The sequence below is a fragment of the Podarcis filfolensis genome (assembly GCF_964270895.1).
Source record: "Podarcis filfolensis genome assembly, chromosome: 14".
Lineage (NCBI taxonomy): Eukaryota > Metazoa > Chordata > Lepidosauria > Squamata > Lacertidae > Podarcis > Podarcis filfolensis.
Genome location: NC_139616.1, coordinates 18,947,199 through 19,514,058, shown reverse-complemented (window position 1 = coordinate 19,514,058; position 566,860 = coordinate 18,947,199). Strand labels below are relative to the sequence as shown.

The following is a 566,860-nucleotide window of genomic DNA, read 5'->3' as shown; positions in this document are numbered from 1 at the left end:
CCCCCAAAAATGAAGTTTTGGAGCTATTTTTAAAGAAAACCAGCAAAACCGACACTACCGACATGGGTTGCCATACGTCCGGATTTTCCTGGACGATTTCTGCCTGGACACTGCTTCCAACTGTGGTATTCCGGACATGTCCGGGAAATTCTGGATACAGTGGTACCTCCTGTTGCACAAGGGATCCGTTTCAGAGACAGGAAAATTGGCTTCCAGGTGGAGAGGTCAAAATTAGAAACAGAGCTATTGGAACCCAATACTAAGAATCTGTCAAGAATGTATAACTTGCTGTTGAAATGGAATACACAGGATGAGACGGTTAAATCAGCTATGATTAAATGGGCACAAGACATTGGGCATGACATTATGTTTGCTGACTGGGAACAGTTATGGACCACCGGTATAAAGTTTACGGCATGTAATGCCTTAAGAGAGAACATTATGAAGATGATATACAGGTGGTACATGACCCCAGTCAAGCTTGCAAAAATCTATCACACGCCCAATAATAAATGCTGGAAATGTAAGGAAACTGAAGGTACTTTCTACCACCTTTGGTGGACGTGCCCAAGGATCAAGGTCTTCTGGGAAATGATTTATAATGAAATGAAAAAGGTGCTTAAATGCACTTTCGTGAAGAAACCAGAAGCCTTCCTCCTGGGCATGGTAGGCCAATTGGTGTCAAGGAAAGATAGGACGTTTTTTATGTATGCTACAACAGCAGCAAGAGTACTCCTAGCAAAGTATTGGAAGACACAAGAGCTACCCACACTGGAAGAATGGCAGACCAAGGTGATAGACTACATGGGACTGGCGGAGATGACTGGCAGAATCCGTGACCAAGGGAAAGAGATGGTGGAAGAAGATTGGAAGAAATTTAAAGTTTATCTTAAGAACTATTGTAAAATTAATGAATGTTAAAATGTCTTGGGTAACGCAAAATAGAATTGCAGTGACAAACAATTGGATATGAGAAAAAAAGATTTAAAGAAAGTGCTATAAGAAATTGAAATTAGGGGTTGCTGGAATGATTTAAAACAGGGATGCAGAAAGGGGAGGTATGGGGAAGTCGCTGAAAGAAGGTCTAAGGAAAGAAAGGTTAAGAAATTATATGTGTTTATATGTTTGTTTGTTTATGTATTGTGTTGTATTGTCTTTTAATATGTGTTGAAAAACCAATAAAAAAATTATAAAAAAAAGGGGGATCCGTTTCAGAACTCCGGTCGGATCCCAAGGAATTTGTAACTGGAGGTGCCACTTGTGCACATGCGCGCGGCGCCTAAAGCACTTCTGCGCATGTGCGTGTGGCGAAACCTGGAAATATACTTTCGCGTTTGCCGTGTTTACATCCTGAATGATACGCAACCAGAGGTGTGCGTATCCAGAGGTACCATTGTATATGGTTCAATCCCTGGCATTTCCTGGTAAGACTGAAAGAGACTCCTGTCTGAAAGCCTGGATAGCTTCTGCCAGTCAGTGCAGACAATATGGTGCAAGATAGACCAATGGTTTGACATGCTATAAGGCATCTTCTTGTGTTCCTATGACACTGGTCTTCAGTTGGTGGATCAGAACCCACAGATGGTTGTCAGCTGATGTAAGGTGGGTTACATCAATAACACCACAACGTGTGACTTCCCCTCTCATCACAAGGGAGAAATAGAAAAGACAGAGAGAAGTAGAAAGGTGGGATGGATAAAAAGTTATATAGAACTAATATAGCTTTCAGCTGTCATTATTTCCTCCACCAATACAAGGACTGGTAGTCTGGTGTGGTTGCTGTGATATCTGGCTCCCAACTGCTGATTTAGGTTACACAAAGATGTTTGTGATGTAACAGGTTTTTTTAAACAGGGTTCTATACAGTCCCTGGCAAAGATCTAAGCACAGGCCTGCAACAGGGTTTATCTAGTTCAAAGGAAGACAGGGAAGGAGAACTGTAGCTTGGTATGGGTGCTGTGATGTCTGAATCTCTTTTTTAAAAAATAAAAATAAAATATTAACAGTTTAAAGGGTATAGAAGAGGAAAAATTTTTTTCCACAAAACAATACAATACAATACAAAAACAAAAACACTACATAACACTGACATTAAAAACATTAAATTAACAAAATACAACAAACACAATTTAAAACACATCCATCATTTCAGTATCTTATCTTTCATTCACTTATTTCCACGACTTCCTCACACCTCCCTTTTTGTATTCCACTTCAATTAACTGTTTCAGCAAATCCTTTCCATCTTCCTCAGTTTTCTGTCCTGTAATTTATCTTAACTTATTATAACCTTATTTTTTCCCCTTTAATACATTGAAAATCCATTTATACTTAATTCCTCAACTACTGATTCAGGTCACACATAGGTGTTTGTAATGTACAATAATTGTGTTTTTTGTGGTTTTTTAAAAAGGGGATTACATACAGTTTGTGGCAGTGCTCTAAGCACAGGCCTGCGACAGGATTTATCTAGTCTAAAGGTTTTATCTAGTCTAAAGGAACGGAGTGAGAAACTGGAGACTGGACTTTTTCTCAGGACAGCGTGGTGGGATCGTGCTCATTTAATTCACTGTGCCTGACTACAACACCTGCTAAAAAATCTCACTAGAGATCTCTATTTCCGCCCTGACCCCTGAGCTACAATCCCCAGGGTTCCCTAGGAAGAAGGCACAACTTTTCTAATTAGTTTTTTTCTTTTTCTTTTTTAAACTTTATTCCAAAACCGAAGAAGAATTACAAAAATCAAATTCAAAATCCATATTCGTTTTGTAACATAAGCCTATTACATAGCTGACTAGATTAAAATATACCTAATTGCTATAGACTTCCCTTTGCTATATATAAATGCAATGCAATTAGAAATATTATATTAGAAATTTTTATACCCCCCACTCCCCTTCACCCATGTGTGATCTCAATAAACTTCTTCCATCTTGTTGTGTTGTTGTAGTTTAATAATTATTCAATTGATTCTTTTATTATTTCCTTTATTATTCCCTGCACGTTTAACACATTATCTATTAATATTCCAGTTCCGGAATATTATTTTTTCATGTATTCCTTCGCTCCATCCCAACTTTTCTAATTTGTTTTGGAAAGTGCAAATATGGCAGGTTTTCCTTTAAATGCAAACTGAATAAAACTTCTCCCCTATATCTGGCCGCGAGGTCATGGAAAATTCAAAGACCACTAATTCAGGGCATTGCTATGCCCAGAACCAATTTTGCAGGCCACCCTATCATTCCCTCCCCTTGCTCAGCTTTAGCTATGCTCATGTTCAGAGGTCTTATATTGTTATGACAATGCGTCCCTTTCTTTCCCTCTCCCACATCTTTAATTGATCTCCTTGGTTTGCAGTTAATTACAAGGTGCTGGCTCTTCCACTCTGCTGACCATGGCGTGGGAGCCAGCAAGAGCAGGAGGGTAATGGGCCCGACTCCTCACGGTTTGCACATTGGCTGCTTTGTTAGCCTTCCCAGCCGCTGATTTCTTAAGGAATGGTTATTAAACACAAAAGGAACACATCCATTAACGGTGCTGCACTGGAGAGCAGGGAAGGGCCCTGAGAGGTATCAGAGGAGGGTATGGGCAATTGGGTGGGCAGTGAACAAGTTCTGCATGGATGGAAGCAGAGCCGTTGTTCATTCAGCACTTATTTATGGGACATCATCTCATCCGGATCTGTTCCACTTAAGTGCTGATCAAATTGAAAATCTAGTTTTTTTAGCATGCCTGCCATGACATCATATGTGCGGCAGTCCTTTAAAAAGAAGAAGAAGAAGAAGAAGAAGAAGAAGAAGAAGAAGAAGAAGAAGAAGAAGAAGAAGAATAGTAGTAGTAGTAGTAGTAGTAGTAGTAGTAGTAGTAGTTTGGATTTGATATCCCACTTTATCGCTACCCGAAGGAGTCTCAAAGCGGCTAACATTCTCCTTTCCCTTCCTCCCCCACAACAAACACTCTGTGAGGTGAGTGGGGCTGAGAGACTTCAGAGAAATGTGACTGGCCCAAGGTCACCCAGCAGCTGCATGTGGAGGAGCGGAGACGCGAACCCGGTTCCCCAGATTACGAATCTACCACTCTTAACCACTACACCACACAAGTTCTCTACTCCCTGTGGAACAGAACCTAGAGACAGGGAGCACAAGAAGCTGTCATATACTGAGTCAGACCATTGGTCCATCTAGCTCAGTGTTGTCTGCACTGACTGGCAGAAGCTCTCCGGGGTTTCAGACAGGAGTCCCTCCCAGCCCTACTTCTATGCTAAAAGAAGAGTTTGGACTTGATATCCCGCCTTTCACTCCTCTTAAGGAGTCTCAAAGCGGCTAACAATGTCCTTTCCCTTCCTCCCCCACAACAAACACTCTGTGAGGTGAGTGGGGCTGAGAGACTTCAGAGAAGTGTGACCAGCCCAAGGTCACCCAGCAGCTGCATGTGGAGGAGCGGGGAAGCAAACCCGGTTCACCAGATTACAAGACTACCGCTCTTAATCACTACACCACACTGGCTCTCAAGGTTTTACAAAAAGGTTTTACAAAATTTATTGCACCCATTTTAGAGATGAGAAGGGCACCATGAGCTATGAACCCACAAGCCATTGTGATACCTGTGAGTTCTTCCTGCCCCTGCCATGACTGTCAGCTCCAGCTTAGGTTGCATCAGGGCACCCTAGAGAATTAAGAGAGAGAGAGAGGGTAGAGGAGTGGGATTCAATTCTTTATGGGCCTGCATGAATATCTGGATGCTTTTTTGTCGATTTCTTGAAGGCCAAGTGTTTCAAAGACTGGACATTGTGACAGAAAAATATCTACGCTCTTACAGCCATAATCTGTTTGTTGTTGAGTTAAGTCAGGGCTCAGTTATGGAGCTGTGCTCTCTGGGCAATGGTGATGCCTCTTAAATTCTCCCAGTAGCACAATTCAGCTGCAACTAGGGATGGATAAATATGTCAAGATTTGTTTCTCTCAGGTTCTCATTTTCCCAAGCTTAAATTCAGATCTCCACATTTCCATATCAGTCAGCATTTTTTAAAAAATCATAATGAAAATTCATCAGGATTTTAGTGTGAATCTTTTGCAAAGCAATTTCCCCTAATATAATGCATCTGGTATGTTATCTTCACTAATATGTGCATTTCCAATGCATTCTTTAGCATGTGCACTTTCGTACAAATTACTTGGCTGGAGAACTGCATTGCAAAATTCAGGAAAGTGCAAGTTTAGAAGGATGGCTGTGTTCTGGTCCATGTAATGTTTCAGAAAGTATAAATTGGGTAAATTTGCCTTTAAACAGGAACTGACTCAAATTCCTTCTTCACCCTTAGGTGTCACACTGGACTACCCTGGGCAATACCATTGCATCTTTACTTCTTCCTTCGAGAGGATGGCAGCAGGGGTCAATGCTGCCTTGGAGCTCCTCACTCTGAAAAGCATAGAGTGAAGAAAACTCCAAACACGATGATCAATTTTTTCCAAGGCATCCTTCATCTCTTCTTGTGGCACTTCAGTGCACTGTGGCAAACAAGTCTGAGGTTTGCTTAGTTCAGGGTTTGTGTCACAGTGCTGTCTGGTCCCTATTGTTCAACCTATGACGATGGGGATGGGGAACCTGTGGCTCTCCAGATGTTGTTGAATCACAGCTGCCACCATCCCTGACCAACGGCCATGTTGGCTAGGGATGATGGGAGTTGAAGCCTGACTACATCCAGGGGGTCAGAAGTTTCCCCATTCCTTGTTTTTGTTTAGTCGTGTCCGACTCTTCGTGACCCCATGGACCAGAGCACACCAGGCACTCCTGTCTTCCACTGCCTCCCACAGTTTGGTCAAACTCATTCTGGTAGCTTCGAGAACACTGTCCAACCATCTTGTCCTCTGTCGTCCCCTTCTCCTTGTGCCCTCCATCTTTCCCAACATCAGGGTCTTTTCCAGGGAGTCTTCTCTTCTCATGAGGTGGCCAAAGCATTGGAGACTCAGCTTCAGGATCTGTCCTTCCATTGAGCACTCAGGGCTGATTTCCTTAAGAATGGATAGGTTTGATCTTCTTGCAGTCCATGGGACTCTCAAGAGTCTCATTCCTTATTATAGCATAATTGTCCATGTTGCATTGGTAATGAAAATCAAGCAGCAGACCCCTACACCGCAATATCCACAGGGTTGGATAGCCCATGGTCCTTGGACTAATTTCATGCAGGTGAGTGTGGAGAGAAGGAAGGTAGATGGAAGGAGGTGGGCCAGCTGTTCTCTCCATCCCACCTCAGCAGTCGGCAGAGCAGAGAATAAGAGAGCAAAAAGGGGTGGTCCTGCACCCTAAAAACAGATTCTGGCGCTAACCCCTGGTAAGCTCCGGCATACATACTATAGGGCAAGGGTGGGGACCTTTTTGAGCCTGAGGGCCACATTCCCTTCTGGGCAATCTTCTGAGGTCCACATGGGTGGGGCCAGAGGCAAAAATGGGGTGGAGCCATGGATGTTATTTTACCTTTGTGCAGTAAGCTAATTTCTACATGCGTCCATTTCTGTTTTCCATCCAGGCAAGCAAAAGGCAAGGCTGGAGGTCAAGGACACATTTCAGCCAGGCAAAAGCACTTCAGGAAGGTACTGGTGAGGGGCGTGGCTGAGGAGATGCAGCCTAGGGGCAGAGTCCACAGGGCCAGATAGAGAGGTCTGGGAGGCCACATTTGGGTTGGACGTTCTCCATCCCTCCTCGGGGGAATGCTAAGTTATCACATCTCCATGCAGGTCTTCAATTCTGCTTCCAAGTCATTTAGCCATGAAAAAAACAAAGCCCTGTGAAGCTTTTACTATATTGTGACTGATCTGTAGGTGTCGTTGTAGCTCTGTGCTTGTGGATGAGCAAGAATGCCCAGCCGTTCCTATGGCAACAAGTTTACTGATGGAAGGCTTCAGGGTGCTTTATTTTGGTTGAGGACCTCCACTTCCCTCCCTCCTTCCCCCCTCCATTCTCTTTTTTCATGAGTCAATTAGGGTGTCTGCTTCCTCGAATGGGAACTGTCGCTGATGTGCGACTGTCAGACAGGGAGAAAATGGGCCAGACACTGTCCCAAATGGGGTGCGTGTCAGGAGACTTCATAAGGTGAAAACTGTCTCTCCGAACACAGCAAGAGGGCAGCCTCTTTATGTGACAAATTGTCCCCCTCATGCTTCAGATTTGGTCAGGGCAAGGTAACAAGGGTGTCTGGATGAAGGGTTGTGAGACGTGGCACTTTGGTCTCTGAACTTGATAGCTGGGAATCTATGATGCTGCTGTTTCTCTCCCCCAAATCCCTCAGCGTCCAGCACACAGCCTGTCTTCCCTCAGGAGTGCAACTGGAAGGAGAGAATGCTCTCTAGGGCTAACAACCCAATTAAAGCAGTAAATCCACCATACGCATTTTAATGGATTAATTAAATGTGCATTTGACAACAAACAGTTCAAGGCGGATGAAACAGTGTGTGAACATCATGCGGCACCAGGGAGGCAGCTAATGCCATCTTGAGAGCGCCACTCACAAGAAGATTCGGACTATCATTAGGCCGAGTGAGGCAATTGCCTCAGCAGTGGTGGCTGGTTCCCACAAAGACTGGTAGGGTGGAAAGCAGGGAGCTGAACAGTAGGTGGCGCCAGAGCCAATGGCAGATGGAGCCAACTAATTCTGATTCTCTCCCCATCCTCCTCTCTGATAAGTTCTACAAGGCACAACACTGAGACCAAGGGGAAGGAAGCTGACACGCAATGCCATTTGTCCTAATGGACCAGACTCCACTGCGCTTTTGGTGGCAGATCTGAAAGGCAGAAATAGTTGTCCCCCCAGCTATTCCCCAGAGCGATGTATTTCCCAGGCCTGCTATCCAGCCTCTAAACTAGACTGCTGGCCTCAGGTATGCTGGAGAAGTAAGGTTCAACTGCCTCTCCAGGCAGCTTCTCCACATGGAATGTTGCCTCAGGCAGCAAAATGTCTTGGGCATGGCTTGTGTCAGAGCTACCCTAGGTCCCAGCTCACAAAGGACCAACGCTGCTTCGTTGTTAAGTATAAAAGTCTTTATTGAAGTTCAGTTTCACTTCCAGAACCGCAGCGCGCAGCCCCACGTCCAAAGTCTCAGACCACTGATGCTCCGTCTGAGTCTCCTCCCCCTTGACACCAATTTAAGAGTCTAGCCTTGCTCCACCTTCTCTGCTGCTCCTTCCTCCTCTGGGTCCGCCTGCCCGCCGGGGTTCCGCCCTTTCTAGCCTCTTCTCCCGCTGATTCCCCTGAGCCTTCTCCCTCCCTCCGGCGGGCTTTAGGAGCTGGTTCCCCATCCGGGTCTCCTGCTGTTCCGCGCGCCTGCACATTTGAACTTGGCGCGCGCGCCCAGCCAGCAGCTTTCCTCCTGACCGTTCCACTGCTGCTGTCACTGCTTCCCCCATCGGGGGGGCTAGCTGCAACTGACCTCCCCTCCGTTGGAGGCGTGGTCAGCCCTGACTCCCTCTCTGGAGGAGACACTGCTCCTGACACATGTGACTCCTCCCCCCCACTACGCTCTGGTGGGGAAACTGGTCCTGATCCTCCACTGCTGCTTTGGGGTTCCCCTCTGGCTCCTTGTTTCTGGTGCGTCCCCCCTGGGACCCCCCTTGCCCTGACCATCGGCGCCCCCTTCTGGGAATCTTCTGATTCGCTGGAGAAGCTCATGGAATCTCTCGGGCCACTGTCATACTCCCCTACGCTGCCCTCGGATTCTTCCCCTTCGCTCTCCCAATCCTCTCTCCCCAGTGCTCCTGCTCCTGATTCCCTGACAGCTTGCTTCTAAGATGGCACCATTTTGCTTCCTTGGGTAGGATAGTGATCTGTGTCCACCCCTTCTCCAAATTAAGCTGCATCTAAGGCTGGCCAAGTTACATTGCCACCTGAGGCAGAAAACCCCACCAGGGCTTCTCTGCCCGACAGGACAAATACAATACAATACTTATCAATGAAATCGCTAACAGTTTGCTGCCCTTTCATATCATTTAAAAGCAGCTGCCTGGTGGTCCTTTATATATCCTGAGATTGGCCTCAGAGGCTCTGTTGTATGGTTTGCCCACAGGTTACGGTTTGACAAAGGCAGGGCCTTTTCAGTGATAGCCCCTCATCTTTGCCCAAGAATTTTGTGTCTGTAGCTTTAGAGTTTTAATCAGTCTCTAAAGACCTTACTGATTTACCAAGTTTTGATTGAAGATGGATGTCTTGCTGGCTACATGATGCATGTATGCACACATGACAAATTGAGCACGTTGCTGGCGTTCGTATATAAGGATACACATAGGCACACATGTTTGATTCTCTCATTCGTGTAAGAAAACAACATGTTATGTGTTATCCTGATAGAATGATAATCTAAGCAGCTAGTTAGTTTTCAGTCTTCAAAGTGCTTCACGTCCATTCCCTTGTTTTTATAACTAATGACAACCTTGTAAGGTAAGTCCTTATTAATACCCCCATATTGCAGATGGGAAACTGAGGCAGAGAGAGAGAGCGTAGCTTGCTCTAAGGCCACCTAGCAAGTTCATGGCACAAGTGAGATTTCAAACTGGGTCCTGCCTGAGTCATAACTTTGCCTCTTAGCCATGGCTGCATTTTCAAAAATACAACTGGTTTCTTGCCGGGGCAATTAGAGTTAGATTGATGTCACACCTTGCCGCATGTAAAAATCACTTATCCAAAGAAGTGCCACACATACAATCACGAGAGCAGGCTGCCCTGACTCCAAGCTATTACTCAGTGATGACTGGTGCCGATAAGGACAGAAAATGGAGGGTGTTACTTGGCAAGGTTTTCCTTGAGTGTGTGTTTTGGAAGTGCTTTTCGCAAAATGCCATCCCAAAGTGTTTGCAAGCAGAGTGGTAACCGAATTTCTCAATTTCTATATCAGTTTCTCATTTTTCTAATGCTCCATTCAGTTCATTCACATTTTCATATCCATATGCATTTTTTAAAAAGTCCTCGTGAAAATGCATCAGCATTTTAATGCAAATTTCTCCTATTATGCATATCATTATTATTTTATTTATTTATTTTCTATACCACCCTGCACCCAAGGATCGCAGGGCAGTATGCAATATAAAAACACAAAAATGCATACCATGATAACAAACAAAAACAACATTGGACTCAGCTATACAGCTGCAAATGTACTGTTTTAAGTGAATTACGGTATACTAATGTGGCACTAGATGACGAAGGTGAGCTAATGGCAAATTCAATATATATTTTAAAACATTTTTTTAAAAAAGCATTTTCACAGCATTTTTTATATATGTGTAGATTCAGCCATTCTCTCCCCCCCCCCCCCAGTTTAAAAGGCCATAGATTGCTTACTTAGCCAAAGGCCTAGGAACTGTTTGAAGCTTTCTTGGTCCAAATCAATTCTTAGAATTGGGCCCAGAAACTGATCGACAACCAGTGCAGTTTTGGCCAGGATTGGTGTTATGTGCTCAAATAATCGTGAGTAAGCTGGTCGCTGAATTCTGCACCAGCTGAAGTTTCTAAACCATCTTCAGAGGCAATCCTACATATAATGCATTGCAGTAATCTAGCTTAGAGGTTACCAGAGCATAGATGACAGAAGTTAGGCTATCCCTGTCCAGATAGGGGCATAGCTGGGCCACCAGCCGAAGCTGATGGAAGGCACTCCATGCCATTGAGGCCAACCGAGCGTCAAGCGACAGCAAGGGATCTAGGAGCACTCCCAAGCTATGTACCCACGCATTCAGAGGGAGTGTACCCCCATCAAGAGTGCCCCAGTCTTATCTGGATTGAGCTTCAGTTTGTTGGCTCTCATCTAGTCCATTGCTGAAGCAAGACAATGGTCCAGCACTTCCACTGCCACACCTGCAGATGAAAAGGAGATTGAGAGCTGTGTGTCATCAGCATATTGCTGACAACATACTCCAAGACTCCGAATGACCCCACTCAGTGGTTTCATGTAGATGTCAAACAGCACAGGGGAGAAAATCGGACTCCAAGGAACCCCACAGTGCTCCATGGGGCCGAAGAGCACTCCCCAAGCATCACTCTCTGGAAATGACCATCCAAGTAGGAACAGAACCACCACAAAGCGGTGCCACTCACCCCAACTCGGATAACCACTACAGAAGGAAACCATGGTTGCTGAGAGGTCAAGGAGAATTCACAGGGACACGTTTCCTCTGTCTCTTTCCCGACAGAGGTAATCATACAGGACAGCAAAAGCGGTTTCTGTGGCAAAACCGAGCCTAAACCCTGATTGAAATGGATCTAGAAAATCAGTTTCCTCCAAGAGTGCCTGGATTTTTTATGTGTGATTCTCCTAATATACACATTTTTGCAAAGCAGTTTCTCCAAGTATGGTGCATTTTTGAATGTTATTTCCACTAATATATGTATTTTTATGGACACTTCCTCTTGTACACATTACTTGGCTGGAGAACAGCATTGCAAAGCTCTGAGAAGCGTGAGGTTTGCAGGATGGCTCTGTTTCAGTTTGTGTATTAGGCTGAGTAAAGATGAGGTGGTTCTGCTTCCTTATAGTTACCCTTCTGAGATGATTGGGCACAGAGTCTTCTCGGTGGTAGCACCCCCACTATGGAATTCCATCCTCAGAGTTATCTGTTTGGTGCCAACTCCTGCTAACTTTTATGTGCCGCATAGAGACATTTTTTTTAAAGTTCTTCACAGAGCTACAATTCCCAAAGTTCCATGAGAAGAGAAACTGACTGTTAAACATCTCTGAGAATTGTACATCCTTGCACAAATTAACTGAAACAAAGTCAGCATGTTCGAAGGTCACAGGGAGAGAAGCTCTATGATTGCCACATCGATCAGTCTGTCCAGTACCCACAAAAGAAGATGTTTTAGGGATACTTCAGTTATTATGGTGTCAGAAGCCTGCAGCCAATAGAAGGAATGATGCGCTTGCCACAATATATTGAGGTTCTACGAAAGAGAGTTATTCTAGAGCTGGAAAAGAGGTATCCTGATGGTACTGGGGTATTGCAGCAGGACCTAGCCCCCTGTCACACATCGAAAGTGGTGAAGAAATTCATGACAGAGCAGCAAATACAGGTACTTGATTGGCCAGGGAATTCCCCAGACTTAAATCCCATTGAGAATTTGTGGGCTATATGCAAAAGCTGCCTCCGTGCTGTAGACTATAGAGAAGCTCATTTAGGTGCTGATTCAAGTGTGGTACAGGGATCCGAAAACCAACAGTGACTGTTCGAAACTAGTAGACTCCATGCCAAACCGTGTTCAAATGCTGCTTAAAAATAGCAGAGGTCATACCCGTTACTAATGTACGTATATGTGAGTTTTGTACAATAAACTACTAAATTCATTGTTGGTTTCAATTAATTTGCACAAGGCTCTGTGAGGGGAATAAAGGTCTCCTAACAACTCCCAGACCTTAACAAGACTACAGAATCTCAGAATTCTTAGCCGGGGGAAGGCATGACTGTTTGAAGTAGTATCATAGTGCTTCAAATGTACCGTATTTTTCCATGTATAAGACGCCCATGTATAAGACGACCCCTATTTTTTTGAGCCCCAAACTAAGAAATAAATAATTGCAACATTTGGGGTATAAGTCGACCCCCAGTTTTAAACTTAAAAGTTTTTGGGGGAAATATAGCCTTATACATGGAAAAATACGGTATGTTGTGAATGTGGCCTGGGGAAACACCACAGAACAACAAATAAAATGGAGTTATGTGTGGACAGTCCTGTATAAATCCACCATGATGGCTGCATCGGTGACATGTTACAGAATACACCCGCAAGGAAAGATCAACCTGGAGGTGCCCAGAGTTTTCAGCGGCCCGGATAAATTAGCATGTGCAAATTTTATGCACACCTGGGTCCTCTCCTGACCTTATTTTTGACATTGCGTTTCCTCTCCTCTTTTGGTGACGCCGCCCCAGCTCTTGTTCTCTCATACTTTGAATGTCTGGCTGCTGAGACAGTCAACAGTTTGGGCTCCTTGGGTCTCTGTTTTGTTTTATTATCAGCGGTTGTGCTCCGTTGCTTAATTAAAAGCAGAGGCATCCGTTCCCCCCTTGATACTTCTGTTTAGTTCCCATGCTTCAGGCTCATCAGGCTCTGAAGGGAGCCCCTGATCCTGCCTGAATGCCGGCTTTTATTTTCTTGTTAATTGCCAGCAGGAAATTTTGCCTGCGCTGTGCTTGGGGTTAAATTAATTAGAAGCTGTTTTTGAAGGCAGCAGGCTTAGCTGGGAGGTGGCGGATCATGGGGCAGGCGAGAGTCTCGATTATCAGAACATGTTGCGCTCCTCAAAAGTGGTTTGGTGGGCCCATCCTTGCGATAAACAAAGGCATAATTACATTTCAGTTCATAAAACTAGGCTTTTATTCTAACAGCATCAGAAATGGGCTTGTGTGTTCTTTTTTACATATTCTTTTATGGGCCATGATATTCTCTTGGGCTGAATGACATGGTCACCTCCCTTTTTTTTCTAGCAAAACTATACAACCTTTGACCGGCCACAATAAGTACGGCCCATCATTTTTTAAAATATATATGTTTTATTAAGGTGATTTAATTTAAAAGTAGTAAAGTGATACAGAAAAAAGAAGGAAAAGTGAGGGAGAAAAATGACAACAAAGCTACATATAAAAGCGAAAATATGCAAAAAAACACACAACAATGTATGATATTTCCATACATTCTTGTATAAGTTGGCATAGTGTTATTGTACTAATGCTTATGTAAATGCTTATGTAAATGTTAATAGCCTATTGCATTTTGCATAAACTCATCCCAAATGTTATTGTATTTATCAATACAGCATCTGTGCCTGTAAGCTGTGTGTTCATAAATTGCCAGTGATATCACATTGTCATCATTGACTGAAGGGTATCATATCTTTATTTTTCCAATTCCTCAGTATCAATCTCTTGGCCACCATTAGGGCACAGAAAATCCATTTCCATTGTCCCGTTGATAATTTCCATACTGCAGGTGTATAGTTCAATAAAACATTCTCTGCTGAAAAATTTAACTTTTTCTGCACAGTTATAGTGATACCACATCTCCAACACTGAGCTATCTTAGCTAATCCTTTCTTATACAATCGTAAAGGAGTCCAATAAAAAGTACGTTTCCAAGCAGAAGTCAAAGTGTTGGTGCTGACCTTGAAAGCCCTAAACGGCCTCGGCCCAGTATACCTGAAGGAGTGTCTCCACCCCCATTGTTCAGCCTGGACACTGAGGTCCAGCTCCGAGGGCCATCTGGCGGTTCCCTCCCTGCGAGAAGTGAGGTTACAGGGAACCAGGCAGAGAGCCTTCTCAGTAGTGGTGCCCGCCCTGTGGAATGCCCTGCCACCAGATGCCAAGGAAATAGACAACTATCTGACTTTTAGAAGACATCTGAAGGCAGCCCTGTTTAGGGAAGTTTTCAGTGTTTGATGTTTTATCATGTTTTTAATATTCTGTTGGGAGCTGCCCAAAGGGCTGGGGAAACACAAGCAGAAGGGTGGAATATAACTAACTAACATTATTGTTGTTGTTGTTATTATTGTTATTTTCTGTTGTATTGGTCTTAATTTTAAATCTAATAACACCTTGGTATTAAAGCTAATACATTTTCCCTCTGTCTGGGGAATACTGAAAGTTCCAATTCTTTATTCCAATAATCTCTTACAGTCTGCATATTGAACTTGTGTATTGTTAATAGATAGTTTAGCAACCCCCACCCCAGTTTTTGCTCTTCCAAACAAGCAGGACCAAGGAGGGATGGGGTGTGCACTGAACTGAGATTGATGGGCCAGAAGTTGTGTGTAGACGTCTCTTTTTTATTAGTTTCAATTTTATACATTTCAATAATTTTATAATCATTTTACTATTTCAAAACTTGATTTCCTTCTCCCTCTTTCTGTGGTTTCTTAAATTTATTTTTAATATTTTCTGCATATCCAAATTAACTTAATTTGCTCATTTATTCACCTACTTTAAATATATACTCTTATAAAACTGCAGGTTATTACAATAATTTTGCCAATGTTCCTTATCTGTTTACAGTTTATTTGTAAACCATTCCCACTCTTTTATAAAAAGTTTGTTATCTTGATTTTTCCAGTAAGTTTCGCCATTTCTGCATATTGTTTTTGTATCCATTCTTCTTTCTCTGGGACTTCTTCCTCTTTCCATTTTTGGGCAAGTAACGTTCTTATCATTGGCCTGTTTCAACTTCAAAGGCTCCTAGAAGTTCCTTATCTCCCACTTGTCACTGGCAAGGTGATTGATTTACTTGCCAAGGCAAGTAAAAAAGGACAAGTCCCAACCATCCCATCCTCTGCTGCCACTAAGGTAAAGGTAAAGGGACCCCTGACCATTAGGTCCAGTCGTGGCCGACTCTGGGGTTGCGGCGCTCATCTCGCTTTATTGGCCGAGGGAGCCGGCGTACAGCTTCCGGGTCATGTGGCCAGCATGACTAAGCCGCTTCTGGCGAACCAGAGCAGCGCACGGAAACGCCGTTTACCTTTCCGCCGGAGCGGTACCTATTTATCTGCTTGCACTTTGACGTGCTTTCGAACTGCTAGGTTGGCAGGAGCAGGGACCGAGCAACAGGAGCTCACCCCGTTGGGGGATTCGAATTCTGCTCCCACTCCCACTACATGCAGCAAAATAGCAAAACAGAAAATGGAAGAGGCCAGGAAAGAGAGAAAGATGGCGCTGGAGAGTTTCATTGCCGACACCCTTAAGGAAATTGTGTCACAGACTAAATGCCTGAAACCAATGCGAGATAAATTAACACAGGTAGATGTCAAAGTTTCAGCCTTAGATCAAAACATTACTGATCTTAAGGAGGAGATATCCAGCCTGAAAGCCGAAATGGCTCAGATTCAATAAGATGTAACAGAAATAAACACGTGAGTGGAAAATTGTGAAAAAGTTTAGCTCTCCATGAAGCCTTGGCAGAAGCCAATTATAATGTTCTGGACAACAGAATAACAGTCCTGGAGAACCAAGCACATAGACGCAACCTTCACATAGTTGGTATTGGCGGGAGCAACATTGCTGTTTGCTAGAAGCAGCCTGAGACCCTGTGCCCGACCTAGCCTGGTTTCCTGCCTTCTGTCCTGCCTGGGTCCTGTCAGTCTGACTCCTCGTGGAATCCTTGGATTCGGGACCGGACCTGGACCAGGGTGCTTGGGTTAACTCCCGGGCCCAGCACACTCTGCCACCGGCCTCCACATCCCCAGCAAGCCACCACCTGAGGTAGCTGCCACACTCTGCCTAATGGTAGAGCTGGGTCTGGTAATTTGCTTCCTTAATGGTTTGTAATGGACTTTCAGACTAGTTTTTAAAATCAGTCAACAAATTAAGGAAGGAGTCCAGTTCACCTGCCCCCCCCAAAGGAATATTATTTTGGAAGTGGAGGGAGGGGAAAGAGACTGAGATAGTTCAATGCTTGATTTTGGGTTAGGATTTTTAAGGCTCAAATTTCCCTTTCAAAAGATAGAATGGGTGTGTAATGGATATTTTCAAACCAGAACGAGCTGGAGAGACTCTGCTTTCATGGCAGACATGTAAACGTGTTGGATACGCAGATTCCTAGGTACCTCCTTTCATCAATCTTTGCCTGTCTTCCTCTCTGAAAGAGCATGAACATCTATTTCCCTCCGAAGTCTCAAAAAACACATTCATCATCTCTCTTTTTTTGTGGGGGACAAATCTCTGGGGATTTCCGACTCGGTGTATCCAGACTGAGGAAGGAGAGAGTAGATTCTGTTTTTGATAAACACCGCCAGCCTTAATTGGCCAAGGCGATCCACTCTCTGTGTATTAAAAACTCCAGAGGATGCCCACTGATGCGATCATATCACATCCATCACCTTCATTAAGCTTCCTCCCATTGAAATGTTTTTGCCGTGACAAGCCTTGCACCGAGGCGAGAGCCTTGGTTGCCTCTCATTGACATTAATAAAATAAAAAAGCCTGTTGCGTTAATAGAGTAAACGGATAGGGGGGGTGGGGTGGGGGCTCATTCCCCAGTATTCATTCAACAATGCTGTAGGCATGAGTGGGTTATAAAATCGCTTTCTCGAGATTAAAGGCAACTGTACGCCAGAGACAGCTCAAACATCTTTATGACATCCTCAAATGTGAAAAGGGTTTTTTTTTTAATAAAAAAAGCCAGGTTGGGTGTCCCCCCCCCCTTTCTTCCATGAAAGGAACAATTGAGAAGCTTGTCATAAAAAGGGGACTGTGTCAGTTGTGAACTTTACTGAATCAAGCCTAATGCAAAATTCATGCTGAGGTGTCACAAATGAAAGGCAGTTAATTAATCCAAGTTATATGGGGCGTGTGGGCAGCAGTCGTCTGTCTCTCCGTTGGCACCCGCGTCCTCCTTCCAGGTGATAAGAGGGCTGGCGGTGCCCTCTGTGCCAACGCAACGTAGCTGCCTCCTCTCCCTCCCCCCTCCCCCTGCCTTACACAAAGCTTCACATTTGTTACGTGCAGAGTGTAGGGGGAGGCTAAGCGAAGCATGATGATGCCTCTCTCCAAGTGATCAGAGTGTGACACCGAGATAACTGCATGCCATCCGTTTATATTCCAGTCATGCAACAGAAGGCACCTCTCTGTTCCTTCGGCACAGCCTGCAGGCTTCCAGGCTAAATTTCCTGGCTGGGCAGGGAGGGATGGAAAGGGAAGACCAGACACAAAAGATTTGCAACATCCCCTGCCTGGCACTGACCTGTGGCTGGTGCAGGCAGCAGATTGTAAACACTTCTTACCAGTTGCTGGGAATCACTAGTGGGTTGTTGCATTTGGGTCTGGAGCATGGGTGCCAACTTGAATAAAATGGTTTTTTTTTTGGGGGGGGAGCCAGGTAAGCCCTGCCTTGCATAATTGATCACATGATGCAGTGCACACACACCATTTGAATAGCAATGCCCATCAACTTTGGGGAGGCCCGCCCTCTCAAATTATTTGGGGCCCCCAAAGGGACCTCGACCCCTTAGGAGTTCTATGGTCCTCAGGCAGGGGTTAGCAAACGTTTCCAGCAGGGGGCCGGTCCACTGTCCCTCAGCCCTTGTGGGGGGCCGGCTGCTTAAAATGGTGGCCGCTCAAGCGCTGCTGCTTCAGGCACCAACAAAGCCCAGCCCCCTTCCTCCTCTAGGCAGGGCAGGGAGAAGCCAGAAGGAGGGAGGGAGGAGGGACTGTCACCACCGTGTCAGGGAGAAGGAGGGAGAGGGAAAGAATGCGTGTGCTGGTGATCCACGCTGCGATTCCCGGACCGTCCGAGGGCCGGATCCAGAGGGCAATTGGGCCTGATTCGGCCTGCGGCCCTTAGTTTGCCTACCCATGTCCTCAGGCATCTGACTGGCCATTGACTGGAGAACAAGGTTTTGCATTTGCAGGCGAGAAGTGGCAGATGAGAGGGTCTGCTTAGCCCTTTCCCCACCCCACTGGTTTTCCTGTGCAAACCCTCCCCCGTCCTCCTCCTCCCACTTTGCAAATCCTCCCCCACTGATTTCCATTTCACCGGATACACTATCACAGCTCAGCGAGGTCAGAGATCCCCCAGCCAGTCATGTTTCAGGGTCCATGGGATGCTAGCTGTCAGACTGAGTGATTGGTGTGCTTGGAGGAAGGCAAGGGGTCATCTCAAAGGCAGACGACACAGGTAATGCAGGCAGGCAGATGGTTGGTCAGGTTACGCAAGGAAGTTGTACAGTGCTGAAGGAAACAGGGTCTGGCCTTGATTTCAATAACCTGTAGCTCACGATTTCTAGCTAGCAGAGGTATGTGACATCAGGATGTTGGGAGGAGCTATGGTAGAGCCAAACATGGCAGCCACACGGCTTCAATGGCCGGTGGCTCCTCCTCCTCCTCATCGCACTGCCACTGGCAGGAATCTGAATGAGGTCTATCAAGCCAGCAGGATGTCTTTTATCCCACCAAAGTCTCCTGATCGACTTGGGCTCACAAGCTGCAGCACCACAGTTTCTGGCCATTATCAGGGTGGCACTGCAGAGCAGCAATGGGCATTCCTGTGGCTTCCCCTGCCCCTGAACTGCCCTGGGATGAAGATAGCAAGGGCCTTGGGTACTGCTGCCAGATTTGCTGCAGAGCCTGCGACGCATGCAGCCTCGCATCTTTTACTGGCTGGCTTTACTTACCGATGCTTTAAGAGAGTTCGGCAGAGGAGGAATTCAGTTAATTGGAGGCTTCCCCTGAGGAAAAGAGGCTTCAGGGGCAAGATGCATATTGAGACCGATGGTTGAATGATGGGTATTTTATGTGAGGCGGCCATTTGCGCATGTTACTAAGAAGAGTGCTTTTTATGGGATGTACATTTGGCTCTGTACTGAAGAGTAATTGCAGCTAAACAACCCATAAAAGAGAGATGTGCAATTTCTGCAGAGAGCTACTTGGACTTGCTGCAACCTTTTCGCCTTTAAGTAGTAGTGCCTGAGAATAATGAGTGGCAGAATCCAGTCTGGTTCATTAATAAGAGCATGGGGCAGAGTTTCAACAAATTGTTATGGCAAGAGCCATAATTCTTGGGTACCATGGCTGCCCTTTCATTATTTTGGATCCATCTATCTATATCTATCATCTATCTACCTATCATCTATCTACCTATCATCTATCTATATCTATCTATCATCTATCTATCTATCTATCATCTATCTATCTATCTATCTATCTATCTATCTATCTATCTATCTATCATCTATCTATCTATCTATCATCTATCTATCTATCTATCTATCTATCTATCTATCTATCTATCATCATCATCTATCTATCTATCTATCTATCTATCATCTATCTATCTATCTATCTATCTATCATCTATCTATCTATATCATCTATCTATCTATCATCTATCTATCTGTCTATCTATCATCTATCATCTATCTATCATCTATCTATCTATCTATCATCTATCTATATCTATCTATCTATCTATCTATCTATCTATCTATCTATCTATCATCATCTATCATCTCCTTATGGCTGCATGACTAAATTAAGCAAAATAAGAGATATTATACAAATTTGCTCAATTCACACAATCTATGCAGGAAACAGAATTCAGATTCTTGTGGTATATAATTTAGATTGCTTTTGTTGTTTGGTTGCTGATTTCTCAGTTGTTGTTTTTTTTGCAATATACACAAAGATTTAAAAGCACACAACCACACAGAAACAATGGCTACAAACCAAGGACTAATTAGAGCACAAATACTTTTAAACCAAACCATGACCGGCCATGCTGGCTGATGGGAATCGTAGTCCAAAAGCCCTAGAGAGTGGCAAGTTTGGGAAGGCTGTCTTAGAGCATGAATTTGCCATGGGAAGAAGGAACGGCATCATTAACTCTATTTGAACATCTTATGCAATGCTTTTCAAGGTTCTGTCTTGTCCTGCCTTGTTACAGAGAATCTTCCCCCACATCATCTTATAAGAACAGGACCCCAGGTATGTCGCAGTGGAATCTGGGGAGCTTTGCAGAGGCCGCGTCCAGTCTATGAGAATGGGCTGCACGGTGGTTGCCTGGTGTTCTGAGTCTCAAACACACACAGAGGCAGGAGGTGGAGCCGGGGAGCTCAAGGGACAGTCAGGTTAGGAGGTGGATCCTGGTGGGATAGGAGCAGTCAGTATCACAAGATGCTGGAGAGCTCAGTTGTTTAGAGCGTGGTTGTGGTGTTTGCCTCCTAGGTGGGTCATAAGGAAAGGGTTAAAATGAGTGTGATGTGATTGGCCAGTGGAAACTGATAGGAGGAGTTAGAGTTAAAGGGGGTGTTGCTTGGAAGTCAATTGAGAGTTGGGAGTTGGAGAAGGAAGAGGGAGGATATCAGTTTGTGGGTTGGTCGAGTTGTGTGGTGAGAGAGTGAGAGGAACTGTTAGGTGGAGTCAGACAGATAGTTGGGATAATCAGTTTGAAGTTGTTAGGAACGAATAGGAAAGTTAAGGAACTAAGATTAAGAAACTGCCAAGAAAAATTAACTGAAACCATAAGCTTGTTCATACCTATAAAATAAACTTGATTATTTGTTAATGTTAACAACTGTCTGGACTCTGTGTGTACCTGTGAGAAACGGGTTGGTGGCAGCGAAGAAAGCAATTACAGTGGTGGCACAGGGTCAATAGACCGTCAAACGTCCGGGGGCCCTGTGTGATCGCCACAGTGGTGCTGGTAACGCCAAGGTTGAAGGTTTGATCCCCATAAGGGACAGCTGCATATGCCTGCTTTGCAGGGGGTTGGACTAGATGATCCTCAGGGTCCCTTCCAACTGTATGATTCTAAGACCTAATGTTGGGTTTTAAAAAAAGATAAATTAGCTGCAGTGGAAGCTGGTCCACTAGGGCAAATGGGCCATTGCCCTCATGCAACATGGCAATAGAAGACTTAAGTGTCTACACCAGGGCTGGGAACCCTTTTAACCCCAAGGGCCACTTTCCCTCGCAGGCAGCCTTCCAGGGGCCACATGCCTATGGTGGGCAGTGCCAGATGTAAAAGAAGGTGGAGCAATGGATGCGGCGCTTACCTTTTTGCAGCAGGCTGTGTTCCAGCCATGCAAAAGTAAGTGCACGCTCCATTGTCCACCCAGGAGAGCAACGAGCATTATCACAGACTCCATCCAAACTATACATTCCATGCAGTATCAAACCACTTTCACTAGTCATGTCTTCACCCAAAGAATCCTGGGAAATGTAGTTTGTTAATGCTGCTGAGAGTTTTTAGGAGACCCCTCTTCCCCTGCTTGAGTTGAATTCCATGGGAGTTCCATGGGAAGAGAAAATGATAGTTAAATGACTCCAGACCCTCCAAGTGTCTCTATTTTCCAGGGATGTCCCTGATTTACAGAAGGCGTCCCAGTTTCTGATTTGATTCCCGAATGTCCCGCTTTTCCTTAGGATGTATCCATTTTCCTCGGAGAAATGTTGAAGGTTATGCAGTTATCCGACCCGAGCCGTCTGAAGGCAATCCTGTATAGAGAAGTTTTTAAAAATGTTTTATGTTTTATTATGTTTTAATATATGCTGAAGGCTGCCAAAAGTGGCCGGGGCAACCCACTAAGATGTGTGGGGTATGAATAGTAAAATCATCATTATGGAATGGGATGTCCCTTTTTCATCGGAGAAATGTTGGAGGGCGTGCGACTCTGGGAATTGTAGTTCCGTTTGGGAAATCAGGGTCTCTGAGATTATCAGCACCCTTAACAAATGACACTTCCCAGAATTCCTTTTGGAAAGTCACGACTGGTTCAAGTGGTATGGTGCCAATTGAATTGTATAGTGCAGCATAGCTGTCAAGTGTCCCTTATTTGAAGGGACAGTCCCTTATTCCAGCGCCATGTCCCGCTGCTGTCCCTTATTGATGGATGGCCCTTAAATGTCCCTTAAATGATGTCCCTTAAATTTCAAAGGAAGCAGCTCCTCTCCCTCCCTCCCTGCTGGCCAGGGAGGAGGGAGGCTCCAACTGTGTTGCTTGGCTGTGTTGCTCACCCAATAAGAAGTCTAAGAACGACTGGGGGGTGGAGCTTGCATGCCTTGTGTGTGGCTAGTTAATGCAAGCTGAGGGGTTTTTTGAATGCTGGACGCCATTTTGTTGCACATGCTGCTGCAAACTTTGCAGTGCAAAGCCAGGCCGGGGAGCCATCTTAAGTTGAGGCTGCATAGGCCTTGTGGTGCATGTGATTCAGATTCTATTCAGTTGAACCTCTGGTTACAAAGTTGGTTGGACAGTGTTCTCGAAGCTACCAGCATGAGTTTGACCAGACTGCAGGAGGACAGGAAGACTGGAGTGCCTGGAACAGGTGAGGCTGCAGGTCCCTTATTTTGGCTGCTGGTCCCTTATTTTCAAGGCTGCTGGTCCCTTATTTTCAAATCTGTTAAGTTCACAGCTATGTAGTGCAGATGGGATCAGAATTCAAGCACACCTTCCAGCAAGACAAAAGCAATTAAGGAGTGCTCAGAAGAAGGCCAGAGGCAGGTTTGACATGGAGGAGGGTGTCTCAGTTGGAGAGGCCCTCAGGGCCTGACATTCCACACCCCTGATATATACCTGCCCCTTTTCTAGAGCAGTTGAACAACTTCCAGCTAGACGTTGTTTTAAATCAACCACAAGATGGCAGTAGCGATTAAAGCATTGGCCACACTGGGTTGTTTTGCTGATTGTGCCTGACACATTCAAACCTAGAATGTGGCACGTTTTGCAAGAAAAAAGCCAGAACGCTTCAAAGGTTGAGCTTCCTTGAGAATTCAGACCTTATGTCCAAGTAAGAGTCACATCCTCAAATATTTCCTTGACCAAAGAAACAAACTGGCTTAGGAGAGAAATGAAGACACTCGCAGAGCCTGACTCCATTTTCTACATCAGATATAAGTATCATTTCCTTGCTGAGCGCTAGTCTTGACTTTTAGCACAATTCTATCTATGTTTACTTAGATGTAAGTGCCAAACTGTTTAATGGATCTTGCTACCAGGCAAGTGTGCATAGGATTATAGCCTTAAAGTGATAAATGATGTGCATTAATCCATCCCCCCCCCCCAGAAGGCATAAGGCTGGTAAGGTTTTCTGTTCAGCAACGGAGGAGGAATGGCCTGAAACACATTTATATATGGATTTGAAGTATTAATACTTAATTGCAGGGGTTGGACTGGATTGCAAGGGGTTGGAGTGGATGAACCTTGGGGTCCCTTTGAACTCTTCAGTTCTATGACTATATTTTTATATGGTTATATGGACACGGGTGGCACTGTGGGTTAAACCACAGAGCCTAGGACTTGCCGATCAGAAGGTCGGCGGTTCGAATCCCTGCGACGGGGTGAGCTCCCGTTGCTCGGTCCCTGCTCCTGCCAACCTAGCAGTTCGAAAGCACATCAAAGTGCAAGTAGATAAATAGGTACCGCTCCGGCGGGAAGGTAAACGGCGTTTCCGTGTGCTGCTCTGGTTTGCCAGAAGCAGCTTAGTCATGCTGGCCACATGACCTGGAAGCTGTACGCTGGCTCCCTCGGCCAATAAAGCGAGATGAGCACTGCAACCCCAGAGCTGGTCACGACTGGACCTAATGGTCAGGTGTCCCTTTACCTTTTTATGCATTGTTACATGTACAGTTGTACTTTGGAAGCCGAACGGAATCTGTTCTGGAAGTCCGTTCGGCTTCCAAAAAATGTTTGCAAACTGGAACATTCACTTCTGGGTTTGCGGCGTTTGGGAGCCAAAACGTATGAATGCCAAGGCGTTCGGCTTCCAATGTACGGCTGTATATGTTTAGCTGTTAGTTCATTTAAGAAACCTGAAGTCATGTGTGTGTGTGAGGAAGTGCCATAGCTCAGCGGTAGAACATCTGCCTTGCAAGCAGAAGGTTCCAGATTCAATTCCTGGCACCTCCAGGTAGGACTGGAAGAGACTCCTGCCTGAGATCCTGGACAGCCACTGCCAGTCCGTGTTGTAAGCACTGAGCTAGATGGACCGATGGTTTGACTTGGTATAAGGCAGCTTCTGTCAAGGCTGAAGTCAGATGCAGGTCAGCACAAAAGATGTACCAATTACAGAAAGGTAGCCGTGTTGGTCTGCCATAGTCAAAACAAAAAAAAAAAATTTTTTTTCTTTCCAGTAGCACCTTAAAGACCAACTAAGTTAGTTCTTGGTATGAGCTTTCGTGTGCATGCACACTTCGTCAGATACACTGAAATGTGGGGAACTAAATTTCGTCAGATACATTGAAATGTGGGGAACTAAATTTAAGATGCCAGGGGGGCAGGGAGGGAATCAGAGAGAAGCAAAAATCAACAATTTGCCCATCCCTCTCCCCAGTCCACAGTTTGAGAAATGCTGCCTTGAGGAATTCCAGAATCACAAAAGGATACAGTGGTGTGTATCTTCCTCAGGCTGATTATGGGATGACCTGCTTTGTTCTGGAGCTTGCTTGTCAACCTAAACACTATCACCATCAGTTTAAAAACTACACGCCACCTTTTATACAATCTGCAGGAAACTCCCTATTAAATTTTCACTCCACCTCCTTCTGTGCCTCCCATTATTCGTCTCTGGCGAACAAAGTTAGTGCTGTAAAGGATCTTTTTCAAGAGAGTAGCAAAGTAAGAAAAGGGATTCTTTTGTCTTCAGGAATAAAAAAACCCACACCACCCTGTTGCTGCTTTTGAACAACTTCCTTCAACGCGGATAAGAAAGGTCTTTCATCTGCCTTTAAGTGGCTCCATTTTAAGCATGAGTCAGTCAGCTTTTCAAAGTTAATACAACTCGATCAAAAACTGACTTGGCTGCAGCAACTGCTCATCCAACTAGGATTTCATCTGAGATTGTGGGCGGCTGGGGGTAGGGCTGGGGTGGGAGGGGGGAAGATGAAGGAAGCACCCAAAGAAAACTTCATCAGCTGTCAAATGTTTTTCCAGCAAAGGGAGGATGTTTGGAAACTGTAATGGTTTTAGGGGTTGCTCGTGCGTAAGTTACCGCCACTCTGGGCTAGGTTGCCTGGTTAAACCTTTTCTGTCTGGACAGCCATTCACTTTGTGGCTGTTCAGTCGCTAGCAGAATCCGTCAGTGGGCGTTTCTTGAACTTCTTCCAGCAAAGAAGTTCTTTGACGCCAAGTCTACGCCTACTTTCCCTGCGCGGAAGTCTTCTGCGCAGGGTGGGTGTGGGTAGCGGAGGACCCGTGCTCTCCCCGCTGGTCTCCGGCGAGGAGTCCTGGAGCCCCCTCGCCGATTCCCCCATCTGCTCCCCTTTATCCCTGGTGTTACACTGATTTCCTTCCCCAGCTGATGAGCTGCCTCTCTCCCTGCTGGGCCCTTCTCCAGCATCGCTTGGGAGCCTTGCCTCCGCCTCTGGCTCCGATGTCAGTTCCCTGACAGAAACCATATTGAGATTTAATCTGTACAAGAAAGGCATGGAAGTTGCAGCTGCGCCTGAGTGGGCACATGAGAGTTAAATAACAGTAGGAAAGGGGAAAAGGCTAAATCATCCATTGTTAATGACGGGGCAGAAATTTGGTTCAGACCTAATTTGCACTTCCTGGACCAGTACACAAATTCAGCTATCTTTTGAAATTTGTGCTTCTCTGAATTTTGTGATGTGGTTCTCCAACTGGATATGTAGAAAAATGCTTATCTTAGGAGAAAGTGTGATAGCCTTAACCTCCATGAATTTGTCTAATCCTCTTTTAAAAACATCTAACTTGGTGGCCAGTAAGTGGTAGACCTTCATCTCTTCCCATCGCTTCGTTGCAGCAACACTCTCCTTATATCAAGTAGAGATTTTAGGACAGTCTCTTCCTTGCTCTGTCATTTATGAAATTACCAGAAACTGGTTGGAAGAAACCGACAGAGAATTCTTGTAGTATCATTATTCGTTAATCACCCAGACCAAAACAACTAACGTCTTGACACCAGTTCCAGAAACAGAAACCAAAAGACAGAGGAAGTTTAGCATTTTAATTAAAGGTATATGTTAGGACTGTGCTTTGTGGAGTGGAACTATTTTTCTTCGTCGACCCCTAATTCAATGAAACTGTTCAGTTTCTAAAACTGGGTTCATAGCCGTTGTTTTCACCCAATCCGCTTCTGCTTTTGTGCTATTTTGTTGCTGTTACAGCTGTGTTGGTTTCAGAGAGGGCAAGTGAAGGCTATGCAGAGTGAGGGCAATGCTTGCTGGACAGATTAGTTTAGAGCGAGGGCAATGCTTCCTAGACAGGTCAGATCAGTCATCTGTTAGCTGAAGCTGACTGTGAACCTTGGAAATCTATTGCCAAAGAAGGTCTGGCACTGGCACTGGCAGAGGAATGGGGGTGCAGAGGGAGTGGACCGCCCCCGGTACCACTATTCTGGTAGGGTGCCATTGCAGCAGCCCCCCGGACATGCGCCATGCACTCCCTGTGCGCCGGGCGTCACACCCCACAGACGGCGCATCATGCCCCCAGAACACGCGTCACACCCTCGCGGGCGGCGTACCATGCCCCCGGATGCGTGCCACACCCCTGGGATGCACGCCAAGCCCCCAGGATGTGCGCCACGCCCCAGGGCTGCCAGCCACGCCCCCGCCTGCTCTTCGCCCCCAGTAGCAGAGCATGCAGCTTTGCCACTGGTCACTGGCAGATGTCCCTGCCAGCACCTGAAGAATCGTTTTCTATGTTCAGTAATAGGGCTTAAGTACTGAGCGTTTACAAAGAACTGCTGGTAGCAGACCCATTTTGCAGTGCAGTTGACAAAAGAAAAGGTTGAGGAATTTGGAATTTATTCACGTCGCTTTCTACCCAGTATCTGATGGTGGTGGGTAGGATATGATGAATTTTGCCTGAGCAACAACACACGAAATCACACTGCAGCCAGTAACCGAAAATATGAACACGGGCTGGCTGGGTCACTGCATAACTGCCCCATATTTTTTAGTTTAAAGCAGAACTTTCTGTAATCGAACACCGCTCAGAGGAGAAAATTGAAAGAGCCAAAGGGCAGTTGTGGAACTGGGTGATTTTTAGAACCTAGTCTTACATGGTTTAAGAATGGGTTGGTAAAACAGCTATGTCTGTTCTGGGAGTGGGATGGATTGACCACAATTGCCCATGCATTGGTAACAGGGCCTTCCTGCCTATGAGGCAAGGAAAGGCGACTGCCTCAGGGAGTTGGATCCACTGGGGCAGCAGATCCTAATGTCCATCTCTCTTCCACCCCCCCATTCCAGATGTAGATCTTCTCACACTCCTGCTTCCCTGGAGGGGAGGGGGTGCCATTTGGGGTTCGCCTCAGGTGCCAAAATATATTGGTCCTGATTTGTAACCTTGTGGTTGGATTACTGCAATGCACTCTATGGGAGGTCACAGCTGGGGCAGAATGTAGTGGCTACGATGTTTTTTTGGAGGGCAAACTACTGCCAGCACTTATCACTCTGCTTGCAGTGGCTGCCAATGTGTTACAGGGTCATGTTCAAGGTGTCGGTACTAACAGCCAGTGTGGTGTAGTGGTTAAGAGCGGTGGACTCGTAATCTGGTGAACTGGGTTTGCTTCCCCGCTCCTCCACATGCAGCTGCTGGGTGACCTTGGGCTAGTCACACTTCTTTGAAGTCTCTCAGCCTCACTCACCTCACAGAGTGTTTGTTGTGGGAGAGGAAGGGAAAGGACATTGTTAGCCGCTTTGAGACTCCTTAAGAGGAGTGAAAGGCGGGATATCAAGTCCAAACTCTTCTTCTAGCATAGAAGTAGGGCTGGGAGGGACTCCTGTCTGAAACCCCGGAGAGCTTCTGCCAGTCAGTGCAGACAACACTGAGCTAGATGGACCAATGGTCTGACTCAGTATATGACAGCTTCTTGTGCTCCCTGTCTCTAGGTTCTGTTCCACAGGGAGTAGAGAACTTGTGTGGTGTAGTGGTTAAGAGCGATAGATTCGTAATCTGGGGAACTGGGTTCGCGTCTCCGCTCCTCCACATGCAGCTGCTGGGTGACCATGGGCCAGTCACATTTCTCTGAAGTCTCTCAGCCCCACTCACCTCACAGAGTGTTTGTTGTGGGGGAGGAAGGGAAAGGAGAATGTTAGCCGCTTTGAGACTCCTTCTGGTAGTGATAAAGCAGGATATCAAATCCAAACTCTTCTTCTTCTTTTTCTTCTTCAAGTGGGAAAAGATTTGGGAGCATTCAAATCTCATATTCTAACCACCACCCCGCACAGATTCTTAGTGGCCCAGATTTCAAACATCAGGTTGCCCATTTTGTTTCCGAAGAGGACTTCATCGCTCTACCAAAGAACCGTACAGAACACTGTTTTGACTTCGGTTCAGTCTGAACCACGAAAGAAGAAGCGCACACTTCCACAAGCGTGCGCACGCAATAGCAAGTGAGCATATTAAGCATGTTAATATCAATTATTAAAGCCGTCATCACAGCTAAACTGGCAGGAACATAACCTACATAATTGGAACCAGCGGGAAGTAGGTGTCAAGGAAAGAATGACTATGGCGGAGATGAGTGCCAGAGGAACTCCAGAGGGTTCCCTTGGCTTGTTTTTCTGATAACAAGCGCCCCCCCTTTTGCTTTCCCCAAAAATGTGAATTATTCCAGCGCAGAACTTAAAGAGACTTTGCAGACTATATGTTTAAACATTCACAGCCAGGGAGTTTTAAACTCTGGACTTAGTGAGTTATATGCAATATTAGGCCTACTCGGAAGTTAATGAAGATGATTAGCTTAAATCCATCAGTTTCATTGGGTCTATCATGAGTCTATAGCAGGTGAACATAGGAAGCTGCTCATACTGGATTAGACCACCGGTCTATCTAGCTCAGTTTTGTCTACACTAGCTGGTAGCAGCTTTCCAGGGTAGCAGACAGTCCCAACTGGAAATGTTGGGGATTGAACCTGAGACCATCTGCATGCAAACTAGAGGCTCAGTCAATGAGCTGTGGCCTTTTTCCTAGGAAGGGAGCCAGGACTGGAGCCAGCTAAATATTATTTACTCTTTAGATAGCAATATGTATTACATCTCCTGCCAACCTAGCAGTTCGAAAGCACGTGAAAATGAAAGTAGATAAATAGGTACCGCTCCGGCGGGAAGGTAAACAGCGTTTCCGTGCGCTGCTCTGGTTCGCCAGAAGCGGCTTAGTCATGCTGGCCACATGGCCCGGAAGCTGTACGCCAGCTCCCTCGGCCAATAAAGCGAGATGAGCACCGCAACCCCAGAGTTGGTCACAACTGGACCTAATGGTCAGGGGTCCCTTTACCTTTACCTTATGTATTACATCACTTCCAAAGCCAGTGTGGTGTAGAGGGTAGGTTGTTGGGAGTGTCAGACTAGAACCTTGTAGGCTTGGGTTCAAATTCCCATTGCATCATGGAAGCTCACTGAGTGAACCTTGCCTCCCTGTCTCCTAGCCGAACCTACCTCACAGGGTTGTTGTGAGGATAAGGTGGGGAGGAAGAGGAGCTCCTTAGATATGACATATACAGTGGTACCTTGGGTTAAGTACTTAATTCGTTCCGGAGGTCCATTCTTAACCTGAAACAGTTCTTAACCTGAAGCACCACTTTAGCTAATGGAGCCTCCAGCTGCCACCGCGCCGCCAGAGCACGATTTCTGTTCTCATCCTGAAACAAAGTTCTTAACCTGAGGTAATATTTTTGGGTTAGAGGAGTCTGTAACCTGAAGCGTATGTAACCTGAAGTGTATGTAACCCGAGGTACCACTGTAAATGTGATAGATCAATAAATATATGGTAAGAACATATGAAGGGCCAGTGGGATCAGGCCAGTGGTTTCCTATTGTTCTCATGGTAGATGCCCAGATGTCTTTGGGAAGCCTGCAGGCAGGACCCGGGTACAATAGCATTACATACCCTCCAACATTTCTCTGATGAAAATAGCAATGCCCTATTCCACAGTAATAGTAATAATAATAATAATAATAATAATAATAATAATTTTATTATTTATACCCCACCCATCTGAATGGGTAGCTCCAGCCACTCTGGGTGGCTTCCAACATACATCAAAAACATAATAAAACTATACAGGGTTGCCTTCAGATGTCTTCTAAAGGCTGTATAGTTAGTTGTCTCCTTGGCTTGGGGTGTTTGTGTGTGTCACATAACTCCATACCCTCCGATGAAAATAGGGATGTCCTACCATACCCTCCAACATTTCCCCAGTGAAAATAGGGACATCCTAAGGGAAAGTGGGATCAAATCAGAAACCGAGGCAGCTTCTGTAGGTAAATCCAGGACCATCCCTGGAAAATAGGGACACTTGGAGGGTCTGGCATTATCTCCTTCTGTGGTTTCCCATCAGCTGGTATTGAGAAACATTACTGCCTCCGATTGTGGAGGCAGAACATAGTAATCAAAGCTAGTAGTCGCGGTTAGCCTTCTTTTTCCATGGTTTTGTCCAGTCCTCTTTGAAAGCCATCCATATGGGTGGCTGCCATTGCCTCTTGTGGCAGTGAGTTCCGTAGTTTAACTCTGTGCTGCATGAAGAAGGGCTTTCTTTTATCTGTTCTGAATATTGCAGCATTCAGCTTCATTGAATGTCCCGAGTTCTGGTGTTATAAGAGGGGGAGAAAAGCTTCTCTCTATCCCCTTTCTCCATGCCCTGCATGATTCTATCCAATTCTATCATGGTAAGGAAGCCCAGCTGCCTTTTGGGTGCCCTCTGCTCCTTCTGCTGACCAAGGCCCTGAACTGCTAATACAAAGTCTTACCCTGCTATCACATTGGACACCTGCACATTATTGCTAGTGCTGCTTTTTCAGTTATCATTATTAACTACAGCTAACCTTGTTCCTCTGCCTTCAGTTGTTCTTAAAAATCATTTTTACCCTGTTCTTTGGCTGTAAGGTCCCCAGAGGGGCCTAGAATTGCAGAGTTGGAAGGGACCCATCTAGTCCAACCCCTTTGCGGTGCAGGAATCTCGACTAAATCATACATGGCCAGAATGCAATAATAGAAAGTGATTGACTAGTAAGACAATTCCTGCCCTCAGAGATAACAGTCTAAAGCAGGCATAGGCAAACGCCGGCCCTCCAGATATTTGGGACTACAATTCCCATCATCCCTAGCTAACAGGACCAGTGGTCAGGGATGATGGGAATTGTAGTCCCAAACATCTGGAGGGCCGGAGTTTGCCTATGCCTGGTGTTAAGGCACAGCACACAAGGAAAAAGAGATGGGGAGGGATGAGGGAGGGAAAGCTCAGGCACCTTTTAATTTTGCATTTGCAGTTCTTTGTTCTGTACACTTGGTTTGAAATTCTGTGTTTTTTAAAATCTGTGTTTTTTAAATAATATTGTGATGGATGCTTGCATTTTATCTGTGCTTTTCGATAACTGTTTTACACTTACACTTGCCTAAGGCCACCTAGTGAATTCATGATGGAGGCAGGATTTGAACCAAGGACTTCCCGAGTTTGTAACTGAGTCTTTAACTGTGCTACTTCAGCTGCCTAAAGGAGCCAGCAGTTGTTTTTTTTTTTTTAAAAACCCCAATAAAAAGCAGCAATCGAAAGTCATTGTCTTGACAGGTCAAAGGCCCGTTTAAATAAGATCTTCACATGCTTGCAAAAGGCCGACAGAGAGAGGGATAGAGAAAGATTTCCAAAGTTTAGGCACAACCACTTAAAAGCCTCTATCTTGAAAAAGGAAACTTTGGCAGATTTAAAAAGGCGCAGGAACCGAATCACAGAAAAAAAGGTGGCAACCATCCCATTTAGCTGCAGGCTGCAAATAAGCAGAATTTCCCCTGATATGACCTTGCTTTCCTTAATCCAAGAACAGCTTCTGCCATCGTGCTAGAATATATTTATTAAATTAAAACAACAGCAGCAACTCACAACCTTACGGGCACCAACGTGAGGTTGGAATAATGTGCTTAATAGCATCTTTCAAATCTTGTTAGCACAACTTGAGGAGTGGAGAGTGTCAGTAAGTGAGCCTGATAAGAATTTAGGTCCTGGTAGAGGGTGTAAAGGCGACATTAGGTGAATGTAGATGGAGGAGGAGGTCTCCAAGATGCATAGACTGCCTGGCTGAAATGGGCACTGGCTTAGTTACATGGGCTGAATCCTCAACTATCCCTTGGAGGGGGTCAGGAAAGAGAAAGCTAGGGAAAAGTGGTGCCTTGCATACAGCTGGATTCTGATGGCATCAGCTTTTTCAGCCTAAGCCCCAAAGGTCCAAATGGCAGAGCAGAATGGCAACCAGTCTATCTATCAATCTATGCAAATGAGACATGCAGCTAGGGGTGAATGAATCTGTCGATTTCATTTTCTCATTTTCCCAGTCTTAAGTTCAGTTTGCAATTTGCAATCACACACACACACACACACACACACACACACACACACCCTTTGCGAAAAACTGTCAGTGAAATTTTGAGTGAAGATTCCTCCCAATAAACACATTTTTGCATCCATCATGCAGTAACATAAACATTATTGCAACCCACTTCCCCCTCGTGTGTGTGTGTGTGTGTGTGTGTGTGTGTGTGTGTGTGTGTGTGTATATATATATATATATATATATATATATATATATATATGCATTTTTGTACACAATGCTTGGCTGGAAAACGGCATCACAAAAATTCAGAGCAGTGACAATTTCATGGGATGACTGTGTTTCAGTCTGCGTATTGTTTCAAGAAGTACGAATTAGTTAGGTTCTTATTAAAATGCAAACAAATCTAGATTTCTCCCCCACCCTCAGCTGGCAACCTGCATGTTTATGCATTCTCAACCAAATGGGAGGTTTATAGGGCATTTTACAGTGTGTTTTAACACTAACTACCCTTTTACTTTAACTAAATGCTTTTGTTGCATTGCATATATATTTTGGAGCCTAATGAACGAAGGAAGAGGAAAAGCCATAAACAGAGGAAGAAATATGCTTTAACAGGAAAAGTGGGGTGTTTCCCCCCCTGTTCTCATCTAATGTGTACAAAGAAGTAGGTTTTACCATCACCATCAAAATAAGTCAAAAGATTTGTTTTGTAGAAAAAAAGAAGCTCTTGGGATGTGGGTAGCCATGTACAGTCATGACTTCCCTCAAAGAATCATGGGAAGTGTAGCTTATTAAGGGTGCTGAGAGTTCCTAACCATCTCACAGAGGTTCAATTTTCAGAGTGATTTAAAAGTCAACCCCTCTTTCTTGGGAACTCTGGGAACTGGAGCTGTGTGAACAGGGTGTTCCAAACGAGTCTCACAACCCACAAGAAACTAGTCCCCAGGGTTCTTTGGGAGAACTTATGATGCTGTTTTCTTTTTCTTTTTTAAAATAACTTTTTATTCAAAATTAAAACAAAACATATGATCCAGAAACATATCATCCTTATTTCCCCCCATTTTTCCTCCCCCCCTCCTTCCCCCCACAGAACCCACCCCCCACTTCCCTCAGTTCCAGTCTTTGATTTCTCTAAAAATGCTGTTTTCTGCATGTTACACAGTTGTATAAATCCTCAAACTATTTAGCTGATTATTATCAATAAAAAGTTTGTGAATGTTTATTCAAAACCAGCCAAGGAGTCCAGTTCGCTTTGTTGCGTCTTCAGATACTTTGTAAAGGGTTCCCATTCATCCTTAAAGCCACAGTTATCCCTGTCCCGTAGCTTGTATGTCAGTTTTGCCAGTTCTGCATAGTCCATCCGTTTCTCTTGCCATGATTCTTTAGTTGGGGTTTCTTCAGTTTTCCATCCTTGTGCTACCAGAACTCTCGCGGCCGTTGTCGCATACATGAAGATGTTTTTCAGCTTTTTTGGCAGATCTTTCCCTACAATCCCTAATAAAAATGCTTCAGGTTTTTTTAACAAATGTTAAATGGAACATGCTGTTTTCTACTGAGTCAGACCACTGGCCCATCAGTCTTGCCTGGCAGCACCTGTCCAGGATGTCAGTCTGGGATCTCTCCCAGCCCTACCTCGAAATGCTGGGGATTGAACACGAGACCTTCTGGCACATGCCCTGCCTCTGGGCATGGCAATATATTCATATAATCCAAGGAATGCCTTCCTGGATGGTGTCAACAAGAGAAGAGGTATTCTCTGCAGAACAAGACGCTCCCAGCCCCCAAAGATAATGCTGTTCTGTCGGCTTTATCTGTGTTTTTCAGACGCTATGTCAGGACCTAACATCTCGAGTCCCCAAATCAACTTGAGTTTCTCTAGGAGGAGAAATATGGGTATTTCTTCTCAGTCTGGCTCCCCCTTGTTGTGGAGCAGCCTGATAAAGCTATTCAACGGCACCCGCTATAGCAAGCGCGCAAATAGTCTGGGTGGTTTGGATGCGGGTGGCATACCAGAGGGTTGATTAACCCGATCTGAGAAGACTGGTGCAAGCTGTTTGGTACCCAGCGATAAGTGCTGGATGAGTTTGATAATGTGCTCCAGAGCCATGAGGCTTCGGTACAAGCTAAGTGGGTAATTGCATCACCTGGGACTCGGAGCGCTTTGATATGTCCGCTACGGTAGGTCTGCCTGTCGAGCATCAAGCAGGTATTTTGTTGGCCAATGTGTATTAAAAGTCCAAGGCAAGGTTCGGTTTGAAATTCAGGGCTGTTTATCACACGAACTCAAGGAAGGAAAGCACACTTGGGCGTAATGCTTTGCAATAGCAGAGGATAGCTGTGACTGGATACCACGAGGGGTGCAGAAAACACATGAAGACATGAAGCAATCTTGCACAGGGAATGAGATGTTAGAAATGGGATGCATTGCACAAACTGTCGGCAACCTGCAGCCCCCAGGCTAATTTCAAAAACCTAGTTGGGGGTGGGGGAAAGTAGGAGAGAGATCGGACCGTCAAAGAGAGGAGGGTGGTCCCCGTAGGTGTGAGGGAGAAATGGTAGCAACATCGCTGCCAGGAAGGGAGGTCTATGGTGGCACTGCTCCCTGCTGGCTACTCCTGGCCACACCAGTTTTCTTTCCCTCAACCCATCTTAACTGCCACCCAGTGGCGGAGGAACCCTCTCTGGCACCTGGGGCGGGATGCCAAGGGGCAGGGCAAACTGCCCGGTGGCGCATGCGTAACGTCCGTATGGACTGCGCACGGTTGGCATCTCATATGGACAGCGCACTCTCGGCAGCGCGTACGGACGCTGCACGAGTGGCACCCATACTGACCGTGTGCGTGCCCTCGGCCGCTCTACAGCTGGGGGGAAGCAGCGGGCCATCTTGTCACCCCCCCCAAGTGGTACCCGGGGTGAACCGCCCCCTCCACCCCCCTTCATATGCCCCTGCTGCCCCCTCATGATTACAACATTCTGAAGGCTCACCAGTCCCTCTCAGACTGTTTTGTGGGGTTAAAAAAAAGTTCTTTTCCATTTAACTTTTAAAAATCCACAAACCACTTCACAGATGGCCTCAACAACAAAGCTGACTGTTGGAAGGTTCAGGCCAGATCAAAGAAAAATACTTCTTCGTGCAGCGTGGAGTTAAACTTTGGAACTGACTACCACAAGAGGGAGTGATGGCCACCAACTTGGATGGCTGTGAAAGAGGATTGGACAATTCATTGGGGAGAAGGCTATAAATGGACCCTAGCAATGATGAGTATGCTCTGCTTCCATGGCCGGAGGCAGCAAGACTTCTGAATACCAGTTGCTGGAAACCGCAGAAGGAGAGATTGTTCTTTTGCTCGGGTTCTTGTGAGGGTACCCCAAAGGCATCTGGGTGGCTACTGTGAGAACAGGGTGCTGGACTAGATGGGTCATTGAGCTGATCCATCTGGTTCTTCTTCTATTCTTATTTATTTTATTTGTTTTTATTTATTAAACTTACATACCACCCTTCATCCGAAGATCAGAGGGTGGTTTACAGTATAAAAACGCAGTATGAGAATACAAAATGCATAATGAAGAAACAAATAATAATAATATAATAATTTATTATTTATACCAGCCACTCTGGTGGTGGCTTCCAACAAAATATTAAAATACAGTAATGCATCAAACATTAAAAGCTTCCCTAAACAGGGCTGCCTTCAGATGTCTTCTAAAAGTCTGGTAGTTGTTGTTCTCTTTGACATCTGGTGGGAGGGCGTCCCACAGGGTGGGTGCCACTACCAAGAAGGCCCTCTGCCTGGTTCCCTGTAACTTGTTCCCTGTAACAAACCAATAACACCCCCTCCACAGACACATTTAAAAGACCATAATCAGCCAAAGGCTTGGTTATAGAGGAATGTCTTCACCTGGTGCCTAAAGATATGTAATGAAGGCAGCAGGCAAGCCTCTCTGGGGAAAGCGTTCCATCAATGTGGAGCCACCACAGAAAAAGCCTATTGTTGTGTTGCCAGCCTCTGGACCACAAAGAGGGGCCTCAGGTGATGACCTCAGGGTCTGGGTAGGTTCATATGGAGAGAGGTGGTACTTGAGGTATTGTGGTCCTGAGCCATTTAAGGTTTTACAGGTCAAAACCAGCACTTTGAATTGGGCCCGGAAACTAATTGGCAGCCAGTGCAGTTGGGTCAGGATTGTCTTGTCCCCATGAGAGACCTGGCCACCAGCTGAAGTTTCAAAACCGTATTCAGAGGGATCCCCATGTATAAGGTGTTGCAGAAATCTAACCTAGAGGTTACCAGAACATAGGCAACAAAAGTTAGGCTATCCATGCCGAGAAAGGGGCTCAGCTGGACCACCTTCTGAAGGTGATGGAGGGCACTCTGTGCCACTGAATAGTTAATACCTAGAGATTCCTCAAAGTATGGTCTAAACCACTACCTGATCTTCGCAACAGGGAATTTAAAGTTATATCTAGGTGACAACACTTTCCAATAACAAATAGATAAATGTATGTTTTAACCTTGAATGGTTCCACTTATGGTATGTGCCTTTTTTAAAAAAGCAAACAAAACTCTTCTCAGACTGCCCCGATGTGAAACAATTTTCTTTTCTCAAGCTTTGTTAAGCCTCTTGTTAAACGTCCCCAGGGGATCACCTCTTCACATTTCAAGTGTTTAAATAGTATAAAATGGAGAGATTTGCGAGTTGCAGTGTCACTCCAGGAGAGTGGAGGACACTAATCCCCAAGGATTATGAAAATTGGAGGAACCTGACCCAGGAAGAAACAGAATTTGAGGTTAAATTGTACTTGCAAGTCTATTTTTCTGTAGCTTGTCTGTCTTCTGACACTTGGTTGTAATGAGGAATGTCACAGAATTCTGCTGGCGGCAGAAGTAGAAATTGCTGCTGTTTGTGCTTTTACTTTTTTGTCTGGAGTGGAAATCAATTCATTGAATACAGTCAGTATCCACACACACACACACATTATTATTTTTTAAGTCTGCAAGCGATTTGCAATTAATGATATATTTTTTTAAAAATGTATTGACTTTTCCTTTACATTGAAATGGATGGTTTGGAAATATTTAAGTCATTATTTACATTAAATTCGTAACTTGCATAAGTAACTACGTAGGTTGCATTACGGCAGTGGAGTGGAAAGTGGATATTCATCAGCATTTTACTGTGAATTTCCCCCTATAAACACATTTTTATATGTCGTTTTGACTAATGTACACATTTTTGGAAGCAATTTACCCTAATATAATGCACGCTTCTACAAACATGCAAATTTGATGGATTTGGCTTTAAATGGGAACCGAATAGAATTCATCCTTATCCAGCCCTGTATTTTACATGTCTCATCCCCAAATCTCCCTTTCCCGTTTTTTCTTATTACAGCTAGTTAGAGAGGTTCCTTCAGACCACATAGGGATGAGTGACACACAAACTATCTGACAGTTGACAAGCATTATGGCATGCCCTCTAGAAATGAGCAAAGTTCACATTGGGAGCTATAAACAAGATGCATAAACCCCCGTGAGGATGGTGTATTGGAAAACATGGCATCCATGGAACGTTTGGTGCTCACTCAGAACGCCCCAAGTTTAGAATGAAATCTGTTTTGGAGATGCCATCTTGCTCCTAGTGCATGGATTCCATTCTGAGAAGGGAAAGAATCTCTGGAATGGAGAGGCGTTGAAAGTGCTTCCTTTGCTACATTTTGGGTCTGGGGCCAGGCCAGCTAGAGACCAGCCAGCTCAGCTCCTCCTCGGTCAAGAGTAGCAACTTGGAGGGCAAGATGAAATTATTTCACGAACATTTTTTGGCAGGAGCTAAAAACAACTCCTCTTTGGGACGATTCCCCACCCCCCACTGGGGGGACATGCTCCCCGATGCTGATTTTATGTTTGGTATATTTCACACGCCTGTCTGAGTGGAGCCTGAGAAAGGAAGACTGTCTTATCTCTCTTCCGGTATGTTTCTGTGAAACTGTACTTTCACACTGTTCTGTTTGTTCTTGGAGCTAGAGAGAAAAGATGCCATGATGCTGTTGTCTCTAAATATTCTGTAAATAAATAGTAGTTTAGAACTATGATGCCTCTTTCTTTTACAGTCATACCTCATGTTATATTTGCTTCAGGTTGAGCGGAACGGGTTACTTCCAGGTTTCATCGCTCGCGCATGCGCAGACACGTAAAATGACGTCACGCGCATGCGCAGAAGCGGCAAATCGTGACCCGCACACGTGCAGACACGGGTTGCATTCCTTTCAGATTGCGAACGGGCCTCTGAAGTGGATCCCGTTCGCAACCAGAGGTACCACTGTACTGTGTCAAGAGAGAAGGCTAGTGTGCATAAATCAAGTTGGTTTATGTCGCTGGAGCTGGAGTAACATCGTTACTTATGTTTCAGTCATTGGTGTAACTTTATTTTAACATTAAATTGTTGTAACCTTGGCATGGTGTAACCATGTTGTTGTTGTTTATAGGAATAAATCATCCAGAAATGACTAATTAAGCTGCAACAAGGACCGGGGTGGGTGGGTGGGGGAGAGATGCTGGATGAGCAACAACAGCACTGAACATGACTGAAAACAGTGAATATGTGCACCAAATATTTTCCAGGGGAAATGTCTTCCTCACCACTGAATTTGGCTTGAAAATCAAAACGGATGCCCATCTCATGCAGCTCTATAAATCAACAACTTCAACTCACTTGAGAATATGATGGGAACATAATGCACATCTCAGGGGACAAAAGAGTTCTTATTTTCCCTGTCCTCTCTCCATACACACTTAAATTACCCAGGCACTTCCTTTGTGCCTAACTTGCACTGACATCTCTGTCTTTCTCAACAATGCACTACGATGGAAACCATTATTTGACTGAATTCACTGCCAGGCCTTTGAGAGGCACCCAAGAAAGCTTAGCCGCATGTTGTATTCAGCTTCTTCTGCCTTCCCAAGCCCAGAGGTGGGCTGGTGGCAAGTGGAAAGGATCAGATGAGCGGATCCCTCAAATCAGTGGAGTACTTTTGAATCCTCCAGGATGAACAAGGGGATAAAAATGTAAGATGCTATCACCACCCCTCTTATCAATAGCATAACATTGGTCTCTCCTGATACAGTGGTACCTCAGGTTACATACGCTTCAGGTTACATATGCTTCAGGTTACAGACTCCGCTAAACCTGAAATAGTGCTGCGGGTTAAGAACTTTGCTTCAGGATGAGAACAGAAATCGTGCTGTGGCGGCTGAAGTGGTGCTTCAGGTCAAGAACAGTTTCAGGTTAAGTACGGACATCTGGAACGAATTAAGTACCGTATTTTTCGCTCTATAAGACGCACCAGACCACAAGACGCACCTAGTTTTTGGAGGAGGAAAACAAGAAACAAAATATTCTGAATCTCAGAAGCCAGAACAACAAGAGGGATCGCTGCACAGCGAAAGCAGCAATCCCTCTTACTGTTCTGGCTTCTGGGATAGCTGCGCAGCCTGCATTCGCTCCATAAGACGCACACACATTTCCCTTTACTTTTTAGGAGGGAAAAAGTGAGTCTTATAGAGCAAAAAATACGGTACTTAACCCGAGGTACCACTGTAGTTGCTTTGCTTTTCGGCTCTTCCTGCCTAGACAGCTTTTGAACCAAGTGGGGCAGAGACTTTGTCTTTTTAGGGGATTAAGATGCCTCTCAGAGAAAGAGAAGTAGCGGCGAATTCCAGAGTTAGCGAAGAAAACGGCTTTCACGAAGTCAAGTAAAAAGTTCACTCCATCAACCCTCTGCTGGAGTCTAAACAACTGTCAGCTGTCTTTTAAGGAAGAGACATCGGCTTCTTCTTCTTTATCTAATTGCAAATTAAAAAACATAAACCATCTCCAGCGCGGGGCTAATGCTGCATCAAATCAATACAGTAATTGTGCCGAGGCAATTGTCAGGGAGGTGGGTGGCGCTCAGCACCTGGCAGAGAAAAATAAGGCGGCCGCCGAAGCAATAGGCTCCGCGCATTGTGTGCGGGGGAACCGGGTTGAATGAGCACATTTTGTACTGTATGAGTGGCTGGCTTCCTCTATTACTCGTGATAAATGTAATAAAAAGAAAGGGAAGAAGAGGCAGAGATGGAAATATTGTTAATGGCTCTTTTTTGTGCCGGCGAGATTCTTCGTAAAAGGAAAGTTACTGGAATCAAAGTGAGAGGCGGGAGAGAGATTTTAATCTCATACACTGCCTCTCATATTATCTCCCGCTGCTCAGGCTGCAGCCATTAGAGGGGTGGGTTTTTTTGGGGGGGGGGGGCGGGAGGGCAGGGTTCAGCTTGTTTAAAAGTAATCTCATATGGCCACATTCGCACCATACATTTAAAGCACTATACCACTTCAAACAGCCAGAGTTCCCAAAGAATTATGGGAGCTACAGTCATACATTCCAAGTCTCCCAATTTTCCAGGGACGGTCCTGGAATTACAAAAGCCATCGCAGCTTCTGATTTAACTGGAATGTCCCTATTTCCTCTGCCAGGGCTGGCACCACGAAGCTCAGGGAGGAGGATGAGTTGGCGCTTGACTCAAGTGGTGGTAGCTGTAGCACCAGTGAAGGAGCACCCCATGGCTGCCACTGCCGGCTTCCTCCCTTTGGCAGCTTGTAGTGGCTGCTGGAAAAGGGGTGAGGAGGAGAGGCTGCCACTGCCAAGGCCCATTCTCACATGACGGGCCAGGCAGATGGCAGGGACTCCCTTGAAAGGCAATGGACTTTCCTTCACTGGAGGTTTTAAAGCAGAGATTGGATGGTGATTTTAGTTGAGATTTCAGCCTTGCCAGGGATGACACTTGGGATACCTTTCAACGCTACAATTCTATGATTCTAAGCAACCAGGTCCCCCACATGCCCCCAGAAACCTTAAAGGCATTTGGCGGCAAGCTCTGAAATCTCGCCATCAACCCTGGTCACTCTATATTCCGTCACCTTTTCTTTGCACTGTGCAATGATAAAAGCGCTTGAGCCATCTGACACCCGAGAGACCTTAAGACATTGACATCAATTAGCTCCTTCTCCTGTGGTTATGTAACAGGAAGCATACAGCTACACGAAACACTATTTGACTATAAATATACAGCAGGAGATCAGATGGTGAAACTGTCACCAGAGCTCTGGCAGATGACCACCTCAGACATCTGCGGCACAGTAAAGCCTTGTGAGATACAATGTCATCTGTCATTTATGTTCTTGGCAGTGGGTGGACAGAGAATGAGTATTGCTGAGATTTGCAGCTGGTGTCTTGTTTGGAAACAGAGAAAGCACTTAACTATTTTTTTTGCGGGGGGGGGGGTTGCTTGCATTTGGGGTGCTTATGTGAAGTGAGCGAACTGGTAATTCCTAGATCATAACCCTAGACTGACCACTCTTAATGGTGAACAGTCAGCTGAAGAAGGTGATGGAGGTGGATCTATAGATCCAAATCTCAGCCAGGTAGAGGAGATGTCCTCGAAGTTGTCAGCTTTTCCCTAAAAGGTAAAGGTAAAAGGGACCCCTGACCATTAGGTCCAGTGGTGACCGACTCTGGGGTTGCGGCACTCATCTCGCTTTATTGGCCGAGGGAGCCGGCGTACAGCTCCTCGGTCATGTGGCCAGCATGACTAAGCCGCTTCTGGCAAACCAGAGCAGCGCACGGAAACGCCGTTTACTTTCCCACCAGAGTGGTACCTATTTATCTACTTGCACTTTGACGTGCTTTTGAACTGCTAGGTTGGCAGGAGCAGGGACCAAGCAACAGGAGCACACCCCATCGCGGGGATTCGAACCGCCAACCTTCTGATGGGCAAGTCCTAGGCTCTGTGGTTTAACCCACAGCGCCACCCGTGTCCCTACTCTTTTCCCTACTCTTGCTCTAAAACCAACTTGATATTGGCTAGAAACCAGCAACTATGCATTGGGCTGGTTACTTTAAGTCAAATTCAGTCTCCTTGGCACCTACCTCCAACTTTTTCCCGCTTTTCTTGCTTTGTGTGCAAATGCAAAGCTTCCTGAACATGAAGAAACTGTGCTGTTTGCCAGTGTTCTGTTGCTGACACATTTACCCCCGAGGGAAAAATGTTGGCGAACATTCTGAGACTTCACAGCTGCTTATTCAATAATTGGGAAATGGAGGGCGTAAACAATCAACGCCCAGTTTTTAGCCTGTTTTAGATATAAGATCTCTAGTGAGTTCACAGGTTAGGCATGGCAAAGACTGAATCAAACTGATGAACTGACAAACATTCCTCCCCCCCACTTTCTTTTTGTGAGCTATGGGCTGATGGCAGATGCTTCACATTAGCATTATTTAGACATTAAGAGACCTATAATTGGAGACGTAACATGTGTCCTCATCATAGTTGACCTTATTTATGGAGGGATCTGACATCTGAATGTCAAATTTGCATGCATGACTTTTTCTCCCCCTAATAACCACTTGAATATGCAAATAAAGCAAAGGGTTGCGAAAGAATAAAGATAAATAAAATAGCTATTTTGATCATCTCTGGGAAGATTTGTGTTTGCGTGTTGGATGTGGGGACTAGAGCTGTGATTAGATCCTGTCACTTAATGAGCGGGAGATTGAAGAAGGAGGAGACATTTAGAGATATGAATCCTGAATTGTAAGCAGCCTGCCTGCTTTAAACCACAGCTTATGCAACCACAAAGAAAGGTGTGACATTAAAAGTGAAGACCAAATTCTCCTTTGTTTTGAGCAGGGACTGTGAACTTCTGTGGTGTTGCTGGGGAGGGGAAGACAATGACCAAACAAGTGGTCTGGGGATTGGAGGTGGTCGTTTCCCAATAAAGTTGGCACTTGCTGCACAAACAAGAGAAACATCTTTATCTTTATCAACGACTTGGATGATGGACTCAAGGGCATCCTGATCAAATTTGCAGATGACACCAAACTGGGAGGGGTGGCTAACACCCCAGAGGACAGGATCATACTTCAAAACGACCTTGACAGATTAGAGAACTGGGCCAAAACAAACAAGATGAATTTTAACAGGGAGAAATGTAAAGTATTGCACTTGGGCAAAAAAAATGAGAGGCACAAATACAAGATGGGTGACACCTGGCTTGAGAGCACTACATGTGAAAAGGATCTAGGAGTCTTGGTTGACCACAAACTTGACATGAGCCAACAGTGTGACGCGGCAGCTAAAAAAGCCAATGCAATTCTGGGCTGCATCAATAGGAGTATAGCATCTAGATCAAGGGAAGTAATAGTGCCACTGTATTCTGCTCTGGTCAGACCTCACCTGGAGTACTGTGTCCAGTTCTGGGCACCACAGTTCAAGAAGGACATTGACAAACTGGAACGTTTCCAGAGGAGGGCAACCAAAATGGTCAAAGGCCTGGAATGGGGCGGCCTGGAAACGATGCCTTATGAGGAACGGCTAAGGGAGCTGGGCATGTTTAGCCTGGAGAAGAGGAGATTAAGGGGTGATATGATAGCCATGTTCAAATATATAAAAGGATGTCACATAGAGGAGGGAGAAAGGTTGTTTTCTGCTGCTCCAGAGAAGCGGACACGGAGCAATGGATCCAAACTACAAGAAAGAAGATTCCACCTAAACATTAGGAAGAACTTCCTGACAGTAAGAGCTGTTCGACAGTGGAATTTGCTGCCAAGGAGTGTGGTGGAGTCTCCTTCTTTGGAGGTCTTTAAGCAGAGGCTTGACAACCATATGTCAGGAGTGCTCTGATGGTGTTTCCTGCTTGGCAGGGGGTTGGACTCGATGGCCCTTGTGGTCTCTTCCAACTCTATGATTCTATGATTCTATGATTCTAAGACATTATATTCTGCATACGGAGCACACTGAGATCTTCTTTTTTTCTACATAGTCTACACACCATCTGGATCTATTGTAGATTTTATGCCCCCTGAAAAGTGCTTTTTCACAAAGCGGTTTCATTCTGAAAAGAAAAGCTCAGTGCAGATGGATTCTGCATTTCCCTCACTTGTGTGTCCAGTTGATCCAGTTGGTCCAGATGTGTGTGTAGCCACTTATGTTTCATTTGTGTGCACCCACACCTGCCCAGTGATGTTGTGGGTGGGTATATACCAAGATCGAAAGCACCACTTCATTCACCTGGGGCAGAAAAAGATGAGACTCACCTAAGCAAGGGAAGGGCTTTCAAACACATATCATGTACCGTATTTTTCGCTCTATAGGACACACCAGATGATAGGACGACCTAGTTTGGGGGGGAAGAAACAAGAGGAAAAAAAATTCTGAATCCCAGAAGCCAGAACAACAAGAGGGATCTGGCTTCTGGGATAGCCTCTTGCTGTTCTGGCTTCTGGGATAGCCGCTGGGATAGCTGGTCTAGCTTTGCACGAAGCCTCCACAGGGCACAGGGAGCCTTCATCCCCGTGCCCTGCGGAGGCTTCATGGGGCTATCCAAAAGCCAGAATAGCTAGAGGGAGCTGCTCAGCCCTCCCTCTAGCTGTTCTAGCTTTGTGCGAAGCCTCCGCAGGGCACGGGGAGCCTTCATCCCCGTGCCCTGCAGAGGCTTCTGGGACAGCCCAAGAAGCCTCCGGAGGGCAGCGGGACCTCGCGCGGCGCTCCAAAGGCTTCGGGTTCCTTTCACTGAAGCCAGGAGAGTCTTGTGCACTGACCCCTCTCGCTCTCCAGGCTTCAGCGAAAGCAACGCGTAGCCTCCGGAACGTGGAGGGAGCACTCCCTCTGCGCTTTGGAGGCTTCGCATTGCTATCGCTGAAGCCAAGCAGCCTGCATTCGCTCCATAGGACGCACAAACATTTCCCCTTAATTTTTGGAGGGGAAAAAGTGAGTCCTGTGGAGCGAAAATTACGGTAACTGCACTCACCCTTGTGGATGGCAAGACTTAGATTCAATCTAGGCTGAAAACAGCATGCTGAAGAAACTGAATTTTGGTGAAGTGTGAATGGGAAAATAAAGCACCAAAGGAGACGTAATGAGAGTTTGACCTGTAATGGGAAAAGGAAACTTGGCAATACCTTGATGTCTGCAAAGACCTAATGCATTTGCTTCCCATAAACCAGGAGTAGGAAAAAATTACCACCCACTCCTGACAGGCTGTGCCACAGGACTTACACCCAGCAGCATGTGACAATTAGCTTTGGTCTATGTTTAGTGTGTGGGTCACAGTTGTTAGCTTTCATGTCCAAAATGTCAAGGGAAATGTGAGGTGTCTTAGATGGAACCGAAGGGTGCTAGAAAACTGAACCGGATGGATGTTTACACCTTATCCTTAGTGTACCAGACTACCCTTGTGCCCCTAGAGGACAGAAAATGAAAGCAAAATCTAATTTCTTATCCATTCTTACCTTGAGGGCTAGATTTGGTCCCTGGGCCTGAGGTTCTCCACCCTGGCTGCTGTGTAACAAAGAAACAGAAATTGCAATGGAGCTGTGCATATAGGAGCAGCCTTAAAAAAAATAAAAAAATTAAACGGCTGGGATTTCAGAGGAGGTGAGCAGGTTTAACTCTCCTCCCAAAGACAGAATAGTTACCACTTCCTGAAGTTGAAGATAATGCTGCAGCGAGGACAAATCCTGCTTATTAATTTTATTATTGGGGCCACCCCCCTTCTTGCATTGCTCACCAACCCTGCCTACCCCCTACCAACCTCAACCCCTTTATTTTTCAATGACTCCCCACCCCCACAGCTGCTTCAAGGCCCCCCAACATAGCCTCACAACTCCTCTGAGTTCCTGCTTCCCTGCTTTATTCAAATCTCTGCTGTTGTTTGAATCTGTGATTTTCAAAACCTGCTTGCTCTTTTGCTTCCATCCCTTGTCCTCCAATCCTCCAATGGGAGCTGTGTGATGCCAGCCTTACATTTCTATGCATATATGAAGATATACATGCCCCACCTTTCTTCCATGACAGAACCCAAGTTGACATATTTGTGGTTCCCTGGTGGGCACTGACCATATCTAGACCTGATCCGGACCTACTTAGTTTCAGCAAGGTGGTGGCCTCAGGTGCCTTCAGGCCAGTGTCTGTAACTTGTCACTACTCATGTTTGAAGAGTATGTGTGTGTGTGTGTGTGTGTGTGTGTGTGTGTGTGTGTGTTAGACCTCTGGGTGGCCCCCTGCTGGGTTGTGAGCCTTAGCAGATGTCTAATGATGCTGGTCCTGACATGGCCACATTCTCAGGCTTGACTCCTCTATTTTTAAATTTCTGATATGGGAGATGAAGGAGCAGACCTGGGGGCGGGGGAGACTACCCACTGCATCTTCAGCAAGCTTTAGTGAAACTGCCCCATGTGGATTTGACTTGGGTGTCAGGCTTCTCATTGTCACCTGGTGGACACATATTTTCCTGGAGGCTAGATCCTCATCCTTCAGCACAGACAACAAGAAGGCAGCAGAAGGCTTAGGCAGCCCTTCACATCTGCCCCAAAGCACTTAGGAGAGGACGAATATACCAGTGGGGAAAAAGGCTGTGGAAAATTGGGCCCCACCCATTAAGCCAGTGCATTTCAAACGTTCTGCAGCCAGAGGTGTTGACAGAGTCAAGCTTGCTTGATGCCTCCCCTGTTCCACCTTCCCTGACTGGAAGTGGAAATGGTGAGGAGGGTGTGTGTGGGGATGAGGGATGGGGTGCCTACTTTGTCATTCAAGGACTCTGGTACCAGGTCAGGGCCAGGCATGGTACTTACTGGGCTTCCTCTGCAGTGAGAATATTTCATCTCAGCTTATGCATGCCAACTGGAGGCCCCAAAGACCTGGGCAGCACATCACATGAAATGGGCCCTAAACATGTTCAAAATGGCCTATGGAGCATGTGGGTTTGTAGCAAACAAGTGTTAGTGGCTTAAGAGGAGGATCAAAGTCTTTATTCCCTGTCTCCATTGGGGTTCTCCTTGCTTCAAGGGAGTGATCTGGTGTGAGACATTCTGCCCCTGGGTCAGAGCTGTCGCCACTCACCTGTGCACCGTCATCTGGCACTAGTGGTCTGATTTTGGCCTGTGCTGACTTTGGCCTGACTTCGGTTGGGAAACTCAGACCAAGCTACAAATCCATCTGTTTGACTCACCTGTGGAACCAGCTGCTGTCTCCAGGATAGCTGCCCTGGCAGTGATGGGCAAACTGCCCTAAACAAATGGGAAGTTGCTGTAAACCAGATCAGACCAATCATATCAGGCACCCTGACTGGCTGTGTCTCTCTAGAACCTTAGGTAAAGGTAAAGGAACCCCTGACCATTAGGTCCAGTCGTGGCCAACTCTGGGGTTGCGGCACTCATCTCGCTTTATTGGCCGAGGGAGCCAGCGTACAGCTTCCGGGTCATGTGGCCAGCATGACGAAGCTGCTTCTGGTGAACCAGAGCAGCGCACGGAAACGCAGTTTATCTTCCCGCCGGAGCGGTACCTGTTTATCTACTTGCACTTTGACGTGCTTTTGAACTGCTAGGTTGGCAGGAGCTGGGACCGAACAATGGGAGCTCACCCCGTTGCGGGGATTTGAACTACCAGCCTTCTGATTGGCAAGTCCTAGGCTCTGTGGTTTAACCCACAGTGCCACCCGCGTGCCTTCCAGAACCTTAGGCAGATATCAACCTGTTACTGGAGACGCCAGGGATCGAACCTGAGACCTTTATCATGCAACACATGTGCTCTGCCACCGAGCTATGGGACCTTCAGGGACCATACATCCACTGCTTCTGATTATGGAATTCAAAGGAGTCTCAATATTTCCATGGGCGCAACTCAGCATAAGTGGATAGAGAAAAGATGTTCTCTTTCTCTCATAACACTAGAATTTTTGGGCATCCAATGAAGCTGAACATTGGAAGACAAAGGAAAGTACTTATCCAAGCTGTGCATAGTGGAACTATGGAACTCACTCCCACAAGAAGCAGTGGTGGCCACCAACTAGGATGGCTTTAAAAAAGGATTAGACAAATTCAGGGAGGAAAAGGCTAGCCATGGCTACCAGCCATGATGGCTGTGCTCTGCCTCTACAGTTGGATGCAGCCATGCTTCTGAATACCAGTTGCTGGAAACCATAAGAAGGCAGGGTGCTCTTGGTCTTGGGTCTTATTTTGTGTTTTCTCATAGGGATCTGGTTGGCCACTGGTTGGCTGGACTAGATGAGCCACTGGTCTGATCCAACAGGTGGTTCTTATGTTCTTATGAAAACTACTGCATTGCGTTAATGAGAATGTTTGTGCAAACACTAGGCTATTAATTGCATTTTAAAAAATTCTACAGTACGCATACAGTGATAAAGGAGTAAAGAAGGATGAGGCTATTTTGTGATCAGATTCATAAAAGTTATTTACTATTCTTGATGTTAATAGCTTAATCGTAATAAAGAAAACATACATAAAATATATATTGATTTGTCCTATGTTTTTTCCAATAGTTAATACAAAGTAATCAGTTTTCTACTGTTATGTGTGTATATTAGTTTTCTGTATTCCTTGCTTTAATCCTATATCTTGTATTAATTTAGACATAATTGCACAGGCAAATATTTTATTCTCCCATCCTTTTATTTTGGGGATGTGTTCCTGCCTTAGATTCTCTCCCCCCCCTGCTGTTGAATTGGGGGGCAAAGCAGAGTTTATCTGCCAAGTTTGGAAGGTATAAGTCAGTGAGTTGCTGGCTCTTGACTCCCCTTCCCCCACCAACCTTTTGCCATAAAAGTCTAGGAATTGAAAATATAATGGGCTATTCATCAAAAACGCTAAGAGCTGTTAAATCAGTGAACTGTGTGAATATACATTTGTTCCTATTAGGTGTTGAAAAGCGAGAGCCTTGCCTACAGTCACTGCACGGAACATAGCTCATTCAATACATAATGGCCCACAGGCTCTGCGACACACTTGCAGATCTCTATATTGGAATCTGTATCTGCTTATCTACATCTCTATCTGTACATACAGCTTTATCTTAATTTGCACTTGTATCTATCTGAAAACTCCCCTAGGCTATCTCAAAGGATGTGCGTTTAAAAAAAATATAATTGAAGTAGATGATTTGCTGAAAAGCAGGGAACTTGGGTTCTGAAAGTCTGGCCTTGATCTCTGTAGTTGAGGTTGCAGAGAATAAGCAGATTGTTCCATTATGCACTTTCCCATGTGACCGCCAATGCAGGGTTCAGTTTCTTTGTGAGGAGGGAATACAGATGACTTAGGCTGCAATTCTAACCCCATTTACTTGGGCGTGTGTGGAGGAGGTAAAGAGAAATTCGATTCAGTTTACATTTAAAGGCATATCTACCTAATTCACTTTTTGAAGCGATATGTGAACTGAAACACAGGTTTCCTCCACAATTTGCGTTTCTCTGAATTGTGCAAGTAAGGTATACAAAAATTCATATATTAGTGAAAATAACATATGAAAATCCATTACATCAGGGGAAATTGTTTTGCCAAAAAAGAGAGAGTATATTAGGTGAAAAATGTGTATGAAATAAGATTTTGTATCTGAAATATGTATATGAAAATTGCTGGCTCCCCTGGGCTGGCCTGGTTTCTGCTAATAAAGAGTTACTGTATTTTTCGCTGCATAAGACGCACCAGACCATAAGACGCACCTAGTTTTTGGAGGAGGAAAACAAGAAAAAAAATATTCTGAATCTCAGAAGCCAGAACAATAAGAGGGATCGCTGCACAGTGAAAACATCAATCCCTCTTGCTGTTCTGGCTTTTGGGATAGCTGCGCAGCCTGCATTCACTCCATAAGACACACACACACATTTCCCCTTACTTTTTAGGAGGGAAAAAGTGAGTCTTATAGAGCAAAAAAATTGGTAACTTCATGTACTCCATGTGATTTATTGCTGGCTGGCTCCCTGACATTGTGAATGAAAGGGAGGCTGCAGGAATGCTGGTGAATGTTGTCTCCCCAAAAAGAGTGTACCCAATCCCCCAAAGGCTACAGAGAATACTCCTGTATTACTAGGAACCCCAGCTCCCCAATGCAATCAAAAGTTCTGTTTGGTGAACTGTTGGCTCAGCACTAGATCTAAATGCGGAATGGCTATTCTAAGCTGTTACATTGCTCTGTGTCTCAAGTGTACAGACTGTAGGCTCAAATCACTTTATTTAAAAGTGGTGTGTGTGTGTGTGTGTGTGTGTGTGAGACAGAGAGAGAGAGAGAGAGAGAGAGAGAGAGAGAGATGGGGGGACACTTTTATGCAAGCTGGTACCACTGCTATAATGAGTTAGAATTATGCAACCACAAAAGCACTGTTAGAATGTGCTGTTGTGGGCATAATCCCCTCAATTTAGTCTTTCTCCAGAACTAGGCCTTTAAATCATGCAGAGATAGTCTCCCTCCCATTCTTGCAATAAGAAATGAGGTTGTGTTCCTAGACATCTATGTGAGCAGTCACCTGGGATTTCCTTAGCCCTCATAAGCATGCACTCGATTTGCTGCCTGGCAGTTGATGGACAACTTTTGGCTGACAGGTGATTAATTGAAAAGGTGCCCCAGTGAAGGACTAAATGCATTTGTCCTGGGAATCCTTTGGAGAGGAGAAATTACTTATGCAATGCAATATAATGAAGTTGTCGTATTCTCTTTTGACAGCTGGAACAGATACTTTTATGGCCGCTTAATTGCTTTGGACTTTTAAAAACAGGAGACTTCTGAACTGTTAACAACAGTTACGGCATGCCTTTGGCATATGCAGACCTTCAGAAAACACAAGAAAAAGCTAGGTCTCTGCCTAGAACAGCTTACAATCTAAATTTTGATAAGATCAAGAAAAGCAGAGGGAAAGGAGGGTAAGGCAATGGTAATTTGAGGAATAATGCACACAAATGCAGTTGTACATACTTAGATTCAACTTCTATCCAGCAGAGCTATGGAACCTTCTTTTTTTTTGGCAATTTAATCTTTATTGATTTTAAATATTGAATCCATTCACCACAAAATGAACAAAAGAAAAAAAAAGAAATCACATCAAATACAAATAAAATGTTACATATAAAATAAAGTTCTTCTGTACGTTGAGTCTTCCATCTTCCTCAGTATGGGTCCTTCGTTTCCTTGTTGACTGCATATTGTATGACTTTTAACTTATCATAAATTATCTATAATCTTTGAAGCATATGACACTGCAGAAGTTAATCAAAGCATGTCAAAGATTTCGTATGTGAACAATGTTCTTTTAAACATAATCTCTATATATATCCCATTCTTTGTTAAACTTTTGGTTTGTCTGGTTCCTAATTTTTCCTGTCATATTTGCCAATTCTGCATATTCAAATAATTTCATCTGCCACTCCATTTTAGTTGGTATTTTATCTCCCTTCCACCCTTTGGCTATCAGCAGTCTCACGGGAAGTGGTTGCATACACGAATACCTTCCTTAGTTCCTTTGGAATGTCTGCAGCCATGATACCTAAAAGGAAGGCTTCTGGTTTTTTGATGAAAGTTAATTTGAACATTTTCTTTAGCTCATTATAAATAATTTCCTCAAAGTTTTTTTTTTTTTTAAAAAATATTTTTACATTTCCAGCACGTGGTACATTGTTGAGCTATGGGACCTTTTTGGCCTGGTGGGACAGAGATCTCTGCGGACTAATTTTGATAGGTGGGTGGGACAACATACCTGTCAATCACATGACACCAGATGATTGACAGGCAGGTTATGGCAGCCATCTGCCAAAGTCCCCTGCACAGTGCTTCCGAAGTACCTGGCCTCCAGCTGGTTGTGGGGCGCTTGGGAACTATAGCACAAAGGGCTTTGCCAATCCTGTGGCTCAGCATAACATCCAGCATAGGCAGAGATCAGCTGCATGCTTGAGTTCCCTACAGGAAAACTCAGTTGCACAGCTGCTCCAGCTGCCATCTCCACCTAGCTCACATAAAATGGCAGGTGTAGGGCAGTCAGCCTTGGTCTGAAGGGAAACTGCAGGGCCTAATTTGGCCCAGGGGCCAGGAGTCCCTCATTCCTGCTCTGCAAGGTGGGATTAAGCCAAAGGATGAAGAGGAAGATTGGGGGGGGGGGAATTGAAGGTGTGTGTGGAAATAGAGAGAGGTGACGCTGCGGATGCTTCATGAGAGAGTTCCTGGCTGAAAGGGCAGAAGAACATCAGCAGAGCTCTGCTGGAATACACCAAAGCTTTTTTTCTGGCCCAACGTCCTGTTTCCACAGGGATCAGACTATGGGAAGTTCACAACCAACACATGAGGGCAGTAGCCCTTTCCCCACTGTGGTTCCCTAGTCACTGGTATCCTGAACATGGGCATTTATAGTGGTGAGTAAGTGGGGAATAGGTAAAGGTAAAGGGACCCCTGACCACTAGGTCCAGTTGCGGACGACTCTGGGGTTGCGGCGCTCATCTTGCTTTATTGGCCGAGGGAGCCGGCGTACAGCTTCCGGGTCATGTGGCCAGCATGACTAAGCCGCTTCTGGCGAACCAGAGCAGCACATGGAAACGCCGTTTACCTTCCCGCTGGAGCAGTACCTATTTATCTATTTGCACTGGTGTGCTTTCGAACTGCTAGGTTGGCAGGAGCAGGGACCGAGCAACGGGAGCTCACCCCGTCATGGGGATTCGAACCGCTGACCTTCTGATCGGCAAGTCCTAGGCTCAGTGGTTTAACCCACAGCACCACCTGCCGCATACCAAGTGGGGAATAGCCTCCACCAGATAAACCATAATCTCCAGCTTCCATTAAAAAAAGAGAGTTTCCACCATTTGTAGAACCTGAGTCATAAGACAAAAAGTATAGGCGTTGCTCATACGTTTTTGGTGAGTAATGAGCCTGCTCAATGTCTTACTTTGCCTCCCACCTAAGAAAAACTCCTGTGGATGCCCATGATCTAGTAGCCCTAGGTAGTCTTTTCCTCCATGAATTTCTCTTATCCCGTTTAAAAATAGTCTAAAGTTGGCGGTCATGTTGGAGTCAATTCCTTAGCCTGTTCATTTATTTCATTTATGAATCATGTACTATAAAACATCCCAAAGAGATTTAACAGGAGTTGAACTCTGCACTGTTTGTTGGCATACTTTCTTTTCCCTCTCCTGAATCTTCTACCATTCATCATCATTGGTTGACCCCAGGTTCTGACTTTATTAAAGCACCTCTGTCTTCTTTCTCCACACAATGCATACATTTATGAACCTCTGTTTTGTCTGCTTTCATGCCTAAACTAAATAGGCCCATATTAGCGGCGCATTCCTCTACCTTTTCTAGAATTGCAAATTCCTTTTGGTGATGTGGCATCAAGAACCGAAGCCTGGATTGCAAGTGTGGCACCATTCAATCTCCTTAAAGGTCCAGGCTTTTCTGACCAACATTCTTATGTTCTTAAAGGTTTAGGGTTTCCTGAGCAACAGATGCCACTTTTCTGACCAGATTCTTTGTTTCTTCGGGCATCACAGAGGTATTAATTGTTGTTTGTGCACTGTCTGTGTAAGTGTCTGTGGCATGGATGAGGGGCCCATGGTCTTCCAGATATTGCGGACTACAATTCCCATTAACCCTCAACATTGGTCATAGAGGTTGGGAGTGATGGGCGCTGAAACCCAACCATATAAGAAGAGCCTGCTGAATCAGGCCTGTGGCCCATGTAACCCACTATCCTGCTCTCACAGTAGTAAACCAGAGTCCTATGGGAAGCTCTTGGGCTTGCTAATCAGAAGGTCGGCAGTTTGAATCCACACGACGGACTGAGCTCCCATTGCTTTGTCTCAGCTTCTGCCAACCTAGCAGTTCGAAAGCATGCCAGTGCAAGTAAAGAAATAGGTACCGCTGCGGTGGGAAGGTAAACGGTGTTTCCGTGCGCTCTGGCTTCCGTCACAGTGTTTCGTTGCACCAGAAGCAGTTTAGAGATGCTGGCCACATGACCCGGAAAGCTGTCTGTGGACAAATGCTGGTTCCCTTGGCCTGAAAGCGAAATGAGTGCCGCAACGCCATAATCACCTTTGACTGGACTTAACCATCCAGGGGTCCTTTACCTTTACCTATGAGAAGCTCATAAATGGAACCACATAAGAATCATGAAAAGACTCTGCTGGATCAAGCTGGTGTTGGAAGATGCAGGACAAACAGAATGATGTACTTCTTTGCACAGGGCATACAGTAGTTATGCTATGGAATTTGCTTGCACAAAGGACAGTGATGGCCCCTAATTTAGATAGTGATAGCAGCAGCAGCAGCAGCAGCAACAACAACAACAACACCCCGCCCATCTGGCTGGGTTGCTCCAGCCACCCTGGGCAGCCTCCAACACATATAGAGAAACAATAAAACATCAAACCTTAAAAACTTCCCAAATCCTTCAGATGTCTTCTAAAAGTTGTGCAGTTCTTTATCGCCTTGACATCTGATGGGAGGGCGCTCTACAGGGTGGACCACTGGGGTCCCTTGTTGTTGTTGGGCTGGTTCTTTGTGTTCAGTCGTTTAGTCGTGTCTGACTCTTCATGACCCCATGGACCAGAGCATGCCATATACGGACCTTTGTTGGCAAGGTGATGTCTCTGCTTTTTAAGATGCTGTCTAGATTTGCCATCGCCTTTTTCCCAAGGAGCAGGCGTCTTTTAATTTCGTGACTGCTGTCACCATCTGCAGTGATCATGGAGCCCAAGAAAGTAAAATCTCTCACTGCCTCAATTTCTTCCCCTTCTATTTGCCAGGAGGTGATGGGCCCAGTGGCCATGATCTTCGTTTCTTTGATGTTGAGCTTCAGACCATATTTTGCGCTCTCCTAAAGGTTCTTTAATTCCTCTTCACTTTCTGCCATCAAGGTTGTATCATCTGCATATCTGAGGTTGTTGATATTTCTTCCGGCGATCTTAATTCTGGCTTGGGATTCATCCAGCCCAGCCTTTCGCATGATGAATTCTGCATATAAGTTAAATAAGCAGGGAGACAATATACAGCCTTGCCGTACTCCTTTCCCAATTTTGAACCAATCAGTTGTTCCATATCCAGTTCTAACTGTAGCTTCTTGTCCCACATAGAGATTTCTTAGGAGACAGATGAGGTGATCAGGCACTCCCATTTCTTTAAGAACTTGCCATAGTTTGCTGTGGTTGACACAGTCAAAGGCTTTTGCATAGTCAATGAAGCAGAAGTAGATGTCTTTCTGGAACTCTCTAGCTTTCTCCATAATCCAGCGCATGTTTGCAATTTGGTCTCTGGTTCCTCTGCCCCTTCGAAATCCAGCTTGCACTTCTGGGAGTTCTTGGTCCACATACTGCTTAAGCCTGCCTTGTAGAATTTTAAGCATAACCTTGCTAGCGTGTGAAATGAGTGCAATTGTGTGGTAGTTAGAGCATTCTTTGACACTGCCCTTCTTGGGGATTGGGATGTACAACTCAACATTTCTTTGATTCCAAAATACTTAGCCAATAATATATTAAGGACAAGCATTACTCACCCCATTAAAAGAGGAGCATCACTACATGGGGGATATCCAGGACAAAGGCAGCAATCCTATACCCATTTTCCTGGGAGTAAACACTATTGAACTCAAATGTACTTGCCTTTGAGTAGACATGTATAGAATTGCACTGTAAATGAATGTTTCAGCTCTCTCAAGAAACTGTGTACCTGGAAGTCATTGCAAATACCCAGGTGTGGCCTAATAAGTCAATTCTCTATTTTCTCTCCCTGGGATAGCTGCTATTTTTGAATTTTACCCCTTACAGAGTTTTTAAAAAAGTTTTTAATTGATAAAATGTCGCCTTGAAATTTAGATCTTTGCGCACATACCCTCCCATTCTATCCGGGAAGCAAATACGGCAGATTTATGTTCCACCGTAAAACCCCAGTCTTGTTTATAAATTGCTTGAGATTGATTAAGCAATAAAAATCCTTTTAAGACAGAGAGGTAAATCTGCCAGCTAATTGCTTAGTGCTTTACATTATAACCTTGTTACAGTGCTATTCTCATTGTGGGGCTGGACAACAGAGCTATCTGGACCTCATGAGAAAATCATGCTGTGCAGGGAGGAAAATAATCCTCAGTGATGTCACAGTTAAACTACACCAACAGATAATGAATGGGTCAATATAAACAGAGCTGGCGAGGCATTTAACACAGAGAAACAAATCTTTTTCTTTCATTTTACGTACCAAAGCAATTGAGTGAGAAAGTGTTTCATTTCCCTCAGTTGTATATATTACCTCTGTATTTGAAAAATGTCGTTGCCAGATGACTAGAGAGAAATGATACAGATTAAGAAATGGTGTTCTGAGTTGTAGCATTTCCATTTCATAAGAATGCATAAGACTCTGGTGGAATCTACACACATATAAAAACGCTGTGAAACTGATTTTTTAAAAAATCATTTTGAAAAATACATGGAATTTTGCATTGCTCACTTTTGCCATCTAGTGTCACATTTGTGTATTGCACTTTACAACACATTAAAAATGTTTTATTTGCAGCTGTGTAGATGAGTCCTCTCTTTTTTCTCCTTCTCTCTCTCACACACTCTGCATCTTTTGACTTTCTGCACTTGATTACGGGTAGCTGAGTGTGGCTGCATTCACACAGCTGCTTATTCTTTTCCCCCAATGTTTTCTTATTTATTTCCATATTATATTTGAGCTTTAATACAAATTAAAAGCCAGTTCCAGAAATACACCAAAATATAACACAAGGCTGCATCCACACAGCAGTTTATTCCATTTGCCCAATGTTTCCCCAACAGTTAATGTCTGCATTATATCTGAGCTTTCACACAACATAAAAGCCACTGCCAAAATTATTGTGGAATATAGCACAAGTTTAGCTCTAATTCCTGTTTTATTTGCAAAAAGATTTTTAGAAGCCTTTTTTTGGGGGGGGATAATTTTTTATATATACATTTTATTTTTCAATTTTTAAGATTTTTTTTTACATAAATACAATGCAATATTTTGCAACAAATATATGTATTTTTACTTCCCCTCATTCCCTTTGCGGTTTCTTATAATTTTTAATCTATAACACTGCATCTCCTTCATTACTCCAATTAACAATTCTTCCCTAGTTATCGTTTAACATTAACTGTTTGGTTTAAGTTAATCCTGTCTACAGTAACATTTAAAATAATCTGCAATTTCCCCCAGTCTTTTATAAAGTTGTTTTCCTCTTGGTTCCTATTAGAAGCCATTTTGGCATGTCAACAATATATAATCTAATAAATAACGCTGATAATAAATAATAATATATGGATATATTTCTTACATTATTTGGCAGTGACATGACACACGATCTGCATCTGAAGCCAAATCAGTGATAACTTGCTTGAGGTAGCAAGAAATGCTAAAAGCACTGGGTTGTTGGTTTTTTTTTTAAAGAAATAAGAAAAGCTGCTGTTAAACTTGCCTCAGGTGAAGAGGTTTTTTATTGCTTCTGATCTCAAGAGCTGTGTAACTTGAGAGATTGGCGTGTAATTCTAAAGATGTAGAACTCTGGTCAAAGGCCTGTAAAATATCCATTTCTTATTCTCCAGAGGTGGACCACTATGAGCTAAATGCGGTCTCTCAACAAATTGAAACCTCTTCTCAATCTATGCGAATTATATTGTTATGATTCCGGGCTTTGTAATTTGCACTCTTTATTTTGTTCCGTTCTTATGTATACTACCTTGGTAGTATGGCAGGAGGGTAGTATAGAAATTTCTCAAATAAATAAAGGTGCTGTTTCATAAAGGGAAAACCTAAGAAGCTGGAAGTTGCAGGTCCACTGTCCACATATCTGGATATTTGCCAGTGCCTCAGTGCACTACTCATGGCACCCACCTTGACACCCCCTTTTTTCAAAGCCCCAAAAGATTGCCAACCAGCAAGCATTTTCATCTCCAACACAAAAAGTAAGGCTTGTTTAAGGCTGCTTATTTGTTTACAGTACCACATGCAGCTCTAGATGTTTGGATAACTGAATCTATAGTGTGTATAGCGAGGTTTGTGTGCTCATTCCTTGTGTTTGGATAAATGAATTTTTCTATAATGAGTGTTTGGATAGCAGGACCTGCGTGTACATGTTTTTTTACTTTGCGGAAAGATGTTTTTAAAACAACAAGTGGGATTTTTTTAAAAAAATATGTTATTCCTCCTCCTCTCACCTGAAGTCTGAAATGGTACAGTCCATTCTACCACCTCAGGATTCTCTCCCCCCCCCCCCCACATTCCTGAGCAGGTCTTACTCAGGTACTGGAGCAATTGAAGTTTTGCTTCAGGCCTGCCAGTTTATAGCATAAAAGAGATGACAACACCAGAACAATAACCCCCCCCAATCAAAAGTGGCCTCTCCCAGGCATTTGATCAGAAAGGTGAGGCTGAGGGTGTTAAGCAGATGGTCTACAAAATGGCGCTCAGATGGCTAAAGCTTCTGCTAACAAATAGTTAGCCTTTAATACTCCCCCCTGTTACCCAGAGGTCCGTAATAGTTCATTATGAACTCGACTGAAATCCTGCCTCTGTTATGGAAAGGGTCAGGCTGACCTCAGGTGGATCATGTTGGAGGGCAGAGAGTGATGATGATAAAGGCTTCACCTTCTGGGTTTCTGCCTGTGAAGTACCTACTAAAAGCACAGACCACTTGCAAGTGCGGAAAAAAAGCTCAGGAATTTTGCAGCAGGGAAACTTTTCACTCAGCGAGCCACTCACAAAGCACAGGCCTGGTTTCTTTTTCTCTCTCCATCTCTGACTTGCCCATCTAATCTCGAGGAGTGCTGAAATTGGCTTTCCAGAAATAACTTCAAAATGGTGTGGAACATGGACACCAGTATATTTTCTTACCCGGCTCGTACGAGGGTCTCATGAATCTTCCCAAGACGACTCTGATGACAAGGAGCACCTGATTAACTTGTCTGAACAGAAAGCGGCTTAAGGTCTCTGTGGCTGGCTTCGGTGACAAATGGGAGACTCTTCACCTCAAGGAATCAGGAAGCAGGAGCAGCAGCGATTGCTGTAAACAAGTATGTAGATGAGCCTCACAGATATACTTCCATAATGTCAGTGACAATAGAACAGGCACCAGTTCTTCTCATTTCCAAACAAAGTTGCATTGAATATAGTACAGTGGTACCTCGGGTTACATACACTTCATGTTACATACGCTTCAGGTTACAGACTCTGCTAACCCAGAAATAGTGCTTCAGGTTAAGAACTTTGCTTCAGGATAAGAACAGAAATCGTGCCCCGGCGGCGCGGCGTCAGCAGGAGGCCCTATTAGCTAAAGTGGTGCTTCAGGTTAAGAACAGTTTCAGGTTAAGAACGGACCTCCAGAATGAATTAAGTACTTAACCTGAGGTACCACTGTATAACCAACTCTCCCAGGAAGAAAAATGCCTCCTCATGTGTTCTTGACAGTGGTTTGAACAGCAGAAATCAGCTGGAAGTGAAACAGTTTTGGAATCAATGTTTTTTTTTACCTCCTAATGTCTGTAGATCAAGCCATTCTAAAAAAGGACACAGTTAACAGTGGCAGACTGAAAAGTTAGCAATGATAGTTGCACTAGTTCTTCTGTAGGGGTGGGGGAGAAATTCAATTCAGTTCCCATTCAGAAGTGAGGGTACCCAATCTGCACATTCTGAAACGATAGGTGAACTGAAACACAGCTACCCTTTGAACTTTGCACTTTTCTGAATTTTGTAATGAAGTACTCTAGCAAAAGAATGTATGTAAAAATGCATACACTAGGGTAAAGAGTGCATAAACATGCATTATGGTATGGAAATATTAGGGGAAATATGCTTTGCTAAAATATTTACATTAGGCAAAGATGCATGCTAATTAAGTATATTGGGAGAAATTCACACTAAAATGCTAATAATTTTCACAAGGCTTTTTAAAATAAAATAAAATTGCAAAGTGATGAGGATACGTGGAGAACTAAAGAGTTGGGCAAGTCTGTCAATTTCTATTTCTCTCTCTTATCAGTTTTCGACAGACTTGCCATCTCTACTCATCAGTCAAAATAACAAAGAAGCATTGTTCCATGTAAAAAATTCTTTTAAAAGTCCAACTTTAAAAGTTTATCCCATGTTTTACTTCTGCTGAAAGTTAGACAGCAAGCAATTAGAGGTGATGAGGGAGTAGTAGTAGTAGTAATAATAATAATAATAATAATAATAATAATAATAATAATAATTTTTTACATAATTCTATGATGTTTACAAGTATAAAAGCCAACAGCATAAACATCAAAATTAAAATACCACCCATAAAAATATACAGTAAAACAATAGCATTAAAATCGTATGTTGAGTACCACTCCTGTGCCTTTGCAGCCCATCATGCTGACATTTAGCAGGGAAAACCTCCTCCTTGAATAGAGCTAAGTAGTAGGAGCTTCACCTCCTAAAATCCTGTGTGCCCACTTGGTGTTAGATAGGCCAGTGTAGAAGAGAGAATTGCAGCTGGGTACACTTGCCCCAGGTCTTGGAGGGCTAATCTGGTTAGAAGGCCCTGCCAGGGACAGACAGCTTTTTTGTTTGAGTTTATAACTTTATTCTAAAAAGACATCTACCCTGGGCCTCCAACAAGCTCTGCACGGTCCTGCTATTAGAAGCACAGGAGACTGGGCCAGTAAGAAACCGATGTGTCTGTATGCAGAATAAGTAAGAGATCGGATTCTTGTTACATTTGGAGTTTGCAACCGCTTCCTGCTAATAATGTGGCTCAAATGTGGAGAGCTGATTGTCCACTCTCAGGACCTGATTGCAAGAGCTAAATGGCGAGGCAGAAGCCCGAAGAGAAGAGCAGTGTGCCGTTTGTGGGGAATGCTTGCCAGTGATGGGATAAATGGGTCCCACTCAGAACACAATCACCTTGGCTAGCCAGACATTTAAGGGTCCTCTGGTGCTCTCAAAAGCAGGTTGGTTTCAGAGAAGAAGTAACTTCTGCGGGGAGCATTTAGGAATTAATGGATGATGCAAGTAGGTGGCTCACCCACCTGCCAGGCTTAATGTGGCTCATGCTGGTAAGCTTGCGCATTCTCTCTTAGTATAAAGTAGCTCTCATTTTCTACAGCTGTTGTGCCGCATGTATAGGTTATGGGGGGAATCGGACAACCATGCTAACCATGCAGAAGAATGTAAGAGTAAGAGTAGTCAACATGGTGCCCTCCAGATGTTTTTGACTAAAACCACCATCATCCCTTAGGATGCGGGTGGCACTAGGACCTGCCGATCAGAAGGTCAGCGGTTCGAATCCCCGCAACGGGGTGAGCTCCCATTGCTCGGTCCCTGCTCCTGCCAACCTAGCAGTTCAAAAGCACGTCAAAGTGCAAGTAGATAAATAGGTACTGCTCCGGCGGGAAGGTAAATGGCGTTTCCGTGCGCTGCTCTGGTTCACCAGAAGCGGCTTAGTCATGCTGGCCACATGACCCGGAAGCTGTACGCTAGCTCCCTCGGCCAATAAAGCGAGATGAGAGCCGCATCCCCAGTCGATCACAACTGGACCTAACGGTCAGGGGTCCCTTTACCTTTACCTTACCATCATCCCTGGCTTTTTGCCATGCTGGCTGGGACTGATGTTACACTCCTCAACATCTAAAGGGCACCACTTTGGCTACACCTGATATACACTTGTTATGATTTTTCATAGTAGAGGAAAGAAGGCTATCTTTAGAAAAAGAAGTTTTGTCAAAATAAGGGGAACAAAAGGATCACCAACTTGCACTTCTCCCCTTAAGATTCCCACTGGCCCTTGGAGGGCTTGGGAGTCCTGACAACACTTGAGCATCTGTACCAATGTCACCTTCCCATGACCTTGTCTGTTTTTCTGTCTGGTAAGGCCAGGGGAGTAGTCATAATGAACAGTGGGCTGCAAAGCGTTGGGGTGGCCTAGATGGTCCCATACTATGCTGCTCAGCACTTAAAGTGCAAAGTCAGTGTCTTATGAGCAGGGATGTAGCGTGGGCTGCCAGCAACCGGGGCCATATGGAAGGTGGGTGGTAGGGAGGGAAATAGACAGAGTATGCATGCACATTCAACTGCCTTACGGCATCTGCATCACCCAGGAGATTGCAGCTGCATAGATAAGAAAAGAAGAGATGTTCTGTTGTTTGGAGAAGTCACTTCCTGGTTTGCATGGAAAAGCCATTTTCAATGGATCCAAGTGATGGAAGCATGCAGCTGTATTGAGACAGAACTGTATCGAGACAGCAATTTTGTGCCCGGGCAACTGCCCCTGTGGTCTCCCCCATGCCACGCCACTGCTTAAAGTCATGTGGGGACCCAGGTGGCACTGTCTCTAAAGGATTTATGGCCTCATGTCTCCCACTCCTTACATCACTTGGCCTTTCTATAAAAAATGCTAACTCTAGCAAGTTGTGATTAACTCTTGCAGAGCTCTACTCTATTTTAACCACCAGGAAGTGCTATCTATGTCCAGGTCTGTGCCTGGGCACCTTTGAAGACATCCCAAGAGGAAATTTGCAGAGCATTACACCTAACTCTTCATAATACAATGGTATTCTGAATATGTCCCAATACAGGCCCTCAATTCCACTTTAGCTAGAATTCAGCAGTTATCCTTAATGGAACTGGGGGTTTTCAGTTTCAGCGGCTAAGAAGCCAGTAGTTCTGACCCTGTTCTTTGGTGTCTATGCTGCCAAGTGGTAAAGTTGACTAAAGCTGGAAAGATTCAGCTCCAGCTTCCACAAGCACTTCCAAATTAACTAGAATTCACAGCAAGAAGAGGGGGAGAAAGGAAACACAGTATTTTATTTAGCGCCCATAATAAAAGTGTCTATTTTAATAAAAATCAATGACGACTTAAAATACACAATAAATGTTGCAACATTAATAAAACATGCTACACATTAAATCAGTTTACTGTGCGACTCAGGCTTCTATTTACAGCCTGCATTTCAGGCTTGATCATGCTTCCAGCCGAGAGTGAAATGGTCTAAAACAGCTGTCAGAGGGGACTTCCGGGTTGGCGCCATCGCCGAATGGCGGACTCCCTCCGAGCTCCGGAGGGAGCCGGCTCGGCAGGGGCTGGGTTTTACCGCACCGGCGATGCGGAGACCCTTAGAAACCACGGCCACGGGGGCCGTGGACTTGGAGACTCGGCTAGCACCGCTAGCGCCCTCCCGACTCGTGAAGGAGCCTTTTTAAAGGCTACGGATCGGGTGCCGGGGAGAAGCGTGGTGCTTTGAGTCCTCTGCCATCCCTGCCGAGCGAAGCCGCATGCCATCCGGCGGAGAGCGCTGACTTCTTCCATTGAGAATTTGGACTTTTAACAACAACCCGTGAGTAAATTGGAAATCGGGTTTAAAAGAAGAAAAATTTTTTGGATTTGAGACGAGCGGGGGGGGATCTAAAAAGGAAGTCAGTCCCCCTCCCTATTGTAGACATTTTAAAACAAGGATTGGGAAGCCAAGGCCCAAAAAGAACGGTATCTTTGCTAAAATCAAGAATTCCATGATGGGGAAGTACAAGAATTGTGCTGGAGGAAGAATTGAAGGAGAAGGAAAATGCACCCCCCTCCCTGGGAACCGGGGCGATTGAGGAGTGAGCCTGGTGAAAAGAGCCGGTGATTTTGACAGCTGTCAAAGTAACTGTCAAAGTCGGAATTTTAAAGAGGATTTTATTACAAGGACCTTGCTGGTCAAATTTGTTACAACTTGATATAATTTGTTAAGACTTGAATACAAAATGGCGAAAATACGGAGAACAATCGGATTTTTGGAAACAAAGCTACAACAACCCCCCTAGAGGAGCTTCGGGACATTACAAAGATGGGCGTAAGCCGGGAAAAATACAACACTTCGGAATTTCACAGAACTGGTTATCTCCTGGGAAAGCTGCAAAACTGAAACTGAATCTCGTCTACAGGGTGTTTAGACTAAAAGGAGACAACAGAATACTTTACTGAAGAAGGAAGGGACTGAACGCAAGTTTTTGTTCCTGAATAACAACAACCCATGTAGAGTTACTAAACTTCTGAATAAGAAAGTTTTAGCAGCGGAACAAGAGGAAGCTGGACTATAACCTTGAAAGAACAATGGGGGGAATTTTATAATTTGACATTTTTAAAGATTTAGGAATTAATTTTTAAAAAGTAATCCTAAAAATGGGAAATAATTCTGCAAGGAGTTGGGGGAAAAATGGGATTGATGGACTTAAGACTTCCAGGCTGGAAACATAGATTGGAGGATAAGGGAAATTAAACCGGGGAAGGGGAGGGAGAATTAGAATCCAAAGGCTTGCAACTATATTCTGAATTGGTTTTCTTTTTTCTAATATATTTCTTATTTTTTTATACTTTTATTCTGTGTGCTTTTACTTTAATGGGAAAAAAGGGGGACATTGTGGAAAGAAAAGGGGGTGGGCTATGGGGAGAGATCTTTTGCTTTTTTTTATCAAGGGTGTTGCATAAGGTTTGTATAAATTTAAATTTGAACAATGGGGTATATAAATTGTGCTTTAAATCAGAAACAGAACTTGTGGAAACAACAATATGAAAGGGGAATACGGTAGGGGTGGGGGAAGGGGGGAGTCCCAGAAAGTGGATGTTTGAAAATAAGGTTCTGAATGTATCTTCATAATTTCTTTTCTTCTCTTTCTGTATTTTGGAAACTTCAATAAATATTATTTAAAAAAAAAAAAAATAAAACAGCTGTCAGAGGGAATAAAATTAATACAGTTGCAGTGCAAATAAAAGCCGATGAAATCCTGAAGGGAGGCCTCCTTCCAAGCTCAGAATCTGCTCCCAGACACAGTGAGCATGAAGGGATTGGCTGTGACTCGGTGGTTCTAATTAAAATTTCTATGGCAATTCTTGTAAGGCTGAAAGACGAAACAACTTACGTTGAGGTCAACCCCTACCCAGTCAGGGAAACTGCTTTCTTTTTCGGCTCCTGCCCCGGGGTAGCCACTTACACACTGTCTGAAAAGAAGAAATGCACCGCACCCTCCTTGATTTGCATAAAATGAGCATGTATAGAAGCAATTACTATAATTTAAATAGACATGCAATGCATTTCCACCTGAGTAGGGTGGAGTGTGACCTGGTAATCTGCGTGTCTGGTCAGTGGAAGGTTATTCCTGCTGTTTGGGTAAAGGCTGTAGCTCAGTGGCAGACCATCTTATTTACATGCAGAATCCCTGGCAACACACGTTTGGAGTGTCGTTTTTGGCAATTTTCCTTAAAAATAGCTCAAAAACTACTTAATTTTTCTTTTTTTGCAAATCTGCCAAAAAAGCTCAACAACTTTGCCATATCTCACCATTTGAAATATTGCAACCCTAGGACTGAGTGGTCTTCCAGGTGCTGCTAGACTACAACTCCCATAATCCTTGACCATTTGCAACAAACAGGCTCCCAGATGTAAAAAGAAGTGGTTCTGGTTTTGTCCAGAAGAGGGCAGTAGTAAATAACCCGGAACTTCATTCATGGTACATTGCTGTTTTTGGGCAAAAAAACAGAGAGGGTCTTTCTTTCAAACAAGCACATATACATGTTGCTAATTTTAATGACTGCAGCATTTTCCCCACTGCAAAGTGGCTGCATGGGACAAGTGTTTTTGTCTTTCTCTCCCTTGGCTTGGTCTATCTTGCGTCCCCTGTGCAGGAGCATGTTGTGGCTTGCAACACAGATTTGGCTGCACTGTGTCAAACACAATGTAAACACGATATAAACCCTCTGGCTAATAGATAAAGGCTGCAGATTCATGATAACAATCATCTACCTCAGCCATCCCTGAGCATGTTAACAAGGTCAGCTGAGCGACAATCTTTCTTTGGCGTGTTTTCCATCCTCTAAATCTTTGGTGGGGAGCCTTTTTTCAGCCTGAGGTCCAGTTTCCCTTCTGGGAAAACATCCAAGGGCCACATGCCAGGGGTGGGCAGGGACAGAGGCAAAAGTTGGCAGAACAGTGACCTTTGTACGGTCGGCTAGTTTCTGCACAGACACACTTCCTCCTCTCTATCCTCCATTTAGGCAAGCAAGAAGCATTGCCAGAGTTCAAGGACACAGCCCAGCCAGGCAAAATCACTCGAGGAATATTGAAAGTGACTTGGGGAGAGGGGGTGTGGTATGGGGAAAGTCCTGAGGACTAGATAGGGAGGCCTGTTGGAGATTATGTATAGTGACTGGGAAATGTGCACAATTCACTCTTCATGGGCAGATTATGTGCACATTCTCCACGAGTTTTGGTGAATATGCATAATGGCTGGTTGCTTTTCAGTTTAACCACTCAAGTTGCATTTTCCCACACCTGTTCATGTTGAAAGGAGCTTTAATCTAAGGGACATCAGAGAGAGTTACATCAGGAAAAAAGAGAAGGCAGAGGCAAGGTTATGTTCTACTGTTGTGGATTTTACTATTATCTATTTATGACAAATATTTGAAACCTGGCCTTCGTCTCTGCAGATACCAGGGTGGGGTAGAGAACATAAATTAGAACCAAACAACCAAACACATAAAATAAACAATGAGCACACCGTCTAATGTAAGTAAAAGTGACTACAGGCTAGAAACATTTGGTGAGTGCATTCATTTCAAGGCTTCCTAATTTATAGGACTAGTTTTGTTTTCTTTTTTGGGGTGGGGGGTGGGGGAAGCTTTGCACTTTGAGAGTTGAATTTCTCCCTGTTCCTGGCAGGATTCAAAGTACTGATTATAAACTACAAAGCCCTAGTTGGCTTCGGCCCAAGATACATTTGAGTCCAGTTCCTACCATTCCATTCTCTGCGTTCCACCAATGGAACTCTTTTAATGGAACCATCAGTGCATCAGATTTAGTCAACATAGTCTGCTGCTTGGTCATGGACACCGTTCTCGCTACAGACCCACCAAAGTCAGTGTCTGAAAATGGCAACTGAACAAAGGCAGCTGCTATCCTATACCAAGCCAGACCATTGGTCCATCTAGACCAGTATTGTCTGTATGTATTCTTATTCTTATTAAAAAAGTGTGCCTAGACATCTCATTCTTGCGCCCATAACCTAGGTTTAAGGTGCCATTTAGCTTCTGGCTTTCATATCTCAGTTTCTAACACTTCTCCTCAGCCTTTGATTCTACTTCCTTGCTCTCTCCCTGCCTTGCTCTAGGAGGGGAGAAGGTGGAGAGCCTTGCCCAGAGGCTGAAGGCAGCCAGATGTGAACCCACTGATTCCAGTTATCTAACTTTCTCAAATTTTTCAAATTCACTTCTGCCGCAATTTGTGATTTTTTTTTCAAAAATCCGCCCCCAAAATCGCCAGCATTTTAGTGCAAAATTCTCCCAATGAACACATTTTTGTATGCAGTTTTGACTAAGGGACACATTTTGGCAAGCCCTTTGCTGTGATATAATACATTTATCTATATTATTTTCATTAACATATGGGCTTTAGCCCCCCCCTAATATATGCATTTTGGCACATATTTTTTGATTGGAGAAGCACATCTCCAAACTCAGAGAAGTGCAAATTTTGAAAGATAGTTGTGTTCTGTTTATTGGTTCAGTAATTGCAAATTAGGCATTTTCTCGTTAAAATGTGAGCAAAATCAATTTTATCCTCCATCCCTATGAGGACGCCAGCCAGGCAGTGACTGCTGTTGCTGCCAGTACCAAGTGTGTCCCCCACCATGGTGCAGACCCCAGGTCTGTTGCTCCTATTCATCCCCACCAACCCTCTGTAGTCAAAGCTGGTGTTCTTCCATTGAGTTGTTCTCCTTCTCCAGAACAAGGAGTGAATTTCAGCAAATGCATCTAGGCTTCCTCAGCTCTGCATGCAGGAAGTGTGGGGAAGATATAATTCCTCCAGTCCCTCTTTCCTAGTTACTTATAGCTCCCTTAGCTCCCCTCATCCTAACTTTATGCTATCTGTCATTCCATCTTCATATGATGACTTAAAGCTTATAGATGCCCTAAGAAATAGACATGGCCAGGAATTAATTTCGACGTGCATAATTCCCACCTGCCTCCCCAAACCTGGTGAGATTTATGCTTCCCAATTCCCCGTGGTGAGAGGTGATCTGCCGAAGCCGTCTGTCTTTTCTTTATGATCCCTCTTAAACTTTTATGTTTTCAAATATGGTCTGGTTATGAGTTAACAATACTGGAAAGATCAATACCTGAATCCGTCTAGGAGAGCTCTGACACACACACACAAAAGGATGTTCATAAAAATGAATGTAGTCGTAAAATGATTATGAGCTCCATTCTCTCTTACCCCCCCCTTTATCTTTACTCCTTGATTTGCACAAGAGCTTATTGTGTATACCTGGAGAGCTCTTTAAAGTCTTTACACTTGTCCATATTGTTACGACTTTACTGTTCCATAGGGCATTCGTACATTTTCACCTGGATTTGGGCCAAGGAGCAATTTGTTTGCAAGAAACATTTAATAGGGCTGTAGATATTCAAAGTCAAAGCATCAGACTGGTACTAGTAGATAGGGTTTTTATTTTAAAGATAATCATAAAAATACTTTTCGTAGTTGATAGCCGGCCCAGAAACTGTTTGGTTCACCAAGTCAAATGCAGCACACCAGGCCATGTATTGTGGCCAGCCAATTGCTTAAACTCTGTCCCTGCTGCACCAATTTTGCAGCCCTAGGCACAAAGCCAGAATGGTTTCCAATCCCCCTTGCAGGCTACCATTCATGACTGTTGGGTCACAACTGTGCAGCCCATGAAGGTTATTCCACTTCTGCTAGTCACAGGATGGAGGAGTGAACATTTAGCAAGTGACAAGGTAAAGAAAAAAAGGAGAAAAACATTATGTGGAAATAAGTGTGAGAACTCTTAATTTGTGATTTGCAAGAAATGACAAGAAATTCCATATTCCCTTCTGTTCACCTTCAAGCTTTTAATCAGATCTACTTCATACCAAATCATTAGTATGCATTCTATTGGTAGCTGCTAAGGTAGCATGGGCCAGAAAATGGAAATGTCAATGAACTCTAAGAGAAAGAGAGTGGTTGATCTAATGCATGGGATTTGTGGAAACTGATAAATTAACCAAGCTGCTTCCAAAGGAAAAAAGGAAGGTTGTAGAACAGTTGATTCCCTCCCCCCCCCCGAAATATGGAATTGTTTTGTTGAGTAATGGAACACAAGATATGGAAATATGAGATTGGAAAGAAGTTTGTTTTTGGACACGACAGGGGTGCCCAATATCCCCATTACTCTTTATATCTGTCTTGGAGGTCTTATTAAACATGATCAGAGGGGACCAGCTGGTTAAAGGGATTCAGGTCGGAGCTAAACAATATAAACTGAGAGCGTTTGCAGATGATCTAGTACTAACTTTACAAGAGCCAGACACTAGTACGAGAAGAGTGTTAGAGCTAATACAAGTATTTGGTCAAGTAGCAGGATTTAAGTTGAACAAACAGAAAACGAAAGTATTGGTTAAAAATCTAACAGTGGTTGAAAGAGAGAGGTTTCAGAGTGAAACTGGTTTAATGGTAGCAAAGAAGGTGAAATACCTGGGGATTAATTTGACATCTAAGAATGTGAATTTATTCAAAGACAACTATGAGAAATGTTGGTTGGAAGTTAAGAAAGATTTAGAAGTATGGTCAAATTTGAGACTTTCCTTGTTAGGCCGAATCGCTGTTATTAAGATGAATGTCTTGCCGAGAATGTTGTTTTTGTTTCAAACATTGCAGATTTTGGATAAAATGGATTGTTTCAAGAGGTGGCAAAAAGATATATCTAAATTTGTCTGGCAGGGCAAAAAGCCCAGAATAAAATTTAAGATACTAACTGATGCAAAAGAAAGAGGGGGGTTTGCCCTGCCGGACTTAAAGTTGTATTATGAATCAGCGGCTTTCTGCTGGCTGAAAAGTTGGCTGCTTCTTGAAAACACAGACATTTTGGATTTGGAAGGGTTCAATAACAGATTTGGCTGGCATGCATATATATGGTATGACAAGGTTAAAATTCATCAAGGTTTCAAAAACCATATTGTTAGGAAAGCATTATATAATGTTTGGATTCGGTATAAAGATTTGTTGGAAAATAAAACCCCCAGGTGGTTGTCACCAATGGAAGCTAAGGAAGTGAAAAAACTTAATATGGAACCCAAATGGCCAAAATATTGGGAAATTATAGAACATGAGGAGGGAAAAGTGAAATTGCAGAGCTATGAGAAATTGAAGTCAAAAGTAAGAGATTGGCTTCATTACTATCAGATAAATGAAGTTTTCAAACTGGACAGGAAAATTGGCTTCCAGGTGGAGAGGTCAAAATTAGAAACAGAGCTATTGGAACCCAATACTAAGAATCTGTCAAGAATGTATAACTTGCTGTTGAAATGGAATACACAGGATGAGACGGTTAAATCAGCTATGATTAAATGGGCACAAGACATCGGTCATAACATTATGTTTGCTGACTGGGAACAGTTATGGACCACCGGTATAAAGTTCACGGCATGTAATGCCTTAAGAGAGAACATTATGAAAATGATATATAGGTGGTACATGACCCCAGTCAAGCTGGCAAAAATTTACCACACGCCCAATAACAAATGTTGGAAATGTAAGGAAACTGAAGGTACCTTTTACCACCTTTGGTGGACGGGCCCTAGGATTAAGGTCTTCTGGGAAATGATTTATAATGAAATGAAAAAGGTGCTTAAATGCACTTTCGTGAAGAAACCAGAAGCTTTCCTCCTGGGCATGGTGGGCCAATTGGTGTCAAGGAAAGATAGGATGTTTTTTATGTATGCTACAACAGCAGCAAGAGTACTTTTAGCAAAGTATTGGAAGACACAAGAACTACCCACACTGGAAGAATGGCAGACCAAGGTGATCGACTACATGGGACTGGCGGAGATGACTGGCAGAATCCGAGACCAAGGGAAAGAGACGGTGGAAGAAGACTGGAAGAAATTTAAAGTTTATCTTAAGAATTGCTGTAAAATTAATGAATGTTAAAATGTCTTGGGTAATGCAAAATAGAATTGCAGTGACAAACAATTGGATATGAAAAAAAAAACGAGTTAAAGAAAGTGCTATAAGAAATTGAAATTAGGGGTTGCTGGAATGATTTAAAACAGGGATGCAGAAAGGGGAGGTATGGGGAAGTCGCTGAAAGAAGGTTTTAGGAAAGAAAGGTCAAGAAATTATACATGTTTATATGTTTGTTTGTCTATGTATTGTGTTGTATTGTCTTTTAATATGTGTTGAAAAACCAATAAAAAATTTATAAAAAAAAGAAGTTTGTTTTTGTAAGACATTTTTGTTTTCTTAAGCAACAGCCTGGATAATATTTCTACTTCAGTAATGATACCATCGAGTAAAGGGGGCTTGATCTACACGAACAGGGAAAACGCTATTTAAAAAATCTGCTATAAAAAAGCTCTCAATGCAATTTACCATTGGCGACGGATCACTGCTCTACAGCATCCTCTGGTGTCACATTTTTATAACACGTTTTTAACACTATAATTGCCCAGTGTAACTGAGTCCATGGACTCCTCTGTTTAACTTAAGCTTCTTTGATCAGATCTGAGGCCTTGGTCATCATCATCATCATCATCAAGGATGAAACTTACCAAGAAGCTATCTTGTGTAGCCTTAGGAATGGGAGCCTAATTTCACTTAATCTTGCCTTTTCTCTGAGTAGCTTGCGACACTCAGTGGCGTAGCGTGGGGGGTGCAGGGGGTGCCGGCCGCACCGGGCGCAACATCTGGGGGTTAGGGTTAGGGGGCGCAAATCCACGGGTTAGGGGGCGCAAATCCACAGGTTAGGGGGCGCAAATTACTTGCCTTGCCCCGGGTGCTGACAACCCACGCTACGCCACTGGCGACACTGTACATGGGTTGGTATATTTTGCCCATATAACTACCCTGCGAAGTACGTTGAGAGATAGTGCACAAGGCTGTTGTATGAACCAAACGACCCTCCCCTCCTTCAAATAAATTGGCATTCATATCAATCAAATGTATATTAAAATGCTTTTTGTCTTTGGTTGGTGGGAGGCCTCTATTCCCTACATAGAGCTATGATAGGAGATTTTGCAAACAACAACAACTTTTATGTCTGGATTTTCACTTTTTGAAATATGGCAACCCTAAGCTGCTATAGTTCTCAGAATAAACAGCCCTCTTCCCAGGTAACTGAGAATTGTTGATGTGTGAAAATAGGGCCTCCTAGCAATTCTCAGCTCCCTTGACAAACTACAATCCCTAGGATCCTTTGTGGGAAGCCATGACTACCATACTGCTTTACGTATATAATGCGGATGGGGCCATAATGACAGACCCTCCTAGCTCTCTCCTGGGAGCTTTATGTATTTATGTATACACAGATGATATGGGACATGGGTGGTGCTGTGGGTTAAACCACTGAGCCTAGGACTTGCCGATCAGAAGGTCGGTGGTTCGAATGCCCACGACAGGGTGAGCTCTCGTTGCTTGGTCTCTGCTCCTGCCAACCTAGCAGTTCGAAAGCACGTCAAAGTGCAAGTAGATAAATAGGTACCACTCCGGTGGGAAGGTAAACGGCATTTCCGTGTGCTGCTCTGGTTCGCCAGAAGTGGCTTAGTCATGCTGGCCACATGACCTGGAAGCTGTACGCTGGCTCCTTCGGCCAATAAAGCGAGATGAGCACCACAACCCCAGAGTTGGCCACGACTGGACCTAATGGTCAGGGGTCCCTTTACCTTTATACACAAATAAATGCAGTATTTAAAGACTGGTGCTTACTCACAATGACTTTTTTTGGGATGCTGCATCAGCTGGAAAATGGTTCCATGCTAGAAAGAGATATTCAGAATTAGCCAGACCCATTATTCTGTTAAGCTGATGTGAGAACTCCTCTGTGATGAGAAGAACTCACACATTGTGCAGCTATTTCTTCTCTGGTGGAATTGCATATGGTTAGCACACCAGGGGCTTGTGTATGTGAAAAAAAGATGTGAAGTGTTCTGTCTCACAGCAAGTGCTCCCCAAACTATACAGCTGACAAATTAGGCATAGTTCATGGACTGGATCCTATCTGTAGGCACAGAGCCTATTCATTAGCATTGTAAGAATGTTCATTGGGTGCCAGAACACGGGGGTGATGGGGTTGGCAGGGACCAGCCAAGCAGTTAAATAAATAGAATTTACTTCCAAGATTTTGTGCCCATGACCCACACACCCCCTCCCCCCCAAAATAAGATTAGCTTATCATAAATAGGTCTTCTAACTGAAACTATTTCAGAAGTCATCTGACAATCAATCTGTCAGGGTTGAAGGAGAATAAATTGAACTTTGTTTAAAATGCTTATCTGAAACCATCAAACCCCTCTGGCCCAAGTTATTGTAGGGATTGAAGGTGAAAAGTATTTCATCTTTTCAGTGGGAGATCAAAGCTTCAGCAACAGCTGTCTATATATCTCTGGTTTATTTCTGAATTCCACTTCTAATGAGAAATCCAGACATTGCTGTCCAATGTAGGAATGATACTGAACAGAGAATCAACCTTTCATCCCTGTTGTTTTTCCTGGTTATTAACTGGAAGATAATTAAAGGACATTCTGGCTTGACATCACCTTACATGCAAATGCAGACACCAGTGCAAGAACTGAAAGTGCTGTTGGCCGCCCTTTAAAGCCCTAAATGGCTTAGGGCCAGGTTATCTGAAGGACCACTTATCACCATATGACCCCACCTGCATCAGCATCAGGTGTTCCTCTCTCTGGACTGCTGTTAGTTAAGTTCAGATTGGCAAGCACCAGTTGACAGGGTCTTTTCAGTGAGCACAATTTCATATATTCTGTTGCAAATCACTAAAAACCAGCTCATATGATACTTTCCCCTCTTGCTACCTCAAGTGGATGCTAGCATCCTGGCAGGCTGGTTGCTGTTGCTTACTGCAACGGAGAGGGTCGAGGCAGCAAGGAGGTCATTGCAGTGCAAATGCACTGGCAGAGGCACTGGATTGGTTCTGCTGGAGTGTTTGCACCATGCCAACCTCCCCATTGCCTCAGGTCTCTTACCTCTGGTAAGCAACAGCAGCCTACCTGTTGCTAGCCTGGCAGTCCTGCCCTACCTAGTGAGCTGCTTCTGTTTGCTCCCCTACCTGTAGTGGGAAATAAATGCATGGTTATCCTCCTTGCACTCCCTCTCATGCAATAACAATAACAATAACAATAACAATAATATATTATTATTATTTGTATCCCGCCCATCTGGCTGGGTTTCCCCAACCACTCTGGGTGGCTTCCAACAAAGATAAAAAATACATTAAAATGCCACACATTAAAAACTTCCCTAAACAGAGCTGCCTTCAGATGTCTTCTGAATGTCAGGTAGTTGTTTATCTCTTTGACATCTGATGGGCAGGTGCCACTACCTAGAAGGCCCTCTGCCTGGTTCCCTGTAGCTTTGCTTCTTGCAGTGAGGGAACCACCAGAAGGCCCTCAGCACTGGACCTCAGTGTCCGGGCAGAACAATTGGGGTGGTGATGCTCCTTCAGGTATACTGGGCTGAGGCTGTTTCGGGCTTTAAAGGTCAACACCAACACTTTGAATTGTGCTCAGAAACGTACTGGGAGCCAATGTAGGTCTTTCAGGACTGGTGTTATATGGTCTCGGCGGCCGCCCCCAGCCACAAGTATAGCTGCCACATGATGTCACCATATATCTGCACTGTTGATTTCTGTGCCTACATGCTTTGAATTCCTTCTGCATATTTCCTGTTAGAACATTATGTTCCTCATGAACACCTACTGACATTGGAGGTGGGGGAAGCATGTTGGGTTAATGGAGAGGGCACAGTGTGTTCTTACTCTTTCCGCAGATAGGGGAGCAAACAATATAAACTGATTCAGCCCTGATCATCCATCAACTGATAGACCACACTGCATATGTGAATTAGCCTTGATCTAGAACACTAGGCTTCAACCACTTCAGATCTGGGACCTGCATTTAGCCCCCAAATGCAATTGGGAGACACTTTATAATTTCTTTCCATATGTGGCAGTACTCCTGTTGCAACTTGCCTTGGGTTAGGCTGCAGCCCAGTAGGGGGCCAGGTCTCTCCAGTTGAGAATCAATGATCCAGGGAACCATTAAACTTTCAGGAAATGGAAGACTTATTGGGTATTTTTGGAGGTAGAATAGATTCCAATTCCAGTAGATTCAGACAGCTGGCATTCCCACAATGGAACTAGAATTAATGGCATAAGTAAATGCTATTACTTTGAGGCTGTCAGAAGAAAAGCCCATGATGTAGTTGAACTGGGTTATGGTCCTGCACCGCATGCCACTTTCCTTTAAAATATATATGTATATGTGCAAAAATATATAACACCGTGGAAATTGATAGTTTCACCCAGTTTTGCTGACAGGTGCAATTACCGCTAGCACCAGAGAGGGGTGCCAGCAAAACAGCTTCTTTAAGCTGCCTTTAATTAGCTGCAAAGTCATTTTTCGTCAATGGATTAATCACTGCAGCATGCTGAGTGCTAGCCGGGCTTATAAAATATGTTTTCAAAGGGCTTTTCCCCCTCTCCCTTCCTTTCCTTTCTTCCTCTGCTCATCTCGCAGCATTGTTCCTCTACACTTCTTCTCCCTTGGTTATTACATAAAATTCTTTTATTAGACATGCTGGGCCCTGCCAGGGTGAGACAAAGCCTCTGAGATTGACCCTGGAAGCACAGTTGACAGCTGTGTTAATTTCTCCAAGTCGAGATTCTTGCAGGATGCGCAGAGTGCAGTATTTTTAGGAGAACTTGTTTTTAATATGCTAGACAGATCAAAGCAACGGAAACAAGGGAGACACAGGAGGCAGATGAAGGGGCAGCCATCCTGTGAAAGGAAGACTTGGTCCACATTTTGGGGGGGGTGGCAGCAGATATTATGCTTTCCTTGTAATCCGACATTGCATGTTCAGCACATATCTGCAAAACTGGCTATCTGAATAGTATGCCCAGCAAGTAGTCCGACTAAGGTGCTCTGCTTCACCGTCTTTCTAAATATACACCTGGTCATGTGGAAGCTTTTTCATCCTGAGGGCCACATTCCATTGTAGGCAACAGTCTAGGGACCACATGCCATTAGTGGGTGGAGTCAAAGCTAAAAGTGGGTGCAATGAATGCAACTCCTGTCTTTGCACTGTTGGCAACGTAGCCATGCAAAAGTCAGAGATTTCTACACTTACACTCATCTCTCTCCATACATCTCTCTAATGTTCTTAACATCATTATCAAGGCATTTAGCTCATGCCATCAATGGGGCTTTACAGAATAATATGAAAAAATACATGTCCTTGTTCCCGAGAGCTTACAATCTCTCTCTCTCTCTCTCTCTCTCTCTCTCTCTCTCTCTCTCTCTCTCTCTCTCTCTCTCTGTGTGTGTGTGTATGTGTGTGTATCAGTACATTACTCCTGATTATGCATTTATCAAACGACAGCTGCTAATTTAATTTAATTTAAATTAAATATGTTTATATACCACCTTTCTCCCAAAAAGGGACTCAAGGAGGCTTGCAACATTTAAAACATCATCATAAAAAGCAAAGTAATAAAACCAAACTAATTAAAAAACAATAGTTTAAATACATCAAAAGACATTTCAAACCAGCAGTTAAAATACAGTTTGCCCCAATAGCATCCCAGTGATCAGCATCATCTGTACCTTAGTTTTGTAAAGTGTGTCTGAATAGGAAGGTCTTAGCCTGCTGGTGGAATGATAGCAAACAGGGAGCCAATCTAACCTCTCTTGGGAGGGAATTTTGCAAGATGGTAGCAGCCACAGAAAAAGCACTCTCTTGTGTCACCATTAATCATGTTTCTGTTGCTGAAGGGACTGAGGGTAGGTGCTCACCTGCGGATCTTACACAGGGAGATACGATCTTTCAGGTAGTCTGGGCCCAAGCCAGATCGTGCTTTATAGGTCATAACCAGCACTGTGAATTCTGCCTGCTAGATCTGGGAGCCACCTTGCTTTGTTAAGTTTCCCACTGAGTTCTGGGGGATCTGATGTCGTGTCACTTCTGGACACTGTGGGAATTCAAAATGGTGGGCATCTTTTGGGACTTAGCCACTGTTGCTAGGTAGGCCAGGTGGCTCAGTAACCTGGGCACTTGGAGGCACCTTGTAAGGGACCTTCTCAAACCTGGGGATTGCCCTCAGCCTTAGTTGTTATTTTTCTAACTGACTTGTAATCACTCAAAGCTTATTCATCAAGCATAATTGTCTAGAGGAAGGCTAAAAGAAAAAGGAAGAAAAAAAGCAAAAAAGCATTGATCAGGGTTCTTACATAGCCAGGCTTGGATGTAAGTCACTTGGGTGCTCTCAGAACAAAGGCTTCGAGAACAAAGCTGAGAACAAAGGTGGATGGAAATACTTCTCAGGATGTAAAGTCTGTTATCAATCGTGTTATGGGAGGATAGAAGTGGTGGGAAGTGATGAAGCGTCCGACGGTGGTTCATTAAGGAAATATCTTCTGATTGCCCTGTTTCTATATCTGACTATGCAAAAGTCTGAGTTTGAGCTGTGATTCTGCAGGAGTGCAGGGAAAGCACACAATGTGGAACAGGGCACAATGTCCAGCTTCCAAAAAAATCTCAGCTTTTAATGAAAGTGGAAGTGCTTGCTGGATCAGACCAGCACCCAGTTCTCATGGTGGCCAACCAGAGGCCTGAGCATGCTTCTTTTTACCTTTGCAATCCTGAGTATACTGACAGTTGGCATGGAGTTTTACATGACAGGGAGTGAGGACTTAAGTGTTGGAAAACACCCTGGGGTGCCCCCTGCAGCCCCTGAACTCCAAGCATCCTCCGATATGCTCACCTCTGGAAAAGGCATTTCCCTTCTTCTCCAGTGCGCTTCAGCGACATATACCAAATGATATATGCACACTAATCTTCTAGCATAACACAGCAAGAAGCAGATAGGTAGCCGTGTTGGTCTGCCATAGTCAAAACAAAAAAATTTTTTCCTTCCAGTAGCACCTTAAAGACCAACTAAGTTAGTTCTTGGTATGAGCTTTCGTGTGCATGCACACTTCTTCAGATACCTGAAGAAGTGTGCATGCACACGATATTCTTCAGGTATCTGAAGAAGTGTGCATGCACACGAAAGCTCATACCAAGAACTAACTTAGTTGGTCTTTAAGGTGCTACTGGAAGGAAAAAATTTTTTTGTTTTGACAGCAAGAAGCGTGAGACATTGTAGAGCTAATCTACATATTTATATGCACACTATGTACAGACAAAGGAATCATGATGTTTTCTCTCTCCAGCTCTGAGAGAGGAACAGGAAACAAGTAAAAGCAAAAGTACAGTACAATAGTACATACAGCGGAAGAAATAAGACTGTCTTCCGTTCCCACACTCTCCCAGACAGGCATGTGATTTACACCAATCTTATCTGCAGCACCGGAGGCGTGAAATACTAACATTAAGGTCCCTGCAGCTGCTCATTCTCTGGCCCAAGAGCAGCCCATATGATGATCTCCAGAGGTTTGTTGGACACACCTCTGTGTGTGTGTTGGTGTTTGGTCTTGGCTGTGGAGGGCAGAGGATCCACCCACCTGCTTCTGCATACCAGAGCAACGAGGGACGTAGGTGGCGCTGTGGTCTAAACTACTGAGCCTCTTGGGCTTGCCGATCGGAAGGTCAGCAGTTCGAATCTGCTCAATGGTTGTGAGCTCCCGTTGCTCTGTCCCAGCTTCTGCCAATCTAGCAGTTCGAAAGCACACCAGTGCAAGTAGATAAATAGGTACTGCAGCCACGGGAAGGTAAACGGCGTTTCCGTGCACTCTGGCTTCCATCATGGTGTTCTGTTGCAACAGGAGTGGTTTAGTTATACTGGCCACATGACCTGGAAAGTTGTAGGCGGAAAAATGCTGGCTCCCTCGGCCTAAAGTGAGATGAATGCTGCACCCCACAGTCGCCTTTGACTGGACTTAACCATCCAGAGTTCTTTTACATTTTACCTTACCAGAGCAACATAGGAGATCTTCTCCATCCAAGCACTGGCCATTGCCAGTCCTGCTTAGCTTCAGCATGGTTGCTGGATCACAGATTGTGCTGAAACCTTGGAAAACCAGAATTGTGGCTGTCTAAAGTGTTCCGTGGCTGGGGGATAGGACTTTGCCTGCTACATAGCCATTGTGTTCTGATCCTGTGAAGGCAGTAAGGTGGACAAGTTTTTGCAGCACCACGGAGAGCTCCTAGTGAGCAACTTGCTCTAAAACAGGCAGGCCCAACTCCCAAGAGACTGCGATCAACTCCCACTATAAAAAAAACTGGCAGTGATCTGTCCATTGGATTGACCAAAATTGTTAAGCTTTTTTTGGGGTGGGAGACCCAAACTTGTTGAGTTTTTTTTTTGGGGGGGGGGCAATCAATCAGGATCACGCCTTAGTTAATCCTTCCTCACCCAATTTTTATCCATTTCTCCTATAGGGGATTCCCACTGAGCCATCGCCAGTCAGTGTTGACAAAACTGAGTTAGATGGACCAGTGGAATAAGGCAGCTTCCTAAGTCAGACCATCTAACTCAGTCTTGCCAACACTGACTGACAGCAGCTCTCTGGTGGTTTCAGACTGGAGTCTTTTCCATCCTTACCTGGAGATCCTGGAGATTTTTGCATGCACAGGAAAGATTCATAATATAACAAAGTTCAAAGCTGTACTAAAATAGACCCACCATTTGGACCTGACAGCTCAGGTTTGAATGATTGCTGGGAGCCCCCCAAGCTCTCTCTTCTGAGCTGCTGACCAGCCTACTGACTTGCCTTGATTATTGATTAAAATCCCTCTACACACCTAGGCCAGTTCATGTACTGCATACAAGATAGGCTGCAGCTTACAAACAGCTTTTTTTTTAAACAAAGCATGTGAAGAGCTCTGGTTTACTAAGCCTGCAGGACTCCTCTGCTTGCCAATGTCTAGGGCCCTGTCAATCTCCATGTGTCTCCAATTTCACTAGGACAGAAGCAGTCGGAGCAGACTGGCCTCTGAGGGCTCTCTGGAACTGATCAGCAGGTCAGCTGAGAATGTCTGACAGGCAGGCAGCCTCGATCGCCCTCCCCTCCTTCTTCGCAGGCTTTGCCCAGAGGATCTGAGGTTCTCCTCTCTTTGCCTTTTCCTCCTGCTGCCATCACCACCCACCCTGCACGCCTCCGGCTGTGCACCCAACACCCGGACCTTTCGCAGAGCACTTTGCTTAATCCCTCAGATTCTTTATATAGGAATTAATCTCTCCGTCACAGTGGGAGACCACTACAGGGACAGGAGACCAGGGGGCGGGCTGTGTGTATGTGAAGGGAGAGTGTGAGTGCCTGTGTGTACATTTATCTCTTGCGTGGAGGTCTAGAGTTGCATTGCTCTGGTTTTTTACTTTCTCCTGCTCTGGAGTTTAGCTGCTCTCTCTGAATCAGGCCGAGGACTGTTAGCAAAGCAATTGTTGGAATTGCATGCACCACTAGTACTTAGAGAGTGAGCATAGAGCAGCATGGCTGAGCAAGAAGTTAGTGGCTTGCAAGTTCTTCTCTCTACGCTTCAGGTAAGAGGACTTCAAAGTAACTGGAATGGGGAGACCCCTGTTGGTTCTGTCTTACTCTCTCCCCTCCCTCCTGCCTGCCTCCCTCCTGTCTCAAGGTCAGCCATAAGAATTGAATGGATGTACCTGCTTTGATATTTAACACCTCCCCGCTGTCCAAAATCAGATTGGGCGCATGGAATGAGACTGTGAGCACTGAACCAGGAAGTCTCACCCATGCCACGAACTTATCAGGTGGCCAGCTTAGGCAAGCGTCTGTTTCTCAGCCCTCTGTCTGCAACACATGTCTGAAAGAATAATACAGTATTGACCAACTTTGCAATGTAGATAGAGTGCTTTTTGTACATTCAGATGCTGTGTAAATATTAGGCAATAGATTGTTTGCACTGAAATCTTTTCTTGCAGCAGTCCTAGCTGTTCTAAGTCTGCTGCAAGTTTGGGATTTGTTTTGGGTTTCAGAACAGAAAAACAAATGATTTTTACCCTCAGTTTATGTATTCAGGTCTAGCATTCCTTTTTTTGTTCTGTTTTGTATTAAAAAGCAAGTGCTAGAAATCAGGCTTGGGTTTGTAGCTGCATAGAATGGATGCTGTTGTTGTTATTTACTCCAGACACCTGAAGCCTAAGAATGATTTCTGTATATGTAAGAACCTTTCAACAGAATTTTCTTAAAAACAATCTCTCCTATGTTGGTGAAAGCCCAAAGAGAGGTTGAACCTTCCAACCTGCAAACAGAAAGTGGATTTTTGCAGTCTGGGAATTAAGGCTCATGCTGGTTATGCTAGCATCTTTGACATCTTGGATGTGACACCTTCCAGCAGCTGCTATGGAGGGAGAGGAGCATCCTAGTTTGCACTAATGGAGCTGTAGCATGTCTGTCATTAAGGCAGCAGCATGAAGGCAGTAGGGATGCGGGTGGCGCTGTGGGTTAAACCACAGAGCCTAGAATTTGCCGATCAGAAGGTCGGCGGTTCGAATCCCTGCGACGGGGTGAGCTCCCGTTGATTGGTCCCTGCTCCTGCCAACCTAGCAGTTTGAAAGCACGTCAAAGTGCAAGTAGATAAATAGGTACCGCTCCGGCGGGAAGGTAAACAGCGTTTCCATGCGCTGCTCTGGTTCGCCAGAAGTGGCTTAGTCATGCTGGCCACATGACCCGGAAGCTGTACGCCGGCTCCCTCGGCCAATAAAGTGAGATGAGCGCCGCAACCCCAGAGTCGGTGACGACTGGACCTAATGGTCAGGGGTCCCTTTACCCTTTACCTTTATGAAGGCAGTAAATAGAAAGGTGGTGGAAATTGCAGGGTCCCTAGTGGGTCTCGGTCTCTCTCTCTCTCTCTCTCTCTCTCTCTCTCTCCCTGTCTCTAAGGTTGGGAATCTCAGGTCCCAGGGGACAAAGGCACACCCCAGGAATTTCTACCAGGCCCTCTGGACCCTTCCCAGGCCACAGCTCATCTCTGGGGCCACCACGATCCCGCTCTGCACCTTTACGAGGTGCTTAGCTGGAATGTATCATTGGACTGGGATTATGCCTCTTGCTTGTCTGAATGTTTGTACAGAAGCCTCTGAGTTTGGGAGCTAGCCTTCTGTACAACTGGAGGAATCACATGAATTGCCCCACCAACTTTTGCTAGTGGCTCTACAAACCATTGGCATGTGGCCCCTAGAAGGCAGTCCATGAAGGAATGTGGGCATCAAGCTGAGAACAATGTTTCCCCGCTCTTGGTAGATAGCTGTATACACTCCTCTGTCCCTATTTAACAGGTCCCAAAATTTGCCTACTAAATCAAAGTTCTGATTTTGTCCGTTTTTTGTGGGTGGTTTTTTTGTGTGTGTGTGGAGGCAGGGAAGAGGTTATAAGGATGTTTTTAAAATGTGTTGTTAATATCAGCCCACCTTTTTCTCCACAACTTAATGTGGCATACAATGGTTCTCATCCATACAATGGTTCTCATCCTGCTTCATTTAATCCCCACAACAATCCTGTGAGGTAAATTAGGCAGAGGCAGTGACTGGCTCAAGGTCACCCAATGAGTGGGGATGGGGAAATGCAGCCATATGGGTAATAATAACATTATTATTATTATTATTATTATTATTATTATTATTATTATTATTATTATTTGTATTATTATTATTAGAGAAAAAACAAATGGAGGAGTGAAACTGCCCCTGACTCACTGTTGGTTGTTGTTGTTAATGGGTAGTTAATGAGCATTACTCCCTTAGGTTCATTAATTTCAGTGGGTCTTCTCTGGGTACAACTAACTAGTACAGTGGTACCTCGGGTTACATACGCTTCAGGTTACATACGCTTCAGGTTACAGACTCCGCTAACCCAGAAATAGTGCTTCAGGTTAAGAACTTTGCTTCAGGATGAGAACAGAAATCGTGCTCCGGCGGCGCAGCAGCAGCAGGAGCTAAAGTGGTGCTTCAGGTTAAGAACAGTTTCAGGTTAAGTACGGATCTCCGGAACGAATTAAGTACTTAACCCAAGGTACCACTGTAGTTAAGGGACGCGGATGGCACTGTGGGTTAAACCACAGAGCCTAGGACTTGCCAATCAGAAGGTCGGCGGTTCGAATCCCCGCGATGGGGTGAGCTCCCGTTGCTCAGTCCCTGCTCCTGCCCACCTAGCAGTTTGAAAGCACGCCAAAGTGCAAGTAGATAAATAGGTACTGCTCCGGCGGGAAAGTAAACGGTGTTTCCGTGTGTTGCTCTGGTTCTCCAGAAGCAGCTTAGTCATGCTGGCCACATGACCCGGAAGCTGTCTGTGGACAAACGCCGGCTCCCTTGGCCAATAAAGCGAGATGAGCGCTGCAACCCCAGAGTCGGTCATGACTGGGCCTAATGGTCAGGGGTCCCTTTACCTTTACCTTACCACTGTAGTTAGTTTTATACTAGGAGCAGGGAGGCCTTAGTTCAAATTCTCACTCAGCCTGTTGGATATTTGATAATTTTGTGCCAGTCATTCCTTTACAGGGATGTCCTATCTGACAGGGCTGTTTTGATAGTGGAACAGGAGTGGGCAAACCTTGACCACTGCCCTGAGCCAAACAGAAAAAGGTCAGAATGAAAATGTGATAAAGAAAATGAAAAACTACAATTGCTACTTCACTGGCTTTCCCCCATTAATTAAAACCCGCTACATAATTAGAAAGAAAATTGGAGTCGGGATGCAAAGCCATTTAATTTCTGGAACTTTTTCACGGAAAATTTCATTCCTTGGTGCAATTAAAAAAATGTCTCTATTCAAAGACAGGCAGAAGCAATTAAATGGTGGTGTGTTGTGCCATGTGTTGTGGAAGTGCATATGACAAGTAAAAAAAGACTTAGTGGCTTCAAAGTAGAACTACATAGACTACAGATGTCTTGGTGTGGCAGACGTTTGTCTTCAGATTGTTCCTTGTGTAAAATTCATGAGCTCCGTCGATTTGCAGAATTCGTTTCCCCCCTGCAAAATGCAGATCAAATTGAAGACTCACACCTTGTATTCATGTAAGAGTGTGCAAAAAGGATGATGATGATGATTATTATTATTATTTCTAAAAATCTGTTCATCCCATGTTTCCTTCACTGAAATTCCATTCTTTTTCATGCTTTCTGTCTTGGCTAATTTTTCATGTTGGTACTCACGATCACATTGCTATTTTTAAATAATCATTTTGGATGGCATTCTGTACCCCCTTTCCAATTGCCCCCCCAAACATCCCAATGCAGACCATTTGTGATGTTGGGTGGTGGCTAGGAGAAAAATATTCAATTCTCTCTCTCTCTCTCTCTCTCTCTCTCTCTCGGGGGGGGGGGCAGCTACAATTCCCCCACAAAATGTCCGAGAGTAAGTCTGCACTAGGATGTTCATGGAGCAAGGAAAATAAATGATGGTAATATCTTCTCGGCCACTACCTGAGATAGGTATGTGACCCCCACCATGGTCTGAATGGACACAGGAGGAGTCCCATTCATGCCCATTCTGTCCTCTCTGTGTTTATTCCAGATAAGTGCAAATTGAACTGAATGGGCCTCATTCAGTCTAGTTTTTCCATCTGTCCTGAAATGAGCCCTTACTTTCATGCATCCTCTGAAGTTCAGCATTCAGACCCACCACTCAGTTGATCGAATCAGCGAAATAAAGCAGTGCCACCTTAACCTAGAATATACTGCTTCTTGCTGTGTGGGCTTTTATTCATTGCATGCTTGAGTGTCCTTCATCCCCAATACTCCTTGCATGTGGAAAACAAACAGTTCTAGGGAAATAGTTCAACTTAGTTTTTTGGTTTTGGTTTTGTTTAAAAAAGTTTTGTTTCCCAGAGTTCAAAATCAGGGAGTATTCAAAAGCGTGTGACCCTAAACTAGTCATTTACACCCTTTTACTCAGAGGGGCCTTTCTGCTATGCTACACGAAAATGAATGCACCTGCTAGTGCAAGAGCCCCTGTGTTTGCGGACACAGAACTTTGAATTCAGCCCACTAAGTTTTAAATAAAATACAAGAAACATTGAGGCTAGATTTTTGGGTTTTTTGTTTTTTTTAAAAAAAATAACTTGTAATTCCACAGCATGTCAAAAGGGAAAAAATAAAACCCCAATGTGTTAAAACAGATATAACATCTGATGAGCCTCCAATATCTTTCCAAAGCCCAAGATGACAGGATGCCCTTGTTATTCATTGGCAGTGGATGCAGACACTATATGAGGCATCCTGGATTTAGTTCCAGCACTCAGAATGGCACACATGTTTGCTGAGGCCACAACCTCTGGGTTTTGGATTGTGCTCATTTAGAGCTGGCACTCTCTGGGACGGCTGGCAGGTACCTGCGTGACCTGCATCCCAGTGTCCTGGACAGCCAGCTTGACAGCAGGCTACAATTCAAAATGAAAGAGGTGAAAATCATGTGTTGATGGAGGATGTGTGGATTCCTCTCTGCACAAGACAGGAGCCTAGCAGGGAACAGACACAAGAGCCTCCCTTAGACATCATGAATTGCCCTCCTCCTCTTTCCCAGCACTTGCTTTGCAGATGACAGACTGAGATATTGCTTTATGCCGAGGTCAAGGGGGAAATCCTCTGACTTGATACCCTATGCAATGATGTTTGGTGTTGACTGAGGCTGCAGTCCTACACATACTTACCTGGGAGTAGGGATGGGCAAATGTCAATTCTGTCCCCCCTCCGTCTTTCCAATCTTAAATTCTGTTTGCTACATTTCTACAGCATTTTTGCAAAAAAAAAGTTTTAAAGGTCCTCATGAAAATTTGTGAGTATCCTAGTGTACGTTTGGCTCCCAGTACGTTTCCGAGCACAATTCAAAGTGTTGGTGCTGACCTTTAAAGCCCTAAACGGCCTCGGTCCAGTATACCTGAAGGAGCGTCTCCACCCCCATCATTCTGCCCGGACGCTGAGGTCCAGCGCCGAGGGCCTTCTGGCGGTTCCCTCATTGCGAGAAGCAAACCTACAGGGAACCAGGCAGAGGGCCTTCTCGGTAGTGGCGCCCGCCCTGTGGAACGCCCTTCCAGCAGATGTCAAAGCGATAAACAACTACGTGACATTCAGAAGACATCTTAAGGCAGCCCTGTTCAGGGAAGTTTTTAACGTGTGATATTTTATTGTATTTTTGGTTTTTATGGAAGCCGCCCAGAGTGGCTGGGGAGGCCCAGCCAGATGGGCGGGGTATAAATAATAAATTATTATTATTATTATTATTATTATTATTATTATTATTATTATTATTATTATTATTTGCCTAAAAGGCACATTTCTGAAAGCAGATATAATGTATTTTTGTTTTGTCATTTTCACAAATATATGCATCTTCACTCACTGACCCATATATACATTTTTATACACCCCCCCTGCAATCTGCATCAAATAATTTGGAGAAGTGTGAATCCTGAAGGATAGCTGTTTTTCCATTTCTTTATTGATATGGGAACTGCAGGTTAGGTAGGTTTGCATTGAGATGTGAACCACATTTCTACCCTGTCTCTACCTGGGCATAAGCCCCATTGAGCACAGTGAGACCTCTTTTTGAGAATGGCTATGAGTCATGATGGGAGGAACAGCAGCAGCAGCAGGCCTCTGAATGCCAGTCATTGGGGAGCAACAATGTGAGGGAATTTTTAACTTCACACCTTGTTTGCAGGTTTTCCAAAAGGAAAACAATTCTGGGAACTGAAGGGGAGTTTTCTGGTGCAGCATGGAGTTTAGTGTCCATTGGGCTGTTGCCTCGGGGAGCTTAATTTATTTTATTTTTACTGTTTTGTTTTTTAAATAACACATGTTTATATGGCCCCATCTGGTCTATACATCTAAAGCAGTACCATATCACTTTAGAGAGTCAGGGGTACCCAAAAGGAATACTTAAAACTGTAGTTAAGGATGCTGAGAATTGTTAGAATACTTTTATTATTCTCACAGAACTACAATTCGCGGAATTTCCTGGTGAGACTGTGCAGGGGTTGGACTGACAAGCCCTGCACCTTCTAGGTCCCTGGTGTCACCATTCAGAGTACAGACTCAAGGACTTGTTATGGAAATCGGGGGGGGGGCACTTATTGGAAATCAGTTTTGTCACCTCTTCCCCCCCAAACCCCGAGAAAATGAGCCCAGCCACCTTTTATTCACAGTCACATAATCACTACACTACAGCATGGCCATAAACTTGTACGTTCAACAGCTGAAATATACACCTAATATGTAGCAATGGAAATTTATGTTACTGCTTTATGAATGAACACTGTTTTATGAATGGACTCTGTATTTTGTGAATTACCTAAGAGCCACCAACAGGGAGCTCTAGAATCTGACAGCTAACCTATCGGGTACTATCAAACAGCGGTCCCTATTGCTAAAAGCAGGTAACCAGCAGGGAGCGCTTCAGCTCAGCCTTTGCACTGTTGACTGAACACCCCTTGCTGTGCAGATAATGGAGAAAGCTCATAAATGGTATCCCTTCTGGCATCCTGGCCAACTTTATTATGCTGGTGTAAACCCTGGTGCATCAGAAGCACAGAATAGCAACAAATAAAATCAGCAACTGATAAGACTTGTCAACCAGTTCTTCCAAAGTCTTCCTAAATTATAAAGCTCCAAAATACAGGCCAAAAGAGAGCAGGTCTGGGAAGAGCGAGGCATACAATGGGCACCACCAGTGAAAAGGCCCTGCTCCGTGTAGCTCCTGCCCTGTCATTTGATAGAGTGCCCACTTGCCCTCCTTCTTGACATGGAATGCTCTCTATTGGAGTCTCCAGGTCCCATACAGAGACCATGAGAAGGGAGAGTAGGGACCTTGAAATTCCCAACAGCTGTTAATCAAGCAAGCATGCACACAGGCCACCTTTGTCAAAATCAGGATGCCTATGTCCTGGCCAGGCCTGCACCCAATCTTGTTTTTGTACAATCTTGTTTGTCCTCAGTAACCAAAATTATATTATATTATATTATATTATATTATCAACATAAACAAGCAGAAAAGTTGTTTTCCTTCATTTGCAAGGAATCGTACAAAATAAAGTGGCGCTAATAAAGAAAAGTTCCAGGGTGGCAACAGAAAGCAAACTAAAAATGCTTTTGCAGTTCATCAAAACTACCAGCAATATCAAGTTATAGGAAAACTGGTGCTATTAACAGTAATTCTTCTAGTTAGTTACCGTATTTTTTGCACCATAACACTCACTTTTTTCCTCCTAAAAAGTAAGAGGAAATGTCTGTGCGTGTTATGGAGGGAATGCCTACGGGTGGCATGCCTACGGATTTTCCTCCTCTAAAAACTACGTGCGTGTTATGGTCGGGTGCGTGTTATAGAGCGAAAAATACGGTAATTGGTTTAGCAACTTCCATGCACATGACGTGTGATGCTAATTATTTCCCCCAAGAGTTAAATGATAACTAATCAGAGGCAGCTACAGGAGAGCTATGAGATTCAGGTGAGGGTCAGATGCCTTGTTAATCCCAGCAGGTATATAAGAGGCCTGCGGCCTGCCCAGCATTTTCCTAAAGAGGAGAAGCCTAGCATGGAAGACTTGTGTGTAGTACACAGATCTGAAAGGGCCACAAAGGGTAAACCACCCAAAAGGTATGCTGAAGAGTTTGCTAAAACAGTCATAGCAGATACAGCTGTTGTTAATAACTCAGAGAAGGTTTGGGAACCTTCAAGCTTCCAAGAGGTCCATAGTTTAACTTCAGAGGATGCTGAGCCATGGTTAAATGCCATGAAGGCTGAACTTGGTTCCTTAGAGAAGAACAAGACATGGGAACTAGTTCCAGGCCTGCCCAGGCCACAAAAGTTTTTCAGTGTTAATTTTATGCATTTTAAAATCACCATGGTATTTAACAATAATATCTTATGTCCTTTAGAGGAGAAATTGTGAATTGTAGAATTTTAAATACCCATCACCATCCTTGCGTTCACTCAATTTTGTTTATAACACTCCTCCATTTTCTTCTAGTTGTGAGCGTGGGGGATGGGGAGGGGCCTCACAAGTGGAGTAGCCTAGGGCCTCTCGTCATCTAAATATGGCCCTGCTGATACTGGTCACTGATAGCATTACCTGGCCAATGTGACCATTCTTTGTTGTTGTTGTTTAGTCGTTTAGTCGTGTCCGGCTCTTCGTGACCCTATGGACCAGAGCACGCCGGGTACTCTTGTCTTCCACTGCCTCTTGCAGTTTGGTCAAACTCATGCTGGTAGCTTCGAGAACGCTGTCCAACCATCTCGTCCTCTGTCATCCCCTTCTCCTTGTGCCCTCAATCTTTCCCAACTTCAGGGTCTTTTCCAGGGAGTCTTCTCTTCTCATGAGGTGGTCAAAGTATTGGAGGTTCAGCTTCAGGATCTGTCCTTCCAGTGAGCACTCAGGGCTGATTTCCTTCAGAATGGAGAAGTTTGATCTTCTTGGAGTCCATGGGACTCTCAAGAGTCTCCTCCAGCACCATAATTCAAAAGCATCAATTCTTTGGCGATCAGCCTTCTTTATGGTCCAGCAGCTCTCACTTCCATACATCACTACTGGGAAAACCATAGCTTTAACTATACGGACCATTCTTTAGAGATGGTAAAGATCTTTGTTCTTGAATCCAGGTTACAGACATACCCTATTCATATATTAAAATTTTGGAACGTGCGGAGAGGAGGTGTTTATACGTCAGTCAAACATGCAGTGTGGTGCTTCCTCCACCCTGATGGCCACTGGAAAATGATAGTCCTGGAAAAGCTTTACCACTTGATTCTGTTGTTCACCTGTGCTGCTTAAAGGAGCAGCAACATGAATCGGCTTCCCATGAATTCAGTGGGTGCCACTGCTAGAAAGCCAAATGACAATTCATCACTGCTTCGTCACAAGCTAAACACAGTGACTTTAATCTTCAAGCTTCTCGTGTGGAATTTGGCAACCCAGAAGACTTCAAAGGGCTCCACATCAAAGCAGGGATTCTGAAAGGAGTCAAAGAGGCCTGGGCTCCCAGCTCAGTCACAGCTGAACGAATTGGTCTAGAGAGGCAAGGGCTCTCTCAACCCAGTAGATAGCACAGAGTGCTTGGTGGCAGTGGAATATACTGCATTGGTCCAAATATAAACCACCCCTAAAGCAAGATATCTTTGAAAGGGGGGGAAATACTGTAAATCTCTGGCACCATCCAGTGTTTTTTACAGTCTAAAAAAATACATGATACCTCTTGCCTTGTCTCAGAGTGAACAATTCACTGGGCAACCAGCACCACCTGTCGAAGGGCGTAAAATATCCTTTTACAAAAACTACTGAAGTTTACTGAAGTTCTGTGGGGTTCCCAAGGTCTTAGCTTAAATTGCAGCTCTACCTATAGCAGCATGATGACAGGCCGCACTCAGGTTTTATACAAGCCAGATCTGGGAGGAAAGTGTGGCCCATATACAGACCAATAAGGTATTTATGTTCTCTGTAATAAAGAACAAAGCTCAACCCAATAAGCAGCCAGACAATTAAGGTGGCCACTTAGGCATCACCAAGAAAGGGGAGACAGAGTTGCATGCAAGTTGCATATTCTCTCAGGACTGCCTGGGGATTAAGCCTGAGACCTTCTGCATGCAAAGCCCATGAGTTATGGTCCTTCCCCACCATCTCCCCTCTCTCCCTGCACATACATTTTCTCCTACAGGATGAAGGGTGGGATAGAAACCAAATAAGTAGTTTCCCACTTGGGTGCAAGCAAACTAATTTGAGCTTGGCCTTGCTAAAAGCCGCGTCTGAGGGCCAGGGTGCTTGCCAGGTTCCACGCCCCCAGGCTGCATTCTCATCATGTTCAGCTAGGAGACAAAAGAATTCTCTGCTTCCCTCATCAGAAGAGCTTGCCTCATGGAGAGGCTATGTGCACCTGTCCACAGTGAGGCTTTCTGGTGGGCTGTGGAATGGGCTAATGGGACCAAAAGCACCATCCTGCATGCCAGAGAAGGGTGTATTTGCTAGAGAAGGGAATGGGGAGTCTGTGTGCTTCCAGGCATAGTTGGGTCACGCAGTTGCTCTTGGAAAATTATGCTCTGTGAATTTTGATGCCAAATATTTTATTTATCTCTTATAATTTTTAACCCCACCCCCTTTCCAGGGGACACGGACCTCACTACCTAAATACTTGCCAGTAGCTGATGCATGTATTAGACATCTCATGGTATTTGATTTCCAAATATTGTCTGTATTTGATAGCTGACATGCAGCAGTTTTTTAGCTTGGAAGTTGGCATGCAATGATACTTAGCAGGGCTGAAATAGATTCATAGGGTGGGTTTTCAAAAGACCTTTCTGACACTGTTGTAAAATAGCTCCCTTTCAGATACTTTTGGAACACACACGTTTGCTCATTTATTTTAACCTCCCTTGTGCTCCCCTTCTATTGAGTTTGCTCTAAGATGACATCACACAGCCCAATAGGATTGTGACATCATCCCACCTACTGTATGATCCCTGATTGAGTGGCAGTCCCCATGTGACTAATACAGGAAGCATGGCCTTTGCTCTCAGTTGCGGTGCTGGCCCAAGATCATTGTGTGACCTCAAGTGGAACACAAATGGTGCCTCCCACAAGAGCATAAGAACAGCTGCCTAAATCAGGACAATGGGCCCAGCTAGTCCTATCCAGCTAGCAGGATCTGAACACAAGTGCACTCCCCACTTCATGGTTTCCAGCAACTGGCATTTGGAAGCACTGTTGCCTTCAGCTGTGGACGCAGGGCATAGCTAATATTGCTAGTAGCCTTATAGGCCAACGACTCTTTCCTACTCTTTCAAAGCCATCTAAGTTGGTGGCCATCTCTGCCTCCCGTGGGACCGAATTGCATAGTTTAACTATTTCCATTTCCTGCCTTCATCTACCCCATTTCCCTACCTGAAGCACGTCACTTCGCTTTGATGAATGCCAAGACTTTCAACTCCTAGAGGTTTTTTCCCCCATCAGTAAGCATTGCCAGATCTGATTCACTATGTGGCACTGTTTCAAGATGCTGGGAGTGGGTGGGGGCCCCTTTCCAGACCCTCGCCCCCAGCCCATTGGTCTGCTGGGATGGGGGCGGGGTGAAGGCCACCCTGTAGCCAAGGTGGGTGGCACCCTGGTCCTGGGAAACCCCGTGCTGGGTCGCAAACCCTGCCCACCTCTCAGAAGGGGTGAGCGGTAATTGTTGAAAGGCCTTATGTGGTTAAATTGAAAAACAGCTTGCAGAGATCTGCTAGCTATATTGCTGCTGCACATGTTCAGTATCCTTCATTATCACAAAAATAGCCACTCCCTTATTGATAGTTTATTATCATTCATTATATCAGGCTGTCTTCCTTGTTTACCTTTGCATTGTTCATCATGGTTTGTACTAAATCAGTAATGTGTGTTATTTTATAAATATTTGTTATGCTTTAACATCAATATGTTTTTATTTTATCCTGATTGCTAATTTTACTAATTACAAATCTCAAACATCGAGTAGTAATTTTTATGTGTATTTATGCAAATTCTGTTTCCTGGTTTCCCTTTTATTATTTTGCTTTGTGCTGTTGTGGTCTAAGGACCTGTGCAATAAAAGTTATTCAATGTCCTTTACACATTGATTTGTAACTGTATGGAAGATATATTTTGCAGAAACCTCTGTAGGCCATTTTTTCAGTTTCACTTGGCCGAAACATGTTGGGCTGTTCTGAAAATAGCCCCCCCCCCCGATCTTGAGATGTTTTCTTTGTTTTTGGATGCTGTCAGGGTTTTCTTTTGTTTGTTTTGTGTCTGATGTTTCATTTTAGATGCTCTCTGGGGTTTTTGTTTTGCAATTCTATATAGCATTATGCAGTGTTCCCCCCCCCCAAAAAAATGTTTAGGTACTCTCATTTTCCTATTCATATTGAAATACTGCCCCTCAATGAGGCCAAACTTAGATTCACAAAATGTTTAGGGGTATGCTTCCCCCTGCGTCCCCCCAGAAAAAAACTCTGGCATTGTGACATCATTCCATCCATGACACAATTGCTGATTGGCTGGGATTATCCCTGTAACTATTTGCAGAGAAAGAAAAAGAAAAAGAAAAAATAGTGGCCCTGGAGTGAAAGGGCAGAGAAGCAGGAACATGCCAAACATGATTGGAAAAAAGTGCATATTTATATAATATAAGCGACTGTTTGGAAATACTTCAGCCCTGCTAAAATGAGTGAATTCAGAGTCAAAGCTGAAAAGAAGGAATATTTAATGCCACCTTAGACAGCCTTTGCAACTGGAAGCATCAGGTAGCCATGGCCTCTTGTGAAAGATGAAGTTGCAATTGTTCTGCTTTGCACTGATCTACCTGGAAGCATGAGTGGTGGCAGTTGGGAAATAGCGGGAAGAACAGATGCTTCCGCGTTGGCATCTGAGCTACCCACCTGTCTGCAGCACAGATGGACAGAAGGACACCAGCAGGGAAGGGAAGGTTGGTACAGTTGACCTTCTCCTGCGATTAAAATGCTGAATGGCTGAAGTCATTGGAAGCTGAGCTGCTTTTCTGTGTGCTTCATCCTTCCAGGAATAAATTGCTGTTCTGGAAACAAATGGGCCAATTATGTATATGTGTACATGAACATCAGGACCAGTTTATGCAATCAAAGGGATGATTCCAGTAGAAAAGATTTTCCTGGGCATTCCAGATTGCAGGTGGGGTGTATGCCGTATGTGTGACTGCTAGGGGTGTGGGGTGGGGTTTTAGATTAGATTCTGTTCACATTTAAAGGAGACCATATCCCATTCAAACTTTCCAAAACAATATGTGGGCCAAAACAGTGCTGTCTTTTGAAATTTCATTGGATTTTGCAATGCAGTTGTCCTTCCAAGTAATGTATACAGTGGTACCTTGGGTTACATACGCTTCAGGTTACATATGCTTCAGGTTACACATTCTGCTAACCCAGAAATAGTGCTTCAGGTTAAGAACTTAGCTTCAGGATGAGAACAGAAATCGTGCTCCGGCGGCGCAGCAGCAGCAGGAGGCCCCATTAGCTAAAGTGGTGCTTCAGGTTAAGAACAGTTTCAGGTTAAGAACGGACCTCCGGAACGAATTAAGTACTTAACCCGAGGTACCACTGTACAAGAATGCATATACCAGGGCCAATGGTCAGGATGAGCACGACGTTGGCAACCTCTGCTTTGAGATATAATACTACAGTGGTACCTCGGGCCCAGATGTGGATGGGAGGGAATGGGCTATAGCAACAGTTGCAAGGAAGAGGAAATGAGCCTATTAGAGACTTGCAGAGGGGGGGTTCCATTGTGGAAATTTGCCTCTCTCCAGAACACTCTGAATTGAGAGCATTAAAGCTTGAATCATCCCCTCTAGTGATATTTTTCTAGAAAAAGAGGTGCCGGAACTCACCATATATGCCTCCTTTTTTCTCCTTTTTTTTTCTTGGAATGGCAATGGCACCCACCTGAGAGGTGCAAGAGCTGAGTTATGTCGAGTTCTCCCTGAAAAAAAATCCCATCTCCCGTCTCCCCCAGACACCTGCATCCACACATGCGTGCACAAGCTTCAACAGCGACGTTAGTCTGGTGATGCTATAGACTGGCCCTACAGGAGACAGAGAAATAAATTAGATATTGTAGTTCACTCTGCATTCCACATGGGTAAGCAGCAGGAGAGTTAAGAGGGGAGAGGCAAAGTTCAAGTGAGTTAATAAGAGATGCATGCAGCCAGGCCCAATCTCGTACAGCACAAGCTCCGCTCGCCCTTCGCTCCTAATCTATTTCCTAAATGCGCTTCCACTTCACATCCGCCGCGGTGACTCTTTGCCTGGGTAAAAAAGAAAGAAAGAAGGATGTTTCAGAGGGGACGGCTGAAGTCAGATAGATCCCTCATCTTATCAGAATTTTGTCTGGAGCACCACTTTGCTGGGTAAGGCTCTCTAATTTTACGCATAAGCAGGAAAAGGAGCGTATTGAGAAAAAGAGAGAGGTATCTTAAATTGCAGTGCCCTCTCTCTTGTTACCCCAAAAGAAAAATCTATGGCCTCATCATAAAAGCTCTCATCATATTTTCAACCCCCCCCCCCAATTCCCTGTTGGTATTGAGATCTACAAAGGAGGCATTTCTGGTCCGTAGCACTTTAGAAAATGAGCAGAGAGGCAACAGCAGCATCATCTAATTTGGTACCTTCCAGAAGTTTTGGAATACAACTTCTTGTTGCTGAAGCAGTGGTGGGGAAGATCAGATGGGGGGGGGAGCAGCCCTCCTGGCCTCCCTATGTGGCCCTTGGTCATACCCCTCACAAGCCCTGCTCCATGTCGGAATCTGCATTCGACCAAGCTGATAAAGCTCATCATCCTCTGAAATTGCCCTCCGACGTGATTGACGACCTGAGCCACTGATAAGGCTCCAGGCACATCCCATTCAGCAGAGAATCAAAGCAACACACGGAAGTGATGAGATTTATGGCTACATGGCTATGCTTTATTACTAACTACGCAGACAGCAAAGAAAAATACATCCTCTCTCTGTGAAAGCAGAGAACAACTGGAAAACAAAGGAACAGGAAACCAGTAACATCACATCCGTCTCCTGTCTTCCGTGAGACTTCCAACAGCCTGGAATGTCTCTGGAATGTAAACAGAGTCCTGTGACTCCAAAAGCACTGCACAGTGGCAACACACAGAAACTAACACTCCATGTCCCACCCTCAAGTGCTAGACTGACTTTTGAAGTTCTGGCAGCAGTGATGTCAGTCTTCCAAGCAGAGGTGCCAGCTTGTGAGGGCGATGGGTGGGAGGGACGTTGTGTGCATGATGTCAGGACATTGGGAGGTGGGGGTTGGAACCAAATGTGGCAGCTGTGCAGCTTCAATGGCCGGCAGCTTCTCCTCCACCTCCTCCTGGAGCTGCCACTGTCAGGATGCGAGAGGATGCTTCCACCCTCTTTCACCTCTGCAGCAGCTGGAGGAGGGGAAGGCGCTGGCCACTGGAGCCATGCTCGGCTCTGCACTTGGCTCAGTGCTCAGCCTCCTCCAGCCCCTCAACATTGGGGGTGCCCAGCCCCCTCCCAAAAGATACTGAGGGGGCCCTAAACAATTTAGCTCCCAGGAGCTGGTGCTCCCGCTTCCAAGCCCACGGTCTAAAACTGAAATAACATTTGGTACTATCGCAACGTATGTGTAATTGACTTGTGCCACTTTGATGATATTGTTTATTTATTTAGAGCATTTGTACCCTGCTGTTCAGCCAGAAAAGGCTTCCAGAGCGGCTTACATTAAATCAAAACAAGACAAGACACCTGCAAGTACCTGCAGGCTTACATTCTTATCAAACAATCAGTAAATGGAACAACACACAAGGAAAAAGGGGGACAAGGAGGGAAGAGGAAAATAAAACTCAAAACTCACATCAGTTTCTAGATAGTTGTTCCTGTATAGACCAGCTGGCATAGTTCAGAGGAAGTGATGGAGCGAGGCATCCAGCAAAGCTGATACAATGAACACTCGGTTTCCAATCCCTGGTAAAATGGCTGCCTCCAGATGACAGCTGAGAGAAAAGAGGCCTGAAGGACCTGGTCTGTTGCAGCAGAGCTGATGCGGTTGAAGGCCACTGGCTGAAGTCCTGCAGGTTAAATGAAAGCAAGGCAGAGAACTTAAAAGCTCCTTTTGTGCAAGGAAAACCTTTAAGCTCTCTGCTTTGCTTGGAAAGCAAAGCCCTCTCTGCACGTCGGCTTCAGAATACCTGGGATGCCCCACAAGATCTTGCAGGAACTTGGACAGTTCCATGAGATCTCATGGGACCTGGTATACGACCTGGTATGCAAAGAGGGCATTGCTTCCCAAGCAAGACAGAGCACATAAGAGCTCAATGGGCACCAGCCACCATGATTTGGCATTCATTTTTTCAAAAACAGATGGTTTGTAATGGAAGTAAGGTGTGAGGGGCATCTTGTAGCCTTTTCGTAACCCCTTCTGAAATCTCCCAGTGCCCAGATTTCATCCCCCCATAAGACAAAAGAAACTAATCTAAATACAAACAAAAACAGAGGGGGAAAAGAGAAAAGATAACTCAGAGTCGTCTCTCAAAGGTAGCCCTTAACCCTTGTCTCACACAGAAAATGGTGGACTCTCACAGCTCCCACCTGGGAGCTTTCCTTTCTCCTTCGAAGTCAGCCCAGATTTGATTCTCAAGTGGAACACAGTTTAAATGATTTGCATGCAGGGTTTAAGGGAGTCATAGCTTTAAAATTCTTGGCTCAAAGCCACCCTAATAAAGATTTTGCTTCGGACTGACCTGCACATAGATTGTTGTCATTAAAAAGCCCTCCAAATCACATTTTAAACAACCTGGTTAACAGCATATGAAAGAGTTTCAGCTGGGAGAAAAACAGCAGCCCTCAACAAATGAGAGTTCATATAAAGACACAAAAATGCATTAACTAAAAAGAAACGAATGATGAGAACAAATGTTAAAGTGAAGTATATTATAAGCAAGCCTATTATGAAATAAAAGGTTACCCCCGAGAGAAAATTGGGTTTCTTGTTTTTGAAAGAACATGAGAAACATTAATGGGAGGGAAAAAAGTTGAAAACGCTGCTTGCAAAGTATCAGGTGTTTTGATTTTCTTTCAGATTTCTTTGATTCTCTCAATAGTCTAATTTGATGAGACACCTTTTAAGGTTAGACAATAGTGTGTTTTATGACAAGTACCGCATAATAAAATAATTGTGTGATTAAAAATGCATTAGTAACGGAAGGGAGGGAAACAGCATAAAGCAATTCAAGGGGTGTCTGGGGAGCTTGCATAGAGGCACTGTTTTGTTTTTAAAAAATCATCTTTTAAAAACCTTCACACTCCAGAGTGAGAACAAAGGAGAAAAGCAATTAAGTTTACAAAAAGGGACTCACCAAATTTGATGCTACCGAGTCTAGTTTTTGCAGTTATCCGTCATGGACCAAAGAGTGTTGCAGTGAGATTACTTTCAGTTGCAAGTTCCTTCCTAATTCCAGTCCTGAAGGGTGGAATTGCCCCATGTCTGGACACTAGGAATCTGCCTATGGCTCCCATCTGGCCCTCAGAAACTTCCAATCAGGCCCTTGGCTACCCCAGGATATTTTGAACTTCAAAATGCTTTTCAGTTTCTAAAGAGAGATTGGAGCAAAGAGTCATTTAATCCAACACTTCCCTATCTTTTATTAAATTGCTAGATCTAATGCCACATCAGCAAAAATTCAAATGAGGAGATGATATGAGATAGCTATGCACTGTATCAGTTATGGATTAGCAACCAAGGAGATGTAGCATATGATGTAGAAAATGCATAAATTATTTTTCACAAAATGCCACCAGGTGGCATGGCACTTTACTGAGTACAAGAGACCAGATCTCTGCCCTCGAGGTGGTTGCAATCTAAAAATTGACAGAGGTCCCTTCAAAGGAGTATCTTACCGCTTTAAATAGTCATGACCTTCCCCAAAGAACATAAGAACTGTCGTTTGTTAAGAGTGCTGGGAGTTATTAGGAGGAGACCTCTCTTCTGCTCACACAGCTACAATTCTCAGAGTACCCTGTTGTGGGGTAGGAGAGCTGAAAATAACGCCAATATATTTCACATCTGGCAACCAATGCTCTCCTTTGGTTTCAGAAAGTATATTGGTAGATGAGTCTAAAAAGCCTGGGACCCAAATTTTCACAGTCCTCTAGCGGCTCATTTACCAGAAGTAATGTATTTAGCATTAACTCTGGGAGCGTAGACTCGATTCTGACCAAACTAAGCCTTCTGGTGTATATTTTGCTCTAGGAGGCTTAGTTTGGTCAGAATCGAGTATACACTTCCAGAGAATACTGAATACATTACTTCTGTAAGTGAGCCACCATAGCTGCTAGAGGACCATTAAAATTTGTGTCCCGGGCTTTTAAGACTTGTCTACCCATGTGCTATCTGGAACCAAAGGGGCACATTGGTTGTCAGATGTGATTCCCCTCCCCCCAGTTCTCCCACCCCACTACTGGGAAGATGGATTGATTGTTAAACCACTCTGGAAACTGTAGGTTTGTGAAGCGAATAGGCGTCTCCCAGTTATTCTCAGTACCCTTAACAAACAAAGCCATGCCTGTTTAGAGCAGTATAATACTGCTTTAAATGTATAGTGCAGAAAAGGCCAGAGGAGAAAAACAACAGAGGAAGAGACCTGAAATCAGGAGTAAACAGCGAAAGACTCCTATGCAATAGTCTCAATAGCAGATGCTTTGGCTCAGTTTCAAGTTTATCTCCAGGGGGGGCATGGGGGCATTTTAAACATCACCAATGAAGCATGGGGCATGGCAACCAGCCACACATGTAATGTGGCAATCCCCTCTTCTTTTGTTGCACACTCCTGCAAACTTCTAATTTTGAGGAGCTGGAGGCATTTGTGATGGTTTGCGAAAGTTGTGCCCATGTTGGAAAAGAATGCAAAACCCACACCTTGGTCCTTATGTATGGAGGTCAGACACCTGTGTAAAAATTACAACACAAGGGTATGGTGTCTACTCAACCTTGTATACATGCTGTGCATCCCTTTATGTGCACGAGGAGATGCAAACAGGGACTCTGTCCTGCGTCAACATTTGGTAATGTGCGAAGCCACTTTTCGTATAGCAATTTTGAGGACCAGAGAATGAGAACTTGTCAACTGCATGTCCTGTTCTGGAAAAACCTCCATAGATGCACAATGTACAGTTTGAAGGATACACGATCCTCTTCAGCTGTGGGCACTTTTCTTGGAGGATTAAAGTTGTTACTTAATATGTCTGTATTGAGCCTCAAGAGCCCCCTTTCATCACCTTTAAATAGGCTCCATTGCATTTATTTGGCCTACTTTTGCTGAGGCCAAAATAGAAATGCTGGGTTGAGGGCCACTTTGGTTTGGCAAAAGGACAGAGGAGCCTACGCTATTCTCCATTTGCACATGCCAAGCCATTTAGAAGGTTCTGCCCGATCCATGCAGAAAAGCCCAGACAATTAATAATAATGATATTAATACAATTAATTTATTTAAAGGTAAAGGGACCCCTGAATGTTAGGTCCAGTTGCGGACAACAGCTTCGGGGTCATGTGGCCAGCATGACTAAGCCACTTCTGGCGAACCAGAGCAGTGCACGGAAATGCCATTTACCTTCCCGCCGGAGTGGTACCTATTTATCTACTTGCACTTTGAACTGCTAGGTTGGGAGGAGCAGGGACCAAGCAGCGGGAACTCACCCCATCGCGGGGATTCGAACTGCCGACCTTCTGATCGGCAAGCCCTGGGCTCTGTGGTTTAGACCACAGTGCCACCCGCATCCCTTAATTAATTTATTAATCACCTCCTAAAGCACTGTCTCAAGGCAATTTATACACAAGATGTTTAAAAACAGTTAAACACAGAAAACAACAACTACATTTAAAACAAGACTAAACCCCTAAGAAGTAGACACTCATGATAAAGAACCTCTCTCTTTCCCTGGGTCAAGCTTGACCTGGAAGTGGAGTTGTGGCTGGGTGTGAGAAAGCTGCCTTAGCGGGTGGCAGTGTTGCCGCCCACTCTCCTCTCTCTGCCCTCGGCTTAGGTTTGACCCATGGATGGAGCTGCAATTGGCAGTGTTGGGCCTTTGTGTGAGGAAGCTGTCTCTGTTTGCACCCCCTCAAGAAAAGCGCCATGGCCCCCCCCAGCCCACCCATGCTACGTCACTGATTCTGAACTAGCTGAAGTTTCTGAACCATCTTCATAGTAACAGGTCACATTAATCTGACCTAGAGGTTACCAGAGCACATAGATGGCAGAATTAAGCTGATGGAAGGCACTCTGCGCCACTAAGCTCCCTGAGCCTTAAGCAACAGGAATGGGTCCAGGAGTACCCCCAAGCAGCGTATCTGCTCCTTCAGAGGGACTGTAGCCCCTTCAAGGGCAGGCAGCCTCCCATCCATCCGGTCTAGGGAACAACCCACTAACAGTGCCTTACTCTTATCTGGATTGAGTTTCAGTTTATTGACTCTCATTCAGTCCATTACTGAGGCAAGACTATGGTCCAGCACTGACACACCTGCAGATGAAAAGGCGAAGTAGAGCTTTGTGTAGACAGATAACTCTGGGCCCATAGATGCATACTGTGCCATTGTTCCTCAGGCTGGACTCAAAGCTTTTGGCACCAAGGCTGTTGGAAATTGGAGTGGGGGCTTCTCTACCTCCTCCTCTTAGAGTTTCAGAGGTTCTTCACGGTATCAACCAAGAGAGCCCCAAGATCCTTAGCTTTGGATTCAAGGGGACCTGCCTGCTTCTCAAAGTGTTCAGTCAGTCTGGTTTGTCCTCTGAGAGGTTCATAGCTGGTGCCAGGTCAGGGCTCAGTGGGTCAGTTGAATAAATTGACATTCTTTGACTGGAAAGGTCTTAGTTTGCACTGATTCTGCAAATTCTAGGATGCAGTGGGACTTTGAATGAGATGTGTATTCACTCTGAATACGATAAAAACCCATGGCATTGCAAACATCAGGAAAAAACTACAGCCCTCAAAGACCTGGGAACTAGAATTGGAAGGGGTAGTTTAAAAAGCTGGAGAAAGACCCAGCTAAACTTTGTTTTGAACACTGGATGCTTTGAGAAATGCATTAGAGGTGGGTCCAGGAGAATTGATGCTGGTGGAGTTTCCACAGCCATTCCCAAGCATCATGTTCCGATGAACCAAATGTCGCATTAAAGCAGAGATGGATGGTGAGGAGGGGTGCAACTATGCACCTAGCCTCCTGGCAGTGGAGAGTTTCTCCCTCTGTGGGCACCTCAGTGGGAACACTAGATTGGAGCTTGCCCTGCATATGCCAAGGGCATGTTGCACAGTGCTTTTGTCCTTCTGGTGGAACTCCTTTCCACTGGGGGAAGACAACTTCCAACCTATCCTTTGGTGCTGGTTAGGATTGCTCTCTAATAGTGTTAGGGGAAAAAGAGGAGTTGATTTGTAGAACTATGGGAAAATATTTCTCACGTAACAAAGGACATTTCATGTTTGGCTAACATACAGCTATTTAATATGTGGCAAACCATTTTGTGGTGCTGATGTTAGCAATGATTTTGTTGCAATGTTAAAAAAATCAAAAGTCACTTGAGTGATTATAACCCATTATTAATATACAAAGAGAATACAAAAAACCCAGGGTTTTCTCCCACATACCGCCCAACTTCAGTCTTGGAAGAGCATTTTATTTTTTAATTGCTCGTTTGATATGACCCTGGGGAAGATAAAACGATTTTCTTCTCCTCCTTCACATCAAATAAAATATTTATTGTTAAATATCCCACTGAATAAAATAGGTGGATTTGGTTCTATTTTTCTTCTTGGTCTTCCTTTTCTTTAGATTCCCTTTACTCCAAGATGTGATCACACTTGGAAATATTTGGAATGAGTTTTGTGTGATTAATGCATTCTATTAAATTTAATGCCTTGGGACTGACACAAGAGTGTTTCCCAGATGTATACTGATGGGGAAGGAGGGTCAAGCCCATCATCCCCAACCTCAGCATTGACCTTCTCCCAGACATGCCTCTGACAATTGCTGCCTCTTCATTTGTCCTTCCATCCTGATGTGCTCTTCAGTCCTAACTTGTGACTTGCTTCTTGACCCTGCCCCATGATTTACTCAGTATTCTTTGGTTTCCATTTGGTTCTGACTACTGGATGATCCCACAGTTCCAAGCATTGGGCTCCTAGCTCAACTCCAGACTGCTACCAATAGCCCAGCCCCAACAATTACGATACCTTGTGTTAAAGATGGGTGAACTTTCAGTTTCTCCACATTTTTTTCATTTTCCACTCTTGAGTTCATTTCTGCATCAGCTTGCATCTTTTTCTTCTTGAAATGTTCTCCTGAAAATTCATCACCATTATAGTGGACATTTCTCCTAAAACACATGTTTTTGTACGCACTTTGTTTCAGTATAATGCCCTTCTGTACATTATTTTAACCATTATCTGTATTTTTATGCAGACCTCTAATCTGTATACTTTTTCTGTACACATTTTTTTTTTTGCTTGGAGGACTACATTGGAAAATTCAGGGAAGTGTGAATTTTGAAGGGTAGCTGTATCTTGGTTTGTGTATCATTTCCAGAACTGTGAATTAGGTAGGTTTGTATGGAAATGCAAATTGAACCACATTCCTACCACTGAGCCACAAATACCAACGTGTTGACTTCAACAAGGCACTAGTTTTTGAACTGTAGATTTCTCAGGGATAGCTGTACTTCAGTTTGTGTATTGTTTCAGGGTGTGTGAATTTAGGTAGGTTCACATTAAAGTGGGATCCAACCTGAATTTCTCCCCCATCCCTACTTTATTTAGTGGCAAGAGTTGGCTGTCCTTGGTGCTGAATACGCAGCCCTGCCTAAGATTTCCTTTTCTCTTCTGTGACTTTACATCAGGCACAAACAGAGCTGCCTTGACTTCTGCATGGCTTTGATCTGCTTCGTGTGTTTGAATTTAGCACAAACACTCAATGGAGCCAGCAGTGTCAGAACAGCAACTCCGGCAAAGGGAATTATGTAGAAAGAGGTGAAGGAAGGAGCAACTTCAAGTGCTGCCTGAAGCCTTGTAGCCATGTATTTTGGGATTTGCCAACCCCAGATATTCCACCCCTTGTCTGGAAGATGAAGTCATGCATTCCTTTCCTGAGCTAAATTTCTTATGTGTTTTGCTTCTTTCCTTCCCCATAAGTTGGGTTTGATCAGCAGCACACACTTTCTGGGTGTCTCATGGTGAGAGTACTCATGTTCTCAGAAACACTTTTGCAAAAATAACAGGGTATGGAAGAATGAGAGGTTCTTTAACCTGTCTCATACACAATCACTTACACACCTATTGGATTCCCCCTAGCCAGTCTCTACCGTCCCGCAAATTCCTTCCATTTAGGTTTACTTTCAGTGTCATAGCCAGGATGTGGTAAGGGTCTTTGTAAGGGAGAATCAGTACATCCCCTTCTGCTTAGTGATTCTCTCCTGGAAATGTCCCATTGCACTAATATTATGACATTCACACAGGGTTTCTGACCATATTACCTTGTAACATGTAGATCCACCCACAGAAATGCCATAAAACTAAGATACACACACACACACACACACACACACACACACAGAGAGAGAGAGAGAGAGAAGTTTTTATTTGTATCCCCTTATAGAAATATACTCCCTTGTATCAGGGACCAGGAGTCAGATTCCTTTTTACTAAGTAATGGAGGCAAGGACTTGTGGGGAAGGCTGAGCAAGGCCAGCCCCAGAAGCTCTGCTATCAGATGAACACCCCCAGCCTGATAATGTGGCACTGCCTTCTTCTGATTCAGAAGACTCTACTTTTGAAGATCCAGGAGATCCCGAAGCCCCCCTCCCCGAAATCCATCACAGTAGGAGATTACTGGAGAAGAGTGGGCCACTTTAAGTCAAGCAGCAACATGCACAGGTGGTGCTAACAATCAGGCTGCGTCTACTATATAAGGGCTCAGTTTCGGCTTGTTCCTTGCTAGTATGGTTCCAGAGCTTTGTCTATCCTAGAGCTTGCCTTGTCTTACACTTGGGTTGGGCTGTGTCTTATGTTGCTGAACAGCAGAGCAGGGCACCTAATAATATGTGTGGCTTGTGAGGAGCCTCAAGGGACAGTAGAGAGGTCTGCATTTGAGCCTTGGACCTATGGTGCTCATCCCTGATCAAGTTGACCAGTCACTTTGCAAACCTGAGGGGGCAGGTACTGTATCATTTCCTTCACCAGGTGGATGGATTTCATGGTTAGATTTCAGCAATAAAGACTGTGTTGATTTATGCTCCCATTGCACTGAGTTGTTTATTTTAGCTGATTGGATTGCCTGTTGCCTAAGCCATTAACACAAGCGGTGATGACATAAGGTGTTTTTTTTTTTTGGTGACTTGCTGAGCAGTTGATCTGAGATTCAAACATGTTACCCAGTGGAAACAAAAACAACACATTTTAAACTAGCCCCCTACAGGATCTGAAGGGGAAAAATGTGTCTGAGTGCTTCATCTAGCATTAAGCATCAACTATGGCAGTCAGCTTCATTTCAGAAGTCTTTGGGTGTTACGCAAAGCTGCAATTTCTGCTTGTTTATGAATGGACAAGTTGCCCACAATTACATGAAGAAGGTGCAGAACAGGCTAGCGAGAGGATGTAGCCTGGTAAGAATGCTACCGGCAAGACACAGAAGCCTAGATGACTGCATTTGGCCCTCAGGCTTGAGGTTCCTCATCCACTGCTGTGATTGGGGAAGGGACATTGCTCAGTGGTAGAACATCTGCTTTGCATGACCTCTCCAAGTCGGGCTGGGAAAGGCTTCTGGTCTGTAAACCTGGACTGCTGCTTCCAGTCAGCATAGACCAGGGTTTCCCAAACTTGAGTCTCCAACTGTTTTTGGACCACAGTTCCCAACAACCCTGACACTGGTCCTGCTAGCTAGGGATGATGGGAGTTGTAGTCCAAAAACAGCTGGAGACTCAAGTTTGGGAAATGCTGGCATAAACAATGCTGAGCCAGGTGGATCCCTTTACCTTTTTTTAAAAAAATCTTTAGGTGGATCAAATGATCTGAGCCAGTATAAAGCACTTTCCTGTGTTCCTGTGTTTATGAAGATATTTACTATGATAAACTTGTTTGGTTTACAGGTGCCAGAAGGCACTCGGCTGTTTTTGTACTCTTGATTTCTTTTTCCATCCCAGCAGCTCTTAAATGTGGATAGCAGCAAATGCCCCAAGACAGTGAAGAGTGATCACATGCTTTAATGATAGCAACCAGGCGGCATGCGGCTTATGACTCATAGAATTGTAGAGTTAGAAGGGACCTCGAGGGTCATCTAGTCCAACCCCTGCAATGCAGGAATCTCAACTAGATCATGCATGGCAAATGGCCATCCAACCCATGCTTAAAAGCCTCCAAGGAAGGAGAGTCAACCACCTCTCATGGGAGTCTGTCCCACTGTTGAAGACCCATCATCTGTCTCTTCTCTGTGGAACTTCTCTCCATATTCCATTTTACCCAAAGGGTTCATAAAGCGGGGGAGAGGGGGAGAGCGAGCGCTTTGTGTATTCCTTTTTGGCATGCACCATAGCATTTACAACAATGTGTTTACATATTGCAGAGTTCCTATGATAAGGATGTGATTCTGAATATCCTGGGTGTTCTCACATGCCTCCTTTCTGTTGGTAAGTGGAAAAGTGAACATTTCATGTAGTGCATTGCCAAAAATTCCTTCCCCATCAATTAATGAGAAAAGAAATATTGCATTTGAATATTAGGAAAAGGGAGGGAACTTTTTCAGTAAGGTCGGTTTTTTTGGTTTTTTTGTTTCACTTTATCCTTTTTTTCTGGGTGGCTGATGAGTTTTGTGAGTGCCCTTTCATCCATTCATTCTACAAATCATGACATTGTTTTCACTTTTGTGCAGTCTTTCAAGGTGCCCTCTGGTGAAGACTGGTCCATTAGAGTGAATGGGGGATTGAGGTCAGACAGACTCAAACTGAAAATCTATATTATTGTTATTATTATTAGTCCAGAAGGCTTTTAAACTGAATTCTGATATAATAATAATAATAATAATAATAATAATAATAATAATACCCCACCCATCTGGCTGGATTTCACAGCTTCCAGCAGAATACAAAAACATAATAAAATATAAAAACATAGGAAGTTTTAACTTTCAGCCCTATTGCATTGGGTCTCCTTTACACCGCTAAAAAGTGACACTGATTAAGTGGTATACAAATTGTTGAGATAAGTAAGTAAATAAAAAATAATATGAAAGCCACTCTGAGTTTTCAGGGTCCCTGTTGGACTTGAATATTTGCTTGTATGTTTATGTGTGGTGGGGAAAGGACTTCGCAACTATTCCATTTTCTTGCTTCCACTTAGGGACAAACAGGAGGCTTCACTATACAATTAGCAAAGGTGGCAGCGAAGCACTTCTGCAGGCTCTGGTGAACGCGACGCAAACTCCCACACCGGACTATGACATCCTCTTGCCCCTCTTTCGTCTGCTGGCCAAAGTTGGCCAAAAAGGTACAGTTGCTGAACCGTGGGTACATGTCCACCAGTATTGCGATGCTGTGTTGCTAGCTGTGTCATTGCGTCCCACATAGGGATGCGGGTGGCGGTGTGGTCTAAACCACCGAGCCTCTTGGGCTTGTCGATCAGAAGGTCAGCGGTTTGAATCCCTGCAGCGGGGTGAGCTCCTGTTGCTCTGTCCCAACGCCTGTCAACCTAGCAGTTCAAAAGCACACCAGTGCAAGTAGAGAAATAGGTACCAATGTGGCGGGAAGGTAAATGGTGTTTCCATGTGCTCTGGTTTCCGTCACAGTCCTCTGTGTGCCAGAAATGGTTTAGTCATGCTGGCCACATGACTGGGAAAGCCGTCTGTGGACAAACGCTGACTCCCTCGGCCTGAAAGTGAGATAAGCGCCACACCCCATAGTCACCATTGACTGCACTTAACTATCCAGAGGTCCTTTACCTTTTAGCTTTTACCTTGTACTCCACATCTCAAGTGAGATATTTCAGTCACCTCAAAAAAATGAGGTCCTAGTTGAGGCACTTTGGACTATCAAAGCCACAGAGGTAGTACTCAGTTGTGTTTCCCTCACTGAAGCTTAGACCGGGGTGTGGGGTTGGGGGACCTAGGAACCCAGGAAACTACCTTACTTTGAGTCAGAACTTTCTTTTTTAAGGCAAGTCTATCTGGACACGTGGATGTTGATGTGTTTTAATCTCTTTTCCTGTTAGTTTCAATTTTTAAAAAAAAAGTTTGAAAAATGTTTTTATTGATAATTTTAATATTTCTTGAAAATTGCTTGGAGGTTTTGCTACCGTCCTGTGGCATTCAATTTTTTGTTGTTAAAAAATAAATAATCAAAATCATTTCCTCCTCCTCCTCCTGCTGTCTCTCAGATAAGAAGTTTGGGCTGAAGGCCCAAAGATTGGAGGTGATTGATATGACACTCAGCTTGGCAAGGAAAAATCTAAATCACCACCAGAATCTCACCCACTGCCTTTGGGCACTGCATGTTTATGCCTCTAGTGGTGAGTATGCAATCACTTCCCCTTCTTCCTTGTGTGCGTTAACAGCCCTTTCCTCCCATAATTCCATGGAATGATGCTGATGCACAGTCCTACTCCTACTCCCCAAAAATCATTGGATAATTTCTCTTTTCTCCCTTTATCTGTCAAAGTGTCCCCTGGCCCAGTTTTACTGCAAATAGAGTGGAGAATTTTGGGAAACAACTTTCGTTCTCCTAATGGTTAGGGGGGGGGGGCGGGCTTCTTCTAGCAACTTCTGGGTCCCCACTGAAAATTTCTGTTCCATCTGGGATTATGGGAGTCACAATCCAGAACATCGTGACAATACAGTGGTACCTTGGTTCGCAAACTTAATCTCTTCCGGAAGTCTGTTCCAAAACCAAAGCATTCCAAAACCAAGGCGCGCTTTCCCTTAGAAAGTAATGCAAAACAGGTTAATCCGTTCCAGACTTTTAAAAACAACCCCTAAAACAGCATTTTAACATGAATTTTACTATCTAACGAGACGATTGATCCATAAAATGAAAGCAATAATCAATGTGCTGTACTATAAAATAAATAAAACAGCATTGTAGATGATAATTTTTTTTAAAAAAATGTTTTTCTTCCCTGCACTGATGATAGTCATTGTTTGGATGGGGGGCTTTTATCCATTTCCACAGTCACACAATCAATCAATCAATCAGTAGCTGAACTAGGATCCACACAGTCACAAAAACAAATTAACTGGAAAAGCCTCAAAACAAAAAATGCAAAATAAATAGCAAAAACAAAAGCACCAAATATAAGCTCCAAATATCACCTTAGAACACTGCAATCAGAAATGGAAGGCTTGAATTACAATGGGGGGGGGTGCAAATTAGCAGCGCAACAGGAAACACAGGGGGACTGAAAACGGAGCACGTTCAGTTTCTGAAGAAAAGTTCAGAAACCGGAACACCTACTTCCGGTTTTGCAGTGTTTGGGTTCCAAGTTGTTCGTGAACTAAGCTGTTCAAAAACCGAGGTACCACTGTACCAAGTTGGAGAAGCCTGTATTAAAAATTCAGAACCCAAACTTACTCAAACCTGCACTTCTCAGCTTCTGGCCGATCATAGGCAGGCAAATTAGTGGTGCCATTGTGATCACCTACAATTATGACCTGGGTTGGTAGAATGTGGCATCTTTTAAAAGAGGGATGGCTAAGCTGTGGTCCTCCAGATATTGGTGGACTACTGTTCCCATCACCCCTGGTTATCAACTATGCTGGCCGAGGCTGATGGGAGTTGGAGTCTAGCAACCTTAGTGGGTAATAGGTTAGCAAATCCTTCCACCCCCCAGGCTCTTCATCAGTGGGTTCTCAAAAGGACGTGTCAATGAATCATCCAGACAATGCCAGCCCAAGACCCAAAGGTCTTGCTGCATCTTCCTGCTGTTATCTATTTCACCTTCCCCTATGGACACCACTTGAAGGAGGTTATGAATGTAAGAACAAAAGAGGAACCAATGGCCTATCTAGTCCAGCATCCTGTTTTCACCAGATGCCTGTGGAACCCCCACAAGCAGGACCCAAGCTCAAGAGCCCTCTCCCTCCTGTAGTTTCCAGCAAGTGGTATTCAGAAGCATTTTTGCCTCCAATCATGTAGGCGGAAGTTTGGCCACCACGGCTAGTAGCCATTGATAACCTTCCCCTCCATTAATTTGCCCAATCCTTTTTCAAAGGCATCCAGGTTCGTGGCCATCCTTGCCACTTGTGGGACCAAGTCCCATAGTTTAACTATGCACTGCATGAAGAAGGACTTTCTTTTATATGCCCTGAATCTTCCAACATTCAGCTTTGCTGGGTGTCCACAAGATCTTACTGTTATGAAAGATGTCTGTGTGTGGGTGGTGATGGTGGTGGAAATTTCTCTAGCTGCTTTCTCCAAGGTTATTTCACCCTGCTTAATGGTAGGTCTGCACATGATTCTCTCCGGCGGAATTCTGTCCCAAATTTCCGATGTCATCAGTCTTTGCCAACTGCTCTTGCTGCTCCTTCTTGACCTCCTCTAACCTAGTGGTTGTTTCCCCTTTGGAGAATCCTAATTGGGCCCCCAGCCTTTGGCATGGCTCGACAAGCTTAGCATTTCAGATCTTCCCCCTGAAGATTTAATGCTACTGGCTGCTGGCCTCGTGGGTTTCCTATGTGTTTACAGGAGCCCCACTGGCTTCTCACTATGGACCTTCCTGGGAAGGTTGCCAAGCATGTTCTTCCAGCCCTTCTGAGATAAGCATTATTTGAAAGGTGAATGTAACAGAGACGGCACTTGAAATGCATCTGGATTTAGATTGCAGGGTGCTTTATCCACAGCCCCCCTCCAGTGTCAGGGGCCTTGCTCACACTTTGCCTGGTTGCCACATGCAGCAGAATGAGGAGCTGGAATGTTGAGGTGCAAGGCCAGATTTAGGAGCCAGCAGCCACTTGGGATGCCTAACTCGAAAGTGTGTGCCAAGCTCAGTTGTGGGTGCTGCTGCTGTCATGGCAGAAAAAATACGGTACAAGCACTTGAGAAGCTGGCAACACTGATCTCTCTGTGTGGCCGTTGTCATAACCTCCAGCATTTCTCCGATGAAAATAGGGACTTCCTATTCAACAACAACAACAGCATTTTTATTTATACCCCGCCCATAGAACTGGGTTGCCCCAGCCACTCTTGGTGGCTTCCAAAATATATAATAAAAATATATTAAAACATTAAACATTAAAGAAAATCCCTATACAGGGCTGCCTTCAGCTGTCTTCTAAGGTTGTATAGTTACTTAGCTCTTTGGCTCGGGGGCCGCATAACTTTATAGCCTCCAACTTTTCTCCAATGAAAATGGGGGCATTCTGGGATCAAATCAGAAACTGGGACAGCTTCTCTAGATCTGGGACTGTCTCTGGAAAATAGGGACACTTGTAGGGTTTGCAGTGTTGTGTTAATGGCTGCGGTGTTGTTCTGCAATCGTGGGAATATTTACGACATCAGGGCCCTTTCAACAAATGGTGTGAACGTGAAGTTTTGTGACTGGGTGCATGCCTGCAAATTTATCATCTTAGATGGCAAGGGAGAAATTATGAGGGCAAATGGTTTATCAAAGCTGAGAAATGGGCCACCTATGAGAGTAAATGTTGCAGAGGATTCTGGTGTATGTTCTACCAGGGCTTGTCAGTGTTGCCTTGGGTGCAAGTCTGCCTACCAGTACCTCATATTGTGCAGAAATCTCCACTCAAAAATCCACAATGGGTGGGAGACTGTTGTTAATCTGGTGGTCTAATCCATAATAGTGCATATTCCGTTTAGTTTGATTGCTTTGTCAATGCTACTTCATAGCTCATATGCAAATTATAGCCAATTGATTTAAGTCGCTCTAAATGTAATCCTATTTTATGTTGTTTTGTATTCCTATAAATTCAATTTTCTCTATAAGTTCTATAAGATTCATAATTTCATTTTCATTTCACTTAAGCTTTGTATATTAATAAACTGAGTGATTTGTTTCAGTTGGAGCCTGGTTCCTATGGGCAGGCTTTAGTCCCTATTCCACTGGGTTGCTACTGAGCAAAAACGAATCGTGATTAGAATCGATTGATAGTCCATTGCATAGTGTGCCCTGATGTTGATTGGATCACCAGATTAAAAAGTGTTTGTTCTTCCTGCTTGGTTCCTGTTTGTACTGGCTTGACCTCTCTTAAACACCTCCATAAGAGCTGTTTTGGGACTGGCTCACACAGCATTTCCTCAAAATTCCTAATGTGTCCAGCCCACTGGCTTCCAAAGGTTGGTATTCCTTTTTCTACACTGACTGAACACAGAGTTCACACAGAGTGCTGGCCACAAGTCTGCCATTTTGAGATATGACTAAACTCTAATACACCCAACTTTATCATGTTGCTGAGCATAGCAGGGAAATATCTTCCTGTAGTGGGCAAACTCTTTCAGGGAAGTTACAGAACACCTGACTGAGTAATTCCCCAGGTTTCACCAAAAGGGCTGATTCCAGATTTGAAGAAGCCTTGGGCAAAGTGTCCTCTAATGAAGACTGGGAGCCACCGCATTAGTGTCCTCCATTGCCCAGAGCAATGCATTGTGGGAAATAAAAATGGCCACAGCTTTCCAGGCCCAGTGCCTGGTGCTCATCAGTGCACAAGAAAAAGGATTATTATAATGGGGCCCCAAGGACAGGCATCAGTTCTAAGCTCTGCTAGGGCCCTAGCATCCACCTGAGAGTACCACCTGCTGACTCTGGGCCTGTTCCTGAACCCACAGTTTGAAAACTAGCAAGTCAAGGGGCAGGATAGTGGGGCCAGATGGATAAATGCTTCAACCCTTTAAGACTGCTCTCATTCCCTTACAGATTTCCTCGGTCTGAAAAGAGGTTTTTATTTTTGAAATATGTTTGGATGTTTTTATTTGTTTTAAACTGTTTACTGCTATGTAGTTTGCCGCCCTGGGCTCCCTTGAGAGGGAGGGCAGGATAGAAATTGGATAAACAAATAAAAAATAATAATAAGATTGCTGAGAGAGCCAGAAATTTGTTAACAACCCCAGAAGCCCACTTTCTTAGGCTATGATTCCAAAACCATGCTATTCCCCCCCCCTCCAGTTTTAGCCTGACTGCCTATTTCCTTCCTTTGCACAGTTACCGTGGGAACCATGTTGGGAGTGAATGGAGCCATGGAGCTGCTCTTCAAAGTCATTACACCTTACACCAAGAAGCACACCAGAACGACAAGGTAGTGGGGGGACTTTCTGGGATACCTTCTCTGGACGTGTATGTGTGTGTGTGTGGCAAAAGTATTAAGACCAAAGTGACAGGCTGGGGAGTGAACAGAGGTAAATGTTCCCCTTATGTTAAGGTGCCAGCCCAAATTAAGCCAAGGTGTTGATGTCCACATGCATAAAGGAAATCAGACTATTAGCTCACCAAGCTCAGATATGTCTCTACGTCAGGGGTAGATGCTCCAACTCCCATAAGCTGCAGCCAACATCAGAGGTAGAATCATAGAAGTGTAGAGTTGCAAGGCTAATCCAGTCCAACCCCCTGCAATGCAGGAATCTCAGCTAAAGCATCCATGACAGGTGGCCATCCAACCTCCGCTGATAAACTTCCAAGGAAGGGCAGTCCACAACCTCCTGAGGGAGACCGTTTAACAGATGAAAGGAGCTGTAGCCTACATCTGGAAAACATCATGTTGCCTATGCTTTGTCTACATAGACTGGCCATTGCTCTCTATGGCTCCGGACAGGAGCATTTCCCAGTCCTGTCTGGAGATACAGTGCATTGAAACTGGGAATTTTTGCATGCAAAGCCATGAACTCTACCGCTGCGTTGCAGCCCGTCCCCTAAATGTCATGGAAACAGGAGCAGGAATTGGATACTGAATGGATAACACAGTAAGCTGCCTTGCAGATGCATCTCCCACTAAAAACCTCAAGGGTCAGAGAGACCCTGTTATTTATTTATTTTTAGTGCCTTTTTCTCCCTTGCCAAGTCTGAAAGCTGCTGTGACTCTCCAGTGTGAAGTTAAAATTAGCCACACAGCTGTCTTGCTCTGGTCCTGTCCCCAGCCAGTTCCCAGAGCGAGATTTACAAGGCGTGCACGCCTTATAAAAGAGAAGGTGCACGTGACCCAGAGCTGCGCCTGCTTCTGCTTCTCTTGCTGCTTTGATGTGGCAGGAAGCAAGAGGAGAGGCGCGCCGAGAAATATCAAAGCTCAAGACATGGGCGACTGTGGAAAAGATGTGCTGAAGATGGACAGATGCAAGAAGAACATAGCGCCCCTGAAGAATAATAACAGTGCTGCTGAATCATCGCAACAATAATAACAGCAATAATAATAATAACACAAGAAGAACATTGCACTGCAAAATTACAATTGTGATAATGATGATGATGATAATAATATGTCAATAATAGAGATGCCCCTAAGATGGCTGGATGCAAGAAGAACATAGCATTGCTGTATAATGATGATGATAGTAATAGCTACAGCAATAATAATTTGTATAAAGGTAAAGGGACCCCTGACCATTAGGTCCAGTCGTGACCGACTCTGGGGATGCGGCGCTCATCTCGCTTTACTGGCCAAGGGAGCCGGCATACAGCTTCCGGGTCATGTGGCCAGCATGACTAAGTCGCTTCTGGTGAACCAGAGCAGCGCACGGAAACGCCGTTTACCTTCCTGCTGAAGCGGTACCTATTTATCTACTTGCATTTTGACGTGCTTTTGAACTGCTAGGTTGGCAGGAGCTGGGACCGAACAATGGGAGCTCACCCCGTCGTGGGGATTTGAACCACCAACCTTCTGATGGGCAAGTCCTAGGCTCTGTGGTTTAACCCACAGCACCACCCGCGTCCCTAATAATTTGTATAGCAATAATAAAAACAATACCGTAGTCATTGGTTCCAATAAAGGTGTTACTCTACCCGGTGCACTCCAGATGTTTTGGACTACAAGTCCCATCAGTATCATAGGGTTGTGCTGAAGTAGTCAAAACAGCCACACTGGCTGGGGTTGGTGGGAAAAAGTCTGGACAGTGCACATGTGCATTTTATGCAACGCTGTGTCCTATTTTTCTTTCACATAGTGCTGGAAAAGGCAATGCAGAATCGCCATGAAATGAATGTTTCACCTGCACCCAGCACACTCAGGCAGCTGTCAGGGCACCCTGCTGCCTTCTAGGTTTGCCATGTGGCCTAGTTTACAGAAGTCAGTCTCCAGTTTGAAGGAGCCCTCTCTTTGAAGGGGTCTCTGGCCCAAGCCCAGTTTAAAGATGAAGCATCGTAAGACAGGAGAGGAGGGACACCAACAGATAGCAGGACCTGGGCAGCAAACTGAGTGAACACCATGCATTTTCTTTTTCTCGACAATGCCTGTTCAGCCACATAGAAAAGAGATGGCTGTTCAGTGGAACCTTCATTTCATGGCGATTCTGCATTGCATTTTCCAGCACAAGGGCCACATTCCCTTCTGAACAACCTCCCAAGGGCCATGTGCCACTGGTGGACAGGATCAGAGGCAAATGTGGTTGGAGCATTATTTATTTTATATATATATATATACTGTTTGATTGTAAACAAACCTCAGAGTACTTTAGAAAAGAATAAAATAAAATTATGAACAAAAACAGTTTAAAACAGTCATATAAAACATTAAAAGAATAACTAGAAACCAATAATAAGCCAAAAAGAAAGAAAGAAACAGAGAGAGACAGAAAGAGAAAAAAGAAAGAAAGAGAGGAAGGAAGGAAGGAAACAAACCCAGGTTAAAATGCATGTCAACATTCTACACATCTGGGTAGACTTTCCTAAAGAAATATGTTTTTAGCCACTTCTGAAAAGAGTACAATGAAAACGCCTGCTTGGTGTCAGTGGAAGGTACCACAAGGATTATCTAATTCATCATCTTGCAATGCAAGAAAAAACTCTATAAATAAGTCAGAAATTAAATCGTTATAACATTTTTTTTTAAAAAACCCCTATGTAAAATTGTGTATAAAAATGTCCTGCTCTCTGGCACCATCTGGTGTTGCATGTTTATAGTGCATTCAAATCGTTGTTTCTTTACTAACTGAGTCCCAAGAGTCTCATGCTCTACCATCTGATAACACTCCTCTCTACTCTCCATCCAGGCAAGCAAGAGGCATGATCAGAGTTCAAGGACCCATTCCAGCCAGGCAAAAGCATTCAGGGTGTGACACAGGGCCACTGTAGGTGTGGTCTGGTGAGAGTTTAGAGGGCTTGATAGAGAGACTTGGAGTGCTGCATTTGAGCCCCAATTTGGGGTCTCCCACTACGGCTTTATTTAGTGGTTATCTTTGCTGATTTTGAGGTCTTTGTTGTGCTGCAGTTGTTATGTTCCTGTTGATTGCGTTCTACTTGTCTCTGTTGTTTCAAAGACATATTTTTAAGGTGGGGGAGGGATGGGCTATCAATGTTTTAACAAACAAATAATAAAAGTGACAAGACTGAGTTGCAATCCTCAGCAGCCGTATCATCAAAAGGAAACTTGCAATTCACTCAACAGCACAGCAAATACATATAACGAAACATCAAAGGAAGTTAACCTATCAAAGAACAGATTAAAGGGGGTGGAGGAGAGTAGAAAGAGCCCAAGAAGCACCTGGAGCCAAACATTCACATAAGATAGAGTTTGGTTCTTCACCTTTATTTTTCAAAGTTTCTTCCGCAAGACAGCATTTATCATAATGAAAGATTTTAATGCCACATATTAATGTCATCGTATCTGCTTTCAATTCATGTATTACCTTTGTAAGAATTCAAGATACTCCCATTACTTATCTCCGGTCGTAAGACCGTTCTTCACATTATAACTTGCATTAATGAGCACATCATTTCCACATCTATCTTCTCCTTTTCCTCATTGTTCCAGAAGTGTAGAGAAAGGCTGCCAGAGTTTTACAGAGTTGCCTTTTCCTCAGTATGATTTTCTCTCTGAATCATCATAATCCCCCTCCAACCCCACAAAACCCCACAAACACCCCTTAGGTCACTTTTCTTCCACTGAGCGCACATTTGGCACACAAGGTGTTCAGTATTTATTCTCATTGCATGTAGATCAATGTATCTTATCTGCAGATTCATGAGCTTAATGTGAAAAGATCAGATTCCTGTCAATTCTCTGTTTCCTTCAAATGTAGTGATTTGTTTCTCAAAACGTTTGGTCAAATTTTCTCCACCAAAGATTACTTCCATACACACCCCTCCAATGGTGTGTAACGCAAACCTCATTCATGTGGCTTTTGAATGTGTGCAGATTGCTGTAGCTGGGACCATCTACCATGCAGCTAAGCCTTGCATGCTCATCCTCAGGGAACATTACATTCCTACATACACATACGTGGTACCTCGGGTTACATACACTTCAGGTTATATACACTTCAAGTTACACACTCCGCTAACCCAGAAATAGTGCTTCAGGTTAAGAACTTTGCTTCAGGATGAGAACAGAAATTGTGCTCTGGCGACTAAAGTGGTGCTTCAGGTTAAGAACAGTTTCAGGTTAAGTATGGACCCCCGGAACGAATTAAGTACTTAACCCGAGGTACCACTGTACAGTCATACCTCATGTTACATTTGCTTCAGGTTGCATGTTTTCAGGTTGCATCCTGCAGCGACCTGGAAGTACCAGAAAGGGTTACCGTACTTCCGGGTTTCACCGCTCGCACATGCGCAGATGCACAAAATGATGTCACGTGCATGCACAGAAGCGGCAAATTGCGACCCGCGCATGCGCAAACGCGGGTTGCGTTCTGCTGATGTTGCGAATGGGCCTCCAGAACAGATCCCATTCACAACCAGAAGTACCACTGTACAGTGGTACCTCAGTTTACAAACTTAATCCGTTTTGGAAGTACGTTCTTAAACCAAAGCTGTTCTTAAACTGAGGTGTGCTTTCCCTAATGAGGCCTCCCATTGCCAGTGTCCTTCCACCGTTCGGCTTCCATTCATAGACCAAGGTAAAGTTCGCTAACCGGAACACTACTTCCAGTTTTGCGGAGTTTGTATGCCAAATATGTAATTCGTAAACAAGGCTATTCTTAAACTGAGGTACCACTGTATAGATCAGGGGTTGTCAACCTGGTCCCTACTGCCCACTAGTGGGCGTTTCAGAATTCTAGGTGGGCGGTAGGGGGTTCTATGGCACAAGCAGAATCCTCCTTCCATCCAGCACTGGTGGGCGGTAAGGAAATTTTACCATCAAGAAAGGTGCATTAGTGGGCGGTAGGTGTAAAGGTTGACTACCCCGGTATAGAGCGATATGGAGTGCTATATCCAATTAAGGCCACATTCATATGATACATTTAAAGCACTATGATGCCACTTTAAACATTTTAGAAGAATCTTGGGAAGTGTACTTTATTAAGGGCACTGAGAACTGTTAGGAGACCCCTATTTTCCCCCTCCCCCCGAGTTACAATTCCCAAAGTTGTTTAACAGTCAGTCCCTCTCCACAAGAAACTCTGGAAATTTTAGGTCTGTGATCAGAATAGAGGTCTCCTAACAACACTCAAGATCCTTAAAAAAAGTCAGCTTCAAGGATTCTTTGAGGTCAATTGACATGAAGGGACCCAATTTATTAATGTCCATTAATTTCAAGGGGTCAACTCTGAGCAGGACCAGCACAGAATACAACCCATTGCTTACTGAGCAGGAAATATGCCCAATTCCCTCTTTATGATATGAACTGATTAAATGCATGGTGAATGTGCACAATGACTAGTTGCTTTGCAAATTAGCTGCTCAACTCACATCACCTCTAACGTATCTATTCCTGCCAATTTAGGATTATGTTTCATGCACCTGATGGAGTGCACTCTGGTCTGTGAAAGCTTATCCCATAATAAATATGCTAGGGTGGGATTAAACCTAGCCAGCTCTGTCAGTGGAAGGAAAAGCACAAGGACTTTTCTGCTCGCGCATTTCGGCTTTCCCCCTCCCCCTCCCTGCCCCCAACCCCAAATTCGCTCTGGGGAGCGTCAGGAGAATCCCCCAAACAGTGCAGGGGATCGTTCTGTCTGGCAGACTGGAATGCATCTGCAGATGGAGCAATTGGAAGAGTGTGATGTTGAATTCCACCCTTAGTTGAATTCCACAAAACTCCTTCCTGGTTTTTGCCACAACACATGTAACACTGTCATCCTTCTGGTAACATTTTGCTCTCTCTAGTTGTTCCAAATCTATAAAGTTACAGTTTTGGGCCACAATCCACCCTGCTTTATTTGAGAGCTGAACAACCATCTGATCATACAACTTCCTTCCTTTTAAATATCTGGCCATGTATTTTTCAGCGAACAAGACTCGGGGATGTAGACATTTAGTATTCAAAGCTGAAGGCAACGAGCAGTTCAATGAATGATACCCACGTGTGTCCTAGACATTCAAAGCATCCTAAGGAAAATTCCTCTTTGATTTATGTGCTGTGCCTCTTAAGAGCTGGGGTCATGGCGTACGTGCATGTGCGTGCTTTTGCAAAGCAGTGGGCCTGGAAATTCATTGGCTCTTGAAGTGCATGGCCTCAGACAGTTGCAGCTACTGAAGACATGATTGATGGGTCCCTGCTACACTTAACTGAGTAAGCAAATCCTGTTTGCCCTCCCTCTGTCCTTCCTGCTGGATTGCTGCCTGTGATTAGAATAGCGTTTAGCCATAGAGGCACTTTATGGCTCCAGAGAAGCAGATATATAATGGGAATCTGACATGCACCAGTGTGGCTAGGAGATTACAGAGCATGGCTGGCTGGTTTGGGGCCTTCCAAACAGCAGGTTTGACGCTGCTGGAAAATTCATTCAATTGAGAGCTTCATTAATGCAAAAGTTTGCAGTCATTATCCTGGGAATAGTCAGAGCAATCTTTGCGTGATAACTTCACAGACAAGTACCTTAATCCCAAACCCACTTACTTGGAAGTAAATTCCATTAAAAATATTCAGTCAAATGTAGACACTGTGCAGTGCAAACCCTCTGCATGCTTACTCAGATCCAAGTCCCACTGTGTTCAATGAGGTTTACTTTCAAGTAAATGTGTTTAGGGTGCTTCGGATTGTGGCCGTAAAATTCCACATATTTCAATGGAAAAATCTAAGTGCTAATTTTAGTTTTCAGCTGAGTTTCTTGCTGAATATTCTTTTTCTGTATTTCTGACACTTTTAAAATAATTATACCTTTTTTACATGAAGGTCCCACTTAACAATTACGATGCTTTCCCTGGAAATCATTTGTTAGGTGAGCATTCGCATAACGAGTCCACAGTTTCATTATTTCCTATGCAAATGTTTCTAATGTGGAATTTGTCCAATCTCTTTCCTCCCTCTCTCCATGGTTTCCTCCTGAAATGGCTGCAGCCAATCAGAAAAAGAGAAACAAAAGGGGAAAAAACGGTTATCTGATCTCTCCTGTTCTCTGATTCATCTGATCACACTCTCCGTGGTTTTCGCCCCAAAATGGCTGCCACCAACCAGTAAACAAACAAAGAAATAAGGAAAGCAGCCAATTAGCTATCTGAATCTGTGGAATGTACAGTGAGGTTTGAGCATCGTCTTTTACATGCAGATAAGTGAATTTCCGGATAGTGAGCGTGAGGATAGTGGTGGCGGACTTGCTTTCCTTGGAGGTTTTAAAACAGGCTGGAGGGCTATATGTCAGGGTCTTCGGCTGTAATTCCTGCATTGCAGGGGGTTGGACTAGATGCTCCTTGTGGTCCCTTCCAGCTCTATGGTTCTATGGGACCTGCATGTACATGCCTAACTCACATCCCATATAATAGACCAAGCGACCTCTGGTGTATTTTTTCTTTGAAAAAAATCTTAAAACTCCTGACTAATGCTATTTACCAGCTCAGGATTATTAAGTGAAACTTTATTATTATTATTATTATTATTATTATTAGTAGTAGTAGTAGTAGTAGTAGTAGCAGTAGTATGTTTGGAGAAATTAGCTCTAAAACGCTGTTGAATTTTCACGAGGACTTTGTAGTTTAATTGCAAACTGATGTGGGTTGCTGAACTTTAAGAGAGGAAACATGAGAAACTGAAATTGACGTATTCACCCATCCCTAATCCTCATATGCCCATTTACTCCTAACTCCGGACAAATGCAGCCGCCCTTTAGTTCTTGCACTCACTCAGAAATCTCTCCTCTGGCTGGAAGGAAGGAGCAGACAGCTTTCCCTCAAAAAGGCATGTATGGTCCTTGCTATTTGGTTAGGTTCCAAGAATATGGAATGCACAGCTCACCCCTCCTGAGAGATGTCTATAGATCCCATCCCATGAAGGTGGCCAACCATCTCCCGGTTAAGCCAAGGTCACTTCGAGAGCCAGCCCTGTCAATCACCGAGACAAGAGCTATTTACTAAGCCTGCTAGCATGTAGTAACAAGATACATGGTGCTATTTATTTCACTGGCATCAGCCCCTGGGCTATTTAGATGGAGGTTCACCCATGCCCCAATTGACCTTTTTTGGGATGCATGCCAAATGGCTCATTATTCCCCATCAGAAATGTACTCCCCCGCCTTGGATCAGATAGGGGCGGATTTTTCAGCCATTTCTAACATTATGCGATTCATAGTCGTCAGTGAATAAACTTGCTGGTGGCAATCTTTCAAAGAAGTGTCAAATCTTGCTGGATGGCCTTCTAATATTGTGAGCAGCGAGGCACTGGTGGGCCTTCGGATGCAAGCAATACTTAGCGTTGGGGTTACAAGGTAATTTATGGCAGGAATAAGCGATCAGCACTCCTGCTTATCCTCAAACGCTGTTTATTGGTGCTTCAGCAGTTCCTGTTCCTCTGTGAAGCGAGACAACAGAGGCTGTCTTAGAAAAGACAGGCATAAGCTCAAAGTGCACTGCCCTCTCTTTACTGAAAGGTTGAGTGGATATTGCCCAGAGCCAAGGGGGCATCTTGATTAAGGGCAAGTTGTGACAGAGAGGAAAGTGAACTGAGGAGATGAAAATAACATTTGTAGGTACCTCGGGATCTGTCCTCTTGTACTTCGTAAAATGCTATGCGCATAGATAGCACTATACAACTCAATCTGTAAAGCGAACTTGGGATTTGCAGCTGTATTTTGTGGTTGTGGAGGGTGGGCAGAAGCAAAGTGACCAGAATGGTTATGCGATGATTTGCTATGACTGAAATTTTTCAACCATGGTGAAGAATGCACCACCACTGGATATCAGAAGTTGAGAATCTTTTCCAGACAGAGAACCACGTTCTCTTCTGGACAACCTTCCAGGCTGGACATGCCAGTGGTGGACAGGGACAGAGGCAAAGGTGAGGGGAGCTTTGAATGCAAATTTTACCTTGTGCAATGCACTAGTTCCTCTCACACTCAAGCATCCCTCTCTACCCTCCAATCAGGCGAGCAAGAAGCATTATCAGGGTTCAAGACATGTTCCAGGCAGGCCAAAACACTCAAAGCAGGGCTAGTGAATAGAGTCCCCAGTTCCAGACTTATTCAGTCTCTGAACTAGAGGTTCACCACCCTCTGTATATGGTGTTTTTCAAAGCCAATAGCCAATCCTTGCATCAAGGAGTTTTCCATCTAATTTTGACATGGGCGACGGGAACTTCTGATTGACTAAGGGTGGGAAAGGAAGGAGGGTAACTAGAAACGGACATGATCAGAGGCAGCTATATGAGCATTTAATGTGCATTTCACTTGGGAATAAAGATTAAGAGCTTAAGCCAAATGAAAATTCATGTTTTTGAGCCGAGGTCTAAAGGAACAGAACTAGGTGGCAGCACATATCATAGAAGATCACATAGATGTTCTGGGAAAGATTTTTGTCCTGAGAGGGAGCCAATTAGGAATGGATATAGCTCTATGATTCTTCCACATTTTAAACCCAGGATTCCATTCTGTTTCTACATTAATCTGCAATTTGAAAAAAGAATATTCCTCACAAAATAACGTTTAAGATCTATTTAACTGTATACTGTATTTCTCTCTCTCTCAACATGTGCTTTTAAATGCACATTTTCTCCAAATGTATGCATTTAAAAGGCATATTGGACATGTTTAAATTATTTTTTATTAGTCATCTTCCACACATATGTCTCAAGGCGATGCACACAATGTAATAAAAAGAGCTTAGGAAAACAGAAAAGCAGCTCAGAAAATAATAGCAAATGAACTGAAAAACACTGAAAGGAGATACCCGTGGCAGAGAAGCATAAAATCCAATGGATAGTTTAAGCTCTCGGGTACACATTAGACTGAGAGATGTGGATCTGCTAATTTTGTATATGAAGTCATGAAGATCAAATTCCTTAAGCATCCCCAGAGGCAAAATAGAAAGATTAGAGGCATTACAGAAGAGAGCAGGAGACCTTCACATAGCTGAAGCTGGGGGACCAAAGGTAACAGGCAAAGAAAAAAGGAGGCTGTGGTGGCCATAAACTTGGATGGCTTTAAAAGAGGGTTAGAAAGATGCATGGAGGAGAAGGCCAACCTTGACTATTAGCCACAACAGCCATGTTCCACCTCCACTGTCAGAGGCGGTATGCCACTGAACACCAATTGCTAGGCGGGCAAAGTGCTCTTGTGCTCAGGTCTTCCTTATCGGTTTCCAACAAGCATCTGGTCAGCCACTGTGAGAACAGGAAGCTGGACTAGAAGGGCCACTAGCCTGATCCAGCATGCTTCTCAAGTTCTCAAACAAGGCCAGAGAGGAGTAAACTAATGGCGGTTTTGAAGTCATCAGTAGTGGTCGGCGTGGCGGTGCTTACTTGACCACCCACCATTGGTGGCACCACAGCTTCCCAAAAGGGACAGGGTCAAGACTGTGATGGGGGCAGCGTGGGACAAACACACTGGTGGAGTCAACCCAACACATTTGCACCATGCCAGTGTTGTCCCTCCCGCCTCAGAAAGTGCAGAGGAGCTGGTGACAAGAGGTTTCGTTGACACCACCACCCTACTGGCTGCTTCCAGAAGACCACACTGTTTGCTCAAGCTGTGAAATTCTGCTATGGTTGAACTAGCCTCTGCCTCCCAATGTTTGAGCAGAAGTTGGAAACCCAAGAGTGCCCCTTCTTCCCTCGGTCTCTGCCAGCCAATATTTTGAGCATGAGAAATGAACTCGGTGCACTGACACACTGATTAGTTCCTTGGCAACGTACAAGTGTGGCTGCCAAGGATCGGTACATTTTGAGGAATAGTCTTCGGACAGCTTTATACATATGTTTATCTGGCAGCAGTTTTGGAGGTGAAGCGGGAAGCAAATCAGCCCTAATTCCCCTTGTTAGTTGCTGATTTCTCATTAATTGTGCTGAGCTGCTTGGGTGTTTACTTGGACAGGAACACACAATTCTATTGGAATGCAGTCAAGAACTCACTGTTAGTTAATGCCCACTTATTTGGAAGTTACTGTACAGTTCACTTGATCCCCTGTTGGAGTTCCCAGAGGAGAACTCCAAAAATACGTACTTTTGGCTAGGTCACAGGCAGATTTGTGAGTTTTCCTTTCAGATTGGCACATGGGATTTAGAATAGAACATCCTGCTAAGCAAAGAAAGAAAGAAAAAAAAGAGGAAAGGAAAAGGAAAGCACTTTCTTGAGAAGGATGGCGTGTGTACAAGGCAGAACCTCCCCACTAATTGGGGCACAACAGCTTGTAGTCGAATGCATGTCACAGTAGAATTGCATGTTGCTTTGTATACATGGAGGCAAGAGCGACACAGCAGCTTCCCATCTACTATGAATATAAGGAAAGGTTACAACCAGGGCTTTTTCCCCAGCCACAACTCAGTTCCAGCATCTCTTAGGTGGGCACCACTGCCATTATAAGACAACAAGGGAGGCATTCACAGTGAGTTCCAGCACCTCTTTTTCTAAAACATTTGCAGCTTTTAAGCTGTGAGAGAAAAGGGGAGCGAGGAGGGACATGAATGAAGGTGTACAAGTTTACGCCTGGTGTGGACAGAGAGAAGTTTTCCCTCCCTCTCTCTCTCATTAGTCTAAAACCCAGGTTCAACCAGTGAAGCTGAATGGCGGAAGATTCAGGACAGACAAAAGGAAGGACTTCTTAACTTTGCACATAATTGTTGTTGTTTAGTCGTTTAGTCGTGTCCCACTCTTCGTGACCCCATGGACCAGAGCACGCCAGGCACTCCTGTCTTCCACTGCCTCCCGCAGTTTGGTCAGATTCATGTTTGTAGCTTCAAGAACACTGTCCAACCATCTCGTCCTCTGTCGTCCCCTTCTCCTTGTGCCCTCCATCTTTCCCAACATCAGACTCCAGGGAGTCTTCTCTTCTCATGAGGTGGCCAAAGTATTGGAGCCTCAGCTACAGGATCTGTCCTTCCAGTGAGCACTCAGGGCTGATTTCCTTCAGAATGGATCGGTTTGATCTTCTTGCAGTCCATGGGACTCTCAAGAGTCTCCTCCAGCACCATAATTCAAAAGCATCAATTCTTCGGCGATCAGCCTTCTTTATGGTCCAGCTCTCACTTCCATACATCACTATGCACATAATTAAACTATGGAATTCACTGCCATAAGATGGAATTCACTGGCCACCAACCTGAATGGCTTCAATAGAGGGTTAGACAAACTCGTGCAGGACAGAGCTATCAGCAGTTATCACTTTCCCTCCATTGTCAGAGGCAGTGTGCCTCAGAAGAGCAGTTTTGGGAAATCACAAGTGGGGAGAGTTGCTGCTTGCACCCACATCCTGCTTGCCTGCTTCCCAACTGGTTTGCCACTGTGAGAACAGGATGCTGAATTAGGTGGGCCACTGGCCTGATGCAGCAGGGCTCCTTGTGCTCATATGCACTTAGATCTTTCCTAGCTGAATACATGGACCCATCTTTTAGACTTGTCGTTTAGTCATGTCTGACACTTTGTGACCCCATGGACCAGAGCATGCCAGGCACTCCTGTCTTCCACTGCCTCCCACAGTTTGGTCAAACTCATGCTGGTAGCTTCGAGAACACTGTCCAACCATCTCGTCCTCTGTCGTCCCCTTCTCCTTGTGCCTTCCATCTTTCCCAACATCAGGGTCTTTTCCAGGGAGTCTTCTCTTCTCATGAGTTGGCCGAAGTATTGGAGCTTCAGCTTCAGGATCTGTCCTTCCAGTGAGCACTCAGGGCTGATTTCCTTAAGAATGGATAGGTTTGATCTTCTTGCAGTCCATGGGACTCTCAAGAGTCTCCTCCAGCACCATAATTCAAAAGCATCAATTCTTTGGCGATCAGCCTTCTTTATGGTCCAGCTCTCACTTCCATGCATCACTACTGGGAAAACCATAGCTTTCACTATGACTAGGCAGGGGATTTTTTTTTTTTTTTTTGTTTCTGTGTTTTGCCCAGTACTTAGTGCACATGCTGGCATTGAAGATGGTAGTGCTGCTTCTATAGTGCTGTAGAAGAAGGGAACTTGTCCTCGCTGCTACACTAGGTAGTTATTAAGCTCACTTCATATTTCAGATTGCATGGCACAGAGGGAGGTGACATCAGTAGGATAAGTAAATAAAACACTGCATTTGAGTTCTATGCAATGGGCCATTTTAATAGAACAAATGAGCTCTGAAGTCAAGGCATCTTCATTTACACACTTCTCCCTGCATATCTGTTTTTACGGTCTATATCATTTCCTTCCCAGAACAACCTGCCTGAGCTGTAATAAGCAATAAAGTCTGATTTCATAGCAACGCTATGTCAGAAATGCTTCTCGGGGTAAATATAGTTACAGTGCCGAATTATATGTTATTGGCACTGGAAGAGCGAAACGGCAGAACCGGAGAGAGATTGGAAAATTAAAAGGCAAAGTCACGGGAGGGAAATAGATGCTTTCGGATGAGGTTTTGAAAATAGACGATGAGCCAGCGAGGTGGGGAGAGGCAGTTGCAAAAGGACTTTGCTCCAGATGGCAGGTGCCAAGGTGATGGTGTGACAACAACTCTGGCGCCATCTGAAGGAGGATGTTGGTATTTGGAAGCGAATGGTTTAACTACGTTAAACTCTGTGCTTTGTGAAGACATACGGTACTTCCTTTTGTCGATCCTGACTCTTTCCACTTCTTCCTCCAGTTCTATGAACTTTTCATGGGAGAAAACCACCTTCACCTCCCCCCTATGACCAATGGGGGCTGTGTGGAGGCAAGGTATCTAAGATTGGCTTTGTGTGCACCTCAAGGGTGCCTTTGCACCCATGGGTGCCGCACTGGCAACCCCTGGCCCAGGTCATAAAATGGATTTCGGTGCTGCTCAGACATTTTGATTGCACAGAGGGAATCTGTATGCAAGCTCTCTGGAATTACCATCATTGCAGAGACAACGGCAGCAGATGTTTCAGTTCACCCTCCTGCCTGGCTCTTTCCTCATGTGTCCCTGAGACAAAAAGGGAAAGAATCCCACGAGGGCTCTTGAACTGCATGATGATAAACAGTTCCTGAGAAGTGTCAGAAGAGGATGTTTTTCATTCAGCTGTTAGCAGCTCTGTGCACATTTGATTCCCCCTCTTCTGATTGTATTCACCATAGATTATACACACACACACACACACACACACACACACACACATTATAATTTTAATCACCTGGGGCTATTGTATATCGTGAAAGATTTTGCGTAGCTGCTGCCGTTGCAACTTCTGTCAGCTTCGGTGATGCATTGCCAAAAGCAGAGAAAACACCTTATCAGTAACAAGGAGGACACAGATTTGCAGGCGCTAATTCGTACCTACAGGACCGCCTCTCCTGATGTGTCCAACGGAGGACCTTATGGTCTTCAAATAAAAACATCTTGGAGATCCCGGGCCACAGGGAGGTTAGGCTGGCCTTGATCAGAGCCAGGGCTTTTTCGGCTGTGGCCCCGATCTGGTAGAATGCTCTGTCACAAGAGGCTAGGGCCCTGTGGGACTTGACATCTTTCCGCAGGGCCTGCAAGATGGAGCTGTTCCACCAGGCCTTTGGCCAAGGCACAGTCTGACCCCTTCTCTCCTTCTGTAATCCTCACAGAACTCTAGCCCAATGGTTGCCATTAATTTGATTTTGAATTGATTTTAGAATGTATTTTAATTAATTGACTGTGCGGTTTTATGTACACTGTGCTATTTTTACTTGTTGTTAGTCGCTCTGAGCCCGGCTTTGGCTGGGGAGGGCAGGATATAAATAACAAATTATTATTATTATTATAGGTGCCAGTTTAGAAATAATGTCTACATTTTAAATAGAAATACATCTCACCCTAATGGAGGAGACTGTGAACAGGTAACCCATCTGCCTGCTCAGTCTGCTACCCAGGAGCGTAGATAAACTCAGCAGATACTTCAGCAATGGCACTCACTCCCATAGGAGACAAGAATGGTCACCAATTTAGATGGCTTTAGATGGACTGGAAAAATTCATGGATAAGGCAACCAATGGCCGGTAACCATTATGGCTATGCTCTGCCTCCACAGTTGGAGGCAGGAATGCTTCTGAATACCAGTTGCTGGAAACCACAGGAGGGGAGTGGGCTCTTGTGATCAGGTCCTGCTAGCAGGCTCCCTATAGGTATGTGGGTGGCCACTGTGAGAACAGGATGCTGAAATAGGTGGACCAATAGCCTAATCCAGTTAGGGCTCTTATTATATTCTTACTGCAGGTGCCAACAATTGACAAGCCACTCTCCCGTTTTAGGATTAAACTGGACTTACACTGGGCAACCCTTCCCAAAAAGCCTTGCTTGAGCAGTATTGAGAGTCTGAAAATCCAGTAAAAAATATGTTAGGCATTTATCGTGACTTGCCAGATCCTTGCCTGGTTCTGCAGCCCAAAGGAAATGTCCTTCCTAAATTTACCCTAAATTTCCACGCAAGGCCAAGTATGATGAGTTTGGTACAGCATGGTGGACTGGTGATGGAGACAATATGCAGGCTCATGCCATGATAAACCTGTCAGTACTCTTCACCTCACTCATACCTCCCTGGCTGTTATCAACAGTGACAGCACCAAGACAGAAATCTATAAACAAAGCCTGGGGTTGAGTTGCCCCTGGACTTAATCCAAGGAGGAGCTGAAATCTTGCTTAGTGTTGTGCCAAAAATTTCTCCTGCCATTTCTCCTGACCATTCTTCATCACTTAGGAGAACAGAAAATGGCACTTCAAAAAGAAATCAAAGGGGAGAGAAAAATTGGGTGAAATTCTCATGGGTGGAGTACCGTACAGGGGCTTTGTCCTGCTTACCTTACTTTTCAAGCAGTGTCTGTTCTTTCATTCCATAGATCATCTCACCAGGGTTCTGCACTCTGCAGCCTTCCTGGGTGCCTTCCGTGATAGCCCAGGGGAAGATATCACGAGGCAGCTTCTTCCATGGGGCTTTTTCAGATCAGGAAGTGCAGGCAGCTAGGGAGGCTGCAGAGAGCTTGAGAAACATTCAGTGGAAAGAAACACACATGCATGCACACGCCACTCATCTATATTGTAATGATGAGCTGAACCCTGCACCCGCTGAAATTCTAAAGAAATTCTCAGGTGTCCCAAGATTGAGGTGGAAAAAAATGTAAGCCTTTTTCATAGGAGAAAAACAACTTTCAATAAATCAGCAGGTCAATTTCTGTGCAGCACTGAGGAAAAGTAGCACTTAAAGATGGTGCCTGGAATGGAAGCAACTGTAAGACTTTTTGGCACAGAATGTAAACCCCCACCCCCCAAAATGGGTGGAAGCATTTATTCATTTATAAAATTGTTAAGTGAGGGGTGGGTCCCTACAGCCCTGCAGATGTAGTTTTTTGGACCCCAGCTCCCATCAACTTGGCCCATGGATGATTGGAGTTGGAGTCCAGCCACATCTGGAGAGCCACAGGATTCCAATCCCTGTATTTGCCCCCCACTCAAATGACCCACCAAAATGGCATCCCCCCTGCCCACCAGGGAAGAAGGACATCAGGGAAAATCTACACCAGGAACAAGGGAAGGAAGGAAGAAAGGTTGACATCACGATCTGCTGCCCCTGGCGGACCTTGCCACCTGAGGCGGTTGCCTCACCTTGCCTCATGGGTGCGTTGGCCCGGTCCAATTGGCACCTGCTTGGTCACTGTGAAAATAGGATGCTTGAAAAGATGTACCTTTGGTCTGAACCAGTGGGCTAATTGTATGATATTATGTTTCCCATTGCTCCCTTCTAGCAGATCCTCTCCACTGACATGCATTTCATCCCCATGGCCAGGGTTGGGGTGAACACATCCTGCAATTTCCCCCTTATCTTGCTATAAGTTGGTCTTTACATTTTTCTAGTTTGTTCCACCCCAGCCCTCCCCAATCATTCGGCGTTTTCAAATTAGTTTTGCTGCATTTTATCTCCTTGCAGATAAGTCTAAAAATGAGCACTCTTCTTATCTCCCATACATCGTTACAGTCTGAGAACACTCTGTATTGGGTTCTCTTTTGATGGTAGCATCTTTTATCTCCAGAGTGCCTTATAACATGCAGCAGTTGGGAGAGGCAGAGGCTTGTAGGAGGGGAAGGGTTCAGTGACCTGCATATAGTAGGTTAGGGCGGGGAGTGGGGAGGGAGACATGAGGAGTTTGAATTTTGCAAATTCCAGTCTGGATTGACTCAATCTGCACCTCTAGGATGAACGTGCAGACCATAATGTGTAGCTATTCTTCTGCATTTGTAACAAATCATCTTATAGTGTGGCAGCTCCTAAACTCTGGAACTCCCTGCCCATTGTATTCTTTTCAGCACCTTCTAAAAACCTTCCTATTTAGATAAGCTTACCTTGAAGCGGGTGGCGCTGTGGGTTAAACCACTGAGCCTGGGACTTGCTGATCAGAAGGTCAGCGGTTCGAATCCCTGCAATGGGGTGAGCTTCCATTGCTCGGTCCCTGCTCCTGCCCACTTAGCAGTTCAAAAGCACGTCAAAGTGCAAGTAGATAAATAGGTACCGCTCTGGTGGGAAGGTAAACGGTGTTTCCGTGCGCTGCTCTGATTTGCCAGAAGCGGCTTAGTCATGCTGGCCACATGACCCGGAAGCTGTACGCCGGCTCCCTTGGCCAATAGAGCGAGATGAGCGTCACAACCCCAGGGTCGGCCAAGACTGGACCAATGGTCAGGAGTCCCTTTACCTTTACCTTGACATATAAAGCTGACATGTATTCTAATCTGCAATTTTATCTTATAGTGCAGGGCTGCCCAACTTTTTTTTTTTGGTGTGTGTGGGGGGGAGGATCCCACGATCGACTGGTAGATCGCGATCGATCTGTTGGACAGCCCTGTTATAGTGTATATTTTAAACTGTTGATTTTCTTGACTGCCCAATCAGGCTAGAGCAGTGTTTCCCAAATTTGGGCCTTCAGCTCTTTTTGGACTACAACTCCCATCACCCCTAGCGAGCAGGACCAGTGGTCAAGGAAGATGGGAACTGTAGTCCAAAAACAGCTGGAAACAATTCTTCCGTCATGGTGCTACGGCTCTTCTGCCTTCCACTGTTCACTCACACTAGTAGCTGCAGAGGCAGATTGCCTGGCTACTCTCAATCTGCCTCCCCAAGGTAAGTCACTTTCTTCCACTGCAAGCAAAAGGAGAATTAATTGCGGTGGGGAAAGCAATTTTTAGTTTTTGGACTATAACCCCCATTGGCCCCAGCCAGCTGGAGGGCCCCAGGGTGGTGGAGTCATAATCTCATCCTTTGTTCCTTTGTATTGTGATGCATCCCAAATCTAAGGGGCTGTTAGAAATATTGCAAAATTCCACATGGGACACAGTTTCATGCTGAACTCAGCATGAAAATCACGCGGTGTTTGTGTACACCTATGTTTTCCCTTGTAGCCTAGCTATGGCGAATCCTGCCTGCATGAAACCATCAATATGCGGCCTCATACCTGCTTAATTTCTACACAAAAGTGTGTTTCTGCAGAGGGATTTTGTGAAGTTTGATGGGCCCCTGGGTTTGGCCGTATCAAGATAAAAGATTGTTTTCCTTTATTACTGCATCTTTGTGCTTGTCCAGTCTTGTTAGATAATCTCATTTTCATTTGGCACAGAGAACAATGAAGAGCTTCCTCCTTGCTTATGTCCGTAGTTTGCACACATTGAATGTGCAAGAAGCATTTTTCAATCTGTTTGCTTGTTCCCTGTCCAACCTGCTGGTTTTGGAGGTGCTTCAGAGGCCTTTGTTGTTCGGAGCGCTTGGCTCGGCAGCCAGATCGCTATAGGTTTTGTCCCTTTCTCTAGCTCTAAGGCTTTTTGATTATAAAGCATCTCATATGATTATGCATTTTGAACAGCCCTGTCAAGCTGCTAAATAATTTGCAGCAGAGTAGTCATCTGGCTCCTAACCAAACAATTTGAAAAACAAATGCAACAAATAATTGGAAATACGAATGCAGCAAATACAAATTTCATTATACAGTCACAGACCTGGTTTTTTTTAAAAAAACTCACATCTGCATGGCACCCAAGGTATTGGGATGGTCCAGCCACAAGCCCATGAATGAGCTGGGTGTCTCTTTTCTCCCTCCTCCTCCACCCTTCCCCCTTTCCACATGCTTAGCTTTGGTCCTTCTGTCCTGCCTTATAAAACAACAGTTTATTATGACATCCAAATTGGGAAACTGTGGTTTAACGGCTACTTATAAATGAGGATTGAAAAGCGAAGAGAGACCATGTGGACACATGGGAGGAGCCATAGCTCAGTGGTAGAGCATCTCCTTTACATGCAGAAAGCCTCAGGTTCAATCTGCAGCATCTGCAGGTGGAGAAGGGAAAATTTTGCTGTAGAGCCACTGTCAATTATTATAACAGACAATACTGGATTAATGGTCTGACTTGGTATAATGCAGTTTCCCATATTCCCATGTAGGTTCCTTGGGTTTATTAGTCTGAACTTATTCATGCAGAATGAGTGGCAGAATTTTCTGAGCTGTGTAACTTCATGTTTCTGCTGCTGACGTGTGCATGCGTAACCTGGAGTGTGGGTTATATACAATACAGTTGTACCTTGGTTTTTGAACAGAATACGTTCTGGGAGTGCGTTCGACTCCTGAAACCATTCGAAAACCAAAGCATGGCTTCTGATTGGCCACAGGAGTGTCCTGCAGCCAATCAGAAGCCTTGGAAGCCACACTGGACTTTTGGATTCTGAAAAATGTTTGAAAACCAGAACACAAACTTCTGGGTTTCGATCGTTCGGGAGCCGATTTGTTCAGGAGCCAAGGCGTTCGGCTTCCAAGGTACCACTGTATAGGTTTCTATTTCCAGCATTTCCTGTGACATCACATGATCAGTTTCAATGATATGGCCTGATGACATGAACAAGGTGCTAGCAATGACATGCCCAACTAGGTGTTCCCTCGACCCTGAGTCCAGATAATTGGTCAATTGTGTGCTTTGGTCAGGGTTGTACTCCCACTGAGGGTGTAGGTCTGTAGTTGGGGAGGTGCTGCAACTACAGAAGATTATCTCATAGACCCAACCAATCACTTGAGTTCTACAGAATGGAGCCTTCTGCAGCTGCATACCATCTCATCTCATCAGAAGGCCCATTCCATACCATGTGACTTGGAACCTACCCTTTAAAATGTTCTCCCTTACATATCAGACTGACGCCACCTCTATTCTCTTTGCAATGTCTATTGAAACCCTCCCCTTCCCCACAAGCCTTTACAGTGGTGAATCTTATCTCAATCTATATCGGCACTGGATCTGAAATTGCCTTTAGTTCTCAATCGCTTTGGGATGTTTCAGGGGAAAGAATTCATAAGAGGAATGTGTCGGGGGGGGGGGGGAGAACCCACATTAAAATGTCATTTGTATATGGCGAAGTGGCGCATCCTGGTGAAAATTACTGCAAACTTTTCACTCAGATGTGCTGTTTAAGTACACACAGGAAGGCATTTAAGTGGAGAAGCTCTGAAAAATATGGTCCTTTGTGCCTGCAGTCTGAACTGCCTTCTGCCGCAGCCATCTAGGAGCCCATTCTCCATAATGTGCAAGTTAAATAGCAACTTATCTCATAAGAAATTGAAAAAGCTAACAGCGATGGTTAAGATTTCCTTTTGCATTCAGTATTATAGCAGCACACCAGAGAACTGGCAACTCCTCCCCCTAATAAACAAACGTGCCTTTGCTTTGCATCCCCATCAATAAAATGAATGCTCTCAGTGATTAAACCAGTTAAAGTTCTATCAGTTAAAGTTCTACTTGACTAATTTACCTCTTAGAAGCTCTGCAAGCCTCCTTTTTTTTTTTAAACACTGAAGTTCTAGAGATGGAGGAGAATTTTGTTTGGTCGGCATCTTTCGGTGAACTGACCAGATCTCCACCTCTTCGACTAATACTGTAAAAGGACCAGAGCATGAATTCTCCAGATTTTGCAGTCCTCAGCTCAAAAGCATACCAAGATATGGAAAATAAAGTGGCATATTTCAGAGTAAAATATACTTAGAAATATGCACATTATGCACATTGAGATAAGATATGCATTAAATGGAATTTTCTGATAAAATATGTATATAAGTATAAAACTTCATACATAGTTGTTTTTTTAAAAACAACAACAACCCACAGATTAATGCAGACACAGGATAGAAAGGATTTATGAATGGAATTATGGTCCAGAAATAGACTGATCCATCCTAACAACATTATTTTTACATAGTTTCCCCTGGAAGATGGTATCTATCATCTATCTATCTATCTATCTATCATCTATCTATCTATCATCATCTATCTATCTATCATCTATCATCTATCTATCTATATCTATCTATCTATCTATCTATCTATCATCTATCTATCTATCTATCTATCTATCTATCTATCTATCATCTATCTATCATCTATCTATCTATCTATCTATCTATCTATCTATCTATCATCTATCTATCTATCATCTATCATCTTGTCGGGAATTCAAGCCCATATCAGGAGAAACTGGCAACAATCCCATGCACCCGGCTTGATTCCCTGTTGACCTCCCTGGCTGCATTCCCAGCAAGCGCAGGCAAGGTCTCGATAGGCGATTCTCCTCAAACGTGAGAAGAACACCCCCCCCTTTCCTGCCCCCTGGCAGGGGAAAGAGATAGAAACGTATTTACATGCTTTTATTTCTGTCTTTGCAACATTACAAAAAACATGACTGCTCTCTTCAAACTCCAGCAGTGTAGTGACAAACACTTCCTGGACAGGAACAAACGGAAGAGCTCATATTACACTCTGAGCTAATTCCGGTGCTTTGCACTGTGAATTGACTGTCCCTCTGTTTCCCACGGGCAGTCCCAACATTCCCATTATGTTTACTTTTCAAGCTAGCACTTTGCAGCTGCATTGCTTCAATATCGTAACACATCTATCCATCCATCCATCCATCCATCCATCTAATCCAGGCTTCCTCAACCTCGGCCCTACAGATGTTTTTGGCCTACAACTCCCATGATCCCTAGCTAGCAGGACCAGTAGTCAGGGATGATGGGAATTGTAGTCTCAAAACATCTGGAGGGCTGAAGTTGAGGAAGCCTGTTCTAATCTATCATCTATCATCTATCTTCTTTCCCTCCATCCCTCTCTTTGAGGCAGATTTAAAAGAGTTTGGTGGAGTGAAACTTCGCTCTTTGTTACAGGGATTCATCAGAATCTCCTTGGCGAAGGTTTGGGTTTTTGGAAGGGAGCTTTGTCTGTGTATTTCCCATCTTTTCTTGAGACAATTATCAGGTTTTTCACTGGGCACAATGTCAAGAGTTCTGCTGCAGCATATGTTCACAGCTTTGGAGCCTTTTCACTTTCTCTGTAGTTCTCTCTCTCTCTCTCTCTCTCTCTCTCTCTCTCTCTCTCTCTCTCTCTCTCCCCCATGCAATTTTACTGTTGGTTATTGCCCCCCACCTCTATCCAGATCCTCGCTTCTCTCTCCTTCTTCATCTCATTATCTCCCTCTGATGCTGAAGGAAAGAACATTTGCTTTGCCTTATGATGATACCAGGTTACCATGTGCACAAAACTCACTCATCTCCTGCTCTCACTTTCTCAGTGTGTAGCAGTGAATTTGTCAACTTGCCATATCTATGACACAGTGTCCCCCTCTCGCTTTACTGCTCTACTGCATCACTCCTGTTGCACGGTCAGGAGCATCCCAGACCTCACATCACTTACTGGAAAGTAAGATAGAAAGCTTAGTTACAGAGGATGTTCTCAGGTCCAGCCGAAGTGAGGGGACCATTTCTTCTCATCTGATTCAGGAGCCTGGGCAGGGAACATTTAATCTACCCTACTTGCTTCTGGCCAGATAGGTTTAAATGTTCCCACTGGGCTATAGCTTGCAAGCTGCATGCTTAATAATTTTTAAAAATCATATCATCATCTCTCAACTGGAGATTCAAACCCACCACCTGCATCTGTAGGGAGGTAGGCAAACCTGGAGACTTCAGGTTAGCCATGGAAGTCTGGCAACCCAACAAACCTGTAACATACATGAAATGCAGGGGCTAAGTAAGGACTGGTCTTTCCCATGTTAGTGTTGTTAGAGGGTCAGATCCAGTGCCTGGAGACCAAGGATTGGAGCCTTGGAACCCAAGCAGGGGTGCAGAATTTTTTCGCTGCCAGTCACTGTAGACAAAACTGAGCTAGATGGACCATCCTGTGCTCACATGTTCCTGGGATGAACTCAGCCTCAACTCATTGATGAGATTTTTTTTTAATGGGCAGGATACACCTGCTCTTCTGAGACTGACCTTGCATCTCAGGCACTAGAGGTCCACAGCCCCTCTGCGGTCTCCATTCAGGTGGCAGAGAACATAAGAAGATCCTGGCTGTTGGATGAGGCCAATGGCCCATCAAACCCAGCACCCTGTTCCCACAGTGGCCAACCAGACTCACCTGTAAGTATGCTTGCATCTACCATCCCTTTGAGAATTTCACTGGCCATACCATGATTATCACAATCATAATCCTTCTGTGGGTGTGGTGGGGGAGAGAAGGGAGAATGGGAAGAGTCATCCCTCCTTACATCCTGGGAAGTGAGATAGCTCAGTGGCAGAGCATCTACTTTCCAAGCAGAAGATCCCAGGTTGCTCCAGCATCTCTCATCAGGGAGAAACCCTTGCCTGGAACCCTGGAGAGCCACCTCCAGTAAGTGTCATCAGCTACATGGACCAAGGGTCTGACTTTCTGGCAGCTTCTTAGCGTGAAGGGTTGAAGCTCTGTGGCAAAGCATCTGCTTTGCACGCAGAAGGTCCCAGGTGCCACCCTCGAGATGACTAAGGAGGGCTCAGAAGGACTCCTGTGAAACCCTGGAGGGCCACTGTCAGGCAGAGTAGACAGTACTGTTAGGTGGGCCACTGGCCAGAGGGTGAAAGGCAGCCTCCTAATATGAATTAGCCTTTCTGCAGGATGTATGGTTTTCACCAGAGGGAGACACTTCCAGTCTGTGTAGACAATGCCGAGCTAGATGGACCATGGGTCTGATTCGGCACAGGGCAGATGTTCCCCATCTTCCTTGTTAAAACCCCGTTGTCATTTATGCATCACTTCTGATTTGTGCACAGATATACAGGTACACACAGAAGGAGATGTAGCAAAGAAATACTGCCGTGTTCCTGGCACACTCTGCTCATTCCTATTCCATCAGGTGGCATTCTGATACACAAAACTGCCTGGTGTCTCACTGGCCACCACTCGGTAACCACCTGGCCATTATAATTTTTTCTCCTTCTTCTTCCTGTTCTGCGGCTCTGATCACTGCCCTAGTTTTCAATCAGTGCACTGAAGCATCAGCCCAGCTGGCTTTTACATGGTGATTTGTTGCTTGTTTGCAAAGCTTTTTCTGGACTCCAATTGATTCATTTTGCGGGGAGGGGGGTGGGATCGCATTGTAAACAAGGAAGAAGGCCAGCCTTGGAACAGCGGGTGCTAGTGGGCTTCTCTGCCCCACAATCTCGCCTTGGCTTGGCTGCCGAGCTGAATACGCGATAAATGGCAGCTGAATGGCAATAAAATATTTATTTCCAACTGCAGCTTGATAATTGGCTTGGTGAGAAAGCTAATGCGATTTATCGGAGGCTTTGTTTATATAGTGATTTCGGTGAAACAACGCAGCGGGCATGTGGGGCTTTGAAGATGCCAGTATGTGGCATGCTGTGGACACATAGAACTTCCTAGAAGCAGGGAAACAGAGCAGCAACATTATGCTCCAGAAACTTGTCTTTTCAGCTGCTCTGCTAGCTGCCCCAACAATGGCATTTCGGCACTTTTCCGCATAACGTCTGACCTGGAAGTACCAGTCCTCCATCTTTGAAATTAAATGGGGGAATAGATGTTATGTATACGGTGAAGCTGTGTGGTTAAATGGTTAGCATGCGAGGCTAGGAACTTGCTTACTGACTGACTGACTGACTGACTTACTAACAGGATGCAGATGGATTGTGGCTAATGCTGTATGAACCCAGCTTAAAAAGCACAGTGACAGGAGCGCACAGGAGCTGCCATAACTTGTAACTGTGTGAACACCCCCTCTGTGAGATGTGCTTTGCTGGGAAAAAGACAGGGGGAGTTTGGCTGCCTTGATCCTGATGGGCCACCCAGCAGCTTTCAGTACCATTAATGATATTTTACAATATTAATAATAGTTATTATGCTAATGTGTTTATTATATTTACATGAGACATTTTTATCCCAAAGATAACAGAAATAAAATAAAAAGAAACATTAAAACCCAAATATAAGAACAGTAATAGAACAAAAAGGTAAAAATCATGATGTACAAGATGCATATTGTCAAGTGGCAGAGGATCCAACCTCCTATGGTAGGTTGCCAGGAATGGATAAGGCAAGGAAAAGTCCTTACCAACTGCTGTTTATACAATATTCACAGAGAGAGGCTTGGAAATGCATCCTCTTGAAATAATGGCGTTGCCCCGAGTGAGTCTCCAACCACTCCCTCTCTCCCTTCATGCGTCATCACTATGGGTGCTGAGAAGTTCCCTCTGCCTCTGAGTTCTTTGCTCTCCTACTTTCAGTGCCTGGGAGAAGGGGATGCTTTCTAAAGACACTGTGTCCATCAGCTGTCGCCCTCTGGTGCTTATTCTTCCTCCTCTCCCATTATTTCCCAGCTCCCCCCCCCCATCTGCCTCTGAGCTGTTATCTTCCTCAAACCCCTGTTGTAATTCTGAACTGTCTCCTTCTTCTCTGGAAGGGTCAGGCTGGGGAGGTGGTCTCCACCACTCCTCCTCTGCCCAGTCCCTGACACATATATCTAGTTATATATTTATGTTTGTGGTGTAGATATGCAACTGGTTTAGAAAACCCGTGACAAGTTCCCGGCTAGAATCCCAGAATGTACTTCCTGGAAATAGTTTGTGGTCAGTCATGGCTTAGGCACTAGGAAGTTCACTGAAATCCAGAGCCAGTTTCTCCCAGCACTGAGAGATTGGGGGAAGGGGCATGGCTCAGGGGCAGAGCATCTGTTTTGCATGCAGAAGGTCTTAGGTTGAACCCCTGACATTTCGTTGTAGGGCTAGGCAGTGGCGTAGCGTGGGGGGTGCAGGGGGGGGGGGCGGCCGCACCGGGCGCAACATTTGGGGGTTAGGGTTAGGGGGCGCAAATCCACGGGTTAGGGGGCACAAATCCACGGGTTAGGGGTGCAAATTACTTGCCTTGCCCCGGGTTCTGACAACCCACGCTACGCCACTGGGGCTAGGAGAGATTTCTGTGCAGAATCCTGGAGAGCAACGGCTGGCCTATGTATCTGGCACTGAGCCAGATGGACCCAATGGTCTGACTTGGTCTCAGGGAGCTTCCTAGACAGCAAAAGAGAGCGAGATCTGGAGGAGTCGTGTCAAGAAAAGCATTCCGCCTAATTCCTCACGACGCACTGGGTAGCTGTTTGTACTGACTGGTCACTACAGATCAGTGTAACGCTAATGCAAGGCTAGAAGGCTAATTGTAGAACTGAGCCAAACACAAAGGATAAGGCCTTGCAAGCTGGTGCAAGATGATGGTTTTTCCACAGAGCTCTTCTGCTCAGTTTGCAGTAGCTGGGGGAACCGCAGGAGAGATTATGAAGCCAAAGGTTACAGAAATTATGGAAGAAAATGATATTTCCCTTCTTTTTCTTTTCTTTCCCCAGGGCAGCAGTTGAAGCTCTGGCAGCTTTGTTGAAATCAAGTAAGCTTTTCCACCTCCTCGCTGAATTCCACCCCACCCCTCCCCTTTCCTGCACTGTCTATGTAGGTAGAAATGTTCCTGTTTCCCCAAAGATATATCCTCTTTCCTCCTTCATCCTAATCAGTACTGCTTGTCTGAAACTGCAAACAGGGCACAGAGGACTAATACAGTGAAAAGAGAGGAGGCTGCATGTGATATTTAGGTCATGTCCTACCTTATTTACTGTGCCTCGAAATGCATAACTTACAAAAGCAGTAAGAGGGAAAAATGCCCCCCGGGGTGCCGTTTCTAAAATGGCAAGATTAATATCTTAACTGCTCTGATGTTTGTGAAGCTGCCTTCTCCTGAGACATGCCATTGTTATCCCAGCGATGTCTACTCTGACTGGCAGTGACCATAGGGGACGGCCCTTGGCTTGGGGTTAGGGTCTTGCATGCAGAGGGTCCCAGATTCCATTTCTGGCATCTCCAGGCAGGGCTGGGGAAGACCCTTGCCTGAGAGACCCCAGTGAGCTGCTATGTGGCAGAAGCCAGGGCAGGAGGAGGAGGAAGGGACAGAGCAGTCCAAGAGGGAGGGAGGGATGCTGGATGTAGCAGAGGAGGAAGAGTGTTCAGGGAAGGGATGGGCCAGTAGGCTGCCTGCCACCCCACCCCCTGTCTCCTGGAAGGGCATGAAGAGGGAAGTGCAGTGATTGCTTCCATGTAGGCAGAGCCTCAGGTTACATGTGTGTGCCCCCCGTCAGATGCACAAGCTGGATGTATGTTTGTGTGGTGCCCCTGTTTCTGCAACTGCTTTTCAGGGCAGGACAGCTGCCTAGAGTCTAGAAGTGTCTGTGTCTGTGTATCTTGGAGCACTGCGAGAGCTGCTGTGAGTGCTTCTTTGTCAATAAAGACTTAACTATCAGATGTGGGCTGGGTGGGGGGCAGCACCTTAAGAGAGTTCAAGGATGCATTGCAGCGGATAAGAGGAAGTTGGAGGGATTTAAGGACCTGGCACTGTCCATTAGGAGAAGCGTTGCACTGCCCAGCCAACCTCAGTCAGCCTCCCTGCCCGCCCCGCCCTGCTTTCTTGCTTACAGCTAGTCCACAGGATGTCTCTGGTTGCCAGCTTCCTCCAGCTTAGTCTGTGTGTTGCCTTTGTAGAACTCAGCAGGGAGGAGGCTGGGAACAAAACTAGAATTCATTGGCTCTAACTGCAATTGGATCTTGCTCCATCTACTACAGTGGTACCTCGGGTTAAGTACTTAATTCGTTCTGGAGGTCCATTCTTAACCTGAAACTGTTCTTAACCTGAAACATCACTTTAGCTAATAGGGCCTCCTGCTGCTGCTGCGCCGCCAGAGTACGATTTCTGTTCTTATCCTGAAGCAAAGTTCTTTACCCGAGGTACTATTTCTGGGTTAGCAGAGTCTGTAACCTGAAGCATATGTAACCTGAAGCGTATGTAACCCGAGGTACCACTGTACATGGATTCCTTGCCTTTTGTCCCACCAGTTCCAATGGGACTTGGGTGTGTTAATCTGGATCGGTGCATTTCCTGATTATATTTTTTTTGGGGGGGGGGATACTTCTGTTCATTTCTGATCCAATCTGAAATGGCCAAGGGGGTGCGAGGGGTAGGGGAACTTGAACATCATGACCGAACTGATATGCGACAGTTTGTATCTACCCTTTAGAGTATCTTTCAGATGGAAATGCCTTTTATATGAGCCCACGCACACTCAGGATGAATGTTCGTGAAGAGAATGCTATACCCTATTATGCCTCTTCCCCATCTAAAAACACTTAGCCTTTTATTACCAGAATTTAATAAAGCTTTGATTAAGAAAGAGTGCTCTACCATTGCAGACAATCTTCCTGACTATAAATCACAATGCAAGTATTGTCCTTTCTCTCTCTCTCACCCATGATCTCGTTCTCTTCCTCGTTGCCCCTGTCTCCTTCTCTCTCCCTCTCTCCTTGTTTTTTATGAGCATTAGGAATGAATGCATTGGTGAAAAATTGGATCCAGAGAAAGCTGTACTTAAATGAGGCAGTTCATGTTCTCCGTTTGCAAATAATACTCTAGCATTAACCTGGGCACTTAAAGGTCAAATTATTGCAACGAGGAAACACCTTCTGGCTCAGACATTAAATCTTAATAAGGGAGATGATCAGGGCGCTCCAGAGCGGAAACGAATGTAAGGGAAGAGTTTCCCTTTGCTATCCTTTTTTCCTGGGCATCTCCAGGACCTTCATATCACTGAAGCTTAGTTAGAGCTGAGACAACAGTACAAAGGTTTTTCCCCAATGGTGCCGCTGAGAATTATCACCTTTCCCCAGTCATATTTTTGTAACTTTTTTGGGGTGGGGAGTTCCCCTATTCTTTTACGTTGCCCTCCCCCTCAGTGTTATCAACATGAAGCCACACCACAGTGGCCCATCCAAGCAAGGGACCATTCATGGTGTGATCCCTGACTGTTTGGGATCACTTGTGTGGTTAATCTAGCAAGGATGAGGAAGCAGAAGGCAGGCATTGGTTAACTCCAGTTTATTCATGTAAGCAAGCCAACCCACCCTCTGCATGGGTTGGTTTGATGAGGGAGTCAGTTAGACTTAGATGTAGGTTCTCAATTTATCTTTCACTTTGGCCACTGTGGGTGCTATTCCACACCCTCCAGTATTTCAACGGTTAAAATGAAGATGTCCCTGTGCTTGTAGCCCTTTAGTCTCATGCACCAAGGGTCAGTATCTGAGCCATTCCCTATTTCCCACTGTTATACATTGTTGGAGGATTGTTTTTCTTCAATAAATCTGCTGTATAATGTTCTCATTTACTCTGCAGTGTATACTCTGCTTGTCTTATACTAATTTAAAAGCAGGAAGGGTGTTCTGGTTAAAGATGCACTTAAATTGTCCCCTAAAAGGGTTGTGAGATTCTCGCTATGGGCTCCCCTGAAAAGCAAAGCCTGAGCACAGTACACCAGTGTATGGTCAGTGTTTTGTAATTGCCAAAGATGGTGAAGGAATGGGTCTTGATGGGAGGACATTGTTAGAAGATGGTTTCTAGAGGACACTGGAGATTGGGGAAGGGAGCAATCCTGAAACCTGTTATCTGTTTATAGAGCATATGTGTGTATGTGTGTGTGTAAACAGATTTGAGTAGCAGTATTGGCTGCATTCAAACATCACACCTAGCCACTTCCTCCTCTCTCCTCCTTTAATGTGGCCACAAGGAAGAGATCAAAATCTTTTGCTTTCTTTTTTGATTATGCACAGTTTACCTTTATGTCCTAGTCCCAGACTTGCTTCCTCTGCCTATTGGTAGGGCTGGCCCTGAAACTCTGCTTTAGGTGGCTCACTCTCCTTAAATGGTAGGGCCTCCAAACATACAACTGAGGTCATCAGGAAGAATCAGCTATTCTATATATTTGGAGGGGCTTCCAGAAGACCTCCAAACATACAGAACAGCTGATTCTTCCTGATGACCTCAGCTGAGCCTGAAATCTCTGTGGTGTCCCTGCTGATATTGGCATGACTACACCTGGCACAGAGTGGAAGAAGTGGTATCTATTACGTCGGCATAGCACTGTGTGGTGTGTATTGTAGTAACACCAGCAGTAGAGATGCAGCATTAACAGAACAACACCTGGTCAGACATATGCTATAGGAGTCACTGTACGTGGGAGAAAATTCCACAAGTCAGGTTTTGTTCCCCCTCTGGTATTTGCGAGCGTGCGTGCGTTGCAGCTTGATTGTCAGTAGCAAGACCTGACATTACTGTTTTTGACCCAGAAGGCTAGTCAATATTAGTGTTTGAGTTTGGAGTCTTGGCAAAAAAAAATAAGGAAAGGGCAAAAGGAGGCAGAGAACAGATCACAAGGCTAGGAGGGTACCTTTGTTGAGCATAAATACCGAGGCAACAATGTGGAGTTGGTGCGGACCAGTGGCAGAGTGCATGCTTTGCAAGTAGAAGGTCCTAAGTTCAATTTCTGGCATTTCCAATTGAATTTCAGGTTCTCGGGTGGGATGCAGTTGTACAGTTAGGTCACCCTTTACTATTCTACCCCTGGACCTGGCCTAGAAATTCAGCTAGTGCAAAATGCTGTGGCTAGACTGTTGGGCGGGGGGGGGGGGGAGAGGACAGAGCACCACCAGAAGTGGCAGACACTCAAATTTCAGCAGTGTTCCATGTGATGCTAAAATTCAGTGCATCTTGCCTCTCTCGTTCTATTCCATGGCATTGCTGTGGTACCCCCGGTTGTGTGGTGCCCAGTGCGGCCGAGCCAGTTGTGGTACACTAAAACCGCCTCTGCCTCCAGCACATAACTCCTTAAAATCTTGTACTAGCTGCCCATATACTACTATTAATTTACAAGGCCTGTAACAACTTAGGTCCGGGATACCTAATGATTTCTTATATCCTTGCCTGATTTGCAGGACTCTCTGTTAGTGAGATGTAGATTCATAGGTTATATTCACCATGAGTTGTACATTCAGTAATGCTGGGCTCAGTTCTGTGGAACTGCCTCCCAGCTGAGATCAAATAGGCTCCACTCACTGTTTAATTTCAGGCAGTGCTGGCTGGGACTGATGGGAGTTGCAATCCAAAACATTTGGAGGGCACCAGGTTGGCAAAGGCGGAACTAGGTAAAGCATGGTCCCACTTCTGTCTTGAGATGGAAACTTACTTCAAAATTTGGCTAACCCGCCCCCATGCTTTGTTTGGATTTGCCCAAAAGTCCTTCCCTGAGAGCACCACTAATAGGAAGCCTGGGTAAAATCTCTGCTTGGAGAAGTCGTGTTCATCAGAGCAGATAGTAGCAGTTTAGATAGACTTCTGGTGTGACTTAATGAACAGCATCTTCCTAGGTTGTGTGGGTCCCAGCTCAGCAAAAGAGCAAACACATCAGCATGCAGAAAGCTCAATCTATAGCATCTTAAGGATCTTGGACAGCTGAGATGGGATACATCTGTCTGAGACCTTAGAGAGGTAGTCAGTCAGAGTAGATGATATCTGATCAGATATGATGCCCTCCAGATGTTGGAGTCAAGTTCCTATCAGCCCCAGCATTCATGGCCAATGGTCAGGGATGAGAGGGATGAGTTGTAGTCCACAACCTATACAGGGTACCATGTCAGCCCAAGGTATACAGTGCTAATACAGTTAGGAGTCACTGAAGTCACAAATCCTTGGTTTTGAAACAGAGCCCAGAGTGGTGCATGTGGGAATTTCTCATCTTTCTTCAGACACATTTGCCCGACAGAAGGGGCGAGGAACACTTTTCAGCTGGAGGGCCACCTTTCCTTCTGGGAAGACATGCTAGTGGTGTGCAAAGCTGGATGTGGATGAAGCAATGAATGTAAATTTCAAACCCACCCATCGCACCAACTCCCAATCATCCAACCTGGCAAGCAAAAGTCTGAAAATGACTCTAGGACATGTTTCAGCAAGGCAGGTCACATGGCATGCACCTCTCCAGCACCTCACTGCTGCTGCCCACCCCCTAGCTTCTTACACCTGAGGCAGCTGCCTCACTCTGCCTAATGACAGGAGTGACCCCGTGTGTTATGAAAACAACAGAGCAACCTAAGAACCCTCCAACACTTAACTGGGAGCTATTACTTCTGTTATAAAAGTTAGAGGTTTTGCACTGTGTGGGCAGTATAATCCAACCAAAGAGTCCCATCTGTGCATGGATTTAGGCTTGCACAATAGACCTCCCCTCTATCCTCCCTTTGTGCCCCATACCTTCTACAAATCTGCCTCTAGAACAGATTCAAGGGGCACATGGTGGGAGGAGAGGAGGGGAAGTTCTGCCGTGCAACCGTCAATCCTTGCACTGACAAGACGGATGCCTCCCTTTGTATACTGCAGTTTGCCTTGGGAGCTTTAACCCACTAGGGAAATAGGGAATGCATGAAATAAACAGGGCTGCAATCCTACGCACACTTGCTAGGGAGTAAGTGCCATTGAACTCAGTGGGCTAACTTCCAAGTTAATGTGCATAGGATCACGTGTGCACAGACACATACAGGCCAAATGTCACTCTAAAAATAAATAAACACAAACTCACACACACGCTCTGAACATTGCAATTTAAATAAGTGGTGCATTAATTCAAAGACTGTAGGATTCAATTTGAGCTGTCACTGCTTGCCTCCCCTCCCCCCTCTTTCCTTCCAAACGAGATTCTCCTGTCTCCACATGGTGGCACTCTTACCATAACTATGCTACCCTCCAAAGCCGTTAATCCAATATTTATTTTTAGTGAGTAATTTGTTTATCAGCCAGTTATTTTAATCTAATGTTGGTCATATTTGTCACTGCCGACTATCAGCATTCACCAGCATTAGAAACTTGTGCATCTTTTAGAGGAAATTAGCGAGCTGAAGCGGATCTTGGAGGCATTTGCTTGCTGGTTATGGGAAGCAAAAAAAGAGAAAAAAAAGGAGGGGCCCCCGGAAAGCGGATTGCTCTGCTTCTTTCTGAGAAAAAACAACAACAGCGACAATGAGCAATTTAAAGAGACCGGCAATTATAGTCTCAAAATGTTCCCCAAAGCAGAAAATGACTGTTCCTAAGGTGGCAGAAGAAAGATCTTAAAGAAAAGTCATCCACAAATCATCCAGTGTATTTTGAGTCAGATAACTCTTTATTTGCAAGAAAAACAAGTCAAAACATTGTGGAATTTATAGGAAAGTGAAATATACTCAGAGTCGCAAGGTGATTTCATGCTCTTTATTCAGCTCATAGTGGTGAGGAGGAATGAATGAAAGTCCCCTCAAGGTATCTGCTTTATATACATTATTTACACAATGGGCTGCACATGATTGGCTAATTCCGGAATTCTACTGTAAGCCAATCAGGTTGTGGATTCACTTCTATCTAGAGCATGATTGGGTGGTTCCTGCCAACCAATCATACTGCTGCATTGTTCTAGGACCAATCAGACTGCTGCATTCTGAATCCTATTGTTCTAGGACCAATCAGACTGCTGCCTTTTGGATCCTATTGTTCTAGGACCAATCAGACTGCTGCAGTTTGGATCCTATTCAACTGAGTACATAACACTCCTCCCCTCTAAGTTCCAGTCCTGCCCGGGAGGTCGCATTCATAGTCCTCAAGGTACGCCGGCGGCCTACGTGTGCGTTGCGGCCTGGGGTATTCCCTGGTCCGGGGTTCAGGTTCTGGCTCATGTTCCAAGGATGCTGGCTGTGATGGGGCTGTATGGTCTGGCGCAACCGGCTCGCTCAGTCGTGGTTCTGGTTCCAGTGTCCTTTCGGCCTCACGGGTCCTTTCTGTATTTACTGATTCTGCCTCTCCTGCTTGCCCCTGCTGCTCTATGGGCCTCACTGCCCCACTGTTCCCTTGCGACTCCTCTGACCTGTCCTCCTCCTCCTGGTTTTCTCCCGGGAATTGTCGCTGTATCTGGTCGCAGTGGCGGCGCCAGCATTGCCCCCCATCTGTTAGCACCTCGTACGACACAGGGCCAGTGACCCTGGTGACTGTGGCGGGTACCCATGCAGGGCCTGCCCCAAAATTCTTTGCATACACTGGGTCCTGGGCCTCGAAGGTCCGGGGGTTCCTGCCTTCCCCCACCACTACCTCATCCTGAGCTCTATCGGGGTGAAGGCGGTCCAATCTGATTGCAAGGCGCCGACCCATTAGTAGTTCAGCGGGGCTCCGCGTTGAGCTGGGGGTGCTGTGCTGTGCTAGAAGGAATGTGGCAAGGCGGTACTCCCAATCCCCTTGCATCATGCGGCGAAGGGTGTCCTTGGTGGTCCGCACCATGCGTTCTGCTTGGCCATTGGTGGCACGGTGGAATGGCGCCGAACGGATGTGGCGGATGGCGTTCTGCGCTGTGAAGGTTTGGAATTCTCCTGACGTAAATGCAGTCCCGTTGTCTGAGACGAGAGTGTCAGGGAGCCCGTGGGTTGCAAACAGCCTGCGTAGTACCCGGATGGCTGCGGACGTAGAAGTGGACGGTACCAGTGCGACTTCCAGCCATTTGGTGTAGGAGTCCACCACTATGAAGAATGTTTTCCCCTGAAAGGGGCCAGCGAAGTCCACATGCAGGCGTGACCATGGTGCTCGGGCGGACTCCCAGGACTGGACTGGGGCCCTTGGGGGATCTGGGCGGGATTCTTGGCAGGCCTGGCAGTGTTTGACCCAGGCCTCTATCTCTCCGTCGATCCCCGGCTACCACACATAACTCCTGGCAAGGGCCTTCATTCTTACTACCCCTGGGTGTGTCTCGTGTAGGGCTGTGAGGACCCTTTTGCGGAGGGGCTGGGGAACAACGACCCTGCTTCCCCATAACAGGCACCCCTTGTGGGCCGACAGTTCATGTTTGCGGGTTGTGTAGCCGGCGAATTCTGGCCTGGGGCTGCTGCTGGGCCATCCCCTCCACACCCAGTCCAGGACCCGGGAGATGACCCTATCTTTCTTGGAATGGTGTGCAACTTCTTGTGCCTGAATGGGGCGGTCGGGAAGCAGCTCCAGGCTCATAACCTCTTGTGCAGGTGCTGGGTCGGGGCCTGTTTCCGGTAGTGGTAGCCTGCTGAGGGCGTCCGCATGGCCCATCACCTTCCCAGGGCGGTGAATCAGTGCATACTGGTAGCTGGCAAGGAGAATTGACCACCTGAGGACGCGAGGAGACAGCACTTGGTGGGTCTGCTTTTCGGGGGCAAACAAGCCAAGCAACGGCTTGTGGTCAGTCACCACGGTGAAGGGCCGCCCGTATAAGAAATCATGGAATTTTTTTACTCCCTTCACGATTGCCAGACCCTCCTTGTCGATTTGCGAGTAGTTCCGCTTGGTTGCGTTGAGTGTCTGGGAAAAGTATGCCACCGGTACCTCTCTTCCATCCGGGAGTTGGTGTCCCAGGGCAGCGCCAATGCCATAGGGTGAGGCGTCGCATGCTAGCACCACCGGCAGCTTCTCGTCGAAGTGTGCCAAGACCGAGTTTGAGACAAGCAAGTCCTTGACTGCCTGGAATGCGGCCTCCTGGCGCTGGCCCCACACCCAAGGGGCCCACTTGTCCAGGAGTCTGTGTAGGGGCTCCGCTACCGCCGCCTTGTGGGGAAGGAAGGAATAGTAAAAGTTCAATAGTCCCAAGAAGGCCTGAAGTTCAGTCTTGTTCTTGGGCACTGGGGCATCACAAATGGCCCGTACCTTGTCCCCAGTCGGGCGGACCCCTTCTGCATCCACCATAAATCCCAGAAAGTCCACCTGAGGCACTTCTAGTAGACATTTTTCCCGCTTCACCTTGAGACCCGCCGTCTGGAAACGGTGCAGAACGGTGCGGAGGCGGTCCTCAAACTCCTCGGGTGTGGGCCCGGCAATCAACACATCATCGAAGAAGGGGGTGACACCAGGAATCCCTTTAAGGAGAGAGTCCATTAGATTCTGGAATATGCCTGGTGCCACGCTGACACCAAATTGCAGCCGCTTTACCCTGAACGCTCCTCTGTGCGTCACAATCGTCTGTGCCTTTGCTGTGGCCTCATCTACTGGCAGCTGTTGATATGCTTGGGCCAGGTCCAGCTTGCCAAAAATTTTCGACCCAGCCAGGGTAGCAAGGACATGGCTGACCACTGGCACTGGGTATGCATGGGCCGTGAGGGCCTTGTTTATGGTACATTTGTAGTCTGTGCAGATGCGGACCGAACCATTAGGCTTGACGGGTGTGACGATTGGGGTTTCCCAGGGGGCATTAGGCACCGGCTCCAGCACTCCTTGCTCCACGAGTCAGTCCAATTCCTCGTCTGTATTGGGTTTCAGGGCGAACGGGACCCGGCGGGCCTTGAGCCTGACCGGTCGTACTGCGGGGTCAAGCTGTAGAGCAATGGGTGGGGGCCCGTATACTGTCCCAATTTCCCATCGAAAACCCCTGGAAATTCCTTGCATATGGCATCCACGTCCACTTGTAAGGTAGTGTGGTTCACCCCGGTGACGGCTAGCCCCAGTGGTCCAAACCATGCCAATCCCAGTAAGCTAATGTAGGGGCCCTTAACCACAAGCAAGTCCAGTTGCCGCGTCCGCCCTCAGTACTGCATCCTGAAGGTCCCCACCCCCATTGTGGGGACCTTACGTTTCTGGAAGTCCCGGAGGGTGAATGGGGCCGGCCTGAGTTTGGACCCCCAGTAGGACACAGTTTCCTTAAGGTCCTTGCCGAGATTATGGATAGAGTTGAACCCGTGTCAAGCTCCATGCGGCATGGGGCCCCCTCTATCTGTACCTCTACATAAATTTTCTCTACGTTGGGGTGGGGCAACTGGTATACCTGGAAGTCCGTGAGCTCCGTCGAGTTGCCTTGGTGCGTTGGGCCCCTGGACCTGGGGCTCTTGGATTGGTCATCTGATGCCTGGCGTCGGGTGGGCCGAGCCTGACACACCCGGGCGATGTGTCCCGATTTTCTGCACTGCCTGCACTCTGCGTTGCGGAAACGGCAGGTCCTCCTCTCGTGACTTTCTTCACAGCTTGCGCAGTTCCCTCCTTCTCGTCGAGGCAGCTGTGGTATGTGGGCTGCTTGAGTGCGCTGCTGTACTCGGTGCACCTCCTCCCTGTTGGATCCTGAGTCGTCGGTGAGGTCTTCGTGGTGGACCCTCGGTTGGGACAGCTGGCTCGGAAACTCGGGCCCAGCAACTATGAGACTCAGGGCTAGCCAGTGGGGCCCAATTTGAAGCAGTGGGGCACAACTTGAATTCCCCCCCCCAGGGCCCCAGTTCACAGCCAAAGACTGCAAAATCTTATAAATATAAATAAAATCCATCTAGATTGCCCTAGTGCAGGGGCCCCCTTAGGAGTGGCATGCGGGGCCCAATTTCGCCCAATTGCTCCAATTACCTTAAGGTCAGCCCTGATGGAACTGTGCAGGGTTTGGACTGACAAGCCCTGCACCTAGTGTCCCTAGTGTCACTATTTAGAATACACTAATAAAGAAAAGTTCCAGGGTGGCAACAGAAAGCAAACTAAAAATGCTTTTGCAGTTCATCAAAACTATCCAGGAATATTAAGTTAGAGGAATACTGGTGCTATTAACAGTAATCCTTCTCGTTGGTTAATTGGTTTGGCAACTTCCATGCACATGAAGTGTGATGCTAATTATTTCCCCAAAGAGTTAAATGATAACTAATCAGAGGCAGATGCAGTTGCAAATGGCAACAAAATATCCATGAAAGGAAGAGGAGCAGGTTTGCTCAAGTGTGTTGCAGGTAGAAATACTTCTTTGTAATGAAGTGAGAGCAGTAGTTTACTTGCTCGAATTAACAAATAAGAAAGTTTTGAGAATTTAAATTCTAGATTAAAATTGATTACTTAATTGAGAAGGGGATTGTAACAAAAACACTGGGGCCTATTTTAAATAGTAGAGTGCCTGGTATCTGGTGGGCAATCTCTTCCTTTATTTCCACACTGTGGCTGCAGACCAAATCACCTGTCCGGACAGTTATGAGATTCAGGTGAGGGCCAGAGGCCTTGTCAATCCCAGCAGGTATATAAGAGGACAACCTGAGCAGGTATATAAGAGGCCTTCGCTGGTCTCTGCAACAACCTACTGAGAGAACCAGGTGGAAAAAAAGGAAGGTCTATGATCTCTTCTTTCAACAAAAGCAAGGAGGAACAATTTCTCATTCCACAGCTTTGGGGTGATGGTTGGAAAGGCTCTGCTTCTAGCACAGATATTCATGTCACACACGTTGATGGTTATCTCTGAAGCTGGGACTGGTCTGACAAATGGAGCTGGTGTTAACCTTGTCCCTTCACTTGTTTATGGCTTCATTGGTATCTGTGGGCCAATTTGATAATGTCACAAAGGATTGGTGCCTTAGTAGACTTGAAAACACTTAAGCCACAAACCAGACAGTCTGAATGATCGTAGCCCCTATGATTGTGATTCAAGAAGGTGTGCTCAATGATCTCTTTGATTACCATGCTTCTGACAGCTTTTGATGAGTCTGACCTTTTTTTTATTAAAAAAAAGACCCTTACAATGGGAGCACATATTCCCAGAGCCAGACACAATCTCATTGAATGATATGAGGCCACATGGGCTGTATGATATGCTGTCGGTTAGGGCTTTGCTTGAGATTTATGAAATGGATAATTTCATTGTGCAATTCCATTAGGGTGGGTTTAAGCAAAATCAGCCTTGCATCTGCCAGAACCACTGCTCTCTCACCCAGCAGTTATTGCCAAGCATTGCACAGTCTTGCAGCATAATAAGTTTAACTTTCATCTACTGTATCAGCAGTGATGAATGGTGCCTACTGGACCAGGAAATCATGGGGGTGTGAACAATAAGGCGACAAAGGTGTGGCCAGTTCTGCTTTGCTCCACATCCTCCTCCTTTGCAAAGATACAGTGGACATTTAAGCACTGGAGTTAAAAAATACATGGCACCTAACAAAATTTATGCATCTTTACAGCTACAAAATCTATGATGCATTTTCCCAAAGGGGAAAAAGACGAGTGCTTATAGTTATAGCTCAGCTTAGAGTGTACAACTACAAAGACAATGAGGGAGGGAAGTCATGGAACCAGACAGATTTTGATTTGGGTCATGCATTGTCAGTGGAAAATAGAAATCTCCTGGTAGAATCGCTTTTACACCTGCAAATATTAATAGCCCTGTGAAACAGCATGTCGGATGGAACAAAATGCAGGCATTTGTGTAAATGATAGCTGTGTCCTCATTTGCGCACTTTCCCAGCAGCTGCTAAGTCACCTGTTGTCCTCTGCTTTCAGAGTCGAATAGCCGGCGAGCCGTGAACAGAGGCTATATTCATAAACTGCTGCGGCTGTACCAGGACTGGCATCACCACGATACTTCCAACAGTTATGTCCACATCCGGAGGGGTCTTCTGCTTTGCCTCAAGCACATCACCAATGTTCGGTCCGGCAGAGAAGCCTTCCTCCTCGCACGTGGCATGGAGACTCTCTTTCAAACAACCCAGGTGATCAAAGATTCGTTGCAGAAGCCCTGGCACCCATTGGGGTTGCATTTGAAGGTTGATTTCCTCTTGAGATTAAGAAAGAAGATTATATAATGTTTCAATATGCAACTGTAGCTGCCAGGATTCTGTTAGCACAAAATTGGAAAACCCCAAATACCCCGACCGTTAAAGATTGGCAAATTAAATTATTTGAGTGTATGGCTCTGGCAAAAATGACGCAGAACATTAGACAGCAAAAAGGTACAAGTTTTTTAAATTCATAACATATATGGAAACAAATTCTAGAGATATAAAAATGACAGTAGGTTTAATATAACCCTTGCGATGTGTTTACGTTAAAAAATGAAAAACTGCAGAATGGATTTAATATTCACATAACCCAAAACCGAGATGGAGGGAAGTCAAATGTTATTTATTGTTAATTAATGTTTGTTTTTTGGTTGGTTTAGGTGTTTTGTTTTGGTTGATGTTTTCTTTTTTTTTTTTTGGTATGTGTTGACTATTTTTCTTTTTCTCTCTTTGCTGTTGTTTGGTTATAGAAAATGAATAAAAAGAAGTTAAAAAAAAATGAAGGTTGATTTCCTCTAAAGTGGGAGTGGGAGAACCTCAGGCCCCACGGGATGAAAGGAGGCTTTTTGAACTCTCCCCAGACCACACCTCTCACTTGCCCAGCATTGCCCCCCAAGTGCTTGTCCTTGAATTCTGTTGATGCCTCTTGCTTGCTTGGATGGAAGACGGAGAGGGGTGTGTGGGTGTGAATGTAGAAACTTGTCTATGGCAGAAAGGTAAAATTTACAGTTGCTCTGCCCACTTTTGATTCTGGATCCACCCAACACTAACATGTGGTCCTCAGGAGGTTGCCTTGAGAGAAATGTGGCCCACAGGCTAAAATACCACCCCCCAACCGCTGATGTTGTAGAACAGGCATGCCCAACAGGTCTATCGCAATCTACTGGTCAGTCGCGAGGTGTTTGTGGTTGATTCTGCTCAGTCTTTGGACCCTGAGCGATCTCTACCCTATACCAAAAGAGCGAGAGTTTTCGAATGTTTTGGCTTCCGAATGACGAAATCCTGGAAGTAAATGCTCTGGTTTTCAAACGTTTTTCGGAACCTGGACGTCCGACATGGCTTCTGCTTGAGTGCAGGAAGCTCTTGCAAACAATTGGAAGCTGCGCCTCGGTTGTTGAATGTTTCGAAAGTCGAACAGTCCTCCAGAACGGATTACATTCAACAACCGAAGTTTGACTGTATTGAGTCAAGCTTTGTGCTTAGTTTCTTCCCAAGACTGGCAGGCTGGAACAAAAGGAGTGAACTGGTCTTTGGGCACCAGAAACAGGTAGTTCGTTTAGGTTCTTTTTTGGGGGGGGTGTTATTGGGTTGTTGTTTTTATTTTGATTATGTGGTTTTAGATTTTGATTTTGTTCTGTGAACTGCCCTGAGACCTCCAGGTATAGGGCAGTATATTATTATTATTATTATTATTATTATTATTATTATTAATAATAATAAAAATAAAAAAACAACGGTCTCTATCCTAGGTGAGACCCTGACCTGGAAATGAAGCTTTGCCTTTATTTTTCCCACTGGCCCAGAATCTTCCCATCAATACTCCAAATATTATCCAAATTCTACCATTTTACTAATTTCTAACATTTGCTAACTCTAGATCTACAAGAATGGAAACATACATAATAATAGAAAGCTGCCTTACAGTGGATCAGACCAACGATCCATTTCACTTAGTATTGTCTGCACTGACTGGCAGTGACTTTCCAGGGTTTCAGATGGAGAGTCTTTCCCAGCCATTCTTTGAGATGCTGGGGGTTGAACCTGATACCTTTTTCTGTATGCGAAGCAGATGCTCTACCATTGAGCCACAGCCCTCCCTAAAGCTCCTAAGAACTGATAGTATCTTGGAGTATGGGGCAATTCCTGCTAGGATGGTGAGCACACACTGCAACATTTTGTTGCAGGCTGCGTGTCTTAATAAACACACGCGCCTATTCTGCACAGCAATACTGAACTTCGTGCTTTGCTTCTGTTATGGGGGAATTGGAAGGCTTTCCCTCAAATCATCAGGGATGAAAAACCAATCACATTCTTATGTAGATGGGCATCATGCAGCTTAACAGCAAAGATATATGATCGTGTTGCCATTCTGCTTCTCCCTCTCTGGAGGCGGGTTTTTCTTTTATCTTTTGGGTATGTGAGCTGTACCAGCAATGCCTCCAAGATTATGGAACACTACACATCTGAAATGGTTAAGAATTCTGCCCTTGCCACCAAGACAGCGGTCATTTAGCAGGCAGGGAAAGGTTGGTGGTTTTTTTTTTTTTTAAATTTGTAAGGAGAGAATTGCAGAGGCTTGTGCTTAGCTGACAACCAAAGCAGTAAGGATTCGTCCAAGGTTCTCTTCCTGTGAATTTCCTCCCAACCTTTTGCGGTTTCTGAATTAACTAGTCTTGTTCCCGAAATGAAGCCAACATGCTGGGGAATCTCCGTTGTTCTCTCAGTCCTTCTACTTCTGAGGTTCAAGCTAAGAGTCTCATTTTTTTATTATTTAATGTTGCCCAATAGGCACCTACCACACACACAAGAGAGAAGTGTTAGGGGGATTAGGGCAGCCCTCCTCCTCTAATAAACCATACACCTCCTTCAAAACAGCTGGATGAGGACTGAACGGCCTCAGTAGACATGGAATGCCAACAACCTGTTGCGGGCAAAATGGAAAATGTGGAGTAGGCAATGGAATGGAGTCGCTGAAATCCTGAACAGCACCATTCCATGCTGCAATAATTAGTTGCCAGTTCCACTGGATTTCTCCCCCTTTCAATTTCCGGATTTTGTTCAGAGCACTTTACAGGCAGCTTTTAGCTCTTTCACATCTCCCTTCGCTCTTTGTTACTCATGCATCAAACACTGCCAAAACACTGCCAAAACTAAAACCCAGGGTGCTTGGGTGTCTGGTTGCATCAAGATTCTTTTTGGTCCGTGATGCTTATATCAATGTGCATGAGCGGATGTGCACTTCAGCAAAACACTGAAGGGACACAGGAAGCTGCCTATGCAATGGCACAATTCAATAGCAATTGGATGGCCATAGGACATAGGACTCTGCCCTTATACTGAGTTCAGACCACTGGTCCATCTAACTCAGTACACTAACTTGCACCGGTCAGTCAGGGAGTCTCTTCCAGCCCTACCTGGAGGTACTGGGAATTGAACCTGGAGCCTCCTGCACGCAAAGCAGATACTCTACCATTGAGATGTGGTGCTTGAAAAACTTATTCAAGACAATTGTACATATATTGTGCATGTGTTTTGTCAATGGGCACAAGTGTATCTCTCACTCGCTGGATCATCACCTTGTGCTGAGTGGGCTTGCATGTTCCTATGACCCTTGTGAGAGAAGCTGTCGGGAGTCTCGTACTCCCAGCAGGGTCACCCAAGGTGGTAAAGTCAATGGGGAGGAGCTAGACAAAGCATGATACAAAAAGTCATCAACAGCAGAACAGGCGGAAGATAACAAGCAGTATGTTACAACGGCTGTGAAGGTGGATGAAGGCTGCAGCAGATAAGAATCTACCGGTCATCGTGATTACTCATGCCATCGGAATAGAGCCTTACTGCAAAGACTGTGTGTTGGTCAGTGTGACGAAAGGGAGAAATGCACTAAGAGGAAGACATGCTTGGCAAACCCTCACCATGATCAACTCCCACACTGAAACCTATGCTCCCATTGTGGAAGGACATGTGGATCCAGAATTGGCTTCTACAGTCACTTACGGACTCACTTTTAAAACCGTGTTTATGGAAGACAATCTTACTTGGCTACGAGTGATCGCCAAAGAAGAAGAAGACAAATGCATCTGTAATGTCTAGATGCAGACTGCCCGTGCTCCAGTTCCAGAATTAATTCTCAACATTCACCTAGCACTCAGGAATCATGGGGTGCAGGGCAAATCCAATAAGAGAATAATGGGGTGGAATCAGAGACATCCTTGCATCCTGACTGCGTTACCTGATGCTGAGGACTTGCTCTGCTTCCATCCCAGAGGGCAGAAGCAACTTGTGCTGACTCATTTGTGTAAGAGAATCTCTTCTCCAGCTGAGTTCAGAGAAAAACATCCACAGAAACAAATCTGGCAGTTTCTATGAAAAATAGTCTTAGGTAATGCATGAAAAGCCAGTTGCAGTTTGAATTCTTTTATAATAAATTAGCTGAATCATAGTTACTATGGACCAAATTTTCTCAATCCATTCAGATACAGTCAGAGATATGTTCCCCCACACAATTTTTTTAGATATTATAATATTAGCAGCAGTTTATAAGGTTTATGGAAAAATTGGTATTTTAGGCAGTGTTTTGGAACAAGTTCAATGATAATATGCAACCTTATGCTGCTTTAAACCTGCTGTAACAGTATTTGTTTATGCTCTTTACATTTACTTTATTTTTGTTTACTAATAACAAAATTTATTTTGAAAAGAAAAGCCAGATGCAGTTTCTAGGGATCAAAGCCAGCTAATGACCAATCTACTGGATTTGAACAGCTTTAGAAGTTAAAAGCGGTAATCACTGAATTTAGCAAGTTGACCAATCCAGTTGTTCAATAATAATGACAGCAATGCAGTTTCAACGACAACAGAGCCAGTTTTTACTAATGGAAAGGGGATAAAAATATCTATCTAACAATCAAAAAACCCTCTTGTAGACTTCAACCTTGTATCTGATGTTTATGGATGGTGGTATTTTGTCAGTAGGCGTGTTCACATGTTACATGCAACGAGTGTACAATCTGCATACTGAGTGTATATTCTGTGTACATGTCTATTCAATGGTGAAGCTGTACAAATCGACAAGTGTACACTCTTTCATGCAAACCCTTGCACATGTGCTGAGACAGCTTCCACCTGTGTTGAGTGTAATGACTTGATGCACATCCATAGTGTGAGCATATTTGGAACACATTGCACTGTTCTGGCTGCCACCTCCACCCCCTGCAAAAGGAAATTGTAGATCTGGGAAAAGTGCAGAAAAGGGCCACTATGAGAATTGGATGCTGGATTAAACCAGCCCTTGGCCTGATCCAGAAGGATGTTTCATAGGTTCATGGGAGCACCTGCTTCCCCACCAAATTTGGCAGCAGTACATGAATCAGTGTTCAGGTCAGGAATAAGAATGTAAAAAGGCCTTCTGTTTTGGCTTGTATTAGTTGCATGGAGCACTGTCTGCATGCTGCTGCAGTTTGTCTTCTGTCAAAAATTACGTTATTCATCTCGCTGTCCAATGTGGGGGAAATTACATAAATTGCATAATTAATTTTGTAAAGCACCTTGCTATTTTATGTTATTCCACTCTATTCATTCCAACACAAAGGAAACACAATGCAAATGGGGAAGAAACTTAATAAATTAAGTATTATTTCTGGACTGAGAGCAGCATCAACAAGAGCAAATACCAATTGTATTCGCTGGATTGATTTCTGTTCTGGGCACGCGATGAATTAGCTACAATCGGCAATTCCTGTTCCCATTTCCATTTCCATCATAATTCTTGAACAACCCTACACAGGAAGTCAGGGCTGCGCCTGCCACTCATATGTTTCCACAGAGAGCTGTCTTTGTCATTTCTTATCCTTTTGAATAAACATTGTTAGGATAGTGCAGCAAAATCTCCAGGAGTAGCTGAGATCCTTGTGGATAAAAATCTTGAGCAGGGAATGAGGAGTTCTTTTCAGCCTGAGGGCGGCACTTGCTCATCGGCATCCTTCCAGGGGTGGGGTTGCATGCTAGTGGTGGGAGGGGGCAGAAGCAGAAGTGGGCGGAGCAAAAAGTGTGACTCTTACCTCTACACGGCAAAAGTCTGAGCTTCCCACCCTCATTCCAGACCAGCAAGAGGCATAATCACAGTTGAAGGAAACATTCCAGTCAGGCAAAAGCACCAAAGGAGGACACAAAGCACGGCCATTGAGGGATGTTGCATGGGGATAAGGGGTGTAAACTAGAAAGGCGTGTAACCTCAGAGGAGTTCTGAAGCTCAGTTGTAAAGGTCTGAAGGTATTTGATTCATTGGCTTGAGAGCCCTCATCCCTGACTTGAGGAATAATTGCATCAGGGAAAGAACTGTCTAAGTTTCTTCATTGGTATCTAGGACTACTTGGGCAGCAAGAGTCTGGATCCAATAGTCAATACGGTGATTCAGATCCTGAGGAAAACCTACCCCAAGACGCCACTTCCTTCAGCTACTCTCAGCAGCTCCTATTCCTTTCCCATCCCTGGGGCAACTGGACCTTCACATCCAAAGTCTGAAGGTACTGTAAATTACTTCAATGTGTTAAGTGGGAAGGGGAAAGGAATGAATCAAGACTGAATGAATGGGGACTGCTCTACTAACCTCTGTTGGTTCCCAGTCAGTTCCTACTGGCCTGCCCTTTTAAAACTTACAACCAGCCCAGGGGGTGCCACTGCCTGTCAGTTTCCTCCCCAACAGTCTGAGTGTTGCCCTTGTAGAACGTAGCAGGAAGGAGGGTGGGGACAAAACTAGAATGGCTTGGTTCTGCATGTCATTGGCTCTGGCTCCACCTACTGCTGGGCTCCTTGCTCTCTGCTCCATCAGTCCCAAGGGGCCCCAGCTGCCACTGAACTGAAGTTATCATCATATGCGCTAGGGTTGAGTAACAGTGGAAAAGGAGGAGATGCTGGCAAGGGTAGGATGAAAAAGAGAGAAGGAGCGAGCTAAAGCAAAATCTGCCAGATATTCTGTTGTGCCAGCCTTACTAAAATGAGGAGGAGCTTCATTTTGGGGAATTGCTGTCATTTAGTGGTAGAGCATCTCCTTCACATGCAGAAGGTCCCAGGTTCAATCTCTGGCATCTCCAGGTAGGGTTGGGGAAAATTCCTTCCTAAAAGTCTTGGAAAGCTGCTGCCAATCAGTGTAGTCAGTACTGAGCTAGATGGACCAATGGTCCATATAAATAAGCTTCCTATGACCCCTGCAGCCCTCCAGATGTTGTTGGACTCCAGTTACAATCAGCCCCAGCCAGCAAGGCCAATGGCCAGAGGTGATAGGAGCTGAGGTCCAGGAACATGGCCAATGGACCATCTAGTCAAGCATCCTGTTCTCACAGTGGTTGGCCAGTTGTATCAGTGGGAAACCCTCCAGCAAGACTCAAGCACAGGAGCATTCTTCCTTCCTGTGGTTTCTAGCAACCAGTTTTCAGAAGCATTACTGCTTCCAACTACGGAGGCGGAACATAAACCACCATAGTTAGTCACCATTGATGGACACATCATCCATGAATTAGTCTAATTCTCTTTTAAAGCTAGCTATCTGGAGGGCTGCAGGTTCCCCTCTCCTGCTTAAAAGGGTCATTTAAAAAAAGACAACTCCTACATGTTAGGAAACAGCTGAGGCGTTGATGTGCTGTGAAATTCTTCCTGCTGTTTATCCTTGGATGTGAAAGAGCTCAACCTTTTGGGTAGTTTGGTCATCAGTAGGACTCTTAGTCTCGTCAATGACTCATACTCTCTTTTATCTTCTTGCAGATGATTGTGAATATGATGTTGAAGAAGAAATCGAGAAGGACATAGAGAATGAGGATGTGGAGAATAAGGAGGAAGTATGTATTCTTTTGGACACTGTTTAAGGCCAACCGTCCATGCGTCGAATAATAAACAACAAAAAAGGCCAGGACTCCTACATCTTTAATAGATGTGGGAAGAGGAAACTTTAACAGGCGCAGCCAGTGTTGTGGTTGGAATGCTCAACTAGGACATGGGAGACCAGAGTTCAAATTCCCACCCAGCCACAAATAAAGCTCACCAGATGACTTTGGGCCAGCTCCTATCCATCCCTGCTTAACCCATATACAAGGTTGTTGTGAAGGTGGAGAACACCAAGTACATTGCCTTGAAACCCATCTCCCTATTGACAAAAATGGAGAGGTTCATGTGTGTGTGTGAGAGAGAGAGAGAGAAAGAGAGAGAGAGAATTGTTTAGGGAGTCCAAGCAATCCTTCAACCAAGAATTAACCATTCCTGACATGAGGCACCACCACGGAGATGGGTGGAGTGGGAGGGAGGGAGGGAGAGAATGTCCTGGGATAATGGGAGCTAAAATCCAACATAATTTGGAGAGCCACAGGTTCCCTAACCCTGCTGCAAATAGATGGTGCCTTTTGCAATTACCTTTCTGGCTCTTATTCTGCAGGATGATGACTTAGAGACAGATGTTGAGAAGCTCATGTCAAAACCAGAGCTTGACCGGCCTGAATCAGAACTCAAACAATATGAGGCCATGTGTCCAGAACTTTGCTGCAACTTTCTGGTGAGATGATGGGTTTACAATCTTTGAATAAATCTGAGAGGCTGCTGTATGGTAGAGGCCATGTCAGTGCCTTTTATCTTTTTTTTTTTTTCATCTTGTAAAGGAGTTGGAATCAGAGTCTGAAGATGAGCTAAACTCTGAGGATGTTCCTGGGATCCTGACGGGCTCCTGCCTCCATGTCATTCCAAACGCTGCTCCCTCAAAGCACCAGCCCGAATGCAGAGAAAAGGACCAAATCACTGAAGATGGAAAACTGCCCCAAAGGGCTTCTGGAGTTCCAGTACAGAGCTGGGTGAAAAAAGAGAATCCGTCTCAAGAACCTGAGAAAGTGGCTTGTGATGAGTCAAAGCCTTTGGAGGGTTTCTTGAGAGATGGTGACATCCCAGACAAAGGCTGTGCAACCACTCTGCACACTCTTCCCAAGGACATATTGAGGAACAGAACAACTTCTCAGCCTCAGCATATGAACTCCTGCAGGCCCAGTTGCCAAAAGACAGTGGAGGCTTCTGAGGTTGTGAGAAAACTTTTGGAGAGACATCCGGGGAATATCCCTTTTCACAACCCCCGCTTCTACATGGCAAGGGCTGGCTCCACACAGTCCATTCCAGACTACAGAGTGTTGGCATTCCCAGATTTCTGGGGTCACCAACCATGTCCTTATAGCCAATCTGTTCAGCAGAGGAGATATGGCATCCAAAAGTAAGTCTCCCCCTTTCTGTTATAAAGATAGGGCAGTAAAAAGACATGCACACAGACAAGCACAGTGTCATGTGTGATAAGATGGAGCAATGTCAGGTATCACTCCCTCTAACAGCCAACTTGGGGAATGAGTGCCAACAGTTACATGGTCAAAATGTGACCATGGAGAAACAAGAGGCTCCTATCAGCGTGCCTTGGGGTACCTTAAGCATTGGTGGCTGGTGCCCATTGATGCTGATGGGGCAGAATGCAGGGAACTCAATCATTAGGTGGAGCCAGAGCCAATGCTTGGCTGAGCCAACTTCCTCTAGTTTTGCCGCCATCCTCTTTCCTGCTGAGTTCTTCAAGGGCAACGTTGAGATTAAGGAAAAGGAAGCTGCCCATCCCACTGGAGTGGCTGTAAGTAAGAAGGCAGGGAGGTGATGGCTGGCCAAGGGCAGGCTAAGGTTGGTGGGGCAGTGCCCTAATCGACCAGCCTCCACTGACCTCAATATTAGCTGAAGAGCAACAACAAAACCTGTTTAGAAAACCATACTATAAGGGGCCACCTGTCTCTCCAGTTACAACCGAGAATGCTCAGTAGCCCGATAATGCGGAGTGTCTGTTGAAGGGATGAGGAGGAATGGAAATCTGGGGTGGAGAAGAAATGTAATGGAGTTTCCTGGAAGAGGACATGGCTGGCTGGCTGGCTGGCTGGCTGAAGTCCTGAACTGGATCACTTACACGTTTTAGTGGAAGTTCTGCTTGTTTTAAAGAATTGAGGGTGGAAGCTGCAGCGAGACAATGACTTTTTAAAAAATGGGGAGAGATTTCCTTCTGTGTGCATTATTTCCTCAGTGGTTTAGGCCTTGTTCTTCTCATCACAGGGCCAAAATATTTGATGACATCCGTCGTGTCATCCAGCCAGCTGATATAATCAATCGAGTTGTCTTTGACTTGGATAGCTCCAGGTAAGTTTCTGTCTTCTAGTTCAGGGTGTTGTCATTGGGAATTAGAGCAAGGGCAAGCAACTAACTATTGCATTTATTTTAATTTCCAGACTCTTTTCTACTAATGCTTTTAGGCATAAGACACCCAATGTAGAATGAAATGTCTAATGGAAGTCAGATGGAATGTGAAAGGAGGTCAGGACTGACATACATTCCCCCACAAACTATGACCCCCACATGCTGAAAAAGCAGCCCAATGAAAAGAACCTGAGAAGTTAGCAGATACACAAATGTCTGTACTATAATCAGACTTGAGCTTTGGCATATCTCCATGGGAATGAACTTCACACTGATGTAGCTGCTCTCCGAAATGAAACTTCTGAAATGTATATCTTGCCTTTCAGTACTAATCAGTATTCCCGAAGCAGCTTGCAACAGCAAAATACAAATACAGCCCCTATGTAAAACAATAGATCACAGGGTAGAAAGGACTAACAGCCAGTACAAAAAGTTAAAGCCGCTTAAAAGGGATAAAAAGTATTTGTTTGCTATTGCAAAGTGGGCGCCAGGCAGGCTTCCCAGGGGAGCAGGATTCATCAGTAGGTAAAACCACTGGTTACAAGGGGAAGAGCCATAGCTCAGTGGTAGAACAATTTCCAGGCTTCCCTGTAAAGAGGAATTTACAGTTAATTCCCTGGGAACTGTATAGTTGAGAGAAGAATAGGGGTCTCCTGACAACTCTCAGCACCTTTAACAAACTACAGCTCCCATAATTCATTGGGGGAAAGCCATGACTATTTAAAGTGGCATCATTGTGTTTTAAATGTATGGTGTGCAGGTGGCCCAAAAGATGTGTAGGAGTGAAAACAGGCCATAACTTTATTGATTACAGCAGTGATGGCCAAACTTGGCCCTCCAGCTGTTTTTGGACTACAACTCCCATCACCCCTAGCTAACAGGACGAGTGGTCAGGGATGATGGGAATTGTAGTCCCAAAAACAGCTGGAGGGCCAAATTTGGCCATCACTGGATTACAGCAAGATAAGTGGGGTTCGCATGGCACTGTGGCACAGATTAGTTTTCCATTTCGAACTTCGATGTCCTGTTTGAAAAATACTTGCTGAGGTATGTCCATGAGAGTTGACCAATGAAGAGAGCCTAATGTGGTGCAGGCCATGTGACTGGGGCCCGCTGACAACCTGAGGTGAGTGATGTTAGGCACGACCTCACCCAAGCAATGGCTGGGAGCTCGTGTGCCACCTCAGGTTGTTTGCGTATCCTGCCAATACCATTTCCACCCAAGTTGTGACAGAGAAAAAGACCAGTGTCTGACAAAGTCATCTTATCACTGAAAGAGGGGTAAAATACAGCCAAGAGCCAAGTGTAAAATTTCTCTCCAGGGGGCAGCTGCCATTGATATGAATATGCCCTGTTTGAGACTGTGAAGATAGTTAAAGTAGTCAAATAGTCTTATTTGGTACAGGCCAGCTTCTTGTGAAGTTTGGAGAGTGATCAGTGCTGAAACTTCCCAGACAATCATGTACTTGCTTTACAGTGGTTTTGTGGAGCCTCTCCTCCTTCCATCAGTGTTGAAACAGAATCAAGAGGATGGAAAGCTAATCTACCTACAGGGGATCCAAACAATGATCAGCTAGCTGCATTTCTGTTGCTCCCAGCTGCCCTCCTTTAATTTCCCTAATAGGGAACTGGAGTAGCAGCTGCTGCTCCTCAGCCATCAAGCCTTTCCATAATCCTGTTGAAAATCTTGTTTCAGCTCCTTGAGCTCGGATGCTCCAGAATGCCTGAAGTTCTTCTCCAAATTTGAATCTGGAAACCTACGCAAGGCTATCCAAATACGAGAGTAAGTAGCTGAAATAACCCCACAAGCAAGAATGGGGATTGCAGTATGTGCTTGCAATGCTTCTGCATGGGGAAGGGCTGTAGCTCAATGGTATAGCATCTGCTTTGCATGCAGAAGGTCCCAGGTTCAATTCTCAGCATCTCCAGGTAGAGCTGGAAGGTAGGAGGTATGGTAGGAGGACCAAGCTTGCTGGCTGGTGCTACCACCACCATCTGAGGAAGGGCCATAGCTCAGTAGTAGAGCACCTGCATTACGAATGGAAGGTCCCAAATTCATCTCCAGGTAGGACTGGGAAAGTCCCTTGTTTGAAATCCAGGAGAGCCATTGCAAGTTACTATAGACAATGCTGAAGCTGCAACAGTTAAGTACAGTGCAGTGGTACCTTGGTTTAAGAACAGCTTAGTTTATGAACAACTTGGATTAAGAACGCTGCAAACCCGGAAGTAGGTGTTTTGGTTTATGAACTTTGCCTTGGAATAAGAACATGTTCCGCTTCCTGTTGAGTGTGTTCCATTTGTAAATTGAGTCCCCCGCTGCTATGGGAAGTTTAAGAATGCTTTGGTTTAAGAACGGACTTCTGGAACAGATTAAGTTCGCAAACCAAGGTACCACTGTACTATGAAACTGATAGGAGTTTGCCACATAGGTGCTACTATAACATAGGGATATGCAACACAGTATCTCCAGCAGCACAATCGGATGCCTTCACCTGCCTTAGCTGCAACAAAACATGTCTCCTCCGTATTGGTCTCTACAGCCACAGCAGGCACTGTAACTCTCTAATGGTTTGACTTTACCCCCAATGGTGCCGTTTTCCATTGTCTCCCGAGACAGATGGATGCCAGCAGCAGTAGCAGCAGCAGCAAAACAACAACAACAAGCCCTTTACATGTTGTTCAAATACTCACCAGCCCTGGCTAACTTGGACAATGGGAAGGGATGATATGAGTGGTAGTTTAGAAAAAACTGTCAGTCACCACATTGGCTACCTATGTCCCAATGAAAGTTGGTCCATTTGAGTGCATGGGGCACTGCCCCACCAATCTGAATCTGCCCTGAACCAGACTGTACTTGCCTGCCTTCTTACAACCAGCCCAGGAGGTCCTACTGGTTGCCAGCTTAAGAACGTAAGAAGAGGTTGCTGGGTCAGGTGCATCGATTCCAGCATCCCATTCCAGACACCTGTAGAAACCCCGAAGCAGCACCCAAGCACAAGAGCACTCTCCACTACTGTGGTTTCTAGCAAATGGTATTCGGAAGCCCACTGCCCCTGACTGTGGATGCAGAACATAGCCATCATGGCTGGTAGCCACCAATAGCCTTATCCTCCATTTGTGCAACTCTCTTTTTAAAGCCAGTCTTATCCTCCAGGATTCCCCCTTCTTATTCTCAGCGTTGCCCTTGTAGTGAGGAAGATGGGAGCAGAACTACAATTAGGACTCCTCCACATTTCCATTTGCTTTGTGACTTCTAGGCCCAGGTCAGGGAGGTTTTTTCTTTTGTCGCACCGCTTTTCCTGGGAAAATCTGCTGTATACTGCTGAATCAGAGCAAATGCCAACCGGGTTTTCTGTGAATTGACGTTCGTTCTGATTCAATGGTAAATAGCGGGTTTTCCCAGGGCAAGCTGTGGGACAAAACAAAACAATGTCTCAGACCTGTGCCTAGAAGTCATGGACCGAACGGAAGGAATTGCAGGACAACAGGAAATATATGTTGATGAGCCCTTACTTGGCGCCACCTAGTGTTGGCCTCCCTACCTTTGATTGCATCAATCCAAATTGGGACCATGCACTACTGCCCTGAGAAATGTGAAAGAAATATGGTATGAAGAATATCCATAATATAATTCTCTGTTTCACATGCAATAAGCAGACTGGCACCCACGCCTGTAGTTAAGGAGTTGGGGTAGGGGGAGGCCATGAGTTTTATTTTCACTTGTTGAAAATTAAGTTATTAGCTTGGGTGAACACTGATCACATAGCTCTACATTCCATGTGGCAAACTGACATTACAAATAAAGATTATTTTTTTAAAAAGTAAGTTGTGCTTAAAGGAAAACACATTACCAAAAAAAGAAAAGAGAGAGACATTACTCATGTATGCATGCATATTATTCATCTGTAAAATTAACTTTAAAGCATATGAAAGGAAATGAAGAAGACCTATTATGTTTACATCAATTAAGCCGCCATCAACAAACAATATTTTGAGAAGAAGGGAAAATGAAAACGTTTACCGGCTCACTGGCACACTGTTGCTGCTATGTGTGTTCACCAGAATTGACAGCACAGGAGAAAATATAGGAGCAGAAAAACAAAATATTCTTGCTGGCAGCCAAATCTCCAAATGATGAGAAAGATGCCTAAGCTTATCCAGCGTTTAGTTTCCTTGCAATGAAGATCAGTGAAGACTATGGTGTCTTCAGGACATAAGGTTTTATGTACAACCTGAGCATAGGACAGAAGTGCTGACAGCATTAGCACTTCACAGATCTTGCCTCCCCGTTAGGTTCCCAAAGAAATCCACAAGTCATAGCTTGGGGTCCAGCAAAGAGCAAGGCACTCAGAGTCCCACCCTCCCAAGCAAGGCGTGGAGCAGATCTTCCAGGATTCCAAGCCAAGGTGGTCCCCTCCTTCACTGCAGTCCTAGTTCAGTGGCTCACCTTGATACATTGCATACCTCAACTATTGACTTGGCTGGGTTTGCTTGTGAACACTTAATGCGTTTTGGTTCTTAGAGCCCCATAATGCTGAATGCATCACTTGGCTGTTTGGTTCTTAATGCTGCACTTTTGTGGCTCGTGATCCAGGTTTGAGTACGACTTGATCCTCAACCCTGATGTCAACAGCTGCCAGCACCACCAGTGGTTCTACTTTGAGGTCAGTGCCATGAAGTCAGCTACACCCTATCGCTTCAACATCATCAACTGTGAGAAGCCTAACAGCCAGTTTAATTTTGGTAAGAGTGCTTGTGACAATGGAGGGGAAGGTACATCCATGTACACCAGGGGTGGGGAAACTTACGCCCAGGGGCCAAATGTATTTGGCCCTCGGAACTCTCCCCAGGTCACCCTCTTTCTCCAGGTACAGTGACGCATGACTGAAGCTGAAACCCTAAACTGTGGTTAATCTTAACTACTGTCCATTGAAACAAGCCAACTTCACAACCCATGGTTTGAGTTTGGCTTGTTTCAAACAAGCCATAGTTAAGATTAATGTCAGAATCTATTCCAAGAGGAGCAGAGAGACCTGAAGCTTGTTCCTACCAAGGGTTTGATATGACTTAAATTTGCACTCATGGCTCCACCCACTCTTGTATCTGACCATGCGCACCACTGGCATGTGGTTCTTGGAGAGTTGTAAAGGAATGCAGCCTCCAGGCTGAAAAAGGTTCTCCAGTCCTGATGTACAAGGCCAACTCTTGATCTGAGAAAAGGCAGTGGGTTTCTCTCTCAAGTGCCCAAACTATGTAAACCTTGATGTCTTCAAAAGTGCTTGATTCTCTCTTCCTTACTTACCCTCTTGCATACCAAATTATTTTCACACCTCTCACCAGTTCCATACCAGTTTTTGCTCCATTTGACTTTCACTTCTTGGCCACATGATTTGTTTTTCAAATGAGCTGCCCAGCTCCTTTTTGGGTGACTGGCCATTGCCTTGAAATCAGCCAAGGTGGACAATGTCATAGCCTATCAGAAGAATGATCTCTCACTCTCTTCTCTCACCAGCAAAGCACTGGGGAAGAAAGTGAGAACATAAATCTGCTAATGTGGAGATTTGCAACTAAACAACTATTTGTAACTGAAGATGAAAGATGCAGGCAGATGAGTTATGGAGGATGTTATTTGACTAGCGTAGGGATAATTGGTTATTTATCATTTATGAATTGTCCTCTTTACGCTTGGTGCTTTGCAAAGAAACATCAGCAAAACAGATAAATCCCTGCCCAGAGGAGGCTACAATTGAGATATCAATAGTGCTGGGGAAGCATCAAAAGGAGGGCTGCATAACTTCTCGTTAGCTTCAACGTGGCCTAGAGCAGGCATAGGCCAATTCGGCCCTCCAGATGTTTTGGGACTGCAACTCCCACCATCCCTAGCTAACAGGACCAGTGGTCAGGGATGATGGGAGTTGTAGTCCCAAAACATCTGGAGGGCCGAGTTTGGGGATGCCTGAGCTAGAGTAAGAGGATGATGTGGCATGGTTTTGGATTATGGGTTTTGTAGTTCGTTTGAGGAATTGCCACCCTAGAATCCATCAATACCAGCATTTCTAATGCTGGGTAATGGTGGAGGAGAGGGAGAGATTGAGGCTTGGGGGGAACCCTTGCTTTTGTCTCTTATCACAGTTCCCACCACTCTTGCTTTTGAAAAGTAGATAACAAGGAAGGGAAAAGTGGGAGTGTATGTTGGCAGTAATGGGATGATTACTTAAGGTAAGGGGTATGGAACCCTCTTCAGCCTGAGGGTTGCATTATTTCATGGGGAACTTCTAGGGCCCAAAGTCAGCAGGTAAAAGAGACACATCCATTACTTCATATTCCCCCCCCCCCAAAAAAAGGATAACCAGAACTGTAGTTTCCCCCACATGGAGCCACAGTTCCCAGCCCCCTTAACAAACCAAACTTCCCATTAATATTGGGGGCAACCCATGCACTGTAAATGTGCTTTTAATGTACAATATGAATGTGACCTACAGCAATGTGTATGCCTCTTTCCTTTGTACAATAGGCTACATTCCACCCATGGGAACGGTCAGTTTCTAGCAGTGCTTTTTTCCAGGGGGTACTCAGGGGTGTGTAGTACCAGCACCTCTTTTTTGTTGTTAAAAAGTGTGACACTTACTGTAGCAACTTCATGGTGAGTACCGGCACCTACTTCTCTAGGAAAAAAGCATAGTTTCTACACATGCTCTTCTCCATGCCTCACGCTACACACCCAGTTGAACATGTAGATGGAGCAACTTAATGCACAACTGTGTAATCACAGCAGGGTCCAAACAAATGTTTGGGAATTGGGCTCCAGATCGATTGGACAGAGCCCTCCATGCTTGAACAGGATTCAAGCATTGATGTACATGTATAAAACAGCTAGGTAAAGGTAAAGGGACACCTAACCATTATGTCCGGTCGTGGCCGACTCTGGGGTTGCGGTGCTCATCTCGCTTTATTGGCCGAGGGAGCCGGTGTACAGCTTCCGGGTCATGTGGCCAGCATGACTAAGCCACTTCTAGCGAACCAGAGCAGCGCACGGAAACGCTGTTTACCTTCCCACCGGAGCAGTACCTATTTATCTACTTGCACTTTGGCATGCTTTCGAACTGCTAGGTTGGCAGGAGCAGGGACCGAGCAACGGGAGCTCACCCCATCGCTCCCATTAAACATTAAACATTGCTCCCATAAAACAGCTACCCCAGATCAAATGCCATGGACAGGTTGAATTTAGCACTAAACCATACTTTAGTGTGACACGAACAAGCCCTTAGGCTTGGGCACTCCTTTCTGCCCTTTCATCCTCCATCACAGCCACAAGGATATTGGGGGCATCCACCTTCATGTTCAGCCAACCAGGACTGGTTAAATGTGCTTTGTTTTCATTATGGCTTATCCTAACAGGCCAGGATAAAACCATGGTTTCTTATCCTAAATTGTTTGGATAAACCATGGTCAATGCTAACTGCATTTCCCACTTCAGGCAAAGCAACAAATGAAAGTGGATACTTCTGATCCCTTCCTTGTGCCTCTGCCAGAGGAGGAACAGGAAGCTAGATCTTCCTGGTTTAGTGTTCAATCTGCAAAGGGTTTTTTGATGGTAGGAGCTCATGGATGTGTAGCAGCAAGCCACAAAGCTTTAGTGATGCACTGAGATACAGTGGTACCTCGGGTTAAGTACTTAATTCATTCCGGAGGTCCGTTCTTAACCTGAAACTGTTCTTAACCTGAAGCACCACTTTAGCACCGCCCCGCCGCTGAAGCATGATTTCTGTTCTCATCCTGAAGCAAAGTTCTTAACCCAAGGTACTAATTCTGGGTTAGCAGAGTCTGTAACCTGAAGTGTATGTAACCTGAAACGTATGTAACACGAGGTACCACTGTATGTGTGTGTGTTTATGTGTGTGGGTCAGTCCTTTCAGTCAACAGCATCTGCTGCAATCAGCCTCTTAACGTCATCAGTGATATTTCTACGATGCCCACCACCAATCCTGCATCGAGCTAATTTGAGCTTCTCTTACAAAAAGAGAACTTGACACACCGAATCTGCCACATTTCTGCGTGTTTTGAAGGCTCTTTTTGAAAAATGTATTATTGTTACTTATTTATAAAATTATTTATATCTTGCCTTCTGGCCCTTAAAGGGGCCTCCTGCGGGCAGCGTGCCACACTCCTGGGACGAGTGCCAACCACACCCATGCCTGCTCCTCGCCCCCCAGTGCCGGAGCATGAAGCTCTGCTACTGCTTACAGTCTATGTTTTCAAAAAGGGTAGATGAGCGGAAGTTGGAGGCGACGGTGAAGGCAAAATACACAGTAAAGCTTAATGCTGAAAAGGTTATTCACTCCTAGTCCATCCTCCTGGGTCCAGAAGGACTGGGTCTGCAAGGAAATAAGAGTAGCTTTCATGTTTCTGGTGTACAGATCTGTATGCTTGACTGCTTCACCTCTCCCTTTTTTCTTAATCATCAAAAGAATTCTCACTTGTAATATTTTGTCAGTAGAGCTGGACTATACAGTATATCAGTTTGAAATTCCTTTAAAAAAATCTGCCTGAGATTTTTTTTTAAATGTTCTTGGAAACTTGCATTCTGGTATTGCAGTGCCTATTGTTTTATAGAGCTTATCTACATTATAGAACTATTTTGGTTTATTTTAAAATATATATGCATTTCTATTGAATTTTTTTGCAAGTGACAAAGTACAAGGACACAGTACTTGTAATAACAAAAGGTACAATGGGGAAATTATCGCAAAGTACACCTTGGTGTGGACCAAAGTTACATACCGATATCCTTAAGCTGTATCAGTCCTTTGAATACAACTCCACCACATTCATATCTGGCTTGATGGAGGTTGCATCAAGTGTCCATCTTTGTTGACATATCAGATAAAGGGCCTCTGTATTATGTCAAATTAATCTTTTTGGGCAATGCCAGTAACCACTCAATTGTGAAGACCAATAACACTATGCCCCATATTCTGTCTTGCATAGTGGACTCCAGTCATCTTCCAATGACATGATCTTTCCATTCTTGCTGCAGTAAACAGCAAGGCTACTAATTCTCAGTGAATTATTTGAAAGCCATCAGAAGTTTAGCTCATTAATAAATGATTCTTATGCTGGATCAGGAGGAAAGATATGTAATTGATTTTTTTCTGCAAAACATCACAAAATGACATTCCCGACAAAGATGGAAGAAATCTCCATTCCTCCTACAGCCTCACCAACAATCCTGTGAGATGCTTGGGTTGACTCTGTGAAGTTTTACAGGGATCCAGTGGACAACCTTAAATGGGGCCTGTATTTTAGCTGACATAGATTTGAATGGTGTTTTGCCCCTTATATCATTCTAAGCTTCATCTGTTAATTCTTTCCCTAGATTTGTTTCCCACACACTTTTAGGACTAAAAAAAGCTACCTGTCCATTCAGTAAAAAGAGCTTTGTAAATATAATATATCATACCTTTGGAACCTGGTCTACCCTGTAAAATTAAATTTTCAAGTCAAAGGACATCCGTCTTTTCTAATTCTTAGTTGGTGGCATGCAAATGATCTTACTTGCAATACTAGAAACCAGGCTGGGTGAATGTCATCTAATATTTGGAGCAGTTCTGTCTCTGAAAGGGGCTTACCATTCTTAAAAAGGTCACATACTCTATAAACTCCTTTGGATTCCCAGGATGCAATTGGCAATATTTATCCACACACCTAAAGTCTGCATGTTCCAAAATGAGCATTAAGGGGGAATTATATGGTGTTAAGTTTTTAGCCCAACACCTGCAAACCTGAATCGTAGCCTTAAAAATGGGTTAACAAGAGTCAAAACTCTTGAACGGGCATAGGCAAACTTGGCCCTCCAGATGTTTTGGGACTACAACTCCCATCATCCCTAGCTAACAGGACCAGTGGTCAGGGATGATGGAAGTTGTAGTCCCCAAACATCTGGAGGGCCAAGTTTGGCTATGCCTGCTCTTGAACTTCGAAATGCCATCAGCCAAGACGAATCCATAGACAGTTTAGTACCTTTCCAAGGGATTGAGAAATCCACACAGATTATGCATAAAAGTTGTCAGTGCTTTTCTTCTAGACAAAAGGGTGCTGGTACTCACCATGAAGTTGTTATAGTAAGTGCCACACTTTTAACCAGTACTCTTCTTCTAGAAAAAACAGTTCAGGTACTGCGTACCCTTGAATACCCCCAGAAAAAAGCACTAAGTTGTTTCAAATGACAAAAAATGAGGAAAACTCAGTTCTCTTCTCAGCTTATGCTGACTAATCACTTTATTGCTAATTCTGTACCAATTGCGTATACTACTAAAGAATTCCAAAAGCTCTTGCCACTTTTTAAATTGTTTCATTGATAGTCCTGTGAGAAGTCCTTGGAATAAGAATAGGAATTGTTGTTGTTGCTGCTGCTGTTATTATTACAGTATTATTATAATAATATATTTTTTCCTGTATTGTCCTTCATCCAAGGATCATAGGGTGGTTTACAATATAAAAACACAAAAATACATACCCTACATACCAGAAATTTCCTCATAGGAATAAATAGAAATTGTCAACTCATTATGTGAATGTTTTCCTAATAAACAATTTCCTGAGAACGCATTGTGTTTGGAGAGCGAGACCTGCATGTACAATCATCTGATTCTGGCTATGTTTTTGTTTCACTATTTTCCCTCCCTTGCAGGCCTTACTGTCATTAAGTGCCATGTTAAGATCACTGTCGGAATCTGACAGGGCTGATTCATTTGGCTGACTTTCAGACACGTCCTGCATTTCCGCCAATTTTGCTGCATTCCACAATGGTCTTGATGTTATACCCCTCAAATTTATAATATTATTTCTTCAAAAATGTTTTTCTATGCTGTTTGACTAGTTTTGATTCCAGGCAGGGATGCAGAGTTAGGCCTCCATGTTGCTCAATGACAATGCACGCCCCCCCCATTTAAAAAATGTTTAATTCCCATGGTCTCCTTCAAAGAATTCCAGGAATTGTAATGGTGAGAGCACTGAGAATTCTCTTCTAGAGATCTCAGCCTTGCCCACCCCCATCTCTCCCATTTACCAAAGAGTGACTGTTAAATGAGATTTGTGTCTGTAGTTTGGATACGTTCCATCTATTGCCCTGGAGAAATGTTTGCTATGTTCTCCAGATCTGTCACCTGATGATCTTGATTAAAAGGCATTCTCTTAAAAGCAAAGAAGTTAAGGACTTCTTGACATGTATTTGCCTTAATGAAAACTAAGCAGAGAATTGGCAGTGGCTAAACCACTGAGCCTTTGGGGCTTGCTGATCAGAAGGTTGGCAGTTCGAATCCCCGTGACGGGGTGAGCTCCCATTGCTCGGTCCCAGCTCCTGACAACCTTGCAGTTTGAAAGCACGCCCAAAAGTGCAAGTAGATAAATAGGTACCACTCTGGCAGGAAGGTAAATGGCGTTTCCGTGCGCTGCTCTGGTTTCAGTGTTCCATTGCACCAGAAGTGGCTTAGTCATGCTGGCCATATGACCCAGAAAAACTGTCTGCGGATTAATGCCGGCTCCCTTGGCCTGTAAAGCGAGATGAGCGCTGCAACCCCAGAGTCATCTGCGACTGGACTTAACCGTCAGGGGTCCTTTACCTTTACTTTTTTGTTGTGGGATGAGTGCGGGGTGGGGTGGGAAGTATGGTGAAGACAGACTAAATATATAATGGGAATTCACAACACATGCCCCTCATCCATGAGACAATTCCAACTTCCTCCTGCCTTCATGGTTAAAATGACAGTATCAGATCTTAGAATTGTAGAGCTGGAAGGGATCATAACGGTCATCTAGTCCACTGCTGCCATCCATTTTGCCCCTTGCTCAAAGTTTCAGTTGGAAAGTCTGCTTTAAAAGAGCCACATTTTTTTAAAACCCACTGCATGAACTTTTGCATATCCCCATTGATTTGTCACAAGCTGTCTTTAAACATTTTCAGGTGTTGGTGTGAAATAGCGCAACATGTTCATTTGTGCAAGTCAACTGTTTGGGCACAAAGCCTGTAGAGTCAAATGCAACATGGGGACACCCCTCTTATTAATGAAGAACAGGACAGGGATGTGCAAATCTGCACCATTGTTTTGGGTCAGGGAAAGTTTCTTGGTGACGTTATGCTGCGCACAGCAAGAAACTGATTACTGCCATGCACAGCTTGTTTCTGCCTCAAACTTGCAGAACCAATGAGTTCCCCTGCCCTTCAGTGCTCAATTCTGGAGAGAAAAGTATGTGCAGAACTGCTTTCAGAGCAACCTCACTGCACTGAAAATATTATGTCTGTCTTCACCTGAAAAGTGTCTGTCTCCACCTAAGAAATGTCCTGGGTAAAACAGCTGTTTTGCAGTTGCAGAGGACATCATATTGCTTTTTTAAAAACTGCCTTTGTTTTGTGTAGGCATGCAACCGGTCATGTACTCAGTGAAGGAAGCTCTCCAGGGCAGACCTCACTGGATTCGGGTGGGCTATGATATCTGTTATTACAAGTAAGTGTACTCCACCTCCTCTTCCAGAATGTTGCTTGGGCTTTCCTTCCTTTCCTGCTAGTCATTATTACTCCATTAACTTTGCACTACCAATTCTACTTCACCCTGTAAATGCAGATCATAGGGGCTACAAAATAATGGAGAACAAAAACATCATTGTTGTTTTTTCTAGGGCAGCGGTGGGGAGAACATTTTTCAGTCTGAAGGTTTCTTTCTCTTTGTGGGCAACCATTTGCAATGGATGCAACTACAGTCACCTACTAGCCACACAAGTTAGTGTTTTGTTTTTAAAAAATAGTTATCAGTTTTAAATACATGCATACAGATAGGAATGGGGGAGAAATTCAATTCAGTTCTCATTTAATGTTGAATGTATGTAATACATAATACTCGAACCCAAACCCAGCCATTATTTAAAATTCACACTTCTCCAAATTTTGCAGAGCAGTTCTCTTGCTGCGTGCAAGAATGCATATGCTGGGGTAAAGTGTGCAAGGGATAGGCGGGATGTATATATTAGTATAAATAGCATACAAAAATGCATTATATTAGGGGAAGTGCTTTGCAAAGATGTGTATGTTAGGCAAAATATTAGGAGAAATGTGCACTAAAATGCAGATTCATGAGGGCTTTGTCCATGTTTCCAATTTTAATTCCGTAAGCATGATGCAGGATGTGGGTGGCGCTGTGGGTTAAACCGCAGAGCCTAGGACTTGCCGATCAGAAGGTTGGCGGTTCGAATCCCCGCGACGGGGTGAGCTCCCGTTGCTTGGTCCCTGCTCCTGCCAACCTAGCAGTTCAAAAGTGCAAGTAGATAAATAGGTACTGCTCTGGCGGGGAAGGTAAACAGCGTTTCCGTGCGCTGCTCTGGTTCGCCAGAAGCGACTTAGTCATGCTGGCCACATGACCCGGAAGCTGTACACCGGCTCCCTCAGCCAATAAAGCGAGATGAGCGCCGCAACCCCAGAGTTGGTCACGACTGGACCTAATGGTCAGGGGTCCCTTTACCTTTACCTTTAAGCATGAATACTGAGTGACATTTTCTCCAATAGGAACATTTGACCTACATGTTGGGGTTGAGAACAGCCCTCCTCCTTCAAAACCCCTTGCAACTTTCAGTTGTGTGGGTGTGAAAATTCTATGTGTTTTTAGTATCAGGAGCAACTTCTCTCCCCGCACCTGATGCTTTTTGAAAGCTTGTTTTACTTCTCATATAATGTTGCCTTGGCAACAATGATGGGTGGGATAAACTTGTTTTTTTTCCCAAACAAAGGATTGAAAGTCGTAGATTTGCTATCAGTAGGATGGAACCCCAATGCATGCTGCCACTCCCTACACACACAAACACACACACACACACACACACACACACACGTGTGCCCCAGCATTGAGGGTTTGTCATGGTGTTGGAATAGGTGACCACTGGTAGTGACTCTACCGCTGTTGTTGATGGCAGGAGTAAACAAGGGTTTTAATCAAAACGAAAAAAAGGAGGGGAAAACCATTGTTCTTGTAATGCAAGTTTGGGGAGTCTTTTTCAGATCAAGGGCTGCATTCCTTTCTGTGCAACCTTTTTGGGTGGGTGGCACATGCCGTTGGTGGGCAGGGCCAAAGGCAAAAGTGGGCGGAACAACAAATGCGAATTTCCCCTTTGCACAGTAGGCTAGTTTCTACATACACTCACACACCCCTCTCAACCAGCCAGCGAATGGCGTTCAAGGACAAATTTCAGCCAGGTCGAGACTCCTAAGGAGTGTGTGAAGTAGGCCAATGAGGGGTGTGTTCTGAGGAGAGTTCTGAGGGCCACACAGATAGGGCTTGATGGTTGCCTTTAGCTGCTGGGGCCTGTTCTCTATCCCTGCTATAATGAAGAGCTCCCCACCCTGAAAATAATGTACTATTTTGCCTCTCTGAAAGAAATCCCCCCAAGGCCGCAGGTGCCCACATAAAATGGCTGCCATGAGCAGCAAAAAAGAGAGGTGGCAGTACTCCATAATGTAAGAAAAGAAAAGAAAAACCCTGATCCTATTAGCTGCCTTGGGAAACAATGTTCTCTTTTCCTTCTGCTGTTGATATTCTGAAGCAATTTCAATTAGTTGATTTTAGGTAGTGGGCACCCACTTCTTTACTCCTTATAATTTTTACAGCACCTCTTAGGCCCTTGTTGCAAGCTAACTTTTAACAGGAGATTCTCACTGCATGCACTCTGTTCCCTATTCTCCTCCCTTTCCATCCTGATCTAGCAACCTCGCTCCACTTTCCAGACAGATCAATGGCCCCCTTTCCCCTCCTTGCATGTCCTCCCTCCCTCCTGCTTTCTCCTGGCATGAACGACTTTCCCGAGTGCTGGCAGACTTGGGCACAAGCAGATGTAGGGGATGCAAGGCTTATAGGCTGATTACAGTCATAATGGGCCCTAATGTCATTAACAAGGCCGTTATTGTGCAGTGATTAAATAGCAGCTGACTGGTACGATTAAACTGTGAAAGTGCAATTAAGTTCTTAATCATAATCTGGAAAGGGATAGGCTACAGATGATGGGATAGGACTGGCTTGTTCTTTCTCTCTCTCCCCCCCCCCGCTTGTTCCCCCAGAATATGAAATGTGCTGAATTTTATGTTGATGTGCTCTGGAAAGGTTTCATTCTTCATCTCTGTCATCTGATTCCTATCCACCCATATATCTGTCTAGGATCACTGTTGCCCCCAACGTCTGCCTGGATTCCTCTAATCTAATCTGATTTCCCAGTTCACACATCATCAATTTTCTTTAGATAATTGGTAGGCTGAAATTTCTCTGAAATGACTTTTTTCTGATAAAATTCCTAAAGGTGTTCTGTTTTTCAAGCCTCACCAGTCCGACCTGAGAGAATACATAGTGGGATGGGCTCCCATTTTCCCGTCTGTGAAATTCAGGTGCAACTGTGGCACCAGTTTTGGTATTGTTTGATATAATTTTAATACTGATGAATAGCCCTTATGGGCAGCAATGAAAATAAAAATGAGCCTAGAGCTGCTCTTTCTGCTGGTTCGTCTCCACCATTTCTCTTTTCCCATCAATTCTGCTTTGAACTATGCATCATTCAGAACACCTTTCAGCATCATTCAGAAAGGAATTGTAGGACGAAAACCAACAATGGCAGCAGCTGCAAGGAACACACTGCAAAACAACTGGCAGTGAAGAAGGGCAGTTTGAGGCAGTGGATGGGTTCAAAGCTTCTGGCAGCTCCTGCACCAACCCTAGTCCCAAAATTGAGACTGAATGTTTAGCTCAGCTTTTGCAAATCAACTTCAGGCAATGCAGGAAAGGCCTGTGGCTCAATGGTATAGCATCTGCTTTGCATGCAGGAGCTCCCAGGTTCAACCCCTGCAGGGCTGTGAAAGACCCTTGCCTGAAACCCCAGAGAGCCTCCGCCTGTCAGTGTAGGCAATGCTGAGCAAGATGGAGCCAGTGGTTTGACTCAGTTGAAGGCAACTTCTTATGTTAGATGTGACCTGGGGAATCCCTCTGCCAGTGATGGCCTTGGGAGAATACCATCTACCAGCTTTTTCTCCCCCTCTACACAACTGTAATACTGACCTATTGATATGACAGGACTGTTCTGAAGATTACTGTTCTAATGAATGCAAAGCACTTCGAATACTCTAACACTCTATATACATGTTATTATTATTATTATGAACAGCTGAAGGACAAGAAACTACTTTGAAACTCATTCAGGAATGCAAACAGGCCTGGGGAATGTGGGTTTTTGCAATACAGAGAGTGCATTTAAAACAAGATTTGGCATAGTTCCTGAACCCCACTCCTTCTGCCCCGGCCCAACTCTCACATACAATCTGAGTGCAAATGTTAGGTACTGTCCAAGGTGGAAAACCTCCTTTGTTCATTATTGGATGCACTGGGCTGCATCCAAAGCTCTCTTGTGCTAGTGGACAGGTGTGTTTTAATGTCACGCAACAGAGGAAGCCCAATGCAATAGTTGTGCTGGCGGAACTCGTTGTGAAACAGGTTTGCACAATCCGTTGTGTAACAAAGTTGCCCACAACATGTTCCATGTTCTCTGGTGCAGGGAGAGAGATCAGGACCCTACTGTGCTTTAGAAATGCACTTCCAAACAGCAAATGAATAACTTTATGGAAGTAGAATGATAACAGTGCTTGCAAACATACAGACACACCCATAGACATACAAGTTAACTTTAGTAGCTACAGTAACTATGGATTTCTTACAGCATTCCCTGTCCACTCTTGTGCTAGTGGGTGTGAGAACGTTAACGTTGCACAACAGAGGAATCCTGTGCAATTGCTGCACTAGCAGAAACTCATTACACAACAGATTGCAAATCTCTTGTGTGACTATGTTACTAGCCACCTGCTTATGGATTCTCTTGTACAACATTTCACCAAAGGGGAAAAAATACCACTAAGTGACTTTAGCTTAGTGCTACATTGGATGCAAACCTGTCTATTCATCACACACCCAGCCATTATGCACAACACCTTATCAAATATAAGAAGACAGGTCTCAATCCTGAGGAGTTTACAATTTCAATTTGCAACATAGAGAGGTTACGGGAGAATTATATGTCTGAGTCCACTCAATGGTCCCCAGTGCTAGTCCTACTCAGAACAAACCTATGGACGTTAGTGGACGTGACCTGCTTCTTGGAATTCTTTTGACATGTGGCTCAAGAGATTCAAGACTGGGGAACCTGGAATCTCAGTACTGTGGTGTACAGTTGCCAAATGATTTCCATGCCTCTCTCCCTGAAACCCAACCACCATCACTGTGTGGACTGATTCCAGTTCACGTCAGTGCCTTTTCAAAACCAGCCAGCTTCATTAATGTCCAATTCAAATTGAAGTCATCCAAATGGGCCCTGGCAATATATATTTTTTCAGCCTTCAAAATGCTACAAGTTGTGCTGGTGTATAAAATATACATAAGAAGACTAAGGGAATATCAACGCCCACACACAGCAGAATGTGAATTTTAAACATTTGTTTTCTCTAACAATTACAATTTTTAAGCATAATGGCCCAAAGGGTCTAGATAGGAAGAGAGAGAGAGAATGAACTTGAAGATGAATTAGAAATTGTGCAAAGTTCTACTCCAAAATGAACTTTATTCATGTTTGCTTAACCTGGCAATTGTGGGAGCTTCTTCCAGGTGCAGTTCAGAGATTTTTGAACTAATTCAACTGACTCCATTAAATTGAACGTGTTCATTCCAAGCACTGCCGCAGTTGCAGAGTGTTTAATTAACATATGCCACAGCAGCATCACTCTTCCTGTTAACTAGTCACAGTTCAGGAATGACTGCTCTGAGCTGAAGGACAGAGGGAAGTGAGATGTACGAGTCTGCAGATCACACGCTGTCCGAACTCCACTCACATTTGTCTTCCTCTGGAGGTATGTGTGTGCGGTCGGGGAGCAGGGACAACTCACTCCCAAAGAAGACAAATGTGGCAGCCCACGTCTCTGCTCTGGCATCATTTCCCTTCCCCTTCCCATGAGAGAGAGTTAAAAAACCCCAAACCAAACACGTTATGGAGATTATTAGAAAACCTTCTGTCAAAAAGGGTTTTGCCAACGCCATTGCTCTGGTTTATTGCCTGCCCGCAAAGTGACAGTTATACACTAGTGCCTGTGTGGGAAAGCGGAGGGGGGGATGTTGCGGGAGCCCCTATAAAATGCTCTAATTCACTGTTTGCTGTCTTGGCAACTGTTTACAATTATTACACACAGAGCAATAATGTTCCTTTCCAGCTGATTATTTGAGGAGCATCAGCGGCAGCTCGTGAGGCTCCCAATGGCACATCTGGGCATTGCGTTCCACAGTTCATTTCCAGTTCATTGTCTAACCCCACCTGAGCTGTCGCAAAGCGGGATGGCTCAAGGGCTTGGTAATTGGATGCTGAACTTTTTATTTCTAGGTCAGTAGTTAAAATTCTGCCCAGATCAGTACAAATGTAGTTTCTTACTCCCCTCTCTCCACATACACTTCCTTTCCTTTCTTTTTTGCCTGCTGGCTGTTTGGTGTCCTTTGTGACATGGGAAAGTGAAAAATAGAAAGAGAAAAGCATTGATGTGTGTGTGCATGTGTGTGCATGTGTGTGGGTGCTGGTTCCTAATGCAGAAGGTCACGAGCAACCAGAACTTTATCTGATTTCCTCAGTTTCTCTGGAGACACGGAGGCCTAGCCCTAGTAGATAGCAGAGTTTAAAGGCTGCACAACAAATGATTCCAATGCAGCTGTTGCACTAGTGGAAACTTTTTGTGTGTGAAACAGCTAATTTTTGGTGTGCAACACCTGATACCATTGCACAGCACTCTTTGGTAATGTACCTATGTTCCCCCCTGCGCAACAGCTGATTCTTGTTGTGCAATCTGTTGTTAACACTCTTTGGTAATGCACTTGTGTTTTTCTTTGTGCAACAATATTCCACTTCAACTTGGTGCTACATTGCAGTGGGTTGTATCCAACTAATTTCTACCCACAGTAGATGCATTGAAATTATTGGACCCAAGGTAGTCCTGTCCATTGATTTCAATGGGTTTACTCTGATTATGCCTCTGTATACCAGTTGTTTGAAATCACAGGTGGGCAGCTTGTAGGCTTCCTACAGACACCTGGTCAGCCACTGTGAGAACAGAATGCTGGACAAGATGGTCCTGTGGCTTGAACTAACAGGTTTGTCTTGGGCTCTTAGATTCTCTTGATCTGGTCCTTCTAGATCAGAAGTGCACTACTGTAGACTGCTGCCTTCCACAAGTTGGAGGATGCCCAAAATTACAGCAGAGGAGTCAGGAGTTACTGTGCAAGTCCGCACTGTCCCCTTGCATCTTTCATTTAACCTGCAAAGAACACTCGTGTTTTCCTTGATGTGCAAACTGACCTTCTACAGTCCTTAGCTTCTCTACTTTGTTGACTTTGTAAACTAGGGCTGTATATGGGCCCCTCCATCCAATTCAAGGCCCAGTCTGGAGAACCAGTGTGGTGTAATGGTTAAGAGCGGTAGACTCGTAATCTGGTGAGCGGGGTTCGCGTCTCTGCTCCTCCACATGCAGCTGCTGGGTGACATTGGGCTAGTCACACTTCTTTGAAGTCTCTCAGCCCCACTCACCTCACAGAGTGTTTGTTGTGGGGGAGGAAGGGAAAGGAGAATGTTAGCCGCTTTGAGACTCCTTCGGGTAGTGATAAAGAGGGATATCAAATCCAAACTCTTCTTCTTCTTCTGCTGCTTTGGAGTGGCCCCAATCTGACCTGGGATGATCTACCCTGAACCAATTCAGTGACCTTGCACAGGCATGTGGTCAGAAGTGGGGCAGAGAAGAATATGTGCCTCTACTTCTCCCCTCCATCCTCCTTGAAGGTCAGTTAGCAAGGATGCCTGCTGAATCTTTAGAACACTCCACAGCATGGGACTGGTGACATTAAATACCTGACTTCCAGTTGATTATATATATCTAGGATGATGTAGAGTTGATCTAATGAGGGCTTCTGATGAAGAGAAGGGTCATTGCTCAGTAGTACACCACATGCTTTGCAGGGAAAAGGTTCCAGATTCAACCGCTGCCCTCTCCAGGTAGGGCTGGGAAAGGCTCCTGCTTCTGAAACCATGGAGAGCAGATGCCCTTCTTGAGCATGTGGGCTTCCCAGAGGCATCTGGTTGACCACTGTGGGAAATGGGATAGATGTTTGATCTGACCCAACAAGGATTTTTGGTGAACTCAGATGGACCATTTGTTGGACCCTGTTATAGGGTAATGTTCCTTTGGGGGGGGGGGGGACAAACGGCAGCTATGAGCTGATGGATGCTGGGGGAGGAATGCTGCTGGTGTAATGCCCTCAATTCCACCCATCCCTCTCCCCACAAAACGAAAAACAATTGACAGGGGTTTGAAGGACCCTTTCCATTGTTCCTTTCACAGGCCAAAATCCGAGTTGGAAGTTCACAGTTGAGAACTTCTGGTTCAGCACTAGCCACAGTGTGGCAGTTCTCACGTCACAAATAAGACTGAGCTTTTGTGATGTTGATCTCTGTCATCAAATACAAGCCAGGATATGTCTGTCTGTCTGTGTGTGTTTGTTTGTGTGTGTGTGTTTTGCATTTGTTGCCTTTCTTTCCATTCCCATGCTACAAAATCTGGATAATGATAGCAATAGTTTCTGCCTTCTGGTCTTGCTAATTTGGCTGAAGAAGGGAGATGTGGGGGATAATTCAATAACATTTGTAAAGCACTTTGAACATGAAAAACAATGTGCGCAGTAAGTGATGATGATAGCAACAATAATAATTATGATGATTATTAATTAACTGGTGGTGCCAGCTGTGCTGGAAACAGTGCAAAGTGTTTGAAGGAGAAATAGCTTGCTTTAGGGTTTGACTATTATAAAGTGACTCAAAAGCACAGCGAATTGAGTCTGCATGCTAATAGCATTGTGATTTGGATTAATATCCTCTTTCTTAATGTTGGTGCTCTTTTTTCTTTTTTTGGCTTTGTAAAGGCTGTTGAGTTTAGGGAACTTATTAGGGCTGGAAGTAAGTTCTGAAGAACTCAATAGGTCTTGCTTGCAATCACAAGCTCAGGCTGTGTCAGAGGCTAATTGCTTAAGAATGTGTGATCCAGTGTTATGGTTTGGGTGTCTGACTAGGACAGGGAGTCAGATTCTAGTTTGGGCATCAACTGCAGTGGGTGACTTTGGCAAAGTTGCTTGCTCTCAGACTTAATGTGGATCACACACAGTTAATGTGAGGAAGGGGAGAAAATGGTTCATTCCATCTGTGCTTTCCTATGCATATAACTGTAATCCAGGGGAGGCTTAAGCCTTTTTCCAAATGGCCTCCTCTGTGCATTAGCATAGGAGGGAGTAACATACCTCTGACTCCACCCTCAACATGGCATGCTTCACCCCGTCTCTTCAGCACAACATTTGCTGCGGGGGAAGATAATAATAATAATAATAATAATAATAATAATAATAATAATAAATTTTATTTATACCCCACCCTCCCTGGCCAGAGCCGGGCTCAGGGCGGCTAACACCAGTAAAATTACAGTAAAAATATATATGTGTGAACAGTTGCATGTAAGCAGCATCCCCAATCACACAAGGCTCTTGATCATATGGACCCTTGTAGGATCCACTTTGCAGTCATTGAACTGAGTGTGCAGAGGCAAAAGCGGGCAGAGCAATGAAGGCAAATGGTGCATTTGTACAGCAGGCTGGTTTTTACACACCCAAACACAACCCCCCCCATCCCACACACCTTCTGTCCTCTTCCAGGCAAGCAAGAAGCATGAACTTAAGGACACATTCCAGCCAGGCAAAATCACTCAAGGAGGATGTGAAGCAGGGCTTCTGGAGAAGTGTGGTCTGGTGAAAGTTCTGAGAGCCAGACAGAGAGGCATTGTCTCTATAGTCATAAGGTTCTCTACCTGTAATCTTTTCTGAGACTGGTAGTAGTCCTCCAGGGTGCCTGGTCTTTTGCATCCCTGGTCTTTTTCAATGGAGATTTTAGGGATCAAGAATGACACCTTCTGCATGCAGAACAGATGTTTTGTCATTGAACTACAGCCTCTGTATAAGTAATTGTTTTTCAGTAGGTTTAATGTAACATGTAATTTGGTTCTAAAGTGTTTCTTCCATTTCAATGGGACTAACAGCTCCATGCTATGCTATCTACACAGGCATAAATCATATTAAGTTCAAAGAGGCTTAATCCTAGGTGAGAGGATGCAGGTTTGCAGCCAAAAGACCCATTCAACTAACTCAGGCACAGGCAAACTCAGCCCTCCAGATGTTTTGGGACTACAACTCCCATCATCCCTGACCACTGGTCCTGTTAGCTAGGGATGATGGGAGTTGTAGTCCCAAAACATCTGGAGGGCTGAGTTTGCCTATGCCTGAACTAACCCAATGAGACTTACTTCAGAGTAAGTCTTTCATCTTGTTATTTATTATTACTTCAGAGTAGACATGCATAAAATCATACTGTAAGTCATCACTAACTTTAGCTAAATTGGAGTCAGTGTGAGAATGTATTTTTCTTCTTCTCTGACCTACCTCCTGAGATAGATGGCGGGGAATGCTTCTGTGCATGTGCAAAGTAATACTATGGTAGCAAAATCAGAACTCACATTTCTGGAAGCTGGAAGGCAGCTTCTGAGTTAAGAAATGCAATGTCTAGAACAGCTTTCCCCAATCTGGTGCCCTCCAGGTATTTTGGACTACAGCTCCCATCATCCCTGTCCATTGGCCACACTGATTGGGCCTGATGGGCATTGTAGTTCAAAACATCTGGCATGCAGCAGGTTGAGGAAGGCTGCTCTGAAAGGAATCATAGAATGAAAGAATTGTAGAGTTGGAAGGGACCCTGAGGATCATCTAGTCCAACCCGCTGCAATGCAGGGGTATGCAGCTGTCCCTTACGGGGATCGAACCTGCAACCTTGGCATTATCAGCTCTAACCAACTGCTCTGACCAACTGAACTATCAGCTTTATGTTGTTGTTGTTGCTACATTTCCACCCATTTCATTCTTGTAAGTCAACAAATTATTTTATGTCTCATACAAAAGAAGCTATGATTAGGCCATGGGATTTCAGGAGAATGATTATCTTGAGACTTTGCCCCACTGAATAAAAACAACACCAACACAAGGGAAATAAACAGTTTGTGTAAATTTCAGCAGCTGAAATTGCATCTTTTGGTCTCTTCCTTATATTTTGCATTTTAATACAATGCTGATAAGATATCTTTTTTAAAACAATAGGAGGGGGAGGGGTGTCACAGAGTCCTTCAGAATGGAAAGGTTTAGCAACAGCATAATTGGTGCTAGGCAGGGGAAATTATTGTCTGAGATGTACTTGCGGATGCAATTTGGTGCGATGCGGTTGCTCTGAAATGCGTGAATTGGCTCTTCATCTCAGCCAATGGAAACTCTTTCACCATCACCCTTGAAGCTGGCTCTTAAAAAAAATGATTCATTGCAAAAGACCAGGTGAGGACAGAGAAGGAACATCTGTTCTTAAGATTTGTATTTTCCTGGGGAGTGTGATGTGTGTGCGTGTGCGTGCATGTGTGTGCATATGTTTAATCAGAATCAAGGCAGGGCTAAAGTTGTTGCAGACAGAAAGTGGCTGAAGCGTAAGCACCCAGCCATGGTCAATCTGCAGGAACCACCCTTCCTTTGTTTAAACATTTGAAACATTTGCATTCCTGCTTTCTGCTTGGGTTGGCTCCAGGTTGGGGTGGGGTGCAGAAACGCGCAAGGTCATCAGTGCCTCCACCAGCTGCAAACTTACCTGATGGCAGCAGGCCTAAGAAGCCATCTGCTATGGTAAATTTCCTACAATGCTGCTTAAAAAGGTAAAGGGACCCCTGACCATTAGGTCCAGTCGTGGCCGACTCTGGGGTTGCGGTGCTCATCTCGCTTTATTGGCCGAGGGAGCCGGTGTACAGCTTCTGGGTCATGTGGCCAGCATGACTAAGCTGCTTCTGGCGAACCAGAGCAGTGCACGGAAAAGCCGTTTACCTTCCCACCAGAGCGGTACCTATTTATCTACTTGCACTTTGACGTGCTTTCAAACTGCTAGGTTGGCAGGAGCAGGGACCGAGCAACGAGAGCTCACCCCATTGTGGGAATTCGAACCGCCGACCTTCCGATCGGCAAGCCCTAGGCTCTGTGGTTTAGACCACAGCGCCACCCGCATCTTACTTTCAAAATTAGGGAAAGGGCTATAGTTCAGTGGTAGAGCATCAGGTTTGCATGCAGAAGGTCCCAGGTTCACTAGCATCTCCAAAGTAGGGCTAGGTATGACCCCTCTCTGAAATCCTGGAGAGTCACTGCCAGTCAGTGTAGGAAGCACTGAGCTAGATGGACCCATAGTCTGAACTCAGTATAAGGCAGCTAGCTTCCTATGATGCTAACAGGGAGGCAATCCGAGGAGATGTTGTTGTTACAGGTGAGTATTACTGCCAGAAACAGCTGCACCTTCAGTCATTACAAAGAGTCAAAACTAGGATCGGCAAAAGAAACCAGGACTCCTGTACCTTTGATTATTGTGTAGGAGAGGGGATTTTGATTAGGGCAGCTTGTCATGCAGTGGTGTGAGAAGCTGAACCTGCTGAAATCCCTTCTCCAAAGCTATTAAAAGTAATTCCATTGCCTTTCCATCTGGTCACCCTAATAGAAAAGTTAACAAGAACAAATGCTTTCCGCATACCCTGCTTCTCTCTCTCTCTCTCTCTCTCTCTCTCTCTCTCTCTCTCTCTCTCTCCCCCCCCCCCCCGCCCCTGGTTTCATTTTGAATATATGCAACAAGAGAATGCCTTTGAAGCTTGCTGCAAACTTTGCCTCTCCCATACACCAAACCTTTGGGAATGACGCTCCTGGTTTTTGTGTTCTCAGATCAGGAGTAGGAATGGAAGAGAAATCATTTGGCTCACAAGTAGGAATCACAAGTGGCTAGGGTGCTGTTGAGCTCAAGTCCTCCTTTTGACCCTCTCGTCGGCATCTGGTTGGCAATTGTTAGAACAGGGTGCTGGATTAGGTGTGACTTCCATCTGATTCGTAGGGACGCGGGTGGCGCTGTGGGTTAAACCACTGAGCCTCTTGGGCTTGCTCATCAGAAGGTCAGTGGTTCGAATCCCCGCAACGGGATGAGCTCCCATTGCTTGGTCCCTGCTCCTGCCAACCTAGCAGTTCGAAAGCACGTCAAAGTGCAAATAGATAAATAGGTACCGCTCTGGCGGGAAGGTAAACGGAGTTTCTGTGTGCTGCTCTGGTTTCGCCAGAAGCGGTTTAGTCATGCTGGCCACATGACCCAGAAGCTGTATGCCGGCTCCCTCGGCCAGTAAAGTGAGATGAGCACCGCAACCCCAGAGTCAGTCACGACTGGACCTAATGGTCAGAGGTCCCTTTACCTTTACCATCTGATTCAGTGGGGCTCTCCTTATATCCCTAAGGACTACCACAACACCATATGGGAAAGCCAGTTCAGGAAACTGCCTTATGCTAAGTCAGACTGTTGGCACATCTATCTTAGGATTGCCTCTGAATATTAGTTGCTGGGAGTCACAAATGAGGAAAGTTGTTGTTACACTCAGGTTCTGCTTGCAGGATACTCATAGGCATCTAGTTGACCAATAAGAAAACAGGATGGTGGACTAGATGGGCCACTGGCCTGATCCAACAGGTCTCTTCTTACATTCTTATGTTTAATATGAACTCACTAAATTGAATTCCCCAAACAAACACATGAACTGAAGCTAACTTTTGAATCTTGCACTTCTGTGTATCTTCCAGTGCAGTGCACCAACATAAGAGTACATATAAAAATTAATATATTAGTTAAAAAAACATACCAAGATTGCATTATATTGGGGAACTGCTTGCAGAAATTCATATATTAGGCAAAATTACATACAAAAATATGCATATTAGGCAAAATGTGTGAGAAAATGCATATTTTTTGTGCATTTTGAAAAAAATGTTTTTGTTTTAAATCACAAACTGGTGCAGAAATGGGGTAAATCTGACCTTACAACTGGAAAAACTGAGACTCTGAAATGTTAGTCACTAGTCAGGTTGCAGCCATCATAAGTCAGTTTCAAAAGCTCAGTGTTGCATTGAAATTCCTTGAATCTAAGAAATTAAGACAGCGGCAAAATGAGACATGCAACAAAATATTGCAGTATGGAGTGATCCCTCGTCAGAATTTCAGCCACTCCATTCTATGCTTTCTATCCTTGTGATCACCCTGAACCTCTGCACTGTCTAACAGATAGTCACTGTTCCACGCCCTTTGAGCATGCTAAATCATCATTGGGGTATTTCTGCCTCTGTCCTCCAGAGTCCTCTGGGCATGTGGATTCCTTCCGCTTATGTATGGCTGGTGCCATTTTTATTAGCTCAGGACTTGCACTTGGAGAATTGAAATTCCTATTAGTATACATGCAGGTCCTGCCATCAGAAAACTCATTATCTGAAATCCCTGTTATCCAAACATAAAGAATTATACCCAAACCTCGCCACATGAACAACTGATTCAGATATCCAAACAGTTGGCGTTCCCACACTTCCTTATTTGTTTGTGTTTGGCTGGTCGGCAGCTGTCATTTCAGGGAGAAAACATGGAGGGAAGGAGAGAGATCAGACAAATCAAGGAGCAGGAGAAATCAGACAAACCCATTTTTCTTTTGTCTGAGTTTTGCTGATTGGCCACACCAGTTTCAGGCAGAAAGTGTGGAGGGAGAGAAGAACAGACAAATCACAGCTTAGAAATGTTCCCATAGGAAATAATAGACATAATCAGCTCATTATGTGAATGCTTGCCTAATGAACAATTTCCTGGGAATGCATTGTTTGGGTAGCAGGACCTGTATGTATATGATTCTCCTCTGCTACCCTATTGAGTCAGGCATTCCCTGCTGAAATATGAGAGGCATCATCTGCAGTGGCATCCTGCCGGCCCTAGAATACTCACTTCTTTACACAGGCATTCCCTTGATCTCTTGACCAGAGTCTCCTGCTTTGATTGCTGTTTTACTTGCTGTGTTATGTTAATGGGATTGTTTTATTGCTCATTTCAGTCATGGCCCTTTATATTTTAATGGGATTTATTCCACTGCATATTTTAATTACAGTGTATTTTTAGTTACCCCGTATTGTAACAGTGTTGTGCAATTGTTTGTTTGTTTTCTATTTTGTAAAATGCTTAGAAGCCTTCTGGGCATTAAGTGGTATATAAACAACAGCAGCAATAATGAGAATAACAGGTTATTCTCTCTCTCTCTCCCCCTCTCTCCCTCCCTCCTTCCTTCCCTCCTTCTACCAGAAACCACTACCAAAATTGCACAGTGGCTACAGCTTCAGGAAAAACCCATGGGAAATCCTGTTACACACTTACTTTCAGCATTGTTTTCCCTCATAAGGAAGATGTCTGCTATCTGGCATACCATTATCCCTACACCTACTCTGCTATGATGGTAAAACTCTTTCCTCTGATGACTTTCCAGATTGGGGAATGGGGAAGAAATTTGTTTCAGTTTGCATTCTGGTATGTGGAAAGGCTCAGTGCTTCTCTACATTTGGCCATGAGCTTCGCTCAGGCTCAGAGGCAGAGTGGAGGTGTTGTTTGCAGAGCCACACTTCCCCTCACTCCTGGAGCATTCAGGACAGAGGACGTGGTTTTGCGTGGCTTGTATAGATCAGAGGACATGTCTCCATGCAACCCTCACTGCCTCTACTCTGTAGGAGCCAGAGATTATATAATAAAGTAGTTTAAAATCAATTTAATAACTTATATACTGTTTAGTATAACAAAGTCTCTAAGCTGTTCGTGGCAATTGCAAGCAAAATCACAAGCCAAAAGTCTGTACATAATATTAAAATTCTACAAAATGCAATTGTCCTTTAATGCACTGCAAAATGCAGGGGGCCTTAAAATGACTAGACAGCCCCTCAGAGGAGGTGGGCTGATTAGAGGTATTTTTCCAGCCTTCATAAAAGAAGGCTTCAGCTTGCTGTTGAGGCAATAGTTCCCTGATATAGTTCTAGGAAGTGCTACTGTAGCTATAGGGAGCTCTCCAGGGTCCTGACCAGCTGGTCCTTTGCCATAGGACCATATAGGGAAGAAAACAATGTCTATATGTACGGTTGCAAATTAGTTTTGGCTATGTAATGAATGAGGGGAACAAGTCAATTGTGAGTGAGGGCAGTTCTTCTTGGATTTGCCATTGGTCTGTGGAAATCATGTAGTGAATGAGATGATGTTGTTCATCTGACTCCTCAGTCAGATTTGGCTATATGATGGTATTTCTTGGGGGGAAATCACAATTTAATTGGGTCTTGGGAGAGAGAGAGACTGCAAATAAGAGAGTCTGAATGCAAATTAACATTTCTCCAAGTACTACCAAACAATAATAAAAAAGTAGGTTTTTTTTGACAATGCTACAAATGTCCATGAAATATGGGGAATAGTTTCAGCACTACATTTAAAATAAATTGAAGGTGTATCTCCTGTGTGTACTAAGGTATGGAGAAACACTCATTTCCTGATTCTGGCCAAATCATGATTGCTAGGGACATTCCCCCCACCTCCTGCCCAGTGATGGCTTTGACCAGGTCAGCTAAAATAACTCACAACTTTCTCCCGGAGCTTCTAACTTTTTGTCATGGGAAAACAATTCCATTTTTGCAGACTGGATGATGAACAAAAACCCATTTCATGAATGTGCATCATTAGGTTTTATTTTCCAGCATATGTCCATGCAAAGTGTGTGTGTGTGTGTGTGTGTGTGTGTGTGTGTGTGTCCCTTCAGATCAGTAATGAATTCATAGTGATTTAGCAACTCAGGGGCTCAATTACCTGCACAATGCAGATGAAAAGATGATAAAATCCCATATGGAAACAGTGACTTGGAAACACTGATCATAATATAATGTGCATTTAATAACTGAAAGCATATTTATAGCACACCTCTGCGTACTGTGCAAAGGGACAGTATTCAATGCCACTGTTACTCTGAGTAATGAATGAATGTATTTTACTCCAGGGTGATAGATGAAAATAGTTATTAATAGAGTCTTGCTGCACACAAGAACATAAAAGTGGAACCTAGAGGGCCAACTTTGATTTCAAAAGCAATGATAACCGGGCAGAAGCAGGACCAATAAGAAAATGTTTTGGTACCAGCAGGTACAGTGGAGACACCCTGTGCTTGTTTTAATGCAGGGTGAAGGAGGTGAAGTGAAGGGAATTGGGTGTGAAACCAATCTCCAGTGTTGTTGTCCTTTAGTTGATTTATGAATTGCTTCCTATGCAGCATCTCAAAGCATCTTGTAATAACACATTAAAAACATATATAAAAGAATTGCATACTTAAAACAGTTAAAACAACTGCAAACATATGCATGTCTGCATATGTACAGTTTAAAACTATATACATTAAAAATAGATACCGACTGGTATAAATATCTCCACTTAAAAGGCTTATTGAAGGTCTTCAACAGGTGCTGAAGAGGAAATGGAGATGGCGTCTGTCTGGTGTGCAATGAGAGGGCAGGTGTTGCCACACTAAAGGTCCAATTCTGACACCATGAGGAACAGACTTCCTGATAAGGTAGTATCTGCAGGAGGCTTTCTCTTGCGGAGCTCAGGTATGGGGTGAGTCTGTAAGGGACAAGACAATCTGTTAATGCCAGCTTGCTGCATTGCTCTGTTGCCACTTCTTTTAACCCCACCACCACTCAACCTTTGAAAAGCTGCAGTGAAGGGGATGCAAACACTGCAACCTTTCACTCAGCAGCACTTGAATTGGTAGGCTGTGTCCGGTTTGGCTCAGCTGCCTAATTCCTCGGTGCACAGAGACAGATTGCATTGTTGGGCAGGTAGATATTTGCATCTTTTATAGCATGTGTCACAATAGGCAGAGTGGACCCCCAGACCAGCTGTTTTGCACTGGCTGCAGCAGAAGGAACACAAGGTGTGAGACAGAGCTAAGATGCAAAAACAGGATTCAGGGTACAGTGGTACCTCGGGATACATACGCTTCAGGTTACATACGCTTCAGGTTACAGACTCTGCTAATCCAGAAATAGTACCTCGGGTTAAGAACTTTGCTTCAGGATGAGAACAGAAATCGTGCTCCAGCAGTGCGGCAGCAGCAGGAGGCCCCATTAGCTAAAGTGGTGCTTCAGGTTAAGATCAGTTTCAGGTTAAGAATGGACCTCCGGAACGAATTAAAGACTTAACCCAAGGTACCACTGTATTTACAAGGATGTGATGAAATGTAGACTGCCCAAAGATGAAGGTGATGAAGAGGAGGGCCAGGTCCCCAAAAAGAAGGTATTTTAATATATTCTGGGAAGTTTGAAAGTATGGAAATGAGACCCTTTATATAATTTGTGTCCATACCATCCTGCATATTTCCTATCATTTAAGTGCTTTAAAAACACATAAACACTGACATGTCTAGTCTTCCCCCACCCCAGCCCATTTTTCCAGCTGCACAGTTTTTCCCTAACTGCACATTTTGTGGTCCATTGCACATTAAAAGAACAACAACCCTGATTTGTGAGTGTCCAGGAGCATCTGACTGCTCATTTTTGCAAAGAGGGTGCTGGATGATAAGGATCCTTGATTTTATTTGGATGGACTTTTCACACGTCCTCCTGCTTTTGTCCCCCTCTCTCCAGTCTCACCTTGACATCTTGGAGCAAGCCAGGAATGCAAAGAAAGTCTTCTTCAGGAGGCAGACTCTGTGCCACACTCTGGGAGGAAACCCCTGTCCCCTGCTGACAATCACAGCCATGCCTGAGTCAGAAAGCAGCGATGATCTGGAGCAGTTCCGTAAGTCATGGATGCCTCTGAGTTAGTCCATTTCATTTGGTTTGTAGCCTTCCTCCATTTGGAAACTCAATGTGAGTGACAGTGTGCATTTAGCAGTCATATGCAATGAGTTAAAATGCAGCAGATGGAACCCTGGGCTGAAGTGAGATTATCTGCCCAATTTTCACTGCTGTCGAGAAACACTCCCAGATTGGGCTGTGTTTTCTAATGTTTGTTTTTGGAAGTGCTGCTTACAAGGACTGTGGTGAAAACCTGAATAGGGATATTGCTCTTTCTAAAGGGAAGAACGGGATGCGGGTGGCGCTGTGGGTTAAACCACAGAGCCTAGGACTTGCTGATCAGAAGGTCGGTGGTTCGAATCCCCACGATGGGGTGAGCTCCCGTTGCTCGGTCCCTGCTTCTGCCAACCTAGCAGTTCGAAAGCACGTCAAAGTGCAAGTAGATAAATAGGTACCGCTCTGGCAGGAAGGTAAACAGCATTTCGTGCACTGCTCTGGTTCGCCAGAAGCAGCTTAGTCATGCTGGCCACATGACCCGGAAGCTGTACGCCGGCTCCCTCGGCCAATAAAGCGAGATGATTGCCGCAACCCCAGAGTCGGCCACAACTGGACCTAATGTGGTCAGGGGTCCCCTTTACCCTTTACCTAAAGGGAAGAACTAGTTGAACTGGTTGTAACACCAAATAATGTCACTTGCTTCAGCAACTTGGCCAGAAATGGGCTGTGCACCCAGTTGCTTCAGGGACCAATGTATATTAAGTGTAGCCTGCTTGCTAGTTAAGGTGCCACTCAGACCTGGGGCATGCTCCAGGAATGATAACAACAGCGATGTTCTAAGTATGCAATCCACTTGATTTGCTGGATGAATTGTCAGGAAGAGACTGTACCATGTGGTGTGCTACAAGCTTGCCTCCGGGCAAGGCTGAATAATCATGTATTTACTTATTTCATCTGAGCAGCTTGGTTAATTATAGCTTTTGGGAGATACACCAAATTTCATTTCCCTGCCTCCTAGCTTTGATCAACCCCCACGCCTCACTCCCCTGGCTTTGCTTTGACAAGCCCTCTAATCTATGGGTCAGGGAGGAAGGGATAAGGGGGTCCATTGTTGCAATTTCATAAATGGCCAAGCTTTGGAAAAACACAGTAAATGTTTAAAAGCCTTTTTGTCACTGGTACAAATGGGAATTCCCTTCATCACTTGTGGATAAGCCACATGGATGGAAGATGTGGCTTTCAGCAAGGGTGTCATCTAGAACTTTGGAGACCCAGTCAGCAGAGGCAGTGGAGCAGAGCTGAAGACAGCTCTTCTTTCATTGCCCTCAGGTGGGCTTTTTGTTCTTTAGGTCCACAAGGAACTCTGCCACGTTCCCTTGCTGTTACTTCCTTTCAAAATCCATTGCAGTAAGGCAGGTGCCTTTGCAGTGTAATTTTCAGTTCCTGCTAAAACTTTTTTGTTTAGGAACGTGTACCTAGACACCACCACCACCATTAATAAATGTCTTTATTATCCACTCTTCACCAGCAAGTCCTGGGTCCCAATGTAATTTTTTCAATGCATATTTGCTTTTAAAATCACAAATTTTATTCATATTTTCGTGAATTTGAATCCCCCCCCAGTATTTTTTCTTATGAATATTTATACTGTTTTATGTAAACTACTTAGAGGTTTGTGTTGCTTAAATAGTATACAAATCTTCCATAATGGCAACATCTACAGTAATTTTGCTTTCCCAGAGAGCTGCCCCCTGCACCTCCCAAAGCCGACATATACAATGTGGTTTCTCAAGACTAAATTGACTTACTTTATTAATTTCAAACATTTTTATATGGGTTAATATTTCAAGAAAAGGTGGGTACTGGTTGTGAATCTGAGGCACCAGGTGTGAGCAATGAGAACATAAGAAAAGCTCTGATGGATCAGGCCAGAGGTCCATATAACCTGACATCCTGTTTAGGTTTGGGCAAATTGAGCAAGATGAGGTTATGTAGGGAAGGGCTGAGGCAAACTTAAGCACCCCGGACAGCTCCATCCCAGAGAGCCTCCATAAGCGCAAAACCCAAGTTTCAGCACCAGTCAACCTGAGACTGAGCTTTAAAAAGGAGCTGCAAGTCCGAGTAGTTAGCTGCACATTCAGTGAGTGGAACCTCCTCATTTAACAAACCTCAACATGCTTTAGCAGTTATCAGGTTTGATGCTGCAAGGGAGACTCTTTTTCCACTAGGGTGGGTGTGGAGCAAGGTAACTCCAGTGCCTTTGTCCAGAGTGGGATTGGCACAATGGGACCCTCTTGCACAAGTTCTTCCGTGTCAGTAGAAGCATCTGGCGCTGACCTTGAGGGCGATTCTCTTCCCCAGACCACATCCCTGACCTTATGCCCTGAAGATGGAGAGTACGGCCCCAGGGTCACATGAAAGGGAAAGTAGGCCAAGATAGGCAAGAGGTTGGGTTCCAAAGGAGGCCACAGGAAGATAACTCAGTGCAGAACTAGTTGTTGGGAATCACAAGTGGGGAGAGGTCTGTTGCATTCAGGTCCTGCTTGCGGGTTTCCTATAGCCATTTAGTTGGCCACTGGATGTTGGTCTCTCATGGATCTTTGGTCTGATCCAGCAGAGGTCAGGTTCTAAAAGGATAAATAAGCAGGAGCAGGTCTTAGGCTAGACCAAGCTAGGCTTCAGAAGACTTAGAGAACTACTCTGGCTGATGACTTCCTCAAGCCTGAGGCACCAGTTATGTAAGGCTATGTCAGAGTTGGGGAAGCTGTGGCCCTCCAGATGCTGCTGGATTGCAAGCTCCCAGAGGGATGATGGGAGTTGTAGACCAGCAACATCTAGAAGACCAAAAGCTCCCCAACCCAGACTTATAGATGTGATCAGGATGGTGCCATGGAGCAGCAAGAATTGGGCCATCACTTTCCTATGAGCTGCCCTGGTGTTACAGAGAGTGAGACAACTGTCTCCTTCTCCCATACTGAGCCAGCTGCAGCTTTCCAGACAATGATGGGGAAATTCAGACCTGGGGAGGGCAACCATGGCCCTCCAGACTCTCCCTTCCCTGGTCCTGCTCAAGTTCCCTTTCTGGCTGTAATGGAATAGATTTTTGCTGGCCTGGATAGAGAAAATGTGTGTCCACAGAAACCATTGACTTTTGCATGGCTGGTATGTAGCCTACTGTACAAGGGTAAGCGTTGCATTTGTTGCTCCTTTCATTTTGGTCTCTGGCCCCTCCCACCACTGCCATGTGGCCCCCAGAAGGTTGCTCACAAGGGATTGTGACCCTCAGGCTGCAAAAGGTTCCCCACCTCTGCTTTACAGGTGTCCCGTGATTTACAATTTCTGTCACAGGGCTGCTTGAGATTGCTGGCATTCCTTCTTGTCCCTTCCAGTAATTGCTTATTACTTATCAGTAATAGAACACGGGAAGGAGAGGCATAAGGAGCCACCCTAGTATTCATCTTCCATGCACAAATCTATTGAGACCTGCATGTTTTATACATTCCAGCACTCTCGTCCTTTTCTAATTCTAGAGATAACAGATCGGCTATTCAAGCTGCACGAACCTGCTTATTAAAATGTCGCTTCTCTTTGGAAGAGGGTTACAAGAAAGAGGGAGTCATCATAGAATTCACAGAGTCTCTCATTGCCTCTCAAATGCTCCTGTTCTAAATATGCAGAAGGCCCAAGGAAACTGATTTGTGGCTGATTTCATCCCACTTATCACCCTCCTCCCATGATACCCCAAACACTCGTATGTTCCCCGCCCCCCCGCCAACACTGCATATTCGTTTTGGAATATGTGGAAGCTAAGCGAGAGTCTGTGATTGGCTCTTGCATTGTCAGTGGAATTAAAGATTCTGCCCAGGACAAACTGTGCTATGACAAGTGTAAGGTTTTATTATGTATTATGTTCAGGCTGCATCATACAGCTTAGAAACTGCACCAAGGGGAGAAATTAAACTGTCACAGCATTGGGCACTTAACGCCCATGTTAAGTAAGGACATTGAAGTGCTCACTGTGGTAGCTGATGGGGTTTGGAACTAAAGCTGAACTGACTCACATTTCTTCTTTTTTGGGGGGAAGCATTTTTGGCAGTGCCAAATAGCCTCCTCCCTTTTGGTAACCTTTTAAAAGCACTTTGCAAAACCTCACATTCATTTACATTGCCTTTGCTTGCCCACACTTGCCATCACTTGCCTCATTGTCTTTCTACTCTTGCTGGCATTCCTCTGGGAGGTCGTTGGAGAAAGGGAAAGCAATGGCCATGGTGGGATCCCTCTGTGCAGAGAGTATCCTATGGTTTTATGTATGTGTTTGTGTGTATATACGTGCCTGTAGAATTCTTACCTGCCTACGTGTACACCAGAAAAGTTGTGTGTCAGGTGCTGTTGTGGTTGCTCGAGAGTAACCAGGCAGGACTCCGACCTGTCTTTTACAGGCTTTATTTTGGTGCAAACTATTTACAGTGAAGAGCGTCATAAGTTCACGTCTGGCTCAATCGCTAGCAGAATCCGGGAGTGGTCTGTTTTTGTACCTCCCCCAACATAAAAGTTTCATCACTCCCAGCCTTTTTCGCCCCTCCCTGGGCCTCAAACTACTGTGCATGATGGGCGATGGCAAGAGCGTGCTTCCCTCCTCTCTGGCTTGCTCAGGCGCGGTGTTAAGGCTCTTACTAGCATCCTCTGGTCCTTGCACCTCTTCTTCACTGGAGGTGGGGCTTTCCTCCTCACCGGAAGAGGAATTGCTTTGCAAGATTTTTGGAGGCTCCCTGTAACACAACTGCCCCCCTCTCTCTTGCCTCTGAGCCGATGGCAGTTCCCTGACATTGTGCATATCATATTACAGTGGTACCTCAGTCTGCGAACAGTCCAGTCAATGAACGCTTTGGGGAACGACCTCCGCAAAACTGGAAGTAGGCGTTCTGGCCAGCAAACTTCCCCCCAGAAAGCAAACAGAATCCAACCAGGGGAAGAGCGCCTGTGGTGAGAAGCCCCATTAGGGAAAGCACGCCTTGGCTTGAGAACAGTTTCAGCTAATGAATGGACCTCCAGAATGAAATAAGTTCGCAAACAGAGGTACCACTGTACTTGTATTACATTTAGATACAATTTAATGCTAAAATAGACTTCTAAGTGGTTTACTGTTTATGGGAGCCAGTTACACAAATGTTAACACGCCCAACTAAAATACACAACAAATCAATCCCAGGAAAACATCTATAGCTGGCATCCATCTGTCTCAGGAGGCAATGGAGGAGTGCGCCTTTGGGGGAGAGAGACAGAGTTACAACACCTGCTGTGGCTGTAGTAGAGACCAATGCAGGAGAGACATTGAAACAGGAGGCTCAGGTTGAGAGATCAAGGGAATGCCTGTGTGAACAGGTGCATCTGCCAAAGCCAGCAGAGTGCCGATAAAGATGAGGCCTCCCATATTTCAGAGCGGACTGCACTCTGCAACACGGGTGCTACCAGTGAAGAAGTCTGTGTCATGGCAATTTGATAATCACCAGGCAGCACCAAAATTAACTGGGTTCCATTGTTGATCATAATGTCCTTATTGAGCAATTTCGTGTGTGTGTGTGTGTGTGTGTGTGTGTGTCTATTTTACCTGCTGTAAAATTGGTAAACTTTTATATATCAGTATAATTCCATTATCAAGCGCCACAGGATATGACTTGGTCCCCAAGTTGTTAGCTTGGCTCACTTTTCTGTGTGTATTGTGAGTTCTCTGCCCTAGAGGTGCAGTCTGGGGAGAAGCCCTGTGTGTGTGTGTGTGTGTGTGTGTGTGTGTGTGTGTGTGTGTGCTTATTGGCTCCAACCGCCAGTAGCATGGAATCCCTAGAAGCTTACCCTAAAGGGAATGTAGCCTTAGAGCTGAAAAAAGGACTTCCACTTCTGTCTTACAGCATGCCACTGTGTAGTCAGATGGAGTGGCATGACATTGTTACTCAGGTGATTATAAACCTACCTCTCCACCTCCCTGAAGAAACTGGAGTCACCAGAGGCAGGTGGCTGATTTAACTTCCTGTCCCAGTGGGCTCCCCCTAAGCCCCTTTAGCGTCTCCCATAAAAGTAAATGACTGCCATTTATTCCATTAACTCACAGTGATGGGAAGAGCTTTGCCTGTTGATTATCAGCCCTATCAGGCAGCTGTTGAAGTCCCAAGAGCCCTGCCAGAAAGAAACGGATGGCAAACTTAAATCCAGGCTTTGTGTATTTGGAAGGGAGCCCTGTTGATTGCAACAAAGTCAATTTCAAAGGAATGGTGCTTAAGGTATACAGCCTCCATGTAAGCAAAATCATTGCCTTTTGTAATGTGTCATTGATGAGGCCATTGTTACCTTGCCTGGTTGACAGGGGAGTGTTGTGAAGCAGCACTAGAGCTGAGCGAAAATTTCTCAGATGACATTCCCTCCCCCTCGAGAACAATTTTTTCTTTTTCAGACCAACATCTTCCCCTCAAAAGAAGGCAATTTCACAGATCCTCCCTGTCTGAATATTCTCCACCACTTTTTGTCTGTGTGTGGCACCCACAATAACACTGGTTCTGGGGCATTGTGGAGTGTGCAAAATGATGGACAGACTGTGGTTGTAGCAGCAGCAAAAGCAAATAAAACCGCAGGGAAGGAAGGGAGTATCTGTACTTTCTGCTATGATGAGTTCCATCCCTGAGAAAGTTTTGGGGAACTTCTCCTCTCCTTGGATAAATTTGGTGAAATGGTCCACCCACTTCAATTTCTCTACCTATAAATAGTGTAGAGAGGCCCATCTGTGCATAGCTCTAGGCCAGGTAGAGGAGATCCTCAGGCCTTGGGGCTGAATGTGACTCTCACCAGGCCATGCATCTCCCCAGCTTCATGCTCTCTCTGAGCACTTTTGCCTGGTTTGAATGTATCCTTGAACTGTGGTCATGCCTCTTGCTGGCCTGGATGAAGGATGCAGAGCTGTGGGGTCTCTCTCTCTCTCTCTCTCTCTCTCTCTCTCTCTGTGTGTGTGTGTGTGTAGAAACCTCTGTCCTTTGGTGACTGGAATGTATGTACCCTGCTGTAGAAAGGTAAGAGTCACTTAAAACCATAGAATCGTAGAATTGTAGCGTTGGAAGGGACCAGTGTTAGAAACGGAGATATGAAAACTAGGAGCTAAATGGCACCTTAAACCTAGGTAATGGGTGCCGCAACAGAGTGTCTAGGCGTGCTTTTTATATCACAAGAATACAAAGCTGAAAATGAACCACAGCTAAAATCTTATGTTCATTTTTCACATGCTCTAGTCCTCATCTGAAGACCGCAAAAAACAAAGCCATACTTCTCCTGCTCGCCTCACCCTAATATTCTTATGAGGGTTCCTTCTCCAGTCATCAGAGAGTAGCTGGAAATGGGGAGGCAGAAAATGGAAGTGGGGAGGTCTTCCTTTCCTTCCAGCAGTGGCAGTTTTAATCTGAAATCTTAGGCGTGGTACTGCACCCAGAGCTCAGAAACTGCTCGCATTAATGAAATTCCCTGTTGCAAAACACGCCCAGAACAATGGGAGCTTTGAATGCTGGAAAGGACCCCGAGGGTCATCTAGTCCAAACCCTTCCAATACAGGAATCTCAACCAGATCTTACATAGCACAGACTTTTGCTTCAGGGTCTACCCATTTTTTTTGCCGCTGGCCCCACCCTCATTGATGGGTGGCCCCTGGAAGGTTTCCTATGAGGGGATGTGGCCCTTGGGCTGAGAAACATCCCTCACCCATGCTTTAAGCACTTATCTGGAAAGTTAGCCTCCTCCACCTGTCAGTTCCACTGTGTGGGATATGAGCTGTGAGGCCCTCACTGAAGGACGTCATGTCACATTGGTAAAGGCATAGGAGCTGCTAGCTCTGCAAAATCTGTTAGCTCTCCACTGACAGCCACATAATAAGCTGTTGGTTGATCTGTCATTATTTTTTTTTTTTAAAAAACAGGGGTCTATCCCCCCCACTTTAAAAAATGAAATACAATTTCCCTACGTCCCTCCTAATTAAGAACAGCAAGGAAGGGCTGAGATGGCCACTTTTTCAGGGTGTTGTGAACTGACGATTGTGTGTGGGGAAAATGTACACAGTTTAATTAAGCACATTGATTAAATCAATACGATTCAAACAGCTTAGCGCTCCAATCAGCTTAATCTCATTAAATGTAATTCGGGCCTCGATAATTGATTAATAATGCATTATGGTTTATGAATTATTGACTCCCGAGTTATTATAACTGTGCCTGCTCCCTGCATGACAGGCACGGCTGCATGTTAATTACAAAGAGCTCACGCTCTGTCCTCCCCCTCTCTTTTCAATAACTTTTTCGGAGGAAAGAGATGACGTATCTGATAGCAAAACAGGAACTTAATTAGATTACGGCCTTGTCGCAGTTGCGCTCCCCTGAAGGCACATGATCTTGTCAGTTTGGGCTCAGGAGCTGGGGAGCTATGAGGTTGTATCCAACTAAGTTTTACCCATAGGAGATGCTTTGAAATTAATGTCTATGTATTAATATCAATGGGACTCCTCTGAGTATGGCTAATGCTGGATACAACCCATAGGCCAGGAATGGGGCACTTGTGTTACAAGTCTTTAATGCTGCTCAAAAGCACAGTCCTAGCCATGTTTACTTTAAAGCAAGTCCCACTTGTTTCAATGGGGTTTGCTCCCAGGTTTGTGCATATAGGATTGCAGCCTTACTATACAACTTCCCCCCAAAATAGGAGTGGGTTAGCTGTGAACCGTTACAAAGCTAGACCAGCTCTTGAAATAAATATTTGGGATGCAGTGCAGTGATGCTGGTTGCTATTGTGCTAGGACTCACTTTCATGATTCTCCGAGTGGGTGGGAATCCATCTAATTTCCCAGCTGGAATGGCCTTCGAATACCCTCTGCATGCTGTGCTTCCAATCACCCATGTTTGTCTGGTAGAGCAATGAAATATGGTCCTCGGGAGGCAATGAACTCCTCCTTCTCCTCTTCTAAATGGTAAAAGAGAGCCTTGAGCTGTTACTGGGCCTCTGATATCCAGCTCAAACTGTGACATAGGGGGAGGGGGGGAGAGAGAGGGCATATTTCACTGAGTCCTGCATTTCCCCAGATTTGGTAGTAAATTCCAGTCACTCTCCCGCTGCTGGAGAGGCATGCTTGAAAAGGTCAAATGTTGTTGTAGTGTTTAAAAAGAGCCAGGCAGGCTTTTGAGCTACTCTAAACTGACTCTTCCTGTGCCAAGAGGCAGCTCTATTAAAGGAGGGCATCGTTTAAGGACGATCGCAGATGTGGGATGGCATCAGGAAGCCAAACGGAATACACATGCAATGGCAGGCACCTGGACCTGGAGCTCAGGGCTTGCCCAGTTTTGGACATTTTGATGACTTGCAAGCAAAATGCTCATCCAACGGCAGGATGTGGATGGAAACGAGACCCTAAAGTTGAGCTCTAGTTCAGCCGCTGGGTGCATATCAATGCATAGAACAGGTGTGAGGAAATTTTGGCCCTCCAGATGTGACTGAACCAGCCCCAGCAAGTATGGTCAATGACTAGGGATGATGGGAGTGGTAGTTCAGCAGCATCAGGAAAGTCAAAGGTCAAGTAGACTATGAGGTGCACTGATCAGTTAACTGCCTGATCAGAGACCTTGAGCCCAAGTGAAGGAACTGAAGACTCCCCTTGTAGCCTTCATCAAACTAGCTAAATCTATGTTACTCTTACCTTTCTACAGCTGCCTATGGGGTGTGTGTGTGTGTGTGGACACACACTCTGTCCAGGCAAGCAAGAGGCACCCATCACACTTCGAGCACAATTTCCTGCCTTGCAAAAGCGCTCAAGGAGGGAATGGTTCTTTCCCTTGCAGGTCCTTGATTTAATAAAGTTTTGTCCTTTAACCCCACATCATGTAGAGATGTGGGGAAAATTCTGTTCAGTTCACATTTAGAGGTGAACCTACCCAATTCACATTTTCCAAAACAATACGTGAACTTAAGCGCAGCCATCTTTCAAAATCCGCAGCCCTCTGAATTTTGCAACACAGTTCTCCAACCAAATAGTGTGTGGAAAGATGCATATGCAGGTGGTAATGTGTCCATAAAACGAGATGTGTTTCTGAGAATAGCATGCAAAAAACACAGTCACATTAGGGGAAATTTCTTTGGGGGGGGGGGAAGTGCATATTGGGCAAAATTTCATATCAAATTGGGTATATTAGGAGAAATTACAACTAAAATGCTGGTGACTCTTCCTGAATTCTGCAAACTGGTGTGGAAATGCAGAGGACTGAAGTTGAGATTGGAAGAAAAATGAGAAAGTGAGAAACCTGAAATTTCAGATTCACCCATCCCTAGTCTTGCATGCTCATTTGCCATGTGAGGATACAGGGGTTGTTATAAAGGTGGCCTCTTGCCTCTTGCCTTGGTCTGTTTTGCCCAAGAGGCACCCTCAGAATTCACTCTGAGTATCATTTTAGTCAAAATCCAGAGGCGAGAACTCTATAAAATAATGCTCTAAATGGGCACAGTTACTGCCAGCTTCTTTCTCTGGAGTTTCTCTTTCCCCTTGCAGCAATCTTCATGCTATGTATCCCAGGAGCAGCCTCAAAAGCCTCTACCCCAGAAGGAGTGCTTTATGTCTGTTTTCATTCTAGTCACAATACAGCACTTCTCACCTGGAAAAGAGCTCTGGATATTCATTATCTGCCACATCGCGATTATATTCCTATTGTTGTAGTCCTGGAACAGGCACACACACAGAGTGCTAAGACAGAGGTGGGGGGTGGAGAGGTATAATGGCTCAGCCATTGTTTTCTAATAACTGAACAAGAGCTTGCTTCTCTCCCCCACCTCCGTTCCTAATAGCTATTATAAGAGCATCCTTTTGTCCTCCCACCTAATCTTCCCTGAAACAAAATGTGCATGTGTCATGTGAATGTTAAAATGGCTATTGGTCGGGGGCGGGGGGAGGAACCTGGGCTCAGATCTTAGAGGAGCATAGATGCTAATGGTGTAAATTATCCCGGGCAAATGTACGAATCGGCCCAATATGTTTGGCATCCTGCCCCGCCATGTACAGAATGTGCTTGGGTTGACAATCAGCTCTTATTTCCAAATGGGCACCCCCCTCCATTGCACCTGAGAACAGCAGACTGGCTTAAAAGGTGCAGAGCAGGTGCCTTTAGCCTAATCCAACAGGGTTCTTATTCTTGTTCTTGTTAACCCTACAACACTGAGCTTCATAACTGAGTGGAAATTTGAACCTTGGCCTCTCAGATCCAAGGCTAACACTCTAACCACTGATAGCATCAAAGCCACCAATTTGGGGCACTGCAACAGAAAAGGAATTGCCCCAAATATCCTCTTTGGCATGAGTAAGGATGTCAGGGAATTCTAACAAAAATGGAAACGGGAGAGGAAATTGCTAATGTGTTGTTTTTTTAAAAAAAATAAATCATATGTCTGGAATGGAAATCAATCCATTGTATACGTTGTTGCTTTTGGTCCACTCAAGATATGCGATTGATTATGCCTCTGTCCATTTGCATTGCATTTCCTTCACATTGAAATGAATGGTGAGGAATATTATAGGACAATGTAATTAATTATGTAAGTTACGTAATTTCACTACAGCAGACAGTGAGACAAATAACATAGGGTTGGGTGTGTGTGGTTTTTTTTTTGCGGAAAACAAACTGCAGCAGATTTGAAATGGCTCCACATGCAATGACTGCAAGGCCTCTTTCGAAGATTCTTAATTTTGGGCGGGCTTGTGAATGCAGTTTTTCAGAGAACTTGGCCCCAAATCCAGCACAAACTAGAAGCCAGTGCAGTTAGCAGAGGACTGGGGTTAAATCATCCACAATGTGTATATCAGGCAATAGTCTAAGTTGCTCCATTTTGAGGCAGAATTTTACATAGAGACCTTTTTCTGGTGACATTGCTTGGGGCAGCAAAGATGGAGCATTGCCATGCTGGTCAGCCATGTCATGCTGGTCAGGATTTTAAGAACATCAGGATCGTGAAAGGCTCACCTAGCAAAGCATCCTCTTCTTACAGTGGCCAATCCAGTCAGATGCCCTTGGTATGGGAAGCCCACAAGCAGGACTTGAGTGCAACAGAACTCTCCCCATGTATGATTCGCAGAAACTGAGATTCACAGGCCTACTGCCTCTAACAGAACTTAGTAGTTGTTGAACTTCTCCATGGATCTGACTAATCCTCTTTTTGAGGTCAAAAGAGTTCTAGTTCCCCAAACAGAGTGTACTGAAATATATTCTTTGCTTTTCTTTTTGTTCCATTGTGTCCTTCCCTATCCTTACATTTATGTTAATGAACTCTACATAATTGGATCAGGTCTCAGAACCGACAAGGCTCGTTCTGGAACTTAACTCTTTTTTCCAGCAACAGCACTTTCTCAGTAACACTTTGCAAAATGATATATATCAAATCACCAGTGCATTTAGAATTTAATTTGCTCTATCAGTTGCAATTGTCATGCTACTTAGTTTTGGAGGGGAGGGAAATGTAATTTCCCTGATACTTCATAATTCTTTTACAAGCCTTTGTCCCCCCGCCCCCGGTTTTCTTCACTGAATCTGTTTAAGCAACTGTTGGAGAAAGGGAAGGAGAGCTGTAAGGGTCTTGATCTCCCCCTTTTGAAGCACACATACACATCTATTACCAACAACTGGTCACATTTTAGTGTGACCAAGAGCGAGACTTCAAAATAGGACTAGACTGATAGGAGCATGTCCAAATTCACAATTGCCAGAGTCAATAGGGTAGGGGACAGATTTAGCACTACTGTAATGGTGGCCTCAGGTGCACTTCCTTATTTTTGACTGTATAGATTTATTTCCATGGTGAAAATTATGTATGGCAACATTGCATTAAGGGCAAAATATACTCACAACCTGAGACTGGGTGGCATAACCTTCATCAATAGAGACCCTCATGGAGGGTACAAATGCCTCTTCTCTCTGTGGTATGAAGGCTGTGGAGGAAGAGAATAATATATTTCCAATGCTTCTGCTCTAAAAAGTAGAATGTGGCTTCAAGGGAAGAGAAGAAAGAATGGACTAACAGAAAGCACTGTTTGTTTCCCTACCAAAGCACAGCTGCTGATGTACATGCGCGCGCACGCACACACACACACCTGGTTGTCAGAGATGGGGAACCTCAGAGTCCCTCTATCAGGCCCTTGGAGTTTTTCTAGGAAATAGATGTCTTCTCGGCACTGACATTTGTCTTGATCTCCCATCTTGACCCTTGCCATGGTTCCTGGTTTCTGCCTGGCTCGACATCTTCCTACAGTTCAGTCTTGACTGGAGGACCGATTAATTCATATGACAAGACAGTATGTAACAGGCAAAATACAATAGGTTGATCAGGAACCAAAGAATCAGAGGCCCAGATCTCATGGAAATGGTAGTTGTGTTGGGACTGCACCACTTCTGACTGCAGGTGGGGAGTCATATAACTCAATATTCCTCCCACCAAAAAGAATAAATTCTTGCATCAGAAAATTGGTATATATAGGGGGAAAGTTTTAGCATAGCTTTCCCTATAACATGCTACTCTTCTATAGGATTTTTCTCTTGTGGGGGAGTGCTCAGTCACATAAACTGTCTACTCGAAGACCAAACGAATACAGCCTGCATGGCGGCTTACCATCTTCCACAAGAACAAGGCCACTGGGTCTGTCAGTGTCTTCAGGACCTGGGACAGCTCTGAAGGGGCAGACTTTGTTCTAACAACAGCAAAGCCTGACTTAGCCTCACCAAATGTCAAATATTTGATTAGCCTGCCAATAAGCAAGCACTGCTGTAAGGTCAAGCTGTATGGCTCAGGAATGTATTCCGAACCTGAGTTGTGAGAAGTACATTTTGTCAAACTGGAGCTGATGACTACTCTCTTAAATGCCTGTGTATAAATCCTGTTCTTTGGCAGCATGAGCTATTTAGCTGTGTTTCGCACATCAGGTCATGTCTTGCTTGCTAGGGCTCTTTGATGCCAGGGTCCTTTTTTTGTACACTGGTTTGTCAAACAAGAAAAGAGCAAAAAGCATCAACAATGACACCAACTCCTAGGGAGGCAGCAGCCCTTTCAACATGGTGTTAAAGCCTTCATTTTTCATTTGATGGACTACAAGCCAGGGTAGCTTAATGGAAGGGCCATACACAGAAGCAGTATACCCTTAAATAACAGACACTGGAGACAGATGGCAAGTGAATGGCTTTACTTGTGCCCTTCTGGCCACCGTTGGGACTGAATTATGGACTGCTAGATGTATGTTGTTCTGATATATCAATAAAATCTTATATCATTATGACTGATCTCATGTTGACCCATCATGGGTTCCTCTCTTTTGTGATGAATGAAAGATGTTATCCCTTAATAAATGTGGGACCATCTGTATCACAGAAAACTGTCTTAAATCAAATTAGACCAATTGTCTGTTCTAACTGTTAGCTAGGTCCATGCACCCAATTCAGCCAAAGACTTGAAGATCAAACCTAACTGGGCAGAACTGGGTTCCAGCAGAGTCTGTTGGAGAAAGCTCTGGATGGGTCCCGTTGGGCCTCCTGAAGCGAGCCCAGGACTGTTAAGGAGTGAGACATTGGGCAAGAAGGAGCTTTAGCTTGCATGTGCCTGTTCCCATCAGTGGAACACATATGTGGAGTCAAACTGATGTAGCTCAATCCTTTGCTCAGGGTGCAGTCTTGCCATGATGTAGCTGAATCCTTTGCTCAGGCTCACTGATGTAGCTCAATCCTTTGCTCAGGGTGCAGTCTTGCCAGTTGCAGGGAACATTGCTTTGCCATTGTGTACCCTGCAGGGAACATGCTTGTGAAACACCACTCGGCAGGATTGATTCTCCTGTTCTCTTTGGGGTGGGCGAGGAGAAACAGTATCACAGTTATTGCCTTTCTCCTAAAATGTCAACCAATTGCAAAGAGACCCTTTTACATATTGGATCTCAAAGAAGCCAAACTGATTGCTTCCAAGGAAAGAGTTCTTGATAGTGTGCTGTATTGTCCCCCACCCTATCTGCAATTTGATATATATATATTTACATTATTATAATTCCATATATAGTTAAATTGCTTTTTAATCATAACTATTTATATGCTTTATCCATGTGTGCTTTATTTGAATTTACTTTAATTTTTGTGAGCTACCTTGAGTCCCAGTTCTGGGGAAAAGGTGGGGTATGAATAAATAACAACGATGCCGTCAGTTTATGCTATCCCACTTATTTACTTTAGGATGTGATACATCACTGCCCCATGACATTTAGGCTTTATCCAAATTTTGTGCCAGGGAAAACTGAACTGTGCATCCGCTAAAATTATGCAAATGGAGAATATTTGCATGATTTCTTATTTTTGCTTCTTGCAGGAAAGGACAGAGATAATCAGAGTTTTGAAACCATGTCCCAGGTATCTTACTGAGGAACCTCATTGTCTTCTGAGACTTGAGCAGACATCCCTTGTACACATTTGAACGTATCTGCTCAGCCATAGGGACTAGTACCTTGGGGAAATGAAAACAGAGGTTCTAAGGAAGCTGAATTTTCAACCTAGTGTCACATTCTGAGGTTTTCCCACACTCCCATGGAAGTACCTTATTTATTTAGCCTATTTCTATACTGCTATACCATTTGGTATATAAAAATAGATCTCTTTGAGGGTTGTTGTTGTTGTTGATACAATCAAGCAGTATTTAAATTTTATGAAATAAAAATAAATAAGCTGTGTACAGAAAACGAAAGCACCAACAGACAGCTTAAACAACAAATGTTACAAAAAATATATATACACAGTTACTGTTTCAAATGTTGAATTTATTAGTAAGATATAGACCAACTCCTTCCAATTATCCACACTTACCCTTTGTTCTACTCTTTCCAGGCAGAGGTCCATGTCTGAATGTCCCCATGCCCCAATTTCCCCCATGAAAAACTGCTCTTTAAGCTGAATTGGAGTAAACATCAATTCTGGTTTTCCGTGGATTGACATTTGCTCCGATTGAGCTTTAAAGAGTGGGTTTTTGCGAGGGGACACTCTGGCCATTTGGACACAGAGTTTGGAATTGTGGTCTGTGCCTGGAAAAAGTGGAGGAAAGGTAAGTGTGGCTAAGCCTTCAGACTCCTGTCTATTTCTCAGGACTTTCCCCATCCACCTTGTCTCTCACCCAGGGCCTAAACAAACTCACAGCCCACCCACAAAATCTCACAAAGAAGAGAGTTCCTGGAACCTGTTGGAACCTGCCTAGACTCTCACTTGTTGCTCATGGACAGGCATCAAAGGCACTGGAGAGTCCTCAGGCTGTCCACAGCTTTGCTCCCTTTAGCAGTTAAGTGTACTCTCTGCACCCAGTTCCAGGTGTATCAGGCATGGCAAGTTTCCCTGGAGGTCCTAAGGATGACAAATAGGCCACTCTCTCCAGTCCCAATTCTTTCACTGGCATCTTCCCAACTTCTCCTCCTCCAGCTGCTCTGATCGCCACATCTCCATTCTACTCCCTTCCCTCTTTCATGCTTCTTATGTACCGCAGAATCAGTGCATCTGCCCCGATCTGCAAGAGTAGGCAGTTCAGATAAGCACAGCACAATAAAAACCGGGTTGGGTTTTATGATGGGTTTTAGACCTGGCAGTAACTTTTTCCTCTTCTATTTGTGTATCTCTCCCACTGCACACAAACGCGCACCCTTTTTAGGCAATTAAAGATCTGTGGTGGGATGCACGTCAGATACCTCTCGAGTAGAGTGCGGGCATAAAAAAAGCTTTCTGAAAGGCGAAAGGAGAAAAATAAATGAGCTCCACGGAGTATGCGAGCCATCCATTTTGTTATGACAATATGATTTACAAGGATACACTTTTATTTAAATAAGTGACGCTTCTTTTAAAAGCATTTTTGATTTTTCCTGACACAAATATGAAAAAAGAGATTACAGAAATAGCATGGCGTGGATACAAACTGCGTTCCAACCAGCAGGAGGTAGGATTTAGTGTTTGCCTGTTTCCTTATGCCGTGCCAAGCTGCCTAATCGAAGCAGATGCTTCAGCGCAATTTTTAGCAGAAAAATTCAGAGAGGCAGAATCTCTAGGCTGGGACCTAGGAGTGCTCTCCTTCCCCCTCATGAATAAAAAGAAAATAAAACAAGTGGCACAGGGCACCATAAAGACTGAAAACTTCATGCATCAGACTTTGTGGCCTAGAGCCATTTTATCACATGCTCAAAGTCTGTCTATCCTCAGTTGCATGTGAGGGAGAAATTCGATTCAGTTTGCAGTCAAAGACAAACTTATCTAATTCACATTTTCTGAAACAATGTGCAAACCAAAAGACAGCCATTCTTTGAAAATTCAAATTTCTCCAAATTTTGCATTGCAATTCTCCAGCCAAGTAAGGTGTGCACAAAATGCATGCACACGGATAATGTATACATAAAGCACACATGTTTGTGTAAATGCTGCATAAAATGCATTATATTGGGGGAAATTGCTTTGCAAAAATGTGTATATTAGGCAAATATGCATACAAAAGTGCATATATTAGGAGAAATTAGCACCAAAATGCTGACGAATTTTCGTGGCAACTTGTTTTTGTTTTTTTAATAAAAAATAATTTTAAAGAAAAACATAGAACATGAAAGTGAAACATTTCAATCAGTACAAAACGATTTACAAAGCATAAAGCAAGATCAAGGATTGTTACAAATAAATAAGCTACTATTATGTAAACAGTTGGAAGAATGGAGTGGAGAAATAAAACCTATCTTGCTGACAATTTCAAATTAATAAGCACCTTCCTTGCAGATTCCTGGAAATTGTCATTTCCAAACTGATGTGGAAATATGGAGAACTGAATTTAAGATTGCACAAATAAGAAACTGAAATATACCGAAATTGATTTTTCTACCCTCCTTTGAGGCAGAGTAAGGCAAGAGCTTCAGGTGGCAGATGCTGGGGCAGGGGCAGTAGTGATATGTCAGGAGTTCAGGTTCCCCGCTTGATAGAACAGTAAGCATAGGTAATTAAAAAGGAGGATTTACTGCAAAAACAAACAGATAGCTCCGGATGGCCCTAATAAAACCTTTGGCATCATTACTCAAGATGCCCCTTCTGAAGACTCCTTCCGACGTTGACGGAAGATATTGAACTTACGACCTTTACGTCTCTGGTTTTGCTTTCTATCTAGCAGCCCTCCCATTCGCCGACTTTTCAGACTGAGTGGATCAGCTCCAAACTCTTCCTTTTCTGATAGGGTGTCTCTGAGTTTGTCCGTGCCTATCTGTGCCTCCTGTGAGCTTTGACTGTGTTCTAGCCTGCTCTCAGCTACTGCCTTATCAGTCTGCCCGTCAAGGTCAGGAAGAGCTGAAGTCTGCAGCTGTCTGCTCTCCCCTGCCTGACTAACATCTAAGCCTCTCTGTTCCTGGCTGCTTTCTGCAGTTGGCTGCAAACCTTCACTTGGAGCTGGCTCATTCCTGACATGATATCACCTCACAATTTCTCCTGAGCCCCCTGGCTGTGGCCTTCTAGGGGACAGAGGTTTATGTGCTACACGGAATGTTCTGACTAACCTTCTGCCTTCACGTGTGGATGACACTATTCCATTGCCAGTATTGAAATAGGATTCAACAGCCAGTGTCTTTGGGGTGTTAGTGAATCTTTTCCATTTCTGGCAGCAAAATGCCTTCAGCCAACCCTGATCTATCACTCTTATCTATCCATAGGTATGAAGAGAGCAAAATCAGTAAGCAGTGTGGGGTCAAATGGTCATGAATTGTAAGCAATACGGTCTATGACATTCATGTACAAAACTCAAATGTGTTCCAGATATACTTAGTGGTAATTCAAAACATTGGCATTGGGGGTGGGGGGCAAGCTATCACAATTTTCCTGGCTTTCCTATGACATGATGGAGAGTGAGAAAGTAAACTTCAGAGTTCTAAGCTCATAGAATCAAACTCATTGAAAAATTCTAGACATTCTCAAAGAATTTCTCCATACCGGATGGGATTCCATCTGTGCCAACTTGTCTGCTGAGAGCCACTGTATGTCTGAAATGAAAGCAATGAGTTACACCAAACCAATAATCGGATGTGGACTTCAAATGGTGTGTGTGTTTGTTTGTGTGTTCGTGAGAGAGAGAGGGAGGGAGAGAGAGAGGGAGGGAGGGAGGGGGAGACAGACAGACAGAGAGGAGGAGGAGGGGCACAGCTCACATACTTTTCTATAATAGTGCCTCTGTTTGCTGAGGTTATTAATTTTATTACTTTGAATTACTGTCACTCTTGGTCCTTAGAGTGTTTAAGGCAAGTTCTAACTCCCCTACTCTCTTAAATATCAAAAGCATAGACATTAACACTGAAAAAAACACACATGTCATCCAAAACAACATGATTAATTCTCAAGAAGTAAATGCCAGCCCACCCAAAGGGATTTGGGGAACGCACCGGCTGTCCCGTTTTGCAGCAAGAAGTCTGGAATCCTGCACTTTTACCATTTTAAAATTAGATTGCTTTATGCTGATTAGACATATGTTTGCAAATTGAATATGACTGCATCTTCAATATTGGCTCGCTAGGTGGGGACAGAGGCCATTCACTCCATGTTTACTACAGATATCTTGCCACTCATTCTGCTACCATCTGTGCTAGGGATGCTGTAGAATTCCAAGTCTTTGGGATATTAGAGCTCCTGGGCATAGGAAAAATACTTTGGTGCTGTCTCCTAACACAGCATTTAGCACAAGACACAGGAGCAGTGTGGCTTCCATTGGTGGACTCCTCTGGTTAAGAAAATATCAGCATAGGACTGGGAATTCTAATCTGATGCAACCATGAAAAGAGGGTGGTCTTTATTCTGGATCAGTTAACCTAGAACAAGTTTGTCTCTGGTTCCATCCATCATTGGGTCTTCCCACTGCTACCACGCAGCTCTCAGAACACTACCGCTAAGGGGATGTGGTCCCTGAGAGCTGCCCACCTCTGCTTTATAAAGAGAAAATGTAACTGTTGTCAGCATGCAACAATCCTCATATAATTAGAATGCCTCTTAGGAATGAACCAAAAAGGAACCCAAGTAACTGTTGGGAGTCTGAAATTATTACAAAACAGCCCCCCTGTTAAGTACATAAGAAGAGCATGCTGGATCAGACCAGTGGCCCGTCTAATCCAGAATCCTGTTCTCAACAGTGGTCAACCAGATGCTTGGGGGATTTCCACAAGCAGGACCTGAGTGCAACAGCGCTTTATCATGGAGCCAGTGTGGTGTAGTGGTTAAGAGTGGTAGACTCGTAATCTGGTGAACCGGGTTTGATTCCCCGCTCTTCCACCTGCAGCTGCTGGGTGACCTTGGGCCAGTCACACTTCTCTGAAGTCTCTCAGCCCCACTCACCTCACAGAGTGTTTGTTGTGGGGGAGGAAGGGAAAGGAGAATGTTAGCCGCTTTGAGACTCCTTCGGGTAGTGATAAAGCGGGATATCAAATCCAAACTCTTCTTCTTATCGTCCTTTGGTTTTACAGCAACTGGTATTCAGAGGCATGATGCCTCTAGCAGTGGAGGTAGAACATAGGCCATCAGAAATAGTGGCCATTTGTAGCCTTATCCTCGATGAATGTCTCATCCTCTTTTAAAGCCATCAAACTTGGCAACCATCACTGTCTCTTGTGGAAGCAGTTTCCATCATTTATGTAACTTTTTTTGTTGTTTACTTCAACGAAAAGCATTTGTTCATGTACTTAGACCAGACTCCTATAGGTAGTACCTAGGAGTAAGTTCCATTCAACTCAGTGGGATATACTTCTCAGTAAACACATGCAGAGTTGCACAAGTCCCTTTCTCCATTGTAATCAATCAAAGTATATGGAGACCAGTTTCCCATGGGTCAGTTCCATCTGCTAGTATCAGAAGTCAGGTAGGGTGGTGGTGGGAATTTATAATCCCATCCAAATCAATAGAGCTTACTTCAGAAGGAAAGGGCCATAGCCCAGCAATAGAGTATCTTCTTTGAACATAGAAGGTTCCAGGTTGAACCCGTAGCCATCACCAGGTAAGGCTGATAATGTCTCTGCCTAGAATCCTGGAGAGTCGCTGTTAGGCATTGTAGACAGTATTGAGCTAGATGGTTTCAGGCAGCTTCCTGTGAGTCAGAGGAAATATGCTTAAGGATGGAGCATTCATGGGAAATATACCATTATTTCTCTTTCAAAAATGTAATGTCTGGCAAAGCTTACCCTCAATCTAGAAATGCAGTTTGACCCTTAGGTGCTCCTATGCATATATGTATATTGTGATACCACTGCTCAGACACTGAAACATCCATTGTGGTGCCTGCAGGTGCCAGTGTGCCTATTGCATGGCACTCTCTAAAGGCCTTAGTAAAAAAATTCCACAAACATCCACAATGCATGAGGGATCTCAGATGGAAGTGTCCAGGAGCTGCCTTCTAATTGCCCCATAATACTCTGGAGTTAGGGGACGTGGGTGGTGCTGTGGGCTAAACCACAGAGCCTAGGACTTGCTGATCAGAAGGTCGGAGGTTCGACTCCCTGCCACGGGGTGAGCTCCCGTTGCTTGGTCCCTGCTCCTGCCAACCTAGCAGTTCGAAAGCACATCAAAGTGCAAGTAGATAAATAGGTACTGCTCCAGCAGGAAGGTAAGCGCATTTCCGTGTGCTGCTCTGGTTCGCCAGAAGCGGCTTAGTCATGCTGGCCACATGACCCGGAAGCTGTACGCTGGCTCCCTTGGCCAATAAAGTGAGATGAGCGTCGCAACCCCAGAGTCGGCCACGACTGGACCTAATGGTCAGGGGTCCCTTTACCTTTTTACTCCGGAGTTGATGCCATATTGGTGGCATTGTAGGAAATTAAATTGGTGGTGGAAACCTGACCCACCTGCCTGGCACTCAGCAGAGAGATGCTGCTGCCTATGACTGGGTAAGTCCACCAGGGGAACTTGCGGACACAGGATGGGGCCCAGCAGAAAGTACTGTCCTGAACCTCTCCATTCTACTGAGCAGCTGGCCTCCTGAAAAGATTCACACCCTCTGCTATCTTTGTCCTTTAAGAGTCTTTTGACCCTTACTCTAATGAAGGAAAGCAGTTGGGAACCTGGATTGAGCCACCTTCCCATCATGCAGCACACCACTCAGACCATGCAAAAGCAGGTAGTTGTGTTCTCTCTCATGTAACGCTCAGTTGAAGAAATGGGCTCCTCCATCCCCCTCTCCGCCTGCCTTTCATATCCTAGGTTCTGCCTCAATTCTGCAAAAGCAATTTCTCCCATTCACCCATGCTAGGCTCCATTTTCAAAACACGCCACAGGGAGGTCAGTGATCAGCGTAAAATACTTAAGAGGATCCCAAATTGCCTCCTGCCTCAGAACAAATTCAGGCTTTGAAGTAGATATCATGGCAACGGCTCATGATGGATATCCCTGCCCTCGCGACTTCAATCTAACACCGCCTGCATTTACTGGGGTGACATCAGCGTTAGGAAATGACAACAGCGTTGCAAACAGGGAGGGAGGGAAGAAAGGAAGGAGGAGCGGATGAGGGAATGATACTGCAGGCAACCCTCTGTTCTCAGTCATAACAATGTTGGAAGTTGAATTACTGGTGCTTTCCCATACCAAGATCCAGGCTGAGATACTCCAGAAAGATGGTTGCTTGCAATAGTTGATCAATTTAAGAGCGTAGGAAGAGCCCTGCTAAATCAGACCAAAGGCCCATGTAGACCAGCATTCTGTTCTCCCAGATGTTAACCAGATGCTTTTGGAAACCCCACGAGAAGGGTAAAAGCTCAAAAGCCTGCTCTCCTGTTTATGATCCCCAGCAACTGGTCATCGGAGGCAATTCTGAACTACAGAGCCAGTGTGGTGTAGTGGTTAAGAGCGGTGGACTCGTAATCTGGTGAACTGGGTTCGCTTCCCCGCTCCTCCACATGCAGCTGCTGGGTGACCTTGGGCTAGTCACACTTCTCTGAAGTCTCTCAGCCCCACTCACCTCACAGAGTGTTTGTTGTGGGGGAGGAAGGGAAAGGAGAATGTTAGTCACTTTGAGACTCCTTCAGGTAGTGATAAAGTGGGATATCAAATCCAAACTCCTCTTCTTCTCTTCTACAGTGGTACCTCAGTTTAAGAACAGTCCTGCTTAAGAACAATTCGGTTTACAAACTCCACAAAACCAGAAATAGTGTCTTAGTTTGAGAACTTTACCTTGGTCTAAGAACAGAATTCAAACAGTGGAAGGGCACCCGTGGTGGGAGGCCACATTAGGGAAAGCGCACCTCGGTTTAAGAACGGTTTTGGTTTAAGAACGGACTTCTGGAATGGATTAAGTTCATAAACCAAGGTACCACTGTAGCTGGACTGATTTAGCCTGAGGCAGTTTCCTTTGCCCATCTAGTCCAGCATCCTGTTCTCACAGTGGTCTGGGGAAACCCAGCCAGATGGGTGGGGTATAAATAATAAATTACTATTATATTATGGTCAACCAGATGCCCCAATGGGAAGCCCTTGAGCCAGACCTGAGTGCATACTGCTTCCAACAGTGGAGGTGGAACATAGCCTTCATGGCTCGCAGCCATTGATAGACTTATTCTCCATGAATTGTTAAATCTTGCAGAAGTGAAGTCCATAGTTTAACTGTGGAAGAATGCAGTTTCCTATGTGTTAAATCAGCCTTTGCCGTGCTGGTTCATAAGAAAAGCCCTGCTGGATAGACTGAAGGCTCATGTATTCCAGCACCCTCTTCTCCCAATGGCCAACTAGATGACTCTGAGAAGCTCACATGAAGGATTTGAGGGCAACGGCACTCCAGTAGTAGAGTATAGCCTTTGTGGATAGTGGCTATTCATAGCCTCCTTCATGAGGTCAGTTGGAACCCCCCTTTTTCAGGAAGCGGATGATGAGGCAGTGGGAAGTTTGGGACTGCACAGATGCACTGCCAGAGCCAATATGGTGTTCTCATACACGAGTCCTTCTCTGCTGCCGCCAGGAGGCTATTGCTGTGGCTATTGTCTTTTTTTTTTTTTATAAAATTTTTATTAGATTTTAAACACATAATAAAAGACAATACAAGACAATACATAAACAAACAAACATATAAACACGTATACTTTCTTAACATTTTTTCCTTGACCTTCTTTCGGCGACTTCCCCATACCTCCCCTTTCTGCATCCCTGTTATCAATCTTTTCAGCATCCCCTAATTTCCATATAAGACTTTCTTTAGATCTTGTTTCTCATATCCAATTGCTAGTCGCTGCAATTCTGTTTTGCATTACCCAAAACATTTTAGCATTCATTAATTTTACAACAGTTCTTAAGATAGATTTTAAACTTCTTCCAATCTTCTTCCACCGTCTCTTTCCCTTGGTCACGGATTCTGCCGGTCATCTCAGCCAGTCCCATATAGTCTATTACCTTAGTCTGCCATTCTTCCAGTGTGGGTAGTTCTTGTGTCTTCCAATACTTTGCTAATAATACTCTTGCTGCTGTTGTAGCGTACATAAAAAACGTCCTGTCTTTCCTTGACACCAATTGGCCTACCATACCCAGGAGGAAGGCTTCTGGTTTCTTCACGAACGTGCATTTAAGCACCTTTTTCATTTCATTATAAATCATTTCCCAGAAAACCTTGATCCTTGGGCACGTCCACCAAAGGTGGTAGAAAGTACCTTCAGTTTCCTTACATTTCCAACATTTATTATCGGGCATGTGATAAATTTTTGCAAGCTTGACTGGGGTCATGTACCACCTATAGATCATTTTCATGATGTTCTCTCTTAAGGCATTACATGCCGTAAACGTTATACCGGTAGTCCATAACTGTTCCCAGTCAGCAAGCATAATGTCATGGCCAATGTCTTGTGCCCATTTAATCATAGCTGATTTAACCATCTCATCCTGTGTATTCCATTTCAACAGCAAGTTATACATTCTTGACAAATTCTTAGTATTGAGGTTCCAAAAGCTCTGTTTCTAATTTTGACCTCTCCACCTGGAAGCCAATTTTCCTGTCCTGTTTGAAAACTTCATTTATCTGGTGGTAATGTAGCCAGTCTCTTACTTTAGACTTCAACTTCTCATAACTCTGCAATCTCACTTTCCCCTCCTCATGTTCTATAATTTCCCAATACTTTGGCCATTTGGATTCCATATTAAGTTTTTTCACTTCCTTAGCTTCCATTGGTGACAACCACCTGGGGGTTTTGTTTTCCAGCAAATCTTTGTATCGAGTCCAAACCTTATACAATGCTTTCCTAACAATATGGTTCTTAAAACCTTGATGGATTTTTACCTTGTCATACCATATGTATGCATGCCAGCCAAATCTGTTGTTAAACCCTTCCAAATCCAAAATGTCTGTGTTTTCAAGAAGCAGCCAACTTTTCAGCCAGCAAAACGCCGCTGATTCATAGTACAGCTTTAAGTCCGGCAGGGCAAACCCCCCTCTTTCTTTTGCATCAGTTAATATCTTAAACTTTATTCTGGGCTTTTTGCCCTGCCAGACAAATCTAGATATGTCTTTTTGCCACTTCTTGAAACAATCCATTTTGTCTAAAATCTGCAATGTTTGAAACAAAAACAACATTCTAGGCAAGACATTCATCTTAATAACAGCAATACGGCCTAACAAGGAAAGTCTCAAATTTGACCATACTTCTAGGTCTTTCTTAATTTCTGTCCAGCATTTCTCATAGTTATCTTTAAATAGATTCACATTCTTAGATGTCAAATTAATCCCCAGGTATTTCACCTTCTTTGCTATCATTAAACCAGTTTCACTCTGGAACTTTTCCCTTTCAACAGCTGTTAGATTTTTGTCCAGTACTTTCGTTTTCTGTTTGTTCAACTTAAAACCTGCTACTTGACCAAATACTTGTATTAGTTCTAAAACTCTTTTCGTACTAGTGTCTGGCTCTTGTAAAGTTAAAACTAAGTCATCTGCAAATGCTCTCAGTTTGTACTGTTTAGCTCCGACCTGAATCCCTTTAACCAGCTGATCCTCTCTAATCATGTTTAATAGAACCTCCAGGACAGATATGAAAAGTAGTGGGGATATTGGGCATCCCTGTCGTGTCCCTTTTTCAATAGCAAATTCTTCAGTGACCACATTATTTACAATCAGTTTTGCTTTTTGCTCAGAATAAATTGCACTTATACCATTTTCAAAACCTTGGCCTACCCCCATCCCTTGGAGATTCTTTTTCATAAAACTCCAAGAAATGTTGTCAAAGGCTTTCTCCGCATCCACAAATATTAATACTGCCTTAGTATTAATATTAACTTCCAATAACTCCATAATGTCTATTATATTTCTCACATTATCTGACAAATGTCTTCCTGGAAGAAAGCCCGCTTGGTCTTTATGAATCTCCCCCACCAAAACTCTTTTCAGTCTTTTTGCCAAAATATCTGCAAAGATTTTGTAATCCACATTGAGTAATGATATAGGGCGGTAGTTCTTGACCTGGTTCTTCTCAGTCTCTGTCTTTGGTATAAGCGTAATATATGCTTCTTTCCACGAATCAGGTGCCTTTTTCCCCTCCAAAATTTCGTTACAGACCTCCTTCAACGGTTGCATAAGCCATTCTTTCAAAGCTTTGTAGTATCTGGAGGTCAGTCCATCCGGTCCTGGAGATTTTCCCAATTGCATATTTTGAATGGCTCCCTCAATTTCTTGGTCAGTTATCTTCTGATTCAAAATCACTTTATCTTGTTCCGAAATTTTTTGTAATCCATATTTTTAAAGAAATTCTTCAATTTCTTTGTCGTTCACTGGCCCTTGTGCATAAAGTCTCCTGAAATAGCTCTGAAAACAGTTTCTAATCTCATTAGGTTTATAAATGTTTTTTCCCTCAACTTCTAAGTTGGTAACCGTATTCTGCTTTTGTCTCTTCTTCAGCTGCCATGCCAAAAGTTTCCCACATTTGTCTGCCGATTCGAATGTCTTTTGTCTCATTTGTTTTATTTTCCATTCTATCTCTTGATTCATCAATTCCATATATTGTCTCTGATAAAACTTGATTTCCCTCAGGATTTCATGAGACTTTGGTTTAGATCTCAGTCTTTTTTCTCCTTCTTTTATCTTATCCATGATCTTGTCCTTTCTCTCATTCTGTCTCTTCCTTTTTACGGCATTCTGTTGTATTAAAAATCCTCTCATGACAGCTTTACTTGCGTCCCAAACCACTCTTTTTTCCACTTCTGTTCTCAGATTTATCTCAAAGTAGTCTTTAACTGCCTTCTGGGCCTTTTTATATACCTCTTCATCTCTAAATAGGGAGTCATTCATCCTCCATCTAAAGGAACCAGCTGTTGTTGAGTTCATTTCCATCTTTACAGCGTTATGGTCGGAGCAAGTCTTTGGGCAGATTTCCACTTTCTTGACCTTTGATGCCATCCCACTAGTTATCCATATTTGGTCGATTCTTGTCCATGTCATTTTTGCTTCAGAGAAGAAGGTTCCCTCTCTCTCTAGAGGGTTCCTTGTTCTCCAAATGTCAATCAGATTTATATTGTCAGTCATTTCAAAGAATGTCTTAGGTAATCTCCCGTCCTTGGAGATCACCTGTTTTTGTGCTTTGTCCATATTTGTAGAGACCACTCCATTCATATCTCCCATTAAAATTACATTGTAATCCAGAAAGTCTGTTAATGTCTCATGCAGTTTCTTAAAAAATTCCGACTTCCCTTCGTTTGGTGCATAGACTCCTATTATCAATAATTTTTCTCCTTGTACTTGGATTTCAATTGCTATATACCTTCCTTGTTCATCTTTGAATATTAATTTCGGGGCCAACTTCTCCTTTGCATAAATCACCACTCCTCTTTTCTTCACTTTATCCGATGAGATAAATTCTTGTCCTAATCTTTTGTTGATAAGTAATTTTCGGTGTAACCTAGTCACATGGGTTTCCTGTAAACAAATCAAGTCCAATTGTTCTTTTTTCAGAATGTGGAAGACTTCTCGTCTCTTCCTAGGAAGGTTCAAACCATTACAATTCCAACTTAAGAATTTCAAAGACATCTTGTTATTTATTCAGTTGCCCCTCCAACGGCTCCAAGGAGATCTTCTGTTGATTTTCTAGCTCCAAAAGATAAATTCGAAATGTCTGGTAGGTTTTCTAGGTCCGTAGGTTCCGCCGTTTCCTTAAGAAGGTCCTCCTCGTTTCTTGTCAGGAACTGTTCTTTGTCTTGCACTGTCTTTATCTTAATTTTCTTTCCTTTGTAGTTAAAAGACAGACCTTGTGGGAACTCCCATCTAAATAGTATGTTGTTCTTTCTCAATAGGGTGACCAAGTCCTTATAGTGGGTCCTCGCTTCCAAAATATTTTTAGGAATGTCTTTAAAAATCTGCACACGTGAGTCTCCAATTTCAAGGGCTGTATGGAAATGCAAATTCAATATCTTATCTCTCTCCTCCTGAGATCTCAGAGTTATAAGGCAATCTCTTGGGCTCTTTCTGTTCTGTCTCCTTCCCAGTCTGAAAGCAGTTGTTATCTTAAATTCCTCCTCTTTCAAGCTGTCCTGCCAAAATTCCAGAAATTCTTTTGTCAAATATTCTATCAAGTTATCCTTTTCATTTTCTGGAATCGATCTCAGTCTTAAATTTTTATTTTTTCTCTGTAGTTCCAGTAGAGACAGAGCAGCCTCATGTTCTTCCAGCTTTTTACAGACTGGTACTATCTGTTCCTGTGTATTTCCTGCAGAAAGTTTTGCTTCCTCTGCCGAAACTTTTGCCTCCTCTGCAATCTTTCTAGTTATCTCGTTCTCTTGAACTAATTTATTTATAGTCTCTGTATTCAAATCCAATTTTGTTGATAATTGATTCAGCTGTTTGGAGTTTTCAGTGCTCTGCTTTGTTAGCACTTCTAGGGTTTCATTTATTTTGACTAATGCTTTGGTTATTGTTACTGTATCCATGGAAGGAGCTGCAGGTGGTACAATTGAGCCTCTTCTTTTTTGTTCAGCTTTGCTTTTGGCCCTTGTTGTTCTCTCCTCTATTGGGCCACTCATATCCCAAGGTCTTTCCCACGGGAATCACTTTCAGGTGGAAAATTCCACAAGTCTGTTTCTTACAGTAAATAGTAGTAGTTATTTCCCTTTAGCCTCTAGATGGAGCAGTTCAGAATTTCCAGTGCAAGGTAACAAAGTTCCCTTCCCAAGCAAACAAAGGTAGCAACCAAATGTCCTATATTCTTCTGAGTAGCCAAGTTGTATCTTTCCAAAGTATCTTTCCAAAATTCCAAACTTCTGTCAAATCAAGTCTTTAGTTGTAATCCAGCAGAACACCTACTTTGTAGCAAGTCTCAAATGACAGCTCTCAGTCCCGGTAGCTCACTCCCAGGCAGTCCTCCCCAAGGGTTTAAAGCGGCAGAACTTTCCCTTCCAAGCCTCTTTCGTGCAGGCAAAACAGTTCATAAATCTTCCCCCCCTGCCCCTGCTTGCTAAGGGGGGAGCTGGGTCCGATGCCTGGGTCCTTCACTTTTAAAGCCTTTCTGACAATTGCAGCTTCCTATTTCGATGCTTTATTTACATGCAGTCCGGAGAAGGCAGACTTCCTTATTTTAAACCTTCTCCGCTTTCAGCCAATTTACGATTATTTCCTTGTAAATTTGTTGCTCAATCTTACTCACGGTAGTCCAATTTGTAATCCAAATGTCAGGAAGAAGTCGGCGCTCTCCGTCAATGGCGACGCGGCTTCACTTCACGGGCTGGGTAGCGGCTCTCAGCCCAGCGCTCCCCCGCTGCCACTCCGGAGCCTTTAAAAAGGCTCCCTTGCGATAAAGAGGGGCGCTTTAGGTGCCCACCGAGCCTCCTTGCTCTCAGGCTCTGTGCCTGAGATTTTAGGGGTCCCCGCTTCGCCGTAGCGGTCGGACCCGAACCCGTGAAGAGCCTCCCTGAGCGGAGCTCAGCGAGAGGCGGCCATTAGCGCTGGCGCCAACCGGAAGTCTCCTGCTGTGGCTATTGTCCACCAGGTGGGCCAGCTATTCCTGGGCTTACCAAACACAACTTTGCTTACCTTCCTGAAACCATCCCTTCCTAAGGGTTCAGTACAGGTAAGAAAAGTTCAGAAAGAAACACACAAAGCAGGCAAACAGAATGACAACTGAAACATGCCCCAATGATTGTTATCCCATCATCAGAATTTTGATCCAGTTTCCATAATCCAGTACTTGATTCACATATCCCGAAACTGTGCATGAACCAAAGCACAGCCATCGTTTGAAATTTGCACTTCTCTGCATTTTGCAATGTGGTTCTCCAGCCAAAATGAATGGGAGATTAAATATACTGCTTTAGCTGTGTACCCTAGTTCTGTGTGCACTGTGAATGCAGAATTGAATCCCACCCCTTGCCCATCAGCTGACATCACCATGTGCCATCAGCTGCTTCACAGGTAGGTGCGGTTTGGCTCCTGGAACAAACTGCACCCTCTAGTGGACCAAGATTCCCTGCCCTTCAGCTAGATCAGGCACCCCAAACTCAGCCCTCCAGATGTTTTGGGACTACAACTCCCACCATCCCTAGCTAACAGGACCAGTGGTCAGGGATGATGGGAACTGTAGTCCCAAAACATCTGGAGGGCTGAGTTTGGGGATGCCTGAGCTAGATGGACCAGCAGTCTGACATGGTATAAGGCAGCTTTCTGTGTTCCTGTCCATCATGCCACACTTAGTTCTCAAAGCACATCCATCAAACCTCTCTAAGACATGAAATGGACTGTGGCCTGGGCATCACATGTCTGCGTCTGGGTCTTTTCTCTTTATGGCCCAATCCCTTCCAAGAATCTCTCATTTAAAAGGTGAGTGCATTCCAATAACACTGCCACACACACAGGCACACAAAGGAGGTTGCCAGGCAACGCGGCTCATGAAACAACCCCACCAGGATATGAAAGTACTGAGCAAGGCAGTTCATGGGCAAAGCAATTTAACGTTCGTAATGTTCCCTTTTGCCGTGTGCAACAATAACAATGCCTGCATGTATAATATATAGTTGCAAAATCCAAAAGAATCATTGCAGACTGTCAGGACCCTCGTTGCCTTTATCCAGAAACTGTTTCTGTGCACAGAGCGTTTGGAAGCAGTTAGGAAGGAGGGACAAAGGAAGGAAGGAAGAAAAGGTGGTTGAAAAGGAGGGTGCAAAGTAGAGCCAATGAGGGTTGTGGCCTTGAGAGAATTCAAAGAGCCACATAAGGAGGCAAGGAGGGATGCATATGCGTATGGACCTGAGGTTCTCTACTCCTGGTGTAGAATATCAGGAGATGGAGCACAGCTCAGTGGTAGAGTGCATGCTTTTCCTTCCATTAAGAAGGTCCCAGCTTCAATCTCTCTCACACGCAAAAAAAGATTGGGTTGGTGGTGATGGGAGAGCCCGTCTGTCTGAAACCCTGGAAAACCACAGGCCACATGACTTGAAGACTGCAAGTCCCATCATCACCAGCTGGTGTGGCTGGCGTTCGGGGATGATGGAAGCTGTAGTTTGAGAAATATGTAAGTATAAAGATACCTGCCTACGTCTGTAAGAATTGGCTCACAGAATCCCCATTCCCAGGTAACGAAGGGGAACAAATTTGTTCAGTTCACATTTTCCTGTAGACTTACCGATTTTGCATTTGCTAAACTAGCAAGTGAACCAAAACGCAGCTACCTTTCAAAATTGTGAAGCTCTAAATTTTGTTATGCAGATTGCCAACCGAAGAGATTGCACAAAACGGCATATATTTGTGAAAAATAATATGCAAAGCTATATCGTATTAGGAAAGATTGGTTGCAGAAACGCTTACATTGGGCAGCATTGTCATATGAAAATGCATAATTTTGGGGAAATGCACATGGAATGTGCCTTCCTGAAAAGAAAGCATTGCACATTGATGCGGAAATAGGGGGAATGGAAGTTACTGCTGGAAAAATGAGAAACCAAGAAAAACAAAAACGACAGATTCATCCATCCCTACTAATCTGCACTGTCTCTCTCAATCAGCTAGGATAGACATTAGGAGATTTGCCAGAACACCCTCCCTTGTGATTTTCGAGGCATTTCCTCCAAACCTCCACTTTTCCAGGCAAATAGCAGCCTGCAGCTTGTTTGCAGTGTTAAAAATTCTGCACCTGTTGATACTTTTTGTCTCTCAAAACTGTGAATGTTTCTTTTCTTTTCTGTTTCTACTCCAGTTTGCAGTAAACACATACAAACCACGACACCAACCCTCATTCACCTCTTCCTGGCTGACGTCTGCCAGCAGTTCGGCATTATATTCTGGGCATGTCAGAACGTAATGCAGTGTAACAAGATGTGATATGTTGGATGAGACTTTATGTAGCGGAAAAAGGTTCCTGCGCTTTCCCCCTTTTTATTATTTACATTCCCAGAGAAGGTTATGTGCCACATGAGGTTTCTGCAGAGATAAATAGCTAACCTGAGCTGGCTGGCAGCTTCCCCAGAATCCAATAAGGACTCTTCTCAAAATGGTCACCTAACGCTTTGAAAGAGCTGGCCTTCGAACACAGCCTTGAAGGACCTCGGCCCAGTAAGAGACCTTGTACAAGTTCCATGCAATATGCCTGGGGAAGACATTTGCATTGTTTAGGCAGCTATGAATTAGGGTACTGCAGAGGCAATTCTGACTTGCGTTGTCTCATTATCTGAGGGCATGATGAATCAGTAATACCATTTGAATGGCTAGTTCAGGCATGTATCTGAGCATCATATGTTTGCTGGGATAACTCAGTCAGGAGAGCATGAGACTCTTAAACTCTGGGTTATGGATTTGAGCCCCACATTGGGCAAAAGATTCCTGCATTGCAGGGGGTTGGACTAGATGACTCTGGTAGTCTCTTCCAACTCTACAATTCTTTGATTACAGTACAGAAGAGATGAGTGTGTTTTCACGATTCTGATCCTTTCCCCCATCCCAGGGGGAGCTCACCAAAGCATTACTTAGGGATAGGAGAGAAATTTGTTTTGTATGCTATGTGCAGTGGACCACTAACCCAATCTGACTCTCCCAGACTTGCTTGCAACTCCTTAGTCTGACAACACACCTCTCTGGATTGTGCAATACAGTTTTGGTGTACAAAAAATGCACCTGAAAAAATGTATATTTTATTTAAAATATGTTTGCAAAGGCATGTGTGTCTTGCTGATAAATGCATTGAAAAGCATGTTTGTTACATTAAAAACTGCGTATGAAAAGCATATAATAGGATGGGGTGGCATGCAAGGGGGTGGAACAGGATGGAACAGACTAATGTGGCAGTGAGAATGAAATGGAGTGGCAGGGATAGGAGAGCCATTCATTTCAGTTTGCATTTTAATGCAAACTTACTCAGTTCACACCTTCTGAAACAACATGTGAAATAAAGCCCAGCCATCCTTAGAAATTTGCATTTATCTGAATTTTGCGATGCAGATCTCTAACAAATGTTTACAAAAATGCATACAATAGTTAAAAGTGTGCATAAAAATACATATACATAGAAATTATTTATATTGGGGGAAATTGCTTGCGTACAAAAATGGGTTTATTAGGATAAATTCATGCTAAAATGCTGGATAATTTTCAGGAGGGTTTTTTTTAACAAAAAAGAAATCACAGATTGCTGCAGAATTGGGGGGAACTGAATTTAAGATTGGAAAAATAAGAAACAAAGCGCACTGAAATTGACAGACCCTTCCATCCCTACCTCTGATCAAGAAGAAGAAGGCATCTACAAGCAGGAATAAGGCATCTCAATTAACATGCTTTGCTCCCCTCCCTCCCCACCCCTCTGAGAACAGATAAGGATTGTTAAGGCTTCAGTCATCAATTTTATTTTATTTTTTAAGGCAGCATGTTGTATTTGGCTCAGTGCTATTTACAGCTGTTGTCCATTAGGGGCCCTCAGGAGTCCAATTCCAAGCCACAAATGCAGAATCCCATAAGTTTCGCTCAGCAGTGAGACCAGAGAGCAGTTCTAAATCATGGTGAGGGGGAGAAGACGAGAGAGGGAGGGGGCAGCCAGTGAAATAGCTGGGAAATAAGAAATATGATGCATATGATTCAGGAGCAGGCATTTGTACTGTCTGTTGCTTCAAGCATAACACAGACTATATAGGAGACTGGGGGTAACCAATATGGTGCCCTCCAGATTTTGTTGAACTACAACTCCCATCAGCCCTGGCCAGAAAGGTCAATAGTCAGGGATGAGGAGAGATGTAACACAGTCTCCTCCAGTTGTTGAACTGCAGCTCCCATTATCCCCAACCAGCATGGCAAATCGGCATCTGAAATAGAGAGGTCAGGCCTGTGGAACATCTAGCCAAAGGTAGCTGATCAATCATATATTGTTAAATGCTGCTGAGCAACCCCATTGGGAAAGGCCTTCCAAATAGGGGGCGAGTCTAGCAACTCAATGACAAAGCAATGACAAACCTAGACAGCACCTTAAAAAGGAGAGACATCACCTTGCCAACAAAGGTCCATATAGTTAAAGCTATGGTTTTCCCAGTAGCGATGTATGGAAGTGAGAGCTGGACCATAAAGAAGGCTCATCGTTGAAGAATTGATGCTTTTGAATTATGGTGCTGGAGGAGACTCTTGAGAGTCCCATGGACTGCAAGAAGATCAAACCTATCCATTCTTAAGGAAATCAGCCCTGAGTGCTCACTGGAAGGACAGATCCTGAAGCTGAGGCTCCAATACTTTGGCCACCTCATAAGAAGAGAAGACTCCCTGGAAAAGACCCTGATGTTGGGAAAGATTGAAGGCTCAAGGAGAAGGGGACGGCAGAGGATAAAATGGTTGGACAGTGTTCTCGAAGCTACCAGCATGAGTTTGACCAAACTGCGGGAGGCAGTGGAAGACAGAAGTGCCTGGCATGCTCTGGTCCATGGGGTCACGAAGAGTCAGACATGACTAAACAACTAAACAACAACAACTAGCAACTCATGCAGAAACACCCAGTGAGTGCAAACTCTCCAGGCTTTGACAGATGAAGAGAGGCGCATGGTTCATATCAAGACCCCTTGGGCATGCTTCCATCTCCTTTATGCTGGATTCATTTGTTCTGCAATCGTCCTGCACCGTTATAAACTATTTTGCCTCTGGCCCTGCCATGTGGTCCTAGGAAGGGAATGTGACCCTTGAGCTGAAAACTGATTCTCCACCCTTGCGTGAGATGATTCCACAATCCATGGATGACAGTGAGATACACAGTAGCACCACGGTGTGACATAAAGGCAGCTTTTGCAACAGTGCTCTTGCTTTCGACTCTTCTTAAAAGAGAGAAGTGTCGTTCCTACTTCGTCCTTCCCTTGGGGCCTCTTCCGAATCCAAACCCCACGAAGCAACTGAATGTAGCTTTACATTTTTCTGAAGTGATCTGGTTGAGCATGACAAAACAGTCTCAGAACCAGCGTGGTGCCATCAATTGTTGTTTCCCCACGCAAAAATAAAAAAGGGGGGGGGGAACGATCTCTCATTGAGTGTCACACCAAATCATATAATTGTCAGATGGGTTGCCAGCTAGGGATCAAGATTGTCAACGCTCATCATTCTCAGAAAGAAGATATTTCATTCTCCTTCCACTTTTACTGGCAAACTTTGAAAGGGACTCGGAATCAGAAGTGGCTGTTCATTACTCGAACAAGCGAGTGCCTGGAATTGTGTTTGCAGCTGTGAGTAATGGTGTTTAAATTGAGACAGCGGATATGGGCCAGCACACACATTAATTTCTTTGTAAGGGGCCACATGTGCTGAAGTCTCACTGCTCCTGTAGTGGCCTCTGACTCTGATAGCCAGTACAAGGGGCTGTACTTGGAGAGCCCTCTTCTAGGCTGTGCTTTGCCCCCACTCTCATCAAGCTGAAAGCCCCCATTACCTAGCAGCTTTTCCTTGTTAGAGATAATAGAGAAGGGTGGATCTAAGTAAGCAGTGGAAGGAATAAGGTAGTGTACCACTTCAAACTTGAGTTGGAGTAGCAACATTTTTGCATGCTTGCCTCGGTCAAAGAAGCCAGCTGGCCTCACTGCAAGCAGAAAACTGGAATCTCAGGGGGTGTTTCGTTTGATTGCTGCTGATTTTACTGTTTTCACTTCTGTTCATCAAGTTTCTTTAAAAAAATATATAAATTTTTAAACCTGCGATTTCTTTCAATTATTTGTATTGTAATTTAATCTGCTTTGAAAATTGCTTTTATTGAAAGGTGGACATATAATTTAAAATGCTTAAAATCTTTAAAAATATTTTAACCTTTGTATGTTTTAAAGTAGGGTTGTAAATTTTCCCTGATTTTTTTGATTTTTTTTTGGTATACTATAATGAACTGGTGTATAAATTTTATGAACTAACAAACACACACACACACACACACACACACACGGTACATTTCCCCTGGCTGCACTAGTTCAGGGGTGAGGAATCTATGACCCACCTGATGTTATTGGACTACAACTCCCACCAGCCCCAACCAGCATGGGTCAGGGATGGTGTGAGTTGGAATCCAACAACATCCAGAGAGCCAAAGATCCCCACAGCAGCACATGCATTTGCAGTTTTCTTTCCTTGCAGGATTTTTTGGTGGGCTTTTTAAAATATGGGGGAACATTGGAAATGCTACTTCCCACCTGTATAGTCTCCAGCTGGTACAATCCATTCTACAATCCCAGAACATGACCACATCATTCTACTGCAGATGTACTAGTACATGCGAGACCCAAATCACAGCATGGCCTATTTTTTGCCCTTGCTTTTTCTGGTGGATGGTATGGATGGTACTTTCCCCCCTTTCTCAGCTGCAGGCTAGAATAGAGAGAGAATAAAGAATACAGCTGGTATGTTGTCAAATGTGATGCAAAGCCAAAATTGGTTGGAAGGCCTTGATTCTCTGCCAACATCTGTCTGTAGTGGCTGTCAGAAATGATGACCACTACAGGCATATGTGTTTTTGCTACATGTTTGTTTAACCTGACAGAGTAATGGAGAAAGCAGCTCTGGGTGTCAAAGCCAGTGGTTCCTCCATTTCCTCCCTCCAACCACTTGAAAATTGCTGACTGTTTTGGCAGACCAGTTAACAATTTTTCTGCCTGTTGTAGCAATTGCAGTGTTCTGTGCTAGATGCTGTATGGTTTTTAGTTGTATTTGTATTGCTTCATTTATCTCTTGTATTTTATTTTATGGTATTTCAATTTGAATTCCATAGACATGCTGTGGACCACATGAACAGTGGACCACTGGTGCTCCAAATCAGAAAGCACTGTTCTTTTTCCACCCAGAAGAAAAGTCTCATGGGAAAGTCTCATGGTGCATTTAGTGCCATTTTAGAATATAAAGCTCCCATGAGGTTATTGGGACAGCTATACAGTCGTACCTTGGAAGTCGAACAGAATCCATATTCTGGAAGTCCATTTGACTTCCAAAACATTCCAAAATCAAAGCGCGGCTTCTGATTGGCTGCAGGAAGCCTGATTGGATGTTTGAGTTCCAAAGAACGTTCACAAACCAGAACACTCACTTCTGGGTTTCGATTGTTTGGGAGCCGATTTGTTCAGGAGCCAAAGTGTTTGGAATCCAAGGTACGACTGTATGTTAGTAGTAGTAGTAATAATAGTTGAGAGGGAGAAGGACAGGAAAAATATTTTTTTTAAAGAATACCCCTCCCACTGTGTTTTCTAGGTAACCGTCCTTATGTGGTGCTCATGGCAAGGGTCCATCCTGGTGAGAGCAATGCCAGCTGGGTAATGAAGGGGACACTTGAGTTCCTGCTCAGCAGTGACCCCATTGCAGATCTCCTGAGGCAATGCTTCATCTTCAAGGTCATCCCCATGCTGAATCCAGATGGAGTCATCAATGGCAAGTGAGTTGCATCGCTTGGGTTGCAGTTACTAGCAAGCAATTAAGCTGGCCATATTAAAAGGCCTATGGAGTTGTGAGTTCCAACTACTGTGTTCAGCAACAAGGGGACATAGTATGAGATATGTTAATGAGCAGTTGTAGTGGTATTTGGTCTGCCTGGTCGGCTGCCCTTGCTAAGCCTCTTAGCTTTTCAGCTCCCATATTCAAACCCTATATGATTCCTATTTTAACAGATTTTTTTATTATTTAAAATATTATATATTTCAACATTATTCAAACCACTGTCAGTGGTACACAACTTTGGGCCCTTGTCTAGTTGTGACTTGGAGCGGGTGATGCCTCTTGCCCTTGCCTAAATATAGAATGCATTTATCAATATGATGGTTCTCCCAAGTTTGTATTTGATTAGGCTGTTCACCGAATAATGCATTTTCTGGGTAAATTAACTGTCTACCTTTTAACCAATTAATCAGTTATTTAGCCAATTAACATAAATTTTACAGTAGTTCAGTGGAAGTGACATACTGAGTGTATTTAATGAAGACAACAGTTTCTCTTGACTGATTAACATGGGGGGGAACTCATTTGTTGCTTGGGAAATTATCTTAAAACACATTGCTTGAGTCATGAGAGGCTGATCATTTACATCAATGACATCAGTGTTGGAGAACCTTTAAAGGGAAGGAAACTTGATTGATCATCAGGTTTTTTTCTTTAAAAACCCACATTTTTTAAAAAAAAATAAAATACCACCACCCCATCCCACCAGCTGTTAATGAGTTATTCAATCAGACTGAATGTTAAGTTGACTTAAGGCCACAATTCTATGGACAATTACTTCAGAGAAAAATCCTCATTAAACACAGTGAGTGTCTACTGCTTAGTAAGGAGGCATAAGTTTGGAACCAGCTAAGTTTTGCTCTGAGTAGAACCATAGGAATGAATTGACAAGGTCCATTAATTTCAATGGGGCTGCTCTGAGTTGCATGGCCTCCAGTATTTCACAGATGGAAATATAGAATTGTTTGTAGTGCCCCAATCCTTGTGCGCAGGAACCGTGCCTGAGAAACTCAGTGGTTTATTTTTGTGTCGTGGTGGTCTGAATCTTGCTGGGACTAAATTGGCAGCTTAAGAAAAAACAAAACATAAAGGAAAAAGAGAGAGAGAATATTTTTTTTAGCTGTACTTTATTGAGTTTTTAAAGTGAGTTCCCTTTGAAATAGAAAGGAGGGGCAAAGGATTACCTTAGAGGGGCTTATTGGAAGCTTTCATTTTTTGGGTCTCTCCATATTTTTCAGAATGCTTCACTTCTCCTTCACACCTTTCACGCTGTGGCACTGATACAACAGCTGAAAGGGAAAGTAGCTCAGGATCCTATTGAATGACATAATGGGATATTGCCCTGAGCTGGTTTTCAAATCTTTCTCTCTCTCTCTCTCTCTCTCTCTCTCTCTCTCTCTCTCTCTCTCTCTCTCTCTCTCACACACACACACACACACACCTCACAGCCCCTGAGAACTCGAGGGCCAGACAAACGCCTTTTGCTTTCCCAGCTTTCCATTATCACTGCACATAATTAAAATCTCCACTAGACACAGGCCTGGGGGAACACCTGACCTTTCTTGCAATTTCCAGTTGACTCTTGGAAAGAAGGGCGTTCCTTGAGGAGCAAAAGCGTTCCCTGCATTTCTATGACTGTATATCACAAGTGAGAGTTGCAGCAAAATGTGGCAATATGGAATCCTCCTGTTTCAGGTTCCTGTCGGCCAGCCATGCCCTTTTCCAGGATGCTCTATTCCATTTCCTCCTCTGGTCTCCCAGCCTCCCCCCCTCTCCCGCCAGTCATTTTGTATTCTATATGCACTGGGCATACTCAGTCCCCATTAGGCTGCTGTGTTCTCGTTTTTGTCTCCTTAGCTGTGCATTTTCAGTCTGGATCCCAAACTGAATTAAGCTGATCTGGGATTTGTCCAGAATGATTTGAGTGTGTTAGTTACAGATAGGTAGCCGTGTTGGTCTGCCATAGTCAAAACAAAAAAATTTTTTTCCTTCCAGTAGCACCTTAAAGACCAACTAAGTTAGTTCTTGGTATGAGCTTTCGTGTGCATGCACACTTCTTCAGATACACTCTGAAGAAGTGTGCATGCACACGAAAGCTCATACCAAGAACTAACTTAGTTGGTCTTTAAGGTGCTACTGGAAGGAAAAAATTTTTTTTGTTTTGAGTGTGTTAAACACTCATAGAACATGTGGTTGGTGTTGGTGGCAAGGAAAAATAGGTATAAAAGGAGAATTCCTGGATGCCAAGATCCAGGTTTGAAGCAAGTACTCTTCGGTGAGAGAGATTTAAAATCACAAAACATGTAGCAAAGTAAAGCAGGGAAATCTAAGCTGTTAGACCTTTGAAATATGCCCTTGTGAGTTCCTTCTAAGGTTTCCGTCTTCCTCCAGCGTAGAAAAAAGACCACATGCTTGGTAAGATAAAAATGGTTTACTTACAAACTCTGCAAATGTCTGTTTCATGTGCTTTTCCATACAGCATTCAGAAAATTTGCACAGGCAGTAAAGCTTGACTTAATTACAATGGTAAAGTTTCTAAATTATTGGTACAGGAACAAAAGATTGGCTTGTGAAAGCCATGTGGTCTTAGCTGCTGCAGTTAGCACAGATTTCCTCACACACTGGTAGATTGAGGGGAACAAAGTCTTGTTTACCTAGTCCAGTGATGGCCAAACTTGGCCCTCCAGCTGTTTTGGGACTACAATTCCCATCTTCCCTAGCTAACAGGACCAGTAGTCAGGGATGATGGGAATTGTAGTCCCCAAAAAAGCTGGAGGGCCAAGTTTGGCCATCACTGACCTAGTCCCTCTGAAGGTGAGCTAAGCCTGGCAGGACAGCTTCCTCTGTGGTATTAACCTCTTCATGCATTAATTAGACATAAGCATCAGGCTGCTTATCCCGCAGCTGGGCAATGAGGAGCAGGGGCAGAAGGAGATGATGTGGGCAGTACATCAGAATAAGGCAGATGGCTTATCCTTGAAAAACTTTGAGGAATATTGCACCACCCCTTCTAGGTGAGGTGTTGTGGTGAGCTGATGATTTCAGGCCAAAGACATCTGCTCTGAATATTACCAGAATGTTCCCTCTGGTTGCTGCTGCTGCTTTCTGGATGAGCTGAGAAGGGACCGCACCAGGACCAAGGAGTCAAATGATGAAAAGATGATATTACAATGCCACACAGCCAATCAGGTTTGGCTATGCAGTGGCATTACTGAAAACGGCGTGATATGAAGGCAGCATAAATCAATAAGTCAACCTTTTGAAAGAGGTGCTGAAAAAGCTCTGAAGAGAGAGGGAAGCTTTTTCCCCACCGCACCTCCTGAAAACATCAGTGACAAGCCAAGCAGTTTCAGTTCACCTTTCCTCCCTGTGTTCCAGAGCCCTTCCAATCACGCTGCCTACTTTCTCCAACTCGCTGTCTTTAAAGTGCTGGTATAAATTAATATCTTCTCCTTTCCTTTGAAAGCTCATAAAGAAGCCAGCCAGGACAATTCTGAACAAGATGATTATTCTGAGTATCCCCATTCGGATCTGACTTTTTAACGAGCAGAGTGATTTTGCATCTCGCACGCAGATGCCCCTATAAATCTCTTCCCCCCTTCCCTTTAGTTGTGCTATTGATGCTGCTTCCGTCTACTTATCTCAGCATCTTTCTTGATTTAGAGAGGGATTCCCCCCTCCCCGCATTGCTTTGAAGTGGCTCGTTCTGCAAGTGCCAAAGCCTTCCTGCTCAGTCACGGAGATAAGGCACCAATATGTGGCATTTAGAAAGGGTTCCTGCCAGCAGCCTAGACATCGGCTGCCACATCAGTGTACACCCTGCCCAGTTGAGGAGAGCTCTCATCCCAACAGGACCTTCCCTGATCATGCTCCAGGAGGCTTAAGAAGTCCCGAGACAAACCAGGCCCGGGTGCTTGCTTTTGCTAATGTGATCTGAAAGCTATAAGCAAATGTACTTCTACGGCAAACATGATGGCGGTGATGTAATTACACTAGTGCAGGATATAGCTCAAGTGGGGAACATCCCCCTACCCTGCTGGTTCTCCCTGGAAGCAATGAAACAAATATATCCATGCTGTGTCCCACTTCTGATTAGAACAGCTGCATGTTTTCTGTTGTGGTTAAGTGTCCCAGATGGGCAGCAGGTTTGAGAATGTTATATACCTACCCTCACAAACAAAGTGGTACGTGACTTGGGTGGAATCTTTGTTGTTGTTGTTGTTGTTTAGTTGTTTAGTCGTGTCCAACTCTTCATGACCCCATGGACCAGAGCACGCCAGGCACTCCTGTCTTCCACTGCCTCCCGCAGTTTGGTCAAACTCATGCTGGTAGCTTCGAGAACACTGTCCAACCATCTCGTCCTCTGTCGTCCCCTTCTCCTTGTGCCCTCAGTCTTTTCCAACATCAGAGTCTTTTCCAGGGAGTCTTCTCTTCTCATGAGGTGGCCAAAGTATTGGAGTCTCAGCTTCAGGATCTGTCCTTCCAGTGAGCACTCAGGGCTGATTTCCTTAAGAATGGATAGGTTTGATCTTCTTGCAGTCCATGGGACTCTCAAGAGTCTCCTCCAGCCTTCTTTATGGTCCAGCTCTCACTTCCATATATCACTACTGGGAAAACCATAGCTCTAACTATACGGACCTTTGTTGGCAAGGTGATGTCTCTGCAGAATCTAGACACATATAAAAACCACTCTGAAAATGCTTTTTTTAAAAAGCATTTTTTAAAAATACAGTGGTACCTCAGGTTAAGAACTTAATTCGTTCTGGAGGTCTGTTCTTAACCTGAAACTGTTCGTAACCTGAAGCACCACTTTAGCTAATGCGGCCTCCCACTGCTGCCGTGCCGCCACCACTGCGCAATTTCTGTTCTCATCCTGAAGCAAATTTCTGAACCTGAGGTACTATTTCTGGGTTAGCGGAGTCTGTAACCTGAAGCATGTGTAACCTGAAGAGTATGTAACCCGAGGTACCACTGTACAGTTGTACCTTGGATCCCGAATGCCTTGGTGCTCGGACATTTTGGCTCCCGAACGCTGCAAACCCGGAAGCATATGTTCCGGTTTGCAAACGTTCTTTGGAACCCGAATGTCTGACGGGGCTTCCACGGCTTCCGATTGGCTGCAGGAGGACTTCCTGCAGCCAACCAGAAGCCGCGCTTTGGTTTCCGAACATTTTGGAATTTGAACGGACTTCCGGAACGGATTCCATTCGACTTCCAAGGTACGACTGTACATCAAATTTTCCATAAGACTCACCATCGCCATCTAGTGTCACGTTGTATATTGCACTTAAAACACACTTAAAACGTTTTATTTGCAGCTGTATAGCTGTCCCAAGGACAAGTTGTTCTGCACTTAAGTCTGTATAACAGGGATTTGCATCTGCATTGCACTGCCTGAAAAAGAAAGGTGCAATTAAGCCAAAGGAAGGTAACAATAAGTGTACAATACACAGGGATGATTTGCATCTGCCAGGCAAAAAACTATGTTTCTTGCAGATAAGTTTCTCAGTCATGTGTGATGCCAACGTGCAAGGAGGTGGGGGAAGTGACAAAGTTTGACACCTCTAGGCTGTTGTCTCCAGGAAGGGCGTTATCTAGTTTGTACCTATTGTACACCAGTATACTGAGCTAGGGCTATACTGTATAACCCCTTGGTAATGAAGCAATCTTTCTATTGGCTTGTAATAAGGACTTCTTCACCACACGGTAAGAATGAAATCCCAGCTTGCTTGCAATTTTGCCTAATATTGATATTATTTTGCGAGGCACTTCCTCTGATACAGTGCATTTTTCTACATTACTTTTGCCACTATATCAATTTGTGTGTGCACTTTCCCCAAATATATGCTTCTTTGTATTGCACCAGCATCACAAACATTCAGAGAAGTGCACATTTCAAAGTATGGCTGCGTTCTCTTTGGGAAGTGCAAATTAGGGAGGTTCTTATTAAAATGGGAACCGAACACATTTCTTCCCCATCTGCAATCTGGAGCTATACGAAGCAATGGTTTGACTCAAGGATAAGAGAGCCTTCTTGAAAAAAAAAATGGAGGGTAGCGCATTGCTCCTCTTTGAAGCATAGTGTGGAGATAGTGGATAGCGGAAAGCTTTTCTCTATTTCCCATAGCCCTACAACTAGAACACTTAGAAATCTGGGACATCCACTGAAGCTGAAAAATGATTCAAGAACAAGAAAGTACTTATTCACGCAATGTAGAGTTAAATTATGGTGTTGTGATGACAGAGGCGCCAGCTTGCGAGGGCGATGGGGAAGGAGGAATGTCTCACATGATGCGTGTGACATCCTGACATTGCATGAGCAACATCCGGATGTTGGGAGGAGCCGGGGAGAGCCAAAGATGGTGGCAGCATGGCCTCCTCCCACTGCCGCCACCAGCAGGGGGGCTTCTTCAATCCTCTAGCACATTAAATTCAGCTGACCCATGTACCCATGGTCAGCAGAAATAGAGTTGCAGCACCTTCTCAGCTAGGGATTCAGGGAGGCACCATGTTCCATCCTCCACTGTATTCATTGCAGTCATACCTCGGAAGTCGAACTGAATCCCTTCCGGAAGTCTGTTTGACTTACATAACGTCCGGAAACCAAGATTGCGGCTTCTGATTGACTGCAGGAAGCTCCTGCGGCCAGCTGGAAACCATGGGAGCCCCATCGGATGTTCGGCTTCCAAAGAACATTCGCAAACTGGAACACTCACATCCGTCCGGGTTTATGGTGTTCGGGAGCCAAAACATTTGACCTGCAAGGTGTTCAGGATCCAAGGTATGACTGTAGTGCCTTTTCCGTTCCCCTGCAGTTCAGCTTCCACAGAAAACCGTGTTATTTGTCTCACTGTTTGCTGTGGTGAAATCGTGTAATTTATATAATTTACCTAATTAATTATGTAAGCCTAGGACTTGCCAATCAGAAGGTCAGCGGTTCGAATCCCCGCGACTAGGTGAGCTCCCGTTGCTTGGTCCCTGCTCCTGCCAGCCTAGCAGTTTGAAAGCACATCAAAGTGCAAGTAGATAAATAGGTACCGCTCCAGCGGGAAGGTAAACAGCGTTTCTGTGCGCTGCTCTGGTTTGCCAGAAGCAGCTTAGTCATGCTGGCCACATGACCCGGAAGCTGTACGCTGGCTCCCTCGGCCAAGAAAGCGAGATGAGTGCCGCAACCCCAGAGTCGGTCATGACTGGACCTAATGGTCAGGGGTCCCTTTACCTTATGTTGTCCTTACATTATTCCACCTCGTTCATTTCAGTGCAAAGGAAACACAATGCAAATGGGGTGTGGCGGGGAGGAGTATTCAAGTACATATCATTTGCAGACTGAAGGCAACAGCAGCAGTGAATATCAATCCTATTCTTTGGATTGATTTCCTTTCCAGACACGGGATGAATAAGTGAACATCAGCAATTTCCGCTCCCGTTTCTGTTTTCATTGGAATTCTCCAAAATCCCTATTCTCAGCTGCTCACTTCTTTTACTGGCACACTCTCTTAATGTCACGCCAAGAAATGCCTGGGCCACATCACTTGTGCAAGATCCAATCCTAAACTGCTGGCATTCTGAGCTCTTGGCTAGTCTTTCCCAGACACTGCAAGTCCAGATAAATATTGTTATTTATGATACCTAAATTTAGGGTTATTAATTGCATCAGTAAAAAAACAACAACCCTCCTAATTTATTTCATCATAAACAGCAATAATGAACGCTGCCAAATGCTAATTCCCACTGCTCGCCAACTGTGCCCATGTTTGATTGAATTTTTTTTTAACCCTCTTCCCAGAAGTATTAAATTAAAAATGATTCAGAGCTGCAGAATCATTGATCAGACTTGGAGCTGACAGAGAAATACATGGAATCAAAGTGAAAGATTCCTGCAGATCCTCTTCGTCTTTCCGAACCGCCCCCATTTCTGTTCCCTTTCCCAACCCAAACACTTGTGGATATATTGACACTACAGGAAAGCAGGGAGACTGGAAGATAGGAAGTAGGAATGCTAGAGAGCTGCAACTGCAGTGAGAGCATGAAGGCAGCTCCCAAATGTGATTGGCACATATCTGCCCATTTTGGGCAGTTTGCTATCGTTTTGATGCATTGCACTTTCATTGTATGCAGCAATATATTGCTCGCCGCTTTGGGGCCTCTGGGCCTAAAAAGTGGTATCTAAATAAACCTTCATATAATATAACATCACGGCCTTGTGCAGTGTAAAAGTAACAAATGCACATTTAATGTGCAAAAAACAGCCGCCGTTGCAGAGAGAAGGGAAAAAAACACCCCAAGATACCAGAATCCCAGCACTCGTTTTGAAATCCAGGCCTTGCAAATCGCCATCCTCTCTTCTCGTGGGCCACAAGAACTCTTCCACTCGCCTTCACTCTTCCAGAGTGTTATTTATTCCATCCTTTATCTGCCAGAGCTGCCTTGCTGCATGAATTATGAGCTGGCTTCATTTAGCACCACTGTTTCCTCCTTGGCAAATGCACTCCCATACATCTTGGCTCCCCAGGAATGTGTTTGCTTCTCTATTTACAGCTTCCCCCAACTGCTCCCTCCCATCCGCATTTGCTCCAGCTTCCCTCCCCGCTTTCCCTTGCTCAGTGGCCCCATAATGGCCACAGAGATAAATAAAATGCATAATTCTTCCCAGTCATTGTTATTTTCCGCTGCTGTTGTTTTCGTTGTTGCCCTGCGCGGTAATATATATAATAACAAGGAAAACAAATCTTATTACTAAAGTAATTACAATAAATAAAAGGGCGAGAGAAGAGCTGAAGAAAGGGGTCGCCGGGGAGAGATTGCAGTAGGGTTTTGCTTTGTTGTGTTTTAGTTTCCTTTCTTTCTTTTTTTTAAAAAAATGTAATTTGCTCAGGGTGTACAGTGTGCCACACTGGTGAGGAGGGGGAGAGGGATGATGGCTAATTAGCAGCCAGGTGTCACCGTGGTGGCAACATGCCCATCTCTCATCTCCATGTATCCCTGGGCCTTTGGAAGAGGCCACATTGCTGCCCCATCACTCAACACCAGCTGCTCTTATTGCGCTGAGCCTCTCTGCACTTTGAGCTGCCTCCCTGAGACATTCCAAGACTTCAGCATGTCCCATTCACCCCCTTCCCTTCTGCTTTTCCACTATGCGTTGTGCACTTTCATGACTGTGGCAGGGAAACAAGCACTTATTTCTTGCGTTCCCCCAGTGCCACTCATTGCACATAATCTATTCCTGGCTGGAATAGCTCAGAACCCAAGGTTCATACACAAGATCCTTGTAAGGTAAAAGGTGGGCCAGTGAAGTCCAATCAAAGGTGACTATGGGGTTGCGGCGCTCATGTCACTTTCAGGCCGAGGGAGCCGGCGTTTGTCCACAGACAGTTTTCCGGATCATGTGGCCAGCAGGACCAAGCCGCTACTGGCACACAGAGGACCATGACAAGTGCCAGAGCTCACAGAATCACCATTTACCTTCCCACCACAGTGGTACCTATTTATCTACTTGTGCTGGCATGCTTTCGAACTGCTAGGTTGGCAGGAGCTGGGACAGAGCAACAGAGCACCCTGTTGCAGGGATTCGAACCACTGAGCTACCGATCAGCAAGCCCAAGAGGCTCAGTTGTTTAGACCAAAGCACCACTCATGTCCCCCAAGGTCCTTATAATATAGCAGGAACAGCAGCCAGCCAGATACCCACTGGGAAACTCTGGCTGTACACAGTTTCTTTGGAGAATGAGGAGAGCCCTCAGCAGCTCTGTTGGAGACTGTATGCTACCGAATACCACTTTCTGGGAATTACAAGTGGGGAGAGTGCTGTTGCCTTGCTCCGGTCCTGCTTGAGGAATTCTTACATATTTGCTTCATTTCCCATTCTTTGGAACTTCACCCATTTCTCCATTGATTTCAATGGAATATCCAGCCAGTGTTCTGCTGCCTGAAAGTTCTATGTTTGCAATCTTAATGACATGAAATTTAGATGATGATGATAATGATTCATAATGATACTGATAATGATAATGATAATGATAATGATAATAATGATAATGATAATGATAATTTATCGCTTATACCCCGCCCATCTGGCCGGGTCTTCCCAGCCAAATATTAAAAACAAGATAAAGCATAAAATATTAAAAGCTTCCCTAAACAGGGCTGCCTTCAGATTTCTTCTAAAATTATTTCTTTGACATCTGATGGGAGGGCATTCCACGGGGCGGGTGCCACTACCGAGAAGGCCCTCTGCCTGGTTCCCTGTAACTTCTCTTCTTGCAGTGAGGGAACTGCCAGAAGGCCCTTCGCGCTGGACCTCAGTGGAGGTGGCTGGACGATGGGGGTGGAGACGCTCCTTCAGGTATACTGGACCGAGGCCTTTTAGGACTTTAAAGGTCAGCACCAACACTTTGAATTGTGCCCAGAAACTGTGCCTGGGAGCCAGTAGAGGCATTCTATAGCCAATTCCACCACCCACACATTGCTAACCCACCAAATTTCAGGTGGATAACACAAATGATATTCATTGTATCAACCATTTTAAAAGTTGCACAGATCCAAAATGAATTCAGATGTTAAAGGCCTCTTGTGATGACAAGAGAGCAGGAACATACTCACTTATCCCACCCCTTCTGTCACCTGACCCCCCCCCCCACCTCCCTCCATGCACTGGAGTGCAAAGGGCTGCAGTGGGGAGCCTGCCATGCAGTTTCCCCATGCAATTTGCAACCGTGATTATGCAGCTTTCTAAGGACAAATTTCACGGGACTTTAATTGAGTAGTCCAGCCTTTGAGAGTAGCCCCCCCCCCACCAATTCCCAGTACAGCTTTCAATCCCCCCCAATCTGGACTGAAGGCTCTGTGTCTGCAATTAAATTGGTTTTCATGCAATTCTATATAAGGCAACTTCCTACATTCCAGTGCTAGGGTTGCAGCCTAACTGCTATCTAAATTAAACAGAGCTTTTCACTCTGGTCAATTTCATCCCTGGGAGCTGTACACATCCTAGCCCATTTCTTCAATGCAAAACAAAACCTCTATTGCAAAGCAATTAAAAATGAATGGACTAATATATTTCCATCCAGTTCATGAGATTCATCCAAATTCACATTTGCTGACTCCCATAAAAATGAATGAACATATGCAGCTTGTTCATTCGTTATTCTATCTCTTAAAACATAAACACAGAGTGAAGACCCCTATTGGGAAGGCTGTAAGAGATTGCAGGGTTGGCCCACCCATAAGGCAAAGTGAGTCAACTGCTCCAGGTGGGAAGATCCATAGGGACAGTAGATCTTCATTCACCCTTCTTCTCTGGTTGGGAAGCAGGCACCATTTTGTAGTTTGCCTCAGGTTCCAAAATGTCTTGTATAAATTTTGACTCCCTGGGCTGGAGAAGGAAGTCCTGAGGAAGAAAGTTGGGGATAAGCTGAGTTGCTTTCTGGTTATTGTGGGTGGTGGTGTTTGTAAATGGGGATTGGAAGGTGCTGGGCACCAGAGGTGGGCAGGCTTCAGGTTTGCAAGATCCATACCCTCCAACATTTCTCTGATGAAAATAGGGATGTCCCATTCCATAATGATAATTTTACTGTTTATAGCCCACATGTTACTGGGTTGCTCCAGCCACTCTTGACAGCTTCCATCATAATATAAAAGCATAATAAAACATTAAGCATGAAAAAAACACCCTTCCCTATACAGGATTGCCTTCAGACAGCTCAGAGGTTGGAGAACTCCATATACCCCAACTTTTCTCCAATGAAAATAGGGACATCCTAAGAAAAAGTGGGACATTCCAGGATCAAATAAGAAATTGGGATGGCTTCTCTAAATCAGGGACATCCTTGGGAAATAGGGACACTTGGAGGGTCTGCAAGATCTACTTTGTGCTTCTGCTGGAACCCCAAGAATCAGAGCCAAGGCTTAATTCTGAACTGGAAAAAAAAATGTTTTGGATACCAGATCTAAACTGAGTTCACAGACCTTTGACTCCAAAATACTTCCCCGCCACTTGAGGAGGATATGGCCTGTGAGGTGTAGCCTGGGGAGAGTTCTGAGGACCAAATGGAGAAGCTTGGAGGGGTGCATTTGACCAATAGGCCTAATGCTCTTTATCCCTGTCCTAATGGTAGGGCCAGCCCACTATGCTCTACCTTTTCTGGCAGCAGTTAGCACACTTCAAAAAAAGGGCCCATTTCTTCCCATAATTCAAGACAGATTTTGATGCTGCCTTTGGTCTCCTCACCATAGGGCAAGCAGTATTATCAGTTTATCTTGAAGGCAGCAAATGCTTGTTACGGATGCTGAGCCAATGTTTTGCTTTGATGTGAAACAACCCCAAAAGAACATGAAAGAACATCAGGGGAGGGGGAAAAAAGACTCTGGTGTTCAATTTGGAGACTCTTCTCACATAAAAAATGATGATAAATTGGAGTGGGTTCAGAGGTAGATAATGAAAATAATGGAAGGTTTTCACCAGCAACAACACAAGGGGAAGCAGGAAGGGTATTGGATAGGTTTTTAAATTTTGAGAAGATTGGGGAAGGAGATGATGACTGTTTTCAGGTATATAATGGTGTTGTTATATGAAGGATTTGGAGCAATCATTTTCCATGGCTACCAAAAAGCAGATTGGAGAAGCAAGCAATTTGCATTGCGGGGAAGGCCTATTTCGCTAAAATCTAACGTTTAAACCTCCTAGTGACAGATGCTTCTGCCTAATGAAAAACATTGCCAAGGTACCCCATGTTCCTAGTTTAGGGTGTGTTTTGGGGAAAGATGGTCGATAGCAGGTAGTGCATGGTTTTGGAGAACATTAGCAAGTCCGCATGATGTGGTATTGCCAGTAGGCCTGATTTCAACATCCCTATAGGGGAATGTTTGGTTGTTTCAGAGGGAAGTATGCAGGGCAGGGGCACCCTAGTTGCTGTTTTGTTACTGGCCCAAGTTCAATGTGCTAATATTAGTAGACAAAGCCTTTAACAGCTTAGGGCCAGTTTACCTGTAGGATCACCTTATCCCTTATATGCACAGTCAACCACATGATCTGAGAAACTGACACCAAGACTAAGGCTTACCCAATGCCACACCAGAGTTGTGGCTATTGCTATGAGGTACGCAAAACCACAAGAGCCATTTTGTCAGGTGGAAAATTCCTGCCCGGTCCCAAATACGGTTCGTTTGAAACTTGCCAATGGCCAAATAGCTATTTTTTTTGCAATAGCATCCTTCATAATATGGGTGAGCTGGTGCTTCCACAACCAGGACAAATTCAGGTCACCCACATCTATTTTTAGTTGTTCAGTGGTGACTGGCTTCCCCTTCCGCATTAAAAATATTTGAGCCTAAAGTAACCCTGATGCCGCTGAAATTGAAAAATGGCAGGCTTGCCGTCTAAATGACAAGCCGAACGCACCAAGCTTGCGGGATGCTTCTGATCTGAACTGAGAACAACACAAAATTATGCACCTATTTTTGCACTGTGCCATCTGCATTCCTTGGGCAAAGCAGAGGCAGCTGCAGCAACTGGTGCACATTGGCTGATTGCTGAAATTGCCTTGAACTTTTTAAAATGGCTAATGATTCCTGACTTAAGCAATCAATTTAGCTGGGATTTCCAGATTAGAAAAACAACAACAAACCTGTGCATGTATGCTTCAAGGGCCAGGCATGAATCATGTAAATGTGACCTTTTTAAAAACACACACACAAAAACGTAAAACATGAGTCTGGATTTAGGGATAGGTGGCCGGAAGAAATTTGATTCAGTTCACATTTAAAGGCGGATGTACCTCACCCACACTTTCTGAAATAATACAGAATCCGAAACACAGCCTTCATAGGTTTAGTGATTTGGGCATTAAAAATTTGCATGTGGAGGCTACCATTTGGGTTCGGAATTTCTGGAGCCCAGTGTTGGAGTCATTGTGCAGGCTTTTGAGAGATGCTAGACTTTGTGAAAGGCTCTGAGTTAAGTGTAATATAGTGTTACCTCGGGTTACAAACGCTTCAGGTTACAGACGCTTCAAGTTATAGACTCTGCTAACCCAGAAATAGTACCTCGGGTTAAGAACTTTGCTTCAGGATGAGAACAGAAATTGTGCAGTAGTGGCGTGGCGGCAGCGGCAGGCCCCATTAGCTAAAGTGGTGCTTTAGGTTAAGAACAGTTTCAGGTTAAGAACGGACCTCCAGAACGAATTAAGTTCTTAACCCGAAGTACCACTGTAATACAATGGACGATAGAGGGTGTTACTAGGGTCTTTCCTTGGCATTGCAATGCCATTAAACACAAGAAATAGTAGTAATAGTAGTAGCTCTGGCAGTCTGAGCAAGTGGGTAGCAGATGCATCTTCACTTTACTTTGATTGATGCCTATCTTGCAGAGCTTCATCTCATTTCATCTACCCAACCCAGTATCTAACTCTTTGGCTTGTCCATGGCAGCATCTCTGACTGGAGATGGACAAATCTATCAATTTCGGGTTCTCTCATTTTCCCATTCTTCAGTTCTCTGCATTCGCCAGAATTTTAGTGCAAATTTCTCCTAATATACACGTTAGTATGCAATTTTGCTAAATATACACATTTTTGTGGAACATTTTCCTCTTATGTAATGCATTTTGTATGTGCTGTTTTCACCAATATATGGATTTCTATGCACACTTAACCCTGTGTATGCATTTTTGTACACATCATTTGGCTGGAGAAGCTAATTGCAAAATTCAGAGAAGTGCAAACTGTGAAGGGTGGCTGTGTTTTGGGCTGCATATTATTTTGGAAAGTACAAATTTGGTAGGTTTGCCTTTAAATGCAAACTGAATCAAATCTCTCCTCTATTCCCACCTCTGGTCCACATGGCACGGGTCTGGCCTGCACACCATGGCTAACACAGACTCAATCTTGACACATCATGAACAACAAAACACCTAATGGTTGTTTTTAACCGAACAAATTGCTTTAAAAAACTAAAAATAGGGCAAGGCACTGTAACATGCAACATGTGGGAACAGAAAGAGAGCATCCCATGGTTATCTCAGTCAATTCAATTCCTTCTCCATCCCATCCTATAATTCTCAAGCATGATAAACTTTTAGCATACACATGTGCAAAAAAATTAAAAGACACTTTGGAATTCCAAGAAGGGAGGCGGAACCCCCCGCCATTCTCCCTCTCCAGCATTCTCAGACTGTGTTCATAATTGGCAAACTGATTACAATTTGGGATGAGGAAAATTTGCTCATCACTGATCAAAATTGTTAAGGTCTTTCCCCATGAGCTAGAAATTTGGCACACAGCCTGAAGGCTGAACAAAACTGGAAACACATCCATCCTAAATCATTACCCACAATGTTTAAGGTGTTTTCTGCCTCTGAAAAGCCAAATCTCATAACTGTTTATGAGTTAGCACCATATAACAGTTTATCTCATAAAGGAGTCAACTAAGCTAAATGCAAGCCAATTTTACGAGTATGTAAATACATAAAGTAACTTGGTTTAAAATTCCTTTTTCACTCCAGTGGTGCAAATTATTGGGGGCACATAATCCTTATAATATAGCACCCCTGATACAATTTTCCTCACAGGCCCGGCACAGCAATTATTTGAGCTTGAAAATGTAAAACAATTCATTTGGCACCAAAAAGCAACTTGTTCAATGACTCTAATATGGATTGCTCTACTAGAATAAAAGGAAAGTGTACTTAGACAGTCGTACCTTGGAAGTCAAATAGCTTAGTTCCCAAACATTTTGGCTCCTGAATGCCGCAAACCCAGAAGTGACTGTTCCGGTTTGCGAACTACTTTTGGAAGTCAAACGTCCAGCAGGGCTTCCGTGGCTTCCAATTGGCTGCACGAGCTTCCTGCAGCCAATCACAAGCCACACTTTGGTTTTCGATTGTTTTGAACGGTTGAATGGACTTCTGGAACGGATTCTGTTCGGCTTCCAGGGTACAACTGTATATGGATTTCATTGCATGTTCTATAGAACACATAATGCTGAGGAAATGTCAGAATAAGAGAAAAGTATCAAGATTCCACCAGGTTTTGAATTTTGTTGGGATTTCACTTTTTTTTTGCTTCATTTCATCGCTTTGAAAGATTTCGCCTATAAAGGGCATACTGTGCAAACAGAAAAATTATCATCTTCAAAATAAGTCAGCATGGGGGTTTTTATAAGGTTGGGTCTGGACCTGGAGAGCTGGGTTTATAACTCTTTGCCTAGGAAGGAATTAATTTCAGATCTCCTCATATTAAAAGAAGAAGTAGGAACCTGGTGCCATAAAACTTTATTGGCCAATTTTCCAGGCATAAATTGCCCATGATTCCTTTTGCAGACACATTACATGTTTATGAAACAGAAATTTTGCTTATTTAGGCGGGAGTAGAGCTGCACAGTAAAAGTAACCAAGGGCGGTGTAGGATCCAGTCAGGCCGAAACACTGTAAAATTCTGCTGATTCTGCTGGTGGGAAATGGTAACAAAAAAGGGCTTCAGTACCTGCCATGAAATTTAATGGGGTTTTAAAATGCTTCATTTTGGCTGGTTGTTGCTTCATATTTCTAATATCAATTTTGTAATTGGAAAACCATTTTATTTATTTTTTTAAAAAATAATGTGGTTTTTTTTTAAATGCAATGCAATTTTTGTCAGGAATAAGTACAGGTTTTCATGAGCACTGTGCTGAATCTTTCTCCAGCATTTTTTCGACCATTCTCCATTGATCAATGAGAAAATAAATTGCATTCAAAAATTACCAAAGGAAAGAGAATTTTTTGGGGGAGGGGATGACATCCTACTAGGTTGTACGTTGGGGTTTGGTTTTGTTTTTCTATTTTTTTCCTTACCTTTGAGATGGCCAAGTGGGTGTTTATTAGGATCCTTTCATTCATTCTACAAACCTTATCATCAGTGGTCTGCACTCTGCAGCCTTCCTGGGTGCCAGCACTTTAACCAAAGCCCAGAAGAAAACTTTATGAGGTTCCTCCTCCCATAAGATCCCCCCCCCCCAGATCAGGAAGCCTCAGCAGCCAACAGCACAGTGTTGGGGAAAACTTTACTGGAAAGAAACAGGGGAGAGCATTTCTCTGTTTTCTTCCATTTTGGAAGCTGGTACCATCACATGTTTGGGATGCATATCCTGCAAAGCAGAAATGAACCACCCCCACCCAAAGCAGATCAGTGTTGCACATCAAATGTGTATTTTTATGTGCCATTTTGCATTATACAGTGATACCTCGGGTTACATACGCTTCAGGTTACATACGTTTCAGGTTACAGACTCCGCTAACCCATAAATAGTACATCGGGTTAAGACCTTTGATTCAGAACGAGAACAGAAATCGTGCTCCGGTGGCGCGGCAGCAGCAGGAGGCCCGATTCGCTAAAGTGGTGCTTCAGGTTAAGAACAGTTTCAGGTTAAGAACGGACCTCCGGAACAAATTAAGTTCTTAACCCGAGGTACCACTGTATCACCCTTTCACAAGCATGCAGTTTAAATTGTGGAGAGCTGCCTGCACCCCGAAGCCTGGGGGCACGCTGAGCTCAGCGCCCCCCAGGCTTGGGCTTCACGCAGCTCTCCCACAGCTTGTGGAGAGCTGCCTGTTCTGGGGTCTGGGGTCGGGGGAAGCTCGGGCTTCCTCCGCCCCAGCCCCACGCCTGGGGGGGATATTTTTTTTCTTTATTTCCCCCCCCCAAAAAAACTAGGTGCGTCCTATGTGCCGGTGTGCCCTATGGGCCGAAAAATATGGTAGATCTAAATCACGGGTTGAGTTCTGAACACAGCAGCTGCACAATTATGCCACTACTTTAATTTCTGCAGACTGAACAACAATGTAGAAAACCTGCTGCCTGTTTGGCACTCTTATCCCCTGTCTGGCACACTTATATGGAACAGCAAATTTTGCCTTGGGTGTGTAATATCCCAAACAAACAGACAATCTACCCCAAATATGTGCATCATCCCTAAACTCAGCTATATTTGCCTCTCTCCCAGGACCTCATGACTTTTAGCTGATTTCATCCATCTGCTGTCTTCACTTGATCGCTTTGTTTAATACGAGCACAAGAACTGTGTGTATGTGTTCGTGTGCAAATTAAATAAATAAGCACCAAAGACAAACTCAGGAAGGGACTAGACGTACGTGGGGATCTATGCTGAGACAAGCTTGAGGAATTGCTCTGCTCCATATTCAAACATTTCCCTCTGATGCATTGGGGTGGCGCAGAAGCCGACGTTGACATATGGACGAGGCCCCCTTAGCAGGACGGGAAGCTGTTGTGTGATAAATGACACAATATGTCAAGGGGCTTCTGTGATCCATCATGCCGGCTTCCTCTTTCCTGCCATGATGAGTGGTGAGTGGAGGAGAGGGTGACGAAGGAAGGGAACACCCACCCAGACAAGCCACGGAGAGCCTGCGAAAACCGAAGCTCATATTGTAGGCACAGCGTGGTGGCCACGTTTATTTGTTTGGATTTTGTGCCCTTTAAAAAAAATATTTAGGAGCATGATGGCATGCACAACATAGATAATGGAAAACAACATTTGTGCAGTACACAATAGGGATAAAAATTGGAAAAGAAAAGCAGCTTAAAATCATGATATAATCACATCCTAAAATTATAGCTACCCCACGTCCAGTAACTGATGCACATTGATGCACAGGGAATCCCTTCTGTTAGAGCAGGAGTTGGGGACCTTTCTTTGGGTGGAGCCAGAGCCAAACATGGGTAGAATTTGCAGGACTGCCTCCTCCTCTTTCTCCTGTGGCGATCACACAGGGCCCCCGGACGTTTGACGGTCTATTGACCCTGTGCCACCACTGCGATTGCTTTTTCCGCTGCCACCACCCCGTATCTCATGGGGACACACAGAGTCCAGTCAGTTGTTAACATTAACAAATAATCAAGTTTATTTTTAAATGCAGGAACAAGCTTATGGTTACAGTTAACTTTTCTTGGCAGTTTCTTAATCTTAGTTCCTAACAACTTCACACTGATTATTCTCAACTATCTATCTGACTCCACCTAGCAATTCCTCTCACTCTCTCACAATACAACTATACTAGCCCACACCTAATCCTCCCTCTTCCTTCTTCAACTCCCAAACCTCAACTGACTTTCAAAACCTCCCACTCTAACTTTTACCCCTCCCTTGCATTCCCACTGGCCAATCACATCACACACTCATTTAACCCTTTCCTTATGACCCACCTAGGAGGCAAATGCCACACTCCCTCCTCCTACTCCCTCCCTCCCTTCCACACCTACCCATCTACCCACCCACCTACCAACAATGTTCTCTTTCCCCCATCCTGTCATCTCTCAATCTGCTTCAGTTTCCTCCCCATCTCATCACCATAGGTCAGAACTAATCACCTGCTCAGCGCTTTCCTTCACTTCTTTCCATCCCTTTTGACTCCATTTGTTTTCACTTCTCCGCATTCCTCTCCTGGTAGCTCCCTCACACACTGGTTGACTACAAGGCTTCCCCCCCCAATGTTCTTATTTTCAATGATTTTGTACCCACTACTTGGCCAGAGAGCTGCATTGCAAAATTTGGAGAAGTGTCAATTTTGAAGGGTGCCTGCGGCTCGGTCCTCCTATTATTTCAGAAAGCGCAAATTTGTTAAGTTTGCCTTAGCTATGAACTGAATTGAATTTCTTTGCCATCCTGAGGCATCACTCTTTGACCCCCTCCCCCAGTTATCTCAGTGGGTGGTGGGTATGGGAAGCGAAAAGGACAGGCAGTGGTGAGGGATAATGGTGAAGTGTGGAAGCCTTGGGAAAAAAGCAAATATTCAGTGCCTGGTTCCTCTCTCAGCACTGCCAGGTGCCCAGTGCTGGGGGGAGAAATTTGGTGCTGAGGTGAGACTGCTGCAGCCACCACCTTCATTTCAATCTTAGTTTTTCATCCCCCCAACTTTACTTCACCCCATTTCCTTATCAGTTTGCAATGTACACAAATGAAATTAAAGAAATACATATTTTTTTGTATGGAGCTTTTTCCGAACATATACATTGTTTTAAGGAAAGACACACCCCTATCCCCATTTATGGTCTGTTTGCCACAAAATATCTCAAAGCAATTTTGCAGTAGAAACGCATATGCAATAAAAACCATTACACAAACGGCACAATTTCATATATATGAAAACAGTTATAACAGTTATAAAACTCAAAGAACACTTTTGCATGTAAAAAGAAAACTATTAAAAATGTTCTGAACAATTTCATATGTTATAAACATTGTCAGAAGCAAAAACAATTTGAGACCCCCTGTGACGGGGTGAGCTCCCGTTGTTCGGTCCCTGCTCCTGCCAACCTAGCAGTTCGACAGCATGTCAAAGTACAAGTAGATAAATAGGTACCGCTCCAGCGGAAAAGTAAACGGCGTTTCCGTGCACTGCTCTGGTTCGCCAGAAGTGGCTTAGTCATGCTGGCCACATGATCCAGAAGCTGTACGCCATCTCCCTCGGCCAGTAAAGTGAGATGAGCGCCGCAACCCGAAAGTCGTCTGCGACTGGACCTAACAGTCAGGGGTCCCTTTACCTTTACCTTTACAGGGAGGATAAATTTTTCACTCAAAAGACCTGTTGAAAACGCAGTTTCCCTTGATATTTTTGAATATTAGTTTTAGTGCTATGTGCACTTTCTGCGGATACTTTCCCCAATGTATAACTTTTGCTTCCATTTTGTGGTTGTAGCACCACATTTCAAAATTCAGAGAAGCAAGAATTTCAAAAAAAAGCTATATCTTCATTTGCATATTGGTTCTGGGAAGTGCAAGCTAGGGAGAGTTGGATTAAAATACGAATCAAGCCAATTTCTTCCCCATCCTTGTTCCAGAATGTCTCTGGATTCCAGTGCAGCTTGGCAGAAAGTCGCCACATTGGAGACAATGTTCAGAGGTACTAGAGGGAGTGAAGACTCTGCAGCTGCAGCTGTCCAGACCAGGGCTGCCAACTTGGGGGTGCCCAGGAAAGCCCCACTCCACATGATTGATCATAAGACATGGTACACACACACCATTTGAATGGCAATGCCCATCAAAAAATTTTTTTGGGGGGTGGCCTCAAATATTCTATGGGGGGAAGGGACTTTGGCCCCTTCTATGGTGCAGACCTATACTTTAAGAGCCAGATCCTAAAAGAAATGGGTATTGGAATCAGTTGTGGTGGGTCCTATGGGACACTAGCATTTTCCTAACCATGCTAGGAGCTGGTGCCAAGTCCGTAGAGGATGGTGGTTGCCATTGTGGCATGCTTGTAACCTTCTCTGGTGCATGTGTCTGCCCACTGTTGAAGACAAAATCTGTGCCCAATGCACTTTGTCCCTAAGACGGCATAGCAATTCTTGGGTGAAAGAGCCGCCTGGTGACATCAATTTACAGGATAAACACAAGGGACTCACCAGCTTTCAGGCTGTCAATCCTTTCCCTTCTTCCAATGTGACATCTAAGCACAAAACGATACAAACCCTCTCAACACCCTGTCCTTATCCCCATCCTGTTCTGTTGCACTTTATTAGATGATACAGGTTCTCTCTCCCCCACCCGCCATTCCTTCGCATGCAGGGACTCTTATTTCAGCTGTTGACCCCCATCACTGACCTCTCATGAGGAGATCAGGTGTGGGAAGACTAGACTATTATCTGCCTTCCAGTTTGCCCAATTGTAATCAAAGCATCCAATTTGACTCACACCTACTCACCTTAGTTGTGGATAAGAAGCCATGGATGAATAGCAGGGGAAAGGATGGTGCTCGGGAAAGCAAAATTGCTCAGTAATGGGAAATGGGGAGAGGTGGTGGTGGGGAAATGTTTCGGCCTATGTCAGGGGAGTATAGGCAAGCAGACATGTCAAGGCAATGCACCTCTGTGAGACAGGATTCCATTTATTCTTCCACATTCTCAGGGCACTTTAGAATTTCAGAGGGTGCAAGTTTTGAAGCTTTCCATATCATTGTGAGGTGGTCAGGGATAATACCCATGCTTCCCGCTCAGCAAATTCCCCATGGGAGGAGTTCTCTCTTGCTGTTCCCTTGGGCTTTAGAAGAGTCACAGGCCTCCAGGATGGCTACAGAATGCAGACTGCTGGCGAGCTGATAAGTAGAATGAGAGAAAGGACAAACACCAACACCTCCCTCAGTCTCTTTGAAAGCACTGAAGAAACCTTGCAGCATGCTCATGAAAATGTGACTTAAAAATTCTCTCCCCTTTGATAATTTTTCAACACAATTCTCTCTAGTTCCATGTACACACTGAGGACAATCAGTGTTGAATAATGGCTGAAGTGTTGATCTTGGAATGGGAAGATCTAGATTCAAATTTCTGCTGAAACATAAAGCTCCATGAATGGCTTTTCGCAAATCTCTCTCTCTCTCTCTCTCTCTCTCTCTCTCTCTCTCTCACACACACACACACACACTTATGTTACAGAAATTGTTCTATGAACAAAACAAAGGTAGCTTGTTCTCTGAGTTCCTTGGAAAAGGATAGGATATATAATGTGATTTTCAAAAATGTAAAACCTGTGTAAGACCGGAGTAGGAAATCAGGTTTACCAGTCCTTTTGCTCTCATTCGGTTCTCTTTCAAGGAGGCTTGTGCATGAGAACAAAACCCACCTACAGTAGTAGCCATGGAGTACTGAACATCCATTGGAAAAGAAAAAATGGGAAATGAGGGGGGGGATGGCATGGAGTATCCTGCAGGAGGACATAACTGTCTGGCTGCAACTCTGAACAGGAAAACTCCTGTTGTTGTTGTTGTTAACCCCCCCCTTCACTCTAAGGTTCCAGGGCAGGTTACAACATGAAAACACAGTATTAAAACAGTTTAAAACAACTTAAGATTATTAGGAGGTAAGGATACACGACAACATTTTGTTGTGGGTACCACTTGTCCCCTTTGCTGGGTGACACCACTTATGCTGAAGTCTGGAGGTCTGAAAAGCTTCAGGTGCTGTTAGATTCCATTGATATCTAGTTCTGTTCTCCTTGAGTTCCACCCCACATTTGCTCTACAACCTGCTGCATTCTTCAGTGCATTGCTCCAACCTTCCAGATTCATCACTGCCTACACCTGCTTTACCTCCACCCTGTGGCTTTTTCCCAGGAGCTCACACTTTCTTTAAAATCAAATGTTTATAATACCTTGGGGAAGCTTCCACACCTTACCTTGCCAGTGATCTGAAATCAATCCTTTGTAGCATTAGCCATTCTGGAAGCATCTGATACAAAGACGGTCCTGGGTTCCTTGTTCACATGGATACAGAAAATTCTCAACTACACAGCAGTCAGCCTGCAATCTTCTTTCTCTGCCTGGGACATTATATAGAAGCATAAATTTATAAAACATTTCTGGGATCCTGGGGAATGAAAGGTGCAATATATATATATGAAGGATACTGAGTTCCTGACCTTTTGCTGCAGAGGGAGAGAGGCAATGGGGATGCACTTTGGAAATGCAGGAAAAGGATTTTTCACCTGCGGCCTTTCTCATTCAATTAAGTGAGAGTGATGAAATGAATTTCTCCAGTTTCCCACCCTGTAGGTCCACCAGTAGCATCAGGACTTCTGGCCATTGTAGAAATCTATCTGCTATATAGGGAATGTGTCCATTCTGTTTTTGTTGCTTTCAGTTTGCAAACAATGCATAATTGATTGCAACCCACCTGCCACATACTGAAATGAATAGGGTGGAAAAACGTAATGACAATCAGTTTACATAATAAATACATAAGTTACATTATGTAAGTTTGTTGCAGCAGACAATGGGTAGTTTTGGGTAGAAGATGAAGTGCAGTGGAACAGAAGCAGTGCTGCATGTAACTAATACAGGACAGGATAGAAAACACTACTTTCTTACATCCCTATGGGAGACAGACAGTTCTGTCTGCTCCCTGCCCCTCAGCATCTGCCACCTGATGTGTCTGTCTCATTTTGCCTAATGGTAGGGCTGGCTCTGTCATTATTCTTCCTTGCATTCATTACTAACACCTCTCTCTCTCTCTCTCTCTCTCTCTCTCTCTCTCACACACACACACACACACACACACACGTCTTTCTCTTTTTCTCCCTGCTGGTTATTTGCAGCTTGCTGTTTTTATATCGAGTAATAGAATGCTAAATGTTCTCATTAATGGCCCTCAGAGTACCCTTTTGTTGTTGGTGCTGCTGCTGCTCAGACTCTGCTCAGATCTAAAACAAGCCTAAAGCCCATTAATAAGGTCCCCAGGTTTATATCTTCCAAGCAGTAGCTTTCATTTCCATGGCACGCTCCCTTCATCACTGAGAAATAATGAGCTGGTTTTTTGTAAATTCCTTTTTGAGCTAATAATTCAGTAATTATGGTATTAAGAGCACCTCGTGGTGAACAGAGAAGGGTGTGCGGGGTGGGGGTGGATTAGAAGGGCAGAAGAATGATCAATCTTTCAAACAGGAAAGGGGTAGATTTCATTGCTTCCTCCCCCCTCCAAAACTCATTTGATAAAGTGATGTGCGGGTAAAGACAGATCGGGTGCTTCCTAATCGTTGCTGGAATCATGCAACTCATGCCTCACTTGTCTGAAGAAAGAAGGCTCAGGATAGATTCTCATGTACCATCACTTCCTGTAAGCATCCCCGCCATTTCTACACGGCATGCTTTCAGTTATGACTGCTCATTAATGACTGTGCATTCCAACATACTAAAAGGTGGAGGAGTGCAACAAAGAAACCATTAAAGAAAGGGGGGAAGTAATTATGTATTTTGCATGTTATTTATATCAGGGATGGCCAGGACTCCCCCCCCCCCCAGTTCTGGCACTTCTCAAGTGGGCACCATTGCCATTATAAGAGAAGAAGGGAGGCATTTGTGGTGAGTTCCAGCCCCTCTTTTTCTAGAAAAATAGCAATGGGGATGGACAACTAACAACCTGTGGACCAGAACCATCTATTTGGTAAGCAGCCTTACCAAATTGTAACCAAGGTTTATTTTTAACAAATTTAACATGCAGACAAAAGAAATAAAGAAAGAAAAGAGAGAGAATCCGTTCACATTAGGAACATAAGAACCATCAATATAGCCATCTCAGTTTAAGCATAAGTTTATATATACCACCCAAAAGTCTTGAAAGATATCCCAATGAAATAAATGTTTATTAAAAATGCATTCCGATGTAGCAAGGACAGTGAGGTCCTCAGACCACTGCACAATATAGATGTTCCAGGGTCATGTTGTAAATTTCTTGGTGACCGTAAAGGCTCACAAAAAACCCAGTCACAAAATTAATGTGGACAATAATTTCACAGCAAAAAGAAAACGTTGCTGGAGATGTCCATATTGTCTGCCTCAATGAGGTATTTTCAGCAAGACCAACCCTACCAGTAGGTGGAGTGAGGCAAGCCTCAGGCGGCAGATGCTGGGAGGCAGCAATGGTAGCTTCCAAGCCATTCCCCAGAGGGCTGCATTCCCCCAGGCTTATTATACACCTCCTAAACTAACCTGTAGCTTTCAGGTACACTGGATGATGCTGTGTCTTTGCCAGTGTTGAAATAGGATTCACCTGCCAGTACATGTGGCTTAAGCACAAGGAATGGAGAGGTCAGCATCTTGTCTTTTGCCTCAGGTTGCAAAATTTTCTTGGACCAGTCCTGAAGGTATGAACAGGTCTGAGCTGGGGGTTCAATCCTGCTGGGGCTGCTTTGAAGCAGACACCTCATCATCATGATGTCAGATGACTGACAGGTTCAAGTGTCCAAGTCTTGATAAAAGAAAGAAAAGCTTGGTATTTAAGCTCAGGCTGTGGCCTTCAAATCATGCCTCACTCTTGGCTGCAAGAGTCTTGACTTCAATTTACAGTGTGTGAAATCACTCCAGATTTCCAGGCTGAAAGCAGCATATGACCACTGATGTGAGCGTTTACCGGCTTTAAATCTTGTGCAACAAGAAGGAACATTTGGGAGCCACTGTATTGGCCAATCCAGAGCTGCCTGCCAGTGCAACATCTGGCTTAAATAGCTGATTAGAGAAGAGACATTCTTTGCATCGCCTTAAGTGAGGGGAAGTGGAAATTGACAGTCTGTTATTTCTCAGAAACACCAGCAAGATGAGGAAGAGAGAGACTTTGTGTGCATATCAATCAATGGTTAGAGAGAGAACCTTATGAAGACCACCACACTGCCAATCTCAATTGGCAGAGTTCCAAAAATACCCCTCAAACCCCCCCTACCCGAGGAGGCATATCAGAGGCCAATTAAATCATCTGATGGTGAGGCTGGAAGAATCTGGAAGGCCATTCCATCCGACAGCAAAAAAGGGCTGGATCTCAACCTGAAAGAGACCTATATACATGCAACTTTCAACTTATGCAGGGGCTATGCTACGGGGGTAGAGCATAAAGCCAAAATTGCATCTAGTAAAAACACATTGGGTTCAATCACAGGTAGGACTGCCAAAGTCTTTTTTCCCCTCTATGCCCTCCCTCTTTCCACGCACCCCTTTTATTTGCCAAGCGTGTAAAGCTGAATGCTCACAAGTTAAATGTGCCTAAGTTGTGAGTTGCCTGCATAAAATGCAGGGCAAGAGTTGAGGTGAGTTCAGTAACCTGGGGAGAGATGTTTAGGGATTGAACCTTGCACTCCCTGTATTCAGAGCATCTAGCATAGTATTGTCCACACAGACTGGCAGCAGCTTTCCAGGGTTTTGAACAGGAAATATTCTCATCCTTACCTGGAGATGCTGGGGACTGACCATGGGACCTTTTTCAAACAAAGCAGATGTTCCTCTGTTGAGGCATAGACCTCCCCATTGTATCAATAGTAGCCATTTGATCTGCAAAAACCAGCAGGTGAAATACTTCAGCATAAGTGGTGTCACCAGAAAAGAATATATTGGGGAGGGGTTGCGAATGAGCTTTGTTCCACATGGCAAGTTTTTAACAGAGAAATAATGGCATATTTCAAATTAACATTCCCATCCTAAAGATATATTTTTTCCTAGAGTGTATCCTATTAATTTTGATGGTGTTAGCTTTCAAGTTAGCATGCTGAAGATTACAGCCTTATATTAATTTCCAGTTTATGATCCAGTTATAATTTGCATGAGAAAAGGTGTCTTTATTTCAAATAATCATGAGGTGGATGGCGAGATACTTGTCTGGGTCAAGCCTATCCTTGACTGATCCCCCTCCCTCCGCATTGCCTATGTCCATAATACTATCATTACCTTCTATTGTCTGCTAATCATGTTGCTGTTAAAGACACAGGATCTGGGGTTGGTTAAAAACGTTGGCAACTCCACTGGGGAGAGGAAATTGGCCAAAGGTTCTCTAGGTGTAAAATGTGATATGTGGCAAATGTGTGTTTGAAAATGCATGCATCTGACAGGTTTACTGGTGAAGACCTAGGATTGGCTGCCACCCTTGCTCACTGTAGATTTTGTAGGTGTACTCAGGATAGCTGTTGTGTGATCTGTGAAGTGGCTGGTCCCTTACCTGAGTTGGCTTACTAAAAGAAGGGTCATAGTTCAGTAGTAGAGCATGAGTTTTGCTCTACCACTTTAGGTCCAGGGTCTATATCGGTGTTTCCCAAACTCTGGTCTTCAGCTGTTTTTGGACTACAATTCCCATCATCCCTGACCACTTCTCCTGCTAGCTAGGTATGATAGGAGTTGTAGTTCAATAAACAGCTGAAGACCCAAGTTTGGGAAACACTTCTGTATATCAAGATAAGATTGGGAAAGACTCCTGTCTGGAACCCTGGAGAGATGTCAGCGTAGACCAGGGTTGGGGAACATGCAGCCCTCCAGATGTTGTTGGATTCCATTTCCCATCAGCCCAAGCAAAAATGGCCAAAGATCAAGAACAATGGGAGCATCATTTGGAGAGCCATCCCTGGTATAGACAATATGAGCTAGATTGACCAATGTCCCTGAAAAGTGGAAGCTAATTTATCTCCAACCCTTAGGTAGCCAATGCTGTCATCTCACAAAAACAGCTCAAGATTGTCACAATATCCATTCTTTTAAGGCTCCACCCCTTATCAGGCATTTCCTGTTCTGACTCCACCCCTGACTAATCAGATCCCCTGTGGTTCTGCCTTCTCTAGCCCTACCGTAGGGAGCAACACAGGCAGGCACCGTGATTTATTTATTTTTAAATCTAAAGTCGGCAATTTTTAGATTCGGGGTTAAAACAACTTTCCTGTCTGCTTATTTATTTATTTTACAAATGTTCTGCGGAGAATGCTGCATGCCCCATTGAGGTTTCTCCCATGGATACTTTAGTTTAATAAATGTGCATTGAATGCTTCGTTTAACTTTACTACTGTGAAGCGCCCAGAAAAAACCTGCTTGGATGAGCAACAGTTATGTATGTGCAATTTGTACTCTTATTTCTTTTGTTTTCTTACTTCCTCCCTTCCCTGCCCACTTCCCCCTCCAAACCGGGAAATTAGCATTCAAGGAGTGTATGGTGCATGTTGGTGCATATGATGAGGAAGGGAACAAAGAAATAAATAGCTTAGGGAATCTGCCAGTTGCTGCCTGTTCTGCCTCTTGAGTTTCCCTTCTCCCAAGTTACCTCTTCTTACCTTGTCTGTATAAATCACCTGGTGTTTCATGCTCCATGCTTCCCTGTGTGGCCAAATGCTTAGGGACAGTCTTTTACAGGATCGTATTCCCGGTAAGGAAATGGCAACAGAGGCAAACAAGCTACAACCCGACACAGGATGCTTAAATCCATTGATGGAGCTCTGGGTTGGACATTTGTAGTCCTGGTGCTTTAATTTATATTTATATCCCACCTTTCATCGAAGGAGCTCAAGGTGGTATACATAGCAGCAGCAGGAGGAGGTGAGTGGGAGGCAGGCAGCTAGCTGAGATAGGGAGAGTGGGGAGACAGAAATAGTTTAATATCAGCCCCCTTTTGGAAGCAGCCATTTCCAAGAAGCTGCTGTTTTGGGGAGACATCAGGTCTAGGACTCACTGAGGCTATATCCCATTTGCCTGAGTGGTAGTAGCTGCCCTGCACAGTCCACAAAACAACATAACTTGCATTTATTGGCGCTGAGGAAGACATAAGCAAAGACTGCTGGGGTGGTGGGTGGCTCTGCCAGCGGGGACTCCAAAGGGGAGATACCAAAGGGGTTATCTCTTTGGGTTGACCTTTGGGGTGTGACAAGGGCATGGGCTCATCCCCTTTTTAGTTGTTTTGTAGGGAAGGGTTTTGTGTGTTGTATTGTGTTACGTTTTTTAGATGACAGTGTGCATAAATATACCCTCCAACATTCCTCAGATGAAAATAGAGCCATTTTCTACTCCCACCAACTGACCCTCCTGGATTGTGGCCCCCTCCCCCCACTGCCACTGCAGAGCATTTCCTATCAGAAGATGGGCAAGTGCCACCATCACTTGACCAATGCGACACAGTGCACACAACCTCCACGGTCCTGAAAAAATCCCTTAATCTCAATTTTATTTTATTCTTTGGTACATTTACAAACACACACACACACACACTAATAAATCAGTTTTAGAAAGGGGAAAGATTAGGTGTGGAGGCATAAATATAATTATCTAAATCAAGACTCTTGTGCTCTGTTCTGCTTCCCATTCCGTCCTGCCCAGGGCAGCCCTGTCCTCTGCCTCTGCCTCAGAACCAGTGCGTCATGCTGGGCTGGGCCTTGGTGGTGGTAGCCCCTGCTCTTCCTCACCTGCTCTCCAGCAGCTGCTACAAGCTACCTAAGGCGGCCATGGAGAGGCAACAGGATGCTCCATCACCATCTCTGCCACTTGGCTCAAGTGCCAACAAATTCTCCTCCCTAAGCTCAGTGGTGGCAGCACTGGCAAAGGGAAATAGGGACATTCTGGGGTTAAATCAGAATTCAGGATGGCTTTTGTAATTCCAGGACTGTCCCTGGAAAATTGAGGCACTTGGAGGGTTAGTTACCATTTTACTAAATTGAATTTACGTTCTCTGGTGACTGAAAATTTGGAACAGCAAATGTCTCCTTGGTGGTGCCTCTCGTGCAATTGGTCAGCCTCAGGGCCACAGCCTCAGGCCACAGGTTAACCCCAGAAGGCAAGGTTTAAAAAACACTTAAACCAGCATTTGAGGACGGTCCAGAGGAAAGCGCAAGGTGGAATATGACCTCAGGCTAGACCTCAGGCCTAGCATGTATAAGATCAGCATCACAGATTATTTTAAGATACCGCTTGCGGACAGTTGTATTCTGCCTGCTTTTTTCTGGTCATGCGAAGCTCGTTGTTTTCTGGCTTTGTATATTAAAGTAAAACTACAATCTGACGCCTGTCTTCTCACATGTAAACCCCACTATGTTCAATGTGGCTTCCTTCCAGTACATGTGTATAGATAGCAGTAGTGGCGAAGCTTCAGACCATGGGCCAAATCAATCTTGGCAGGCCTCTGCATTTGGCCTGTGAGACCGTTTTAGCCAAGCCACATCCACCTGCCCTATACTTCACATAAATGTTGGGGCAGGTAAAACCATGGCTGGGCCAAAAGTCAGTTTGCAAGCCCTGCTGGCCAGCTAATTCATGGCACTCACAAAGCCCTGTGCACTAGGATTTGTAAGCGCCAACAGTCAGCTGGTCATCGGTGCTGGCAAAGTGCTGTGCATGGGGCTCTGTTTACAAAATACAGGGTTGCACCTTTGATCTAAAACCATGTGAGCAAAATGACTCACTTATCTGTCACTGTGATGTCAGGTGATTGACAGGTGGGTGGCCTTGCAGGGGGTGGCGGAGATAAGGACCTGGCCCACTGGCTGGATCCAGTTCTCCATCCCTGTCATCTAGAATTCCAGCTGCAATCCTATATTTATTTGGGAGTGGGATTTAGTTCTGGGGAGACTTACATAGGACTGCAGTGTAAGTCGTGAAGTGCTATACAGTACAAAGATAACTGTGCATACTAGAGTGGCATCATTGTAACATGTTGGATTGAACTCCCATGGACATAGGCCCAACAAAGGAAGGTGCCTTTTGCCAAGTCAAATCATTGGTCCATCGAGCTCAGTGTTGTCTACACTGATTGGCAGCAGCTCTCTGGGCTTTCAAGCAGTCTCTTCCAGCCCTATCTGGAGATGCCAGGGATTGAACCTGGGACCTTCTGCACGCACAGCAAAAGCTCAACCGATGAGATACAGCCCTTATGGCTGCAGAACATCACGGAGTTGCTGGTTCTCTTTTGCTTACACTTTGCTTGCCCGGCGAAGGAAGCTGAGCTAGCAAACAGCACCCTTCCTTGTTCACTCAGCATATTTCAGCTAATGCTGCCTTGACAGAGCTATAATTTACTTACAGGGAAAGTGCAGTGTCTCCTCTTGCATGGTAGCTGGTGGCCATCTCTGCTGTAAATCATGTCCAAACCCTGTGAATGCCTTTTTGGGAAGAACCAAGTCACCTTTCAGTTCTCTGGTATCAAGCTGGATAACTTAATAGCTCCATTATTTATTCAGGCATTTTCCATGGAAGGTGCTCAGTGTGTGTGTATGTGTGTGTGTGTGTGTGTGCAAGCACTGGCCGTTCACCTTCCACTCCTCAGTGTGCACTTCTCGAAATGTGTTGCACACTCCTGCCACTTATCTTCACACGAAATGTTGTGAGCCAAGAGCCCTTGGTTTGGCCAAAGGGTGTTGGATTTCTTGCAGTTAGGAAGAGAAGGAGGTATGGTGCCAATATGGAAAGAACAGAAGAGGAACCCTCCGAGTTCCAGTTTTTCAGCAGATGGTAGGATACCCACACTGAACTCAAAATACTGTCGTCCCTGGAGGTTTTCTTCCTCTGCTGGTTTGAAATCTCCCAAGTGATGTCCCATGTTTGAATCTCTCACTAAGCTATCAGTTGGGCTCCTACCCCAGAAGGGTATGCTCTGTCTTCACAGCTGGAGGCAGCAATGGTTCTGAATGCCACTTGCTGGTAATTGCAGATAGACTGAGTGTTCTTGTGCTCAGGTCCTGCCTTCAGGCTTCCCACATCTGCTTGGCCACATCTGGTTCCCATCTGGTTGGCCACTGTGAGAAAATAAGCTGGACTAGATGGGCCATTGGCCTGACCCAACAGGCTCTTCTTATGTCCTTATGATCACGTAATTCTTTTTTTATCTATTGATTTTTTCCTTAAAAAAACAACATAGACCATAAATTACTTTATCCATTGACTTCCCGTCCTCCCCTTCCATGGTTTCCATATTTACCTTGAATGCTGCATATTTCACATATACTATTCAACACATCCATTTTAGCCCATTTATCTTAATAATTAACACTGTTGCTTATATTTCAAGTCCCACTCATGTATTCATCTCACTCCAGTAGTTCTTTAAATATGCAATAAAAGTCTTCCAGTCCTCAAGGAATTTTTCGTCATTTTGGTCTCCAGTCTTTGCTGCTCATCTTGCCAGTTCTGCACATGCCATCATTTTCAGAAGCCGTTCTTTCTTCGTTGGCACCTCTCCTTCTTTCCATCTTTGGGCATAATTCAGCTGGAAAGATGTGAAGTGGCTCCACACTGATGCACGATCCCTCCCCTCCACAAACCTTTGTAGGATAGGCTCACATGGAAATCCACCATTAGGTTTCAGGACCAGACCTGCTACGGTAAATACCGCGGAGAAGCTGCAGCGAGACATGCGCTGAGTAAAAGGGGGCCTGGACTCCGCATCATTTATCTTGAGAAGAAAGGATCATCCTGCATGACAAAACTCAGTCAGACGTTGAAGGTGAAACACCGAAACCTCATTACGCTAATTAGTGGCAGTGTGTTCAAGCTATCGAGAGGCAAGGGGGAGCTGACAAAGTAATGCTTCAGAAGAGCGTTTGCCCGAGAGGAAGCATTATGCACCGAGCCTTCATTAGTGGGAGCTGGAATGGGGAAGGCGCTGTCCCCCCCCCCCACTGGTGCAACGTCTCCCCTCCGCAAGCAGGAAGGAGACCTTCAGCGGCATCATTAAGCTGGTTGGCAGCCAAATGTCACTTGGCAAGATGAGTTCTGATGCGTTTGTGTGCTGGTTGAAATATAGATGAGGAGGGAGAAAGGGGGGGAGCTCTGTCTGAAAGAGGCAGAGGCCTCTTTGTCCGATGGTCAGCACTGTGTAAAATTGCTAGCCCCATGAGACTTGGGAAGGAGGCTGACAGGGGCAAGAAAGTCAGTCCTGTCAAGCAGTGCCTCAGCCCCAATTCTGGAGCCCTATAAATTAAAACTCTGATTTTTTGCGTGCAGGAGGAGGTGGATTTTTTTATTACTTTAGTGCATTCATTTTTTGCAAGAGCACTTGCAGGAACCCCAAGAAATCAAGAGCGAAATAAGATGCATTGGGGTAGTGGTTAGAGTGCTGGGCATGGAAGCTCACTGGGTGACCTTGGGGCGGTCACTTTCTCTTGGCCTAACCTATCTTGCGGGGTTATTGAGGGATTAAAATAAAGGTGAGGGTGGGGACAGGTGTATATGTCATTTTGAGCTCCTTGGAGGAAAGGTGGGGTAAATAAAAAATAAAAACTAATATTACACTGAAATTAAGGAGGAAATGTTATCGATATAATTAAATAAGGTATATCCCACCCTTTGTCAACAGACCTCAGGGTAGGGAATAGCACAAGTTTTGAAAAAAGTGGAACATGCCCTGTACAAGCAAACCCCATTTCAGAAACCTGATGAGTTTAGATGACTATACAATAAGAAAATTAGGGTTGAGCGAAAATGGCTATTTGTGAGGGGTGAAAGGGACATTTTGCTAAATATTCTTGCTGGGGTAGTATGGTGTGGTGGAGATAGATGAAATTCTCCAGCTGTTTCCCCCCAGAAAATTCTCTTCAGCAATATTCTGGCTCATTTAACGTTGAATGAAACTCAGTTGTTAGTTCATATTAGCAGATGAAGGAAGGCATGAGCGTAGAGAGAACTGGGAGGGGGAGGGTCCAGCTGACTTCAACAATATTAAAATAATATTAAGCAATATTAAAACTGGATGCAGAGTTGTGCCCAAAATTTACAAGAAGGGCATTTGGGTGGAGCAAGAAAAAAGAAGACTGTCAAAATGTTAGTCAAGGAAATTCTGTTCTGAGAAATTTCAGCCCACCCTTTGAGTAAACAGAGGGAACAAAATCCAGTGCAATGTTAATGCAAGAGGAGATTACATTGTTGCACAAGTGGTTGCACAAGCAGTGGTGTTAGAGGTAGCACACAATGCTCAACTCTTACCAGGTATAGAAGTTGCAGTTGTGCCAGGGATAGGACAACCTCTTTTGCAATTGCAAGACGCCCATTAGATTCTATGCTGAGAACGTGATTCCTGCTAGCAGAATAGCTATTGCCCAAGTTGGACATCACCCAGCATACAGCAAATGGAGGAGTATTTGGCCGTGTGTTATGGGGGATGTACGCGATGGTGACCTTGACCTAACAATAAGAAGTAAAAGCGGCACCTTATTTTCATCTGTGAAGTGTTGCAAGTGGGGAGGCTAGACTTGAATCCTCCTTCCTAGCTTTACAGCTGACAGGGGAAAGAATGGAAACATTTGGTTCTCCCTGGGGATTCTGAGGACTGTGCCTTTGGAACAGTTGACTAGGCTCCGGATTGCAAGCAGACCATTAATCTTGAATGGGAGTAGAGCTGTGTGAGTCATCTTGGCAGAATCCTTTTGACCCGGCCTGGCCTTTTCCTCTTAAACCGTCTTGCATCTTGACTGTGTGCGGAAATGCGCCTTTTTGCTCTATTAGCGATGCTGCATTGACCAGCCAGCTGGTGCCTTATTTTGTTATTGCCATGATTATGTGTGGAGTCGACAGGTCTGCCCCAGCCCCCAAGTCTTGTTAGCTTCTTCTAGTGCTGGGGTGGTGGGATTGCATAGACAAAGGAGGTGTGCAACTAAGCAGAGCAGAAGGGATTCCTTCATGAAAAACACCTGCTCATGCCCTGTGGCTTTCCAGCTGTGTTTTGTTATGTGTGCTTGCAATGGTCTGAAGTGTTGTAATCCCTTGGCAAAGCAACAGCATCACCTATCTCTGTCTCCTCGAGACGATCAGGGTGAAGAGTCCTCTGAGTGTCATGCTGATGAAAGCCCTTTGGCTGCCCCAGGTGCAGAACTGATGACTTCCAGGAGGAAATGACAAAAGGCTCAGGAGATGTTCTGCAGCTTTACACTAGGCTGACCCGGCATATACTGCTAATAATATTGTAGAGATATATATATGGTGATCTCTTGTTATAGTTGCTAAAAAGCTGTAGTGCATTTTTCCAGGGCTGTTGGCTGAATAACATATTGTCTTTTGGTCTATCTTTTAACCTATCAGTTGATTGTATTTAAATACATTTGCATATTGTTGGCTGTTGGGAGAAGCAATCGAGGAGGGCTATTGCATTTCCACTACATTTTTGGACTTCTTATTGGCCACTGGGGAGAACAGGACGAGGTGGAACCTTGGTCCGATCTAACCCAGCTCTTATGTTCTTACCAATAAATACTACTACTACTACTACTACTACTACTACTACTAATTTATACCCTGCCCATCTGGCTGGGTTTCCCCAGCCAACTTCAGTGTAAATGCCTTTTTCAGGCCTTGGGTTTACAATTAGAACCTAGTGCAATTTTTATTGCAGAATTTCCACAGAAGCAGATAATCCTTCTAGGACTTGGGGTGAGGAACTTGTTGCCCTCCAGAAATTGCTGGACTCCAGTACCCATAAGCCCCAACCAGGATGGCCAATGGTCAAAGATGACGGGAGCTGGAATTCAACAACATTTGGAAGGCCACCAGTTCCTCAGCCCTATCTTAGGATGCTGTCACCTGTTCAATAATTAAAACAGTGTCCTCAAATTTCAGCCACTTACCGCTTACCATTTCCTTTTTCTGTATATATAAAGCACCAGGGGTGAAATTCTGAGAAAAAACTGAATTGGGGATGAATATTTAAGTTTCCATGCAGAGTTTTGTTCATGGGAACAGCAAAAGAATGTCCCTAGCAAGCTATTTATTTATTTCTACTCCACTATCCTCCCTGCTTTTGGCTCAATCCATGCTCACTTATTGGGATGCAACACACCTTATAAGATTCTCTCTCTCTCTCTCTCTCTAAAATGTAAACTAATATAGGATAGCAGATTCCTTCTAAGGCCACAACCTTGGTGTGTTTAGGGGACATTTTACTACCCCAAGATACAATGGAATTTGGCTTAAGGTCGAAAAACAACTCGCAAAACATTTAAAGGTTTGTTTTATGGCTTTCAGTCAAGGTGAAGGAGAAAAGGATGCAGTTTCAGGTCCAGCTGTGGGAGGAGATCTGAAGAGAACAAGAGGGTAGGCAGGAGGAACCACATGTGGGAACATGCTCTGCATCCATGATGGCAGGGTGTAGAGCTTCAGAATGCCAGTTGCTGGAAACCACAGGTTGGGAGAATGCTCTTGTGCTCAGGTCCTGCTTGATGCCTTCTCACAGGCATCTGATTGGCCACTTTGAGTCCAGGATGCAGGAATGGATGGACCATTGGCTTGATCCAACAGGCTCTTCTTAAGAGGTCTAGTGATACTTTGTGGTTAAATTGCCCCAAACCAGTATGTTTTAAGTGCATTTTTAATGCTTCTCCATTTTTCTTTGAAGCACTCTACACAATCACTACAGAGAAGATGAGACAATCACTTTTTTTTAAAAGCATCTGTACATTTGACATTTGTAATCCATAGGCCTGTTGAATTATGTATAAGACCAGTCAGTCTGTATGAAGAACCCATGAGTGAGACAGAAATAAGCTCTTAAGGGGCGGTGGGGGCGGGAATCCAAAGGACAAGAGACACAGCCCTCCCTAAATGGCATTCCTGCTGAGAGGGGAGAACTTGCTCTTTGATAAATGAAAGCTGCAGCTTATTATCAGGAGAAAGGGCAACTTTATATATTTCTTTGGAGTGCCCAGTCAAAATGACACATTAGAACCAAAACAGCTTAAAAAGAAGAGGAAACACACACACCCCACAATAGTCCCCCTCCCAAAGGCTTGCAGCCAGGCCATCTAAGGGAACATCTTGTGTATAAAAGATGCTGGAAGATTTCTTCCAGTTTGCATTTTGAATGGAATTCACACATCCTGGATCAGACCGCAGTTAACCTTTGTTATTCTGGAGTTCTCGGCTCACCTCGGAAAGCATATGAAATTGCAAGTGAAAATGCATTTTGTGGTAAAACGCATACCAAAAATGTGTATTTTGTGGTACAATGCATTAAAATGTGGATTTCCAAAAGTGTTGTTTTTTTTAAAGCAGAATCCTGTGAAAACAGGATGGAACTGACTAATGAATGAACAGGTGCAAAACTGGAAGACTGATCTGCCCATCCCTACTTGCAGTTAAGATCTGCTAGTGAGGTCCTGTTTCAAATTCCATCTCATATGAATCCTAGATAAACTTTCATGAGAAGCAGGGTCTTTTCTGCAGTGGCCCTAGTGCTTTGGAAGATCCTCCTTTGTGAGCTCTGCATGCCCTTCATTGTCTTTTTAGAGGCAGTTCAAGATACCTTTCCCACACACACCTGGAGTTGATTTATTAATTTTGCTGCAGTTGTTTTGTACCAATGTTTTATGTATTTTAAACGGTATTTTTGTACTACTTTGTATATGTTTTTTAAATATCACACACACACCTTTTTCAAACAAGAGCTAAAATAGATAGTAACTTTCAATATCAGCAATTAAACATGCTCTTACCAGTAATCCTTCACCAATTTAATCTGCTTAATCTACGAAACAAGCTCGGGAGTTGCTATATCTTACATCTTGTCTCATGTAACCACATTTTCAGGGAGAGAATGACAAAAGGGATCCCTTCCATCTGTACCTCTCCTCTTTTTCTCCATGCTTTAAAAAATGTTGATTCATTTCCCAGCCTGCTCTTTAGCCTCCCAGAACACGCCCAACTGCCTAATCACAGTATTCTCTGCTGTTCGCAGATTGAAAAAATATTTCTGCATTAAATCATGTTAAGCATAAAATAATTCACATTTATGTATCCTCCCTGGATTTTTATGTGTGGAAGGCACAAAGATCTGTTCAAAGGGAATGGCACAATTGATCAGCTTCCCTGTGACAATTACTGTCATGGGGGTAACCCAATAAACTTCCCATTCTCCTTCAAATATGGAGGGAGCTCACCACATTAACTTCCAAGTTTATACCCTGATTATAGGCCCCTTAGCAAGTTAAATATAGCCCTTTTAAAGGTGTGGGGGGTGCACTCTGCTCATATTTTCATCAGAGACATATCACACTAGTGCTGAGGGATCTGCACTGCCTGCTACATACATACAAAACCCTAAATCTCCACACAGGTTACCTGAAAATAAGTATTCTACTTCACTTCCCATGTAGGGCATTGTGATCAGCTGATGGGACCCGGTTAATTTTGCCATGGCCTGATGATTGTTGGCTTGTGGCAACATAAGATTTTTCTTATGAGTTGTGGAATGCCCTCCCTGCTGAAATATGAGAGGGCCCATCCCTGTTGTGACATCACACCAGCTCCTGTTCAGACAAGCCTCCCCCGAACTCTACTTGTGATCTCATTGTTTAAACTGTTTAAGTGTTTTCAAAATGGGTAGAGCAATTAATAGAAATCATCTTGGTTCAGGCCAAGGGAGCCGGTGTTTGTCCACAGACAGCTTTCTGGGTCATGTGGCCAAAATGACTAAACCGCTTCTGGCGTAACGGAACACCGTGAGAGAAACCAGAGCTCATGGAAATGCCATTTACCTTCCCACCACAGTACCTATTTATCTACTTGCACTGGCATGCTTTTGAACTCCTAGGTTGGCAGGAGCTGGGACAGAGCAATGGGAACTCACCCCATCGCAGGGATTCAAACCACTGACCTTCCAATCGGCAAGCCCAAGAGGCTCAGTAGTTTCGGCCACAGCGCCACCTGCTCCCACCCTCTGCCACTGAACAATGGTCTTTGTTAGGGGTTGCTGATGCAGTACACTCCAGATCTTGTTGGACTACAACTCCCATCAGACATCTGGAGACTGCAATTGTGGCTACCCCTGGTGTGAACTGTCCTGAGAGCATATGAATATCAGAAGCTATCCAGTGCTTTAAATGTATGGTGTGAATGTGGCCTATGGTACCACTTTAAACAGTCATGGCTTCCTCAAAAGAATTCCAGGAGTTGTAGTTTGTTAAGGATGCAGAAAGTTCTTAGGAGACCCCCCTACTCCAAAACTGAAGTCCCAGAGTTTCCCATGCAGAGGGATAGATTATTAAATGCTCTGGGAACTGTAGCTTTGTGAGGGGAGTTGAGGTCTCCTAACTACCGGTACTCTCAGCACCTTTAACAAACTACACTTCCCAGGATTCTCTGGGGGAAGCCGTGGCTGTGTTTAAAGTGGTATCACAGTGCTTTAAATGTAAGGTGTGAATGTGGCTCATCTAGAGGGCACCAGGTTGGTGAGGACTGGTATATAGGATTGACATTTGAACTGGCTACAGGTAAAGGAAAAGACTTGTGTTTTAAAAAAAATAAAAAAGAAAAAAAAGAGAGAGAAGGATTCAGCAAAAGAAACACTAAGTGAGAAAGGGAAAGACAAATAGAGGGAGGGAGGGAGGGAGGGAAACAAAGACAAATTCAGATGCAGACACCGATAAGGAGACCAAAAACCACAGTAGGCATAATACAAAAGGGAAGAGAATGAAACACTAGAGAATGAGAGAGACAAAGAGAGCAGGAGGGAGTCACGAGTCACTTCTTAGGGAGAAAATGCCGCTGCAGCAGGGAGATAAAACTGATTCCAAAATCTTCTGCCCATTACAGATAACTAGAAAGACAGGGCCCATCATATGGAGTGAGTGATGTTAGGACTGATAATAATAGCACCTGGGGCACAGCCAGCTATAAAAATCTAAAGGGACATATTGTGTTTGATAGCTGGAGAGCCGCTTTGCAATTCACTGCACATCCTAATAAGAGTGAGGAAAGCAGTGTCGGCAGTGGGCAAGAATATCTATAGAAGGGAAAGAGATGCAAGTACACACCAGGATGCCTTTGGAGCAGCATGGGGCAGCATCAATGCAATGTGCGGCTAAATGGCTCCTGCCAAGGAACAAGGGGAAGGAGAGCTTTGTGTTGGCACATTATGGAATCTCTGGGCCGTGTTCTCAGTCGAAGCACAAAGGAGCAAGAAGCCATCGCTCTTCCTCCCCACCTTAAAAGAAGCACATCACATTCCCAAGGAGAACTTAACCCCCACCATCACCACAAGGCAGTGGTTCATTTATTTATTTGTGGCATTTATCTCCCACCTGAGCTCAAGGGAGCATCTGTAGTTCTCCCCCCTCCTAATTTAATCCCTGCAACAACCCTGGGAGTTAGGGTAGGCTAAGAGACAGTGACTGGCCCAGGCACCTAGTGAGGTTCTTGGTTGACTGAGGATTTTAGCCCAGGTTCAACACTCTAACCCAGATCACCAGTGTGGTTCCCATGAGCCCAATGGGGCTCGTAAAGGTTGTCACCTGGTGCCCATGAAGCCACTGCCCCCTTGGACATGAGATGGTGAGGTACACTGAGCCTCTTGGACTTGCCAATCAGAAGGTTGGCAGTTTGAGTTTGCATGACGGGGTGAGCTCCCTTTGCTCTGTCCCAGCTTCTGCCAACCTAGCAGTTCGAAGCATACCTGTGCAAGTAGATAAATAGGTATCACTGTAGTGGGAAAGTAAACGGCTTTTCCGTGCACTCTGGCTTCCGTCACTGTGTTCCGTTGTGCCAGAAGCAGTTTGGTCATGCAGGCCACAGGACCTGGAAAGCTGTCTGTGGACAAACACCGGCTCCCTTGGCCTGAAGCAAGATGAGTACCACACTCCATAGTCCAGTTTGACTAAACTTAACCATCCAGGGGTCCTTTACCCAGTGGCAGAGTATCTCCTCTGCATGCAAAAGGTCCCAGGTTCAATCTCCACCATCTCCAGATAGAATCGGAAAAAACTTCTGACTAAAACCCCAGAGAACCACTGCCAGCCATTATAGACAATACTGAGCTAGGTGGATTAATGGCTGGACTCTATATAAGGCAACTTCCTGTTTTCCATTGTCTTGTACAGCAGCTTGTGAATGCATATTGACAACATCTTCCTCAGCTCAGTGTGGCTCTGGTAATTGAGCCTTGACAATAAGCCCACAAAGATATAGCTGTTTATTTGTGGGGAAATACCACCATCAACAACAACAATAACAGGATCAAATTCATAGGAACATAGGAATCTTCCTTTTTTCTCTGCTTGGTTGTTGGCACAAACTGGAAGAGGAGGAAGAAGGAAGAAGTTCTAGCTTCTTGGTAGAGAATCTGCTTTCATGGAAAAGTTCACAGTTCCAATCTCCAAGTACATACTGTCCAACCTTTTCAGATAAAAAAACCTCAGATGTGCATCTTCCAGGACATGCTCCCAGGCGAGTCATGAGACCTGTTCTTCCCTCTCACCCCCCAAAAAACATGGATGCTTTAGTTGAGATTCTTGCATTGCAGGAGGTTGGACTAGAAGACCCTGAGAGTCCCTTCCAACTCTAAAATTCTATGATTCTATTCTATGAAAAGCACTTTTTCCTGGGCGAGACACCTAAAATGGCCACCCCGATCTCACATGTAAATATGGGATGTCCCTTTTTTTCTGGGACACTTGGTGGGTATGCAATTAGGGCTAGGAATAATTCCTGTCTGGAACCCTGGAAAGCTGCTGCCAATCACTGTAGATAATCCTGATCTAGACGGACCAATGGTCTGACTCAGTTATCTGGCTGGTTCATGGGTTCCTGAATCCTGATCATTGTCTATGTTGGCTGTGCCTGTTTGGAGCTGGAATCTAGCCACATCTGCAGGGCATGACGTTAGCTTCCGCTGCCCTCGAGCATCTCCAGATGTTTTGGACTACATCTCCCACCAGCCCCAGCCAGTATGAATGAGATGGACACCAGCTGTACTGAATGTACCATTTTTCATTAATAGCAGATTCCAGTTCACTGAGGATGAGAAACTGCAAGTGCTTTACTATCTACAGCATGCATTGTAAGGGGGCAGATGACTAAAATTGCAGGGTCAAGAAGGAGAGTTGAGAGAAAGGAATAATGCTCTAGTGGAGCTTGTGATGCTGTAAAAAAATAATAATGAAGAAAGCCTCAAGCACATTTGCCTTTCCTTTAAAAAAAGGTGTTAAATTAAGGCATTATTATAAAAACAAAGCAAACGGCAAAGTATGTAATAAATTGCTTTATGCAGAATGAGAAATAAAACCCTCAATACTTCTGGCAATCTATAAAAGCCTGTAACTTTGTGCTCAGTACAGACCATTAATATTTTACAAAACTAGATAATGATTTGGATATAGTAACTGGAGAGCCCCTTCTGGCTGTACACAACAGAAAGGCTATATAATCCAGCAGTGGTTTACATAAGCTGCTATGCAAATGACTCCCAGTTCAAACACTCTGGATGCTGCAGTTAAAGCAGGGGTGGGAGCTGAAGACCAAGGACCAAAAGCTACCTCTAGCCTCCCTAGTTGGCCTTTGGAACTCAGGCCATAATGCTCTCCAGGCCACACCCCCTCTCACAGGCCACACCCTCCCTTGAGTGCTTTTGCTTGGTTGGAATGTGTCATTGAAGTATGATAAAGCCAATAGCTTGTATGCAAGGAGTATGGAGGGATGTGTGGTGTGTGTGTCTCTGAAAACCTGGGTTTTGCACGACTGGAATGTACAAGCTACTGATCAAAGGTAAGAACCACCTCCAATGCTCTCCCCACTTTTGGATCGCACCTTCTCTGCCACTGGTACATGACCTCTGGAAGGTTGCCTACCAGGGAATGTGGCCCCCAGGCTGAAGATTATGCTTGGACTTATCCTTCATGAATTGGTCCAATCCTCTTGTAAAGTTGGTGGCCACCACTGCTTCCTATGGGTGCTAGTTTCATAGTTCCGCTATGTCAAGAAGTACTTTTATCTGTCTTGAAGCTTCCAGTATTCAGCTTCGTTGGATATCTGCAAGTTTAGTATATATTTCAGGATATCTGAGGCCAATTTTCAGCCCTGGTCAAGTTGTACCTGGGGAGAAATGCGTCACCATAGAGCCCCGCTCGCATTATACAGCCAACAGGGAGCTATTTAAAGCAACACTCCTGTGTAGCATCTCTTAGGTACGGATGTTTGCAAAGTATTTTACAATAAAGAGTCTTTTTTTGAATTACATATATTGCTCTCACTGTAAAAATAAGACTGCCCCTAATATTGTTAAGTCCAACAGTACATGCCTCAGCAGGCAAAGAAAGTGATAATGAATACAGCACAGAAATGAAGCTTCTAAAATAAACAACTCTGGAGATTTGACTTCATTCAATTCCATCAAAATTGAAAGTGTGCAGGAATAAAGAACAGTGTGAGTAGCCAAGCCTGCCCTGGCTCTCAACACCTTTTGTGAGGATTACCGAGTTGCGGTTTTCAATCTTTTTCTTTTTTCATTCTTAGATTTCTTCTTCTTCTTTGATTCTAGCCAACGATGCTCCTTAAGCGCGGATGATTTGAATAGGCGATGGCTGAATCCCAGTCCAGCATGCCAGCCCACCATTTACCACACAAAGGGCCTCCTTTACTATCTCAGTACTCAAGGCCGAACTCCAGTGGTGAGTCTTTGTCGTTCATATTTTCTTTGCCCAACTATCCTTAGACTATTATCTACCTCTGCTGCAGAGGTGGGGGACCTGTGGCCCTCCACCACAACATGGGGTCCGAGTGGAAAGATACATTGGATTTAGTTCACATTTAAAGGCAAACGAACCCACTGTGCACTTTCAGAAACAATACATGTACCAAAAGACAGTCCTCCTTTGAAATTTGCACTTCTTCGAATTTCACAGTACAGTTCTCCAGCCTATAAATGTGTATAAAAAATGCATATACTGAGCTCAAGTGAGTTAAGCAATGACCAAAAAAAAGAGAGCATTTTATTAGGGGAGATTGTTTTGCAAAAATTGTTTCGTTAGCAGAAATTCACAGTATAATGCCAATGAACTTTCATGAATACTTTTTAAAAAGAAAAATCAGATTTCCCTCTCTTTTAACTAGTCAGTATTGATTGATATTGGTTTTATTTGTGGTTTTAATGATGTTTTATGGATCTTTTGTTGATTTTATGCTTATATATTGTAGTCAGCCTTAGGTAAGAGCAGATTAAAATGCATAAATGAAAATGACTAGATAAAGACATACATGGATAAACCAACAAGGAAATGTAGGGAACTGAATCTGGGACCCTCTGCATGCAATGCATGTGCTCTTCCACTAAATTACAGACTTTCCATCCATGGTATAGCCTCTGTGAAAGCTAAGCTAAAGTTCCCTTGACTAAGCCCACCTATGCAAATATGGGATAGGAAGGGCCCCACAAATGTAAATACCCGTGGGTAGAGATGACAGGGAAGTTTGCTTATGTTCACATTTTGTCAGGCTTTGGGGAATCAGAACCCTCCTCTGGTGGCAGCAGAGAAGCAGATAAAAAGAGAAGAGTTCTTACCAATTAGTTTATTCAATAATCACAGCGAGGGACAAAAGAATGTGGTCTCTCTCTAGAAATGGCATTGCTCTAACTGCAGTCCCCCTCCTTCATCTCCCCTACTCTACATCAGTCCTGTGTCGGCTAATCTGAGCCTTCTGCCGCTGAGCTCTCTGCTGTACTACCCTCCATGCCTGTCTGGTCCTGGGAGAAGGGGGGTTATGAATGCTTTCTAAAGACACTGAGTCTGTCAGCTGTCTCTCCCCTGGTGCTGCTGCTTCTTCCTGCTGTTCCTCTTCCAATATTTCCCAGCTCTGCTCTCTGCAGCCTCTGAACCATGCCCTTCTGCAGACCACTGTTCTAAATCTATACTGTCCTCCTGTTCTTGGGAAGGTTCAGAAGGGGTGGTGGCCCCCACCATTCCTCCTCAGTCCAGCCCCTGACACATTTAAATGTGAATCTATGAAATTTGCACTTTCTGAAACAATATGAGAACTCAAGCACTTCCGGAGGCGGCGCGACCGGTAATGGCTGCCTTCTCCGAGTAAGGAGAAGGGAGCTCCGCTGTAAACGGGTCGTCCGCTACGGCGAAGCGGAGACCCATTCAGGAAAACCACAGGTGGCAGAAGCCTGTGGTCTCGGGACCCGGCGGGCGCCAGAAGCAGCCCCCAAAACGTTGAAGGGACCCCGTAAGGGGCTCCGGATCGCGGAGGGGGTAGCGGCGCTGTGGGTCGTTGCGCAAACAGCGAAGTGAAGCCGCATTGCTGTTGCCGGTCAGCGCTGTCCTTTCTTCCTGCAACTTTTCTGAACTTTGGAAACTACAACCCGTGAGTAAATTTGGACATTGAAAACTTTCTGAAACTTTTGTCAACTTTCTGAAACTTTTTGAGAACTTTATGAAACTTTTAAAACTTTTTTAAAAAAGTTGAAATCTGGCTGAAAACGGAGTGAGGATAAGCAGGAAGCCCATCTCCCGCTATACTGAACTTTAAGCAAAGAGCAGGAGGAGTGGAGACAAAAAGTTATGCGTTAACTAAATGCTGGCACCCTGTTAAAGCAGTTTTCTGAGTGAAAGACTTTGAGCTATTGACTTTTGCTGGTCATATTCGGGGTGCACTGATATTCTTCTTCTGTGGCACCAGTGGATTATAAAATAAATAAGAATCTCTGGTGCTGGAGCTGCCTGGATGAGCACCAGTTTGCAACTTTGGATACATTGAATTTAGGTTTTGAAACATTCTGAGTTGGAACTGGATACTTTGAAACTGTTGCAGTCAAGGCACTGTAAGAAACACTGTTTTGCTTTAAGTTTTACTCTGCTAAAAATAATACATTGTGGAGGCGATAGACATGGATTTAAATTTATAAGTTTAACTTGGATTTGATCTTTTCCCTGAAGACGTATTAAGCTCCCTCTAGAGGATTTTGGACTTAAAGCAGTGACTTTGTTTTACTTTCCCTTTCCCGGCCTCTGTTTGACTATTGCATCTGGGACTCTGCTTTCTCATGGGAACAACTTGGATGGACCTTGGATTACAGATAACTTTGGAATGAGTGGCGCAAGGAGAAGAGGAAGGACTAAACAAACAACTCTAACTTTATCTGCAGCCTCACAGCGTAGATCTTCTGTGCCGGCCTTGCCTTCCACTTTGCCTCCAGACATAGAGGCGGCCTCCCTAATACAGGCAGGGGAGGGTGAGACAGAGGAGCTGCACCTGGGAGATATGGCTTCAGGGACAAGTAGCTCTGTCTTGGAGAAAATTTTGGAGAAACTGGAGGCTCTGGACAAGAAGGCTGATTTGCATACAGCTAAAATTGAACAGAACACAGAAAGCTTGAATAAGCTGACTGGACAAGTTGCACAGAATGCCCAGTCTATTGGAGAATTAAAGGAGGCTGTAGGTGAAAATCGTAAACTGGCTGAAGATACTAGTCAAAGATTGGAAGAACTTGAGAAAGAAGTAAGACCACTCAGCAAACAAGTTGGAGAACATCAGATTTACTTTTTGATGACAGAACTGCGAAACAGGGAGACCAACTTGAGGATACGGTCAATACCAGAGGTGGAAGAAGATAATTTTATTGAATTTCTAACTAAGGAATTTGCCAAGTTTTGGAAGTTAGAGGAAAAAGACTTTAAAATTGTATCTGCTTTCAGGCTTGGCAGAGTCAGAAGGACAGAGAAGCCCAGAGATTGTTTGATAACACTGAGATCAAAGGAGGAAAGGGACAAGATTTTGGGCCTGCACTACGAAAAGTCACTAGACATTTTGGGCAAGAGAATTGAAATCTACAAGGACATTCCTAAGCAGTTGCTGGACCTTAGATCTAACTACACGGAATTGGCAAGACTGTTGAGAAGCAACGCAATTATCTTCAGGTGGGAGTTTCCACAAGGATTATCCTTTACCTACAGAGGGAGAAAGATCAAAATCAAAACAGTGGAAGATAGAGACAAGTTTTTGGGAGCACACGGAGAAGACCTCCACAAAGGACTTGGATTGCCAGCGCCAGAACTTCCAGGGGAGCCCGCCCCCTCGGATCCTCAAGGACCGGAGAACAAGGTACCACCCCAGAAAGAATAACCAGACCTATCCAGGATGTCTCTGCAGCTTTTGAGTTGGAACATAAATGGCTGTAACAGTCCCGAAAAAAGGTCTAAAATTTTTCATATTTTAAAAAAGGAACAATTGGACATTATATGCTTACAAGAAACACATGTGATTAGGCTCCATAGAAAGGTGTTAATAAATAAAAGGCTTGGTCAAGAATTTATATCATCGGATACAGTTAAAAAGAGAGGTGTAGTGATCTATGCAAAAGAGAGCCTTTCACCAAAATTTCTTTTTAAAGATGAAAGTGGAAGAATCCTCGCAATAGAAGTACAGTATCAAGGAGAAAAAATTTTGATATTAGGAATTTATGCTCCAAATGAAGGAAAATCGGATTTTTATAAGAAGTTGCACGAGATCATGCTGGATTATCTGGATTACAACAACGTCATCATGATGGGGGACATGAACGGGGTCGTATCAACAAATATGGATAAGTCACAGAACCAGAACATTACTAAAGAGGGAAGACTACCTAAGACCTTTTTTGAAATGACTGACAATATGGACTGGGTTGACATCTGGAGAGTTAGAAACCCCCTGGGAAGAGAAGGAACATTCTTTTCTGAAGCTCAACTGACTTGGACACGAATCGACCAAATATGGATAACTAGAAGTCTGGCACCTAAGGTGAGGAAGGTGGAAATCTGCCCCAAAACATGCTCCGACCATAACGCCTTGAGAATGGATATGACATTGATCCCAATCGGCTCCTTTAGATGGAAGATGAATGATGGCCTGTTTAGAGATCAAAGAATTGTAAAGAAGGCCCAAAAAACCTTAAAGGACTATTTTGAGATTAATTTGAACACTACGGTGGAAAAAAGAACTATCTGGGATGCAAGTAAAGCTGTGATGAGAGGGTTCTTGATTCAACAGAATTCCTTAAAGAAAAGACTGCAAAATGAAAAGAAAGATAAAATTCTGGAAAGTATCAAAGAGTTGGAGAAGAAGTTAAGATCTAACCCGAAGTCCCAACCGATTCTGAGAGAAATTAAACTTTATCAGGCGCAATATTCCAAGCTGATAAATCAGGAAATAGAATGGAAGATTAAAACAATGAAACAAAAAACTTTTGAATCGGCAAATAAATGTGGGAAACTGCTAGCTTGGCAGTTGAAAAGGAGACAAAGATTAAATACAGTAACAAACTTAGAGGTTGAAGGAAGGAACATTCAGAACCCAGGAGAGATTAGAAAGTGCTTCCAGAGGTATTTTAAAAAGTTATATACTCAAGGGCCACAAGATGAAATAGAGATTACACAATTTTTGGAGAGAAATGGATTAGCAAAGCTGTCAGAAGAAAATAGAACAATTTTAAATGGCAAAATAACACGACAAGAGATTGAACAGGCCATCCTGAGTCTGAAACAGGGCAAATCACCAGGGCCAGATGGACTGACCTCTAACTACTATAAGATATTGAAGGATTATTTGATACAACCTTTGTTGGAGATCAGTAATGAAATAATGGAGGGGAAGAAGGCGCCTGAATCGTGGAAAGAAGCATTTATCACATTGATTCCAAAGTCAGAAACTGAAAAGACACAACTCAAGAATTACCGTCCCATCTCCCTTTTAAATGTGGATTACAAAATATTTGCAGATGTTTTGACACGAAGATTTAAGAAAGTTTTAAGTGAGATAATCCATAAAGACCAGGCAGGCTTTCTCCCGGGCAGACATATGTTTACTAACACAAGGAACATCATAGACATATTGGAACTTTTACAAACAAACATAAACACTAAAGCAGTTTTAATTTTTATAGACGCGGAGAAAGCCTTTGACAACATTTCTTGGAAATTTATGAAGGGGAATTTAAAAGAAATGGGAGTGGGACGGGGGTTTGAGAACGGGATTGAGGCAATATATTCAGAACAAAAGGCTAAACTGATAGTTAACAATGTGGTTACAGAAGAGTTTAAAATTGAAAAAGGTACACGACAAGGCTGCCCGATTTCCCCATTACTGTTTATTTCGGTTCTGGAAGTGCTCCTGAATATGATTAGGGGGGACCGGTTGGTGGAAGGGATTCAGGTCGGAGCGAAACAATATAAACTTAAAGCTTTTGCAGATGACCTAGTTCTGACACTACAGGAGCCGGAGTCTAGTTTGAAAAGAGTACTACAACTGATTCAAAACTTTGGTCGAGTGGCAGGATTTAAGCTAAATAAGCAAAAAACTAAAGTTTTGGGGAAAAACATGACAGATATTGAGTTGGAACAGCTTCAGAAAGAGACAGAACTAAATGTGGTTAAAAAAGTTAAATACCTAGGGGTAAACATAACAGCAAAAAATCTGAGTTTATTTAAAGATAATTATGAAAAATGTTGGTCAGAGATTAAGAGAGACTTGGATAGTTGGTCAAGATTAAAACTTTCTTTGTTAGGCCGAATAGCTGCCATCAAGATGAATGTATTGCCAAAAATGTTATTTTTGTTTCAGACATTGCAGATTGTAGACAAGACAGAGTGCTTCCGGAAGTGGCAGAAAGATATTTCTAAATTTGTCTGGCAGGGCAAAAAGCCCAGAATCAAATTTAAAATATTAACAGATGCGAAAGAAAGAGGGGGCTTTGCCCTGCCAGATTTAAAGTTGTATTATGAAGCTGCAGCTTTCTGCTGGTTAAAAGATTGGTTACTTCTTGAAGATACGGATGTCTTGGATTTGGAAGGTTTTAATAATGCGTTTGGATGGCATGCATATTTATGGTATGATAAAGCTAAGATAAATAAGGCCTTCAAGAACCATATTGTCAGAAAATCAGTTTTTAATGTCTGGACAAAATATAAAGACTTACTGGAGAATAAAACTCCGAGGTGGCTGTCACCCCTGGAGGCTAAGGCTCGGAAAAGAGCCAATATGGAGGCCAACTGGCCAAAATATTGGGAGATAATAGAAAAGGATGGTGACAACTGGAAATTGCAGAGTTTAGAAAAGATGAGAGATAAAGTGCGAGACTGGTTACACTATGCTCAGATTAAAGAAGTGTTTAAAAATGACAAAAAGCTAGGATTCCAAGTGGAAAAGTCAAAGTTAGAAACTGAACTGTTAGAACCTAAGACTAAGGTACTTTCAAGAATGTATAACTTGCTGCTGAAATGGAACACACATGACGAAATGGTAAAATCAACAATGATAAAATGGGCGCAGGATATTGGGTATAATATTATGTTTGAAGATTGGGAAAGGTTGTGGACCTCTGGGCTGAACTTCACTGCATGTAATGCGTTGAAGGAAAATGTGATGAAAATGATGTATAGATGGTACATGACCCCTGTTAAACTGGCTAAAATATACCATTCGTCTGATAGCAAATGTTGGAAATGTAAGGAAAATGAAGGAACATTTTTTCACCTCTGGTGGACCTGCCCTAGAGTGAAGGCCTTTTGGGAGAAGATATATAATGAATTAAAAAAGGTGTTTAAATACACCTTTACTAAGAAATCAGAGGCCTTTCTCCTGGGTATTGTCGGCCAGAGTGTGTTAAAAGAGGACAGAACATTCTTTTTATACGCAACAACAGCAGCAAGAATATTAATTGCCAAGAATTGGAAAACTCAGGAGCTACCCACTGTGGAAGAATGGCAGATGCAACTGATGGACTATATGCAATTAGCCGAGATGACCGGCAGAATTCGAGACCAGGGAGAAGAAAGGATGGAAGAAGACTGGAGGAAATTTAAGATTTATTTACAAAAATATTGTAATTTGGCTGAGTGCTGAATTGGATGCCAGTGCAGACAATTGTCTACCATTAAATTAGATTTAAGGCTGAATTATATGTCAAACCAAATTAAGATTATTAATTAAGATGAGGTAAATGATAATTTGTTTGAAATTAATTTAATAATGATGTAAGTGTATGCGGGAGGTGTGGGGGAGTCCCATGTAACAATTGAGAGATGTTAAATGGACAATGATAAGTGCTTATCTAATATATGCTTTATTTGAAAACTTTAATAAATATATTATAAAAAAAAAAAAAAAAGAGAACTCAAGCACAGCCATCCTTTTGAATTCACAAACAATGTTTATGAAAGATGCATATATGTAGGGTCAAGTGTGCATAAAAAAACAACATATTTGTAAAAATAACATACATTATATTTGAAGAAGCTGCCTGCAAAATTGTTTCCATTAGTCAAAAGTGCATACCCAGAATGTGTTTATTAGGAGAAATTTGCACTAAAATTTCTGGTGAATTTTCATGAGGGTTTAAAAACAAAAAATTGCAAACTGTGGCTGAAATGTAGAGAACGGAATTTAAGATTGGGAAAACGAGCAAAAGATAGAACTGAAACTGACAGATCCTTCCATCTCTACCTTTGGGCCTCCATCTGCCTTCACTCCCTGGAGTCCAGAAGGGCCTGGAGCTGCGTCTCTTTGCGCAAAGGCCATTGCAAGCTCTCAGCAAACCTTAGCTTTAGACTTAGCTATTGATTCCTTTGTCTCACTCTTTCTTGGCCTTTAGAACATGACAGGCTGTTGGAGAACTGAATTTTCCCTGCCTTTGAAGGGTTCATTGATTTTAGTTTATACATGCTCTCTCACACACACCTTTCCTCCTTGCTTTGGAAGTAAACCTCTTATTTTCCAAGGGAGCTTACAGAACCAAGTTCACCAATAGCCAAACGATTTCAGTGAAGTACTTTGGTCTCATTTGTCCTGGTGACATGTGGGCAGCATCCCCCCCCCATCTCCCATTTCTTCAAAGCGGGAATGGCAGCTTAAAGGAGCAAAGGAAAAGAAAGAGGGAAACTAACAGCTTTTCGATAGGGCAAGCAGCTGAACTGTTGATCACTTTTTCCTGGGAAGGAAAGGAACTGCAGGCCTGGCAGACTTTTCTGCTAAGTTCTGCCCAGGACACTGTACCCAGAAGAGAAAAATATCCAATAGTGAAAACACACACACAAACCTGCCAATTGAAGACTCAAGTTAAGGTTATCTCATGTTGTCTCAATCTCTCCAAAGCCAGGAAGCTAACTACCATGTGTGCCCTGTGATCAGTAATTCTGTCGTGTAATGTCACAAATTGTTCTTGCTTACATCCCTCTCCACCTGGCCAAACCTTTTATTGGTCTTTCAGGCCCAAGTTCAGTGAGGGAGGATGGAGTGCTTTGAACCAAAAATGCCCCACTTTGCCTTATACTGAGTCAGGATGTTGGTTCATGTTGCTCGGTATTGTCCACACTGCCTGGCAGCTGCTATCCAGGGTTTTAGGCAGAAAGTCTCTCCCAGCCATACCTGGAGATGTCGGGGATTGAACCCGTAACCTTCTGCTTGCAAGGCAGTTGCTGTGCCACGGAGCAATGGTCCCGTGTCTTCCTGTACTTGCAGATGAATCTTCCTGAGAATTGGCACAAGCCTGTTTACGGCTTACATCAGTAGCTGGCAGGATGGGTTAAGACCAGGATGGGGAACCGTTTTGACTCTGTGGTTCAGCACCTTACTGAGCCCTAACCTAGCAATTCAAATTTGACCAATGGGAGGGCCTGCCTGTCTTCCAATTGCTTGATGCCAGACTGATGCCAAATGATTGATTGCTTTGAAGTCCCGAAGTCAGGACTGTAAGTCCCAAAGCAAAACTGAATGACTTGACAGTTCAGCTTTCTGATTCTGGTTTGGGAACTGCCGCATGATGAACAAGAACAAAATGTCCATTTGCTATCACGTTGAGATTTTTGCCAGCAGGCATGCTGCAAGACTTCTGTGGTTGCCTTGTGAGCTCAGTTGACTAACTTGGAATTGACGTGAGCTCCTGTGAGCACTTTTTGGGTGGTGGGGAGTGGAGAGGCACTGGCCTAAAATGCACTGAAATCAGAATCATTAAGCAATTCATTCCTGTTAAAAATCAGAATATTGACTGCCTGCACACTGCCAAGATTCACCTTTTGTGTTGTCTGTTTAAATGGACGAACTGTTTTTCAAAACTTGCTTTGATATTTTTCATTACTGGCACAATCACCCATCATGACAGTGCTTGGAAACAGAGCTTCATGTAGCAGGTCAGGAGGAGTACCACCAGTCTCACTCCTATTGCATCAGAAGAGGCCCTCATCTCCCAGTGTTTGAACCATCCTGCCAGATACTGATGCAAGGAACAGCAAGATTGTGCAACACCTTTGCTGATCGCAGGGTTACATCTGTTAAGGCATCAGCATTAACTTCCAGTTTCTAAGCTTTGCGGTGCTTGAGCCAACAATATAGCCTTAACTCTAGCCTTCAGCCAGCAGGGTTTTTAATAAATGAATTTCCCTGGGGTTTTTTAAAAGGAAATTTGTTAAAATACTAGGTTTTGAGTCCCCCAAAATAGGGGTTGTGTTATACATGGGGGCGTGTTATACACGGAAAAGTATGGTATGTTTGTTCAGGACTCACAGCACCTTCTCATGGGCCCCAAAAGGTTGGCCACTCCTCATCTGACTACTGCACTTTACTATCATATTCCATAGCTAAATGAATACCGTAGATATTGCACATAGTGCCCACTATGTGGCTGACTGCAGACACTGGGATTTTTTTTGTTTAATTAAAAATGAAATGTGCACATACCACATTAATTTACCAGTAGTTGCTGCCTTGGGCTTTAATGGAACATGGAAACCTTAATAATTTTTGAACCACTGCTCAGAAAGTTACCAAACCAATAGAGGATCAGCTTCCTTAATGAGTCTGGATAAAATACACAACAGTTATCACCAAAATGTGAAAGAAATACTCCTGTAAATCTGTTCAAAATTATGAGTAAGCTTTTGTAGTTTCCTAAACCACCTAACGTTATTAGTACAAATTCTGAAGGGACACCGCCCCCCAAAATCAGTTCTCAGTTTGGTACATTTGTAGACCACACCATTTTGGAAAGTGGGTTGTCTGTCTGTCCATTTGTCTGTTCTCTGTGGGTTCATCCACACCTTGAGATATCATTGCCAAATTCAGCACAAGGTTTCCCAAGGGGCAGGCAGTGGTCTTTGTCAATGTCTAGATGCTGAGCACCACTTTGAATCAAGATGGTAGACCAATACACACAACCCAAATTACACTATCCATTTTAAAATAACTTTTTTTTGTTTTGTTTCTTAGAATACCCGAGCAGCACTGGGCACTTTCTGCTAATAGATTATATATACCAAGTTGCTCCAAGTGTCATTTTTATGAGCTATAGAATTTTGAGATATTTAATGGTGTAGCCTTCTTATTGCTGCCCATCTTAACTCTTTGCTGTTCATATGCCCCTTTAATAATTTGTGGACAGAAGTCCACATGGCTTATCACTGCCTCCTACTGGATTAAATCAGAGGTGCTTTGCTTGCACCATAGCTCTGATACAGGTACCAAGTCATATGTGCCAGCATTTGACAGGTGAAGATAGGGGCACTCTTGTGTACGTCCAGAGGGGAAGCCATGTTTAGTTTGTTACATAAATAAACAAATAGAGGGAGTCTTGTGGAGCTTTAAAGAGTAGCAGATTTATTACGGCATAAGTTTCTGTGGTCTAGAACATCTGGACTTCTGATCAAGTGGGTTTTAGGCTACAGAATTTATGCCACAATAAATCTGTTAGTCTTTAAGGTGCCATAATCAGGCGTGACAACAGAAGCAAATGGCTTGGGGGAGCAAAGCTTTGGCAAATGCAATTATTAGGGGACCATGAATTTAATCTGTGCTTAATAAGATGTGATTAAAAGCTGAGGGAGCAAACAGGCTTGTGGGGATAGTTTGCGTGTGTCTTGTGTAATACTTATAACACTCTGCTGGCTCCTGCCCAACACACACAGACAGAGGCTCCCACTTGTAAGAAAGAAAGAGACCTTTCTTCAGGCAAGTAACAGTACAGGCTCAGCAGCAGACACAGTGCTCGGGAGTCACAATTTGGAAGTTCAGGAGCAAGGCAAGAAGTTTAGAACTGGACGGAAGCAACAAAGATGTCCAAACAAGTTTCCAATACCCTCTCACCGAGCCTTTAAAATCAGGTGTGGTGAGCTCAGTTGTGAGGCTCTCTTGCTTTGTAGGAATGTTGAGATTGCAAGTGTGCACTTCTTCAGGGCGGGTGGGTCTGCTCCCATCTGTGAAGGTGGTGCTTATTTCTAGGCAACAAGTCTGCCCCCTCATGTTCAGGTTCCTGTTCAGTTTCTGTCATCTCCTGTTCTGCTTCCCCCCATGGCTGAGGAAAGCCCTCCTGAGGCTCTCTGCATTGCAGGAAGGTCAGCGGGGCGATTCAGCATCTCTGTTCCCTTTTTCAAAGTGGGAAGGGGAAGGGGAGATCCCTCTCCTCCAACCCAGGTTCCCACAATCCTCCTCCTCCTCCTCCTCCTCCTCCTCCTCCTCCTCCTCCTCCTCTTCCTCCTCCAGAGCCTGCCAACCCAATTGCTTCCAACCATCCCAACAGTGCTGTGGAGTGCATGACAAACACCTCAATTCTCACACCAAGGATCACAGCCTGAGCCTTCCTCCATTACACATGGCTGAATGATTCCCGCCCCCTCAACTCCTGCACAGTGGAGATTAAACTGACCATAGGATGGTTAATCTCATAGTCGATTTATTTGTGCTTATTATACAAGAGTCCGGTTTCATTTGATTTAAAATGAAAGCTTTTGTGTCTTGCATCCTCAAGGTGGCTGGTTGTAAAGCGACAGATTTAGCAGCCCATTCCTTTTCTGGATAGGCAGTTACGAAGGTGGGCAGACTGCAGGGAAGGGAAGCAAACATTCACATATAGTGCCCCTCTGCATGGCCGGTGTAATTAGGTGGTGACAGCGGCATTGCTGCTGCTTACCCAGATGATGCAGGGGGAGAGCAGTAGCGAAGTCAGCCTTGTGCGGGTTCCCACCAGCGTACCTGTGCAGCCCAACCTCAGCATTGCCCTGCTCCATCCTGCCCCCGTAAGCAGCAAGGACACCATTCTCTGGAAGGTGTCACAGCAATGCAGGGAGCTGCCTTATATCCAACCAGACCACTTGTCCACCTAGCTCCATCTGGTACGCAGGCTGAGACCCCACCTGCCTGCGGACTGTCTCGCCAGAGTGGTGCATGCTCTAGCTATCTCCCGCTTGGACTACTGCAATGCGCTCTACATGGGGCTACCTTTGAAGGTGACCCGGAAACTACAACTAATCCAGAATGTGGCAGCTAGATTGGTGACTGGGAGCGGCCGCCGAGACCACATAACACCGGTCCTGAAAGACCTACATTGGCTCCCAGGACGTTTCTGAGCACAATTCAAAGTGTTGGTGTTGACCTTTAAAGCCCTAAACGGCCTCAGTCCAGTATACATGAAGGAGCGTCACCCCCCCCATCGTTCTGCCCGGACACTGAGGTCCAGCGCCGAGGGCCTTCTGGCAGTTCCCTCACTGCGAGAAGCCAAATTACAGGGAACCAGGCAGAGGGCCTTCTCAGTAGTGGTGCCCGCCCTGTAGAATGCCCTCCCATCAGATGTCAATGAGATAAACAACTACCTGACATTTAGAAGACACCTGAAGGCAGCCCTGTTTAGGGAAGTTTTTAATGTGTGACATTTTAATGTATTTTTAATATTTTTGGAAGCTGCCCAGAGTGGCTGGGGAAACCCAGCCAGATGGGCGGGGTACAAATTAAATAATAATAATAATAATAATAATAATAATAATAATAATAATAATAAAATAATTATAGCTCAGTATTGTCAACACTGACTGGCAGAGCTTCTTCAGGGGGTTCATATGCAGGGAGTGTCTCCCCGCCTGCCTAGAGATCCTGGGGATTGAAGCTAGGACCTTCTGCAGATAAATCTGATGTCACAGCAGCACTGCCCCACCACAATGTCTGCTCCTGCTGCACGTGGATGTACATGCATTTGAACTAGAATTAAGATGCTATCCCTTAAGGTGGGCATGAGTCTTACTTTACAGAGGAGAGACATCTTTGAAGGCATCCTTCATTTATGGGCTGCCTGGTCCGAGACCAGCTGAAAGATAATGAGCCTTCAGAAAGGAGATCAAGGACCTTGAAGTTGCCCATCAGTTGTTAACACCAACGACAGCGGACTGAGCAGGCACAAAGGATGCCTAGTCACAGTCTTATAAGACATTGTATTTTTGCTTCAGTGATTTCAGTTATGACAATTATTTCTGACCTTGCAGCAGTAGATGTAAAGTCGCAGGGTAAAATGTAAAATGTAAAATGTTAGGCAAACCTGTGCAGCAGTGTTCTATCAGAATGAGTCTTGGTTAAGTCCAGAAGGTCCCGTGCTTAATTCCTGGAGGCAGGGTTAGGAAAGATCCCCTGTCTGAAATCCCAGAGAGCCATTGCCAGTCAGTGTGGACAATACTGAGCTAGATGGATCAATAGGTCTGACTTGGTTGAAGGCAGCTTCCTATGGCCTAGGTCATTAAACAAAACAACAAACTGCAACAGTCCATAAGACAGCTATTATTCTCCCATTGCCAATAGCCTTGCTGCTTTCAGCTGAAACAGGTTAAATTCTGCTGAAGCTCCCAAGACACTTTCCATCTGATGATCTGGTATAATCCTGCACTGGCAAGTGGGACTCCCTGTCTCTCAGCATGCCAATAATGGCCCTATCATTACAGATCTGCCTGTACAAATCTCTCAGATGCAAAATGTTAAACTGGGGAAGCTTAAGCGGTCCAGCTGTCTGGCACACTGAGGTTTCCTGGGCACTTCTTTAACGTGGAAAGTTGTATTTTAGGTGAATAATGTCTGATCCTTTTTAGTTGTTAGGAGTGCACTAAATTGGCAGGTAATTGGTACCCAGCGGAACTGGGCATTCTATCTCAGAATGGGACCGAGGCTATGAAATCCCTGTTCGATATTCAAAGAGGAGGTGAAATAAATAAATAAATAAATAAATAAATAAATAAATAACATACAATCAATGTCCCACTTATGGTTAAACAAAGCTATGAGTGCAAGTAGCTGTGTGAGCTTGGAAGTAATTTGTTGTTGTTTAGTTGTGTCCAACTCTTCGTGACTCCATGGACCAGAGCACGCCAGGCACTTCTGTCTTCCACTGCCTCCCGCAGTTTGGTCAGACTCATGTTTGTAGCTTCGAGAACACTGTCCAACCATCTCGTCCTCTGTTGTCCCCTTCTCCTTGTGCCCTCAATCTTTCCCAACATCAGGGTCTTTTCCAGGGAGTCTTTTCTTCTCATGAGGTGGCCAAAGTATTGGAGCCTCAGCTTCACAATCTGTCCTTCCAGTGAGCACTCAGGGCTAATTTCCTTAAGAATGGATGCGTTTGATCTTCTTGCAGTCCATGGGACTCTCAAGAGTCTCCTCCAACACCATAATTCAAAAGCATCAATTCTTCGGCGATCAGCCTTCTTTATGGTCCAGCTCTCACTTCCATACATCACTACTGGGAAAACCATGGCTTTAACTATATGGACCTTTGTTGGCAAGGTGATGTCTCTGCTTTTTAAGATGCTGTCTAGGTCTGCCATCGCCTTTCTCCCAAGGAGCAGGCGTCTTTTAATTTCGTGACTGCTGTCACCATCTGCAGTGATCATGGAGCCCAAGAAAGTAAAATCTCTCACTGCCTCCATTTCTTCCCCTTCTATTTGCCAGGAGGTGATGGGCCCAGTGGCCATGATCTTCATTTTTTTTATGTTGAGCTTCAGACCATATTTTGCGCTCTCCCCTTTCACCCTCATCAAAAGGTTCTTTAATTCCTCCTCACTTTCTGCCATCAAGGTTGTATCATCTGCATATCTGAGGTTGTTGATATTTCTTCCGGAGATCTTAATTCCGGCTTGGGATTCATCCAGCCCAGCCTTTCGCATGATGAATTCTGCATATAAGTTAAATAAGCAGGGAGACAATATACAGCCTTGCTGTACTCCTTTCCCAATTTTGAACCAGTCAGTTGTTCCATATCCAGTTCTAACTGTAGCTTCTTGTCCCACATAGAGATTTCTCAGGAGACAGATGAGGTGATCCGGCACTCCCATTTCTTTAATAGTTTGCTGTGGTTGACACAGTCAAAGGCTTTTGCATAGTCAATGAAGCAGAAGTAGATGTCTTTCTGGAACTCTCTAGCTTTCTCCATAATCCAGCGCATGTTTGCAATTTGGTCTCTGGTTCCTCTGCCCCTTCGAAATCCAGCTTGCACTTCTGGGAGTTCTCGGTCCACATACTGCTTAAGCCTTGCTAGCGTGTGAAATGAGTGCAATTGTGCGGTAGTTGGAGCATTCTTTGGCACTGCCCTTCTTTGGGATTGGGATGTAGACTGATCTTCTCCAATCCTCTGGCCACTGCTGAGTTTTCCAAACTTGCTGGCATATTGAGTGTAGCACCTTAACAGCATCATCATTTAAAATTTTAAATAGTTCAGCTGGAATATCATCACTTCCACTGGCCTTGTTATTAGCAGTGCTTTCTAAGGCCCATTTGACTTCACTCTCCAGGATGTCTGGCTCAAGGTCAGCAACCACACTACCTGGGGTGTACGAGACATCCATATCTTTCTGGTATAATTCCTCTGTGTATTCTTGCCACCTCTTCGTGATGCCTTCTGCTTCTGTTAGGTCCTTTCCACTTTTGTCTTTTATTATGGTAATCTTTGTACGAAATGTTCCTTTCATATCTCCAATTTTCTTGAACAGATCTCTGGTTTTTCCCATTCTATTGTTTTCCTCTATTTCTTTGCATTGCTTGTTTAAGAAGGCCTTCTTGTCTCTCCTTGCTATTTTTTGGAAATCTGCATTCAATTTCCTGTATCTTTCACTATCTCCCTCGCATTTTGCTTGCCTTCTCTCCCCTGCTATTTGTAAGGCCTCGTTGGACAGCCACTTTGCTTTCTTGCATTTTCTTTTCATTGGGATGGTTTTAGTTGCTACCTCCTGTATAATGTTACGAGCCTCCATCCATAGTTCTTCAGGCACTCTGTCCACCAAATCTAAATCCTTAAACCTGTTCCTCACTTCCACTGAGTATTCATAAGGGATTTGACTTAGATTGTATCTTACCGGCCCAGTGGTTTTTCCTACTTTCTTCAGTTTAAGCTTGAAGTTCGCTATAAGAAGCTGATGATCTGAGCCATAGTCAGCTCCAGGTCCAGTTTTTGCTGACTGTATAGAGCTTCTCCATCTTTGGAAATCAATCTGATTTCGATGCTGCCCATCTGGTGATGTCCATGTCTCTTGTGTTAGAGTCGTCTCTTGTGTTGTTGGAAAAGAGTGTTTGTGATGACCAGCTTGTTCTTTTGGCAGAACTCTATTAGCCTTTGCCCTGCTTCGTTTTGAACTCCAAGGCCAAACTTGCCAGTTGTTCCTTTTATTTCTTGACTCCCAACTTTAGCATTCCAATCCCCTATAATGAGAAGAACATCCTTCTTTGGTGTCATTTCTATAAGCTGTTGTAAGTCTTCATAGAATTGGTCAATTTCAGTTTCTTCAGCACCAGTGGTTGGTGCATAAACTTGGATTACTGTGATGTTAAAAGGTCTGCCTTGGATTCGTATCGAGATCATTCTATCATTTTTGAGATTGCATCCCAGTACAGCTTTCACCACTCTTTTGTTGACTATGAGGACCACTCCATTTCTTTTACGGGATTCTTGCCCACAGTAGTAGATATGATGGTCATCCGAACTGAATTTGCCCATTCCCGTCCATTTTAGTTCACTGATGCCCAGGATGTCAATATTTATTCTTGCCATCTCATTTTTGACCACATCCAACTTACCAAGGTTCATGGTTCTCACGTTCCAGGTTCCTATGCAATATTTTTCTTTACAGCATTGGACTTTCCTTTCGCTTCCAGGCATATCCGCAACTGAGCGTCCTTTCGGCTTTGGCCCAGCCGCTTCATCAGCTAATCTACTTGTACTTGTCCTCCGCTCTTCCTCAGTAGCATGTTGGACGCCTTCCGACCTGAGGGGCTCATCTTCCAGCGTCATAACTTTTATATGCCTGTTGCCTTTGTCCATGGAGTTTTCTTGGCAGGGATACTGGAGTGGCCTGCCGGTTCCTGCTCCAGGTGGATCACGTTTGGTCAAAACTCTCCACTATGACCTGTCCATCTTGGGTGGCCCTGCACAGCATAGCTCATAACTTCTCTGAGTTATTCAAGCCCCTTCGCCATGGCAAGGCAGTGATCCATGAAGGGGCTTGGAAGTAATACTAGAGCCAAATCATATCTATCCATATATATCTATATCATCTGTATCTATATATCTGCAGCCACTTTCTTTAATGACAAACTCAGTTGTTCAGATGGGGCCAATACCAGGTAATTGAACACAATATAGAGGCTTACTTCCAAAATGCATAAACTGGAGACTGAGCCAGAAAATATGTGCATGACTCAAAGAGTAGCAAAGGACTGGTGTAGAGAGAAAGAAACTCAAAAGACTCAGGCTCTGGAAATGTTGCCTGTTCTTGGCTTTCTAATTGGGGTATGGAGTTCCATCAGAAGAACAGAAGCACAGCTTCCTGGGTTGCCTGAAAAAGCAATCTGGGTCAGCATTCAGTTTCTTAGCAGGGGGCAATCAGAGTCTTGTGGGAAGCCTTCCAGCAGAGCATGAAGACAATGGTTGTCTCCAAGGTATATTGCTTCTGAACATTTTTCTTTTCTGTTTTTTTTTAATCCCCACCCCCAATCTCTCACCAAAGAAGACTCCAAGAGTAACTTATAAGATAAGTAGTCAATGCAGTCTTTACTCTCTCAGGATTAACATCTGAAAGACAGGGCAGAAAAGGAAAGGAGAAGATGGAATGGGGAAGAAGGAGAGGGAACAGGAAGATCAGGTGCCCGTTTCTTAAACTAACTGTTGTTAAAATGCCCACCTGGCAGTTTGGGAAGCAGAATGAAATGGCCATATGAGATTGGAAGGAGGGCCAAAGGCAGCTGGGTGCTCAGCAGAGCGGATGGAATAGCCTTGTTTCCCTGCTCAGCCTAATAGCTATTGATAGCCTGACAATGTTTTGTTTTTGAAAGGAGGAGATCTTGGAGTTCAAACCAACCTGCATAGTCATCTTTTCTGATCTTCATGACTTTCCCTCAGTTGATTTGTCGGTTTGGGTTGTGGTTAATCAGGGTTGACCAAAGAGACACTCTATTTACAACGTTACATTGATTGTTGAAATGCAGTGACAACTGACTTTCACATGGCGATCTTGATGACCTCCATTCTTATGAACAGACAAATGGGAGATGTAGTGAGATTGGAAATATTAACTTGTTCCATTTCCCAAAAGTGAGGAAAGAGCTTGGTTTCAGGAATTCACAAAAAATTATCTTTGAATTAATAACTGAAAGTTGACAATCACCAAATTTTGGGCATTCATTCACACACTCTCCAACACACTTACGTATTTGTGTGTGTGTGTGTGTGTATGTGTATGGACACCCCCGATTTGCAGCTCCCTGATAATGGCATTTTGCCCTCTGCTGCCTCAGGAGTCACCACTCCCACCCCAAATCTATCCCTGAAAAACTGTTCCTTTTCCCACTTTTCCCACTAGCCACATTTGGCCCACAAGCCTGAAATTCCCCACCTCTACTCTAATTCATCTGCCCATCACTATCAGTTCTCTCACACAACAGGAAGCAGCACTGGGGAGTCAGAGATAAATTGCACTGCTGATTTCTCCCTGCAGCCTTCTCGTTCTCTGTTGGAGACATTACCTTAAAGAAGCAACTGACTCCTTAAAAACCTATGCTTGTAAGTTAGAGATTTCCCAATACTGTAGTGAAGATGCGGAGAAGTTTTGTAGCGCCAATGGGTATTGGCTTCCCATCTCGGCAAACGGGACAAATTGATTGTTCTTCAAAAGCCCCGGTCAATATTAGCCTCTTGCGTCAATAAATCCTGATTTTTCACTCTGATCAGTCGATAGCTGCATATAAAGGCAACCTGAATGTGGCCTTGATAAAACAACCATCAGCTTTGTGTACAACAGCAGAAGCTAGGCAGATGGATTAGACAGTCATATTAGATGGGGGGAAACACAAGTATTTTGCCACAAAGAAAGGTCATGTACTGTTCCTTAATTCACCTGGATGTACATAATGTAATAACAGTGTACAGGAGCAGCTCACATAATTGCATGCTTTTCCATTCCTGCAAACTGCGTGGTATAAGCTGTGGATTTAAAGACAGCCAAGTGGTGCTTAATTGCTTCATAATGTGCAGGCTTCAGTTCTCTCAATGATAACAGGAAAGGTTGGGAAACCAAAAAGGAAGCTGATAAATTGTCCTGCTATTGCAGAGTAGGATCTTGTGAACTTCTCTTCTGTGGTTGCATCTGCACTCTAGAATTAAACTGTCTTAAGAGACATTTCTTCTTGAGGAACCTAGGAGCTGTAGGGTCTCTAACAAAGAATCCGGGAAGAGGTGTAGCACAGTAGTAGAGCACATGATTTACATTCAGAGGGTCCCAGGTTTCAATCTCTTGTCATCTCTAGGTAGGGCTGAGAAGGACTCCTGCCTGAAACGTTGAAGAACTGCAAGTCAGTATAGGCAGTGCTGAGCTAGATGAATCAACAGTCTGACTCAACATACTGAAAGACAACGTCTTATGTTGCTAAGTTCTTAGCAACCTCATCATTCTTTGGGGGAAGCAATGGCAGCTATGAAATCAATACAAATCTGAAGTGCAGAGAAGTCCCAAGAGTAGCTATGGGCCAGCAACATCCACAATTACATTTTGAACAGCTCTGTCCTAAATCTTTGAATGACCTCTCTCAGTTGTTGCGTGTGGATGTTAAACAGTGTGAGATACAAGATAGACTCCTGCAGGACCTCATAGTGCAGGTGTAGGGGAGCTCTTTCACCCCGGGGGCCACCTAGGCAACCTCCCAGGGACCACATGCCAATGGTGGGTGGGGCCTGAGACAAAAGTAGGTGGAGCAACAAATGTAAAGGTTACCTTTGTACAGCCTTAAATTTTACCTTTGTACAGTAGGTAGTTTCTAAACACACTCACACACCCCTCTCCGCCCTCTGTTTGGACAAGCAAGAGGCATTATCAGGGTCCAAGGGTGCAAAGGTGGGCTGGTGAGGGGTGTGGCTTGAGCAGAAGGGGACTGACCTGAGGGCCAGATAGAGGGGCTTGGGAGTCTCATTTGGCCCTTGGGCCTGAGGCACCCCACCAGACATAGGGTAAATGCCCAACAGCACCTTGCAAACCATCTAGTCTTGTGAGATGATCCCATTCCCAACATCTCTGAACGATATCTGAAACAGCAAAATTAGTGCTTGCAGGACTGGATTTTCGTTTTGTTTTATCCTGTTAATGTATCTTTTACATTGTTCTTGGTATCCATTAAGAGTAGATTATTTCATTATAATATTTAGTTTATTTTTTGCTTATTAAGTGTTTGCCTTTGCTTATTTGAGTTTTCAAAGTGCTTTGTAAGAAATTGGTCCCCCCCACAAGGGCAATGTTGATTATAAGTTGATGTTTCTTATGTGCACCTTTGAGCACAATCCACTGTGGAAAAGAGGAATGAAATTAAACCAAGGTAGAGACGGTCCAAAAATCCTACTTTCAGTTTCCAAAATATATTGCACCTGCACAAAAACTGGGGTGCACTATTCTCTTGATTTTTAGGGTGACAGATTTTTCTCTCCAAAATATTTACACAGGTGTGGGCTGCTGCTCACCTTAATTCTACAAAGTTAAGGAGTTCAGGTTCAGTTTCAATGTTTTAAAATGGGCCACTCCCATCCAATCCAACCTCCTGTTCTCACAGTTGCTCTTTTAAATATATTTTATTAATTTTCCATATATTCATATCATATTAACAGTTTACAATGAATTTTCGATTTTTAGACTTCCTTCAGCTTCTCTGCCAATCGTTCGAATTCTAATTTTTTAATACACATTTCCAAATTTTTATATTACCTTTATGCTTACCCCCCTCTTATATTTTGCTTTTTTGCAATATTTCTTATTCTATTACAGAGCTTCTTTAAACTGTTCTCACAGTTGCTAACCAGATGCTCGTGGCAAACACACAAGGAGGTCCTGAGGGCAACATTGCTCTCCCCACTCCCACACTTACTAGAATGGTTTCAGAATTATACAATGTGCCATTGCATTGCTCCCAAACCACTTCAGGACGTGTGGTTCGCTTTTTACTTCCCCTGCTTCCTGGAGTGACTTGGAAGTGACAAAATGCCGCATTGCATTCCACCGTTCTGAAGCCATTCTAGTTAAGCGCTGGTAGAGGAGACAGGGAGAAAGGGTCCCATCACACTGGGAATGTGAGAGAGCCCCAAACCACCAAACACCTCATCCATTTAATCCTTAAATCCTAATGTATTTAGAACAATTGTGTGCAGATTTTGGAGAAAAATCTTTTTCTCTATGACATTTTTGAAGGGGCTTTGATTTGCTACAAATCACCCCAAGAATGGCTGGGAAAAAAATAGAGAGAAAAACTTCAGCATAGCAATAAACAAAACTTCTGGAATTGGTCATCCAGGTAGGAATGGATCCATTGTTGCTAACCTCTCTTGTGCCTTTGTTAGTCATTTCTAGCTTATCAGCCTCCCCCAACAGAAACAATGTCCTTTACTGTCATGCATGATCACCCAGAGGCAATGCTGTATTCAGCACAGGTGACCAGGCCAGGCTTCATTTTTGAACAGCTTTCTCTTTGGCCCAGTAGTGGTTTCTTAGCAACTACTCAGCTCTCTCCTGCAAGACAGCAAGATTTAGGAGCTTTCTTTTTCTCTTATCCTCAGGTGTTTTGCGACTACCACGGCCATTCCCAGAAGAAGAATGCATTTCTATACGGATGCAGTATAAAGGAGACCTTGTGGCAGGCGGGACGTACTGTTGATACGACTGTTGTCACCGAGGATGTTGGATACAGGGTAAGACGTTCTTCTTATAGTACAGACTTTTGCACAGAAATTCCAGGTGAAACTGCCCTGCTGCTCCTCTGAGTGACTGGTTTATTGATCATTTGTCCTGATTTGCTTGCCCAGAGCTTACAAAGAGGTAAAATGGTATTTGATCCTTATTCAGAATTCATTCTGATTTGTTTGCAGGGAGGTTATTTGACAATGAGTATTCATCCTGCATCCATCCTGATTTGCTTGCAGGGAATTCATACACCTTCCTGTTCATTGTTCTTTCATTCCACAATAGTTGATTCAACCCTCCACTGGAAAAAGTCTATTTCTTTTTTAAAGTGGGACTTTTGTGGTTGCATGACAGAACACTTTAACCTACTTTAATTGGGCAAACCTACATTTCCTGATATGTGCTTGACTACCTTCTGGAAAATACTGACAGTCTTGAGTAGGGATTTAAGAAGCGCTTTCTGTTCTGACCTGTATTCATCATGATCAGCACTGTTTGCATTCTGCTGTAATTCGATCTCCACCAACTATTAATATAATTTGTGCCCCTGTCTGCTACTTAACATGGCTTTTGTAACTGTTTACATAACTTAATCAGCTCACACTAATTTCAATGTAAAAGAAACATCAAAGCGATGTAAAAAAAGTCATTAATTACATCTCATTTGCAGACACAATTAAACAACAAAGAGGTGAGCAAATATTGATTGTATTCGCTTGCCTGATTTCTGTTCCTGACCATAGACAAACACATGAACTATGACAATTTCTACTTCCTTTTTCTGTTTTCTTCTGAATTCTCCAACATCTCTAGTCTGGAGACAGCCCTGGACTTTCCTGCTTTTGATTTTTTAATTATGTTATTGAAATATACTCTGAGTCGAGAGTGGATTTCATGCTCTTTATTCAGCTCATAGTGGTGAGGAGGAATGGAAGTTCCCCCAGAATGTCTGCTTTATATACATTATTTACACAATGGGCCCCACATGATTGGCTAATTCCGGGATTCACCTGTAGGCCAATCTGGTTGCGGATTCACTTCCACCTGGAGCTGGATTGGGTGGCTCCTGTGGACCAATCAGCCTGCTGCGTTCTGGACCCTATTGTTCTAGGATCAATCAGACTGCTGCCTTTTGGATCCTATTCAACACAGTACATAACAGTTATAGAATAACAAACTCAGGTGGTAAGAATTTCAACAGAGAGGAAACCACACAGAAGTACTGAGAAACAGATAAGAGGTGCCAGCATGTTCAGAACCCTGAGGTTTTTACAAGTCCCCAAACCCTTAAAACCTAAGAAGACAAGTTGCCTCCCCACCCACTTTGCAAAATTCACTTCCAAAAGAGAATAAAGCCTGCTCAGCAGCATGGAATATTGTTTATCTGACCCCATGTGTGATATACATTTAAAGCAATATCCTACCACTTTAAGTAGTCATGGCTTGTCCCAAAGAATCATGGGAAGTGTAGTTTGTTAAGGGTGGCTGGGAGTTGTTAGGAGATCCCTATTCCCCTCCCAGAGCTACAATGACCAGAGTTCTCTGGGAAGAGGGATTGTGTAGGTCTAGGAGAAGAATAGGGCATCTCCTAGCAACTCTCAGCACCCTTAACAAACTACACCTCCCAGGATTCCTTGGGGGAAGCCATGACTATTCCAAGTGGCATGATACTGCTTTAAAATGTATAGTGCAGATGGAGCATCTGTTGGAAAGTGAATATGGGAAACCAAGGTGGTGGTGGGAGATGGAATGGTTTTCTTTTTTTCTTTTTTTGGAGCCACCTTTTGTGTGTGCGGTGAATAAAATTATTGTAAATACCTTTGGCTGTGTGCGTTGCTTTCCCACTTTGCAGTGCTAAGGGTTAGCTGCACCTGCTGTAATTGAAAGTGAAAGCATTTCCCGAAGTGATCTTAATAGAGCACACCGTGAGCCTGAAACATTGACCAGAGGAAATATTTCACACAGCGTTCCTTAGCCTGAGCAAGATAGCGTTGGCGGGGTGAGGGACGGCAAGGTGGGGGAAAAGCTCGTCGTCAGCATATCTTCTGGAGCTTTGTTGCCGCCAAACTTTAGGAAACCGGGGATTGCTGGCAAGCATATAGAGAGCATCAAAGGGCTGCCTTCCAGCAATCGAGGTGTGTGCCTTGAATCTGCAATGGATGAGCCATGAGCAAACTTCTGCTGCAGTCTGACAGCGGAGGCATTAAACACTGACACCCACATGTTATGAAATCTGTTTCCCGACAGGTGTGACCCACCAGCCCATAAACTGCATCATGCAGTCTTTACTTAGTATCCTCTTTCCTTCTTGAGAGCTCCACAGACAGCCTTTCTACACAATGCCATAGCTCTGCCCTTGACTCCACACATAAGTGGACTCAGGCTACCCTGGCTCCTGACTTGTAGGCAACACCTCCGCACACCCCTTTGGGTTGGCTAACTGTAAACAGCATTAACCCTCAGCTTACTAATTGACTAGGGACACGGGTGGTGCTGTGGGTTAAACCACAGAGCCTAGGGCTTGCTGATCAGAAGGTTGGCGGTTCAAATCCCTGCGTGACAGGGTGAGCTCCCGTTGCTCGGTCCCTTCTCCTGCCAACCTAGGAGTTCGAAAGCATGTCAAAGTGCAAGTAGATAAATAGGTACTGCAGGAAGGCAAACTGTGTTTCCGTGCGCTGCTCTAGTTGCCAGAAGCAGCTTTGTCATGCTGGCCACATTACCTGGAAGCTGTATGCCGGCTCCCTCGGCCAGTAAAGCGAGATGAGCGCCGCAACCCCAGAGTCATCCGCGACTGGACCTAATGGTCAGGGGTCCCTTTACCTTTATTAACTGGATAGTCCCTGCTTTTGTACTGCCAAAATTTCTGCTCACCCCCTCCAAGAGGTGGGCGGGGTTTGCGACACCGCACGGGCTTACCTGGCCAGCTGCCACCCACCTTGCTGCAGGGTGGCCGTCGCCCCGCCCCCATCTTGGCAGGACAATGGGCTGCCGGCTGGGGGTGGGGCCGATGCTCTTTGGCCCAGACTCACTTTGTTTTCCTGCTAGATTCACCCACTCTACTCTCCCGGAAAATATAACATGGTCTCCTTTTGCAAGGTAGCTCTTGCTTCCTAGGTCAGCGGGTGCTGCTATGGTCATGAGATGGTTGCTGTATTCAGAACCAGGAAGGAATTTTCCCTGCATAGGCAGGTTTTGCCTTCCCTGTAGCAATTCGTCACAACTTTGGCGGTTTTTAGGCCTTGGTCAGTTCCTATAGTCTATCTTCGAGATGGGGGTAACATCTTCATGCACCCCCACACTGTGGCATTTGCAGGGCCCGTAAAAGGGTTGATTGCGGAAGTCACTGGCCCTAGAGTGGCGGCATATAGGTCAAACTCCCGGCTTTGGTGAAGTGGGAGGGCATGCTGTATAAGTTCACACTTTACAGTCCCCTCCCACTGCACTTGACTGCCCTGCACATCCTCAGCCCCTGTTGGGTTGAGAGGGATACCTGCCAAGGCCTAAGCCAAGGTTCATACACCTGAAATTCAACAAAGTTGTGGCCTAATTTAAACCCATACATTGTTGTCATGTCTCATTTCTGGGGGGGGGGTAGGCTCCGGGGACAGGGTTTAGTGTGTGGGCTTGCAAATTCCGTGTAACTTGCCTTGAGCTCCTGGAATGTTGGTTTTGTAGGTGAGTCTTCTTTAGCTTTAAATGACCTCCTTGGAGATATCAGAGAAAAACAGAAAGGAAAAGTTGTCCTTAACAGTCATTTTGGCACATTGTTACAAATAGATCTGTTTGTTTATTGGTATGGGGTCGGTTGGAATTGGTTTTTTGTTTTTTGTTGGAAATGTACAATTAAAAGATAATTAATGAGAAAATAAACAGAGAGGAAAGAACCATTAGCTTGAGACCTGAGAAACACGTTACAACAAACAGAATATTAAATTCGTATTTGCTAATGTTTACAAATGAGCACTCCACACACTTATGTTCCACTTACCTACCAGCCTTTTTATTTAATTAAAGTAAAAAAGGTTGATTATAAAGACAATTTCCATTCTCTTAAGGAGCTGAATCGAGCTGGGGGATCTTCATATATATTTTTCATCACCCGTTTGTTGGGTTGGGCTCAGCTGGGCAAGGACAAGAAGAAAATACTCAGACCTTCACAGACGATGCTTGAGTGGGTCTGATGTTTTGGGGGCATTTGTGTGTATGTTGTCTGAATGGCAACTAGGGGAGAGGAAGTTGGTGAGCATCTTTAGGACATCCCACTCTGCCCAAGCCATGGACCACAGTGATCACTGCACCAAGCCCAAGGCAAGTTTCTATGAACTAAAAGTCTCCAACAATTCCTTTATACTAAACAAGACCATGGTAGCTCAATGGTAGAGCATCTGATTCACATACAGAAGGTCCCTGGTTCAATCCTCAGTATTCCCAGGTAGGGCTGGGAGTGACTCACTGTTTGAAACCCCCAAGAGCTTCCCAACAGTTTTTGAAACATGTTGCTTAAGGAACTTGAAGGCTCTATAGGGCTAAGGAAGGAATTTAGCATTGCCATATTCCACCCTCTCCCAAGTCCGCATTGCTTTTGTTATCTGCAGGTATGAGCAGGTGTCCATGCTTATTTTTTTTCCTGCTGCCAAAAAAGCTTCCCTTGCAGATTTTTTGGATCAAGCTGATACAGGAGCAAGGGAAGCCCTTTTCTGTGATCAGCTAGCTGTCCAGCCAGAACTGCAAGAGAAAAACACACAGAATATAGACAATTCAGACAGCCCAGCTAGTACAAGGCAGAGAACTGGCTCATGGATTTATGGCTATCATTTGACTCCTCCTCTACACTGGGTTATTGAATGCTTGGTGACTGGAGATGATTGACATATGCACATTATAATACTCGTCATTTCTGCAGTTTGCATTGTGATTGGGCTGGCCTTACCTATTAGGCTCCAGGATCAGCTTAAGCTGCTGGTGAATGTTTTCCTAAGCAAACTATGTTTGGGGATGAAACAGGAGATTTGCCCAGCTTTGACCTGCCTGGATGAGAGAATCAAAGGCTTATAATTAGGCTGGTCCTGTGTCCAAATTCACACAGGATATTCCTCTTATGTGAAGGGCTGTCTGGTATAAATCCAGTTAAAATAATTCTAAGAAGAAAAAGGGGTAGGGGCCTTGAAGTTGCCCAACCACAGTTAACAGCGTTTGGACAGAAGACTGAGAAGGCACATGGGCCATTGCCTGGTCACAGCCTTCTCTACTAGGGTGAAAGGCATTGCATTTCCATTTAAACTATTGCATCCATTTCAAAACAAACTAGCATATGCAAGTGATGGGCAAACCAGCATCCTCCTCCATCCTCTCTTTTGTGTGTGTGTTGCATTTCCTCTTGTTTTGGCAATGTCACTCTTCATAGTATTTATTCTGTTTCTCTTGAACGACACCTTGAGCATGCCTTTGCGGTGTGTGTGTAAGAGGATCCATGTCAATGTGCCTGGATGCCTGTTGTTTTGTCAGTAAGAAATACCACACAAATGCACATATATGTGTATGTGTGTGTGAGAAAGATGGTGATGGAGGAGGATGCAATTACAATAAAACTGCTGCTTACTGTTGATAGTTTAAAATGCTCAATGTGGCTCCTAGATCTGTGTATGTTTCTTCCAAGCAGTGAGTTAGAGTCTTTTACCATCAGCCAACAATATTAGCTGTAGGCTAATAATAATAATAATAATAGAGCATCAGGTAATCTACCGACCAATGATAATGAAATATGAAAGCAAACAAGCACAATTCATCTGTGAAAAGAATCCTGTTCCCTCTTGGAACCATAGGTGGCGATATTTGCTCAGGTAAAGAAAGAAGGTGTATATCAGAGCTGAAGTCGCCCCCTAATAGATATTGCAACCATTTTCTCCAGAAGAACATTTAGTGTATAGAGTCCAGCAGTTTTGCACAGAGTATTTATTTGTGTGCGTATCTATTAAATTAGAGGCAGATACACAGAGATTTGGGGAGGACGCAGCTGATCTCCAGTTGCAATTCCCAAGAAAATCAGAATAGCTCCATATCATGAATCCATATTAGGTACTCTCTACCCTACTAATAATTTAAGAAAATTCCTATTGGATCAGACCCACAGCCCATCTAGTCCAGCATGGAAATGGCAACCAGACCATTCCCATCAACCTCAGCCAGTGTGGCTACCAGGTTGGCTCAGGCTGGTCTAGGGGCATTCTGAGTGACACTAGCAGGCATTTGCATGCCTTGGGGAATGGTTCTTGAGTTTGCTTTTCATCCAGCGGGGGCTCGGACTGGACATCTGTCAAGTTGCTTTGTGTGTGGCAGAGGTGGACCAAGGCAAAGCAGAGTCTCCTAGTTTCTCAGACCAGCAAGCAAGCCCAACTCAGAAGCCTTCTAAAGTTGCTTTGCTGTGTTCTGGAATGTTGAGAGTCAGTGTGACGCAATGATTTAGAGCACCGATTTTTTTTTACTGATATTATAATATTGTGTGTCGTGTGCCTCTACTCTTATGAAGTACAGATTATAAATACTTTAATACGCATTAATCTCTTCCACACACAAAAAGCCTTGAAATGACTTACAGATACAAAACTACGTAAGATACAAAGGCCTTTGCAATGCATTTAAAACCAAATACGTAAAGGCTTTCGCAGTTCTGGGACCATCCCTTGAAAATCAGGAGGTTATGTGGCTGTGTAAAGTGGCAGCATTGTGTTTTAAAGGTTTGCTGTTAATGTGGCTTTGGTGCATATGTCCTTCTTGGTGCCTGCCCCCCATGAAGGTTTGTGACCTTCTTGGTAACGGCGTTGTGGAACACCTTACCCCATGCAGTGCATCTAGGCCTCTACTTCTGATGATTTGGTTAAGACTTTCAAAATTCTTCCTGGAGAGCTTTGCTTTTCCAAGCAGATGAATTCTGTCCCCCCACCCCCTTTCCTGAACCTTCCTCTATTTTATACTGCATTACATGATCGGTCCTGTTGTTTTATGAAGAATTGTGATATTTTAATTGCTGAAAGCTGACCTGAGTAATGCATTGCATTAGAAGGGAGAGATATAAATCCTTGAATGAATGAATGAATTCAGGGCATTTGGCATATGGACAGCTTTAATGATAGCGCTGTCACAGTTTCCTAATCTGGGCTTTAGTGTGTGTGTGTGTGTGTGTGCGCGCGTGCGTGCGTGCGTGCGTGCGCGCACACACACATACATGTGTGCTTACAAGGGTTATTCTAATGATATTGTGTATTGTTTAAATTTGTTTTATTGCATCATATATATAATAAGTTGTGCATATATGTGTATATGTATGTTGGGGTTTGTGTGTACAGAATATAAAGCTATATACAAGTCCAATAAATCCAATCACATCAATCATATCATTTATGGTATTTTCCCTATATGTTTGAAGTGTTTCCTGTACATTATCTCTTCAACTCTCAGAGATGTGTAAGAAAATGGTTTTTTCCTGGTTAGTTATGCCATACATTTTCATTATTAAATGTTTAGTACATCCCATTACTCTTTTATTCTGTTGCTACTAATTCAGAACCAGATAATTGGTTTATGTAACTTCCATTCAGTGTTATTTTCCAACGATTTCAGTGGGAGATCTAGCCTGTTTTCTGTTGCTTGTGATTTATTTTCATCCTGCTGGCATGAATTTTTAAAGCATTATGCTCCTCACCCAGATCTACCAAATTTCAGATAGATAGGACAAAAGCTCCCTATTTAGAAGCAATTAAAAAGGTCCCCCCATCACAGCCTAATTGCTCTTTTCCTTCTCCTCTCTGTAACCTTTCTTGTGGCCTGTACAGGCTGTTCCAGCAGCGCTATTGAAACACATTTTGGACTCCTTCATTTGAATTCCCATTCATTCCTATAAATAAAATGACTGAAGCCAATGGAGCTCCTTTGTTTTTGTATTTCATTCGTTTTTAAAACGATTGCAAATTTTTAGCAATTCTTACAGCAGGGGGATCAGTCAGCAACGTGAAGCCTCTGGACCAAAACTGGTTTCTTGAATGCTGCTGCCTGTTTCTTTAGTTGTCAGTCTGAAACTGAAAAGAGATATGTAGAATGGAGTACCTGGGAAGAAGTATTTACTGCCAGGCTACTCGGCTAGCTGTATGTGGAAAGCAGAGGCAGGACCGAGATACCATCATGCCCAGAGTAGTCATCCAGGACAAACAGTTGCTGAACAGAGGATTGCAACAATTGCGTGGCGATACCCTCCCCCTCCCACAGATGGAGTAAATAAAGACACCGGACACCAGAATTTAGGTTAATGGGTGAAAATGGCCACAACTTTATTGATTACAGGTAAGAGCGGTATTGGCTTTTAGGCATTGGCCCTAACAGACTATCCGGTCTAACCGGGAAGGGTTAAGCACCAACAGGGGGAGCCCCCGAGATGCACATCCCTAGGCGCTCCCCAAGGGGTTACTGCTCGGGGGCGCGCTTTAGGCCCTAGCCTCCGTAGGTTTCGGACGAGGCGACGCCCCCCGGAGTCCTTTAACAAACTACCCATCAAGATTTGGGGGAGGTGATGGCGTTCCTTCCCCCCGACTTCATTTGCATAACAATACCCCTGCCAATGCCTAACCGCCAAAACCAGGAGTTGTGACGTTTTGCTACGAGGTAGGCGAAAAAACCAAGTGGCTTCAAAATACAGCCAATTTGCCAAATGGAAAAACTCCTACCAGGCCCCTTGCAGCGACCAGCCGAAGCCCATAGCAAAGTCCGAATGCAAACCTAGAGGGCGGGTGGGTGGGAAACCGCAGCTGCTGTAGGAAAGAAAAGGGGGCGAGTCAGGGCTGCCCTGACCTTAAGTGCACCTGGTAAGCCAGCCCCCAGCGCCAGCCGATTGGCTGGCGATGAGGGTGATGAATATTGATGAGCTAGGGGAATCCCTGAGTCCCGCGGGGCTGACGCCAGCCCCGCGAGATTGTAGTTGGGGGCGTGAGCCCGCAACCCCACCCCCTCTTTATGTCGGGAGTGGCTTTCTGCAACAACCAGTACAGATGGACAAAGACTGAGGTCAAGAGATACTGGTTTGCATAAGGACATCCAATGGGTTCATCACTGAGATGAGAGAAGAATATTGGAAGCTGCCTTATATCAAGTCAGATCATTAGTCCACCACGTTCAGTATTGCCTACACTGGCAGGAAGTCACCCTGCAGGTTTTAAGACAGGGGACATTCCCAGCCCTACCTGAAGAAGCTGGGGATTGACCCTAGGACCTCTACAAGACAAGAAGATGTTCTACCACTGAGCTATGACGAGTTCCCAGATTTAAACTTGGGGGGGGGGGTATCCCAGATCACACCACAATCCCTTAACCACTACATCACAGGTTTCATATATGCACTGTTGTAGACAGTGTGGTGTTGTGGTTAACTAGAACCTTGGAGAGCAGGGTTCAAATCCCCACTCAGCCATGATGTGACCTTGGACCAGTCACTGTCTCTTAGCTTAACCTACCTTACAGGGTTGTTGTGAGGATAAACTGGAGGAGAGGGGAAGAAGCCACAGGTGCTATTTGGAGCTGCTTGGAGGGGAAAAAAGTGGATGGAAAGGTAGATAAAATGTGGTAGGTTTATCCAACGATGGACACATTTAAATGATTATAGATTTATTGTGCGTGTGTATGTGTTGCAGACCCTGCCAAAGATCTTGGACAAAGTAGCTCCTGTATTTCTCATGAGCAGCTGCAGCTTCCTGGTAGAGAAGTCACGTGACTCGACAGCCCGCGTGGTGGTTTGGCGGGAAATAGGAGTGCAGAGGAGCTACACCATGGAAAGCACTTACTGCGGATGCAGCCATGGCCTCTACAAGGTACTGTGATGCTTGCTTGGAAAGCAAATTTTGTGTGTACCTCTTTCATCCTTCTTTATATATTATCCGTGCAGGTGCCATTTTCTTTCTTTCTTTCCTTCTTTCTTTCTTTCTTTCTTTCTTTCTTTCTTTCAAAATGACCCACACAAAATCACAATCCAATCCCAACTACTTGTAGCCAACGTGATGATGTCATCAAGACCATATAGCTTTGAACAGCTAAGGCTTCCCCACACCCTGGGAAGTAGAGTTTGTTAGCAGTGCTGAGCGTTTTTCGGAGATCACTGTTCCCTTCACAGAACTACAATTCCTTTTCACAGGCAACTCTGGGAATTGTAACTTTGTGAGGGGAATAAAGGTCTTCTAACAACTCAAAACACCCTTAAGGGACTACAGTTCCCAGGACTTTGAACTTTGGGAAGCCATGACTGATTAAAGTGTTATGACACTGCAGATGGGTTCGGCTGGATATGTGTATCTCAGATCAGCAGCTAAAAAGAGAAGGTGAGGAATGACCTAAAACATTTTGATTGCTGAAGGAGAAATTCCAAATGGTGCTTCCAACCCATGATGAAAAATACAAGCATGAACTAAATTATGGAGTGATTGTTACTCTTTAACTTCTGTGTTTTTTGCCTGAGATGGTAGGGCTGAGCCCTGAAAAAGACTTGGTTGTTTGCTTGAGGAAGTGGGCATAGATCTTGCGTGCAGGAGAAAAAGAATTGGGGCCAAAGAATAAATGTTTCGTTGGTTATATTAACAAGGAGCACTTGTAATTTAATTAAAACCAAATCTCCAACCTTCAGAAGGGCAAACATTAGCTCTTGCAAACATTTCCAGCTCATTCTTCTGATTAAATTACATGGAGGCTCGTTCTGCTAGGATATATTGGACAGAAGTTTTCATAGTACACAATGGGCTGTGGGGTTAGGATTGCCACATCTGATCTCACCCGCCTGCCAGAAAAATTCTTAGGCCAAACAGCTGTGTGTTTCTTTGGCTTGATTCATTCCACTTATATCCTGCTCTTCTTCCAAAGAACTTTGAGCAGCTAACATTTTGTGGCCACTCCATCTAGGCAGCTTATAATTATACTGTGTTTATTGGTGCTTCAGTGGGAATGTAAGGTAAAGTGGCCTGTGAAAAAGCTGAGCGGGGGGAAGAATTTTGATGAACCTTTGATGGAGGGATTTGGTGGTGCGTGGGTTGTGATTACCACATTGAGTGTATTGTGGTGGCATGAGTATGGATGTGAGAGGGAAACATTTTCCATTCTCTCCTGTATTCAGCAGCGCTGTTTCCATTCACTGCAGTTCATCTGCCAAAAGCTATATTCTTTGTCTGACTATCTGCTGTGGCAAAATTGCACAACTTATGTAATTAATTGCACAACTTATGTAAGCTATGTTGTCATTATATTTTTCCACTATGTTCATTTCATTGCAAAGGAAACACGGTGCAAACAGGGGAAAACTGTAGTCATTTACGTATCATTTGCAAACTGAAAGCAGCAGCAGCAGCAGCAACAACAACAACAACAGAGGATACTGATTGTATTTACTGGATTGATTTTTGTTCTGAAGGTGGGATGAACTAGTGAGCATTGGCACTTTCAGGTCCTATTTCTGTTTTCATTGGAATTCTCTAACATCCTTAAGGGTGGGGCTCTTTTCACAAAGGCCTCAGTCACTGGCAGAGCTTCCAACAGTGATCATATCTCCTGATGTAGATCTTCACTTGCCCCTTCTTCCCTGGCTGGGTGGTAGGGGAGCACCATTCCGTGGTTTGCCTCAGGTGCCAAAATGTCTTGGGCCAGCCTTGGAGGTTGTTTGTTTGTTTGTTTGTTTGTGTGCGTGTATGTGACTTTTACATGGATAGAACATGAGCAAGAGTCACATCCATTGCTCTTACCATGTTTGCTTTTAGATGTGTCCAAAGCTGGCATGTGGCTTCTGGAAGGTTGTCCACAAAGAAGTGGAGCCCTCAGGCTAAAAAAGTTTCCTCAGCCCTGTCAGAGGCCTTCAGTTCATTTGCTGTTCTGCTGTGAGTTCAGCAAGTTCTTTGGGAATTCAACAGGTTCAGCCATGCTGCCAGCCTGAATCATGTTCTGAATCATGGAAGTGTCCCCATTATGGGTTACAGAGTGTAATAGTAGAGGTACTAAAAACATAGGTTGGGGTATGAGTTTCAGCCAGGCATCACCAACCTGGTGCCCTTCAAGTGTTGTCTGCATGCTTTTTAAGAATCAAAAGGAAGCATTTCTTCCTATGGTGTGTGTGTGTGTGTGTGTGTAAATACTTCCTTTTAGTCTTACAGAGCAGGCAGGTCACTGATCTTAGTGCTGTGGTACTTAACACTAAGGTGGAAGAAAAGATCCTACTGTCTTCTTGCTCTTTGAAGATCTTCTCAAAATAGAAGAGGGTTTCATTTCCTAACTGGATCAGGAGTAGGGCAGAGGGGGCCCCTGACAGGCAACTTCCAGTGGCTTGGGAGGCTGGAAGTGGCCCCTGGGTTGCCCACCCCCTGTTTTAAGTACTCCTACTGGCCCTCAACAATGAACAATTTGAAGGCACTCTGATGCAATTCCATCCCCTGAAGATCAGCAGATCTGAGCCTCATCAGTGTTTGGGTGAGGAATTGCTTGGGAACCCAAGAGATTGCTCTGAGTTCCTTGGAGGAAGAAACACAGCGATGCAACTCCATCATTTATCTCTACAAGGCATGTTCATTGGATGCAGCAAGTAAATAGATGGATGATTATTTAGCAATCAAATTTATGATCAGAGTCAAGGGACCATGAAGCTCATTACAAACTCCATAGAGTTGTCACTCCACGCATCAGTGAAGCGTAGCAAGGAGGAACCAAGCAGCTGTTCTATGCGCACACAGAATTCCAGGACAACCGTGCGGGACAGAAAACACAGGAGTATATAGGAAGGGAATATTAGGGAGGGAAATGGATTTGCTCTGCTTGGCTGGAACATACTAAACACATCCCACATGTGAGAAAAGGGACAGCCATTTCCAAACCTACACCTGGAGTACATGGGTGGATGTTGCAAAGAGCTGTTTCTCAATGACCAAGAACAAAAACATGAAGGGCCAGAAGTAAAAGTGGGTTTAAGGAAGCTAATTCTCTCTTTTTATGTTGCTCCAACACTGTGGGCCAAAAGAGCTTATTAGTGCAAATTGTGAGAACTTGAGTAGCTCTGACCTTTATGCCCAACCTCCAATCTCCTTCCTAAGCCAAGGGCAGGCTCAAAACATTTTGATGCAGGAAATCTGGTTGGTGCCCCCACCATATAAGGGATGTGAAAAGGCCTTGCTTTGCATTCTGTCCTGCGTTCTGCTTTGCATTCTCTCCTGCATACAGCTTGCAGCTCTGTTTCCGTTCCACAGTTCGTCTTCAGTCAAAAACTATGTTATTTGTCTTGCTGTCCACTGTGACAAAAGTATGTGACTTATGTAATGTACACAATTAATTAACTAAATTAGGTTGTCATTACATGATTCCGCCCCATTCATTTCAGTGCAAATGGGGGAGGGGAAGTAAAGTACCGTTTTGTGGACTGAAAGAAACAATAACAGCAAATACTGATATTTTTTGCTGGGTCAATTTCCATTCTGGACGTGGGACAAATAAATGAACATTGGCAATTTCTGCTCCATTTTCACCAGACTTCTCTGACATTCCTGCACCACACACACACACACACACACACACACACACACACTTGATCAGAAGGCAATTCTCTAGCTATAACATCATTGAAATGGGAAGAAAGCCTATTAATTTCCATGAGGCTTATGGCTATGGATTCTCTAGTGAGTTTGTTTGCTTATTTATTTATACTTTAAATTTCTCTCTCCCCAGTTCCTCTCAAAGGAAACCAGGGTGTCAAAGAACAAAAGAGAAGAACAATTGATTCTCTTGCCCAAAAGTATGCTGTGCTTTTTCTCCCAACTCTGCTACCCTTCAAGGCACTTGGAATCTGTAATCTGAGGCTGCTGCTTTTCCATGCCTTATGCTAGAGTCCTATGTTTATTGTGACCCATAGGTTACATCAACTGTTTATGCATTCTGTGCCACTCTGATCCTTTTGTCAGTCCTGCGATGGAACTATGACCCTTCAGGAGGAAAACCTCCAGAGACATAGCTCCTGCTAAAGTCGGACACAGCTATATAGGAAAGCTTGCACTAAGTGATGCGAGAGAGGCAAGTTTGCTTGCAGTAAGCAGTGCACCAAGCCAGGTAACGAAGCTTGCACTAAGCTGGACTCTGCAATGTAATAAAGCTTGCACCATGGCCAACTATTCAGTTGGGAGATGCATGACTAACATGAGGAGACCTTACTGTTCCTCCAGTTCAAAGTGGCTGTTTATTAGCTAAGGAACATAGGAAGCTGCCAGGTCAAAGCATTTGTCCATGTAGCTTAGTATTGTCTATCCTAGGACAGGAATACAGTGGTACCTCGGGTTACAGACGCTTCGGGTTACAGACGCTTCAGGTTACAGACTCCACTAACCCAGAAATAGTACCTTGGGTTACCCTTTGTTTCGGGATGAGAACAGAAATCACATGGCAGCGGTGCAGCAGCAGCGGGAGGCCCCATTAGCTAAAGTGGTACCTCAGGTTAAGAACAGTTTCAGGTTAAGAACGGACCTCCAGAACAAATTAAGTTCTTAACCTGAGGTACCACTGTAGTGGACTTGTGGACCTCCAGATGTTGCTTGGCTACAACTGCTATCATCCCTGACCATTGCTGGCTGGGGCTGATGAGAGTTGGGAGTCCATCAACATATAGAGGACCAGAGGTTCCCTATCCCCTTCTAGTCCACAGCAAGGAGATTCAAGCCTCTTTTCAAGCACAAAGCTCACTGGGTAACTGTGGGCTGGTCACCTCCTTCAGCCCAGCATACCTCACCGGACTGCTATGGTGGTAAAATGGATTGGGTGGGTGGGGAAAACCATTTATGCCACCACTCTGAGCTCTGTATAAGAAGGATGGAATACAGAAGTGTAGAAAATCCTCATTTGACCTCATGTTTGAGTCACTATCATCATGACTGGCTCTCTGAAGAAAGCTTCACATTCAAAGGATATGAATTTCAAAAGGCTCAGCCCCCTTTTGCATTTCTGTAGCACTGTCTGTATTTTCACTGGCATGGGCTAGAATGGACCATTACTCAACGGATAGCCTTTGCTGTTCTGTAGAATATCAGGAATATATCAACACTTATTTTCATTCTTCCAAGAACCCCAGAACCTAATGGCCCATCTAGTCCAGCGCTGTGTTCCCACCCTGGCCAGCAGGATATCCATTAGAAGCCTACAAGCAGGATATGAGTGCAGGATGTGATTCCCAGGAACTGGTATTCAGGAGCATACTGCCTCCAACAGTGAAGGCAGAACCTAGTCATAATGGCTAGTAGCCACTGATAGCCGTACACTCCAACAATGTGGAGGGCCAGTTCATGGCATAACTGTTTCCAGATGCAGGATGGATCAGAAATCCTGTCCTAGCAACACGATTTTCACTTGCATCCCTATGGTGTGCATAACATCTGGTTCAGTCCTGAGCTTCAAATTCTGTCGAAAGGTTTCATGCCTAGCCCTGACCTGGTGTCAGACACTGGGTACTCGGGGAACAAACCAGGCACTCCATAGGTCTAGGACTTTGCGTAGTAGGTTCCAGTACTCCTGGTTCCATTAGAAGAGAAGTGCTTGGATTTGATATCCCACTTTATCACTACCCTAAGGAGTCTCAAAGCAGCTAACAACCTCCTTTCCCCTCCTCCCCCACAACAAACACTCTGTGAGGTGAGTGAGGCTGAGAGACTTCAAAGAAGTGTGACTAGCCCAAGGTCACCCAGCAGCTGCATGTGGAGGAGCACGGAATCAAACCCGGTTCATCAGATTATGAGTCCACTGCTCTTAACCACTACACCACATCAGGAGAGCCTCGCAGTCAATGGCCCTTGTAGCCCAGCACCCTGTTCCCATGTTGACCAACCAGATGCTTCTGGGAAGTCCACAAGCAGCAATACTTGCCCACTTGTGTTTTCCAGCAGCTGATATTCAGAGACATACTGCCTCTTGAGAGTGAAAGCAAGGCAAGGTTGCATGAACCCCAGAGGGTGCCCCGGCAATTCTACACGCGAGACACCATTTGGAAAGAGAGGGAAGGAAATCCTGCCCTTTTTTGTTCAGGTCCATAAGGAAGCAGATGAATTATAAAGCAGCATAAAAAATTCCACTCGGAACATATTGCAAATGATTTCGGTATGTTGGAAAGCTCAGTCGCAGTTGGATCATGAGGTTATTATTGTAAGGTCATCTTTTCATTTTCCCCCTTTCCCTTTTTTTTTTGTTTTTTTGTTTAGCATCACCATTTATCCAAAAGACGGAGGACACTTAAAACATGCCCAGGGGTGTATTTTCCCCTCTTCCGTCGTAAGAATATAAATATGTTTGCAGTTTCTCTGGTTCAGGCAGCTTTCAAGTAGTTCCAATCATTTCTCCCCCGTACACTAAGTCCCTGATTTGTTAGTCCCAGAATGAAATATCATTTCTTAACGCTGACATTTATGTTGGAGCTACATAAGAGAACATAAAGCTATTACCTTCCAATAATTGATATTTTAATGCCTTATAACTTACTAGTAAAATGCCCTCCAAATGGTGGAAATATGTATGGAAGTGTCACTGTAAAGATGGGTTGTAACAAAGGAGCTGGGATATATGCTTGTCCAAACTTCTATTTTCCAGAACCCTTTCCCTGGGATCCTGTTCTCCCCACTCTCAATCCCTTGGAACCCCCACTTCTGCATCTGCTACTCCATGTCCTCCATTTTCTCCTAAGAATTCATCAGAAGAAAAAGGACACAAGAGGAGGCTGCTGGATCAGGCCAACCAGATGCCTGTGAGAAGTCCACAAGCAGGACCTGAGTGCAACAGCACCTCTTCCCTCCCAGCGACTGATATTTAGTGGCATGTGCCCTCCAACAGTGGAGACAGAACATATCTAGTGCAGTCTGTAGCATATGCACCGCTGGGGTGCAAAGATCTGCTCAGTGCCCTCAAATTTAGTTTATTTTTTATTTATTTATTTTTTTTAAAGATATTTATTGGAGTTTTACAAAGACATGAATTTAAAAGATCACATAAAAAGAAAGAAATACAATAAAAGAAACATAGAAAAATACATAAAATAAGAAAAGGAAAATAAAAACAAATCCATTTTTGTAGCCCTAACTCGTTACCTTATTTCCTTGGCCTCCTCGCACCTCCCCTTTTTGTATTCCCATTTAAATAATCAAATCAGCAAATCCTTACCCTCTTTCGTTTATCTTAACTCTATATCTTAACATATTATAACTCTATATTTTCATCCATTTATCAATTCATTTTTGCATATTCTTATTAACTTTGTTGCTAATGCCACTTATTTTCAATCCAACATCATTTTAACATTCATTAATTTTACAGTGTTTCTGAAGATAATCTTTAAATTTCTTCCAGTCTTCTTCCACCAACTCTTCTCCTAGGTCACGGATTCTGCCAGTCATTTCCGCCAATTCCATATAATCCATCACCTTCATCTGCCACTCTTCCAGGGTGGGTAGCTCTTGTGTCTTCCAATACTTTGCAATAAGTATTCTTGCTGCTGTTGTTGCATACATAAAGAAAGTTCTATCCTTCTTTGGCACCAATTGGCTGACTATACCCAGGAGAAAGGCCTCTGGTTTCTTCAGGAAGGTATATTTAAATACCTTTTTCATTTCATTATATATCATCTCCCAGAAAGCCTTAATCTTTGGAGTGCCCTCAAATTTAGTTTAGCCCCCAAATTAACTTTTATTATGATGTAAGAATTAATTTCACGTACACGGCACCATTGAGTCTGACAAGTGCTGCCGTTGTGAATGACAAGTATCTTTGGTAAATGAGTGCACAAAGTCGAAAGTCCTTTAGTGAAACAGTAGGTATACATTTCGGTAATACCTAGGTATATACAGTGGTTCCTCGGGTTACAGATGCTTCAGGTTACAGACTCTGCTAACCCAGAAATATTACCTTGGGTTAAGAACTTTGCTTCATGATGAGAACAGAAATGGTGCAGCAGCGGCGCAGCGGCAGCAGGAGGCCCCATTAGCTAAAGTGGTGCTTCAGGTTAAGAATAGTTTCAGGTTAAGAACCTCCAGAACAAATTAAGTTCTTAACCCGAGCTACCACTGTATGTATTTTGTTTTTTCTAGCTTGATCAAAATTATTTATTATTTCATAACCGGTAGATAGTTAAGAGCTTCAGCAGTGGGCACCTGGTGCCCCCCAGAATTTGGCACCTGGGTGCCCCACACCCCTTGCACCCCTGGGTCAAGACAGCCCTGAATATTAGTAGGATTAGTAGCTACTGAGAGCCTTCTCCTCCATGAATTTGTCTAATACTCTTTTAAAGTCATCCAAGTTGGTGGTCACCACTGCCTGTTGTAGACTGAATCCCGTCATTTAACTCAAACATTTCCCCCCAGTGCTGTGCTGGTTGTTGCTCTGTGCTGAATGCCCACATTCATCCTTTTGCTCCTGGAGCTGCTTGGTATGATGGGTATTGTCAGGGAACTGTCATCGGAAGAACTGGGGGTGCAAGGGCTCCCAGAGGTTGAGAGAGACTTATCAGCGGAGGAGGGAACCAGCAGGGGGGGAGAAAGAGCTCCAAGGGAAAGCGAGTCAGAAGAATGGCTCAGAGACAATTCCAGCGAGAACAGCGAGGAGGTTTCAGGACCTCCTATAGGGACACCCACTCCTCGCCGGAAATTGTCACGTAGAGAGTCCAGAAGACGTGTTTCCGTTAAGGAGCTGTTATGCTGGAAGAAATTCCGTAAACGCCCACTGTCGGATTCTGCCAGCGACTGACGGAGCCATGCTTATGGCGCTCCGTTACAGACAGTGGTTTGTGGACTTAGCCAAACACTGAGGGACTAGGAACTTTACGCACAAGCAGCTCAACATCCCATCACAGCAATCCGACAGTCCCTGAAAGCAGCTTGTGCAGAGAAGGCATCATGAGCAACCCAGCCGGAACCGGAGATGCAGGAGGAGCTGGAGCCGGTCCAAGCCTGGAAGAAAGGTACCGGGTGTTGGAGGTCCAGCTAGCGCTGCAAACGGCGAGGCTCGATGAGAGGAGGGCTCAGGATGCAGAAAAGACAAAGGAAAGGTGCCCAAACAATACGCTGACCTGAGCAATGTCTTCAGCGAAAGGGAAGCAGACAAACTACCACCGCATAGACCCTTTGACTGCCAGATCAATCTAGTCCCTGGAGCCCAGCTCCCTGTGGGCAAGCTGTATGCCATGTCAGACAGGGAAATGCAGGAGTTGAGGGAGTTTATTGACAAAAACCTGAAGAGAGGTTTCATCAGAGAGTCCAGAGCGGTGGGGGGCAGCCCAGTGTTTTTTGTGGACAAAAAAAACACGGATAAACCTAGACTTGTAGTGGACTTCCGGAGCATAAATGCAGTGTCGGAACCAGTGGCTTTTCCCATGCCCAGGATTGATGACATTTTGACCCGGGTGAGGAAGGGAAAAATTTTCACTAAACTGGACCTAAGGGGGGCATACAACCTGATACGGATAAGGAAGGGGGATGAATGGAAGACAACGATGTTCACCCCCCTAGGGGCTTTCGAATATCTCGTTATGCCCTTTGGATTACAAGCAGGCTCAGCATGTTTTCAATCGTTCATGAACCACGTCCTGGGGCCTCTGCTCTACAAGAATTGTGTGGCCTTCCTAGATGACGTATTAGTCTATTCAGAGAATGAGGAGCAGCATGTAAAGGACGTCAGAGAAGTGTTGAGCCGACTGCAAGCAAACCAACTGTGGGTGAAATTAGAGAAGTGTCAGTTTCACACCAAGGAGGTGGAATTCCTGGGGTACCGCTTGTCAGACAAGGGATTAGCCATGGATCCAGGCAAGGTCCAGGCGGTACTGGAATGGAAGACACCGAAAACGAAAAAAGATGTGCAAAGATTCTTAGGGTTTGGGAACTTTTATCGGAAGTTCATCAAGAACTTTGCCCATTTAACGGCTCCCATCACGGACTGTCTCAGCAGCAAGAAGAAATTTGTTTGGATGGCAGAAGCGGAGCAAGCATTCGAAGAATTGAAAAAGGCCTTCGCTTCGGAAGAACAGCTCCTGCACGTGGATTTACAAAAACCCATGAGAGTGGAAACTGACGCATCAGACCGGGCGGTGGGGGCGGTGCTTCTTCAGCCGGGGAAGGATAAGTCGGAGTGGAGACCGTGTGCCTTCTTCTCGCGGAAGTTAAACAAATCCGAGAAGAACTACACGGTATATGACCGAGAACTACTCGCCATTCACGAAGCGTTCCGGAAATGGAGACACTTACTAATTGGTGCACAACACAAGGTGCAAGTATGCACGGACCACAAGAATTTAGAGTACTGGAGAACGGCACGAGTGCTCAACCAACGGCAAGTGAGATGGGCACAGGAGTTCTCCAAATTTTATTTTGAAATTTGCTATGCGCCGGGCCCAGAAAACGTCAGGGCGGACGCTCTCTCACGCAAACCAGAGTATTTGGAGGGGGAGGGAGCACCCGAAGAGAGACATATCATCCCAGAGGACCACTGGGTGTGTGGGGCGGCGTTGGTGGGGCAAAGGGAACTGGTAGAGGAGACGCAGAATGATGAATACGCCCAGAATAAGCTCCAAGGTCTAAGGAGGGAGGGAGAAAACTCCGGAGGTTTTGAAGAAAGAAACGGGGCATTGTATTACAAAGGGGCACTATATATACCCGAAGGGGAATTGAGAGGGAGAGTACTCAAACAGATGCACGACAGCCCTACAGCAGGGCATTTTGGGCAACACAAAACCATGTGGTTGGTTACCAGGGAATTTTGGTGGCCCAGGGTGAGGGAAGATGTAAGGGAGTATGTAAGAGGGTGTGACCAATGCCAGCGAGCCAAGGGAGAAAGGCGGGCGCCGGCAGGGTTGTTAGAACCGTTGCCCACACCGGAGAGGCCATGGGAGGCGGTATCGATAGATTTTATGACTGATCTGCCGAAATCCAAGGGGAAAACCGCCATACTGGTAGTAGTAGACCTGTTAACTAAGATGGGCCACTTTGTAGCTTGCTCACATGCAGTCACGGCGGAAGAGACAGCTAAATTGTTTGTAGAACATATTTTTAGACTGCATGGCGCCCCCTTGAGGGTGGTCTCAGACCGGGGCAAACAATTCACGTCCAGGTTCTGGAGGAAGCTCATGAGCTTACTGCACGTGGAGGTCAATTTTTCGACTGCCCGGCACCCAGAAACCAACGGGCAGGCGGAAAGAGCAAACGGTATCCTCCAACAATATCTGAGGTGTTATGTCAATGACAGAGAGAACGATTGGGTGGAAAAGTTGGCGCTGGCGGAATTTGCCTACAATAATGCGGAGAATGTGTCCACCGGGATGAGCCCCTTTTTGGCTAATTATGGGTGCCACCCCAGGGCATTTCCAGGGGGAGGAGGGGAGAGATGGAGCGTCCCAGCCGCAGAACTTTTTGTAGAAGAAATGGAAGCGATCCATCCTCAACTCCAACTCAACTTAGAAAGGGCCAAAGAACAATATAAGAAGCAGGCAGACAAGAACAGAAGGGAAGGTGAAACCATAAGGGTGGGGGATCAGGTGTGGCTGTCCACCCAAGGACTGCCGTTCAAGGGGGGTTGCAAGAAATTGAGACCCAAAAGATTGGGACCATTTGAGGTCATTCAACAGGTTAACCCCGTAGCTTTCAGACTCCGGTTACCGAACCACATGAAACTGCACCCAGTATTCCACAGGTCATTACTGTCACCGTATGGGGGGGGGGAAAGAAGGGGTTTCCCCACAGGGACCAGTCTTAGAAGAGAGGGAAAGCAGCAACCATGTGGCGGAAATCCTCGACTCCAGGTGGAAGGGTAATCAGGTGGAGTATTTGGTAGCGTGGGAAGGGGAACCGGAGTCAGAAAACACCTGGGTAACGGCAGAGGAAGTCAATGACGAGGTCTTGATCGAAGCTTTCCATCAAAGGTTCCCCAGGAAACCTCAGTCAGTAGCGAGGTTCCGGAGGGAGTACTTTGGCACCACCGACGAGGAGGAGGAATTGGAAGGATTCACGGGGTCAGAGTGGGAAGAAGGAATAGATTCCGAGGAGGATGAGTACTTAGAAACCCGAAACAGCAACCGGTGGAGGAAAATGTTCGAGACTTCGGAAGATGAGGGAAGTTCTTTCAGGGGTTTTGCTCCCTCGCCTCCAGCAGAGGAAGGGAGGGGAGGGGGTGGAGGGGGCCCTGGAGGGGAGGTGGATGTCAGGGAACTGTCATCGGAAGAACTGGGGGTGCAAGGGCTCCCAGAGGTTGAGAGAGACTTATCAGCGGAGGAGGGAACCAGCAGGGGGGGAGAAAGAGCTCCAAGGGAAAGCGAGTCAGAAGAATGGCTCAGAGACAATTCCAGCGAGAACAGCGAGGAGGTTTCAGGACCTCCTATAGGGACACCCACTCCTCGCCGGAAATTGTCACGTAGAGAGTCCAGAAGATGTGTTTCCGTTAAGGAGCTGTTATGCTGGAAGAAATTCCGTAAACGCCCACTGTCGGATTCTGCCAGCGACTGACGGAGCCATGCTTATGGCGCTCCGTTACAGACAGTGGTTTGTGGACTTAGCCAAACACTGAGGGACTAGGAACTTTACGCACAAGCAGCTCAACATCCCATCACAGGTATTGTTCCTTTGCTTATTTCAAAGAAGTTAGCTAGCTATGCAACCAGATGTGAGAATGGGGATTGGAGCACTAGCTGTTATAAATACTAGAAATTAGTGCAATTCGCCTATGCTTTTCTCAGGAGAAGGGACAGTCAAGAGGCTCTGGATCCCCTCCAGAAATGAAAGGCTGCTGGTTCTCCAAAACATAATATATTATCTCCTCTCATCCATCTCTCTGACAATTCCTTCTCAACACCAGCACTGACTATGCAGTTCAGGAGGAGACAGTGGTCAGACTCTAAAGCCTGGAGACCAGGTCCTTCAAACAGAAGAACCAGGCTGGACCAGAGCCAAGATTCATCTAATCCACAGTCTGTTCCCACAGTCGCCATCCAGATGCCTATGGGAAGTCTGGAAGCCGGACATTCACACAAGAGCATTTATTTATTAATTTATTTAATATAATTTGTATGCTGCTTGATTGTTAAAAATGAAACCTCAAAGCAGTTTGCATTCTGTTGGGGAAGGAGATGCTGTTTCTCCTCCCCACCCTGCCTCCTAACTACATGCTTAATTCAGTTTTTTTAAACCCCCAATTAAACATATAGTTTTGAGGTGGATGCAGGTGGAAGAGACACATTCCACTTTGCATTTGGACCAATTCAGTTTCTGGTTCAGCTCAGTCTGATGCACAGCCCTACTATTTGTGTTCTTCTTGCTCAGAGGTGTGGGACATTGTTGTATAAAACTTCTCTGTTGTTAGTTCAAGGAAAAAAAAAAGTATATAGAAAGGAGAATTCCCTGGATGCCAAGATCCAGGTTTGGGGCAAATACCCCAGAGAACCCCAGCAGAGATTTAAAACCACAAAATATGCAGCAAAGCCGAGTGTGGAAATATAGGCTGTTAGGCTTTTAAAATATGCCCTTGTGAGTTCCAAAACTTCCCTCTTCTCCTAGCATAGAAAAAGACCAGAGGTTTGGTATGTTAAAACTGGTTTACTTACAAAAACTTCAAGGTCTAGTTCATGTGCTTTCCCATACAGCATTCAGAAAAAGTTGCACAGGCAGTAAAACTTGGCTTACTTACAGTGGTAAAAGTTCCTAAAGTATTGGTATAGGAACTCAAGGGAGGCTTGTTAGAGCCATGTGGTCAGAACCGGAACAACTGGAACAGACCTACTCACATATTGAGCTTTTCTGGTAGACTAAGGTACAACTATATGACTGATATAGGTGAGGAGGAGTCACCTCACTAACCCTGGCAGGACAGCTCACTCTATGGTGTTAACCCCTTCAAGCATTAATTAGACATAAGCATGTTGGTTTTATGAGGTTGGTTATCCAATAGTTAGCATCTGGTGAATGTGCATGAGGATATTAATCCTGCCCTGCTTCATTACTCAGTTTGTTTGTAATGCCATTTCACCTTGGTAAAACGGCAAAATGCCAGCTTTAATTCTCAAAACCCAAACACTGGCTTTACGAAGAAATTGACCAGCTTGCAAATATTGCTGCATCTGCTGAAAATAAACCACTATGGGACCAGCATTGACCCTGAAAGCTTCAATCTATTTATTGATGGTGGGCTTGATCCAGCAGAGCTTTGCAGTTAAAAAAAAGAAGAAGTCAAAAACACTGCAGAGACCTGGCTCCAGGTTACAGTGGTAGGGAATTGTATGTAAATACTTGAGAGCAAAATGCTGGGGGTGTGTGCTGTGTGCTGTGTGCTGATTGCTACTCAGGGAAGTGATGTGTAAAAAGTAACATGGGAACATATGTGAAATACAGATGTTCCTGGGTTGCTTTTCATGCCTGTCCTGGAAAGGCAAAGGGCTGCTACCCATGCACTTCTAGAAAGGATTACCACATTTTTCCGTGTATAAGACATCCCCAATTATAAGACGACCCCTATTTTTTAAACCCAAAATTAAGAAATTAAGTTAGCTTTGTTGGGGGGTGGGGGAGGTCACTTCTGCCAATCACTCACCCGCCTGCCCGCCACTGCCGATCGCTTGCCACAGCAACTGCCGATCGAACACCTCGCCGCAGCCACCAATTGTCTGCCCACTCACCACCACCAACAGCCCACCTGCCCACTTGCCAATCACCCGCCCAATTGCTGCTGCCAATCTCCTGTTTGCTGCTGCCATTAATTGCACATCCCCCCTCTGCATTCACTATCTGTGTATAACACAACATCCAATTTTTGCCTCTCTCTCTCTCTCTCTCTCTCTCTCTCTTTTTAGCAAAAAGCATCATTTTATACACGGAAAAATACAGTATTTGGAAAGCAAATGTGTTACTACTAGTAAGAATAATGAATCTCAACTTGGGAGAAAGGTGGGATATAAGTATATTAAATTAAACAAATCTACTATATATTTTGGAAAGTGATTTGTTTGTTTGTTCTCTATAAGTTCTGACAAGTCGAGCTATTGTCACCAAACTTGGCAGAAGAGTTCCGAAGTTGGGGGCAGTGCTCTTTGGCAGTGTTTGCATGTTGGCCACCATTTTGAATCAAGATGGCAGACCGAAATATGGCTTTGGTATGACATAGGTTTGGATATCTCCCTACAGGCAAATATAAGAATCCTTCCAGCTGCTCACCTGCCAGGCAGCAAGCCAATAGACAAGCAAACAGTGCCATCTATGGCTGGAGAACCTGTGGACCTCCAGATGTTGCTGGATTTCAACTCCCTGCAGCTGCAGACAGAAGGGCCAATAGTCAGGGATGAAGGAAGTTCAACATCTGGAAGGCCACGGGTTCTCCATCACTTGTGTAGACAATGGTTTTTATGTTTATCCCAGGAAATAAGAACCATCAAGAGGTAATGTGGCATCTTTGTTGGAGCAAGGCAGACAACTCTAGCTATGTTTTGCCCCCAAGGAAAGGACTGTTGTTGTATCTTTGCATCATTTGTGATCGTCTTTGGGTGTCAGTGAATCCTAGGTGGTAATCCTAAGCAGTAAGGAGTAAGACAGTGGAACTTACTAGAGAGTAATGGACCGAGCAATCCTGAGAACACTTCAGCCTGAAGAGCACTTCTTATGCAGTTCAAAACAGCTTCTCCCAATAGCTTCCTCTGCAGTGGGAAATAACACAAAAAGTGACTTCTTCCTCACCAAGGATATTGGGATTTGCATTCTCAGCCTATATCCCCAGGAGGAAAAACATGTGGGAGTGACTGCTGCTGCCTTTGCTGTCATTTCCCTCCACAATGTGCTTTTTATTTGCCTTTGGGGAAGGGGCAGGAGATGGCAGCAGTGGATACCTGAAGGGAATATTTCAGGTGTTCAAAGCCAGCACAGGGGGAAAAAAAAAACCCCTCAAGGCTTTTCAAGTGCTTGCATGGAATATCCAAAAAGCTGTGACCAGCTTTAGAGAGAATGGGAAGGTGATCAGTCATCCCTATGAGGGAGTAAATTCTGCAATCTGAGCCACACTTACCCGGGAGTAAGCCACACTCAATTCAATATGATGTACTTTTTAGCGGTTGTGGATAGGATTGCTCTGTAAAAGTCCCGTTGTGATAAGCAGGGCATATTTCTAAATGACCAAGCATAGGGTCAAGCTATGGGTCTACAAATCCTGTGCAATCTTATACACAAAGGAAATATGCCCCCTTGAACTTATAAGGATTGTGCTTCATAGGTTCTAGCCTACTTTCTCTCCAATAGCCTAGCCCCCGGTTGTCCTTGATAGTCTATTCCGCCATACCTAGTTATTTGCATTCATACCAGATGTTCCCCCTTCACTTTCTTCTCCTTCCCTCTCTTAAAAATGCACCTGAACCTTTCATTCCCCTTCCTAGACCAAATTCATCATGTGGTGACTCCTGCCGCTTGTGTGTAGCTTGACTTTCGGTTCCAAGTGAAGGGAAAGTTGTCAATTTAGAATTCAAAAATTAGAATCCCATTTTTTAAATTTTTTGGGGGGTGGGTGGGGAGGATAGGGATTATGTCAAAAGTGTGAAAACGACACAGTTTGATGTTGGTGATATTCTAATAAGAACAAAGAGTGACCCCCCCACGCCCCTCCCTGGCTCATTTTAAAGTCATTTTGCTCCAAATTGCTGAAAATTAAATCGCAACACTCGGTTGATCTCTGCCGAGCTGCCCTGCCTGTGTATCTGATCAATGGAAATGCAATAAGCCAGCTGCCCTTAAGGAGCAGGAACAGAAAACCAAAGAAACTATTGATCTCATGCAAGGTTTTATTCTACTGAAGGAAAAGGAAGAAAACTCTCTCCCCCACACACTCTGTTTGCTGTTCACCTCTGATTGAGTCATACAGCCAAGTGTTTTTCTGCTGAAAGAGGTGCTGAGGGCAGAGGCTAGAATGCCCTTACTCCCTCGGCTTGAAAGTGGCAAAAACAATCAGAAAGGAACCTGTTTGCAAGGGCAGGGAAATGGTCCTCCTGTCCCCATCTGCCCAAAGGCTGACGGCATGATGAGGTTGTTACCCAAGGCAACACCTGGTCTTCCTTACTGAATTATTAGGGCAACAAATCTCTGAAGTCTCTTGTCTTCTGTCTTCACTTTTGCTACCTGGAACTGTTTGCAGCAGGAGACACTTGGGTAGTGATGGCAGAACCACAGCCTCTTGTGATTGGTTTTTGGTATTTTTATAAGCCACCTCTGTCTTGGTTCATGCCCCATAAGGGCAGAAGCAGGGAGCCCCTTTTTGTACAAGGTCCACAGTTCTTCCTGATGTGTGAAGTGGCAGAGGTGGCCAGAGGCAAAAGCGAATGGAGCAATATTTGAAAATTGTACCTTTGTGCAGAAGGCTTGTTTCTGGGAAGAAGAAACGCACAATGGCTTTTCCCACGTTTTCAAAAATATAAAATCCAGCTGTTATCCAGATCTGTCACCATCCCAAGACTGCCTTAAAGGTAAAGGTAAAGGGACTCCTGACCATTAGGTCCAGTCATGGTTGACTCTGGGGTTGCGGCGCTCATCTCGCTTTAGTGGCCGAGGGAGCCGGCGTACAGCTTCCGGGTCATGTGGCCAGCATGACTAAGCTGCTTCTGGTGAACCGGAGCAGCGCATGGAAACACCGTTTACCTTCCCGCCAGAGCGGTACCTATTTATCTACTTGCACTTTGATGTGCTTTCAAACTGCTAGGTTGGCAGGAGTAGGGACCGAGCAACGAGCTCACCCCGTCGCGGGGATTCGAACCGCCGACCTTCTGATCAGCAAGTCCTAGGCTCTGTGGTTTAACCCACAGCGCCACCCGCGTCCCAAGACTGCCTTACACCAGCTCAATTTTTCCCTGTGTAGCTCTTTGGCATCCACTTTCCAAGGTCTCAGATAGAGGTCCATCAAGTCACCTGCTCTTTGATCACAGAGATGTTAATCAAATCATCCACTTAGCAGCATTTGTTTAGCTGGTCCCAATCAAACTTGGGACCTTTTGCATGCAATACATGTTCTCTGACACTGAGCTAAGAAATATGGGCCTTTGGTCAGATTCTGCAGAGGAGATGAATTGTACCTTCATCATACATCATTTCCAACCAAGGGGAGAGTTTCTAGATTACATTCCTCCCTCACTTCTCAACTACCCAATACTCATATCCATATTGCCGGCCAATTCCAGACCATTCCATTGTCCAATGTCGCCTTCCACTGTCAAATTGCCTTGTGGATCATTGAGCGTACCCTTGTATTAAGCAACCTTTTAGGATGCTGGAATGGAATTTTGCCCAGAGTCTCCAGGCCTTGAAGAAAGTGATTGACAACAAAGCACGTTTCAGATCAAGCTATGAACGGATTACTCCCAGCAACAGGGAACAACAAAAAATGAGTTTAAAAATGATTACAGATACTACTCTGGCCTCTTTTGAAGTGGATTTTACTTGTGATATGGATTTCTCTTTAAAGAGAGCCTTTGGGAGAATGGAAAGGAGAGAGTTTCCTCTGCCCACCATAATTTTTTCTAACTGGGGGAAGCTAAACAGATCTGATTTTCTCTTCAGCTTGGATTGAGACATGGAGATAGATAGATCTTAGAAACAATTGGTGCCAGTGATGGCAACATAGGGGGAGCATGATAGCTATCAGGTTTCATCTGAGACATCACTGGTAGTCCTCTGAAATTTTAAGGACAACTTGAAAGCATCTGGTAGTGACATTCCAAGCAGCTGACATTTCTATCACAAAGGCTTCCCATATGAATAGTGTTAGTTAGACAGTTCACTCCTCACAAGTGAGTGAAGCAAAGAGAAGATTAGGCTTGAACAGGTGCTCTCTCAGGACTCAAGGACACCACCAGCTGCCTTTAGACAACTGCTCCTTAATTGTCAGTCATTTCTGACTTGAATACACAAAACAAGTTGTGGCAGTGTTGAGTTGAAAGCAAAAGAGCCCTGAAATAATTAAAGGCCCTGGAATAATTAGAGGCTCATGCTTTGTTTTATTTCATGGGAAAAACCAGTAGCATGGTCCTTAAGCTTGCACCCAAGCAAAGATCTGACTACCAATTGCATATTCTGGAAACAGCTGAGAAGGTTTCCTCACATAGTTCATCCACGTTGACTGGTTATTCCCATGTGAAGCATTTCTCTTGAGAGCCTAAAAGTCCATCAATGTAAATATAATTTTATGCAGGTTAATGGAGTGACAGTCACAGAGTCCCCCTGTCTCTATAAGCAATGCCTTCTTCCTTCCTCCTTCTCCTCCTTCATTATTATTTCACATCAAGAAACCCTGAAGGCAGCAGCAAAGAGCTTAATAGAAAAGGATCTCCTCTTTATATATGTATAAAAATGCCAGGGCTAGTTTGGAATGGAAGGCCACATTCCTTAAACAGGACAGGCTTCTTGTCTCTTTTCAGGAGCTGGCTGCTTGTCAACTGCCAAGTGGTGGTCCATCTGCTAAGGTACCCCATGGTGCTGTCTTTGGAGAAAGGATTCCCCTGGCACATGCTCAGGTGGATTTCAGCTGTCACTCATCCCATCTGCTCCCAGCTCCCATGTTGATGGATTCTGGCATTAGGTGCTGGAGGAATACACTGTTGTGCTCAGACTTATAATGCTAGTGGAAGTAGCGCAGTAGAGACTTTAAAGCGATAAAATGGCCCATTTAGGCCTTCTACCACCATGCCAAGCTTGATGTAGCCTCAATGTACTTAGGAACAAATGGAATTGGGATTTTCTGAAAATCTTGACATTGAGCTTATTGCCACAGGTTTTCTTTCTTCTAATTCCCATCTTGCTCCTTGATCTCACTGAGGTGGTTTTTTTTTTTAGTTGTTCTGCTAAAAATACATCATCAACATAATTTAGGTGCATTGTTTTCTGTATTATATACACCTTATTATGTTATAATAGTGTATACCTATTGAACACTTCTACACTCCAGGTTTCCTAACATGAAAAGCACATAAACAGATAATGCAACAATCCATATAACTCTATAAAAATATACAGCTTTTATACATCTAACTGCATATTATTTTGCACATGATTAATTATATGTGTGTGTGTATGTTTGTGCATAAACTGTTTCCCCATACCACTTTATATTTGAAAATTATTATTATTCCCCCTCCACAGTAACATCTCCCAAATTTGTCACAAAATGAATGCCCAGTTAAAAAATAATAATTCTTGGCAGCATTAAGCATAACTTACAAGTAGCTAATTTACTCACCTCCACCTAGGGCAATACAGCATCGTACTAACAGCAAGATAATCCCTCCTTGCCTGCCTTTCACTCAGGCAGGGCCTTACTCTGTACTGGTTCAGTCTTTCGCATTGAGTGGTATCTGCAACTTTGCAACATGTTAAAAACATTGCAATTGAGACTCTCACTCTGGGCAGCAAACACACAGTTTCAATTCCCATCCAATAATACATTACAGACGGTCTTCTGCTGAATCACAAATCCTCGTGCTTCTAGAAAACCCAGAGACAACCCCCTTTGGGGTCACGCCATCAGGGTTGCCCATCCCTCTTATCTAATCTGTGGACAAGAAGACAAGAGAGTTAGCTGCAGTAGTTTCCACTCTTCTCTTGCTCTGGAATCAGCAATGGCAGCCTGGCTGGCAGGACAACTGGGAACATGGTAGGCCATCGCTTGCCCTGGGACTCCTTACCAGCAGCAACAGTAAACAGCAAATCTGATCAATGACATCTCAGAGGTGAGGCTGCAGTGTCGTGACAACTCAGCGCCAGATGCAGAAGGCTGGTAAAGATCAGTTCAGTTGAAATGGCCAAATTCCATGTATAAATCTATTTAAAATAGATTTTTCCTCCATCCCTTCGAACAAAAAAGGGCATAGGTTGCAATCCTACACAGAACTGAACACAATGGCAAGGGATAAGAATCCCTTAGCTAATTTTGTGGTTGGATTTGGTTGGGTTTTTAAAGACAACATCAAGTGTGGAATTATTTCTCTCCATCTAGTGAACACCATCATGACCAAAGCCTGTTGAAATCAATGGAAGCAGCCTCTTACGTTTCCAGCAGGTCATGATTCACAACCAACTTTAGCCAGATTGTGACCACTGGATTTAGCAAGTTAGCCTATGTAATCAAGGGACTAGATGTTTGTTTTCAAAAAGTATGTCAAAATGTAACTTCAAAAGGTATAATTTGAACATTTTCCAATGCAAAATTTATTTACTTTTTAAGGTGGTGATAATTGGCATTATCCAACATTAATCCTATTCAGAGCATATACCCATTGGAATTAAATTACCTCAGTAACTCAATTCTATTTGTTTAACTGGGTCTACTCTGCCATCATCACTAAAAAATTCTTTCTTTTTTTTTACAAATTTCATAATAAAAAAGAGAAGGGGGAGTGGGGAGTAGAGAAGTCCCTGCTGCATAGAGCTTCATAATCCAACCTTTTCAAATATGTGAGCAATTTTTTTATCTTGAAACTGTAAGCATGCTTGTAATGAATCTTATGGATGCTTACTCAGATGTAAGTCCCAATTCAACATATTATGGAGGAGGTGTGTAAAGGATCACAACTTTTAATGGAAATAGGTTTCATCCAAATTGAAGGCGCTTACTTCCATGAAAATAAGTTTAGAATCAGGCATGTCCATTTTATAATGGCTTTGAATATGAGGCAGAAGGCCCTTTATATCAGTCTCAGTAACAAAATAGCGTGCTTAAAATTTCTAGAATATATGTAAACAAAGAGAAACTGCTGGGGCCGATTTAATCAAGATTGGAGAGATTTATTTGAAACTACTGTTGTTACAGGAGAGAACCCACCTTGGTTTATTTTGCCTTGCTTTGTTTATTTCCTCTGGGATCCTGGGACCAAAATTTAATATCTAGTTTTATTCAAAATTGCATTAGGAGTGAATTTAGAGCTGTGACTTGGGAGAAAATTACAGGAAGCTTTCCATCTTACAATGATCTCTGCATGGGCAAGAAGGTTGAAACAAGGTCTGTCCGAAATAGTGCTTGGGCCTCCAGGTTTCCTCACCGTGAAAAGAAGTCTATGCAAGGACAACCAAGAAGAGAGGGAGGGGGTATGGCCAGAGACAGTGGCGGAGCTTCATGCTCTGGGGGGCGGAGAGCAGGTGGGGGCGGGGCTGGCACGCGCCCTGGGGGCGGGGCATGCCGCCTGCGGGGCGTGGTACCCAGCGCAGGTGGGGGAGCAGCCACGATGGCACCCCACCAGGATTGCATTGCTGGGGACGGTACACTCCCCCTACACTCCTCTTCCTCCACCACTGGCCAGAGAAACAAGGGACGAAGATGAGCAAAGACTCTTTCAGCTACTTAGGATTCATTTCAACTGAGGAGGAGGGTGACAGTGTTATGCCGTAGCTCAGTGGTACAGCACCTGCAGAAAGTACCAAATTAAATCCCTGGCCTTTCCAGGTAGGACTTGGGGAGACTCCTGTCTGAAACTCTGATGAGCCAATCAATATTTTTGATACTGAGCTAGATGGACCAATGATCTGACGTTATGTGGCAGCTTCCTGTGTTACCATGGAAGCCAAAGACCTACAGGTATAGGGCAGTATACAAATTTAATTAAGAATAAGAATAAAAACAAAAGGCTTTAGGAAGAGGTGAGTTTGGAGAATGGATGAGACAGAGAGGCATCTTATTGCTGTCCTAAAAGCATGAGGAGCATCCAAGGATAAAGCATATTGTTTAAAAGCTTACAAGGTCTTTGGGCATCTGAGGATGGTACAGTTGGGAGACCAAAGGTCACGGAGAATATTAGGACTGAGAAATTGGATGGGGTAAGGCCATAGAGAGCTATGGAATCCAAGACAAACTGTTCTTTTCATTTTCCATCTTGCGTCAACACTTGACCTTTCCTTGCCCTTTCTGAACGACTAGGCTTGCAAATTGAATTTTGAATCGGAGCCTAGAAGACAAGTGGATGATGCATCATCTCGGCCTGTCTTATGTAACATACAAATGCTACAACAAGGGGAGAAATGGCTTTGGACCACAGATTGTAAAGACAGCTTGGGTTTTGGAAGCAACATCAAAGTCCTCTCCATGTGGAATCCTAGGACCTCTGTTTCTCTTGCTCCATTAGCAAAAGGCCTGGCTCCCCCTTTAGTGGGAATGGCACATCTTAAATCAGTTATTTCCTCTTCACTGCTGACAGGTTTTTGGGCATCACCCAGCCTGTAACTGGAGAATAAGCCCTACACCATATGGTTAAATTACAGCATACAAGCCCTACAATGACAAGGATGAGATCAGAATAGAATAGATCTGAATCTGTGGAGGTGGGAGTCATCCAGCGCTTTTCAGGTCCATCATTCTTGGCTGGGGTTGAGCAAATTGAAACTACCCTGCTGCCTGCTATGTTGAAACAATTTTCACAGATCTGCAATTAGCTTTTTTGTATGTGTACTGGGGAACAGCATCTAAATACCTTATTTCTGGTGTGCCTCCTACAAACACTTACTCCTATTTACTCATTAAGGAATAATGATGTTCCATTTTGCAAACAAAGCAGACCACAAATAAATAAATAAAATGCATTGAAACACAAGGGTCTCCTTGGGATTGGAAAGGTTTTCTATCTGTTTCCTCCAGGAATACAGAGTGTTTCTGAAAAAGCACCAGTGACCTTCCAGTGATCTCAGGGCTTGTTCCTCCAGGATACTTTTTCACCCTAATTTGATCACTGTCTTGCTTTTCTCCCTGTGGATTTCAAAACAATCTGTAAGTTTCAGAAATATCAGGTTGGAGTTGGTCTGGAAGGTGGTCTCCACAGTGGGTGGAAAGGGATTAGAAGATGGTCCCCCACAGGCTGGTGTGTTATTGTGGGTGTGTTCTGCAACATGTTTGTGACAGAATAATAATCCTTTGGTGGTGGTTTTATTTGGCTTTATTAGTTGTTCTGTGATGCTTCCCTAACTCAGCCACATTATTGCTGTCCGAAGGCGCTATAGCACAACAAAAATGGGACAAAAATACAGCGGTACCTCGGGTTACAGACGCTTCAGGTTACATACGTTTCAGGCTACAGACTCCCCTAACCCAGAGATAGTGCTTCAAGTTAAGAACTTTGCTTCAGGATGAGAACAGAAATTGTGCTCCGGCGGCGCGGCAGCAGCGGGAGGCCCCATTAGCTAAAGTGGTGCTTCAGGTTAAGAACAGTTTCAGGTTAAGAACGGACCTCCGGAACAAATTAAGTACTTAACCCGAGGTACCACTGTAAACTAAAATGCTAAGTTAGCTTGCTTGCATTGTTTTTGTATGGATTAATTTTCTGTATTATGCTTGTGAGCATTTACAACTGTGTGTGTGTGTGTGTTTATGTTGTGAACTACTCTGATCACTGTTGTGTAAAAGTAAATCAGATGGCTCAGTCTGCAGAGGATGTGATTCTTAATATCAGGGTCATGGGTTCAAGCCCACATTGGGCAAATAAAGATTCCTTCATTGCAGCTGCTTGGCACACTTGGCAAAGGTGTGTTCCTGTCACAACAAAAGTTATAAAAAGGTAAAAGGACCCCTGACCATTAGGTCCAGTCGTGGCTGACTCTGGGGTTGTGGCGCGCATCTCGCTTTATTAGCCGAGGGAGCCGGCGTACAGCTTCCGGGTCATGTGGCCAGCATGACTAAGCCACTTCTGGCAAACCAGAGCAGTGCATGGACATGCCGTTTACCTTCCTGCCGGAGCAGTACCTATTTATCTACTTGCACTTTGACGTGCTTTCGAACTGCTAGGTTGGCAGGAGCAGGGACCGAGCAACGGGAGCTCACCCCGTCGCGGGGATTCGAACCGCTGACCTTCTGATCGGCAAGTCCTAAGCTCTGTGGTTTAACCCACAGCACCACCCGCATCCCACACAAAAGTTATAGATACCCCAAATGACAAAAAAATGAGTAGGTCTATAAAATGGAAGGTGAAAGTGAAGAGCAGTTATCTGTGATTTGTGGCCTTCCATAAATTGCTGAAATCCAGCTCCCACCAGCCCCAGGCAGAATAGCTAATGGTCAGGGACATTAAGAACTGGGAGTCTAGCAATATCCAGAGTACCACAGGCTTCTCAACACTGGTTAAGGAAGTAATATCCTTCCAGAAAGCTTGGAAGTTATTGAGAACCAAGAGAGTGTACACTGCAGATCACAAAAGTTACCACCAAATCCAAGAGGAGCCTAACATGGTTAGCATTCAGAGCTCAAGGAAGCTTTTAGAATCAAGGTGGAGTCCTTCAGAAAATGGATGCCTTGTCCAAATGAGGAGAGCAAAAAAAAGGAACACAAACTTGCGTGCACACAAATAGCCAGCAATTCTGCTTTGGGATGAAAAGGAATCTGGGCTAGACCAGGCTCATCTGCTATCAGTGGCGAAGACTGGCTCTCTATCAACATTCCTGCACCTCTAGGTGCTACTACTGTGGTGCTGGTATAAATGTACTCATCACCCAGATTTTGACACAACACTATGTGACAGCACATTAGTCCGTTGCCTTGCTATCGTGACTGCTGGCAAGGGAACTTTGCATGCTCATCAGGGACTGTGTGTGTATATGAGGGGGGAGGCTCTTCACTTGCAGCATCCAATCTGGTAGGAGCAGATGAGAAAACAGATCTGACATGAAAGCTACTGGGGAATCTGAGCTCTTGGGTTATACTGCTGGGGTGAGTTTGAGGTCAGGCTGTTCACTGAGATGCATAAGAGTTTTGGTTTGCGGAGAGTTTTGAATGACCTCAGATGGGGCCACCAATGGCAATGCTGTGGAGAAAAGTTGAGGAAGGTGTAGCATAGTGGGCTACAAGATCAGGAAGTTCCTGGTTCAACTCTCACCTCTGCCCTGAACTCACTAGGTATCCTTGTCTCCCTTCTCCGCAACATGGGGAATGATAACATTGGATTACTTTGCAAGGGTAGGGATAGGCTAAGCAGCTGATTGCATCTGGTTTCAGTCTTGCTGGCATTCAGTTAAAAGTCTTTCCATCCTGTTGAATCCCATTGCGATAACTTTTGTGCTCATTTTCAATGTGAAACACACCCTCAAAGCACACAGTTTCCAATTCATTGTCCAGCGAAATATGCATTTTGAGTTAAGCATTATGTAAAATGGATGTTTATGTGCACTTTCTGGGCATCCAAAGTGGACTGCAAAATCCAGACAAGTGCAAATTCTACCTGGGATTTGCATTCCAATCGCAAGGAAGTTCAGGAGTATCAGATCGGGTTGGTTACTACAAAGAGAAGGCGGTATGTAAGGATTACGACTAGAGAATGGGAATGAAGTGCTTTGAAAAGTGCTGTATTATTCTCTGTACTCTGTACTATTCTACAAAATCTCTGATAGCTGACATTTACTTCTGAGATGTTCCCCCACCCACTCACCTACTATGTACAGTGGTACCTCAGGTTACAGACGCTTCAGGTTACAGACTCTTCAGATTACAGACTCCACTAACCCAGAAATAGTACTACGGGTTAAGAACTTTGCTTCAGGATGAGAACAGAAATCGTGCTTCAGCAGCGCGGCGGCAGTGGGAGGCCCCATTAGCTAAAGTGGTGCTTCAGGTTAAGAACAGTTGCAGGTTAAGAACGGACCTCCGGAACGAATTAAGTTCTTAACCCAAGGTACCACTGTACAGGTATAAATCTTACTCTTACCCACCCTCAGAATAACCCTCCTCCCTGCTGTTTGTGCACTAGTCATGATTTTGGAGGTGCTCTTGGAACAGAAGGAGGAAGGCCCATGGATCATGCAGAGGTGTGACAGGCAGCTCTCGCTGATTCTGCTGTGTCTCTTACTTGGGGAGCACTCATTCTGTTCAGGCATTTCTCTCCACACAGTTGAGACTGCATGGAGATAGATGGCATGGCTGTGCGTACTTGCCCCTCCATCACACCCCTCCTCACCAGCCTCTCCTGGTCCTGTCCACAGATTGTGTGGAGGGGACATCTGAAGGGGATGGAGAGCCTGCCAGATGCCCACAAGCTGTCCCAGTGAGCTGCAACTCTCATTGTGTCAGGCTTCAGGGAATCCAATCCTCCCCCCATGGCAGGCTGCCAATAATAGACAAGAAGCTCTTACCAAGTCTTTTATTCAATATTCACAGAGAGAGGCTTAGAAATGCTGCCTCTAGGAGTAATGGTGTTGCTTCGAGTAAGCTCCACCCCCTTTCCTTCTCAATCGTCAACAGCCCCACCCCGTTATGGTGGCTGCTTAAGGCCATTTGCCTCTTAGCTCTCTGCTCTCCTACTTTCACTGCTCGCCGGGTTCTGGGAGAAGGGGGATCTGGAATGCTCTCTAATGATAACGTGTCAGCCAGCTGCTCCAGCTCTTCTTCTCCCCCCACCTCTTCTCCCATTATCTCCCAGCTTTGCCCCTCTTCTCTCTCAGAGCTGTGGCCTTCTGCAAACCACTGTCGTAAATCTATACTCTCCACCATTCCTCCTTAGTCCAGTCCCTGACACATTTCGGAGGCTTCCAGGCAATTCACATGGGGAGCCTAGGTGCATACAAAATGTATACTTTATGGACACATTAACTCACAAGCGTGCATTTTATGGGAAAGGTGTGCGTTTTATGGAAAAAGTATGGGAAAATGTATACAATAGGATGTAATGACATGAAATGAGATGGAACAGACTGAATGCTGGCAAGAATGAACTGGGGGGGGGGAATTAGCTGTTCAGCCCATCCCAATTTGGGACCCCAGATGTTGGATTATAGCTTCCATACTCCCCCAGTGGGTAGATATGATGGGGTTTGGAGTGCAAAATCACCTGGGGACCCAAGGCTGGGGGAGTCCGATACAGAGGATAATATATCTTGTTTAATTTCTAAATAGCTTTGAATATTTGGTTGCCAGCTTTATGCAGCTGGGATCCAGCTAAAAAACTACAATGGCAACAGGAAAAAGAGAGCACCAGAGTGGGAGTGATGCCGGGGGAGAGAGAGAGAAGGGGGGAGGAGGAGAGAGAGGATGATACGAAGAGCGTTATGTTGATGGCGTCTCTTTAAACCGCCTAAACATCATTCCTACATCATCCTTTCAAGTTTACTGTGGAATTACAGCAGCTCGCTTTTTTGATTTCGGATGTCTCTCTCGCTCGTTAATCTGGCCCCGTGTGGATTTATTGTACAAATCTATTTGGCAGCTGAAAATTGCCCTTTGATGAAGCTCATAGTCTAATCATGAATCCTCAGGCATAGGAAATAAGGATGGGGAGGCAGTGAACATTGGGGCTAAAAGAACAGCAGCTTGTGCTTCTGTTCAGGAGGCATGTTTGAGGTGCACCTGAACCATTTCAAAGCACCTGCTTTCCCATTGAGGTCAGGCAAGCCCCGCCCCCTGAACTTCCAGCACGTACCAAAGACTACTACTTATTATTATTATTATTATTATTATTATTATTATTATTACTATTACTATTACTATTACTACTACTAGTACTATTCCAGCAGGAATTTTAATTGAAGTCCAGTTTTGCAATTTTAATTGATTTTTAGTCTTTGTGTTGCACCTTTGAATACCACTCAGAGACTATTGTACAGTGGTACCTCGGGTTGAGAACTTAATTCATTCTGAAGGTCTGTTCTTAACCTGAAACTGTTCTTAACCTGAAGCACCACTTTAGCTAATGGGGCCTCCCGCTGCTGCCGCGCCACCAGAGCACGATTTCTGTTCTCCTGAAGCAAAGTTCTTAACCCAAGGTACTATTTCTGGGTTAGAGGAGTCTGTAACCTAAAGCATCTTTAACCTGAAGCATCTGTAACCCCAGGTACCACTGTAGTTAAGTGATATATAACTTGTTTAAACAATAAAGAAACAGCAACCTTGAAGGGCTGGTGCAGGGAGGCAACATTGAAAAAAGTCCTCTCTGGCATACTGAAGTGCACACATAGCTTGCACCTATATACGCTTACTTAGGATTAAGTACAGTGGGCCTCATCTCCAAGAATGCATCAGGATTACAGCTCTAGGATTTCTCGCATTGGATGCTGACCATGGTATCTGACTATGGGGTGTTTCCGTGATGCTAATGTCTGGCTATCTAGGAAATTAATCCCACTGCAGTGCTGGGAACCATCTCCCTGAACCAGATCAAGTTGTCCTGGTGGATGGAGCCCGTACAAAATCCTGGAGGAACATCTGAAGGCTTCTTTTCTTGGGGTTAAGAAATCTCATGCCTGAGGTGTGATCTGGCAAACGAAACCTTGGGAAATGTCATCAATTATCCTTTCCATGGTCCCTTCCAGGAAAAAGAAAAGAAAAGCAACAACCCACATCCTTATCATATGATCATTCAACTCTTTTAGCTCCGCTTAGTTTTATTTCTTGCAGCCACAGGTCAAAACGATAATGCATAGCAAGCAACAGATTAAAGTGATATGAAGTTGAAACCAGATTGCAAACCCATACAGGGCAGAAATGTGGGGATTTCACAGGCCCTTGGACCGTAACACTTTCCGAGAACCACTTTAGGTACCCCTAGGGGTACTTCCGCTGCGTTATTAGGAGCAGAAATGTGTATTTCTGCCTGGTGATTGGAGCAGGTCTACTTGCATCTTCCCAGTTATCCATCTAAGTTGCTTTATATGTTTATGGACGGACTCACAAAACTATGCTTAATAGGAAAACAAACCAACAAACCTCAACTTAGTTTGGATCATTGACCCTCCCACCCCACTAGTGCCAAAAAGCCAGAGAAGGTGTTCTATCCTGTGGCTTCTCTGTGAAACGTTTGATTGTCTATTGCCAAAATGACTCTCAGGAAAAGAAAGGAGGGAACCTTAGAGGTATGTGTGTGTATCAGACTGGAAATCTATATATCCAATCTGATTTGTCACTGTTATAGACTACTAAGACTTAGGGATAAGTGGATCCCCCTCCCTCATTCTGTTCTACGACAGCATCCCCCAACCTGGTGCTGGTGGTGCCCAGTTAAGACTGGTAGGGCAGAAGGCAGGGAGACAAACAGTAGGTGGAGCCAGAGCCAGTTGATTCTGGTTTTGTCCCTCTTGAGTACCACAGGGGTGACACTGAGACTAAAGAGGAGGAAGGTGGCAGTCAGTGGCATCCCCTGGACTGGGTGTAAGTCAAAAGTTAGACAGATGGTGGCTGACTGAGGTTAGACTAAGATTGACATGGCAGTGCCCTTTTGGATTAATGGTCTGGCCTCCACTGCCCAGTGCTCTCCAGATGTTTTGAACCACCACTCCCATCAGCCTCAGCTGGAGGGCACCAGGTTGGGGAAGGCTGTTCTATAGGCTCACCCCACCCTCAATTTCTCCTCCTGAATGCTAGTCTTAAGTAGGAGACTTTCTAAACTTTAATTCAGGGGTTGCAGCACCCACCGTGCACTTCAGCAAGAAGTTCCTTGAGTCCATTTTAAAGCTGCTTACATACAAAGTCCTTTAAACTCTCCACCCTATTTGTGAACAGATAAATTTTAGGGGAAAATTCATCTGATTACTCCAAGAGGGGTAGGGGGTTGAGAAATACCCCCAAGAGTCTCTCAGCAGCGAGACATAGCTTCTGTCTTTTCTCTTAAGAGAGTCTTTTCTTTCTGCCATAACTCGTAGCAGCAGCAACTGTGTTGGCTGACTGGGTCCATTTTGCATAATCCAAAATTCCACGGACCCAGCATCATTCTGAGAAATTGGGCGGTGGGGGAGGCATACCAGCTACCACTAGAAATGGTGGACACATTTGGATAAAACTCTGCAAAGTGTCAAATTTTTCTTAGGTGGTTTGTGTGGAACGAAAATAAAAAATCTCCTCAGAAAAATGTATTCCAAAATATTCCCGCTCAGGTTAGTCCACTTGCTCTTTCTCTCTCTCTGCGTTATAACTGCACATACACACATCGATAAAAGCACAATGAAAAAGCACATGGCAGCATGACACAGGCTATTACATTAGGGTTGTGTTTGCTTAGTATCTTATCAGTGCATCTATGCAAAATGGGGGAAAGAGAGGAGGGCACTGAAGGGACAACACGTGGTAAGAAGCAGCACATGGAAACTGCAGAAAATCTGGGAATTATATATATGGGGAAAGTCTTACATGGATGATGCCTAAGGCATCACCTCCCCCCTTTTTTTAAAAAGGCCAGGCAATTTAGAAAGCCAAAATCCAGTTGGGGGGAAGGGGATTCACGTGAAAAGGGATGCTGGACAAAACCCTGTTCTGAACGAACCATTGGCATATTCTATTTGCATTTCTGCTTTGGGTTCAAATTACGGCGGTACCTCGGGTTACATACGCTTCAGGTTACATATGGTTCAGGTTAAGAAAAGTTTCAGGTTAAGAACGGACCTCTGGAACGAATTAAGTACTTAACCAGAGGTACCACTGTACTTAATTGTTGTGGCTGAATTTAGTTTAAGGAAGGTTTCAGTGATGCTCAGATTCCTACAAGGAGGAGAAGAAGAAGAGTTTGGACTTGATATCCCGCCTTTCACTCCCCTTCAGGAGTCTCAAAGCGGCTAACAATCTCCTTTCCCTTCCTCCCCCACAACAAACACTCTGTGAGGTGAGTGAGGCTGAGAGACTTCAAAGAAGTGTGACTGGCCCAAGGTCAACCAGCAGCTGCATGTGGAGGAGCGGAGACACGAACCCGGTTCCCCAGATTACGAGACTACCGCTCTTAACCACTACACCACAAATGCTCTGTGTTGTCTTGGCTGAGAAACTACTCTCAGAGGCGGAGCTAGCTGCTCTGGCACATGTTGTGCACCTGGGGGCGGGGCCATGGGGGGTGTGAGTGTCCCAGGGGGGCACTGCGGCAAGCGTCCCAGGGGGCACGATGCCCATGGAGGCGGAGCGAGCCACCCATGGTGGGCAGCTTCCAGGGCGGGGGGGGGGGGAGGGAGCCTCACCACTTTGCCAGCAGCCTTCCTCCCTTCACTCTTCCTTTTGACAGCTCTGGGGAGGCTCCCCCCATTAAGCAGCCCAGGAGCAGAGGAGGGCAATGGCTGCCACCCGCCTATGACCCCAAGCCTCCCCTGAGCTGTCAAAACGAAAGGGGAAGGGGGGAAGGCCGCCGGCAAGGTGGCGCAGCTCCGACCCTTCCCCCGACGGCTCTGGGTAGGCTTGAGAGTCGCGGGCGGGCGGCACGCCGAATGTCACCCCCTCAGTGATGACACCCGGGGCGGCCCGCCCCCACTGTCCCCCCTTCCTCCGCCTCCTACTCTTAGCATGATAGTTGACCCTCTCTCTCTCCTCCCACGTTGTTTATAGAACTGGTTATTTTGTACCTCCAGGCTATTAGAAAGAAGCTGCCTTTCCCCCTCTCCATAAAGAACCCTGTGAATGAAACCAACTGGAGTGATACTGCTGGAGAGCAAAGACAAGGCAGGAAGAAAATGTCTTGTGGCACCAGCAGGCTGGGCAGCCTCTCTTAGTTCCACTGCCAAGGACTGTGCCCACCTCCTTCCATTTGAAGTGTTGGGGCTGATGTGGGTCCAGGCTGGCACAGTGATCTGCCTACCCCACCTCTTTCTTCCCCTCTGGCTGCTGTGTGAAGTGGGGGTGTGGATGTGGCACATTCCCCTCCTCTCTCTAAAGCCCTGCCAGGCTGGGAAGGGGAGTTTGAATTGCTCCCAAAGTCTCTGAATATGATTTTATCAGGTACACAGGTGAGTCTGGAGACTTCAGGACGCCATTTTGGTCATTCTTGTGCCAACTTTCTGGCTCTTGGAAAATTTCTACGGTAGGAAAGTGGACATTGGATTACCACCTTTGATTGAAGGGCAGTTGATTAAGGGCAGAAATCTACTGCCCACTTTCCTACTGTAGAATCCCCCCCCCCCGTTTCCCCCGGGATGAGGAATTTCATGATCATTGTCCCAGTTTGAGAAGTGTGGAAACTGGGGCAGAGAGCGACCGTGGAGTTTTCAGAGAGCTGCTAAAAATATGCAGCGACAGAGTCACAAACGGAAAGCCAGCTCTTCTTCAGAGTCTCCGTCCAGCAGTCTTGCCATAATCCATGCTGCCTCTCATAGAATGAAAGCGGAAATATGGAATTGGAGAAAAAAGAAAGAAAGCTGAGGGCGGGGGAGAGGGTTTTTGGAGGTGACAGACACACTGCCGGTGACTCAGAGACTGATCCTCTCATGCACTGCAGGGGGTGCATTTCCTACGGAACTCAGTCTGATTGGAGGGAACATTTTCTGCCAGTCCTCTATAATCTTTTTTTAACCAATCTAATCAGAAAGCCAATTTACATTTCAGTAGAAAGTGTACTTTTCTCTCCCTTTTCTTTCTTTCTTTCTTTCTTTCTTTCTTTCTTTCTTTCTTTCTTTCTTCCTTCCTTCCTTCCTTCCTTCCTTCCTTTCTTCCTTTCTTCCTTTCTTCTTTCTTTCTTCTTTAGCCAACAAGGCTTCAACTCATTTGGATGGGGAAGCAAGCACATTATAAAATGATTTCATCTTCCACGATAATTGAGACCTGAGAGAAGATGAGTGCTTGTTTTGAAATGCTAGTCCCATGCAAAGGCAACAGCAGAAAAGAAAATAAGTGGGTTTTTGCTGTTTTTTTTTTAAAGGCAGAAAGAGAAGAAAGGGGAAAGGGGGCATCTGGAACTCTGTTTGTACAATAAGCCACACTGTGTGTTGTTCCTGTGATTACTCATTTCCTCTTAATTGCTGTTGTTTCACATTTAATCACATTCTCTGCTTGAGCAACATGGTCTAATTGTGCATTCATTCCTGTATCAGACCTTGGTTTAATTTTAGCCCCTGAGAATCATACAGTATTGCCACTGAACATTGCCCAAAATGAAATTTGGGTGCCGTTTTAGGGTTCCACCATATCAAAATTGTGCTTAGAAATGTGGTGTGTGTGTGCACATGCTTCCACAAGATCTTCTAAGGCAAACTCGGCCCTCCAGATGTTTTGGGAATACAACTCCCATCATCCCTAGCTAACAGGACCAGTGGTCAGGGATGGTGTAGTCAGGGAATTGTAGTCCCAAAACATCAGGAGGGCCGAGTTTGCCTAGGCCTGTTCTAAGTATTCAGTCCAAAACAGCTCTGTTGTCCATGTACCTGTAAGACTAAAAAGAAAACCAATGATGCATTGTGAGTTTGATGGGGGGGAGGAACACCCACAGTTTATGCAGCTATACAACTACAAAACCGATGATGGAGGAACATAGGGTATTGTCTCAGAGTGAAGCATTGTGGGTGAGGTAGCCCTGGAAGGCATTTATGCTGCTGCCATTTTGTGGCTGCAAATACTCTTTTGACATTTCAAAGTAGTAAACAGTGAAATTTGAAATAGGTTCTATCCAGGGCCACTAATGACCACAATGCCTCACTCTGAGGAAGGACCCTTCTTCACATTGAGGCTATGAGATGAGCCAGAAAGTAGCCATCCAGTCGACACTTGACTGAGTGTCTGGCAGTAGTCAGGCAGGCAGAAAAACAGTGGTGGGCAGCTCTATAGGTGGGCAGTGTTAGAGGCAGTGGTGGATAGACCAAACAGGGTACTGATCCACTACCCTCCCAATCTGCCAGCTGAGACAAGGAGGTCTCTTTAACCTTATTTAAAGGCCTGGATACTTCTCATAGGGATCTGGTTGCCCACTGTGAGAATGGGAAGCTAGACTAGATGGATCCCTGGCCTGATTTAACTGGGCTCTTCCAGTGTTCTTAGTAGCTGAAGGTTAATGGTCCCTGCATGTTCAGATGCAGCAAAGGCAGATTTAGGGGAGTGCAACCAGTTCAGCTGCACTGGACGTGAAGCCTCAGGGATGTTGCAGGTGGCACCATAACTATGATGCAGAATGGAAGACGAGAGGTTGCCAATTTTTGTTGTTGCACAAGGTGCCACTGAAATTTGAAACCTTAAATTTGGACGCAGTATACCTCTGAACTCAAGGGGCTGTATCCAAAGTTCTCTATCTGCTAGAGCAAACATGGTTGAGTTTAAATGTGCACAATGGAGGAATCCAATGCAACAGTTGCACTAGTGAAAGATTTTGTGCAACAAAATCTCCATCATCCCTGGATATGTGTGCTCTTGTGGAACAACATTTTGCTGGTATATATTGCAAATTGATTTAGCGCAACATTGGCTACAACCCAAGAGACTGGAGACAGAAGTGGACTGTGGTCTCCATGCCCTGCTTGTGTGGTTCCAAGAGGCACCTGCCACCCTTGGAAACAGAATGCTAGGTTAGCAAAATATTTGGTGCAATCCAGAAGTGCTCTTTGCATTCTGAAATAAGCATTCTTGCACTGATAACATGGTTCCGTGCAGTACCTTCAGTGTCCCTCTCTGGCACGGGCAGCTAAATTGCTCCCGGTGGTTGAATTCCGCAGCTGATGTTCCCTGCAGCTTGACAGCCATATGGATGTCTCCTGAGCTGACAGCTGGACACTGATTTCCCAATGACCTTTTAAAAATGGTCATTTTCTTTGGCCCCAAGGGGCAGAAATAAAATGTACAGAACTTAACATCAGGACATGGGATGGCTTCAAGAGCTAAACAGAAAGGTCGCTTCTTCGACCAAGCCATGATGGATGGAGATTGTGAAGACATTTAGGGAACATTGCAAAGGAGCTTTGTAGGCCAGCTTTTGCCATGTGGACCAGGCCTGATGAGAGTTGTAGTCAAAAGCATTTGGAGGGCACCAGGTTGGCAAAGGCTGATATCCACCTTGGGCCCAATCATCCTCTCTCAGTCTAGTGGGGGGGGTCATGACTGTTGAAAGGGGTATGGTGCTGCATTAAATGTATAGTACAGATGGGGCCTTGGATAATGGATTGAAGATAAAACCCAACACAAGCGGACTGGCATGGAGTGTGTTGAAAAGGTACTCAGAAATGGGGAAGCTTGTGGCCTTATGAGCCCGGGGGGCACTGAAGTGTAGCTTCAGAGCTGAGCATCAGTGTCAATAATAGAAAAGCCAAATGTGCTTCAGGGAAGGATTGATATGCATTAGCAGCAGTGGAGAAGTCTCAAATTTACATTGCTGTTTCCATTTAAAAGGAGTATTGAGACCCTCAATACTGCTCCAGAAGAGGAGATGAATATGAGTGTATGTAGTTCCATGGAAGATCGGCATCTTGATATAGGCAGCTGTGGCATGACAATATGTATACCTTTTCATGTGCGTTCTTCTACTGTAGAGATTGGTGTGCACAATTTTGCCTAGTACAGTGGTACCTTGGTTTTTGAACTTAATCTGTCCCAGAAGTCTGTTCTTAAACCAAAGCGTTCTTAAACCAAGGCATGCTTTCCCATAGCAGCAGGGGACTCGATTTACAAATAGAACACACTCAACAGGAAGCGGAACATGTTCTGTTTCCAAGGCAAAGTTCACAAACCAAAACACCTACTTCCGGGTTTGCAGTGTTCTTAATCCAAGTTGTTCATAAACTAATCTGTTCTTAAACTGAGGTACCGCTGTATATACATTTTTTGCAAGCAGCTTTCACATCATAGGATGCATTTTTTGTGTATTGTTTCTCTCATATATATATATATATATATATATATATATATATATATATATAATATATATATATTTGCAGTGCGCTTTCCTTCAATACAAGAGCTGTGGCCCGCCAGATGTTGCAGGACTGCAGCTCCCATAATCCCTGATTTTTGGCCATGCTGGCCAGGTCTCATAGGAGTTGGAGTCCAAAGCTTATGAAGGTTCGACAGGCTACCCATCCCTGCACTAATATAGGCATTCTGGTGCATATTCATTGGTTGGAAAACAGCATCAACAAATTCCAAGAAGTGAAAATTCCAACTGAAAGCTCTGTTTTGCTTTGCAGATTGTTTTGGGAAGTGCCAAAGCTTGAATTAAAACATGAAACAAATAACCCCCACCCATCCCTAATTGTGCATAGGATTTATCAGATCCAGACTTTGAGAGGTGTCTTCTGCCTTAAAGTGGTGCGCAGAGGACAGAAACATCATGGAAGGAGTGTTTACAGCTACTCTACCTTTGCAAATGCCTCTGGAAGCTTTGCAAGTTGCTGCAGGAGAGGGACCCTGAGATGGGTTTTCTAGGGATCAAGGTGAACCTGTCAAGCCCCCTTGTGATTTGTGCTGTTGCCAGGAGCTGTATTGTTGTCGATGCAGCCTTGCTGCTTTCATAATACTGAAATGTTGTGCTTTTGTGTATGTTGTTAGATCTGCTATTATGCTGTTGCTTTATTATATCATTTGAAATCGCTCTTGCAATGCTTAATTTTGAGATGGAGTCCTGCTTTCTTGAAAGGTGCTTTGAGCATGATTCCTGTTGTGGGAAGTCTACATGCAAATATAATTGTGAAGACGAATGCACCGGTCATAGTTTGTCTGTGACAGTAAAAGAATCACACTCAGTGAAAATCCTGGGTTGTGTGCAACTCGCAAAAAATATACATGACCTAAAAACTCGGGATGTTTTTTCAAGGTTCTGCAGCAGCTACCTGGCTTATATGCTAAACTACTCCGGTGTCTACCTAACCTCCCCTGAATACTGATGCTTTCCCTTCTGTAGTCAGCAGGCTGGTCATTGCAAATGCAAGAGGATGGTGTTGACAGAGTTGGATTGAAAGGCTCTTAGGGGGCTATTGATCTAAAATGCCTCGCATTCCTGGAGTGGGAGCAGTGGGTTGCAAAGGGGGGGGGCAGGTGAAGGCTGACTCAAAAGTGCCAGTGCTCAGCAGGTATGATCCTCTCACTTGGTAATACTTCCCCAAAATGCAAATCAGAATCCATACCCAATCTCCCTGCATCCTGAAAGCATGAAATCTAGCAGCTCTCCAATGAGAGGTTTTATGAAATCAACAAGCCCATGTACCTTTTGATCAAGGTCAAAGCCAGGGGTTGTGTTTTTTTTTAAAAAATAAGGTTTTATTTATTTTCATGGGACAAAAGATAACTTGTGAGAAAACAATTGTTACAACAAATAACTTGCCCTGGAAAAAATATACAGACTTTCATCGTGCCGTGTGTTAAAGTTTTGTTTGCTTTACTAAAGCCAGAATTTTAAGACCGAGGGAGGAAGTTAGCAAAGATGGGGCAAAAAATAGACGAAGGGAAGGGAGGATAAATGCAGGAAAGAAAGACTAATAAGTCATACCCAAGCAGTCGTTAACAGTTGTCAACAGGTTTACCGCAACCATTGAGTCAATCACCCATCTCCTACTACCCTTCTGAGAAATACCCCACCCCACCCTACCACTATATATTATATAAGGGTCTGGTGACTTCTGTTTCAGTGTATCTGAAGAAGTGTGCATGCACATGAAAGCTTATACCCAGAACAGACTTAGTTGGTCTCTAAGGTGCTACTGGACAATTTCTTAATTTATTTATTTGTTTATTTATATCCAAACAGTGTTAGCTGCCAGTCAAAGCTGAGGTTTTGACCCATAATTTTATATATATATATGCCAGCAGGGGGCAGCACGAACCAATCCTGCAGTTGAGAGAAGTGCTGTTTGTAGACATAAAGGAGGAGAGCGAAAAGACTAACACAGAGCCTTCATTCTCCGGTCCCATTCTCTGCTCAACTGCCGTTTGGGTGGAAGATGTTCACCAATGAAGAGGACACAGATTTAGAACCAGCCCACCCATGAGGCAAGAGGAGGCAAGTGCCTCAGGGGGTAGGATTCACCAGGGCAGCAGATCCCAATGTCAATCTTTCTTCTCCCTTTATTCCTGATGTAGAACTTTCCTTACCCCTTCTTCCCTGGCAGGGAGTGGGCAGGCATTTTGGGAGCTGACAAATCGTGCTGGGTCAGCACTGCACTGATTTACAATTAGATATAATGGTTGTAAGAATGTGAGAAGAAAGCTGCTGGCTCATCTATTCCACCATCCTTGTCAACTAGATGTCTCTGGGAAGCCCACCAGTGGGACCTGAGTGTGAAAGCAACTGGTATTCAGACAGACACTGTTCTCCAGCAGTGGAGGTAAAACACAGGACTAGGGACTAGTGCCCATTGATAGCTCTAACCTCCATGAATTTGTCTTAACCCCTTTTACAGCCATCAAATTTAAAGCTATACAGTGGTACCTCTGGAGGCGAACGGGATCCATCCCGGAGCCCCGTTCACATCCTGAAGCGAACGCAACCCCGCATGTGTGCGGGTCGTGATCCGCCACTTCTGCACATGTGCGTGACGTCATTTTGAGCGTCTGCGCATGCATGGCGAAACCCGGAAGTAATGTGTTTCGTTACTTCTGGGTCACCGCGGAGCACAACCCAAAAATGCTCAACCTGAAGCAGCTTTAACCCGAGGTATGACTGTACTGGAAATAGAAATATAATACATTTCACCACCATGGGGAAAACTGTGGCCGGGTGTCAGATGGCAGAGGAACCAAACCCCACAGCAGGCTGCAAAAAACAGACAAGACAAGGAAAAGTCCTTACCATCTGCTTTTACTCAATATTCACAGAGAGAGGCTTGGGAATGCAGCCTCTCAGAATAATGGCATTGCCCCGAATGAATCTCTACCCCCTCCGTCTCTCCCACTTCCTCATGAGTCAGTGCTATGGCTGCTGAAAAGTGCCTTCTGCTTTTGAGCTCTTTGCTCTCCTACTTTCAAGGCTTGCCAGGTTCTGGGAGAGGGGGTGGGGCCTGGAATGCTTTCTGAAGACACTGAGTCCATTAGCTGTCGCTCCCCTAGTGCTTCCTCCTCCTCCTCCTCCTCCTCCTCCTCTCCCATTATTTCCCAGCTTTCCCCCTCATCTTCCTCTGAGCTGTGACCTCCCTCAAACCCCTGTTGTAATTCTGAACTGTCTTCCTCTTCTCTGGAAGGGTCAGGCTGGGGAGGTGGTCCTTCCACTCCTCCTCTGCCCAGTCCCTGACACCAGGTGAGCTTTGTCCCTGCTCAGTCTTCTCTCCAGCTATCAGGGGTGCCAACTTGAATAAAATATTAGGGAGCCCAGGTAAGCCCCCTCCCACAAAATTGATCACATGACACAGCACATGCACACCATTTGAGTGGCAATGCCCATCAGCTTGGGGCAGATGGCCCCTTCAAATATTTGATTGGGGGGGTGAAGGGGCCTCGCTCCCTAGGAGTTGACTCCTATGCCAGCTATTAACTGCTGATGGGCAATATCAAGATGCCTCTTTTTCCTTCTTATGATTCTATCTCTTTAAACCAGTCTTGGGCCAGGCCGCTCTTCAGATAAAGGACTCCATTTAAATAGAGGGGTGTCCTCTGTAAAGTAGGACAAATAGCTACCTGACTAGCTGTGCAATTCTCCCATGATTGTGCAGTCCTATACATGTCCACTCAGAAGTTTAGTTGAGCTTCCTTCCAGGTAGAGAGAGTATAGAATTGCATCCCAAGTGTGAAAGTGAGAAGATCAATGATGGCAAAGGGAGATGGGTCACTGTCAGAAAGGAGGAAAACAGATATGGAAAATGGCTTTCCCACTTGGCTGTGAAGTCCTCAACCTGAGGATCAATATTGCCCTCCAGACTCTGGGAAGGAGGCTAAGAAACTCAAGAGCTGATATCCACAGTGTTTTGGGGGAGCTGTGTGTGTTCAGGAAGTCTTTGCTTCTGAGTGTGGAAGGATATGAGAGAGAGAGAGAGAGAGAGAGAGAGAGAGAGGGAGAGAGAGAGTGCTTAAGTGAAAATAGCGTAGGAAGGTGATACAGTTAATGATGAAGTTCAGATCTGATTAGTCCCTGATATCACTTTTCAGTAGGGGGAGAGAGAGAAAAATCACACATCCACTGTGACCTTTGAGTAAATGCAGAGCTAGCGGGGAAATCTGTCCTTTTTGGTGCTTTTTCATTTGCAAGTAATTAGAGATGAGCTACTGACTCTACTGTCCCAATCTTTCCTATAACACAACACAAGACTTCCACAAAATGGGTACAGCGGTGCAGGCGTCCTCATGTGCCTCACCTTGGTCGCAGGTGCTTTGAGGTGCCTGTGTGCTTGCATGCAAAAATAAATGGAGGAAATGCCACACTGGTCTTGCACCTGGCCTTATTTTCCATGTAGGGCTGGAGACAGGCGATGACATTTAAGAGGGCTGAAGGTGCATCATGGAACTGTTGCCACTCGTGATTCTTCAAGAGAGTGCAGTGGTATGATGATCATAAGGATAATCTTTGCTGATAAATCTTCCTCAGCTTGAGGGCCCCATTCCATCCTGGGGAACATTCTGGGGGTCATATGCAAAAAGTGGGTGAAGTAAATTTTAGCTTTGTGCAGGAGGTTGCTTGCTACACACAGCTCTCTCTATCCTCCATTCAGACAAGCAAGAGACATTTCTAGAGTTCAAGAATACCGAATTTTTCACTCCATAAGACACACTTTCCCCCCGCCAAAAATTAAGGGGAAGTTTGTGTGCATCTTATGGAGCGAATGCAGGCTCCATGGCTTCAGCAAAAGCAACGCAAATCCAGGAGAGCAAGAGGGATCAGTGCTCACTGATCTTTCTTGCTCTCCTGGCTTCGCTTTGCTGGAGAGGCGCTGCGCAGCTTTCCCTCTCTGCACAGCGCCCCTTCAGTGAAGCGGGAGGAGAAATGGAAGGGGCTCCGTTTCTCCTGCCGCTTCGCTGAAAGGGCGCTGCGCAGAGAGGGAGAGATTTTTTTCTTGTTCTCCCCCTCTAAAACTAGGTGCGACTTATGGTCCGGTGCGTCCTATAGAACGAAAAATACGGTTCATTCCAACCAGCCAAAAACACCCCAGGAGGGTGTAAACTTGGACCGGTGAGGCATTTGGCTGAAGAGAGTGTTTGGGCCAGAGGGAGTCCTGAGTGCCAGATAAAGAGTCTGCATTTGCGCCCCAGGCTTGAGTTTCCCCACATCTTGTCTTAGGGCCACTTAATATTTTTTCTATCCCAGGACTCTCAGCTGACATCCACATTCTGTCTTTAGGCAACAAGTTTTTTAGCAGTCCTTTTTTAGATGGGCAGTAATCTGAGATGGTTCTGTCGTGCATATTTGTTAGTTGCTGATGAAATATTGCTGCCGTCTTCTGGTATGTGTGCTTTTATTCTTTCCTTATGCTGTTTTATTTGGTTGCTAATGTTTTAAATAATGGCCGGGAGCTGAATCGAGAGGGTTCCATTAAGGATGGAACGGCAGGATATCAATATTTTACTAAAATAAATAAACAACATTTTCTTAGACAGATTTCTTTTTAAAAAAACCAACAGCAACACAGTATGTGCCTAAAAATGTAATAAAGTGCACACGGCAGATGCGTTTTCTGCAAACACATGCATCAACAAAGTGCAACAATCACAGAGTCAGGATTCTCTGTTGATTTCTGCTAAAGAGGGACCATGCCTTAGGCCCTGCGGCGGAGCTTCATGCTGGCGTGCGTCCTGGGGGCGTGACACATGTTCCGGGGGCGTGGCACACCACCCGCAGGGGCATGGTGTGCGTCCTGGGGGCATGGCGCACCGCCTGCGGGGGCATGGCACCCAGCGTGGGCTGAGGGTCGGGCACGATGGCACCCCACCAGGATCGCGCTGCCGGGAGCGGTGCACTCCCCCCGCACCCCTCTTCCTCCGCCAGTGCTTAGGTCTCATCTGCACTGTACATTTCAAGTGGTATCATACTAGGAATTCTAGGAACTGTAGTTCATTAAGCGTGCTGGGAGTTGGTTTTATCTTTTCTGTTTATTAACAATCATTTACTGCTTGATAGTTAAATAAAACCCCTCAAAGTGGTTTACAAAAAGAATAAAACATTGAAATCATTGAAATTATCAGAAAAAAGTTCAAAACAAATCATTCATGTGTGTGTGTACACACACACACAATAAACAATAAAAAATAAGCTACAAGCCAGATTACAATGCATGTTAACGTTCTATATTTCTAGATAGGCCTGCCTACACAAAATGTTTTAGCTGGCACCTAAAAGAATGTCATGAAGGATCCTGCCTGATGTCAATAGGCAAGGAGTTCCAAAGTGTGGGTGCAGACCTTCCAAGTGCCCCTATTTTCCAGGGACAATCCCAGATTTCCAAAAGCCATCCTGGTTTCTGATTTGATTCTGGAATGTCCTACTTTTCCTTAGGATGTCCCTATTTTCATTAGAGAAGTGTTGGAGGGTATGGAGTTATGCGACCCCCCATATTGCCCTGAATAACCCAGCAAGATGGCCGGGTATGAATAATAAAATTATTATTATTATAATAAGACCACCCACAACTTGATCTTGGTTGCATTGGGTGACTTGGGCGAATGAGCTAGGTGGGCCTGACTTTACTCAGTTGTGCCTGCCTGGGCTCTTGGTACAGTACCAGGCTAGATTGGTGGTTGAGTGCTGGGTTATGTTTTGTTTTGTTTTGCTATTGTCCATGAAAGCACCATCTCCTTTACCAGAAAACCTCTTGACCAGGCCAGGGGGTGGGGGAACTTAGAGGATCTGCACCTGTTGTTGGGCCAGGAGTATTTAGGAGAACTCTATTCCTCCTTAAAGGTAAAGGGACTCCTGACCATTAGGTCCAGTCTTGGCCAACTCTGGGGTTGCGGCGCTCATCTCGCTTTATTGGCCGAGGGAGCCGGCGTACAGCTTCCCGGTCATGTGGCCAACATGATGAAGCCGCTTCTGGCGAACCAGAGCAGCACACGGAAACGCCGTTTACCTTCCCGCCGGAGCGGTACCTATTTATCTACTTGCACTTTGACGTGCTTTCGAACTGCTAGGTTGGCAGGAGCAGGGACTGAGCAATGGGAGCTCACCCCGTCACGGGGATTTGAACCGCCAACCTTCTGATTGGCAAGTCCTAGGCTCTGTGGTTTAACCCACAGCGCCACCCGCGTCCCCCTATTCCTCCTTATAGAGCTACAAATCCCAAAGTTCCCTACTCCTGCCAAATATACACAGTCACAAAGTGGAGGGATTGGGTGGGGAAAGCAGTGTTTCCCTTTTGTTCTGGGAAAGGCTGGGCAAGAGAAGTTCCAATCCAATTGTGTGTCCAAGAGCTTGATTTCTCTCTCTGCTTAAGTCTTGTTTTTTTATTGCTCTGATTTCCCTATGCTTTGCTGAATGAATCCATGTTAACACTGAAGCAAATGCTAGGAATTGGGGGGACATCAGCAATCTTGTTGCGCCATCACTTTAGGATTTATTAGGGGTTGGCAAACATGGCGTTTGCTTGTGACTGGGCATAATCAAATTCACTTCCTAAAGGGGAGAGATTAGCATTAGGCAGGAATATCTTCCCCTTCTGTTGTATCTCTAATTAGCAGCCGTAATTTGTGTTGGGCTAATAAATGCAAGCGCGCTAAGCACAGTCAGGAATTTTGCATCCAGACATGGGCAGTCTAGCTGCGTCTCCATTTGTCATCTATTTAGGCTATGTTAACACTCCCACATTCGCACCATTTTGTGTCCTAGAACCTCTTTGTCTTTTTAACGTACAATTTCATTTCACAATCCTTCTAATTAGGGATGAGCCGAAATGCGTGTGGTGGGTGTTTTTTGTGTGAACGTTTTTGGCAGTGTCAAAACTACGGCTGTGTTGAAAATGTTGCCAGTGTTTCCCCATTCCCCATCAATTAATGAGAAAAGGAATTGCATTCAAAATTTATCAAAGGGAAGAGAAAATTATGGTTACATTTTAATGGGTGGGGTGCAGGGTTTTTGAGGCACTTGCCTTACTTTTGAGGTTACTGAAGGGTGTTTGTTTGTGCCCTTTCTTTCATTCTACGCCAATCATTTCCCCAGTGGTCTGCACTCTGCAGCCTCTCCAGGTTCTCATGCTTCAATCCAAACCCAGAAGAAGTCTTTTCCCTAACAGGAACCTTGGGCAGCCAGGGAGACTGTAGAGCATTGGAGAAACACACCAACTTCACCCACTGTAATGATAAGGTATTCTCAGAACCTCAACCATTCTGGGAACTGTGGTTTGTTAAGGGTGGTGAGTTCACAGAGCTGCAACTCCCAAGGTTCCCCAAGAAGAGAGATTGATTTGTAAACCACTCTGCAAATTGTAACTCTGTGAGCTTATAACATTCAGCACTCTTAGCAAACTACAGTTCCCAGGATTTTTGAGGTTTTGCTATTACCTTATGATTTAAAGTGCTATTATACCACTTCAAGAGTCATCGCTCTCCTCAAAGAATCCAAGGAAACATAGCTTGTTAAGGCTTCTGTGAATTGTTAGGAGACACCTGCACACACACATTCCCCACACAGCGCTACAATTCCCAGAGTCCCTTGAGAAGAGGGATTGATTGTTAAACCACTCTGGGAATTGTACTTCTCTAAGGGGAATAAAGGTAAAGGTAAAGGTACCCCTGACCGTTAGGTCCAGTTGCGGACGACTCTGGGGTTGTGCCCTCATCTCGCTCTATAGGCCGAGGGAGACGGCGTTTGTCCGCAGACAGCTTCCGGGTCATGTGGCCAGCATGACTAAGCCACTTCTGGCAAACCGGAGCAGTGCACTGAAACACCGTTTACCTTCCCGCCAGAGAAGGTACCTATTTATCTACTTGCACTTGACGTGCTTTTGAACTGCTAGGTTGGCAGGAGCAGGGACCGATCAACGGGAGCTCACCCCGTCGCGGGGATTCGAACCGCTGACCTTCCGATGGGCAAGCCCTAGGCTCTGTGGTTTAGGGGTCTCCTAACAATTCTCAGCACCCTTAATCTAGTACACTTCCCAGGAGCCTTTGGGGGAAGAAATGATTCTTACAGTGGTGTAAGAGTGCTTTAAAATCATAGGATTTAAACTCATGCAAGTCCCAGATTATGTATCTTATTCATAAAAGTTGCTGAAGGTGATCTGTGTTCATGATAAACACCATTGTCTTGGGAACTTTGCAGAAAGCCACTTGTCTTTTGATTGGCTCTTGGATTTAAGTTGCCTCATTAGGTTTACTAACACTTGACCCAATGTTTATGTGAAATCAGTGGTCTTTATAAGCTTTGCTCTGATTATCCTCTCTTGACCATTATATGCATGAGAATTATCTCCCCAGGAATAAGTATCACTGGAACTGAACAGCTTGGTTTAAAGGGTCTGGCACAACATTTCAAGTGCTTCTCCTCCCTGGAGTAATAATAATATCAATTCAAATCAAATATTTATTATGATTGCTAAAGACCAGCATTAAGAGACTGAAATAAAAAGCACACAGTCCTAACAACAACAACAACAATGTAATCTTATTGGACGTACAAAATAATCTTCCTCACTTTGTCTAATAGTAGGGCTGGTCTTCACCACTGGATGTATGGGATTCTGAGCATTTCCTCTGTGGATGAATCCATGTTTCCTCATTTGGGGAACATGGCATACATCCTCTGATCCAGACATTTGGGAAGCAGCAGCAGCAGCAGCATTGAGCATGCTTTCTCTCTGCTTCTTCCTTTGGAAATGTCTGCAGGAGCCCTTAGCTTGTCATGTTACTCTCCATGGCAGGTGGGCCGTTCCGTCCTAGCAAATGCATCAACACGCTGCTCTTGTATCAAGAAGAATCATGGCACTTGATTGAATTCTATTTCTTTTCTTCTGCCTTCCATCCACACTTTGCCACCAACATCTTTGCAATTTCTTCTCCAGCTTATCCGAGTCCGTGAAACTGTAATGGCTTTCATTCTGTCCATCACAGCAGGAGCAGGGCTTAAAGCTTTCCAGGAACCTGTCAGTCCTGTAGCAGGCGGACAGGAAGCTTTTTTTATTTTATTTTAAATGAGCAGAATGACAGCACTCAAAGAATGCATGGATGGGCTCTGAGCTATGACTAGAAGCATGAACATCTGAAGAGCCTCGTGGGAACAGGCCACAAACTCATCCAGCCCAGTATCTCGTACTCATGGTGGCATACCTTCCAACATTTCACCGATGAAAATAGGGACGTCCTATTCAACAAGAACAACAACACTAATGCCCCATCCATCTGAATGGGTTGCCCCAGCCACTCTGGGTGGCTTCCAACATATATAAAAACATACTAAAACATTAAACATGGGGGGGGGGGGACTTCCCTATACAGGGCTGCCTTCAGATGTCTACTAAAGGTTGTACAGTCGTACCTTGGTTTTCAAACAGCGTGGTTCTCAAACGTTTTGGCTCCCGGACGTCGCAAACTCTGTTTGCAGTTTGCAAACTATTTTTGGAAGCCGAATGTCCGACAGGGGTTCTGTGGCTTCCGATTGGCTGCAGGAGTTTTTTTGTCTCTTGTTTTGATGATCTGTCATAGAACAACCCCAAATAAGAAGATAACTGTGGTTACCCAGACCTTGAGGCTGATTGCGAAGGGCCCCCTCCATAACAGTTCAAGATTCAGTACTCCAAAAATGTAGGTCTGTCACTGGGTACCAGTGTACAAAGCCCTATACAGCTTGGGACCAGGATACCAATAAGATCATCTCAGCCCGAAACAGAAGTGCTAGAACCTAAAACTAAGATTATGTCAAAAATGTATAACTTGCTGCTGAAATGGAATACACAGGATGAAACGGTTAAGTCAGCTATGATTAAATGGGCACAAGATCTTGGACATAACATCATGTTTGCTGATTGGGAACAGTTATGGACCACAGGTATGAAATTCACGGCATGTAATGCATTAAGAGAGAATATTATGAAAATGATATACAGGTGGTACATAACCCCAGTCAAGCTTGCAAAAATATATCATTTGCCCGATAATAAATGCTGGAAATGTAAGGAAGTGGAAGGTACATTTTTTCACCTATGGTGGACGTGCCCAAAGATCAAGGCCTTTTGGGAAATGATTTATAATGAAATGAAAAAGATATTTAAGTATACTTTCCTGAAAAAACCAGAGGCTTTCCTCTTGGGTATAGTCGGCCATTTGGTGCCAAAGAAGGACAGAATCTTTTTCATGTATGCTACAACGGCAGCAAGAATACTTATTGCAAAGCACTGGAAGACTCAAGATTTACCCACTCTGGAAGAATGGCAGATGAAGTTGATTGACTGTATGGGACTGGCAGAAATGACCGGCAGAATCTGCGACCAGGGAGAAAAGTCAGCAGAAGAAGATTGGAAGAAATTTAAGGAATATCTACAGAAATATTATAAAATTAATGAACTTTGAAAAGATGTTGGTTTGAACTTTGGTGGTCTCCAGCTGTTATGATAAAGACAATGGGGATCATAATTGTTTCTGTTACTAAATTTTAAAAAAAAAGTTGAGTGGAAAATAAGGTGATATTTTAAAAGGAATGTTAAGAGATTAGGATTTGCTGAATTAACAAATTGAACTAGAGAACAAGAAGGGGAGGTATGAGGAAGTCAAAGAAACATGTGACTGAAAATTGTTATTGAAACTGAATTGTTTTTAATATTTTTCTTTTTCTTTTTCTTTTTGTCTTTATATAAAATTGGAAAATTTAATAAATATTCATTTAAAAAAAAAATAAGATCATCTCAGCCCTTACACACTTAACTGATCACTGTGTTCTGCAGGAGAGGGTCTTCTACCAATGCCATCTCATTATGACAGACATCCCCAAACTCGGCCCTCCAGATGTTTTGGGACTACAATTCCCATCATCCTTGACCACTGGTCCTGTTAGCAAGGGATGATGGGAGTTGTAGTCCCAAAACATCTGGAGGGCTGAGTTTGGGGATGCCTGCATTATGAGATCATTTCTATATAGGAATAGGACCTTTGGTGTGGTGGCACCCAAGCTTTGGAACTCACTCCTGTTATATATCAGACAGATGCTACTTCTATTGTCTATTGTCTTTGGAAGGCCTTCCTTGTTTCAACAAAGCCTTTTAAAATGAGCTCTTAATCTAAAGTGGAGATCTTAATCACAGTCTTGGATTTGGCCTTGTTTTTATAAATGAAATTATATATGGAATTGTTTTTCACTGTTTGTGTATGTGGAGTTGTTTTTTACATATGGACTTGTTTCCACTGTGAAGCTGCTTTGAGATATTTTCTGGGAAGCAGTTCATAAATGGAATCAAATAAATAAATAGTCTCTGGTTATGTTCTTCAGATTTTAATGCCTGGGTCTTTGTTATTTTCTGCTGAATCCGCCCATGAGTGACAAAGCTTCTATCAGAAGTCCAGGGGTGGTCCATTCTGTTTTGCCACCTGACACAAAAGAGGAAGGTGTTCCTTGTGTAAATGCCATGGCCACCCCCACCCCCTTGACACCCTTGCCACAAACTCTTGTTTACCAGGGTTGTGTGACATTGGCTTCCAGGTTCTGGAAAGATCTTACAGGCTGTCAGAGACCAGGCTGATGAGTACTGCTCTGGTGAGGAATGGTGGGAGCCTCCCCCTCTCCCTGCTCCTGACCAGGATCCTGAAGCTGCCCAGGAGCAGTGGAGCAGTATAGATTTGGAACAGTGGTTTGCAGATGGGCATAGTTCTGAAGACAAAAGTTGGGACGAACTGGGGGGTGAACAGCAAAGTGAAGAAGAACTGGAAGAGTGAGAGCTAACAGACTCTCTCTCACTAGAAAGTGCTCAGCATATCAGTCTGGGGTCATGTAGAGCAAATAAGATGGCTATACAAAAAGCACAATGGTTGAGAGATCAGGTTGCAAGACAGAAGTGACATGGGGGGGAAGTGGGTGGAAACCTTCATTGGGAGCACCTTCATTCCAAGAATGGCTGCTTTGTTCTTTTGCTGTGATCATTAAAGACTCTTTAAATGGTAAGCCACTCTTTTCACTTTGTCCTGCTTATCTACGGCCAAAGTGGGGGAGGAAGCCGAATCCCTGAAGCCTGACACAGGCCTCTTGTGAGATCTCACTGGAACCTGGAAGCCACAGCAGCCCCTTCTTGCTTCTCCGGTGACAGAGGTGGTGCCCACAGAGGTGCTGCTTGGATTTGGCTTCCTCAGTCTGTCTCATGGATGGGCCAGCCCTGCAGAAGTCTACAGGAGCCTCTCTCCCTTCCTCAACAATACCTCTGCAATGGCACTTCCTTATGATGTAATTTCAAAGGAAGCACTGTGTTTTTGTGTGTGTGTGTGTGTACATGTAATCAGGTGTGTGGAATTGTGGCTGCCAGATTGCTGACCAGTGACAAAACTCCCTTTGGGAAAAATAAAATAAAAAGTAGCTTCCTTCCCAATAAATCTTCCCAAATTACTAGAGTCCCCCCAGTTTGCCCCCTTTGAATAATCCAGTACCAGGGGCTATCAAATGGCCAAGCATTGCCGGCTCTGACTAGGAATGGTATCAGACTTTGGTGGACCTCCATAAGTCTCACATAGGAAACCTAATATGTATGTGCATAAAGGAAATAGAATGCATAGGTCTCACCCCACAGTTGGTCCTCAAAAATCTTGTCTCAGCTGTGTTTTTTGACACCTGCCTAGTGGAGAATTGATGTGCGCTGTTTTCTTTCCCCAGTGGCTCGCTGCTTTGGAGGACTCCCAAACTCATTTTCCGAACCAGAGTCTCTGCTCCACAATGTTCTGTGTAAAACTGCCAGGGCTGGAATACAAGGATGTGTGGGAGGGAGAGGAAAGGGGGAGAAGAACCCCATTGCTGTGCTTCAGCCAGATTCCTTTTTAGGTCACTGCATGAGTGCAAATCTAAGAGCAGGCTTATATGCGTGGGCAGGGGTGAGCGAGATGTACCTTGCATTTTCTCACCAGCTATAGTTCTACTTTGTAGCAATTTTCAGGGATCTATTTCCTTTCTTTTCCTTTTTCTCTTTTGTTTTCTGCCCGGGTTGAGAACATTTCCTCCAGCTCTCCTGAGAACATGGTTTCCCCCCCCTCGTCTATTTCAGAGTGTATTTTGGCAGATTACAGAAGTGGGTGATGTAAATCGTAACTATCTTTTTGCCGTTATCGTTTATTTCCCCTCCCTCCCTTTGACACATTCTTTCGCACCGTCAAGTCTAATCTGCACCAGGAGTTGGAGCGTCTTACCCCGGCGCAAGACCTTGTGGGTAATCCCACGCAAATTGCTCTTCGGGGAGAGCTGGGCTGCATTACATTTATTGTGCAAAAAAAGAAAGGAAGGGAAAGATCAAGAAAGAGAGAGAAAAAGGGGAGGATGCAAAAACAAGCAAGAAGAACGTCCCCCCTCCTCCCGCCACAACTGTTTGTTCTGTGGAATTCAGAGCAGGTGCCAGAGGCGATGGCTTAAAACATTTGACATTCAAAAACGGCACACGACACTTCTGGCTTCTGCTCACCCTCAGTGGATTGGTCCCTTAAAAGAAGACTCTACATGCGAGTGGCGTTGCATATGCCTGTGATATTTCATTTGAAACTGTCACTATTTTAACAATAAGAGAAAGAGAAGAAAGGCAGTAGGGGACAAAATGTGCCTGCTGATGGTTTTGCAGACACTTCTGTACAAATCTCTGTGGGAAACGGGGGTTGTGCTCAACTCAAAGAGCAGCTGACGCTTCTTAATGCAGCAGAGAGGAAACCGCTGCATGTCGCAGGCAGCATTGATGCTCCGTATTTCTCTCCTGCTCCATTTATGTGCATTAATAAAGGATCCTCCTAAATCCATTTGGGTCCCCTGCTTGAAATAAATTGTGCCCATCCCAGTTGCCTTTGCACCCCAGAAGCAAGGATCAATTGGCCAACGACACAGTAATGAGAGAGGGAGGGTTGTATCGTTCCCCCAGCAAGGAGAAACCCAGCCTGGTTCCGGCCATTATTCTGGAGATGAGGAACATCAGACCCAGGGGCTAAATGCAGCCCTCCAGGATTCCCTGTCTGGTCCTCAGAACACTCCTCAGTTCTCACCATTGCTTCCCAGGCCAGACATCTCACCGGCCCTATTATGTATCCCAAATGTTTTTGCCTGTTTGGAATGTGTCTTTGAATACGGAAAATGACTCTTGCTTGTCTGGATGGTAGACTTTGGGCTTTCAGATTTCAGTGGCACCCTGAGCATCAGCAGAATTTGACACCTCCTGCCTCCCGCCTTCCATTCTAAGTCATTGTTGGGGTGCCCCTTGTGGCACCTCTTGGCTCAGCCCCTGGTGTTGGAAAACATCTCTGTTCACAGGGAACCCCAAACAATGCAGTTGCCAAGGTTCTTGGTGGGAAACTCACAGGGTATCAGAACCAGGAAGGTGCCAAAGAGAATCAGTCAACCATCTCATCTGCCGGTTGGTTTCTCCAGTTTATTAGGTGCGGCCAACCAGTCCTATGTGAACAAGATGTTAGTGGTCTGTCATTCCAAAGCCTTTTGTCTTTGTAGCTTAATGTTGCATGAGATACTGAGCTTGAAATTCAGGGCTGATTTCAGGGTAATGTTTTCCATCCTATGAAAGAGGTTTGTGGCAGAGGTGGAGGGAATCGTCTAGCAAATGAAACACATAAGGAAATTGGGAACACAGGAAGCTGCTTTGTATTGAGGCAGATCATTGGTCCATCTAGCTCAGTATTATCCACACAGACTGGGTTTCAGCCAAGAGTCTCCCCCACTCCTACCTGGAGATGCTGGGGATCATTATTATTACATTTATATCACACCTGTTCGCCGAGGAACTCATAGTGGTGGACATTGTTCTTCTCCCATTCTCCATTTTATCTTTACAATAATAGCTCTGTGAAGTAGGTTAGGCTGAGAGTCAGCGACTGGCCTAAGGTCATCCAACAAGCTTCGTGACAGAGTGAGGATTTGAGCCCTGGTCTCCTAGATCCTAGCTTAATACTCTAACCACTTCACCACACTTCTGGTTCTTTTACATATTAAGAAAGCAAAATGCAGGATACCTCTTGCAGCACCATGTGCAGTTTGGCTCCTGGGTGGGGCCTTTATCCACACGGCATGTTGGCTCTGTCAGTTCATAATATAACAGCCATGTCACTAGGCCAAGGTGAATCCATCTCTGCTCAAGCTCAAGCCATGAAATTGTTACCTTGGATATTGCATGGCATATAGAAGGCTGTCCTAGTGCTCTGAGCTCAAGAGGACCCCTTGTAGAAATGAAAGGGGAGGAATCATAAACCCTACTCAAACGTGGCCCATAATTAACCTGTGGATATTATTAAAGGAAGTAACACAGTCAGGATTCATTGAAAGGATTAGAGATTTGCATTAAGTACAAAAATTGGATCTCTGCATCCTTTAGGCGGCTTTAGATTGTGGAGGCCATAAAGCTCCTTATTTTTCACTCCTACAATGTAGACTACATTGGAGTAGTCAGGCTTAGTCCCATGTTCTGAGTGAGGACGCTGGAGTCTATGGTGCAGGGTACATAGCTCAATGGTAGATAAGGCTGTCTCAAGACATTTTGCTGCCTCAGGTGAAGGAGAAGGCAGTATAACACCCCCCGACATACATATGACTGAAGTGTCTAAAACACAATAATTATGACCTCGGCAATATAAAATGATGCTTTAACATCAAGCTTGTGTGACAAGCAATTATAGGATTACTACTAAAGACCAAACAGATGGCTTTATGAGTCAACACATACAGAAGTGACACAGACAGGGAATAAATGGATTCACCTGTTCCTAGTTAGACGCCTGCCTCTAAATTGAGCTGTGCTGTGCTCTACAGGTGTCTCCCCTGTGCAATCGACTCGCACGCGACCGTGTATACATGCAGCACCAGGAAATAAATAAATACATTTAAATCAGGAAATAGCAGGAGAGAGCTGGAGAGTCCTTGTGGCTCACAAGGAGACCTTCCCCAGAGTCCAAAGAGGACTTCACTGAGCCCAAACAGACCGGAGGCACAGTGGGACTTTATTTAGGCTGCCCAGCCTCCTTGCCTAGCAGCTGACATGTGTGGTCGTACAGCAGCAGCAGCAGCAGCAGCAGCCACTTTTCCACATGTCCTCCAACCTCCACTCAGCTCCAGAGTTTCAAGCTGAAGAGAGAGTTGTGTGGAGAGAGAGCAGGAGAGAGAGTTAGACAGCGGGGGGGGGGGGAATGGGCATTTAGAGGCTCTTTAGAGTGTGTTCACCACTTACATGATTTTCACTTATGCATGCAGGGAGGCAGAACATAACCCCATGTAAGTGGGAGGATGCCTGTACTGTGTCAGAATAGTGGTGTGCCTCGCCTCTTCACAATTCATCTGCATTTTTTCCAATAATTTCCCATCAGTGAATGAGAAGATAAATTTAATTTGGGACCTATCCAAGGGGAGAGAAAACTTCAGTGACATTCTCATGGGTGGAGTGCAGGGTTTTTGATGCACTTACTTTTTAGGGGTGCCTATGTTTGCCCTTTCATTCCACACAAATAATCTCCCCAGTGGTCTACACTCTTCAGCCTTCCTGAATGCCAATGCTTCTATCAAAGCCCAGAGTAAGGTGTCACAGAATAACTGGGACTTTTTCAGATCAGGAAGTGTGGACAGCCAGGGAGGCTGCAAAGTGCTGGAGAAATGTTTAATGGAAAGGAAGAAGACCAATGTACCACCCTCGGCTACTTCACAACAATAAGGGAAAGGCAAATCCCCACAGCCACTGAAATCCCAAAGAAATCCTGAAGTGCCTCAAGAATGGCCCAAAAATGGAAGCTGCTTTTGCAGAGGGGAAGAAAACATTTAAGCAACTGGAGAATAGACTCTGGCACACCACTAGATCAATGGTACAGCAGTACTAAACTGGGAATTATTCAGCAGGGAGAGAATGGGAAAGGGAAGTTGCTCAGTTGTAGGTAGGGATGTACGAAGGCATAGCTTTCTGTGTCGCCCTGCATTGGTTGCATGCAACACTGTTTCCATTCTGCTGCAGTTTGTCTTTCTCCAAAAACTGTTATTCATTTTGCCATCCATGTAAGTTACATAATATCACCCTCGTTAACATTTTCCCACCCTATTCATTTCAGTGCAAATTAAATGCAACACAAATCAGGAGCATGTAATCAATTATGTATCATTTGCAGTTGGAAAGCAACAACAGTGAATACCAATAATATTTGCTGGACTGATTTCTGTTCTGGACATGGGACAAATAACTGAACATGGCCAATTTTTGCTCCCATTTCCATTGGAATTCTCCAACATCCCTAGTGGTAGAGCATATGCTTTGCATTCAAAATGTGCCAGGTTCAATCATGGACATCTCAGAGTAGGGGTGGAAATGGCCCCTGCCTGAAACCCTGGATATCTGCTGTCAGTGTTGAACTAGATGGACCAATGGTTTGAATTTGTGCGTCACACTTTTCTATGTCTGTGTCTCATGGAATGTGCAGTCTTGGCTCAGTATGGCATGTTCTTCTCATAGTGGCTTTCATCCTTCTTAGGAAACCTGTATTGAGAACCATCTGTTCCATGGGGGCTGGTCTGGATTTCTTCATCCCTTCCCAAGTCTGTAGCCAAATTACATATAGGGAAGCTTACTATGCCCCTGTTTTGTTCTTATGAGAAGGAAACAATATCTGTGCCCTCTACAACAGCACAGAAAGGGGGGGGACACTTCTGGATCCATTATACCATGGCAACCTCTCCCTTCAAAATACTAATCAGTCTGTAAAACTCATTGCAGCCACAGTGCTGAAATGTTTCCTGTGGTTTTATGATTCCCGGGGGCATTATTTGGTGATATGAAGAAACTTTTAAAAAATACCCACAACCTCTGAGCAGAAACGTAATAATAATAAAAACCATAATATACCTGAGAAGCACCAAATTGTAATTGTCCTTGCTCTGGTTAGCGATTCTATTGGGGCCCCACATTGCTTTGATAAACCTGATAGCTCAAGTGTAACAGCTGGAGACCCTTGGAGGGAGGATTACCTGTTAACACACACTGTTCACTTCAAACAGAGACTGGGTTTTACTTTTCAACTTAGTGAGATCATCAGAGTGCTCCTACTTTGTGATTCGCTACCTCTTCCCGGTGCGCAGTGTGTGTGTGTGTGTGTAGGAATTCAATTTAGTTTGCATTTAAATGTGAACCCACCTACTGCAATTTGTGCTTTCCAAAACAATACATGAACCAAAACACAGCCATTCTTTGAAATTTGCACCTCTCCGAATTTTGCAATGCATTTCTCCAGCCAATGCACATACAGTGGAACCTCGTGTTACGTACCGTCCCCCTTGCGAACGCTGCGGGTTACAAGCTCCGCTAACCGGGAAGTAGATGCTCCCGGTTGCAACCTTTGCCTCGGGATGTGAGCAGAAGTCATGCGGCAGCAGAGCAGTGGGAGGTGTCATTAGTGAAAGTGCACGTCATGTTACAAGTGGTTTCGTATTGAGAAGGGACCTCCGGAATGAATTAAGTTCATAACCGGAGGTACCACTGTACTCGGGTAAAGTATTGTTGTGTGTTAGTGCGGAAACAGGGATCCTCCTGATCCCTGGGTACCAGATTTCTCTCTTTAGACGCTTGGGTACTGAGGTTTAATCAGAGTTGGCAGGCTGAGCTTCTTCTTTTTTTTTTGTTCCTTGTAGAGGGGCAAAGGGAGAACTTTTCCTCCAGCTCTCCCGAGAACATGGTTCCCCCCTCGTCTATTTCAGAAATTCAGACTGGGAAAATGAGACGAGAGAAACCAGAATCCACAGATTTACCCATCCTTGCTCTTCCCTGAGTTGTTGAAAAACAACAGGTGTTATTTTTATTAATTTGGCAGAATCAGTGCACACTGGCAAAGGGTGACATACAGTATGTGCCCCAAGGACCTTACAATTTGAATTTCAGGCTGGTGAGAGAGGAGGGAGAGCATGTTAGGGCACCTCCAGAAAACCTGTTCATTGAACCTTGCTAAATTTGCAGGGAGATTTCATGACATTGGTTATTTAATCAGCATTCATTTCTGATTTCACAGAATCAGAGAATTGTACAGTTGGAAGGGACCATGCATTTGTTTTGGTGGTGATCAGATAATGCTATGCCAATGAAAACATTACTCCATACTTCCCAGTGCATTTCCACAGTATTTCCCTTATCACTAAAGTCCACTCTGTGAGGAAGTGGGTGTCAGGAGCCAGGAGCCAGATGCCTCTTTGTAGAATAATAATAATAATAATAATAATAATAATAATAATAATAATAATTTTTTATACTCTGCCCTACCCAGTTCAAAAACCAGGCTCAGGGTGGCTAACAACAAATTTAAAACATAATTGTAAAAGCAGCATAAAATACAGTATAAAAACATGAATAACAATAAAATTCAAAATTCAGAAATCAATTTAGGGGAAATAAGCATTAGATAATCCCCAGGGCTAGCTGGCTGAATTGGTCCTACTTGGGCCAGCGAGGAGGCCAGGGGAGAATTAGCTGTGGGGTCTCAGAGCGGGTAATCTTCATAAAAGGGGAGGAGGAGGGAAGAAAAGGGAAATAAAAGATCAGGCTGAATTCAAATTAAAGGCCAGGTGGAATAACTCTGTCTTACAGAGTGATGTCGCCACCGCTCACCCAGCCCAAAGATGTGACCTTGCTGTCCAGGGGTAGCACATCCCGTTTCACCACATGAGACAAAACAGGAATGCCATCCCACAGTGACCACCTGCTCATCTCCTCTACCCACCCCACCACCTCCACTGCCAGGGCTGCTGCTACATCACCTGCTACATTGCCCCTGCCACTGGTGGAGAAGCAGCACTGTGAGTGGCTCCAATTTCTGGCAAGATCCCATGAGATCTCACCAAGTTCTCATGAGATGTCTCAAGATTTTGGCACGATCTCATGAGATCTCACCGGAAATCGGCACTGGGTAGGGGCACTGCTTCAGCAGCGGTGGAGGTGGCTAGGCAGGTGGGGCATCTGCTGGGGGCACCACCTCAAGGGCTTCTGCCACCTGAGGCAGCTGCTTCACCCTACCTCATGGGTGAGCTGGCTCTGCTGCTGTCCTCTAACACAGAGAAATCTACTGCAAAAGGCCCAGGAAGAGCTGGGGCTCCCCTACTGCATCACTGCAGGAGATTACTGGAGAAAGTTAGGCCCCTTTGAGTGAAGCAAGACCTTGCAGTACAAGTGGGACTAACAACGAGGCAGCACCTGCTACTGATACCAAATAAGGGCTTTCCCACCATCTTTTTTCTTGCTGGAGCATCTTCAGAGCTCTGTGTTCCCCAGAGTACTGCCTGAAACCCACTTCATGTCCAGAAGCTTATAAGCATTGAAACCCAGCCAGATGGGCGGGGTACAAATAATAAATTATTATTATTATTATTATTATTATTATTATTATTATTATTATTATTAGCTCACGCCACAAAACCAAATATAACGTACCAGAAATAAATATTTTTGCAGTGAAAAAATGTGTCCTCTAAGGGGAAAAAAGAATTAAAGGTGGAAAATGAAAAAGTAATCTTGGAACGTATGTAGGAGAAACCCTGGCAAGAAATTCAGAGCAAGCAGAAAGTCATTACTTAAACAGGCTATCAGAACTACACAAATAATTACAAAGAAAGGTCTAATATTTAGTTTCAACGTGTTCACAAACAATTCCTTTCCATTATTCGGCAAACTGCCCTCTGGAGGAGCCACAAAACTAGACAGAAATACATTAATTATTAGACCTTTGGATATTGCTGTGGCCGGCAGAAGCATTATCGAGCAAAGTTCATCTAAAAATAGGGAGGGCAAGTGTGTTAGAGATCCATGCAAAGGATCAGGAAAGCAGAGTCCAAAAACGCATTGATGAACTGAGGATTTTCTTCTTCTTTTAGAGACGAAATCCTTCCAAGTTTGAAAAATTGACCTCTGGTTGGCAGCAGAATAATCCAGGTGTTCTCTCTGGGGACAGCGGCTTTGCATTATCCGCCTTGTTCCTAGCCAGGCTATACATGTATGCACCACACTGAATGCTCTCTGCATCACAATAGCTTTACACACACGGTTGTAATACCCTGAGGCTGGGTATAAATAAATTGACAGTCTTCTTCCTCGCTAATTCCATCAGCGAGATCTCGGGCAGCATACTAATAGGAGCCATCCTTTGCATGCTGGAGAGCAAACATGGAAGCAAACTTGAGCAGAGTCTTCTGGATGTCTGCAGTCTTTCAGTTTGCCCAGCCAGGCCTCTCTGCTGTCATGCCTTCTTTGCAGATGTACTCTCCTATCCATTGCCTTCGTCTAGAGCAGTGGTTCCCAACTAGGGGTCCTTGGTCACCAGGGGTTCCACATAACACACCCAGGGGATCTGCGCCACCTTTCACATAATGAAAACTACCATACAGTCTTACCTCATGTTACTTTTGCTTTAGGTTGAGCGTTTTCAGGTTGCGCCCTGCAGCGACCCGGAAGTGTTGAATGGTCACTGTAAAATGTGAAAGTTCATTATTGTTTCACAAGTTGTGTACGTCTTTAAGGGCCAGGGCAAATAACAAAACCCAGTCTTACAGCTGTGAAACATAGCAGGTGCTGCTAGGTTGTGTTAATTAAGCTGTGGCAACATTTGGGCATACTATATAAGGAGCAGCACCTAGCTCTCTCATTACCCTGGGGGATGGGTTGGTGGTTGGGTCATGTTTGTTGTGGTTATCTTTAGTGTAAAAGGAGTTTTTGTTTTGTTATTAAAACCTTGTTAAAGTTATTTTTGAGTTCCTTGTTATGCATGGTCTCCCCAGCAAGCTCTCTGCAGCGCTACTAAACTGCATATAGCCAACAGGAAGTACTGGAAAGGGTTACTTCTGGGTTTTGCCGTCCGCGCATGCACAGACGTGCAAAATGTCATGTGCAGAAGAGGCAAATCACAACCCGCGCACTCGCAGATGAGGGTTGCATTCTGCTCATGTTGCGAATGGGCCTCCGGAACGGATCCCATTCGCAACCAGAGGTACGACTGCAGAGATATCATTTTTTTTTTCAAAATTAGGGGTTCCATGGTGTTATAAGAACCCCCCCCTGCTCCTTTCCCCTTATGCAGTGGTGTCCAAACTTTTTTCAAAGAGGGCCAGATTTGATGAAGTGAAGGGCCATGGGGACTGTCCAAAGGGCAGACCAAAGTTGTTGACCTTTTTTTAGGACTGAAGTTGGGGTTCAAGCTGAAGTTGAGCTTCTTTTTGGATTGAATTTGTTCAGGGTTTTTTAAAGGATTTTACCCCAGGAAGTAAACTGCCACAGGCCCCTGAAACAGACTTTGGACATGCCTGTCTTAAGGGATATTCAAGAGCCCATATAAGTGGGTTCCCTACTGGTAGGAGAAAGTACAGTAACAGACACCAACAAGAGTGTATTGAGAAGCAAAGCAGCTAGTAAGCCTGATCTTTATTAACTGTTGCAACAGAGTCCCCACTCACTACACGCAGGAGGGAGGAGAGAACCCAGAAAAATGGTGTGCAAGCCCTTATATAGAAGTTGCCCGCCCTGTAGCCCAAGGCCTCCCCCCCCAAAAAAAAATCATGCATACATCACAGAAGGAGGTGGTCTACAGCAGAAATACATCACAGGAGGTGGTCTAAAGTAGAAATCCTGTTTGCCAGGATACCTGATAATGGTCACTTGATTGTGTTACCTGGGCAGCCTGGCCATTCTTTTGTGATGGTTAATAGTTTAGTTCCTGAATCCAGGTCACAGGCTCACACTAGTCATACACAAATATGCCCTTAAGAGGGGATTTGCAAGCAAAAAGACAATGGGAAGGTTTTCCCCATTTCCCTCTCTTACTGCAGAGGAATACTTGAGTTCACTGGGAGAGTTAAAATGGCTTCAGGATTGCTCTCCTGTACTATTTCAGACACATGGTTGTATGCTTTTGCCTTGTACATTTATGAACATTTAATTTATATTTGAAACCTTAGAATTCTTATAACAATGGCTTGGCCATTGGGGGTCCATAGGAGTTAGCTAATTGGGAACCACTGATCTAGGCGTCTCCTTGAGGATCATGTCCAAATTCTTAGGAGTTGGATGGTCCTCCTGATGGGACAAGTTTCTGTTTGAGCCACCATCTCTCCCTCAGACCTAGGACTTGCTTGGTCTTGACATCAGGGGCCATACTCACCAAGCCTTCACCTCCAAGGATTCTGGCTCCTTGCGTCCAGGTTGAGTCTGATCCAGGACTTGGTGTAATGCTGGGGCCTCCATGCCTTCCTTTGATAGGGAATCCCCTGACTGAAAAGTGGCAATCGTTTTGCTTCAAAGCCCTGGGCACAAAGCAATCTGGCTGCACTCCATGGCCCTGTGGCAAGGGGGAGGCAAATAAAACAGGCAGCCTGGCTCCCAAATGCCTCTCTGCAACATGCGCACACACCTTTCCTCTGCCCCAGCCAGCAATCACAATGCACATTTTTTTGCTAGTTAATAAAAGCCCCTAATCTGAGTCGCAAGCATAGAAAGGAAACACAGCCATGCTGGAACGCAGCTCACACCTTGGGAAGCAGCTCGTTGCTGTTACTAAGGAAACCTTCTTTGGTAGTAATGGCAATGGGAGCCCGTGTCAATGAGCTTTGGCAGGGAGGGGTTAGTGCGGCAGGGTCAGGCTGGCTTGATAGCAAAGGAGCTGGGCAGCGCGGCAATTGAGCCTGCCCTCTGTGCGAGAGCTCCGATGTATGCATTTAGCAAGGGTCAAGGAGGGCCAAAGCAGAGGGGAGTTCACAGGCACTTTCTCACTTCCCTGCATGCACCTGGGTCCAATTCCCACCGCCCCAGGATAGAGAGGCTCCCATTGGAAATAATTGAGAATGGCTTTGTGTCCCGCAGGGAGCAAATGAGGACCCTGTGACTATTTCATTTCATCCTCGGCGCTTTTTCAGCAGTCAGCATTCAGCAGGATGGGGAGACATAAAAGGTTTTGCAGTTGTCCGGGCTGGAGTTAGCATTGCTTTGCTTGCTGAAGCTGAGTCGTGGCGGTTTGAAGGAGCTGGATGCAGTTTCACATGCTGTTTTTTTAAAATAAAAAAAATATTTTTTTAATGGAAAGGAGGTGGGTGGATTCGGCGTGGGCTGGGGAACTTTCCTTACAATATGATTGGAATTAAAACTAGCCTGCGTTCACACTCCCCTTTATTGTGTACTTGCTGAGTTTCCAGTGCTGGGTTTTTCATCCAAAAATACACATGTAACCTTGACTTCGTTATAAAATATTAGTGTTCAATGTGTTGTTTCTCAAACCGGCTTCACACAGATTGGAGTCCTTAAGCCTTTCCCAGTATGATGTGATATTAAGCCTTCTCACTGCATTGCAGGGGGATGGATTAGATGACCTTTGGCTTCCCTCCAACCCTACAGTTGTGATTCTTGGGTGTGTTTCTTGTAATTGGCTTCCTGTTGTTTGCTTGTTCTTCAACAGATGATCCTTTGCTTATGTTCCCTTTACCCATCTTCCTTTTTATTTCTGCCCCTGTTAATGATGGCAGTCACATCCACACCGTTTATGGAAAGCATATTTATAACACTTTAACAGCCATGGCTTCCCTCAAAGAATCCTGAGAACTGTAGGTTACTCCCCATGGAACTTCAATTCCCAGTACTCTTAACCAACTACAGTTCCCCAGGATTCTTTGGGGGAAGTCATGTGCTTTAAATAGTGTGTATGTGACCTGAGTGTGTTTGCCTTCTTGGTTCTCCCAAGGAGGATATAGCTCTTTCCCCCCCAAAAGAAGGAATCTGAATGGTTTACTGGTGCAATCAAAGGAATGATACAGCTCAAATGGGCAGCTCTCATGAAAGCTCAGCATTAATATCTATCTGCTAATGGATCATCCTATTGGCCCTACATTGGTTTGGATTGTCATTTGCTTCTGCCCTCTTCCTCAGCAGGAACATGTAGCAAAATGATGATCTCGCTGTTGGGTGTAAAGCAATAATGCTTGCAATTAGTTACATGAACCAATAGGGGCGATTGTCTTTCTGCCTATCTGTTCTTCCTCCTCACCTGTTCCTTCCCTTTCACCTGTCCTGTTCCTTCCTTCTGCTTGTCCATAAAGTTGGTTACTTCCTTTCCAGTTTTTACGCCCTTCTTGCTTCTTCTCTAAGTTAGTCCTTTCAAGCCACTCAGTATGAGTTAGCATGTACTAGTGCCTCTGTTTCGGTCTCTGATAAAACCTGAACCCAGAATTTGCTTTGTTTTCTGTGACTAATAAACCTTAAATTGTCTTTATATCTTTCATGCAGTAATCTTGTCAGCCTGTTTCTTTCTGTACACCACTGCAATATATTTGCCAAACTCCAACACTCACTCAGTCCTAATTTGGTGACTTCGTTTGGAGCTCTGATGGTTTCCATTTATGTGCCCCCAGGGTCTACAAATAGGGACTTGGGAACTGGAGGAGATGGGAGCCAAGTTTTGCCTTGGGCTCCTCATCCTGCAGCTGAAATCCCTGCCTTGCAGCAAGAAGGTGATGGCACAAGCAACAGCTCTGCTGGACGTGGAAGAGGAAATCACAGACCTCCGAGCCCAAAGGTCAGAATAGCAGCACAATTTGCACCTGATTTTGTTCCCAACATCTGTATCTAGCCTCAATGGAAGCACTAGGGTGGCTACCTAAACAGCATACACATTTGCATAAATTTTCATAAACAGCTGCACAAATATAAGATGGGGGACACCTGGCTTGTCAGTAGTACATGTGAACAGCATCTAGGTGTTAGCTGCTAACTGTTGTTGGGCAACTTCAAGGCCCAAGGCTCTTGGCTTATGATTTTCTAAACTGCACATGGACCAGAGTCCCCTCCAAATAGAGAATTCTTTCAAATAAAGGACTATCCACTGTAAAATAGGACACATAGCCACCTAATTCAGATTAGTGACTGTTCTTGATCCTCAAGGCATCAGGCAATGGGATTTTTTTTATTGTGTGGTGTGATACTTATCTGATGCTATGTTGCCAGCCAGATAGTAAGTTTGCTAGTAAATTCAATATTGTGATTTGAGGCACGGAAAGGAACCAGCAAAATAAATTCTTTTAAGTGCATGGGCTGATTCTTCCCCTCCCCCAGGTGGTTTTTTCGTATTTAAAGTCTTAATGCTACCTGAAAAGTAGAGGCTTTTACTATTGCCTAATTCTCTGTGTGTTTCCCAAGTCTGTTTCTGGGAGCTGTAATGGAGGCTTGCTGGAGATGGGGATAGAGATGGATGATTCCCAGGTTGTACGTCCAAGTTGGGGCAATAATATTTCCTTAAAAGTGTGTGCAACAACAAGACTACAAAGAGAATGATCGTCTCATGCAACTGGCCTTACAGAGTTTGTGGACCCAAATAATTTGGCCAGATCTAAGATATGCTTACTTCCTAGGCACATGCCTACATGCCAACCTAACATCTTTCCAAGAACAGCATAGAAAGAAAGCACAATTTGCTAAGAGTTGCAGCTCACATAATGGGTCTCCCATTGAACTGATCCCGCCTTCCATTTCCCCCAGAAAGCAATGGTATCCCCTCTCTCACTGTTGCAGAAATACCCCATAATTTATGGTGGGTTCCCATCCTCTCCCTTCAGGGATGCTTTAACAGCCATTAGCACCACCTGTTCGTGTTGCTGGAGACCATATTTACAGTCTTGTTCATCATTTTTAATGTTTATGGAAGGAGAGAGAGAGAGAGAAAGAGAGAGAGAGAGAGAGAGAGAGAGGGAGAGAGAGAAGGGGGCAAATAGCCTTAAAAATAGAGACATTTCTTTAGATTAGTCATGCTCGCTTGTACATGTGAGCGTATAAATGAAGCAATTACTGTGTGTTCCAAACACCAGCCGTGCCACGGACAGCCGCCTGACAAGCAATCCGCTTGTCATTAAAGGGAGCTATTCAAGCCTGGCCAGACGGATGGATTCCAGGCATAAATCAAACCTGACTTCAGAGCAGGAGAGCTGCGAAAGCCTTTTGAGTTAAAATAACTTGGAGATAGGGAAGGAACATTCCAAACACCTGGCAGAGCCAAGAATTTTCTTTAAAAGGCAGATAGTTGTTGCAGGAAGGCAGGTGGTGGTGTTGAGGGTCAAGTCAGCTCAGAGGCAGAAGGGCACCAGCAAAAATTGAGGGCAGAACGAAGTCCATCAGCATCACTGGCTTTCGTCTTGACCTGGAAGCAAAGCATGCTGCTTGTTCTCTTCTACTCCTTTTTGGTGATTTGACTTTATTTCATCCCCCTCTTGCATCTCAGCCTTGTGGGGTGGCGAGGGAGAGATCCTGAGAACAAGATGTGCTGAAATAACCGTGAGAAAATTCATTTGAGTACAGGTTCTTTCGACCAGATGGGAAATGGTGGTGGTGCTCAAAAAAGTGACATTGCGCAGCTGTGTTTCCATATCATACATTATACTGCATGAATCAGCAGCTCTGTTTCTTGGACTAAGCCAGCGTCTATGATAGGTGTATCCTGAGACATCCAGTAGCCAAAGCAGCATGGAGGGTGAGGTTGCTGGGGCAAGCAGGATTTATCGGCAGAGCCCTTCGGTGGCAGTGAAGCCTTGGTCCAAAGCTCTGTATCTCTTTCTTAATGTGACCCGTTGCTTTTCTTGATATGCACCAAGCCTGATGTCTTCATGAGACCAGGGGAAGACTTTGAATTAATTGCCAGGTTTTCTGACATGTCATCTAGCTCAGTAGTCTTCCACAGTTTCAGATACAGGACTCAACTTTAACTCAAACATGCATTTGAAGATCATAGACTCATAGAATAGTAGAGTTGGAAAGGGACCATGAGGGTCATCTAGTCCAACCTCCAGCAATGCAGGAATCACAGCTAAAGAATCCCTGGGAGATGGCCATCCAATCTCTCTTTAAAAACCTCCAATGAAGGAGAGCAGGGCCATCTTTACCCCGGGGTGCAAGGGGTGTGGGGCACCCCAGCACCAAATTCTGGGGGGCGCCAAATGTATACCTACTGTATACCGGTCCCTCTCGATTGGCAGCAGTGAAAAGCAATGGAGCAAAAGTCCCTGCCAACCTCCTCCATCGCTCTGTTACTCTGCAGCATCAAATACTCCCAAAGAGTCAGGAAACAAAAGCAGTTATTTCTGCTGTGTCGTTGTTACAGGTGAGTGATCCCCCCTCCCAAAACGCTGAACAACTTTGAGTTTGTCCCCCCTAAAAAATGATCAACAACTTTGGCTCCCCCAAAAAAGTTGGGGGCGTCTAGACTAAATTTGGGGGTGCTGGGTGGATTTTTGCACCCTGGCGGCGCATATGCTAAAGACGGCCCTGGAGGAGAGTCCACCAAACCAATTTCTTGGCTTATTTTAACCATGCATTTGTCTGGAGGTGCTGCTGTTCTTGTGACCCACCTTAGCTCAGGATACAAGTCAGTAATGGATCCCAACCCACCAGATGAAGATCAATAATCATTCTAGCGGGCTTAGGTTGATCCTTTGGTGTGTGTGTGTGTGTGTGTGTGTTACTGTTTCTACTGCCAATATCTGTTTTTATTATTCTGCTGCTTTCAGAATTGTGACTACATTTTGTAATGGTTTTATCATATTATACACACTGCAAAATGATGGATGGCTTATAAAGCCATAAAGGAACAGTGAAAGTATGTGGTGGGTACATGGTTGTGAGTTATATTTCTTCTCTAAGTTTTCAGAAGCAATGCAAGACTCATGTTTTGGGGCTGGTTGAAACGTAGAAAGCTGTGTTTTATGGCTGTGTTTGGTATTGCGATCCTTTGCGACAGCATTTAATTGAATTGCTGTTAACTTAATGACAGCTTCCTTGGTGGCTTTAAACTGTGTTATGGCTTTAAAATCATTGTAAGCCTACCGCTTTAGACTCATAATAAATATGAGCAAAGTTTGCATACGGATATACATAAAGAAAATTGATCACTACATGGATCGCTACAAAAGGATCCTGAAAGAACACACCACCAAATATTACCCTATGTATCCGCCTTATCCTGGTCTACTTGGTCTACTTAACACAGTATAATCTAGTCTTCACTGACTGCAATTCTTGGAGGTCCCAGGTAGATTGAGGACTTTCCCTGCCACCTGAGATCCCTTAAGACAGGGGTGGGCAACATACAGCCTAATGGTAGCATGAAAGCCTTGACCCAATTTAATGCAGCCCTCAGCCTGTTCTGTGTGGCAAGGAAAAAAAAGGGGGGATGGAAGAGCATAGAAGAAAGTGAGTTTGGGGCAGGGAAGTGTGCTCATTCACTTTTGGCCATGCAGCCCCCGACAGATTATCCCCAAATGATCATGGCACTTGACAGATGAAAAAGGGTTCCCACTCTTGCATGAAGAGAGTTTTAGGATCAAGCCTGCTCCCTTCTGCATGCCAAGGTGTTGCAGTTGACCTCTAATCCTTGACCTCTCCCTGAATGTGAAATGAGAGGTTCATTTAGACTACAACTTTGCACAACCTGTGGCCCAACAAGACAAACACAACCCAGAGGTCTTGTCCGTAGCCTGTTACCTAGAGAAGACCAAGAGAGTCATAGAAATTAACTACAGGTGCCAGATATCCAACCCGGGACCTTCTGTATGCAAAGCATACACTCTGCCGCCGATCAATTGTCTCTTCATCTTTACTGATCCCCCTTCTCTTACAAATCTCTATTCTTTGTCTCCTATACAAGTTTCCCTTTGCTCCAGCACCTGATATAGCTGGCAGTGTCACTCTCCAGGTGAGCATTGTCTTGCGACAGCAACTGATTCTACCTGTCAGGGCTTATCTGTATAGATGCCCTTTAATGCACCTTTCTCAACTGTTTCAGCTCCATGTCTTTTCCAGCATGGAACTGACAGCACACCTTCCTCCTTTCTGAACTCACCTGATCAGAGACATTTGCAAAGGGCATTGCCAGTGTGGAACACTTGGTTGGAAAGTTAGGCTTTGTGTTATTTGTCATGTTGGCTCAGAGACAGTACAATATGACCACTTCTGTAGCTGACATTAAGTGATCTTTTAGAACAAAAGTGGAGCTGGAAGCATTTCCCATTGGTAGCATGATGAGAGCAGTGGTACTGTTGCCAACATATCCCCTAGCTTTGTGATAGGGTTGACTCTATAACAAGATGTGTGGGTAAGACTAGGGATTGGGAGAGAAATTCAATTTAGTCTGCATAGAAAGGCGAATTTATCAAATTCACACATTCCAAAACAATGTGAGAATGGAAATACACCCATCAGCAAAAATTAGCCATTATCCATAATTTTGAGATGCTGTTCTCCAACAACCATTGTTGACAAAAATGCATTTATTAGTGGAAAGTCTGCATAAAAAATAATAGTGAAAATAACATGAAGCAATGTGTTATAATGTGGATAATTGCTTGCCAAAACTGCATACAAAATATTAGTCAAAACTGCATACAAAATTGTGTTCATTAGGAGAAATTTGCACCCAGATGCTCATGAATTTTTTTAAAGAATTTTGTTAATTTCTCCTAATATTGAAATCAGTGGAACTTACTTCTGAGTAGACATGGTTAGCATTGCAGCCTTCATCCCTCTAACAATGAACAACTTTAATGAAGTCAACAAACAAAGCTTTAGGAAAAAAGTAAAGCAATGAAGCTCCTGTTTGGACTGCGACAATTATCTGCCAATGGATATGCAAGGCAATTTATGTATAATGTGTGCATGTTAAAAAATAATAATACAAAACATTCATAGCAAGAATCAAAGGCCACCCAATTGTTCCCTTTTTGTGCCATATATCCATGGTTCAGGCAATGGAAGAAACTGTGCATATCACTCCTGCTGGTCAACATTTTCTTTCTTTTCACCAATGTGATGTTAAAATGAAGGCAGGAAGCATTGTCCTCACTCTGGAATTTATATAGCTGTCATCATATAGCCAAATCTCATGATTTATCTGAAATCATTTTGAAGCCAAATAAGAGAAAGGGCAATATTCCACAGCCTCCTTCTTAATTGGCTTTACACAGAGCTACATGGTGCCAACTCAAGCCAAATTAGAGTGAGGTCAATGGTTCCTGCCTTCAGTCTTAAATTTTGCACCTAAAACAGGGGCAGCCAGTAGGTGCATGCTTGTTGCCACCAATAGGAAGGCCAGATACTTCATAGGTGTTTGCACAGAAACAAAACCATAAAGAATAAAAGAAAAAAGAAAAATATTTTTTTAAAAATTGTGTGCGTGCCTAGGGGTTGTTTGTTGCTTTCCAACGGGTGGCAAAATTGGGAGAAGGTATTTCAGCTGTATGATGGCTTCCTCAGAATGCTCTAGGAACATACCTGAAAGTGTCACGGCTGTTGCATTTACAGAACCTCTCCCTATCACCTCAAACCTCCAGGAGTTCTCTCAGCTGGGAAGATGAAGTGCCAGCAAACACTTTGGACATCATGTTTTTTGACAATAGCTTTCATGGCTCATTTGCCAGAAAAGCGATTAGGTTCTAGTCAACACTCTCTGAGTTCCTTCGCATTTGTCACGGCCAATGAGGAGACGGCAATTGTGATTGCTTCCTCTTCTGGAGAGAAACAAAAGCTCTACTGGGATAGGCATCCAGCTCCCTTTCCTAGTCCGGCTTTTTACTCCCTCCTGCTTTTCCTATTATTCCTCCCATGAACTTAGGCTTGGAAATCTCCTGTGTGCATTTCAGGAATTATAAAGCCATTTGTTTCCAAGAGAATGCTTCTGTGCTGAATGAGGGTTGCCCGCAATAGTCATTTGAGGCGGCATATTAGTGGCATATTCAGTAGCAAATAATCCTGGACCCAACTGGACTTGGAAGCAGTTCCAGTAGATGTAGCAGGCCTCCTTTCTTGCTCCAACTCAGTGACAGCTTTGGGGTAGAGGTGGGGAATAAATTAAATTCAGTTCACATTTAATCAATTTTCACATTCCAAAACAACATATGAACTGAGAAGCAGCCATCCTTTGGAACTATGCTTGTCCAAATTTCACAATGTCAAGTAACATGGGGAAATATGTACCTAAAGGCATCAAATGTGCACTAAAATGTACACATTAGTGAAAATAACATACAAAAATGCATTGTATTAATGAAAAATTACATAAAAATATGTGTATGTAAGGAAAAACTTCACACTGAAATGCCAGTGGATGTCCACGAGGACCTTTTCATTCATATGTGTGTGTTTGTGTATAGAATCACAGTGATGCGGAAATCTGTAGAACTGATCTTAAGATTGGAAAAATGAGAAAACTAAGAGAAGCATTGACAGATTGGGCTGGTTTTATTTATTTCATAAACTTTATACATTGCCTGATTTTTTTTGGGGGGGATAACCTCCCTCAAAGCAGTTTTCGAAGAGAATTTGTAATTTGACCCTTAGAGTTCTAAATCATGTGAGCAGCCTACACAAATAGAAAGAGTATTCTGCTATACAAAAGGGGTGAGGCTAGGAAGTATGTCCTGGTTCTCCCCTATTCTTCTACTCAAATAAATAAGCCTTATAAACATAAGAAGAGACTTGCTGGATCAGGACAAAGACCCATCCACTCCAGCATCTTGTTCCAGTGGTGTAGCATGGTTTGCAGGTACCAGGGTTGGTGGGGCACAGAAGGTGAATGGAGCCCACTGTGGCAGCCCAGCTCAACCCTCACCATTGACGCTGCCAGAGCGATCCCCCCACTGGGGCCAAGCGGGGCCATGCTGCGCTGCCTGCCTGCCTGCCTGCCTGTGCATGGGGGAAGGGAGCCCGGTTGGCCAACACAGCCCTTGGATCATCCCAGCCTTGCAAAGTGGCTCAGGTCTAGCAGGGCAGGGTGAGAAGGACACAACCGCCATGCACCCTTCAAACCCAGCCTCACAAAGCAAGGGTGAGCCTGGGATTGAAGGGCGTGTGGTTGTTGCATCCTCCTCATGGTGCCCTGCCAGCCCTCTACAACTTTACAAGGCTGGAATGATCCCAGCATCGCAAAGAGGCTCAGGGCTGGCAGGGCGGAGTGTGGAGCCAAATGAACAGCACCTCCCAGAAAAATGTGCCTGCAGCCATCGCCCTGTTCCGCTACACCCCTGTCTTGTTTTCAGCAGTAGCCAACAGGGTGCCTATGGGATGTTCATGAGCAGGACCTGACTGCAACAACCACTCAGGGGCATAGTGGCTTTGACCTGAAGAGTGCTTTGTTATCCTTGCAAACTGTTCCATCCCTTTCTTCCTATTATGCCAGCTCAGTCCCAATGCCTTCTTCAGAGACTCAGTCATGCAGAGCTGGCGGTAATGAATATGTTTGGTATTCAGATGGACTCCACGTAGGCATCCACAGGTGGGCCATTCTAATTCAGTGACTTTTCATTAATGCTTTTTCCCGAGCTGTCTGTGCCTTCCTCTGTTTGCTCATTTTCGTATTATCCGATTGACATTTTTTGATTATGAAATAGCCTAGGAGCTGCACGGCCCCTGAGATTGTTATCAAACACCCGACCAAGACTTGAGTGCCAGGCGGGGCTCAAATTGCGCACACCACTGCCAAGGTAATTAATTTATCAAATAGCATCTACTAAATCTGAGGACAGGGCGGGCACGGGGTGCTGGTTTGGAAACTGAAACTGAAGACATCAAAGCTGGAAACTTCAAACTCCTACAATTGTGATGCTTGTTAATGCGATTCATGGAGGTTATTCAAATTACCCAAGAGCACAGGGCTGCAAATAACCAGGCCCCATGTCTCCATCAGATGCATATTATCCAATCAACAACTGTTACTTCTCCTTTTCCTCCCTATCATGAAATAGCCCAGGGGCTGTATGTCCTGTGAGACAGTGCCAGATTTACGTAAAAGCTAAACAAGCTATAGCTTAGAGCTGCACTCTCTTGGGGGCTCCCAGAAAATTTAAAGGAAAAAAAACTGGGTGTAAATTTCCAAAATATAAGATAAAAAACAAATAAAATAAAGCCTACATAAAGCAAGTGTTTTGTGTTGTATAGGCTCCTATGATGTAAGTAATGGGCCCCGCCTGCTAGCCTGCTCCCTAAAATATCACTGGTTTGCTCATTTCTATATACAGTAGCACCTTGGTTCTCAAACTTAATCCATTCCAGAAGTCTGTTCCAAAACCAAGGCATTCCAAAACCACACCTTCCCTTAGAAAGTAATACATATTTTTTTATGTGCAAATGGCTTTAGATACCTATTAGGTTCATAAATTACCATATAGCATATATTCAACACAAAAAAACAGTGGCAATTTGTTGTTGACAAAGGACAGCTGGACATATAAAGGGCCCCATTAGCTTAGGGCCTCATCAGACCTAAATCTGGCTCTGCTCTGAAATCATTATCAAATACCGAACAAAGACTTGTCAGTTTCCCTTCAAGCTTTGACACTGCCTAATATAGGGAAGGTGGAAAATCTAGTCCAGAGCTAAGCAGCATGGTCCCTTCCAGATTTCATTGCACTACAGCTCCCATCAGCCTAAGCCAGCATGGTCAAAAATCAGGGATGATGGGAGCTGGAGTGCAACATTTACACAGCATGGCTTTCATAGCAACCAGCTAGGATAGAAGCAGTGCAGGTAGACTGATGGAGTGGCCACTGTTAGGTCACATAAGAGGGGAAAAGGAAGGCAAAGACCAGGGGTCAGCAAACTTTTTCAGCTGGGGGCCATTTCACTGTTCCTCAGACCTTGTGGGGGACAGACTATATTTTTTTTGGGGGGGGGGGAATGGAGAAATTCCTATGCCCCACAAATAACGCAGAGATGCATTTTAAATAAAAGCACACATTCTACTCATGTAAAAACACGCTGACTCCTGGACTGTCCGCGGGCCAGATTTAGAAGGCGATTGGGCCGGATCCGGCCCCTGGGCCTTAGTTTGCCTACCCATGGCAAAGACAGATGGTCTCTGCTGGTCTCTCAGCTGCCACCAGGTGGTGAAGGAGAACCAGAGGCAGTTGGTTTCTCAGCAGAACAGATGGAACAGCCCTGTTCCCTCCACCCCCGTTGCAGTACATCTCCAATCACCACCATTCTCTTTTCATAGGATCATAGAATTGTTTTTTTTTTAAAGAAGATATTTATTAAGATTTTCCATTTTGTACAAACCAAGAAAAAAAGGAAAAAAATTAAAAAGAAAAGGAAAAAAGGAAAAAAATTAAAAAGAAAAAATATTAAAAACACATAAATTTCATATCTTTTTCAATAACATATTTCCCTGACCTCCTCATACCTCCCCTTCTTGTATTCCAGTTCAAATTGTTCATCCAGCAAATCCTTATCTCATAGCATTACAGCTAAAAACCTTATTTTCTATCCATCTTCTTAAATTATTGTAACTTATACTTTTCTTATATACAAAAAAAGAACTATTTTTTCATATTCTTTTATACCATTACAGCTGATAACCCCTTAATTTCAATCCAACATCACTCAATATTCCTTAATATTACAATATTTTTGCAAATAGTCTTTGAATTTCTTCCATTCTTCTTCTGCCGATTCTTCTCCCTGGTCACGGATTCTGCCAGTCAATTCTGCCAATCCCATAAAGTCAATCAACTTCGTCTGCCATTCTTCCAGAGTGGGTAGATCTTGCGTCTTCCAATACTTTGCGATGAGTATTCTTGCTGCTGTTGTAGCATACATAAAGAAAGTTCTATCCTTTTTTAACACCAATTGGCCGACCATGCCCAAGAGAAAAGCCTCTGGTTTCTTCACAAAGGTATATTTAAATACCTTTTTCAATTCATTATAAATCATTTCCCAGAAAGCCTTAATCCTAGGGCACGTCCACCAAAGGTGAAAGAATGTACCTTCATTTTCTTTACATTTCCAACATTTATTATCGGGCAAATGGTAAATTTTTGCAAGCTTGACTGGGGTCATGTACCACCTGTATATCATTTTCATAATATTTTCTCTTAAGGCATTGCATGCCGTAAATTTCATACCTGTGGTCCACAACTGTTCCCAGTCAGTCATGCCTTAAACTTATGGATCATAGAATTGTTGAGTTGGAAGCGACCCTGTGGGTCATCTAGTCCAAGCCCTTTGCATCACACGAATCTCAACTTGATCATACATGACAGGTGGCCAACCAACCTCTGCTTAAAAATGTCCAAGGAAGGTGAGTCCACCACATCTTGTGGGGGTCTGTTCCACTGTCAAAAAGCTCTTACTGTAAGGAAGTTCTTCCTGATGTTTAGTAGGAATCTCCTTTCTTGTTTTATGGGAAAGCAAAAACAGGTGAAAGACTCACTAGTTGTGGAGGCAGGAGGCCTTCTATATTTTTATCAGATAGGAGACGAAGAGATTCTGGCACATGTAGCTTGGGAAGGGGCAGAAAATTGATTCAGTTAGCATTTAAAAGTGACCCTGCCTATTTCTCAATTTCCAAAACAATACAAGGACCAGAACGCAGCCATCCTTCAAATATTGCACTTCTGCAAATTTTGCTCTTCAGTTCTCCAGCCAAATAATGTAAAGCAAATTGCATATACTCAGGTAAAGTGTCCATAAAATGCATTAAACATAGAAAAATGCATTATTGTAAGGGAAACAGTGCTCACCCCCCCCCCCGGGGATACTCAAGGCTACGCAGTACGGGCACCTTTTTGTCTAGAAGAAAAGCACTGGTTAAAGTGGTATACAAACTTGTGTCTATTAGAAGAAGTTTGCACTAAAATGTTGATGAATTTTTATCATGATTTTTTTTTAACAAAATAATAATAATTCAGAAATTGAAAGGTTCAAGAAAAATGAGAAACCGAGGGAACTCAAATTGACAGATTTCCCCATCCCTCTGTGTAGCTTTTCTCATCTCTGCATGAAAAGCTGCATCAACAAAGGCATCCTCTTCTACACAATGGCATCTGATCATCCTAGACCAGGGATGAAGAACCTTTGACCCTTGAGATATTGTTGGACTGCAACTCCCATCATGCCTACCCATTGGCCATGCTGGCTGAGGCTGTTGAGAGCTGGAATTCAACCACATCTGAAAGGTCACAGGATCCGCACCCTTATTGTATAGAGAAAAGCAGGAATATGTACATTCATAAAATGAAAAGACTAAAGTTAAAGGTGGCTCGTGGATCAGAAAAGATGGAAAACTAAGACATAGTTTCTTCCTTAGACTCTCATGCTTGCATTCCTAGATTATTTTGTGTGTGAGAAGCTGCTTTTGCATGCTAAGACTGTCACTCAGCCTGTTTAAACAACTCTTCTCATAAACAGCCAGCCAATGTCCTTGATCCATCATTAAAAATGTCCTTGGCGGTACCATCAGCATCAGGTTTTGAGATGCTGATCTCGAGCAACTGCCTTCTATGGTCACCATTACATCAAAGGAGCTTGTAATATGCAGGATGGGGGTGGCGGTGGCGGGAGTTTTTATTTATGTATTATTACGCTTGTTCTCCCCAGAGTGGGTGGAGACCGATGCCTGAAGCAAACAAGGAGATGTAAGTTGTCCTGTCTACCTTGGTCCCAAGAGATGTATGTATTGGAAACTGCGGGCAGGAAAACAAATTGCCATGTTTAGTGGAGCCGAATACTGTCAAATACATAGCTTAGAGGAAAAGGTTGTGAATAAGAGAGTATGCGAGGTTGGTCACCATCTGCAGCTTGACAGGGATGAGGGGAGAAACTCATTCACCAGACCTCCTGAATTCACACCTATTGAACCAATGCATAACAAAAATGTGTGTGTTGATGAAAATAATATACAAGGATGCATCCTATCAGGGGGATGTTGTATGCAAAGACTCACGTGCTAGTCAAAATTGTGTACAAAAATGTGTCCTATTAGGAGAAATGCTCATGAAAATGAGTACAAATTTTCATGCAGATTTTTTTCCCCCGTCTGAAATTTCCCCCATATTTTGGAGTTTTGAATGTCCTGCTCCTGTTGCTGAAAGGGGGAACTGAAATGTTAGGAGAACTGCATTGTTCCATTTCTGTCTATTTGCCCCCTGCCTAGTTTCTTTCCCATCCCCAAATTTGATACTGCACACCTGGCCAATTTTCTGTAGTTTTTTTCCAGGGCCTTCATGTTCTTGCATGTGTATCCTCCACCCACATTCATTTCCCCCCTAATTATTTGTAATGAATTTTATAACACACAGGTTGCAGAAAAAAGAAATGAACTATATCTCTCTGTGTTGTCACAATTGCCAATAAGGAAATATAAGATACAGCTATGCAATTTACTGCATCGATAATAAAACATACCAAGAGGGAAAAGATTTGTGGGCTATATTTATGTAGGGTTCCATAGTCCAAATCAAAACAATTACTTTTTTATTATTTCAAAAAGAAGAAGAAGATAGCAACTGTAAGCTGTACAAAAATCCAGACACCTGCATAGAGTACCTGTCATTCCTGAGCTGCTGTGTTCGCTTCTTTGTCATTTTAATTTTATGTCATATGCAATCTCAAGCACTTTGGCCCCTGGACAGTTTTTAATTTATGTGAGGGTGTCCCCCCCCCAAGGAGGGCACTTTGCCAAGTCTCTCCTCCCACCCCTGCATGACTTATTCTAGGCCTTGAGATATCTCCTCCTGGCTCTCCTGATCTCCTGAGGAAAGTATGGGCTGGTCATTGGAGCCTGGTGGCAGAGGTATCGCCTTGGTATTCTGGCGAAGAGATGTGTGCTGTTGTACCTGTGGTTCCACATGTGGTGAGCCAGGGAGTGGATCTATCTCCTTCTCAGGGTTGGTGCCTGAGGACCTTGCTGATTCAAGACAGCGAAGGGTGGAACAACAAAAGAATGAAATGGAGAATTGCTGCCTCCCTGAGCCCTGGTGAATGGGATACTGTCAATTGGGCTGTAAAACTGGAATGTTAAAGGAGGAGGGCATTTTTTCAGCCGGAACTCAGTTCCGGTACCTCTCAGATGGACGCCATTGCCATTATAAGAAAACAAGGGAGACGTTCATGGTGAGTTCTAGCACCTCTCTTTCTAGAAAAATAGCACTGAGAAGATACCTTCCCATTGTGCTAGGAGCTGATCAAGAGCAATATCATTCCCAGTCTAAGAAGTTCCAGCACCTCTCTTTCTAGAAAAATAGCACTGAGAAGGATACCTTCCCATTGTGCTAGGAGCTGATCAAGAGCAATATCATTCCCAGTCTAAGAGTAAACTGTCCTTCCTATTTTAATTGGGGCCGGGGGGAGTGCATTGAGTATCAGCAGTGTAGGTGTTAGAACTGAAACCCAGTTTCATAGATGAGGCTGTCTTTTCCTGGGTCCATCTAGCCCAGTATTGTCAGAACTGACTTGCAGTGCTTTTCTAGTAGAAGTCTTTCCCATTACAAGTCCCCTGACCATTTAACCAAAGATGGGGGAATTTGACTGTGATGTGGCAGCAAGCTCCATAGCAAAGAGCATCTGACTTGCATGCAGACGGCCATAGGTTCAATCCCTGGCATCTCCAGATAGGACCCAGTGACAAGCCTAGATTTCTCCCATTGCTTTTGTAGAATGCATTGGAAATGCTTGTTGCTGTTGTTTTGTTCGCATAATTATAAAATCATATAATTGTTGAGTTGGAAGGGACCCTGAGGATCATATAGTCCAAGCTCCTGGAATGCAGGACTATGCAGCTGTCCCATATGGGGATCGAACCTGCAACCTTGGCATCATCAGCCCCATGCTCTAACCAACTGAGCTGTCCACTTGTTGTTGTTGGCCTCTGGTGCTAGAAAGAACTTGGAACTATCTGTGGCTAGCCATCCTTCCTTCTTTCTACTTAATGATTTTTTATTGCCCTTTCCAGGGCACAGAATGCTTTACTATTCCCGAAGTGTCCTGGTTTGAGAACAAAGTGCGCAAATGGATTCCCCCTCATTTAGCCCTCTGTAAATGGGTCCAGAGTGGAGATTAATAGGCTAGGAAATGCATTTTTCTGTTCCGCAGTTAGTAAAGAAAATTCAGTGGAACTAAATTAATCATGAAATGGACTCAAAAGTATAGAAAAGGAGACAGCGTTTTTAACTCCTAAATTAGGCCAGTACCAAAGTTCAGAAGGGGTTTTTCCAAAGCAGCAACTTCACCAGGGTTGGCACCTTGTGATTTCAAGAATAACCACTACCTCTAGGTGGGTCTGGGAACAAGTGCTGGGACAGGCCCTGGTGAGTAAAGGATGGAATCTCCCTGATAGAAGAGGAATCAACAGGTGAGGGTCATTTTAAGGGCATTTGCTGAAATTCCAGATAATCTGATAGACTGCTCCTGCCATTCATTCAGGACAGTGTACATAGTGTCCTCCACCCATTTACTCTCAAAGCAGAAAAGCATGGGTTTTGAAGGACAACTGTGTTTCGGTCCATGTTTCAGGAAGTGTGAATTTGGCTGACATTAAAATGTGAATGGAGGAAATTGCTCCTCCATCCCCATGCAAACCGCTGAAGTGTAGCAGATTATGAACTCTATCAAGCTGCTCATGGAGAGACCCAAAAGGCATGCTGGATTGCTTCTTGTTGCATAGGCTTTTTTAAAAAAGTAGAAGTGGTGTCTTGTTAATGAATGAGCAGGACCCTTGATGAATGCTCCTGGAAACGAGATCATATGGATGAGAGTGAGGCCCCCTCCCCTTGCTTTTCAATAGATCCCAGCATGAAGGCAATCAAGCTCCGTGCCGAAAATGTTTTGAGCTGTGCCCTCAGCCACTTAGGACAATGTGTGGTATTGGATTTCCTGGGTTGTTGGCACAAAGTCAAGTGCTTGCTGGGCTGCTTCCCCTCATCCTTCAGAACCTACTGACCTCCACAGTCTTCAGGCTGATTAACCTTCTGAAGTTTCCAAAGCCTTGGGGTCCCATCTATCCTCACTATGCCTATCCTTGTGGATAGAAAGGCTAATGCATGGAGAGAAAGAGAGAGAGAGAGAGCCTTTTGTAGACTAGAAAGAAACAAAGGTTCAAAGAAATCTTTCAGCGTATCGGAAACCAAACCTGTTGACAAGGGCTTTTCTGTTCTGCTTGTGTTTAAGGATCTAAGCTGGTGGTTTTCAAAGGCACAACAAGGATTCCTCCAGGGGGAAGGTCACTAATGGGTCAGGCTGCCTGATGAATTCGATCTTTGCAAATTCCAGTACAGGCTGACCTGAACTGCACCTCCCTGGCTATTGTGCAGATTGGAACAGAGCTATTCCCAGCTTTCCCATTTCCCAAATGTCCCAATGCAGTGTGTTTTTTGGGGGGATGCTAAGGTCACATCCACACCATACATTTAAAGCACTATTATACCACTTTTAACAGTCATGGCTTATCCCAAAGAATCCTGGGAAGTGTAGTTTGTTAAGGGTGCTGAGAGACCCCCATATCCCCCTCTCAGAGCTTAAATTCCCAGAGTTCTTTAGGAATAGGGATTGATTGTTAAACCACTCTGGGGACTGTAGCTCTGTGAGGGGGAATAGTAGTTTATATGTATGGTCTGAAGCTCAACATCAAAAAAAGAAGATCATGGCCACTGGTCCCATCACCTCCTGGCAAATAGAAGGGGAAGAAATGGAGGCAGTGAGAGATTTTACTTTCTTGGGCTCCATGATCGCTGCAGATGGTGACAGCAGCCACAAAATTAAAAGACACCTGCTTCTTGGGAGAAAAGCAATGACAAATCTAGACAGCATCTTAAAAAGTAGAGACATCACTTTGCCAACAAAGGTCCGTATGGTTAAAAGCTATGGTTTTCCCAGTAGTGATGTATGGAAGTGAAAGCTGGACCATAAAGAAAGCTGATCACCGAAGAATTGATGCTTTTGAATTATGGTGCTGGAGGAGACTCTTGAGAGTCCCATGGACTGCAAGAGGATCAAACCTATCCATTCTTAAGGAAATCAGCCCTGAGTGCTCACTGGAAGGACAGATTGTGAAGCTGAGGCTCCAATACTTTGGCCACCTCATGAGAAGAGAAGACTCCCTGGAAAAGACCCTGATGTTGGGAAAGATGGAGGGTACAAGGAGAAGGGGACGACAGAGGACGAGATGGTTGGATAGTGTTCGCGAAGCTACCAGCATGAGTTTGACCAAACTGCGGGAGACACAGGACAGGAGTGCCTGGCGTGCTCTGGTCCATGGGGTCACGAATAGTCGGACACGACTAAACGACTAAACAACAACAACAACAACCTGTAGGGTGTGAATGTGACCTAAGATTGAAAAAAATGAGAAAGGGGGAGAAAATGAAAATGACATGTTCTTCCATCCCTATCTTTAGCAAGCCTCTGTAGCCCAAAGACAGGAGACCTTGAACTCTAAAGCCAAACAGAGTTCAATACAGCAGAGTTCCTGCTGCAAAGATTTGTCAAGCACTTTCCTTGGACTGCAACCCTAACTTCATAGCTAATGTGGGGCATAATCTACTCTGTAAGTTTTATCAAGGTTTTTCTTATTATTTATTATTACCCACAATATTTATTACTTGAAGACTCAATTTAAGACTTGCTTTCCAGGCTGTTCAGCAACCCTACTCACAACAATGTCCAGCTCATTTTGCTTTATAGTCTGCAGGAAAAGTATCCCGTTGGGTGGAAACCACTGTGTGCAATTTTCTGTGGCACAAAAAGCAAAGGCTAATCTCATTTGAAGCCCGGAAGGTGACATGAACTAGAATCACAAAGGCAGAATCTGAAGCAGAAAGGACAGAGAAAGGTTGCATGTGCACCATACATTTAGAGCATATTTAATGCACCTTTAAAGTGCATGGCTTTCCCCAGAGGATCTTGGGAACTATAGCTTGTTGGGGTGCTGGAACTGTAGCTCTGTGAGGGGTCGCCTAATAACTCTCAGCCCTTGGCAGCTTTTTCGGGATTATTTGAAAAAAAATATATATAACAACCAAACGAAATCGTGGGCAGCAATTGAAATTTGAGCAATGGGAAGAACTGATAATATATGAAACCGGGGAATACATATTTTAGATGAAATATGTGATGTAACAGAGGAAAATGTATTAGGTGAAAAGTGTGATATTTTGCAGGATCTAAAAGAGAGGAATGTAAAAACAGCGTGGAAGGGAATGTGGGAAGTCAAATTCTAAGAGAAAAATATAACAAAGTTGAAGCTTGAATTTAATTGAAGTTAAAGTTATGAAAATCTAATAACAAATTAAATAAAAATAACTCTCAGCCCACATAATGAGCTGTAGTTCACCAGATTGATTGGGGGAGCCTATGACTTTTAAGGTGGTATAAGGGTGATTTAAGTGTATGGTGTGGATGCGACCCAAATATTGTACCTGCTGTTAACAGGACCAGCTCCAGATTTGAGGGATGTCCTCTATAAATGATGTATGATAGTCCACCCCTATTTTGTAAGGTCCTTTCCTAAGTGGGTAAGCCCTATTGGGCTTACATCAAAAAACTTTTTCTTAAAAAATGAATCCATAAATTACTGATATAAAACTGTTGTAACGTAGGTGGGATAGGAATATAAGAACATCTTGTTGGATCAGGCCAGTGGCCCACCTGGTCCAGCATCTTGTGGTTAACTAGATGCCTGTGGCAAACCCACAAACAGAACCAACTTTCCCCTTTGTGGCTTCCAGTAACTGGTCCTCAGAAGCATAGCCATCATGACTAGTAGCCAATAATAGTCTTATTCTCCATGAATACAAGCTTTCGTTTGGCTGCTAAATTTTCTCTCCTTATTTACTAGTCTGGAAGAGTGCAAATATTCCACCTCTAAGGGGTGCTAAGCACCAAAATGCTATTCAAAAATGACGAGGTACTGGAGGTTGAAACACAGGCCTGTGTGCAAACATTAGGAAGAATTATTTATTAGCCTGTTGAAACCAATGGGAAGATTTTCATTTACTTCAATGGGGCTTTGCATCAGAGCCCAGGCAACGCGACAGATGAAAAGATGGTTATACTGAAAGCAGATTTCAATCCTTTTTCTTCATCTCCCCTTCATATTTCAAGGTGTTCTCTACTCCTCCTCCTCCTCCTCATCACACTTTTGTATCTAATCATGTTTTGTATCTTTCTTGGGGTGAAGCAAGCTCTGAAGTCCTGGCTGCAATTTAGAGAATAATAATGTTGGCGATGCACTGCAGCCTTTTTAGCTTGTACGCCAAGGGGGAGGAGGAGATAAGTGGGAAGAAAAGACAAATAATTTCCCTGGGATCTCGTTCCACAGACCTTCGGGGAAGTTGCCAGCATAATTTTAAGCTCATTGTATTGCCAACACAAAGAATAACTCCAAGAAAGAGAACATAGTTGGAAGTCAGACATAAGAAGATGGTAATTTTTTTTGGGGGGGGTTGTATGTGTATCTGGGGTGTAGGAATTTGATTTAAAATTAGAAGTTTCAGTGTTGATTTCTCTTTGTCAGTTCCCCACTGGCCTTGAAAGTGATCTTGCAAAGCACTTTAGCAATGTTCAAACCTACCCTGGAGGTGACAGGGGATGGGGAAATATTAGTCTACTTTTGTTTTCTCCAAATCCCTGAGGTATTTTGGCTGAGGTGGGCCCTATAAATCTTTTAGCTTACGTCCAGGTGGGAAGTGAGAGTCAGTGTGGTGCAGTGGTTAGCTGGAAAAACCCAGGTTCGGATCCTCGCTCAACCATGAAGCTCACTGTGTGACTGTAGGCCAGTCGCTATAGATCTCAGTCTAGCCTACTTCGCAGGGTTGTTGTGTGGATAAACAGGAAGAGGGAGAATGGCATACATCTCCCAGAGCTCCGATTTCATGCTGTAATTAATTAGGGGAAACCCTTTTGGGGTTTTAACTGAGCAAGAACATCTAGCTCCACCTTGATTTTCACTTTGGGTGGACTTCAGTACCCACTACACCAAACTAAGGAGGGACACATCTCTCAGTTTCAGTTTCCCTCAGTTTCTCATTTCCCCAATCTTAAAGTCAGTCCGCTGCATTTCTTATCAGTTCACAATTTGCTTTTTTTTTAAAGTCCTCGTGAAAATTCACGAGCATTTTTGAACAATTTTCTCCTAATGTACACATCTTTGCAAGCATCTTGCAAAACAAGATAATACATATCATTTTCACTGGGATACGTCTTCTGATATGCACACTTCTGTACACGTTAACTAGCTGGAGAATTGCACCACACAATTTGTGGGAGTTAGTATTTCAAAGGATAGCTGTGTTTCAGTTCATACATTGTTTTGGAAGGTGCAAATTAAGTAGGTGCATTTTGAGATCCAAACTGAACTGTATTTCTCTGCCATCCCTGCACTAAACCCAGGTACAAGCTACCCCTACACATGTGCAACTGTTTGCATGAAAGAGTATACACTTTCTTTCTGTGTACAAAGGTACACACTGTACACTCACTGACTATTACATGTGAATAACTGTACCAGTGTGTGGAGCTTGGTGCTATGTGTACACAGATTATTCACTTATTGTGCACAAAGGCACCTATTGTTAACACTATAATGGATGTAATTCCCCCCCCCCCATGAACCTTATTAGCTTTTGAAATTCTCACCCAGAGCCTGAATTTATGGAGGATAAATGGCAATTAGTTAACATGTTTCTGAATATCAGTTGCTAGAAATTGCAAGTCGGGAAAGCACTGTTGTGCTCAGGTTCTTTGTGCAAGCTTTCCATGAGCATCTGGTTGGCCACTGTGAGTGGACTAGACAGAACTTTGGCCCAATGCTGCAGGCTCCAAATATAGCTTCTCCAAATATAGCTTAAAATTCCACGTGGTAGCAAATTTTAAAGAAACTGCTCCTTAACTCTCCAGAATATCTTCCTGCATGGGTTACTTTTCATGGTCCCTTCTGGACTTGTTACAATAGGAAAGTGGTAACTGATTGGCTTTCCCTCTCTCTGCTCTGTTTAAATCCAAGAACGCTAAGGATTTTCCCCTTTCTCCTCAAATAATGCACACAAAGGAAGAAAGATTAGGACAGACAATAATATATGTGATAGTACCAGACATCCTCTGATAAAGGCAAGCTCAAGGAGTGCTGAACTTCATAAGCTCCTGGTTATTACACGGAGTTCTGCTTGACTTTTAGCAGATCTGCTAAAGCAATAGCTAACATCAGAAGGAGATGGTAAACAGTTTTGTAGCTGGGTATCAGCTGAGTCCCATATTCAGCTTCTTTGTTTAAAACAATCAACAGGCTTGTTCTTCTAGCCAACTAATCTCTTTCAAAACATAAGGAACAGCTTCATGGCAAGTCAGATTGTCCATCTAGTTCAATATTGTCTCGCTTTAGTTGAGATTCCTGTGAAGCAGGGGGTTGGAGTAGATGACCTTCTGGGTCCCTTCCAACACGACGATTCTATGGTTTTATGATCAGAAAGAACTATCAGGTACAAACAAATGAAAGCTGAAAGTTTGGCTTTTGGAAATGATGGAAATGAGCAACAGGGTTTGTAGCACTGATGCAGAAATCTCAATTATGTTGTTCAACTTTCCTCTTTTTTTCTTCATAAAGCAACATAATTAAATTTCCCTGGCCCCAGAACATATTTCAGAAAGCCATAGTTGGCTGGTGAGCAACTCATAAACAGGAAAAGGGAGAGGGAATCATTCATTTTCTGTTCTCCTTCTGAAAGAGACATATTTTACAAATAGAAAGTTGTATGTAAGGGAGGTCAGTGGAGGTGGAAAATTTCAGTCCTGTGGTTTGGCAGCCTTATAAAAGTGAGGTGGGGGAAATGCAATGATACATTCAAATCAATGGGAATTTTGTCATTTACTTCAATGGGAGGTAGCTTGCATCTTTTATCTGTGGTTATGAGCTTACAATAGGTACCAGAATCTTCTTTGGTTAGTGTGGTTTATGTGGCAGTGTTGCAGGCAGCAAAACAAAGAGATCTATTAATTAAAACACACTTAGATTCCTTTCTGTGCCTCCATAGATGGTGGCCGCTCTATAGCCCAGGCTTCCTCAACCTCGGCCCTCCAGATGTTCTGAGACTACAATCCCCATCATCCCTGACCACTGGTCCTGCTAGCTAGGGATCATGGGAGTTGTAGGCCAAAAACATCTGGAGGGCCGAGGATGAGGAAGCCTGCTATAGTCACTGGCCTTCCACACAGAGCACTCCCTAAGCCAGGGTTTGCTAGCCCTTTTGAGCCAGTGGGGCCATTTGGAATTTTGAGAAAGTGCAATGCGGGTGTAGCATAACACAAAATGGGTGCTGTGGGGCATGTCATAGCACAAAATGTCGGCCGCAAGGGTCACAAAAAGGTGGTCCACAAGAAACCAGAATGCAGAATGGTGCAGACATGCCCCACCCAATGGGAAAAGGCACCTACATTAGGGCTGCCATATGCCTGGAATTTCCTAGACATAGCTGGGATTCATCCGTCGAAAATGGTGTCTGGGTGGAATTTACAAAAAGCAGCCAAAATGTCCTGGAAAACCCGGGCGTATGGCAACCCGTATCGAAAGTGTTGATTTTTTTTGGCAATTTTTACTAAAGAAATAGGTAAAAAACTTCAATTTTTTGGAGACTGTGCAAAAAAACCTCTCAACAACTTTGCCCCTCCGCCTCCAAAGCAACTCAACAACTCTTGTGTCCAGATTTTCACTTTTTGAAATATGGCAACCCTACATTTGCTTCTGTAAATGTTTGAGGGGTGTTTGTATTTGATGTAGGAGAGGCTGAGCACCAGTGCAAACAGGAACTGACTGCTGCTCTGAGGGGCATTGCGGTGTAATGCACTCTCTCAGTCAAGGCAGCCACCTGAGTTGTTGTGAAGATATGCCGCTCATTAAAGGAAAGAGGCACGTGATAAAGTGGAGAACTTTTGCAATGCATGCTAATTTGTAGACAGGCTTTTTAATACTTTGCATGACAATGAAGCGATAGAAGAAGCCTTATCATACAAATCTTTTTCATCTGTTAGAGGCACATTTCTGCTTCCCTAGCTGGAATCCCTCTCTGAAAAGCACAAAGATCTGCCCCCTATCCATTGTCTTAGGAAGGACAATAAACACATATTTCCCCCCTCCAGACAGTTGAGGAAACTCAGCTGGATATTGTTAACATTTAGTGCTTCTTGTCAGTATATCAGTCTTTTATTTATTTCCAGCCCCCCTCCCCTCTCCCCCCAAGGAGCCTAATTGGATATACAGTGGTACCTTGGGTTACATACGCTTCAGGTTACAGACTCCGCTAACCCAGAAATAGTACCTTGGGTTAAGAACTTTGCTTCAGGATGAGAACAGAAATTGTGCTCCGGTGGCATGGCAGCAGTGGGAGGCCCCATTAGCTAAAGTGGTGCTTCAGGTTAAGAACAGTTTCAGGTTAAGAACGGACCTCCGGAACAAATTAAGTACTTAACCCAAGCTACCACAGTACATGATTGTCTCCAGTTTCTTGCCACTTTAAACAGTCATGGCTTCCCCCAAGGAACAGTGGGGACTGCAATTTTTACAGGTTGTTGAGAGAACTCTATTTCCCTGGGAAAAGGGATTGACAGTTAAACCCCTCTGGAATTATAGCTCTGTGGGGGGGAATAGGGGTCTCCTAAGAATTCTCAGCACCCTTAAGCTACTGTTCCCAGGATTCTTTGGGGGAAAGACATGGCTGTTTAGAGTGCCATGAAACAGCTTTAAATGGATAGTACAGAGAGGGCCTTAGATGAAGAACTGGAATGGTTTGCTTTCATTGTTTTTTTAATTAAAGAAAGTGGCCTAATTAGGGGTATCAAGAGCAAAAGATGAAAACCTCAAATATTTTAATAATTGCGGAGAACTGTGATTTTTGGCAGCTATAGTTTATCTCTCCACAGTAGTGCTGTAAAATGGTATGCTCTGCCTGCCTGCCTTGTAGCTATTACAGGTATAGGATTCCTGTCATTTATCGCATCTGGTCACCATAGCTCTAACTAATGGCAAATACACCTCACCTTGTTTTATTGGCTTCATTTTCAGCACAATTTAAGGAATCATAAGTGGCTGTTGGGTTGGGAACACTAAATCAGTGGAAGGAGAGTAAATAAGACTTGTACTGAATATTCCCCGGTTTCAGTTTTTGGGTAGAAACTAGTGATCTTGGTGGGGTGGAAATTTATTCTGGGGAAGGGGAAGTGTGCATGTAGATTTCACAAATGTTCATCTCTGTGATTCTGATTGGTTCTGTTGTGTTTGCCAGTTGCTTCTTCTTCTTCTTTCTTCTGGGTTAGTCACATATGTGATCCCACCCAATCTGGCATCCAACTATGAGCAGGATGACATCAGAATGGTAGACAATCAGATTCTGCTTAGTGATGACATCACTGAGGGCAGGAGAGGACCAAGGCAGACCTGGAGTTAAACGTGTCTTTGCATTTAACACAGAAGTCAAGAACGTCAGGCCCAATGATTGAATGCAGCCCTCTAGGCCTCTCTGTTCCTCAGGCCTCTCCTCAGGCCGCATCCCTCAACCATTCCACCCCCTCCATGAATATTTCTGCCTGACTGGAATGTGTCCTTGAATGGGGATAATGCCTCTTGCTTGGCTAGGTAGAGGGCCGAGAGATGGGTGTGTAGAAACCCCTGGCATACACACGGCTGGAAGGCAGCCAATGGCACAGAGGTAAAATTTACATTCACTGCTCCATCCACTTTTGCCTCTGGCCTCATCCACCACTGACATATTGTTCCCCAGATGGTTTATCACAGGGGAATGGGGTTGACAGGCTGAAAAGGGTCCCCCAACCCTGATTTAATGTGTAAAAGGTAAAGGTAAAGGGACCCCCGACCATTAGGTCCAGTCGTGAGCGACTCTGGGGTTGTGGCGCTCATCTCGTTTTATTGGCCGAGGGAGCTGGCGTACAGCTTCCAGGTCATGTGGCCAGCATGACTAAGCCGCTTCTGGCGAACCAGAGCAGCGCACGGAAACACTGTTTACCTTTCCGCCAGTAAGGTAAAGCACTTTGATGTGCTTTCAAACTGCTAGGTTGGCAGGATCAGGGACCGAGCAACGGGAGCTCACCCCGTCGCGGAGATTTGAACCGCCGACCTTCTGATCGGCATGTCCTAGGCTCTGTGGTTTAACCCACAGCGCCACCCGCGTCCCGATTGAATGCATAAAATGCATTTTTTTTAAAAAAAAAAAGCAAGGGGAGGGGATGATAACTGTCAGAACTGCAGCAGGGAAGAAGGTCACCTTTTCTCCCCTGCAGTGGTCCACAGTAACATCTTTTATGTGAAGCAGATATTTGAACTGGGGAAAAAAATTCACATTAGCTTGGTCCCCATGCCAAAGCTGGTGCAGTTTGCTTTTAAAAGGAAAAAGCCAAAACCCTGCACATAAATACAAAGAGGCATATAATGTCATGCCAGTTTTGGCCCTGAGATTATGAACAAGTGTGAGCAATGTAAATTGATAAGTGAATATTTTCCGCTAGAGTGCAAAATAGCAGCAACAACAATAATGGCATTACAAAGAAGAAGGCATTTTCGAGCACAGCCAGAAAAAGAAGTACTGATTAGTTTTTACATGCATCTGGTGTAAATCGAACTCTTTTGGCTTTCCCAATGTGACAGGTATGTGCAGGGAGGAAAAGTTCAAACAAGTTTCCCAGAGCCTCTCCGATCCGGCCCCATAAAGTGGAATGATATATATCTCTTTGACATTTTGTTGCTCAAAGGTTTCCAGTCACCTCTATGACAAAGAGGGGTTGGAGTCGCACAGAATTTAGTGCAGCAGTTAAAGGGATGGTTTACTGGCTTGTGATACCATCCATGTTCCCCCAGCTGGTTGGCCCAGATAAGGCTCTTAAACAACCCCTTCTCCCTGGGATGCTTGATAGAGCCGAACTCCTGCTGACTTGGTGGAGAGATCTATTGCAGAGAGGGGAAAATGAATGTTTTAAAAGAGGTAGGGGATAATTATCAAATTCATTGGCTAAATGAACATACAGAAACTAAAATATACACACTCCATACAGTGCTGGTGGGGAAGATCCCCAAGCCTAGATTGTCTTATGATGGAACAATATCTTAGATTCATGATCAATTTGGGAATGCAATTGAAAATCAGCATGCTATTGCGGTTAGAGCGTCAGAACCAGGGCTATATTAAGCATATGTGGTGCTGGGGTGCAAATATCTGTCCGGCGCCCCCCCCCAGTTGCCCAGTCCCAGGTGTGCAGGAGGGCAGAGCCGGTCGGTTGCCCCTGAACTCGCGGCACAGAGCCACCCGCAGCAGAAGAGCCTGCAGCAGTGCTCCGACTGACAGACGGGCTCTTCCCCGGACTCAACTCTCAGACTCTTGGCCTGGTGCCCCTGAGAGCCCGGCGCCCGGGTGCACTGCACCCCTAGTGCCTATGGGTAAGATGGCCCTGGTCAGAACAGGACCTAGGAGACCACGGTTCAAATCCCCATGTGGTCTATTAAATGCTCAATGAGTGACCTGGGGTCAGTTGCTGACCACAGCAGCTCTCCAACGTTGCAGACAAGGGACACTTCCAGCCCTCCTTGGAGATGCTGGAGATTGAGCTTGGGATCTTCTGCATGCAGAGCAAATGCCTGAATGTGCTCCCTATCTGGCCCTTAAGATTATACACAGGCCACATACCCCTCCTCAACCACACCAACAACTAGCTCTGCTCTGCACTCTCCTTGAGTGTTTATGCCTGGATGGAATGCTTCATTGAACTCTTGTCATTGCTTCTTGCTTGCCTGGATGAAAGAGACAGGTGTATGTGTGTGTGTGTAGAGAAACCAGCCTACTGTACAATGGCAAACTTTATGTACATTCATTGCTGTACCCAGTTTTAATTCTTGTCCTGCCCACCACTGGCATGTGGCCCCCAAATGGTGGCCTCAAAGGGAATGTGGCCCCTGGGCTGAAAAAATAAAATAAAACTTTCCCCACCCTGGCATTTGAGGGTGTGCAGCCAGTCAGGAGGATGCGGGTGGCGCTGTGGGTTAAACCACAGAGCCTAGGACTTGCTGATCAGAAGGTCAGCGGTTCAAAACCCCACGACAGGGTGAGTTCCCGTTGCTCGGTCCCTGCTCCTGCCAACCTAGCAGTTCAAAAGCACGCCAGTGCAAGTAGATAAATAGGTACCGCTCCGGCGGGAAGGTAAACAGCCTTTCTGTGTGCTGCTCTGGTCTGCCAGAAGCAGCTTAGTCATGCTGACCACATGACTGGGAAGTTGTACGCCGGCTCCCTCGGCCAATAAAGCAAGATGAGCGCCGCAACCCCAGAGTCGGCCATGACTGGACCTAATGGTAAGGAGTCCCTTTATCTTTACCTTTTAGCCAGCCAGGAAGCTGGAGAAGATGCCTAAGAGTGGTGCTAAATTCCTTTAACCCCCCTTTTTTAGTCTCTTAAAAGGAAGGAAATAGTGACAAATGTCAGGCACCCCCTCCAGTTATTAAACTAGGTGTGCTACTCATTTCAGCCCCCACAATTTCACAAACATTTCCCTTCTTGCCAGTTTCCAGGCATGGTTTCTTTTTGCCTCTCCTCTGAGAATGCCTCCCCCCACCAACTAAAAAAGAAGAAGTGAAAATACTGGTTCAGCAGTACTTTCCAAAATTGTGAACCTTACTTGGTGCTTTCTGTGGAATGAGCAATTTCCCAGACGGTGCCCCAAGTGAAAAGGGGGGGGGGGGAAGCACCAGTGTGCACTTGAGATTATAAACTATAATTACAGGCTTATGGGGTCTCTAGGAATGCATGAAACTAATGAGAGACTAATAACAAGATAAATCTGCTTTAGCATTCAGAATTCATTCAGAGAACTTCCTACAATTATTCTCCCAAGTTGCCACCAGCAGTAGTATCCGGGTGATTAATCTTTAATTTCTGGAGAGCACACAGGACAGTTTGGGTAGGTTGATGACCCTAGCAAGGGAGCCATGAAAAATAACTGTACCAACATTCACGAAATGGTTGTATATAACCTCAATGGGGGCTATATACATCTTGGAGATATTTTTAGCTTTAAATTTAGGACTGTGACAAATATTCTTCACTTTACATTTTCAGCTTGAAACTAGCTATTTCAGCAGGGTTGCTATTTCTTCCCCTCCCCCGAAGGATGCATATACTGTGCTAATTTTCAATTTTATTTTCAATCCCCTTTCCCCTGTTTGCTTCTGCTTCCTCCTTCCTGGATCTCTTGCATGGGTGATCCCAACCAATCAGGGATCCTGTAGGGAATGAGATGACCTATACAGACACTGTGCTTCTCAGCACAGCAGAAAACACTATGTAGTCAAACAGATATGACTGCATGGCAATATCACTAAGGGTGACTGAAATCAATTTAAATGAATAAGTACTTTTTCAAAGGAGTAAAAAGGGCAGGCAGTTTTCCAAAACACCTTTGCATCATCAACCTTGGCCATTTTATAGAAAAGACCTGTGAAACCTGTAAAATGATATGAGTATTTTTATACCTAAGAACCAGAGCAACAGTTCACCATTCATGTACTTAGAACCAATTTTATTATAAAATGAAGGAAAGAACATTGGGACCTGGACAGCAAATGCAGGCCATGATCTAGACAACCAAAGTGATTGATTCTGCACAGGCCTGATCTGATGATGCTCAAACAATAGGCCTTCATGCTGCGGAACAAACAGCTTTTGGAAATTTAAGAGCAGCAGTTTAAACAGACATGCTTGGTTCTCAGTTGGTGCAAGGTACACATGTTTTTTGTAATCACATACATGACTATTGGGAAAGGATGACTAACCACGGTCTGGCAGAAGTCAGCTGTTGACTACCTGGTAATCTGATCCCATTAGGGAATTCCACCAGTTCTTGATTGGAACTTGGCTAAGGAAAAGCCACATCTCCGCCTCCCCTGCACACACACGCTAGTTCTTTTTACACATCTTTTCTTAACAGTGTCCAAGGTTGATGTTTGGACAGTCACATCTGTGATGATTTTAAAGCTGTGCCTGACATAAGGGTGCCTGGGGAATCTGATCTGTGCCAATTAGGTAAGGGATGGGAAGATCTGTCAATTTCTGTCCTCTCAGTTTCCCACCCCCCCCCCATCTTAAATTCACTTGTCCACATTTTGCAGCAATCTGTGACTTTAAGAAGAATCCTCATGGAAATTCGCCAGAATTTTAATGTGAATTTCTCCAAACACACACAGTTTTTATATGCCATTTTGACCAATGTACGCAGTTTTGCAAGCAGTTTCTCCTAATATGTGCATGTAAGACAAATACATAATACTTTTGTAAACATTGCTGGAGAACTGCATCACAAAATTCAGATATGTGCAAATTACAAAGTTTAGCTGTGTTTCGGTTTGCGTATTGTTTTAGAAAGCGTGACTTTTGACTTTAAAGGAGCACTGAATTGAAGTTGATTTGCACCTCCTGGGCTAAGGTGCAGCTGAGAATGTAGGGTGCAGTCCGGACCCTGGTAAATTCTTGGCAGGATTTATTATGGCAGTGAAGCTACTACTGCATCTACAGCCTTACTGAGCACACCAGCTGGGTGGAAGGTTTAGACTGGAGCTGGTGAAGTGATTTGGCACTTCCATTCATCTGTTCAGCAGGTGGAAGGGGAAGCTCTGTGCTGGTGGAGTGACACTAGCATCCTTCCACAGGTGGGGTCCAGCAGAGGGTCCGGAAAAGACAAAGGGAAGGACATTTTCATACAATGGATACATAAGCAGATTGCGAAATTCATTTCTGTGAGAGCTAAAGATGACAAAGGTTCTGCAAACCAAGCTCTATGAGGAACAGTTGAGGGAACTGGGTATGTTTAGCCTGGATAATAGGAGAGTGAGAGGAGATAGGTAGACACCTTCAAATATCTAAAGGGCTGTCACATGGAATATGGAGCAAGCTTGTGTTCTCCTGCTCTCAAGCATAGAAGCCAACTCCTAGGGTTCCCTTCCCCCCCATAAAATATTTGAGGGAGCCGCCCTCCCAAGTTGATGGGCATTGCAATTCAAATGGTGAATGTATGCTACATCTTGTGATCAATTATGAGGGTCGGAGCTTACCTGCCCCCCCATATTTTATTCAAGTTGGCACCCCTGCTCTGGAGGGTCAGACCCGAAGCAATGGATTCAAGTTACAAGAAAGGAAATTCCAACTAAACATCAGGAAGAACTTTTTGGTGGTAAGAGCTGTTTGACAGTGGACTGGACTCCCTCAGAAGGTCATGTAGTCCAACCCCCTGCAATTCAGGAATCTCTACTAAAGCATCCACGACATATGGCCATCCAACCTCTGCTTAAAAATCTCCAATGAAGGAGAGTCCACCACCTTCCATTCCACTGTTGAACAGTCCAGAGAAGGCAAAGGTAATCACACTTGTTCCTTTGTTCTCAAATGATAGCTCCAAGATGACCAATCTTCTTGAGGTTGAAGAGAGAAGTTTGAGAAGGAGATGGAAGTTGTAGAGGGGATGCAACCTATCAGTCTAAACTTCAAAGGATAGACAGTTCAGCATAGAGGTCAATGGTGCAGGGATAGTCTGGGAATCTGGAGGTCCTTTGTCTGTCTGTTTTAACCTCATGCAAACCCTTTTATGCAAACTGAGTAGCACCTATGCTTCCAACATCTGGGAGCCATCTTCAGACCAAAGGTGCATTTGTATGGTGACATTACTGCTGCTGCACACCGCCTTAGGTTAGGCTGAAGGTCAATACTGGGCCCCAACCCATCAGCTGGAGAGCAGTGATATGGATGAGCTGCAATGATCTTGAAACATCCCCTGAGCTTAAAACTTTCACAACTCCCATGAGGACGTGAATATGCCCCTTGGCTCCTACTTAGTAAATATGTGTCTCCTTGGGTTGATTATACTGTCTCAGCTTCACAGGATGCCAGGATGCATTAGCCACCAAATTAAATTTTGGGGTAAGTAATAGCCAGGTGCTCGCAGGTAGCTTTGTTCGACAAATAATGAAAAGCCGCCTGGAAAAAAAAATCAACTTACCTAGCCATTTACTCTGTGGATAAATGTGGGAGAAAGTAATAATAGCCATAACTGAGATTTATATAGCTCCTTTCATCCCAACGGGTCCCGAGGGCTTCATTCACGGCGGCACAAAGAGGTGGCTTGCTTGCTGCTGGAATGCAGTGCTTCTGGGGAGGGACGTATCAGCTGCGTCATGTTAGTCAGAAAGACAATGCCCCCTTCTTTTAATCAGAAGAAGAGAAGAATAAAATACACTGGATTGTAATTGCTTTAAAGCTTTTTTCTACCATAGTCAGAATTTATCTCCCCGTAATAAATTTGGACCCGGGTGTTATAACCAAAAGCTGATATAAAGACCAGGAACTACTTGAGAAAGGGGTGGCCTTGTGCCTTAGGCCATTCTTCCTGGCACAGAAGGAACACATGCATGTCAAGAGAGATCTGGAAAACGGCAGGGACATTTCCTGCTGAAACTCTATAGGTAAGGAGTTCCATAGATCAGGGCCTGTCACACAAAGGCTTGGTCCCTCTTGAAGGCCAACCTCAGGGGCATAGAGAACCACCAGAAGTGCTCCATCAGAGGATCTTAGTGTTTATGGTGGAGCATAACGAATTAGGCAATCCTTAAAATTACTTTGGACCCAAATTGTTTTGGGCCTTGAGAATTAACACAAGAACCTTGAACCTGGCTCAGAAACAAATTGGTAACTGGTGTAGCTATTTCAGCAGTGGAGTAACATGCAGCCAGTAATCTGCTCCTGTGAGCAGCCTGACTACTGCATTTTTCCAGCTAGGGCTAGTCCCAACTTAGCATCTACTTCAAATCATGTGGTGGCTCTCCAAAATCCCAACGCACCTTTGGAGCAACCTCAATATTTTGGATGTTAGGTGGGCTTATTTCCTATACAAAACATAACCCATCCCCAGGCAAGGAAAACAGTGGCCTTCCAAATGTTGTTGGACTCCAACTCCTACCACCCAAGATCATTGGGCCATGCTGGCTGGAGATGATAGGAGTTGGAGTCTAACAATGTCTGGAGGCCAGGGGGATTCCCATTCCTACTCCCTGGGTAGTTGTATTGGTGATTCTTGCCACTGGGGCCTTCTCCTGTTAATCTTTGCCTCCTGTCAAGAGCTTACTTCTTTCCAGAAGTTCCAGGAGGGTCCATATATATCACACCATGGACTCTCCTGACCCCACTCCTTGTATTCTGACAGTGCAGCAAATTAAGAGGTGTTGGCAGCTGATGCGCTGTATGAGCTGGCAGAAATATCTCCCTTCTTATGACCTTCGTGGTTATGGCACAGGGTGAGGATCATCACCGCAGCATAGATAAATCAAGGGACTTTTGTTAGGGAGTCTAGGTCATAAAGTAATTGTGGAGTACAAGGGCATCAATCTTCAAAGACAGAGGCAGCTCTTGTTCAGCCTATAGATCGAGGTAAGATTAGATCAAGGTGAGAGCCAACAGGTTTCACGAGGGCGGGGGTTGACTTAAAATGAAGGATGTGCAAACCTTTCGGAGACATGTTGCAAGCTTTTTATCAGGCATTTCACCTGAAAAGCAACCTAAAGCTGGGGGGGGGGGGGATCCGCTTCAGATTTCATTTTGGGTTGGGTTTGCTAGATACCCTCAAGAAGCACATGAATAGATTCCCCCCCCTTTTTTTAGAGTTATGGCCTTATGATGGATTTGGCAGCAGCCAAGATTATCGGAATCCCTTCAGCCTGATAAATGTTGCTAGCCTTATCAAAACACTTTTTTGCCTCCCTTGAAATTCTAAATTCACATAAAAAAAAAAAATCCAGAACAACGGAGTGGAAACTGTTGTTGACTTTACAAGTGCTGTTTCACTAAAGAAACACTAGCCAACTGATTGTGTGGGTCTTAGTTGATTAATCAATGAGTTGTGGTCAGTGAAGGCTGCAATCCTAACCTTATTACCTGGGTGTAAGTTATTTTATTTTTATTTTTATTTTTATTTTTATTTTATTTTATTGAATTTATATACCACCCTATACCGGGGGGGTCTCAGGGTGGTTCACAGAAAAAAGTTCCACTGATTTGTCAGCTTAACCTCTGGCCCAACTAACACCGGTATGTTTCCCTTGAAAAGTTGCCCAGAATACAAAGTGGCTCTTGAAAAGACAAAGTCTCCCCACTCCTGAGGCATTGCATCAGATGGGGGGAAGCTTTGGCTCTCTGGATGTTGCTAAACTACAGATCCTGTCAACCCCAGCCAACATGGCCAATGTTTCAGCAGCTTCCAAAGCACTCAACAAGGAGCTGGTTGTTGGGAGCCTTTGAAATTCTGCAGAAATCAGGATCTCAGTGCTTGATTTCTCTTCTCTTCATTGACCGAAGCTAGAGAAGGCAGATCCTTGTCAGTCCAGGTGTGTGCAAGAGCTCTGCAAGGAGTTCTCTCACTCACCCCAAACCAGTGCTAAGCAGGATCACCCCTCCATCAGCTGACGTGAAGGGAAGGTGGTCCTGCTTGGTCCAGGTATCTCCCCACTTTCATTTCAACAGATGTTTCACTTCAAAGTGTCTTTCAGTGAAGAAACTGCTGAAATGAAGATGGGAAAATGCATACTTTCAGCACTGCCTTGGTGCCTGCTAGTGCTTTGAAACCCCAACCTTGGGACTTCAAAGCAACAAATCCCCTTCTTATGTCATTTGTGACATTAGGTGATTGACAGGTAGGTGGCCTCACTCACCTGCCAAATTGGTCCATGATGTAAATCCTAATAAGGCTCTGACTCATGGATTTGGAAAGGTTTCCACCCGAAAGAAAGAAGAAAAAAAGAAAAGAAAGAAAGAAAGAATTCTGATCCTTAAATGCTCCAGTCCTTGCATCAGTAGAAAATATATGGGGATCATAACCATCAGTGTAATACCTGCATTATATTGGCATGCTGTGCTAATTCTAAGATAGCTATTTTACCCACAGCTCTATCCCAGGTTCTAAATAGAAAACACAGTAGCAAAGGCAAGAGCAAAACTGACATACACCCCTCTAGTTTGTTGCTCATTGTATCACCCTACCACCATTGGTGTTTTCAAGCACAGGTTTTCTTCTCTCCTTTCTATAACTAGCCAGCTGAGGGCAGTCTCCATCTGAGCTACTTTCTGAGCAGCCATTCCCCCCCTCCAAATCTGACCTGAAACTTTAAGCAGTAAGTTTTGCAAAAGCTTCATGATCAAAGACTCTCTGGCTTAATGTGAATAAAGTAGAAAAAGAAGGGTCAAGGCTGCGTCTTTTCTGTTCCTCTTTGAAAGAAATGAGAAATCTCTTCAGTGACACAGTTGTGATTTATCAACACAAATAAACAAGATATGGGGAATAAAAACAAGATACAAGGAACATTAGAATCTTGCTGGATCAGAAGGTCCTTGCCTGATCTGACCAAAGGTCCATGAAGTCCAGCATTCTGTGTCAAAACAAAAAGAAAATCTTACCCCATGTTTCTAGGTAGTTCAAAATCAGGCCATGAATACAGTAATACAAACACAGGAGGCTGTCTTGTACTGAATCAAACCATTGATCCACCTAGAGCAGTATTCTCTACACCAGGGTTTCCCATTATTGGATCTCCAGCTGTTATTGGACTACAACTCCCATCATTCCTAGCTAGAAGGACCAATGGTTCCAAAATGTTGCCTCCCTAACTTTGGTATCTGAGCTCATATCTTAATCCGCTGCTCCTCGCACAGAGAGACCCTCCCCTTGATGACCTTCAAATTTTTTCCTGTTTGGGGGGGAAAGACTTGGGGAAACCCAGGGAGAACTGGAAAGACAGCTGTGTCTCACCATTTCTCTCCTCATGCAGCCCCCCTGAACTGAAGCACCCTACCCATGCCAATTTTCACTAGCCAATTTTCACTCGCTGAGTGAGTGGCTCAGTTTGGGGGTGGGTCGTGGGCCGGATAAAATGACCCCTGTGGGCCGCTTGTGGCCCATGAGCCTTAGGTTGCCGACCCTTGGTCTACACTGAATGGCAGGAGCTGTCCATGGTTCCAGACAGGAGGGTCTCCCTGTCCTGCTTGGAAATGCCAAGGCTTGAACCTGGTACCTTCTGCATGCAAAGCAGGTGATCGACCACTGAGCTACAGCTGCTTTTCCTGGCAGCGATGCTAGCCATGCAAGAAACAGCCCTGCCATCCTAGCTCAAAGGTGAGGTGAAGACACGAGCCTACAGTCCACGTCTTCATCATATGAATTTCCTTCCAACGCACAAGCACGGCAGATTGCAAACATGGGCAGATGCTAGATCTGAAATACGGCGCTGTCTGGTATTTATTGAGATCACAGGTGTTGGCAAAGTTGTCGATCAATATTTCTTATTGAGCCAACAGCCGTGCACGTGGTGTCCTCGATGCTTAGGTGTAATGATGCAGTTACTGTAACGATAAATCTAGTCCGTGGTTTACACAGGGCCTATGGTATTTGATTTCATTTCAATCAATGTTTGTAATCTCTGCCTCTCTGGGTTGTCTCTTTTACATTCCGACAGTCGCACTAGGATTGGCGTTGACAGTCCGTGTGCTGCATAAAGGACTGACAGAGCAAGGCCTGCGTGCCTTTGAAATGAGTCCTAATAAGACACTTGTTTGAAATGTAAGATCAGTGTCATTTTTCAGCCAGAGGAACTGTGCGTGCTGAGCTTTTGGGGGTGGGAGAGACAGCATAGCACAGCAGCTGAAAGATGGAGCTGCGGAGCAGCAGCAGGACCCATGGTCCAGAATTTGCCTCTTCTGTGAACTCGCTATCTGGCCTTGAACAATTCTCTTTTTCAGGCTCAGCTCCTCTCCTCCACTGGGCACGATAACACAGACGTGCATTTAAGGTTGTAGGGATGGCAGGTTCTGAGGGAATCACACCAGGAACTCAGACACCTGACTCCCTGCACGGCTCCAGGATGAAGCAAATTCTTGGCTTATATTTGCTGGAGTGCCATCCTTCCAGAACTAAGGAGTGTGGCCTGGCAGCATATAACCCCTGTGCTCACCTGAGATCTGCAATAGTTGCAGATTTGCTACTGGGCCCAGTCCGAGGTGTTACTATGAGTATATTAAGTCCTTCACAACTTGGGGCCAGTTTACCTATGTATACCTCATTTACCCCCACTCGACGGCTTCAGTTGCTGGAACTAGCACTGTTACAGATGCCACAAAATGCCATACATCAATCTTTTAGTGTGGTAGCACCTGCACTTTGGAACTCCCTTCTGATTGATATAAGGCAGGCACCTTCCCTGTTCTCTTTTTGGTGCCTGCTAAAAACATGTTTGTTTAGACTAGCCCACTTAGATATTTAGAAAATTGATGAATGTTTTAATATATTTTTAGTCTAAGGTTGATTTTATCTTGGGGGGAAAGTTTTAGATTCTTGTTCTGTTATGGATGCTTTAGTTGAGATTCCTTCATTGCAGGGGGTTGGACAAGATCACTCCTGATGTTCCTTCCACCTCTACGATTCTACGATTTTGTGCTTCTTATTGATAATTTTATTGTTTTCGTTTTTGAAAATAACTTTGAGGTTTTGTTTCATTTAAAAAAAACCAATCTAACAGTATACACATTTTATGAGATAAAAACATTACTAAAAGAAAAAAGAAAGGGCTGTCAGCTGACATTAATAATAATAATTATAATTCATTCATCCTATCCTAATTTAAATGTACGTTAATTTAAGCTGTACCTAAGCTTAAATAGATATCCAAACAACACTGATGACTGTAAGATAGACATTCAAATGTGGCGCAGGGCAGTAAGGTCTCCAGACCTTTGAGTAATGGATGGTAGGCATTTATCCTGTTAGGATATAGTTCTGTTCCACCTTAAAAGAAACAGGCATGACTGTTGTGTGTCACATGCCTATTTACTTCCAGCACAGTCTGATGGGAACTTGCGTTTGTATATTGCTTTTGCTATACTGCTGTGTGCTTGGACACGAAGGGAAGCAGACATGTTTTTTCCTTTGTTCCTGAACTATGCTGAATAAACGCCTGTAAATAATGCTTACACATGTCTCTGTCCGCCACTTCCGTTGTGAGAAGTTATTCACTCTGCTGATTAGAGCGTGCCAAGTCTATAAAGGTCTTTGAGGCTAGTGTTGCTGTTTGATGCTGTTCTGAGGAGTGGAGATCGCCCGGCTGCCAGCAGGTGGCTGGAGCCAGCTGGGCGGCCTGCCAAATGCCCCCGTCTCCCGGCAGCATCCCAACCTTGAAGTCCTTCTGCAACCACAAAATAGCATGCAGGAACATAATTGAAACATCTATAAATATCATAATGAGTCTGGGGTGGGGGGAAGTAGGCTGTTTGCAGAGACCCTTCTAACCCCTAAATCCAGCAAGTGTTAAAATATAAGCCAGGCTAGCTTCCTGTTGAGGTGATAGCCTGGGTGATGGGCCATTAAGGGAACAAAGGAAATGGATTTATGTGAGATGGAAAATGGGAGGGGTTGTCTGGTAGTTAGACTAAGGCAAGAGCTGAGTGTTGGCAGGGATGTAGGCCAAGAGTAAAGCGGCAAGCTAGGAGAAGGCAGAGAGACAGAGCCATGTTTGGTGTCTGTTTGAATCCAAGGCTGCGGCTATGGGGGGAAACAAAACTCTTTGGGGATGTTATCGCTGGGAACCCCTCCATTGCAGGCTCGGGTTATATATATGTGCAAATAAACCATATATCATAAAGACACACCAGCCTCTGCCTCATTCCAGGGATTCCAGCACCTGGAATTGTAGCCTTATTAGACTCTACCGACTGGTGGGGTCTGCATTGCTCCCGGGAGGGAGGAAGGAAGTCAAATGACACCGAGGTTGATTCAGAGAAAGAGTTTATTCTGCTCTCCGGATAGCAGAAGGCACTTGCGTGGTCAGTTCACAGCAAGTCCAAAGAAATGAGAGATTTCATGCAGTATATATATCCTCCAGGCACCCTCTCCCCCCTTCCCCAGGAATCCAACCACGTCAGCTCATACACGCAGGCTGACATCACAGATGTTCCTGCTCTGGTACTCTTAACCATAAAAGGGTATTCCTCTTCCTGTACTCTTGACCATAAAAGGGTGTTCCTGTTCCTGTACCTATACTCTTATCTTGGAGCAAGAGGTCACCAACTCCTGGCTCTGTTCCCAGGTGGCTGACAAGGTCTGTGCCTCAGTGTAAGATAAGACCCAGATGCGTCATCCATCCTGCTCCACTTTGGAATGGACAAGGCCATTCTTTAGGTGTCATGGACTGATAAAGGAGAGAGCTTTGAGCACTTGTTTATACAGCTGGGTTTTGGCTCAAGAGCTCAAGTTAAAGCATTTTAGAAATGCTCCCTTGAAAAAGGAAAAATGTGGATTTTGAGGCCCGTTTCAGACTGACTGCCCAATCAGGTTTTAGGTTTTGGAAACCCATTCCTTCAGAATCTCTGGAATCATGCACCGCTTGGAGATCGGAGTGGCGTACAATGAAATCAAGGCATTGAAAAGCAGACAACTGTGTTCAAAAAGCAGGTGTGTTTTTATTTATGGGACCCTCCATTTCCCATTCACTCTTGTGCACACGCACCCATTTGTACTACTCACACATTTCATTCATCTATCCCTCTCTGTGTTACGCACACATGGCCACACTTCTCGGTCTAACACTTCACTTCTGATAGTGCTGTGTCCCTCTTTCTCCAACACCCTTCCTGCCAACAGCCACATCTGTTCCTAGAACTTTGGTGTTGACAGGCTTTATTTTAAGTTTTTGAGAAACTGGGACATTTGTACGACACAATGCCTCATCAGCGAAGCCATTTCTCCTGATTGGATTAGAGGGTTGGGCCATTTCATGGGGGAGAAGGTCTATCCAAGGCTAGTAGCCATGATGTCTATGCTCTGCCTTCACGACTGAATGCTCCACAGCAATTCTTCTGAATACCAATTGGTGGAAACCTTAGGAGGAGAGAGTGTTCTTGTACTCAAATCCTACTGGAGAGATTCCCATAGGTATCTTGTTGACCACTGGACCTATCCTATGTTTTTATGAAGTCTACAGACGAGATGGAACCCACCTCAGCAGTGAAGTCAGTTTTCCTCTTTGGGTGACTGAAGCCTATGGAGGAGGTCTTGCCCAGTAGCTGGGAGGAAGGCTTTAGAATACCTATAGTCTTAGGTGCATACTTGTACTGGCTCAGAGTAGGGATGTCTGAATCTCTCACTGTTACCTTCATTAGGACAGTTTCGCCCTTTCTGTATTAAGATGCCATTAAACAAAATAATTTGCTTGCATCCCTGTTAATCCAGAAAATCACAGGAAAAAGGTGATGGAATTTTGGGGTGGTATACAAGCATATAGTTCTTCTTGCCACTTTCAAGAGGGAACAGAAGCATGCATGTGCAGAAAGGGTGGCATAGTAGTGATGTACAATGAAGTTTGTTTTTGTGCCACTCCACGCCCACTAGTGTGAATGAAATTTAGCACAGCATGCTGGTATATCAGTCAAAAAGCCATAGTTCCAAAATGTAACATAACGTAACAGATGCTGCAGAAAACAGGAGAGAAGCACTAGCATTGTAATCAGGAAAACTAACCGGGAAAACCCACATTTGAATGCACCCATAGTTGTCCTCTCAAAAATTTACCACAATTATAATTATTATATATTATTTATTATTAAAAGACTCAAAGCAACTTAGGTTTAAGCACACACACACACACACACACACACACACAAAAAATGCCGAAACCAAAGGAAAAGCCACACAATGTGGGAAATGTAATCAACTGCATATCATTTATGGCCCGAAAGCAACAACAGTGAATACCAATTGCAACCACTGGATTCCTTTCCAGCAATGGTTTTGCAAGAATTCTCCAGCATCCCTCCCTGGAGCATCTCCTAGTTATTTATTTAGTTTACTTTTTATTATTATTATTTACTCTTATTCCCCTTTACTGCATTTATATTCCACCTTTTTCTTCAAGGACCTCAAGATGGTACACATGATTCTCCCCACACCTCAGTAATGTCCACAAAAATCCTGTGAGGTAGGTTAGGCTGAGAGACAGTGACTTGCCCAAGGTCACTCAGGGAGCTTCATGGCCAAGTAGGGATTTGAACCCTGGTCTCCCAGATCCTAGTCCGACACCCTAACCACTACACCATACTGGCTTTCCTCCATGGAGTGAACCACTGTTTCCTTTTCTTCTCTTCAGCTTCTCTTACTCAAGTGGCAAATTGTCAGAACCACTCTTCTCTGCTCCCCCTGTGAAAATGAACATTTTGTGCTTTCCATTTGATGCCTCAATCATGTCTCTACAAATTGTCATGGTGATGCCCTGATTCTATGAGGCTTTCATTATTTATTTTATCCAGTCTGTATTTTCCTCTGTGAATTTGGTTTTTTATTCATTGTGTTTTATATAGGCTTAGCATTTCTTCAAACAACCCTCACCTCCATGTTCTGGGAACACCTGAGCAAGTTTATCTTGGTGCTCACCTCCTGTGCGTCCTGCATTTACGTGGCAGCTGGTGGTGGCACACCAGTTGGTAGGCAGGATCCTGACCCACCTGTGGTGATGACACTAAGCAAAACAATGCCCCCAGCACTGCCATCACTGTTTCACTGGGTCCTTGCTCCCTCCCCCCATATATTCGGGTCCATCATAATTAGAAATTGTGGAGCCAGTGAACCTTTGCACAAGGCCCCAATATTCTGCTCAGCAACCCTGCTGGGCCACCCAGAATTCCTCAAATTCCTCCCTAGGCAGGCAGGCAGGGGGGCACAGAGCCATTTGAGGAACACTGGCAAGGGTAGCTCAGTTATCTGCATGTTGGGTCCACAGAAAACCAGAACTGGAGCCAAAGACTGCCCAGTACTAATGCCAGGCCTATATTTATTTCTTTATTGTTTTACTTCTTAAAACAATGTTTAAAACTAACAAGTTTCTCAAGTTTGAGAAATAGGCATAAGGCACCTTACTTAAAATGACTGCTGACATAAATTCAAAAACTCTTTGTCAATTGACTGACATTCAACAGGGTGGGAGTGTCTTTATAGGGAACCAGGCAGAGGGCCTTCTTAGTAGTGGCGCCCACCATGTGGAATGCCCTCCCATCAGATGTCAAGGAAATAAACAACGATCTGACTTTTAGAAGACATCTGAAGGCAGCCCTGTTTAGGGAAGTTTTTAATGTTTGATGGTTCATTGTGTTTTTAATATTCTGTTCACAGCTGTCAACCTTTCCTTTTTTTGCGGGAAATTCCCTTATTCCAGCGCCGTTTCCCACTGCTTCCTGCTGCTATCCCAGATTGTTAGATATCCTGCAGACTGTCCCTGGGACAGGTGAGGCTGCTGATCCCTTATTTTCAAATCTGAAAGTTGACAGCTATGGTTCTGTTGGGAGTCGTCCAGAGTGGCTGGGGAAACCCAGCCAGATGGGTGGGTTAACAATAACAATAACAATAACAATTTACTTTTCCTCCTATAAGGTAAGCCTCCTTTCTGGGAGAGCAACACAAAAGGCTCAGGAAGATACAACTGTTGGGGAAGAATCCATGTCCACATCTGTCCTCGCTAGTGACTCCCTGTGATGTGAATTGGAGACCTCTCAAGAGGTAGACAAAGAGCTACCTGAGCATTCTCCAATTAACACACCATTAGCACATCTGAGCAGCCAAGGTCTCCTACACTTTCCAGAGACAACATTATAATTGGAAGAATACTTTACGGTCATTTATTTCAAGATGACCTTCTAGTATCAGAGCTGCTAATGGGTTTAGTACATCTGTGCAGGCCCTAGTGCGGGGGTGGAGTGGGTGCGAATTGTGCACTACCTAGCACAATCCTGCCCACCTAGCAGTTCGAAAGCACAAAGTGCAAGTAGATAAATAGGTACCACTCCAGTGGGAAGGTAAACGGCGTTTCCGTGTGCTGCTCTGGTTCGCCAGAAGCGGCTTAGTCATGCTGGCCACATGACCTGGAAGCTGTCTGCGGACAAACGCCGGCTCCCTCGGCCAATAAAGCGAGATGAGCGCCGCAACCCCAGAGTCGGTCACGACTGGACCTAATGGTCAGGGGTCCCTTTACCTTTTAAGGAAGGGGGTTATTGTTCAAATAACTCCTCACCTTCCTTCCATTTCTCTGAGACTTCTTTTCACTCAGAGCTGGAGAGAATTAGGGAGGGGGAAGGCCAGGCTTTGCGAGTTGTTTTGAAAGTGCTCCGTGTCACAAGTTACGGCAGGGGAATTGCATCACTGGTATATTTGCCTTTCTGAGGACAGGCAAGTAAATTGTTACTCCAAAAGCAATTGAAGTCGCTCTTCTTGGCATCTGCTGGGTTGAAGGGATGAGTGGACAGTGAGGTGAATTTAACAGGGGGAAATGAAGGCGATGGAGGCAGGTGATCTGGTGATGGAAGGGTGTTGTTCCTACAGAGATGGTCTCAGTAAATTTTCTTCTGAAAAAAAAATAATCTAGTCATTTTGATTTTAAAACTCTGAGGAAATTGCATTTGGTTCTGTAAAAGAAAATACATCTTAAAGAATTAATTTCATGTATTTATACACTGCTCTTCATCTGAAAAAGCCTGCAAACAGTTTAGAAAGAAAAGGCAAAACATGCAAAATAAAAATTAAATACTGTGTGGAAAAATCAAAATCTATAAATAATACAGTATATAAAATGTCAAGCTCCATAACATAGAATTCCACTTGTTCATTACACTTCTACTCGCTCAGCACCCACATCTGCTAACATATGTTTACTTCCACCAACCTACACCTGCACGCACTCACACTCACGTACAATTGCAGGATCCCGATAAAGGACTGCAGCCTCAATAAGCTGTACAAATAATATTTTATTTTATTTTATCTGAGTTTCTCCTTCAGGGTCAATAGCTGTAACTGTTCATATAGCAACAACTTCCCATCAAACGTGATTTACAGCTTGAATAGGATATTATGTAAACATAAATATATATTTTTTTTTGCTTGGAACGCAAGGTTATCAGAAACTCTTCTTTCTAGAAATGGTCTTTTGGCAATGCCTGTTAGTACAGCCTCCTGGCAGTGACAAGGGATGCTGTACTTCAAGGGATGGTGGGAGTTGTAGAAACAGCAGGTGGACCCTCCCTGAGCTGCCCCTGCTGCCCTTGTTCTACCTTGGAACCATGTTTGGATTTTTCTTGGAGAGGGCCAGAGACAAGTACAGTGGTACCTCGGGTTACATACACTTCAGGTTACAGACTCCACTAACCCAGAAATAGTACCTCGGGTTAAGAACTTTGCTTCAGGATGTGAACAGAAATCATGCACTGGCGGCGTGGCGGCAGCAGGAGGCCCCATTAGCTAAAGTGGTGCTTCAGGTTAAGAACAGTTTCAGGTTAAGAATGGACCTCTGGAACGAATTAAGTACATAACCAGAGGTACCACTGTATGTCTGCTCAAAGGGATACTACATTGCACAGAGCTATGTTGAAGCCCAGAGAAATATCACCAGACAGCCTTCGTGAGCAGGAGAAAAATGGAATAGCTTGCAAAATTATAATCTCTTTTGATGTCGTAATGAGCACATCATCATTCAAGATCCCAGCTGATATGCAGGATACCAACTGATAGCTTTTTGTTCCCTCTCCTAGATGTTTAAAACGTAACCCCATTTTTAAAACCCTAAAACAGCAACAATTACTTTAGGAGGCCAGGGGAAGGAAAGACTATTAAATATTTCCCTTCCTCTTCTTTCCCCCTTCATTAGAAGAAAATGAGACAAAGGGAGAAAAATCTGTCGGTCTGCTAAACTGTTGTCAGCTAATAAATCTGCAGCCATGGTGTACTGGGGTTCCCCTCCCCCATAAATCAGCAGTGGGGAGAATTAGATGGCAGGAGATGGAAAGAAGATGTTTTAATCAGCACTTGTAGAAAATCATTAGCTACACACCCTCATTCAGCAGCCAGCTCATTCGTCATTCCCAATCACAGGTTTCGCCAGCAGACCATTAACATTTTTTCAGTGACTTCTAAATGTAGGAAGAAAGGTGGAAGGGGGCAGTGTGTGTGTGTGTGTGTGTGTGTGTGTGTGTGATATAAATGGTCATGACACTGGTGGGGCATGCAGACAGTCACTCTCTGTTCTCCCCCTTTTCTTTCTCACCTTATGATTGCAGTAAAAACAAGGACGACGATGGATGCTGCTGGAGCAAGCTGGGCATCCAGCAAACATAGTTTGCAGGGGACGGGGTGTGTGTGATTGCAACTCAAACCAGACTGTGCACCCAACAAGCTGTATTCAGACTAAGTTAACTGCACTTGGAGAACTAAATGAAACAAACTTAGTTCGGATCAGATCCTTTTTTTATTTTTTGAAATTGTTTATTTAAAAGCCAGTATCCTTTCCCTAGGGATCATCTCAGGATTAAATTCCAGCTCGTCCCAGTTTCACAAAAGACTGCAGTAAAGTCTTTCCTGTTCTGGTGGTATGCTGATTTTTTGGACAAATTCATGCAGATCACCTTCTTCTTTTTTAAGGCGTAGTATTTTGGGGTTTTGTTTAGTTTTTTACATTAAAAAGACACTTAAAAAGTGGTTTGAGGGCTGTATCACTGTTTCCCCTTGCTTGCTTTGAAAAAACATATGTGAGTTTATAGAACTCATAAGAACAAAAAGATGAGATCGGAGATCAGTGATGAGTATCTTTGGAACTCTTTGCCATACACTATGGAACCTTTGAAGAGAGACATAACGTTCACAATGAATAGTGAGTTTGGTTTTGTATCTTATGTATTATTACTTTTACCTGCCTTTCCGCTATGCACACTGGGGGGGGGGGGACAGGTGCATGTGAGAAGCCTGAAAGCAAGATGTTAGTGCAACAGCACTCAGCTCGCTTCTGATTCCCAGCAACTGGTGTTCAGAGACATACTACCTCCAACAATGAGAACATAGCCAACTGGGGGTTCTTATTATAGAATAGGCATCCATAACTTACGGTTTCTTTTTGGAGTGGACACCTGAAATTTGTCCACGAATGGACAAACTACCTTTAGTGTTATGAGCTAAGAAGAAAAAACCAGACAACAGACAAATTCCATGCTATTTGGACATTTTATTTCTTAAGGACAAAGGAGCATGGATATTGCCCGCCTTCGACACATGCATGCCTTTAGAGCAGTTGTTGTGTTTCGTGACCTCATGGACCAGAGCACGCCAGGCACTCCTGTATTCCACTGCCTCCCGCAGTTTGGTCAAACTCATGCTGGTAGCTTCAAGAACACTGTCCAACCATCTCGTCCTCTGTCGTCCCCTTCTCCTTGTGCCCTCCATCTTTCCCAACATCAGGGTCTTTTCCAGGGAGTCTTCTCTTCTCATGAGGTGGCCAAAGTATTGGAGCCTCAGCAGCATCATGGACTAAAGCTTTCTCCTTTACTTTTACCAACATTATCCTGCAGCAAGAAAGGAGGTGGGGAGATTTATTTTGTTTACTGACTGCTTTACATTTTTTAAAAAATTCTCTTCGTTGTATTAGAACAACTTCTGTAAGCGTTGAAAAGCAATAAAGTACAATTTAAAAAGGAAGAAAGAATAGGTATGGCCCGAAGGAACAGGAGGCCACCGCCTTGCTGAAGCTAAGCAGGACTAGGTGTGGTCAGTATTTGGATGGGTGACCACTTGGGAATCACACATATATTGCATTGGGTTGTGCTGGCTTGGGCTGGTGTGAGTTGTGACCCAAAACATATGGAGGGCACCAGATTGGGGAATGATGAGCTAGAATTGTTGAAACTCTACTGCATAATGTGGAAAACATACAGACTCTGCATCTACCACTCCGTACTGTTCTTACTTTGTCTCCGCAACAAAAACTGATTTAGGTTAGAGGGTAGAAATTTGACCAACAATCCAGAAAGTCATTACCCCTCAGAGCCAAATACTCATATATTATTGCTATTAATGCAAAATTAATAGCCCAAAGACTTCAGAGATTGCTCCATAAATCCCATACCACCCTCTGAGTGTAATCTGCTGTTGTCATTGAATTTCAGCACGGAGGGTTGGTAAATAGGAAAGGTTTTTCACGTTAGTTGTGGAAATGTACTTAAAATTCCAAGGTGGACCTCAGAAAGGTTGCACAGGAATCAATGTAAGGCAGATATAGGCAAACTCGGCCCTCCAGATGTTTTGGGACTACAACTCTCATCATTCCTGACCATTGGTCCTGTTAGCTAGGAATGATGGAGTTGTAGTCCCAAAACATCTGGAGGGCCAAGTTTGCCTATGCCTGATTAAGAAGATGTAACCTCCTCTGCAGTTCCTCCTCAGTCAGACTGTTTTATAAACTGTCACCCCTTCCTTTAGACTTTATCCACCATAACCTAATCTTGGCATATACAGGGTTGCGAAGGAGTTATTAGTTTCCTTTTAATGAAAGAGTGGGATCGGTCTGTCACCAACCCAGGCCACTTTTTCATGTCTTCACTTGTAAATTCAGTTCATCTTATTTCTGTATTAATCTGGCCACATTCACACCATACATTTGAAGTGTTATGATGCCACTTTGAACAGTTATGGCTTTCCCCAAAGCATTCTGGGAGCTGTTGTTTGTTAAGGGTGCTGAGAGTTGCTAGCAGACCCTACATCCCTCGCAGAGCTACAATTCCCAGAGTCTCCTGGGAAGAGGGATTGATTGTTACTCCACTCTGGCAGCTGCAGCTCTGGGAGATTTGCATGGCAAGGCTTAGCTCTGCAACCTGCATTTGGGGATTCCATTTTTGATGGCTCTATTTTAGGGTGGATTCCAAGGCATTGAGGACCCTGGTTCAAATCCAAAATAAATCCAGGCTGGGCTCTTTGATGCCTGCAGTGCCTGATGCCTGGCATATCTGGAGGATGTTCAGGAAGTTAATCTAGTTACTCAAGGCTATTTTCAGGACCAATATGTGTGAAACTTTTAGTCTTTACCTACAAAACTATATTGCAGTCTCCACCAACGGAGTGTGTGTTGGGGAGTCCAATCTGTGATTGGCAGAGAGTGCTTATATTTTCATTTAAACGGGTTATTTTGATCAAAATGAGTTCTGTTTACATAGTGGGCATAGCTGACCCAGGGATGCATTGCAAGTTTAAGGTTTCCTGACAACAAAAGTTCAGGCAATTTGGATTTTCTGCATTCAGGTAATTGGAACTGTACCATAAAAAATTTCTCAGATTGAGGCTCTAGAGGTTATTCAGTCCCGCAAATGTAGTCACACACACACGTATAATTATTGCAGAGATCTTTTGACATATTGGGGATGTTGACAAATTTTTGCAAATGGAATCCAGTATAGTGTCATACGTGTCATTATTGGGTGTGTTGGGAGGAATTCATTTTCATCGATTTTGTGGAATTTTTGTGGGCTTATTTTCCATCTGTCACAAAACTTCTCCCTTTAAGTTCCTGGTTCCTTACTACCAGAAACACTTGGCACTATCATTATTTCCCATGTTATCAGGTGGTAATGAGGAGCAACATTTATTTTGTCTATTTAATGTTTGCTTATTTAAGTATGTATTTGAGACTTTTATATACCACCCTAATATCTACTTCAAGACGGTTTATGATGCAGTTAAAAACAAAACAGCAACAATCAAATATAAAGCAGCTGAATTCAAATCAAGCAGCACAATTAAATCTCAATTAAAAGAGCAGAGTAAATTGTTCATGTTGAAAATAGCAGCATCCCTCTGATATTTAAATTCCGAAGCATTAAATGCCCAAGAGAAAAAAATAAATTCTATTCACCTGACACCCAAAATAAAGTGGAGGTCAAGCTGGCCTCCATGGAGGGAGGAGAGTTCCAAAATGAGGGCATCACAGACAAGAAAGCCCTATTTTTTCTTGTCACCTGATGCCATGGCCCCAGTCTTGGGCTCAGCATCAAAGGAGGATGAGCTGGCCTAGTCCAGTACCACATCTGCACCATACATTTAAAGTGCTCTGATTCTACTTTAACAGTCATGGCTTCCTCCACAAAAATATGGGAACTGTAGTTTGTTAAGGGTGCCACGAGTTGTTAGGAGTCCCCTGTTGCCTCACAGAGCTGCTATTTCCAGAGTAGTTTAAGAATCAGCCCCCTCTTCCTGGGGGACTCACAACCCAGGAGCCTAACAGAGTTCTTCTCCCAAGCCTAGCAAATCTTCTTCTTCCTTGGCGATCACTCATAGCCGAGTAAGATTGTCTTCCATAAACACGGATTTAACAGTGAGTCCGTAAGTGACTGTGGAGGCCAATTCTGGATCCACACATCCTTCCACAGCGGGGACATTGGTTTCAGGGTGGGAGTTGATCACAGTGTGGATTTGCCAAGCATGCCTTCCTCTTAGCACGTTTCTCCCTTGCGTCCTGAGTTCGAGCGCCTTCAAAGCCCATGACACCTTTGGTGAAGGCTGTTCTCCAATTGGAGCGCTTGCAGGCCAGTGTTTCCCAGTTGTTGGTGTTTATACTATATTTTTTTAGATTTGCCTTGAGAGAGTCTTTAAATCTATTTTGTTGACCACCAGCATTATGCTTTCCATTTTTAAGTTCATAATAGAGTTGTTGTTGTTGTTTAGTCGTTTAGTCATGTCCGACTCTTCATGACCCCATGGACCAGACCACGCCAGGCACTCCTGTCTTCCACTGCCTCCCGCAGCTTGGTCAAACTCATGATGGTAGCTTCGAGAACATTGTCCAACCATCTTGTCCTCTGTTGTCCCCTTCTCCTTGTGCCCTCCATCTTCCCCAGCATCAGGGTCTTTTCCAGGGAGTCTTCTCTTCTCATGAGGTGGCCAAAGTATTGGAGCCTCAGCTTCAGGATCTGTCCTTCCAGTGAGCACTCAGGGCTGATTTCCTTCAGAATGGAGAGGTTTGATCTTCTTGCAGTCCATGGGACTCTCAAGAGTCTCCTCCAGCACCATCATTCAAAAGCATCAATTCTTCGGCGATCAGCCTTCTTTATGGTCCAGCTCTCACTTCCATACATCACTACAGAATAGAGTAGTTCTACCAAATACCTCCCATCCTACTGCCCCTGCCCCACAGCACAGTGAACACTTCAGGCAGGAGGCCACAGAAAGTAGATAAGATGTAGCAAATATATAAATAAATGTATGGTATTCAACTATGTTTTACTCAGGTCCTTTTTTGATTGAATATCTGACCCTTCCAATGATAGTTCTATTCAGAGTAGATTCAATGAAATTGATGCCTGGAGCATTGTGTTGGATCCAGTGCTGGATAGAATAGACCTATTGAAGTTAATGAACCTAAGGTAGCCATGTACATTAACTTCAATAGGTCTAGTCTATCCAGCACTGGATCCAGCACAATGCTCCAGGCATCCTACAGGCCACACATTAAAATGGTAAAACAAAAATAAACAGCAGATCAAGCAGCTTAAAAACAAATGATTGGTCCAATAAAGTTCTTCAGTCTGACAGCTCAAATAAAAAGGTCTTCTTAACTCAGTTTCCTAGAGGAGATGGGGCCAGCTGCACCTTCCACGTAGGAACTTCCATAATCCAGCCATGGCTACAGAAAGAACTCTTTCCAAATATTAAGCATCATAGCATAGTGGTAGAGGACATACTTTGCATGCAAGAGGTTCCAGGTTCAGTCCCCAACACATAGCTGTCAACGTTTCCCTTTTTAAAAGGGAAATTCCCTTATTCTGAATAGGATTCCTCGCAAGAAAAGGGAAAAGTTGATAGCTATGCCCCAACATCTCCAAGGAAAGTTGGAATATCCAGTGTCTGAACCCTGCAGAGCTGCTGAGTGCCACTGTAGACACAGGGGCATAGGAAGGGGGCGGTGGGGGCGGACCACCCTGGGTGCCCTCACTGAGGGGGGTGACATTTGGTGCTCCACCAGCCCTCAGCTCCCAAGCCTACCCCAAGCCATTGGGGTAAGGGGGGAGCTGCACCGCTTTACCAGCGGCAACCCCCCCTTCCTCCTTCGTTTTGACAGCTTGGGGAAGGTTTGGGAGTCACGGACAGGTGGTGCACTGAATGTTCACCATGGGCGGCTTCCTCCTCCCCCGGCTGCAGGGCGTGCACGCTGCTCCGGGCACCCAAGCATCTAGCCCATGTCTGGGAGGGCACCCTCCATGCCACGCCCACCTCGGGAGCTCACCCGCCCTGGGCAGCACGGGCATATGCTCCACCGCTGTGTAGACAACACTGAACTAGATGGATGAACCATTGATCTGATTCATTATAAGGCAGCTTCCTAAATTCCATTTATGCCTCTAGCATCTATATACTTAAGAAAGCTAGATTTTTTTCCATCTGTAACAGCTGGAGGCAGGAGTGCATTTTTTTTTAATTGGTTGAATGAATGATTTATAGAATCATAGAATCATAGAATCATAGAGTTGGAAGAGACCACAAGGGCCATCGAGTCCAACCCCCTGCCAAGCAGGAAACACCATCAGAGCACTCCTGACATATGGTTGTCAAGCCTCTGCTTAAAGACCTCCAAAGAAGGAGACTCCACCACACTCCTTGGCAGCAAATTCCACTGTCGAACAGCTCTTACTGTCAGGAAGTTCTTCCTAATGTTTAGGTGGAATCTTCTTTCTTGTAGTTTGGATCCATTGCTCCGTGTCCACTTCTCTGGAGCAGCAGAAAACAACCTTTCTCCCTCCTCTATGTGACATCCTTTTATATATTTGAACATGGCTATCATATCACCCCTTAACCTCCTCTTCTCCAGGCTAAACATGCCCAGCTCCCTTAGCCGTTCCTCATAAGGCATCGTTTCCAGGCCTTTGACCATTTTGGTTGCCCTCCTTTGGACACGTTCCAGTTTGTCAGTGTCCTTCTTGAACTGTGGTGCCCAGAACTGGACACAGTACTCCAGGTGAGGTCTGACCAGAGCAGAATACAGTGGCACTATTACTTCCCTTGATCTAGATGCTATACTCCTATTGATGCAGCCCAGAATTGCATTGGCTTTTTTAGCTGCCGCGTTATGGTTGCTCCTGTACAGAAAACAACAGTATTTTTTAAAGAGGAGGAAACCTGACATGCTTCTAGGAAATGTCACCTCTCCCCACCCTCGTTTTCTTGCTGAGGATTTCCCTTGCCTCCCACCATTCGCTACTGCTTGCAGAGTGGGCTGTGTTTGTAAAACAAGAGCTGCCATGAAGCATGTTACAGGGCCAACAAATGGAAAATCCACTTTAAGATGCTGTGTCTCACTTGTCAAGACAGTGAGAGAATGATGGAGTGGATTGTGTCTGCAGGCTGTGTCCCTGATGCTTTTGTGCTTCAGTGAACTGAGAAGGTCCACAAAGCAAAAGGGATGTTTCGAGCTTGCAGACCATGCATTTATCAAGCAGAGCTAAATGGTTCTCTGATCTACAGCATGTCTGGTTCACATGGGACAAGGGATCTCCCTTGTTTTGGTCTTGTGATCGGTGCCAGGATACCATGGGAGAAGGTTACGCTAGCCTCAATAGCTTCTGTGGACTTCTGTGGATCAGATATTACCACCACTTGAAGATGGAGGAGGTTTAAGCTGTGTAACCCAGGGGTGGGGAACCTTAGGCTTGTGAAATGAATGTGGCCCTCTAGACCTTTCTATCTGGCCTTCAAGACTACCCCAGTCCATGCCCCCAGTCCTTCTCCACACTTTCCTTGGGTGCTTCTGCTTCATTGCATTGTATCCTTGAACTTTGATCATGCCTCTTGCTTGCCTGGTTGGTGGACATTGAAGGAGATACGTTAGTGCATGTAGAACCCAGCAACCCCTATTTGAAATGGAACCTAATGTGTAAAGGTAAGAGTTGTATCCATTGTTCCGTACCCCTACTCTCCCTTTCCTTACTCATCAATGGATTGTGGCACCCAGCAATTTGTCCACAAGGGAATGCAGCTCTCATTCTGAAAAAAAGTTTCTATTCCTGGTGTAACCCCTTAAATAAAGAGGGCAGTGGTTGAAAATAAGTGGAAGCATGGCTGCCCTTATTTATCATGGACTGCTCACAGATTTTCTCGCATCCATCCCTACTAAATCAGTTTGTGCTACATCACTGTCCTGTTCTGTGAGTGCTTGAGGCTTGCTGCAGAAGTCCAGCAGTGTTCCATCAAGAGGCCAAGTCAATAGTCTTAAGGCAGGAATCCAAAGCACCTGCAGAACCTTGGAGAGCTCCCAAAATTCTGCTGCGGCAACTGTGCAAGTTATTATACCAGCAAGACCCTAGATATAATTGAACCCCTATATATGTTAACTGGATCTAACATAGTAAGACCCACTTTCCTGGGGGAGTTGTCTGTCTATTAAAGGTGTGTTGCCTCATTTTTTCTGTGTTTGGTTCCTGCGGGGCTAGGGAGTCATGGGGACTCCTCCTCTGAAGAAGGGTCTTGGCAATCCTGGAGCCAGCATGTCCCTGCCTCTGAGTCATCCACTGCATAGTCCCTGAGTCACGAGCATATCTATTTGTGAGACTTTGTTCATGGTTTGTCACAGTGAGTCACTTGAGTTGTGATTCTTCAGGGTTCAGCTCCCTCCTCTGGGTCCCAAGACATGGAGGGTGGACCATGCAACATGTCAAGCATCAACACATAGGCATGAGTGCTACGGCAACACACAGCCTACACAACACTAAATGCAGAGCACAGCCTGCCATTTCGAACAATGCAGCTGCAGAGTACAAACTGTTGATAACCCATTGTAGGACAAATAGGTTTTTCTAGAGTATCTCTCACCAAAAGAACAAGCACCCTCCTGGCTTTTAGATCAGAGGAAGACTGGCAATTGCAGATAAAAACGATAACAGCATACAGAAGACGCAGCGGAGACTTTAGCAGCATCTGTGGGGTGACGAGGAAGGAGAAGGACTTACATCTTTTGTAAGAGAAGTTGGGTTTTGTAAGCATGCCCCTAATTCTGTTTGTGAAATGTTGGGGGGCCTGTAGGAGCCACAAAAAAATCAACCGGCTACATATTTGCATACACAAACGTGTGTGTACACACACACACACCCCATAGCATAGGGTGAAGGGGCTCACAGCATTAACCTTGCATGGACCTTGCCTCCCCATCAGGTTCTCATAGAGATCACCAGGCTGCAGCTTTGGGTCCAGCACAGAACAAGCTTCCAGTATCAGCCCAAACTCACCAAGATACAGCCTCCCTTGGCCAACTTTCATCCTTTCTAGGATGACCTGGCATCCAGCCAGGTGAGGTGGGGAAAGAACCAGTCATTTGTCTCTATGACAACAGAGCTTGCTTTTTAAGCTTCTGTTGATAGGCATTTAGCTGAGCAGCTAAGCCCATTACCTTAATAAAGGAACCGGTTTGACAAGTTTCCTCGGATATATTCTAACCTCACTGATACAGGATTACTGGTCTGGAACGGACCCATGGATATCTTTCAGGCTGACTACCCATCCCAAACCCAGTGCTTTTTTCTTTCAGGGGCCACAGTACCCTTTTTAAAAAGTGTGGCACTTACTGTAACAACTTCATGGTGAGTACCGGAACCTATTTTTCTAGAAAAAAAGCACCGCCCAAACCTGTAACAGTATTGTCATTAGGCAGAGTGTGGTGACTGTCTTTGGAAGCAGACGCTGGTGGGGCAGCAGTGGCTGCACCCCAGGCATTCCTCCTGAGCCATTGGTGCCTGATGCCCATTGGAACTGGTAGGGCAGAAGCTGAGAAGCCAACAGTAGGTGTAACCAGAGCCAATGATAGGCAGAACCAACTAATTTTAATTTTCTCCCTTTCCTTCTCCATTTTGAGTAGTACAAGTGCAAAACTAGGACTAAGGAGGAAGAAGCTGACAGCTATGACTGGCAGTAAGAAGCAGGCAGGCAGGCAGGTAGGCAATAACTGAGGGTAGATTGAAAAGTGCCCCATTCATCCTAATGGACCAGCCTCCACTGTCCTGAACACACACACACACACACACACACACACACACACACACACCACCCATTCCCCTCTGCTAGAGGACTGCCATACAGTCTGGTCTCCACCCCTAAACTCACTTGTTGTGGTGGAGGATACTGTCACACTACTAGTGTTTTCACCTACCAGTCTGGACAGTTCTATACTTTGGGGAAGGGGGATAATTTTGTCCTTTGCCTCTGGCAGCTAAACCTATTTTGCCAACTTTGCTTCCATGGAGGTGGTGGGGTGCTCTTGGAACCAGCATCTCATTTCACCAACACAGCTTTTTCTCTGTAGGTGGAGAATAACACCAATTACAAGGCCCAACTCAGCTTCAGTATCTCACACGATAGAGTTGAACTCTAACTTGACACCACTTCTTCCGGTTTGTGTGTGTGTGTGTGTGTGTGTGTGTGTGTGTGTGTGTGATTCAGTGATTCTTGTGTGGGCTGGACGTCAAAGGAACCCAAGGTGTTCCAAGAGAACTAAAAAGCTTTCTCAATGAGGTGTTCGGCATGCACAGAGCGTGGCCATTCCGACACCATCCTTAAGCAGATGTTTTGAAGATGCTAACCCTCCGATACACATCTCATTTACTCAAGCTGCGAGTTCAATGACCAGCGAGCTGTAGAGTTGATGGCAGAAAATATTAGCCTCTCTTGAAACCATGCCCAGGAACATTCTCCTCCCTCTGAAGGTCAATGGCAAAATGTTTTTGCCCATTACAGGCAGTGGAGATATCTTTGCTTCACATGACAGGAGCTGCGGCATACCATTTCCCTGTCAGGTTAGGATGAAAGCAAAATTAGCTCTAACATGGATTAACAAAACTGTTTTGTCTTTTCACTCCTTTCTTCTTCATTCGTGTGTGTGTGTGTGTTTTAAATCATTGTTTTATTTTTTGAAACTGGGTTACATCTCTTCAATGTCATGCATAATTAATTGGGAGGCTCGGGGAAAACAGCAATCTCCCATCTCCCACAGGAATTGCTATGACATCGCTTGGTTCTCCTGCAGCTCCTAGTTTTGCAGATTGTTTCAGAAGGAGAAAGTTTCCCCCATTCATTTCCCCCTTCCCCCTTAGATGCCCTCCATCTGAAATTGCTTTTATTCCCCTACCCCTTGTGAGCTGTCCATCCCTTTAAGTAATCTCTTTAGATCTCTCCTCAGTTCCACCTCCACAGGACTCCTGTGATACAAGTTTCCATGTACATTTTTAGATATATATCTTTTTTTTTTTAAAAAAAATACATCCTAGACACGTGTGTGCCCTCTCTGCAGTGTTGAAGCCAGTCACATGTTACCAAAAAAATTTAAAAAAAATTCAAGAGCTCCAAGACTCCAACAACAAAAAAGATATCAAATTGGGTTACAGAAGAGGAGGGAGGAGGATGTGGAGAAATATTTTTTCCCCCTTCTCTCCTCCTCTCTCCAACCCCCTCCTTCAACTTTTGTGAAAGGGGCTTGATTGACAGCTCTGAAAACTACAAGTGTCAATATATTCATGTGAAATATGTGCACTGTGAGTGGCAGTTTTTTCCTAACCGACCCTATTCTAGTGTATTGCACCTTCCTGGGCTGTCAAAACTCCAGTGTGTAATTCAGGAGAGGAAGAAACATTTCCAGCCTGAGGGCCTCATTCTTTTCTGGGCAAGCCTCTAAGGGCCATATGCCGGTGGTGAGGGAAACAGTGAATGCAAATTTTACCTTTGTACAGGGGGCTAATTTCTACACATGTTTTCACACACCTCTCTATTCTCTGTCTAGGCAAGCAAGATGCTTTCTCAGAGTTTTAACCACTACACCACAGGGAGCCAGTGTGGTGTAGTGGTTAAGAGCGGTAGTCTCCTAATCTGGGGAACCGGGTTCGCATCTCCGCTCCTCCACATGCAGCTGCTGGGTGACCTTGGGCCAGTCACACTTCTGTGAAGTCTCTCAGCCCCACTCACCTCACAGAGTGTTTGTTGTGGGGGAGGAAGGGAAAGGAGAATGTTAAGCCGCTTTGAGACTCCTGAAGGGGAGTGAAAGGCGGGATATCAAATCCAAACTCTTCTTCTTCTTCTTTTAGGAGTTTTAGGACACTTTCCAGCCAAGACGTGGGTGGCGCTGTGGTCTAAACCACAGAGCCTAGGGCTTGCTGATCAGAGGGTTGGCGGTTCGAATCCCCGCAACGGGGTGAGCTCCCGTTGCTTGGTCCCTGCTCCTGCCAACCTAGCAGTTCAAAAGCATGTCAAAGTGCAAGTAGATAAATAGGTAAATGCAATTCTGGGCTGCATCAATAGGAGTATAGCATCTAGATCAAGGGAAGTAATAGTGCCACTGTATTCTGCTCTGGTCAGACCTCACCTGGAGTACTGTGTCCAGTTCTGGGCACCACGGTTCAAGAAGGACACTGACAAACTGGAACGTGTCCAGAGGAGGGCAACCAAAATGGTCAAAGGCCTGGAAACGATGCCTTATGAGGAACGGCTAAGGGAGCTGGGCATGTTTAGCCTGGAGAAGAGGAGGTTAAGGGGTGATATGATAGCCATGTTCAAATATATAAAAGGATGTCACATAGAGGAGGGAGAAAGGTTGTTTTCTGCTGCTCTAGAGAAGCGGACACGGAGCAATGGTTCCAAACTACAAGGAAGAAGATTCCACCTAAACATTAAGAAGAACTTCCTGACAGTAAGAGCTGTTCGACAGTGGAATTTGCTGCCAAGGAGTGTGGTGGAGTCTCCTTCTTTGGAGGTCTTTAAGCAGAGGCTTGACAACCATATGTCAGGAGTGCTCTGATGGTGTTTCCTGCTTGGCAGGGGGTTGGACCCGATGGCCCTTGTGGTCTCTTCCAACTCTATGATTCTATGATTCTATGGTACCTCTCTGGCGGGGAAGGTAAACGGCATTTCCGTGTGCTGCTTTGGTTCGCCAAAAGTGGCTTAGTCATGCTGGCCACATGACCCGGAAGCTGTACACTGGCTCCCTTGGCCAATAAAGCGAGATGAGCGCTGCAACCCCAGAGTCGTCTGCGACTGGACCTAACGGTCAGGGGTCCCTTTACCTTTACCTGACAGGCAAAAAATAGTCCAGCTGCCCATTTTCTCCCACCTCCCCCTGGTCCAGCTGGGGCTGCCAAATTCTGAGCCAACAGGCCCTTAGCACCAAGAGCTTTTCATTGTGTAAATTCACTAGCCAGGTGCAGATGGCATTCAGGGTGAAGGCATTGAGGTGGGAAGCCTTTGAATGACATCCTCTGGCCTCATACCATCCTCTACAAGTTTCCCAAACTTGGGTCTCCAGCTATTTTTCAACTACAGTTCCTATCATCCATAACCACTGTCTTGTTAGCGAGTGATGAAGGGAGTTGTAGTCCAAAACAGCTGGAGACCCAAGCTTGGGAAACACTGCTCTACATGCTCATCTGATCTTCTGGATAAGTTATCTGTGCATAGGGTGTGGTCCCTTGATTTGCAGCTCCTATGTGCATTCAAGCTGCATTCAAGTTCCAGAATAAAAGGTTGAATGAAAATGTGAAGGTTGGGATTTGGGCTGATATAAATTATCCCAAACCACCCTGCCTGCATCTTCATGCATTCATTCTATGCTCACAGCATCTGCCGCCTTAGGAAATTGCCCGACTCTGCCTAATGGTAGGACTGGCCCTGGAAATGTTTGAATCCCAGTGAGCAGGCAAACAATCAACACATTGGTCACCTGGGGTAGGGGATAGCTACATAGCTAGTTTAATCTAGGTCCATAATGCTTTCTTTCTGACTGTGTCATGGAAGAACAGCCATGAATCCACAGCAGTATTATAGCTCTGTATCAAAGTGGTGCAGAATATATGCCCACCAACAGAGTTCCTAGTGGGGAACCATCATAGTTTCTCCCCAATCTCTGCCTCCAAACAATTTGCTAAAATAAAGATCTGTCTTCCTACTGGCCTAGGCATGTGAAGACTCATAAAGCCAAAATCAGCATCCAGACTCCCCAACTGTGTCTAAATAAAACCAATGGCTAGCTTAAGGTAGTGGTGGGGGAGAGAGACCCCTGTGCTCTAGTGGCAGCAGCAGCAGCTGAGTGGGTTGCTAAGTAATAGTGTAGGTCCAGAGACAAAGAAGCTTTCTGGGGGAAATGCAAACTGTTTCTGCTCCACACTTCTACCTCTAACCAGACCTTGATTTGTATTGAGATCCTGCTTTCGAACATATTCACAATGCCACTGGAATCGCTGCAGGAGGCAAATGAGTGAAGCACACATTTAGAAGTTAGAGAAGTTCTCCCCAGAAATGCAAGAGTAAAACAACAACAACAACAACAACCTGTTGATTTCTGCAAGGGTGGGCAGTTGGTGGGGCAGGTGGATTGTCAGTTACACGGAGCCCTTTCCTTGCACACCTCCCATCGATCCCACCTTGAATACAACCAGCCTCTGGCCCTGGCTGCTTTAATTGCAATTCTCTGAGCACAATGAGCATTTCATTGCTGGGGAATTTATTTATATATATATATATATATATATATATATATATATATATATATATGATTTTCTTAGCTGTTTGGTAGTGTGGAATGCAAGCAGCCGATTGCCAATGGAAGGGACTCTAGCATCCCCTTCCACCCACCCACTCCTGAAAGTGTAATTCCAAGTTGGAGGCAATCAACGAGCCTTTAAATTACACATCTTCCAAAATACCCCTATTCTATGCAATTAAAAACAACAACCCAGAAAGCAAAAAGAGAGAGAGAACCCTGCAATCAGACCACAGTCAACCTTAATGGCTGCTGTGCCTGTTTTTGTGATTTCCCGCAATCCATAAAGAAAAGAAAAGAAAGAGCCAGGTAAACAAAGATAATTTCTGGCTAATGTAAATCCATCTCTCTCTCTCTCTCTCTCTCTCTCTCTCTCTCTCTCTCCTTCCCTCCCTCCCTCCACCCCACCCCACCCGCGTATCCTTTCTTAACAGAAGCACTCTCTTGTATGACAAGTTAATTACTGTTCCAGTATATGCTAGTGCAATGGTGCTGGATTGAAATCCTTTTCTAGCACAGGGGTGGGGAACCTTCACCACCCAACAACAGAGATCTCTCAGAAACAGCTTTCTGAGGGTTGCAGGCCAGTGTTAGGTGTGGCCTAAAGATGGATAAATCTGCCAGTTTTATTTTCTTTCTCTTTTTTGAAATTGGTTTTGGGTTGCATTTTTTCTCTCTATTTTTTAAGTCCTCGTGAAAATTCATCAGCATTTCAGTGCACATTTCTCCTAAAGCACACATTTGTTGCATGCCATTTTGCCTAACATAAACATTTCTTGCAAAACCATTTCCCCGCATATAGTGACTCCCCCTGCATTCCCCCCCACCAGATTTTTATGTATACTGTACTTTACCCCAACATGTGCATTTTGGGACACGTTACTTAGCTGGCGAACTGTGCTGCAAAATTCAGAAATGTATGACATTCAAAGGGTGGCTGTGTTTCATTTCACATATTGTATTGGAAACTGCAAATTCGGCAGGTTCACTTTCAAATGTGAATTGACTCCACACCCACCCACCCTCCACAGTGGGACCAGAGGCATAAACAGGGGCGGAGGAAGGGGGTGTTGATGGATCTCAACCAAAACTCTCTGCTACCGGCTGCTTAGTCCATGTAGTCCAGGATGACAACTCAGGAACATAACTTGCTGAACAGTAACTTGATTTGTAATTGCTTATATTATATACAGAGTATAGCACAGCTTTGTACAAGTTACTATATACACAGACTCGATTCACACTCTACACACCAACCTCTGAATTCCAACACCAGACTACTGTGTACTGCTGCTTATAAGGGAAAACGTTTAGCCAATCATCACCTGTTGCTAGGCTTCCCTACCTCCCAGCAGACTTTCTCACGTACTCTTGCTTAACTTGGCTTCTTGACAACTCACTAATTGTCCACTTCAAAGCTGCAGTTTCTCACAACCTCAACAGGGGGTGCGGTGGATGCAGGCCACCCCAGCTGTCACCACTGAGGGGGGTGACAAAATGCCGGGCAGCACTTACTGCGGGGCCCACAGCTCGCCCAAGCCACGTGTCCCTCCTGGGAGAGGCATGGTGGCTTGGGCCCATGCAAGCTCTGTGCTGCCCAAACGGTCCACCCTCTGCCTCCTCCCCAGCTGTAGGGCAGCTGAGTGGGAGGAGGTAGGCAGATTCCAGAGGCCCTGCGGAGCGCCCCGCCCCTATGGCAGCTCACCCTGCCTTTGCCCCACCCCGCCCCTGGGTGCGCTGCCCCAGGTGCCGAGCAGCTTCCTCTGCCACTGGGCATAAGTGGATGGAAGAACAGTCAAAACTCATAATTTTGTACAGTAGGGTACACACAAAATCCAGAGGTTTCTGGACAGGCATCAAAGTACAATCAACCTCCGCCCACGCAAACAAGAGCACAAGAAGAGCCTGATAGAACAAGCCAATGGCCCATCTAGTCCAGCTTCCTGGACCAACCAGATGCTTGTTGGAAATCTGCAAACAGGACCTGAGCACAAGAGCACTTTCTCCTCCTGTGGCTTTCAGCAACTGCTATTCAGAAGCATTACTGCCTCTGACCATGGAGGCAGAGCTAGTGGCTAGTAGCCATCGATGGCCTCATCCTTCATGAATTTGTCCAGTCTTCTTTTAAAGTCATCCAATTTGCTGGCCTCCATTGCCTCTTGTGGGAACAACTTCCATAGTGCATGTGTGAAGAAGTACTTTCTCTGGTTTATCCTGAACAAGAGGTATTGGCACAATTCAAGGGCACATTGATTAGGGTGATAAGGGTGTGTGGCATGGGAGGCATTTCCTTAAAATAATAATAATAATGTATTTTTCTGCAAATTTCAGAAAAAAGAGGAAGGGAGGTATGAAAGCAAAATACATTTTTTTAAAAAAGAAAATAATATAGTAATAATATTAACAAAAAATCACCATCATTTCACATTAAAGATGTGGTAAACATCAGTTCATGCATCCAAAGTGTATAATATAAGCCCTCCAGATGTCCAAATAGGTAGCCTTAAGCTGGATAGTTCAGTTGGTTAGAGCATGGTGCCAAGGCTGCAGGTATTGTGTAAAAGATGGTGGGAATTTATCCTTCCATTCTGAAAGTAGAAGTCTCATAGCAACCATAAGGGCTCACAAAGTCTACTTTTGTTGTCCTTTCATTAAACCCCATACTGCAGAATTATAATTTTAAAGCATGTGAACATCTGAAAAGATCAAGGATTTTGCCAATGCAAAATTGATGCAGATAACAACTTCAGAATATATCCATGGACCAGCTTGCATCGTATGACCCAGCGAGGCATTCTCAGCATTAGAAAGGTGGCGCTTCCTGAGAGGAGACAAATCATTAGGCCAGAGAACATGGAGTCATATTTGTTTCCCAGACCTAAATTTCACAATCTGGTATACATCCAAGCTGGACAAGGAGGAGACAATTCAGGCTCCAGAAAGCATATTTAACAACTGGAGTTAAAGTACTCCTGTACTGTAATCAATGTTCTAAATGCCATCATCATTATTTTTTGCATGGAATTGTAGTCATTGTCAAATAAATCTCATTTTTAATCATAACTAAATTAGGCTTTGATTGACCCTAATATCTGATTAATAAAGTGCTGTTTACAAGTGTAGGAGGATTAAGATTTTACAGCATAATAACCAGGTGGTTGTTGCACTGATTCAGAAGGAATCTTAAGCATGTTTATTATTGTCAGCAGCTGCACAGAATATATATTTTGATATATGCATGCTAGGGAGTTTGCAGCCAGGTGTTCCAGAATTTTCTATCATTCAGCATTTCCCCTTCTCTGCCCCACTAAAATATGTACCTGTTCATAATTGTTCTTGATAGCTGATCATTCATTGCCTTTGAATCTGCAGCTTCTACCTAGATTCCGTTCATTTGCACTTCAAAACACCTTATGGGAGAGGGTTGCAAACCTTCTGGGGCTTGCAGGAATTTAAAAACTCAACCATGGAGGCATTGAATACTGGGAACAAGCAGAGTCGTGGTGATAAGAAATTTGCAAAATGAACAGTGAATTTTGGACCAAACTGATCTTGCATTCAGCTGCTAACTGATTCCAGAGTGGCTGGGGCAACCCAGTCATAGGGGTGGGGAATAAAATAATAATAATAATAATAATAATAATAATAATAATAATAATAATAATGCACCCCTGATATTTCTAGACAGCAGTATATCCCCAACTCTTAGCGCAGGGGTTGGGCACTTATGGCCATCCAGATATTATTGGACTTTCAACTTCAATCAGCCTCGGAGAGCATGGAGTAGTAGTCTGACAATATCTAGAGGGCCACAGGTGCCTAACCCTGACCTGATCTTATCCAGGGATCCAGTCAACCTGACAAGGTCCAAAGGAATGGGAGATTTCTGGAGAATGTGAAGGAGGGTTCAGAATAAGTTCAGGCTTGCAAGAGAGGTTAAAAATAACTTTAAAAGGTTTCTTTGGCTATGTTTGAAGCAAGAAGAAGAACAAGCAAGTAGCAGGTCCTCTGCATGGATAAGATGGAGAAATGCTATTGGGTGACAGAGAGAAGATGGAACTGCTCGACGCCTGCTTTGTCTCTGTCTTCACCCAAAAGGAAAGCAGTGCCCAACCTGGTGGTAGCAGAAAAACAATGCAAGGATAGAGCTGCAGCCCAAGATAGGAAAATAGGTGGTAAGACAACACCTAGGTACTTTAAATTAATTCAGATCTCCAGGGACTGATGAGCTGCACCCAAGGGTAACAAAGGAACTTGTAGATGTAATCTCCTCTGCCTGTTATCTTTGAAAATTCTTGGGGAACAGGTGAGGTCTTTGCAGACTGGAGGTGGACAAATGTTGTCCCCATTTTTAAAAAGGGTGGGAAAGAAGACACTGCTAACTACGAACCAGTGAGCTTGACATCAATACCAGGAGATGTCCTCAAACAGACAATTAAACAGTCAGTCTGTGAGCACTTAGAAAAGGATGCTATGATTGCTGAGAACCAGCATGGATTTCTCAAAAAACAAGTCATGCTAGACAATTCTCATTTATTTTGCTGGTATTCTTACAAGCTTGGTGGATCAGGGGAATGCTGTGGACATAGTGTTGTTGGCTATTTGCAGTTTAGTAGCGCAGAGAGATTGCTGGGGAGACCATGCATTAAAAAAAGGGACTCAAAAATAACTTAAACAAGCTTTTAATTACAAAAACAAAAACTCCTTTTACACTAAATACATAAACAAACAAACATGACCCAACCACCAACCCATCCCCCAGGGTAATGGGAGAGCTAGGTGCTGCTCCTTATATACTACACCCAAATGCTGACACACTTTAATCAAATACAACTCAGCAGCACCTGCTATGCTTCACAGCTGTAAAGCTGGGTCTCGTTATCTTGCTCTGGCCCTTGCTCTGGCCCCTTAAAGACATACACATTAGGTGGAACAATGATGAACCTTTACATTTAAAGAAACCATTCAACAAGTGTATCTTGATTTCAATAAGGCTTTTGGAAAAAATTCCCCATTCTAGCCTTATAGAGAAGCTGGTAAAATTTGGGTGAGGTAACTGTTAGGTAGATTTGTAGCTGGTTGACTCACTAATTGTTCCTTGTCATCCTTGGAAAAAAAATGACAAGTGGGGTGCTTCAGGGTTCTGTCCTGGGCCTGTTATTGTTCAACATTTTTATAAATTACTTGGATGAACGAATTAAGGGGATGCTCATCTAAGTTACAGATGTCACCAAACTGGAAGAGGTAGATGACTCTCAGGGTCCCTTCCAGCTCTATACTTCTATGATTCTAGGAGGTAAATGTGTCCTTTTCCCATCCTGACACTGTACTGTACAATGCAGGAAGGGGTACCAATTTCACCCTCTCCCATTTTTTATTTCTCCACCCTCTATAATTGACACCATTCCAGAGTGTGGATCATTGTGAGGCAGGCTGTTATTCTTTCTTTCTTTCTTTCTTTCTTTCTTTCTTTCTTTCTTTCTTTCTTTCTTTCTTTCTTTTAACCTATTAATAGGTGGCGCTGTGGGTTAAACCACTGAGCCTCTTGGGCTTGCCAATCAGAAGGTCAGCGGTTCGAATCCCCGCGATGGGGTGAGCTCCTGTTGCTTGGTCCCTGCTCCTGTCAACCTAGCAGTTCGAAAGCACGTCAAAGTGCAAGTAGATAAATAGGTACCACTCTGGCGGGAAGGTAAACGCCGTTTCTGTGCGCTGCTCTGGTTCGCCAGAAGCAGCTTAGTCATGCTGGCCACATGACCCGGAAGCTGTACGCCGGCTCCCTCGGCCAATAAAGCAAGATCAGCGCTGCAACCCCAGAATCGGCCACAACTGGACCTAATGGTCAGGGGTCCCTTTACCTTTACACTTCCACAAAGTTGGAGAATCTGAGAATACACAAACCCTTTACCTTAATTTTGGGTGGCCCTTGACCTGTCAGACTGATTGGTACCCTGACACTCAAGTTTGGCATTAGAAGGAAGAAGTGGAGACATCATCCGCAAGAATTAATGCAAGGCAGTTCCTAGTATTCCCTTCCTCATGGAACGAGGTGGGGGGGAGAGGAGAGAACTGCCACAAACCACTCAAGGAGGTGAAAGTGGTTTCAAGGGATAAGGTGGATCAGCCTTATAAAGGAATCCCTGACTCATTTCCTCTGCTCCCTTCAGTCCTGGCTCTTCTCCCTGTGATTACTGGAAATGCACTGCCACGTGGAAGGCTTAACTTCTGTGCAAACCCTCTGACAATGCCTAGCATTGTCAAGTTCAGCCAAGCTGAGGCTCGCTAGGACTGTAAAACTTCATGCCAAATCGTCAATTATCATTGACTTGCACTGCTCAATCTCTAGATGTAATCAAGGTGGAGGGGGAAAGGGGGCAGGGAACAGAGTGAGCTGATTTGGCCAAGGTGGCCTGAAGCTGTTCCTGTAAGGCAGGCTTGCAATAAACGTTCTGCTGGAAAAAGGACACCAAGCTGAAATTGGCCAAAGGACTCGGAGGTTATGCAGCTTCACTAATGAAGCTATTCTAAATGGTCCCCTCTGGTGCCATTATCTGGACAGGGAGGCCTCCAGCTGAACTTCTCTGAACTTAGGTTAAATCATCCATGGGCTGCAAAGCCAAATATCTCCAGCTGAGTTAAGCAGAGACATGCAGGCTGCCTCTCTCTCTGTTCCTCTGCATTTCAACTTCCCTAGGTCGCCCTAGGCAACCATCTAGACTCAAGGCCTCAGAGCAACACTTTGAAAGGGGAAGCCATTTTTCCCCTGACAGCAGAATGCAAATCTCTGTTTGTGATGCTTTCTTGGAGACCTGGGCCCCAGGTGCAGTTGGCGCTAAGGGGAAAACAGGGAAGAAAGGGGAGCCTGAAGCTGTTATAGGTGCCAGGGAAGAACAGAGAAATTCTCTTCTAGCAGCTACAAGGGGGGAATTTATTTACTTACCACCAGGGCTTCTTTTCAGCCAGAACTCACAAGAACTCAGTTCTGGCACCTCTTAGGTCAGCACCATTGCCATTTTAAGTGAACAAAGGTGGTGTTCATGGTGAATTCCAGCGCTTCATTTTCTAGAAAGAGCACTGCTTACTAATCTCTCTCTCTCTCTCTCATCTATCTCTCATCTATCTCTCTATCTATCTATCTATCTATCTATCATCTATCATCTATCTCTATCTATCTATCATCTATCTATCTATCTATCTATCATCTATCATCTCCTTTCTTCAGTCATGAAAATGACATACATGTGATTCACAGGCAATAACCCATGTGGGTGATGTGGCTTGAAAAGTGGGGATTTGTACATAAGTGTGGAGGGGGCGGGGGAGAGACCATACCTCAGTAGAAGAGCATCTGCCTTTCATGTTGACAGTCTGAGGTTCAATCCCTGGTATCTCCAGGTAGGGCTGGAAAATGTTCCAGCCTGACAACCCTGGAGAAACCTTTGCCAGTCAGGGTACCCAATACTGACCTACATGAACCAAGGGCCTGGCTTGGAATAAGGCAACTCCCAGTGTTCCTATGTGCCACAATGCAATCCTAGACATCTTCCCGGAAGGAAGCCTGGCTGAGTTTACTGGGCTTACTCCTTGATAAGTGTATAGGATTGTGGCCTAAGGAGAGTAGTACTTGGCATAAAGTAGTTGTTCTTCTCCTTTTTAGGATTCATCTTCCCTCTCTCCTGGAGGATGATCCCAAAGTCTCAAATGAACTCTAATGCATTCCAAAACTCAAAGCAATCTTGCCTCAAGGTAACAGATAATACCAACAGCGCCAAAGCATCTGGGATAGAGCTTACAGCTAAAGCCATATTTTAAAAGTCAGTTCTTATTACAAGACTCTTGGGGTTTTTTCTTTCTTTCTTTTCCGAAGGGGGGGAAAAATGAAATGTTTAGGTGTATCAAGTGGTTTTTATTTTATTTTGATGTTCAAATTATGTTGCTTTTGAAGGTGAAAGGAGAATAACATATCACCAGCCCGGGGATGGTGGTAGTGGGAACTTGCAATACAAAAAAAAAAAAGGGGGGGGGGGAGAACACAATTTTCACCTTTGTTTTGACCGCTTCTGCTTTCAGCTATTTGAACAGTTGGTTCCTTCACACAGCCCTGCTTTTAATTTCATGATTTTTGGACTCTGGATATTAACATAACATAAGGTGAGCCTGCTGGATCAGACCAAAAGCCCATATAGGGCAGGATCCTTTTCTCACTGTGGCCAATCAAGTGCCTGTGGGAAATGCACAATCACAACTCCCCTCCCCCACCACTCATGATTACAACCTCCCTGCTCATGATGTCTAGCAACTGGTAAAAAGGTAAAGGTAAAGGGACCCCTGATCATTAGGTCCAGTCGTGGCTGACTCTGGAGTTGCGGTGCTCATCTCGCTTTATTGGCCGAGGGAGCCGGTGTACAGCTTCCAGGTCATGTGGCCAGCATGACTAAGCCGCTTCTGGCGAACCATGGAAACGCTGTTTACCTTCCCGCTGGAGTGGTACCTGTTTATCTACTTGCACTTTGACATGCTTTCGAACTGCTAGGTTGGCAGGAGCAGGGACCGAGCAATGGGAGCTCACTCCATCGCAGGGATTTGAACCGCCGACCTTCCGATCGGCAAGTCCTAGGCTCTGTGGTTTAACCCACAGCGCCACCTGCTCAGGGGCAATTCCGAGTTATACAGACAAATGGTCTGACTCAACAAAAGGCAGTTTCCTATGTCCTAAATCAGCCATCCCCATGGAAGGATTTGTGGTCCATAATCACATGAGTACTGCTGGATCAGGCTTAAAGCCTATCTGGTTGAGCATCCTTTTCTCACAGTCGCCAAACAGATGCTTGTGCCTTCCCAACTGCAATTCCCAATCATTTGTATTCAGAGGCATAATGCCTCTCTGACAGTGGAGGTAGAACATAGCCATCATGGCTAATAACCATTGATAGCCTTATCCTCTATGGCTTTGTCTAATCTTCTTGTAAAGCCATCTCAGTTGATGACCACCACTGCTTCTTGTGGGAGTAGATTTTATAGTTTTAACTATGTGCTGTGTTTTCCCCTCTCTTCTGTCCTGAATCTTCAGACATTCAGTTTAACTGCATGTCCCCAAGTTCTAGTATTGGATGAGAGGGAGGAAAAGTTATCTCTGTCCACTTTCCCCACACCCTGAATAAATTTACGCATACACAGGTGCAAAATACATGCACATCTCATCAAGTGTAAAGGGCCATGCCAATAGGAAAAATAAAGGCATGTCTCCTTGAAAAGAAACAACAACATAATCCTTTCCTGATTGCTGCTTCCATATGTTTGTGTTTTTAATGAGATACAAGTCCTTCAGAGCCCCAGGCACTCATATTTCAGAATGACTTTTGCCAGCCTGATACAGTCCAGGTCCCTGGCCTTGCTGGCAAGAGGGAAATCTAATACAGGGAGGGGAATCTTTGATCCTCCAGATGTTGTTGGACTCCAACTCTCATCAGACCCAGCCAGCATGGCCAGTGGCCAGAAATGGTGAGAGTTGTAGCCCAACAATATATAAAGGGCACCACATTGACTATTGCATGTTCCACAAGCATCAGCTGCAAATGACAACTGTGAGGGTGGTTGGGTGAGTTGTTAGGTTGCCAATATTGATTTGGCTCAGAAATAGGCGGAGCTATTTCCCAGTTGTTAATGTATCTTAGTTTATTTCCAAGTTGATCTGACATGAGCCATCAGAAACCCACTCATCTCTAATTGTGTTCTTAATGATTCCATGGTGTTAATGTTATGTTCTTAGCTGCCTTGGAAGTCTTTAGATGGAGCGGTGGGATAAAAATATTTTAAGGAATGAATTCATCCTAGCGGCTTCCCATTTGCCTAATCATTCTGAATCAGCAAGAGAAAACACGATGTTGAGTGCCACTTCTTCCAGTTGGCCCATATTGGCTCTAGTTGTCCTTGGATATAGAAGGAGAGGTAGCTGGGGACAACCTTTTATTTGGTGAGGTCTGCATTCTTTCGTTGGTAATCTGTCAGAGAATTCATGTTGGTGGTGGGGAGAGTAGAGTCAATGATAGGCAGTTCCCAAAACAAACTTGTTATGGATTCAGACCATTGACCCACCTGACTTAGTGTTGTCTGTTCTGAGTGACAGTAGCCATCCAGAATTTCAGGCAGGAGAGTTTCCAGCCTGACCTGGAGATGCCAGAGGTGGAACCAGGGACTTGTTACATGCAAGGCAGCTTCTCTATCATTGAGCTATGGTTCTTCACCTTTTAAAGAGCAGGAAAAACAAAGAGGAAGGAAGCAGGAAGGAAGGAGTTTTGATGGTGCAGAGATGCAAGAGAGTTCCAGCAGGTGTTGGGGGGCTTGATGAAATGTGGTTGGGGACCACATCCATGGGCCACAGGTTGCCCATCTATGACACATACAATAAAAGATTACCATGGGCAGTTTGATATTGGTGGCTTTCCTCAAGATCTGGAAAGAGCAAGATTGAAGCTACTGCCTCTGTGCATGTCAATGTCGCCTTAGGCCAATCAAGACTCCCTCACCCCCTGCACTTGGGATTCTGTTACTCCCACCAGGTTTCTCCATCTCACAAGCTTGCTTCGCAATTCTGCAAGCAAAAGGGTATGGATGCCACCTGGCTCTTTCTGTGAACCAGATGGTTCGATAATGGTCTTGGGAGACAGAATGCACACAGGGCCAGATGGCTACAAGCTGTGACGACGGAATGGGAAATGAAAGGCAATTTTGAAAAATCAACGCCACCACCACTCTCTCGTCTCCTGCCATTCCTAGGTCTCTGTGTGACAAGGGCCTCTTGTTCCTCAGGCACATGTTGACTTGCCCACTTCATTTCTCTCTCCCCCCTCCACTTACAAATGCAGCAGCCAATAACAACGGTACTAATTGCTGATAGCTCCCAATTGATCTTTCCATTTGGCTGTTACGTCTCTGATTGCAAGCTGATGCTTCCATCTGATCAGGGCAGAAACTGGATAGAGGAAGAAAAAGCTCTGAAAAAATCTTCCCAGAGGTCGCTGTGATCAGATTTCCAGCCAACTTCCCCCCCCCCCCATACACCCAAATAACGGGCAAGTGCCAAAAGTTTGTCAAGGATGATTCACTCTGAATTTCAGATCTTCATTGAGAAAATGCCTATTAAGGAAAGCTGAAGAATCAATCCTAGATGGCGGGTGCCAATCGGGAGATAAGTTATAGCAAACATATTACCCGCAACAAATTTCAAAGTGAATTTAGGTGTGTGTGTGTGCTTGTGTGTGTGTGTGTGTCAGACATCAGGCCAAACATTTGAGGAAAGACAGGAAAAATCCAGAAGTGTCAGTGAAAACAAGATGATGGATGTGCCATTGGCCTGATTTAGCAAGGCACTTCTTACATTCTTAAAAATATTTTCCTAAATAAATAAAATGCAAACAAAACTAGACTGATCTCCTACCCCTACCTAGTCAGCAGGTCATGAAAGGATGGCATAGCAAGAGGAGGTGCATGAGAGGAACTGAGACGGGAGACAGGAAGACAGGAAAAACTTCTCAGCTTTTTGCAGCTTGTGAATTATTAACATACCACAGCCAGTAATTAATTATAATTAATATCTGAAAAGTACTTTGATATATTTGGATGTGCAGCACTATGGAAAATACGTCTGCTGTCTGAGATATGAAGAATGATAAAGCTTTGGTATAAAAGAAGAAAAAGAAGAAGAAGACGCTATCCAAGTTATTATCCTCTTCTGATATGCTGGCTGACTGGCCCTATATGCAAATTAATGCCTTGTTCAAGTACCAGATTAAGGCTCCCCCCTGCCGCCGCCGAAATGTAATCCCCCACCACTAATCTGATTATTCTTTGGGCCAAAAAATAAATTGGATCACTCACTGGTACTGGCAGCATTGCTGGGAACTGATGGAGCATTTGGACTTTGCCATGCAACCATTTGGGGGCAAGCAGAGCCCAGGATGTGCACCTGTTGCTGTGAGCAGGACCTGGCCTTTTCAGAACCCACCAAGAGCTGTCATTTTTATTCTGTTTCTTGATAGGTGACTCCTGAGTGTTGGTTACAAACAGGATCAGGGCAAGCAGCAGAATTTAACTTAGGGAAGGGAAGGTGGGAATTGTGGGAATAGACAAAATTCACCCCATGGTTAATACTTTGGCCACCTCATGAGAAGAGAAGACTCCCTGGAAAAGACCCTGATGTTGGGAAAGATGGAGGGCACAAGGAGAAGGGGACGACAGAGGACGAGATGGTTGGATAGTGTTCTCGAAGCTACCAGCATGACCAAACTGCGGGAGGCAGTGGAAGACAGGAATGCCTGGCGTGCTCTAGTCCATGGGGTCACGAAGAGTCGGACTCGACTAAACAACAACCCTTTCTTTGGACAAATGATGAGGAGAACTTTGAACAATCTATAAATTCCACCATCCCTATCCATCCAAGGGTTTATCAAGTTTTAATTCAGCAACACCATTGATAACCCACAAATCCCTTTCCTTGATATACTCCTCACCACTGAGAACAAAATAGCAATGATCTCTACAAGGAACCCACTGATGCCCATATCTCCCTATGCTGGAAATCCTGCTATCCAAAACATATAAAGAAAAACACTGTCTACATCTTTCAGGATCAGCTGCATTTGCAACAATGAAGAAAAATACCAAAGAAAGATCAGTGAACTTAAAGAACACCTTCTGCAAAGATGATATTCTCCACATGAAATTGATTGCAACGGGCACTGGGCTTCCATCCTGTGGAGAGAAAAACCTCCTTCATCATAGTGAGGTGTCAACTAACAACGAACCATGTATCCCATTTGTGGTAGATTTCGATCCTGCATCTTCTAACTATCACCTGGCAATCAGAGAAGGCTACCTATTGTTAGCAAACTCAAAATATCTTGCTATAGCTCTCAACAAGTCCCCTGTTGCAGCATTTTGCTGATCTCCAAATCTACTGAAATCAGGGCTGGATTAGCCATTAAGCAAAATAAGCACATGCTTAAAACATCAAGGGAAGGGGAGGCAGCAGAGAAATTGACCATTGCTGGATTTACCATGGACCATATGGTGCAGCTGAACAAAAATAAACATTGTTTATACAAATATAGAAAAAAATAAACATTGTTTTCCATCTTACTGTAGGTTTTGTTCCATTTCGAAAGCAGTATTTTATTTTATGGTTTATTATTGTTTATATTTTGAATTCGATATATACAGTGGCACCAAAATCTTTTAAGTGCTTGGGGCCTCTAAAGGTTCTAATCTGGCCCTGACTCAAATTAGTGAGAGATGCACTTATAAGCCATCTCTCAGCAATCCTTGATCTCATCCTTGTAATTCCAAACACTGTGTGTATCTCGTAGAGACAGATCCCTTCAAAAACAACAGGACAGGTAGACCATATTACATCAAAGAAACATCACCTACAGGTCCTGCAGTATAATCTATATTATCAAATGCAAAACAAAAAACAGGATGTCATATCCAGTATGTAGTTAAAACTACAAGTAATGTATGCACACTTTTTAGAAACCACAAATTGGCAATTTTGACAATATCTGTTGCTAAACATTTTAATTCTGAGAACCACTGCCTGCCAGACTTACCAGCAGTTGCAACAGAGATACCACACGTCCACCTATGGTAGGAAAAATGGAGAACTTCTGGTTGTACATGATGGGCACATTAACATCACATGGCCTCAACCTGTAGGGCAGTACCAATGTTGCTTAGCTGCAGTGACTGAAGCCCTTTTGAACATCCCTCGTCAAAGCTCTACAACTGCCATCTTTGAAACAGCATCATTTAATTTTTATCAGAGCAGATGAGGAAGGTGGAAGCACAAAACATTTTGCAACATTGTGTGTGTGTGTCACCAATGTATATATTGGAAATATTTGCCGAAAGTTGTTTATACACCCATAAATAGAATCATTCACAATTTCTGAACAAATATACTGTCTTTCAAAGTCAAAACTTTGCTGAAATCTGAGGTGCAGTTGGGAAGAAACCATTTGCAAAAATGCTTATCTTAGGAAATGTTTATCCAAAATGCATCTATCAGGAGAAGTGCATGTGAGAATGTGTCACAATTTTTGTGTAGTCTAATAAAAAAAGTATGCAAACGCATGTGGTAATGGGGTGAATTGAACTTAGAGCAGGGGAAATGAGAAATGGAACCAAAATAGACAGATTAATCTGCCCCTAGTCACAAGAGGCTCCATTCTCTGAATCACTAGAGAAGGAAATATATTTTTGGGTTTGACAAGTCTTTGCATCTTCTCAAAATGACCCATGAACCCACCATTTCCCTGCTTCAAAGCTCACTTTTTCTTCCAGGAAAGGTCATGGCAGAACTTTTAAGTTTCTTTCTGGATCAAGATTGCACTAGAACAAGGAGAAAAGCTTTAGAACTAAGCAATGTAACTACATTAAAGGCATGGGGTGGACTTTTTCATTACTCTAGTTATTTTCAGTCTGGCTGCTAAAGTAACCTGCAAGTTATATATATGAAAATGCCATGATGATAAAAAGCAAAAATATAATATTGCAACATATAAACATATTTGTACCAAACAGACAGGGAAGGCATGGTTTTGATGATGGTGGTGGTGATGATGATGATACATAGGCTGCATTCAAGCAGTACTTTATCCTATTTCTCCAACATTTCTTTAGGTGATAATTTCTGAATTTTAAGTGATCTTTCACACAATGTAAAAGCTACTTCTTGAAATCTAGCAGAAGTTTCTTGCTCATTTCCATGTTAATTGCTTTCAGAAAAAAACAACAGAAAAACTCTACCCAGAAAATCATGAGAGTTTTGAGCTATCATTTCCTGTAGTTTCCCTGGATCAGGGTCAAGTGATTAAATTTGGGGCAGTATTCTTACATACCATGTTTTTTTTTTCCTGGGTGAATCACGAGGAAACAGAAGCTCACATGTATATAGAGGGTAGTGACATGTCCAATGATGCCCACTGTTTGGTCATTCTATACCCACTGGTATGAACGAAATTCAGTGTGACAGGGTGGTATATTGATCCTAAATTGATCATACATCAATGGTAAGAGGGATTGATTGTTAGCGTATTCTGGGAATTCTAGCTCTGCTGGGCAAGCAGAAGTCTCCTAACAACTCTCAGCACCTTTAACAAATTACAATTTCCATGATTTATTTATTTTTTGAGAAACCATGGCTGTTTAAAGTGACATAATATAGCTTTCAATGTATAGTGCACATGGGTCCTTAGTACTGCCTAAAATGGAGAGGGTTGGAGAGAAATAAGGAAGATGGGGTGCGGGAGAGGAGGGTTGGGGCATGGATGACTTCTGAAGCCTAATTGGCTCAGAGAATAAGTCAAGCCACTTCTGATTCGTTGGCGGAAGTAGCTCGGCTTATCTCCTGTGCCAATGCCACAGGAACTGAGGACATCCTTAATGAGACTACAAACCAGCTTGGATAATGTACGAAACAGCATTGTTGAGAGGAGAGCTTGAATCTCGGTTTATGCTGAAGATGTATAACTCAAAAAGAAAATTGAAAAAAAAAGGGGGGGCGGACTCACACTGCCTGTCAACAGCTTGTGGATATTATTAAACTTGAGGAAGAATTAAACTTTATCTTCTTTGGAGATTAATTAGTTCTCTAGCCTGTAGAAATAAATCCTGTAAACATTTCAAATGATAGTGAGGGATTTAACTTCTCTGAATGCCTTTTATGAAAGAAGAAACTAAATGCACCTAAGAGCAAAGCTACTGTTTAGAGTCTGCTGGAACTGGGCCAGCCACTCTCAAAAGGGGCAGAGACTCTTCTTAAGCCCAGGGGCCACATTCCTTTCTGGACTACATTCTGAGGTCCACATGCAAGTAGTGTGGGGGGTGGGTCAGAGGTTAATGTGGCTGGAGCAATGAATGAAAAAAAATGCCTTGTACAGTAGGCTAGGATCTACACACACTCACTTCTGCCCCCCGCTCCATTCTCCTTCCAGGCAAGCAAGAAGCATGATCAGATTTCAAGGACACATTAAAGCTAGATTTTCAAAAAGTGTTTGGGGTGGGGACAAGCTGCTTTTAATTTTAGCCCACCCAACTTTACAAACCACTGGAAAACTGGAGAGTTCTGCCCTTTGTCTTTTGGGGGAAGCAGTGGCGTAACGTGGGTTGCCAGAGCCCGGAGCCACACAGAGGGGTGTGTGAGGGAGGGAAATGGATTGAGTACGCATGCACATTCATCTGCCTAATGGCGTCTGTGTCACCCAGAGATCACAGCTGCAGAGATAAGTAAAGAAGAGTCTTTCCATTGTCTGGAGAGGACACTTCGTGCTTCGCTTGGAGAAGCCATTTTCAACAGAGCCCAGTGACGGAAGCGTGCAGCTGTATTTGAGGTAGCACCAAGTGTTGAATTTTTGTGCCTCTAAAAATCTTGTGCCTGGGGTAATCACCCCTGTGGGATGGCATGGCAGGACGGTTGTGGATCCTGCCCTGCCTCAGGTGGCAAAATGGCTTGGGCTGGCTCTGATTTTGCATCTTCCATACATTATATGTATTGATGTATAAGATACAAAAGATTTCTTACCCACCCTTCACCATAAAGTCCCAGGGTGGGTTAAAATAATAGAACATATTACTAGTGCAGGATTCAAGTAATACACTTACAAGGGACAAATATAAATAGAAAATAGAAAAAAATGAGGTTAAAATGTTAAGAACAGACTGACAAGGCACAACTTTAATTTTAGTACATAAGGCATATAAAATTATATGCAGAAGAAATAAATATGCTATAAACCAGAAAGGGAAGTTGAGGGAAGTCGGGGGGGGGGGGGTTTAACTGAAAATGTAAAATGTAATTTAAATTTTTGATTATGCTAAAATTTGTTGTAAAATCTTAATAAAAATAATTAAATATATATATAACATAAACATTAGTGAAACAATTGCAACTTTTAAAAACAACAAGCAAAACCATTCCAACATATATGATAATAATTTGGGTTACTACCAAAACTGCTACATACCTATTTCATTCAGTCATTCCTCCTAGGTCTTTGTCTCTTGCAATACATATATTTTAGTTGGGAGGATAAATTTAGTCGGTTTGATAGGGTCCCCCCCCCCAACCAAATGAACAAAAATATGAGATTTATATTATATATCCTTCTAGATTATTGGCACAATGGGATCACATAATTTGGGACAGATCTGAAGTCCATGTCAATCGCCAAAGCTCTGTTGATGTCACAACACTCTATCCTATTTATTAATAACACATACTTTTATGTTCTGGTCCTCACCAGTTCGAAGAGATGCAGAAACAAATAAATGAAGTAGTGTCCCTGGGGGATAAGGGAAGACAACAGCAATGATATGACTAGCAACAAACCAAGGGACCAAAATTTATGTACTGAAAGGAAAGAGAAGACTCAGTGCGATGTGATCAATGTCTGTAAACATCTTCAAGGGAGCGGTATAAATAAAGAATAGAGTTGTTTATGGCCTCAGAATTAGGTAAGACAAAGAGTAGTAGCTTGAAGCAGAGAATGAAAAAGTCACGGGAAAGTAATTTGGGGGAGAAAGCTTCCCAAGGAAGCAATCCTATAGCAAGATCTGTCGGATGAGCAGGGTTAAGATCCAGTGGATTTCTGGCTGAGCTAGGAGGTTGCCAGCACAGCTGGGCTATGTATATAACTTTACATCTTTGGCTCAGCCAGGTATATGCTGGTGTATTTCCCCATCCTAGCTCAAGAAGCTGGCTGAGTCAAGCTTGGTGGATCTTAAACTGGCATAAGCCCTGGAAAGGGAAGTGGTGTGGGTGGGAGTGGGGTGTCGTGGGACTTAGGCTAGTTCCTAAACCTGTTCAGCTTCATCACTTGACTTAGCTTCAGCTTCATCACTTGACCTAACATCAGCCAGTAAAAGGGGTGTGATTACCAAAGCACATTTTCTTTTTCTCTGCCAGGCTTAGGTTGGCTCACCCAGAAGTAGCCCCACTCCTGAGCAGAGGTTTGGATCTGGTGCAATTTACGCCAGCTTGCTTTGCACCAGCTTCCTGTGTATACAATTGCTTCCTTAGAGGCAGAGCATTTAGTTACCCACAGAGATGTGTGTGTGTGTGAAATTCTTTGCAAAGCTCTTTTGGGTCATACTTAGAGTTGAGGTGGGGGAATTTGTTCAGTTTTCATTTTGATGTGAGCTGTTACACTGAATCAGTGCAACAGGGGTAGCCAAAATGGTGTCATGGACTGCAGCCAGCATGGTGAATAGTCAGGGATGATGGGAGTTGTAGTTCCATAGGCTACCCACGTACACATTAACTGAAACCCAGTTATTCTTCAAAATATGCGGCTCTCCACATTTTTTCAAGGCAGCTCTCCTGCCAAAAGATGCATGCAAAAACACATATATTAGAGGAAAAGAATGCGAACAAATGCTAGTGAAACTACCATAGAAAAAAACTCTGTATTGGAGAAAGCTGCTTGCAGTCATGCATACATTAGGCAAAAGTGCATACAAAAGTGTGTACATTAGGAGAAATGTATAGAATTTTTATAAATAAATTAGCAAACTGCTGCAGAAGTGAACAAACTCAATGTAGGACTGGGAAATGGAAGAACTATGCTTAACCAAAATCAACAGATTCATCCATCCTTATGTTTGTGCTACAGTTCTTGAGCAGAAGACAAGCTAGCAGAAAACAATGGGATGGAAATTTAACAGCATATATTAATAGCAGTTCCTGAGTTGGCATTAGGGGTGTCAGAAGGCTTCGCTTTCACTTCTGCCCTGTATTTGTTGGGTGCAGCACTGTTTCCATTCCCCTGCAATTCACCTTCTGCTAACAAACTACATTATTAGTCTTGCTGTCCACTTTGGCAAAAATGACATAACTTTCATAAGTAATTTTGTAAATTACCTAAGTTGCATTGCCATTATGTTATTCCACCATGTTCAGTTCAGTGCAAAGGAAACATAACTCAAATCTGGGAGGGGAAATAATTACATAATCTATGGGACCGCCTCTTCTGGTATGCCCCGCAGAGGACCTTAAGGTCCATGAATAACCATAGTTTAGAGGTCCCGGGCCCTAAGGAAGTCAGACTATCGTCTACCAAGGCCAGGGCCTTTTCAGTGATGGCTCCGACCTGGTGGAATGCTCTATCCCATGATTTAACCAGGATTTAACCTCCTTCCGTTGGGCCTGTAAGACAGAGCTATTCTGCCTGGCCTTTAATTTGAATTCAGCCTGATCTTTTATTTCCTTTCCCTTCTATTCCCTCCCCCTCCCCTTTTATGAAGATTACCCACTCTGAGACTCCACAGCTAATTCTCCCCTGGCCTCTTTGCTGGTACAAGTAGGGCCACTTCAGCCAGTTAGCCCTGGGGATTATCTAATTGATTTTTGAATTTATTGTTATTCATGTTTTTATACTGTATTTTATGCTGCTTTTAGAATTAAGTGTTTTAAAGTGTTTTAAATTTGTTGTTAGCTGCCCTGAGCCCAGTTCCTGAACCAGGAACGGCAGGGTATAAATAATAATAATAATAATAATAATAATAATAATAATAATAATAATAATAATAATATCATTTGCAAACTGAAATCAACAGCAGCTGAAAACACCAATTGTAGCTGCTGGATTGATTTGCATTCCAGACATTGGACAAATTAGTGGATATGAGCCGTTTCTGCCCCCATTTGTGTTTTTATCACAATTCTCTGACATCCATGGCTAGCATGACTCTCTCCCTGTTTGGGGGCATGCCTTCTCCTGGTTTGCATTGACACAAACCATAAACCACCCCCTGACAATCCTACCAATGTTGGAGCTCTGATGTTGGCAGGACATTGTGCTTCAACCGAGATTTGAAACCAGAAATTGCAGAGTGGATTGCAGAAATAGGATAGGGAAAGAAGAAGAGGAATGGGAAGGCACAGAAACACTTTGAAGAATCACAATCAGTCTTGGACTTGATCCATTTTAGAATAGAGTTTTGGAGTAGAGCTCAGTGTGGATCCATAAGAGTTCAGAACTCTAGTTCTGTAGAAGGATAAGGCTTCTATGGAAGATAACTGTATCAGTAGCTACTTGTCATGATGACTATGCTCTGCCTCCACAGTTGGAGACAGTAGTACTTCTGAATAGCAGCTGCTGGAAGTCACAGGCATCTAGTTGCCCTCTGTGAGAGCAAGATGCTAGACTAGATGGACCACTGGCCTGGTTTCTAAGTGGGGGGGGGGGGAATAAACCAGAAGCTGTAACCCCTGTAATAAGTTGGTATTCAATTTTGGTAGGCTGAGTGTACAAACTGCTAGCCACCTGTAGCAATGGTTCACAGTTCCTGCACATCTAAAAACCATGTGTTGTGGAGGCAATCCTCCCCCCCCCCATTTTCTCTACCTCCAGAAGTAGAACCATTTTCCCTTGTTACTGAAGCATCAACAAAAGTGAAGTCAGCCAGTGGCAAAAAGGAAATCATATTTGTCTCCTAAAGCTTTTGTTCCCTTCAGGAGCCCCAGATGTAAAATTTACAAAATGGCTGTTCATTTGTTGAGAAGAATTATTGCTACCCTCCTCTTTTCTCTTCACAACACAACCTCCTTCCTTTGCACAGTTACAGGCAGACCTTTGCAAAAAATAATATAAAATAAAAATCAATACTTAGAAAACTGGGACTGGTTTACACATTGATATATGCCACGTAATTGGACTTGAAGGAATGTGTGAATTGACTCCATGTTGCAAAAGTTGGTATCTCATTAGCACCTGTAAATCATCTGTGTTTGAACTGAACCTGAATTGCTTGGCTTGACCCCAAATCAATCACAGCTGGTAATAGGTGAAGGCCAAAAAGATTTCCACTCAAAATGGATAAGGAGTTCTGCAGTGGCGGCATTAAGCTACATTGTAAGTGACTTACAGTTCTTTTGGGAAGAGAACAGTTGTTCAAAACGGCACCCAAACTGAAATGACACTTGAGCAAATCTCAAACAATTAGGAAGCAGAGCACATCTCAAACAATTAGGGGTCATTTAACTTGAGTCCAACCACACTCTCAACTACCATCGACAAGTCAACAACTTTGGAACGGTAGCAAGTTTGGGAAGGAGGAGAAATTGGGTTCAGTTCACATTCTGATGCAAACCTACCTAATTTGCACTTCCTGAAACAATACCTGGATTGAAATGGACCCATCCGTCAAAATTTTATGGTTCTCCATATTTTGTAACGCAGTTTTCCCATCCAGAAAGTGCATGAAAATGCATATATTGGGGCACAATATGCATATATTTCTGATCCTCTTTTAAAGCCGCCCAAGTTGGAGTCCATCACTATTTCTCATGAGAATGAATTGTTTAATTACGTGCTGAGTGAAAAAGTACTTTCATTTGTCTGTCCTAAATCTTCCAACATTCAGCTTCATTAGGTAGCCTCAGGTTCTAGTATTATGAGAGAGGAAGAAAAACAACTCTCTATCCACTTTCTCCAGACTATGCATCATTCTAGCGCATCATTGCTTCTTCACGTTTTCTCTAAACTAAAATGTCATATTGTAGCCATTCCTTGTACAAGAGTTGCTCCAAATCTTCATCTTTTTGCCTTCCCTTTTCAGCTATGCAATATCCTTTTTGAGATGAGGCAACTGGAACGGGACAGAGTATTCCAAAAGTAGTCACACCACAGATTTGTGGAACTGCATAGTGATAAGTGCCAGATTTATTTTCATTCCCTTTCCTAATGATCCAACTTTATTTAATACAGCCAATCTCAGTTCATGTATCACATATAAGATTTAGAAGAGCTATGAGATCTGACTTTGGCTGGGAATGATCTAGCCAGGTCTTTATGTGTTTGCTTCTGAGCAGCTGACAACTGTGTGCGTGAGAGAGGGAGGTTCAGTAAAGAAACCTATTTCCCTCACCCTTTAAGCTGTGTAGTTAGAGCCTTCCTCCCACCCCGCCCATTGCAGCCCAAATTCATCCATGCGTAATTGCTTAGTGAAACTAAGTTTCCATTAAGGATTCGTGTTCATGCCATCTTTCCACTGGCAGCCCAGTGCAGTCTGGAAAATGGGGCCTGTTGCCATCTCCGTGATGAATGGTTTCCTCCATTGAATTGCAATTACAGGATTTAATCAGTTCATTATTCCACCTAGTATTTGGCTCTTGACAGTTATACCGTGGAAACTAATTGAATTGGCTTCACCTCAAGGCATTCCTATTTTTTGTTTTTAAAGGATCTCGTCCAGTCATTGTGGATTTGGGGGGAGGGGGCAATTGGCCAACTCAGATCTAATTGCCTTGCCTCCAGTATTCTTTTTCCATCACCCTGGAGAAAGGAAGCAATGTACATATTCTCCTTGCCCAGCTCCTCACCCCCAAAGCTCCTGTTTTCCATCCTCTTCTTCAAACGTATTTCCCAGCAAATTTGTTAGTTGGCAAACCAAGGAAACTGGGACTTACACGTCACATTGGCTCTGAATCTCCTTCCTGTGCACCCCATTGACTTAGTTATGCATTAGCAGCACAAAACTGTGCATGTTTACTCAGAAATTGCATCCCACTGTGTCCAGTGGGAATTGTAGTCTTAACCTGTCATTCTGACATTTGTCCATACATATTCACTTTTTGCATTAGGGATATTCTTGTCAACTAATAACTATACACATCATCATGACGTTCATATGCACATAGAGGAGGGGCTGGAAATTGCAATGGACACATCCCTAAAGTCTCTGTCTCTGAAAGCTGTAGAGTCAGTGATCATGGTATCTCCCCTGCCAGGGGAAATGTTCACAAAGTTGTCACAAGACGTAGTGCTTGAGTTCCCCTTAATTGAAGTGAATTGAAATAAAAGGTTGCAAAAGGTGTTCTAGGGAATGCAACTGAGATGTCAGGTGGGGAGGTAAAAAGTCTGTTTCTGTTGATCCCTGTTTTCAGAGGAAGTCGTCACCACCGACGATGTTCCAGACTTCACCCTGCTTATTGAAAGAACTTTCGAACCGGTTCTGATTCTGTCTGCAGAGCCCCACCATTTCACCTGCATCCATTGTTTGCTTTCTTGCTCCTCTCCATCCAGTCAAGCAAGAAGCATTAACAGAGTTCATGGACACATTCCAGACAGGCACAACCCCTCAAGAAGGGTGCAAAGCAAGACTAGGGAGGGGTGTGTCCTGATCAGAATCCCAAAGATCAGACAGAGAAGCATGTGAGCCTGGCATTTTAGAATAAAATTGGCACAAGGCTGGAAGCACAAATACTCTTTTGCAACTGATTGGCACAGCTTTATTATGAACATGGCTGAAAACGAAGAGGATCCCCCTCATATTATCAAACCTTTCGGTTGACATGAACTATGGGTCAGTAAACTAAGATCTGTGGGCCAGATCAGGCCCAATTGGCTTCTGGATCTGGCCTGTGGATGTTGTGGGAATCGCTGCATGGATCGCCAGCGCACACTTTCTTTCCTTCTCCCTCACATGGCAGTGGCTGCGCCTTCTCCCTCCCTCTTCCTGGCTTTTCCCTGCCCTGCCTAGAGGAGGAAGGGGGCTGGGCTTTGTTGGTGCCAGCAGCAGCAGCACTTGAGCAGCCGCCATTTTAAGCAGCCCCTCTCTGGAGCCCTTTTGCACACCACTCATTGTCCCTCTGCCGCCCTGTCGCCGCCAGCCCCTGCCGATCGCAAGACACAGGTAAACAGCCACTGGGGCTTGTGCTGCTCTTGCATCATCCCCCCCCCAAATATAGTCTGCCCCCCCAAGGTCTGAGGGACAGTGGACCAGACCACTGCTGAAAAAGTTAGCTGAGCCCTGACATAAACAGTTTATCACCTTTTATACGAATGGTAGCCTGAGATAAGAACTTGCTGTGTTATTTGGAGGTGGGTGGTGCTGTGGTCTAAACCACTGAGCCTCTTGGGTTTGCTGATCAGAAGGTTGGTGGTTCGAATCCCCGCAATGGAGTGAGCTTCTGTTGCTCTGTCCCAGCTCCTGCCAACCTAGCAGTTCGAAAGCACGCCAGTGCAAGTAGATAAATAGGTACTGCTATGGCAGGAAGGTAAACAGTATTTCCGTGCTCTCTGGTTTCTGTCATTGTGTTCTGTTGCACCAGAAGTGGTTTAGTCATGCTGGCCACATGACCCAGAAAGCTGTCTGTGGACAAGCGCAGGCTCCCTCGGCCTGAAAGCGAGATGAGCGCTGCAACCCCATAGTCGCCTTTAACTGTACCTTTACCTTTTACCTATATAGCATGCATTGCCTAAACACCATCTTCTGGGTGAGGGTGGAGTAGGTACTATATGATATTTTTAGAATTTAATGAAATAAATAAGAACAACCCAGGAAGGTGTGAAGCAGGGATAGTGAAGGACTTGGACTGGCAAGAGGGTGTGTGGCTGGGGAGGTCATGAGGGTCATTTAGAGAGACTTTGGGGGCTGCAATGGGGTCATGGGCATAAGGTTTCTGCACTTCTGCTGTAGCTGCTGTTCTTTTGCCAGGCGTAAGGAAGCACTCAGCTACTTTCATGAGGAACCCATATTTTCTCTGAAAAGGTGCTAGTTGCTCTGTGGAACACCTCAGTACTCAGTCAGGCCAAGCTGAGATGGCATCAGAAAGAAATATCAGTTGTACGCAAAGTGAAGGCACATGACGTCAATGTGTATTTGGTGTGAGGGAGTTTCATCTCATGTGTTTGATTTTTGAAAGAGCCATAACTTTCATATTAATATTCCCATCCTAAACGTATTTTCCCTGACATAAAAGCCCCATTGGTTTTGATAGAGAATGGGGGAGTCTGTAAGCACGAGCTGAACGGCAATGGCTTGGAAGGGAATCTAATTAGGGACCCTAATGGATATTTCCAGCTTCAAATTTCTCTTCCCCACTCTAATTCTATCACCAGCAGATGGAAATGAGCCCATGGGGAGCTACTCTTTATATACATATTGATCGAGGATAATAAAGAAAAGCAGTCTGGATATATGAAAAAATGTATTTCCATTCAGGAATGATGGGGGTCCAGCAATGATGGGGCCACCTATGGAACCAAGACATTCAGAAATAGGATTGTTTTCCCTTTAATTTTCAGCTACGAGGCAAGTTCAGAAGATGGAAGTTACAATTAAGCCCACGAGGCGTCCTAACACCACGACCACTTTCACACTATACATTTTTAAAGCACCATGGTAACACTTTCAACAGTCGTGGCTTCCCGCAAAGAACTCTGGGAGTTGTAGCTTGTTAAGAGTGCTGTGAATTGTTAGGGTACCCCTATTCCCTGCACAGAGCAACAGCTCACAGAGCTACAGTTCCAGAGTGGTTTGACCATCAATCTCTCTTCATAGGAACATAAGAAAAGCCTGCCGGATGAGGCTGATGGCCCATCTAGTCCAACATCCTGTTATCACAGTGGCCAACCAGATGCCTGTGGGAAACTTGCAATCAGGATTCGAACACAAGAGCACCCTCCCTTCTTGTGGTTTCCAGATCAGGCAGTCCTTTGAACATTCATTCCTAGCAGTATTTATGTACTGCCCCGCCCCCAGTGCTGATAAATTTTCATGGGGATTTTAAATAAATAAACAATATCACAAACTGACATGGAAATGTGGAGAACATTGGAAAAATGAGGACCTGAGAGGAACCAACATGGACAGGTTCCGCCATTCTTAGTTACGGTGTATTTCAGGGGTCAGCAAAGTTTTGCAGCAGGGGGCCGGTCCACTGTCCCTCAGACCTTGTGAGGGGCCGGACTATATTTTGGAAAAAATAATAATGAACGAATTGCTATTTCCCACAAATAACCCAGAGATGCATTTTAAATAAAAGCACACATTCTACTCATGTAAAAACATGCTGATTCCTGGACCGTCTGCGGGCTGGATTTAGAAGGTGATTGGGCCGGATCCGGCCCCCGGGCCTTAGTTTGCCTACCCATGGTGTAGTTCTAACCATGCCTGCTCAAACATAGCAAGGTATAAGAACACAATAGCAGCCCTCCTGAACTGAGACAGTGGCCCATCTATCCCAGCATCCTGTTCTCACAGTGGCCAACCAGATGCCTTTGGAAACCCACAAGCAGTACCCACAAAGGCTCTTCCTTCCTGCAGGTTTCAGCAACTGGTATTCAGAAGCATTACTGCCTCCAACTGTGAGAACATAGCTGTCACGGCTAGTAGCTACTAATCATCCTTCCCTAATTTACTTATTCCTCCTTTAAAATCCATCCAGGTTGATTGCTTTCACTGCCTCCTGTGGGAGTGAGTTCCATAGTTTAACTGTGTGCCATGTGTGAAGAAGTACTTTCTCCAGTCCTGAATCTTCCAAAATTAAGCTTCATAGAATGTCCACATGTTCTAGTGTAATAATAATAATAATAATAATAATAATAATAATAATAATAATAATTTATACCCCACCCTCCCCAGCCAAGACCGGGCTCAGGACGGCTAACACCAGGTATAAAAACAATTGATTGAAATACAACTTAAAAACAACATTAAAATACAACATTAAAATGCAGCCTCATTTCAGGAGGAACTCAAATCAAAAACTTTTTGGGGAATGAAAACATCAAGTCTTCACCAAGGCCAACTACCCAAACTAGTCCTACGTGGGCCATAAAAAAGCCAGGGAAGTCCCCAAGTTGGAGTTCCATCACAGGAGAAAGGAAAAAAGAAAGAGGGGGAGGGGATCAAGTTGATTCCAAGCCAAAGGCCAGGTGGAACAACTCTGTCTTACAGGCCCTGCAGAAAGAAATCAGATCCTGCAGGGCCCTGGTCTCATGAGACAGAGTGTTCCACCAGGCCGGAGCTAGTGTTGAAAAGGCCCTGCCTCTGGTTGAGGCTAATCTGACTTCCTTAGGGCCTGGGACCTCTAGTGTGTTACTATTTATGGACCTTAAGGTCCTCTGTGGGCCATACCGGGAGAGGCGGTTCCGTAGGTACGAGAGTCCTAGGCCGTGAGGGGCTTTAAAGGTCAAAACCAGACCTTAAATCTGGTTAAATATGAGAGAGGTTATGTCCATTTTCTCCATACCATGCATGATCATAGAATTGTAGAGTTGGAAGGGACCCAAGGATCATCCAGTCAAACCCCATATATTCTTCTATCACCTCTCAGTATCTTCTCCTCTAAACTAAAAAGCCCCAAATTTTGTAGCCTTTCCTCCTAGAGGAGTCATCCTATCCCCTTGATCTTTTCTTCCCCCCTTTTCCAACTCCACAATATTCTTCCTGAGATGAAGTGACCGGAACAGTGAACAGGATTCCAAATGCCGTCCCACCATACATTTGTATAATGGATTATGGTGTAAGCAGTTTCATTTTCAATTCCTTTTCTAAAGATCTCTAGCGTGGAACCTGCCTTTTCCACAGCTGCCACACACTACAATCCCAAGGTTGCATTCCTAGTTATTCATCACCAGTTCAGACCTCATGAGCCTATTCGTGAATTTGTTTGTTTGTTTGTCCTTATATTGAACTTAACATTGAATGGCATTTGCCATTTTACTGCACATTCACTCAATTTGGAGAGGGCCTTTTGGAGCTCCTTGCAATCCTTTTCGTCTTCACAACCCCAAACAATTCAGCATCTTCAGCTAACTTGGCCACCTCACTGCTTACCATTAACACTGCGTACTTTAGGAACACATTTAAAAGCACAGATCCCAATATTGATCCCTGAAGGGAGGGACTTAAAAAAAAATATATATTTTATTTGCTCAACACATAACAACAACAAAAAGACACATTGCACCATAATAAGAATATCATCAGTCGCGCATTACATAAAGAATTAATATAAATTCCATAATCCATAAACTGTAATGGTCTCTTCCTTTTAAATCCGACTTCCCATCTACTCCATAAATCTAATTACCATTCTTTGCTGCCAATACCTGTTATTGCTATCATCTCAAATCAGTTCAAAATGTATTATATCATATACCTAATGTACGATATTGCTGGTATTGTTCAAATGCCGCAACGGATTTTAAGTCAGTATTATTAATTTTCAAATATATTTTAAATGCTTCCCATTTTGAAATAAATTCTTTCCTTGGTTTGTTCTTTAATTTTTCAGATAGGCTGTCTAATTCAGCATAGTCAATCACTTTTTGGACCCACTCTTGTCTTGAGGGAGCTTTTTCACTTTTCCACATTGTGGCTATAACAACCCTTGCTGCCACCGTTGAACTGAGAAAAATATCCTTAAATTTAATAGGAAAATCTGCATCAATAATACCTAATAAGTATGCCTCTGGTTTGAAATTAAAGGAGATTCTTAACATCTTTTCGAGTTCTAAATGGATATCCTCGAAGGGAGGGACTTTACGTTCTGCATACCCTCTCTGCTTCCTGTTATAATTATATATATATATTAAATTACCACCCTCCCTGCAAGAATCACAGAACGGTTTATAGTATAAAAACAGAAAAACACATAACACAATTTACAAAGAAAACAATAGCCCCCCTCTTATCTCCTCTTATATAAGAGGAGATATGGTACAAAAAGTTCTATCAGGAGTGGGCTATCTTTAAGGAATACAGCAAAATCTATGTGGAAAAAGTAGAATTTTTGGCAGATATTGAGTGAATCCAGAAAATGATTAGAGTGAAAGGAGAGTAAAGTAGCGTAACAAGAACGGCTGGAAGTAAAGTCACTTGGTGGGTGTCCGTGTGGGGTAGGTGTGTAGGTATGTTGATATGTATAGTATAGGTAGGTATTATATAGAGTAATGTAGGTATGTTTTATGCTATGAAAATAAGGTAGTGTGTTGTGTATATGTATTGTGTAAATGTAAATGTATGTGTTTTATATGTTAATAAAATAAAATAAAATAAAATAATAGCTCCCCTCAGTTTTAAAGGCCATAGATTGTTTAATCAGATTTTCTCCTGGCATCTAAAGATATACAAGGCACCAGGTGAGCCTCCCTGGGAAGAGCATCTCACAAACTATTATACACACACACACACACACACACACACACACACACAATATTTTTTATTTAAATCAACCTTTATTATACAGAAATATTAAAATACACACAATATAAAGCATTACATTTCAGACATTATAAATTATAAATATACAGAAGAATATAAAAGAAGAAAAAGAAAAAAAGGAAAAAGAAATAGAAAAAGAGATAGAATATGATTTTATTTACAATAAAAAAGAACCTTCCAACTATACTTGTACTATTTTAGATTATGTTTTTTACAGTTTCCTGAAAATATTTTTCTCCTTTTTGATTCTAGTTTCCGCCGATATTACCTTATGTTACAAGACTCATTCAATAACTGCCATAAATTTCACAGTAACCTTTGAAATATTATTTGATGATTACTATCCATTCTTTATTAACATCTTGTATCGAGTTTCCTCTCACTAACCCGGTTATCCTTACTAACTGTAGGTATTTTACCAATTTGGTCTGTCATTCAATTTTTGAGGGGATGGTTTCACTTTTCCATTTTTTCGCAATTAGAATCCTGGCAGCAGTTGTGGCATACATGGATAGTGGTCTAACCTTCTTCTTGATTTCTGTTGTCATGATTCCTAATAAGAAAGCCTCTGGTCTTTTAGTGAATGGGAGCTTGAACATCTTTTTTTAACTCATTATAAATGATGTCCCAGAATTCTTTAATCTTTTTGCACTCCCACCACATATGCAAGTATGTTCCAATCCCCATTTTGCATCTCCAACTCCGATCTACTCAATGTAGATTTTGGCTAACTTGATCAGTGATAAAGAGCATCCCATAAACTTAACCAGTTCTTGATCCAAAAAGGGTCTCACTTTTTATTCCATAACTGCTAAGCTTACTATTTGGTGAAGTACTTTGTTGGAAACTTTGAAATGTCAAGTATGCTGTGTCAGCCGGATCATCTCTATCTTTACCCTTGCTGACACTATCAAAAACTCTAATATGTTCAGGAGACGGGACATGCCCTAGCAGAAGCAATGCTGGTTCTACTGCAACAAGGCTTGTTCTTCTACACACTTGGTTATTTTATATTTAACAACTGGCTTTCTGCGAGTTTTCCTGGGACAAACATTACGCTAACTGGCCTGTCATTTCCAAGATGTGCCATGGATCCTTTCCTAAAAATTGGTGTTACATTGCCCACTTTACAGGCCTCAGGTATGAAGGCTGGCCTTTGGAGCAAGTTACATATTTTTTGTTGGAAGGGCAGCAATTTCACATTTGCTTTCTTGGAGGACCCTTGGGTAAATGCTATCTGGACCCATCAATTTGTTTGGATTCTAGTCCAGCACTCTAACCACACCACCTCTCCTCTCTTTTGCTGGAAGACAACCTAAGTGGAATACAAATGGTATCAGAATTGTGGAATAGACTCTTGAGTGTCCCATGGACTGCAAGAAGATCAAACCTCTCCATTCTGAAGGAAATCAGCCCTGAGTGCTCACTGGAAGGACAGATCGTGAAGCTGAGGCTCCAATACTTTGGCCACCTCATGAGAAGAGAAGGCTCCCTGGGAAAGACCCTGATGTTGGGAAAGAAGAAGGAGAAGAGGAGAAGAGGACGACAGAGGATGAGATGGTTGGACAGTGTTCTCAAAGCTTCCAGCATGAGTTTGACCAAACTGTAGGAGACAGTGGAAGACAGAAATGCCTGGCGTGCTCTGGTCTATGGGGTCACGAAGAGTCAGACACGACTAAACAACAACAACAACAACAACAACAACAACAACAACAACAATGAAGCAGAACAGGAGAAATCAACTCCTCAATACTGTACCAGTAACTCCCCCCTTCTTCTTTAGGTATCCATTGTATTTGGCTGTGAGTAACAGATAAATGTTTTTATATATTACTTGGAAAAGCCAAAGCACAAGCAATAAAATCAGGCAGGAAAGCCTATCACTCTATCATCAAAATTTCTAGTTTTCTGCAGAACCATTCTACCTCTTTGCCTGAACTTTTATTTCATCAGCAGTATAAACGGGAGAGTGGCAGTTGACATTTTCCACCTTCTTTCTCTGCATGGGAAAATGAATTCTTTAGCTGGGATTCAGTGATTCTTGGGTTTGTCTAGATGAAACACACACACAAAGGGGGAAAAAGAGAGAGAAGATGATGAACTTTAGGGTTCATATTATAACTGGGATTTGCTTGGCTCCTTGAATGTGTCATCCCAGAGGTCAGTTGGGGCACTTGGTGGAGAAAAAGACGGTGTCAGATTACTAAACTTTGGTTTGGGTGCATATGGTTCTCCCGGGGCTAAGCTATAGATATGGATAATATCCATATCTTTCAAGAAAGAAAGAAAATGTAGCAGAGCTTGTTACTGGTCCTCCTCTTGCCATTTCCACCCTTTTGAACGTATGACAGCATTTGTAAGCTTGGTTTTGTTTTGAAATCTCTGCAGGAATTTCTCTTTGGCTGAGGAAAAGGGCACAGGTGCATTTGGGGTCCAGGTTCGATATAGGCTGGAGCACAATTTGGAAGGCAATTTCCCCTTGATGAGGATGAGATGCAGAAGCCGTGCAGTTGCTGTAGGAGTGAGGGCACCCACAGGCCGCTCCCCTAACTTCAAATTCAGAGTCCTATTAAAAGAAAGGCATATAAAGATTCTATTAAAGACCATGTACATAACAGCACCAGTGGGGATGAGGAGGAGGAATAAGGTGCGACACGCCAGCAAAACGGATTAAAAATGCATGTGGCTGTTAACAGAGCATAATCAGAACCGTTTCCTCTCTTAATACTTTCAACTATTAAGATGTAGGCAATGTCGGAGAGATTGCGCCTTTAAAAAGTAACTGCTGTTCACCTCCATTTAGTCCTGGTGGTAGTTAGTGGGTTCTCTTAACCCCCCTTCCCACTTTCCCACTTTTTAAAAATCGTAGCCAATTTCTTTTTATCACTAATGATGAGCATGTTCTCATAATCAGTTGCTCCAGTTTAGGTCTTCTTTATCAGTGTCTGACTTTGATTTTGTTCCGATGTGGCTTTTTCTTTCTTTTTTACTAATGTCTTTAAAGGACGTTGCTCTTTTTTTTTAATAATAAAAAAAACAGCATGCATCCAACAAGGCTTTCAATTAAATGTGGTTTAAGTCGCCCCTGACAAATGGTAAGGGTGTTTTTTCATTTGGTTTGTGGCGCTTCAAAAAGGGAAGCGGTGTGTGCAGGTCACAACCTGGCCATTCAGCACCCTGCAGTAGAGGTGTGTGCAAATTCAAAATTCTGCACCTTATTTGATGACTACATCACCAAATTTCCCCACCAGCAAGTTTGGGGGATTTCTTTCTGGTTGCTGTGGTTATTACGGAAAGTGGCAATAGCAGCAATGGTCTTAGCAGATAGCCACATTTTACACACCCACACCCTGTAGTGTCCCTGAACATGGTGGCATTCTGAGGGAGAAACTGGCTGCTCCCTTAAACTCTGGGATACACAATTGGTGGAGAATATTCAGAGAGAATTCTGAAAAGTGCCTTCCTTATTGAGGTGTGTGAGACACATAAAAAAAGGCCCTTGATAAGGCTCTGCTCTGCAGGCAACAGGCTAAGCCTGCGGGGATGGAAGAGGATTTTGTCTTGCTAACTTTTGTCCCATTGGCTCTGTCTCAATGGCAACTAGCCAGCATTGCCTATGAATGAATAAATATTATACCATACAACATTAGAGATCCATACCTTCCTTCCATTGATAACATAAGAAGCTACTTTATATTGAGGCAGGCTATTGCTCTATCTCACTCAGTATTGTGTACACTGATTGGCAGCTGCTCTCAGCCACTGGTGGAGGAAGGGGTGGGTGGTGGGTGTGGTCTGCTCCGGGTGCCATCCCTGAGGGGGGTGACATCGCCCCCTGCTCCCCCCGGGATGCTTGCAGGCAGCTAGCCTCACCCCGGGTGCACAGCTCTGGGTGCCGGAGCATCTGGCTTGTCAGGAGTTCAGCCTACACTCGAGTAGGACTCTGGCAGAGACACATGCCTGACTGGCATGTTCCCTCTCTCCTGGTCGATCGTTCAGGTGCTTCATAAGCTTTCTTCAGCCCGAACATCACAGCGACCGATGCCAACCGACACCGGCACATTTCGAGATCCGCAGAGTTTGCACAGTTGTGTAACAGACCCCAGCAACTCAGCATTTTGGCTAATCTACTTTATTTACATATAAACACGCACAGAGCACTACAACATGGCTCTCTCTCCCTCTAGCATCAGACAGCAAAGAGAAAAAGAACAAAGGGCAATAGTCCCACTTCACAGAACACAGTAACATAAACATCCTGTCTCCGTCACTTCCCACTCTGTGGAGTCAAAGCCTATACCGTCATGTGAAAGACAACAATCCTATGACTGCAATCATAGATCAGGAAGTCTAGCTCTGCCTCTGTTCTCTGGAGATGCCAGGGGTTGAATCAGGGGACTTCTGCATGCAAAGAAGATGCTGTACCACTGAGCTATGACCCTTCCCCTGCTACAGCCCTTCCCCAGAGTTCCAAGGGTGGTTTGCAAAGAGTTAATATTACAGCGGAACCAATTTGAAACAAAAGCATTAAAGACAACACAGTTTTAAAGAGCAGCATAAAAACCACCTGTAGATTAAAAACAACATCATCACAGCATAAAAGCAATCATGCAGAGATAATAAAGGTTGGGCTTAAGAGCCTGGGGGAAATAAAATTTAGTTCCCCTATTTACAAAATGATATCACAGTAGGAACCATTCAAGTCCCTACAGGGAGAGCACTTTCCACTTGGGGAGGCACTCTGAAGAATGCTCTTCCCTGGTAGTCATCGGACACACATCAGATTGTGGGGGAACCCTAAGAAGTGCTTCTGCTGAAGATCTTAGTGCAAGGGTAGCTAACAAGGTGCATAGGAATGAATGCAGTGGTGGGAGCAGGGACTTTTAGTCCATTTCTTTTTAAAGGTCAACCTTGCTAATTTGGGCTGTCTGAATGAATGTGTGAACACAAACAGCCATGCTTCAAAATTTGAGGGTCTCCGAATTTTGCAATGCAGTTCTCAAGCCAATGAATATGTCCCAAACCCCATATATCAGGATAAAGTGTGCATAAAATTGCATATATTAATGAAAATAGCATATAAAAATGCTTTACATTGTGTGTCTGTTAGACAAACGTGCATGCAGAAATAGGTATATTACGAGAAATTTGCACGGAAATTCTTGCGAATTTTCTGGAGGACTTCTGACCTCTTGGCCAATGTGTAATAAAAGGTGTACAGAGTTGGGCGGGAATGTACCCAAGGTGCTCCGATCTGGTCGCCTGGGTGGTGCTCAGTTATTCGTTTAAAAAGCAGAAGGAGAGAAAGATGGCAAGTAGGTTATTATTATTTTTTATATAAAAAAAATAAAGATGGCAAGCAAGTTAAAGAGCACGAGAGGAGGTCTGTGCAGTTCAGTATGCCAGATCCATGCCTTTAGCCTGCTGTGTGTTGTGTGTGTAGCCTCCTGGGCTTTAGCACAGTAACCTGATTATTTACCAAGTCGGGACAACATGCAGCAGAATGTGCCTTCCACACCCATCCCACCATCAGGGTGCAGCAGGCTTGACCTGGAGACAGAGGGGCTGTGTCATGTGCACCCCAGGTGTGCTTGACGAGGCGAACCACAGTGGGCTCCTTCCACACACCCACTAGCGCGCCACCATGATGTCACATTGTGATGTCCGTGGCGCACGTTTGCGCTCTGGGCACCCATATTGTGGGGGCCAAATTGGTGCCTCTGCCTAGTGGTGCCCTCTAGCAGTTGTTGGGCTGCAACTTCCATCAACCTCTGTCCGTGGTGAAGGAAGATGGGAACTGTTAATCCAACAAAATTTAGAGGCCGCTATCTTGGCTGCTGCATCATGGTGTATCAACAGACAAATGTGGAGGGGAAAATCTGTTTGGGGCCCAAGTTCTTCACCTGTGATCTAACAGTCAAACTCAGCTCTTGGAATTGTTCTGAAACAAATGGGGAGCCAATAAATCTGTTCCTAGGACGTGTTTTTGGAATGCCACAAACAAGATGGAGTGATATAGTTGTCTTCTGTCTGGGTAGCACACGCACAGGAAGAGGGAAGAATGAGATGCTTTCTGACACTGCTGGAATAAGGGTGTTGTTGTGTGTTACTGTGATGGCAACCCAAGCCACACATGTTTTGCAAATGAAGGAGAGTACTCTGGGACTTGCGAAAGAACCGACCAAAACATCCACAGTACCCCTAATGGGGGAAAATAAAACTGTGTTGTTTAAAGAGCATGCAACTGTATCCACCACATCCTGATGTTTTTGACAAGGAACTGCAGCAGGAGCAGATTGGATCAGCAAAACTTCACTCAGCCCTGACAGTTTGATTGCACGGCTGCAGAGGGAATGACAGATGTTGGAACAGCATGAGCAACTTAAACAAAATGCATCAAACGCAACCACCTAAAGCTCTGCTCTCTCCCACTTAGCATGATTTGCAAGCTCAGAGGGGTCAGGCTGCAAAGCCAACACTATAGGCAGGGGAGGGGAGGAACAAGGGGAATTTTGAAAGCCTGGGGATGAAAACACTTCGAAACTATGAACTACCCAATGATAGCTGATAAACCCAACCACGAAACCTCTGTTTGCCTTCCACAGACCACATTCACACCGCACATTTGAAGCACTAGGATACCACTTTAAACAAGCATGGCTTCCCCAAAGGATTTTGGGAACTGTAGTTTGTTAAGGGTGCTGAGAATAGTTAGGAGACCCCCTGTTCCCCTTGCCAAGCTCTAATTCTCAGAGGTCTTTACGAAGAGCTGTTAAACCACTCTGGTTTAACTCTCAACACACTTAACATACTATACCTCCCAGAACCCTTTGGGGGAAGCCATGGGTGTTTAAAGTGGTATCGTAGTGCTTTCAGGGTATGGTGACCTGCTTATTAAGCATTCATCCTGATTTGTTTGCAGGGAGCTTAGCTGTTGCTGCATCAAGGACATGTCGGCCAACATTTTCCAGGGCATTTCCCCATCATTTTTCTTATCACAAAAAATCCAATGTTTTTTGTTTGACAAGGCCTCCCAATCAATGATAATTGTGCAACCTGGCTTTTGAAGCTAGGCAACTGAATCCCAAGTGGAATCATGCCCGTTTCCATCCCACCACTTCTACAAATACCAGTGTTCTAATCCAGGGGTCAGCAAACGTTTCCAGCAGGGGGCCGGTGGCGGGCGGAGTGTGTGTGTGTGTGTATGTGTGTGTGTGTATAATATATATATATATATATATATATATATATATATATATATATATGAATTCCTATGCCTCACAAATAACCCAGAAATGCATTTTAAATAAAAGGACACATTCTACTTATGTAAGAACACACTGATTCCTGGACCATCCGCGGGCTGGATTGAGAAGGTAATTGGGCTGGATCTATCCCCCGGGCCTTAGTTTGCCTACCCTTGCTCTAATCAGTGCTATTTTTCTACAAAAAGAGGTGCTGGAACTCACCATGAACACCTTCCTCTCTTAGAATGGTGATGGTGTCAGAACTGAGTTCCAGGGAGTTCCAGCCAAGAAAAAAGCCCTGGTTATAACCAGTTCATTTTAAAAAAGTTGCAGCACAAAACTGATAGGATACATCAACAATTCAATTTTAACATCAAAATTTAAGTGAGCAAGGACCGCCTCTCCCCATATGAACTGACCCAGACCCTGGAATCACCACGCGAGGCCCTTCTTCATGTGCTCCATCTATGAGAGGCCTGGAGGGCAACAACACAATAACACAATAACAGGCCTTCATTATATATCTTTAGGCACCAGGTAATGATAATAACTATTATTATTATTATTATTATTATTATTATTATTATTATTATTATTATTTTATACCCCGCCCATGTGGTTGCTTCATTTCGGTGCATGAGATAGTTCCTTGTGAAAAACTAGCTTGCGCAACCAGCCCAAGCAGAAAGTAGAGCTGAACTCCTCACTCCTCAGCTAAAAGCCTTGGTCACTTTCTTCCCCCACCCCATGGACCAACTGACAATTGGGCTGGACCATTCACTTGTCAACCACTTGAAAGCACCCCATGATTCACCACAGGGTGGTCTCACCCACCTGTCAAAGTGGACCCATGCAGTTGGGAAGAGATGAATATCTGGCTCGCGGGGCCAAAAAGATTCCTCACGCCTGCTTCAGACAATACTGAACTAGACGGACTAAGGCTCTGCCTCAGTATAAGGCAGCTTTAATTTTCCTATGGTTCTTCCAGTTTGAATTAGGGCAAATGAGGCAATGCAGCAAACAGGCAGAAGTGCATCACCTGAAAAAGGAAGTATAACAAAGGAGGTGAGGACAGATCCCTGAGCTGTATAGTTGAATTCAGGTGAACTTTCCTCTTGCTGTCAACAAAGATGAAAAGCTTCCACACCTGCCTTCTTCTCCTAGCAAAGCCCTAATTAAGGGATTGGGAAAATTCCAGAGTCAACCTCTTTGTGTTCCATTGCTGAAAGAATGAGCATGCATCTCCCTGACAGCAAGTCATTATAGCCACATATGAACAGTGTAGCTCTCACTACAAGCACTTTGTTTTTATTTTATTTTATTTTATTTTATTTCATTTCATTTTTAAAACCCTCCAATGATCTGCTGGTTCCTGCTCCTTGTAAAACATCACCCCCATTTTCCCCCCTTTTTGGGGGAGGAAGGGTTAAGAATATATTTTCATAATACTGCGACAGTCGATCACACACAGCCCGCTGGTGCTGTTCAGATTTTAAGCCAGGTTAGGCAATGTGGTATCTTCCAGATGTTGCCGGACTCCAACTTCTGTCAATGCCACCCAACACGGCCAAAGGGATGATGGGAATTGTAGTGAGGCAACATCTGGAGGCCCCTCTCCTGGGTTAACTATCGAGTGATCCACATGCTTCTTGACTTTAGAGCATACGCATGCAATTGTGCCGCACAAACCATATTTGTTTATTCACTTGGCCCCACAAAAAGTGTGGAGGTGAAGCATGGAGCCGACCGCAATGTGGCTCCAGTGGCTGACTCCTTTTCCCCCTTCTCCTGCCATGGAAGAAGGGAAGAAAGGTCAAAGCAGCCTCCCGCCAGCACTGCTGCCAAGAGGAGGCAGAGGAGAAGCCGCCAGCCATTGCAAACACAGCTGCTGCGTTCGGATCCAGCCCCTGCTCCTTCCAACTTCAGGACATCATGTGTGCTACATTAGGATGTCAAGGCATCGTGCACACAACATTGTTGTCCCCCCCCCCCATCACCCTCGCAAGCCAGTGTGACGTTAACATATGAGAGTGCTGGAGGTGAAATAGTTAAACAGGTTACCCAATCAGAACCCAGGGGGTGCAGTCAGAGGGACTATAAAACCAGTTCTGGGAGGGGCGAAGGAGGAGTTCGTTGGGAGTTGGGTGGTTGGTTGGTTGGAGTGGGAGTGAATTGGGATAGAGACTGTGGGTAGGTTGAATTAGTGTAGCGAAATAAGTTGAGTCAGGAACAGTTAGGAACTAGGAAGACAAGTAAATATCTGAGAGGTGGTTTAGTGAGTGAGAGCAGGTAGCAGAAGTTATAGGTCTGGAAAGGCACCTGATGATTGTAATGGACCAATACTGTTTATGAAACCACACGCTTGTTAAACTGCAATAAATAAACAGAAGTTTATGTTCCAATTTAACCCTGACTGGACTCAGTATTGTACCAGGTAGAGCCTGGGTGGTGGCAGCGAGAAATAAAGTGGTGGCACAGGGATCAATAGATGGTGAAATGTCCAGGGACCCTGTGTGGCCGCCACAGCCGGTGCCTCTGTTTCCTAGACACCCATGATAAGTGAGTCGTGGGGGTGAGGATGGGTCATAGCTCAGTGGTAGAGCATGCAGATAGTCACAGATTAAATCTCCAACATTTCTGGGAAGAACGGGGAATGTCCCCTGCTTGAAATCCTGTCAGTGTTGACCCACAGTTGCCAACCTTTTTGGGCCAGTTGGCACATCTGGAGTTTTGAGAATGTACTAATTGTCATGCATTCTGCTGCGTAATGTGTAGATTTATTATTATTATTATTATTATTATTATTATTATTATTATTATTATTTTGCTGCAAAGTCTAGCCTGCTTTATCTGAAGCCAAGTCAGCAGAAATCCCTTCCTAAGGTCCAGTGATAGCATCGGCTGTGTGAAATGCCCATTAATTTTCTTGCCCCTTCACCTCCTCTTGCTCCTTTCCTCACAAATAGCTTGTCTCAAGCCTGGCCGCTGCCAGGTATTAGCGCAAGATAACACAGTGGCCCCATTAATCTCATTCTTGTGATATGATAGCCATCAACCCGAACTGGCCCAATCAGTCTTGTCAGTGAATATAGATCTTGAGCTTGAGGCTCTCAATTTCTTCCAATCTTTTCTTAAACTTGCAAGTGTTACCTTCTGCATCAAGAAACATGAAATGGCTGACCAAGAGTTATTTGTGGGTATTTGTTGGGGAGAAAAATTCCAGCATTCATTTCCCTGCAGCCTATCAGGCCCTCAAAACACATGGATACTGAATAATAGAAGTCAACATTTGATGAAATCCTAGCCAGTATTTCACTGTGCTGATGTTCTGTCAGGGAGCTGGGATTTGTACTGGAGAGGCCAGTAAGCTCCACATTGTGCCAGGCCCCACACAGCTGTGCTGCAAATCTCCTATTTCTGAATTTATAAATCTGGAGCTTGAGATCTCATGATGCTGCTCCCCTTCCCAACCCACCCTCAAGAATTAAGACTGCTTGGATTATTTTCCACCTTGGATTTTAATCTGAGCCAGAGAAGAATTCCTTTCCATCACCATCCAAGCCTCTTCTCTTGACCCCTCCTCTGAGGGAAGCTCAGAGAGTAATGACAAGGTCTTTTTAGTTGTGGCTCCCCACCTGTGGAAGGAACTCCCCAGCGAGGATAGCCTTTGTGGGCTTCTTTTCAGTAAAGACTCGCAATTTGACAGTGGCATAGCATGGGGGGGTGGCAGGGGGCCCATTGCCCCAGGTACACAATGGGGGGGGAGGAACTAGACGCCCACCACACAAATCCCTATTGCATGGCAGAAAGCGTTGAGTGAGTGTAGAGGGTCAAAAGCACCCTCCCTGCCCTCCCCCTGGTGGCACACGAGTGCTCACAAGTCAGGGGTGAGAGCTGGGCAAGTGGAGGATGAAGAACACGCCCCACCCTCACCAGCGCATGAGCGCCCGCTCTGTGGCGTCAGCGGTAAGGGTTGGGCAAGTGCGCTCTGCTCCCACCTGGTGCGCGTATGCACACACGCGCCCCGGGAACTGGCAAACAGCGCTACGCCTCTTTGTTTTGATACACTGGGTTGAATTTGTTTTATTGCTAGCATGCTGCCAAATCTTCCTATAGCTGTCTTGTGTGAGTGTGCATTTTATATGTTGTAGGAAATATTAATGTTTTACATACCCCACCATGAGCTAATTTATTTATGTATATTTTTTAAATGTAAGTTTCCTGGAGTCCTTTTAAGTAACAAGCGATAATGATGATGATGATGATGATGATGATAATCCCCACCCAGTGTTTTCCACCCAAGGACACTGATTCTGCACTGTGTCTATCCTGCGCTGGTTCTGTGCTGGCTGGAATTACCTAGTGGTGATGGTCAGAGTAATCTGGCCACATTCGGGCAGGCACGGTGGGGCTTAAAGGAAGTGGTAGAGTATGGATAGCTCTCTCCTCTGCATGTTGTTGAACTACAACTCCCACCAGCCTTATCTAGCACCTCCAAAGGTCAGAGATAATGCAAGTTTAGCAACATGGCATCACACTGTTTGTACCCTTCTCTGGACAACCAATCTGAACAGCAGTGGAATGGGGCTTTCACTTCCTACATAGATTGCCATCTCTATAGATCTGGTAATGTAAATTCATTTAATATGGCCTTATATCCTGGCTTATGGTCACAAAGTTTCCCACCATCCTGCTAAGAGGAAAGTGGCAACTTATGGGCCAACTCAAGTGAAATTGAGAGGGACTGATCCCTCCATGGCTGGAGAGAAGAAAATATACAAACATAGGAGTGGATTTTTTTCAGCCATTTGGGATCCTGTTTTGTTTTGTTGTAGTTGAAAATTATTACCCTATGCCAGGGGTTGTTGTTGTTTAGTCATTTAGTCATGTCCGACTCTTCGTGACCCCATGGACCAGAGCATGCCAGGCACTCCTGTCTTCCACTGCCTCCCGCAGTTTGGTCAAACTCATGCTGGTAGGTTTGAGAACACTGTCCAACCATCTCATCCTCTGCCGTCCCCTTCTCCTTGTGCCCTCCATCTTCCCCAACATCAGGGGAAGTCTTCATCATTTCCAGGGAGTCTTCTCTTCTCATGAGGTGGCCAAAGTATTGGAGCCTCAGCTTCAGGATCTGTCCTTCCAGTGAGCACTCAGGGCTGATTTCCTTTAGAATGGATAGGTTTGATCTTCTTGCAGTCCATCGGTCTCTCAAGAGTCTGTTCCAGCACCATAATTCAAAAGCATCAATTCTTCAGCTATCAGCCTTCTTTATGGTCCAGCTCTCACTTCCATACATAACTACTGGGAAAACCATAGCTTTTACTATACGGACCTTTGTTGGCAAGGTGATGTCTCTGCTTTTTAAGATGCTGTCTAGGTTTGTCATTGCTTTTCTCCCAAGAAGCAGGCGTCTTTTAATTTCGTGGCTGCTGTCACCATCTGCAGTGATCATTGAGCCCAAGAAAGTAAAATCTCTCACTGCCTCCATTTCTTCCCCTTCTTCCCCACCAGGGGTGGGTAACCTCAAACCAAAGTGCCAAGGGCCTCCAGTGGCACAATCAGTACATCTGTTAACCAAAAGGTTGGTGGTTCAAGCCTACCCAGGGATGGTTTTGTGCAGGATTACTGCATTGCAGGGAGTTGGGACTAGATGACTCTTCCAACTCTACAATTCTATGATTCTATGAAATGCAGCCCTCCAAGTATCTGTATCTGGCCCTTGGGATTTTCCGCAGACCCCACCTCCTCCTGAGTCACACACTCTCGCCCAAACCCTATGTCCTCATCTGCCTTACTTTCAGTCTTGTTGCCTGCTTAGAATGTCTCCTTGACAGTGCCAGATTTATGTATAAGCTAAACAAGCTATAGCTTAGGGCCCCACTCTCTTGGGGGCCCCAATTTTTTTCCAGTTCAACAATTACTTTGATAAAATACATATTTTGTTATGTGCAAATGGCTTTAGATACCTATTAGGTCCATAAATTACCATATAGCATATATTCAACACAAAAAACAGTGACAATTTGTTGCTGACAAAGGACAGCTGGACATATAAAGGGCACCATTACCTTCAGTAGCTTAGGGCCTGATCAAACCTAAATCCGGCCCTGGTCCCTGAACTCTAATAGCAATTCTTGCTTGCTTGGCTGGAGAATACACAAGTGTGTGTATAGAAACTAATCTGTTGTACAAAGGGGGGAAAAACATTTTCTTTGCTCCATCCACTTTTGCCCCTGGGGGTGCCCACTGCTGGAATATTGTCCAGAAGAGAATTAGGCCCATGGGCTGGAAAAGGTCCCCCATCTCTTGCCCTAAGGCATGAAATCACAAGTGGTTGACCCTGGGTAACCCATATGACTTGCAGGCAAAGCTGCCAAGAGTTCTGGGGTGAACCAAAATTCTGCACAGCGATATTTCTCCTTTTACTTGGGACTCAGGGAAATAACACATGCTTCCTTACAGCACAGCCAAATTGCAGCCCGAGGGCAATAGACTGCTCGCAGAGCACCAGAGAGCAGAAGCCGTGACAAGTTCACTTTGATGTCCCCCACCTGCAGAGGTGCAGCCAGGAGAGACTAGCATTTGTGACAGGTCAGGAAACAAACCTGCCCTCGTGCTCAGATAGAGCCCTGGAAGCCTGAGGCTGTTTGGAAGGTTGTATTTTGCTAGCAAACTCCTCTGCACAAGACAAGGCTGCCTGGCTACTAAATTTAGCATAGTTAAGCGCATGTAGAAGATTCAGTCAAGAAGAGGTGCTACCACATTTCCACCCAAGCAAAATTCTGACATCCTCGTAAACATCAAGATGATTTATAGAATGCTTATGTGTATATAACAACAAAGAGCCTCATGGCACCTTAAATGCTAACCAGTTTATAAAGGCATGAATTCTCATGGACTGCAGTCCACTTTATAAGAGCACTCAAAACAACATGCGATAAAATCCAATTTTAAAATATATGTACTAAACGGCATAAAATAGCACAATGTTCTTCAGCATTGGGACTCCAGATGTTGTTGGACTACAACTCCCATCATTCCCTAGACAACATAGTCATTGGTGAGGGAAGCTGAGAATTGTGGTCCAACAACATCAGGGACTGAAGGTTGATGAAGACCACTGATATAGCAAACCTGCATGAATTTTAAAATCAGCAGTGGAAGCAAGCAATGAACAGAACAGAGTACTTTTGCCCCATTTCATTTTTGCAGGCATTCAAGTCACCTTATATCAACTCAAGTTATTAGTCCATTTAGCTCAGTGTTGCCAACATTGACTAGAACTGGCTCTATGGGGTTTCGAGCAGCACTCCTTACCAGCCCAGTCTGGAGATGCTGGGATTTGAACCCAGACCTTCTATTTGCAAAACTGATGATCTACTACTGAGCTATGACCCATTGTAGGTTCTCATCAGGGGCGTAGCGTGGGGAGGGCCCAGGGCGCCATAGCCCAGGCACATGATTTTGACGGGACATAAGCCAGGCATCCCATTTATTATACAATTCTGCGCCAATCAAGGGTCATGTCTGCCAGCCAGACTCCCCTTGCATGGGCAGGCAGGCAGGCAGGTGGCACAGAGTGCCCCATGAACCCTCCATGCCTGGCACCTGCCTGGCAAGGGTTAAGTTAGCATGGTGGGTTTTGTTTACCCTCTGCATCCAGTCCCTAGTCCTACTTGGTGCACACATGCATGCCCCAGGTGCCATCAAAGGATGCAACACCACTGGTTCTCCGTTCTAGTTCCAGCAGCTCCTGACAGGAAGTGGTTGCTGATATGTCTTCTAAGAACATAAGAAAAGTCCTGCTGGATCAGGCCAAAGGTCCATTTAGTAAACAATTCTGCTTTTGCAGTGGCCAACAAGGCAACCAAGGGAAGCTCACACACTTTATGCCCAATAACATTTACCCCTATCCCCCCCCCCAACATGGTTTGGAGAACTGCAAAACTTGTATAAGCATGAATTTCAAAGGATAGCTGTGCTTTGGTTTGCAGATTGTTTTGGCAAGTGCAAAATTGATTCAGCTTTAAATGCATATTTCATCAAGCTTCTCCTTCATCCCTACTTGTCTCAGGACCATTGCTTGGAGCTCCAAAAATATTTTATATATTAAAAATCAACCCTCCTTCTCCTAGAGGCAGGTCTGCAAATATGTGCCTCTAGTTCAGACCCTAGGAAACCTCTGCTGTGTTATCTCCCCCACCTCCTGGGGCTTGGGGAAGATCCTCTTCCCCTCTAATGGGCTCCCCTGTGCCAGACTGGAGAGGTTTTGGAAGGTAAACAGCAACAACAGGAGGTGCATCCAAACAGCTGCAAGGAGGAGGAAAGAGTGATATAAATACATGTTTAATTGTAGTTTAATTACAATTACTTACTAGACTAAGTTTTTTTAAAATGCCGCGTAATTAGAGTGAGACCTTGATTTAATCACAGCCTTATCAAACATGGTTACCACTGATTCTCTCAGTTTCCTCTGCCACCGCCCTCTCCTCCCCATGCAAATTTATCCTCTTTATCCATCTAGGTTTAGAAGTGATGCAAAAAAGGAGGGGGGCAAGCCACTCCATGTTAAAAAGCACTTGAGTTTCCCGAAGCTCTTGCTTCACTGCTCCAATCTTTTCCTTGGAAATAGAAACCAAACAAGACTTATTCTCTAACCTGTCTCTCTGTTGCAGTCTCTAAAACAAAGGTTGCCAATGTAATGCCTACAGATTCCAGTGTTCCTGGCAATACATCATCTGGCACCCACAAAAGCTCTCATTATATATCCCTTAAAAATCTGGAATACATTGCAGGTTGTTTGCTCTCCCTTCTCAATTCCCGCTTGCACTGGATCAGATTTTCCTACACTGACCATGGCCCTGTCAATATGCCCACACTTCACTAGATGTTAGGATTGGACACTCAGCCCCTACTTCTGTTCTGAAGAGAGGAGAGGTGCAAAAAGCTTTACTCTCTGGGTGTGGAAGAGGCTGGTTTAGTTGCTATTTTCTCAGTGAGGAGCAGGTAGTCATGCCTGCACTGTTTTGTGACCCTGATCAGAAAGAAGCTTAAGAATAAGCACATGCCCAATTAGCATGAACCAATAATATACTGATTCTTACATCCCCAATTTTGCATGCTACCAGTGCTATATTTCTCGAAAAAGAGGTGCCAGAATTCATCATAAACACCTCCCTTGTTGTCTTTTAATGACAATGGTGTCCACCTGAGAGGTACTGGAACTGAGTTCTGGCGAGTTTGGGCTGAAAAAACCCCTGGTTACTACCACAAGCTTACGGTCCTTCTTCAAAGAATGGGGCTTTCCTCCCTCGTCACCCCTTGCCTTTGCAGTCTCCATTCAGCCCTTAATATTTGCTACTGAGGGTTGCAGGACTTGTTTTGAATGGTACATGAAACTTCAGACATGAAATTGTGATTCGAGGACCCTCCCCCCACGTTTGGGGATAAGAAAGACACACGGACACAGTATTTAGGGTTAATGGGCTAGAAAAGGCCACAACTTTATTGATTACAGCATGTGAGAGGTATTGGCTTAGGCACTGGAGAAACCTCAAAGTTTGACTCCGCCCCTCAGGGAGGGGTGAGTCTAAAAGGGGTTAACCACCAGTAGGGGGAGGCTGTTGATGCAAATACAACTGTAAGCTCTCCCCTGATGTCACCGGGGTTGTGCCATGGCCCCCAGCCACAGCAGGGCATCGGACAGGATCCACGACCGCCGGATTCCTTTAATGGAATACCCATAAGGAAGAGGTAGGCGATGGCCACACCCTGCCCTTCCATACACCAACCACAGATTCCAATGCCTAACCGCCAATACCAGAAAGTTGTGATGAGTTGCCACGAGGTAGGCAAAAAAACCAAGAGGCCGGTGCCAATTTGCCAATTGGGAAAAAACTCCTACCAGGCCCCTCGGACAACCAAGGCGACCAACCGAAGGTCCATAGCAAGGTCATTCAGAAAGGATGAACTAAAGGGAGGGTGGGTGGGTGACCTGATGGAAACGGCTGCACAATGAGGGGAAGAGCTGCCGCGGCTGCATTTAGGTAGCTAAACTCCGCCCCCGAGCTTCCTACCGATTGGAAGACTGACCGGGGAGCAGGCAGGGAGGCTGGCACACCCCCTGCAAAGCGGGGGAAAGGGTCCCGATCACAATCCCTCCCCTCCGGGAGGAGGAGAGGCTCTGTCAGACATAACCCACCCCCACTTTAACAGAAAAGCAACTTAAAACCTAAGCCATGCCTTTACTTATTTACACCCCCATAGGCAAAATAAACACACCACCCACTGCAAGGATGGGGAACAAGTGGCCATCCAGATGTTGCTGGACTTCAGCTCCCATCAGCCCCAGCCAACATGGTCAGCAGACACGCCTGATGGGAGTTGGAGTCCAACAACATCTGGAGGGGCACTGCTTCCCCACCTCTAATCCAAGGAGGTTCTGTTTGGATTTGCGGCTTCCATGAAAGATGTTTCGGGATACAGCATATCTTCTTTTTAAAATTTGAAAAATCTGCTAATTTTTAATGCCAGGTGATCAGTACAGAGATATCAGGTCTCTCCATAACCAGGAGCCTCCCTCCCAATCTGTAAAACTCCCAGCTGGCTGCAATAACTTCAAGAGAACTTGTATTTCTTTGCCCTTTGCCCTTTCATCACCTTTTGGGGTCATTTGCTCCATCAATTAGTGTGTTGTTACCCACTCTTCTTCCTATTAGTTACGTCCCCCTCCAATGTGATAGGGAGAGAAAGCATTCAAGTCTGGAAAACAGACGTGAACCCGGTGGTATTTGTGCCCTTTCAGAGTTCATTTCCTCACGCCTAACCTTTCTTGCAAAGTAGATAAATTAATTGGTACTTTTGCGGAGGCAGCCATCACAGCTTGAGGACCAAACAGAAGACCTCGGAGTCTTAGAATCCCCAGCAATGCAAGCTGAGCTGGAATGTGACTGAGAGATGGTGAGGCAAGATAAAGAGTTTCCATCGAAAGATACAGTAAACACTTTTGGATAGATGTACGAGTTAGATAGTGGGGATATATAGATGGCATTAAAGAGATGGATATGGCGAGGAAACCTAAAATGATTCCGTAGACAGGCAAATGCTACAAATGGATGCTCTGAGGAGAAGGGTCTTGCTAGACAGATAGATGCTCAGAGAAAATGGATAAGGCACCAGCTTACACAGCAGCTAGCAATGCAAAGATAGATACTCTTGATAGATAAATGCTACAAATAAATACTGAAGATAGATTCTTCAGATTCTTCTGCCATTTATGAATATTTGACACACGCTTGCACACACACACACACACACCCTTTTCCAATGAACAGCACAGAGCCTCATCCAAAATAAAAAGTAACCAAGCAGCCAATAGGCATGTGTTTAATCGTGCTGTTAAACATTTAAGAGATGTTAGCTGGAGCAGGGAAAACAACCATTTATCAGCGGGTTCCAAGCTCTCTAGGCCTGATGGATGCCTCACTGATGGCACAGCAAGAAATGACATACATTACTTCTCAAGGAAGAGAGAGAGTCTGTAGCAAGTTGCTCAAATAGAAGCATAACTGGACTTGCAACAGAACTGTTCCCCAGGCATTAAAAAGGTGGGGAATCAAGATTCTGAAATGCATTGGGGGCCTCCAAGAATAGAGGAAATCCACAAGCCCAGATGTTTGCCTTCAAGGAGCTGGAGGGTGACAGGAGTGGCAATAGGGAAGTGGCATTAGCGTGGACTTATCAGGGCATGCAGTGGGGTGTACCCAGTGCAGCACTATGTTAAACTCAGTTAATGTTATAGTGCTAGTGGAAGGTGCCAGTGGAACATTGTTGCACAAGTGAAAACAGAAGTACCTTACTCAGTACGCCTAATGATCCTTCCACTTCTACCCCACTAACCAGGTCATCAACATTGGTTAGGACCAGATCTAAAATGGCTGTTCCACTTGCTGCTTCTCCCACTTTCTGGACAATGAAGTTGTCTGCAAGGCCAGTGAGGAATCTGTTTGACCTTATGCTCTTGGCTGAGTTTGACATCCAACAAATATCCGGGTAATTGAAGTCCCCCATTACCACTATCTCCCTTCCTTTTGCATGCTTGGCCATCTGTTCCAGGAAGGCATCATCAATGTCCTCCGTTTGGCTTGGGGATCTATAGTAAACTCCCACAATGAGGTCACTGTTATTCTTCTCTCCCTTAATTTTGACCCAAATGCTCTCACTTTGGCTTTGAGGTTCTAAATCTTGGATCTCTTCACAGGTATACACATCCCTGACATATAACGCCACTCCTCCTCCTTTCTTGTCTGGTCTGTTTCTCTGAGCACAAGATCATTCTTCCCACATGTGGCTCCCAGCAACTGGTATTCATTCACATACTGCCTCTGGCCATGGAGGTAGTGCATAGCCATAATGGCTAGCAGCCATAGAACACCATGATGGAGGAAGTTTCCAAGCTGCAGACAGCTGCCCTTGAACATGTGAAAATTTGTGTCAGTAATAGGGGTGGGAGTAGCACACTCGTGCACACCATTCCCCCCTCATGTGTTCAGTTAAGCCCTATTTAGAATGAAATAGGTCTATGGTTAGCTGCATACCTTAATCCTACATGAATGCAATAAACACTCCAACAGTTGTAATGGTGCAGAGCTGTGTCTTTCCTGGAGTGAGGAACCACTCCACAGAAAGAAAGAAAATCTGAGAGGAGCATCAAAGACCAATTGGCAGACTAAGGGCTGGGCCTCTCCAGTTCATTCCATTTATGACCTGCACATCACATGCATAATGGAATTTCAGAAGATGAAAGGAATGACACATTAACCTTGGTGCTTCTCCTATGGCAACCACTCTTAGCATAATTTAACTTTCAAAGGAGTCTGGAGTCATGAGGCCTTCCATTTCCCTCCTTCCTTAGAGAGGCATTATCTTAAAGTATATGTTTAATAAATCATTCCATCTGGACAAAATGTTAACAGCTTTGCACACCCTGATATCCTAGCCCCCTGTCCAGCCGTCTCCAGGGTGCCCCGATTCGGAACAGTTCAGAAGGAAATATGCAGGCATCTATTTAATTGCTTCCCAAACCAAATTAAATACAAAACCAGCATCAAACTTTTTTCCATTTGCTCCAGATAATGACACTGCACTATTAAAGTGAAGGTGTCCTAGTCAGTGCCAACTGATGACACTGAAGAAGGCTGGAAGCTAGCCTCTAAGGCATATCTAAGGACCACCTGCCAAGAAAGTGATTAAATGAACTCCAATTTAAATGAAAACCCATCTTCAAATAGTATTGTTGTTTTAAAACCATCTGATGTTTTATTGAGAAGGTTCAAGCATATTGGGTTGTATCGAGCTGTTTCTGTTCCACTGATGAACATAAGAAGAACCCTACTCAGTCAGACCAAAGGTCCATCTTCTGCAGCATCCTGTTTTCACAGTGGCCAACCATATGCCTATGGGAAGACCACTTGCAGGACTTCAGTGCAACAACACTGCTTCTACTCATAACACTGCTTCTATTGCTTCTCAGCCACTGGTCATAGAGGGTCATAGAATCAAAGAGTTGGAAGGGACCCTGAGAATCATCAGGTCAAACCTGAATATGCAGCTGTCCCATGTGGGGATTGAACCTGCAACCTTGGTGCTATCAGCACCATGCTCTAACTAACTGAGCTGTCCTTAGGCTGGGCATACCGCTGGAGATAGGAGGAAGTACATAGCCATTATGGCTGGCAGCCACTGATAGTCTTATCCATCATGAATTTGTCTAACCCCCTTTTAAAGCACGGTAGAGCAGCCGCTTTGCAAGTAGAAGGTCCCAGGTTCAATCCTCAGGATAGCCTGGTAGAGCTCGCTTGCTAGAAACTTTGGAGAGCCACTGACAGTGAGTATAGACAACACTAAGCTAGATGGACATAAGAAAATAAAAAAGCCTGATTGATTGGGTTAATGACCCATCTATTCCAGCATCCTCTTCTCACAACAGACAACCAGATGCCTATGGGAAGCCCAAAAGCACAGGAGCACTCTGCCCACCTGTGATTCCAGCAACTTGAATTCAAACCAATGGTCTGTCTCAGTATAAGGCAAAAGTAGGTGGAGCAATAGTTATGACCTTTACCTTTGTACAGTAGTCTACATTCCAGCCACATGTAAACCAGAGTTTTCTACACATGTGCAGATCTTTCCATCCTCTAGCCAGGCAAGGAAGAAGCATCACAATGGTTCAAGGACACATTCTGTCCAGGCAGAAGCACTTGAGGAGGGCATGTGATAAGGCTGGTGCAGGATTTGTCATGACCTGAGGAGAGCCCTGAGGGCTAAATAATAGAGAAGATTGGTGGACCACAAATGGCCCCAAGCTTGAGGTTCTCCCCACCCCATCCTAGATGCTCGGACCCAAAAACCTTTGAGAGATGAAAAGCTATCACATGACCTGCTCTGGCCTATCTGGGCAAGGGAAGTTTCTTTAGCTAATGTGTCTTGTCTCCCTGCAGTTTTATCTTATGCCTAGAGATGGGTGGTCATGTGCAGACTGAATATCTGCCTGCAATCTTTCTAGCTGTCAGTTCAAGCCCCACACAAATTGTTCTGTGACTCCAAAAGTGAGATTCTGCTGGCGAGAAGGTAATTGAATGTTGAAGGCCTAAGAAAAGTTACCTGGCAGTGTTGGAGAAGGCAGGGTGGTTACAGCATTCATTCTCCCGGTGTCATCTCCATCCCACCCCAACCCCCCTGCCGTCTGAAAGCAGCAGTTCATATACTTCCAGTGTATTACTTTTTCATCTGGACAGATATCTGATCTTAGTGGGTTTTGCTACCTCCTGCTTGGAGAGATGTATGAAGTTTTCAAACAAAGTTTCAGGCTTAAGGTAACATCTAAAATATAGATTTCTCAAATCGCCCTGCCAGTGTTGCTTGATAGGCTGCTTTGCGAGATAAGCTGATAACCCATCTTGCCTGAGAGATGTTTTCTGCTCCTTGATAACTGAACCAACTGTAGCTGAGCACCATTAAATCTGACACAGTGAATCTGTGGAGTGACCAGACAGGGAAAGAAAGAAAAAATGCTGCTACCTGACTGAAGAACTTTGGACCTTCTCTATTCCTCCAATCTATGAAGCCCAGATCTAGATAAGGGATGGATGACTCTGTCAATTTTGGTTTCTCTTTTTCTCCATCCCTCCCGCCAACTTTGTGTTGTATCCAATGTAGCTCACAGTTAAAGTCACTTAGCCTTGCTCCACGAGTGAAAGGCTTTCATGGCAGCAGAACACTGTTGCACAAAAGAATGAATAAGCAAGTTGCTGGTAACTTGGTTGCATTTTCCACTAGCACAGCTGTTGCAGTGCATCCCTCTCTTTTGCAAATTAAAGCTCACTAGTGAAAGAACCTTAAATATAGTTCTCTACATTTCTTAGTGCTTCACAAATTTTAATCCTGGTGAAAAAATTAGTGCGTTTTTCTCTTTAGGTACACATTTTTGCATGCAGTTTTCACCAAAGTACATATTTTCTGCAAACAATTTCCCCTCAGGAAATGAACTTTAGTTTTGTACATTATTTTCACTAATGTTGCACTCCTAATATATACATTTTTGCATGCATTGGTTGGAGAACTAAATTGCAACATTTGGAGAAGTGCAGATTTTGAAGGATAATTGTACGCTGGGTCACATATTGCTTCAACCCCTGTTGATCACTGTTGCTCAATCAAAAAAACAATCAGGAGCTCACTTCAACATCTGAATTATTCTCTAACGTCATGTCAGTACCTACTCCAGCCCTGTCATCATATATGATGCCAGGTGTGGGGTGGGTGTGGTATGGGGGAAATGGCCTTGGGAGCCTAATTAAGATCTCTGACAGGCCATGACTGGCCTGTGGGCTAGAAGTTCCCCACCCCTGCCATAGGCATCTGGTTGGCCCTGCAAGAATAGACTGCTGGACTAGATGAACATTTGGCCTGACCCAGCAGGGTCCTTCTTCTCTTCTTAATTTTATTTTACTTTCCTAGCCACAGAGGTACATTTGGGAGGCAATGAAGCTTAATTCCTAATGCAGCAGAGCATGAAGAGCTGGACAAATTCATATTCTGAACCAGATAATTAAGGAACGTTGCTGATATTGCCAATTCTAAGCACTGCCATTCAGGAAGTCAATTCTAGTGACATTAATGGGACCGGCTTTCAAGTGAAAAACGTTCATGAATAGGGACAAGAGACAAGATGTCTCCTGTGTAATGCTATGCAGAAGGCTGAGATTACTGAGATAAGTAATCTTGATTTGAGTACTCGAAAGCACTGTATTAATGCTAAATATTATTCTTATGACCCACCTGGGGATTAACAAACTCAGCTCTTACTGCCTGCTTATGGCTCCAAAAACAGGGGAGATGTCTAACATCTGGACAGCTACAATATATGGAAGGTGAGCTACATTAGGCCAGCTATTGCATGTGTCTGAATTATACTACGACAGGGATGTGACTTTTTTTTTTAGCTTGAAGGCCGCCTTCCTTTCTGGGCCACCTTTTTAGGCCCGCATATGAGTGGTGGGTGGGGCCATAGGCAAAAGACTGCAGAACAATAGATGAAGGGCTTTTTCAGCTGGAACTCAATGGAACTCAGTTCTGGCACCTCTCAGGTGGCCGCCATTGTCATTATAAGAGAACAAGGGAGGTATTCATGATGAGTTCTGGTACCTCCTTTTCTAGAAAAATAGCACTGAATAGATGTAAATAGTTACTTTTCTACAGCAGCCTAGTTTCTACACACACACACACACACACACACACACACCTCTGTCCACACAAACAACAAGCATCCCAGCTAGGCAGATATACAAACCCTCCAAGTGTCCCTATTTTCCAGGGACAGTCCCAGATTTACAGAAGCTGTCTCAGTTTCTGATATGATCCCAGAATATCACACTTTTCCTTGGGATGCCTCTATTTTCATTGGATAAATGTTGGTGGGTATGGTAGGACGTCCCTATTTTCATCGGAGGGTATGGAGTTATGTGACCCCCAAGCCAAGGCGATAGCTAACTATATAACCTTTTGAAGACATCTGAAGGCAACTCTGTATAGTTTTTTATGGTTTTAAGTATGTTGGAAGCCACCCAGAGTACTTGGAGCAACCCAGTCAGATGGGTAGGGTATAGATAATAAAAGTATTATGGAATGTTGTTGTCGTTTAGTCATGTCCGACTCTTCATGACCCCATGGACCAGAGAACGCCAGGCATTTCTGTCTTCCTCTGCCTCCTGCAGTTTGGCCAAACTCATGCTGGTAGCTTTGCAAACACTATCCAACCATCTCATCCTCTGTCGTCCCCTTCTCCTTGTGCCCTCCATCTTTCCCAACATCAGGGTCTTTTCCAGGGAGTCTTCTCTTCTCATGAGGTGGCCAAAGTATTGGAGCCTCAGCTTCAGGATCTGTCCTTCCAGTGAGCTATTATGGAATAGGACGTCCCTATTTTCATCAGAGAAATGTTGGAGGGTATGAAATACTCAAGGAGGGTGTGAAGTAGAGCCAATGAAGGATGTGGTCTGGGAAGAGGACTGAGGACCATATAGAAAAGTCCATTGGCCGCTCTTGTCCTATAAGCATATGGTTCCCTACTTCTACAGTAAGAACGTGAAAATAGGTTGCTGGACCAGTTCAGCATCCTGCTCTCACAATGGTCAACCAGATGCCTCTGGGAAACCTACCAGCAGGACTAGAGCATAAGAACATGATCCCCTCCTGTGATTTCCAGAAACTGGTATTCAGAAGCATCGCTATCTCCAACTGTGGAGTCAGAGGATAGCCATTGTGGCTAGTAGCCACTTAAAAGCCTTATTCTCCTCCATGTATTTGTCCAATCCTATTTTAAACCCATTCACTAAAGCACACATGGAAGCAGCAAATGGAAAAAAGTCCCTTTGGTAACACAAAAGCACACACACACAACTTTTCCACATTTGTCTTCTGCACTAATCAGAACTCACAGATCCCTTGGGAGGCAGACAACAGAAGCAAAGAAAAGCATGGCCTATGAGCAAAGCTGGTGGAAATTAATTTGAGAAAACACACATGGGTGTGCTCCCCCCCTTTTAATAATTGCCAACTGGATTTGTAGGGTCTTTTTCTGGCTGAGCTCTCCAGTTTTTAACCAATGAAGTTCTGTTTTGTAAATCAGATGCTGTAAGATTCTAGTGAAGCACAACTTACTCCCACCCGCCTCCCCAGCTCACCTAATTAAAAGCTGAGCTTTAAGGGGCAGAGGACACCCTTGGAATGATGAGAAAGCTCTGTGTGGCATAACAAAATGGCTGCCACATCCAAAAGAGGAAGGACCATAAAATGGTGTGGGCATCCTCCCTGTCCCCAGTAGTCACACCATCTCTTCTGCTCGGAATGGATAGGAGGATGGGCGTCCAATTCTGGCATCCAAGGGGGCATGTTTAAGGGAGCAATGTAGGGGAAGCTGAGCACCTATGCAAACAGGAATTGAGCAGGGACAGCCAACAGTCTATTTTGCATTTCTGAGGGGATGTTTAATGAGACCTTTCATGGGCACCATAAGAAGTACTGGCAAACACATTGGCAGTCACATGTTGGCAACCCCTGGCTTAAAATAATACAAACCAGTTCCTCAAAGGATGGGAATTTATTGTACACCCAGTCAGAAGTATAATGGACTCTGATCCTTCCACTGTCCCATGAGTCCTCCCAATCCCTTTCCTTCACACCTGTGATTCCCCAAACCCATCAGGCCACTTACCTTGGAAGGAAGGCCTTTCTTCCTCCTATGCTGGAGCCTAGTCAGGCAACAGTAGCCATGGAAAGAAAGAGAAGAGCACTTGTGAGGAGAGAGCTGAGGAAAGAAGAGATGTTTGCTGATTGGGTTGAGAGGAAGGAAGAGGGAAGCTATTCTTTGGCTTGGATTAAAGGAATCAGGGAGATATAATGCCGCCCTCATACTTGAGGGGATCATTATGAGTTTCCATTGCCCATAATATGAATCTTGGAACTGCAAGCTTCACGGTTATGTCTGGCTTTCCTCCTAAATAATGGCCAGTTTTAATATTCCCTTCATGAGGTATTGTGTGGAAGCCAACTTATGCCATACTCAGAGTAGACCCACCACAATCAAAGTATTAACTTAAGGCCAATGATTTAAATAGATCTGTGGGTTAAACCACAGATCCTAGGACTTGCTGATCAGAAGGTTGGCGGTTCGAATCCCCGCGACGTGGTGAGCTCCTGTTGATCGGTCCCTGCTCCTGCCAACCTAGCAGTTCGAAAGCACGTCAAAGTGCAAGTAGATAAATAGGTACTGCTCTGGCAGGAAGGTAAACAGTGTTTCTGTGCGCTGCTCTGGTTCGCCAGAAGCGGCTTAGTCATGCTGGCCACATGACCCGGAAGCTGTACGCCAGCTCCCTCGGCCAGTAAAGCGAGATGACCGCCACAACCCCAGAGTCGGCCATGACTGGACCTAATGGTCAGGGGTCCCTTTACCTTTACCTTTACATTGACTTAGTTGGCTACAGCCCATTGTCATATGTTTAGCCTACAGTTTGATTTAAAATAGTGACCTGAGTTGAGACGTTGACCCAACAAGCTTCACACCCTCTGCCTCTTCCTTTTAAGGGGAGGGGTGCAGGCAGAAGCATTAGCATGGCAAACAGCAGCCACCTCTACTGCAGGCTAGCAAATGGGTGCTTCTGCAAGGGGGCTGGGCTTGTGAGGTTTGTACATGGCAACACTGGCATCTTTGTGTCCTTGGTGGACACAAAGCTCTGTATCCAACTCACTCTCTTGGACCTCTCCTGGAGGAGGCTGCTTAGTAAGAGGAGTAACAGGAGGGGCTGGCAACCGTGACCCTTTAGAGGTACCTGGCTAGAGGTATCATAGGGGCAGGACACCTCTCTGACAACCTGCTTGAACCTTCCCCAGGATCCAGCTCCTGAGTCTGATCACTCGCCACGTCTTCTAACTCAGACATTTTTTGAGGTAATAATAATAATAATAATAATAATAATAATAATAATAATAATAATAAATTTTATTTATATCCCGCCCTCCCCAGCCGAAGCCGGGCTCAGGGCGGCTAACAACAATCAAATAATCAAACAATCAAATAATCCAACATTCCAAAAATATTTCATTATAAAAATTAATTAAAATCAAGTTGATGGCAACCATTAAGCAAAATTCTGTGCAGGTTGCCAGAGGAGGGAGTCAGGCTGCGCCCTGACCAAAGGCCTGGTGGAACAACTCTGTCTTGCAGGCCCTGCGGAAAGATGTCAGGTCCCGCAGGGCCCTAGTCTCTTGTGACAGAGCGTTCCACCAGATTGGAGCCGCAGCCGAGAAGGCCCTGGCTCTAGTTGAGGCCAGCCTAACCTCTCTGAGGCCTGGGACCTTCAGGATGTTTTTATTTGCAGACCGTAGGTTTCTCTGTGGGGCATACCAGGAGAGGCGGTCCCGTAGGTACGAGGGTCCTAGGCCGTATAGGGCTTTAAAGGTTAAAACCAGCACCTTAAACCTGATCCTGTACTCCACCGGGAGCCAGTGCAGCTGGTATAGTACCGGATGAATGTGGTCTCGCAGCGAAGACCCCATAAGGAGTCTTGCCGCGGCATTCTGCACCCGCTGGAGTTTCTGGGTCAGTCTCAAGGGCAGCCCCATGTAGAGCGAGTTACAATAATCCAGTCTGGAGGTGACTGTCGCATGGATCACAGTGGCTAGGTCAGGGCGAGAGAGATAAGGGGCCAACTGCTTAGCTTGGCAGAGATGAAAAAATGCCACCTTTGTTATAGCTGTAATCTGCGCCTCCATAGAGAGGGAGGTATCGAAGATTACACCCAAACTCTTAACGGACGGTGCTGGTACTAATTGCACCCCCGCAAGAGATGGGAGTTACCCCCTCAATCCCATATCGTCCCGTCCCAGCCAGAGGACCCCTGTCTTCGAAGGATTTAACTTCAACCGGCTCCCACGTAACCATCCAGCCACAGCTTCCAGACATCTGGTCAGTGTGTCTGGGGCCGAGTCAGGATGGCCATCCATCAACAGATAGAGTTGGGTGTCATCGGCATACTGATGGCAACCCAGCCCAAAACTCCGGACAAGCTGGGCGAGGGGGCGCATAAAGATGTTAAAAAGCATCGGGGAGAGTATCGCACCCTGAGGTACTCCACACACCAAGGAGTGGTGCGATGACAATTCCCCCCCAAGCGCCACCCTCTGTCCCCGACCAGAGAGAAACGAGCGCAGCCATTGGAGGACTGTGCCCTGGATCCCCACGTCTTGTCATCCCCATCCTGCTCAGGCCCTCCTCTGTGCCGTCTAGCTTGAACTCCACAATCTCTTCCTCCATCTGCTAGGATCCCCACTCCAAGGGATCTCCACGGGACTCATGACACTAACAGCAGATCAGAGCCAGGTCTGAGCAGCATATGATGAAGTAAATGGCAACTAATTACCCAGCACATTTCTGTGGGAACGAAACATTATTCCCCCTTCCCATTATGGTAGAAACAAAAAAATGACATAAGGTGTGTGATCAAAGCTTCCAAACACAGGTTCATTAACAAGACGTTAGCTCAAAATATCACAGTTACAAGCAGCAAATCGTTGCCACTCCCATTTAAATTTCTGGCTTTTAAGCTGTCAATAACACACACACACACACACACACCCCTCACCCCTGCCAAACTAATATTGTTTCTTCAAACCTTCAAGGAGTTGGACCCAGATCCAAGCCCCAAACCCTTCCCCGCACATAGCTGAAGCTGTGCATCAGGGGACACAGATGAACCTGCCAACCATGGTTTATGTAAACACATTTACATAATCTCAAACTCAAACATAATGGAAGATGAATACATGAATAACCTACAGAGAGTTATAGATTTGCAAAGCAATTAAATCAATTTTCTCTGTAAACTTCCATTGTCAAGTTGCAGATCTAAGGAGCATGTCCATGTTGAATTCGAACTATTCATACATATGTTAAATTGTTTCGTCTCTGAAGACTGCATATGTTTACTCTAATAGTTCAGCTTCCACAGTACTCAAGAGCTGTTGTTTCTATGAGTTCAGATTTTAGCCACACAACACACCAAGTTCGGGGAAAGATACTACTACTACTACTACTACTACTACTACTACTACTACTATACCATCCTTCATCCAAGGATCACAGGATGATTTACAATATAAAAACACAATAATACATAACATGGTAACAACCCCCCCCCAAACACCCACAATACTCCCCGATACACATGAATGAATGTATGGAGAGGGCGGGGTCTGGATCATGCTCACTGGCCGACTGAGTTTCTTGGGAGCTGACTCTGCCTTTCTCAGGCATCCAAATGATACATACTGTTTGAACATGTGAAGACAGATTGATTGTTAAAGCACTCTGAGAATTGTAGTTCTGTGAGAGGAATAGCTGTCTTGGCAAGGAGATCAGAATTCTTATTTCCTAATGCTTGCTACCGAAAAATTCAGAAGAGCAGGGGCTGGGGGGAAAAAGTGGCAATCTTATACCTTTCTTAGACCTGAACTTGAAGGCCTCTGCAGATCATTTGCTCTCCTTCAATATTGGCTCTCTGAACCCTCTTGCAGGCATCCTAATATAATGGAGCGATACATCTATGTGCTTTATTCTCCTTCCGCTGTGCTAGGTTTGTTTGGGGGGGGGGTTAACCCAAAAAATGTGGAAGATTGGAGAGCTGGAGAAAGGCCGGGTTCAATGTTATGTGCAATCGTTAATTTTCTTTCTTACAGGGGGGGGGGGTGGGAATCCCTGTGTCAGTACTGTGCTAACACTGCATCTTTTAACATCCCTCCGATCGCTTTAGGCCAAGCGAGCATTAATAAAACAAACTGACTTGAACAGATGCAAGGCAGTCACAAAACAGGGGGAGGCAAGTCTCTGTACTGATCCCCAAAGCTTCTTTGTTTTTTTATTTTTTATTTCTGCTCGTTCTTCCCCTTAGAAAAAAAAATGCTTCAATTAAATTTCAGCTCAAATGCATGAAAGTATCTAGAGGGAAAGTATTATTTAGTTTACTGATGCAGTGATGTGCTTCTCCCAGATTGTAGCTCTGCTACAAAGGGGTTCACAACTTAAATTACTCCAAGGGCCACTTTTTCATTTTTATTAATGCAGGAGGGTGGCATTGCTATGGTTACCAGGGGGAAAGCAACCTTTTTTGGTTGCAATTTTTAGCTCTGCATTATTTTTTAACTAACACACACGCACACACACACACACACACACACACACACACACACATTGGGATAACAAATCTACTCTGTACCCCCACTGAACAGATGCACCTTAATCTCTCAGCTGCCCCCTCCTATTTCTCCACCCCAAAGATTGCTCTGCCCTTTCCTTCTTTAGTCTAGACAAAGTGATCTCTTCTGTCACTGAACCCCATAACATCTCGATCCAGCTGTTCTGTTCCATGGTTCTGCCATGGAATGTCTCCACTAAGGGAGGGGAAATGGCCTTCTAACTGATTTTAAAGGTGGGCCAATGAGCAATGCCTCTGATGCTGATTCTAAGGAATGGATGGGTTCAAGAGGAGGAGGAGGAGAAGGAGCTGGCCATTGAAACCACACTGCGCTTGGCTCAGTGCTTGGGCCTAATTATTTTGAACATTTGGGGAGCCGAAAAGGGTTGGGCCCCCAGGAGTTGGTGCCTCTCACTCTGTGAATTGTAGTTCTGTGAGGTGGAATAGGATTCTGCTAACAAGTCTCAGCACTACACTTCCCAGAATACTTTGAGAGAAGCCATGACTGTTTAAAGTGGCATCATACAGCTGCAAATAACATGATCCCAGACTATTGCATCTGGTCAACTTGCTTTGTGTTATGTGGCTGTTGCTTCTCCTCCTATTTATTATTACTAATAGTAGTATTGGCATTAATATTAATAATTATTATTTACTATTTACTATAATAATATTATTATTTACTATTTGCTGTGTTCAACTGTGTTCTTTTTTATGGTTTTATCATTTCATGCTAACATTGTTTTTAAATTAGATTTGCAATCTACAGGTTCATTCATTCATTCCCTGCTATTTTCACTGTTGGGATTCAAGGCGGCTTACAGATAAAAACAAGAACTGCTAACAACAGAGAAAGGGAAAAAAATCATTATTATTTTACAAAAAAGCTTTGACAGAATTTCAGCTATACAGGCAACTCTCAACTTACAGTGGGGTTACGTTCCAGGGACTGCATGTAAATCCAAATTGCCTGTAGCCAAAACACATTGGGTTCAATGGCAGGTGGGATTGCCAAAGTCCTTTTTCCTAGACACCTGCTCTCTTTCTCCTCCCTTTAAATAAAATATTTGGGGAAATTGGCCAATCACATAAAGCTGAATGCACACAAGTTAAATGTGGCCAAGTTGCAAGTTACCTGTATGCATATATAAAATCTATTAAAGCCATGCAAATAACTACAATAAAAACAACACACCACCAGCTCTTTCATTAAAATCAGTCAGTTCCCCAAAGCCTGCTGGTTTTATTTTTTTAATCTTAATTTTTATTAGATTTTTCAAAGCTTTTAACAAATTTACTGCACGTACAATATATCATTCACTTATATATTTTTAATTTTTTTCTTATTTATTCATTGAGGCAGTGATAGGCAGTGGAGGTGGGTCAATTTGTGTGAATGGGGCATTGTCCCAACAAGCTCAGTGTGCCCTTAGCCAACCCCCAACTCTTTACTTATTACTAGTCTTAGGGGCAGGTGCCACTAGTTCTCAGCCTTCTCCTCCTTAGTCTTTATGTTCCCTTTGCAGAACTTAGCTGGGAGGAGAATGGGAGCAAAACCAGAATTAGTTGGCTCTGTGTATCATCAGTTCTGGCCCTACCAGTCATTGGCTGTAGCGCCATCTGCTGTTGGCCTCCCTGCTTTCTGCCCTACCAGTCCCAATGAGCACCAGCCTCCACTGATGAAAGGATCTTATAGTCAAAAGGTGAGGTGGGTCAAACATGCTTCAAAGAAATTGATACATTGTGGGCCAGAAGTCAGCCCCTTTGGTTCTCTAGTCTTATGAGCCTTCCATTTAGCCTGACAAGCTGTTTTCCCCTTGCTTTGACATGATAAATTTCTACAGGCCTCGATCAGGCATCTGATTTTTTTTTTTTAATCTGGCAAAATCAATTACAAACCTTGCAAGCTGCAATTAACTTGGGAACTCCTGAAAAACTAATTAGTACAAGTCCTAACAAGTTATACCTTTCCTTTAGACTTTTATGGAGAAAGAGAAGGAAATGTGAACTCAGAAAAAGGAAGCTTATCAGGGAAATAGTCATCACAAACAGAATCTTGGAGAATCTTGTTTCACTGTAATAAACAGTGTTTATTTATAGGTTGTTTGCCACAGCTCTGAACCAGGAATCTATACACATGGGCTGATGATGATGAATGCTTTGCAGAGAGGAGCAATCATTGGATGAGGTGCTATGATGTCATGGGATGTTCATAAACTTATTCATTGATAAGGGGGACTTGTGTTGGATATAGGAAGCAGATACAGGGGAAATATCTGAAAGGGACTGAAACGCTGTATGGTGGCCACCCTCTTTTAAATTGATCTCTACACTTGTTAAGAAGCAATCACTTAAATTAATCTGTGCATTTATGTAATATTTGTTGATTGATTTCTTCTCTTGGTTGGTGAAGGTGTTCTACTAATGGACCTTATATTCACTTTTGATGGGAGTTTCAAGCCATAACCAAATTTTGGGATGATGTTTTACACTGAGTTATTAAAATTCTGAATATTACAGTGGCTAAATGCCACAGTTTGGTCTTGCTATCATTATTCTGAGGAGTAAGTAAAGATATATATTTTTAAGCCATTAATAATCCATTTCCTGTCTGGTTGGAGATTGCATTCTTGTGGAGAAGAGAACATTTGTTAACTACACAGAGCTGGTACAGTAGGGTTTTTGGGATGCGGGTAGCGCTGTGGTCTAAACTACTGAGCCTTTTGGGCTTGCTGATTGGAAGGTCAGCGGTTCAAATCCATGTGACGGGGTGAGCTCCTGTTGCTCTGTCCCAGTTTCTGCCAGCCTAGCAGTGCAAGTAGGTACTGCTGTGGCATGAAGGTAAACGGCATTTCCGTGTGCTCTGGTACGTGTCATGGTGTCCCGTCATGTCAGAAGTGGTTTAGTCATGCTGGTCACATGACCCGGAAAGCTGTCTGTGGACAAACACCGGCTCCCTTAGCCTGAAAAGCAAGACGATCGCTGCACACCATAGTCACCTTTCATTGGACTTAACCATCCAGGGGTCCTTTACCTTTACTACAATAGGGTTTGCAAGATGGCACTTGTAGACAAACTAACACAACATTGCAGAGTAGCCAGAGGTGATATTCAACAAGATAAATTTTATGATAACCAGTCACCTTTCCTTCCTTTCATTAATTTCTCACCAGAAGAACTGAGAATACCCCCCTTTTGGGGGATGTATGCTATCCTGAACTTTTTCTCAATATTCCACATTTTCTTTCATTAGACATCATGTCTCTGACTATTGCGAAGATTTAAAGGACATCGTTGTTAACTTTGTAAGTCTGCTGTATGTTTGGCATTTATAGATATATTCTTTCCAAAGTGTGTAATGAGGACACACAAGGTTCATTTATGTATTTCTTTCTCTCGGTGTGATCTTTGAAATGTTTGGCTTGTTTTATATTGGTTTGCTTATTTTACTGTTTTGTCTGAAATAAAAAACATTACAACTTACTTGTAGAAAGCTGCCAGCAATATAATATATCACCAGGAAACAATGCAGATTGTGAGGAAATTGTAACGTTGATTTGGCTGAGGGAAACCTCATCAAGACTCCTCCATGGCTGTTGTTCTGGGCTGTTCCTGAGTTTCTGGGGGCTGCAGCTCATCCTGAAGTAGTTCTTCATCAGAAGAAGAAGAGGGAGTACTATCTGTAGCTCAATGGTAGAGCATCAGCCTTGCACACTGTCTCAGGTTCAGTCCCTGGAGTCTCTAGGTAGTACAGGAAGGAAAACTATGGAGAGCCACTACTGGTCCGTGTAGACAATGCTGAGCAAGATATTCTGATGTTCAAATGCCGAAGAGCATCGAAGCTTGAGAGCTTAGCATACATAGCATGAACTGAATGTTTATGCCAGCATTTAACATAAAAGAGCCTTTTCTAGAAGAGTGAAAGAGATGGGGGAGGGGATGTTTGACTTAGGAATAAATAACAGCCCCAATGGGTCTGTCTTTTCTCTTGTTTTTGGTTATGTCAGCAGGAACGCAGGGCTCCTACTCATACAAAGCAGCCTTTCAAGAACACAAGCAAACAAACAAATATGCGCACACATATACATACAAAGCAGAACTAATTAAGATCAAGTCATCTCTCAATAAATATGCAAATTAAAAATCAAAACAAAGGATTTCTATTTATCACATCATAAAGTTGCAAATTGCTGCTGAGGCTCCCATAGACCTCACTAGATGGGGGTTATGGGACAGTAGGCGTTAAATGTGCAGCGGGGCAATCAATTCCTATGTATCTGTGTGCATTGCTTGAATGTGGTTTTATTTCATTTTCCTGCTGAGCAAGGGCTCCCTAGCTACACACACACACACACACACACACAGAGAGAGAGAGAGAGAGAGAGAGAGAGAGAGAGAGAGAGAGAGCAATCTCAGCTTTCCCAATTACGTATTGGAAACCTGAATCCAAAACAGAGAGGATGTTCAGCTTGAACTACTGTATTGGGGCTTTCTCCAGAAGTTCAGGCCACAGTAAAACACTGATGCTTGGCCAAAGCAGCTACCAGATTTCTTCTAAAACAAGATCATAGAATCATAGAATTGAATCATGCAGAAATGTGGAGAACTGATTAGAAAAATGAGAATTCAAAACTGACAGATGTGTCAATTTCTGGCCATTCTATCAGTCCCCTCCCACATACAAACATGTGCTTATCAAGTGTCTTGCTGCCTGCATTCAATTCTCTTTATCTCTCTCTCTTTGCAATTCTGTGGCAGAAGCAGCAGCAGCAACGGCAACCTGGAGACGGACGATGAACTTCCCTTTGGGGATGAAGTGGATTATAACACAGACAGCTGCTCTGACCAGGAAGGAGACTTTTCGGAGCTGGACAAAGAGATCTAGGAGTATCGCTCCAGGGCTGAAGGAGTCAAAGAAGAATCAGAAGCCAATAGAGGAAAGATGTATGACACTGACACACACACACGTCACATGGAGGACTTTCTACATCTTGAGTCAGCCCAAGCAGCCAGCATCTCCCATTGCTGTCAACAATGCTTGGTGTCTTCAGCTGACTGGAGAGCAGGCCAAAGCCATCAATCCTCAAGCAATGAGCAGGCAGCTCATAGCTTGCATCTGCTTCTTATGTGGTGACAGTTCCAATCCCAGATGTCTTGCCCCGTTTGCACTTCCAAAATAGACCTCTCTGTTCTTCTTCTTTTTGCTATTGAAACTGTTATCTAGATTCCATAGAAAGAGGGAGAGATTCCTTGTAATGTACTGATATATCTCTATAGCAATGTGTGAGCACCAGTTAGCCAAAAGTGGAGGATGCATGACGGATGGCGCTTTTCTTTTGCAGTGTTTTCTGCTCAATAGTTTGTTTTTCTGTCTTCTCTCTCTCTCACACACATATACAGTTTTATTGACTGAGTTGGTGGAGGAACTCTTCTTGAGCATAAGGGTGAAGATTTTCAACTGACCTTTTCTTATCCCAGTGCACAAAGGCAACAGTATCAGACCCAGTTCTAATTCCACTGGGTGTCCAGCAAGGTGGACCAGAGCTAAGTATAAGGGAGCTACATGTCCTACCTTTACAGAGCAGAGTCCCCTTTTGGAAAGAGTCCTCTTCTTGAAGGGCTGCCTAGTCCACATTTGGCTTAAATATAAATAACCCTGAGAAGGGAGAGCAACAGGGGCCTTGAAGTTGCCCATCAACATTTAGGAGCGTCCGGAAAGCAGACTGAGCAGGCAGTTCACCTGTCCATCCTCTCCCCCACTATGGTGAGATACATTTCTGTTTTAGTTAGCTTTGGTATTTATTTCTCAGGCTAGGGTGATCATAAGTCCATCTAAACAGAGAGCAGTCCTCTCTTTAAAAAGGTTTCAGGGGATAGCCCTCCACTGGAAGATGTTGACTGTTTGAAGGACTGACTCGTCCAAGTTCAGTTTAAATATCAAGACTGGAGATCAGGAAGAGCATTAAAATTGCCATCAACGTTGAGACTGATCAGGCAGATACATGGACCACCTGGAGTCATAAACTTCCCCACTAGGATGAGATGTATTTTTTTGCTCTATTTAAATTATAGCAGTTATTTATAAATTTGTAGCTATATGTATAAAAGAGTGTTTGCAATTCAGTTGTCCATTTCATCCTCTTTTTTGACGATGTATGTAAGAGGTGCTGTGAGGTCAGGCAAAGGGCCAGCAGAGCTGGAAGCTGGAACTAAGCTGCGGTATTTATCATTACTTGTTTATTCATCATTACTCATTTGATCTGGCACTCCCCCACTCCACTGGGGCTCCAGAACATGCCAAATTTGGTGATGATTTCTCAAGAGGTTCCTGAGCGCACAAAAAGCAGACAGACAACTTCCCAAAATTCCTAGGAAATGCCATTTGAGGAGCGAACCACCTGGAGACGTCCTTATCTCTGCATGTGCCAGCTCCTCCTGGTTCCATCAGTCCTTGTTCTGAACCTCCACCATTTGAGAGCCTTCCTCTTACTACGAAGGCATAAGGAAACATCAACCCGAAAACATCAGTTGCTTGGCGCCTCTCAGCCTGCTCACTGGTACATTAGAATTCATGGAGGACGGTTCCTCCTTTTCCTCCGGGGTTAGTTGTAAATGGGATTGACTTATTCCCCCCTCTGTGTCATGAAAATGTTTAAAATGTAATAAAATAATAATAAAGAGAGGGGGGATTGTGTGACAGTGCAAGAGTACCACAGGCAATGGCTGTGCCGTTCTTGGCCTTTCTAATGTTTCCCGGGTCAAAGTCAGTGCTCCGAGCCCTGCTTGGTGTATAGAATGGGGTGTAAAAATGTCATTTATTATATTATCTTTACTGTCAGACAGCTTCCTTGAGCAGCAAGGAAGTGGGGCAGATGCTAAGCAGTGGAGGGTGCTGTGCATTTCTGTGCAGCTCTTCCCCTGGCTACATTTAGGCTGAGGCAATCAAAATTGTGGTGGACTAAAGGATAATGCTTTGCAAGGCTGCAGGTGCATTCAGATGCGTAGAATGTTGTGCTAGTTTTCCTGATTATAATGCTAGTGCTTCTGCCCTGTTTTCTAATGTTCCTTTCACATTGCAGTGCATTTTGTGTTATGGAACTGTGGCTTTTTGACCAATATACCTGCATGCCACACTAAATTCCATTCACACCTGTGGGTGTGCTGTGATACAACAACAAAGATCATTGGGCAACATCAATACTTAGCCCACCTTTTCTGCACCTGCGCACTCCTTTCGCCCCATGATTCCCAAGAAAGAACAATATGCCAGTACACTGCCCCAAATTTAGTCACTTTTCTCCCACAATTTTCTGGACAAAGGGTGCTGAAATTGTAACACACACACAAACTTGCTGGAATCAAATGACATGGAAATGAGCACTAAATAGTTTTTTGAAGTTGGCCCAGGGCCGTCTTACCCATAGGTGCTAGGGGTGTGGGGCATCTGGGCCCCAGGCTCTCAGGGACGCCAGGCTGGGAGTCCGGGGGCGAGATTTGGAGTCTGGGGATTGAAAAGCCAGGCCAGCCGACAGCCGCTGCCAAGCAGAGCAGAGCGTGTCGGAGTGCCACAGGCTTTTCTGCTGCAGGCGCAGAGGCAGCCAACTGGCTCCGCCCTCCTGCATGCCTGGGATTGGTGGGCAGTTGAGAAGCTCACCCAGTGCACACACACTGCTCACATGAGGCATGCAGCTTCCCTCCCAAGCCTCTGTGGAGATTGCTCTCCTCCCTCCACTTGCAGCGGCATGGGAGAGAGTTGCTCAACAATTCTGAGCTGCCCCCCTAAAAAAACCTCTCAACAACTTTGGCCAGCCCTCCCAAAAATATTGGGGGCACTGGGCAGTTTTTTTGCACCCTGGCACCACATATGCTAAAGAATGCCCTGAGTTGGCCTTTGTTCTTATGTGAAAGCTCAACTATAATGCAGAAAGTAACTGTTAGAGGAAGGTTAAGGAAATTGAATAAAGTGTTGTGTGAATGCAGCCTGTATGAAAAGCAGAATTGAGCTTAAACCATCTACCCTTTGTCTGGCCATTCATTTTTTGTGGGGAGGGCATTTTTTCCTGTTTCGTTTACACTGGCCTCACACCCTTATGTTTATCACAGCCCAATCAAAGGCTTTTTTGAAACAGCTGATGGGCAAATTCATTTGACATGAGGGCCACATTCTCCTTTGCCAGCCCTCCAGGGGCCACGTGCCAATGGTGTGTGTCTGACCAACAGTGGATGTGGCCAGTCTACACTTTCATTACTTTACCCACTTACTCACACATGTAAGGACACACAAACCCCCTTTCTAAACTGATCCATGCAGATCAGCCAAGGAAATAATTATCACCCCTGCTCCTGCCCTGCCATGGAACACTGTCATCCATATCAAGCTGCTGGCCCAGGTCGAGGGGTCTTCTGTTGCATCTGGTAACTCTAAAAGTGAGAAATTAACAGGAGATGACATCTCAAAAGGATCTTAGAAAAAGCTGGTCTCTCTCTCACTGGCGAACAAGCACCATCCTTTGGTTTGGAATGTAATCTGCGTCTCCATCACCCATCTGGCCCCTAGAGGTCAGGAGAGGACCTCTGTTGTGGCTCCTGCCAGGGTTCTCCGGCAATTAGCATTCTCCCTGAGTCATGGTAATTAAGCAGAACTAGGCTCTGCACGGAGGAACGGAAATGCATTGACTGAAATGAGACAGAGTGTAAAACAATTTGAGATTAACTCCCAACTTGTTTATCCATTCACATTTGTGATTCCGAGAGGGTGTCTACACCCCTCCTGGCCCCCAGAATAGGAGCTTTCACCACAGCAACCAGGGTGCCACCCTTCCTGCAGGACAGAGAGCTTTGGTTCCTCCCATCATATGAGGAAGGTGGGAATTCTGGCAGGCACAGCTTCATTCTCACAGTGCTGGCAGCAGCAGCAGTAGCATCTTAGGATGGTCTCCTCTCTGCACAAGGCACAATTGTTCCCCACCTTTCTCAGCCCTTGGAACTCTCCCCAGGCTAAACCCTTTGATGGTCCTGCTCTGCACCCCCCTTGTATGCTTTTGCGTGGCTGGAATGTGCCCTTGAATGTCAATAAGGCAGTTTGCTGGGCTGGAGGGGAGATATAGTATGTATGAAGGTGAAAAGAACATTGATTGCTCCACCCAGGGCTTTTTTCCAGCTGGAACTCAGTGGAACTAAGTTCTGGCACCTCTCAGGTGAGTTACAGCACCTTTCATGTGGTAAAGTAAAGGTAAAGGAACCCCTGACCATTAGGTCCAGTCGATGACGACTCTGGGATTGCGGCGCTCATCTTGCTTTATTGGCTGAGGGAGCCGGCGTACAGCTTCCGGGTCATGTGGCCAGCATGACTAAGCCACTTCTGGTGAACCATTGCAATTCTAAGAGAATTAGGGAGGCATTCATGGTGAGTTCTGGCACCTCTCTTTTTTTTTGGGGGGGGGGATAGCAGTGGCTCCACCTACTTTTGCTTCTGGCCACATTCACCTCTGGCATATAGCCCCTGGGAGATTGCCTATAAGGAAATGTGGCCCTCAGGCTGGAAAAAAAGCTCCCTCCTCCTCTATTGGTCCAATACCACCCCAGACTGAATTAAAACACTAGGTGAGGCAACAGCAGCCATCAGTGCCTCTGGATCCCACCCCTGATGTGATAAGTAAATTGGCAGTAGCTATATACTACCTAGTATATGATTCTTTTTGTGTGTGAGAGAAAAAGAATACAATTTTTCATGCACATATTTTTTTTAAAAAAAATTGAGATTGATGCAGAAATAGAATGGAATGGACCTATGAATAGGGCTGTGAATAGCCCATCCCCTCTAAGTTGGGGTCCAATCTGGTACCTTGGGGCACCCTGGTTTCAATAGGTGATCTGGGGCAGCTTCAACCCAATCAAACTGAATCCCGGGTGAACCCAAATTGTTTTTTTTTTTTGTTTTTTTATAATATTTTTATTTTTCGATATAAACACAATACAACAAACATAAACATACAAAAACAAAAACAAAACAAAAAACATGTATCATTTCATATCCTAATTTCATATCCTATCTTCCCCGACTTCCTCATGCCTCCCCTTTCTGTATTCCAAATTCTTATCGATTGTTCAGCAAATCTTCCCTTATTTTAATTTAAATTTAGACTATTCTTCCTTATTCTCCTTGTCTTAACCATTACTAATAGTAACCATTTACTTTCCAGTCCAACATCATTCTAACTTTCATTAACTTTGTAATATTTCTTTAAATAGTCCTTGAATTTTTTCCATTCTTCTTGCGCTGCTTCTCTTCCCTGGTTTCGGATTCTGCTCGTCATTTCTGCCAAGCCCATATAGTCTATCACCTTCATCTGCCATTCTTCCAGTGTGGGTAGTTCTTGCGTCTTCCAGTACTTCGCAATGAGTATTCTAGCTGCTGTTGTAGCATACATAAAGAAAGTTATATCCGTCTTTAACACCCCTTGGCCGACAATACCCAAGAGAAAGGCCTCTGGTTTCTTGGGGAAAGTATATTTAAATACCTTTTTAAGTTCATTATAAATCATTTCCCAGAATGCCTTAATCTTCGGGCAAGTCCACCAAAGATGAAAAAATGTACCTTCAATTTCTTTACATTTCCAACATTTATTGTCAGGCAAATGGTAAATCTTTGGTCCCATTCCACTCAGGATCCAGTAAACCCATATGCTTACAACGAACCCATATGCAAAATAGACATGGGCTGTGGTCTATCCCTACTTGGTAGTTTATGGGTGGACAAGGGATTAGTATAAGGAGCAAAAGTTCTCATCAAGTTACGCAGAGAGCACCCTAAGTCCTCACCCTGGAACATTGACCATGAGATGCTACCCTTCTGGAGTCATGGCAGTCCAAGTTGTGCTGCATGCATCCTGCATGGACCTTTTGATTGTCTGCATGATCTCCACTAGTAGCCCTGCTGTGTACAGGACTGGCCAATCAGCACACCCACCCACAAGTCATGTTGCTGACGGAATACCCCGTGCTCAGAAGGGCCAGCATCCTCCATCATACCCAAGGGGGCAGGCTAGATTAGAAGGTGGAAAATGGAGTGTGTGGCACACACAACTTTGTCCTACAACACCTTGATGCTACACTACCCACCTGCAAGCATCTGCTATGTAAGGCAGGCTCCTTGTTCTCCCTAATAGGAGAGTTGGCAGTAGGCCAGCTACCATCCATTCACTCTTAGTGAGAAGGCTATTAGAGGCAGAGTCCTCATTCTTGAGACTGGCTCTATTGCATTCTCCCTCACTCTCATCCCCAGAAGAAGTGTCACCTTCAAGAGATAGGAATCTGCCTTATACTGAGGCAGACCATTGGCCCATCTAGATCAGAATAATAATAATAATTAATAATTATTAATAATAATATTTATACCCCACCCTCCCCGGCCAGAGCCGGGCTCAAGGTGGCTAACACCAGTAAAATTACAATAAAAACATAATGGGGGGGAGGAACCAATTTAAAATACAGGTTAAAATACAATTTTAAAAGCAGCCTCATTTTAATAATAGCCCATAGATCAAAACCATAAGGGGAGGGAAACATAAGGGTCAGACTGAGTCCAAACCAAAGGCCAGGCGGAACAGCTCTGTCTTGCAGGCCCTGCAGAAAGATGTCAGGTCCCACAGGGCCCTTGTCTCTTGTGACAGAGCGTTCCACCAAGTGGGGCTAGTACTGAAAAGGCCCTGGCCCTAGTTGAGACCAATCTAACCACCTTGCAACTTGAGACCTCCAAAATGTTGTCCTCCGCGGGGCATACCAGGAGATAATAATATTTTTTTATTATGGTCAGAGACCAGTTTGTAAAACACATAATGGGACTGAATTCCCAAAAGCAAAGCAGACATTTAAAACAATATACAGCAATGGCTTACATGTTTAAAAATGTGCTAAATGCATAAATACATAAAATCTTTAGGGAAAACTACCATAGGAAATTGGTCCAGAGTCACCTGTGGGGATTTTCTTGACGGACTAATTTGTATTGGGGGATGGTCTGTGCCTACAGATCTGTAGACAGAATCTGGCGACCGTCCGGGTCGTCTTATGATCTTTACCTAAAAGGAGAAGATCAAATTTGTGTTTTTCCAGGAGGTCAGCAAGCCTCTCCAGCAAGTATCTAGCTCAGCATTGTCTACTGGCAGCAGCTCTCCAGAATTTCAGGCAGCAGCCTCTTTTAATCCTACCTGGAGTCTGGAATTGAACCAGGGACTTCTGCCTGAAAGCCAGATGCTCTGCAACTGAGCTTTAGCCCTTCCTAACCTACAGTGAGATACTCCTAACTATGTCAGATAACATCTAAGGTAATTCTCACTACCACACCCTCTGCTCAAGGCAATGCTTTCTTGCCTGCCCTTCCAGTTACTGAGAGTGGTCCTGTGTCAGCCTGATTCTATCATATCCATATGCCACAGCAAAAACCCAAGATGTACAGCATCCGCTCCAATCTGCTTCATCCTGAATTTTCTCCTCACCCTTCTTGCAGATATTAGCAAAATTGCGGCAGTCTAATTAGGTGCCAGCCAGTGACCTTTTCACAGCTTGAAGCCATTTCCTTTGATGCCCTCCTAAGCTTTGGGTGAAATTGTCTTTAGAAAAAGCTCTCTGAGGTTGGAGCTCAAAACAAATAATTAAGAATAAGAAAGAGAGAGGGAGAGAATAAGATTAAAAGACATTCAAATCAGTTATGGGGAGGTCTGGCCCTATTGGGTCTTGATGAAAAAAAGAAATCAGCTTCATTTAGTTCCAGAAGGCAGCTTGATAAATTAACCCAATTCAGATTGTATAAGGAGAGCCATGCTAGATCAGACTAACAGCCTAATCTAGTCCAACATCCTGTTTCTCACAGTAGCCAATCAGATGCTTCCTGGATGTCCAGAAATGAGGTATGAAAGCAACAGCCCTCACTAAGAGAGAGAGAGAGAGAGAGAGAGAGAGAGACAGACAGACAGACAGACAGACAGACAGACAGACAGAGACAGAGAGGATTTGAAATCAGTGTCCTGGGACCATGGCACAGACTTGCCAGGCAAAGAACAGAAATAAGAAGAGCCTGCTAAAGAGGGTCATTGGCCTATCTAGTTCACCAGCCTATGACCATCTGCAGGAAACCCCCAAGGAGGACCCAAGCACAAGAGCACTCTCCCTTCCTGTGGTTTCCTGCTACTGTTATTCAAAAGCATTACTGCCTCCAACCAGTATCTCCAGGTAGGGCTGGAAAAGACACCTGCCTGAAAATCTTGACAGCCACTACCAGTCAGTGTAGACCAATGATCTTCAACTTTGGGTCCCCAGGTGTTGCTGGATTTATACACCCCATTGTCCCCAGCCAGCTTAGCCAACAGTCAGCAATGATGGACAGTTTAGTCCAACAACATCTGGGAACACAAGGATAAATAACACCATTGTAGACAGTGCCATTGATCCATCTAACTTAGTACTGTCTGCATTGGCGCTACTTAACCTTTTCTTCCCAGATGTTGCCAGATGAAAACATCCATCACCCCTGACTATTAGCTATGCTGGCTGAGGATAATGGGGGTTGTAGTCATGCAACATCTGGGAACACAAGTTTAAATAGATGTAGACAGTACCAAGCTAGATGAATCAATGGGCTGACTCAGTATAAGGCAGCCTCCTACATTCATAGTTTCCAAACGAAAAAGCCGAACTTTTGAAGACTTTCTTCCCCACTATAAACCTTTGACGTGCCTAATATCTGGGAGCAAGGGTCAGATCCTGAGTCCTTTGCACCTGGGCTCCAGTCTCTTCCTGTCACTGCTGTCCCAGCAATGCTGACAGCTGTCTGTAACAGGTGCTGCCCCACATGAATTGAAAACAGACATTTGATGCTCCAATATTAAATTATCATTTTGACTGTAGATCCCATTCATTTTAGTGGAATATATTTTCCTAGTACATGTGCTTAGGGGTGTGTGTGCATGCATGTGCAAGAGAGAGAGAGAGCACATAAGCCATAGACTAATTAGAAATGACAATGAAGGAACTGCTGCCATCACCTCTTCCCAGCACCTGGCTGCCAAAAACTGCCGACACAAGAGTTGTTCGGGAAGTATATGTGTCCCCAAGCCAGGTTCCTCTCTTTCCTTCGCTGCTCAGTTCTTCCCACCTGGCGCACAAGGCTATTCCTCATTTCACGGGTGCAAATTGATGCTTTCAGCATTTCAGATGAAAGGGGCAGGAGAAGGGGTAAATTACTCTGATGTGCAAAAGGGCTGCTGAGCCGTTCCATTTTTAAAATATATATAGGTCGCTCATCAATTTAACGGTGTATATTGACTATGTTAACTGTCCGTGAGATGGTTTTTGTGCTTTGGCTTAATAGGGAAGTATAATTTTTTAAAAGTCCGTTTCCCCTTGCCAATCTCTTATCAAGCTGAGTTTTTTTAAAAAATTAATAAATACACGGGGAAAGGTCTCTACTTTGGCAGGCAATGTAGTAAATGGGAAGGGGAAATGGAAGTTGTTGACCAGTGGGTGACCACCCTTCATGGGTGGCATAAGAGACCTGGTGTGTGGGTGCCCATGTGTGGAGAAAACTAAGCTCCACCCCCCCGACTCACTATCTGGTCCCCAAGACTCTGCCCAGGCCACAAATCTCATTAGCCCTGCCAAGTGCCTTTGCCTAGCTAGAATGTGCCACTGAAGTGTGATAATGCCTTTGTTTGCCAGATTGGGAGATGAAAGTGTGTCAGTGTAGAAACCTCTGAACTTTAAATGTCTGATGATATAAATTATTAGATAGAAGAATGTCTCTTTGTATTAGCTAATTACTGGAAGAGAGTTTCCTGATACACTTTGGAATGGGAAACCTATCAGAGCTTGGGGAAGCTGACATCATCTCCTCCAACCATCTCAGTGATGCTGCAGTGTGCATGTGAAGAAACAGAGGATTAAGGCAGGTGGGGAACCTCCAGGCTGCAAGTCTAGGCCTGGTAGAAGTCTCCATTTTGCACCATGATGCAGTTTCCAACAAGCCACTCACATCTTCCTTACAGGTAAAGATGTGGTTGGACCAGAAAGGGTTTGCAGCCACTGCTGATCAGCTGATGGGGAAAAATGGGTCACATGGAGTTCTTGTGATATCAGAAGATGGAATCATGGGTAGGTCTGATTACCTGCCATACTTTGCCTTCCCAGCAAAAACTGGTTCCCCAACCATGTTTGAATAAATCATGATGGGCATGATGAGACTGAGAGTTAGAAGATTCCTTCTGGGTAAACAGAGCTCTCTCTCTCCCAGGGTGTTTGATGTGAAGCAATGGGGTTGCTGCCAGTTTGGCAGGAGTTAGGAATGGAAGAGGAATTGGTTCAGTGTGCTTTTTTTAGTAGACCAACCTGATTCGGTACTCTGAACTTGGGTCATTTCACATGCAAAGCATAAACTGAGCTATGTGTGCTCACCCTGAGTTTATGGTGATTTAATCTAGGGTTGCTATAAGTCCAGGATTTTCTGGACACATCCAGTTTAGGGGGGCAGAACCCCCATCAGGGTGGATTTTTTATTAAATGTCTAGGTTTGGGTTTTTTATTTTTAGGTTATGGGGTTTTTTGGGCACAGTGCTCAGAAGGCACTGTGCCCCAGAACAGGAAGCAGGCACTGGGTGGCCTGCAGCGGCCTGCTGGGGGTCACACTAGAGCTAGTTTTGCTCCTGGTTGGTGTCAGGCCTTGGGTGGCCTTCCTGGGGCTGCGCTAGGCCCTGTGTCAGTCCTGGTGGTCACCCTGCCTTTGTGTGACCTTCCCAGAGCCACTCAGCCTCCCATCGTGAGCAGAAGGATGAAGAAAGCAAAGGGAAAAGAGGGGAGGGAAGAAGGGGGGAACAGGAAGGCAAGGAAAGGGTTAGCAACAGGAAGGGGGCAAGCGAAGGAGATGCATGATGAGGGGTGCCTCGATGGTGGGAAGGTGTCTGGGTTTTTGATGCCCGGAATATGGCAACCCAGTTTAATATGTTGGGGGTGCGGGAAGAGGTCTTGCAATGTGCTCCTCTTTCAGCTCTTGAAAAGTCCCCCTGCCTTCCAATTGTTGTTTAATGGACATAAAATAGCAGAAGTATAGAATAATAGACTCAAAGATTTCTAGAATTTGAAGGGATCCCAAGAGTCATCTGGAATCTCATTCATCCATTTATGCATGTCACTAATTAGATGCCAAGGCATTTGGCTTCCTTAAGAGAGATATGGGAGGAGGAGGAGGGGAGGAGAAATCAAACAGGAAACTGATTGACATGCCCTCCCAATCCCATTGTGAGAACTATCACAAGGACTTTCACAAAGCTAGAAAACGATGTTAGTTAGAGCATACCCATTGAAATTATTGGACGTGACTAAATTAGGTCCATTAATTTCAATGCGTTGACTCTGAGTAGAACTTAGATATAATCCATAGTGCAGCAGTTGAGGCTGAGACAACCATTGGTGCCTCCAAACTCAGTGTGTCACCGAGGGTTTACGGATGAGGTTCCAGAGTCCAGCCATCTGGTGTGTTGATTAGAGTGCCAGACTAGAATCTGGAAGACTAGGGTTCAAATCTCCACTCAACCATGAAGCTCAATGCATGACCTTGGAATGGTCACTGCCTCTCAGCCCAACCTACCCACAGGTTTGTTGTGGGTGGGGGGGAGAACCATGTACAGTGGTACCTTGGGTTACAGATGCTTCAGGTTACAGACGCTTCAGGTTACAGACTCTGCTAACCCAGAAATATCACCTCTGGTTAAGAACTTTGCTTCAGGATGAGAACAGAAATCGTGCTCTGGCGGCCCGGCAGCAGCAGGAGGCCCCATGAGCTAAAGTGGTGCTTCAGGTTAAGAACAGTTTCAGGTTAAGAACGGACCTCTGGAACGAATTAAGTACTTAACCCGAGGTACCACTGTACAGCATATTGAGCTCCTTGGGGAAAAGCTGGGATATAAACCAGACATACATACAGACAGAATGAAAGAACAAACGAAAGAACGAAAGAAAGAAGTAGGGGTGTTCTTAGTCTCTGTCAGGAACACAACCTTTTCTATGGGAGCCCTAATATGAATGGAACTTCCTCCTTTGGGAAATTCTAACAGCCTCCTCTCTGCTTTCTACAGACAAGGAAAAAGATTCTCTGTTTCAGCAGACATTTGGGAATTCACGTCTGCTCTGCCCTGTTCCATTTTGAGGGTTGTACTGCTGCATTTTACACTCACTGCTACATGTATTCTTATTTTAATTGTTTTGAACATCTATGGATCTTCAATTAATAATGGCATAGACATATTTTAAATAAGCAAAATTTGCTTATTTCGCAAATCCAGAGAAATAGAGCTAGATTCCTCCCACCCCTTCACACTCTGCCTTTGTGTTATTATTGGTGCAAATTTCAATACCTCTTGTGCTATTAAGTCTATATCAATGATCATCTGAGGGCTTAAGGTTACCCTTGACTCACATTCCCAGATAAAATCTGAAAGATCCATCGATTATTTCTATGGATGCTGCTTATTCCCCTTCCCCTTCCCCTGCCCTTTTCTTTTCTTTTCTTATTGTAGCTTTGCAAAATAAGAAAAGGAAGATGGGGATGGCGGGATGGCGGCCAGAATGCAATGGAAAGGCAGCACAGAGGCCTGGCTGTGTTCACTGATGTGTTGCATGTGCTCACTGATAAGCCTTGAATGTCCCCTAGTAGTAGATAAATCCCCCTCTCCATTTTCAGGTGATCATTCCCTTGAAGGATCTTTTTTTTTTTTTTTTTGCAGCTTTTTATTTTCTTTGCAACTTCACCAACCAGGATCAGCAGCCAGGGAGTCTCAGCTGCTAATTGTGGTTGGCAAAGCATCTTTTGAAGCATTTATTTTTAAATAAACCACCCTACCTTCAAGAAAGCTGATGGAGAATCTGGGTTGGTGAACCTAACCCAATTCACTCTTTCTAAAACAACATGCGAAGCAGAAAGCAGGTACAATTCAAAACCCATGCTTCTCCAAATCATGTGATTCAGCTATCTAACATGATACATTATTTGGGTGTGCCAGTTTTGAGAATATATGCATTTTTATGCACACTTTCTCCTAATGTATGCAATTTTGTACACATCATTTGGCTAGAGAACTGCATCAAAAATTTTTTGAAGAAGTGCAAATTTCATAGGATAGTTGTGTTTCAGTTTGCTTATCGGTGCAGAAAGTGCAAAAGAGGTAGGTTAGTATTAAAATGCAACTGAACCAAATTTCTCTCCCATGACTGTCTGCAGGTGGGGCTGGGATTGCCCCCCCCCTTCACTGTAGACAATACTGACTCAGATGAACCAATGGAATCTTCTTATAACAAGGCAGGTTCCTCTGTTCCTGATCTATGCTGTGTGTCGAACCAAATCTTGCACAATTAATTCTTGAATTGAATGTTAGCCATGATGTTTGGCCATGAATACAAGAACACAAGAAGAGCTTGATGTATCAGGCCAATCTGGCTCAGCATCTTGTTCTCACAGTGGCCAACCAGATGCCTGTGTGAAACCCTGAAGCAGGACACCATCACAAGAATGCTCTCCTGCACTTTGATTCCCTGCAACAGGAGAAGCATGGAGGTGGAACATAGCCATCATGAGCATGGAGGTGGAACATAGCCATCATGCCCTTCAGCTGTTGATAGTCTCCATTGGTAACCCTGTTTAAAAGTCATCCAAGTTGGTGTCAATCACTGCCTGCTGTGTGAGAGAGTGCTATATTTTGAGGTTTCAGAGCACAATTCAAAGTGTTGGTGTTGACCTTTAAAGCCCTAAATGGCCTTGGCTCTGAATACCTGAAGGAGCATCTTCACTTCCATTGTCCAGCCCAGACACTGAGGACCAGCTCTGAGGGCCTTCTGGCAGTTCCCTCACTGCTAAACATGAAGCTATACAGGGAACTGGGCAGAGGCCTTGTTGGCAGTGGGGCCCTTCCTTCAGATGTCAAACAGACAAACAGCTACAGTGGTACCTCGGGTTACAAACTTAATTCATTCCGGAGCTCTGTTCTTAACCTGAAACTGTTCTTAACCTGAGATACCGCTTTAGCTAATGGGGCCTCCCGCTGCTGCCACCGCACTGCTGGAGCATGATTTCTGTTCTCATCCTGAAGCAAAGTTCTTAACCCGAGGTACTATTTCTGGGTTAGCGGAGTCTGTAACCTGAAGCGTCTGTAACCCGAGGTACCACTGTATTTGTCTTTTAGATGTCAAACAGATAAACAGCTATTTGACTTTTAGAAGACATCTGAAGGCAGCCCTCTTCAGGGAAGTTTTTAATGGTTGATGTTTTATCGTGTTTTTAATTTTTTGATGTGGGCCTCCCAGAGTGGCTGGGGCAACCCTATCTGATGGGTGGCATATAAACAATGAAATATGATGATTCATTGCATGAAGAAGTACTTTCTTTTATCTGTCCTGGACCTTCCAACATTCAGCTTCATTGGAGATCCACGAGTTCCAGTATTAAAAGAGAGGGAGAAAATAGTTTCTCTGTCCACTCTCACCATCCCATACATAATTTTATGCACTTGTATTATTTCACCTCTTGTTTGCCTTTTCTCTAAACTAAAAAATCCAAAACAACTTTTCCTCAAAGGGGAGTTACTCTATCCCCTTGATCATTTTGGTTGGGAGCTAGAAAATGAACTCATTTTGTAAAAAGAAGACAAAAAAATATAATTGAGATCCTCAGGCATTATTTTCCTTGGCTCCCTCTGTGTATAATTCCATTTTATCCCAGGCTTTTTGCCCTCTCGTGGAAGGTTTTCGACCTTCACTTAAGAGCGTAAAGGTTGAGAAATAGGGCTGGAGCCAAGAGACAGAGCCCACAGTCTCCAGGAGATACGAGGAAACCGCTGCACTTGGTGCCAGCTGGCTCTCTTGCCCGGCCTTTTGTCGCGAGAGCAGCTTTGTACTTTCTACTTCCGCTGACAAGAAGAGAACATTTTGAACTATTGGAGCCTTCTAGCCTGGCTGGCGCATGGGCAGTGGCATGCTACAGATCCGAGCCACAAGTCACCAAGGAATGGCAGAGCCCCAAACCAATTTAAATGGTAAGTCTCTTGGCTCAACAGGAGGGAGAAAAAGGGTTCCTTCTTCATAGAGCTGATTGAATCATATAACAGAGGTATAACGGCGCCACATGTATTCATGTTCTATGGTTGGTTGGATTCCTTTAATCGCCTCCTGCCTTGCGTCATGTTTCAGAGATCTCTGGTTGCATCTTCTAATGCAGAGGTGGAGAACCTCCAGCCTGTGGGTCAAATGCAGCCAAATGGGTTTTTCTATCTGGCCCAGGCCATGTCCCTCATTGACCCCTTTCTGCACCTTCTCCTAGTGTTTTTGCCTGGTGGGAATACGTTCTGGACCTGCAATCCTACGTCATATTTTCTGGGATGGAGAGTTGTGGAGTGCTGATGGTGTACATGTGGTAGATGCCAGTCTTTCACATGCTCTATCATTGAACTATGTGGGGGGCATCAAGAGAAGAGAGAAATGGAGTATAGCAGAGACAGGGAACCCTTTTCAGCCTCAGGGCTGCATTATTACCTCATGGGCAACCTTCTGTGGTGTGAATCCTAGGGGAGGGTGGGACCAGAGTCAAAAAGTGGGTGGAGTCATATATGAGACTCTTACCTTTGTACACTAAGCTACATCCCAGCCACACAAAGATTTCTACTCCTCCATACATCTTTCTGTCCTCCATCCATCTCAGCGAGTGACATTGTCATGATTCAAGTACACATCCCCACCAGCCAATCGTATCTGCGTGCTCATGATCGGTGTGGCCTGGGAAGGAGGGCATGGTCCATGGAGAGTTTCAAGGGTTGGATAAAGAGGTTCCCAACCTGTGGAGCATTGCACAAAAGAGGGCTCTTCCAGATTCAAATTCCAGTCAGTCTCTTGTGGAAGCCTAATTAATCACATACTTCCATCCCAAGGAACAGAAAAGACAACATACCACATTTAGGGAAATTTTGTGGTCATCGCTATGAGAAGAACAGTCTGTTCTTCTGCTATGAGTAACTAGTGATGTGCTATGAGTAACTAGTGATGTGCTGTTGTTTTAAAGACTTTCCTTGTTTGAGGAAACAGAAGGCAGGATACCCAAACCACATTGTTTTGCTGCCTCTCAGTCAACACTTGTCTCCATCCTCCCCACTGTTGTGAAGCAGTTAACTGGCCACCCACTGGAGGACCACTAGAACTGTTGCTTAGCAACCTCACACCATTGTACAAAGAGCTGAAAATAGGCAGCACATCTCAGAAAGGAGGAAAGATAAAAGGCATCACCTCTCTCAGCAGTAAGGCTGCCCTTGTCCTGGTTACAGTTCCCTTCAGTTCTGAGCAATGAACTCCTCTGTGCTAAAATAAATAAAAAAGTAGAAAAACTTTAAGGGAGCTGGGCTTCCTCTTTTCCATCTCCAGGACTTTGGAGAACACATCAAGGCTCCTGATGTTTGACTATCTGGCGTCTTGTCTCTAAGGAAGACGCGATTATGGCTGGAATGATGGATCAGTGTTCAGTGACTTGGAGTGGCAGTTGAGGCAGTCGCCTATAGGGGTGTGAAAACAACTAAATGCCAAACAGAATGTGATTGAAGCTAGAGAAAGGGTGGGAATATGGAGAAAACAAATCCCAGTGTGGAATGCCAATAGATGTTGTCTGGGTGCCTGCTTGGGAATCTGTGCACCCACACTTTCCTGACCCTCATGCTGGAGAGTAGGAAACAACTGAGCTGAGGAACATGAGCCCCAGAAGAATCACTTGTATCTGTAAGACCAGTCCTCATGGGCACCTTCCCATGGGTAACCAAATGCCCCACCAAGAGCTCACCAATCCACCAGTAGAAGGATTTCACCAGGCAGGAAACTAGTGAACAGAGGGCAACAGAGGACATCTTCAGGTCAGGAGGCTTCACCCTTTAAGAATAATAATAATAATAAATTTTATTTATATCCCGCCCTCCCCAGCCGAAGCCGGGCTCAGGGCGGCTAACAACAATAAAACAGTACAAAAGTACAACACAAACAACACTCTAAAATCATTCATTATAAAATTAATCCAGTTTGGTGACAAAGGGGTGGAGCCTACACGAGGTAGTCTGAGAGCAGGAGCTTAAACAAGCTTAGGCCCCTTCTGTGCTATCCATTTAATTATTATGTTTATTAAATTAAACATAATTAATTATTATGTTGTATTAAACACACTTGACTACCCCCAAAGAATCCTGGGACGTCTAGTTCCTTAAGAATGCTGAGAGTTTTTAAGAGACCACTATTCCCCATCCAAAGCAACAATTCCCAATTTCCCTGGGAAGAGGGATTGATTGTGAATATCCTCTGGAAATTGTAGATTGTAGCTCTGTAAGGGGAGTAGGAGGGATGCAGGTGGCACAGTGGGTTAAACCACAGAGTCTAGGACTTGCCGATCAGAAGGTCAGCAGTTTGAATCCCCGCGACGGGGTGAGCTCCCGTTGCTCGGTCCCTGCTCCTGCCAACCTAGCAGTTTGAAAGCACGCCAAAGTGCAAGTAGATAAATAAGTACCGCTCCGGCGGAAAGGTAAACGGTGTTTTCGTGCACTGCTCTGGTTCGCCAGAAGCGGCTTAGTCATGCTGGCCACATGACCCGGAAGCTGTACACCAGCTCCCTTGGCCAATAAAGCGAGATGAGTGCCACAACCCCAGAGTCAGCCACGACTGGACCTAATGGTCAGGGGTCCCTTTATCTTTCCCTTTAAGGGGAGTAGGAGGTCTTCTAAAACTCTTAGCACCCTTAACAAACTACACTTCCCAGGATTCTTTGGGGGAAGCCATGAATGTTTTAAGTGGTGCGATACTGCTAGAAATGGATAGTACAGATGCAATCTCAGTCTGCTTTCAGTCTTTGTGAGAGCAAGTTGTTCCTCAGAGCTATCCATAGTCCTGCTGCCTCTGTCTTGCCTCCTCCATCGGATCCAGCACTGAACCAGAGGAGAGGGACAAAATTGAAATTAGTTGGCTCTGCCTGTCACTGGCTCTGATTCCACCCTTCCAGACTCCACAGGCCCCAACCACCAATGATTTAATCACTTTTAACCGCTTTTATTTCCCAAACATTGTGTTGAATATAGTGCTGAATTCTCTACTATAGACGTTGATCACTTGATATCCAATATTCATTTTCATTTGATTGGCTTGGCATTCATCACACAGTGCAGGGTTTTTTTGGTTATTGAAGCTCTGCCATGACTTTTTAATAAAGTTTGACTTCAATTCGTTTGAGTATTTTGCTGCTTAATGAACTAATGAATGCAAACTACTTGATGGGAGCAAAGCTGATATCCATGTCAATGTACCGAAAGCTATTAAATCAGATGTGAAGATCCATTAATTGGGGAGGGGGGTTTCTACATTTGATGGTGAATCATTAACTTCTGATTTGCTTCGGTTTAATTTGGTTTTCTTTCCCCGCTGATGGATCAACATTTATCCACATTGGCAGAAGCCAGGGAAGAGAAACTAGAAGGGAGTTTTGCTGAAGTTTGGCAAGTCAGATACAAGCCACTTTTCACATATTTGCCATCTCCCCCCCCCCCGCCCCGTTTTGTTCAATTTCTCCTGTAACTCACTGGCGATAAGCAGATGAACAGACTTTTAAAGACCGCCACCCTTCAAAAACAACAACAACCAAAACCACTTTGGTGGACATCACTGCATCCTGTGGGAGTGAGTTCCATAGTTTGTCCATGTGCTGGATTTAAAGAATTGTAAATAGGTAAAAAGGTAAAGGACACCTGGATGGCTAAGTCCAGTCAAAGGCAACTATGAGATTGTGGCGCTCATCTCGTTTTCAGGCCGCGGGAGCTGGCATTTGTCCACAAAAAGCTTTACAGGTCATATGGCCAGCATGAGTAAAGCACTTCTGGAGCAACAGGACACTGTGATGGAAGCCATAGTGCACAGAAACACCATTTACCTTCCCACCGCAGCAGTACCTATTCATCTACTTGCACTGTTGTGCTTTTGAACTACTAGGTTGGAGGAGCTGGGACAGAGCAACGGGAGCTCACCCCATCGTGGGGATTTGAACCGCCAACCTTCTGATTGGCAAGCCCAAGAGGCTCAGTGGTTTAGACCACAGCCTCACCCGCGTCCCATTGTAAATATGCAACAGCAAGAAACCTTCTTCCATGCAGTCTAGGAGAATGCACATAAAACATAAGAACCTGCTGAATCATCCTAATAGCCCATTCAATCCAGCATCCTGTTCTCACAGTGGCCAGCCTGTGGCGAGCCTGTGGGAAGCAAACAAGCAACTGGTATTCAGAAGCATTACTGCCTCTGGTGGCTAGTAGTCCTTGATAGCCTTTACCTCTATGATCTTGTCTGATCCTCTTTGAAAGCAATCTAAGTTGGTGGTCATCCCTGCCTCCTCTGCGAGTGAATGTCATAGTTTAACTCCACACTGCTTGAAGAAGTACTTTCTTTTTTCTGTTCTGACTCTTCCAACTTTTAGCTTCATAGAATATTCACAGGTTCTAGCGTTATGAGAGAGGAAGAAACAGTTTCTCCACATCATGCAAAGTTTCATACCCTTCTATCATGTCACCTCTTGCACACCCTTTCTCTAAAAAGGGCATTCTACAAAACTGGGTCAATGACATAAAAGGCCCAGTTTCATGTTGAAACCAGATGAACCTTGCCCACCAGTGACATTCCTACAGATGATCTCAGGTATCTATCTGGGATATAAGGGGTTAGGCAGCCCCTAAAGTACCAGTTTCAACATTCCTGTGTTTTAAAATTAATAGAAGAACCTTGAGCCTGATTCAATAGTAGGTATATGTTTGATGTTGTTGTTGTTGTTTAGTCGTTTAGTCGTGTCCGACTCTTCGTGACCCCATGGACCAGAGCACGCCAGGCATTTCTGTCTTCCACTGCCTCCCGCAGTTTAGTCAGACTCATGTTTGTAGCTTCGAAGACACTATCCAACCATCTCGTCCTCTGTCGTCCCCTTCTCCTTGTGCCCTCCATCTTTCCCAACATCAGGGTCTTTTCCAGGGAATCTTCTCTTCTCATGAGGTGGCCAAAGTATTGGAGCCTCAGCTTCACGATCTGTCCTTCCAGTGAGCACTCAGGGCTGATTTCCTTAAGAATGGATAGGTTTGATCTTCTTGCAGTCCATGGGACTCTCAAGAGTCTCCTCCAGCACCATAATTCAAAAGCATCAATTCTTCGACGATCAGCCTTCTTTATGGTCCAGCTCTCACTTCCATACATCACTACTGGGAAAACCATAGCTTTTACTATACGGACCTTTGTTGGCAAGGTGATGTCTCTACTTTTTAAGATGCTGTCTAGGTTGGTCAGCATCTTAAAAAGTAGAGACATCACCTTGCCAACAAAGGTCCGTATAGTAAAAGCTATGGTTTTCCCAGTAGTGATCTATGGAAATGATTTGATAGACATATATAATTTATTTATATATGTAGGTAAAAATAAAACTCTAGAACTAGATATAATCCTAGAGCTAAATACTAGTGTTGGAGACAAACATTCTATGCACATCAACAATCTGTGCCTCTAGTGAGAAAAACAAGCTCATTGGACATAGCAAGAAGGCCACTGAGGAACCTGTTTGTGAAATGTTGATGCATTATTAACACTAGATAAGGTGCCAGCCTCATACTTCTGGACTCAAAGAATGAGGCTCAGCAGGCTCATAATACTTGCTTCAAGTACTAAATAAATATTACAAGCCCCAAATCCTTCCACGTATCAGATTTGAATCCAAGCCGAAGGAGAATTCCTCTCCAACCCTCGCCCACTCACCCCAACCTCCTTATATTCCACCCTTTTTTCCTCTTCTCTTTAAACACACTTTCCTGACAGGTATGGCTAGTAGGGGCAGGCAGTTTCAGAGAAAGGGAAGAAGAATATCCCTCTCTCTGAACCAGTCTGATGCATGGTTCACACCACTGCAGCATCCCATGATACAACACTGCAGAAACCAGAGGCCTTTCTCCTGGGTATGGTCGGCCAATTGGTGCCAAAGAAGGACAGAACATTTTTTATGTATGCTACAACAGCAGCAAGAATACTCATCGCAAAATATTGGAAGACACAAGATCTATCCACCTTGGAAGAATGGCAGATGAAAGTGATAGACTATATGGGACTGGCAGAAATGACCGGCAGAATCCGAGACCAGGGAAAAGAGACGGCAGAAGAAGATTGGAAGAAATTTAAGGACTATCTTAAGAAACATTGCAAAATTATTGAAGGCTAGAACGATGTTGACTCAGAAATTAAGGAGTTAAAAGCTGTAATGATTATGTGATTAAGAAAAGAAAGGTTAAAAAGTATATAGAAATTAGGGAAAGGATTTGCTGAACTGACTTAATTAGAGAATGGAATACAGAAAGGGGAGGTATGAGGAGGTCGGGAAAGTAAGTTTTATGAATATAAGGGATGGAAACTATACCTGTTTTTTATGTGTGTTCTTTCTTTTTTGGATTGTATGTATTTTTATTGTTTTTGTTTTTATTGTTCTGTTTATTCTGTTTTACATAAATTCCTAAACTTTAATAAATATATTATATATATAAAAAAAGATACAACACTGCAGATGCCCTTGGGAAAACGGTATGTTCCAAAAGCTACTGACATTGCACAGATCTCCTGATAGCTGCTAACCACTGCAATAGTTTCTCCAAGAGTCACCCAGTGAGTTTCATGGCTGAGTGGCGATTTGAACATTGGTCTCCCAGGCACTTCCAACCACTACACCACACTGCCTTGAATTTCACGTTAGGCAAAATTTTGTGGTAATAAGAAAAGGTGCCTATTGAATAGTTTCAAATGGAAATCACCCCTTTATCAAAGTGTGTTAGAACACCTTGATCAATCAGACATTTTAACATGACTTACTCTTGAAAGTGCAATGCTGTAATACCTTTTCAAAATGAGAAAAAGAAATGCCTTCAATTAGGATTCAAAGGCACCATTTTTTGTTGTTGTCCTTAATGAGGCCTGCAGGCGAGGTGCCTTTGAAGTATTTTTCATTTGGCTCATCTGCTTCCCTGTCCTTACCCAATTATCTGCCCTTTTCTGTTTCTTTGAAAAGATCTGTGTATATGTTAATGCCATGCCAAAAATTTATCCCACGTTTTTCCCCTGACCATTGTCCATCAGTTCATGAGAAAAGAAATTGCACTGAAGAATTATCAAAGGGGAGATAAAGTTCGGGTGAAATTCTCATAGTGTAAGGTTTTGCCATGTTTACCTTACTTCTGAGGTGGCCTAGAGGGTGTCTGTAAGTCTCCTTTCTTTCATTCTACTAATAATCTCACCAGTGGTCTGCACCCTGCACTGCCTAGTGGAAGATATCATGAGATAAATCCTCCCAAAAGCCATTGGGAAGAACAAGAAGCAAGGGCAGCTGGGGAGGCTGCAGGAAGGATGGAGACATGTTCACTGGAAAGGAAAATATATGCACCATCCAGTGGAAGACATCATGAGATAACTCATCTCATGGGGCTTTTTTCAATGTGTGCACCTAGGGAGGCTGCAGAGTTCCATAGAATTTTTTACTAGCAAGGAGGACTTGAACTCCATCCCCTTGCAAAATAGAGGTGCCAAAAATCCAGATTTTGGAGCAAGCTGATTCTGTATATCCATCTGGCCTCCATCTTCACCCTGCAGAGAGAATTAGGCTCCATTACATATCTCACCATAATACTCATATCCGGACATATCCAATAGTACTAGGAATCAAGGCAAAAAAAGCACATGGGGGAGATGTTAACTTAAAAGTATAATTACTAAATTGATAGAAATAAGGGAGCTTTCAGGGTTTGTTTGTTGTGAGGTAGAGATGTTAATAGGGACGCGGGTGGCGCTATGGGTTAAACCACAGAGCCTAGGACTTGCTGATCAGAAGGTCGGCGGTTCGAATCCCCGTGACAGGGTGAGCTCCCGTTGCTCGGTCCCTGCTCCTGCCAACCTAGCAGTTCGAAAGCACGTCAAAGTGCAAGTAGATAAATAGGTACCGCTCTGGCAGGAAGGTAAACGGCATTTCCGTGCGCTGCTCTGGTTCGCCAGAAGCGGCTTAGTCATGTTGGCCACATGACCCGGAAGCTGTACACTGGCTTCCTCGGCCAATAAAGCGAGATGAGTGCCACAACCCCAGAGTCGGTCACGACTGGACCTAATGGTCAGGGGTCCCTTTACCTTTACCTAGAGATGTTAATGCCTAGGTACAATCATACATGGTACTGCTAGCCTGGAATTGATAAGCCACATAATTGTTTAATTAGCTTCCCAATGCCAAGTTATCTGTGCTATCTGTGACTGTTTCTGCCCCACAACAGGTGTTAATACAATCACATTGGCTATTATCATTCATCTGCTACTTTAAAAGGTTAATGATGTGTCTGTTCGACATATATTTATGCTCTAGTTATTTCTGACTGTAATTTTTGCACTGCCATTCAACTCCCATATCACAATTTTCTCCTTTATATACTTGCCAACAAAGATTTCACATCATGCTATCTGACAAAGTAGGCATGTGTCCACAAAAACTCATGCCGCAGTATACTTGTCAGGGACTCTTTGATTTTATGTCTAACAATTAAGATTCTGGTTACATTCAGAGCACATGGCTTCTTCCAAAAATCCTAGCAACTATAGTTTGCTCACTTTCGAGCTACAATTCTTACCACTCTTAACAAACTACCGTTCTCAGGATTCTTTGGGCAGAAGCTTTCAATGTGCCTTTAAGGTATGGTGTGGAAATGACCATATATTTAAATATGGCCTTTCGTGTGGATTTTTTTAAAAAATAAAAAATTCTCAGATTAAAGTGCAAATGGGATAGGATGGAATTATGGATGAAGCCATGCAAAATTGACCCAGACTGGAAGTAGATCCTTAAAGCATATCCACGAACGCTGAAGCCCCTTGCAGCTTCCTTCCTTCCATTTTTCACACCGCAGCTGCTGAGAGCTTCATCATAAGCAGCTGGTAATATATTATAGGGCAATTGTGTTTTCCTCTAATCATAATAAAACTCCCCTCTTTGCTTTTCAATTTGAGGACAGGCTACTGTCGAGAAAACGCAATGAATGCATCAGGCAAAGCGGAGCCTTCAGCAACCTGTAATAGTGGGAGAGCAATGCTTTCAAGCGCTTAGAAAGTCCCTTCAAAAGGACACTTCACTACAACACTCCCTCCCTCCATGCAGAGATCTTTTTTTCTTTTTTTTTAATACCATCCTAACAAAGGACAGCCTTCTGAGGAAGGAGAGGGAGAGAGCAGTTTACTACTCAAGCAAGCATTGCTTTTAGCCCAGAGGAGGAGAGCAAGGACTGCACAGAGGAGTGGGGTGGGGGTGGGGGGCTACCAAGTCAATTGCCCTGGGCACAAAAATGTTTAGGGGCACGCCTCTGCAGCTGCTGCCAGGACCGGAGGCATTCTCCATCCCACCTGCTGGCTTCACCTGAGCAACATGCCCTTCAGTGAATCCTTTGGCCACACAACGTTCCCTGCTGCCAGGGAGGCAGGTGGATGGTGAGACTCATGGCAGTGGTGGCAGCACAGCCCAAGGAGGTGCTCATGTATGTCCTGCAACTTCCCTACAGCTCCATCCAGCAGCAGCAGTTCCACGTGGAGGCACAAGTTACAGGATGCAATAATTTCCTTGAACTGGGCACTGGCAACCCATGCTATGCCACTGCAACATAAGGAGTTGGGTGATAGCCATTGACGGTAGAGCTGTAGAATGGGAGCAGAGAACCTTTTGCTCTACAGATGCTGCTGAACTACAATTCCCATAAGCCCTTGCAAGCATGGACAAGGGTGATGGGAGTTGTAGTCCAGCGATCTCTGGAAAGCCAAGGTTTCCTCAGACCTCACCTGGAACTGAATTCTATGGCACTCATATATTGATAACAATATTGTAAGCACTCAAAAAGCCACTTTAGACCTCAAATATTAGATGTTCTCATATGACTGATTTCTGAACTTGTGGAGTGTCACACAGCTTTACGTAGAGATGAATGAAGCTTTCATGCTGTCTTCTGCAACATTGTTCAGTGCAGCTGTTTCTCTGCCATGTGTGGAAAAGTTTGGGTGTTTTTTGTTTTAAGAAAAATAAAAATAAAGAAATCAGAAGAGGAAGTTTTGTTGCTAGGAATGAGAAGGTGCCTGTAATAAATCACAAACTTCCACACCTGCTATTCTGTGTTTCCTCAAAGAGGCTTTACACAGTTAAGGAGACCAGGGAGGGTTTCACTTCCAGCTTGTGTGAAAAGATAAATTGCCACAGAGGGAATGAAGGGGATAATATTAGCTGAGCATAGTTTTTTTTACCTAAAACCAGCAGATTCTTGAAAGTACTGTGGGGGAGGTCTGAAACAAAACAACACCTTTGTGTTCGACAGATCTGTTGAGATCTGGAATAAAGACCATCTCTGAAAAATAATGGGAATTTCTACAGCAAAAAGAAATAGAGTTAAAATAAACTCTACTCTCCTTCTTGAATGATGTGATTTTGCAATAGGTTGCCAATAGAAGTACGGCTTGTCATGTTGCTGTAGTTGATGCTGGTCCAAACTCAATGGATTAGGAGATACTGAAGCCAGCAGCAGAACACACCCTTTCCATTTGCAAGTTCCATGTCCCAAGTTAATTTGCTAGCTTTTCCAGGTAAGAACATGTCTTAGTAGTATGGCACATGTTTGTATGCAGAAGAACTCAGGTTCAGTCCCTAGATTATCCAGTGAAGATGGTCAAGTAGCAGCGACTGGTATTCAGAGACGTACTGCTTCTGACTATGGGGCAGAACTGTTTTTGGACTACAACTCCCATCAGCCTCAGCCATCACTCTCAAGTGTTACTAATAATTGTACAGTGGTACCTTGCAAGACGAGTGCCTCGTAAGACGAAAAACTCGCAAGACGAAAGAGTTTTTCGTTTTTTGAGTTGCTTCGCAAGACGAATTTCCCTATGGGCTTGCTTCGCAAGACGAAAACGTCTTGCGAGTTTGTTTCCTTTTTCTTAAAACCGTTAATACCCAGGGAATCCGTGCTTCGCAAGACGAAAAATTCGCAAGACGAAGAAACTCGCAGAACGAATTAATTTCGTCTTGCGAGGTACCATTGTAGTCCAAAACGTATGCAGGGCACTAAACTGGTAAATGCTGGCTGACAGTCTAATAGGGGAACTTTGCCGGTTGTGATTTCTGCGGTCACTGCAGTGTTGTGACTTGGGAACCATTTAGGGGGAAAATGCAGGAAGCTGTCCCTCAATATGGCATGGCGGTACAATAGCAAACGATACCCAAACCCACTTAAGAACATAAGAGCCCTGCTAGATCAAGCCAGTGGCCCATTTAGTCTAGCATCCTGTTCTCACAGTGGCCAACCATGGGAAGTCTTCAAGCAGCAGCTGAATGCAACAACCTCTCCTCATTTGGGATTCCCACCAACTGATATTCAAGGGCATGTTGCCTCCAGCAGTGGAGGTAGAACTTAGCCATTGTGTCTGATAGCCACTGATAGCAGACCCTCCAAGTGTCCCTACTTTCTAGAAACGTTCCTGGATTTACAGAAGCCATCCTGGTTTCTGAATTGATCCCAGAATGTCCCACTTTCCCTTAGGACGACCCTATTTTCATCAGAGAAATATTGGAGAAAATGGAGTTATGCAACTTCCAAGCCAAGGAGATAAGTAACTGTGCAAACCTTAGAAGACGTTTGAAGGCAGCCCTGTACAGGGAAGGTTTTTTATGTTTAATGTTTTATTATTATTTTTATATATGTTGGAAGCTGCCCAGAGTGGCTGGGGCAACCCAGTCAGATGGACAGGGTATTCTTGTTGTTGTTGTTGCTGTTGTTCTAAAACAGGACACCCCCATTTTAAGCAGATAAATGCTAGAGGGTATGAGACAGTCTTATCCTCCACCAGTATTTATTGAGGGAGCAAATTCCACCGTTTAATGGTGCATTGTGAAGAAGTGCTTAATTGCCTCGCTCTTGCAAAAGCAGCACAACATTCATATGAGTATGACAGAGGAAGGACTAGATTTTGCTCTCAATCACAAAAAGGAGAAAAAGGAAGAAAGACGCTGTGCGATGTCCTTTCCCTTCACTGGTGGCTGCGCTTCAGCTCAGCTCCTAATGGGAAAACCAGCCACCCAGCTGCTCTGTCTGGAGGCCTGAGTGTTAACCATGGATCTTTGAGGAATTAGTTGTTACCAGAAGTTAACAATCTGTTTATTAGTCAGTGGGTCCCATGTGGAAGCTCAGGCTGGCTGACAAGCTAATGTCCTTGCATTTCCCAGCTCTATTTAATGGGCCATTTTATTTAGGGGATTTCCTCCCCTGGGGTGCATCCAAGGAGGCATTATTGGGTATGATGGAGAGAGCTGTTAATACTGATGGATCTCGGGACAGAGTAAAAACAGCAGCAGTATTAGCAGATCGGCACACAAGAAGAGGTGCTTTATTGTGAAGGAGAAGGCTTGCATTGAGACTGAACCCTCCTCCCCTCCTAAGGCTTAGACTTGAGCTACAATACTTGGAACCTACTAGCAGGAAAGATATGTGTACTTTTAAAAATTGTTGCATAGAATCATAAGAGTCCACAGGAAGTTTCCTTATGATGAGTGAAACCATTGGTCCATCTAGTCACTGGCGCAATTTTCTCCTAATACAATGGTATCTCGGGTTACATACTGTGATGGGATGATGAGCTGCTTGTGCGTGAAATCCCTAGTCCCTCAGAGTTTGGCTATGTACGCAAACCTCTGTCTGTAACGGAGCTCCTAAGCATGGCTCCGTCAGTTGCTGGTAGAATCCGACAGTGGGCATTTACGGAATTTCTTCCAGCATAAAAGCTCCTTAACGGAAACCCGCCTTCTGGACTCTCGGCGTGACAGTTTCCGGCGAGGAGTGGGTGTCCCTATAGGAGGTCCTGAAACCTCCCCACTGTTTTCGCTGGAAGTGTCTCTGAGCCATCCTCCCGACTCACTTTCCCTAGGAGCTCCTTCCCTCCCCCTGCTGGTTCCTTCCTCAGCTGATAAGTCTCTCTCAACCTCTGGGAGTCCCTTCACCTCCTGTTCTCCCGATGGCAGTTCCCTGACACATACGCTTCAGGTTACATCAACCATTAAAAACTTCCCTGAAGAGGGCTGCCTTCAGATGTCTTCTAAAAGTCAAATAGCTGTTTATCTGTTTGACATCTAAAAGCAAAATACAGTGGTACCTCGGGTTACAGACGCTTCAGGTTACAGACTCCGCTAACCCAGAAATAGTACCTCAGGTTAAGAACTTTGCTTCAGGATGAGAACAGAAATCGGGCTCCGGTGGCGCAGCGGCAGCGGGAGGCCCCATTAGCTAAAGTGGTGCTTCAGGTTAAGAACAGTTTCGGGTTAAGAACGGACCTCTGGAATGAATTAAGTACCAGAGGTACCACTGTATACACATTTTTTGTATGCCATTTTGCTTAAGCTACACATTTTTTACAAACCCCAAAATAGGGCCTTCCCCTCCTCACGAGGGAAGATAGAGTGTATGAAGACAGACACCAGGAATGGTGGGGGGAGAGAAAGATCAACATTGGGATCTGCTGCCACTGGGGATCCTGCCACCAAAGCTGGTTGCCTCCCCTGGCTTTGTGGGAGGGTCTGTGCACGCCTTTGATCCATTGACCATAATAAAGTGGCTGATTTAATGAGCAGCCAACATGATGATGTTGTGGAACAGCCTTGAGCATCAGCCGTATTGGCCAGTTGGGGCTGATGGGAGTCGGAGTTCAAAAACTTCTGAAGGCAGGGAACCCCAATACTTTCCAGAAGGGGGCTGGTCCCCCCAAAAAAATTCTTCAGCAATCTTAAAAAGGATGTGCCAGAACGAAGATGCTTGGCCCTGCAGCATCATTTTGAGGATTGCCAGGGACTCAGGCAGGACGAAGCGTTTTGCCCCCACTTGTCCCTTTCAAAAAGGTAAGGAGGCTATTGGGGGGGGGGATGGTGGGATGAGCCAGCCTAGCTGCATGGGGGGGCATTGTGTGTGATGTCATACACACACAACAGGCCCCCACCAGCGTTCAAAACTCCCACTGTCTGAGGCGCATTTTGCGACAGGGAATTCCATTAGCGTGAGCCGTTTCTGAGCTCTGGGCGCAGTACTGCGCCTAAGATTTCAGAATAAAACTGCAGAGTGGAAGGAAAGGAGGACCTTTTTCTGCCTCCCCACTTCCAGCTACTCTATGAAGACTGGAGAAGAGACCCTTTTAAGAATGTTAGGGGGGTGGGCAGGGGAAGGACTAGACTGTGTGAAAAACGAACATAATATTTTAGCTGCAGTTCATTCATATTTGTATTCTTGTTATAGAAAAAGCGCAACTAGACATTCCGTTGTTGTGCCCATAACCTAGGTTTAAGGTGCCATTCAGCTCCTAGCTTTCATGTCTTAGTTTCTAACACTGCCCCCCACAAAGTTGGGTGCAATTCGGTGCTGCTATCTAAGGGGCACCAATTGCAGGGACCACATGAGGGAAGAGGGCTCTTGTCCTTGGGTCCTGCTTGTAGGTTTCCCATAGGCATCTGGCTCATAGGATTCTTGCGAGGAATCCTATTCAGAATAAGGGAATTTCCCTTTAAAAAAAGGGAAAAGTTGACAGCTAAGATCTGGCTGTCCACTGTGAGAACAGGATGCTGGACTGAATGAGCCTGATCCAGCAGTTTCTTCTGATGTATGTTCTTACGTTGACTACCCCAAGGTAGACAACACTGGGTGGTTTGATATGGTGCCAGGTGATTTCCTATGGAGTAAGGACATCAAGCCAGGGACCCTGTTGCCCACAGCAATCTCAACACACAGCAGGCATTTAGCATGCCTGCCACCACCTATTTCTTTATTTCACCAAGTGCTCTTGTTAGCAGAGCCTCTGGTGTTACGAGGTTTGAGTGCAGTGTCATATCTTGCTTTCCAAATGTCTAATGATGGCGCTTCTCTCCACTTCCCACAGGAGACTATACCAAAGGGTATATTTCATTGTCAGAGTGAATTTCCTTCTGGTTCACTTTCACGTCCCCCCACTACCACCACCTCTCTCATTTCCACCACCTTGCTGCTTATTTCTTTCTCCTGCTACTCCTCGCCACTTCATAATCCCGTTCCCGTTCCTGGCACATCACGCCTTTCAAATATCTGGAGACGTTTATCATCTCCCCAACCTTCAAGTCATTTCGCTGCCAAGCTTGGCATATTTAGTTATTTTAATCTTTCATCATAAGTCATACTTCTTCAGCACCTGTAACTCGTTTTTGATGCTCCTCGCTGAATGCCTTCCAAGGCGTCTGGGCTTAAAACATTTCTCTCTCTGTGTGTGTATATGTCTATATATTTAATAATAATAATAAAAACCTGGCAGAGGAAACTTCCAGATTACAATTTAATCAAATGCTGCACTCCTAGAGAACCATTTGAGAGCTCCAAGCCATTTGCACACATGTTGTCTCAATCATTCTTACAACGGCCCTGCAAGGTATGGGGAACCTGTGGCCCTCCAGATATCATTGGACAATTCCTGTCAACCTAAGCCAGGATGCTTAGGCTGAAAGGAGCCTAAGCCAACAGCCTAAGCCAACAGCAAGGGATGGTGGGAGCTGCTGTAGTCCAGCAACATTTGGAGGGCCCCTGGCTCTCATCTCTCCGTACGGCTGGGTGAAACAACTGGCTCAGGAAGATGAAAGGGCATTGCATTGTTAGTTACTTAATTTATTATTGTATTTTTATGACTGGGGGGGGGGAGGGCTTGTAGGGTTTCCCTGCATGCTGTTATTAATTAGTTAAAGTTCTACAGTTTACAATATATTAACACAAGTACATACCATAATGACAAACAAAAATATCACCCCCACCCTAGTTTAAAAGGTCATAGATGGCTGAATTAGCCAAAGGCCTGGGGGAATGTTTTTGTCTGGTGCCTGAAGATAAGTAACGAAAGTGCCACATGTATTGAATTCTGTCCTGTCCACGCATTTTGTGCACACTTTGTAAGGAAATTATGCACTTCTTAGACAAAATTCAATGCTTTTTTTTTGAAAAATTCACCAGCACAATATGCATTTCATATGCACCTTTCAGGTAAAACGTATTTTTGGGTGTGCAATGCACTATGACTAGGGATGAGTTTCTGATCCTCAAGCAAGCACTGGAGTTTTGGATCGGGTCAGTCCACTGCAAAAGGCAAACACAATTTTTATGCCTCATTAATGCAGAATATGTCTCTGTGCACATTTCTACCCTGCCAGAATGCATCACAAAATTTGGAGAAGTTTACCATCTGACTGGCAGCAGCAGCAGCAGCAGACTTTAGTAATATGGCACCCTGAGTGAGGACAAAAATTGGTGCCCTCCTCCCTCTCGTCTTTCATTTTGCGCATGCTCTCAGAGTTGCAGCAAATCAATATCCTGTCTAATTGGGGCCTAACTTTGAGGAGGTACCCACATAAATATAGGCTTTATTGATTATCATCATCATCATCATCATCATCATCATCTGCGCGCTTGGCTCAGTGCCCTGTGTGGGGAACTGCCTGCACTGCTCTTAATCTGGCATTGCTGGAAGATGGGTTCTGATCCTCATGCAAGGGCAGGAGAGAATCAGACCAGGTCAGTCTGCAGCCAAAAACTGGCCCAACCATCTTCCTCCCCGTCCTTCCTCCATTCATTGCTCAGAAGAGATAACCAAATGCATGGCCGGCTTCTCTAATTAGAGTTCTGTGTTCCCCAAGGTCCTTCACTCTCGCTAGTCATTCTCTCCTCTTCGCCAAGGCTTGTTGATTTGTTTGCTCTCCCCCACTCCCCCACCTCCTACTTAACAATCTCTTTACGGCACTTATTTATACGGGGAGACATAGATAACAGCCTTTTTTGTTTCTTAATTGATCATGATGCCTTTGTTGCGGCTTTATGTTCAGAATGCATCTTTTAATTCCCCATTCCATTTGAGCGAAATTGCTTGATTTTATTTAATAACCTCGCTCATAGGGTTTTTGTGTTGTGTGTATGTGTGTTGGTTGTTTCTTTCTCTCTTCTGTCTCTCCGCCCCCCCCCCCCCCGCCCCAGCCATCCTCCTCACGAGATGCCTCTTGAATATTTAATCCGGTGCCTCTTCGTTTGTGGGAGCTGTCGTCCATCCGTTTGCCTTTTAATTATAATGCGGCACACTCCAGAAAGAGAAAGGCGAAGAATGGGACAAGGGAGGGAAGGGAGACCAAATGCTCTTCCGATGTGTGTTTCTTTAGCAGCTGAAAAAGATAAGGCAAGGGAATCTCCTCCATTCAGTTCATTATCTCCTCCCTCACCCCCCCGCCCCGTACTCCAATGAGTATTAATAAGGAAAAAACGAAGCTGGCACCTGGCGAGGACAGAATGCCAGCATCTCCTCACTCCACACACCACACCAGCCTCTGAGGAGATACTGGCAGGGCCTAGCCGGCGTTTGTCGGAGAGGAGGCTTATTATGCGGGATTGTGTCAAACGCTGAGGAGTGGTACAAAGAGATAATCAGAGTCCTCCAGCACTAATTACCCGAGCCCAATAGAAGACCTAGCTCAATTCACATCATTAAAGAAAGAAAGAAGTCTCTCTGAGCCATGAATGAAATGACAGTTTTGCAAAGGAAAAAGAAGGGGAGTGTGTGTGTGTGTGTGAACAAGCCTAGAGGGATGGCACAGCGTTGAGAGAGAGAGAAAACCTCTCACTTCTAAATGGCTGGTGCTAAGGGAGGATCAAACCTCTCCATCCTTAAGGAAATCAGCCCTGGGTGCTCACTGGAAGGACAGATCGTGAAGCTGAGGCTCCAATACTTTGGCCACCTCATGAGAAGAGAAGACTCCCTGGAAAAGACCCTGATGTTGGGAAAGATGGAGGGCACAAGGAGAAGGGGACGACAGACGAGATGGTTGGACAGTGTTCTCGAAGCTACGAGCATGAGTTTGACCAAACTGCGGGAGGCAGTGGAAGACAGGAGTGCCTGGCGTGCTCTGGTCCATGGGGTCACGAAGAGTCGGACACGACTAAATGACTAAACAACAACAAGGGAGGAAGGTCTTAGCAACTTGCGAATCACCTTCCTGCCACAGGGGTGGGGAAGGTGTTTCATCCTGAGGGAAGCGGGTCCCTTGAGGAGGGCCTTCTAGATGTGGGTGGAGCAATGACTGTGATTCCCATGCCTCTGTTCCAGCCTGCCAAGATGGTTCTGCCCTGCATAGCCTCTGCCTGGAGTTCTGACATCTCTCCTTTCTCCTTCCCAAGAACCTTTGCTAAGCCGCCCCTTCTAATCCTAGTTGTTTTAACGTGCTGGTCAGCCACTCTTGTCTCCCTGCCCGTATTCTGGCTTTTTAAAAATATAATTATTGTATCTTACTTTTATAATTTTGCACTTTAGCTATTTTTAAACTGCTTGTCTGCTACCGTAATAAACTGATGGAATTGCTAAACTGCCCCTCCCCTTCTCCAAACCTCTCCGTTTTAAAAGGGACACATTTTCCCTCCTGTGTGACACCACACCCTCCTAAATCTCCTGTCTCTGTCCACTTCTTGGAGCATAGGGGAAGAATAGTTTTTGCATGGTCCTATACTTGGCTCTGCAGCTTGCTAACCCAGCCAGGCTGGTTTGCATAAGCTAACCCAGTAATTTCTTGTCCGGCACAGTTCTGCAGTTTGTATTTCCCTTTCATGTCCCAAATATTATCTAAATACTACAATTTCTTAATTTCTGGTACCCCAGATCTATGACAATATATAAAGCCCTAAACAACTCTGGACCAGGTTAACCTGAAAGACCACCTGTCCCTGTATACACCTGTGCACTCACTTAGGTCATCTGGGGATATTCTACCTGTGGCACCACACCCTACATAATATTACGCGGTGGTCATCCCAAAACAGAAATCTTCTGCTATTGCCCTTGTACTATGGAATGCCATACCTTGACCATATGTGAAGCATCAACAATCAGTTGCTTCTGAAGTCTTATGGAGACTTATCTTTTTGCCCAGGCTTTCCCTAACCTACAAGATTGGACCCTGATTTATGTGTTTGAACCCCCTGAAACTCTGTTTTATTAATTTTTATGTACTTATATACTGTCTCATTGGCTTGAGGATATATTTATGTCATAATGGATATTGTTTCTATATTGTACATAGTGCACACCGCTTACAGATTTTTTTTCCTTTTAATATTAAGCAGCTTACAAAGGCTTATAAATAAATAAATAAGATACTGAAACATAGGATTTAATCTGGCTTACAGAAAGAGGGAAAAATGGGTTTATGCAGCAGAAAAATGGATTTGCTAGCAAAACCACATTCCATCTTAGAGGCGCAAATATTTACCATTTAAAGATCACCCTTAATGGGCAATGGAAAAGTGTTTGGCTTCAGAAGATTAAAGCCTTTTAATAACAGCCTCAGCCTTGTCCCATTTCTTGAATTGATAGAATGAGGAGCAAACAAGCAGAAATGTCTAATTGGACAGAGGGATCGCCATGACTTGGCAAAGGGGGAAACAAAAAAAGAGAGAGAGAACACTTTCAGAATGGCCCTTCCCTAGAGATTAGACATAATCGGCATCTTGAAATGTCAGAGCGAGTAATAGGATGGTATTCAAACGCTTCTTGACTCAATTTGGACTCGAGCTTGGGAAATGGAGCTAATTTCCAAAATCGGATTCTGTACATGTAAGAAAAATGGAGGATTTATTATTTATTTCATTTTATTTACAAATGCCTTCCCATGGAATGTCCCCAAACAATTAACAGTTTTTTAAAAATTAATAAGAACACACACACACACACACACACACACACAAACACACTTCTCAATATCAAACCAATGCAGATGCAGATTGGGATAGGAACCTCCACTTAAAAGTATTGTTGGGAAAATGAGGACTTAAGAAGTGTGCTCTCTCTCTCTCTCTCTCTATATATATATATATTAGAGAACTTGCATATCTTGTGCATAATGGGGAGATTTCCAAAGGGTAGGTGCTACCACATTAAAAGCCCAATTCCTGCATTGCATCAAATGGACCTCCCAATGCGATGGTCTCTATAGGAAGCAGTTTGGTATAGAAGGACGTCAGACAATATCTTAGGTATCCTGGCCCCAACTGTGCAGGGCTTTGTGCACCAGTATCAGTAAATAAGCACCCCTTAGAAAAGGGACTTGCACCTTGCGGTTATGTGGAAAAGGATTCAAAATTCCAAACGGAAATACTAAGTAATGATTATAAAATCTTATCAAAAATGTATAAAATGTTGCTGGAATGGTATACAAAAGGCGAAGAAGTTAAATCGGTGATGGTACATTGGGCCAGAGATTTTGGATATAATATACAATTTGATGACTGGACAAAATTATGGAATGAAAGATTAAGATTTACGGCATGTACTGCATTAAAGGAAAATGGTATGAAAATGGTATATAGATGGTATATCACACCAGTAAAACTTGCAAAAATGTACAAAACGTGTAGTAAGTGTTGGAAGTGTAAAGAAAAAGAAGGGACATTTTATCATATGTGGTGGGAATGTAAAAAAGTGAAAGGATTCTGGGAAATGATTTATAATGAATTGAAAAAGATGTTGAAATATACATTTGTTAAGAAACCGAAGGCTTTTCTTTTAGGAATTGTAGGAAATGAAATATGTAAAAAAGACTGTAAACTTTTCCAATATGCAGTAACAGCGGTGAGAATACTCATGGACCAAAAATGGAAACAGGAAGAATTACCGACGGTTGAAGAATGGAGACTGAAATTGACAGACTTTGCAGAACTGGATAAACTAACGGGGAAGATTCGATATTTGCGATACCAAAAGTTCATTGAGGACTGGGGAAAATTTACAGATTATCTGAAAAGTATATATGATGAACAGACAACGCTGGTAGGCTTTCAAGATGTTCTGTGAAAGAAATGGCAGAGATTGAACTTGCAGCCTCTTGCATGCAAAGCAGATGCTCTACTACTGAGGTGCAGCGCCTCTCCAAAGGACAAGAAGGCTACCTTACACCAGGGGTGGATCTAGACACAGGGGGAAAACACTATAAATATTAGAAATTAGATTATTATAACAAAAGAAAAAAAATCTCTATGGAAAATTGTGTTTTAAAATTTCATGCTCTCTGGCGCCATCTGGTGTTGCATGTTTGTAGCACATTCAAATCACAGTTTCTTTGCTAATGTAGCTGAGTCCTAGGTAAGAAGAGCTTGATGGAGCAGGGCAAAAGCCCATCTCGTCCAACATCCTGATCTCACAGTGAGCGGCCAACCAGATGAACATGGGAAGCCCGCAAGCCAGACCTGAGTGCAACAGCACTCTTCCCAACAACAGGTATTCAAAAGTATACTGACTCTTGACAGTGGAGGAAGAATGTAGCCACTGTGACTGGTAAAGGTAAAAAAGTGTAAAGGACCCCTGGATGGTTAAGTTCAGTCAAAGGCGACTATGGGGTTGTGGTGCTCATCTCGCTTTCAGGCTGAGGGAGCCAGCGTTTGTCCACACCCTTTCCTAAGCCTGAAACCAGCCTTCTCACTAAGGAAACTGGGAAGAACACAGGAGATGCCTTATACAGAGGCATCCCATTGATCCTTCCAGCTCAACAATATCTACACTGGCTACCCACAGTTCTCCAGGGTTTCAAACAGAGGCGTCTCATAGTCCTACATGCGGATCCTGGGGATTGAACCTGGGACATTCTGCATGCAAAGCACAAGCTCTGCAACTGGGCTACTATAATGGGGAGGGGGAGCATTAAATGGGTGGCAAAGGCCCCCTTCCCGTGAAACAGAGAGATGTGCTTGACGAAAAGCAAAAGCAACAACAAGCAGCAAATGTATCATCATTTCAGCTGCTGTACCTGGGATGAAAAGGAGCTGCAGAGAGCACAAATAGGAATCTTGATCTTCATTCAGAGTGGCATTATTTATTTCATATAAGAACAATGAAAACACTCCCGTGTTTTCTTCTGCTTCATCTCTGGCAGCTCCTTTAACGTTGTTTGCCTTTATTGCGATTGCTGTCTTTGCTGCTTGGCGCTTTTCAGTTGATGTTGCTGGGGGCTGCTGATCTCCTGGGGGAGAATTCACACAATCTTCCCATGCCATTCCTAACAAGCAGTTGCAGACAATCCCCAACAGGTGGCAAGGAATGATGCTAGAGCAGGGAAGCTGAGAATCAGCTTGCATTTTGTGAGGAATCCAGCATTTGGGCTTCAAAAGTAACTTCTGTTTTCATGTGTGTGTGAGTGGGGTGGGTGGGTGTTTGGATCAGGTTAGCTATATTGATTTGTATGCTGTTGGTGGATTTTTGTCATTGTCTTGTTGGGCTGTGTATGTTATAAAGGGGAGCCATACAGGGGTGAAGGCATCTTCTTCTATTTGTCCCTGTGTCAGTTTCACTTTATTGGTTAACAGCCAATCACAAATGAACAACCACACCCTAGGCCAATCCCATCCTCTCTCACCATCAAAGGAACACAAGCAAATAGCAGAGAACCTGCACAAGCGACTCTAACACTAAACCTCACACAAATATTAAGTAAAATAGAAACATTGCCACCTGTCCCCGCCCCACTCACCTTTTTCCCCTCCACCTCTTTCCCCCTTTTTCTTCCTAATGTAACACTAATGTCTCAGCAAATGAAACTGATCTGTAAAAATTTAACTTGGGGGAAAAAAGGAGAGAGACATTGCTCATACTTTTGTAAACCAAGAAAATCTTTAATCATCATCATCATCATAACAATAATACTTCTGTTTCTTCTTCATAAGTACATCATTTGGCACAGCTCAGGCCAAAGTTTATTTATTTACCTTAGGGGTCAAACAATACATGGCATTAATCATGTCATTTACACTGAATTGTGGGGTGTTGGGTTTATGTTTTGCAGTGCAAGGACCCTCAATTCAAACCAGATTGCTGGGATGAGCAGGGTGGGTGGCTTGGTAGAGGCTGATGAGCTTTATTCCTTTGACCCCAGGATGAGCTCTCTAATACTAGACTAATTCACATGGTTCTAATTCTCTCTCTCTCTCTCTCTCTCTCTCTCTCTCTCTCTCTCTCTCTCTCACACACACACACACACACACACCACCTTCCTGGCAAAGTAGGGAAAGTTTGGTAGCCAGCACTCAAACCCCCTCAACACTGTCCCTTGGTAACAAAATCCTAGTCCTTTTTCAGAAAAAAAGACAGCCACTAGCAGAAGAAAAGGTGGGAGCCCAAGTCCAGAAATCTAGCTCTTTAAAGTTGGGCAGGAGAACATTGCTTACTTTTTCATGTTTCTAGTCCCTCTTGATTATTCTTGAAAGAGAGGCTGGGGTGTCTTTTAAAGCTTTACTCCATGGGTAGGCAAACTAAGGCCTGGGGGCTGGATCCGGCCCAATCACCTTCTAAAACCAGCCTGCGGACGGTCCAGGAACCAGTGTGTTTTTACATGAGTAGAATGTGTCCTTTTATTTAAAATGCATCTCTGGGTTATTTGTGGGGCATAGGAATTCATTCATTATTTTTTTCAAAATATAGTCCGGCCCCCCACAAGGTCTGAGGGCCAGTGGCCCGGCCCCCTGCTGAAAAAGTTTGCTGACCCCTGCTTTACTCCCTGCTCTTACCTTGTTCTGATTCCGCAGAGAAGTGAAGGAAGCAAGGCAACTGAAGTGTTGCAGCACCATGGATAGCTCCTAGTGAGAAACTTAGAAAAGCTATCTGTTGTGTGGCAACACTCCAGCCGAATCAGAATCAGAATTGCAGAGTCAGAAAGGACCCCAAGGGTCATCTATTCCAACCCCTTCAATGCAAGAATCTCAACTAAATGAAATTCAACCTCTGCTTAAAAACCACCAAGGAAGGAGAATTCACAACCTCCCGAGGGAGTCCATTCCACTGGGGAGTAGCTCTTGCCACCAGAAATTTCTTCCTGATGTTTAGTTGGAATTTTCTTTCTTGTAACTTGAATCCATTGGCTTGGGTCCAACACTCTGGAGCAGGAGAAAACAAGCTTGCTCCATCTTCCATGTGACAGCCTTTTAGATATTTGAAGATGGCTATCATATCTCCTCATATTGTACCAGACTAAACATATGCAACTCCCTCTACTGTTCCTTATAAGGCTTGGTTTCCAAACCCTTTAAAATCTTGGTCACCCTCCTCTGCACACCTTCCTGCTTGTCAATATCATTCTTAAATCGTGGTGCCCAGAATTGGACACAGTATTTCAGGTGTGGTCTGGCCAAGGCAGAATAGAGTAGAACTATTATTTCCCTGCATCGGGACACTATCCTTCTCTTGACGCAGCCTAGCATTAGCTTCTTCTCTCTTTTTATTGCTTCTGCATCACACTGTTGACTCATGTCAAGCTTGTGGTTTACTAAGACCCCTAGATCCTTTTCACACATGTTACTGGCAAGCCAGGTGTCCTCCATCTTATATTTGTGAAGTTGATTACTCCTGCCTAAATACAGAGCCTTGCATTTGTTTGCATTGTGGATGTTCACCAAAACAAGGCAGCTTGGCACAGTGCTAGAAGTTCTTAGTTCTGACAACATCAGCTCCTTGTGCACCAGATTAACTTTCCAAGCCATTGGGCCACCCACCCAACCTCCCGCTCTATCACACACACACCCTCCATCCTATTGGATGACCTGCCTGTCAATCTGCTGCTGACCTACCTACCCCAGGAATGGACCAGCCTTGGAGCTGACAGCCTGCCAGATGGTCATGATAGCTTAAAACACTTCAGGCTATATAGGATTTCTAGTTCTGCATTTCACTTTGATGGCACACCTGTTTGCTAGGTACAGTGGTACCTGGGGTTACAGATGCTTCAGGTTACAGACGCTTCAGGTCACAGACTCTGCTAACCCAGAAATAGTACCTCAGGTTAAGAACTTTGCTTCAGGATGAGAACAGAAATCGTGCGGCGACAGCAGGAGGCCCCATTAGCTAAAGTGGTGCTTCAGGTTAAGAACAGTTTCAGGTTAAGAATGGACCTCCAGAACGAATTAAGTTCTTAACCTGAGGTACCTCTGTAGTTAAATCCTACTGAAATCAGGGCCTGGGGGCTTATCCCCAAATAAACATACATTGAACTGTATGGTTAATCACTAAGGATGTGAACATAAATGTCCAGATCCTTCTAGGAATGTTCGCTTTTAGAAGGCTTGCTCTTTGTTTTCCAGGCTGCTAAAAGGAGTACAGATGGAGGATAAGCCTGTTAGTGACTACTGGTCATGCTAGCTATGGTCTACCTCCACTGATGGAGCCACTATGCCTCTGAATATCATTTGCTGGGAATAAAAAGTGGTCAGAGTGCTGCTGCATTCAGGTTCCGCTTGCAGGATTCCCTTTGGCATCTGGTTGGTCACTGCGAGAACAGGGTACATGATTCAATTAACCTTTGGCCTGACCTAGTGGGGTTTTTCTTATGTTTTCAATTCTTTAACATGTTGTTGTTGTTGTTGTTGTTGTTGTTGTTGTTGTTGTTGTTGTTGTTGTTAGTGGTAATTCAATCTATGTTTATTTGCTACCAACAACAATATTTGATAGATTGCAAAGAGATTTGAGGATGTTATCTAGTTTTAAGCACAATAACCTCCAAGATTTTGGCCACAAATCTGTCATCCTTGAATCTGTTAGCGACAGCATTAATCCTGCTAGTACATCCCATAAAAAGGGGATTGGTTGACAGAAGGTTTCCCTATATAGCTGAAATACTGTACATGGCATAAAATGCATTGAACACCTAAGTTTAATATATGTGGCAATATCAGAAAGGGGGAGAGAAAGAATCGCTTCTTTATGAAATCTTTCAAAGTCAAGCTGTTTTCCTTGCGATTTAAAATATATGGCGAGTGCTTGTGGGGGTGACACCAGATCTTGAATGCACTAACTTCTCTGCCACATTCAAAATATATTACTTCGGAATCATCATCGCTAGCAGTAGGCAGCGCCTTCCGTGTTAGCAATATTAATGAAGAAAGGAAATGGCAGGTCCCACATTATCCCTTGCAATCTGCTCGGGCAAAGGCGACGTTGAGCTTTGCTGTACGTTTGAAAGAGAGCAGTGCACTGGTTAAGAGAGTAAGCTGTGAGCCAGAAAGTACGGATGGCTGGGTCTGTCGCTTTAGGTGTCTCTCTGTTTCTCACGTTCCCTCACCTTAAATCCATTTCTACATCAGTTACACTGAAAAAAAGGTCCTCCTGAAAATTCATCAGCATTTCAGCGCAAACTTCTCCTAATATAATTGTGTGTGATTTCCTCTAACATGCACATTTTGACAAGCAATTCCCCCCGATATAATGCATCCTGTTTCATTTTAATAAATAAATTAATTAACTCATTAAAATTAATATATGTGTTTTTATGCACATGCTGCTGAGGAACACGAGCGGGGAGAACGCCATTGCCCTTATGTCCTGTTTGTGAGCTTCCTACAAGTATCTGGTTGGCCACTGTGCAAAGAGAATGTTGAACTAGACCAGCCTTTCATCTGATCCAGCAGAATTCCGCTTATGCCCATATATGTTTGAGGAGATGAACACAGATCTTCACGAGGAACTGCCTTAGCTATAAAACAGTCACGTTGCTTTCTACATCAACATGTTTTTTGGAGCGGGGGCATGTTTAGGAGAGCGGAGAGCATTGAGAAAGTACTTTAACCCAAGTGCATCCCTTTCATCAAGATAGTCATATTATTTTGATAGATTTTCAGTGCTTCTTTATTGCTTATTATACAGTGGTACCTCGGGTTACATACGCTTCAGGTTACAGACTCCACTAACCCAGAAATAGTGCTTCAGGTTAAGAACTTTGCTTCAGGATGAGAACAGAAATCGTGCTGCGGCAGCACGGCAGCAGCAGGAGGCCCCATTAACTAAAGTGGTGCTTCAGGTTAAGAACAGTTTCAGGTTAAGTACGGACCTCCGGAACGAATTAAGTACTTAACCTGAGGTACCACTGTATTGTATTTTCTTATCATTTTTAATTTTAAGCATAGTTTTTATTATTTGATGTCTTGCTGTGTTTAAATTTGTTGGAAGCTTCCCAGAGTGGCTGGGGCAACCCTATCAGATGGACTGCACATAAATTATTATTACCATATTTTTCCGTCCATAAGTTGCCCCTATGTATAAGACGACCCCTATTTTTTTGAACCCAAAATCAAGAAATCAATATTTTAAACATCAAACAGACCGACTTTGATATTAAATTAAAACATCACCCACAGAAACCCTGTCCTGCCAGTGTGGTATAGTGGTTAAGAGCGGTAGTCTCGTAATCTGGGGAACCGGGTTTGCGTCTCCGCTCCTCCACACGCAGCTGCTGGGTGACCTTGGGCTAGTCACACTTCTTTGAAGTCTCTCAGCCCCACTCACCCCACAGAGTGTTTGTTGTGGGGGAGGAAGGGAAAGGAGAATGTTAGCCGCTTTGAGACTCCTTAAAGGGAGTGAAAGGCGGGATATCAAATCCAAACTCTTCTTCTTCTTCTTCTAATTGTTGGCTGAGCAGCTTCTTCATGGCAACCATGGCAGCAACCTGAGATCACCCAAACTTATTATCATTCACCCAAAGTTGTTGAGCTTTTTGCGGGTGGAAGGAGATCACCTCAACTTGATGAGATTTTGGGTAAAATTTGGTGCTTTCCACACACTACTGGTAAGTGTATAAGATGACCTCCATAATTTTTGAATGGAAAGAAACATTGTCTTATACACGGAATATTGTCTTATACATGGTATTGTTGTTGTTAAGTTTTTATTTATAATTTTCAAGTTTAAACATTTCATTAGTTTTACAATCAATTTAACATTTCAAAATTTGATTCCCTTCCCCCTCTTTCTGCAGTTCTTTAAATTTATTTATTTTTTAATATCTTCTGCATATCCAAATTCATTTCAGTTGCTCATGTAATTATCTATTGTAAATATATACTCTTGTGAAACTGCAGGTTATTACAATAATCCTACTAGTGTTTTTAACTGTTTACAATTTATCTGTAAATATTCACTAAACCATTTCCATTCTTTTATAAAAAGTTTGTTATCTTGATTTCTTATTCTTCCAGTAAGTTTCGCCATTTCTGCATATTCCACGAGATTTTGTATCCATTCTTTTTTTACTGGGACTTCTGCTTCTTTACACATTTGGGCAAGTAGCATTCTTGCTGCTATAGTAGCATACATAAATAAATTTCTATACAATTTATGTAGTTCTGTCTCTATAATTCCCAAAAGAAAATCTTCTGGTGTTTTTTTTTTTTAATAAAAGTTATTTTGAACATCCTTTTCAATTCATTGTATATCATTTCCCAGTAAGCTTTAAGCTTACTAAAAATACTGTATTGTTGTTGTTGCTTTTCTTATATTATAATACACCGGGATAGCTGCTCAGATATATTTTAATAATAAAGTTCCATAAAATAAAAGGAAATTCAAATAAGCATTATTCAAATTTGGTCTGCAAAGAACTAAACTATTTCCTAGGTTTTGGGGAGAAATAGCTTGGGGTGAACCAAAAAGTGAACCAATTCACTTTTGAGTCTGCGGAAGGTGGCTGTGCCACCCTGGTGCTGAAGGGAGAGTTGGGTCCATAGCTGTCAACGTTTCCCTTTTTTAAAGGGAAATTCCCTTATTCTGAATAGGATTCCTCTCAAGAGAAGGGAAAGTTGACAGCTATGGTTGGGTCCTGGAACCTCTCTCAAAGTATTTCCAAGTTGACCAACCACCACCAAAGAGCCAGATATTATTGTCGTATGAAAGCTGTGCTTGAGTTCCTGAAATAACTCATGGGGTTATATTATTTAACAGAGAAATGCGGCTAATACTAATAGGAAAAATAAATAAAATAAAAATGCATTGCTGAAGCTACAAGAGGGCACAAAAAGAAAATTAGCTAATATGAGAGATCCATCCCCTGTCAAAACTCCATTGACTTGCCCCAGAATGTGCTTAATCTTCCTGCTATTAAGGCTATTACAAGAAAGTCGGGGAGGGGGAATTTTGAGTGCTTATTATTGTGCTCATCTTATGGCTATTAATAAACATTTTGGGAGTCAGGAGGTTGCTTTCTGCTGAAAACAATCCTTCTGTTCCATCTCTCTCTCTCTCTCTCTCTCTCTCTCTCTCTCTCTGTGTGTGTGTGTGTGTGTATGTGCGCGCGCACGCTGAGTTGAAATCTCTGTGGTAGAACGGAGAGATTGAATGTCGTGTATTTGACAGACAGACATATTCCAGTGGGTGACGAAGACATGGCCAGAGCTGTCCGTAACCCATGCTAAGTAAATCAATCAATTCAAGCAGTCTAAATGACTCACCAAAGAAAGATGAAGATGGGGCATTGGAGGCATCAACCTTTGGGCGGCTGCGGTGGGGGAATGGCTGTGTGGTACATTTGCAAATCTGAGAAACTGTGGTAGGCACAACTGCTGCAGCACAACTGCACACACATGTGCTGCCTCACACTCCCAACACACCAGAACTTAGGCTTGGAAAAAGCAGCATCAGTTTTTCCCCAAATTCCCACAATCACCCCCAATGCAGGCTTCCTCAAACTCAGCCCTCCAGATGTTTTGAGACTACAATTCCCATCATCCCTGACCACCAGTCCTGCTAGCTAGGGATCATGGGAGTTGTAGGCCAAAAACATCTGCTCTAATTCTACAGTTAAGATTTAAAATAGCCTCCCATTGGCTACTGTAGAAGGCTTCTTGCAAGTATGGTAAGGCAAATCTGTTAATTCCAGCTCCTCTTGATTTCTTATCCCCCCCCCAAACTTAAATTCAGTTCCATATTTCCTCATCAGGTTATGGATTCGTTAGCATTTTCGTGTGAATTTCCCTGAATATATACATTGTTTTTGCAAGGAAATTTCTCCTAATAAAATGCATCTTAAAGTTATTTTCGCAGGCATATTCCCTTTTACAAACACTTTCCCCCAGTAAATGCTCTTTTTTTGGGGGGGGTGTTACACATTACTCCCTTGCAAAATTCATAGAAGTGTGAATTATGTTTCGTGTATTTTTCCAGAACTTGTGAATTAGCTACGTTTGCCTTTAAATGTCAACTAAATCAAATTTGTACCCCATCTTGACTTACAAGCCAAATTTCAGCAGGGGTAGGAGGAAGGTGAATGTGATGCTGTGGGTACCAGGGAAAGACTCTGCATAAGAATATAATACAGGTCTGGATCAGGCCAATGGCCCATCTAATCCAGCTACCTGTTCTAACAGTGGCATGCCAGATACCTCTGGGAAGACTGCTAGAAGGACCTGTCACAATAGCATGCTCTACCCACTGGTATTCAGAGACACACTGCCTCTGACAATGAAGGTAGAATGTAGCCATTGTGGCTAGTAGCCATTGATATCTTTGTCCTCCCTGAATTTCTCTAATTCAGGGTTTCCAAAACTTGGATCTCCAGCTTTGCTATCAGGACCAGTGGTCAGGGATGATGGGAATTGTAGTCCCAAAACAGCTGGAGAACCAAGTCCGGGAAACCCTGGACTAATTCATCAAAGCTGGTGACCCTCACTGCTTCCTGTGTGAACAAGTTCCATTAAGTTTACCTCTGTGCTGTGTCTAAAGGTAAAGGTAAAGGTAAAGGGACCCCTGACCATTAAGTCCAGTCGTGGCCGACTCTGGAGTTGCGGTGCTCATCTTGCTTTATTGGCTGATGGAGCCGGCGTACAACTTCCGGGTCATGTGGCCAGCATGACTAAGCCTCTTCTGGCGAACCAGAGCAGCGCACGGAAATGCCGTTTACCTTCCTGCCAGAGTGGTACCTATTTATCTACTTGCACTTTGACGTGCTTTCGAACTGCTAAGTTGGCAGGAGCAGGGACCGAGCAACGGGAGCTCACCCTGTCGGGGGGAATTCGAACCACCGACCTTCTGATCAGCAAGTCCTAGGCTCTGTGGTTTAACCCACAGCGCCACCCACGTCCCTATGTCTAGAAGTACTTTATTTCATCTGTCCTGAGCCTTCCAACCAGATTTCTTGGGAGAGCTAACTTTGTGGAGACAGGGAGTCACATCTCTTCCATGTAAACACTCTAGCAAATCAGGAGAGATGACTGGGAGCTAGTGCACTGCACTGGTGTCCCACAAACTAGAATCCATTGGTTCAAAATGGCAGCAAAGCAATCTTTCACTAAACATGCTGAGAAATCTCTAACAGTAAGCTGTTTGACTGTAGGACAGATTGCCTTGGGAGCTGCTGGGAGGTATTTAAGTGGAGGCTGGACGGCCATCTGCCAGGGGTTCTGTAGTTACATCCTGCATTCTAGAGCCTTCATTCCACAGAGGGTTGAGCTGGATGACCTCTGAGGTCCTTTCCAACTATGATTCCATTGGCTGACTTCTCCTTTTCTTTCCTGGAGGTAAAGCAGCACTAACTAACTAACACAACACCAGGAGATCACACGGAAAAAAGAGCCACGTAAGATGATGAGCCAAGTAGTGTAATAACAGCAGTAATATCACCACTGAGATTTCCTGGCAGATAGGACAGCAGTACTCTAGAGGTGACAAATCAAAGTATTTTAATCCAATTTATCCAGAAACCATCTGCTAATACCAAAGCCAGCAAGGTCGCATCTGTTCATATCATCTTCATCGCGGCTGACCTGTGGCTGACCCACAAGTTTACAGGCAAAACGAGGGGGAGAGAGAACATGCAGGAGATAGAGAGAAAACTCTTTCCATGATTGGAAACAGCTCTTAGCAAGTGGATGAAAAGGTAAACGATAAAATGTTTCCAACGTAGGTCCAATTATTGAAGAGCCATATAATAGAAATTTTATCAGCTGTCTGTTGAGAACAACTGCAGGAGATAGTCACACACTCTTTGTGGTCTATTGGTGAACGGCTGCTGTTTTTAAATCTCTCAGACACCCTTCTCGTGCTTTCAAGGGGCAATGTGGGGCTTCATCTCTGTTAGAGAAATATGCAGTTGAATTTTGTGCTCTGATCATCAGAAAGGTCCTATTGTTCAGGCCAAAAGCCCATCCAGTCCAACATCCTCTTCTCAAAGTGGCCAGCTAGATGCTTATGGGAAGCCCACAAACAGGGTCTGAGTGCAACAGCACTCTCTTCATTTGTGATTCCTGGTAACTGGTATTCAGATGCATATGCTACAAGCATATGCTGCTTCTGCTGGTGAAGATAGAACGTAGCGACTGTAATAGCCTTGTCCTCCATGACTTTGTACAATCCTCCTTTGAAAGCATCCAAGCTGGTGGTCATCACTGCCTCTTCTGGGAGGGAATTCCATCATTTAATGATGTGCTATGTGGTTAAGGACTTTTTTTTTAGTCCGTCCCATAAATGAGAGCAAAAAAGGAACCACACCAAATTAGAAAAGCACCCAGGAATGTCTACAAATTAGTTATAGTTCCTTGTGCCAATGCAAACTAGTCAAGGCTGACTCTGGATACCGACCACTCCAGATGGTTCCATAAAAAGATGTTGTTGTTGGATAACTTTTCATTGCATTGTGTGGTTTTTTTTTCTGTTTGCTTAAAAAAAAACAACCAACCTAGTATTTATTTATTTAAAATATCACTTCTCCATCCTTCCTTTGTAAAGAGTGTTATGGGTGGATCAAAGCAATAAGGATGCTGGTGCTGATTTTGAAAAATGATGAATTACTACATTTATATTCCCCTTTTCTTGAAAAAGCTCAAGGTGTACACACTTCTTCTCCACCTCTCCATTTTATCCTCACAACAACCCTGTGAGGTAGGGTAGGCTGAGAGATGGCAACTGGCCCAAAGTCCCCCATTGAGCTTCATGGTTAAGTGGGGATTTGAACCCTGGCCTTCCAGGTTCTAATCCCACACTCTAACCACTACTCCACACAGGTTGACATCAAGACAGGTGGCTACAGCTAAAAAGAACCTGAAAGCAAGGAGTCTGCAGGCCAAATGGTGGAAAAGAAACATCTTAATCAAATTGTTCATTTATTTATTCAATTTATAGACCGCCCTATACCCGGAGGTCTCAGGGCGGTTCACAGAAAAGATCGCAACATATAAAATCAAAATAAAAACAATAACTCAATAACCCCCCCCCCAAAAAAGAGCCACATTTTAAAAGGGTATAGGTCAACCAAGGTAAAGGTAAAGGGTAAAGGGACCCCTGACCATTAGGTCCAGTCATGGCTGACTCTAGGGTCGTTTTATTGGCCAAGAGAGCCGGCGTACAGCTTCCAGATCATGTGGCCAGCATGACTAAGCTGCTTCTGGCGAACCAGAGCAGTGCACGGAAACGCCATTTACCTTCCCTCCGGAGCGGTACCTATTTATCTACTTGCACTTTGCCGTGCTTTCGAACTGCTAGGTTGGCAGGAGCAGGGACCGAGCAATGGGAGCTCACCCCGTCGCGGGGATTTGAACCACCAACCTTCTGATCGGCAAGTCCTAGGCTCTGTGGTTTAACCCATAGCGCCACCCACGTTCCTCAGATCAACCAAAAGCCTGGTTAAAAAGGAACGTTTTGCCTGGTGCCTAAAGGTGTATAATGAAGGTGCCAGGAGAACTTCCCTAGGGAGAGCATTCCACAGATGGGGAGCCACTGCAGAGAAGGCCCGTTCTTGTGTTGCTACCCTCCGGACCTCTCGAGGAGGCAGCACATGAAGGAGGGCCTCATAAGATGATCTCAGGGTCCGGGTAGGTTCATATGGAAAGAGATGGTCCTTGAGGTATTGCGGTCCTGAAGATGGCTAAGGGAGGAGGCAAATTAAAGGATAAGGAGTTCCATAGCCTTGCTGTGATTACCAGTTAACCAGGTCTCTGCTAATAGTGCTAATAATGAGATGCGGAGATCTTAAAGCAGGGAAGGGGACCTTATGTTCAGAGCTCTCCCTGGGCCATAGCCCTCGCTGAATTTGCTTCACTTTATCCTTGTGAGGTTTGGACTGGCTGGAATGCATAATTGAACTCTGATGCTGCTTCTTGCTTGCCTGAGTGGAGGAAAGAGAGGCATGTGTTGAGTGTGAAGAAATTAGCTTCCCGTAGAAAGGTAATTTTTAAATATTCTTTTCTTGTTTGTATCGGGCCTCACACACCACTGGCACATGGCCCCCGGAAGCTTGCCCAGAAGAGAATGTGGCCCTCAGTCTGAGAAAGGTTTCTCAGCCCTGTCTTAAAGGATGGCTAGCTCTTATAGGAGTAGCGAGTCCTTTGGATATAGCAGTGCCCAGCTATTTAAAGCTTTAAATGTAATAAACTTTGACTGTACGGACATATGTTCAGATCAAGTGTCTGAGAAATCAAGCTGGCATCAAGAAAGGGATGTGTGTTGAAAGGGAGAAGATCTGAAAAATGCACAAGTTTGTGCAAAACATTATCACCGAAAAACCTCCATGCCATGCCAAAGATTGTTGCAAACTACTAAAAATAAATGAAGGAAGCAGGGTCAGTTTTGCTTGCTTTGATAATTTTAATTATTATTTCATACCTCTCCTCCAAGCAGCTTGAGAAGGCATACACAGTTCTTCTCCATTTCAATTTTATCCTCAAAACAAACTGGGAGGTATGTTAGGCTGAGAGGCAATGGCTGGCCCAAGGTAACCCCATGACCTTTATGGCTGCATAGGTACTTGAACCCTAGTCTCTCAGGTCATGGCCCAACACTCCAACTGGTACCTCACACAGGCATTCAGTGTGGTTTTAAGGAACAAATTAAGCCTTTGTGAGAAATTTTGCTAATCTTATTAGATTGTATTGCCTCCCCCCAAATTTCCTATAGTTTTCTTCCTGAGGAGGGACATGTGAAAGGCTGTTGGAGTTGTTTATCCCCCTCCTTTTGGGGAACTCCCCCCCCCGCACCTTGTGCATGCCTGTTTTGTGTACTGAAAAAAACCCCAATTGTTGTGTGAAAATTAGGCTTAGCACTCCCTCCAGCACCGTGGCAAGAAAGGGGCCTGTGATCCCATTTGAGCAATCACAAGGGAAACTGCATGGTGAGGGGTGGTATGAATGATATCTGTTTTGATACCGAGGGTGATAATGAGAAAGTAGATGGGAAATTATTACCACCAACAACAAAAATAAATAAATCCCTGACCGCATGAGACCACTGGAGCAGGGAGGGAAGGAGGATTAGAATTGGAAATAAGACTAATTTAGAGAGCTAATTATTATCAAATAGGTTTTGCCCGGGTCCCCAAGGCAACCTCTGCACCATTAGAAGTGAGCCCTGTGGTTTTGCTCAAGAAAGAGGGATTAACATACTTAGTCTGGAACTTGGAAACAGCAGCAGTAAGGAATTGCACTATCCTATACGATTCATGATCTCCCTGAGAGCCGGATGCATTCTCAGCTCAAATTCAGTTGCACGGCTTTAAAGGATAATCAGAAAACAATGAAAGTGCAGTAAATTAGACACCCTCCCCTTACCCCAGTTGACACCACCAAAAACTTCCTAACTTTCGACCCAGCGCATTGTGAACCAATCAGAGGGTGGGATCCGGCTAACTTGAGTCCCCAAAATCAGTACTAGGATTGGGTTTGCTAAGGGTAAAGGTAAAGGTAAAGGGACCCCTGACTATTAGGTCCAGTTGTGGCCGACTCTGGGGTTGCAACGCTCATCTCACTTTATTGGCCGAGGGAGCCGGTGTACAGCTTCCGGGTCATGTGGCCAGCATGACTAAGCCACTTCTGGCAAACCAGAGCAGTGCACGGAAACACCGTTTACCTTCCCACCGGAGTGGTACCTATTTATCTATTTGTACTTTGAGGTGCTTTCGAACTGCTAGGTTGGCAGGAGCTGGGACTGAGCAATGGGAGCTCACCCCGTCGCGGGGATTCGAACCACCGATCTTCTGATCAGCAAGTCCTAGGCTCTGTGGTTTAACCCACAGCGCCACCCGCGTCCCTTTGCTAAGGGTAGCTGAAAGCTTTTAGGAGACCCCTATATTTGCCACCCAGCACTACTATTCCCAGAGTTCCCTATAAAGGACTACTTGTTAAACCACTCTGGAATTTGTAGCTCCAGGAGGGGAATAGGGGTCTCCTGACAACTCTCGGCCACCCTTAACAAACTACAAATCCCATAATGCTTTTGGGGGAAGCCATGACTGTTTAAAGTGCAGACATAGTGCTTTAAGTGCATGGTGTGAATGTGCACTGTGTCTTACTTTTATCACCCTTCTTCTGTACTGCAAAATCAGAAGAGGCATGAGGGATGGGAGAAAAATGTTACGGGGGTGGATGGGGGCTAGTCACTGCTGCTGCTACAGGCAATACAAAATTATACTGTCTGCTCCCACCCACGAGTGTGTCTTCTAGTGAATGTGAAGTCACAGTACTCAACATGGCAGTGTTCTGTGATACTTCAGGCTGCCTTAACACTCCCAGAGGGGTAATTAACCACCGGCATAGGTCACAGCGGTCCTTAGGCTGTTTGTAAACCATCGTGCTTTAAGGCACATGCCATGCTTCAGCATGGAGAAAGGTTAGGGAAACAGTTTCCCCTCAGGCCATAATAGTCATCGACAAGGTTTCCTTGCACTGAGTGAGCAATTCCACAGTTGGAGACATGAAATTGCTTTTACGGTACTTGCTTTGTGACAGTGGAAGAAAAACTGGAAGAGGATTCCTTTTTCGAGGGTCAACGTGTTAAAAGTGCATGGAAAGTTTAGAGGCTTTGAGCATCCTGCTCTGCAGGGTAGGACTCGAACCAATGGCTTCAAGTTACAAGAAGGGAGATTTCAGCTAAACATCAGGAATAACTTTCAGACAGTCAGAGCTGTTTGACAGTGGAACGGACTTTCTTGGGAGGTTGTGGACTCTTTTTCCTTGGAGGTTTTTAAGCAGAGGTTGAACAGCCATCTGCCATGGATGCTTTAGCTGAGAGTCCTGCATTGCAGGGACTAGATGACCTTTGGGGTCATTTCCAACTCTATGATTCTACAATTCTATGGTCCATGAGTGAGTTAAACTGTGGACAGGACCACTTTTCAGGTGCAGATGTCGGGGTGAGGAAATCAAGTGACTGAATGCTCCTTCGTTTTAGACAAGGGAAAAACCAAACTCTCTTTCCTCCCCCATTCTGAAAATAACTTGGTGTATTCTGAGATGAGCCTGCTGCATCAAGCCAATGACCCATCTACACCTGCATCCTGTTCTCACAGTGTTCTCTTGCCGATTGGAAGGTTGGTGGTTCAAATCCCTGCAACGGATTGAGCTCCCATTGCTCTTTCCCAGCTCCTGCCAACCTAGCAGTTCGAAAGCACACCAGTGCAAATAGATAAATAGGTACTGCTGCGGCAGGAAGATGAATAGTGTTTCCGTGCACTCTGGCTTCCATCACGTTGTTCCATTGCACCAGAAGCAGTTTAGTTATGTTGGCCACATGATCCGGAAAGCTCTCTGTGGACAAACGCCGTCTCCCTTGGCCTGAAAGCGAGATGAGCACCACACCTCATAGTCACCTTGGACTTAACCATCCAGGGGTCCTTTACCTTTTTACCTTTTCACAGTGGCTGACCAGATGGCTGAGGAAAGCCCAAAAGTTGGACATGAGCTCAACAGCAGCAGCAGCAGAAGAGTTTGGATTTGATATCCCGCTTTATCACTACCCTAGGGAGTCTCAAAGTGGCTAACATTCTCCTTTCCCTTCCTCCCCCACAACAAACACTCTGTGAGGTGAGTGGGGCTGAGAGACTTCAGAGAAGTGTGACTAGCCCAACATCACCCAGCAGCTGCATGTGGAGGAGCGGAGACGCGAACCCGGTTCCCCAGATTACGAGTCTATCGCTCTTAACTACTACACCACACTGGCTCTCGAACACACAACACAAGCTTACCTCTACTTTTTTTTTTTTAATGCATGCATTGAAAGCGGTGCAAATGTTCGCTAGCTGAACATCTCAAAATAACATATCTTTCCTTTGTCTTTAATTTTAGTTGCTTGGATTATATTTGTTGACCTTAAAACAGGAACATAATAACACTCGATGAGCTCATTTATGAAAGCTCAGAGGCAGCAACACAAAGTAGTAGTATTGATACAATTTGTAAGGGAAGCAAAACATCTAGTTGTGAGTGGATAATTATGGGATTCAGTATTCAGTTAATGGGCAAGGCAGCAATTTTTAAATCATGCATCTGTCCTTTCCCCCTTATCTTCGCCCCCTCCCAATTTCCTAAATATTAAGCATGTACACTCACAGGAGCAGTTATAGTAGCAGCATAATTAGAAATGGGAATGAGGGAATCAGTCTGTTCCTGGCCTCTGTTACTGTCACATGTTTTCACCCATCAATCTGTCTCATCCTATCTACACATTAATCACCTATTCTTTTTTTTTTTTAAAAAAAGATAAATATATATATTTCTTATTTAAATCCATATTTACATTTGTACTTTGCCTCAAAATACACACATCATACAAAGCACAATGGACCCCCTTGCCCCATATATCTTTGCCTGGAAAATGTGTTCTTAAAATGTACTGCAAGCCCTGGAGGTGGATTGCAACACCGACTCCCTAGAATCAGATACCAACTGGAATTAGATAAACACAGAACAACTTGATATTTAGGTCGCTGTTGAAGATGCTTGTGGTTAAGAAGGCTTTCCCTGAAGCATAGCTCAGTCACTGAATGGTTTATTGCTCTCAGTTTATTGAGTATGTAATCTTCTGTCTTTTATTGTATTGTATACCACTTTGGCAGCTTTTGTTTGTGGAGTGATTTATGAACCTGAAGATCCATTAATTTTCTGAGTTGAGAAATTTGGGATATGAAAAAGTCAATGGATGACTATGTTTCCATTCAGGTTACTTAGTACTGAAACTTACAAAGCCTACTACTACTACTACTACTACTAATAATAATAATAATGCAATTAATATCACCCTGCTTTTCAACAAGACATTGTTTTTCAAGCAAGATGTGCAAAGTCTGGTGCCTACAAACATTTCACTATGAAGAGGTCACCTGCAGTTCAGTGATTCCCCACAGGGGGAAACTGCATTCAGAACCAGCAGATCTTGATAATTAGGTAACCTACCATTAGGTACCTCCAATTAGGTACCTCTAATTCTGTAGTTCTATCCAGGCTATTATGGAGCTTCTTCTTCTTTGGCAATCACTCATAGCCAAGTAAGATTGTCTTCCATGAACACGGTCTAAACACTGAGTCTGTAAGTCCAGGCGACCCCCAAGTGGAATAAGGACTCAAGACAAAGTGCTATGGGATTAAAATTGGCCACAACTTTATTAAGTTTCAGGTGTAGAGAGACCTTGGCTCGGGCATTGGGTATTTATCCTTCCCACTCCTCAGCTGGGGATCTGGGAGACATCAGGGTTATCCAGAATGTGTGGGGATTGGGCTGGCTCTGGATAACATATGTTCAAGCAGAGAGCCCGCCCCCCCTTTTGCTGCCATCTCAGGGGAGAGCAATGACAACCTGTCGGCGTATGGCCAATGCCTGCCCTCAACACCCCTTTAACAGGGAACCCTGGGATCACTGTTGCAAGGGGGGGTGTCAATGCTTCATCCCCCCCCCCCCCCAATTTAGGAAGATAGACTAAAGGATTCCGCCCAAGGCCTGAAACCGGTAAAGTTGTGACGTTTTGGTACAGGAAAGGCAAAACCTGCCAATGCAGGAAAATTCCTTTCCGGCCCTTCAACAGCGACCCTGACGTAGCAGGGCCCGCGTACCTGTGGAAAAGAGGTTAACCTGCAAAAGAAGACTTAACTGAGGGAGGGCAGGGTGGGAGAAGCTCTGGAGCCAACTGACGCTTCACAGGTAAGATTCACCTTCTGTTGTGTGGGCAGGGAGGTCCCTCCCTTCCTTGGCCGATCCCCTGGCAACGCCTCTCCAGGTGGGATTGGGCGATTGACTAAGGTAGGTGGAGACCTCCAGGTATCCAGCCTTGGAAGGGTGAAGCCAGCCTGAACTACTGGGAGCCACACTGGGATCCGGGGGGCTGCACGCGACCACGCAAAAGGTGCCCACCATTTGATGTGGGGAGCAGTCATTTATGGAGGACAAGGCTACCAACAGTTACTAGTCATGATAGTATGTTCTCTAGAGCACTGCTGCACTCATATCCAGCTTGTCTGCTTGTCACAGCACCTGGTTGGCCACTGGCCATTGCTAGACTTGATGGGCCATTGTACTTGTCTAGCAGGCTCACCTTATTTTCTTATGACATACCTGCATCCTCTCCAACTGTACCTTTCCCCCAGAGACCGTGCCTGTTTCCTGGTACCTGCCAATTCCCTATCCAACCTTTCTTCACAATTTTGGGGGTCCCTTGAACTCCCCCCCCACCTGTGTTAGTGTCTGCACACACCTGCATTAAATTATGCTACTTTCCTTGCTACCGTTAGTTCCAGAAGTGCCAGTCCAAATGTTGTGGCAAAATAGGTCCGGACTGCAGTCATACAAGAATAAGTGCAACGCAATCCACTGTGAAGTGAAGCATTAGCAAAAGCAAACTGCTATGGGCCATCTGCTCACTAACACAGACTGCCTCAGAAGCCAATGCAAAAGAAGCTATTGCATGGTAATCGATGATATCTAAGCTCCAGTAAGCACTGACCTGCAATGAGGTGACCTTTTGAAGGATTTGGGCTGGATAATAATAATAATAATAATAATAATAATAATAATAATAATAATTTATTTCTATCCCGCCCTTCCCAGCCAAAGCCGGGCTCAGAGTGGCTAACAACACAGCATTCTAAAATCAATTCATTTTAAAATCAATTCAAAATCAAATTGATGGCAACCATTGGGCTAGAGTTCTGTGAGGATGTAGAAGGAGAGCAGAATTCTAGTGTTGCTTCAGCAATGGCTAACCTTGGACTAAGCCCTATAGAAGAGCAACAGATCTGCCTCAGCTGCAAGCAGGGATGTAAGAATGCCTTGTTCCCCATCCCATGTTCTTTGTGTCATATGCAGCACTATTTCTAGTGAATGATGCCCATTGGGACTGGTAGGTCAGAAAGCAGGGAGTCCAACAGTAGGTGGCGCCAGAACCTACAACTAGAGCCAGTTAATTCAAGGTTTGCCCCCTGTCGTCTTTCCTGTTGTGTTCTACAAGATCACCACTGAGACTAAGTAAGAGAAAGCTGAAAATTAGTCTGTGTCCCCACCAGACTGATTGCTGGCAGGTGGGGGCTGAATGTGGGCATACTAGGGTTGGTAAGGCTGTGTCTCATTTGCCTTAATGGAGCAGCATCCACTGGTCAGTTTCCAAACACCTCAGCACCACCCAGGGTTTTTTTTTTTTGTTTTTGTTCTAAAGAAAGCTCTTTTTTTTTAAAAAGGGGGGGGCAAGGGGCTGGATGGGTGCCAAGAATGTTGCCTGAGGTTGTGGTAGTGCCCACATGAGCTGCATTAGGGAGCCCAGGGGTAAGGCAACCAAGCAACCCATTTTTGCCTTGTCTTCATCGCCTTATGTTCTTTGGATATTTGCATAAGGTTCCAGTTCACCTTTTTAGCCTGCAAACACTATTAATTGCGCGAATGCACACACACACACAGAGAGACTTTCATTTCCCTGCTAACCTTGACAAGGAACCTGATCTTTCGATAAGAAGCTGCAAGAGAAATTATTCTCTTTCCTCCTTCTCTCCTTTCTTTAATTGTTATGTTCACACTTTAAATGAAGTGTGCGAGTTGAGGGGTTTAATTTAGATTTAATAGGATAATTATTGCATGACAAATTAATGCCAAATAACTATTAACAACATTTCTACGAAGGTTTTAGGGAGTTTCTAACAGGATATCTATCAGATAGTTGGTGGTTTTACCTTGAGTAATATGTGGCTGATAATTGCCGGCATTTTATTTTCACATCCATCTCAGTCCTGCTTCTGGTGTTTTATTATCAAAGAATTTAATTCCCGGCGCCCCAAGGTTGCTCGGCCTGACTAATGCTGGGTGGAAATTGTATGATGTTGTCCTCCAAGACCATTTGCTAAGAGCAAAAGTATGACTTGCCTATTGTGTCTGGCTCTGTTCATTCTCTCATACCCTTCAATAAGGAACCTGCCTCACACCACATCAGATTATTTGGGTTAGAGCAAGCGAACTTTTACTCAGAGTCGATCCATTGAAATTAATTGACCTAAGTTAGTCATGATCATGAAATTCAATGGATCTACTCTGAATAAATATTAGTTTACTCCAACCCTTTGCTCTGAATGGTGGCTGGGACTAAGGAAGAGACAATAGTGAGCTAGATGAACTAATGGTCGGGCATAGGGCTTAGACACACTTTCTCTTGTCCTGCTGCTTCCCCCTGGGGAAAAACTGTTCTTTAGTGCTCAATTGGAGCAAATGGCAATTAGGGTTTCCCCCGGATTGCCATTTGTTCCTATCTATTGCTAAAGAATGGGTTTTTCCTTGGAAAGGAGCAAGGCAAGGGGAAAACCACTTGGAGTCATGCCTAGAAAGTGAAGGCCAAGTGGAAAACCACTTAGAGCCATGCTTTCTAGGTCTGACACAAGCAAAAGTGTGGATGAGCCTTCAGTAGAAGGAAGCTTCCAATGTTCCCCCAAAGATCTGACAAGCACATTCACAGAATTCCAATCTCTTTATGACACCCTCAGCAACAGCAGATGTGTAACTTGTGGGCATAGGAGTCAACTCCTAGGGGCCAAGGTCCCTTTGGCCCCTCCATTAATAGAATATTTGATGGGGCTGGGGCCCCCAAAGTTGATAGCCATTGCTGCTCAAATGGTGTGCTTGCACCATGTCATGTGATCAATTATGTGGGACAAGGCTTACCTCCCCCCCTCAAAAAAATATTTTATTCAAGTTGGTACCCCTGTATGTGGAAGTCACTAACACACACAGCACCCTGATGTCTACAAGCATGGTTTCTGTAGAAGCAAACTGGAAGTCCTATAAACTCCATTCTGCCCCTATGCCTCCAGAGTTTTGCTTAGAAGACAGCAGAGCATGAAGCAACCTCGCCACTCACCAGACATCAGTTGAACATCTTCCAAATTTCACTTGGCCTGGAGAAAGCAAGAAGGCTCAGAGATGCTACACGCATTCTGTGAAATGTTTTGGATGTAAATGTTCCAATGGCAGTTTGAAATTCGCCGAACCTCAGAGGGTGCTGTCTCTTTCAAATGTCAAGATGGTACCTCCTGAGAGCCAAATGGTACACTCTCAGAAATTGAACCAAGTTTGAACTTTGTTATTTGGGACAGATTAATCTGCAACCGGGGCTCTTTTCAAAACTTGTTATTTGTGAAGGAAGCCATCTCCCGCTTCCACACACACCCAGCCCCCTCCAGGCCTTGAGTCTCACTGCTTTGCCATCTCATTTAATTTCACCCACAGCAATTAGTGTCCTTGACTGGCATTGTCTGAATGGCAAAAAAGTTCCACTCCGTAAGTGGAGGCAGGCTGCCTCGAATGCGAACAGTCCTTCAGAGATGACATCAGACTGTATTTCCCAGTGACAGTCATCTGTATCTAAGGTATGTGTTTTCCCTGGGATGCTACAGGTTGCAAATCACTCCCTTGGCAGAAATCCCCTACTCCCCGCTCTTATCACAGAAATTCTGCCCTGGATTTTTAATTAATTCATTCCTACCTGGGACCTTGATATCTTCAAACTTGGCAGAGGGGAGGGTCTTTCATGTCCCCCTCCTCTTCTAAATGACAGTGTTTGAATGAATTCTGTTTGTCTCTCCCCCCCCCCCCCTTTGGACTCTGCTGGGGAAAACGAGATGATATTTTCACTGAAATATCCCCAGTGGAATATGATGAATGTGGAGCATGTTTTATGCCAAATGACCTTGAAGTGTGTTATTTCGTAGTTCCTTTATTTGAGTAGTCTTTTTATTTATTTCTTCGCTGAAGTTGTTGTGGAATACTGGGCTAGAACAGGAGGCTCCAGCATAAACCTAGGTTGCCAGAGTTTGCTACCATGCCTGCTCTTGTGCTTTTAACAGCTTCATGAGCTGCATACATTTGTATGTACACGGTGACATTTAGCACCATACGACAGAAAGAATCACTGGAAAATTGTCATGCACAAAGCAGCTCCTGCACAGAAGCAGGCGAGCCCATTTTTCCTGGCCAGTTGGGCTGTTACTTGAGCCTTCACAGACAAGATTATCCTTTCATCTTCTGCAAAGCAGGTGGGGCTCAAAAAGTTACCAGGGTTCTTCTGGGGGTATTAGTAAACCACAAGCTTAACATGAATCAATACAGTGGTACCTCAGGTTACAGACGCTTCAGGTTACAGACTCCGCTAACCCAGAAATAGTACCTCGGGTTAAGAACTTTGCTTCAGGATGAGAACAGAAATCTCACAGTGGTGGCGTGGTGGCAGTGGGAGGCACCATTAGCTAAAGTAGTACCTCAGGTTAAGAATAGTTTCAGGTTAAGAAGGGACCTCCAGAACGAATTAAGTTCTTAACCTGAGGTACCACTGTAGTGTGGCACAGCCAGAGCCATAGCAAGGTGATCTTGCGCCCGTGGCAGAACCATCCAGATTGCGCCACCTAGCCACAGACAAATTAGCTTTTCTTTCTGCCTCTCCTCCAACCCCCCCATTCAATCCACCCTCTATTTAAAACCATTTCCTATGAGGCAATAATCAATATTTATATTTATGGACATATTTTAAAGACAATTTTGCACACACCCTGGCGGGGGCCCACCTCACCACCCCGTAGCTACAACCCTGGGTGCAGCAGTAAAAAAAGCAAATGCTATTCTAGGCTGCATCAGCAGAAATATACTGTCCAGATCAAGGGAAGTAATAGTACTACTCTATATTGCCTTGGCCATACCACACCTGGAATACTGTGTTCGGTTCTGGGCGTCACAATTTAAGAAGGATATTGACAAGCTGGAACATGTGCAGAGGGGGGCAACCAAGATGATCAAGGAACAATTGAAAGTGCTGGGCATGTTTGCCTGGGAAAGAAGAGACTGAGAGGAGACATGATAGCCACCTTCAAATATCTTAAGGGCTGCCACATGGAGGATGGAGCAAGCTTGTTTCCTCTTGCTCTGGTAGGACTCAAAGCAATGGCTCCAAGTTACAAGAAAGGAGATTCCAACTAAAAATCAGGAATAACTTTCTGATGGTAAGAACTCTTCCCTCAGAACATGGTGGACTCTCCTTCCTTGGAGGTATTTAAGCAGAGGTTGGCTCTGTCATGGATGCTTTAGCTGAGATTCCATATTCAATAAACACACAAGACGTAACCGGCTGTACTTTTGAATATATAAGGTATACTATTCATTGTATCAAACTGTAGATTTCAACAAAGGATTCTGTGGAACTGTAACAACCCTTCATGTGGATTATTGGACTCTATGAACAGACAGGTAGAATAGATACTTATACATGTATGGACCTTATGCATGAACTGACCAGAGAATGAACTGATCCACTGGGTCTTTTGCTTTTTTTGTTGAACTTTATGAGACTTCCGTTGAAATCTACGATTTAATACATTGAATAGTATACCTTATTTATTCAAAAGTACAGCCGGGTATGTCTTGTGTGTTTATTGAGTATGTTTTACGTAACCATAGGTTTGTTGTTGTTTTGCTTAGTTGAGATTCCTGCGTGGGGTTGGACTAGATGGCGCTTGGGTTCCTTTCCAACTCTACAAGTCTGTGATCCATTTCAGGCATCCAAACCATATGTTGAGAGAAATTTACACGCCATGGCCACACAAGGCCTTACCAAAAAAAATGTTCCCAATGCAAAGATCACTGGAGCCCTGGAGTCACAGCAAACTCCAATCCCCAGGAGTATTTGTGCTGTCGGTAGACTTTGATGGACTAGTTAGGACCTAAGGAACCCCCTGCCTCATGCCTCTCCCCACTCAGTTGTTGGAAGATACACTTTGGGAAAATGAAAAGAGAAGTTTGGGTGGTGGGTAGCAGCTCAGAATGCCACATGCTCATTTACAAGCCAAGCCGAAATCCAAACACATTTAGGCTCTGGCTCAGATCATGAAAGGCTCTTTATTTTCACTTTCACCCCACCCCTTTCTCAAACTCTGCAACGTCAGTGCAGCAAAAGCCATCTTCTTACTAGAAAATGCTGTTTTCTTAAGAGACCTGAGTGTATGAAAGCTGAAACCGCCGAATGCTAGTGCAGGCCGGTTGGCTGTAAGATGGGGAATGCCAGGGAGCAGAGTCTTTGTTATCCCTATTAACATTTAATATTTTCCTACATCAGATTTTAAAATATAGGCTCATTTATTATTCAACGTTTTCCCATCTGGTATTTCACCTGCTGTCAATCCTCGCAAGCTTGTCGTGGTCTCTCGGGGGTGCTTTTTTTCATGAAAGCAGATGATACCAACAGTGCCAAAGACAAACAGAAAGACAGATGAGTAACCTTTCGTTCTTCCAGACTGGTGAGTTTATGGACAAGATGACAACACTAACCAAAGGTAGTTTTTCTCTACCTATTGACTCATCCTACTGTTAAAACAGGGGCAGATAACCATTTTTTTTTTGGGGGGGAGGGTTTCAAGGCAGCACTGGATTTACGTATAAGCTAAACAAGCTATAGTTTCGGGCCCCACTCTATTGGGGCCCCCAAAAAATGTAAAGGGGAAAAAAACTGGATGTACATTTCCAAAATATAAGATAAAAAGCAAATAAAATAAAACCTACATACAGCAACAGTGTTTTGTGTTGTATAGGCTCCTATGAAGTAAGTAATGGGCCCCGCCTGCTAGCCTGCTCGCTAAAATATCACTGGTTTGCTTATTTCTATATATAGGATGCCTACATTCTGCATGTGCAAATGGCTATAGATACCTGTTAGGTCCATAAATTACCACATAGCATATATTCAACACAAAAAACCATGACAATTTGTTGTTGACAAAGGACAGCTGGACATATAAAGGGCCTCATTACTTTCAATAGCTTAAGACCTCATCAAACCTAAATCCAGCCCTGGTTCAAGGGCTTGGACAACTGTCCAGGGACTGCATGGGTGCAGTGGGTGTGGCCAAATTTTACATGTGCTTTTGAATGCAGGTACAACCAGGGATGGACAAAGCTGTAAGTTTTTTCTTCTCCGTTTCTCATGTTCTCAGTCTTAATTTCAGTTCTCCATAAATTGCAGTGTTTTGCAATTGCTATTATTATTTTTAGAAGAACTACTCCAGCAGTTTAGTGTCCATTCCTCCTAATATATATATATATTTCTGTATGGGATTTTGTCTAACGTACACATTTTGGCAAACCCATTTCCCCTATTATAATACAGTTTTGTATGTTATTTTCACTAATACACATAATTATATGCACACTTTCCGCAGTAGATGCCTTTTTGTGCATGCCGGTGGATAATTTTGCATTGCAAAGTTCAGAAGAGTGCAAATTTCAAAGGATGGCTGTTTCTGAGTGTGCAATTCAGTGAATTTTGACTTTAAATGAACATCACATTGGATTTCTCCTCCACCCCTACACACAGGCCACACAGTACCCTTCTGAGGCTGATCCATGCAGATCATCTGAGGTGGGGCATTCTTGCCTCCTTCTTCACCCATCAAATTATCAATGACCAATGGAAATGCAGTTTGTATCCCCATCAAGATGTTGGGCTGGGCAAATCCCCAGTGCTAAGTCAAATTCATTTCTTTCTTTTTTTGTTTTGCCACTACCAAAATCATTTGGGTCTTGGGAGCTCAGGGGGTTGGAGAAATGCTTGTGGGGAGGTAAGCTGAATTGCACCCTGGGCTGGGGGTTAGCCACCTCTGTTGTAAAACAAAAAAATCAATCAAACAACAACAACAACAACAGCTATAAGAGCAGATGCTCCATGCCACCTTGAAACTGTTCTATCATGTTCTTTTATTAAGCTTTATATAGCACTAGCTAAATGCCAGTCATTATGATGGAGCAGGTTGCATTCCTTCCTGAGATGGCTTTTAATGAGCAGGGTGTTCTCCCGCTGCAGCTCTGACAAGTGTGGCATGTTATTTTTATACACATGACTGAATGACAGCTATCACTCTATGTAACAGAAAACCTGGGGCCTTTCTGCACTTACCATTTATGATGGTATCATTACTCTTTGACCCAATGTTTTGAAGAGCGAATTTGTAGCTGATTGTCTGCTCCTTTGACCCCCTGTCACTGTTATCAGAGAAGGAGCATGAGGTTTTCCGTTCTACACAAATCATGGGCTGTACCCAAATTGAGAAAAGTTCCTGGGCTGTAGCCAACCCATTACATAACCCTCATGATCCTCCAGCCAGTAAATCGCAGAGTTATGCACATGTGCGCATGGATTGTCCTTTTGTGGCTTTAAAAAATAAATAAAAAATGCCTAGTTTTCCAGAATCCTAATCTTATGGGAGTCTAGGTGATTAGAAGAGGGACAGCGTGTATGCATTGTGAATTTTGTCTGCAGCTAATGGTTGCTGTTGCGAGTGGTACTTTGACTCAGCACCATCTTCTCTATCTCTCCTCTGAACTGGGTACATGAATTGATAGCCGTCCCTGGCAAGAGGCAAGCAGTACAAAACAATTGTCTCCTAAACCACACCCACCAACTTCCAGCTGCTCCTCCCAGATAACAGGTTGATGCTTGTACACATGACACACAAATGACAATACTGAGGATCCATATTGGGTTTACTTGCAGTACAAAAAAGCGGGGGCATCCAGCAGAATACTAGCTGAATCATGATGGTGCCATGTAGCAGCTTGCCAAAATATCAGAAAAAGTAGCAACTCTATCACTCTAAATGGTACATGTAGAAAGGTCCTAAAATGAGGTTAGTGAAAAAGTAGAGGGTGTATCAGTATCCTTATGGAACTGTGAAATTTGCAAAAGTACCAAAAAAACCAAACAAAACCCAACCCCAAATCCTTAAGGTTCAACCCTCCAAAAGAAATAGTCCAATGAAGACTGAGCATGCTCAGTAACCATGGACTATGGAGTGTCAGCTGAAAAAGAAAAATGAAAAAGGGAGTTGAAATATACCCTGAGTCAGGTGTGGATTTCATGCTCTTTATTCAGCTCATAGTAGTGAGGAATGGAAGTTCCCCCGAAATGTCTGCTTAATATATTATTTACACAATGGGCCCCACGTGATTGGCTAATTCTGGGATTCACCTGTGGGCCAATCAGGTTGCGGATTCGCTTCCACCTGGCGTTGGATTGGGTGGCTCCTGTAGACTAATCAGACTGCTGCATTCTGAATCCTAGTCAACTCAGTACATAACAGGGACAGAGTGAGATGTCCTGAATGGGAATGGCCGGCTGGCCATCTAAACAGGAGCAGTCCATCAGGCTGGGAGAGAAGGGAAGGAAGGGAAGAATGGTGGATCCAATAACTCTGCTAAGAGGCTGGTTCTATCAAGCTCTTCCTCCTCCTCATCACCCATAGAGCTCCTCCTCTATAAAGCTCCTTCTTGCCAAACTGTCTGGGTAGAATGATGGGGATGGAGGTGCTCCTTCAGATGTACTGGACCGAGGCCATTTAGGGCTTTAAAGGTCAGCACCAACACTTTGAATTGTGCTCGGAAACATACTGGGAGCCAATGTAGGTCTTTCAAGACCAGTGTTATATGGTCTTGGCGGCTGCTCCCAGTCACCAGTCTAGCTGCCACATTCTGGATTAGTTGTAGTTTCCGGGTCAGATGCCTTGTCAATGCCAGCAGGTATATAACAGGAAGACACGGCCTGCCCAGGCCACAAAAGATTTTAAAAGTTCAGTTATTGCAAAAGTTTTTCAGTGTTAATTTTATGCATTTTTTTAAAATCACCATGGTATTTAACAATAATATCTTATGCCCTTTAGAGGAGAAATTGTGGATTTCAGAATTTTAAAGACCCATCGTCATCCTTGGCGTCATTCAATTTTGTTTATAACACTCTTCCATTTTCTTCTAGTTTAAAGGGTGGGGGAGGGGCCTCACAAGCGGAGTAGCCTAGAGTCTCTCTTCATCTAAATCCAGCCCTGCCTACTCTGTAGTACTTTCAGGTGTTTTTTGGGGGGAAAAAATCCCATGGCATATAGCATATGGCAAAAAAATATGCACATATATCTGTGGCAACTACAATATTTTCCCCCAGGGCAGAACGTGACCGGTAAGTTGCAGGAATGTGCACAATACCATCTGTTTCGTTTCAAATTGCCATCTTGAAAGTCTAACACGTATTGAATTTGTTACAGCGCGCACACAATCTTTCATCCAAGCCCCTACGAACAAGGTCTAGACTGCAAGGTACATATTGCTGCTTTGATGTGGATCTTTCTTAATGATAACATTAATAAAAACTAGCGCTAACTCTTTTTGTTGCTTTTTTTCTTGGACTGGGTCCAAAACCACTTCTGATATCCTGAAGACAATGGGCCAAAATGATCGCACCAGCGCTTGAGCCTGCCTTGGCTGCTGCCTGTCTGCAGAACATATGGCAAGTGGGGCAGCATGTGGCTGTATCTGAATCCATAGAGCCGAGCCAGATGCTATCGTAGGAGCCTTTTCTCCATTAGTGGGGGCTGACATTTTCTGTAGCACTAGAAGCCATTGTCCCCCACCCACGAACATACACACTCCAGAACAATAGTGCCTTTATTCAGAACTACAGTGGTACCTTGGGTTACAGGCGCTTCAGGTTACAGACTCCGCTAAACCAGAAATAGTACCTCGGGTTAAGAACTTTGCTTCAGGATGAGAACAGAAATCGTGCATTGATTAGCTAAAGTGGTACCTCAGGTTAAGAACAGTTTCAGGTTAAGAACGGACCTCCAGAACGAATTAAGTTCTTAACCTGAGGTACCACTGTACAAGGACTAGAAACTTGGGGAAAGTCTGTGGTACAGCATCTGCTATGCATGCAGAATTCCACATGTTCAGTCCTTGCCATTTTCAGGTACAACTGAAAGGTTCCCCTGCCTGAAATCCTGGAGAGCCACTGCTAGTCAGTGAGGACTGTGGGAACATTCACGGTGGCAGGAGAGGATATATTGTTTATTAATATCCTTCCTAACTTGTGCTAGCAAGTTCCTTTACTTAGCAGAGTGCATTCCCCTTTATAGAGCAGAAAACTGGTTGCAAATTCATGTGAGTTTCAATCTGGCTTGTCCAGATTGAAATGTGTTCTAATATTTTCCTGGTAAGACCCCTTGAATCCCTCCTAAAAGAATAAAGACACCACAGTCTTATTCATAAACGGCCTTGGTCCAAAATACCTGAAGGAGTCTCTCCACCCCCATCATTCTGCCTGGCTGAGGTCCAGCACCAAGGGCCTTCTGACGGTTCCCTCACTGAGAGAAGCCAAGTTACAGGGAACCAGGCAGAGGGCCTTCTTGGTAGTGGCACCCTATGGAACGCCCTCCCACCAGATGTCAAAGAGAACAACAACTATCAGACTTTTAGACAACATCTGAAGGCAGCCCTGTTTAGGGAAGCTTTTAATGTTTAACAGACCACTGTATTTTAATATTTTGTTGGAAGCTGCCCAAAGTGGCTGGGGAAACCCAGCCAGATGGGCGGGGTATAAATAAATATAACAACAACAACTACAACAATAATAATAATAATAATAATTCATAAGCAATAAAAATAAAGTTTACTCACAATCAGGCAGAGCACAATGTGATCCCTGAAGGCAGGCTTACAGCTTAAAGTTACAAGTATATACAAAAAGGTTTACCCCATATGTGGATTGACCTAATGACTGCAGTTAGCAGTCCGGGAAGTTTGCAGGGTGAAAGGAAGATGGAAAAGAGGAGAGAGTGGCTGCATGCCTTGGCCTTTGACCTGATCTGAAGAGGTCTCGCCCACACACTAGTCACATGCAAGGAAGGATGCTCCAGGTGGAAGTTTCGACTAGCTGGACCAAACATCCACTTGCATGTCCACTCTAGCAAAACAAGGGATGCTGTACTTGACTGCTCTCAGTGGATTACATCCCACAAGGACAATACTGAGCTAGATGAGTGAATGGTTTGCTGCAGTATAAGGCAGCTTCCTGTGTTCATATCAGCCCCTGACACTAGGCTAGGCAACAGCCTTGGGACATGTGTGCTTTGTGGTTCAGTAGTCCAAGACCTTAACACTAAATTCAGTTGTTCCCCTGCGGGCATCTTGATTTACAACTGACCCACATTGCATTGGCTGTTCACGCACCAGCATGTTAAACAGTGGCTTTCCCTACAGAGTTTACACTACCTGCTTTTAATAATTTTCTCCTGCATGAATTCAATGGTTTCTTTGAAGACAGGTCTGCAGTGAAGCAGTAGAGCAGATTTCATGTACCTAAAATGTCTGCTCCCTGGGTGGTTGTTAACATTCCCATATTTATGAGCTCCCTCCCTTCCTCTCCCTCCCTCCCTCTCTCTCTCTCTCTCTCTCTCTCTCTCTCTCTCTCTCTCTCTCTCTTCATTAGCTAACAAAATAGGCTGGGGGCATTCAAGGTGCTGACATATTTGGAAAGATAAATAAGAAAACCTTCAATAGCCAGGTGAAGGTCTAGACCAACGTAGTACAGAGGCATCATTCCACCCTGCTGAGTTTTAGGCTTCATTAGAAACATCTACACATGACTTACCTGAGAGAATAAGCCCCACTGAACTTGGAGGTGCTTACTTCTGAATAAGTATCTGTAAGGCTTGCCCAGGGAAATTCTGCTTAAGGACATAGGAAGTTGCCTTATACCAAATCAGACCAATAGTCCATCTAGCTCAGTATTGTCAACACTGACTGGCAGCAGCTCTCCAGGGTTTCAAGTAGGAGCCTTTCTTCCCAGCCCTACCTGGAGATACTAGGGATCAAACTTGGGACCTTTCCATATGCAAAACTTGTACTTTGCCACTGAGCTACAGCACTTAAATTTTTTAAAATGTCCAATTTAATTGTTACATCGTAAAAGGAAGTGTGTGCTGAAAGAGAAGGGAATCGGACAAAAAATGGCTCAAATCCGATGTAACAAAAGTTGACACCCACTGAAATAATTATGAGCAGAAAAACCTAGGTGGCGAGCATTAAGCTTACACGCATGTTTCTCCCCGCACATCTTACACACACAAAATAGAGAGGCTGTTAAGATATATAAAACTGAGGCAGAGCACTGCTGAAGTCAATTCTGCAAAGTTCATATCGCCTTGCAAATGGCTCCCTAGTGTGTTCTTTAAATATTAATTCACTTCAGGTTGTTAATCAGCTGGGAAGTGGAAGACTTGATATATAGGTTGCACAGAAGAGTGAAGAATAGCTTCATCTTCCTGTACAAGAGAGAAGGCTGGGGCTATCAAGGATGTGCGAAACACCCCTGAGAAATCTTGCTTGTCTTGTGGAGAAACTCTTTTGATCTCCCTTCAAAAGTTCCTCAGGCATTTTGACCAAACAAAACCCTTCAAATTTCCCTCAGACTTGGCTTCAGGTGGAACCTGATGGCACCTACAGAGCTTTTGAACAGAGACAACAAGGTCTTCCTTTGAATTCATGCCGAAGAAAAAAGAGGGAGTGGTACTGTGAAAAAGTGCATCAAAATCTGAAGTCTCCACCCCCTTCTACAACCCCCCCCCCCAAGGATCACTGTAAAAGGACTGATTCTTTTGGTATCTCAGAGGGATCCCTGATTGGCTAAAGCCACTAAGAGGGACTTCACAATCTCCCGCACCCTGATAAATTGTGCTGGTCTTACTGAAACCCTTTCGGCTCCCCCTGGTACATTCCTCAGATGTGTCACCTGAGGGAAATACTCCAAATTCTTATTGAATTTCACTACAGGCAACAACAACAAAATGATAATAATTATTATAGGAACTTGCAAGTGGGGGGAATGACTAATTGGCCATTCACCTCATTCCCAGACTCAGGAGCCACCAATCCACAGTACATCAGTCTGGTTGCGACTCAATTTCTCTTTATTGGCCTTCATTCAGCCCATCGCTGCCTCCAGACACTGGTTAAGAACCAGAACAACTTCACCTGACTGCAAGGGAAAGGAGAGAGAGGCCATTGCCATCAGCATACTAATGTGAAGTCAGCCCCCACTGCTGGGTGGCACCAACTTTCTGATGGAGCAGTGAAGCTGTCAGCAAAATCCACTCCTGACCCTTGGACCTTTCATCAAAGCATCGAGTAAGAAAAACTCAATGAGATGCGACTGAGGATCTATTCAGTGCAGTATCACTGCCACCCCTCAGCATCTGTTGCCTGAGGCAGCCACTTCACTCTGTCTAATGATTGGGTCGGCCATGAAACTGCCTTAACAGGGAGGTTCTTTTCACCTACTTTTGTCTAATAGATGAAGATAGATCAATTGCCATAATTTTGTCCATCCCTTTTTAAAGAAGCAAACTCAAATGCCCCTTGCTAAGGCTTGTAGCATTAAGTCCCATAACTCAATTATGCCTCCCTTCAAATATTGAAGCTATTCATCCTGAATCTTAAAACTCTCCCTCCTCTCTTTGTATCTCCCCTCCCCTTTCCTCTACTTGTTGCTGCTGTATTTTACAAGAACAGGAGCCTTCTCAGGGAGCGAATGTGTTGCTCTTAGATTCCAAGCACAGCATTCCTAGAACTCTTAAACATTAAAAATGTAGCGAAGTATAAATATTTGAAATCCCCCGGAGCTGGCATATGTACTGTCTTTAAGAAGGCCCTTTTGATCTGGTATCTGTTTTCCCTGGAACAGCTACATATCTCGTACGAGATTCTTTTTTTATTTTATTTTATTTACTCGTATCTTTTTTCCCCTTACCCCTGTAGCATCAGTTGAAGGCTGTGTAGTGCAGCGGTGAGGCTCAAAGGTGCCTGCCAAGTGCCGCTATCATTATGCTCTGATGGGAAATGTTGATAGGAAGGCCCCCACTGCCACCGCCAGCTCCAAAGGTTCTTCTAATTCCCTTCCACTCTTTCCATCCTTCCATTTCCAAGTTCTGATTTTATTTCAGTCAGCCATATGTCTGCTGGGGAATGCGGTTGCTCTTTCTGAAAAGGAAGGTTGGTTGTATATTTCAGGTATCCAGGCTAAAAGGAGAGCAAGTGCCAACAACTTCTGACTTCAATGATTGTGTATTCACTGGAATACTACATCTTACTACTTAATGGCTGTCTACAAATCCACAGTGATAATTATTTTTGGGGGGTGGGGGAGTTAATATCATTTGGCTACCAATTAGCCATAATGTTTATGCTTTACTTTGACAGTGCAAGTAGATAAATAGGTACTGCTCTGGTGGGAAGGTAAACGGCGTTTCCATGCGCTGCTCTGGTTCACCAGAAGCAGCTTAGTCATGCTGGCCACATGACCCGGAAGTTGTACGCCGGCTCCCTCAGCCAATGAAGCGAGATGAGCACTGCAACCCCAGAGTCGGCCACGACTGGACCTAATGGTCAGGGGTCCCTTTACCCTTTACCTTTACCTTGACAGTCAGAGGCAGTAATGCTTCTGAATACAGTCATACCTTGGAAGTCAAACGGAATCCATTCCGGAAGTTCGTTCCATTTCCAAAACATTTGGAAACCAAAGCACGGCTTCCTGAACGCGGACGTTCGTGTTCCAAAGAACGTTTGCAAACTGGAACATTCACTTCCAGGTTTGCGGCATTCAGGAGCCAAAACATCTGAGTACCAAGGTGTTCGGGATACAAGGTACAACTGTACCAGTTTCTGGAAACAGCAGGAGCAGACAATGCTCTTGGCCTTGGCTCCTGCTTGCAGGTTTCCCATATGCATATGGTTGCCCATGGTGGAAACAGGATTTGGGACTTAATGACTCTTCTTATGTTCATTTTGGTGCCTGAGGCAGAAAATACAACTGGTACTCCATGATGCAAGATGATAATTTAGCAGTTATTAACAACACATTCCCTTACATTTCATTGCATCCCCCCAAATCTGCCTGAATAGTGTGCTGGCCCCGGGAGTAACCCAAGAAATGTGGTCCAGGTCCGGTCCAGAATCCAAAGGTTCCGCTAGGAGTCAGTCCAATGGGGCAGGAAACCAGGCAAGGACAGGTACAGGATCTGGCATACAGCAGTGTTGCTCCCACAACCTGGGGCGGGGCCGACAGCCTTTTATCTTTGTCGGGGTAACGGCCGGTCCTGATCCCCCGGCGACTCACCTCCCTGTTTCCCCCGAAGGCGAGTACTCCTCCTGTGAGTACTCAGGTCTCTCCTTCTCTCAGACCTTAGTCTCTGCAGCTTGGGAGACATCGGTGGGTTACTAGACCCAGGGGCCGCCTCAGCCTCCCCTGACCCAACCGGTAGTGGAGCAGCTGTAAGTGATGGCCCAGCTGAAGGAAACAAGGTAATCCCCACATCTGGAGCCAGGGCAGGCTCAGGCCCCTGACTTAGTCCAGCTGGTGTTTGCTGCAGGGGCACCTGTGCAGGCTGGGACTCTTCAGGATTAGGCCCCAGACTTGGTTCAGATGGTGCCTGAGGCAAAGGATCCGGTGCAGACTGAGACCCCTCTGGTTCCGAGTCCGAGCCTGAGTCCCAGGTCATCACAAATAGACTCAAAGAGTTAGTGGAGTTGCTCAAAGTCACAGGAAAGAAAAGTGCTCTTGTGCTTGTGTCCAGCTTGCCTCTTTTCTGCAGGCATCTGGTTGGGCATTGTGAAAAACAGCATGCTGGACTAGATGGGTCATTGGGTCTGGTCCAGTAGGACTCTTCTGATGTACCTATTGGACCCATTGTGGGCCACCTTGTCAAATACGCTCAATGCAGGAAAACCATATCTAGAATATCCTCAGAACATGACTGCCTTGGCCACTCGGCTTCCCATATCTCGGTTGAATACTCGGTTAAAGTCTTCCCATATTTCGGTTAAGTGCTGGAGGAACATTTACAGCAGTGGTGGGGAACCTTTGCCCCTCCAGGTGTTGCTGAATTAATCCTCTCATCATTCCTGATCATTGGTCATCCTTGCTGGGGCAAATGGGAGTTGTCGTACAGTAGTACCTTGTGAGACAAAGGTTCCCTCATCCTCATTGTACAGGAAATAAATAGGGCTGCCATACATCCAGAATTTCCTGGATTCAGCCCTCATAAGCAGTGCCTGGGCAGAAATCACGGGATGTCCAGGAAAATCCGGATGTATAGCAACCCATATCAGAAGTGTAGATTTTGGCAAATTTCCTTAAAAATTGTTCAAAACTTCATCCCCCCCTCCTTAGATTTTGCAAAGAAAGCTCAACAACATTGGCCCAAAAATAACACATACCACTCCCTGTCACATCACCACAATAAGGTAAGACCAAACCCCTGTACCCACTGAAACACTTAAGAAATTCTCAAATCCCTGGAAAGCGAGGCAGTAAGATGCAAGAAGATTTCAAGACAGCACTAATATTTATATCCTGCCTTTCTGCCTTGCTTCCTTGAGTATCTTACAATCACAGTTAAAGACTCTTGCAAGAAATAAAACGGAGCAAAACAAAGACAAATAAAGCAGCAGCAGAATACCGTAGAAAGAGATTATCATCAGAGTACATCAGAAAGTGTATAAAATCAAGCAAGAAATCACTGAAAAAGTTGAAAAACAGCATTTTTAAGCAGCACCTATAAGCCATCAAGGAAGGACAGGGAGAGGGCAGGTTTCCACAGCTGAGGCCCTATGACCAAGAAGACCCCATCTTATGATTCCACCTACCTCATTTCTGAAAGTGGAACCCTCTATGCAAAGCCTGCAAAGAATATGATAATAGTGTTACGAAAAAGGAGCAATGCTGCTGAGTGCTCCAGATGGCTGGAAAGCCAAACAGGATGTTTATGTTTTGGGACTGTACCGTGGGAACAAGGGACAGTCTATTATGTGCTCTGAGCACCGGATGTTAGCTCAGAGTGTCACATGACCCTGTACTGGAAGTACATGGGTGGTGTCATTCTCTCTCTGGCTGCTGATATCAGAGGGTACAGACATGTTTTCTCTGTACTGCTGGAACGACAGAAATAAAGACATGTAGATATATTTCTGTCTGTCTCTTTCCCCTCCCTGGGAGAGGAGGGGGAGGAATGGTGTGTTCTTCTTTCACGTTGGGAAGAATCGCCGATTGGAGACCTCCCTTGATCCTGCCGGGAGTCGCAGACAGGAGGTCACAAGGATTCAAGCCGGGCACCTGGAGGGTGGCCAAATTCCTCTGATTAATGGCTTGATATCAACATATGGTAGCAAACGCTGCTGGTTATCTGATCCATGGGAATCAGCATGAGAGGTGAGAGGTTGATGGATCGTGTGCCATCCTCTGCACCAAGGAAAGAAGATAACGTCTGCAATTGCAGCCAGAAGCTGAACGGCTGGACACCAAGAGGGGGTGTTTTCCAAGCGACGGAGCCCCAAAAAGGTATGCTGAATATCGGGCTAAAAGTGTGAATGCAGATTGATTTATTCTCTGGTTCACGAGAGCTGCGTTTGGAAAAAACAGCTCTGAGAGTAAAGGCTTGCATACCACAGATTTTTGTGGTGAGATAACGAAGAGGTATGCACAGTTGCTAAGCAACGACAGTCAGGAAAGTGGAAAACTACTGACACCTGGGGCTGGCTCAGTCA

At 44.4% G+C, this 566,860-nt stretch overlaps 1 protein-coding gene and 1 long non-coding RNA gene across 3 annotated transcripts; one reads left to right on the top strand and one right to left on the bottom strand.

Annotated features, from left to right (window-relative positions):
- The first annotated feature begins 80,676 nt into the window (after window positions 1-80,676).
- Window positions 80,677-494,413, top strand: AGBL1 (AGBL carboxypeptidase 1). 2 transcript variants are annotated; one of them, XM_083586327.1, is made up of 23 exons: window positions 80,677-81,101; window positions 106,675-106,738; window positions 107,448-107,594; window positions 108,480-108,611; window positions 113,250-113,343; window positions 140,176-140,213; window positions 152,943-153,151; window positions 159,306-159,465; window positions 160,700-160,773; window positions 161,364-161,480; window positions 161,584-162,179; window positions 163,046-163,129; window positions 164,883-164,969; window positions 167,781-167,929; window positions 175,602-175,689; window positions 190,538-190,688; window positions 193,900-194,053; window positions 231,715-231,895; window positions 275,445-275,574; window positions 297,756-297,887; window positions 307,554-307,730; window positions 370,922-371,085; window positions 493,049-494,413. In XM_083586327.1, exons 1-23 carry the CDS (start codon window positions 81,051-81,053, stop codon window positions 493,173-493,175), a joined length of 3,306 nt encoding a protein of 1,101 aa, XP_083442453.1. In that variant the 5' UTR covers window positions 80,677-81,050; the 3' UTR covers window positions 493,176-494,413. The 2 variants fall into 2 exon arrangements, with proteins under 2 accessions (XP_083442453.1, XP_083442454.1); XM_083586328.1 differs by having other exon boundaries at window positions 80,716-81,101; window positions 493,052-494,413.
- LOC310749848 lies at window positions 426,942-564,375 on the bottom strand. Its single transcript, XR_014541847.1, has 2 exons — window positions 564,315-564,375; window positions 426,942-427,083 (listed from the first exon to the last, which is right to left on the bottom strand). It is a non-coding gene; the product is annotated as an uncharacterized lncRNA (long non-coding RNA).
- Window positions 564,376-566,860: the final 2,485 nt, after the last annotated feature.

What these genes read in the sequence shown, in the direction of transcription:
- AGBL1 (XM_083586327.1), top strand. Translation starts at nt 81,051, where the DNA reads ATGGCTGAGCAAGAAGTTAGTGGCTTGCAAGTTCTTCTCTCTACGCTT. An exon ending in AACTTTGCTGCAACTTTCTG is followed by an intron (nt 161,481 to 161,583) that starts GTGAGATGATGG and finishes CATCTTGTAAAG; the next exon opens with GAGTTGGAATCAGAGTCTGA. An exon ending in CTCAAGGCCGAACTCCAGTG is followed by an intron (nt 275,575 to 297,755) that starts GTGAGTCTTTGT and finishes TCTTATCCTCAG; the next exon opens with GTGTTTTGCGACTACCACGG.